The sequence below is a fragment of the Saimiri boliviensis genome, chromosome 7, assembly GCF_048565385.1.
Source record: "Saimiri boliviensis isolate mSaiBol1 chromosome 7, mSaiBol1.pri, whole genome shotgun sequence".
Lineage (NCBI taxonomy): Eukaryota > Metazoa > Chordata > Mammalia > Primates > Cebidae > Saimiri > Saimiri boliviensis.
The window spans coordinates 9,566,454-10,122,925 of record NC_133455.1 but is presented as its reverse complement, the minus strand read 5'-3'; the positions used below and the strand labels follow the sequence as shown (position 1 = coordinate 10,122,925).

The 556,472-nt window shown below is 48.1% G+C and overlaps 11 protein-coding genes, 1 non-coding gene and 3 pseudogenes across 55 annotated transcripts; 8 read left to right on the top strand and 7 right to left on the bottom strand.

Annotated features, from left to right (window-relative positions):
* Nucleotides 1-5,778: 5,778 nt before the first annotated feature.
* LOC120365237 (5S ribosomal RNA) lies at nt 5,779-5,897 on the top strand. The gene has a single exon (XR_005580243.1). It is a non-coding gene; the product is annotated as a 5S ribosomal RNA (ribosomal RNA).
* A 15,405-nt stretch (nt 5,898-21,302) lies between these two features.
* On the top strand, nt 21,303-37,153 carry DENR (density regulated re-initiation and release factor). The gene is made up of 7 exons (XM_039472316.2): nt 21,303-21,417; nt 28,173-28,192; nt 28,827-28,911; nt 30,882-30,965; nt 33,081-33,197; nt 34,989-35,128; nt 35,239-37,153. Exons 1-7 carry the CDS (start codon nt 21,312-21,314, stop codon nt 35,281-35,283), a joined length of 597 nt encoding a protein of 198 aa, XP_039328250.1. The 5' UTR covers nt 21,303-21,311; the 3' UTR covers nt 35,284-37,153.
* Nucleotides 37,154-40,894: 3,741 nt separating this feature from the next.
* Nucleotides 40,895-94,314, top strand: CCDC62 (coiled-coil domain containing 62). Its single transcript, XM_074403461.1, is given in 13 exon segments — nt 40,895-40,975; nt 45,711-45,903; nt 50,514-50,680; nt 55,237-55,338; nt 60,776-60,947; nt 63,170-63,271; nt 69,744-69,832; nt 70,200-70,315; nt 72,560-73,282; nt 76,739-76,883; nt 83,908-84,057; nt 94,162-94,186; nt 94,189-94,314. Coding segments are annotated over 13 exon segments (2,136 nt in total). The 3' UTR covers nt 94,260-94,314.
* Nucleotides 57,464-60,784, top strand: LOC141585053 (large ribosomal subunit protein uL30 pseudogene; annotated as a pseudogene).
* LOC120365242 (small nucleolar RNA U3) lies at nt 78,703-78,778 on the bottom strand (annotated as a pseudogene).
* Nucleotides 94,315-105,312: 10,998 nt separating the features above from the next.
* Nucleotides 105,313-140,071, top strand: HIP1R (huntingtin interacting protein 1 related). Of its 5 annotated transcripts, none has more exons than XM_074402109.1 (32): nt 105,313-105,574; nt 119,429-119,492; nt 119,851-119,993; nt 120,178-120,234; nt 121,608-121,688; nt 122,079-122,155; nt 122,483-122,544; nt 124,962-125,102; nt 125,762-125,819; nt 125,909-125,984; nt 126,113-126,253; nt 126,376-126,437; nt 126,654-126,726; nt 126,804-126,987; nt 127,078-127,166; nt 127,254-127,370; nt 127,447-127,548; nt 127,839-128,033; nt 128,907-129,054; nt 129,141-129,227; nt 129,616-129,723; nt 129,834-129,970; nt 130,168-130,278; nt 130,480-130,538; nt 130,763-130,793; nt 130,868-130,930; nt 131,143-131,243; nt 131,402-131,507; nt 131,655-131,778; nt 131,860-131,921; nt 132,043-132,249; nt 137,198-140,071. In XM_074402109.1, the coding sequence occupies exons 1-32, from the start codon at nt 105,518-105,520 to the stop codon at nt 137,417-137,419; spliced, it is 3,345 nt and encodes a 1,114-aa protein (XP_074258210.1). In that variant the 5' UTR covers nt 105,313-105,517; the 3' UTR covers nt 137,420-140,071. The 5 variants fall into 5 exon arrangements, with proteins under 5 accessions (XP_074258210.1, XP_010341065.2, XP_039327666.1 ...); XM_039471732.2 differs by lacking the exon at nt 105,313-105,574 and adding an exon at nt 105,927-106,153; XM_039471733.2 differs by lacking the exons at nt 105,313-105,574; nt 137,198-140,071 and adding exons at nt 105,928-106,153; nt 132,836-133,649.
* Nucleotides 136,161-166,725, bottom strand: VPS37B (VPS37B subunit of ESCRT-I). Its single transcript, XM_039471736.2, has 4 exons — nt 166,531-166,725; nt 142,053-142,224; nt 139,285-139,367; nt 136,161-138,410 (listed from the first exon to the last, which is right to left on the bottom strand). The coding sequence occupies exons 1-4, from the start codon at nt 166,639-166,641 to the stop codon at nt 137,919-137,921; spliced, it is 858 nt and encodes a 285-aa protein (XP_039327670.1). The 5' UTR covers nt 166,642-166,725; the 3' UTR covers nt 136,161-137,918.
* A 1,358-nt stretch (nt 166,726-168,083) lies between these two features.
* LOC101041982 (small nuclear ribonucleoprotein Sm D2 pseudogene) lies at nt 168,084-193,230 on the bottom strand (annotated as a pseudogene).
* A 10,081-nt stretch (nt 193,231-203,311) lies between these two features.
* ABCB9 (ATP binding cassette subfamily B member 9) lies at nt 203,312-243,503 on the bottom strand. Of its 3 annotated transcripts, XM_010342761.2 has the most exons (13): nt 243,228-243,502; nt 241,770-241,892; nt 236,065-236,748; nt 228,059-228,173; nt 227,399-227,529; nt 226,226-226,431; nt 223,375-223,572; nt 221,704-221,832; nt 216,554-216,742; nt 215,856-216,029; nt 211,079-211,238; nt 207,730-207,866; nt 203,312-204,484 (listed from the first exon to the last, which is right to left on the bottom strand). In XM_010342761.2, exons 3-13 carry the CDS (start codon nt 236,663-236,665, stop codon nt 204,224-204,226), a joined length of 2,301 nt encoding a protein of 766 aa, XP_010341063.2. In that variant the 5' UTR covers nt 236,666-236,748; nt 241,770-241,892; nt 243,228-243,502; the 3' UTR covers nt 203,312-204,223. The 3 variants fall into 3 exon arrangements, with proteins under 3 accessions (XP_010341063.2, XP_010341064.2, XP_003932189.2); XM_010342762.2 differs by lacking the exon at nt 241,770-241,892 and having other exon boundaries at nt 228,059-228,146; nt 243,228-243,503; XM_003932140.2 differs by lacking the exon at nt 241,770-241,892.
* A 7,957-nt stretch (nt 243,504-251,460) lies between these two features.
* Nucleotides 251,461-255,696, top strand: OGFOD2 (2-oxoglutarate and iron dependent oxygenase domain containing 2). 4 transcript variants are annotated; one of them, XM_010342757.3, is made up of 8 exons: nt 251,461-251,662; nt 252,058-252,114; nt 252,865-252,978; nt 253,082-253,181; nt 253,632-253,759; nt 253,941-254,198; nt 254,271-254,516; nt 254,955-255,204. In XM_010342757.3, exons 1-8 carry the CDS (start codon nt 251,531-251,533, stop codon nt 254,994-254,996), a joined length of 1,077 nt encoding a protein of 358 aa, XP_010341059.1. In that variant the 5' UTR covers nt 251,461-251,530; the 3' UTR covers nt 254,997-255,204. The 4 variants fall into 4 exon arrangements, with proteins under 4 accessions (XP_010341059.1, XP_010341061.1, XP_074258205.1 ...); XM_010342759.3 differs by lacking the exon at nt 254,955-255,204 and adding an exon at nt 255,613-255,696 and having other exon boundaries at nt 251,462-251,662; nt 254,271-254,569; XM_074402104.1 differs by having other exon boundaries at nt 251,462-251,662; nt 254,271-254,569.
* On the top strand, nt 255,652-258,084 carry ARL6IP4 (ARF like GTPase 6 interacting protein 4). 3 transcript variants are annotated; one of them, XM_010342760.3, is made up of 6 exons: nt 255,652-255,743; nt 256,288-256,458; nt 256,749-257,042; nt 257,120-257,237; nt 257,641-257,710; nt 257,794-258,084. In XM_010342760.3, the coding sequence occupies exons 1-6, from the start codon at nt 255,692-255,694 to the stop codon at nt 257,848-257,850; spliced, it is 762 nt and encodes a 253-aa protein (XP_010341062.2). In that variant the 5' UTR covers nt 255,652-255,691; the 3' UTR covers nt 257,851-258,084. The 3 variants fall into 3 exon arrangements, with proteins under 3 accessions (XP_010341062.2, XP_039327499.1, XP_039327500.1); XM_039471565.2 differs by lacking the exon at nt 255,652-255,743 and adding an exon at nt 255,844-255,975; XM_039471566.2 differs by lacking the exon at nt 255,652-255,743 and adding an exon at nt 255,844-256,050.
* A 556-nt stretch (nt 258,085-258,640) lies between these two features.
* Nucleotides 258,641-426,087, bottom strand: PITPNM2 (phosphatidylinositol transfer protein membrane associated 2). Of its 17 annotated transcripts, none has more exons than XM_074402087.1 (28): nt 425,313-426,086; nt 424,357-424,571; nt 386,892-386,995; nt 306,960-307,132; nt 289,277-289,491; nt 288,055-288,176; nt 284,947-285,174; nt 280,965-281,273; nt 280,133-280,228; nt 276,453-276,557; nt 276,179-276,249; nt 272,706-272,953; nt 272,112-272,301; nt 271,852-271,971; nt 270,793-271,055; nt 270,117-270,295; nt 267,716-267,886; nt 266,978-267,127; nt 265,742-265,906; nt 264,977-265,138; nt 263,928-264,076; nt 263,421-263,537; nt 262,966-263,082; nt 262,694-262,842; nt 262,464-262,613; nt 261,820-262,003; nt 261,609-261,737; nt 258,641-261,523 (listed from the first exon to the last, which is right to left on the bottom strand). In XM_074402087.1, the coding sequence occupies exons 4-28, from the start codon at nt 307,035-307,037 to the stop codon at nt 261,200-261,202; spliced, it is 4,191 nt and encodes a 1,396-aa protein (XP_074258188.1). In that variant the 5' UTR covers nt 307,038-307,132; nt 386,892-386,995; nt 424,357-424,571; nt 425,313-426,086; the 3' UTR covers nt 258,641-261,199. The 17 variants fall into 17 exon arrangements, with proteins under 17 accessions (XP_074258188.1, XP_074258189.1, XP_039327488.1 ...); XM_074402088.1 differs by lacking the exon at nt 424,357-424,571 and adding an exon at nt 330,908-330,951; XM_039471554.2 differs by lacking the exon at nt 424,357-424,571.
* Nucleotides 426,088-426,867: 780 nt separating this feature from the next.
* MPHOSPH9 (M-phase phosphoprotein 9) lies at nt 426,868-511,064 on the bottom strand. Of its 12 annotated transcripts, XM_074402093.1 has the most exons (25): nt 510,883-511,064; nt 507,474-507,731; nt 503,128-503,281; nt 497,484-497,573; nt 496,108-496,631; nt 492,342-492,465; nt 489,855-489,917; nt 486,287-486,377; nt 482,973-483,079; nt 476,459-476,584; nt 475,838-476,298; nt 475,380-475,535; nt 470,555-470,642; nt 466,880-467,095; nt 455,896-455,943; nt 454,254-454,318; nt 451,162-451,263; nt 445,597-445,731; nt 443,294-443,469; nt 441,979-442,125; nt 440,716-440,836; nt 439,823-439,926; nt 438,858-439,105; nt 438,501-438,569; nt 426,868-431,461 (listed from the first exon to the last, which is right to left on the bottom strand). In XM_074402093.1, the coding sequence occupies exons 2-25, from the start codon at nt 507,572-507,574 to the stop codon at nt 431,360-431,362; spliced, it is 3,618 nt and encodes a 1,205-aa protein (XP_074258194.1). In that variant the 5' UTR covers nt 507,575-507,731; nt 510,883-511,064; the 3' UTR covers nt 426,868-431,359. The 12 variants fall into 12 exon arrangements, with proteins under 12 accessions (XP_074258194.1, XP_074258196.1, XP_074258195.1 ...); XM_074402095.1 differs by lacking the exon at nt 440,716-440,836 and having other exon boundaries at nt 439,823-439,900; XM_074402094.1 differs by lacking the exon at nt 476,459-476,584.
* Nucleotides 511,065-511,206: 142 nt separating this feature from the next.
* MTRFR (mitochondrial translation release factor in rescue) lies at nt 511,207-534,220 on the top strand. Of its 3 annotated transcripts, XM_074402105.1 has the most exons (4): nt 511,207-511,340; nt 522,878-522,996; nt 528,854-529,163; nt 532,737-534,220. In XM_074402105.1, the coding sequence occupies exons 2-4, from the start codon at nt 522,878-522,880 to the stop codon at nt 532,965-532,967; spliced, it is 660 nt and encodes a 219-aa protein (XP_074258206.1). In that variant the 5' UTR covers nt 511,207-511,340; the 3' UTR covers nt 532,968-534,220. The 3 variants fall into 3 exon arrangements, with proteins under 3 accessions (XP_074258206.1, XP_003932353.1, XP_074258207.1); XM_003932304.3 differs by lacking the exon at nt 522,878-522,996 and having other exon boundaries at nt 511,208-511,340; XM_074402106.1 differs by lacking the exon at nt 511,207-511,340 and having other exon boundaries at nt 518,963-529,163.
* Nucleotides 534,221-536,301: 2,081 nt separating this feature from the next.
* On the bottom strand, nt 536,302-549,344 carry CDK2AP1 (cyclin dependent kinase 2 associated protein 1). 4 transcript variants are annotated; one of them, XM_010342747.3, is made up of 4 exons: nt 549,261-549,344; nt 544,365-544,462; nt 542,067-542,193; nt 536,302-537,131 (listed from the first exon to the last, which is right to left on the bottom strand). In XM_010342747.3, the coding sequence occupies exons 2-4, from the start codon at nt 544,431-544,433 to the stop codon at nt 537,064-537,066; spliced, it is 264 nt and encodes an 87-aa protein (XP_010341049.1). In that variant the 5' UTR covers nt 544,434-544,462; nt 549,261-549,344; the 3' UTR covers nt 536,302-537,063. The 4 variants fall into 4 exon arrangements, with proteins under 4 accessions (XP_010341049.1, XP_039328122.1, XP_074258209.1 ...); XM_039472188.2 differs by lacking the exon at nt 549,261-549,344 and adding an exon at nt 548,659-549,007; XM_074402108.1 differs by lacking the exon at nt 549,261-549,344 and adding an exon at nt 547,283-547,389.
* Between the last annotated feature and the right edge of the window lie 7,128 nt (nt 549,345-556,472).

Here is a 556,472-nt window from a genome sequence, read left to right as displayed (position 1 = left end):
CATCTACGGAACATTTGAGGCATTTGGAATTTGGAGTCCATACCAAGGAAACACAAAGAGCGGGCCGTTTTCCAGGGGACCTTGAATTCAGGGGCAGAAGGAGACGGAAGCAAGTGGCATTGTAGAGGACTGGGGGAAAGGCTGAAAGAGAGAAAAGGAAAGCCCATTGCAGTCACGTAGGAATTCTTCAGGCTCAGGGCCTTCGTATGCTGTTTTCTCTTTCTGGAGTTTTCCGTGGCGAACTGCCATGGTGATGTTATCAGGGAATGAGGCCCTTCAGATAACTGAAGCCCACTCTCTTAAGCAGCAATAGGTTAAAAAACAGTTTCCCATTCTCATCCTCAGATTCCACATCAAAGGGAACTGTTAGCACCATCCACCATATGGTTCAAGCACTACCATTATTCCCACTGATTCCAGGCCCACGCAGAATCTGCAGTCTACAGACTATACATCATTTATGTCTCTGTGCACATTTCTGCCATTTTGGCTGGCCTAAGGTCTTGGAGGAAAGCAACTGCCTCCTGATGGGCCCCCTGCCTCCCGTCTGGCTCCTCCTCCGACTCATTCTCCAAAACCCACATCTGATGATGTCACTCACCTAGTTTAACACTCCGGTGCCTTCTCGTTGTCCTTAGCAGGGAATTCAGCATGGCAGACAAAGCAGTGCAGGAACTGGCCTCAGCACCTCCAGCGTGAGTCATAACTGCGATGGTATGCAAAGGCCATCTTCCAGGGAGCCCTGGAGACACTCTGCCTTTGCTCCTAGGGCTGGCTAACTACTCTTTTGTAGGCCTCAGCCTAGACCAGCATCTTCCAATAGAACTTTCTACCATGATGGAAATATGCTGTGATATGCATGCAGCCACTGAGCTCTAGAAATGGAGTGATAGGAACTGAGTTTTTAATATTATTCAATTTCAGGCCAGATGCGGTGGCTCACCCCTGTAATCCCAGCACTTGGGAAGGCTGAGGTGGACAGATCACCTGAGGTCAGAAGTTTAAGACCAGCTTGGTCAACATGGTGAAACCCCATTTGTACTAAAAATACAAAAATTAGCCGGGTACAGTGGCAGGTATCTCTAGTCTCAGCTACTCAAGAAGCTGAGACAGGAGAATCACTTGAACCCAGGAGGTGGAGGTTGCAGTTAGCTGAGACCACAACATTGTACTCCAGCCTGGGTAACAAGAGTGAAACTCCATCTCAAAAACAAATAAACGGGCTGGGCACGGTGGCTCACGTGATGGTGGTGCACGCCTGTAGTCCAAGCTACTTGGGAGGCTGAGGTGGGAGAATCCCAACACTTTGAGAGGCCAAGGCGGGTGGATCACCTGAGGTCAGAAGTTTGAGACCAGCGCAGCCAACATGGTAAAACCCTGTCTCTACTGAAAATACAAAAATTAGCCAGGCATGGTGGTGTGCACCTGTAATCCCAGCTACTCAGGAGGCTGAGGTGGAGAATCACTTGAACCCAGGAGGCAGAAGTTGCTGTGAGCTGAGATCGCACCACTGTACTCCAGCCTGGGTGACAGAGCGAGACTCTGCCTCAAAAAAACAAACAGACAAAAATACACTGTGTGTGTGTGTGTGTGTGTGTGTGTGTGTGTGTGTGTATTTTTGTCTGTTTGTTTGTGTATATATATAATTTAAGTTTAGTTAACTGAAAATTTACCAGCCTGGGCAACAAAATGAGACCCCCATCTCTACAAAAACTAGGAAAGTTTAGCTGGGTGTGTTGGCACACACCTCTAGTCCCAGCTACTTGGGAGGCTGAGCTGGGAGGATCACTTGAGCCCAAGAGGTCGAAGCTGCAGTGGGCTGTGATTGAACCACTAAATTCCAAGCCAGGTGACACGGAAAGGCCCTGTCTCAAAAAAATTTTTTAAATAAAATAAAATAAATAAAACATAAAAGCCACATGCGGTTTGTGGCCACCATATCAGCAGCTCAGTAGACCTCACTTCCCCACGGCTCTGAAGCCTGCTGTGACTCTCTTCCTCTAGTCTGGGTTAGGCCTGCTCCTCTGGGCTCTTTCGGCCATCCTCACACTTACCACGAAGCATCGTAATGATTTACATGTATCTCTCCAGTACGTAGCCCGATGTGTGGCACCCAAGGCATACTCGATAAGTATGTCTCGGATAAATAAACGAACCTGCCAACACATGATTCCGGACTTCTGTAGCTTCCTTCTTCTCCTGGCTGCGAGGTGACACTACTACACAGAAAGGGTGGATTGAAAGAATTTGGGGAGGCCGGGCGCGGTGGCTCACGCCTGTAATCCCAGCACTTTGGGAGGCCGAGGCGGGTGGATCACGAGGTCAAGAGATCGAGACCATCCCGGTCAACATGGTGAAACCCCGTCTCTACTAAAAATACAAAAAATGAGCTGGGCATGGTGGCGCGTGCCTGTCATCCCAGCTACGCAGGAGGCTGAGGCAGGAGCATTGCCTGAACCCAGGAGGCGGAGGTTGCGGTGAGCCGAGATCGCGCCATTGCACTCCAGCCTGGGTAACAAGAGCGAAACTCCGTCTTAAGAAAAAAGAAAAGAACTTGGAGACACACTGCTGGGCTGATCTGGCCTGAGCTTGAGGCCCTTGTGCGCGGCTGTGCTCCCTACTTTGCTGCTTTATGAAGAAAGCAGTTTGCTTTATATGTGACCAGGGTGGGAAGTGAATATTCCTGCCTGGATTCACTCAGCAGGTAGTCGGGGAGAAACTGTCTATGTGATATAAATTCAAGGGCTCTTTTCCCCCAAACTCCTTTCCCAGCCAGGATCCTGATTTCAGCGTTGTCTGAATGACAGTGTCTGCAATCGCGGTGTGTCAGGACTGCGTGTTCTCTAAGGGGGCAGCGAAGACTGTTCCTTTCCCTTCCAGCCTCCAGTTGGCCGTCAGCATTTCTGGGCTTGTGACCCCCTCCTCCAGTCTCTGCCTCTGTGGTCACGTGGCCTTCCCTCCCATGTGTCTCTCCTAAGGACATTTGTCGGATTTAGGGCACAGTAATCATGAATGGTGTCATCTAGGGATCCTTAATTGAATTACATCTGCAAAGATTCTTTCTCCAAATACAGTTATTTTCATAGATTCTGGGGGACAGGGCGTGAACATAGATTTTCGAGGGAGGCCACACTTCAACCCACTACAGTGACTTTTTTTATTTTTGAGACAGGATCTTAGTCTGTTGCCAAGGCTGGAGTATAGCATGGCTCACTGCAGCCTCTAACTCCTGGGCTCAAGCAATCCTCCCGCCTCAGCCTCCTGAATAGCTGGGACTATAGGAGCGTGACACCACACCTGGGCAATTTTTGTAGATGTGGGAGCTGGCTATGTTGCCAGGGCTGGTCTTGAATTCCTGGACTCGAACTCCAGGGCTCAAGTGATCCTCCCACCTCAGCCTCCCAAAATGCTGAGATTACAGGCATGAGCCACTGTGCCTGGCCTACAATTCCTATTTATTTATTTATTTTTGAGGCAGAGTCTCATTCTGCTGCCCAGGCTGGAGTGCAGTGGTGCGAGCTCCGCTCACTGCACCCTCTACCTCCTGGGTTCAAGTGATTCTCCTGCCTCAGCTCTTGAGTAGCTAGGATTACAGGCATATGCCAGCACACCTGGCTTTTTTTTTTTTTTTTAATAGAGATAGGGCTTCACTGTGTTAGCCAGGCTGATCTTGACCTCCTGACCTCAGGTGATTCATGTGCCTCAGCCTCCCAAAGCACTGGGATTACAGGTGTAGTTCACTGTGCCTGGCCTACAGTGACTTTTCAACGTTGAGTTCTAGAATTCCTCTCTACTCCACGATTTCAACATGCCTTCTCTGGAAGTGAGGAGGAATTACCGACCAAATTTAATGTTGCCGTGATTAATTGTATTTGTTGGTTTGTTTGTTTTTGCCTGAAGGGGCTATAGCCCAGGAGAAGGGTGGGAAGGAAAGGTTAAGGGGAAAAATGAGGATTGCCTCACACAGTGACCCAGGTGTCACGTGGACCAGACACGGGCTCTAATGAGGAAGTTCCCACCATTTCAAAATGACTTTTAAAAATTGCAGGCTAGCCGGGCGCGGTGGCTCAAGCCTGTAATCCCAGCACTTTGGGAGGCTGAGGCGGGTGGATCACGAGGTCAAGAGATCGAGACCATCCTGGTCAACATGGTGAAACCCCGTCTTTACTAAAAATACAAAAAATTAGCTGGGCATGGTGGCACGTGGCTGTAATCCTAGCTACTCAGGAGGCTGAGGCAGGAGAATTGCCTGAACCCAGGAGGCGGAGGTTGCGGTGAGCCGAGATCGTGCCATTGCACTCCAGCCTGGGTAACAAGAGCGAAACTCCATCTCAAAAAAAAAAAAAAAAAAAAAAAAAAAAAAATTGCAGGCTGCTGCTGCAGCTCCAGGTAAGGTTGAAGCCAAGGAAGAGTTGGAGGCGTTGGACAAGGTTATGGGATTTGGTCTCTGACTTATCATCAGAAAGCAACCAACTTAGCTAGCTTTATTTGCAAAACAAGGAAACAAAGTTTTCTTTAAAAACTCAAAAAAGGGCCGGGCGCGGTGGCTCAAGCCTGTAATCCCAGCACTTTGGGAGGCCGAGGCGGGTGGATCACGAGGTCAAGAGATCGAGATCATCCTGGTCAACATGGTGAAACCCCGTCTCTACTAAAAATACAAAAAATTAGCTGGGCATGGTGGCACGTGCCTGTAATCCCAGCTACTCAGGAGGCTGAGGCAGGAGAATTGCTTGAACCCAGGAGGCGGAGGTTGCGGTGAGCCGAGATCGCGTCATTGCACTCCAGCCTGGGTAACAAGAGCGAACCTCCGTCTCAAAAAAAAAACTTAAAAAAAAAAAAAGTTGCAGTCTGGGCACAGTGGCTCATGCCTGTAACCCCAGCACTCTGGGAGGTAAAGGTGGGCAGATCACTTGAAGTCAGGAATTCAAGACCAGCCTGACCAACATGGTGAAACCCTTTCTCTCCTAAAAACACAAAAATTAGCTGGAGATGGTGGTGCATGCCTGTAGTCCCAGCTACTTGGGAGGCTGAGATGGGAGAATCGCTTGAACTGGGGAGGCAGAGATTGCAGTGAGCCAAGATCATGCCATTGCACTCCAGCCTGGGTGACAGAGTGAGACCTTATCTCGAAAAGAAAAGAAAAGAAAATTGCAAACAATGGTTTCTTCTATATATAAAGTGCAAGGAAATTTAAAAAGGGGGCCGGGTACAGTGGCTCATGCCTGTAATCCCAGCACTTTGGGAGGCCGAGGCAGGCAGATCACGAGGTCAAGAAATTTCATCCTTGCCAACATGGTGAAACCCCGTCTCCACTAAAAATACAAAAATTAACTGGGCACAGTGGTGCATGCCTATAGTCCCAGCTACGTGGGAGCCTGAGGCAGGAGAATCACTTGAACCCGGGAGGTGGAGGTTGCAGTGAGCAGAGATCGCATCACTGCATTCTAGTCTGGGAGACAGAGTGAGACTCGATCTCAAAAAAAAAAAGTTAAAATTCTGGTGTGGTGGCACATGCCTGTAGTCCTAGCTACTCCGGAGGCTAAAGTAGGAGGATCTCTTGATCCCAGGAATTCAGGTCCATTCTGGGCAACATATTAGGACTCTATCTCTAAAAATACCTTTTTGTTTTAGGTGGGGTCTAGTGGCTCACACCTGTAATACCAGCACTTGGGAAGGCTAAGGTGGGAGGATTACTAGAGCCCAAAAATTCAAGACCAGCCTGGGCATTAGAGTGAGACCTTTTCTCTAAAAAAATTATATATATATATAAAAATAAAAGTCTACAGTCATACCACCCTGAACGTGCCTGATCGCGTCTGATCTCGGAAGCTAAGCAGGGTCAGGCCTGGTTAGTACTTGGATGGGAGACCTCCTGGGACAACCGGGTACTGTAGGCTTAAAAAAAAAAGAAAAAAAGAAAAAAGAAAAAAATAATAATAAAAATAAAATAAAAATTTAAAAAGAATGCCTGTAATAGTTTTTTTTTGTTTGTTTGTTTGTTTTGAGATGGAGTTTCACTCTGGTTGCCCAGGCTGAAGTGCAGTGGTGCAACCTCAGCTCACTGCATCCTCCACCTCCTTGGTTCAGGGGATTCTCATATCTCAGCCTCCCAAATATCTGGAATTACAGGTGCCTACCACTACACTGGGCTAATTTTTTTTGTATTTTTAGTAGGCATGGGGTTTCATCATGTTGGTCAGGCTGGTCTTAAACTCCTAACCTCAGGTGATCCACCCACTTCAACCTTCCAAAGTGCTGGGATTACAGGTGTGAGCCTCTGCGCCCAGCCACTGTAATAGTATTTTGTTTTTAATTTAAAAAAATTTTTTGGCTGAGTGCAGTGGCTCATGCTTGTAATCCCAGGACTTTGGGAGGCCGAGGCAGGCGGATCACCTGAGGTTGGGAGTTGGAGACCAGTCTGACCAACATGGAGAAACCTTGTCTCTACTAAAAATACAAAAAATTACCCAGGCATGGTGGCAGACACCTGTAATCTCAGCTACTCTGGAGGCTGAGGCAGGAGAATTGCTTGAACCTGGGAGGCGGAGGTTGCAGTGAGCCAAGATTGGGCCATTGCACTCCAGCCTGGACAACAAGAGCAAAACTCAGTCTCAAAAAAAAAAAAAATTTTTTTTTAATTTAAAAAATGTTTTTTAAAAGATGGGGGTTTCACCATGTTGGTCAGGCTGGTCTCGAACTCCTGACCTCAGGTGATCCACCCATCTTGGCCTCCCAAAGTGCTGGGATTACAGGCACGAGCCACCACACCCAGCCTGTAATAGTAATTTTTTTTTTTTTTTGAGACGGAGTTTCACTCTTGTTACCCAGGCTGGAGTGCAATGGCACGATCTCAGCTCACCGCAACCTCCACCTCCTGGGTTCAGGCAATTCTCCTGCGTCAGCCTCCTGAGTAGCTAGGATTACAGGCCCGTGCCACCATGCCCAGCTAATTTTTTGTATTTTTAGTAGAGATGGGCTGACCACGATGGTCTCGATCTCTTGACCTTGTGATCCGCCCGCCTCAGCCTCCCAAAGTGCTGGGATTACAGCCTTGAGCCACTGTGCCCAGCCTAATAGTATTTTTTACATGAAATAAAATTGTAAGTAACTGAAATGTTTACCAGTGGGGAACGAGAAAAATAAATTATGGTGACTTTATTTAATAAAATATTTACACTTGTTAAATAAAATACATACTTGTTAAAAAGAATAATAGCATTCACGAGTGGGGATGGTAGGATTGAGTGCGGGAAAAAAAATAATAATAACAGCATTCCCTTGTATAACATTTGCCTTTGGACAGGTCCTGTTCTAAGCACTTCTGCTATGAGATGCAGAATTAAAAGTACTAACCCAGAAAGATGTCCAAGATATGCCGTTCAGCAGAAAAAAACAACTACCACATTGCAATTTATGTAGTATAATCCGATTTTTATAAATTAAAATGTAGAAGGACAAGCCCCAGTTGAAACCTCCCAGATACCAGATTTAAAGAAGAAAGTGGCTATTCAGTGGGGAGCATCAGCAAACTTGTGTCTCAAGAACCTAGCTCCCTGACAAGGAAAATCCTAGCCCTTTTAAAGGCTTACAATTCTAGAAGTACGTGAGTGGGTGGTGAAGGATGGAGTATGTGACCAGGTGGGGGTTTGAGCAAGATTGAGTGAGAACAATGGAGGGTGTTTCCCCATATTATGCCTGAGATCTATAGAGAGGAGTGCAATTAAGGGTGGGGGTTTTCATCTTTAACCTCCAGGCCTGATCAGCAGCGCCAGCCAGCCTTGCCACTGACCTCATGCCTGCTGTGTCTCAACTTTTACTTCTTCCGCCTCTGAGACAAGAGACAGGAAAGAGGGATCTCTTCCCTCAAAAATATGATGTTTGTTTCCTCATACATTGCTGGTAGGAGAGTAAAACGTTCATTTGCTGTGGGAAAGTCTGGCAGTTCCTCAAAAAGTTCAACATAGAAATGCCACATGACTCAGCAGTTCTACTACTCCTAGATATATGCTCAAGACCGCTCATAGATGGATATTCATAACAGCACCCTTCCTATAGCCAAAAGATGAGGTGCTGGCTTATTTTATGTGTTAACTTGGCTGGGTCATGGTGCCCAGATTTTACTGAATACTATTCTGGATGTTTTCTGTGAGGGGATGTTTTAGATGAGATTAACATTTAAATGTGTGGACTTCAAGTAAAGTACTCGACAGCGTGGCTGTGCCTAACCTGATCAGTCGAAGGCCTTAGGAGAACAAAGACTGAGCTCCCCTGAGCAAGAAAGAATTCTGCCAGCAACGTCAGTTCTTCCCAGGGCATCCAGCCTGCTGGCCTACCCTTCAGATTGGGAACTTGCCAGCCTCCCTGATTGTGTGAATCAGTTCCTCAAAATAAATGTCTTTCTCTATAGAAACAGAAAATTCTATGGTCCTGTTTCTCTGGGATAACCTTGACTAGGACAGGTAGAAATAATACAAATGGTCACCTGTGAATGAATGGATGAACACATTTGTGGTATATAAATACAATGAAAAATATTATTCAGCCATTAAAATGCTGAAGGGATGAAGCACTTTTAATGGCTTAATGAATTCTTTTATAAAAAGGATGCTTCAAGTGTATCAGCTTCATAATCATTATTCTGGCTGGGCATGGTGGTCACCCCTATAATCCTAGCACTTTGGGAGGCTGAGGAGGGCAGATCACCTGAGACCAGGAGTTGCAGACCAGCCTAGCCAACATGGCAAAACCCCATTTCTTTTTTTTTTTTTTAAAGACGGGGTTTCACCATGTTGGTCAGGCTGGTTTTGAACTCCCGACCTCAGGTGATCCGCCCGCCTTGGCCTCCAAAGTGCTTGGGTTACAGGCGTGAGCCACCATGCCTGGCCGCCAAAACCCCATTTCTACTAAAAGTACCAAAAATTAGCCGGGCATGGTGATGGGCAACTGTAATCCCAGCACTTAGGGAGGCCAAGGCGGGCAGATCACATGAGGTTGGGAGTTCGAGGCCAGCCTGACCAATACGGAGAAATCCCGCCTCTCCTAAAAATACAAAATTAGCCAAGCATACCTGTAAATCCCAGCTACTCGGGAGGCTAAGGCAAAAGAATTGCTTGAACCCGGGAGGTGGAGGTTGTGGTGAGCCGGGTTCACGCCATTGAACTCCAGCCTGGGCAACAAGAGCAAAACTCTGTCTCAAAAAACCCCACATTATTCTAAGTGAAATAAGTCAGACACAAAAGATCACATTTCATTTATATAAAATACCCAGAATAGATAGATCATAAAGACAAGACTCAGGTTAGTGTTTACCAGGGGAGAATGAGGAATGACTGCTTAATGAGTCCAAGGTTTGCTTTTGGGGTGATGGAAATGTTTTAGAAGTAGACAGAGGTGGTGTTTGCACACCATATGGACATACCAAATGCTACTGAATTGTTCACTTTAAATGGTTAATATTATGTTATTGTGCTATTGTGTTAGTTACGTGAATTGCAACTCAATTTTACAAATTATATATATAATATATATATATATATTACATTTTAAAATCTGGAATATAAGAATTTGTACTCGAGTTAAGCTGCCTGGTTTAAAGCTAATTCTCTCTCTCACTGGGTAGCTGTGAGATCTTAGACAAGCTATTGCACCTCTTTGTTTCCTCATGTATAAAACAGGAACAACATTACACCATTCTAATACGAAGGAAAAGTGAGTTGATCTATGTAAATTGCTTGTAACAGTGTCCAACACAGAGGAGGTGCTATGTAAGATGTAGCCACTATTACTATTATTATTATCATTATATGACCAAACTGTCACAGCACTCTGGAGAGGAAGAAGCCTTCATTTTTTTCCTGTATATGCTTCTGTATTGTTTGAATATTTTTTAAGAAGCATGTAATAGTCTTATAACAAAAGATGCAATAAAATGCGTTGTAATAAGACTCTCAGAGTGTCTGGGGCACAAAATTAGAGTCAAGCTGATCTTCTGCCAGTGCTTTTAGTCCACTGAAAATTGACATGTGGTGGGTCACCCCCAGCTTCAACCAACGAGATGCTTTTATTCTGATACTTCTGATACTCTGGGTCCCTTATATGAGGAGGTCCTTGGTTTGACTAAGCAAAGACAGATATTACTGCCTGACATAACAAAGTGCTCATCTCACCCTGATAAAATTGTATCATTTTTATTTATTTATTTATTTATATATTTATTTAGAGATGAGGTTTCTCCTTGTTGGCCAGGCTGGTCTTGAACTCCTGACCTCAGGTGATCTGCCCACCTCGGCCTCCCAAAGTGCTGGGATTACAGGCAAGAGCCACTGCGCCCGGTCTTTTTTTTTTTTTTTTTTTTTTTTTTAAGACAGAGTCTTGCTCTGTCACCCAGGCTGGAGTGCAGTGGTGCATTCTCATCTCATTGCAGCCTCCGCCTCCCGGGTTCAAGTGATTCTCCTGCCTCAGCCTCCTCAGTGGCTGGGATTACAGGTGTGCACCACGAAGCCCAGCTAATTTTTGTATTTTTAGTAGAGAGAGGATTTCACACCATGTTGACCAGGATGGTCTCGGTCTCCTGACCTCGTGATCCGCCTGCCTAGGACTCCCAAAGTGCTGGGATTACAGGCGTGAGCCACAGAGCCCGGCCTGTATCATCTTTAAAATTAGTCCTCCTCTATATTGAATATTTATGGGCCCCTTGTGACAGAACTGGTTGTGTCTCTTGTCAGTCCTGTGTTGCAAGAGCAAATGACCTTATTAAACGTGTAATTTTTGGAGACGCAGAACAGGTTGGTTTTCATTAACTTCTGCGGTGCCTGCTCCTCCCTCTTCATCTCAGTCTCCTAATCCTTCTCCCTTTGAGCAGGGCTTCTGGGATCAAGAGTGCACATGATGGCCTATTTATATGTTGCTTTTGTCGTCCCGGCCTCCAGGCACTCTCCTTTGGTATTAGCGTCCCGATTTTCCTTGGGCATCACATTTCTCCCTCACCATCCATCTCTGAGGTTTGGAGGATTTGAGACTCGGTTCCATCCCTTGGCTCTAAAAATAGGCATGTGATCAGGTCTAGCCAATCAGATCATTCTACGCCTGTGGCCACTGTAATTGGCCCAGGGATGGGCACGTGACTCAAAATGCTAATGGGACATTCACCTGATTATTTGCTAGAACTATTGGAAAAGATAATCTCTCTTTTTTCTGCGATTGCTAAACTAATAGAAAATAACCTAAGTTTCTGAGGAGTATGAAGAAAGCATAGGGATGGAGCCAAAAGATGAAAAGAGATAGTTACCATAAAAAAAAAAAAAAAAAAAAAAAAAACAACTTGTAAATTTGACATAATTTCAAATTTACAGAATAGCTACTAGAATAGTATGAAGAAATTTCCATGTATTTACCCAGAATCACCAATCATACACACTTTTCACATTTGCTTTATAATTCTCTGAGAGCAAGAGTGAGAGAGAGGCTCCAGAATATGTTGTTTTATCTCCTCCAGCATCCAACTATTCTTGAAACTGAGATCTACTCCCATACTCCTTTTTTTTTTTTTTTAGAGTTTTTTTCTTTTTTTGAGATGGGGTCTCACTCTTGTTGCCCAGATTGGAGTACAATGGTGCAATCTGTCACTGCAACCTCCACCTCCAGGGTTCAAGTGATTCTCCTGCCTCAGCCTCCAGAGTAGCTGGGATTACAGGCATGCACCCCCACGCCCAGCTAATTTTTGTATTTTTAGTAGAGACAGGGTTTCTCCATGTTGGTCAGACTGGTGTCAAACTCTTGACCTCAGGTGATCCACTTGCCTTGGCCTCCCAAAGTGCTAGAATTACAGGCCTGAGCCACCATGCCTGGCCCCACCTTTTTTTTCATTAAAAAAAAATTATTTAAAACACTTGGAACATCAGAGACCCAAGAAGAAGGCGCCATCTTGCTAACAGAGCGATTCTCCAAGGATATCCACAAGACAGAAAGGTGACAAATAAAAATTCTCTTTTCAGAAAAAGAATGCATGTTTTCAACTTAGACTAGAGCTAACGGGTGAAAAGTTTATTAGTTCTGATGGTATTTCATACAGCCTTGGGAATACATGGAGCCCACTTCACTTTTCAGTTCTTATCTGTGGGGGCCCCAATCCATTGGCATATTAGATTCGGTCATATATGTGGTATATGTCTGGGAATTTATCGCTAATATTATAATTATTGTTTTTATATTTAGAGACGGGGTCTTCTTCTATCACCTAGGTTGGAGTGCAGTGGCACAATCATAGCTAGCTCACTGCAGCCTTGAACTCCTGGGCTCAAGCCAGCCTTCTAGCTCAGCTTCCCGAGCTACTGGGACTACAGGCTCATAGCACTGCACCTGGCTATTTATTAATATAAAATTACAAGACTTTGACATTTTAATTACTTAAACAAATTAGACAGATTGGACATTAGCCTCATGCTGATTCTCTTTGGGTTAGACCTTGTTCTAAATACCCCAAAATGCTTTATTGTGTGGGAGAGAAAGGAATCAAGCGACAGCCATAGTCCATAGTGAGCAACATACAGATGTATTGTAAGTAATTGTGAAAAACACAGAATTGTAAAATTTGACAACTACAAATTGTTTTAGTGCTTTACATCCCCATAATTATTTTGGGGTTTCATCAGAATGCAGATTTGTTTATGAGAATTTGTGATGCAAGGGCATAGCCTCTATTGGGTGTCATAGCAGAGGAAAAAAAACTGTTCGGAAACACCGGGTTAAAACAGGTCTCAATCAGTCCTAGTAAGGACTGTCCTAGCCCTAACTCTATGTGTCCTTCAGGACAAATTTAAGAAATAAACCCCTTTTCAAATTGGCTTACGCATAAGTAGAAACTTGTTAACTTTCATAATTGAAAGGTCCAGGGTTAGAGCTGACTTCAGATGTGGCTGCAATTCGGGGGTCAAATATTCACCATCTCTCAGCCGTGCTGTCTTCCATATTGATTTTATTTTCAGACCATATGGTGACAAGATGGTTGTCAACAACTCTAATGTGCGTCCTCTGAGACTCAAGTCCAGTGGTAAAGAGAGAGCTTTTTTTTTTTTCCCAGGCTGGAGTGCAGTGGTGCAGTCTAAGCTCACTGCAGCCTCTGCCTTCTTTGTTCAAGTAATTCTCCTGCCTCAGCCTCCTGAGTAGCTGGGACTACAGGCATGCACGCGGCCACAATGGGCAAATTTTTTTTTTTTTTTTTTTTTTTTTTTTTGAGACAGAGTCTTGCTCTGTCGCCCAAGCTGGAGTGCGGTAGTGCAATCTTGACTCACTGCAACCTCCACCTCCCTGGTTCAAGTGATTCTCCTGCCTCAGCCTCCCGAGTAGCTGGGACTACAGCTGTGTGCCACCACGCCTGGCTAATTTTTTGTATTTTTAGTAGAGACAAGGTTTCACCATGTTGCCCAGGCTTGAGAGCTTCTTTTCTAGAGCTCCTGCAAAATCTGCTGAGATTCACTCTGATTGATCTACCCTTGAATCAGTTTGTCACTGTTATCAGAACACAATGTGCTGATTGGCTTAGACAGGGTCACACACATTCCACCTCTGGATGGGGATAATTGGCTGACGCCTGGGTCACACACATTCCGCCTCTGACTGGGGAGTTGTGAAGGCCCAACAGGACCACATGGGGGCGGGGTGGGGAGAGATGAACCCTTCCAATCAAAATGTATCTGTTATTGAAGTGGATGCTAGAAAGGCAATCAATAAATAGTCATTTCACCCCAAGTGATCATCTTGAAAATGTCTGGAAAGAACCAGGTCAAAGAAAATGTCTGGCTCAGGACCTATCCAGCCCCAAGAGTAGAGAAATGAAACCCATGATTTCTTGAAAATCTGGACTACATTGCAATAAGGCATCACATGTTTCAGAAGTCACTTCTAACTCAAGCAGCCCAGAGCAAACCCATTCATTCATTCTCTTTAACAGAAGCCTTCTCAGGAAGTGAGTCTTCAAATTGCCTTTCCTCCATGCTTCGCCTGAATGGCCAGTCTTGCAACATCACTTCCCCATCAGCCTTCAGCCCGGTCTCACCTTTGTCTCCTTACCATCAGGCATGCTTTGCTTGACCACAGGTTTCTCCGTTGTGTTAAAGGAAATACCTGGCTTTCTGCTAGTATCAATTAGAAATGCCTTCTATGGTACAATAGAAAGCCTTGCTGCCCTGGTTTAAACAGATAGGGAAGCATTTGTCTTTCACAATAGGAACCTCCAAACAGAGAAAGCCAAGAGCTGATATGATGACTCAACGATGCTATCGGAAACCCAGGCACATGTATCCAGCCCATAGTTCTTAGCATTCAGATCTTCATTCTCAGGGGTGTGCCTCGTGGTTGCAAGATGACTGTGGTACTGCTAGCCTTATTTTCGTGGTCCATTTAGGAGAAAATGAAGGTTTGTTTTTTTTTAAAATGTGCTGACTTGACTTTTTATTTGGGAAGTTTTTTTTTTGTTTTTTTTGCTTTTTAAAAAAAAGATGGTGTTTCACCATGTTGGCCAGGCTGGTCTTGAACTCCTGGCTTCAAGTGATCCACCTACCTTGGCCTCCCAAAGTGCTAGGATTACAGGCGTGAGCCACCACGCCTGGCCAGGAAGTTTTGTTTTGTTTTCGTTTTTGCTTTTTTGAGACAGGTTCTCATGCTGTTGTCCAGGCTGCAGTGCAGTGGCAAGATCACAACCACTGCGTCCTCAACCTCCCAGACTCAAGAAAGCCTCCCACCTTAAGCCTCCTGAGTAGCTGGAGCTATAGTTGTGTGCCACCACACTTGGCTAATTTTTGTATTTTTTGTAAAGATGGGTTTTCACGATGTTGACTAGGCTGGTCTAGAACTCCTGGGCTCAAGTGATATGCCTCCTTCAGCCTCCCAAAGTGCTGGGATTACAAGCATAAACCACTGCACCTGGCCTGTGAAGTGTTGTGATAAAGATAAATAAGTAAAAGTGTCAAATATTTTATTTCACTTATTAATTTGTAAGGGAATCAGTAAGCCGTTAAAACCAGTTCAAAAACTTTACAAAGTCTATACATGGGCTGGGCATGGTAGCTCACGCCTGTAATCCCATTGGGAGGCTGAGGTGGGTGGATCACCTGAAGTCAGGAGTTCAAGACCAGTCTGGCCAACATGGTGATATCTCATCTCTACTAAATATACAAAAAAATTAGCTGAGTGTGGTGGCAGGCACCTGTAATCTCAGCTACTCGGGAGGCTGAGGCAGGAAAATCACTTAAACCCAGGAGTCAGAGGTTGCAGTGAGCTGAGATTGCACCATTGCACTCCAGCCTGGGCAACAAGAGTGAAACTCTGTCTCAAAAATAAAAGGCTGGGCCTGGTGGCTCACGCCTGTAATCCCAGCACTTTGGGAGGCCGAAGCTGAAGGATCACCTGAGGTTGGGAGTTCAAGACCAGCCTGACCAACATGGAGAAACCGCATCTCTACTAAAAAAAAAAAAATTAGCCAGGTGTGGTGGCGCATGCCTATAATCCCAGCTACTCGGAAGGCTGAGGCAGGAGAATTGCTTGAACCCGGGAGGCGGAGTTTGCAGTGAGCCGAGATCATGCCATTGCACTCCAGCCTGAGCAACAAGAGGAAAACTCCAACCTCAAAAAAAAAAAAAAAAGTCTATACACACAGAGAATCATATTGATATACAAGCATACATAAGCAATCAGGAATTCGGCAATGAATTTCCAAATAGCTGGGAAACTAGTCAATATCAACAGAGAATTAATTGCAGCTCCTCTAGATGCAATCATTAGCATTTCTATGGACAAGAACTGTTTGCATTACTATCAGTTTTCTACAACTTTTAAAGTTGTAAAATAGGGCCAGGTGTGGTTGCTCTCACCTATAATCCCAACATTTTGGGAGGCTGATCACCTGAGTCAGGAGTTTGGTACTAGTCTGGCCAACACAATAAAACTCCATTTCTACTAACTAAAAATACAAAAATTAGCCAGGTGTGGTGGTGCATGACTGTAATCCCAGCTACTCAGTAGGCTGAGGCAGAAGAATTGCTTGAATCCAAGAGGTGGAGGTTGCGGTGAACTGAGATGGTGCCACTGCACTCCAGCCTGGGCAACAGACTGAGACTTCATCTCAGAAAAAAAAAAAATTCGTAAAATAGCTAAAAGACAGTGAAAGATGGAAATGGCACTAACGGATGTGCTAGAAGGACAGCCAGTACCCTTTTTTGCCTATTTCAAAATCTTTTGCAGTGCTTCCTGATTAAAGCGATGCCCTTCTCAGGAACTTCTACCTATGGCTCCTTGACAAGACTGTGTCCTTTTGTTGCAAGGGAAGCTGGGAAATTGAACATCTTCAGCTGGGCGCACTGCGTCAAGTAAAATAGAATTCTGTTAGTAAGAAAACTGGCCTCACCTACACACCCACTTGATGTGTTAAGGGTGCTAGATTAATAAATAATTTTTAGCATATGTGATTATGAGTCTTCCTCTAGTGCACATCTGTTGTTTTTGATATCTTAGCATCACTCTCTTTTCTGGTAATAGTATCTCAATTTTCTTCTGGCACGTATCCTCTCACCAGTTTCCAAACTTAGGTCCAAGGACGGACACTTGACTCAGGGCTTGATTAGTCAGGATGGTTAATTTAGGAATGGATATAACTCGAGCCAGGCTAATCAGATTCAACTTGGATTTTCATTGCGCCGAAACTGTAACTTACACTAGAAAATAATAATACATCTGAAAGATATTTAATCAATCTACTTGGTGCACAAGTGGATCCCTGTATCCTTTGCAATAATTCCACTGCCTCTCCCAAGAGTCCGTGACCACTGGGATGTTTCTTTTTTTCATACATCATTCCTGCTTTTAGTACCTGAGAGCTGAAAGACTGTGGAGTGTGATAGGAAATGCAAATCTGGGTTTAAATGCCACTTGTGTCAGGTAGAGTCCACCCAGGAAACAGAACCCCATCCCAGTATGTAAAACAAAGAATTTAAGGCAGATGAATCGGTTTACACCAGAATGGAACTGTTGAAAAGCTAAACAGGTGGTGAGGCAATGCAGAGATTAGCAACAGCAGGAAGCCATGACCACCCCTAGGCTAGAGACTAGATCCCGGGAATGTGCTACGTTTTAGGAGTCCAGGGACTGTGATCCTCTAACAATTCAGAGGGAGACCTAGTTACTGCCAGAAATGCTGATCAAGGGGTGAGGAGAGGTGGATGGCAAGCAGGCCAGCTGCCATGGCTGCCTCCCATTGGCTGATCATAGCTAGAACCTAGGAACAAGGAAGCTTGAAGCAGCAGTCTACAAAGGTCAGCAACCTTGCCATACAAAGTAGGGCAGGAAAAGCTTGAAGAGTGAAACTGAAGACATTGGTCTATTACGCAGGACTGGTCACCCACTCATATTTCATCACATCCAAGATGCCATCGTTAGAGGCACCATAATTTGTGCGTTATTAAGAAAGAGAATTGCTGCCAACTAGAATAGGAAACACGCTAAGATTCCATCCATTGCAATGCAACAACAAAGAGATGTTGATGGCTGGGCACGGTGGCTCACGCCTGTAATCCCAGCACTTTGGGAGACCCAGGCGGGTGGCTCACCTGAGGTCAGGAGTTTGAGACCAGCCTGATCAACATGGAGAAACCCAGTCTCTTCTAAACATTCAAAATTAGCCAGGTGTGGTGGTGCATACCTTTAATCCCAGCTACTCAGGAGGCTGAGGCAGGAGAATCACATGAATCCCGGAGGTGGTGTTTGGGGTGAGCCGAAAGTGTGCCATTGTACTCCATCCTGGGCAACAAGAGCGAAACTCCATCCCAATTTACAAAAAAGAGAGAGAGGGGGCCGGGCGCAGTGGCTCAAGCCTGTAATCCCAGCACTTTGGGAGGCCGAGGTGGGCAGATCACAAGGTCAAGAGATCAAGACCATCCTGGCCAACAGGGTGAAACCCCGTCTTGACTAAAAATACAAAAATTAGCTGGGCATGGTGGCGTGTGCCTGTTGTCCCAGCTACTCAGGAGAATTGCTTGAACCTGGGAGGCAGAGGTTGCAGTGAGCCGAGATTGTGCCACTGCACTCCAGCTTGGCACCTGGCGACAGAGTGAGACTCTGTCTCAAAAAAAAAAAAAAAAAAAAAGATGTTGAAATGTGAAAAATATGCACCTTAAGGTCAATAAAACTATTTGCTGTGTGATCTTAAGCGCATGTGAACCTAATTCATGTCCTCCTTTGAGCCTTGATTTCAACATCTGGAAATCAGGGACAGTTATGCCTACCTCAGAGGGTTTTTATTTTGTTTTTGTTTCTTTCTCAGACAAGGTCTCATTCTGTTGTCCAGGCTGGAGTGCAGTGGCACCGTCATAGCTCATTGTAGCCTCGGCCTCCTGGGCTCAAGTGATCCTCCCACCTCAGCATCCTGAGTAGCCGGGTCCACAGGTGTGCACCACCACACTCGGGTATTTTTCTTTCTTTCTTTCTTTCTTCCCTTTCTTTGCTTTCTTTCTCTCTTTCTTTTCCCTCTGTCCCTCCCTTCCTTCCTTTTCTGTTTTTGTAGAGTTAGGTTCTTCCTATGTTGCCCAGGCTGGTCTCAGACTTCTGGACTTAAACAATCCCACCTTGCCTCCCAGAGTGCTGGGAATACAGACATGAGCCACCACACCTGGCCCTTCACAGGTCAGCTAGTATGTCTAAGACTGTTAACCTTAGTGAGAATAGGAACTTTTCTCTCTTTGATCCACTGTAGTATTCCTGGTGCCTAGCACAGTGCCTGGTACATAGTAGGAACCTAAGAAAATTCTGGGAGATGAATTCAGCTGGACTTTTTTTCTCCAAACGAGCATGGTTTCTGGCATATAGTGGGGAGTGGGTGTCAATACATGCAAGCTACTATTATGATAATCAAACATTCTTTGGTGGAGACAAGATATTTTCTTCTTTCACTAGTGTAGTGTTGACTCTCCTGCGAGGGCGGATTTCCTCTTTTATTTTTAAGAAAGATGTCAGGAGGAGGCCACATTTGTGAATCTCTGGTGGAAAAGATTGTACCACATGGTTTAGTGCACACACAGAGAAGCTGTAAGCAGAAAATGGAAGTGGTAGCAGTAACAGTGGTGAATGAAGTTGGCAAGGAAGGAAGGAAATAAATAAAATGGATGAGTGAAGAATTAAGCAAATAGAAAAGAACAATTATTTGCCATCTATAGAGCATTTTTTGGGTCATCATTCCCCTAACCCTCACATCCCTGCAAGTGTCGTAGAGTTATTCTCGTTTCTCAAGTGGGACTCAGGCTGAATATGAAGAGATTTTCTCAAGATGAAACAAGACACATGGTATGTGGTTAAGTCTACCAGGCTTCAGTCTCCTGAGAAAGCCCAAGATGGGCTCCAATTTAGAACACATTTAAGGACAGGTAAACACGGAAGGTGGTAACAGTTACCGTTAGGGGGTGAGACTGTGGGCAATTAAAAATACATAGACAGGATTCATTCTATCTTTTCAAGTTTCCCTGGGCAGGGCACGTCTGTAATCCCAGCACTTTGTGACGTCGAGGCGGGAGGAGCACTTGAGTCCAGGAGTTCAAGACCAGCTTGGGCAGCAGAGGGAGACCTACCCCATCTCTACGAAAAATTTAAAAATTAGCTGTGGTCCCAACTACTTGGGAGGTCGAGGCTGCAGTAAGCCGTGATTGTGCAACTGCACTCCATCCTGCCTGAGTGACAGACTGACACCCTGTCAAAAAAGAAAGAAACAAGAAAAGACAGAGGAAAGCGGAAAGGAAAAGGAAAAGCAAAGTGGAAAGGAGAGCGAGTTTCTCGGCCAGGCATGGTGGCTCGTGCCTGTAATCCCAGCACTTTGGGAGGCCAAGGCGGGCGGCTCACCTGAGGTCGGGAGTTCGAGATCAGCCTGACCAACATGGAGAAACTCCGTCTCTACTAAAAATGCAAAATTAGCCAGGCATGGTGGCACATGTTTGTAATCTCAGCTAGTCGGGAGGCTGAGGCAGGAGAATCGCTTGAATCCAGGAGGCTGAGGTGGCGGTGAGCCGAGACCGCGCCATTGCACTCCAGCCTGGGCAACAAGAGCGAAACTCCGCCTGGAAAAAAAAAAAAAAAGCAACCAAACGTTCTATCTGGCTGCAATCTCCCCGCAGAGGAGTGACTTATGTAGTAGCTGGAGGTTAGTCAGGCCTCCAGGATGCACTGCAGACACCTGGGCGGCTTATTAACAGGGAGTCGTTTCTGACTCAGATGCACTCTCTTGCGTTTTCAAGCCGCCTTCCCCTCCGCGCGCCCATCTCGAGGATTCATCCACTCCAACAGGTGAGGAGCACCGCCTGCCGGCGGCGCACCTCTCAACCGCTTGGCCACGCCCCGTCTTCCGGCTTCTCGCGACATCCGCCCGGCGGCGGCCGGAGTCTCGCGATAAAGGCTCATTGTCTCGCGGGAGCGCGGCTGGCGGACGGGCTCTCGGGCGGCCGTGGCTAGGGGAGGCGAGTTGCATGTGTCGCTTCAGCTGGCGATAGCGGCGGGAGCGGAGCCGGCGGGGCCTGTGCGACCGCCTGGGTAACGACCCCAAGTGCTTCTCCAGCTTCTGAGAAGCTCGTAGAGAGTATGGGGGAAGCTGAGAGGCTGCCTGGCGGAAGGGGGCCGGGCCGGGCGTCTCCACACCTCCGCCCACAGGGGCCCCTTCTGGCGTTCCCGGGGTCGCCTCTTCGCCTCGGACCTGGTCGCTCTTGTCCCCTCAGTGCTCTTACATTCTGTCCCCGTTTTCTCTCCTCATCCTCTTTAGGGTCTGTCACCCCGCCCCCTCCCATGCCCTTTTCTGACTCCCCGGGCCCCTCCCGTGGCGTTCAGCTGCCCCCACACCCTGCACTCCCGGGCTCCTTCGGTGAGCCAGCCCTGGTTCCTAGGCGCTTCCAGCCTGCCTCCATTCGGCACCTTTGTAACCTTCTCTCTTACTGCAGTTTCCATCCCTCCCAGATCACCCTCAGACCTTTTTGCTCCGTGCCTGCCGCGGGTAGCCACCCCTTCTTTCGCTCCCCATTGCTTCCTCTTTTTCACTAGTGAGCCCCTCTGCCCCGTCCTTCGTGGTCCATTTGCTGCTTGCTTCCCTGTAGACCTGTGGACCGAGGAGATGTTGTGCCTAGGATTGCTCAGATTTTATGAATTGAATGCAGCTTGTACCCCCAACTCCGCAACAGAATTGAAACAGCTTTGGGATGGGGGGATTTCTGTTGAGAGGAATACTGCTCCTCTGGGGTCTTGATTCTAAAATAGTGAACGTGTGTTGTTTTCCTTGCTTACAGATTTGTGAAATGGCTGCTGACATTTCTGAATCCAGCGGGGCTGATTGCAAAGGAGACCCAAGGAACAGTGCCAAGTTAGATGCCGATTACCCACTTCGAGTCCTTTATTGTGGAGGCAAGTGTTGGTAGCCACAGAATGACTTACTGTATTTTTAGGCATCATGATACTAGTTTGACATTTGGTCGTATTCAGCTTTTTTCTCCATCTGTCTTTTTCATTTGGTGAATTTATACTGGGGGAGACGAGTCCTGGGGAGGAGGAGGAGGCATGAATTAACAGTTTCCCAAATCACCTGAGTGATTTGTGTCTGGCTACTCTGTCTGAAGAAGCTTATAGTCCATTTGGAATGGAGATGTGTAGCTAGGTTAGTTCAAAGGCCCTGAAGGTTTGTGCGAGTCTGGCTGTCGAAGGAGGGCTTCTTGGCAGATCCTGAGTTAAGGATGGCAAGGGCTGGATGAGAAAGTGGGGAAGGGCGTCCCAGACAAAGTGAATGACCATGTAAGAAAAAGCTTGATGGTTGTCTGTGGAGAAGCGAGTAGCTTTCAGTTTGGTGTACGGTATAGAGAGGGTGCTGGTTAAGGAGTGGGAGAAGGTGAGGTTGGAGTGTTGGGTGGTAGGACAGTCAGGAAAGTCTTCTTAGTTTGAATCAGGATATATGTATTAGGTTTAATCAAGATCTTTTTCACTTTTTTGTGTTTTTCTTCATTTTCAATATAGAAAAATTTGTGAATTGTGAATGCTGTATTTATTTGCATTTTGGAAAATTTCAGAAAAAATTGAAGATACAGGACAGTAAAAGGGCACAAGTAAATATTTTTTCAGTAAATATTTCTCAGAACTTATTGTGTGCCTAGTGATGTTATAGATGCTGGGGCCTGAATAGTGAGTAAGTTGGAAAGATCCTTGTTCATGTGGACCTTATGTTCTGTGAATGGAGTAGAGACCTCATCTGATATTTAAGTACCATGGAAAGAGAAATGGTGTCATTGAGTTCAAAAATTGTAACAACTCATTATGTATTGAGTATCTTTGATGGTGGAATTAACTTAGCACACAGTACCTCAGCCAGAGAGTAGGCAGTGGCACTTTTGTAGGGCTCATTGAGTTTTGTTAATGATATTGGTCTTACTTGGTTATATTCTTTGTCTTTGGAGTTACAGAACAGGGCTTTCGTTCTGACTCCAGCACTTACCAGGTATGTGACCCTGGGTGGGTTACTTGATTTCTCTATTCAAGTAACTTTCCCAGGGTCCTCTTCTAAGGTCTGTAAAATGAAGATAATGATTACATCTTAAGTCAGTTGAGTTGTATAAAGCTACTGGTACAGCAACTAATGTGAGAATTTAGTTCATGAAATACTATTATTATTATTATTAGAAAAATATACTACTTTGGTTTCTTCATCTTTGTATGGCAGATGCGGTAGAGAGCTATTGTACCCTATTTCATCAAATTTAAGAGTTCATGTTTTATAAGGTGCACTATTATTTTAGTTTCCACTAAGAAAAAATGATGCCACTTAAATAGACATGACATAATTATAAGATGTATCTTTGTAAATTAGCCAGGTGTAGTGGCAAGTGCCTGTAGTTCTAGCTACTTGGCGGCTGTAGTGGAGGATCACTTAAGCCCAGGAGTTTGAGGCTGCATGAGTTATGATCACATCACTGCGTTACAGCCTGGATGACAAAGCGAGACTGTCTCTTTAACAACAACAACAACAAAAAAGGTTGAAGTTTAGAGGCTTAATTTTTATTTTATTTTATGTTTTTGAGATGGAGTCTCGCTCTGTCGCCCAGGATCGAGTACAGTGGCATGCTCTCGGCTCACTGCAACCTCTGTCTCCCGGGTTCAAGGGATTCTCCTGCCTCAGCCTCCCAAGTAGCTGGGACTACAGGTGTGCACCACCACGCTCAGCTAATTTTTGTATTTTTGTTGTTGTTGTTGTTGAAAGAAAGAAAGAAGGAGAAAGAAAAAGGGGGAGAGAGAATAGGATTCTTGCTCTATTGCCCAAGCTGGAATGCAGTCTTAAAAAGGTATTAAAAACCTCTTTTATGCCAATAATTGTACTTAACAATAGAGACAGGAAGGAATAAGGGAAGAAAATAACAAACAGCCCACCAATATTTCATTTAAGTCTGTGAGATGCTATGCAAATACTGAAGAGTAATTTACTTCCAATTATGTAGTCACTTTCAGAATAGGTGTAATACGATACTGAGAAAAATGTGTGTTCTGTAGACCTGGGGTGGAGAATTCTATCAATATTCCCTGAGTTTACTTATTCCAGGTCTAAATTCAAATCATAGATGTCCCTATTAATTTTCTATCTGATTGATCCATTGAATATTAACAATGGGATGTCAAAATCTCCCGCTATTATTGTGCGGGAGTCCAAATCTCTTTATAAGTCAATAATAACTTGTCTTATGTATCTGGGTACTCCTATACTGGGTACGTATATATTTACGATCATAAACTCCTGTTGTTGCATGATCCTTTTACCATTATATGTCCTTCTTTGTTTCTTTTGGTCTTTATTACTATTAAAGTCTATTTTCTCGGAGACAAAAGTTACAACTCCTGTTTTTTCTTTTTTGCTCTCCATTTAATTGGTAAATCTTCATCCCTTTGAGTCTTTGTGTGTCGTTGTGAGTTAGATCTGGATACAAGGTACCAATAGATTTTAACTTTTTATTCCATTTGCCTGTCTGTGTCTTTTATTGGGACATTGAATCCATTTAAATTTAGGATTAATATTAATATTTGTGAGTTCAATATTGTAATTTAATGCTAGCTGGCTATTTTGCCCATTAGTTTATGTAAATTCTTCATTATGGAGATACTCTTTACGTTTTGGTAAATTTTTGGGATGACATACTGGCTGTTCCTTTCTGTGTGTAGTGCTTCCTTCAGAAGGTCTTGTAAAGCAGGCCTGGTGGTGATCAAATCTCTGAGTGCTTGTTTGTTCGTGAAAAATTTTATTTTTTCTTCATTTATGAAGCTTAGTTTGGCTGGATATGAGATTCTGGGTTGAAAATTCTTTTCTTTGAGGATATTGAATATTGACCCCCCACTCTCTTCCAGATTGTAGGGTTTCTTCTGAGAGGTCTGCTGTAAGTCTGATAGGCTTCCCTTTATGGGTAACCTGACCTTTCTCTCTAGCTGCCCTCAGAATTTTCTCCTTTATTTCAACCCTAGTGAATCTAGCGATTATGTGTCTTAGAGTTGCTGTACTTGAGGAATATCTTTGTGGTGTTCTCTGAATTACCTGGAGTTGAGTATTGTCCTGCCTTACTAGGTTAGGAAAGTTTTCCTGAATAATATCCTGAAGAATATTTCCCAACTTGGATTCATTCTCTTCATGACATTCAGGTACACCTATCAGTCGTAAATTAGGTCTTTTCACATAGTCCCATATTTCTTGGAGACTTTGCTCATTCCCTTTTTTTTTTTTTTTTTTTTTGAGACGGAGTTTCGCTCTTGTTACCCAGGCTGGAGTGCAATGGCGCGATCTCAGCTCACCGCAACCTCCGCCTCCTGGGTTCAGGCAATTCTCCTGCCTCAGCCTCCTGAGTAGCTGGGATTACAGGCACACGCCACCATGCCCAGCTGATTTTTTTGTATTTTTAGTAGAGACGGGGTTTCACCATGTTGACCAGGATGGTCTCGATCTCTTGACCTCGTGATCCACCCGCCTCAGCCTCCCAAAGTGCTGGGATTACAGGCTTGAGCCACCAAGCCCGGCCTGCTCATTCCTTTTTACTCTTTCTTCTCGAATCTTGTCTTCTTGTTTCATTAATTAGGTCTTCGACTTCTGATACCCTTTCTTCTGCTTGATCAATTTGACTGCTAAAACCTGTGCATACTTTGCGAAGTTCTTGTATTCTTCAGTTCCATTAATTCACTTATTTTCGTTTCTAAATTGTCTATTCTCATTAGCATTTCGTCAAACCTTTTTTCAAAGTTCTTAATTTCTTTACATTGGGTTAGAACATGTTCTTTTAGCTCACAAAAGTTCCTTACTATCCACCTTCTGAAGCCTAATTCTGTTAATGGAACGCACTCGTTCTCCATCAGGCCTTGTTCCCTTGTTGATGAGGAACTGTGATCCCCTGTAGAGGGAGAGGCATTCCGATTACGGGTATTCTCAACCTTTTTACGCTGGTTTCTTCCCATCATTGTGAGTTTATCCACCTGTTGTCTTTGTGATTGCCAACTTTCAAATTAGGTCTCTGAGTAGACGTCCAACTTGTTGATTCCCAGCGCCGAAATCTGAGCAACCCACTGCACCAGCTAAAATAGTGGCATTAAGATTGCTGGTGCTTTTCTGCTCGGCAATCTCCGGTCTGGCTTCCCTCCTGAATCCCTTTTTCAATCAGGTAATGGGCGACTCTGCCTTCCCGGAGCTCCAAATGTTGATCAAAAGGGGACCCAGTCCTGTTTACTCTGCACCGAGAACCGAAGCGCTGGCAAAACCGCCACAAGAGTTGCACTAGTGACCCGTGGGGCTTCTCCACTGGGAATCTCCTAGTCCGTGGGCAACAAAAATTTGTCTGAAAGTGTGGCGTCCTCTCTTTCTGTGCGCTTTCTGTGGGAGCTACAATCCTGAGCTGCTAGTAATCGGCCTTCTTGGATCTTTCTACCTAATTTTTGTATTTTTAGTAGAGACAGGGTTTCACCATGTTGGCCAGGATAGTCTCGATCTCTTGCCCTGGTGATCCACCTGCTTCGGCCTCCCAAAGTGCTGGGATTACAAACGTGAACTACTGTGAGGCCAATTTTTTTTTTTTTTTTGAGATAGTGTTTCACTTTTGTTGCCCAGGCTAGAGAGCAATGGTGGGATCTTGGCTCACTGCAGCTTCTGCCTCCCAGGTTCAAATGATTATCCTCCTGCCTCAGCCTTCTGAATAGCTGGGATTACAGGCATGTACCATCAGTCACACCTGGCTAATTTTGTATTTTTAGTAGAAATGGGGGTTTCTCCATGTTGGTCAGGCTGGTCTTGAACTCCTGACCTTGGGTGATCTGCCCACTTCAGCCTGCCAAAGTGCTGGGATTACAGGCATGAGCCACCGTGCCCAGCCTTAATTTATAATTATATAGTTATATTCTGAAAGTATGGCTAAACAGCTGTGCCTAGTATTTAAACTTGAACAGTGAGGAATATAGGGATCTAGCTAACCAGGGAGATCTTTGGTGGAAGAACCCTGACCTATAATAGACTACACTGGACAGAACCACCAGATTCCAGTTTTCTTCTGCCACATACCACCTTCTTCACTGGATGAACTATTTAACTCTTTTAGTGCCCCATCTATAAAATAGTGATTGTGTGGTCGCATGGTAGAACGTTAGTAGGATAAGGCGAAGGTAGATCATTTTCAGCTGTCTGGTGACACTAAGTTGCTTGTTTACTTTGTGTAATCTCAGTTAGTGGTTAACAGTGTGAGCGTCAGAAACAGGTTAAAATTCTGTTATCCAGATGTAAGTGGTTACGTACCATTTTCAGCATCTGAAAATAGATATGGTACTTCTTATCTTACAAGGTTGTGACAGTTAAACATAGTAATGGATAGAAGGCATAGCAAAGCATTTGGCACATACTAGGTGCCCAGTGTGTGGTAACTGCTGTGATTACCTGTATACCACCTTGCTCTCCCTCAGAAATCTCAGGATATTGGACACATTGAACTACTCCATTCTAAACCTTAAAAATAAAAACAAAATAAGCAGTTGACCCAGTATTAGAATTACAGTTAAAATTTGGAAGCTGTTTCATTTCTTCTAGTTCATTATAGCCTGTACAGGCTCTGACACCAAATGACAAGATTGAACCAAGGTTCCTTCTAGCTTTGTACTTTCATGACCTTAAGTAGCATGACATGAAAAAGCCTTGGCAACATAGTGAGATTCTGTCTCTACAAAAATAAAAAAAACTTAGCTGGACATAGTGGCTCACACTTGTAGTCCCAGCTACTTGGGAGGCTGAAGCAGTAGGATTACTTGAGCTGAGGAGTTCAAGGCTGCAGTAAGTCATAGACACACTCCAGCCTGGGTGATAGAGTAAGACCCTGACTTTTAAAAAACAACAAAAACGAAAAATATATTGTAAAAAGATGATAGTAAAAGTGCTACTGAAGTTTATAAATGTGTTCGTATGAATAAAAAGTGATGGCTGTTTTGATGAAACTATCAAAAGAAATAACCAGTCCACCACAGAGGCTCATGCCTGTGATCCCAGCACTCTGGGAAGCTAAGGTAGCTGGATCACTTAAGCCCAGGAGTTTGAGACCAGCCTGGGCAGCATGGTGATACTTTGTCTCTACAAAAAATACAAAAATTAGCTGGGCATGGTGGTGTGCACCTATAGTCGTGGTTTCTCGGGCGGCTGAGGTGGGAGGATTACTTGAGCCCCAAGGGGTGGAGGCTTCAGTGAGCCATGATTTCACCATGCACTCCAGCCTGGGCAACAGAGCAAGACCATATCTCAAAGAAAAGGAAAGAAAGAACCAGTTTTCTTCAAACTCTGTTGTATGGGGAATTGTTCCTGTCTTAGCTTAATTGTTTGACCCACTGAAATGGTTATGGTAAGACCTCGTTATATACAAAATAGCATAATTTGATGTTCCATCAACTGATGGAGACACTCTTTATATGACGAAAATCAAGATAGTATCATCTCAAATAACCATGTGCCTCTTACCTCAAAAACACTGAAGAGTAGCATTTGAAAAGTGGCACAGAAAACTTACAGGAAAAATGTAAAAATGAAGCATTTTCTGAAATACAAAAGTAACAATAAGCCTTGGGTATGTGTATACGTATAGGTTTAACATTTCAAATCTGTTTTCTTCTTATTTCCTCAGTCTGTTCATTACCAACAGAGGTAAGTCTTTTAACTTTTTTTCCACCTTACGTATTTGAAGTTATTCTTGATTTTAAAGCTACCTTGAGAACTTTATTTTTTTATTTTTCATTTTTGGTCATCTGATAGTAAAGCTTTAACCTTTTATAGAGAACTTTGGTTTAGGATAATTTTATGGTCTTATAAACTCTTTCCTAAATTTAGACCTTGAATCATACATGTGCATCTTTTGCACATGGCTGTGCAGTTTGGACTTTTGCATGGAACTTATGAGTAGTCAGCTAATAAAATAAGAGTAACCTTAATGCCAAAGTCTACATGAATGAGCAGAGGAAAGAAAGAGCAATAAAAATTATATGTAAGACTTTCTAAGTCAGGCTCCATGAGCAAGTCATGAAAATGAGACACTTAAGTGCTCAAAGCAAGAAATGGAGGAAGAAGAAATAAATTGCTACTGTGAAGAGGTACCGGATCCTTTTTAATTTTTTATGGGACATATCCTCGTTGAATACATATTTCCTATGGATAAGAAGTCAGGTGGGAGTAATTTGTTTTATCCTTCTTTGTATTAACAAGTATAGGGAGTGATTTTTAATTATAACATATTGGTTGACTGAAAATGCTTGTTGTGACTCAGTTCTTATTTTTCTCCTAGTACTGTGAATATATGCCTGATGTTGCTAAATGTAGACAATGGTTAGAGAAGAATTTTCCAAATGAATTTGCAAAACTTACTGTAGGTATGAACATTTTTTTTCTTGTGTTAAACTTCTGTACCTGAGACAAATGCATGTATGGCATTATTCTGAAGATACAAAAGCCCCCCTTTAGTAGGATATTACAGAATTAACATTTAGTTCTGTTAGCTGTTTAAGTTCTCTCTGAGATAGGATAGGTCAGAATATCAACTTTCTTAAAGAAAATGATTTAGGGGCAAATATATATTGACTTTTATTGTAAGCATACTATATGCTACACACAGTTTCGGGTTCTGAGGATAAGCCAGTAAATAAAAGATTTCCTACCCTTGTGGCAATTACATTCTAGAAAGGGAGACAAATGCAATAAGTAAAACATGTAGTATGGAGCAGTAATAAGCAGGAAAGGCGGAGGTAAGAATTGGTGGGAAGGAATTTGAAATTTTAGGTAGTACCCAGAGATTTTGCCGAAAAGGTAGCAGTTGATTAAAGACCTTTGGAACTGAAGGAATGAGTCATTTGGGTATCTGGCAGAAGAACGATTCTAGGCAGTGGACACAGCCTGAGGAGGCCCTGAGCAGAAGCTCTCCTAGTATATTCAGGAAACCGCGAGGCAGTCTTTGTAACTGGAGCTAATTGAAGGACTGGCGAAGAGTTTAATATGATGTCAGAGTGGACCACATTGGGCAGGGCATTGTGAACCAAGTCTTGGCTTTTGCTCTTAGATGAGGAGCTCGTGGAGGAGTTTAAGCAGAAGAGTGATAAGGTCTGACTTGTTTCAGCAGCATTACTTAGGCTGCTCTGGTAGGAACAGACCAAAGAGGTCGGGAGTGGTGGCTCACACCTTTAATCCCAGCACTTTTCAGAGGCCAAGGCAGGTGAATCGCTAGAGTCCAGGAGTTTGAGACCAGTCTGGGCAACGTGATAAAACCCTGTCTCTACAAAAAAATGCAAAAATTATCTGGGCATGGTGGCACATGCCTGTAGCCTAAGCTACTTGGGAGGCTGAGGCAGGAGGATTGCTTGATCCTGGCAGATTGAGGCACTCCAGCCTGCGCAACAGAGCGAGACCCTGTCTTAAAAAAAAAAAAAAAAAAAAAAAAAAAAAGTCAAAAGAGGGCACAGGCAGAAAAGCCACGGGAGACCAGATAAGAGACTCTTGTGATGACTTAGATCAGAATGGTAGTGGGGAGGTGGTGAAAAGTGGTCAGATAGGAGTATATTTTGAAGGTAGAGCTGACAGGATTTTTTTAGTTTTGGGTGTAGGGTGGGAATAAAAGCGGCATCTGGGTTTTGGTTTAAGCAACTAGAAGAATGGAATTGCCATTGCCAGAAATGGGAAGACTATGGAGAAACAGAATTCCTCAATTTGCTCATATTGATGGCTTCTCTTGCAAGATTGGTAAAAATGAAGGCGGTAGCCGGAAGAAGAGAAAGCCTGGTCTGGGAACAAGCCTGCTCAGAGACACCTAGTGCTACCCCTACTCATTGCTCCTTGACTTTCAGGTGATTTCTGTGACACACAGAACCCCAACTTGATTAATTCCCTTTGGGCTGGTAGCTACTTCGTCACTGTCAGTGGTTAGATAAGAACCCTCAAGTCTGTTGTTATATTCAGTCTACATGGTTGGCCCTGAACGGGACCTTCCTTGGATAGCCTCTGACTGAGGGTGTGGAGAGCTCTTCTCATCCAGATGTTAACAAAATTAGTATGTTTAGGTGCTAGAACACTCCTGCAGAGCCGAAGCGTTTTATGTTCCTTTCCTCTGGCTCAAAATCTCAGCCCTCACATATCAAAGACTGTTTTCTCTTGTGTTACTGTACATTTACCATAATGACTTTAAAACTAGACTTGAATAGGAATCCAGCAGTTTAATCAGTTGCTTTACAAATGTCATGCTCAGCTGTTGGTAAGATGCCTTATTTGTATATGAGGTTGCTCAAAGGTGATTTCTTTTTTTTTAACAACATGAAATAATGTTCATGCTTTTGTATTTCATTTTTATATCTAGAAAATTCACCCAAACAAGAAACTGGAATTAGCGAGGGTCAAGGAACAGCAGGGGAAGAAGAAGAGAAGAAAAAACAGAAGAGAGGTAAGCCCTAAATTCATATCTTGATTTGTACAATCATGCCTTCCCTGTGATAGAAGATGTAAGTAATTAAAAGGGTTCCCAAAGCTAGGCACAATGGTGGGTGCCTGTAGTCCCAGCTTCTTGGGGGGCTGAAGCAGGAGGATCGCTGAAGCCCAGGAGTTCAAGGCTGTAGTGTGCAATGATTGTTCTTGCAGATAGCCACTGCACTCTATTCTGGGCAACATAGTAAGACTTCATCTCTTACAAAAAGGGGAAGGTTCCCAAAGTGAATACCATGTACCTGTTATTGTAATTCCCCATGTATATCATACAGAGGGGCACATACTCATAGTCTCAGGATCATGGTTGGATGTGGTATGATTTGGGCTTTGTTAGTAAATTGGACCTAGGAAAACATGCTTATTTGCCCTGTTTGTATATAAGAAACAGCCAGCCAGCTAAAATTCCTGTGTCTTCTATTTAAGTAGAGTGAGGACATTTATATGAAAGATTTTATCTTCTGATAGCTCAGTTGAAAACTTTGTTTTACAATTGTTGCATACACTTAACTCACTCCTTCTTCTCAAACCAACTCCTGGTGCTGTGGATCCTGTACCCACCTGTTTCTTCATTTATTATTCTCCCCTGTGACTAAAATTCACTTAAAAATATTTCCAGGACTTTGCATCTTAAATTAAAAAAAAAAAAAAAAAAAAAACTTTCTCCAAAGCTCATGTCTTTCTTTACCTTATCCCTCTCCTTCCCTTAGCCAGATTTCTTTACTAAGGCCAGACTCACTATCCTCCCTTCTGTTCTGTGGCTCACTGTTCACTCCTCCTGAATTCATCTTAACCTGACTTCCTGGCTACTGCAGTTCTGATGAGGGTCAGCAGTGGCTTGGTTATTGCTAAATAATAAATGCATATGCACTCCCTCTTTCCTGAAACATTGTCCCTCCTTGGTTTCTGTTCCTTCCTAGCTCTCCTATCGCTCCTCCTTAGTCTTCTGTGCAGACTTTTATTCCTCTGTCCTTTAAAAGTTAGGTGTTTTTCAGGATTCTGTCCTAGGCCCTCTTACCTTCTCATTCTGCATGTTCTTGTTGGATGATTCTCTCACATCCTTAACTTCTGCTGCCCACTATACACTTAAAGTTCCCAAATATGTACCTCTGGATTTGGCCTGTGTCTCTAGCCCAGAAGTGTGCTTGGTCCCAGAAGCACCTCAAACACTGTACTTTGGAAATTAAGCTTACTGAGTCTCAAGTCCCAAGTTGACTTGTTTTCTTTTTCTCCATTTTGGTTAGTGACAACACAATTTATTCAGTCATCTAAGCTAGAACCCTGAGAACCATCTTACATTCTCTATTTCCCTTTAGCCAGTTATAGATTCTGTTCTTTCTCCTCTCTCCTCTCCTGTCTATGCCTAGTGACCATTACTGTTGGCACTGCTTTGGTTTAGATTTTAATTTCTGCCTCTGTAGAGCTCATGCAGGGCCTCTGTAGTGGCCTTTCTATCAGTCCTACTCTTCACAGATATCCAGTGACTGCTATATAATGTTTTGGCTTCATCTGCTACATATTCATAAGCATCCTTCAATCAAGACAAGTGAAGTTCCCAAATATAACGCCTTTTCTTATCTCTGTACTTGTTTCCTTTCCCTGGAATGTTCTTTCTTATGCCTCTCCAGCTTCTTTCCCTTTAACTGAACCTTTCCTTATTCTTCAAAACTCCACCTAGGTGTTACTTCCTCTAGGAAACTTTCTATGTCTTCTGGAGGTAGAGTAAGTTGTTCCTCTACAAAGCTGTCATAAAGCCTTATTCTTGGATCCTATTATTGTATATATCAGGTTGCTGTAATTTTTTTTTTTTTAACTCCCTTCAATAGACTGTGAGTCTCTGGAGGGCAGGGGCTCTATTTTGTTCATCTTTGTGTCCTCAGCGCTTAGCCCAGTACTGGGCACATAGTGTAGGTACTTAATAAATGTTTATTGAATGAATACCTGCATGTATTTATTAATTTTGTATTAGAGAAAAAGAAACTTAAACCTTTTGAAAATTAATAAATTTAAAGACAGTATGCTGTTATTATGTTAAAAACAAAACAACTAATGCCAAGCTCTTTCCTAATAAATAAAGGTGGAAGGGGTCAAATAAAACAAAAAAAGAAGACTGTACCACAAAAGGTTACTATAGCCAAAATTCCCAGAGCAAAAAAGAAATATGTGACAAGAGTGTGTGGCCTTGCAACTTTTGGTGAGTTCAGGCTTAAGTATGTTTAAAATGTGTGAACTATTTTTTTCTCTTTCTCTTTCTCTCTCTCTCTCTCACATATGAGAACTTCACAGGTCTGTTTTTGCTAGGAAGATACATTTTACATTTCTAACTGTAGCTTCAAAATCAAATTTTGGAGAAATGTCTAAATCTTTTATAGACGGGACTTTTTACTTTCTGGAATTCCTGCTTGGGCATATTTGATGTAGGATGAGGAGGGCTGGGTAGGATTCCCTTTGAAGGCAGGCAGTGCTGCTCCTCTACCGTCTGCAGGTGTGGTGGCAGAAGGTTGCAAAATGGCTCATCCCCTCTGGGAATGACAGCAGAAGGTGAGGAAGGTGGCTGAATGTACCTGCTTTAGAGCCCCTCAGTTCCTGGAAGCCTTGAATGAGTAGTGAAACTGGGTGGAAATCTAAACTGTGATCCCTTTGTAAGACAACACAGATTTAACATTCAATAGGTTGGTCCTAGTACAGTGGTGTTTACAACTAATTGATCACAACCAGTGACAGATTTCTTTGTTCCTTCTCCATTCCCACTGCTTCACTTGACTAACCTTAAAAAAGAAAGAAAGAAAATAAAAGAAAAAGAAAGGTCTAGTGTGGTGGTTCATACCTGTAAACCCAGCACTTTGGAAGGCCGGGGTGGCTGGATCACGAGGTCAGGAGATCAAGACCATCCTGGCTAACATGCTGAAACAAACCCCTTTGCTACTAAAAATAGAAAAAATTAACTGGGTGTGGTGCCATGTGCCTGAAGTCCCAGCTACTCAGGAGGCTGAGGTAGAAGAATTACTTGAATCTTGGAGGTAGAGGTGCAGTGAGCCAAGATTGCACCACTGCACTCTAGCCTGGCAACAGAGCAAGACCCCGTCTCAAAAAAAAAAAAAAAAAATGCCGGGCATGGTGGTGGGCATCTATAATTCCAGCTACTCAGGAGGCTGGGGTGGGAGAATTGCTTGAACCCAAGAGGCGGAGACTGCAATGAGCCAAGATTGTGCCACTGCACTTCTCCAGCCTGGGTGACAGAGTGGGAATCTGTCTCAAAAAAAAAAAAAAAGAGAGAGAGAAAAAAACATTCAGTGGACCTCTTTATAAATATTAAGGTTGTTTCTCTTCTGTAAATTTTTCTTTTTTTAAAAGGAGTTTGGAAGAACTTGATTCCTACTTGGAAATACATATGTAATGTTTGCAATTAATGTGTCCCTGTGCTGGGCACGGTGGCTCACACCTGTAATCCTGGCACTTGAGGAGGCTCAGGTGGACCCATCACCTGAGAAACAGGAGTTTGAGACCAGCTTGACCAACATGGTGAAACCCCGTCTGTACTAAAAATGCAAAAATTAGCCAGGCATGGTGGTTGCATGACCATAATTCCAGCTGCTCGGGAGGCTTAGTCAGGAGAATTGCTTGAACTCGGGAGATGGAGGTTGCAGTGAGCCAAGATGGAGCTACTGCACTCCAGTCTGGGCGACAATGCGAGACTCTAAAAAAAAAATGTCCCTGGATTTATTTTGGTCTTATATGAGTTAGGGATAGTATAGATGATTCTGATGATTCTGTTTTTATGTATTGAACCTTTGCTTGACCTTGAAAGTGTAAATTCCATTGTTAAGATCTCTGCCTATGGTAGTTTGTATTGTTCTGAAAGGAATATAAAACCCATTAACAATCTGTTTTATGAATTCAAAATGCAGATTAAATCTCAAAATGGAAAAACATCTTTGTACAGTTTCAGTTACAGTTCTTGCTCTTTCTTTTTTTAAAAAAATAGAAATTGATCTTAAAGAAGCACAAAGATTTTTTGCTCAGAAATTCTCCTGTGGTGCCTCAGTAACAGGAGAGGATGAAATTATCATTCAGGGAGACTTTACAGATGACATAATTGATGTCATTCAGGAAAAATGGCCAGAGGTGAGTACATGGAATACATACATCTCTAGAAATAAGATTTAGAGGAAATTGCTTCCATTTTTTCTTATTTGCAACCACAACTCATGAGATAAAATTATTGTGTTTTATAGGTAGATGATGACAGCATCGAAGATCTTGGAGAAGTGAAGAAGTGAATTTGAAAATTTGTATTTAATGGCCTGAACTGAGAGTTGATATGGCCAAAGGGAGAGAGGCCTTTAAAAAATATATATATATATATATTTATTCTACAGTGAAACTGTAGACTGCCCTCGTCCTTGGCATTTTCACTGTTCTGTACAAGGCTGCTTGTTTTTTTATTGCCAAAGTGAAATAAACAGGGGAGACTGTCATTGCTCATACATGAATAGATTTAGTCAAATAAAAAATTCTGGTCATTTGGTACTGACTTTCTCTTTCTTTCTCTCTCTTTTTTTTTTTTTTTTTTTTTTTTGAGATGGAGTCTTGTACTGTCACCCAGCTGGAGTGCAGTGGTGGGATCTCGGCTCACTGCAACCTCCGCCTCCCGGGTTCAAGCGATCCTCCTGCCTCTGCCTCCCAAGTAGCTGGGATTACAGGCACCCACCACCACGCCTGGCTAATTTTTTGTATTTTTAGTAGAGACAGGGTTTCACCATGTTGGCCAGGCTGATCTCAAACTCCTGACCTTGTGATTTGCCCGCCTTCGCCTCCCAAAGTGCTGGGTGTGAGCCACAGTGCCCAGCCTGACTTTCTCTTTATCTTTTTTTAAATTTTTTGAAAAACCCAGTATACTTTTTGTGGGGAGCATTTTTGTTGATTATTTTACTGATCTAAAGCTGAGTGATTTTTTTAAGAGTTTCAATTTGGCTTCCTCACCAGTAATATGTTTCCTTGCTTCTTTGATGTGATAGTTTTGAGATGTGTGAGAATCTAATAGATTGGTGGTTGAATTTGCTTTGTTGTTACGAAGTCCACCCTATGGGCACAATAACTGTTGGTAGGAATTGTTCGAGCTATTCTGGATATTATTTGGTAAAGTATACTAAAAGCCTTAAAACCATGTATGTGCACTGTTTGAACCAGTAAGCCACTTCTTTGATACTAGAAGACATTAGAAGAAATAATCAGCCTTGCATAAAACTTACGGATGAAAGTATTCATCACAATATTATTTATAATAAAAAATTGCAAATGTTATAAATGAACAATTGGAAAATGGTTAAAGAAGTGATGGTGCATTGTGTGGTAGAATATTATGCATATGTTTAAATAATCCTATTTTCTAAGATTACTTGGAAACATGTTTGGTAATGTCAAGTGGGGGCATCCCAGACATTTATTTTAGAAATTTATCATCATAATTTTAGACTTTTATCATCATCATTGTTGTGAGTGGAAGGCCATTCAGAGAGGCTAGAGGTTCTTATTCTGGCTATAAAGTGTGTGAGTAAAATTCTGCTAACCAATTAAAAATGTGCACCCATGTCCAATATATCATCCTGGAAACGGCAATTGAAACGTGTCTTCTCACAAGAGAAAAATGACCGTTTTAATGATGGATTAGATGAATTTAAACTTTAAGTCAGGTGCTGCAAATTGGAAAGAAGACTTGTGGTGTTTTAAATTTCTGTGGACACTTTTAAGAAACTTAGAACCCATGAAACCATTGTTTATTGCCATGCAAATTACAGTCTTGAATGAGTTTTTTTTAAATAAAGTATTAGAAAACGTGTAATAAAGATGTAAAATTGAAAAATGAAATTCTGCATTAACTGTGAATTTTACTAAATAGAACTACTGGTGAAGCAAATTTATCCATTGAGACTATCTGGTATGTGTTCTGTTGGTGCTGGAAGATGTCTGTGTGCCTGTATCAACATGTGACTTCGTGTAAAGTTTCTTCATGTTCACAGTTCTTAGCAAATGCAGTTTCAATCCGTAGATAGCCAGCAGTGGATGTTACTACAGGAAAATGCAGGATTAAAATTGTCCTTATGTATAATGTGTCTGAATCATTTTTTTAAAACCGTATTTAAAATGCAACATGGTCTAATCACTGATTAAAATGTACTAATTAATTAGGGCCAAGCTGCGTTGACATACCTCTGTAATCCCAGCACTTTAAGAGACTGAGGTGGGAGTATCACTTGAACTCACAAACCAGTCTGGGCAACCTGCCAAGACCCTGTACCTACAAAAAATACAAAAATTAGCCAGGCATGGTGGCATGTGCCTGAATTCTCAGCTTCTTGGGAGGCTGAGGTGGGAGGATCATTTGAGCCTGGAAAGTTGAGGCTGCAGTGAACCGAGATCACGTCACTGCAGTCCAACCTGGGCAACAGAGTGAAACCTGGTCTCAAAAAAAAAAAAGTATTAATAGTTTAAAAATGGAATTTACACATTCTTATAATCTAATTTTAGTAAAAAAGTGAACCTTTAAGCAACCTTATAAAAGATTTTCCATGATTAAACTGGCAACTTTTAATACAAATACTTTTTGCATGTAGTTTTGCTGAGTATTTCATTCATTTTTAAAAATAGATGCTGACAAGTGATACTTGTTTTTATTATTACATAAAAGCCAGTCTGGTAGCTTTCTCTTAGTTTAAAAGTTGATAAATCACTTTTTTTTCTTAAGACAGAGTCTCACTCTGTCACCCAGGCTTGAGTGCCATGAAGTGAACTTGGCTCACTACAACCTCTGCCTCGCAGGTTCAAATGATTCTCCTGTCTCAGCCTCCTAAATAAGCTGGGGTTACAGGTGCACACTACCACGCCTTGCTACTTTTTGTATTTTTTAATAGAGACGGGGTTTCACCATGTTGGTCAAGTTGGTCTCCAACTCCTGACCTCGTGATTTGCTTGCCTTGCCCTCCCAAAGTATTGGAATTACAGGTGTGAAATAAATTACTGTTTTAAAGATGAATTTTTCCTTTTAGTTCCTGTCATTATTTTTTATGAAATTCCTTTAAGAAATCAAATAGATTGGGAAGAGTTCATTCAGAACTTCAGTTTGGCTTAGACTGTGAGTATAAAATCAGATGCAGTGTAATTCTTGTAGCTTTCACTTCTGTCATTTTTGTTTTTGTTTTTTTTTTTGAGACAGTTTCGTTCTTGTTGCTGCCCAGACGAGTGCAATGGCGCGATTTCGGCTCACCGGAACCTCTACCTACGGGTTCAAGCGATTCTCCCGCCTCAGCGCCCCCAGTAGCTGGGATTACAGGCTTGTGCTACTACGGCCAGCTAATTTTATATTTTTAGTAGAGGGGGTTTCTCCATGTTGAGCAGGCTGATCTCAAACTCCCGACTTCAGGTGATCCACCCGCCTCAGCCTCCCAAAGTGCTGGGATTACAGGTGTGAGCCACCATGGGCCACCAGCCCACTTCTGTCATTTTACAAAAATTATATATTGTCTTTAAATTGTTTGTTTGTTTTAAAGAAAACCTGTGGAGAGCGAAGGTAAAATTAGATTTTTAATTTGCACCTAGTCATAATGCTCGTACCATATTCAGTTATTTATGAACCATAATCAAGCCTAATTTCTTACTAGCCTCGATGCACACAATTTTATTTATTTTTGAGACGGGGTCTCACTGTTTCCCAGGTTGGAGTGGAGTGGCATGATCACAGCTCACTGCAGCCTTGACCGCCAGGCTCAAGCGATCTTCCCGCTTCCAGAATAGCTGAGACCACAGGCACATGCTCCCATACCCAGCTAATTTTTACATTTTTCATAGAGATGGGGATCTCCCTATGTTGTCCAGGCTGGTCTCAAACTCCTGAGCTCAAGCTGTTCTCCCACCTCGGCCTCCCAAAGTGCTGGGATTACAGGCATGAGCAACTGCACTCAGCCTGTACATGTATTTTTACCTGAGTGTTGCACATGGTTGCTTGGTGAACAGTGGCACTTGAGGACTTCCTAGAAAAATACTAAGTCCTACAATGGTGAAACCTAAGAAGCATGTGAATTAAAACGATCCTTACTTCAAAAATTGACCTTCAACCCACATTCCTTTACATCTTATCACCACCAAGATTTGCTGCACAGTCACCTGCTAGCAACATTCAGAATTTGCTTTATTTTTTGCATTTCTCTGATGATCAGGTAAGTAGACCACCTTTTTGTGTTTATTGGCTATTTGGTTTTGGTTTTTGTTTTTTGAGTCAGAGTCTCTTTTGGTCAGGCTGGAATGCAGTGGCATGATCACAGCTCATTGCATTGTGCATCTCCCAGCTCAAGTGATCCTCCTATCTCAGCTTCCTGAGTAGCTGAGACCACATGAGTGCACCACCACACCCAGTTAACTTAAAAAAAAAATTTTTTTTTTGGCCAGGTGGAGTGGCTCCAGCCTGTAATCCCAGGAGTTTGGGAGGCCAAGATGGCCCTATCACCTGAGGTCAGGAGTTTGAGAGCAGCCTGGCCAACATGGTGTAACCCATCTCTACTAAAAATGCAGAAAGGTAGCCCAGCATGGTGGCAGGCACTTGTAATCCCAGCTACTCAGGAGGCTGAGGCAGGAGAATCGCTTGAGCTCCGCAGGAATCAGAGGTTGCAGTGAGCTGAGATCGTGCCATTGCACTCCAGCTTTGGCAACAAGAGCGGGACTCTGTCTGAAAAGAAACGAAGAAAACGGCGTTTTTTAGAGACGGGGTTTCACCATGTTGCCCAGGCTGGTGTTAAACTCCTGAGCTAAAGAGATCCTCTCACATTGGCCTCCCAAAGTGCTGGGATTACAGGCCACCATGCCCGGCTTTCTTGATTTTAAATTCTAAGACATTGCCTTTGTCTCCTGAACATAAACCTATCAGTAAAGCTTCAAAGTAAGAAACCTTAATTTTGTTTTTCCATTTTCAGATTGTCTTTTTTGAACACAAGGGCATGTTTTGCTATTTCATATTCAACCAAAAAGTAAAGTTGAAACCCTGTAAGACTGTATTTAGTAACTCATCTTGCTGTCTAATGGGTTAAGCAGTCAGGGATGGGCAGCCAGGGCTGAAGTGTGATAAGCCTTATTTTTCCCTAGTCCAGTTCCCACATCTTAGGAAGAGTGAAAGGTGGTTGAAGAGGTGACTATGGAAGGACAGGTGAAAAAGCTGAGATTCAACCCAGAATATGGTAGATTTTGTCATGACAAAGTACCATGGTTCTTCTCATTGCTTTTCAGGAGCCCCCCCAAAATAAATTTTTCCCTCTTTATCTGCGATTCTTGGTTTAAAGTATCAGAGGCCCTAGGGTGGCCTGGGGCTCTGCCTCCACGCATGCGAGTGTCAGGTCCTGTTCTTAGAGTCAGGTACACAGGAGCGAGCACCGCCGAGCTCACGGTTATTAGGGGGAAGATGTTATATACGGAAGTGAGCAACTCAAATGTCATAAACCAGGATGCTGCGGGCGGCGCAACAGCCTTTATTCGCTGCTTCACTCCCTGGGTAATGGTGAGTAGCCAGTTCTTCCAGGCCTTCCAGTGCCGGAGCCTCGAGCGTGGGCAAAAAGCGTCCGTACTCAGCCTGGGCCAGTTGGGAGCCCCCAGTCTCCGAGGTGGAAGAACAGTGCCCACCAGCGTGGTGGGGCTGCGGCCCGGAAACCCTGGGGGGAGCCCTGAGCCCTGGCGGACTCACGCCGCGTGGACGCCGGGCAGACGGTTGGGGTGCCGGGCGGGGCCCGGCCGGGGGCACGGGGCTCCAGGCCTCCCGGCTCGCCCCAGCCGCTCGGGGCCGGCGCACCGATGGCGTTTCTAAGGTGACGCCGTCCACACCGGCCTTCTCCGCTGGCGGAGGAAACCCCTATGAACCCTTCGGCCGCCTTCCTCGTCGGGCGCCAGGTGAGCGGCGGTTCCTCCCGGGCGCGGCTGGGCGCCGCGGGAACGGTGCAGATTGGCTGAAATCTAGGTTGCTTCTCAAGAACGGTGTCTGCTTAAAATGTGAAACGATGCACTGTACATAGAGGAAAACAGCGTCGACCGTTTCCTTAACCCAGTAACACCTTGTTATTTAGTACAGGCCGAAGAGTAGCGCGTGCCCGGTGCTTACTGTTTAAGGAGGACGATTCGCCTCTGGGGAGCTGCTTTCCCATACACCTCGCTGGGTGCCCTTAATTCACACACCCTGGCCAGTGGAGGAAGGAGCTCTCTCACAACTCCACTGTACAGAAAAGTCTGGAAGTGCGCTTGCCCCAGGGTCGCGTCCGTCAGTGTAAGACGACCTGCCTTTGTATACTCGGCTTACTGCCTGCTTTCCTGGCGTGGAACATGTGCTCCTTGCCTGGCGTGTGTCGGGTCTCCGTATGCAAGCCTGGAGTCTGAAAGTCTGAAGTCCTGCTTGCCTCGGCTGAAGGCTCCCACCCGCGCTGCCTGCGTTCGCCATTGTCCCTGATCGCCCAGCGGAGCTTCGCCGCAAGCCCCTCACCCAACCCTGCCATGTAACTGTTCTTATGATCATGTAAATACCTCTCACCCAACTCTGCCGTTGTAACTGAACTTGGATACTCCTTGCCCCTACCCCCCACCACTGTAACTTACTCTGCAACACCCCCGCCCCCCAAAAAACTACCCAAACCTATAAAACCAACTCCTATCCCACTGCCCTTTGCTAATGCCCTTTTCCGCCTTAGCCCACCTGCACCCAGGTGAATAAACAGCCATGTTGCTCACACAAAGCCTGTTTGGAAGGTCTCCTCATTCAAGGCGCGCGTTTTTTCAGCAATGTGCTGGGGCCCAGCCACTGGTGCTCAATAAATTATTTGTTGAATGCACAAATGAGGGGCTAACCCAACACTGGAATTCAAGCTTCGAGACTTGAAATCCCTTGACTCCAAATTCCATTTGCCGTGTTAAGACTAGTACTAGGTCGGGCACGGTGGCTCATGCCTGTAATCCCAGCACTTTGGGAGGCTGAGGTGGGCAGATCACAAGGTCAGGAGTTCAAGACCAGCCTGGCCAAGATGGCAAAACCCCGTCTCTACTAAAAATACAGAAATTAGTCAGGCGCGGTAGCTGGCGCCTGTAATCCCATCTACTCTGGAGGCTGGGGCAGGAGAATCACTTGAACCCCGGGGGCTGAGATTGCAGTGAGCCGAGATCGCACCACTGTATTCCAGCCTGGGCAACAGAGTGAGACTCCGTCTCAAAAACAAAAACAAAAACTAGTAACTGTAATTTATCATCATTCTTGTTTCTTTATGTATTTTTGAGACAGGGTTTGGCTCTGTCCCCAGGGCTGGAGTGCAGTGGCGCAATGTCGGCTCACTGCAACCTCCACCTCCTAGGTTCAAGTGATCCTCCCGCCTCAGCCTTCCTAATAGCTGGGACTGCAGGTGCCCACCACCATGCCGAGCTGATTTTTGTATTTTTAGTAGAGATGGGGTTTCACCATGTTAGCCAGGCTGGTGTCGAACTCCCAAACTCAAGTGATCTGCCCACCACTGCCTCTCAAAGCACTGAGATTACAGGAATGAGCCACTGTGCCCAACCTCATTATTCTTGTTTATTTACAAATCTTATTTTTCAAAAAGCAGTAAGGAGGTACAAAGGGCCTCTGGTGAACCTTTAATTACTGTCTTTAAGGTGGAACTCTATTAAAGTACCACCTTTATTTCATGGGCAGGGACAGCACCATGATTTGAAATGTGGTTTACTGTGTTATTGAGAGTTGATGTTTGTTGAGCAATTACTGTGCTCAGTATTTTACAGATTTTGTCTTGTTTAATCTTCTCCACTCCAAGATGTTAAAAAGCTGTTGCAGGCCAGGGCGCGGTGGCTCATGCCTGTCATCCCAGCACTTTGGGAGGAGGTGGGTGAATCACAAGATTGGGAGTTCGAGACCAGCCTGGCCAACATGGGGAAACCCCGTCTCTACTAAAAATACAAAAAATTAGCCAGGCCTGGTGGCAGGTGCCTGTAAGTCCAGCTACTTGGAAGGCTGAGGCAGGAGAATCGCTTCAACCTGGGAGACAGAGGTTGCAGTGAGCCGAGATCATGCCACTGCACTCCAGCCTGGGTGACAGAGCAAGACTCCGTCTTTAAAAAAAAATTGCTGTTGCTGTCATTTTACAGGTGAGGAAACTAATGCTTAGAGAAGTTAAGTAACTTGTCCAAGGTTATGTAGCCACTAAGTGGCTAATTCTGGGATCACAATTTGGTCAGACCAGCTTTAGTGCACTAGACTTTAAAATGCTGTATACTTAAAAGGAATTATTGTTTTAATAGATAATAGTGTTAGGTATAAAAATGGTGTCATGGTTATATAAGAAATATTCATTTTTAGAGATCATACTGAAGTATGTAAGGGTGAAATGGTACTTTTTCATCAATGAAAAGAAAAGGAAATTGAAGCAGCTATAGCAAAATCTTGATAATGGTAGAACCTAGGTGCTGAGTATATGGGAGTTTATTATACTATTGTCTTTGGGTACACATGAAAAATTTACTTACGGAATTTGGCTTTTAATTAGGTATATTATATTTGGACAATTTACAATATTAAATTGTCCTTGATTGATTGAGTATATATAGATGCCTTAGATGTTGTAGTTGTCATAAATATTGAACACTATAATTTTCTTTTTATAGACTAAAATTCCTTTTTTTGTTGTTTTGTTTTGTTTTTGAGACACAGTCTCGCTCTGTTGCCCAGGCTGGAGTGCCAGTGGCATGATCTTAGCTTACTGCAGCCTCTGCCTGCTGGGTTCAAACAATTGTCCTGCCTCAGCCACCTGAGTAGCTGGGACTACAGGCATATGCCAACACGCCCAGCTAATTTTTGTATTTTTAGTAGAGATGGGCTTTCACCATGTGGTCCACGATGGTCTCGATCTTGTGACCTCGTGATCTGCCCGCCTCGGACTCCCAAAGTGCTAGGATTACAGGCGTGAGCCACCGTGCCCAGCTTAAAATTCCTGTTCTTTAGTGAGAATCATTTACATTTGCACAGTAACTATTTCATGTTTTTTTGTTTGTTTGTTTGAAATGGAGTTTTGCTCTTGTTACGTAGGTCGGAGTACAGTGGCACTATCTCGGCTCACTGCAACCTCCATCTCCTGAGTTCAAGCAGTTCTCCTTCCTCAGCCTCCCAAGTAGCTGGGATTACAGGCATGTGCCATCACACTGAACTAATTTTTGTATTTTTCATAGAGACAGGGTTCTACCATGTTGGCCAGGCTGGTCTCAAACTCCCGACCTCAGGTGATCCGCCCACCTTGACCTCCTAAAGTGCTGGGATTACAGGCGTGAGCCACTGCACCTGGCCACTATTTCATGTTTATGTGTACTTGGTTACTCTAATTGCTGGGGCAAGGTTGGGGATAATGTTACTGATTGGTAGAGAAAAGCATTTTTGGCAAAAGGTGAAAAAGTGCAGAAATAGGTTTATTTGCTTACCCAGTGAGTTTTAGAAGCAGCCCCACTTTTTTTTTTTTTTTTTTTTTTTTTGAGGCGGAGTCTCACTCTTATTACCCAGGCTGGAGTGCAATGGCGCGATCTCAGCTCACCGCAACCTCTGCCTCCTGGGTTCAGGCAATTCTCCTGCCTCAGCCTCCTGAGTAGCTGGGATTACAGGCATGCGCCACCATGCCCAGCTAATTTTTTGTATTTTTAGTAGAGACGGGGTTTCACCATGTTGACCAGGATGGTCTCGATCTCTTGACCTCGTGATCCACCTGCCTCAGCCTCCCAAAGTGCTGGGATTACAGGCGTGAGCCACCGCGCCCGGCTGCAGTCCCACTTTTTAGGCATGGTATGTGTGGCATGACAGAAAATTGTAGAGAGGTAGAGTGCATAGGTCTTAACTTGAGTATGTTTTAAGTATACATAATCTTTTAATGCTGTGTTATTAACTTAAAACTTAATTGAAAAAAAAAAAAAGGCCGGGCGCGGTGGCTCAAGCCTGTAATCCCAGCACTTTGGGAGGCCGAGGTGGGTGGATCACGAGGTCGAGAGATCGAGACCATCCTGGTCAACATGGTGAAACCCCGTCTCTACTAAAAATAAAAAAAAATTAGCTGGGCATGGTGGCACGTGCCTGTAATCCGAGCTACTCAGGAGGCTGAGGCAGGAGAATTGCCTGAACCCAGGAGGCGGAGGTTGCGATGAGCCGAGATCGCGCCATTGCACTCCAGCCTGGGTAACAAGAGCGAAAACTCCGTCTCAAAAAAAAAAAAAAAAAAAAAAAAGAAAAAAAAAAAAACTTAATTGAGGCTGGGCGCGGTGGCTACTACCTGTAATCCCAGCACTTTGGGAGGCCAAAGCCGGCGGATCATGAGGTCAAGAGATCAAGACCATCCTGGCCAACATGGTGAAACCCCCGTCTCTCCTAAAAAATACAAAATTTAGCTGGGCGTGGTGGTGCATGCCTGTAGTCCCAGCTACTCAGGAGGCTGAGGCAGGAGAATTGCTTGAACCCAGGAGGCGAGGTTGCAGTGAGCTGAGATCGTGCCACTGCACTCCAGCCTGGCACCTGGCGACAGAGCTAGACTCTGTCTCAAAAAAAAAAAAATTGAACTACTTAGAATTGGCAGCAAAAGAAGATATACTTATTTGGAAAATGGATTTTGGCTGATTTGTAATTGATTTCATTCTATTTTGATGTGAAACCGCTTTCTATGTTTAGAACATCGGGTCAGAAGTTGAGATTTCCACTATTGAGAAACAACGGAAGGAGCTGCAGTTGCTTATTGGAGAGCTGAAAGATCGAGATAAAGAGCTCAATGATATGGTTGCAGTGCACCAGCAACAGCTGCTTTCATGGGAAGAGGATCGGCAGAAAGTGTTGACATTGGAAGAACGTTGCAGCAAACTGGAAGGTCAGAAATACACTCAGTATGCCGGGCGCAGTGGCTGAAGCCTGTAATCCCAGCACTTTGGGAGGCTGAGGCGGGTGGATCACGAGGTCAAGAAATCGAGACCATCCTGGTCAACATGGTGAAACCCCGTTTCTACTAAAAAATACAAAAAATTAGCTGGGCATGGTGGCGCACGCCTGTAGTCCCAGATGCTTGGGAGGCTGAGGCAGGAGAATTGCTTGAACCCAGGAGGCGGAGGTTGCGGTGAGCCGAAATCGCGCCATTGCACTCCAGCCTGGGTAACAAGAGCGAAACTCCGTCTCAAAAAAAAAAAGAAATACACTCAGTGACAGCAGTTACGCACTTCTGGGTGCTAACATGTTGATGGGCTTATGGGGAAGACAGAGAGGAAGTAAAGACTGCAATTCCTGCTGTCCCCAAGTTTGGTCTCAGGGGAGACAGGAAGACTTTATGGACAGCCGCAATGGGACAGACACACACAAGTAAAGCAGGGCGAGCAAAGTATTCCAGTATAAAAAGGGGGCTGGACAGAGCTCCAGTTAATATGGAGTGAGCACCAAGGATGAATCTGAAGTTTTGAGCAAGAATATGCGGGAAGATGCCATATGACTAGCCATTTCTCTAGAACTAAACTGAAAGATTTTGAGTTTTTCATATTGAATTTGATCTTAAGTTCCTAAAATGATCTTTTTTTTTTTTTAGACAGAGTTTTGCTCTGTTACCCAGGCTGGAGTGACATTGGCTTGATCTCGGCTCACTGCAACCTCAGCCTCCCCAGGTTCAAGCAATTCTCCTGCCTCAGCCTCCTGAGTAGCTGGAATTACAGGCATATGCCACCACGCCCAGCTAATATTGTATTTTTAGTAGAAACGGGGTTTCTCCATGTTGGTCAGACTGGTCTTGAACACCTGATCTTGGTTGATCCCCCCCACCTCGGGCTCCCAAAGTGCTGTGATTACAGACATGAGCCACCAAAAATGGTTATCTTTTAAAATTACAGCTGTCTGGCCAGGCACGGTGGCTCACACCTGTAATTCCAGCACTTTGGAAGGCCGAGGCAGGCAGATTGCTTGAGCTCAGGAGTTCTAGACCAGCCTAGCCAACATGGTGAAACCCCATTTCTACTACAAATATAAAAAATTAGCTGGACGTGGTGGTGCAGGCCTGCAATCTCAGCTACTCAGGAGGCTGAGGCACGAGAATCACTTGAACCCAGGAGGTGGAGGTTGCAGTGAGCCATGATTGTGCCATTGCACTCTAGCATGAGGGACAGAGCAAACCTTTCCTCAAAAAAAAAAAAAAAAAAAAATTATAGCTGTCTCAAAACTGGTTGCAAAAGTTTATTTGATACCATAATTTAATTCTGTCATTCCTTTAGTGTCGCCCTAAATCTGAATGTTCCATTGACTCTAGATTGTTAATAGAATGCATTAGAGGAGAAAACACTAGATCTGTGTAATAGAAAGATTACCTTGTATACACTGCTAACTACAATCACCATGTCTTTTTTTTTTTTTTTTTTTTTTTTGAGACGGAGTTTCGCTCTCGTTACCCAGGCTGGAGTGCAATGGCGCGATCTCGGCTCACCGCAACCTCTGCCTCCTGGGCTCAGGCAATTCTCCTGCCTCAGCCTCCTAAGTAGCTGGGATTACAGGCACGCGCCACCACGCCCAGCTAGTTTTTTGTATTTTTAGTAGAGACGGGGTTTCACCATGTTGACCAGGATGGTCTTGATCTCTCGACCTCGTGATCCGCCCGCCTCGGCCTCCCAAAGTGCTGGGATTACAGGCTTGAGCCACCGCACCCGGCCCACCATGTCTTTTAAAAGAAAAAAAGAAAGAAAGGTAACCTTGTAGCACATTTCTTTTTACTTAACATTATTCAAAGGACTCTGTAAATGTGACAATCCAAATCCATCATTTTCGGTGGGGCTCAGTGGCTCACACCTGTAATCCCAGCACTTTGGGAGGCCGAGGCGGGCAGATCATTTGAGGTCAGGAGTTCGATACCAGCCTGGTCAACATAGTGTACCTAGTCTCTACTAAAAACACAAACATTAGCTGGGCATGGGGGTGCACACCTGTAGTCCCCGCTACTCAGGAAGCTGAGGCAGGAGAATTGCTTGAACCCGGGAGGTGGAGGTTGCAATCGTGCTGCTGCTCTCCAGCCTGGGTAACAGCAAGACTCTGTGTCAAAAAAAAAACAACCCCGCCTGGGAAAAAAAAAAAAAAAACCCAAATGTATGATTTTTTTCATTTCTTTGATGACCATCTTATTTTACTCTGACCACACCCACACACATATATACACACAGTGTTTAAAATGGTTGCTTATTAAATGCAGCATAACATAGCTCTTAAATAAACATGTTAAAGAACAAAGATAAAACATATAACATATATAACCCACATTATATGTAGCCATCAGTATCTGGTTTTAAAATGAGCAAGATTTGAATAGGCACCTCATGGAAAGAGGAAAATTGAATGGCCAATAAATATATAAAATGTTCCCATTCTCATTAGTAATTAGGGAAATGCAAATGAAAACCAAACTGAGATACTATTTTACCTTTACCAGCCTGGCAGAAATTATTGGGTGCTGGTAAAGTGTGGCGCCAAGGGAACGCTGAGACGCTGCTGGTGGGAGTCAGTTGTCACTGCTAGTGTGCAAAATCATTTGACCGTATTTAGCGAAGCTGAAGATGTGCATATCCTGCAGCCCAGCAAATCCACTTTTAGGAATATTCTCACCCTTTAATAGACACCTGAGTCCCCTAAGGGTCTTGTTAAAATGTAGATTCTGATACAATAGGTCTGGGGCCCCAGGTGATGAATTTCTAACAGACATCCCAGGCGATGCTGCCGCCTTGGTCCAGGGACCACATTTTGAGAAGCAAGGCTCTCAGGAAACTCTTGCAAATATGCACCAAGGGATATGTGTAAAAAAGGCCGGGTGCAGTGGCTTAGCCTGTAATCCTAGCACTTTGGGAAGCCAAGGCGGGTGGATCACCTGAGGTCAGGAGTTTGAGACCAGCCTGGTCAAAATGGAGAAATCCTGTTTCTACTAAAAATACAAAAATTAGCCAGTCATGGTGGCTCATGCCTATAATCCCAGCTACTCAGAAGTCTAAGGTAGGAGAATCGCTTCAACCCAGGAGGCAGGGGTTGCAGTGAGCCAAGATCGTGCCACTGTACTCCAGCCTGGGCAACAGAATGAGAACTCTTTCTTAAAAAAAAAAAAAAAAAAAAAAAAAAAAAGATGCACGTAAAAGAATATTCAGAGCAGCTTTGTTTATCATAGCTGCAAAGTGGAAATAACCCAAATCACCTTTGGGTTAAGCTTTGGTGTAATCATTCTGTGGAATATTAGGTGGCAATGTTAGTGCACAAACACAAGTTATACACAACAACTGAGTGAATCTCAGAATCATAAGCAAAATAAGTGAACAGAAGGATTCACAGAATATTATTCCTTTTTTTTTTTTTTTTTTTTTTTTTTGAGACAGAGTTTTGCTCTTGTTGCCCAGGCTGGAGTGCAATGGCACGATCTCGGCTCACTGCAACCTTCGCCTCCTGGGTTCAAGTGATTCTCCTGCCTCAGCCCCCCAAGTAGCTGGGATTATAGGCATGAGCCACCATGCCCAGCTAATTTTTGTATTTTTAATAGAGACAGGGTTTCACCATAACCCCAGGCTGGTCTCGAACTCCTGACCTTGTGATCTGCTTGCCTCTACCTCCCAAAGTGCTGGGATTACAGGTGTTTGCCACTACACCTGGCCATTATTCCATTTTAATATGGTTCAAATTAAACTATAATTTTTAGGGATGTGGTCATTGATAATATTATAATGAAAAGCTAGGAAGTGATTACTCTAAGATCAGGGTCATAGCTGGGAAAGTGGAAATTGGAGATTGTGTTCAGAAAGTGACCTCCAGGGGCTTCTAGTTGCTCTCAGCTCTGTTTCTTGATTAGGTATGGTACTGTGCATTTCATAATGAAAGGTTTTAAAAGAAGATTGCCTTTTTAAAAATTCTCCAGTGCACGTTTCCTCTTTTTTTTTTTTTTTTTCCTTTTTTAGCCAGAGTCTCTCTCTGTTGCCCAGGCTGGAGTGCAGAGGCTCGATCTTGGCTCATTCCAACGTCCGCCTCCCGGGTTCAAGCAATTCTCCTGCCTCAGCCTTCCAGGTAGCTGGGACTACAGGCGTGTACCATCACACCCAGCTAATTTATGAATTTTTAGTAGAGACGGAGTTTCACCATGTTGGTCAGGATGGTCTTGATCTCTTGACTTGGTGATCCACACGCCTCAGCCTGCCAAAGTGCTGGGATTACAGGCGTGAGCCACCATGCCCAGCCCATACTTTTGCTTTTTAACCACAGATTTTGAAAATAATGCATTTTGGGGGAACTCCTCTTTTGGCTTTGGAGCCTGGCCCCTCCGCCCCCGCCACCGCACCTGTCTCTGTAGGGAGGAGGCTCTTCCTTCTGCCTTCTCTTCTTTCTTGCTTATTAAACACTCTGCTCCTTAAAACCAAAAAATAAATAAATAATAAGAATACATTTTAAGCTGAAGGTCTGACTACAGATTATTGATGAAATTTCCGTCAGGTGAACTACATAAAAGAACTGAAATAATCAGGTCACTTACGAAGAAGGTAAAAACCCTTGAATCCAACCAAATGGAATGCCAAACGGCTCTCCAAAAGACCCAACTACAGCTTCAGGAAATGGCTCAAAAGGCAACACACTCTTCTCTTCTCTCTGAAGACCTTGAGGTTAGGTTTATATTTTGATAAGCTTCACTAGTGCAAATTCCCTTTGTGTTTCAGTTATTGAAAAATTAGATTTAAATGTTTCATTAAAAATGCATGTGAGTCACTTTTCATTTAATGTGAAGAATAAAGGAATTAAAGAAAATTGAATTAAAAAAAAATGCACGTGTGGCCAGGCACGGTGGCTTGGTAGCTCACACCTGTAATGCCAGCTCTTTGTTTGGGAGGCTGAGGTGGGAGGATTGCTTGAGCCCAAGAATTCAAGAGCAGGCAGGGCAACATGGCAAATGCCCATCTCTGTAAAAAGAAGAAATACAAGGCCAGCCATGGTGGCTCACCCCTGAAATCCCAATACTTTGAGAGACCGAGAGGGGCAAATTACCAGGCCAGGAGTTGAAGACCAGCCTGGCCAATATGGTGAAACCTCGTCTCTACTAAAAAAAAAAAAAAAGGCCGGGCACGGTGGCTCAAGCCTGTAATCCCAGCACTTTGGGAGGCCGAGGCGGGTGGATCATGAGGTCAAGAGATCGAGACCATCCTGGTCAACATGGTGAAACCCCGTCTCTACTAAAAAAAATATACAAAAAATTAGCTGGGCATGGTGGCATGTGCCTGTAATTCCAGCTACTCGGGAGGCTGAGGCAGGAGAATTGCCTGAACCCAGGAGGCGGAGGTTGCGGTGAGCCGAGATCGCGCCATTGCACTCCAGCCTGGGTAACAAGAGCGACACTCTGTCTCAAAAAAAAAAAAAAAAAAAAAAAAATAGCCACTGTGGTGGCAGGTGTCTGTAATCCCAGCTACTTGGGATGTGGGGCAGGAGAATCACTTGAACCCAGGAGGCAGAGGTTGCAGTGAGCTGAGATTGTGCCACTGCACTCCAGTCCGGGTGACAGAGTGAGATTCCATCTTTTTAAAAAAAAAAAAAAAAGAAAGAAAAAATGAGCCAGGTGTGGTGGTGCACTGCTGTGGTCCCAGCTATTTGGGAGGCTGAGGTGGGAGGATCACTTGAGCCCCGGGGGTCAAGGCTGCAGTGAACTCTGATTGTGTCACTACATCCCAGCCTGGGTGACCAAAAGAAAAAAAAAAAAGTAAGAAAGCAAGCATATGTAAGCCAGGCACAGTGGTGTGCACCTGTAGTCTCAGACACTGAGTAGGCTGAGGCAGAAAGATCGCTTGGGCCCAGGAGTTCAAGTCCAGCCTGGGCAACACAGTGAGACCTCATCTCAATAAAAAACAACAATGAGAAACAACCAATGCAAAAACGCATGCGTGTGGGTATGCAGGTGTCTGTACTCATCCACCCCTCGGAGTTTTGTGTTTATCCTACGGTTGGGTTAGGTGCACAGCACTATCCTGTCTTAGAGGCTGAGCTTCAGTACAACGCTTTTAAATTGTTAGACCATTTGGTTTAGTAGCATCTACGATTTAATCAACAATGTGCTATTTTAGAAAGCTTTCTTCAAAGATGAGATGGGTGGTATCATCAAGTTTTGGTGCCTCACTGATGTTTTCTAAATTATTGTGTCTTTTTTTTTTTCTTCTTAGTAGAGACAGGGTTTCACCATGTTAGTCAGGCTGGTCTCGAACTCCTGACTTCATGGTCCACCTGCCTTGGCCTTCCAAAGTGCTGGGATTACAGGCCAGGTGTGAGCCACCTTACCAGGCCATTTTTTTTTTTTTTTTTAGATGGAGTTTTGCTCTGTTGCCCGGGCTGGAGTGCAATGGTGTGATTTCGGCTCACCACAACCTCCGCTTCCCAGGTTCAAGCAATTCTCCTGCCTCAGCCTCCGGAGTAGCTAGGACTACAGGCATGCATCACCATGCCCAGCTAATTTTTTGAATTTTTAGTAGAGATGGGGTTTCACCATATTAGCTAGGATGGTCTCGATCTCCTGACCTCATGATCCACCCGCCTTGGCCTCCTAAAGTACTGGGATCACAGATGTGAGCCACCACACCCAGCCTAATTTTTTGTATTTTTAGGAGAGATGGAGTTTCATCATCTTGGCCAGGCTGGTCTTGAACTCCCGACCTTGTGATCCACCCGCCTCAGCCTCCCAAAGTGCTGGAATTACAGGCGTGAGCCACCTTGCCTGGCCTACTTAGAGCATTTTTAGGTTCACAGCAAAATTGAGCAGAAAGTAGAGAGAGTTCTGATACACGTCCTGTATCCACATGCACACAACCTTTCCCATCATCGACCTCCACACCAGGGTGGTACATTTCTTATAACTGGTGAATCTTCACAGATACATTATTGTTACCTAAATGTTACAGTTAACATTAGGGATCACTCCCTGTGTTTATATTCTATGGGGTTTTGACAAATGTGTAATGACATATTATCCTCTACAGAATAGTTTCACTGTCTTAAAAACCCTTCAGCCCTTCCTCCCCTTCACCCCTGGTCACACGATTCTTTTTACTGCCTCCATAGTTTTGCCTTTTCCAAGTGTCATGTACTTGGAATCCTGTAGTATTAGCCTTTTCAGATTGCCTTTTTTCACTTAGTAATATGCATTTAAATTTCCTCCTGAAGGTATCTTTTTAAAAGTCTGATTAGGCTGGTGCAGTGGCTGATGCCTGTAATCCCAGCACTTTGGGAGGCCAAAGTGGGAGGATCACTTAAGACCAAGAGTTTAAGACCAGCCTGGGCAACATAGTGAGACCCTGTCTCTACAAAAATACAAACATAAAAATTGACTGGACATAGTGGTGAGCACCTGTAGTCCTAGTTACATGAGATGCTGAGGTGGGAAGATCACTTAAGCCCAGGAGTTCAAGGTTACAATGAGCTGTGACTGCACCACAGAACTCCAGTCTGGGTGACAGAGTGAGATCCTGTCTCTTAAAAAAAAAAAAAAAAAAAAAAAAAAGGCCTGGGCACAGTGGCTCACACCTATAATCCCAGCACTTCAGGAGGCCAAGGCAGGTGGGTGACTTGAGGTTGGGAGTTGGAGACCAGCCTGACCAACATAGAGAAATGCCGTCTCTACTAAAAATACAAAATTAGCTGGGCGTGATGGCACATGCCTGTAATCCCACCCACTTGGGAGGCTGAGGCAGGAGAATTACTTGAACCCAGAGCAGGAGGTTGCAGTGAGCTGAGATCACACTATTGCACTTCAGCCTGAGCAATAAAAGCAAAACTCCATCTCTTTTTATTTATTTATTTATTTTAAAGATGGGGTTTCACCATATTGGTCAGGCTGGTCTCAAACTCCTGACCTCAGGTGATCCACCCACCTCAGCTTCCCAAAGTGCTGGGATTACAGGTGTGAGCCACCGCGCCCGGCTGCAAAACTCCATCTCATAAAAAAACGCAAAAAAAAAAAAAAAAAAAAGAAGAAGAAAAGAAAAGACCGAGCATGGTGGCTCACACCTGTAATCCCAGCACTTTGGGAAGTCGAAGCAGGCAGATCACCTGAGGTCAAGAGTTCAAGACCAGCCTGGCCAACATGACGAAAACCTTTCTCTACTAACAATACAAATATTAGCCTGGCATGGTGGCATGTGCCTGTAATCCCAACTACTCAGGAGGCTGAGGCAGAAGAATCACTTGAACCCAGGAGATGGAGGTTGCAGTGAGCAGAGATCATTGTGCCACTTTACTCAAGCCTTGGACAACAAAGACTCCATCGCAAAAAAAAAAAAAGGCTGATTGTTATTTTTCTCAACTAGTACAGACATTGTATATACAATAATTACATCAGCTATAGCACCATGTTAAATAACTAATGAGTAGGAATACCCCAGTATGAAGTTCTTTCAACAAACAATATTTTTAAAATCTGTAGAATTCACTAATGCTATGCTACTTTATCTCAGCAAAGGAAATTTCTTAATACAGTTCTCATTCATTCATTTTTCTTTTTCTTTCTTTCTTCTTCTTCTTTTTTTTTTTTTTTTTTGAGATAATCTCGCTTTGTCACCCAGGCTGGAGTGCAGTGGTGCTCTCTTGGCTTGCTGCAACCTCCACCACCCTAGTTCAAGCAATTCTTCAGCCTCAGCCTCCCAAGTAGCTGGGATTACAGGCACCTGCCACCACTCTCTTCTAATTTAAAAAAAAAATTTTAGTAGAGACAGGGTTTCACCATATTGGCCAGACTGGTCTAGAACTCCTGACCTCAGGCAATCCACCCACCTCAGCCTCCCAAAGTGCTGGGATTACAGGCGTGAGCCACTGCGCCTGGCCATTCATTCATTTTCTTCCCTCTTCCCAACCTGAAATTACACATAAAAGATCTTAGGAAACAGACATGTTTACAAGCGTCACCAACATAATTCAGTAGGGCAAATACAAGTACTGAGAGGATGGTAGAATTAATAGAAAAATATATATTTGTATTCCTTTTTGATGATTGCTTTCTTAGCTCACTTTATTAGTAAAACAGTGGGCTTTATTGCTTAGCCCGCTTTTTTACGAACTCTTTTGTGTTACTAAAAAGAATTAAACAAGGAAAAAACAAAATAGAGAACTAAGCACAGATTGTGACTAGCAAGAGTAGCGAAAGCTTTAAAAGGATTCAAGCAGTGTCATCTGTGTTGTTTTCTTGTAGGCTAGAAACGAAAGTCTCAGCAACACATTAGTGGAACTTTCTGCTCAGGTAGGACAGTTACAAGCTCGAGAACAAGCTCTCACGACAATGATAAAGCTAAAGGTAATCAAAAATAAAAATTCCTCCATTTGCCAGAGTACTTGGTAGTTTATATTCATATTCATTCTCTTGTTTTTTTTTTTTTTTTTTTTTTTTTGAGACAGAGTTTTGCTCTTGTTACCCAGGCTGGAGTGCAATGGCACGATCTCGGCTCACCGCAACCTCCGCCTCCTGGGTTCAGGCAATTCTCCTGCCTCAGCCTCCTGAGTAGCTGGGATTACAGGCATGCGCCACCACGCCCAGCTAGTTTTTTGTATTTTTAGTAGAGATGGGGTTTCACCATGTTGACCAGGATGGTCTCAATCTCTTGACCTTGTGATCCACCCGCCTCGGCCTCCCAAAGTGCTGGGATTACAGGCTTGAGCCACCGCGCCCGGCCATATTCATTCTCTTACCTAAGTCCCTAGCATCCCAGAAATGGGAAGCTACCAGTGTTGCTCTTGTTGATTTTCTTTGTTTTGTTTTGTTTTGAGATGGAGTCTCACACCATTGCCCAGGCTAGAGGACAGTGGTGCAATCTTGGCTCACTGCAACTTCTGCCTCCTGGGTTCAAGCAATTCTCCTGCCTTGGCCTCCCGAATAGATGGGACTACAGGTGTGCGCCACCACGGCCAGCTAAATTTTGGATTTTTAATAGAGACAGTGTTTCAGCATGTTGGCCAGGATGGTCTCGATCTCCTGACCTTGTGATCTGGCCACCTCAGCCTCCCAAAGTGTTGGGATTACAGGCGTGAGCCACCACACCTGGCTGCTCTTGTTTTTTAAAAACACTCATTTAGAAATGAAGGAAACAAGTTTAAAATGATGTTTCCAAGGCATGAAAAAGGAGGCTGCTTCTGGTCTTCTATCTCCAAGGCCCTTTTCATGGGCTGGCATATCTGAATTAACTTGTTTTCTCCTTGGGTACCCATTATTAGGTCTCATAGAGTTATTGGCAATTAGATTGTGTGATAATTTGTGTGTGTGTGTGTGTGTGTGTGTGTGTGTGTGTGTGTGTGACAGAGAGAGAGAAAGAGTTTTGCTCTCATTGTCCAGGCTGGAGTGCAATGGCACGATCTTGGCTCACCATAACCTCCGCCTCCTGGGTTCAAGCGATTCTCCTGCCTCAGCCTCCCAAGTAGCTGGGATCACAGGCATATGCCACCACACCTGGCTAATTTTGTATATTTAATAGAGACGGGGTTTCACCATGTTGCCCCGGCTGGTCTCAAACTCCTGACCTCAGGTGATCCACCTGCCTCAGCCTCCCAAAGTGCTGGGATTATAGGCGTGAGCCACTGCGCAAGGCCATTTTTTTTTTTTTTTTTTTTAGTGGCGAGAAAAACCATTCGCAATCAAGCAGTTGATATAGTCGCCAACATGCAATATACAACGATACAGTCTCCTGCTGTCATGTGTCTTTGACAATTGGTATTTAGGGGAACAATGTTGGTATAAAGAAATGCTCACACTAATAAATATGTGATTTTTCTTAGCACATTGTTTTGAAGTAATTGGGGCAAGTGCTCATAAAATTAAAGAGAAAAGCCGGGCGCGGTGGCTCAAGCCTGTAATCCCAGCACTTTGGGAGGCTGAGGCGGGTGGATCACGAGGTCGAGAGATCGAGACCATCCTGGTCAACATGGTGAAACCCCGTCTCTACTAAAAATACAAAAAACTAGCTGGGCGTGGTGGCACGTGCCTGTAATCCCAGCTACTCAGGAGGCTGAGGCAGGAGAATTGCCTGAACCCAGGAGGCAGAGGTTGCGGTGAGCCGAGATCGCGTCATTGCACTCCAGCCTGGGTAACAAGAGCGAAACTCCATCTCATTAAAAAAAAAAAAAAAAAAGCCGGGCCTGGTGGCTCAAGCCTGTAATCCCAGCACTTTGGGAGGCTGAGGCGGGTGGATCACGAGGTCAAGAGATCGAGACCATCCTGGTCAACATGGTGAAACCCCGTCTCTACTAAAAATACAAAAAATTAGCTGGGTATGGTGGTGCATGCCTGTAATCCCAGCTACTCAGGAGGCTGAGGCAGGAGAATTGCCTGAACCCAGGAGGTGGAGGTTGCGGTGAACCAAGATCGCGCCATTGCACTCCAGCCTGGGTAACAAGAGCGAAACTCTATCTCAAAAAAAAAAAAAAAAAAAAAATTAAAGAGAAAATATTAAAACCTACAGTCATGTCTTTAGTCAAGTAGTAGTCAGTTTCGTGGCTTCAGCAACCTCTTTGGTTTCCATCACAGCAAACTCTGGCAAAGCTGTGAGTATGATTGAAGGTGCTGCCAAGGCAATTCCCCCACATTGAAACAGTAGGTGTGTTAGGAATGCTGTGCTCCTGGAGGCCGGGCGCGGTAGCTCATGCCTGTGATCCCAGCACTTTGGGAGGCTGAGGCAGGTGGATCACTTGAGGTCAGGAGTTGAAGACCAGCCTGGCCAACATGGTGAAATGCCTGTCTCTACTAAAAATACAAAAAAGTTAGCCAAGTGTGGTGGCACTCACCTGTAATCTCAGCTACTCTGGAGGCTGAGGTGGGAGGATTGCTGGAAGCTGGGAGGTGGAGGTGGCAGTGAGCTGATATTGTGCCACTGCACTCCAGCTTGGACAACAGAGCAAAACTCTGTCTCAAAAAAAAAAAAAAAAAAAAAAAAAAAAAAAAACGAAGACTAAGAAGAAGACCAGGCTCATGTCTGTAATCCCAGCACTTTGGGAGTCCAAGGGGGGCAGATCATGTGGTCAAAAAATTGAGAACATCCTGGCTAACATGGTGAAACTAAAAATACAAAAATTAGCTGGGCGTGGTGGCGCGGACCTGTAGTCCCAGCTACTCGGAAGGCTGAGACAGGAGAATCACTTGAACCCTGGAGGTGGAAGTTGCAGTGAGCCGAGATCACACCACTGCACTCCAGCCTGGAGACAGAGCAAGATTCTGTCTCAAAAAAAAAAAAAAAAAAAAAAAAAAAAAAAAAAAAAAGCTGCGTTCCAACCTAGAGATTTTCTTTGATGAAAACGGTTTCCCTTAGAAGCAGTTGCCCTCCAGGACGTCCCTATCAAAGGAGGAAGTAGGAGCCCCAGGTTCAAGGCTGAGAGAGACGGACTGTCCTAAGTCTCTCCTGGCGTTAACTGCACTGTGTTCCAGTACTTATCAGGACTTTTGTTTTTCGATACTGGCCTGGTCACAAAGTTCCATGGTTTTTTTCATGGCCTGCCCCAACCCGATTATTCTAGAAGTCCTCCTAGTGTGAGATGTGCAGACAATGTGGTTTTTCAGGAGTGTGTTTATGATGCTGTACCGGAAACACTTACACCTTAGCAGGGGGAGAACCTCTTAATAAGAGTTATTCCAGGGGAGCGCGGAAGGGATAGAACTTTTACTTATTTATTTATTTTTTTTTGGGGGACGGAGTTTCGCTCTTGTTACCCAGGCTGGAGTGCAGTGGCGCGATCTCGGCTCACAGCAACCTCCGCCACCCGGGTTCAGGCAATTCTCCTGCCTCAGCCTCCTGAGTAGCTGGGATTACAGGCACGCGCCACCATGCCCAGCTAATTTTTTTGTATTTTTAGTAGAGACGGGGTTTCACCATGTTGACCAGGATGGTCTCGATCTCTCGACCTCGTGATCCACCCGCCTCGGCCTCCCAAAGTGCTGGGATTACAGGCTTGAGCCACCGCGCCCGGCCACTTTTACTTATTTTTATACTTTAGGTGTTGTTTGAGTTGCTTTTTTTTTTTTTTTTGAGATGGATTTTCGCTCTTGTTACCCAGGCTGGAGTGCAATGGCGCGATCTCAGCTCACCGCAACCTCCGCCTCCTGGGTTCAGACAATTCTCCTGCCTCAGCCTCTTGAGTAGCTGGGATTACAGACACGCACCACCATGCCCAGCTGATTTTTTTTTTTTTTTTTTTTTTTTTTTTTTTTGTATTTTTAGTAGAGACGGGGTTTCACCATGTTGACCAGGATGGTCTCGATCTCTTGACCTTGTGATCCACCCACCTCAGCCTCCCAAAGTGCTGGGATTACAGGCTTGAGCCACTGTGCCCGGCCTTGAGTTGCTTTTCAAGAAGCAGATACCTTTTTTTGTAACTAAAACCGCTTCAACAATGAAGAGATTCTAATGTGGTAGGTTTGGATGCTGTCATGGAGTCTGTCGTTTTAACAAGCTGGAAAATGGGGGGGGGGGAATTGTGGGCCACTAGACTTCCCTGTAATCCAGAGGATGACTTTCCCATCCAGGGCCCACCAACCCTCTTGCTGCTATTATAGTTTCTTAGGTAATAGAACGGTCTGGCTCTAACTTTCTGAGACAGTAAGGGATAGTGGCTCAGTACGTAGCGTGTGAGGCAGACAGCCAGGTCCAAATGGTGGCTCCACCACTGACTAGTTGTGTGACCATGGGCAAGGAACTAGCCTGTCTGTTGACTCGTCTGTCACTTGGCAAGAACAATGGTACCTCCCTCACAGACTTACTGTAAAGATTAAGTGAGTTAGCCTCTTTTTCTGGCTGGAACCATGGAGGGTATAGAAGAGAAGAAGAAAAAGAAGGTTCCTGCTGTACCAGAAACCCTTAAGAAAAAGCAAAGGAATTTCGCAGAGCTGATGATCAAGTGCCTGAGAAAAGTTTTGCCCAGAAGATGCTTCGAAAGGCAAGGAGGAAGCTTATCTATGAAAAAGCGAAGCACTATCACAAGGAATATAGGCAGACGTACAGAACTGAAATTCGAATGGTGAGGGTGGCAAGGAAAGCTGGCAACTTCTATGTACCTGCAGAACCCAAATTGGCATTTGTCATCAGGATCAGAGTTATCGATGGTGTGAGCCCAAAGGTCCGAAAGGTGTTGCAGCTTCTTCGCCTTCGTCAGAGCTTCAATGGAACCTTTGTGAAGCTCAACAAGGCTTCAGTTAACATGCTGAGGATCGTAGAACCATATATTGCATGGGGGAACCCAAATCTGAAGTCAGTAAATGAACTAATCTACAAACGAGGTTATAGCAAAATCAAAAAACAAGTGAATTGCATTGACAGATGACGCTCTGATTACTCGATCTCCTGGTAAACATGGCATCATCTGCATGGAGGATCTGATTCATGAGATCTATACTGTTGGAAAATGCTACAAAGCAGCAAAGTGGCTCTTCAAATTATCTTCTTCACGAGGCAGAATAAAGAAAAAGACCACCCATTTTGTAGAAGGTGGGGATGCTGGCCACAGGGAGGATCAGATCAACAGGCTTATTGAAGAATGAACTAGGGTGTCTACCATGATTATTTTTCTAAGTTGGTCAGTTAATAAACAGCACCTGCTCTCAATTGAAAAAAAAAAAAAGACTAAGTGAGTTTATATGTGAAAAGTACTTAGAATGGAACCTGGCTCACAATAAAAGCTTAGTAAGGGTTATCTTTTCTTCTTGGTTAATTGGAATTTAAGAATCTAGGATAATTGTTTTCAAATTTTGTTTTTAGGACAAAGATATTATTGAGGCAGTCAATCACATTTCAGACTGTTCGGGTAAGTTTAAACTGCTGGAGCATGCTCTGCGCGATGCCAAAATGGTGGAGACTTGCATTGTGAAAGAAAAGCAAGATTATAAGCAGAAATTGAAGGCACTTAAGATTGAAGTTAATAAACTAAAAGGTAAGGAAGAGACCTACATTTCAGATACTAATGTATTATCTTGGAAATATATTTCTTTCTTTTTTTTTTTTTTTTTTTTTTTTGAGACGGAGTCTTGCTCTGTAGCCCAGGCTGGAGTGCAGTGGCACAATCTTGGCTCACTGCAACCTCCGTCTCCCAGGTGTAAGCGATTCCCCTGCCTCAGCCTCCTGAGTAGCTGGGACCACAGGCATGCACCACCACACCTGGCTAATTTTTTGTATTTTCATAGACATGAAGTTTCACTATGGACAGGATGGTCTCAATCTCCTGACCTCATGATCTGCCCACCTCAGCCTCCCAAAGTGCTGGGATTACAGGCGTGAACCACGACAGCCAGCTGGAAATATATTTCTTCATTTGGGTTCGCTTAATCTTATGCTTGAGAATAGATCGATTTCTAGCCTTAGGAATTTTATTTATATAGGCCTTATTCATTTCATTTATATAGAATTATGCTCTAATTTTTATCTTATAAATAACAGAGTTAGGGAAAACTGCATAATGTATCATACTGTAAAGCAGGTGTCCCCAAACTATGGCCCGCAGGCCGCATGCAGCCCCCTGAGGCTATTTATCCGGCCCCCCTGCCGCACTTCAGGAAGGGGCATCTCTTTCATTGGTGGTCAGTGAGAGGAGCACAGTATGTGGCGGCCCTCCAATGGTCTGAGGGACAGTGAACTGGCCCCCTGTGTAAAAAGTTTGGGGACGCCTGCTGTAAAGTAATCCTGCCTTAGCTGAGGTACTTTTACCATTATTGATTGCTAATACGTGCTTTGTGGCAGACAACATCAGTATCTCAGTGGCAGGCAGTCCTAGCATTTATTAAACCCACGCATCTAGAGGCGAATGGGAGTTGGCTGACTGCAGTTGGCACTGAGCTGCTCATCTGGGCAGTTCTGCCTCACATGTTTCATGTTCTCCTTGCCGGCAGGCTAGCCTGGGCATTTCTTCCCACAGCGAGGGCAGAAACTTCTGATTCTGAAATTATAAATTTTTATTTTTACCTATTTGTTTATTTTTGACAGAAACTCACTCTGTCACCCAGGCTGGAGTGTGGTGGCGCAATCTTGGCTCACCACAATCTCTGCCTCCCGGATTTAAGCTATTCTTTTGTCTCAGCTTCCCAAGTAGCTGGGATTACAGGCACCCACCACCATGTCCATCTAATTTTTTTATGTTTAGTAGAGATGGGGTTTCACCATCTTGGCGAAGCTGATCTTGAACTCCTGACCTCGTGATCCACCCACCTCAGCCTCCCAAAGTGCTGGGATTACAGGTGTGAGCCACCATGCCCAGCCTTCTTTTTTCATTCATTCATTTTTTTTTTTTTTATTTTGAGACGGCGTTTTGCTCTTGTTACCCAGGCTGGAGTGCAATGGCGCGATCTTGGCTCACCACAACCTCCGCCTCCTGGGTTCAGGCAATTCTCCTGCCTCAGCCTCCTGAATAGCTGGGATTACAGGCACGCGCCGCCATGCCCAGCTAATTTTTTGTATTTTTAGTAGAGACGGGGTTTCACCATGTTGACCAGGATGGTCTTGATCTCTTGACCTCGTGATCCACCCGCCTCGGCCTCCCAAAGTGCTGGGATTACAGGCGTGAGCCACCGCGCCCGGCTTTTTTTTTTTTTTTTTTTTTTAAGACGGAATCTCGCTCTTTTGTCCAGATTGAGTGCAGTGACGTGATCTCAGCTCACTGCGACTTCCGCCACCTGGGTTCAAGTAATTTTCCTGCCTCAGCCTCCTGAGTAACTGGGATTGCAGATGTGCGCTACCACACCCAGTTGATTTTGTATTTTTAGTAGACACGGGGTTTCACCATGTTGGCCAGGCTGGTCTTGAACTCCTGACCACAAGTGGTTTGTCTGCCTTGGCCTTCCAAAGTGCTGGGATTATAGGCAGGAACCACTGCTCCCGGGAGATTCTGATTTTTAAAAGATTGCTCTGTGTACACGGGGCTGTCACAGGAGAGACAAGGCTGGCGTAGGGAGGTCAGCCAGATGAGAGCAAGTGAAGCCTCCAACCAGGGTCCTTGCCAGGGGTGGAGATGTTGGCTGTGAAACAGATTTTGTCTATAGATCCGACAGGACTGTCAGATTAATAGGAAGGGGCCGCTGAAGACATGAGGGTTAGGCATAGTGTGTATTTGAGGACTGGAAACTAGTATTTAGTTGAGGATTTTCTTTTTCTTCTGTGGTGAAGAGGACCTCAATGAAAAGACGACAGAAAATAATGAGCAACGAGAAGAGATCATTCGCCTCAAGCAAGAGAAAAGTTGCCTGCACGATGAATTGGTTTTTACAGGTAAAACAGATGATTGAATGTGTTTATAACCTAGACTTGGTTTGATGACAGGCTAAAGGAATTATACCTCTCCCCCACAAAAAATTAATTTTTTTTTGAGACAGGGTCTCATTCTGTTGCCCAGGCTGGAGTGCAATGGTGCGATCTCGGCTCACTGCAACTTCTGCCTCCTGGGCTCAAGTGATTCTCCTGCCTCAGCCTCCCTAGTAGCTGGGGTTACTGGCCTGAGCCACCATGCCTGGCTAATTTTTGTGTTTTTAGTAGAGACGGGGTTTCACCATGTTGGCCAGGCTGGTCTCGAACTCCTGGCATTAGATAATGTCTGCCTTAGCCTCCCAAAGTGCTTGCATTACAGACGTGAGCCACCTCGCCCAGACTTTTTGTTTGTTTTTAACACCCTTTGCAGGATCGATGGGAGACCAAGCAGCGACTGTTAATTCTGGCATCCTGTTCCCAGTCACTACTTCCTCTTCTGTAAAACTATCTACTCTCCCTTCCAGCTTGAGTGTGTGACTCCGCTTCTCACTAAAAACATAACATAGATGCACAGATGCTCCTTGACTTACAGGATTACATTCCGATAAACCCCTCACAAGTAAAAAATGCATTTCATGAAGCCAACCTACTGACCAGCATTGCTCAGCCTAGCCTGCCTCAAACATGCACACAACACTCTCGTTAGCCTGCTGTTGGACAAAATCATCTCACACAAAGGCTGTTTTGTAATAATAAATTATTTAATAGCTCATGTAATTTGTTGAATACTGAAAGTGAAAAACAGAATGGTTATATGGGTGCTGAAAGTATGGGTTTTTTAAATGAATGCATACCTCTAGAAAAAGGGGGTTTGAGGGTAGGTATCAGTAGACCAAAAAGTGTTCATATGATTTTCTCTTTGGAACTTTACCTCTAAGTCAATGACTTTCCTAACACAAGCCACTGAAGGGAAAGCCCAGTACAATCATCTTGGCTGGCAGGGATGTAACAAGCTGTCTATGTCGGTCATTCTCAGGAGTGGAGAAGGAGGCCTTCACCATTGGAAGGTCTGAGATACTAGGGGTAGGTAAGGAATATGGCAGGGAATGGAATGCAGTTTTTCTGTAAATTAATGGGAAAAACACATTATTACATTTAAGAATTTTTTTCCACTGGGTGCAGTGGCCCATGCCTGTAATCCCAGCACTTTGGAAGGCCAAGGAGGGCGGATCACAATGTCAGGAGATTGAGACCGTCCTGGCTAACACACTGAAACCCCATCTCTACTAAGAATACAAAAAATTAGCCTGGCATGGTGGCACATGCCTGTAGTCCCAGCTACTCGGGAGGCTGAGGCAGGAGAATCGCTTGAACCTGGGAGAGGCAGAGGTTTCAGTGAGCTGAGATTGCACCACTGCATTCCAGCCTGGGTGACAGAGCAAGAGACTCCATCTCAAAGAATAACTTTTTCCCCAGAGACAAGGTCTTACTCTGTCACCTAGGTTGGAGTGCAGTGGTGTGATCACAGCTCACTGTAGCCTCAAACTCCTAGACTCAAGGAATCCTCCCGCCTTGGCCTCCCAAGTAGCCTAGTTACATTTTTATTACTATTATTATTTTTTTCAGAGAAGGGGGTCTCACTATGCCATCCAGGCTGGTCTCTAACTCCTGGGATCAAGTGCTCCTCCTGCCTCAGCCTCCCAAAGGGCTGGGATTACAGGTGTGAGCCACCATGCCCGCCCTAAGAAGTTTTAAGTAAAATGGAATACTTAATTTTAATCGCTTGTGATTAAAGATGGGGGGAAAGTGCAGTATTCTGCCACTAGAGGTCACTATCTTCACCATTTCTAGGATTGCTGCCGTCTGCAAGTAATGATAACCCCTTATGCTACTAAAGACATCGCATATTTTTACAGCTGCATTCAAACAGTCCTTGGATCAGCATTTGTATCCCAGGCACCCTGCTATATGCTGGGAAGCTCATAGGCCCAGAGAATTTACTACTATACAAATGCTCTGCATAAATGCTATGGGAGGTCAAAGGAAAGAACAAAGCTTAAAGGATGTTAGTCTCTTTGATTAATCACTTTTTACCCATCCACTCTGCTATGTATTACTAAGTAAAATACGTGGAATTTGTTAGCTAATATAATACATCGATTTTGTGAAATATTTTTATTATATGCTAAGCTGAATATGATATTCTTTACCCAGACTGCAGTGGACTGGTACTGTAATATTGGGGTTCAGGGTGCCCGCAGCGCCCCTGAGAGGACGTTTCTCCAGGTTCTTGGTCTCCTGCCCTCTCAAGAATGAGAGCGGGGACCGCTGTGCAGTGCGCAGTAAATGCCAAAAGGAGAGAGAAAGAAAGAGTAAGCCTCGCTCCGAGTGAGAGAATCCAGAAAGATGGAATCCAGGAGAGGAAAGCAGCTTCCTCACTGAGTGGAAGGGAATAGAGAGAGATGGAGTTTAGGAGGGGAAGACAGGCTTCCATGAGTGTGGAAGGGGACTCCAGAGGGAAAATCCAGGAGAGAGAAAGACGGCTTCCACGAAGGGCGTGTTCATGGAAGGGGAGCCAAGCATGGAGTCCAAAGGGGTGTGGAAGAAGGGGACTTTTAACCCGGGAGGAACCCCCACCTTCTCTAAGTCCCCAGGGCAATGAAAGGAGTTCCTCAGAACCTCTGCTGGAGTGATTGACTCTTAGTTTCTTCCCGTGCCCACGAAACTCAAACCTAAACTGTTACATCTCCTGTATGGAGAGAGATGGGAGTGGGGCATGGCGCTAGGAGGTTCTTGCCCTTAAAACTACGCCCCCTTGTGGACCCAGAAAGAGAACACGTTCCCTCAGTACAATCACGGCTGGCTGCAACCTCAAACTCTGAGGCTCAAGTGGTCTTCCCACCTTAGTCTCCCAAGTAGTTGGGACTACAGGCACATGACACCACACATGACGAATTTTTAAATTTTTTATACAGATAAAGTTCCACTATGTTGTCCAGTCTGGTCTGGAACTGCTGGGATCAAGCGATCCTCCTACCTCGGCCTCGCAAGTGTTGGGATTACAGGCACGAGCCACTAACATCTTCTAAGTTAAAGACAATCTCGCCGGGCGCGGTGGCTCAAGCCTGTAATCCCAGCACTTTGGGAGGCCGAGGCGGGTGGATCACAAGGTCAAGAGATTGAGACCATCCTGGTCAACATGGTGAAACCCCGTCTTTACTAAAAATACAAAAAATTAGCTGGGCATGGTGGCGCGTGCCTGTAATCCCAGCTACTCAGGAGGCTGAGGCAGGAGAATTGCCTGAACCCAGGAGGCGGAGGTTGCGGTGAGCCGAGATCGCGCCATTGCACTCCAGCCTGGTAACAAGAGCGAAACTCCGTCTCAAAAAAAAAAAAAACTCACACCGTTGTCTGAAAACAATTTTTGTATGTTTTATTCTTCATTTTCAAAATATAGACCATTGGTGGATTTGCGTGTTTTAATTATAAAAGTGAATAAAGCCTAAAAAATAATTTATTTATTTATTTATTTTGTAGAGATAGGGTCTTGCTCTGTTGCCCAGGCTGGAGTGCAGTGGTGTGATCATAGCTCACTGCAGCCTTGACTGGGTTCAAGTGATCCTGCCACTTCAGCCTCCTGAGTAACTGGGATTATAGGCATGTGTCATCACTCCTAGCTAATTATTTATTTATTTATTTTTATTTTTAGTAGAGACAAGGTCTCGCTGCCTTGCTCAGTCTGGTCGTCCTGAACTCCTAGCCTCAGATAATCCTCCTGCCTTGGCCTCCCAAAGTACTAAGATTATAGGCATGAGCCACCATGCTTGGCCGAAGCCCAAATAAGAATTTTTAAAGGTATAACATGATAATATGCCATCAAGTGGTTACCATATTTTTTTTGGAGATAGAGTCTTGCTCAATTACTCAGGCTAGAGTGTAGTAGTACAATCTTGGCTCGCTGCAACTTCCACCTCCCGGTTTCAAGCAATTGTTGTGCCTCAGCCTCCCAAGTAGCTGGCACACGCCACCACACCTGGCTACTTTTTTGTACTTTAGTAGACATGCGGTTTCACTGTGTTGCCTGGGCTGGTCTTGAACTCCTGAGTTCAGACTATCCACCTGGCTCAGCCTCTCAAAGTGCTAGGATTACAGGTGTGAGCCACTACACTCAGTCCGATGTTAACACGTTTTATTTAAAGTTGGACAATGTCTTAAAGTTTTGCTTTTAAGTTCAAAACTTTTTTTCGTTGAAAATGCAGTTCTTTACATAGGCTCAGAGACATGTTTTCTTTGTACCTAACTTGGAGTAAGGAGTCCGCAAAGAGAACAATGATGCTAGTTTACATTTCTTTTTTTGAGACAGAGTCTTACTCTATTGCCCAGGCTGGAGTGCGGTGGTGTGATCTCAGCTCACTGCAACCTCTGCCTCTCGGGTTCAAGTGATTCTCCTGCCTCAGCCTCCCAAGTGGCTCGGATTACAGGCATGCACCACCACACCTGGCTAATTTTTGTGTTTTTAGTAGAGACAGGGTTTCACCATGTTGGTCAGGCTAGTCTTGAACTCCCAACCTTAGGTGATCTGCCAGCCTCAGCCTCCCTAACTGCTGGGATTATAAGCATCAGCCACCACACCTGATCACCAGTTTACATTTCTGTGGGTTCCGACAGTCCTGAAGGTGAGCTCTTGTGGACTGAGTGTCTGCCTCAGGTCTTCCAGGCAGTAAAAGGCAGAGTCTTGATCAGAATTCAGCAGGTTCCAGACATCTAAGTCCCTTCCCATTGTTTTATCTTAGGCTGCTTGTTCAGGCAAATAGCAGCAGAGAGTTCCTTACCCCTTCTTTGTTTTCTGTGGCCAACTTGTGAAAATAGGCAGATCCACTCCACTTTGATCTCTCAGCTAAACACAGCCATAGAGAAAACTGTCTGAACTAGGGAAACATTTATATTTACAGTGACATTGCCTCTTATGCAAAAGGAGATTATTCTAAAATCAAGGCAACATTCAAATATGTATAGTTATATTTTTCTCTTTCTCTGAACACCGCCCCCCCGCCCCCCCCAACAACACTACTGGCCAACATTCAAATATATTAAAATTACTCTGAGGCCTGATAAACTAGTTGGCTTTTGTTTAAGAACCATGTTGTATCCAAAACAAGTATCTTTTTTTTTTTTTTTTTTTCAGGCTGGTCTCAAACACCTGGGCTCAAGCCATCTTCCCACCTCAGCCTCCCATAGCTGGGATTACCATAAAACAGGTTTCTTTAAAACATTAGGAGTACACCTAGCTTGTCAAGATGCTGTTAATGGCCAGCTGTGGTGGCTCACGCCTGTAATCCCAGCACTTTGGGAGGTTGAGGTGGGCAGATCACGGGGTCAAGAGATCGAGACCATTCTGACCAACACGGTGAAACCCTGTGTCTATTAAAAATACAAAAATTAGCTGGGCGTGGTGGCATGCACCTGTAGTCCCAGCTACTCAGGAGGCTGAGGCAGGAGAATTGCTTGAACCAGGGAGTCGGAGGTTGCAGTAAGCCAAGATCATGCCACTGCCCCTCCAGCCTGGCAACAGAGAGAGACTCAGTCTCAAAAAAATAAAAAGATGCTGTTAACATGAGAGCCCTAGAATTGAGACCCACTGAGTCAGATGCACGATGGATATTACTTCCACTGTTAAAATGTCTCGGTTTTGGCTGGGCACAGTGGCTCATGCCTGTAATCCCAGCACTTTGGGAGGCCAAGGCAGGCAGATCACATGAGGCCAGAAGTTCAAGACCAGCCTGGCTAACATGGTGAAACTCAGGAATTCAAGACCAGCCTGGGCAACATAGCGAGACTCCATCTCTATTTTTAAAAATATTTTATCACTTAAAATGTAAAAATACGTAATTAAATAAAGTAATATGTATCAAGTATAGAGATTTAGAAATCACCTTCATTCTATCCACCACAAAAGGAAAGACAAATAATTGTTCTTAATCCCTGAATCTACAAATCCCTTCTTTTTTTTTTGAGACAGAGTACTCACTCTGTCATGCAGGCTGGAGTGCAGTGGCGCAATCTCAGCTCACTACAACCTCTGCCTCCCAGGTTCAAGTGATTCTCCTGCCTTAGCCTCCCAAGTTGCTGGAACCACAGGCATGCACCACCATACCCAGCTAAATTTGTATTTTTAGTAGAGATGGGGTTTTGCCATGTTGGCCAAGCTAGCCTTGAACTTGTGGCCTCAGGTGATCTACCCGCCTGGGCCTCCCAAAGTGCTGGGATTACAGGCATGAGCCACCATGCCCAGCCCATTCTGCTATTTTTAAGTTCAGGAACAACAACAACAAAACTGTTAGCTCTTTAAAAAGTTAAAAACCTAATATCAAAATTAACTTTCTAGGTATTAAAATTAAAAAAGCAAATGTTAGCTGAGCATTAAATTGTTGGAAATGGAGAGGTTTGTGTTGATACAGCTGTTGAAAAATGTTTAATAATACTTGTTCTTAAATAGTAGAGAGAGAAAAGAGGAAAGATGAATTGCTTAATATTGCGAAGTCAAAGCAAGAACGCACAGATTCAGAACTGCACAATCTGAGACAGGTACGTCCCCAAACATCCTTCTCTATCATATAAGAAATGCTTGTAAACAAATAAGAAATTAGGAAAAATGTATGCCTGTCAATTTTGTTTAATTGGTGGTTTGGAATCCTAACTACTTAGTCGTATATCATGTTTAGTACAGCTGATGGGGTCTCGCATATGGTGATTAAAGGTTGGGAGGCCAGCTATCCTACCAAATCTTAGACCTAACAAAGGAAAATTAAAAGGAGACACATTTAGCATATTTCTCTAGTAACTATCCGATCTGTTTTAGGATTTGTGAACTGTTTCAGGGAAAGTGCCAAATTGTTGGTTCAGTTTAGTTTTGTTATTACATTTCATACTGATTTATCAATATCTATGACAGATTTATGTAAAACAACAGAGTGATCTGCAGTTTCTTAATTTCAATGTGGAAAATTCTCAGGAATTAATACAGATATATGATTCAAAGATGGAGGAATCAAAGGCTCTAGACTCCAGGTAATCTTAGCAAGATGCAATTAATATGATCTTGTATTGTATTCCATCAATCAGTAATTACTGTGCACTTAATATTGGCCAGTATCGACTACTATTCCCCATATGGTAGGAAATAAATATGGCCAGGCGCAGTGGCTCACGCCTGTAATCCCAGCACTTTGGGAGGCCTAGGCGGGTGGGTCACCTGAGGTCAGGAGTTTGAGACCAGCCTGGCCAACATGGTGAAACTCCATCTCTACTAAAAATACAAAAATTAGCTGGGCATAGTGGCTCACGCCTGTAATCCCAGCTACTTGGGAGGCTGAGGTACAAGAATGGCTTGAACCCAGGAGGCAGAGGTTGCAGTGAGCTAAGATCGCGCCACTGTACTCCAGCTTGGGCAACAGAGTGAGACTCGGTCTCAAAATAAGTAAATAAATAAATAAAAATACAAAAATTAGCTGGGCATTGTCGTGGGCACCTGTAATCCCAGCTACTAGGGAGACTAAGGCAGGAGAATCCCTTGAACCCAGGAGGTGGAGGTTGCAGTGAGCCGAGATCATGCCACTGCACTCCAGCCTGAGTGACAAGACCAAAACTCTGTCTCAAAAATAAAGTAAAATAAAGAAATGTGTGTGAGCTAATAATGCTTGTCAAAATCCTCAGTTGTAGAAAGACCTGATCTAAGAATTTTAGGCGTAATCCTGATTTAGCCATTGGATAGAAGTAAATTTTTTTAACCTGATTTGCCCTTCTTTTGGGTAGAAGGCTTTGAGCTAGAGTAGACACTACAGAGTTGAATCATTCATTCATTCATCCATCCATCCAGCATCCCTGTTTAGACACTGGGCGAGGACTTGGGCACATGTAGGTATACAGGACATGGCACTTTGCTGAAAGAAGTAATGCCAAGGAATGCATTGATCACTGAGTAGGAGCCCCACTCCACTGAGGGTGATCTGCGCCCTTAACTGGATTTTCCTGCTAGCCTCATTCATGGGAAACATCTTCCCTTCCCTACAAGCAGTGTGGGAATTAAATTAGTTTCTGTAAAATTAAAATATAAATATATAAAGTGTGGTTTAACAACCATATCACTGTACCACAGCTAAACTTAGTCTACTTTTCTAAGCCAAAATGTTACAAGAAGTCTTTGAAAGGGAGAGGGTTTAGGGCAGCTCCCCGTGACTGCTTGGAAGCTCGGAGGCTGGACTGGTTTGCAGCAGCAACTTTCCCTGTGAGAATGAGAATGAGTCCAGAGCAGCGGGGCTTAGTAGCTGCAGCATTGCAATGATTGCCCCAGGCATGTGGCCTGTGGCTGGGGCCCCCATGCTTTCCGCTACACTTGTTACAGTGTCCTTTGGGGCTCTCTGTGGGGGTTGGGGCCTGTGGCTCGGGGTCCCAGCTGCTGCCACTGCCAACAGACACCAGACTAACTCAGAGTTATCTTGCAGGCAGAAGCCCCAAACATACTGGCTCTTTCTCCTTTTTTCTTTTTTTGAGATGGGGTCTTGCTCTGTTGCCCAGGCTGGAGTGCAGCGGCACGGACTCAGCTCACTACAACCTCCACCTCCTGGGGTCAAGCGATCCTCTGGCCTCAGCCTTCCAAGTAAGTAGCTGGGTCCACAGGTGCACAGCACCATGCCCGGCTACTTTTTTTTTTTTTTTTTTTTTTTTTTGTAGACACGGCATTTCATTCTGTTGCCCAGACTGTCTTTCTCCTTTTTGACTGTCATTGCCTCTGGGAGGTACTAGATGATTTGAGGTTATTTCTTCAAAGCTTAAAATGAGCTGGGTGCCATGGCTCACACGTGTAATCCCAGTGCTTTGGGAGCTCAGGCCGGAGGGTCGCTTGAGGCCGGAGGGTCGCTTGAGGCCGGGAGTGCAAGAGCAGCCTGGGCAACATAACAAGGAGAGAGTTGTATTTTCTAAGGTATCAGAATGATGCAGATTAGAACACCTGAATTCAAGTGATATGAAACATTTTAAAGGAAGATTTATGAAAAGGTTTTGTCACATTTCTGTAGTGTTTTTTTTTTTTGTCATGTAGACAGTAAGTGCAATAAGAGGTAAGGATGGAAAAGGGAATGTGGGCTTGGTGGTCAGAAAGGCTTCCAGGAGAAGATCGGGCTGGAATTGGGCTCTGAGGCTCAGATAAATAAGTCTCATTGGGATTTAGGTCTACAGAGTTTTGGGTGAAATATTTAGAATGATAGCATCAAGTGTATCTTATAACTTCCATTTTTTTGAATAATGCCACCATAGCAGAGACATGTGTTTATCAGACCTTGAAAATAACTACCCAAAAGTTGATGTTAAGAGGGAAAAAAATCAGAAGTCACTGTTTAAGGACCAGAAATTTGAAGCCATGTTGATTCAGCAAAATAGGTCAGACAAGAGCTCTTGCGATGAATGCAAAAAGAAACGGCTGATCAATACGGCCTTTGGGGAGAAAAGTGTAATTACGCTGCCATCCATGTTTATAAAAGACTTAGTAGAGAAACGCAAGTCTTGGCCTCTGGGAGGAAAAGCCCAGATTGAACCCGAAAACAAAATTACACTGTGCAAGATCCATGCAAAATCACCAAAATGTCATGGAACTGGGGTTCAGAATGAAGAAAAACAACCCTCAGAAACGCCCACTTTATCAGATGAGAAGCAGTGGCATGATGTCAGTGTTTACCTGGGCCTGACCAGCTGTCCAAGTTCAAAACAACCAGAAAAGCTGGATGTAGAATGTCAAGATCAGATGGAAAGGTCCGAAATCTTATGCTGCCAGAAAAATGAAGCCTGTCTGGGTGAAAGTGGCATGTGTGACTCCAAGTGCTACCACCCAAGTAACTTCATAATTGAAGCCCCAGGCCACATGTCTGATGTGGAGTGGATGAGTATTTTTAAACCTTCCATCATGCAGAGAATTGTCCGCCACAAATCTGGGTGCACATGTTCAGAAAGCATCCGTGGGACAAGACATGATTCCCTGGCAAGGTGAGTAATGTTCACCTCTGTAAACATCCAGGGAGTATACATGCCAATATTTAGAAATAGAAAGGGTTACAGAAGCCTCGTCATACCAACTGTTAATCCAGAAGCAGCGTTTGCTAATAGAAATCTTCCTTAGGACCAGCGGTTCACCTTTTTCATCACAGCACGGACTGTGGAGTCTTTAATTGTAGAGACTGTATTAGATTCCAGGGACGAGTTTATACTGAGGATGGCTTCTGAGGCAAAGGTTTTGTTTGAAAACAAAACCAGTTGTTGTGACTTGAGCAAATATGTTTTATTAAAAAGCAAACGGGTGGGTTGCTGCACAGAGTGGAATGCCACCCTGGAGCGTTCCTCACCCCAGAAGCTGTTCTGAATTGACACGCCGACCAGTTCTGGTCTAGATGGCATTACCTGGACCCCATCCAAAAATTTCTCTTGGTGCATTGTGGTGGTTCATGCCTGTACTTCTAGCACTTTGGGAGGCCAAGGCAGGAGGTTCACATGAGGCCAGGAGTTTGAGACCAGCATGGACGATATAGTAAGACCCCCATCTCTATACTTTTTTTTCTTTTTTCTTTTTTTTTGTTTTTTTTTTCTTTGTATGTGTATGTTTTCTTTTTTATTTTCACACTTTTTTTTTTTTTTTTTTTTTTGAGATAGCGTCTCTCTTTTTTGCCCAGGCTGGAGTGCAGTGGTACCATCTCGGCTCACTGCAACCTCTGCTTCCCCAGTCAAGCTATTCTCCTGCCTCAGCCTCCTAAGTAGCTGAGATTACAGGTGCCTGCCACTGTGCCTTGCTAATTTTTGTATTTTTAGTAGAGGTGGGATTTCACCATGTTATCCAGGCTGGTCTCGAACTCCTGACCTTGTGATCCACCTGCCTTGGCCTCCTAAAGTGTTGGGATTACAGGCGTGAGCCACCGTGCCAGGCCTCTCTTTTTTTTTAATTGAGATGAGGTGTTGCAATATTGTCCAAGCTAGTCTCTTCTCACCTCAGCCTTCTGAACTGTGGGGATTACAGGTGTGAGTCACTAACGCCCAGTATTTCTCAGCTCTTATCCAGGGTCACTTAGTATATTTACGTATCCAATTGTGTCTGCCTTGGTGTTCATTCAGTTCATATCTGTTTAGGACTTTACGTTGCCCAAACTTCCTTAATTTTTGAAAATCATTTAAGAAAGAAGATACTTGTATTTAACAAGCTGGTAAGTTATTGGTTTTTGTTTTGTTTTATTTTGAGACAGAGTCTCACTCTATCACCCAGGCTGGAGTACAATGGCTCGATCTCAGCTCACTGCAACCTCCAACTCCTGGGTTCAAGCGATTCTCCTGCCTCAGCCTACTGAGTAGCTGGGATTACAGGCATGCGCCACCATGCCCAGCTAATTTTTGTATTTTTAGTAGAGACAGGGTTCACCATGTTGGTCAAGCTGGTCTCGAACTCCTGACCTTGTGATCCACCCGCCTCGGCCTCCCAAAGTGCTGGGATTACAGGCACGAGCCACTTGCGCCCAGCCTAGTTTTTTTAAGAAAAGAAAATGGATTAGTAATTAGCATATGCTGCCTTATTCAGGCTTGTCTTATTGTTAGAATTGCTGAATCTTGTGTTTGAGTGGTGCCATAATAATGTCTGCTATTTTTAAATAAAGCATAGCTCTTTAATCTTAAATTACAGAAAGGATGAAGTTTCTATATTGAGAGCCATATTTTAATCATTGCATTGGCTTTTATAGGAGTTTATGATTAAAATTTATTTCTAGTACTTAATTATTTGGAGTATCCTTTGGCTCTTTCATTTTATTTTGTTTATTTCCTTTGGCCCTTTTAGAAACTTGAATCATTTAAAGGTCAGACATATAGCCATTCTTCTAGGTGCAAATTATTTTTAAAAGTTGATCGTCACACTAAATGTCATCTATTCATATTTGGGTTTTAAAGATCTTCTTTGGATAATTGCAAGTATCAAGGCCCAACTGCTTATTTGTCACTACTGAACAAGGACACTCATATATTAAGGGAAAAGCTTATGTCAGATAGTTTTAAGAGCATAGAAGATTAAAATTAATGTATGAAATAAATTCAAATTTACATTCAGTTTCTTTCAAGGCCCTTTTGACTTCACCGACTTAAAACAATTGAAGTGATTGCCTGTTTTGCCAGCAGAGACGGATGCCAAGATATCACATGACAAATATGTGATTAAGTAGAAAAGATAATTATATTTTCCTATTTTCTGCAGATTATGAGAACTTGTGTACCTACTTTATTATCTAACTAAAATGTTCACATTTGTGCCAGCATTCCATTTGACAAACAGAGGTTTACCCGTACAAGGAGAAACTGTGGGCAGCCTGTTCTCACTTCGTTATAGGTTACATGGGAGGAAGCAGTTCTAGTGTCTCTGGTCTGTTCCAGAACAGCTTTTGCTGTCAAACTCAGGTGGATCACCTGAGGTCAGGAGTTCGAGACCAACCTGGCCAACATGGTGAAAACCCATCTCTACTAAAAATACAAAAATGAGCTGGACGTGGTGGTGCACACCTGTAGTCCCAGCTACTCGGAAAGCGGAGACACAAGAATCGCTTGAACCCAGGAGGCGGAGGTTGCAATGAGCCAAGATTGTGCCACTGCACTCCAGCCTCGGCAGCAGAGTGAGACTTGGTCTCAAAAGAAAAAAAAAGTCATTGGCCAGGTGAGGTGGCTCATGCCTGTAATCCCAACACTTTGGGAGACCAGAGCAGGAGGATCTCTTGAGCTCAGGAGTTCAAGGCCTGGGCAACATAGTGAAACCCCATCTCTAAAAATAATAATAGTAAATAAATAAATAAAAATACGAAGCCATTAACAAAAATCAGTCTCACAAACTGAAAACCTAAAATTTTCACAAGCATAACCTTATTCTATTTTTTTTTCTTTTTAGAGATAGAGTCTCGCTGTCACCTAGGCTGGAGTGCAGTGGTGTAATCATAGCTCACGGCAGCCTCTAACTCCTGGGCTCAAGTGATCCCTGCTCAGCCTCCCAAGTAGCTGGGACTACAGGCACGAGTCACCCAGTCTGGAGTACAGTGGCACGATCTTGGCTCACTGCAACCTCTGCCTCCTGCGTTCAAGTGATTCTGCTGCCTCAGACTCCCAAGTAGCTGAGATTACATGCATTTGCCATCACGCCTGGCTAATTTTTGTATTTTTAGTAGAGATGGAGTTTCACCATGTTAGCCAGGCTGGTCTCAAACTCCTGACCTCAAGTAATCCACCCGCCTTGGCCTCCCAAAGTGCTGGCATTATAGGCGTGAGCCACTGAGCCTGGCCTTAGATACTTTTAAGGGTATTAGTGATCTATATATGATACAGGGATATATATAGATATATATGATCTATGTATAATACAAATGTATTAGTGATCTATGTATGATACAGTTTTAAGAATCTGCTTTTGTTTGGTTTCCTTACTCATAGTGAGCTAATTGCCATCCAAGATCCCCATTCTTTGGGCTCTTCAAAAGCTGTCTTGAGAGAAGATGAGACAGAGTCCCCTTCTGAAAAAAAGAACTCACCTAAGAGTTTGTTAACTTACAAAGAGGCACCAATACTCAATGAAAAGGTTTGTATTTTGCTGAAAAATCCCCAGCTTCCCCAAGCCAGACCTCTCACCAACAGGCCTTTCATGATTCTCTAGTAACATTGTTAGCTTGCTTATTTTGGCTTTTCCTCCAGTTTTTAAAATTCTAGGATTTTAAGATGCCTTTTTAAAGGAAATCCTTTTATTTATTTTTTGTTTGTTTTGTTTTGTTTCTTTGAGACAAGGTACTGTGTCACCCAGGCTGTACTGCAGTGGTATAATCATGGCTGGGCTCAAGCGATCCTCCTGCCTCAGCCTCCCAAGAAGCTGAAACTGCAGGCACATGCCACCACACTGCCCAACTAATTTTCTTATTTTTTGGTAGAGACAGGGTCTCAATTTGTTGCCCAGTCTGGTCTTGAACACCTGGGCTCCAGTGATCTTTTTGCCTTGGCCTCCCAAAATGCTGGGATTGTAAGTGTGAGCCCCTGTGCCGGGACTACCTTTTTTTCTTTCAAAAAAAATTGTGTGTGTGTGTGTGTGTGTGTGTATGTGTGTGTCAATTTGATACATGTTTATTGTTAAAAAAAAAAAAAAAAGAAGAAGAAGAAAAAGAAAAACAGATCAAAAGAACAATACAGAGGCCAGGCGCGGTGGCTCACGCCTTTGATCCCAGCATTTTGGGAGGCTGAGACAGGCGGATCATGAGGTCAGGAGTTCGAGACCAACCTGGCCAATATGGTGAAACCCTGTCTCTACTAAAAATACAAAAATTAGCTGAGCGTGGTGGTGTGTGCCTGTAGTCCCATCTATTCAGGAGGCTGAGGCAGAAGAATCACTTGAACCCAGGAGGCGGAGGCTGCATTGAGACGAGATCGCACCACTACACTCCAGCCTGGGCAACAGAGTGAGACTCCGTCTCAAAAAATAAAAACAAAAGAACAATACAGAAATGTACACCCCGAAGATATCACCCAACTGCCTGGTCTCAGCTGCCGCTTCCTCTACACAACTCCTAGCAGTGTCTAGAGAGACCCCAGTGAAGCGTTGGTGGGCTTGCTTACAGATTTCTCTATCTGCAGAGACATGCATACAGATTAATGTATGGTAAATGGGATTTCATTATATAAGAAAATGTCTGTGTTCAGTGACATGAAGTACAGTGCTTCGTGCTTATAATCCCAACACTCTGGGGGGCCAAGGACTAGTGTGGGCAACATAGCGAGTCCCTGCGTCTATTTTTTTATTTCAATAAAATTTTAAAAACATAAAAAAAGAAAATATCTAATATCTATGATTTGCCAAGATACCAGAGTGGCAACCTGAAATGTTCATCCCGCTAATGAGAAAGTTCTAGGCTATGGCCAGGCGCGGTGGCTCACACCTGTAATCCTAGCACTTTAGGAGGCTGAGGCGGGTGGATCAGTTGAGGTCAGGAGTTCTAGACCAGTTTGACCAACATGGTGAAACCCCTTCTCTACTAAAAATGCAGAAAAATTAGCCAGGTGTGGTGGCTCACACCTTAATCCCAGCTACTCAGGAGGGTGAAGCCCAAGAATTGCTTGAACCCAGGAAGTAGAGGTTGCAATGAGCCAAGATCACACCATTGCATTCCAGCCTGGGTAATAGAGTGAGACTCTGTCTCAAAAAAAAAAGAAAAGGAAAGAAAGCAAGAAAGTTCTAGGCTGTGGACTACGTTAGAGCCCAGGCAGGAGGCTTTTCCAGCACTGGCCTGTGGTATGTGGTTATCCTTCAGCATCGTTACTCTGAGGATTCAGGAACTACTCCAGGGATGGATGCTTTTTCTTTTTCTTCTTTTTTTTTTTTTTTTTGAGATGAAGTTTTGCTTTTTTTTTTTTTTTTTTTTTTTTTTTTTAACACGTTCAGAGAAAGTTCTCTAGTAACAAACTATAGAAATGATCCCTGAAAGTAGTCTTTGAAATTTTGCTCCTGTTGTCTAGGCTGGAGTGCAATGGCACCATCTTGGCTCACACAACTTCTGCCTCCCGGATTCAAGCGATTCTCCTACCTCAGCCTCCCAAGTAGCTGAATGACAGGCATGTGCCACTATACCTGGCTAATTTTGTTTTTTTAGTAGAGACGGGGTTTCTTCATTTTGGTCAGACTGGTCTCCAACTCCTGACCTTGGGTGATCTGCCTGCCTTGGCCTGCCAAAGTGCTGGGATTATAGTGTGAGCCACTGCTCCCAGCAAATGCTTTTTCTTTAATGGAAGGCTTAGAGTAAAAGTCTTTTGGGCAGACATGGCGGCTCATGCCTGGAATCCCAGCACTTTGGGAAGCCGAAGTGGGAGGATCGCTTGACCCCAGGAGTTCAAGACCAGCCTGGTAATATAGTGAGACCCTGTTCTATATTTAAAAAAAAAAAAAAATATATATATATATATATATATATATATATATATATATATATATATATTTTTTTTTTTTTTTTTCTCTCTCTCTCTTTTTTTTTTTTGAGATGGAGTCTCGCCCTGTTGCCCAGGCTGGAGTGCAGTGGTGTGATCTCAGCTCACTGCAACCTCCACTTCCCGGGTTCAAGCGATTCACCTGCCTCAGCCTCCTGAGTAGCTGGGATTACAGGCATGCACCACCATGCCTGGCTAATTTTTTGTATCTTTAGTAGAGATGGTGTTTCACCATGTTGGCCAGGCTGGTCTTAAACTCCTGACTTCGTGATCTGCCTGCCTCAGGCTCCCAAAGTGCTGGGATTACAGGTGTGAGCTACCATGCCCCACCTTCTTTCCTTTCTAAAAAGAGAAATTAAAATTTGTTTACCATGTAATTCCAAATAATGAACAGGAGAAATAAGCATTAACTCAACAAATTTAGTATTATTATTATTTTTTGAGACATCTCGCTCTGTTGCCAGGCTGGAGTGCAGTGGTGCAATCTCAGCTCACTGCAACCTCTGCCTCCTGGGTTCAGGCGATTCTCCTGCCTCAGCCTCCTGAGTAGCTGAGACTACAGGTGTGTGCCACCATGCCCACTTAATTTTTGTACTTTTGGTAGAGATGGGGTTTCACCATCTTGGCCAGGATGGTCTCAATCTCTTGACCTCATGATCTGCCCGCCTCAGCCTCCCAAAGTACTGGGATTACAGGCATGAGCCACTGTGCCTGGCCTATTATTATTATTATTTTGTAAGATGGGATGGCTCTGTCGCCCAGGCCGAAGTACAATGGCATAATCTCAGCTCACTGCAGCCTCCGCCACCTGGGCTCAAGTGATTCTCCCACATCAGCGTCTTTAGTAGCTGGGACCACAGGCATGAGCTACCACAACTGGCTAATTTTTATATTTTTAGTAGAGATGGGGTTTCACCATGTTGGCCAGGCTGGTGTTGAACTCCTGACCTCAGGCGATCCACCCCACTCAGCTTCCCAAGGTGCTGGGATTACAGGTGTGAGCCACTGTACCCGGTCCGATGAGTGTTTTATTAGCATAGTACAGACAGGAGGTAAATCTGGAGAAGTAATTAAAGGAGGCTATTCTACACAGACATAAAGAATAGTGTCTCTCTGGGACTGAATAACTGTCTAGAACTTCTCTTATCAGTTGAAAACAGAGTTATGAATATATGGTGGTTTAGCGTGTGAAAAGATGCACAACATTGTTAGTCATTAGGGGAATGCAAGTGAAAACCACATTGAGATACCACTTCATACCTATTAGAGTGTCTGGAATTTAAAAATTGACCATAGCAAGTACTGACTAGAATCTGGAGCAGCTGGGACCGTCATACGCTGATGGTGGGAATGTAACTGGTCTAACCACTTTGGAAAACATCTGGCAGTTTCTTAAAATGCTAAATATACCCCAGCACTTTGGGAGGCTGAGGCAGGAGAATTGCTTGAGGCCAGGAGTTTGGGACCACCATGGGCAACATAGCAAGATCCTGTCTCCACAAAAAAATTTAAAATGAGCTGGGCATAGTGTGGTTCATGCCTATAGTCCCTCTCAGCTAGTTGAGAGGCTGCGGTGGGAGGATTACTTGAGCCCAGGAGTTTGAGACTGCAGTAAGCCATGATTGCACCACTGCATTCCAGCTTGGGTGACAGAGCAAGACCCTGTCTCTATAGAAAAAAAAAAATTAAATATACACCTACCATATGACCTAGCCATTCCATTCCTAGAGAAATGGATAAAATATGTCTATACAAAGACTTACTATACATGAATATGGAAGCAGCTTTATTTGTACTGGCCAAAATACCAGAAACAACCCAAATGTCCATTCACAAGTGAGTGACTAAACCATTATGGTGACAGGTTGGTCCAAAAGTAGTTGTTATCTTTGCCATTCCTTTTTTTTTTTTTTTGAGATTGAGTCTTGCTCTATTGCCCAGGCTGGAGTGTGGTGGCATGATCTTGGCTTGCTGCAACCCCCACCTCCCATGTTCAAGCAATTCTCCTGCCTCAGCCTCCCGAGTAGCTGGGATTACAGAAGCATGCCACCATACACCAGGCGAATTGTATTTTTAGTAGAGATGGTGTTTCACCATGTTGGCCAGGCTGGTCTCGAACTCCTTTTAATGGCCTGCCATTACTTTTAATGACAAAGACTACACTTACTTTTGCACCAACCTAATATATCCACACAGTAGGATACTTCACAGCAACAAAAAGGAATTATTTATACACACAGTAACATAGTTTAATCTCAAGATAATTACACTGAGTGAAAGAAGCAAGAGGGCCACAGAAGTTTGAATGCATTTATAGAAAATTCTAGAAAATGCAAACTAAGGCCGAGCGCAGTGGCTCACGCCTATAATCCCAGCACTTTGGGAGGCTAAGGTGGGCAGATCGCAAGGTCAGGAGATTGAGACCATCCTGGCTAACTCAGTGAAAACCCGTCTCTACTAAAAATACAAAAAATTAGCCGGGCATGGTGGCAGGCGCCTGTAATCACAACTACTCAGGAGACTGAGGCAGAAGAATCGCTTGAACCTGGGAGGCAGAGGTTGCAGTGAGCCAAGTTTGAGCCATTGCACTCCAATCTGGGCAACAAGAGCAAACTCTGTTTCAAATTATAAAAAATAAAAAACTAGGCCGGGCGCGGTGGCTCAAGCCTGTAATCCCAGCACTTTGGGAGGCCGAGGCGGGTGGATCACGAGGTCAAGAGATCGAGACCATCCTGGTCAACATGGTGAAACCCCGTCTCTACTAAAAATACAAAAAACTAGCTGGGCGTGGTGGCGCATGCCTGTAATCCCAGCTACTCAGGAGGCTGAGGCAGGAGAATTGCCTGAGCCCAGGAGGCGGAGGTTGCGGTGAGCCGAGATCGCGCCATTGCACTCCAGCCTGGGTAACAAGAGCGAAACTCCGTCTCAAAAAAAAAAAATAAATAAAAATAAAAAATAAAAATAAAATAAAATAAAAAAATAAAAAAATAAAAAAATAAACCAGTCTAGCCCCCTTTGATAGCAGTTGGCAGTGACTCACTTTCATGCTAAACTTCAGATCCCAAAGTTAAAATTTAATAAGAATTTCAACTTTGAGATCTGAAGTTTAGCATGAACTTTATATTTAATAAGAATAAACAAAGGCATATACCCACATATATAGATCGATAGATAGATAGATGGCGATGGACCTGGAGCTGAGCACGCTGCTGCCCATCAACCATGAGAGTCTCACTGGCAGCGCCATGAATATATATATGTGGGTATGTACCTTTGTTTATTCTTATTAAATATAAGAATATATATAACATATTATATATATATATATATATATATATATATATATATATATACTACATATATATATTTTGCTGGGTTTTTTTTTTAGACGGGATCTCACTGTCACCCAGGCTGAAGTGCAGTGGTGCGATCTAGGCTGACTGCAACCTCTGCCTCCTAGGTTCAAGGGATTCTCCTGCTTCAGCCTCCCGAGTAGCTGGGACTGTAGGCACCCACAACCATGCCCGGCTAATTTTGTATTTTTAGTAGAGACAGAGTTTTTATCACATCAGCCAGGCTGGTCTTGAACTGACCTTGTGATCCGCCCACCTTGGCCTCCCAAAGTGCTAGGATTATAGGCGCGAGCCACCGCACCCCGCCACATACCCACATACTTTTCAAGGTTTATAAGCCTTTAATGTTGTCTTATTTTGCAAGTATCTTGACATGTTAAATACAGCCTTGACAAGTTGGTTGAGGAGAGCTAACCAATGCCTAGGATTCTTTTATCATATGGATGTTACTTCATTAGCTGTAGTAAGTTCAGTTTAAGTCAAATTATTTAACTGGGTAACTTCTAAGAAATAAAAGGGATGCAGTGGCTCACATCTGTAATTCTAGCACTTTGGGAGGCCGAGGTGGGTGGATCACCCGAGGTCAGGAGTTCAAGACCAGCCTAGCCAACATGGTGAAACCCCATCTCTACTAAAAATACAAAATTACTAGGCTTGGTGGTACACAACTGTAGTCCCAACTACTTGGGAGGCTAAGGCAGCAGAATCACTTGAACCCACGACATGGAGGTTGCAGTGAGCTGAGGTCCTACCGTTGCACTTCAGCCTGGGCAAGAAGAACAAAACTCTGTCTCAAAAAGAAAAAGAAAGAAAAGGAATTAATTTAGTTATTCTTATTCTACTATTTGATGTCCTGCTTTGCTTTGTAATACCCAAAGACAAAGAAATACTCACAGGTGATAGGGTATGGTGGCTCAGGCCTATAACCCCTGAACTTTGGGAGGCCAAGGCAGGAGGATTACTTGAGGCCAGGAGTTCAAGACTAGCTGGGCAACATAGCAAGACCCCACCTCTATCCAAAAAAAAAAAAAAAGAAAGAAAAAATAGCTGGGTGTGGTTACACACACCTATGGTCCCAGCTTTCCAGGAGGCTGAGGCAGGAGGATCACCTGAGCCCAGGAGGTTGAGGCAGTCACTTGTGATCATGCCACTGCCCTTTAGCCTGGGCAACAGAGCAAGAGAAAAAAAAAAAAAAGAAAGAAAGAAATATTCCTAGGGAGTTAGCGTTTGTGTTTATAATGTGTTCATAAACCTAAGCATTTAAAAGTGCCTCTTAATTTCCTGTAGGCTTCCATTGTGTTGCCCTCCCAGGATGAATTCTCACCCACGAGCAAGCTCCAGCGTTTGCTGGCGGAATCTCGTCAGATGGTGACGGACCTGGAGCTGAGCACGCTGCTGCCCATCAGCCGTGAGAATCTCAGTGGCAGTGCCATGAATGTATGCGTTTAGTTTTCTCTTGACTACATTTGTCACATCCAAACATACCACTGAGCACTAGTGTGTAAATATCACCGACAGGGCGGCTGTTCTGTTAGAGGGAGAGTTTCTGTGTCTCTGGGGAGGAAAGGGAACACTGGTTTTAAGGAGGGTAAAGTTATACTCAAATGTCACTGGACCCAAACTTCCTCTTTCTAATGATCTGGGGCATATGAAGAGAAATTCTTGGGGATTTTTTGTGGGGGGAATGGAGTTTTGCTCTTGTTGCCCAGGCTGAAGTGCAGTGGTGCGATCTCAGCTCATGGCAACTTCCACCTCCTGGGTTCAAGTGATTCTCCTGCTTCAGCCTCCCAAGTAACTGGGATTACAGGCACCCCCACCACCTGACGCTAATTTCATTTTTCTTTTTTTAAATTTTGTATTTTTAGTAGTGACGGGTTTTCACCATGCTGATCTTGAATTCTTGTCCTCCAGTGATCCACCTGTCTTGGCCTCGCAAAGTGCTGGGATTATAGGCGTGAGCCACTGTGCCCAGCTGGGAAATTTTTAAAAAACAAATTTTATTATAGAAAATTTCAAATGAGCACCAAAGTATAAAGAATAGCACAGTCACTTGCCTTCAACCACTGTCAATTTTATCTTACCCCATCCGCACACATTTTCTTCAGAAGAATGTTAGAACGAATATCAGCCTCATATTATGTCACTCATAAATATTTCATGTTGTCTCTGTAACAGATATGGACTTTTAATTTTTTTGAGTTTCACACTTGTTGCCCAGACTGGAGTGCAGTGCTGCAATCTCAGCTCACTCCCACCTCCATGTTCTGGGTTCAAGCGATTCTCCTGTCTCAGCTTCCCAAGTAGCTAGGATTACAGGCACCTGCTACTACACCTTGCTAACTTTTGTATTTTTAGTAGAGATGGGGTTTCACCATGTTGGTCAGGCTGGTCTTGAACTCCTCACCTCAGGTGATCCACCCACCTTGGCCTCTCAAAGTGCTGGGATTACAGGCGTGAGCCACCTCACTCTGCCTAATTTTAATTTCATTTGTTTATTTTTGAGACAGAGTCTTCCTCTGTTGCCCAGGCTGGAGTGCAGTAGCTATCCACAGCCATGATCACAGCTCACCGCAGCCTCAAACTCCTGGGATCAAGCAATCCTTCCACCTCAGTCTCCCAAGTAGCTGGGACCACAGGCACACACTGCCCCGCCCACTACATTTCCCAGGCTGGCATTGAACTCCCAGCCTCAAGTAATCCTCCTGCCTCAGCCTCCCAAAGTTTTGGGACTATCGGTTTGAGCCACTGTGCTCAGCTTATTTATTTATTTTTAGAAGCCATCTTGCTCTGCCACCCAGGCTGGAATGCAGGGCCAACTCGAACCTCCAACTCCCAGGCTCAAGTGACCCTCCAACCTCAGCCTCTTGAGTAGCAGGGATTACAGGTACACGGACCCATACCCAGCTGATGCTGGGATTACAGGCTTGATCCACCGCGCCCGGCGGACTCTGGTCATTTCAATTGATTTGTCTTTCCTTATATTCATACCACATCATATTGATCATTATAACTATGGAAAGTCTTGAAATTGTGTAGTATATATTATTCACTTTGTTTTTCTTTTTCAGAATTGCTTTGACTATTCTAGGTCTTTTGCAGATCCATATCAATTTTAGAATCAACTTGTCTTTTTTGTTTTTTTAAATGCCCTCTTGGTTTTGTGGTTTTCTTTCTTTAAGACGGGGTTTTACCATGTTGGTCAGGCTGGTCTTGAACTCCTGACCTCAGGTAATCCACCCGCCTTGGCCTCCAAAGTGCTTGGATTACTGGCGTGAGCTACCGCGCCCAGCCAGGTATTGTGGTTCTCTTTATTTCTTTTTTTTTCTTTTTTTTTTTTTTTCTTTTTTTTGCAACTCAATTTTGCTCTGTCACTTAGGCTGGAGTGCAGTGGAATGATCTGTGCTCACTGCAACCTCTGCCTCCCAGGTTCAAGTGATTCTCCTGCCTCAGCCTCCTGACTAGCTGGGACTACAGGTGTGTGCTGCCACACCTGGGTAACTTTTGTATTTATTAGAGATGGGGTTTCACTGTGCTGGCCAGGCTGGTCTGAAAATCCTGACCTCAGATGATCCACCCGCCTCGGCCTCCCCAAGTGCTGGGGTTACAGACGTGAGCCAACATGCCTGGCTAGTGTTGTGGTTTTCTTGAATCCATAGATTCAAGGACAATTGAGGAAAACTGACATCTGTAAACAGAGTATATCTCAATTTATTTTGGTCTGTCTTCATTTCTCTCGACCATATTTTGCATTTTCTTTTTTTTCTTTTCTTTCTTTTTTTTTTTTTGAGACGGAGTTTTGCTCTTGTTACCCAGGCTGGAGTGCAACGGTGCGATCTCGGCTCACCGCAACCTCCGCCTCCTGGGTTCAGGCAATTCTCCTGTCTCAGCCTCCTGAGTAGCTGGGATTACAGGCACGTGCCACCATGCCCAGCTAACTTTTTGTATTTTTAGTAGAGACGGGGTTTCACCTTGTTGACCAGGATGGTCTCGATCTCTTGACCTCGTGATCCACCCACCTTGGCCTCCCAAAGTGCTGGGATTACAGGCTTGAGCCATCCCACCTGGCCATATTTTGCATTTTCATTGTAAAGGTCTGGTACATCTTTTGTTAAATTTATCTCTAACACAGATTGAGTATCTTTTTTTTCTTTTTCTTTTTTTTTTTTTTTGAGACAGAGTTTCGCTCTTGTTACCCAGGCTAGAGTGCAATGGCATAACCTCAGCTCACTGTAACCTCTGCCTCCCAGGTTCAAGCGATTCTCCTGCCTCAGCCTCTCAGGTAGCTAGGATTACAAGCATGTGCCACCACCCCCAGCTAATTTTTGTCTTTTTAATAGACAGGGTTTCACCATATTGGCCAGGCTGGTCTCGAACTCCTGCCCTTGTCATCCACTTGCCTTGGACTCCCAAAGTGCCATGATTACAGGCATGAGCCACTGTGCCCGGCCTGGGTTGAGTATCTTTTATCCAAAATGCTTGGGACCAGAAGTGTTTCAGATTTCAGATATTGTTTGATTTAGGCATATTTGCATTATATACTTATAATTGAGCATCCCTGATCCAAAAATCCAAAATGTGGGTTTTTGTTTTTGAAACAGTCTCGCTCTGTCACTCAGGCTGGAGGGCAGTGGTGCAATCTCAGCTCACTGTAACTTCTGCCTGCCGGGTTCAAGTAATTCTGCTGCCTCAGCCTCCCAAGTAGTGGGGACTACAGGCATGCACTACCGCATCTGGCTAATTTTTGTAGAGACCCAGGTTTTACCATGTTGGCAAGGCTGGTCTCGAACTCTTGACCTCAGGTGATCTGCCCACCTGGGCCTCCCAAAGTGCTGGGATTACAGGCATAAGCCACTACACTCACCCAGATTTTGGATTTATAGGCTAGGGATAATCAACCTGTATTTTGTTTATTGATACAGTTATACATTATATTTTAAACTTCATTCGCAGATTGTTTATTAATGATACAAATAACTGCAGTTGATTTTTGTAAATTGCAACTTTTCTGAATTCATCTATTCTAGTAGAGTTTTTGTAGATTTCTTAGGATTTTCTACACAATCATGTCATTCACGAATAGAAACAGTTCATTCCTTTTTTCAGTATTTATGCCTTATTTTATTTTCTTCCCTTATTGCTCTGGCTAGGACCTCCAGATCAGTGTTGAGTAGAAGCAGGGGAGAAGACATCTTTGCCTTGTTTCGGGAAATACTCTCTGATGGCATTTCTTGCTTAGTCCATCTTCAGATTAGTATTTTGTTACATTCAGAGTTCCCTGGAGCAGTTCTATGTGACGCAAATAGATCTAAAACTAGAACATTAATCATTTTAGAATCAACATACTCATTGCCATGAGCCTAAACAGGTAATTGCAGAAATTAGCTTAAAGAAGAACAGGCTCCCAAAATAGAAATTTTTCCAAGTATACAATGTGTGCTATATAAGCTTTTCAAAGTGGAAACTGTGCTGGACTGGTGTTTCTTAGGAAGATTTCTTCTCACAAGCTGTCTGTGAGGCATTTGTGAACCCTTGCATTTATATCGGGGCAGAGGAAGGTTTTTAGTGACAAAACTATTTTGGTGCTTAGCTCTCCCTTTAAATGTATGCATCGAGGCTGTTTCTTCCCCTGTGTCTAGGGAGGACTTTAGTGACTTTTCTGGTCATTCTTTGACAGCTATTTCTTTAAAATATGTATTTTTAATTGAGATATAGGCCAGCCATGGAGGCCAATGCGTGTAATCTCAGCACTTTGGGAGGCCAAGGCAGACAGCTCACTTGAGCCAAGGAGTGTGAAACCAGCCTGGGCAACAGTGGGAAACCCTACCTTTACAAAACAATTTTTTTTAATTAGCTGGACACACTGGCATGTACCTGTAGTCCCAGCTACTCAGGAGGCTGAGGGAGGGAGATCTGACTTTGAGCTCAGCAGTTTGAGGCTGCAGTGGGACATGATCATACCACAGCACTCCAGCCTGGGCAACAGAGCAAGACCCTGTCTCAAAAAAATAATTTTTTAAGAATTTTTGAGCTAGACAGAACCAGAAGAGTAACTAATTCTAACCTTACATATTACAGGAAGGGAAAAATGACTGAATTTCTTAATCAACATCCTACAGCTAGAATCAGAAAACCATTTAATTGGAAAAACTGTTGACTCCAGATATCATACATTTTCTGGTGCATTAACTGATTCTAGAGATGTTGGGAAGACAGAATTTAAAAAAACAGGGATTTACTCGGCAACACACTTTACAAACTCCTCCTCCCCTCATGCCTTTGTACTGAGTACAGCTAGGTACAGAGAAAGCAAATAATTTTGTTTAAAAATTTTTAATTTCTGCTGGACACAGTGGCTTACAACTGTAATCCCAGTACTTTGGGAGGCCAAGGTGAGCGGTTCGAGACCATTCTGACCAACATGGTGAAACCCTGTCTCTACTAAAATACAAAAAAATTAGCTGGGCGTGGTGGCACATGCTTGTAATCCCAGCTACTCGGGAGGCTGAAGCAGGAGAATCACTTGAACCTGGGAGGCAGAGGTTGCAGTGAGCCCAGATTGTGCAATTGCACTCCAATCTGGGAGACGAGCAAGACTCCATCTCAAAATAATAATAATAATAATAATAAGTAAATAAAAATAAAATAAAATAAATATTCTTAATTTCTGCAATAAGGAAGCAGGGTAAAGTTCCGAGCAGCCTGTCTGCTTCGCCAGGGCTTTGCCATCTGTTGCTACAGACAAGGGTTGTGATTCAGAGCCTTGCTGTGAGACAGGCACTCTCCCAGGTTGCCAGGGAGCATGAAGTGATTCAGTCCCCCTGGCGAGGAAATTGGCAATGTTTTCTAAAAATCACTGAAGAACTGACGCTTTGACTATGCGGTGTCGCTTTGGGAATCTCTCCCACGGATACTTCTGCATGTGTATGAAATGGCATGGGCATGTTTTTCTTTGCAGCATTGCTTTACAATAGCAAGTGATAGGAGGCCACCCAGTGTCCAGCAAAAGGGAACTGAGGGAATCAGTTGTGGTCTACCCACATGGTGGAGTTCTGAGCAGCCGCAGAACAGAATGAGGTGCTCTGGGATGTGGAAATATTTCCAGATTTATTACTAAGTGAGAAACATGGAAGACCCTGAAGGTTCATATGGCATTCCACATACCTAAGAAGGGATGGTCAGAAGCAGTGGCTCACGCCTGTCATCCCACAACTTTGGGAGGCCAAGGGGGAGAATCGCTTAAGCCCAGGAGTTCAAGACCAGCCTGGGCAATATAGCTAGACCCTGTCTCTGCAAAAAAGGTTTTTAAAAACATTAGTGGGGCATGGTGGTACACACTTGTGGTCCAAGGCACTCAAGAGGCTGGGGCAGGAGGGTCGCTTGAGCCCAGGAATTTGAGGCTGCAATGAGCTGTGCTTAAGCCACTGCATTCCAGCTTGGGTGATAGAGCAAAATCCTGTCTCAAAAAAAAAAGAAAGAAAAAAAGAGGATGGCAATAAGAATTTATATTTGTGCAAGGACACAGTGGAAAGATGATATAAATTTACCAGTAGGAGGCATGAGGCATGACATGGAAGTGGGACTTCTCAGTTTACACCTGTTTTTATTATTTTTATTTTTAAACTATTCAGGAAAAACGCCAATAATTTAAAAATAGACAAAGGAGAAAAAAGCGAGAGTAGGAGGAAGCACAGCTGAACACATTGCCTCGAGGCGGGCCGGCTTCCTCCTCGCCTCGAGGGTGGGCATGGGGAGGGGACCCTGCCGTAAACCGTGCTTGGTGTTGTGTCTGCTGCCTGGGGCTGGCCGTTCTGATTGCTGGCCTGAGACAGTTGGTGTTACCTGTCTTAGCTCTTCACCTTTCTTGTGACAGGCTGATAAAGGCTGCAGATCCCTTTTAGACACTGGGTCTGTTGGGGGTGTGGGGGTCTAGGGGAGAGATAGCAGGGGGTGGGGAGATTGGGGAGGGATAACATTAAGAGAAATACCTAATGTAGGTGATGGGGAGGGGAACCGCCATGGAGGCAGCAAACCACCGCGGCATGTGTACCTGTGTGACAATCCTGCAAGATCTGCATGTGTACCCCAGAACTTAAAGTAAAATTTAAAAAGAAAGAAAGAAAATAAAGACAAAGTAGCATGTTGAGATTTTCTTGCTACTGTAGTGAGGGTAGTGAAGAGATCCTGTTTCATAGAAAATAGCACCTGCGGGGCTCAGAGTCCTGGCACATGAAAGTGTTTGGTGCCTCATGTGCCAAAAAAAAAAAAAAAATGAAGTTTTTAAATGAATAAGATAAAATATATAGCATGGTGCATCGTGGCCAGGTGCGGTGGCTCACACCTATAATCCCAGCCCTTTGGGAGGCCAAGGCAGACGGATCACCCAAAGTCAGGAGTTCCAGACCAGCCTCGCCAACATGGCGAAACCCCGTCTCTACTAAAAATACAAAAATTAGCCAGGCATGGTGGTGTGCCTGTAATCCCAGCTACTTGGGAGGCTGAAGCAGGAGAATCATTTGAACGTGGGAGGCAGAGGTTACAGTGAGCCAAGATCGTGTCACCGTATTCCAGCCTGGGTGACAGAGCGAGACTCAAAAAAAAAAAAAATCAGATCATAAAATACACGGGCAATTTGCATAGAGAGGAAGCAGCATGAGTAAAAGCACAGAGGCCTGGAAGCACCCTTGGGTGACCCTGAGGAACTGTGAAGGATCCTGGCATGGCTGGAATGCAGGCCACGCAGGCAGGAGGAGGTGGGCTTACTTACAAGCCGGAGTCACCACGGAATGCACCTGGGTCTTTCCAGGTATTATCTCCCTTTCATTTGTCCCCGTCACCCCTCCACTCTCCCCTCCTTGCTCTGTTCCCCACCAGGACACCCAACGAACGAGGCTAACCAGGCAACTCAGCACTTAGAGTTGCTGATGCTTAACTATTGACCACTGTTTTCAATAGGGCTCACTGCATCGGTCACCTGTGTTAGGGTTGACAACGAGCCAGTTATATCTGGGTGTTAGCTGATGCCTAGTGTTAAGCTGTAATACATATGGTAAAGCAGACAGAGAAGTCCTTCCAGATCAGAGACAAAGGAGACCCTACAGATGAATGGGAAGTCAAGAAGCCTTTGTTGGATGGGTGGATGGCAGTTGTATTCAGTCACTTCATTATATTTTATTCATTTCCTAAGGTTTTATTTATTTTATTATTTTCTGAGACAGGGTCTCACTCTGTCACTCGGGCTAGAGTACAGTGGCATGATCATGGCTTACTTCTGCCTCAAACTCCCAGGCTCCAGCGGTCCTTCCACTTCAGCCTCCTAAATATCTGGGACTAAGAGTGTGTGTCACCATGCTGGCTGATTTTTTTTTTTTTTTTTTTTTTAATTGCATCTAGCTCTGTCTCACACTAGAGTGCAGTGGCTTGATGGCAGCTCACTGCAACCTTTGTCTCCCCGGTTAAAGCGATTCTCCTGCCTCAGCCTTCTGAGTAGCTGGGATTGCAGGCTCGAGCCACCACACCTAGCTAATCTTTGCATTTTTAGTAGAGATGGGGTTTCACCACATTGGCCAGGCTGGTCTTGAACTCTTGACCTCGTGATCTGCTGGCTTCGGCCTCCCAAAGAGCTGGGATTACAGGTGTGAGCCACTGTGCCTGGCCTAATTTTTTTAGTATATTTTTTGTCTACCTGTTTTGCCCAGGCTGGTCTCAAACTCCTGGGCTCAAGCAATCCTCCTCCCTCAGCCTTCCAAAGTGCTGGGATTGCAGGCCGCTGCATGCAACACCATGGTCTTTTTAAAACTGACAAAAAATAATTGTATATATTTATAGTGTATAGTGCAATGTTATATATGTAACGACATGGAATTACTAAACCAGCTGTATCTATCACCTCACATACTTATCATGTCTTTGTAGTGGAAAAATTCAGAATCTATTCATTTAAAAATTTTTACATATATAATACATTATTGTTGGCTGGGCACAGTGAGTCATACCTGTAATCCTAGCCCTTTGGGAGGCTGAGGAGGGAGGATCACTTAAAGCCGGGAATGGGCAACAATGGAAGACCTGTCTCTGTAAAAATTTTTTTAAACCACAATACATTATTATTATCCATAGTCATGGTGCTATGCAATAGATCACTAAAACTTTTTCCTCCTGTCTAATTGAAACTTTGTGCCTTTTGCCAACAGTTCCCCTTTCCCCATCCACTCCCTCCAGCAGTCCCTGGTAACCACGATTCTACTCTATGCTTCTATGAGTTCCACATTTTTTAGATTTCACATGTAAGTGAGATCAGACCGCGTTTGTCTTTCTGTGCCTGGCTTCTTTTACTTAGCCTCATGTCCTCTAGTTTCATCCACATTTTTGTAAATGAAAGAATTTTGTTTTTTGGGTTTTTTTTGACATGGAGTTTCGCTCTTGTTGCCCAGGCTGGAGTGGAATGGTGCAATCTCAGCTCACCACAATCTCTGCCTTCTGGGTTCAGGCAATTCTCCTGCCTCAGCCTCCCAAGTAGCTGGGATTATAGGCACGTTGCCACGCCTGGCTAATTTTTGTATTTTTAGTAGAGACAGGGTTTCGCCATGTTGGTTTCAAACTCTCACACTCAGGTGATCTGCCTGCCTTGGCCTCCTAAAGTGCTGGGATTATAGGCATGAGCCACTGAGCCCAGCCAAATTTTGTTTTTATGATTACATAGTATTCCATAGTGTGTGTATACGACATTTTCCCCATCCACTCATCTGCTGATGCGCACGTAGGTTGCTTCCATGTCTTGGCTGTTGTGCATAGTGCTGCAGTGAACATGGAGTGCAGAATCTCTTCATCTAACGTCTTTTTTTTTTTTGAGGAGGTGTCTCACTGTATCGCTCAGACTGGAGTACAGTGGCACGATCTTGATTTACTGCAACCTCTGCCTCCTGGGTTCAAGCAGTTCTCCCGCCTCAGCTTCGCAAATATCTGGGATTACAGGAGGGCACCACCATGCCCAGCTAATTTTTGGTAGAAATGGGGTTTCACCATGTTGGCCAGGCTGATCTCAAACTCCTGACCTCAACTGATGTGCCTGCCCTGGCCTCCGAAAGTGCTGGGATTATAGGTGTGAGCCACTGTATCCAGCCTCATCTCATCTAACATCTTTTTAAGGCATTTGTACTATATATGTGTTTAGTCTTCTTAAGAATTTTCTGAGCCGGGCGCAGTGGCTCGAGCCTGTAATCCCAGCACTTTGGGAGGCTGAGGTGGGTGGATCACGAGGTCAAGAGATCGAGACCATCCCAGTCAACATGGTGAAACCCCGTCTCTACTAAAAATACAAAAAATTAGCTGGGCATGGTGACGCATGCCTGTAATCCCAGCTACTCAGGAGGCTGAGGCAGGAGAATTTCCTGAACCCAGGAGGCGGAGGTTGCGGTGAGCCGAGATCGCGCCATTGTACTCCAGCCTGGATAACAAGAGCAAAACTCCGTCTCAAAAAAAAAAAAAAAAAAAGAATTTTCTAGTGTCTCTATCCTGGATACTAATCTGGGGGTTGTTTTCTAGAACTCGGAGGTCCCAGAAGAGTCAGCTCAAAAAAATACCTTTGTCAGTTACTGAAGGAAACAAAAGGCAACTTCAGTATTCATCGTGATCGTGGGTAAGTCACCTTTGCTTATCTCACCCTATATCTCAATTGATATTTAATAAGTAACTTGGGAACATTGATAATGTGGAGTCAAGGCCAGGCATTTGACGTGCAATACTTTCTCTTTTGCTCGACCAATGTATACATACCTTCTAAATTTAATCAGAGTAAAATGTCAATTACTTGCAAGTGAAATGCAGATCAAAAAGTTCCTGTTCTCCTGCACGTCAGCCTGGGAACAGAGTGAGACCTTGTCGCTTGTAAAACAAGCTATCATTCTCAATACCTAGAATTTTAAATCTAGGGAATGAATACATAGACACAGCTTTAAAAATCAGAATCTGATATGAAAAGATGCTCAACATCACCAGTGATCAGGAATTGCAAATCAAAACCTCCATGCGATACCACCTTACTCAAGCAAGAATGGCCGTAATTTAAAAATCAAGAAATAATAGATGTTGGCATGGATGTGGAGAATAGGGAACATGTCTACACTGCTGGTGGGAATGTAAACTAGTACAACCACTGTGGAAAACAGTGTGGAGATTATCCTTAAAGAACTAAAATTAGAACTACCATTTGATCCAGCAATCCTACTTTCAGGTATCTACCTGGAGGAAAAGTAGTCATTATATGAAAAAGATATTTGTACACACACGTTTATAGCACTACAATTCAAAATTGCAAAAATACGGAACCGGTGCAGATGCCCATCAATCAACTAATGGATAAAGAAAATGTGGTATATGGGCAGGGCATGGTGGCTCATTCCTGTAATCCTAGCACTTTCGGAGGCCAAGGCAGGTGGATCACCTGAGGTCAGGTGTAGGGCTGTTGGTCCCACAGGGTCGTGGGGTGTCCTTTATGCTGTGCTGAGGTGCAGGGTCTGAGAAGTAAAGAGACAGGACACTGAAGAACTGGTGAGGAGCAGCTGGCCTCTGGGGGCCACGCCACTTATGAGCAGAGACTGGCCCAGAAGCATCTGTATTTATTGGGTACAAGCAGGGGAAAGGGTTGTAGGTGAGGTCATCATCTATAGGCTTAGTGATAGGGCATACGTAATCATATGAGTCACAATCGAAGGGGCCACCCCATTATGTCATCTGGGAGAGAGGTGGGCCGTGCACAGTAGGGGGCCGTGCCATGTGCAGTAGTAGAGGGTCATGTACAGAAAAGGGGTCCACCCCCATTAGGTCACTGAGGCAAGGAGGTGGGCTGTGTGCAACAGGTGTTGTGCGCAACACTTCTTATCTGGGGGCTGGAGACTTCAAAGGGTTTTTAATAGAAGGATAACTGTTATCCAGTGCAGTGGGAGCTGACAGACCTGTGCTCTTCTCTTAAGATATTTATGGGAGGATGATTTGAGCTAGCACAGAAGCGAGAAAGGACTGACTGGGTGTGCAACTGCTGTGACTGGTCACACCAGAGGAGTTCTTCTCCCTTGGTTATTTGCAGGATTTCAGGCCTGAGGCCTACTTTCCACCAGAACTGGGTGCAAGGTATTACAACTCCTTTATCAGGAGAAGAGGTTCTTGCTCCAAGCCTGCCATACAGCATATGCCCTTTCAGGCAGGGATGCCACCGTGTGGGTCTTTGGTTCTTGTCCTGGTCTGGCTGTTTTCTCATGTACTGCTCCTGTTCTGTGACTGCTCTAGGCATTCCTCCTACTACAAACTACTATATGGTTATATAGAAGGATTATATAAATCAGCACTAAATGTGTCAGTACAGCTCTGACTACATCCATTATATGATTATATAGAAAGATTATATGGGACTAAGTATGATTATATATATAAGCTAGATATAAATAAGCAGTGAATTATACTTCAGGCACTAATTGTGCCTGGGGTCTGCACAGTTCTCCTTCCTTGGTGCCCATGGGGGAGTTGTTACCCACGGTTGGGAGTTCGAGACCAGCCTGGCCAACATAGTGAAACCCTGTCTGTACTAAAAATACAGACATTAGCTGGGTGTGGTGGCACACGCCTGTAATCCCAGAATTGTGCCACTGCACTCCAGCTTGGGCAACAGAGTGAGACTCTATCTACAAAAGAAAAAAAAAAGAAAAGAAAATGTGATACATGTGTACCATGGAATACTACTCAGCCATAAAAAGGAATGAAATAATGTCATCTGCAGCAACCGGGATGGGATTGGAGACCGTCATTCTAAAATAAGTAACTCAGGAATGGAAAACCAAACATCGTATGTTCTCACGTGTAAGTGGGAACTAAGCTATGAGGATGCAAAGGCATAACCATGATACAATGGGCTCTGGCACCTCAGGGAAGGATGGGAAGATGGGTGAGGGATAAAAGACCACACATTGGGTGCAGAGCACACCGCTCAGCTGATGAACACACCAGCATCTCAGAAATCACCACTGAAGTACTTACCCATGTAACCAAACACCACCTGTTCTCCAAAAACTATTAATCAAATAACTTATTAGAAAAAAATTTTAGCTTAAAAAAAAAATCAGAATCAACGTTTCAGCATTTCATCTGAGTGTCTGTCCGGAAAGAAGTCTTTTTTTTTCTTTTTGTTTTTCGAGATGGAGTCTTGCTCTGTTGCCCAGGCTGGAGTACAGTGGTACAATCTCAGCTCCCTGCAACCTCTACCTGCTAGATTCAAGTAATTCTCCTGCCTCAGCCTCCCAGGCAGCTGGTATTACAGGTGTGCACCACCATGCCTGACTAATTTTTTTGGTATTTTTAGTAGAGACAGGATTTTGCCATGTTGGCCAGGCTGGTCTCGAACTCCTGAGTGCAAGTGATAGACCCACCTTGGCCTCCCAAAGTGCTGGGATTAAAGGTGTGACCCACCGGGCCTGGCCAAGAAGTCTTTACATGGGGTAAAGCTTTATAAAAGTTTCACATGGGGTAAAAGCTTCATAAAAACGCTTATTGACCCAGGAAGCACTTTCTGGATTTGTGTTTACTTCTATCAAACCTGCATTTCATATGCAGTTTCTTCAGAACCCAGTTTCATAAACTAAAGGGTACAGGCATTTCAGGTCTTTTCAAGGTAAGCATAACATCGTATCAAAGACTCTGGGGAAGCAGGAAGCCTGAGCAGCACCATCCCCACCCCCATCCCTCCCCTTTTCTCCCTCTCCCTCTCTCTGCTGAGTTTTCATATTTATAATATGTTGCATGTCCTGATGTTGATGAAAATCAGGATGTATAGTTAACATTTTAGATGCCAGAACTTATAGCACACTCTCCAATGTTAATTGATTGTATTTTGTTAATGTCATGTTTCTTCATCCAAAAGCAGGTTTCTCATCTTTGCGGAAGGCAGAAAGCAGACGCTAATACCGAATGCATACTTAACTGTAAAACTAACAGAGGATTGCAGTTCTTCACAAACAACACTTAATTCAAACGCAGAGCAGAAGCAGAAAGGTTAATTTTTAAACATCTACACTTTGTTTATTTTCAAGTTAACCATTTTTGTGCAGAAATATTTTCCTGTGTAAGAAATTAGACCTTATTGTACATATACAAACTTGGAATTATGCTAAGAATGACAAAGACTTCTCTCTAAAGATACAGATGACAGTTAATTACTAGAGAAGTTCTTTAAAAGTGTAAACATCAAATAGAGAAAGAACCCCTGCATATAAAGTGCTGTTTTAACTCTCTGATTTTTAAAAAAACTGTGCATACAAATTTAAATTATAAACAATAGCTTATCAGAGTCAGGTCAAAATATTTGAGAAATAGTATTCTCTCATGGTTTTAGCTCTTGACTTTGCTGTGTAAATAGACGTAAAGTGCTTTGAAATAAAATGTGACTGGAAAATAGCTCCTTGGTTACTCAAGGTCTTTCCGTCCCAAGCTGAGCAGAGCCCCGTCTTCCTGGGTCTATAGCAGTCTCACCTACTTACACAAACAAAAGCTTGCTGGCAGATCAAGTTTTATATGCATTTTTAAGAATCCTAAAGACTAAAAGCACTTCCGTTTTAACTTGTAAAGTAATTTAATTTTTTAAAGAATATACTCTGTGCCTCTGTCTTTTCTGAAAGAATTGATCAGCTTCAGTCAATAAAAGATATTTTTAATACTAAAGAAAAAATATGTTTCCTTGGTTTCTTTTCATTTCACAGGAGTAAAATAAGGAAGGTCCATCGCTTTAAACTGAACCTGGCAAGTTAATTTCCTCAGGAATGGGAATGTATTTTTTTAAGCATTGCAGATATCAAAGTTCTATTGTACTGAATAAATGCCCCTTTGTTAACAGGTTTCAGTGTTACTTCAGAGATGATTTTCATGAGCGGGGAAGAGCCACCCCGTTTAGCCTTCTCAATGAGGGTGCTGAAAAGAGAAGTTGGGTGAGGTTTGGTTATGCTCTTTATCAATGCGCGCTTTCTCCCTCAGGCTGGGCCGTCCACAGCAAAACTGAGAAAGGTATAGTTGATTCGGAACCGCCGCCTGCCAAGTAGAAACCTAAAATGTCCTTTGGGAGGCTGACTTCCAATCTAAGAATCAAAATATTAAATTTTCTCCTCCTTCTTATGATAGGTTCATGGCTGCACATTAACTTGCCTGGTGAAGGCAACACTGAATAGATGCTAAATAGGAGAATTTCAGGGAACTAAAGGATGTGAAAATAATTAAACAGGCTGGGCACGTGGCTCACACCTGTAATCCCAGCACTTTGGGGAGGCTGAGGTGGGCGGACCACGAGATCAAGAGATGGAGACCATCCTGGCCAACTTAGTGAAACCCCATCTCTACTAAAAAATACAAAAAATTAGCCGGGCGCGGTGGCTCAAGCCTGTAATCCCAGCACTTTGGGAGGCTGAGGCGGGTGGATCACGAGGTCGAGAGATCGAGACCATCTGGTCAACGTGGTGAAACCCCGTCTCTACTAAAAATACAAAAAATTAGCTGGGCATGGTGGCACGTGCCTGTAATCCCAGCTACTCAGGAGGCTGAGATAGGAGAATTGCCTGAACCCAGGAGGCAGAGGTTGCGGTGAGCCGAGATGGCGCCATTGCACTCCAGCCTGGGCAACAAGAGCGAAACTCCGTCTAAAAAAAAAAAAAAAAAAAATTAGCTAAATGTGGTGTCACGCGCCTGTCGTCCCAGCTACTCGGGAGGCTGAGGCAAGAGAATTGCTTGAACCTGGGAGGCGGAGGTTGCAGTGAGCCGAGATCGCACCACTGCACTCCAGCCTGGTGCCTGGCGACAGAGCGAGACTGTGTCTCAAAAAAGAAAGAAAAAAAGAAAATAATTAAACAGGATTTTATGGCTAAATGTATTTTAGCTCATAGAATTATAGTACCTGTAACACCTCTTGTATCCCACCACCTTATTGTTCTATATGAAATTCAACAATGAGAAATCTCGGCCAGGCGCGGTGGCTTATGCCTGTAATCCTAGCACTTTTGCAGGGCAAGGCAAGTGGACCACTTGAAGTCAGGAGTTTGAGACCAGCCTGGCCAACATGACGAAACCCCGCACTTCTTCATCCACTCAAGTGCTGATGGGTGTTTAGATTGCTTCCACCTCTTGGCTGCAGTGAACACCGAGTGCAGGTAGCTCCTCACCTAAGGTTTGAGCAATTTCTGTTAGAGAGGCAGTCTCCTTTTTTTTTTTTTTCTGTACTTTAATGGATGCAGAGAGGCAGTCCCATAGCATATTTGAAATAGTTACAAGATAAAACTAGATTTAGCATTTATGTTTTATCACCGACATTCTTAAGATCAACACATCCGAAGAGGAGGCAGATGAATTATACTACAATCAGCCTGCCAGGAATGATCTCAGCATTGAAAAGACTGAGCTCTTTTAGGGTTATTTTTAGAATCCATGAACAGACTTTTTAAAAAATTATTTTACTTTTAGTGACGGGGTCTCATGCTGTCACCCAGGCTGGAGGGCAGTGGCACCATCATAGCTCACTGTAGCCTCAAACTCTTGGGCTCAAGTGATTCTCCTGCTTCAGCCTCTCAAGTAGCTAGGACCACAGGCATGTACTACCATGCCTGGCTAATTTTTTTTTTTTTTTTTTTTTTTTTTTGAGATGGAGTCTTGCTCTGTCACCCAGACTGAACTACGGTGGCATGATCTCAGCTCACTGCAACCTCTGCCTCCCAGTTCAAGAGATTCTTCTCCCAAGTAGGCTCTTGAGTAGCTGGGACCACAGGCGCAACCTACCACACCTGGCTAATTTTCGTATTTTTAGTAGAGACACGGTTTTGCCATGTTGGCCAGGCTGGTCTTGAATTCCTGACCTCAGGTAATCTGCCGACCTCGGCCTCCCAAAGTGCCGAGATTACAGGCGTGAGCCACTGTGCCTGGTCAAATATTTTATTTTTCATAAAGACAGTGTTTCACCATGCTGGCCAAGCTGGTCTCGAACTCCTGGCCTCAAGCAGTCCTCTCACCTTGGCCTCCCAAAGCTCTTGGGATTATAGGCATGAGCCACAGCACGCACTTGGCCTGTGAACAGATGATTTATGTATTTATTTTGAAGAGATGGGGTTTCACCATGTTGCCCAGGATGGTCTCAAACTCCTGAGCTCAAGTGATCTGCCCACTTTAGCCTCCCAAAGTGCTGGGATTATAGGTGTGAGTCACTGCTCCTGGCCAGTGAACAGATTTTTTAAAACAGAAATAGAAATACCCAGCTGGGCATAGCACTTTGGGAGGCTGAGGCGGGCAGATCGTGAACTCAGGAATTCGAGACCAGCCTGACCAACATGGTGAAACCCTATCTCTACTGAAAATACAAAAAATAGCCAGGCATGGTGGTACACACCTGTAAATCCCGGCTACTCAGGAGGCTGAGTCAGGAGAATCGCTTGAACCTGGGAGGTAGAGGTTTCAGTGAGCCGAGATCACACCTCTGCACTCCAGCCTGGGTGACAGAGTGAGACTCTGTCTAAAAAAGAAAAAAGAAAACCCAAAGACAAAAAATTTTGAATTAAGATAATACATAAACACTAAAAACAGTTTTACCCCAAAAGTACCAATAGAATGCATAGAATTTCTTGGCTGTGTGGGATAGGGTTAGCTCCATACATTTCAGGAAGGCGGCTGAAGACTCAACCTTGCTATGTTCTGGCAAACTGATTCTGGAGTTTTCTTTTGTGGCTTTGTGTGGTTTGACACCTGTAGTTGGGTGGTGGGTTTCCAGTGGTGTACCTTTGTTTCTCTTGAACTGTTTGATGACGATTTTGTTAGGACACATTGCAGGAAAGTGCATTATCCAAAGCCTTCAACAGAATAATCTTAGCAACTTCCTGTGTGGTAAAGAACGGAGTGAATAAGATCAAAATAAGAAACCAGACACATTCATCAAGACTGCAGTCAACAAGGAAGTTTAAAAACCAGAATGGAGCCAGGCACAGTGGCTCATGCCTGTAATCCCAGCACTTTGAGAGGCCTAGGCGCAGATCATTTGAGGTCAGGAGTTCGAGACCAGCCTGGCCAACATGGTGAAACTACCTCTCTATTAAAAATACAAAAATTAGCCGGGTGTGGTGGCAGGCACCTGTAATTCCGGCTATTCAGGAGGCTGAGGCACAAGAATCACTTGAACCTGGGAAGCAGAGGATGCAGTGAGCTGAGATAGAGCCACTGCACTCCAGTTCTGGGCGATAGAGCAAGACTCTGTCTCAAACAAACAAACAAACAAACAAACAAACAAAAAACACCCAGAATGTCTCTGAGAGATGTTGATTGAATGAAGAGTGTACATGAATCAGTCCTCTAAAGGATGACTGACGTCTGGGTTCTCAGCCAGATGCATGCTTAAGAAACCCAACGAAAAAAGAACCAAAGAATTTCGAGCACACAGTAGGTGCTTTGCTGGCTACTGGAGACACAACAGTGAGCAAAGCAGACAATCTAGTGGTAGAGACAGACCAAGAATCCCATAAATAGGTCACGAAAGACTGGTTAGCGCTATGAAAGAAAGCTTTGAGATATGATGACAGCTTATCATAGGGACTCAGGTGAAGGGCAGAGTGTTCAGGGAACACTTCCCTGAAGAAGTGACACCGGAGCCAAGAGTTAAAGACAAGTGATGCTAAGTAGGGCGAACAGGAAGCAGAAGAGAATTCCAGGCAGTAGGAACAGCATGTCCAAAGGCTCTGAGGTGGGAGGGAGCATGACGAATCTGGGACCTGATGGGCCAGGATGGTGCAAGATGAAGCCAGGGACAGAGGCTGGGCCAGATCATGCAGACGAGTCAATGAGGCAGTGCAGGTGTGGCAGCATACCATGCCGGCCAGATGATGTAAACACTCCTGTGTGTCTTGGATTTTTCCTTAAAACGAGGTCTCATTTCTATTCCAAATGCTTTGCTTTCATAATAGGGGTGAGCAGGAATTCAACAGCCCTTGAGATACACCAAAACGGGACCCTGATTCTGATGGCATGAAGAATCTCAGATCCAGAGCAGTGCCTCCTGCCTGTAATGCCAGCACTTTGGAAGGCTGAGGTGGGAGGCTGACTTGAGCCCAGAAGGTTGAGGCTGCAGTAAACCATAATCCAGCCACTGCACTCCAGCCTGCGTGACAGAGCAAGACCCTATATCAAAAAAAAAAAAAAAAAAAAAAAAAAAAAGCCGATCAGTGACAGGGCCAATAGACCTGCCTGAAGATATCAGAGAGAGACATGAACCAGAACAATTAAGAGTGGGGAAGTTTGGGCCAGGTGCTGTGACTCATGCCTGTAATCCCAGCACTTTGGGAAGCCTAGATGGGTAGATCATCTAAGGTTGGGAGTTTGAGACCAGCTTGACCAATAAGGTAAAACCCTGTCTCTATTAAAAATACAAAAATTAGCCAGGCTGTGGTGGCACATGCTTGTAATCCCAGCTATTCAGGAGACTGAGGCAGGAGAATCACATGAACCCGGGAGGTGAAGGTTGCAGTGAGCTGAGATCGTGCCACTGCACTTCAGCCTGGACGACAGAGGGGGACCCTGTCTCAAAAACAAAAACAAACAAAAGAGTGGGGAAGTCTGCATCTTTTTGTCCCCAGTAATGCTCTTTGGTGAAATAAGCTGTATGTTGAAGTATACCAAAAGATGGGGTATTTTTTTGGGGGGGTTTTTTTTTTTTTCTTTTTTCTTTCTCTTTTGTTCTTTTTTTTTTTTTTTTCTATTTGTTTACTCACTTTTTCAGCTCTTCATTTCACACACATTTATTGAACATTGCTCTGTGCCAGGTGCCCCGCTAGGCACTGAGTGTATGAAACTGAGTAAGACACAGTGGCCCTCTAATAGCTCCAAATCTTACCTACAAGCACATAAAATACAATTCCTTAGAGATTTATTAGGAGAATGCTCTCGGGTCCCAAACAGCAAGCCCGAGGTAGTACAGTGATGAGTCACTGGCCACAAAATGTAATACAAATGGCATGGGTGTTGCGAGCACTGGCTTTGAAATCCGGCACATCTGGGTCTGGATCCCGAACGCACAGTTTACCAGTTGTGTGAACCTGGGCTAAACTCTCTGAGCCCGAGCTTGTCTGTTGGTCTGTAAAAATATCAAGAGGCCAGATGCAGTGGCTTCAGCCTGTAATCCCAGCACTTTCAAGGTGGGCAAATTCACTTGAGCTCAGTCTGGGCAACATAGCAAGACTCTGTCTCTACAAAGAAAATTTTAAAATTAGCTGGGCATAGTGGTGTGTGCCTGTAGTCCCAGCTCCTTAGGAGGTCGAGGTGAGAGGATCACTTGAGCCCAGGAGGCAGAGATTGCCATGAGTTACGATTATGCCATGGCATTCCGGCCTGGGTAACGGAGCCAGACCCTGTCTAAATAAATAAATAAATAAATAAATAAATAAATAAATAAAGCTGTTGATGCTTTATTATTATTTATTTATTTTGGGACAGGATTTCACTCTGTTGCCCCAGGCTGGAGTGCAGCGTGATCTCAGCTTACTGCAACCTCCACCTCACAGGTGTAAGTGATCCTCCCACCTCAGTCTCCTGAGTAGCTGGGACTACAGGTGCACCACCATGCCAGCTAAGTTTTTTGGTATTTTTTGGTAGAGATGGGGTTTCATCGTGTTGCCCAGGCTGGTCTTGAACTCCTGAGCTCAAGTGATCCTCCTGCCTCGGCCTCCCAAAGTGCTCAGATTACAGGCGTGAGCCGCTGTGCCCAGCCTCATACACAAACAACTTGAAAGAAGACTAAGTGAGACACTCTTTAACAAATGTTGAGCCTGGTGCCTGGCACAGTAATAGACGCTATGATTATTTAAAGAGCCTGTTGCTAATGGGAAGTCACTGTGGCAGATGTGCTAGACCCAACAGGGCTGTTGCCTGGTTGAAAAGGGACGCTGTGTATGCGTGAAGGGTCACAGGAAAACCACTTTTGTTCCATGTGGAAATAGGAGTGTGATAAACAGCTGGAGTACAGCAAAGAAACCCCTTTACTATGGTCTTTATTTCACCACAGCTATTGACCAAGTTGCAGAGGATTAAAAACCCTTTACATGTAAAGGGTTTAGCCCAGTGTCTGTCAAATAATAAGCATTCAATACGTATTAGCTATTGTGATTTTATTGTTGTTCTGGTAAAGAAGATTTTAGTGATTGGAATTAGAGAAAACAGGATTAATTTCTCCTTTTGATGGAGTGAGAGAGCCTTGGCAAATGTACATTTTGGGGTCAGCTCTAGCTATTGGGCTGGAGGGTGAAGACTCAGGTTAAAGAAAAGGGTCCCTGGTCTCAGACAGGTTACAGTCTCACCAGGGAGACAGGGTCAAGCTTATGTGGGCATCATTTTCCTTCTTACGGTAGGTGATCTGTCCCCCTTCAAAAGCAAGGGATCTTTACGCACGATTCCACACCTGCATTCTGATAGGAAAGGGAAATAGTAGAAACAAAATACTCATCTGAGAGCTATGGTTAGGGAGGACTCTGGGCTTTTATTTTTTTACTTCAGTCTTGTAACCAGTAATTTTAAGGGGAAGCCAATAATAATAATGTTTTTTAAAAAACCTCGTGCCACCCCCGGCGGCACCTCCTTGGTGTACTTTGTCGTTCAGATCCGCTCGCCTTCTGTCCCAGCCTAATTCCGCCTGGCCTCAGCTCCCATTGTCCCTGGCGCTGGCGAGGTGTCGGGTTGCGGAGCCGGCTGCGTCTCTGGAAATGCATCCTGCATCCCCGCGAGGATAACAGCTGCAGCTACGTCGGAGATGCACAAAGAGGGGAGAGTGTCATTGTGTGCGTTTTGACACATACATTAAGACCAACAAGGACAAAAAAGAAGCTTGTCTGTGCTGCCACGGACCAGACTCATGGAGGCCAGATTTTCTCCAATTAACCAAATCTTGCCCTGGTGTAGACAAGACTTAGTGAGTTCGGGGAAGGAGAGGGGAGGGAATTGGCCGGGGTCCCTACCGGAGGGAGGGATTCCGCCTCCCCCTCCCCTCTTCTCCGGGTTTAGGGAGGGGATTAGAGGTGGGGAGGAGCTGGGGGCGTTTGGCCTGTGCCCCAATCTGGTGAGGGGGGTGGGGTTGGAGGTGTGTGTGGGGCGGAGCGTGTGCCGGGGTCGCCGCGGGTCGGGGTCTGGGGGCGTGGGGGGGAAGGGCGTGTCCCGGGGTCGCGGGGGGTGGGTTGGAGGTGTGCGGGGGAGGGGCGCGCCCTGGAGTTGGGGGCGGGCACGGCGTTTGCGGGCGCAGTGGGCGGGGCGCGCAGCGGGCGGGGCGAGGCGGGCTCCTCCCCGGCGGGCGGGCCCGGGTGCGGCGCGGCGGCCTCGAGGTGCCTAGGCAGGGGCTGCCCGGCAGTGAGGCGCCGAGTCGCGCGGACGGAGCCGAGCGGGAGCGGTCGGTGGCGGCAGGATGAACAGCATCAAGAACGTGCCGGCGCGGGTGCTGAGCCGCAGGCCGGGCCACAGCCTGGAGGCCGAGCGCGAGCAGTTCGACAAGACCCAGGCGAGCGGGCGGCGGGCGGCGGGCGGCGTCCCTGTTCACTCGCGCGCGAACCGCTGGGGCCCGGGAGGCGCCGGGCAGGGGCAGGGGAGCGCGCGGGAGCAGGGCCTGGGTCCGCCTGGGCGCTCCGGGAGCTCCGCGGCCGCCCCCCTCCGGCCTCCGCGGCCCGAGCCGCCCGGCGCGCAGGTGAACCGGAAGCCGCGCTCCCCGCTCCCGCCGGGCGCTCGGGCCCAGAGGCGCCGGGGCTGAGGGGGCCCGGGACGGAGGTGGGACCGGGGACCGAGATGGGGCCGGGGACGGAGGTGGGGCCGGGGACCGAGATGGGCCCGGGACGGAGGTGGGACCGGGGACCGAGATGGGGCCGGGGTTAGGTGTGCGCGGGCCCAGCGCGCGGGGGGCCGAGGGGGCCGGGGGTCCAGGTGCTCCCGGGGCCGGCGCGTTCCGACTCTGGGTCTCCGCCCTTCGGTACCGCTGATTGCCGGCTCCTGCCGCGGTCTCCCACCCCCTGAAACTGATGCCCCCACGGGCAGTTTCCTTAAAGGAAATTCCTTAAACTCCCAGCTTCCTTCTCTCGTGAGTGGTTTCCCAGGGCTGCACAGTCTCCTATTATTTGCTGGGTGAAAAGCTTCTCGTATGTCGCCAGACTTGTTTGCCGGAGCGCAGCCCACGTATAAATAGGTGCACACCCCCTCATTAAACACCGGCGCCCGACAGACAGAAACTTCCTGGGGCTCCCTTCCTGCGCCTCCCACGCCTGCGTCTCTCCCAGATGATGCCTATCCTGGGAAGACTTTAGAAATTAAATAAGGCGCGGGTGTGCCTTTTGTGCTTGTGTTTGTGCCGGGGACCCGCGACGGAGACGTTGCTGCGTTTCTGGTTTCCTGTTGCTTTGTGTTTGACAAACTCTTGAAATAGTCTCAGGCTTGGGGGATGGGCGGCGGAGGGGGGCATTCTTGTTTATTTGCCAAAATAAGTCAACCAAGACTGAAATGGCTGAAAAATTTTACTCCAGAGATAAAGGAAGCCAGAGGACCCCTCCCACCCCTAGCTAAAGCAGGTTGGTGACATTTGCATTTGTGGCTATTTGCAAGTTCCGTCCCACTTGTCCTTGCGGAGAGCCCTGACTTCTGCGGTTGCCTTCACATCTAATTAGCAAATGCACTTTACAACAACTTTCGTTTTGAAATGAGAGAGAACGCAGCAAGACCTTATAGCCTTTGTGCTTGGGATTGACCCTGAAAGCGATAATAAATCCTGAGGATATCAAGGCTTTAGAAATGCCAAGTGCTGGAACCCACCTGGCCGCAAATTATCAATTTATCCTTGTGATCATCATCACCATCATCTGGTTCAGCCCCGATAGCCCTTCATTGTAAAGTACGGCATTTAATTTAAAGTCATCAATACATAATTAATTGTGCCAGTAACTTGTAGATCATAGAAAACTTTAGTTGACAGACAGATCTGGATGTTGTAAGAAACTGTTTATTCGCTGAGTTTTAGATTTTTCTCGTGCTCTTGAGGTATAAAGAGGTCTGATTGCTACATGGAGGAGATGGAATGTGAAGGACCAAATTCATTGATCTTACGCTTAAATAAGAAGCCAAGGGCAAACTTCTTGAGTGTCAAAGAGAGAATCTGATACAGGACCACACATTTTGGTGGTTTGTTTGATACACAGGAAGGTGGAGGATTTTTGTTTTGTTTTGTTTTGTTTTGTTTTTGTTTTTGTTTTAGACAGAGTCTTACAGACTGTTGCCCAGGCTAGAGTGCAGTGGCATGATCTCGGCTCACTGCAACCTCCATCTCCCGGGTTCAAGTAATTCTTCTGCCTCAGCCTCTTGAATGGCTGGAACTACAAAGCGTGTGCCCCCACACCTGGCTAATTTTTGTGTGTGGTTTTTTTATTTTTGGAGACAGAGTCTCGCTCTGTCGACAGGCTGGAGGGCAGTGGCGTGATCTTGGCTCACTGAAACCTCTGTTTGCTGGGTTCAAGCGATTCTCTTGCCTCAACCTCTCAAGTAGCTGGGACTACAGGCATGCGCCACCACGGCCAGCTAATTTTTGTATTTTTAGTAGAGATGTTATTTCACCATGCTGGCCAGGCTGGTCTTGAACTCCTGACCTCAGGCTATCCACCTGCCTCACCTCTGCCAAAGTGTTGGGATTACTGGCATGAGCCACAGTGCCTGTTATTTTGCTCTGGATTTTTCTCAAAGGCTTAGAGGGTCACATGCAATGAATAACTTTGTCATGGGTGAATCTCAGAGGGTCATATACAATGAATAACTTTGTCATGGGTGAATCTCACAGGACTCACCCATTCCAGGGTCCCTTTTCTGGAAAAATGGAGTTTGTGTCCATTGTCTGGGTTTGCTCATCTTCGCAGTGACTTACTGAGGTTTTGTAAGAACGAGGTTTTGTACGTGGTTAATATTTAATTAGATCATTCCCAGAAATAATCAAGTGAGCCAGCAGCCAGGCCCCATGCTGGAAAAGGACCTGGAGAGCTGAGGTTGCTACTTCCGTGTCTCCTTCAGGACAGAAAATAGCACATCCAGTCCAGGGACCTGGCTTCCTTTGTAATACGCTGCCTGTCTTGCAGTGACCACAGCACTGTTGCTGTGCAGGAGCACTAGGCTGGCTTAGAATTTAAATCTTCACTAGCCTGCCAGCCTCCTTTCCTCCCCTGGGCTCCCGGGTCAGGAGGAAGAGAATTGCCTTCGTGTGAGCTTTTTTGACAGGACACACCCTGTTTGCAAATGTCTCTGAGGTTAGCACTCAGGAGTTTGAAGGGAGGCGATGATGTGCCTGCTGGGAGCTGGTGCCTGTGGTTGTTGCATGGTATGTGTATATAATCCCAGGGGAGTGTCCAGAAAACCAGTGTATGCTTTTCTTCCCCATGACTTTAGACCCTTTGGTAAAAAAAAAAAAAAAAAAAAAAAAAAAACCTTTTCAAAACAGAGGTGACAAACTTTATTGTCTTGTTGCTGTTGTATTCTGAATTAGAATACTACAAAATACAGCATGCCTGTATGTGGAACCTGAAAAACTGCCAGTATCATTTAAAAAGAGGGTGTGGTTAAAAAAAAAAAAGAAAAGAGGGTGTGGTATCATAAAGGCACTAGTAGGCAGGTAGACCTAGGTTCTAGCCTATGTCCCTGGGCAAGCTGCAGATTAACTCATAAATCTGTGTCCTTGTCTGAAAAAAAATACAGATCGTTCCATCTATCTTATAGGGCTGGTATAAGGTATAAGGGAGAGACTGTGTGGTAGCTGGAACCTGTGAACATGTTAATGACTGAGTAAGCCATTGCAGATAGAATTAGGGTTTCTTATCAGCTGAGATGGTCCTTGAGATGGGGTGATTCTCCTCGGTTACCAGGTGGGCTCAGCGTAATCACAAAGGACTTTAAATGTGGACGAGGGAGGCAGGAGAGGAGGTCTGAGTAAGGCAGTGTGAGAAAGACTCTGCTGCCTGTTGCTGGGAAGCAGCCACTAGCCAGAGAGTATGGACATCCTCTATAACTTGGAAAAGGCAAGGAAATTAATTCTTCCCTAGAGCCTCCGGGATAAAACACAGGCTTTCTGACACTTTGCTTTTAGTCCTGTGAGACCTGTTTTAGACTTCTGACCTCTAGAACTGGGAGATGATAGATTTGTGCTGTTGTAAGCCACTGAGTTTGTGGTGATTTGTTAGGGCAGCCATAAGGAACTGATACATCAAGTATGTAAACATGAAACAGCACCTAGGGCATAGCAGGGGTTCAGCAGATACTCGGCCACCCGGCTTTCTCCCTTCCCTCCCCTGCTGAAAAGTTTAAAATCTAGAGAAGAAAGCATCTTCGAAGCTATTATGGAGAAGAACACAGGAGTTCTTGAAATGCTCACGGGGAGTCCTGCCTTTTCCTGATCTATGAACCCTTCTGCTTCACTGGGCCTCAGTTTCCCCTGCAGGCCAGAGGATGGAGATCAAGCCCAGAAGATTCCTCTCAGGTTAAGATGAGAGAAACTCTTTACTACATTGCAAGGTCTCCGGCCACTGCTCAGTGAGCCAAGCCTGGCGGGTGAGCATTAATTGTAGACATAAAACTACCCAAGTATGAGGGGTTCCCGTGGGGCAGGGATTGTCTGGGGAGCAATATGTGGAAACAGTTCATAGATCCAGTTTTCCAGGTCGGTGAGATACGTGCTCGGCATCCCCCATGAAACCAAAATCCTGTAAACATTAACATTTATTGACATCTGGGTCTTCTCAGCCCCAGCGCATAGTAGAACACGGCTCCCCAGTAGGAACCAGAGGCAAGCCACGTGTGTACGTTTAGATTATGTAGTAACTACTAGAAAAGTCAACAGAAACAGGTGAAATTAACTATAATTGCATATTTTATTTAACCCAGTATATCCAAAATATAACCCTTTCAACATGTAATCACAATAAAAATTAGGAATGGGGGCCGGATGCGGTGGCTCATGCCTGTAATCCCAGCACTTTGAGAGGCTGAGGCAGGCAGATCATGAGGTCAGGAGATCGAGACCATCTTGACTAACATTGTGAAACTCTGTCTCTACTAAAAATACACAGAAAAAGTTAGCTGGGCATGGTGGCATGCACCTGTGGTCCCAGCTACTTGGGAGGCTGAGGCATAAAAATCACTTGAACCCGGGAGGCAGAAGTTGCAGTGAGTAAGACTCCATCTCAAAAAAAAAAAAAAAAAGTGAATGGGATAATTTACGTTCTTTTTCTCCTACTAAATCTTGGAAATAGGTGTGTATAGGACACTCAACAGCTCATCTCAGTCTGGACTCACCTTTCCAATACTCACAGCCACACTAGCCAGTGGCTGCTGTTCCAGACAGTACAAGTGTTAGAATCACCCGGTGGTTTGTAGAAAAGGACAATGTCTAGGTGTCTAGGAGTGATTTGCCCGCAGTGTGGCATGGGCATTGAGCTGGTTCTTTCTGGGCATGCACACTTCTGTCTCATGCCATGACATCCTCTGCTTGGTTCCACCCCATCAGCCCACATGGTGATGCCCTCATGCTGATGCCCAGCAGGCTGCTGACTTTCTGACCCCTGGGCTGTACATCTCCCTGGCGGAGCTGTTCCAGAGGCTGCTTCTTGGTCTAGGTTGGGGTTCAAAGGGGCTGCCCATCCCTAACCTCCCCTCCTTGTCTCTGATGTGCTTTGACACCCATGACACATTCATGAAGGCCACTTGCTGTCTTATCATTTGGCCTGTACCTGTAGCTTTGGGGTATGCTCCAGGAAGGTCCCAGTCATCTTTGTCCCCTCCAAGAGGTGGAGAGATGCGAACTGCAGCCATGTGTGCAATGGCAGGGCAGTCAAGAGCAAGGCTTCAGGTTCAGCTCCTGGCTCTGTCCCTTTACAGCTGTGCCTCAGTTTCCATATCTACAAAATGGGGGCAATAATAGTACGTAACTCCTGGAGGGGTTGTAAAGATTTTCAGGCATTCACAGTGCCTGGCCTGTAGTGAATGCCGTTTGTAGTGAATGTTCACTGGTATGTTGTGTTCAGAAGAGCAGGCTGGGCTGAAAGAGAAACAAGCTCCCTGTTGGACTCTGCCCAGTGCCCTTAGATTATCTGTAAGCCTTGTGTGCTGGGACGGTTGGGGAGAGAAGTGCTCTGCACAGGGCTTGGGGGACTCGGCCAGGTGGGGAACAGCCCTCCCCTGGAAGAATGAGCCCAGAGGTGCAACATCACAAAGGCTCTCCAGGGTGGGAGGATATTCTGGGGGGTGACAGCCCCAGAAGGTGTATGCCAAGCCAGCAGAAGCCTTGCCTGGCAGAACTACGCGCCCTTCTGAATAGGGACAGGCGCAAACGAGGCCCCTTCTCTGACCTGGCCCGGACTCCAGCCTCCCAGCCAGCGCTGAGTGAAAGCTAGCTGGCCACTGGATCCCAGCAGCTTGAAGTGGAAAGCCTCTGAGTGGAGTCCAGGCCTGCTTGGCCGAGGGACAGGGACGCCCAGCCGGCTAACCTGAGATGCCTTGGCTGCTCTGTCGGCGACACCCTTACCCGCCCCCCGCCCCACTTGGTAATCTGCGATGCCTGAATATCACCTCCTCCACCAGCTGCCGTCCTGCCCGAGCCTCACTGTGCTGCCCAGTCCTTATGACATTATTTGCACTGCTTCCCATCTGCCCTGACACGCCGTGGCTGGCCCAGCAGAGCGGGAGGAAGCAGACAGATGTGGGGTGGGCGCATGTGAAGACCACGCTCACCTGAGAAGCAGGAATGTGTCACCACCTCGCCGAGCTCCCTGAGCAACTGCTCAGACCTACATCAGCCACCTACCCTGGGGTCCTCAGGCTGGGCTTCGTAAGTGGCTGGATGAGTGGGTGCCCAAGGGCAGGTGGTCTCCCTTCTTTGATGCTGTTCTCTTGATGAGGCCTGAACGGCTCATGGCTATCCACTCTAGGGAATGACTGAGCCCTGGAGAAAAGTTTAGTTGGGGCGGGATTATTTTTTCTCTTGCTGAAATAAACGTGATCCTCAAACTGCAGTAGGTTCGTCTCCCTGGGGGTGACTCAGCCCCCTGGCTTTGGGACAGATGGGTTTGTGAGGTGATGTCACCAAGGCGCAGAACAACAAAACTGCACGAGCTGGCTGCCTGTCACTTCCAGAGCCAGCCTGGCAGAGGAGTGATGCAGGAACAGTCCTCCTGCACCTGGGTGTTACCCACGCAGCCTGGGGCAGAGGTGGCAGGGGGTCAAGCTACAACATTGTAACCCGCATTCTGGGGAGCCTGGGCTCTCATGTCCCCGCTTCGGAGCTTTCCTAAATGGTGAAGTGACGGAGAGGCCAGGACCAAGCAGGCCTGAGTGCGAATGAGGGGAGGTACAGGTGAAATAGAGCAGAGCAGTTGCCCCTGACTTCCTGTCTGCCGGAGCTGACCCAGCTGTACACCTCGCTGCTTTGCATGTGGCCGTATCCTGGCCTCAGCTATAGAAACCCTGTGTTTGCTCTCATCAATGGCCTTTGAGGGGGCAAATGCATTTGAATGAGCTCTCTCTGTCCTTCACCCAACTCTTTAGAAATGCTAAAGCAAAATAACCCACCACTCTGCCAGCATCCAGTGCCCTAGCTCTCTGAAGAACGTTCTCGTCCCTGCCAAGTGCCGCTGTTAGGCATCATGATAACAGCACAAGGAGGCTTACGTCTGATTCATTTCAGGGTTGATTTTAAAAATAGAAATTGTTTTATAGTTACTTTTACTATGCAGCTCTCGTGGACAAATTATTAGCTGGAGAAGGAGACTCACTGCCCTGAAGTCGTCCAGTACTTGTGTTTGAAAGAGCTCTTGTTCTTCGAGTGTTCACCCTTCCATTTGCCCAGTGGGGATTTGCTGACAGCCAGATGTTGGTTTAGGCCTGGAGAGAGAACAGGAAGGAAGTCCCTGTATTCAGGGGTTGGAGGTGGGGACAGTATAATTGGTGGACAGACAACTCTGGAGCCTCCTGGGCCTCTACCTGAAGCCTCCCAGCTCACTTGCCTGATTTTGCTGACAGTGTCCATCCCTGAGATCTTATTTCCGTCTGGAGTCCACATCAGGCCTGGGCCAGGAGCCTCTCAGGAGTGTCACCTGCCTCACCCTGATCTCCCCTTTCCTGAAACAGCATTCACTGAGATGCTCGCTGGGGTGTGCCCTGTGAGTTTCAGCTCTGGGCCGCTCATGAGCCAGCAGGCCCTGTCTGGCCTGATTGTTCCTGGAAGCAGGGCAGGTATGTCCTGAGGGCTTGGGCTCCCCTGGCCACTGGACTGAGCTGCAGGCCACAGCCCAGAGGCAGATGCCCTCGTCCCAAGGGATGGGGGCAGGGGAAGGCCCCTTGGCTCTGCCAGCCCCAAGGCCTTTGTTACCCGGGATTTGAACTACTCCTGATCCAGAGCCCACTGCCAATTGGGAGGCATGTTAGAAGCCCTTGGGAAGCGCGATTCCTGTGGTGGGACAATAAGGATGTCTACGTTGACACACTTCTCCCGCACCCGGCCCTCCTCCTGCCCCCAGAACTGTGAAGGCCGTGCAGCCCAGGGAGGGGCCTTGGGGTCCATCTCTGACCCGCAGACTGCCATGGGTCCTGCCCACTCTTAATAGCTGGGGGCCCTCGGGCAGCTGTTCGGGCCTCCCTCCTGCTGCAGGTTTAACCCTGGAGGGTTATGCGAGGACTGAGTCAACATGGAGGGTGCTCAGAACAGCGCCCAGCATGCAGCAAGCGCTCAGCCACATTTTTTTTTTTTTTTTTTTTTTTTTTTTGAGACGGAGTTCTGCTCTTGTTACCCAGGCTGGAGTGCAATGGCGCGATCTCGGCTCACCGCAACCTCCGCCTCCTGGGTTCAGGCAATTCTCCTGCCTCAGCCTCCTGAGTAGCTGGGATTACAGGCACGCGCCACCATGCCCAGCTGATTTTTTGTATTTTTAGTAGAGACGGGGTTTCACCATGTTGGCCAGGATGGTCTCGATCTCTTGACCTTGTGATCCACCCGCCTCGGCCTCCCAAAGTGCTGGGATTACAGGCTTGAGCCACCGTGCCCGGCCCTGCCACATTTTTATTATGTGTGACCTTGGGCGGGTGGATAACCTCCTCCAGCCTCAGGGTCCTCCTCTGTCCACCTGCTCCAAGTTTCCTTCTGAGCATGAATGAGCCAACACCAGAACAGTGCTCTCTGCTCAGGGCTCAGCACAAGGCTGAGCTCAATAAAAATGACTTTATTAATAGGTTATTGAGAACTGTCTGCTGGCCTTATGATACAGAGTGTGTTCTTAGCCGCTTGGCCATGCCGGCGATCCTGAGTGTATCTGCAGAGCCTCACCTGCCCCCTGGGCCCCTGGGTCCTCCTGAGCTTTTCCCACTCTCTGCCCTTAAAGGTCAGGCCCTTCCTGCTGCTGGCACTGGGCAGGATAATAGCAGACTCAGTTGTGAGCAGGTGGCTCCTGGGGCGTGGGTGTGGACTCCGAGGATTTTTCCAGACCGGAAAAGCTGCTGGGTCTGTGGAGGTAGGCAGGAGCTGACCTCACTCTGCCCGCTCTACTGTCTCCGTGGACCCTCCAGCTCCCTTCCCCAGGGTGTCTCATGGCTGCCGTGGAACTCTCTATTATTGTTTTGTATTTTGTTTTGTTTGAGATGGAGTTTTGCTCTGTCGCCCAGGCTGGAGTGCAATGGCACGATCTCGGCTCACTGCAGCCTCTGCATCTCGGGTTCAAGCGATTCTTTGCCTCAGCTTCCTCAGTAGCTGGGATTACAGGCATGCACCATCACGCCTGGCTAATTTTTGTATTTTTAGTAGAGACAGGGTTTCACCACGTTGGCCAGCCTGGTCTCGAACTCCGGGCCTCAAGTGACCCACCTGCCTTGGTCTCCAAAGTGCCGGGATTACAGGCAAGAGCCACCACACTTGGCCTATTATTTTTATTTTAGCTTTTAGAGACAGGGTCTCTGCCACCCAGGCTGGAGTACAGTGGTGCTGTCATGGCTCACTGCAGCCTGGAACTCCTGGACCCAAGCAATTCTCAGCCTTCCAAGTATCAGGGGACTACAACCATGCACCACTACACCCAGCTAAATTTTAAATTATTTTTGGTAAAGATGGGGTCTTGCTAGACTGGCCTTGAACTCCTGGGCTCAAGTGATCCTCCCACCTCAGCCTCCCAAAATGCTGGGATTACAGGTGTGTGCCACTGCCTCCATTATTGCTTCTGTCCTGCTTACTCCAGAGACTTCCCCTGACCCAGCGAGATACCCCTCCCTGATGTGCCCAGCAGTGGGAAGAACTGCATCCCCCTCCTCATGCTCTCGTGCTACACATTTGGCATCCCCTGCATAGCCCTGGCCCCACAGCCACTCACAGCTATGCAGAAACTGCTCTGCCAGGCTCTGCGTGAGGCCCCTTCTTGGGAGCTGGATGGGAGCTGGATGGGAGCTGTGGGTGCTAAGTAGCAGACAGACCCTGGGGCAGTCCCATGTGTCCTTATGATCTTCCTTTCTCTAGCACTGGGCTTTTCCACCCTGACCTGAGGTCCATGATCAATCCCTTCCACTCCTCAAAGGCTGTGCTCCCCTAAAGGGGTATCTCTGTGGCAGCTGACCTCTTGCCTCTGGCCTGTGTCAGAGCTACTGGGGTTGTTCTGGTGCACCGGGCACAAATGCAGGCTGGAGAGAACCCAGGGATGGGCCTGGGCAGCCCTCTCCCTCCCATGGCACTCTGCAGTTTCCCCACCTTCAAAATGGGGAGAACACATTCATCCAACTTGGCAGGTATGAGGGTGGCATGCTAGAACCTCAGGACCCAGAACCAAGTATTGTTGGTAGTTGGACCTGCCTCGGGACTGTAAGCCTCAGGGCAGAGCTGTGCCAAGGATGCCCGGTGTAGATTTCACCGGAGTGAGCCCGAGTGCCCACACCACTGCGGCCCCCTCAGACCCCTAGAGCCACTTTGTCAAGGGAGGCCCAGCAGGAGGCAGGCAGGTGAGTAAGTGGGACATCACTGGGACCTGTCCAGGCTTCTCCTGGGCCAGGGCTTAGCTGCTGCCGCCTGGTCAGAGCCGAGGCCCACAGAGTGGCCACAGACTCCCACTGTGCAAGCACTGTGCCTCCTTGTGTGGGGCCCCAAGCCCGGTGCACACATCTGCCCGCCTTAGACACAACGGGGCTGTGTTCCCAGAGCCAGCCGGCACCCTGCCCGGGAGGGCCCTGCTGCCACGGATCCTGTCCCCTGCCGCCAGTGCGGGGAGCAGGCAGCACCGAGGCCCAGGCGCACAGCAGACCATGCCCCATGCCGTGTGCCCAAGACACGCCCCGTCATGCCGCATTCCTGGGTCTCTCTCCTGCCATGAAAGCCATTTTTGTGCCAGGCACCACTGAGGAGCTGGGGTTCAGCAGCACCCATAGGCTGATCTTCCCCTCACGTTGCTGACTGCTGGGTGAGGGGAGAGGGTGATAAATAAGGAAACACGCCCCTGTCTGAGGGCACCTGGCCCTCAAAGACCGTCAGTCCAGGAGGTGCAGATTTCAGCAGGGTGGCCACAGGAGGGTGTGAGGGTGCCAGGTGTGGGGGGCTGGAGCTCTGCTGCGTGGGCATCTGGGGCCTAGGGCCACAGGGTGGCTGCACCTTGGCCTCACTATGTCTTTCCTCGCAAAGAGGAGAGGGTGGCCCATTCCCCCAGAATGTGTTCTCTGCTTCTAGGGTCCATATCTCAGCCCCGTCCTGGGGTTTCCTCATATCAGAAGAAACCCCGAATCTGTGTGTCCATAGCCTCTCCCGCCAGGTCTTCATGAGTCACTTTAGCTCCACCCTTCCTGCCAGGAATCTTCTGAACCAGGTGGCAGCTCTGGTGTCGGCAGCTGGGGATGGGGTTACAGAGCCTGGAGACAGACCCGTCTGGCTTGTGACAGCTGCTTGCCTGGCTGCTTGGGGCTGAGCTGGGCAAAGTCACAGCCCCTGCCTCCTGCCCCAGAAGCCCCTCCCCACGGAAGGAGCTGCCTGGGGGCTGTTCAGATTCACTAGGGACACAGGTTGGGGAGTCACACAGACCTGGCTTTGAACCCTGCCTTTGTCCTAATTAGCTGTACAGACAAGTATATAAGCGTTCTGTGCCTCAGTTTCCTCACCAGGAAAATGGGATCATTACCACTTCCCTGGGCTGTTGCTAGGAGGCGAGTGCCCCGTGCCTGGCAGGGGCTGGGCACTCAGGATCCTTCCTGTCATCGTTTCTGTCATGGCAAGTGTTCCACCTCGGTGGGGGCGTGACACAGCCATGGCTTCTCACAGTTGGTGGATTTGTTTGTTCAAGGAAGGAGCTGAGGGCTGGGGGTGAGTGGCCGGGCAGCCCTCAGGGTCAGGCCCACCAGAGCCTGTGCGCTTTTCCTCAGGTCCTGGTTCCTTGAGATGGGACTGCAGCTCCTCCCTGACTGCAGGGAGCAGGGCTCAGGACGCCTGCCTGGGCGGGTCCAATACAATGGGCCCTGTGTATGAAAGGGGGCCAGCACCGTGCTAGGGGCCAGGGGTGGCCCAAAGGCTGCCTGGCCCAGCCCCTCAGGCCCCATCTGAGGGTCCCACCAGGAAGGGCCCCTCAGCTCCCTGGGCTGGCTTTTCTCACGGAGGAAATTCCACAGTAGACCCTAATTGGATGTCCACTGCTCAGGTGCCGGGTGCGAGAACACAGGGGCGTCCAGGGAGAAGGCGCAGGAGCGCTGCACTGCCCCGGGAGCCAGCTCCCTGCCCTGCGAGGCCTGCCAGCCTCAGACCAGCCTGTGGCTTGGGCCCAGCTGCTCTTGCTGAGGCCGGGGGCTGGGGAGAATGGCCGGCCTGGAGCTGCCCGTTCGACCTATCCAGGTCCTGTTCCTCCTGCCCAGGGCCTGCGTCGCTCTTCTCAGTCCACAAACATGGGTGGTGGGGGACAGAGGCTTAGCAGACCTGTTCCCACATGAGAAACCCCACGGAGCCAGGCCCGGGTGGTAGTGACAGTACCACCATGAGCCTTCCTCCAGAGCAGTGACGTCCAGGAAGTCTTCTCGAAAAGGAGGCAGCAGCTGGGGGTGGGGGAGGGGATGAGACTGCTGTAGGTAGAGCCGGGAGGGATGCGGAGGTCCTGGCCTTGGTTGAATGTGAGGGTCTCACTTGTGCAGCTCCAGGTGACAGCTGCAGACCCCACTCCTGCCTTCCTCTGCCCCTGGCTGGGCGGCAGGTGGCAACAGGAGCTTGACACAGTTTGACAGGGCGAGTCCCCACCCAGGAGAGAGGCAGCATAGGGGGCAGTGGGCCACAGGCCCTGAGCTCAGCATAGGTTTCGTGGGAATGCCTCCCGAGAGAGGGGGACAATGTGACGTGGACTGCTTGTGGGGTGCTGCAAAGGCCAGGTGGGCCCCAGCCCGGGGCTCCAGTCTCAGGCACTTTTCCCTGAGGTGAAAGTGGGCCAGAAGACGCCACATTGGGTCACAGCCTGGGGCTCAGGGCACCGCATCTACCAGGAGAGCCAAGTCGTGCATGTTTTGGGCAGGGTGGCCTCCTGGAGCCATAGCCCAGCTTTGGTCCTTGTCCCCTGACTCCTGGAGCTCTTGGTGTTCACTGTAGTCCAGCTGTACCAGTCAGGCACAGGAGTCCTTCGGAGGCTTAGGTTGAGGGGTTCCTGCCTCCCCCATTGCTCTGCTGGCCTGGAACTCAGACAGAATCCTGTTGGGTGTTACACTTTTCTCCCTTGGGGTGGTGTCTCCTGGGGTGGCTGCCTGGGGGCTCTGAACACTGCTCCTTTGTCCCTCACAGGCCATCAGCATCAGCAAAGCCATCAACACCCAGGAGGCCCCTGTGAAGGAGAAGCATGCCCGGCGTATCCTTGGCCAGCTCCTGGGCCCAGGAGTCGAGTGTGGATGCAGAAGTAGCATGGCGCTGCAGGTGGCCTGTGGTCAGCTGTGCCGGGGTCACAAGTTCCCTCGCTGAGCCTGGGAAGTAGGGTCCTGTGTAGCTTGTATCATCACAGAAAACGCCCCCATTGGGCCTAGTTAAGGTCTCTTTGTCTTGCGCTAACTCATGTCCCCTTGGCTGGACACTGGAGCTCTGGGCTGATGGGCACATGATCGGGGGCTGGCCCTCTTTGGGTGGCTCTGGCCTCTCTCAGCTGTGTTTGCTGAGCCCCTGAGCTCCCCACGCTCTAGTCTCTGCTTCCGCACTTGGCCTTGACATTGCAGGCATCATCCTGGGCACACACCACGAGAAGGGTGCCTTCACTTTCTGGTCCTACGCCATCGGGCTGCCGCTGCCCAGCAGCTCCATCCTCAGTTGGAAGTTCTGCCATGTCCTCCACAAGGTCCTTCGAGATGGGCATCCCAATGTGAGTGGCAGCTGTCCCCTCTGCTCCCCGAGGTGGGGCACTGTCCCGCTGACGTGTGGGCTCCGGCCCCGCTCCTGTTCCCTAGCTCTGGGCTGTTCCTCCCGCTCGGGTGGGGAGTACGTGTCTCAGGGCCCTACCCTGGGGTTCTGGACCCTCACTCTCTCCCCTGTTCCCTGTGCTGCAGGTGCTGCATGACTGCCAGCGGTACCGCAGCAACATCCGGGAGATTGGTGACCTGTGGGTAGGTCCAGCCCCGTCCAGGCCCTGCCTGGCATTCAGGGGTTTCCTGAGCATTCGGGGCTGAGCAAAGGGCAGTTCCCTATGGGCAGCTCCCTCTGGGTGCCTGGGTTTTCCCAGGGGCGACAGTGGGAGAGGCAGCAGTGGGGCCTGCTCGGGGAGATGCCGCCTGCCTTTGAAGGCCTGGCCCAAGGTGCTCCACACACACAACCCGTGGGCCCTCCAGCTCTGAAGTCACCCGGGCCCTTTAGTCCTCATGAGTTGGGAAATGTGGCAACACCACAGCCTGGGCACCTCAGTGGTGGTTAGAGAGCCCATAGTGGGGCATAGGCTCCTGGACTCCCCCAGACCTGCTGCTAAAGAATCAGGACCAGCCTCGCGCGCTGGCTCACACACCTGTAATCCCAGCACTTTGGGAGGCCGAGGTGGGCGGATCACGAGGTCAAGAGATCGAGACCATCCTGGCCAACATGGTGAAACCCCGTCTCTACTAAAAAGTACAAAAAATGAGCCGGGCATGGTAGTGCGTGCCTATAGTCCCAGCTACTCAGGAGGCTGAGGCAGGAGAATTGCTTGAAACCAGAAAACGGAAGTTGCAGTGAGCTGGGATCGAGCCACTGCACTCCAGCCTGGCAATAGAGTGAGATTCTGTCTCAAAGAAAAAAAAAAAAAAAAGTTATTAAAAAAAAAAAAATTCAGGACTGGAAGTCTGCATTTTGAGCACACTTGACAGATGACTCTTAGATGCAGTAAGGCCTGAGAGCCCGGGGGACCTGTGTTCTGGATGAGCTGCAAGAGCTCAGGAGTTAGAGGTGTCCTGGTGGGCAGAGGGCCTTGGCCTGATTCTCTCTGGAGCACTGCAGGGCGCTCGTCTGCCCTGGGCAGCAGGGACACAGGAGCAGGCCAGGCCCTGGAACGGGGACCCACAGGGAGGCCTGACCGAGGTGTTACCCAACCCAGAACCACTGCACTGACTCACGTCCCTTGAAGCGAGGAAAACATTGCCCGTGGTGTCATCTGCAGATGCAGGCCCAGCTGGCCTGGTCTCAGGGGCCACGGGGCTGGAGGAGAGAGCAGGGAGGATGTGTCCAGGCACCCGTCGGGATGTGCCTCTGCCAGCACTTTAATAAAGCGTCCCCGCTCAGAATTGGCCTGCTGCCCTGGACAAAGAGCTCTCTTCTCACAAGAGTTTCTTTGGCAAGAATGACAAGGAGGAAGATTAAGGGAAAAAGCTAGAGACAGGGAGGTTGGTGGAGGCCGGGAGGAGACGTTTGTTGAATGAAGAAGTGCCTGGTGGCGGGTCACTCTCAGGCCCAGGTCCTTTAGGACTCCTGGACATGTTCCGGAACAGTGGTCCCTTACCCTGTCTTCCCACAGGGACATTTGCATGACCGGTACGGACAGCTGGTGAATGTTTACACCAAGTTGCTGCTGACCAAGATCTCCTTCCACCTCAAGGTGGTTTCCTCGGGGGAGTCATGGGGCTGAGGGACCTGTGGGCTTCTCCCACTGTGACATCATGGCACATGTTGGGACATCGAGGGGGGGATCTGTCCTATCCGTGAGTCTTTCCACTAACCCTCTTGTTCTGACTGTGACTAAAGGGGAGACAGGGAGGCCAGGGCATCCCAAAGCTCCCAGAACACTTGAGGCATTTCTGTGGAAGTGGGCATGGGCCTCCCCAGTCCTGGGCTTCCTCAGTCTCTGCTGTCCTGGCTGGGTGCTCCCATCCTCCCAACCCCTCTGCCACCTATGTGGACCACAGCCTGGGTCTGCCAGGAGCAGGGCCCAGGGACCCAGCATGGGGCCCCTGGTTCAGTGGCAGCTGGGTGGGGGTTCTCTCCACAGCACCCCCAGTTTCCTGCGGGCCTGGAGGTGACAGATGAGGTGTTGGAGAAGGCAGCTGGGACCGACGTCAACAACATGTGAGTCACTCTGCACGGCTACCCGGCACTTGCCCTTGGTGTCTCCACTCCTTCCTACCGGGTTTCACACCCAGGTGTCTGCAGGGGACGGTGGGGTTGAAGAGTGAGGCGGTGGCCTTATTGGTTGATGCTCATGCCCCCCAGGGAACAGAGGTTGAAGTTAAAGGGGTGGGGTGTACTTGAAGGACTGTTGTCCTGGCAGAGGCACGCTGACACCAGAGCCATAGCGTCTGCAGTGCCCCCATCCCCACTCTCCACTGGGTGGTATCAGGACACGTTGGCAGGCCCACCCACCCTTTTCATCCCTCCCCCACTCCTCTTCTGTAGCTTCCAGCTCACTGTGGAGATGTTTGATTACATGGATTGTGAGCTGAAGCTTTCTGAATCAGGTGAGCCATCCAGAGGGGGGATATGGGGGTCTGAGTGTGTTGCTAAGTCCCCAGAGATGGGACAAGAAGATGAAAGAGGACGTTAGCGATCAGACCAACTTCCTATGAAATACCCCTGGCCAGGAGCGGTGGCTCACACCTGTAATCCCAGCACTTCGGGAGGCCGAGGCAGGCAGATCGCTTGAGGTCAGAGGTTCAAGACCAGCCTTGCCAACATGGTGAAACCTTGTCTCTACTTAAAAAAAAAAAAAAAAAAAAAAAAATTTAGCCTGGCATAGTGGCACGACACCTGTATTCCCAGCTACTCTGGAGGCTGAGGTAGGAGAATCGCTTGAACCTGGGAGACAGAGGTTGCAGTGAGCCGAGATGATGCCACTGCACTCCAACCTGGGCAACAGTGTGAGACTCAGTCTCAAAAGAAAACAAAAGAAATGCCCCTGCTCCTCCCGGGGTCCATGCACCTCCAGGAACAGGTAATGGGGCCTCCTGGCACCTCCAAAGCATGGCAGGCTCTAGCAGGTACGTCCAGGACACAGGTTCAGCCATCTCTTTCACCCAGTGACCGTCAGTCCATCAGCCCCAAGATGGAGAGGGTGAGGTGGTGTGTGCACAGGAGCCACCTCGCCAGGTTCCTGCCCCAGCCTTGGACCACCTGCAGAACCTACTTGGAAGGGAGGTGGTTTGGGTCATCCTGCCCGTTTTCTGCTCTAGAAAGCCTTTCAGTCATGTCAGACTTCCTAGCAGAGGAACCCGGCAGCTGCTGGACAGGAAATCTCAGAGAGCTCAGCTTCCAGGCTGGAGAAGTGATTGTTCTGGGTGGCAGCTTCAAAACAGCTCACGGGTGACTCAGCGCTCTCCATCAGAGGGCAAGAAGCAGAGGGAAACTGGGAATCAGAGGCAGTTTGGGCAGCCCCCTCCCCGAATCCCCAGGTCTGGCCTCTACAGCTGGGCGAGCCTGATGGGCATTCAGTTCGGTGGGTGAGAGATAGGCTCAGAGTTGGACCCTTGTGCCTGGGCAAAGCCTGCTCAGGATCCAACATGGAGAGCAGGGAGCAGGTGTCCAAAGGTGTGGCCCCAGCTATGCTTCAGGACAGAGCTACCAGGCTGTGTCCTGGTAGAGACGTGCTGAGCCTGAGCCTTTCAGCACGGAGGCCACCAGGCAGGAGCCAGATGCCCTCGGCATGGGAGAAGGTCAGTGTGGGCAGGCAGTGGCCTCTACAGGGGGAGTGGAGAACACCCATAGGCACGCTTCCCACCTGGTGACTCCGGTGTCTTGATGAAGCACAAAGGAAGGTGTACCAACATCTCCTGGAGAAACTCCCAGAACTGCAGAGGTGACGGGGTCTGTAACAGTGAAGAAGCAGAAACATCCTAAACACGCCTCAGTGGAGGCCTGCCCGCATCTCGCTGTCTGTGTATAGCAGAGAACGGAGGGCGGTGGTGAAGAGAGAGAGGTGTCCGAATCTGTGATGACCAGGAAGATCTAGAAAACATTCTGCCCTGTGAAATAAGCAGATTGCAGAACAGCATGTACATACGTGTTTAAGATCCAAAGCAGTACTTGATGTGTACTGTAATTTTTTACAAGGCAAACACACTTAGCGTGACATGTAATTAAAAATTAATTTTGTTAAAAGGCAAGGGGAAGCACTTGGCGTCTTCCTTCTTGCCCCTCCCACTCAGGCTCTCTCCTGTCACTGCAGAGGTTCGCAGGTGGTCCCACCACAGGCAAGGCAAGAGCAGGACCTGAGGGGCCAGGGCACAGGTCTGTGCAGCGGGGGCTGCCTGGCCGTTCTCCCGTGCTGGCCGGCTGTCTGCTCTTTCTCATTCTTCTCCCTGCCCCAGAGAAGCTGCCAGCCAAGGAGGAGGCAGCCTCATGTTTGTCGTTTGTCCCTTCCACTTGGTAGTTCTGATACAAGGCCCCATTGTCAGGAGCAGGGGAAGGGGGTCCCAAGGGAAAGCGAGGTTTCAGGGTCACTTGAGGTTTGCAGAGCCAAGTCCTGACCCCTCTGCCCTGTGACCTGGAGGAAGCCCTGCCTGTTCCACATCTGCAAAGTGAGGCATTTGGGGTACTCCATCGTGAGCCTCCTTCCTGCTCTGACATTCGGCACAGGTGTGAGGCCCGGGGGCATGGAGCCGTCTGTCACCCTTGTCAGTCAGGTACCCTGTCTGGAAGCCCCTGCTGAACTGGGCTGGCGCTCCTTTGCCCTGACCTTGCTGTTGCCCTTGACCTCCTTCGCGGGAGCATCTTGTCTGGACCTGGGGCAGCCACCGGCACATGAGGCTCCTGTCTTGGAGGCAGGGGGCACTCTGGTGTGTGGGAGCTGGCCGAGGGCCCTGCTTTGAGGCTGGACGACCTCGGGCAGGTTGCCCGGCTCCCAAGGGCTCATGCTCTTCCTCCCACCCCTCTCCTGCAGTTTTCCGGCAGCTCAACACGGCTATTGCTGTATCCCAGATGTCCTCAGGCCAGTGCCGCCTGGCCCCGCTCATCCAGGTTATCCAGGACTGCAGCCACCTCTACCACTACACGGTCAAGCTCCTGTTCAAGCTACACTCTTGTGAGTGGCCCGGGGTGGCTGTGTTTACATGGCCTAGACATTCACTGTCCAAAAGGAAAATTGAGACATTAGAGATTTATTCATTTAAAAATCGTGGTAGTAAACCCACTACCCATTAATAGAAATAACATACATTTTATGAAAAAAATCACTATTTTACCGAACAGAAAATTTAGTGAGGGGTGTAGTTTTCATTTTTACGACCCCGAGTGCCTGGCTTGGGCAAGACGGAGGCCCCGCCTGCTCCCGGGTGTCTCCCACCAGGCGCACCGGAGGTGTGAGCACAAAAAGGCAAAAGGTGTCTCGGGTGTTCAGGAGAGTTTTGATCTCACCAACCCCTGAAAGGGTCTCGTTCCTCGACCACAGTTTGAGAACCACTGTATTAGTGTCGGCCCGGGACGAATGTGTTTGGTGAAGCCGGGTGTGGGTCAGTGAGAAGCCGCCGCACCGCTGTCCTTTCACTCACTGTCTGCTTCTCCAGCTCTGTCTGAACGGAGCCCTCCCACAGGGTCTCTCCCTCCCAACGGGAGAGCGGGCCTGGCCCAGTCTTGGGTGACTGCTGATCTAGGACAGTTTGTAGCATGCAGAGGAACAGGTAGGGCAGGCGAGCCCCTGAGCAGTGTGCAGAGAAGTCTTGTCACACTTGTGCCACTCTCCAGGTCTCCCTGCGGACACCCTGCAAGGCCACAGGGACCGGTTCCACGAGCAGTTTCACAGGTACTGCCTGGAGTAGGGCCACGATTGAGGCTGGCGGGGGAGAGGCTCAGCAGCCCCTCCCTGAAGTTCCCACCATCTTTCCCCTGCAGCCTCAGGAACTTCTTCCGCAGAGCCTCCGACATGCTGTACTTCAAGCGGCTCATCCAAATCCCCCGGCTGCCTGAGGTACCTCCCTCCAGAGGGCCCCTAGGCTGCCACCGCTGGTCTCCGGGCCCTACACAGGCTCTGGAGATGGCAGAAGGAGAGCTTCCTGATTGGGGGACAGCTGAACAGGTCCCACCTGCCGCCTGCAGGGACCCCCTAACTTCCTGCGGGCCTCAGCCCTGGCCGAGCACATCAAGCCGGTGGTGGTGATCCCCGAAGAGGCCCCGGAGGACGAGGAGCCCGAGAATCTCATTGAGATCAGCACGGGGCCCCCTGCAGGGGAGCCAGTGGTAAGCCACCTGTCTCCCCCAGCCTTCCAGCTGCAGCATGAGGCCAGGCCTCCCCTTGCCCACTGCCCAGCCTGGAGGGCACAGGTGAGTGGGGCAGGGGTCACTGTGTTTTGCTGTGGCAGGTGGTGGCTGACCTCTTCGATCAGACATTTGGACCTCCCAATGGCTCTGTGAAGGATGACAGGTGAGGGCCGAGAAGCCGACTGGGCTGGGGTGGCTGGAAGTGGCCTTGGCTGAGCTGTACTCCAAACTTTTGGTTTGGAAAGGCCATGAGTGGGGAACGTGAACCCATGAGGTGCCCAAATCCTGAGTGGCCACTGAGGAGAAGACAAGTTCCCCTGCCCGGGTCTGTTGAGTTTTCTGGTTGACTTAACTTGAACCCCAGGACCTCTGTCCCCAGGGACCTCCAGATTGAGAGCTTGAAGAGAGAGGTGGAAACGCTCCGCTCTGAGCTGGAGAAGATCAAGCTGGAGGTGCCGGGGGTGGGGTCGGGTGGGAGCTGGACCCCTCCCAGCCCAGGCAGGACCCCACATCACCCCTCCTCCCACAGGCCCAGCGGTACATCTCTCAGCTGAAAGGCCAGGTGAACGCACTGGACGGCGAGCTGGAGGAGCAGCGGAAGCAGAAGCAGAAGGCCCTGGTGGACAATGAGCAGCTCCGCCACGAGCTGGCCCAGCTGAGGGCGGCCCAGCTGGAGGGCGAGCGGAGCCAGGGCCTGCGCGAGGAGGCTGAGAGTGTGTGGGGCCTCGGCCACAGGGGTCCAGGGGTGCATCCCTAGCCCTTGCCACCCTACACTGGACGTCACTGCCTCCTTTTGCCCACAGGGAAGGCCAGTGCCACGGAGGTGCGCTACAACAAGCTGAAGGAGAAGCACAATGAGCTCGTCCACGTGCATGCAGAGCTGCTCAGGAAGGTAGGCTCAGCCTGTCCTCCACTGTGGCCAGTGGCAGGGCCTCTCGGGGACGGCGGCAGAGCATGAGTCCTTCCCCTGCCCGTGCAGAACGCAGACACAGCCAAGCAGCTGACGGTGACGCAGCAGAGCCAGGAGGAGGTGGCGCGGGTGAAGGAGCAGCTGGCCTTCCAGGTGGAGCAGGTGAAGCGGGAGTCAGAGTTGAAGGTATGTACCCTGTGGTACAGGGCCCCGCCCTGGCATCCCCAGCCCACTGCCCCAGTGACATGCTGTCCTGTCCCAGCTGGAGGAGCAGAGCGACCAGCTGGAAAAGCTCAAGAGGGATTTGGAGGCCAAGGCCAGGGAGCTGGCCCACGTGCAGGAGGCCCTGAGCCACACAGAGCAGGTACTTCTGGCTTCGATGTGGGGGGTGGGGTTCTAGGGCCAGTCTTGGGCAGAAATCAGGTCCCCTTTCCCATGAACGGGCCATACCTGGGTGCCACTCACTGGTCCTGGGATGCAGCCCTCACCCAGACCCAGGGGCTACATGGGAGATAGGACCGACGTAGTCCTCAGGGAGCCCTGAGTCTGATGGGGGTGGTCACTAACCCCCACGCCCAGTCTGTAAGCTTGGGGGCAGGGCGGATGTGGCCTGGGAGCCCTGTTCACATGCCCCGTATCCATGTCCGTCCACAGAGCCAGTCAGAGCTGAGCTCACGGCTGGACACCTTGAGTGCAGAGAAGGATGCGCTGAGTGGGGCTGTGCGGCAGCGGGAGGCCGATCTGCTGGTGGCCCAGAGCCTGGTGCGTGAGACAGAGGCGGCGCTCAGCCAGGAGCAGCAGCGCAGCTCCCGGGAGCAGGGCGAGCTGCAGGGCCGTCTGGCGGAGAAGGTATGGCCTCCCCAGGCGCAGCAGCACCACTGAGTTCACTGCCGGCAGCTAGCAATCTGTCTCTGTTGGGCCTGTTCTGGAGATTTCACGTAAAGGGGATCATATACCATGCGTCCTTTTGTGTCCGGCGTCTTCAACTCAGCATCATGTTTTCAAGGGTCCCCACATCGTAGCCCCTCATTCCTTTTGTGGTTGAACTATACTCCGCTGTGTGGACAGACCACATGATGTTTATCTGTTCATCACTTGGTGGACATTTGGGTTGCTTCCGTTTTCTGGCTGTTGTGGGCGTTTGAGCGCAGGTTTCTGCGTGAACACTTGCTGTCACTTTTGGGTAGATAGCTAATGTGCGTGGAAGCCAGTGGACCCGCTGGGTCTCACGGTGACTCTGTTAACTTGTTGAGGAACTGCCAGGCTGTTTTCCACCGTGGCTGCACCATTTTACCTTCCACCAGCAATACATGTACCTTCCAGTTTCTCCACATCCTTGCTAATGCTTTTATTACTGTCTTTTTATTTTAGCCATCCTGGCGGGTGTGGAGTGGTTTCTCGTGGTTTTGATACGTGTTTCCCTGATGGCAAAGGGTGCTACAGTGCTACATATCTTTTCACGAGCTCACTGGCCATTTGTGTATCGTTGGAGAAACGTGTTTTAGATCCTTGAGCCCATGATTTCATTGGGTTATCTTTTTCTTATTGAGCTGTCCACCCTGGGAGGCCTCTCTCTAGAAATCTCCACCACCACCCCATCCCCAGTGCCCAGTGAGGGTCTCAGCTGGGCCCCAACTGGCTGCCCGTGGGCCGGTCCAGGGCTGGGGCACATTCCTGGTCTTGGGAGTGTCTCTAAGCTGCCCTCTTTGCCCGCACTGCCAGGAGTCTCAGGAGCAGGGGCTGCGGCAGAGGCTACTGGACGACCAGTTTGCGGTGCTGCGGGGCACTGCTGCCGAGGCTGCGGGCATCCTGCAGGATGCTGTGAGCAAGCTGGACGACCCCCTGTACCTGCGCTGCACCAGCTCCCCAGGTAGATGGGAGGGGCCCTGCCTCCTTCCCGTCCCCCAGCCCCGAGCATCGGGCTGCAGGGGCCTCACCCCTCCCTGTACTTGGCAGACTACCTGGTGAGCAGGGCCCAGGAGGCCTTGGATGCCGTGAGCGCCCTGGAGGAGGGACATGCCCAGTACCTGACCTCCTTGGCAGGTGAGTGCAGCCAGGGCAGGGCGGGGTCTGTGTCCCAGCTCCAGCACCCATGTCCACCTCTTGCCTTTCGGGAGGTTTACAGACAGCAGGCAGCTCTCCAGGAAGCCAAGCAGATGCCCTGTGCCTGCTCCCACCTAGGAACCCAGCCCTGCCCTGTGGGCAAACAGGCTTTTGTCTTCGGGGCTGGGGCCACCATGTGTCTGCAGCTGGCAGGGCACCGAAGGGCCCAGGGCCACACACACTGCCGTGTGGTTCCCACTGCCTTCTGGATGCTGTCTTGCCCGAGCCCTCCTTTCCTCCTCTCGGGGCAGCTGGCCGGCCGCGATGGTCCCAGTGCTAGCGTCTCAGTATCATCCTCTCCCAACCTCGGCCCCACCCATCTGCACAGATGCTTCCACCCTGGTAGCAGCCCTGACCCGCTTCTCCCACCTGGCTGCGGACACCATCGTCAATGGCGGTGCCACCTCCCACCTGGCCCCCACTGATCCTGCTGACCGTAAGTGGGTCCCGGGATGGCAGGTTCTGGCCGCCTCACTGGCTTGTCTCCCATGGGGTCTTTGTGGGGCCTTTGTGAGGGGATCTACTCACAGCCCTTTCCCACCCCAGGCCTGATAGACACCTGCAGGGAGTGTGGGGCCCGGGCTCTGGAGCTCATGGGGCAGCTGCAGGACCGGCAGGCTCTGCAGCACATCCAGGCCGGCCTGGTGCGGACTCCCCTGCAGGGCATCCTGCAGCTGGGCCAGGTGAGGCGCAGCTGAGTGTGGGTTTAGGGGGCTTGGGCCTGCCTCTGACCTCTGCACCCACCTCTGGGTTGGGCTGCACAGGTGTTTGTGCGTGGAGCCTGCAGCCTCAGGACACAGGGTGGGAACCATGCACCCTCCTCAATCCCTCTGGCCCCCAGCCTCCATCCCAGGCCCTGTCTGACTCCCATCCTCCGCAGGAACTGAAACCTAAGAGCCTAGATGTGCGGCAGGAGGAGCTGGGGGCCATGGTGGACAAGGAGATGGCAGCCACGTCCGCAGCCATAGAAGAGGCCGTGCGGAGGATTGAGGTGAGCACAGGATCTGGGGACTCCCCTGGCTCCTGTGGAGATTTGGGGGCTTCCGGCCCCAACTGGGCTGGGTACAGGCTGCACCCACTCCGGCTCTCAGCCTCTAGGCAGGAGAGCCGAGAGGGCTGGAGGCAGCCCCGGCTTTCCCGGGGCCACAGTCCCCTCCTCCCCACCAGCTCACGGCTCTGTCATTGGGTGCAGGACATGATGAACCAGGCGCGCCATGCCAGCTCAGGGGTGAAGCTGGAGGTGAACGAGAGGTGAGCCCCGTGTGGTCCCCCAGGCCCGGCCTGAGGCGGGCTCCCCATGGCCCCTGAGGTTCTGCCCCCAGCTGTTCCACTCACGGGAAGGGAAGGCCTGGCTCAGAGTAGACATGCCCTCCCCACCTGCTGAGCCCCCCTGGGGCCAGGCCCGCCCTGGGGTCGTGTGGACCGTCCTGCCGAGCAGCAGCCAAGTCTCCGCTTCTCTCCTCTGCCTCCCCTAGGATCCTCAACTCCTGCACAGACCTGATGAAGGTGAGGGGGCTGCAACCCTGGGGTGGGCTCTGCACTTGGAGGGCCACCAGTCACTACTGTCTTGGTCTCGGCAGGCCATCCGGCTTCTGGTAACGACATCCACCAGCCTGCAGAAGGAGATAGTGGAGAGCGGCAGGGTAAGGGGCCCGCCGGCAGCTGGGCACAGTCCACGAGGGTCCTGACCCCCAGCCCAGGCCCACCTGGGCATGAGACCCCCACCCCCTACCACAGGGAAGCCTCAAGGACGCATCTTACGGCCAGAGTGAGGGGAGAAGGGCCCCTGGGGACCCCTTTCCACCTTCGGTGTCCATGACTGGCACATCCTGCCCTGTTCTCTCGTCGCCACTAGGGGGCAGCCACACAGCAGGAATTTTACGCCAAGAATTCGCGCTGGACTGAAGGCCTCATCTCGGCCTCCAAGGCTGTGGGCTGGGGAGCCACACAGCTGGTGTAGGTTACCCGGGGGGGGGGTGGTGGGCAGGGGACTGCTTTCTGCCAATGAGAGCAGTTTTCGGGTCAGCAGGGTGCTGGGAGTAGAGGGGGTGTGGGGTGGCTCCAGCTGTCCATGGGGTTAGAGGCCCTGGCCGTGACTGGCCCTCGCCCCTCAGGGAGGCGGCTGATAAGGTGGTGCTTCACACGGGCAAGTATGAAGAGCTCATCGTCTGCTCCCATGAGATCGCGGCCAGCACGGCCCAACTGGTGGCAGCTTCCAAGGTGAGCCTGTGCACCCACAGTGACATACTAGGCTCTGGGCTCGGCTTGGCCTGGGGCTCCTTAACTGCTGGCTGTGGCTGCCAAGCTCAGGGCTGCTGCTGCCCTGAGCTGCGAGACCTGGGCCCACTCTGACCCCTCACCCCTCAGGTGAAGGCCGACAAGAACAGTCCCCACCTGAGCCGCCTGCAGGAATGCTCCCGCATGGTCAACGAGAGGGCCGCCAATGTAGTGGCCTCCACCAAGTCAGGCCAGGAACAGATTGAGGACAGAGGTGAGTGCCAGGTGCCGAGGGGAGCTGCCGGTTCCTGAGGCTGAATACCCAGATGTTCACCTACTTGCCCTCCGGCCACAGACACCATGGACTTCTCTGGCCTGTCCCTCATCAAGCTGAAGAAGCAGGAGATGGAGACCCAGGTAGGTCCCCACGGCTGCCCCATGACCTCTGAGCTCATCCCGTGGGTGAAGCCTGGACCGGGAGAGGGCTCCGTGGGGGGGGGCTGCGTTGGGCTGGGCTGAGCAGGCCATGCGGCTGCAGGTGCGTGTCCTGGAGCTGGAGAAGACGCTGGATGCTGAACGCATGCGGCTGGGGGAGCTACGGAAGCAACACTACGTGCTGGCTGGGGCAGCGGGCAGCCCTGGAGAGGAGGCGGCCAGCCGGCCTAGCACTGCCCCCCGAAGTGTAGCCACCAAGAAACCGCCCCTGGCCCAGAAGCCCAGCGTGGCCCCCAGACAGGACCACCAGGTGCTGTGAGCACTGGGGTTGGGGGGCGGTTCCTGGAGGGGAGTGTCATCCCTGGTCCCAAAGGGGCACATGGTGCACATTCCTGGAGAAGTCAGGAACCACTGATAAGCCTTAGTGACACAGCAGGCAAGGAGGGGCTTGCTCAAGGGAGAGGTGGGGCCCCGGGAGCCTGGCGATCACCACTGAGCCCCTCACCTTTGACTCCTGCAGCTTGACAAAAAGGATGGTATCTACTCAGCTCAACTCGTGAACTACTAGGCCCCCCAGGGGTTCAGCAGGGCAGCTGGTAGACAGGCCTGGGCCTCTGCAGCTGCCCTGACAGGGCCGGGGGGCCTTGCCCTCCACCCGGGGCCCAAGCCTCCCACCCCACTGCCCAGATCAGCGTCCTCAAGGCCCCTGGCCCTTACTGAGCCTGCAGGGGCTCATGGGCCATGTGGTTGGTGCTTCTGGACATCTCTTATTTATCATCTGCAGAAGGAACTTTGGGGTACAACCAGGACCCAGTAGGCCCGAGCCTCAGCTCTTCAGGAAATATAGAGAGCATTTTTAATATTCTGAGGTAGAGCTCTTCTTCCTACGTTTCTAGTCAGCACACTGGGAAATGGGGCCAGCGCGGGGCTCCCTGCCTTCTGGACTAAGAGCCTGAGGTCGTGGATGGACGGAAGGTGCACAGCCCGTGCCAGCTGACAGGACTGGGGCCCACCATCCTGCCTGTGGCCTTCTTGGGCACTGATTCCACCAGGCCCTCCAGTCGCGAGGCCTCCGCAGACCAGGCTCTGGGTGGGCTGGAGGAATGTCACCCATTACTCCTCAGGCCTGGCCCTCAGGCCTCTGTGATGGGAGCCCCCAGGAGGTGGTCAGATACTGGAAGTGGCCGCTTTCTGGGGAGCGAGGTGAGACAGTGGCCCAGCCCTGCCTTAGCTCCTGGAGTTCCGTTTCCTGCTGGAATCTGCAGCCACCCCCATTTCCTGTTTTCCATTCCCCTGTTCTGGCTGAGCCCCACTGCCCACCTGCGGGGGGGGATGGTTTCCAGCCCTTCGGAGAGAGGGACCCTGGCCCTCGGCCCTCCAGCTCAGCCAGAAACCCTCAGGGAGGGGACCCAGCAGCTAGAGAGAGCTTTGCCTGCCCACTGGATTTGAACAAATGGGTGTCCCTTGAGCCCAAGGGGAGTGGCAGGAGGGGTGGGACGAGGCTGGGAGGACAGACCAGCAGCTGCCATGCCCTCCTGCCCCCCCCCCCCCAGCCCTTTAGCCATTCACCCTGTGCTCTGGAAAGACTACCAAATACTGGCTAAGGTCAGGAGGAACAAAAATGAGCCAGAAGGACCAGTCTCTTGGCTTTGTGTTAGCCTTTCCTCCTGTTGAAGTGTTCTGTTGGCAATAAAATGCACTTTGACTGTGTCACTGATGCCCCACAGGGAGGGGCTGTGCCTGGCTCTTCAGTCCTCCAGGGACATGTGTTCCCTTGTCAGGCCCTGGCCAGGTGCTGGGCTGGGGACCCCATCGTGTCTGCATTTAATCCTAGAGCACTCGGGACTGCAGAAAGACTCAGCACAGCCGTCACTGGCTGTGCATGTCCGCCTTCCATCTCAGGGAGATTTATGGCCTCAAGGCCCTCCTTTTTACACAGGAGGTCAAGAGCTAGCTGCCTCCACAGAGGCCACCTCCACTCCAGCCTCGACGCCCACAGCCTCCCTGGGGCTCCCAGCAGTTGCTGACCCCTTCCGCCTGTCTGAGACCATGCCTTAGTTGACAGTCCCTAAGTTAAGGTGCGGACCCTGACTCCCAGCTGGCCTGGACTTGAGCCATGGCCGCACACAGCCTTTCCACTTACCAGAAAAGCTGTAAGGGCGTTTAGTCCCTGGGTGTGTGCAGCATCACTCAATCACCCACTTTCTGCAGGAGCACATGCCAGAGGGAAGGCTGAGGCGGGTGGGCTCACCCTGTCCTACCTCCTGCCAAGATGACTGGCATTTATGGAGAAACAGGACAGGGAAGGTCGGGGGTAGAACAGGCTCCTTGGCTGGCTCCTGTATGGCCTCAGACGAGCCTCCCACCTGTGCCCAGATCTCCTGGAGGATGAAGTGGGGCCTTTTGGCTGGGGCTGTGTAGCCAGGGGTGGTGTGCCAAGTGACTAGGACCATATGTGTGAAAGGGCTTTGCAAACTGACCATGCAGGCTGAGACAGACCCTGTTCCTGGGTCGTTTATATAGTGAGGTGGCTTCAGAAAACAAAAAGAACCGATTCTACCCCAGATACAGACCAGTGAAAGTCTGCAGGCACTGACGACACTTGACTGATCATTCTCAAGTCCTCAATGACCAAACCTTTTTTTGGGGGGGGGAGACAGTCTTGCTCTGTTGCCCAGGTGGGAGTGCGGTGGCATTGACTCACTGCAATCTCTTCCAAGGTTCAAGCAATTCTCCCTCAGCCTCCCAAACAGCTGGGATTACGGGCATGTGCCACTATGCCTGGCTAATTTTTTTTTTTTTTTTTTTTTTTTTATTTTATTTTTTTAGTAGAAATACGGTTTTGCCATGTTGGCCAGGCTGGTCTCGAACTCCTGACCTCAAGTGATCCGCCAAGTGTTGGGATTACAGGTCACTGCGCCCAGCTGAAACCTTTAACTGGAGAGGCCCCCTCACACACGGGGAGCAAGACAGAGACCCTCTCTGGTCTTGCTCCCTGGCCCTCTTAGACCTGTCACTGCCCCTCCCTGATCATCCTTGTGAACAGGCCACACAACAGGAGGAAAGGCTCCCACAAGCAAGGTTCATGAGCCACAAAACTGTGTGAAGTCCAGCATCCTCACTTGAGTAGACAAGATTTGGCTGTAAGCTTCCTGGCAGCCACCAGGAAAAGAGAAACTATCACTTTTACTTTAAGGCAAACAGGTTTCTCAGGAAATGCTTCCCTCTTCCTCACAGAAAAACCACAGAAATTTCTGCTGCACATCCCCATAGATGATGATGTGCCAGGAATGGCAGCTTTTAGAGACAGCAACGGGAGCTTGCACTCATCTCAGTTCTTGAAGTCCCTCACAGGGGCACTCTGACCCTGAGACACAGCTCAGCTGCGGTGGTGAAGACGCAGGCACACACAGACGCAGACATGCAGCTTGGCCAGAGTGGCAGGCACACGGGCATGAGCACACAGCGACGCAGGCACATAGCTCAGCCGGGGTGGCGGGCATACAGGGACACAGACATGCAGCTCAGCAGGGGCAGGGGGCACTCAGGGATGCAGGCATGCACCTCGCCCGGGGCGGCAGGCACACCTCGACGCAGGCACATAGCTCAGCCAGGGCAGGGAGTACATGGTGGACACATAGACGCAGGCACACAGCTCAGCTGGGACAGAGCACAGGGTACAGTTCTGCAGCTCTCCAAGGAGGCAGGGCTGGCAGGATCCCCACCTCTCAGCCTAGAGAAGGAAGCAGCACCCACTGGGCTTTGGAGTGGGCAGAGACAACTGCCTTTTTAAAACCCCTGCTGGCAAGCCCCCAAAGCAGAATGTCAGAGCTGCTGGTTTCCTCACTAAAGCCCACCACAGAACATCCTAATGAGCTTACGCATTCACACAGCACATGGTGGCAACCTCAAGGACAAAGTGCAGGCACAGCCCGAGCCCTGAGGTCACCTTTGGTCCCCTGCTTGGACAGTGGCTGTGATCCTGAAGACATGCTCTCTTACACACAGGACTTTCTGTCCGTCACTGCTGTTTATGACTCTGGTGACAAACCAAGAGAATAAGAGGCCCCGCCTTTGAGCCAGGGATCCTGGACAGGCAGACATTTTGTTTTCAGCTTCAGACATCCCAGCCAGCTTCCCTGCTGGAAGTTTGACCACTGATGCTTTAGAACCACACCATCATGAACATCCACATCCCCAAGTAAATAAATAACAGGCCTGTTATTAATAATTCTCTATTTATTAAAAAGGGTCCTACAGCTTTACAGCCACAGCACCGGACACGGCCCTGAACAGCGATGGCGAGCCCAGCCAGAGGCCCTTTCGCAACGCATTTGGCTGCAACCGTGGCTGGGCTGTGGCATCCCTGACAGCGGCTGGTGGTGGAGGTATGGGGGCGGGTGGCACCGCTCACTGGAGATTCACAAAACATGGCAAGCCTGCCTGAGTGGCATGGCAGTGAATCATCCTGCACAACTTCATTTCCTTTAAGAAAACGGTTACAGTAGAGTTCAAGTCCGAGAGCAGGAATGTACAGTCATTGAGGACAAAAGGCAGTGGCCTGGCCTATGGCCCACTGGGACAGACCCCGCTTCAGTTCTGCCTTGTCACCCTGGTGGCTAGGCACAGGTCAGGGCTCTAGATGCCTGACCAGTGACAGGGGAGGGGCGACCCAGCAGGTCCACGGGTAAGCACCTGGGCCTTTTCTGTCAACAGATGCCACTGCCCCCTGCTGGGCCCTAGGCCTTCAGCACACGTGGCACGTGAAGATGAGGTTCCACGGGGGTGGGGAGAAGAGCAGGTCCAGGTGGTTGGAGCACAGCCCCGCCCCTCAGTCCCGTGGGGTGGGCTTTTTCCAAATCCCTACCACCACTGCCCTGGGGCCCAGCTACTAGCCAGCCAGGGGCAGAAGATACTGGCTAAGGATAGCCTGGGTCAAGGCAGTCGGACGTCTTGACCACATGTAACAGGGCAATGAACTTGGATAAGCCCTTCAGAGAAAGCAGAGCCACCGGGGGCCCCGCCCAGCCCCTAGCAGGTGTGAGTCCTGGCACCTGGGGAACTAAGGCACAGCACGGACACCCGAGGGTAGGAAATCGCATCCGCTTCATCTGCATTTCAATCTGCTCAAGACAATATTTGCATTTTTTATAAAATTTCCCTGAATGGTCTTGGGAGTGTCAAAAAATTTTCTTTCTCAATATAAAACAGGAAAATCACACATGTAGTAAAAATATTGGGGGATTATTTCTTCATAGAAACCTCCGGGGCCGACTCGAGGCAGGAGGGAGAGAAGCAGCTGGGGACACGATTTGCTGTGCAAAGTCCCGCTCGTGCGGTCCCCTCCCACACCGGTGGCCATTCTCCGGCCTCTGGACTCGGCAGTGGGCCCAGTGCAAACTTTGCTTGTGGCTCTGAAGCAAGAGCAGCAGCCAGGTCAGGCGGTGACTGTGATGACCTCTCCCCAACAGATTCAGTGAGCAACAACGCAGCTGCAGGTGGCAGCCTGGCCACGGCACTCTTCCAGGCTGGCTGGTGCCCACCCACCCTCACCAGGGCTGCAGCGGCCACTGGGTGAGACACACACGACTGTTTTTTGAAAATAAAATAAGTATCATGAACCATGCTCATTAAATAAAGCTGCAATGGGAGGACCACGATTCTAAAAGGGAATGGGGGAAGAGGCTTTGTTTCTTCCCAAACATGAGTTCGTCAGCACTAAGATACTTAGACATCACACAGAGAATGCAAACCAACGCGACGCGCAGGTGTCAGGCGGCGACCCGGCACACACAACTGCCTCGGTGCCCAAAACCTGGGCTTCTACTACTCACCGCTGACCTACAGTTCTAAAACCAGATGGACATGCTGGCCCAGGGCCCTGGAGCCCTTGGCACAGAGCAGACCTCCAGCCTCCCTCCCGTCTGCAGAGCGCAACACAGCAGGCGGAGGGTCTCCCAGGAAGGACGGCGCTGGTGCTCACTGGAGGATGAAGCCCGGCTGGTGCGGAGGCAGCCGGGGCGGGGGTCTCTGGGGGAGAGCTGGTGGATACGGGGACACGAACTGTGCAGAGAATCCTTGCTGAGTGGGGAGCCCCACGCGGGGTGGGAGGGGCGGACACTGTAATCCTGGGTACGGCACAGCCTGTCCCGAGGCCATGGCCGAAGTGAACGGGGTGGCTAGGCGAACTGCAGGCACCGGGGGTGGTGGTGGGGGTATGCGCCGAGGCGCAACAGCGGGGGGCCCACTGGCCTCTGAGGCAGAGTAGGATAGGGGGGCAGTAGGTGCCTGCTCGGGCAGCCTGGGCGGCAGCGGGGCCAAAGCCTGCGGGAGTCTCTGCCCCTTCAGCACCATCTCCTGGAGCTTCTCAATTTTCACCCGTCGCATGTGAGCCAGTTTCCGTTTGCTCTGATAGACATCAATGAAGGAATCCAGAGGAAGTTCTCCATCCAGAAACTTCTCTGCCATGTTCTGAAAAAGGCAGAAACCCGGTTACAGCAACAGCCAAATGGGGAGGATGCTCCCTTCATGTCTAGGCACAAGGACAGGCAACGCCCGGCTGCTTCCAACACCACGCCTGCCTCTAACCTCCCCAGGGCCCCACTCCGACTCCAGATCCCAGAGGTCATGGGCTCAGGCTGACCTCAGCACAAGCTGCCACCAGGGTGGTTGAAGGGCAGTCCTGCTGCGCACACCACCACCAGCGCGATAGGCAGAGGCCCAGGAGGAGCTGGCCTTTGGGTGAGGGTCCCAGGCCTCTCTTGAGCCCAGTGGAGTCCAACATCCCCTTGCCTTCACCCAGCCACACCCTGACTGACAGACTCGCCCTGGGTGGGTCAGCAGGGCAGAAACGCCTGTGCCCGCCAGGCCCCCCCAAGGCCTCACAGTTGATCAAACCCAGACCTACGTTGGCAAGATCCTGCCGGCCCAGCCTGCAACAACTGTGCAACATTCGACCTTGACTTGTTTCCTTATCACGTGGCGAGGCTCAAGGCTCTCGTGCACAGCTGGACCTGTCCCAGAGGGTCTGTAGCCCCCAGCTCATGCATGAACCGCGGCACGTGGTACTTTGCCACTGGCCCTGGGGGCTGGGGTTCACAGGGTGGCACGCATGCCCTCTCTTGGCCCCCCCCTCAGCCCTGCCCTCACTCCCCCTGCTGCTCCCTGGACCCCTGCCTGGCACTTTCCCCAGCCCACAGGCCAGGCTTCCCGCTGGCATGCAGCCCGGACACCTAGGAGGCACCACCTCCTGACTGGCGGTGCAGCACTCCTGGTCTCTGGAGACAGTGGGCCCGCTGACTGCCCAAAGTGACTCAAGGATTCCACCAAGACTGGCTGGATTTACCTCGGTGTCTTCCTCAATCTTGGCCCCTTCTGCTTGAAGAAGTGCTAACAGGGTCTCCAGGGAAGCACTGCTAGACTGTCTGTCTGGAAGAGAAGCAAGAGGCATGAAAGAGTGAGGGGTGTCCAGCTAAAGCCCTTGACAACGCCGCCCACGCAGACCACAGTAGGATCGCATCTTCCTTTCCAGGAAGCTGATGCCTGAAAACCTACAAGGGAACAACTGCACTGAGCCAGTGCCTGGGGCCAACATCCCATGTCGGAGCACCCCCGGGTCAGTGGCTGCCCAGAGCCAGCTGCTTCCGAATATGGAGCAGTGACAGGGCCATCATACCACTTTGTATTTCCTTTACGTTTTGAGTGATAACTTACATCGAGTGTACACATCTTAAGTGTGTAACTCAAATTTCCATGTGTTTAACCCCCAACCACCACCACCCCTGATCCAGACACAGAACGTTTCCACCGAGCACCCTCATGCCCACTGCACTCTCCAGGTAACCCCTACGCTGGCCTCCGCCACCACAGAGGAGCCCCGCCTGGTCTTGAACTGACATCCTGCAATCAGGCAGTACAGGACATACTCTGCTGGATCCTTCCACTCAGCACTGCGTCTCTGAGACCCTGCTCTGGTCTATGTATCAGTTCATGTCTGTTCAATGCTGTGTAGTGTTCCATTGTATAAATATACTTTATTTGCCCATCACTCTGTAGATGGACATTTTGATTGCTTCCAAATTTTCTTTTAAGTAAGGTAATAAAGATACAACATTCTTTTTTTTTTTTTTTGAGACGGAGTTTCACTCTTGTTACCCAGGATGGAGTGCAATGGCGCGATCTCGGCTCACCGCAACCTCCGCCTCCCGGGTTCAGGCAATTCTCCTGCCTCAGCCTCCTGAGTAGCTGGGATTACAGGCATGTGCCACCATGCCCAGCTAATTTTTTGTATTTTTAGTAGAGACGGGGTTTCACCATGTTGACCAGGACGGTCTCGATCTCTTGACCTCGTGATCCACCCGCCTCGGCCTCCCAAAGTGCTGGGATTACAGGCTTGAGCCACCGTGCCCGGCCGAAGATACAACATTCTTGTACCTATCTTCTGAGAGACATGAATGTCCATTGCTTTTGGGTGAACATTCAGGGGCAGAGCCTCTGAACTGCAGCGTATGCACACTCCTAATTTTAGAAGGTACTACCCAACAACTTTCTCCAGGTGAAATGAAAAAGGAACCGGCTGTAGTGGCGTGCGCTGTAAGTCCCAAATGACCCACAGACACTCCTACCAGCAGCAGACACATGGCACCTCACCAGCACTTGTGACTACCGGTCTTTTTACTTTAGGTCATCCTATTTTGGGTGTGTGGCAGTACATTTTTAATAAAGTTAATGGAGAAAATGACAAGACGATAGCAATAGTGACAGACATCACTGCTGCAGAAGGTGATTTTTTTACCCAAATTCTTTTTTTTTTTTTTTTTTTTTAAGGGATGGGGTCTCACTCTGTCACCCAGACTGAAGTACGGTACAGTGATGCAATCACAGCTCATGGTGGCCTCGACCTTCAGGGTAGGTGGGACTATAGACAAGTAGCACTACTCCTGGCTAATTTATTTCATTTCTTTGTAGAGACATAGTCTCGCTCTGTCACCCAGGCTGGAGTACAGGGGTGCAATCATGGCTCACTGCAGCTTCAACCTCCAAAGCTCAAGCAATCCTTCCTCCTCAGCCTCCCAAGGAGCTAGAACCACAGGCGTGCACCACCACACCCAGGTCCAACTTCCCTTTATCTAAATGTCCCTTTGATAGCTATCAAAAGCACTCAGGACGCTCAACGATACTCAATTCTGATGTCTCCTCCTAGTGGCTGTAAATTAAAGTGTGCCATTAAAATAAAGTGTTCCAGTGATGGGGGTATTTTTCACCATTAACAAACAGCATAAGACAAATGGGCAAACAGCATAAGAGATTCATTGAATATCATAATTCAGAAAACTGCTTTCTTTCTGTGCTGTTTAGAGAAGGTGGAGACTTGAATTTTAAGAGTGGTTAAGTCTACTCTTCTAAACTGGTGACTGCTGAACTGGCTGGCTTCCTCCTAATCCCCAACCCCTTTTCCAGTAACTGCCCCAAGGTGCCCACGTTGCTGCCACCTGCTCCACGCTGCAGACCCTGGAGGTGTGCATGGACCTGGGTTGACCTCGGCAGTCACCGCCACTGCAGGGCCCCTGGGAGAAGGGGGCAGTCCTGCTATGCATCCCGTCCTCCAGAACTGCAAGTGCAGAGAGGCCGCAGGTCTGGGGCTTCCATATTCTATACATAGACTGGTCAATACAGTGGCTCACATCTACAAGAGCAGCACTTTGTGAGGCCAAGGCAGGAAGATGGCTTCTTGAGTTCAAGACCAGCCTCAGCAACAAAGCAAGATGACCTCTCCACAAAAAAATGAAATAAAGTAGCTGGCTTGGGGTAGTGCATACCTGTGGTCCCAGCTACTCAGGAGGCTGAGGCGGGAGGATCACCTAAGCCCAGGAGGTCGAGTGGCTGCGGTGAGCCATGGTTGTGCCACTGCACTCCAGCCTCAGTGACAGAGCAAGACCCTGTCTCTAAAATTAAAAAATATATACATATTTCAATGACTCTACTTCATTGCAGTGGAGTCACTGTCTTAATCTGAAATTTTTCCATAATATTTCTCTCCTGACAGGGCAATAGCTTGAAAATGTGTCCTTCTCTCAACTCTTTATTCTTGAATGATCACCCATGAAAAGTTACCTAATTTGGTCTTCTTTATCTGATAGGCTTCAAAGAGAACCTGGAGTTCCTGGTATTTCTGGGTCAAGTGTGCTTTCAGCGTGTCCAGCTTGGGCTGGTACAGAAGGTTTCCTTCTGCCAGGCTCCGGTTGCTGGCAAGTGTCATTTCTTTGTTAAGCTGAACATTCTGCGTCTGCAAGGAACACACAAGATGATGAGAAATGAAAGTCTATCAGTTCCCAGGCAGACCCCGGAGGTCCCCACGCACACCCCAGGAGCCCATTGCATCTGCTGCCACCTCACTGGTCTCCACGGCTGGCACCGCATGCCTGGCAGATGCTACAGACCCAGAGCCAAGACCCCTGGTTTCTCATTTGGATGCTGCTACCCATTGTAAAGAGTGAGGCTGACTTCCTTCCAGCATGTGTCCAGGACAGGCTTTGTCCTGTGACTCCATGCAGAGCCCTCCCTGCCAGGGCTTTGCTGTGACTCGAGTTCCTTACTACGGCCATTGTGCTTGCAGAAATAAACAGCTGTCATAATTAAGAATTCTATTTTTTTTTTTTTTCCAAAACAAGTTTCTGCTGCTCCAGAGGAAGTTAAAGAATCACTTTTATCAGCAGGAGACCAGTTGGCATGATGTCAATTCAGGCTTCATAAACTGGCTTAGAGGTCCAACCAGCAAGCCGAAGAGACCCTGGGAATTAACTGTTTCCAGCCACCCTGGTTCTCTCCCATGCCCATCCTAGCTCTTCGGAGCCTTCTATCATTTAGCTGTTGGTGGATGAGCAAAGCCGACCAAAAGCTGGGGGAAGGGGAGACGTATTTTGCCCAGCGGGGGTTTCATTCTGTCCTTTCAAGCAATGACAGGCTATACTGGTAGGCAGAAAAGAATCCGTCTGCCCAAAACTTAGGGGAGAAAGAAAGAAGTGGAAGGTCTGAGAAAAAAGGCAAAAAAACTCCTAGCAAAACTTAGCCAGAGTATGTTTAAAGAAAATAAAAACCACAAACGCATCGGTACCCTAGTTCCCTTTCCACTCACTCGTGATCGGCTTCCTCTACCACAGCCCAGCCACCACCGCCTTCCGCACTGTTTCAACAGCACTCGATTCCTTACCCAGTGTGTGTCCCCGTTTCTCTTTAAGCAGCTCTTCTTCAACCCCACCCCAGGCATCTCATTTTCCCCTTAATATTTTCTACCACCCCACCCGATCTATTTTTGCTGCTACTTCCTTCCTCTTGGTAGCTCAAGTATAGATTCCTGGCTATGCTGCCTCCGCTCCCCACCCCCAGTCATACCCACTTATTGCTGTCGTAGTTCCCAGTGCGCTCACAGACGTGCACACGCACCATACACACAGGGAAGAGGCTCAGGGAATCGGAGAACAAAGAAGGAAGCCCTTGGATCCCTGCCTCAGTGAGGAGATCCCTAACCCCAGCAGAAGGCTCCTTTCATCTCAGCAGACAGTGATCTGCATCTCCAGACCGACAGCTTCGCACAAGACCCTAAAGATCAGGCTCTGTTGAAAACCGACAGGATTTACATGACAGTGGAAAAGCAAACCTCTCTCCAGACTATAAAGTAAAAGCCAAAAGTGTTCCCGAAACGTGGGCGGTAGAAATGCTTTCACCTCTTCTGATGCTTTTAGCAAAAAAGGAGACTCTTGGGCCTGGAAAGACCCAGTTTCACCGGGTTCCTGGTAAGGAGTGGGGCTCCCGTCACCCGCCTCCCCACCCACAGGGTGGCTCTCCGTGGGCTTTCTATGTCAGGCCCTGCAGAAGCGTCTTTCCTTCCATTATTAAGCCATTTAAAAGAACAAACAAAAACCACTGTATGGCCACTCTGAAAACAGGCACTTTTTAATGAGGCTGAATCGTAACTACCCTATGACCCAGAAATTGTGCTCCTGGGCATTTATCCCACACAAATGAAAATTTATGTTCAACAAAAACCTACACATGACTGTTGAGAGCAACATTTATTCCTAACAACTAAAATCTAGGCGCAGCACAGGTGTCTCTCAACAGGTGAATGGTTAAACAAGCAGTGGGCCAGCCAAGCCACAAAATACCACTCAGCAATAAAAGGAACAAACTTGACTGGTAGAACTGATAACGCTCCAGGGATTCACACTAAGTGAAAACAGCCAACCCCAAAGGGCCATCCACCCACGACCCCGTGCACACAACACCCTTGAAATACAAAATCACAAAAATGGAGAACAGATTAGCGGCGTGTGTGTGACTATAAAAGGGCAACGAAGGGTTAGGGACTGAGTGGTCCTGATGTTCTGTGTCCTGGCAGTATCAGTGCCCCGAGCCTGGTGCTGAGAGTGCACTGAATTTCACCAGATGTCACTGCTGGGGGCGGCTGGGAGGAAGGGACACAGGATCTCTCTCTATTATCTCTTACAACTGCATGTGAAACTATCAGCATCTCAAAATAAGTTAACCATAAATACAACCACCAGCCACTGCTGAGCTGGCTTTCTCCTGCTGGTCTCACTTGACGGATGAGGAGGGGCACGTGTTCCAGGCTGCACTCAGGCCCCACAGCTCTGTGCGCTCCAGCATTCTTACTTCAATCAATTCTTTGTTCAATAAACGTTTACTGAGCAAGTATCATCTGCCATGCCCAGGTTTAGGCACAGGGAATTCTGAGAAACAGGAGTACTCCCACCCTCAAATAAACTGAGTCAGCATAAATGGAGCCAAACTCATCAGCCCTGATCTGTGAGGCCCCAAATGGCCTGGTCCCCGCCGTCCCTTCCCAGTAAGTTCTGAGAAAGCAGGTCCCTGACCATCCTGCCTACACCAGCAGCCATCCTCTCAGCACCCACTTCCATGGCATCGTAACTGTCAACTCTGTTGTCTCAATCACTGTCTGTCTCCCAACACTGAATACACAGGACCCACTTGTCGTCTTTAGCATCCCAAGCACTTTGCACACATCTACCTCTCAGTGAAGATCTGCTGAATGAATCAGAGAGCCCCCCCACCCCACCCACCAACCCTAAAAAGCCAAAACTCACTCAAAGCCAAGCCTGGCAAATAAGGGAGGTAACAAACTGGAGGAATTAAAAACGAGCTACATTTGTCGAGCACTGCGTACCTCAGATCCTTTATGAAGCAGAGGCACTCACTTCAGAAAGTCACTAGAGACTGAGTCTGAGTGAGGGTCTTATACTGGACCTCACGGTAATTTTGAAACAGAATTTTCTGAAAAGTCCTCAGAAGGTAGCACACAGCAAGTGCCTGTCTCCCCACAACCACTGGAAAGGCGCACTCAAGGCAGCACCAACATTCCAGCAGGCAGCCTGGAATACTACGCAGTAGCCTCAGCCTTGGCTGTGCCTTACCATCCCCATTTATTGGGGAGTATAGGGGCTGCTGTTAAAAATCTCAATGCCCAGGCTGGGCGCAGTGACTTACACCTGTAATCCCAGCACTTTGAGAGGCAAGGTGGGCAGATCACAGGAGATCGAGACCAGCCTGACCAACATGATGAAACCGCATCTTTACCAAAAATACAAATATTAGCCAGTCGTGACGGTGTGCACCTGTAGTCCCAGCTACTTGGGAGGCTGAGGCAGAAGAATTGCTTGAACCCGGGAGACGGAGGTTGCAGTAAGCCAAGATCACATTACTGCACTCCTGCCTGGGTGACAGAGCAAGACTCCGTCTCAAAAAAAAAAAAAAAAAAAAAAAAAAATCTCCATGTCCAGACCAACCCCTACCCATTAAGCTCTTCAGGAGGGGGCCGAGGTATGGATATTGTCTTCAAAGCTCCCTGGTGATACATACCGCTAAGCTGAAAACTTAATTGCTTTAGTTTCACCATAAAAATGCATCTACAAAGAAAATCTTATTTCCGTAGGGTTTAAGTCAAGTCAAAATCATTTGTCCTACATATTAGAAAGTCCTAGAAGACAGGAACACAAGGAAGCATGAACTATAATAAAAAGACAACTCATCTGTCCACATTTCTGGGTTCTGGGGGAAAAGAGGCAATTTGTTTTGTGTGGGATGCAGAAAGCCACCAGGCATCAAAAGAGGCCAAATAAAACACTGAGGCTGGGTGCAGTGGCTCACACCTGTAATCCCAGCACTTTGGGAGGCTGAGGCATGTGGATCATTTGAGGTCAGGAGTTCGAGTCCAGCCAGATCAACATGAAGAAACCAAGTTTCTATTAAAAAAAAACAAAATTAACCGGGCATGGTGGCACATGCCTGTAAAATCCCAGCTACTCAGGAGGCTGAGGCAGGAGAATTGCTTGAACCTGGGGAGGCAGAGGTTGCCGTGAGCTGAGACCACAGTGAGCCGAGATCGCGCTATCGCACTCCATCCACCCTGGGCAACAAGAACAAAACTCCATCTCAAAAAAAAAAAAAAAAAAACAACTCCCACTGAGAAATGTTAAACTGGCAGTGATTTTTTAATATCCTTTGGATATTCAGATGTTTTTATATATAAATACAATAAATTCTTTTTTTTTTTTTTTTTTTTTTGAGATAAGTCTCACTCTGTCACCCAGGCTGGAGTGCAGTGGCACGATCTTAGCTCACCGCAGCCTCAGCCTCCCCAGTAGCAGGGATTACAGGCGTGCACACTGCCTGGCTAAATTTTTTGGTTTTTTTGAGTAGAGACGAGGTTTTGCCCACATTGGCCAGGCTGGTCTTGATCTCCTGACCTCGAGGGATCCACCCGCCTCAGCCTCCTTAAAGTGCTGGGACTATAAGCATGAGCCACCACGCCCAGACAAATACAGTAAATTCTAAGTGGCCACCCAGAGCATACCCACAGCACCCTGCAGAACAATGGCAGTAGGGACAATGGCCCGGATGCAGATGCTGAAGGTGGATGTCCTTTCTTAAGCACTGGCTAAAACTCTTCAGCACTCATAACCTGCCCAGAACACACCCTCGATGCTGCATTCAATGTAGAAACTCTTTCTTCAATCTTTCTGTTGTTCCAGTTGGCAATAAAAGGGGAGGAGAAACACCAACCTTGTTCATTTGCAAAGCAAAGGCAAGCTGGCCTGGACAGGCCTGGGAGGCCTCCACGGGCACAGCACACACTACTCAGCAAGGCCCAGGTGGCAGCCACTCTGGCCACATACGCCCAACTCTCCACCCCTCTGAGACTGACTCCAGTCTCAATGTCTGTGACCAAATCTGTACAGTAAATCTGAGAATGCTTAGAGAGGTATTTTAGGAAGCAACAGACTAAACCAACAAACAAAATTTAAGTTGCCACTATCTTTGTCTTCATGGTAGGCACCAACAGATACCTGAGATCAAAAACAGTGCTGCCAACCTCTTGATCGTTCTCATGATCCTTTTTCTTAACCATAGAAAAGTCTTTTCAGGAAATAATCTCTCTGTGGTAAAGAAACATTCTTATAAATTTACTCAGTTTCACTTCAGCTTCCACTTCTCATAAGTGAAAAAAAATCCCAATAGCAGCATTTGTAGTAGGATCCAGCTTGTAACAACTTATTTCTGTCACCTATCTGTGCGTGAGTGCAGAGGGCTCCCTAGAAGCATGCTCACCCCAGGGTAACAGCAGCAGCCCGAGTGGTGTGATTTTTTTTCTATTTTCCACTTTCTACTTTTAACTATCACAATGCTTGATTCATTACAGCGAGCACACATAACTTTGTAGTAAAAGGGTTTGTTTTTTTTTTTTTTTTTTTAGTTAAAAAATTATCATATATACTTATCCAGGCAGAAATGTGGAGGTCTCTCTCTTGGGATGCTTACATTAATACATGTAGCTGTCTCTGAACACGCAGTCTGGCTGGGCACGGTGGCTAATGCCTGTAATCCCAGCACTTTGGGAGACCGAGGCGGGCAGATCACTTGAGGTCAGGAGTTTGAGATCAGCCTAGCCAAAACAATGAAACCCCGCCTCTACTAAAAATACCAAAAAAATTAGCCAGATGTGGTGGCAGGTGCCTATAATCCCAGCCACTGGGGAGGCTCGCACGAGAATCGCTTGAATCTGGGAGGCGGAGGTTGCAGTGAGCCAAGATTGCACCATTGCACTTCAGCCTGGGCAATAGAGTAAGACTCCATCTCAAAAAAAAAAAAAAAAAAAAAAAAGAATACCACACACTATCTCAAATGCACATGTCATTATACCATACACTATCTCAAATGCACACGTCATTATTTATTTGGGTTGGGGGAGTGAGCAACAAGAAAGAAAAGAGATCTACACTCCCCTCTGCACATGCCATAGCTGCAAAGGAGAGGCACCCAGGGCAGAAGCAGGGACGGGAGACCGCCTGCAGCTCTGCGGCCAGTGCTGGGTCAAGGGTGTAGGTTTCCGGTGGATGCCTTCCAGACCAGACACTTCTACAATGTGAAATTCTGATTCCAGCTGGCCAGAGTCTAGCTTCTTCATCTGTAATTATAATTGTGCCTTCCTAAACACAAAGGCAGACAAATCTGCCCACATTTCCAAGCTAAATCTTCTTCATGAAAAGATACTCATAGCAGTTCTTTTTCACCCCTTCAGACTATAATATAATCCTCATAAAAACTAAGTAAGTGACATGACTGAATTAGGTTAGCAAACTTAAATGAATAAATGGGAATCCTTAATAGCACTGGAAGTCCTTTAAATGCTCAAAATCCAGTGTGTACTTGGAATCTGGGCTGTGTTAGGATAAAAACAAAATATGCCCGCATCTATAGCATTCTCAGAAGGCACAGTATTTATGCAAAGTAAAGAAATCACATTTTATTTAACAAGCAAACTTTATTGTAATTTTTAATTTTTTGAGACAGGGTCTTGTTCCATTGCTCAGGCTGGAATGCAGTGGTGCAGTCATGGCTCACTGCAGCTTTGACCTCCTGAGTTCAAGCAATCCTCTCACCTCAGCCTCCCAAAGTGCTTGGATTACAGCCGTAAACCACTGCGCCCAGCCACAAGCAAGTATTTGTTGAACAACAAGCGTTAGGTCCGGAAAGATAAAATGCTCTTCCCGCCAAGACTCTGCTCACATTGGATAATTAGCCTGGAATGCCCTCCTACCCAAATATCTGCTGCAAACTCCACCTTAACGGAAGCTTTAGCAATGGCAGAGCCTTTTCTAAACTTCCCCCAGCCCCACCAACGCCACATGGAGCTAGACCCTCAGTGGTGGGCATCCCCTGAAGCCCTGCTTGATTGAGATACAATTCACACCTCCTACAATCCATCTATGGAAGCATTCCACTCAAGGGTGTCTCATATATTCACAGAGTACACCTCTGGCCTCACTGTATTCACACTGTATCCCTCTGTGTTTTTTTGTTCATCTATTTATTCACTCACAAGAGAGCCATGTGAAGACGGGGGCAGCACCATGTGGTTACAAGCCTGGGACGCCAGCAGACGGAACGGGGAAGCCCAGCTTGTGGTCATGTTACAGCAGCCACAGGAAACTAGTACAGTGCTAGAATCTTCCACCCGTTCTTGAGAACCACTGTCTATCCTGCTCTGTGCCCCAGCAACCACCTAGATGAACTATACCAACCCTTCACTGGGACACTCATTCTCAGGTTCTGGTTGGATTCAGCAATGAGGATCAAGGGCAGGAGGAAGATGAAAAGGGACAGCGGGGATCAGGAGTGCTCCCCAGGCCTGGCTGAGAAGGGGCCAGCTCCTCTCGCCCTCCCTTCCTCCAACGCAGCCCACTCCCTTGCCCCTCCTCAGGCTTGGAAGTGAGCAGGGCATGGCTGTTGCTAATCCTGCACCAGGCTTTGGGGGTCTCCACGCTGCCCTCTCCTTGTAGAGAATCCCTTTATTCAACTCCTAGCCAATCCCTCATGCTGACTGTGCCATGTCTTGCCAGAAACCTGACTGAGATAGCTGGAACAGTTTACCCCATGAAGTGAAATGACATTTGAGCCCACATCGCTCTTTCTGATGGTGACCATACAGGCCCTTAAGAGCAGAACCATGTCTTAATCATTCCCCTGTGCCCAGAACCTAGCATAGTAGCCAGGCCAACACAGGCACGTAGCTAAATACTTGCTTGGCTAGGTGCAGTGGCTCACACCTCTAATCCTAGCACTTTGAGAGACCAAGGTGGGCAGATCACCTGAGGTCAGGCGTTTGAGACCAGCCTGGCCAACATGGTGAAACCTTGTTTCTACTAAAAATACAAACGTTAGCCAGGCATGGTGGTGCACACCTGTAGTCCCATGCAGGAGGCAGAGGCTGCAGTGAGCTGAGATCATGACAATGCACTCAAAAACAAAAAACAAAAAAAAAAAAAACTTGTTCTATTTCATCCTTAAGAATCTTCATGGCTGGGGTCTCAGGCCACTGTCAGTCATCGTGAAAATCCTGCTAAGCTTTTTTGAAGATTAGCCTTTCTGAATGTTTATATTAAATTTGTAAACAGTAACGTCATGGGTTGATGCTTATTATTATCAACAACCAGACGTCAACTGGGAAACTACTTGAATTCCTAGCTTACTATAGCAGTGATAATGGTCTGGCAGTGAAATGTAAAGGGAAAAAATTAAGATGATGACACTGACAGCTGGAAAGCAAAGCTACCCATTACTGGGGTGAAACGTGAGGCACGCAACACACACGGAGACACACACAAGCTGGCTTTGTGCGGCTCTTCTCTTCAGCTGAAATTCAGCCCTCTCCCACTTAGAAAGCAGGTCAGAATGTTACAGTAATGTTATTGTCATGAGAGCCTGGAATACACTATATTGACACATGTGTAATTGACACACGAGCGCCGTAGCTCACACCTGTCATCCCAGCACTTAGGAAGGTAGAGGCAGGAGGACTGCTTGAGCCCAGATGATCAAGACCAGCCTAGGCAACAGAGTTGGACACCATTCTCCACAAAAAGGAAAAAAAAAATGACAAAAAAACAAAACAAACAGAAAAACCCTAATTCCCAAGCTTCCATACCTATAGCTCATCAGGGCCACAACAACATGCTCCAACACAGTGGCTGGCCCATGTCCATTCGTTCATTCATATAAGAAATACTTGGGAAGCACCTCAGTGTGCCAGGCTTGGGGGAGACACCATTATCACAGGGAGTCTGGCTCAGAGTCTCAGTGGAGCCCACCCTCCCATATAAGGCACAGAGTATTGTGCACCACCCAACTCCGGGGGGGTGCCATTCACTTTGTACTGCAGCAATGCAGCCCCAGACTGCATCTGCTTTTCCAGTAAAAGGCTCAAGAGAGTAAAAGGGGAAAAATCAAAACAGATGTGACTTTAACAACTTAAATAAACCAAGTTACTGGTGCTGATCTGAAAACTTTGCTCTTGTCAGCATCTTCCACATTTCCATACAGTTTGCTGACATTTGTTGAGCATGCCTAGCATGTGCCACCTTCTCTTAGTTCTACCGTCTCCACTCTGTCCTCTCTGTGACAGTGAGACAAACTGATCCTCATTTTACTCAAGAGACGGGAAATACAATCTTAGGAAGGTTAAGTGAGCTGTCAAAGTTAGAACTGCCAGTAACTCCCTCCGGACTGCAATCTTACTGCTGTGCAGTGGCTCACAACTGTAGCCTCAGCTACAGGGAGGCTAAAGCAAAAGGATCACTTGAGCCTAGGAGTTTGAGGCCAGTCTGGGCAACCTAGTGAGACCCTATCTCTAAAAATAAATTACACGGGGTACAGTGGCTCATGCCCTTAATCCTCTGGGAGGCCCAGGCAGGAGGACTGTTTGAGACCAGGAGTTTTGTTTGGAGAACAGCCTCGGCAATAGAGTGAGACCCCATCTCTACAAACAATTAAAAATGAGCCAGGTGTGGCAGCACACATCTGTGGTCCCAACTACTGGGGAGGCTGGGGAAGGAGGATTGCTTGAGCCAGGAAGGGCAAGGCCACAGTGAGCTATAATTGCATCACTGCACTCCAGCACAGGATCAAATGGAAATTTATTAGTTTACTATTTCTCTATTTTCAAGTTATAACAACAATCATTTAAGGTTCATTCCTATTTATACTCCTTTTTTTTTTTTTTTTTTTGAAATGCAGTCTCACTGTCACCCAGGCTGGAGTGCAGTGACACGATCTCGACTCACTGCAACCTCCACCTCCCAGGTTCAAGGGATTCTCCTGCCTCAGCCTCCTGAGTAGCTGGGATTACAGGCGCGCACCACCACGCCCAGCTAACTGTTGTATTTTTAGTAGAGCCGGGGTTTCACCATGTTGGTCAGGCTGGTCTCAGCCTGGTGACCTTGTGATCCACCAGTCTCGTCCTCCCAAAGTGCTGGGATTACAGGTGTGAGCAACTGCTCACGGGCTACAATCTTTTTAAAGAACCTTTTATTGAAGATACTTTCAAAAGCAAAAGTCTAGAGATGAGTACGATGAAACTATGTATAACCATCTCCTAGGTTCGACAATTAGCAACATTTGCCCATCTGGCTTCATCTATACTCTCACTTTTTTTTTTAATGTAGTTTAAAGCAAACTTCAAGCATCATCATCATTTACCCTTAAAAATGTTATAATACTTCTAACAGGTAAGAACTTTTAACCCTAGCGACAATGCCATAATCGCATTTAGCAAAATTAACAATAATCCTTTAATATCCTCTGCATGTGTTGACTCGATTTTTTTTTCTGTAAGGAGCTTTCTGCCTCATCTATTTGACTATGTGAAATATAGTTTATACACAAAAAGCAGGATAAATGCTTGGTTCTTTCCTCTATTTTTTCTTTTTAAACCAACTTTTTGAAGACTGAGTTCATGCCTGAGCAACAATCTCCAAAAATGACCAATAAGCTTTTTGGGAGTATCATTATCAAGTAATGAAAATTTTATCTCTGATAGAAGGCTCGTCGTTCTGGGATGCCACTGCTGCCCTGCTCTCCAGTAAAATATGTCTAAGATCCATCCTGTACATTTGTTGCCCCCAAGCTCAGCTGGCCCTTTTCAAAGCAATACTAGTTATTCTTGGTGGGAAATCTGATTTTGATCTTTTCCTCTCCAGATAAAATTAAATACAAAGTTATCTATATAACACAAAGAAAAAGAATGAAACAAATCTTAGCTTTTGTACTATTCTACTAGTAGAAATGTTCTCAAATGACATTAAGACCTTAAATACAGCAAGCTTATGGATTAGGTTTGATAAAGAAAGGCTGGCAAGCATTCAGCTAGGTTAATTGCATCTCTTTGTATTTTACTATACTTGATTTATCCCACCAACGAATTTCAAGGTAAATTTCACCAAAGTAACATGCAATTTGAATTTGGGCTTTACATTAAAGGCTAGGTTATTTAAAAGCCCAAATTCACCTTCATTCAGTAAAAAGATATTCTCAGTGATAAACTAATTTCACCAGTCTCCACCTGAATTCAGGCCTTCAGGTGAAGCCTGTAATCCAAGCCTACAATATCCCACAAATGTGCTGTAAACACATTAATCTGGCTTAATTCAATTCAAATCTTAGGTTTTATTGGGGGGGAACAGTGCAGACTTAGGCTATTTAACATGTTGACGAAATTAAAAAATCTGAAAATACAGAAATATAGTTAAAGAATCGGAGAACATTATGAAACAGTCCTAAAATATGACAATCCTGGGGGCTGTGTGAAACCATCTCCAAGGCTACAGCCCACTCAGGAAGGAAACTTACCAGCTGCTTATCGAATGTTCCACCAAACAACTTACTCAGCACACAGAACCTCTAACTTCCAACTATTAGATTAATAAAGATAGCTATTTTTGATTGGAGACATCAAAATCATTATTGAGAGAAAACCTGCTTCCCTCCAAAAGGAGCAGACAGTGGGATTTAGACTTAAACGATCCCCTCCATATGTAGCTGATGTGAATCTAAAAATTGATAAGTCTAACTGCAGCTAACCACAGAAATACAAAAAGCTAGGCTTGAAAATAAACGGACTATTCCTAGGGAAGACAGAAAGTGACACACTTGACAGTTTCTAGGGCTGGCAGGCACAACTTACCAGGGTTGGGTTTTGGTTTTTCCTAGAAGACATTATTTTTTTTTCTTTTTTTGAGACGGAGTCTCGCTCTGTCACCAGGCTAGAGTGTAGTGGCACCATCTCAGCTCACTGCAACCTCTACCTCTCGGGTTCAAGCAATTCTCCTGCCTCAGCCTCCCGAGTAGCTGGGACTACAGGCACGTGCCACCAGGCCCAGCTAATTTTTGTATTTTTAGTAGAGACCGGATTTCACCATGTTGGCCAGGATGATCTCGATTTCTTGACCTCATGATCCCCCCACATCAGCCTCCCAAAGTGCTAGGATTACAGGCGTGAGCCACTGCACCCAGCCAGAAGACATACTTTCTAATACTCAGAGGAAAAACAAGCTCTCCCTTCTTCTTGGACTTATTATGTTGATAACACTGTCAGTAATAAAGAAATACAATAACAGGTGTGAATGGTTCTGGTAACTGGCACAGGCTATAAAATATCCCCCTATCTAGTCCACACCTAATTCACCAGCAAGTTTTCTTTCAAGAAAATCAATTTATATTAACGGATGCTTTCCAAAGCACTCAGTTGACAGTTTCTGTAGAAATGACTTTCTCTTTTCACTCCCAGTTCATCAGCTGCCCCAGGATTTAATGAGATCACAGCATTACTATTTCCCAAAAACAGAATGAACGGATCTGGAAGCAAACACATTTGACCCTTTATGAGATTCCGGTGTGGAAGCAGAAATGTCCAGACACCTAGTCATGACCACAGGACCATGAGGGGTGTCAGTTAATAGCTTCTACTTCCCTCCTATCCCAAAAAAAAGCAGCTTATGGAAGACAGAATTCCTAAAGTCTAATTTTCTTATTAATAGTTTCTGGCCAGGACCAACAACCAAAGCGTTCATTTGTTCAGAAAGAGCTTAGGTTTGTTTCTCCCCACCCCATCTCTATTTCCTTTTTACCACAATTTCTGGAAATTCACGTCTGAGAATTTTTTGGACTAGTCTTTACACAGGTGCAAATAAGAAAGTGCCTATCCAGGTGAACCCTTCGATTTATATTTATTAAGACTGTATCTTTTGACAGTTTTGTTTTTACATTTAAAATTTATCATGACAGAACTTTCCAACACCTGACTCAGAATTTGGTTCAACAGATAAAATTTAACACTCAAATGACTCCAATTACTCATCTTCTATTCTGTTAAAACGAGAAAAGGCTATTCTAATAACGGAACTTTTTTTCAGTCTGTGGGTAGAGAAAGGGATTAGTCAAAAGAGAATCTGTTACTTGAGATTATGCCACTGAAATTTCATAACAAAAAAACTATATAATCATATCTCATGTAGGGGATCAGATACTCTTCCTAAAATTGCCTACTTAAGACTTACTAAAAAAAAGTTAAATGTTGATCACTTTAACAGATTTGTTTTAAACAGATTTCAAACATGTTAACTGCATTATAATTTATAACAGCAAAAAAGTGCCTAAATATCCAATAAAGGAATGGTTACACAAATGACATATTCACATAATGAAATATCGTGTAACTGTTAAAAATCACGTCACGTAACAATACTCTGATTTAAAAAGAAAATGCCCAGAGTATAACTTTAGGTTAAAATAAAACAAAAACTCTACATACAGAATCATCCCAAAAGAAGAAAACAAAGAAAAAAACCCTAAATGCTTTGTTAACAGCGTTTATCTCTGGGTAGTGGTATAATGTGATTTTACTTTTCTTCTTTATGGTTTTCTGTATTTTCCAAGTTTTCTATAATAAACATGAAAAAATATTATTTTAAAGGTTTGATTAGTTGGGATCACAAATAAAACATACTATCAAACTTCCCTGCCTTCTTAAACAGAGTACATGAAACTAAGATAGCTTTCCTTGATGATGTAGAATTGTCATTATGAATATCAAGTAACTATGGTGCTGTCTCTGATAGAGCAATACCCTTGGGCTATGAAAGCAGACGGATATGTTTCTTCCCTAAATAAGCATTTGCCAAAGCATGCCCCAGGGACTCAGTCCCGTAAGGCTTCCTAAGAGCTCTGCAATCAAGTGTGATGAGAAATACTGTGTAGGCTTCCCCTCTGGCGCTTCACCACACACCCTCGCAGAAGAAACAAACAAAACAAAAGCCCTCTTGGCCAGTGTGGTGGCTCAAGCTATAATCCCAACACCTGAGAGGCCAAGGCAGAAGGATTGCTAGAGCTCAGGAGTTTGAGACCAGCCCAGGCAACACAGCAAGATCTCATCTACACTAGACATCAAAAAAATTAGCCAGGCATAGCGGCAAGTGCCTGTAATCCCAGGTACTCGGGAGGCTCACTTGATGGAGGCTGCAGTAAGCTGTGATCACGCCACCACATTCTAACTGTCTGGGAGACAGAGCGAGACCCTGTCTCAAAAAACAAACCCCTCTTTAATTCACAGGTTTCCCAAATTTATTTACCGTGGAACTCTTTTTAATGTAATTATAATACAATTAACATGCACAGAATTAGAGATCTATGGGAAACACTACCCTAATCAAACGGCCACAAAACGTATTCACAGTAATAGCTTCCATTTACTGGGTTCTTTTTCCTGCCAGGCATGGTATAAAACAGTTTATAAATATTATCTTATTTAATCCCCAGAATAACTCAGTAAGGATGGTATTACTAACTCCCATTTTAAAGAGGAGGAAACTGGCATTTAGGAAGGTTAAATACTTGCGCTGAAGCTTCCTAACAACCCGAAACCTGTCTTAACTGCGATGCTTCAACAGCTGACTTTCCAATTTTTGTGCCGCTTTATAACTTTTGCCTCCTCTTTCTCTGTCACTTATTTCTTGATGATACTATCGGTTCTTCTAATTTTTCCCTACAGTCTTTTAACATTTGCCACTGGCAGATAAACCATATGACTAAGTGAATTATCATTTGAACTGTTCACAAAGCAAGACTCAGCAGGCTCGCTGTGAGTCCAGCATATGTCCTTGAAGTTGGTTATCTCAGCTGCTCAAAGATCATTTTTATCAACCATCTTTCAGCCTCCTAACTCATCTCTCAGCTTTCTAATCTCATCCCCCTCAAATCCATCCTTCCCCTGGCTGCCAGAATCATCTACGTAAACGGCGAGTGTGACCAACCACAGCACTCCCTGCCTTAAATCCTCCAACGGCTCCCTGCCTAGAGGATCAAGCCCAAGCTCCTTAACAGGGCAGATGAGACCATCTGGTCCCTGAATGTCTCTTGGTACTCAGCCCCTACTACGCCCTGCCCCGGTTCCTCCAGCCATGCTTGTAATATTCCTACGGGCAGGCACACACTCTGTCCTGGCTGCTTCCCTAGGTGCCTTTGTTCCTCCCATATGCCTGGGAGCCCTTCTCGCTCATTACCTGTTTAACTCTTAACTCATTCTCTGAATCACAGCTTATGAGTCATTCATCTCCAGAAAACACGCCCTGCTGACTCCCCACCTTCCAAAGGCTTATTGGATCTCCCCCTACCAGCGTATAGGCCTCACTACTGTTTCACACGTACCCTGTACACCTGCACGATCCTAAATGATGAAAACTATGTGGCTTACCGGTTTCACATCCCCTAAGTGGCATACCACAGGTGCTCCACAAAGGTTGGGTATATGAATAAACTTCCTTGACCTCAGTCATGTTCACATCAATGAAAACTGCTACCTGATGGCAAACATGTTAGCCCACTTAAAAAAAAATTTTTTTAGAGACAGGGTCTCACTATGTTGTCCAGGCTGGTCTCAAACTCACAGGGCTCAAGAGATCCTCCCACCTCAGCCTTTGGAGTAGCTGGACTTACAGGTGTGAACCACCACATCCAGCTCTGAGGACAAACATGAATTAGCACTATATCCCTCTACTATCCTAGGCACTGGGCTGCGGATATAAATATAATCTCGAGGTGCCATGAGTTAACCTTGGAGATAAATGATTTGAAAGAAACATTAGCTATAACGCTGCTTGAAATACAACAAATTATTCAAATACCCACTTTCACATAAACTCTTTGACAAAGTAACGGACAACGTTCCTCACAATTCCATGACAAATACTTTGAAAAGCTTTACCTTGACACAATGTAATGGAACCTAAAGACAGCAAAGTTAAGTGACCTTTTTACTTTCATTCTTCCCTTAGAAGAAATTCTACAAAGACCTTTCTTCTGCTTTTGTATCATTAAGACAGTCCTCCTGGATAACGATGAAAACTCACATAGCTAGAGAAGGAAATAAAGCAATGAGAACTCTTGTCTCAGCATGTTCTGAGCGCCAGGGATGACCTACGAGTGGCTGACATACGGTCTTCTAGATCACCTCCCACTGCACACCTGGCATGAATCCCCATAGCGACGTTCTGCTACAAATACTATAATCAAAGCCAAACAGGCAACAAGGCTGGCATTCCTCAGCTCAAGAGCACAACCATTCTGCATACAACAGACCAGTGAGCGTCAAACAGTGCAGTCTACTGGGTTCCTCTTCCGGCCAGTCTCTAACAGGACGTTAGGTCATCTGACTTGTTTCTCTTGTTTCTCCCCTTCCTTCAATTGCACTTCTTTCCTTCTCCTAACCCACTAATAGCTCCTAGCGGTCTTTCAAACTTTTATATTGTCTTTGATTTCCACAAGCACTTGGAGAAGAGTGGCTTGAATTTCTTTTCTTTTTTGAGACACAGTCTCGCTCTGTTGCCAGGCTGGAGTGCAGTGGCACAATCTCAGCTCACTGCAACCTCCACCTCCCAGGTTCAAGCAATTCTCCTGCCTCAGCCTCCTAAGCAGCTGGGACTACAGGCTTGCACCACCATGCCCAGTTAATTTTTGCATTCTTAGTAGAGTCGGGGTTTCACCATGTTGGCCAGGATGGTCTCCATCTCTTGACCTCATGACCCACCCACCTCAGTCTCCCAAAGTGCTGGGATTACAGGCATGGAGTGGTTCGAATTTCTATCTCCAAGCAGAGCATTCCCCCTTAGCTCCAGTACCGTACTCCAGCTGCCTGCAGGACAGAACCCTGCCTGTCCCTCACACGCGGCCTAACCCAGCCTCAATGACGCCCTCCCTCCTGCACCCCACTGACCCTCCCCTCCCCACTCACCATGGCCTCGTCTCCTACTCATTTCTACTTGAAGCCCAGTTAACACCACTCACTCAGTAGCACTAACCAGGCACATCCTGGGTGCCAGGCACTGTGCTGGGTGCCAAGGACAAAAAGACAAACATGACAAAATGCAGCCCCCAAGCCAGTAAGTCTGGTAAGCCAGACTTACCAACTGTGTGTCAAGTGCCAAAGGAGAGGTATACAAAGCAGTTCAGGGGCCATGTGTCTGTGACTGAAGTGGGGAAAGCACTTCAGAAGGTCAGCAGGAGAGGGGACATGAGAAAGGGAGTCCGGCCAGCTGGTCTGAATCCCTCTCCCAGAGCCCTAGCTCAAATCCTAATTTCTTCCTAACCCCTACTTCCACCGCCAACCTGGTCCTGCCCTTCGAGGAGTCTCTCATGCTAATCCAGCTCATGCTCTGCCGCCAGATTAACCTTCCCAAACAGCAGTCTCATCCAACTGCTTCTCTGCTCCAAAATGGTCAGGAGGCTCCCTGCTCCCTAAATTAACCACCACAGGGAGCACACCCTGACACTCTCCCTCACCAGCCCTATTTCTTGTCATTTCTCTACATACAAGCAAATGCCATCTGGCCAAACTAGACAAGAACTCGTCAGACAACCCGTCCCTGCTTTCCTGCCTCTGTGCCTGTGTCACTTCCTCCTGAGCCCCCATTTTTGTCCATCAAAAGCCTACTTAGAGAAATAAATCTCTAATTCAATCAGTGGGCATGAGGAAGAGCACACTGAGGGCAGAGCACACGGGGTGAGGGGCTTCTGCCAGGTTGGCAGCGTTCACTTCCTTGGCTGGGTGGCAGGTACACAATGTTCTATATTCTCTGTGCCCTCTGGTAGATATTATTCTATTTAATTATTTATTTATTTATTTATTTATTTATTTTTGAGACGGAGTTTCGCTCTTGTTACCCAGGCTGGAGTGCAATGGCGCGATCTCGGCTCACCGCAACCTCCGCCTTCTGGGTTCAGGCAATTCTCCTGTCTCAGCCTCCTGAGTAGCTGGGATTACAGGCACGCGCCACCATGCCCAGCTAATTTTTTGTATTTTTAGTAGAGACGGGGTTTCACCATGTTGACCAGGATGGTCTCGATCTCTTGACCTTGTGATCCACCCACCTCGGCCTCCCAAAGTGCTGGGATTACAGGCTGGAGCCACCGTGCCCGGCCAATAATTTATTTTCTTAATGCTTACCTATCAAAAGTCTGTCTCTTCTGTTTTGTGGGGACCTAAGTTTAAAAAAAAAAAAGTCTGTCTCTTGCATCAGAAACCTAATCTAGCCAGACAACTTTCTTCATCCGAACTTCAATGTCATTTATAAGTCACATCTGGCCTTTTTCTTTTCTTTTCTTTTTTTTTTTTTTGAGACAGTCTCACTCTGTCATCCAGGCTGAAGTGCAGTGGCATGATCATGGTTCACCACAGTCTCAACCTCCCAGGCTCAGACGATCCTCCCACCTCAGCCTCTTGAATAGTTGGGACTGCAGGTGTGAGGCACTATGCCCAGATAGCATTATTATTATTATTATTATTATTATTATTATTTTGTAGAGATGGAGTTTTGCCATATAGCCCAGACTGGTCTCAAACTACTGGGCTTAAACAATCCTCCCACTTTGGCCTCCCAAAGTACTAAGATTACAGGTGTGAGCCACTGCACCCAGCCTGGCCTTTTTCTTACTCTGTTTTTTAAAAAATTGTGGTATAGTATACATAAAATTTTCTATCGTAACCATTTTGAAGAGAGCAGCTGACAGCTGAGTGGCATTCAGTACATTCACATTACTGTGCCACCATCACCACCATCCATCTCTAGAACCCTTCATCTTCCCTAACAGAAACTCTATTCTCTCTTGTATTGCAGATATTTCTGTATTTAGTTTATTCCCAAATTATAATCTAGGGGTTATGCCCTATTTGTATAGCTGTCCTTTATAATGCCCTGCACACGGCAGTGTTCAATAGCTGCGGAACTGAAATGGAATCTTCCATTTGGGCATCAAGGAGACTACGCCTTTTAGCTAACAAGAACTATTTACCAAGTGTTCACTCTGTGCTAAGTACCATATTAGGCATCTTACATACTTATCTCATTTTATCTACCCAACAGTGCTATTAAAAAGGTGATTGTTATTTTCTCCTTAATTTCCAGTGAGGAAACAACAATTAAAAAGACTAAATACTTGTCAAAGGTCACACTGACGGTATCAAAAGCCAGTTCTGACTCCAACCACTGTGCAGTGCCACCCCGACTGCACTTTCAGCAAATGCAAAAGAGCAATGAAATGGATCAAATTTCATCTAAGCCAGTCTACATATTCTCAAAATTGCTTCTGAAGGAAGGGGAGGTGGCCTCAACTGAATGTTTCCTCTGTACCAATTCTGTTGTGACAAGTATTCTAAAAGATTGCTGTATTATAATCCTTCCTTTACAGTTGAGGAAAATGAAGCACAGGGTTTAAGTCAAGAAGGTCATACAACGCAGCTTCATGCTTTCCATGAAATCCTGACGCCTCACTTAGAAAAAAAAAAAAAAAAAAAAGATATACAATTGAATTTCAGAACATATTCCTAGGCACAGTAATTTTTTACTCAAGTAAAAGGTCCATGAAAAAGAAGATTTAAACATAAAAGTTGAAACCTTTCCACGTACATAATGATTATCCAACATGGATGAAAACAAACACCAGTAGTAGTATACTCCAAGAGTGTAAACCTTAGCTTCTAAAACACAGTCTCACCAGCATTCTGAGTGTGTGTGCAGGAAGCAGTCCCTGGATTTAAAGCAAGGTCACTACATTTCAATGAGCCATTATGATTCATGCGGTAGCTTTCGGCCCCACACACAAATCACACCCGAACACGCCTTAGGGAAACAGCTTCAGTCCAGACCAGAGCTCTTTACTTTCCACAGAACAATCTGTCTTTCAGACCCTCAGCATTTTTGCATGGGGGCATGGGCATTTTCATGCCATGGGAACAAAGATCCCCAACTTGAATCATTAGTGAAATCTTTAGCAGCAACCAATCAGCTATTCCTCAGAAAGCACAGTGGAGAAGTGACTCAAGAGGTCTGGTTTAGTTGCCTAATCCCGTAAGCGACAGTTCCTTTTAAGGGAGTGCCCTGCAAGTCCAATGGGGTTAATGTGGACAGATGAAGGCACATTCCACTGCCATGTAAAAATAACTTTAAATAAAAATAAAATACATGCATATGAAACGTCAGCCTACAGCACAAGAAAGAGCATATGATCACAAAGGATATACTACATTTAGGGACCTGCATAAAGAACAGGAGGAATGGGCAGAGAGAAACTGACACACAGGCCCAGAAAATGAGGACTGGAGCTCTGAAATCATGTTCACTACTTAAACTGCACTGAAACTGACACATCACAATTAAAACAATGTAAGTGAAGCATAATAAACAGCTGCACTTAAAGCTGACAGTGAATGCCTTCAAAACCTAGCCACATTTTCCAGCCTCCACAAAATATCCCTTCAGGCTTAAAGAAGTCTTACTCTACAATTTAAAACACTCCTTCTGCCAATTAAAAAAAAAAAAAAAAAAAGGAAAGAAACCCTTCGGTTCAGGTTAAGAGATTCTATGCTGTGAAAGGTCTATTTTATTTATCATTTCATCCTATACTTACTCAAATACATAATCATTTTGACCATAGAAAGGTAAATGGCTGGGCATGGTGGCTCATAATCCCAGCACTTTGGGGAACCAAAGTGAGAAGATGGTTTAAGGCCAGGTGTTTAAGAAGCAACATAGCAAAAAACAAAAAACAAAAATTAAAAAATTAGCTGCTGGCGGCTGGGTGTGGTGGCTCACATCTATAATCCTAGCACTATGGGACCCCAAGGCAGGCAGGTCACCTGAGGTCGTCCGGAGTTCAAAACCAGCCCAGCCAACATGCTGAAACCCCATCTCTACTACAACTGCAAAAAATCAGTGGGACATGGTGGCGGGCGCCTGTAATCCCAGCTACTCAGGAGACTGAGGCAGGAGAATTGCTTGATCCCTTGATCCTGGGAGGCAGAGGTTGCAGTGAGCCGAGATCAGCCACTGCACTCCAGCTAGGGTGACAGAGCCAGACTCTGTCTCCAAAAAAAAAAAAAAAACCACCTGGCATCAGTAGTTCTAGCTACCTGGAAGGCTGAGACAGGGGGATCTCTCTTAAGCCTAAGAGTTCCAGGCTGCAGTAAGTTATGATCTTGCCACTGCACTCTAGGCTGGGGAAAAGAGAAACTCTTGTCTCTTAAAGAAAAGATTTCAAAAAATAAAATGGGGGGTGGGACGGGCATGGTGGCTCACACCTGTAATGTCAGCACTGTGGGAGGCCGAGGTAGGCAGATCACTTGAGGCCACCAGTTCAAGACCAGCCTGGTCAACATGGTGAAACCCTGTCTCTACTAAAAATATAAAAATTAGCCAGGCGTGGTGACGCACACCTGTAAGCCCAGCTACGCAGGAGGCTGAGGAACGAGAATCACTTGAGGAGGCAAAGGTTGCAGTGAATGGAGATTGCACTACTGCACTCCAGTGTGGGGCACAGAGAAAGATCCTTTCTCAAAAAAAAGGAAAAGGTAAATGTTTCTTAGGCTAACTGCAAATCATAATTTACTCAACATTCTTGAAATGGGATCCTAGTAACTTTCAGGATGATGTGCTATTGACTGTCAGTCATCTTTCATGAGAGAACTATTAATACAAGTGATTATTAACTATTGCAATTATTTTTTATTGAGCCCTACTGATAAGCTGTGTTAAGTACTAACAGGCACTAACTCTCTCACCTGATCCTCACATTAGCTCTATGAAATAGGTATTACTGTCATATTATCCTTTTCCAACAGCTACTAAGACAGGTGAAGTGACTGCCTGCAATCACACAGCTGGGATGTGGCCAAGTCCAGTCTGGAGTGTGTGATTCCAAAGCCAGAATGTTCTTTAACATGCCATCACTAATGTTCCATTTGGTCAAAAGTGAACAGTTCATAAAATATTTTCTTCTACCATGTCTCACAATCACCCCCAACATAAACCAATGCACAGCTTTACCACGTGAGCAAAACTACCATGACTAAAAATTTCAGTTGTTCACTTTACAGCCATTCCCTGAGAAAGGCAACACATAATACCAGGACAACAGGATCTACAGTGATCCTCACTAGATGAGCTAAGGTATTTTGGTTTTCAAGTTGTTTCCTTGTTTTAAAAGCACTACACCCAGAAAAGCAAACTACTGCTGAGTAATTTCACATGAACTATGCAGGCTAATAAGTGGATTCGCTCAGTCCTCAACACTTCTGTTGGGTATTTCGATATGAAGGTCACTTTTATGCTACAACAACAACAACAACAACAACAACAAATCCTGCCAGATGAATTTACCTTTCTCTTTAAAAAACAATCTTCAGGTCCTAAGGTAGAGGAAACAGGTGAGGCTGTCCCTAACAGCCTCCAAGTGAACCGAATGAACTTGACTCTTTCTACAATCTTCCCTCCACTATAAAGACAGTTTATTTCTATTAACGTTCCACCAATACAGCTACAGTACTCCGTTCTTACTGCAATCGAATAGTCACATAACCAAAATAACTTGTAGGCAGTGTTACACATTAGAAAAATATACCAGCATTTTATTATTAAACCAGAAAAACCCTGCTGACAATCAACAAAAGGTCTCCCAGCAACTGAAAAGCAGAGAAACTAAGCAAAAGATTTTCTTTCTTTGGAGACACGGAACTCATTCAGCTAAGAAAGATGGATTTTGTCACTTATTATTCCCTAAAATGGAAGGTCCCACATGGAGACCATAAAGGAGGTAAACTGCATCTCAGAGCCACGTCATATGTGCCAAGTTACAAAGCCCATGAATACAAGGGGTGTATTAATGGAAAGACTGATACCATCTTACTACAGTGGCCTCTCTGTAGCTCTGGACAATGATCTGTTGAGGGTTTTCCAGGGATTTTGAATGTGCAACCTCCATACAAGCTCTCTTTCAAGGGGGCTGGCTTGGTGCTGAACAATCCTGCTTCGGAAAGAAAGCCAAAAGCCCCCACACAGGCTCCTGGGTGAGAGGCTCAGCACTGTAGGCGTGGGAAGACTCAGACTTCAGAGACAAAAAGGAGGAGTGGTAGATGGGCCAGGAAGAGCTGGGATTAGCCTGGGTCCACCTGCCTGGAGCAGACCCAGACCCGTAAGATCAGACTTTCCGAGAATGAGTCCAAATGCGTTGAGAGAAGAGGAGCCCACACTGCAAATCTGCAAGGATGAAGTCAGTTACCCAAGAACAAACCACATCTCAAGGTACGGAGGCAGATAACCAGAAACAAGGGCTGGCTGGCACATGCCTTCCAGGGGCTGGGCAGGGCTTAACTCTCAGACTTGAGGGTTGGCAGCCAGCCCCAAACCCCCATTTTATCTTTCTCCCAAAACAGCTCCAGGAACCTTTCTTAGTCCCAGATACGTGGGACACAGTGATACAAAGCCAGCCACACAAAATTTCCCACCTTCGTTTTCTCCGTGGAGGGGGCAACCCTTGCAGAAAAAGGGATCCTGTCGCCACCCTTAGGCCCATCCGCGAACCCTGGGATAACTCTGCTAGGGCCACTTCAAAAGAATTCAGACTTTAGGGGCGCTCGGAACCCCTTAGACATATGGAACCTTCAAACCTTTCCCTGGCTATGATATGAATATGGCCTCCTGCCTCCAAACCCTGGGGCCCTAGTCCAACCCTTAAAGCTCCTTAGAACCACCTCCCAGACTCCGCTACAGACCCTCAGCCTCTCGAACCCATCTTGGAACCCTCAGTCCTCTCCTAAGAGTCCTATTTGGCTAGTCCATTCAGTCCCCCAAAACCTACTCTGATCCCCTATAACTGCCTCAGCCCCCTGGAGGCCCCCCAACCTTTCCTCTCAAAGGAAATCCCCCAACCCCTACCAGTCACCCTTAATCCTTGCCTCCGACTCAGACCCTATTACTCTCCCCCTGCCAAACCAATCCCAGATCCCCCCAACTCCCTCTTTCCCCTGGACCCCCCCGTAGCACTCTAGTCCCCAAATTCCCATTCCAGGCTCCCTTAACCTCCACTTCAGACCCAGCCTTGAGTCCTCAGCCCCTCAAAACCTTATCTCAGGACCCCCAGTCGGCTCCCCAAGCCCCGCCTCAGGACCCTTTTCCCACCTCCCCCCAGTCCCTCAAATCCCCTCCCAGGCCCCCCATTCCTGCCTAAGCACCATTCACGGTTCCCTGGCTCCTGAACCCCGCTCCAAGCGCCCCCATTTCTAGCCCCAGTCTCTCAACACGACCAGAAGCGCCGCGGTCGCCTCTGCCTCCGGCCACCGTTGGAGGAGCGAACCCCGCTGAGGCCCCACAGCTGTTGCCTCGAGTCCCGCTCGGCTCACCTCCTCCATCTTCTGCACCATCTCCGTCAGCTGGCCCTCGTCCTCCAGCAGCTCGTTGAGCTGCACCAGCGACAGCCCAGCGAACCGGGCTTCGCTCCCGGCGCCAGCCATTCCCGCGTCTCGGCCGTCGCCGCCGCCGCCGCCGCCGCTCTGGCCGCCGGGCTCCGCGGACCGGAAGCGCCGCCCTCAAGGCCCGCCCCCCGCGGGGGGGGGCACCTGACGCCAGCCCTTGGTCGTGACGTCATCGCCGCGCGGGCGGGCGGACGTGACGTAAGAGTTGTGGCTCCCGTGGAGCGTACGGGATAGGGGACACTCGGGACTCTTAAAGGGAGGGAAAGAGCCCTGGGGTTGGGCTGTGACGCGTGAGCGCATTAATGACATCACTGAGGCACAGGAGAGCGTGCCATGAGGTCATAAGATCCTTTTTCCTCCGAGAAAAGAGGTAACCGCGATCCAAGGAAAGCAGACAGTGGGAAGGAAGTTACTGCAGCCTGTGTGAGCCCAGCCCGATGCAGGGAACCCAAAAGACGGAGACTTCATGGGGAAACAACGTTAGGTGTCATTGGTTCCTCGGAATTGTGGAGCTGCGACGTCATTCATTTAACAAATATGTTTTGAGACCTACTCTGTACTGGGCATTGAGTATACCGTTCTGAAAAAAGCAAAACGGACCCCTGCTTACATGGAGCTAACAGAATGAAAGAGGACACAAACAAAACAAACAAGTAAAATAATTACAAATTGGGAGATCACAAGAGAATGCACACTCAAATAAGAGAAGAAGATCTTATTTAGGGTAGTAAGAGATGGCACTTTCAGAGAAGGTGGCATCTAAGGAAATCTGAAGGATGAGAAGGGAGGAACCAGCCACCATTCGTGTAGGAAGCTCAAGGCAGCAAAACCGTCATGTGCAAAGGCCCTGAGACAGGGCTAGCTTGGTGCGTTCAGGAATGGGCAGAAAGCCAGTATAGCTGGAGCATTATGAGCAAGGACCCATTGAGTGGCCCCTTTGCATCACCTCAGAAGAAGGTGCCCAGACATCCCGGTGAACCAACCTGTGCTCTTTAGAAACAACACAATTTAGGGTGCAATTGCTCAATCTCCCAGCTATTGGGAAGCCTATGAAGGCATTATCCTACTTTGGAATCTGCCACAGTTCTATTTGGAAGAAACCTAAGGCTGAGGTTAACCATGACAGTCTCCTAATTTTACACATAAGGAAACTGAGGCCCTGGGAGGGGGAAGTTTGGGGGGATTTTTTTGCTTTGTTTCTGAAAATCAAGTAATTGGCAGGTCTCCTGGCTCCCAGTCTGGCATCCACCACGCTGGCATCATAACACACTGACCTCGACGCATAACTCAGCCCTGAACACAGTCAGGGCATTCAGTAAATGCTTATCGGCAGACTTAGGGGCTTTGTGTATGAAGCTGATGCTTCTGCAACTCCATGGGTAGAACATAAGGTCTGAGTTGTCCATCCATACGTTAGGCTGGGATCTGCTGACATCTCTCCTTCCAGTCCCTTGTACTAAGAACTCATGTCTGTAGAAAAATGAAGAAAGTTAGAGAGTTGTTTTTTTTGTTTGTTTGTTTGTTTGTTTGTTTTGAGATTGCATCTTATTCTGTCTTCCAGGCTGGAGGGCAGTGGTGGGATCTCGGCTCACTGCAATCTCTGCCTCTCGGGTTCAAGTGATTCTCTTGCCTCACCCTCCCAAGTAACTGAGACTACGGGCGTGTGCCACCATGCCCAGCTAATTTTTGTGTTTTTAGTAGAAATGTGGTTTCACCATGTTGGCCAGGCAGGTCTTAAACTCCTGACCTCAAGTGATCTGCCCACCTCAGCCTCCCAAACTGCTGGGATTACAGATGTGCACCACTGCAGCTGGCCAAAGAACTGTTTCATGTGATCCATGAGCTAAAGGTTTTATTGAGCTCAAAACAACATTCAATAGTTTTCTTCCTTTTAACTTGTTATACCTGGGGAAGAAAGATGGCTCTGAGGAGGGAAGGACACAAGCAGGAAGGAGACGGAGGAAGCTGGTGCTTCTTTTTTCCTTTTCCCTCCAGGAGAATAGACCTGCCAAAATTGAGAATAGTAGCTCTATTCCCAGGAAATCTCTAATGAGGCCTAAGATGTTCAGAAATTTCTCATAGTCCCCATAGAAGGTGAGAATAAGGTTAGGAGTCAGTGCACTCTAGAATATAGAGGAATGAGGTGATTTAGCCAAGAACATACCCCAAGAACAAAACTCGCTTCAGCCTGGCCTACCCATATATAGTGACCTCTAAAAGTACTAAGTATAAACAAGGCTCACTTGCCACCCTTGCTCAGTCCTTTTTTTTTTTTTTTTTTTTTTTTAGAAAAAAACAGAGCTTTATTATTCTCAACAGCGGCAGCGGTCTCCATAGGAGAGTGAGTTCTGTTGACTGATAGGGATAGGTGGCTCCTACTTGCCGGCGGTGAGCAGGATCCACAGGACCACGATGACTGAGTCCCCGCGCAGGAACATCTTGGAGATGTAGCGGTCTTTGTTGACTGGCTTGGACTTCTCAGTCCACATCTTCTTCACGTTCTCGAGCATCATGTTGCGGTGCCTGTCGAAGGCCTTCATGCGGCCCAGGAGTTTCTTATTGTTGCGGCCGGTGATGAGCACTTGGGTGTTCTTGTTGGACTGAGTGAGCACAGAGGGTGGACCAGTGTTCATTCAATTCCTCCTCCTTTCGATTCTGCAACTCCTCCAGGGTCATCTCATTCTTGGGCTTGTTGAGGAGGCTCATGTTGATGACTAAGCTCTCGGTTCAGTCCCGTTTCCCCCACGTTGCTGCTGCCTGAGGAGAGAGCACCCAGTCCTTTTATAACTCTTCTCAGACCTGCTCTCTGCCACCAACCTATTGGAGTCAGACACCACTTCCTCTGTTAAACAGAGCAAACCACAGAATCATCTTTTCTGCTACTCTAAAACCTTCTCGTCACTCTTAAAGGGAGTTGGGAGAAGAAAAAATGTCAGAGCTTCCTTGCATCAGCGTCAATTTAATGCATGGATGGATTTGCACGTCGTCTTCCATTTTTTGCTTGGCTGATATTTGGGTTTCTTTACGCACCTACATCTGCCTGTAATGCTTGTGGGTTAACTAAGATTTTGCTCTGGTGAATCAAGGGCAATGTATGTATGTGCCAGGACTTCACTCTCAATGGGAGCATTGTTCCCATCTGAGCAATGAATCTCCCATTACACAATATTGGGAATTGTTTGACAAGCATACTTAAAACACACACAAACACACACACATAACCTTTGCATAGTTGAACCTGAAAATCTTCTAGCCTTGGGATTAGAATTCTTTCTTTCCCGCCGGGCGCGGTGGCTCAAGCCTGTAACCCCAGCACTTTGGGAGGCCGAGGCGGATGGATCACGAGGTCGAGAGTTCGAGACCATCCTGGTCGACATGGTGAAACCCCGTCTCTACCAAAAATACAAAAAATCAGCTGGGCATGGTGGCGTGTGCCTGTAATCCCAGCTACTCGGGAGGCTGAGGCAGGAGAATTGCCTGAACCCAGGGGGTGGAGGTTGTGGTGAGCCGAGATCACGCCATTGCACTCCAGCCTGGGTAACAAGAGCGAAACTCCATCTCAAAAAAAAAAAAAAAAAGAATTCTTTCTTTCCCATGAGCATGGGTAGATTTATTCAGAAATATTTTGCAGTTTGAGATGCTGGGAAAAAAATATGTTGATAAGAAGGTGTCCATAGCATAGCACACATAGCTACAAAACTGTGTATGCGCACTAGAGGAATTATTTCCCTAGGTGTCAGGTGGAACGGCCGTGCCCTTCTGGGGATTCATAGTCTGATGTCACCACTATGTCAGTGTCATGTACTAATACCTACATGTCCAAAATGACCTACATGCTAGTCACCAGGAAATAGAAATAGTTTTAGATACAGTCTCTGCTTTGGAGAGCAAGAGAAGAAATACAAATATAGAATAGTATTTTTAAAATTATATTTAGGGTTGATGTTATTTTGGTGTGTTAAAAAGGTAGGGGGGCTGAGCTTGGTGTCTCACACTTGTAATCCCAGAGCTTTGGTAGGCCAAGGCGGGCAAATCGCTTGAGGTCAGGAGTTCAAGACCAGCCTGGCCAATGTAATGAAACCCCGTCTCTACCAAAAATACAATAATTAGTTGGGTGGTAGCACATACCTGTAGTCCCAGCTACTTGGGAGGTTGAAGCAGGTGAATCACTTCAACCTGGAAGATGGAGGTGTACATAGAACGGTCACAGGAGTGGAGGGCGAATAAATGACCATTATTATGAGAACTTAAATGTCCAACATCATGGGAATGCTTAAGTAGAATTGTCGTAGATCTCATCAGTGGTATATTTTCAACCATTAAAATAAGATGCACAAAGACTATGAAGCTACGTGGAAAAACCAACATGAGTTAAGGTTCAAAAGAAAAAATATAAATGTGGGCTGGGCATGGTGGTTCACACCTGTAATTCCAGTACTTTGGGAGGCCGAGATGGGAGGATCCCTTGAGTCCAGGAGTTCAAGGCCAGCCTGAGCAACATAGGAAGACTCTGTCACTACCGAAAAAAAAAAAAAAATAGACTGGCACAGTGATACATGCCTGTGGTCCTGGGAGGCTGGGGTGGGAGGATTGCTTAGGCCCAGGAGGTTGAGGCAGCAGCAAGCTGTTATCACGCCACTGCACTCCAGCCTGGGCAACAGATTAAGACCCTGTCTCTGGCTCTTTCTCTCTCTCTCTTTCTCTCTCTCTCTGTATATATGTATACATATATATCACATATATAATGTGTATACAGACCGTGATTATAATTATAATGAACAAGCTATGTTTCTATAGGACAAAAACTTGAGGGTAACAAAATGTTTTTTTAAGTTGTTAGTGGACAAGTTAGTAATTTTTTTTCTTTTATTTGTATTATGTTAAACTTACAACAATGCTTGTGGATTGAAGTTGGTTTTTTGTCTTGTTTTGTTTTGTTTTTCTTTTTTGAGATGGAGTCTCGCTGTGTCACTCAGGCTGGAATGCAGTGGTGCAATCTCAGCTCACGCAGCCTCTGCCTCCCAGGTTCAAGCAATTCTCATGCCTCAGCCTCCCAAGTAGCTGGGATTACAGGCACATGCCACCACGCCTGGCTAATTTTTGTATTTTTAGTAGAGACAGGGTTTCAACATGTTGCCCAGGCTGGTCTTGAACTCCTGACCTCAGGTGATCACCTGCCTCAGCCCCCAAAGTGCTGACATTACAGGCGTGAGCCACCATACCCAGCCAAGGTTTTTATTTGTTTGTTTGTTTAAAAGGAAGAAAACTATTGTAATTAATGTAAATGTAGCTGCTCACAACCTCAAAAAAAATGTATTAATATCATTGGAAAAACCCGAATGATCACCAACAAAAATAATAAAATCCTGCAAACCCGAATTTATGTGATGCAGCAACCCTCAATAAATAAAAATGTATTTGGTAATATGCCATGAAACAGAGCATTGCAGATTTTCACAGCCTGATTTTCACTAAACTCCCTGCTACAGTGTTACTGAAAATTCACTTTTCTTAAAACTATTTACTTAAAAGAAGAAGGAGGTCTTCATCTTGCCTTTTTATTCTCTCAACAAAAGTGCTTCTGTTTTGCATCATTATTTTATATTTAAAAAGAGGTGGCAAAACTATTTTTACCTCTTGTGTTGATCAACCCAGCCAGAAAGAACAATTGCAAAACCGCTTAATTTTTAATTCACTTATGAGTGATTCCTCCGATCATCCCTAGAGAGGACCCTTTCAAGTCCCAGAACCTTGCTTTCCTTACCAAAATAGCCTTCAGAAAGTGGCCTTGCAATATTTTTGCTTGATTTGCCTTGACACTGCAGATAAACCACTGAAGCAACAGTCTGTTCTCTGCATATATGCGTTGTAATAAGCCTGACAGTTTCAAGATTAGGTTCATCCACCAAGACTCAGCTCTAACATTCACTTCCAACCCTAACAATGCTGAGAAACCTTACATCTAAGCAGTGGTTATAACACTTGAGTTGGTTTCCACATAGGTAAAACTACGGAGACAGGATTTCCAGGCATTGGGTTTGCAAATTCTCTAGAGAGAAACTAGAAACTGAAACCCTCTCAAGGTTGTTTTTTTTTTTTTTTTTTTTTTTAAGAAACCTTATAGGTTTTTGTTTGCTTGCTTCTTTAGTTACAAGAGTAATTTGCATCTTGAATTTCTTAACTGGGTCATGGCTTATTGTTCTCTATTCCTTTTGATAAATTTGAAATATTTACAAAATATGTAAGTTAACATCCAAATACTTAAAAATATTTGTTTACTAAAAAACTGTCTAAACAGTGAGAAGTGTGTAAACTGAAAAGTTAACAACAAACCCTATTGAACCCATATCCCAGAGGTAGCCACAATGATCAGTTTGCTAGAATTTTTTTTAAAAATAAACATGTACAGGCTGGGTGCAGTGGCTCATGCCTATAATCCCAGAACTTTGAAAGGCAAAGACAGGTGGATCACTTGAGGTCTGGAGTTTGAGATCAGCTTGGCTGACATGACGAAACCCCGTCTCTACTAAAATTACAGGAGGCTGAGACAGGAGAATCGCTTGAACCTGGGAGGTGAAAGTTGTGGTGAGCCAAGATTGTACCATTGCACCCTCACCTGGGCAACAGGAATGAAACTCTTATCTCAAAAAGAAAAAAAAAGTAGCTGGGCATGGTAGCACATGTCTGTAGTCCCAGCTACTTAGGAGGCTGAGTCAGGAGGATTGCTTGAGACCAGGAGTTAGAGGCTGCAGTGAGTTATGATCGTGCCAATGCTCTCCAGACTCAGTGACAGAACGAGACCCTGTCTCAAAAATAATAAACTGCCATAAAATAAAATTCAAACAGTAGGTAAGGGGGTTAAACAAAAACCTAAAACAACTTCTTGTATTTCCTTCCAGAATTTTTTTCAATGCTTATTCAAGCAACTATATTCACATCCACCCTCCCACCCACTCCTTTTTTTTAAAGCAAGAGAGATCACACTCTACTTATATGAAACATGTCACTTTGAAATCGTATAGCTAAGGACAAATCAATATGACTCCTTATCAACATTAGCTGACACACAGCTGGTTCCAAAAACTCCTGAAACCCTTTCAACAGGTGTTGCCTGAATTTACCTTTCCTCTAGTAGTGCTGAAAAAAAATAATTTTGGTGGGTTTTTTTTTTCCCCTTTTAATTCCATGCAGGGGTTTTTTTTTTCTTTCTTTCTTTCTTTTTTTTTTTTTTTTTCGCAAGTGAAGATTCAGCAGAAGGTGTTAATCCAGGCACTAAATCTAGAACATTCTAATCACTGTGATATTTTGTGTGTCTCATCTTAGGCAGAAAATGTATGAAGATGCCAGTTGATTCTACTCATACCTTTCGGTCCTTCTCGAGGTGATTCTGCATATGCTAATGATCTTACGTCAGCTCACACCTCAGTCACCTCCACCTCTTCACCTCCGGGACCGGTTGCCCCTAACATCAGTGCTACAGAAACCCACCTAGCTTACGCTCTTCTTTCAAGACGGGGCACCTTATCTGATGCACTCAAAATCTACTCCCTCCTCCCAAGCCTTTCTATTTATATAACTGCATAATGTTGAATTGTTCAAGGAAGCTATGAATCCTTCTGTATTCATTTCCTATGCTGTGACACTTGACCACTCACTTAGTGGCTTAAGCAACACACATGTATTCTCTTCCAGTTCTGCAGGTCAGACGTCCAAAATCAGGAAGTCCTGAAGCCAAGTTCTTTCTGGAAACTGAGGGAGAATCAGCTTCCTTGCTCTTCTCCCAGCTTCTAGAGGTCTCTGTCCATCTCTGCCTGTCTTCACATCGTCTCCTCTGACAGTGACACTCCTCCCTCCCTCTTAGGAAGCCTTTTGTGATGACATTGGCCTCACCTGGAGAGCGTCACCAGGAGCCGCTCCCACCAAAAGGCCCTTCACTTAATCACACCTGCAAAGACCCTGGTGCCACACTAAACAATGCTGACAGGGAGTGAGGAGGTGTATGTAATTGGGGAATTATTGTTGAGTCTTACACACCATCCTCTTTTACAAATCAATAAATTAGATCAAAGAAACTAAGTTCTCCTTGGCCACCTAACTATTCATCCTTTCTCCCCAGGGGCGGCCACTGTTAACACTCCTTGGTGTGAATTTTTCTAGACTATTTTTATATCTAACATATATACATGTGAATGCACAACAGATTTATTTAGTACTGTTTGGGTTTTGTTAAAAATACGGCATCCTATTCTGCAACATGCTTCTTTCTCTGTTTTGAAATCCATCGCTATTAATACACATAAAACTAGTTCAGCCTCCACTTTTTTTTTTTTTTTTTTTTTTTTGAGACAGAGTTTTGCTCTTGTTGCCCAGGCTGGAGCGCAATGGCGCGATCTCGGCTCACCGCAACCTCCGCCTCCTGGGTTCAGGCAATTCTCCTGCCTCAGCCTCCTAAGTAGCTGGGATTACAGGCACGCGCCACCATGCCCAGCTAATGTTTTGTATTTTTAGTAGAGACGGGGTTTCACCATGTTGACCAGGATGGTCTCGATCTCTTGACCTCGTGATCCACTCACCTCGGCCTCCCAAAGTGCTGGGATTACAGGCTTGAGCCACCGCACCCGGCCTCAGCCTCCACTTTTTAAAAACGACTTCTTACTGTGGTACAATATACATAAAGTTTATCTTTTTAAGTGGTACAATATACATAAAGTTTATCTTTTCTTTTTAAGTGGTATAATATACATAAAGTTTATCATTTTTTTTTAAGTTTATCTTTTTTTTTCTTTTTTTTTTTTTTTTTTTTGAGACAGAGTCTCGCCCTGTTGCCCAGGATGGAGTGCAGTGGCTCAGTCTTGGCTCACTGTAAACTCCGCCTCCCAGGTTAAAGCGATTCTTCTGCCTCAGTGTCTCAAGTAGTTGGCATTACAGGAGTGCATCACCACACCTGGCTAATTTTGTATTTTTAGTAGAGACAGGGTTTCTGCATGTTGGCCAGCCTGGCTCAAATTCCTGACCTTGTGATCCGCCCTCCTTGGCCTCCCAAAGTGCTAGGCTTATAGGCGGGAGCCACTGTACCCAGCAACTTTATCATTTTAACCATTATTATTATTATATATTTTTTTGAAATGGACTCTCTCTCTCTGTCATCCAGGCTGGAGTGCAGTGGCACGATCTTGGCTCACTGCAACCTCCGCCTCCTGGGTTCAAGTGATTCTCTTGCCTCAGCCTCCCAAGTAGCTGGGATTACAGCACCCAGCTTTTTTTTTTTTTTTTTAAGACGGGAGTTTTGCTCTTGTTGCCCAGGCTGGAGTGCAATGGCATGATCTTGGCTCACTGCAACCTCTGCCTCCTAGATTCAAACAATTCTCCTAACTCACTCTCCTGAGTAGCTGGGACTAGGCACGTGCCACTACGCCTGGCTAATTTTTTTGTATTTTTAGTAGAGACAGATTTTGCCATTTTGGCCTGGCTGATCTTGAACTCCTGACCTCAAATGATCCACCCGCCTTGGCCTCCCAAACTGCTGGGATTACAGGTGTGAACCACCGTGCTTGCTGTTTTATTATTTTCTGGTGGTTTTCTTTGGAGACAGAGTTTAGCTCTTCTTGCCCAGGCTGGAGTGCAGTGGCTCAATTTCAGCTAACTGCAACCTCCACCTCCCAGGTTCAAGTGATTTTCCTGCCTCAGCCTCCCAAGTAGCTGGAATTACAGGCATGTGCCACCACTTCTGACTAATTTATATTTTAGTAGAGATGGAGTTTCAAGTATTGGCCAGGCTGGTCTCAAACTCCTGACCTCAGGTGATCCACCCACCTTGACCTCTCAAAGTACTGAGATTATAGGCATGAGCCACCACGCCTAGCCCCTGCTGTATTTTTTAAGTGCCCATGAGGGGCTGAGCACAGTGGCTCACGCTTGTAATCCCAGTACATTGGGAGGTTGAGGCAGGCGGATCACTAGGTCATGAGTTCAAGACCACCCTAGCCAACATGGTGAAATTCCATCTATACTAAAAATACAAAATTAGCCAGGCATGGTGGCACATGCCTGTAATCCCAGCTATTTGGGAGGCTGAGGCAGGAGAATCACTTGAACCTGGGAGGCAGAGGTTGCAGTGAGCTGAGATCGTGTCACTGCACTCCAGCCTGGGCAACAGAGCTAGACTCCATCTCAAAAAATAACTTGTGCAAATCCTCTAACCTGTCTGTGTTAATTTCCTTATCTATGAAATGGGGATTAATAATAAGTATGCCTATAATGGTTTGAGGATCACATAAAGTGATACAGTATTTTTCACTGTTAAAGAATACGTGCTCTAAGAAATCTATGATATCGGCTCCACATCATCGTTTAAGGCTCCCTTTTTCGAAAAATCTCACCTGCATGCTTTCATTTATTCATCTTTTGATAAATTTATTGAGCATCTACTATAACTGAGGCACTGTTGTAAACACCAGGAATACAGCAGTGAACCAAACAAGCAACACCTTTGCCCCCATGAAGTTTACATTCCAATAAAGAGAAAAGAGATGCCAATCACCTAAACTAGTTATATAACCAGAATAGTTTCAGGTAACAATACAACCAGATCATATGCAGCGCTTTTTATTATAGGGACACAGTTGGATTTTATTTTGAAAACAGTAGGAAACAATGGAGAGGGGTTTTTTTTGTTGTTTGTTTGTTTGTTTTGTTTTTTGAGATGGAGTTTCATTCTTGCTGACCAGGCTGGAGTGCAATGGTGTGACCTCGGCTCGCTGCAACCTCCACTTCCCAGGTTCAAGCGATTCTCCTGCCTCAGTCTCTCAAGTCTCTGGGATTACAGACACACGTCACCACATCCGGCTAGTTTTTATATTTTTAGTAGAGACAGGGTTTCGCCATGTTGGCCAGGCTAGTCTCGAACTCCTGACCTCAAGTGATCCACCTGCCTCAAGTGCTGGGATTACAAGTGTGAGCCACCACGCCTTGCCAATGGAGAGTTTTAAGCAGGGAAATAACAATTCACATTTTCAGGTCCCTCTATACCTCAATAAAGCCACTTTTTAAAAGGTCCCTTTGGCTATTCGTGGGGAAGGAGTCATGCAAGGCCGGCATTGCTTGTGACAATGGTGCCATTTTCCCCACCACTGGGCCATCATTTGCTATCTGCTTGTTTGTATTCTTTTTTGTAAGCTGCCTGAAATCTTTGCCACCTGCGTTTGACCTGTCTCTGCCAATTAGCTGTAAACTTGAGGGTCAGGAAAACCAGTCTTCTTTTATTTATTTTTTTTTTTTTGAGACAGAGTCTCACTTTGCCACCCAGTCTGGAGTGCAATGGCGAACTCTTGGCTCACTGCAACCTCCACCTCCCGGGTTCAAGCGATTTTCCCACCTCAGCCTCCAGAGTAGCTAGGACTACAGGCGTGTGCCACCACGTCCGGCTAATCTTTGCACTTTTAGTAGGGACGGGGGTTTCACTATGTTGGCCAGGCTGGTCTCAAACTCCTGACCTCATGATTTGTCCGCCTCAGCCTTCCAAAGTGCTGGGATTACAGGCGTGAGCCACTGCGCCTGACCCAGACAGCCTTCTCTACAGGATCTGAAAGCACAATTTGTGTCAACAGGAACTGTTTTTTTTTTTTTTTTCTGAGACAGGGTCTCACACTGTCGCCCAGGCTGGAGTGCAGTGGTGTGATCACGGCTCACTATAGCCTCAACTTCCTGGGCTCAAGCGACTCTCCCACCTTAGCCTCCCAATTAGCTGAAACCACAGGAACGTGCCACTACACCTGTAAGCCCAGACTTACAAAGGAACTTGATTCATGGTGGTAAGTGATGATGTGCAGTTTTTTTCCTGTTTTTAGAGACAGGGTCTGGCTGTGTTGCCCAGGTTGGAGAGCAATAGCACCATCAAAGCTCACTGTACCCTCAAGTGATCTTCCTGCCTCACCTTGGCCTCCTAAAGCGCTGAGGTTACAGGCGTGAGCCACTGCGCCTGGCCTGATGTGCAGTTTTAACAAGAAACTCCCTAGTGCCGGGTGCAATGGTTCACACCCGTAATCTCAGCACTTTGGTAGGCCAAAAGGTGCGGATCGCTTTGAGCCCTAAACATTGATAATATAGCAGTGAACCAAACAGGCAACACCTTTGCACCCATGAAGTTTATATTCCACTAAAGAGCAAATAGATGCCAATCCAGTAAATGAGTTATATAACCAGGATAATTTCAGGTAATAATAAAACCAGATCATATACAGCTGTTTTTATTATAGTGCCACAACTGGATTTTATTACAAGAATAAAATTCAATCATTTCAGCCTGGGCAACATGGTGAGACTCCATCTCTACTAAAAATACAAAAAAATTACCCAGGCACGGTGGTGTGCACCTGTACTCCCAGCTACTCAGGAGGCTGAGGTGGGAGGATCACTTGAACCTGGGAAGTGGAGTTTGTGGTGAGCCAGGATCACACCACTGCACTCCAGCCTGGGTGACAGAGCGAGACCCTCTCTCAAAAAAAAAAAAAAAAGAGGAGGAGGAGGAGGAAGGGGAGGAGGGGAAGGAGGAGGAGGAGGAGGAGGAGGAAGAGGAGAAAGAGGAGAAAGGACGGACCTAGCCCAAATAACTTGGGTTGTGGTCATCGAGAGGAGGAGCAAACGACATTACTTTGCTTCTGGGACCTCAATTTTCCCATCTGAAAAATGGGATTAATTTCTGTCTCCACTACAAAACCAAGGCTTTATATTGACGGAAAAACACGCATGTAGCGATCATGCCACCTTGATAAGCCAGGCCTTGGCGTCTGGTTTGTGGTATGTGGTTCCCCTGATGCCTGATCGGGCTCAACAGACAAAACAAAAACACCAGGCGCCCTTTCTTTCTTTCTTTCTTTTTTTTTTTTTTTTTGAGACAGAGTTTCACTCTTGTTACCCAGGCTGGAGTGCAATGGCGCGATCTCGGCTCACCGCAACCTCCGCCTCCTGGGTTCAGGCAATTCTCCTGCCTCAGCCTCCTGAGTAGCTGGGATTACAGGCACGCGCCACCATGCCCAGCTAATGTTTTGTATTTTTAGTAGAGACGGGGTTTCACCATGTTGACCAGGATGGTCTCGATCTCTTGACCTCGTGATCCACCCGCCTCGGCCACTCAAAGTGCTGGGATTACAGGCTTGAGCCACCGCGCCCGGCCCAGGTGCCCTTTCTAACCCTCTTCTCCTACCGTCTCAGTTGGAAGAGTGTTTGGGTTGTTCTTCTGAATTTGAAATATTTCCTTTTGTTCCAGGAGAGAAAGGCTGCTAAACAGGTTACGTTATTCCTCTTCCCTGAGAGGCAAGTTTTGGAAGCTGTCTGAGGTTGCAGCTTGTTGCCACTGAGTAGCTGGGCGGCATTCCTCCCCTGACCTGTCTATTTTAAACCACGCAGATAACTCAGGAGGCGGGGGCAAGACAGCAAAGGCTGACCAGTGGGTGAAGGACACCTGGCAGGAAGGGCTGACAGCAGGAGGACAGGCTTTCAGTGGCACGGATGGGCCCACCCTCTAGAGCCTGGGAGGGTGAGGAAGGGGCTTCAGCCCATGGCAGCCCCCATGTGAGGGGAAGGGAGGAAGCAGGCATGCTGATCAAGGCATCTCCCCCTACTTATTCATTCATTCATTCATTCATTCATTCATTCAGCAAATATTGGCCTCTTCAAATCTGCAGGTTGTCTTTCGTGGGTTCTGGACCATTCTCAGCCGTTAGAGATTCAGAGGGTTCCCATGCCATGCTCTCTTGCCCCTCTGTCTGCAACTCCAAACAAATATCTGATGGCATTTCTCAAAGAACCTTCCAATTCTCCTCTTCTCCTTTTGGTATTTTCTATCTTTTTGTCTCTCTGTGTTACATTCTGGATAGCCTCTGTGTTTTTGGGACATGGTCTTGTTCTGTCACCCAGGCTGGAGTGCAGTGGCACCATCTCGGTTCACTGCAACCTTCACCTCCCAGGTTCAAGCGATTCTCCTGCCTCAGCCTCCAAGTAGCTGGGGCCACAGGTGTGTGCCACCATGGCCAGCTAACTTTTTTTGTTTTTTTTTAGTAGAGATGGGGTTTCACCATGTTGGCCAGGCTGGTCTCGAACTCTTGGGCTTAAGCAATCTGTCCTCCTCGGCCTTTCAAAGTGCTGGGATTATAGGCGTGAGCCAATATCTCACTAATTCTTCCACCATGAACAATCTTCTGTCAGATACAATAATTGAGTTTATTCCTTATTTATTTTTTAAGTTTCTAAAAAGTTCTATTTTGTTATTTTGAAATCTGTTATGGCCGGACACAGTGGCTCACACCTGCAGTCCCAGCACTTGGGAGACCCAGGAGGACAGAGGAGCCCTTTGTCATTTTTCCTTATGACTCTGAGACTTACTGCTAACAGTTCTGGCGGCCCGTGTGGGGATTCCCATCCTCCTTCAAGAGGGGGTTTTCAGTCATCCCACCCAGGAGGAGACGTGTCCCACTGTCCCGTTACGGTGGCTGCAGGGACAGGAAGGAGATGGAGACCCACCCGTTGTGATAAATAAATCCGGGCTCTGAGCAACGCAGGGAGGAGAGTCTTGCAACACCACGGAGACCAAGTAACTCTGTGCAGACCAAAGGAAGGAACGTTGCAGGGGTGGCAAAGTATTTCCTTAGTAGTCATGATATCCTAGAGGTTGAAAGTGAGTGTGAAGCCGGGTGTGGTGGCTCACGCCTGTAATCCCAGCACTTTGGGAAGCCATGGCAGGCAGATCACCTGAGTTTGGGAGTTTGAGACCAGCCTGACCAACATGGAGAAACCCCATCTCTACTAAAAATACAAAATTAGCCAGGCGTGGTGGCGCATGCCTGTAATCCCAGCTACTCGGCGAGGGGCTGAGGCAGAAGAATCCCTTTAACCTGGGAGGCGGAGGTTGCTGAGATCATACCACTGCACTCCAGCCTGGGCAACAAGAGCAAAAACCCCGTCAAAAAAAGAGAGAGAGAGAAGGAAGGAAGGAAGGAGGGAGGGAGGGATGGAAGGAGAGAGAAAGAGTGTGTGAATCGTGCTAAGCACTACTGAGGAGGGAGTAAGTCCTCTCTGTGGTTTCGTGGTCACCTCATATGGTTTGGGGTGGGAGCGGCCAGAGTGGACAAAGGAAAAGAAGGATAGACAAGAATCCCTAATGGGGGGGCTGGGCCTCAACACAGCCTCTGGAGAAGGATGCGCAGGAAATCCCTCATAGGAAAGATCGACCCTTAAAGCCCCAGTGAACCTCTAGAAGGAGGGAGGGGAGAAAGCTCTAATAGAAGACGCTGAACCCCCAACCCACTACCTCCGAGATGGGAAACGTTTCAAGTAAGACAAGAAAAATAGTCAAAAGAGTGATGAAATTCCTTCTAAGAGTCCCTTAAGGCTCATGTTAAAATATTAGAAAGATAGTGAAAGAACAAAACATCAAAGAAAGCAGCAAATGATAAAATATTGTTTTATTTGGACTCGGGGGCCCATGCTCAAACCCGCAGGCTTCTGTCCAAAATGTAATTCCAAAGAAGAGAGATTCGTCAGCTCTCCCTGGAACACATCGGTGATAAGAGCCCTGCCTCCCGGGAGGAGACGGACTATGCTCTTTGTTGGAGACAAGGACCTGTCCTTTACCCCTTAAAAATCGGAGGGAACAAGCCAGAAACCGACTCCTCTGAAAGAGAAAAAGTCCCTCTTTCTAAACAACCTGCACCCACCAACATGTGAGAGCCTCTAAATCATCTTCCTCCGTTCCGTGCCCCCGACCGCCCCACTCACACAGCTGCTGCCGCCTCAGATCCCGTTCCAGATCCTTCCCCTGCTCATGTTATCCTTCCTCCTTACAACCCTGATTCTTCAGAACGATCATCCCTTGAGCCTACCCCCTCCCAGCCTATTAAGCATGAAATGAAGCAATGCCAAAAACCCACTCTCCTTTGTTCAAAGTGCTCTCGTAACAACCAGCCATACAAGAAGCACCTTTCTACACAAACATAAATTTACTGTACTGAAAAATCCTTTGTCTAAATGCTCATTTTTCCTTACGACTCCAAGACTTATTTCTAACACAGGAGGTGGAGGTTGCAGTGAGCTGAGATCGAGCAACTGTACTCCAGCCTGGGGGACAGAGCGAGACTCCCTCTCAAAAAAAAAAAAAAAGGAAACCTGTTATGTTATTTTTTATAGCCTTCTATTCCCTGTAAATGTTTTCAAGATGGATGATTTTGTTGTTGTTTTTTAGAGACTGGGTGTCTCTCTGTCACCAGGCTGGAGTGCGGTGGTGCATTCATAGCCACTGTAGCCTGGAAATCCTGGACTCAAGGGAGCCTCCTGCCACAGCCTCCTGAGTATCTGGGACTTCAGGTGCACACCACCATGCCCAGTTAATTTTTTTTTTTTTTTTTAGATGGAGTTTCGCTCTTGTTGTCCAAGGTGAAGGGCAATGTCGTGATCTTGGCTCACTGCAATCTCCACCTCCCAGGTTCAAGCTATTCTCCTGCCTCAGCCTCCCGAGCAGCTGGGATTACAGTCACACGCCACCATGCGCGGCTAATATTTTTGGATTTTTAGTAGAAACAGGGTTTCACCATGTTGGCCAGACTGGTCTTGAACTCTTTACCTCAAGTGATCCAACCGCCTAGGCCTCCCAAAGTGCTGTGATTAAAGGTATGAGAAGCCACCATGCCCAGCCCAGTTAGTTTTTTAAAAAATCTTTTGTAGTATGGGGCTATTGCCATGTTGCCCTGGCTGTTCTGGAACTCCTGACCTCAAGCAATCCTTCTGCCTTGGCCTTCTAAAGTGCTGGGATTACAGGCATGAACCTGGCACACAGCCCTGATGATTACTTTTTTAAACCATTGAGAATAACTGTTGTAGAATCTGTGTTGGATGATTTCAGCGTCTGAGGTCTGTGTGAGTCTGTTTCTGCTGCCTGTTTCTTCTGGTTTCTGTTCACATGGTCTTGTTTCCTTATGGGCCATGCATGTTGGTAACTTCCCTTGAAAAATTATGTGTGGGGAATTCTCTGAGGCCTAGAAGGAAGGAGCTCACCTCCTCAAAGAGCAGATGTACACCTGCTTCTGCTGCACGCTTACGACACCGCCAGTCAGGGAGACCGTCCGCAGATCAAGTTCCCTGTCCCTCCAGCTGAAGTGTATCCTTGAGCAGGTAGGTCGGTGGCAACAATCTTTCAGGAATTATGCATTCTCCTTCTTCCTTTTTCTTTTGCTGGTTTGCGTAGCATCATGGAAAACTTCTTTACTGCCCCCTGAGTTTGGGGTCAGTGATATCCCTCAGTGGTTATCCAAGTAAATGTTTAGCAACGAGCTACCTGGAAATACTTGGGAAAAGGTACTTCCCAGGTATTTATTTTCATGAATGCTTCTGCCTTTATTCTCTCAGTATATTCATGATGTAGATAGTTTGTCCATAACAAGGTTAAGTGACTCGTGTATGCTCTGTGTAAAACAGAGGCAGAACCAAGGCTAAAAAAGCAGCGAGTCTATCAACCAACTTAAGAGGGCTCATAGGAAGTTCACCAACAGCTTGAATGAGAATGACTGACTCAGGGGGATTCAGAAAATAAAGGAATCAGAAGAATATTTTTTTTACCCCTGGGGGAAGAAAAAGAATCTGGGCTGGGTGTGGTGGCTCATGCCTGTAATCCCAGCACTTTGGGTGGCCGAGGTGGACAGATCCTTTGAGGTCAGGAGTTTGAGACCAGCCAGGCGAACATGGTAAAACCCCATCTCTACCAAAAATACAAAAAAAAAAAGTAGGTGGGTGTGGTGGCACACACCTGTAATCCCAGCTACCCCAGAGGTTGAGGCAGGAGAATCACTTGAACACGGGGAAGTGGAGGTGGCAGGAAGCCCAGATTGTGCCACTGTACTCCAGCCTGCATGACAGCGCGGGACTCCATCACACACACACACACACACACACACACACACACACACACACAGCAAAGGACATAATATGGACAGGGGGAAGAAAGAGTGACTTCATAGTGGAGAAACTGACCAACATGACCTCCGCAGGTGATCAAGGTCAACATCAACAGTGACAGGTTATAATGATTGTGTGCGCCTTTGATAGGATTTAATGAAAATGGCATCCTCCCCAAAACCCATCACCCATGTCTAATCGTGAGAAAAATATCCAACGAATCCCGGTAGAGGACAACCTACAAAATTTCCAACCAGTGCTGTTCAAAACAGTCAAGGTCATCAAAACAAAACGCGTCAGAGAAACTGTCACAGCCAGGAGGAGCCTAAGGAGAAATGAGCACTAAATGTGATATGGGGCTGGGCATGGTGGCTCACACCTGAAATCCCAGCACTCTGGGAGGCAGAGGTGGGCAGATCACCTGAGGTCAGGAGTTCAAGACCAGCCTGGCCAGCATGGTGAAACCCTGTCTCTACCAAAAATACAAAAATTAGCCAGCCGTGGTGGTGCACGCCTATAATCCCAGCTACTCAGGAGGCTGAGAGAGGAGAATTGCTTTAACCTGGGAGGTGGAAGTTGCAGTGAGCCGAGATCATGCCACTACACTGCAGCCTGGGTGACAGAACGGGACCCTGTCTCAAAAACAAATAAATAAATATAACGTGGGATTGTAATTACGCTACGGGTTTTTCTTGCCCTCTGCTCAGACAGAGTTGATTTACCAAGACTGGTATTGCCATAGAGAAAATGTTTAGTAAATGCACTGCCAATCAAGTGGAAGATGGGTGTTTACTATTCAAATCAGTCTCCCTGGAAATTTGGAGACTGGTGTTTTTTAAGCATAATATGGTGGGTAGAGGGCTAAGGAACTGGGAATGCTGATTGGTTGGGTCAGGAATGAAATCATAGGAGGTCAAAGCTGTCTTCTTGTGATCCTCAGCTCCTAGGCGGGATCACAAGATCAGTTGAGACAGTTTACCAGTCTGGGTGGTGCCAACTGGTCCATCAGAATGCAAGGTCTGAGAAACACTGTGAACACCAATCTTAGGCTTGATGATAGTCATGCTATCTCTAGGACCAGTTGGGGAGGTTGTGAATCTTGTGACCTCTGGCTCCACAATTCCTGAGCCATAATTTCGTTCCTTCCTTTCCTTCTTTCTTTTTCTTTCTTTCTCCTTCTCTCTCTTTCTCTCTCCCTTTCTTTCTTTTCTTTCTTTCCTTCTTTCTTTCTTTGACAGGGTCTTGCTCTGTTGCCCAGGCTGGAGTACACTGGTGTGATCTCCGCTCACTGCAAACGCCACCTCCTACATTCAAGCAATTCTTGTGTCTCAGCCTCCTGAGTAGCTGGGATTACAGGTGCACATCACCACACCTGGTTAATCTTTGTATTTTTAGTAGAGATGGAGTTTCACCATATTAGCCAGGCTGGTCTCAAACTCCTGACCTCAAGTGATCCGCCTGCCTCGGCCTCCCAAAGTGCTGGGATTACAGGCATGAGCCACTGTGACTGGCTCTGAGCCATAATTTCTACCCTTGTGGCTAATTTGTTAGTTTTACAAGGGCAGTTTTGATCCCCAGGCAAAGAGGGGATTGTTCGGGGAAGGGCTATTTTCATCCTTGTTTTAAGATTAAACTATAAACTAAATTACTCCCAAGGTTGGCTTGGCCTATGCTCAGGAATGAACAAGGACAGCTTGGAGGTTAGAAGGAAGACGTAATCAGCTATGTCAGGTTATTATTATTATTATTATTATTATTTGAAATGGGGTTTCAATCTTGTCACCCAGGCTGGAGTGCAATGGCGTGAACTCAGCTCACTGCAACCTCTGCCTCCTGGGTTTAAGCAATTCTGCCTCAGTCTCTTGAGTAGCTGGGATTACAGTCGCCTGCCTCCAGGCCTGGCTAATTTTTGTATTTTTAGTAGAGATGGGGTTTCACCATATGGCTAGGCTGGTCTCGAACTCCTGACCTCAGGTGATCCACCCACCTCGGCCTCCTAAAGTGCCGGGACTACAGGAATGAGCCACTGAGCCCAGCCCAGATTTTTTTTTTTTTTTAATTGTCATAATTTGGCAAAGGCAGTTTCAGGATCCTGAAACAGAACAGGACGTTGGGGGAAAACTAAGGAAATTGAGTAAAATACAGACTTTAGTTAATAACAATGCATTAATATTGGTTCATTAATTGTGACAAATGTATACCACACTAATGTAAGATGCTAATAGTGAGGGGAAATAGGGGAGGGCTATATGAGAACTCTCTGTACTATTTTCACAATTTTTCTGTAAAACTTCTAAAAAATAAAGTAGAATAAAGTCAATGTAAAAAAAAAAAAAAAAAAAAAGAAGGCCAGGTTTGGTGGCTCACACCTGTAATCCCAGCACTTTGGGAGGCTGAGGCGGGCAGATCATAAGGTCAGGAGATCGAGATCAGCCTAGCCAACATGGTGAAACTCTGTCTCTACTAAAAATACAAAAATTAGCCTGGCATTGTGGTGCACTCCTGTAATCCCAGCTACTGGGGAGGCTAAGGCAGGAGAATTGCCTGAACCTGGGAGGCGGAGGTTGCAGTGAGCCGAGATCGCATCGCTGCACTCCAGCCTGGTGATAGAGCGAGACTCCGTCTCGAAAAAGAAAGGGGCTGCCGTGTGCAGAATGAATTAGAAGGCAGCCCCGCAGGTGCTAAAGTAGCTTGGATTTAGGTGGCATGAAGGGATCAGGAAATAGGCTCCAACACAGGAAGTCGAGTTGACAGGTTGACAGGTCATGGGGAAAGGGAGGAGTCAGATACAACACAGAGATTTTTCAATATAAGCAACCAGCTTACGGTGCCATTAACTCAGATGCACTTGAGTAAGAGGAAAACATGTTTGGGAGAAAATCTCAAAGCTTCATTTCCACCATGATGAGTCTGAGATGAGTCAGAAAGGAGCCATCGGGCCAGGCTTGGTGGCTCATACCTGTAATCCCAGCACTTTGGGAGGCTGAGGTGGGTGAAACCCCCATGGTGAAACCCGCATCTCTACTAAAAGTAAAACATTAGCTGGGCAGGGTGGTGTGTGCCAGTAATCCCAGCTACTCCTGTGGCTAAGGCATAATTGCTTGAACCCAGGAGACAGAAGTTGCAGTGAGCTGAGATTGTACCACTGCACTCCAGCCTGGGTGACAGAGCAAGACCCTGTTTCAAAAAAAAAGAAAAGAAAAGAAATTCCTAGAATGTTTGAAGAGCAAACAACATGCTAGAAAAGCCCATACAGGTCAAATAAATGAAGATGGAGGAGATCAGCTATGGTAGTGAGAAATCAGGGGAGACTGCCTGGAGGTGGTGGTGCAAGAAGATGTCCAACCCGGATGTCCCCAAAGCAGCCATCTTCCTGTTGTGGAGAAGCCAGTCCTCAACCAGAGCCACAATACATCAGTCACCGCTAAGGTCTCATGGCCTCCAGCCAGGCTCATTTGAACATAATCTTCCCTTTCTTTAGGTCATTGATTGTCCAGAAAAGCCAAATCATTAAGGGCCAGAGGTCAGGGAATTGTATCTGGCAGCTGACCAGGCCTTGTCAACACAGGGCCGCCGGCAGGGCTGGTGTCACTGCCCTGAATTAGTTCTTCCCAGGCAGGGCGTGCCCAGCATGGATCTAGCTCCAGGGGAGGTGAAGGCCTCTATCTGGCATCCTGTGGGCCCGTGCTGCTCCCCCAGGGTCCTTGCTGACTGGTGCTTTTTGCTCTGTGCAGAGCAGAAAATTCCCTGAAGCGTTTCTCAATGCATCCTCCACTCACAAGGTCCTTCGGCTATAAATAACAGCAAAACATGCTGAATACGCGTTGCAGAAGGCTCGGTGATGAGACCGTGGCTGCAGCCTCTGCAGGCAGCATTTTGTCATCTACAGAGTGGGGTGAGCCCAGGCCTGGCTGCCCAGGGTGTTGGGGGAGCCACCTCTCTGGGTCCTCATCCAGTACCTTCTCCGCACTGAGCCTGGAGGATCAATCAGGTCACGCCCTGATCAGAACCCTTCAATGCCCCCAGTCTTCATGAAATAAAAGTCAGTCACCTCACTATGGCCCCCAGGAGCCCTCACCTTCCTGTCCCCTCCTCCTTGCCCCCTTGGGTTCCCCCTGCTCTGTCCCCTGGAACCTAGGAGGCGGTTGTCCTGCCTCTTCCTGCCTCAAGGTCTTTGTTCTTCACAATCATTTGTGAGGCCCATCTCCTCCCTTTATTTTTTTTCTTCTTAATGAGGTGAAATTCACATAACATGCACTTAACCTTTTTTTCTTTTTCCTTTTTGAGACAGTCTCACTCTGTCGCCCAGGCTGGAGTGCAGTGGTGCGATCACGGCTCACTGCAGGCTCCAGCTCCTGGCCTCAGCGATCAGCCCCGCTTAGTCGGTGAAGTAGCTGGGACAATAGGCATGAGCCACCACGCATGACTAATATTTAATTTTTGTAGAGATGGGATCTCCCTCTATTGCCCAGGCTGGTCTTGAACTTCTGGGCCCAAGTGATCCTCCCACCTCGGCCTCCCAAAGCGCTGGGATTACAGGCACGAGCCATTAGTCATGAACCATTGCACTGGGCCACTTACCTATCTTTTTTTTTTTTTTTTTTTTTGAGACTGAGTTTCGCCCTTGTTACCCAGGCTGGAGTGCAATGGCGCGATCTCGGCTCACCGCAACCTCCACCTCCTGGGCTCAGGCAATTCTCCTGCCTCAGCCCCCTGAGTAGCTGGGATTACAGGCACGTGCCACCATGCCCAGCTAATTTTTTGCACTTTTAGTAGAGACGGGGTTTCACCATGTTGACCAGGATGGTCTTGATCTCTCGACCTCGTGATCCACCTGCCTCGGCCTCCCAAAGTGCTGGGATTACAGGCTTGAGCCACCGCGCCCGGCCACTTACCTATTTTAAAGTGTACAAATTCATTAGTATTAAATGTATTCACAATAGTGTGCAACCATCAGGTCTCTCTAGCTTCAAAACCTTCTTGTCACCTCCTAAAAACACCTGTATCCAGTAAGCAGTCGTTCCCCGTTCCTCCCTTCCCACGCCCTGGTAACCTCTAATCTGATTTCTGTCCTTACAGATTTGCTGATTCTGAATATATCATGTAAAAAGAATCCTGCGGCATGTGGCCTTCCCTGCCTGGCAGCTTTCATTTGCATGATGCTATCAAGGTCCCTCTATGTTGGAGCACGAACCAAGACTTGAGTCCTTTCTGCAGCTGATACTACCCCCGACTAGGCAGATACCACAGTTCGTAGTTTGTTTATCCATTCATACATTGCATTGTTTGTATTTTTTGTCTTTATTTCATTATTATTATTTATTTACTTTTCGAGATGGAGTCTTGTTCTGTCACCCAGGCTGGAGTGCAGTGGTGTGATCTCGGCTCATTGCAGCCTCCGCCTCCCGGGTTCCAGTCATTCTCCTGCCTCAGCTTTCTGGGTAGCTGGGATTACAGGTGCACGCCACAAGCCCGACTAAGTTTTGTATTTTCAGTAGAGACAGGGTTTCACCATGTTGGCCAGGCTGGTCTCGAACTGCTGACCTCAGGTGATCTGCCTGCCTTGGCCTCCCAAAGTGCTGGGATAAGAGGCATGAGCCACGGCACCCAGCCTATTTTATTGTTTCTAGAGACAAGGTCTCACTCTGCCATCCAGGCTGAAGTGCAATGGCACCATCATGGTTCACTGCATCCTCAAAGGATCCTTGGGCTCAAAGGATCCTCCTGCCTCAGCCACCAAGGTAGCAGGGACCACCGGTGTGTACTACCACACCTGGCTAATTTTTTAATTTTTGTAGCGATGGGGTCCCACTATGTTGCCCAGGCTGTTCTCAAACTCCTGGCCTCAAGCAATCCTCCCACCTCAGCCTCCCAAAGTGCTGGGATTACAACCATGAGTAACTGTTCCCAGGTCCATGTTCAGCTTTTTGAGGAAGTGCCAGACTGTGGTTAGTTAGCGTCATTCTTTCCTCTGCCTCCTGGTCATTCAGGGCTCAGCTCCCATGTCACCTCCTCAGACCACCCCAGCTCAGACAGTGTCTGGGTTCCTCTCCCAAATCACTTTCTTGTCTGCCGCCATCTTTGCACCGTCTGGGGTTTAGTATCCATTAGGACATACGTGATCTCACACCTCTTCTTCTAAACCGTGACCTACAGCCTAGCACAGTGCCTGGTAGACAGAATTTCTCGATAAATGCTTGCTGAATGACTGATCTCAGGTAGTCAAAGGTAAAGAGCTGTAACAATGTGAGACACTGTCATTGTCACCTCAGGTTGCTGTTAGGACCTCCCCCCAGGTGGCTACTCACTTGTATTCATTTATTTATTTTAGATGGAGTCTCACTTTGTCACCCAGGCTGGAGTTCACAGGCACGGTCTTGGCTCACGGCAACCTCCGCCTCCTGGGTTCAAGTGATTCTCCTGCCTCAGCTTCCCCACCACGCCCAGCTAATTTTTGTATTTTTCGTAGAGACAGGGTTTCACCATGTTGGCCAGGTTTGTCTCAAACTCTGACCTCAGGTGATCCGCCCATCTTGGCTTCCCAGAGTACTAAGATTACAGGTGTGTGCCATCACGCCTGGCCAACTCACCCGTTTAAATGGTCCACTTCCTCCTCTTTGAGGAAAGAATAAAAAGCAGTGAAGTGAAACCATTGGCAATGCTTCTCTCTCAGCCCTTTCCTGTTAGTGACTCAGGCAGGCAGCCCTTCCTGACAATTGCCAAGAAAAAACAAAACAAACAAACAAAAAAGGCAAAGGTGGAAAAGAATTTGGGTGGAGATTAGATAAACATATAAACCTGTCTACAGTCTACAGAAAAGGTTAAGGACTCCAGTTCAGAGTTCAGGCATTCAAGCTGCCTGTGTGAAGCTCCCAGTGCTGTGGTTACTTAATTCTTGCAGGTTACTTAATCTTACTTTTCTTTTTCGTATTTTTTTCTTCTTTTTTTGAGATGGAGTCTGTCACCCAGGCTGGAGTGCAGTGGTACCATCTTGGCTCACTGCAACCTCCGCCTCCTTGGTTCAAGTGATTCTCCTGCCTCAGCCTCCCAAGTAGCTGGGACTACAGGCGCCCACCACCACCACGCCCAGCTTTTGTACTTTTAGTAGAGACGGGGTTTCACCATGTTAGCCAGGATGGTCTTGATCTCCTGACCTCGTGATCTGCCCGCCTCAGCCTCCCAAAGTGTTGGGATTACAGGCGTGAGCCACCGTGCCCAGCCTCATTTTTCTTTCTTGAAAAAATGGTATTAACCATAGTAGCTGCCTGATGGATGTGTTGTGAGGGTTAAATGCATTAAAGTCACATAAAGTGGGCCGGGCATCGTGGTTCACACCTGTAATGCCAGCACTTGGAGAGGCTGAGGCAGATGGATCACTTCAGACTAGGAGTGTAAGACCAGCCTGGGCAATATAACGACAACCCTGTCTCTACAGAAAATCTAAAAATTAGCCAGGCATGATGGCACAGCCTGTAGTCCCATAGGAGGCTGAGGCAGGAGGATTGCTTGAGCCCAGAATTTCAAGGCTTCAGTGGGCTATGATGGTACCACTGCCTTACAGGCTGGGCAACAGAGCAAGACCCTGTCTCTAAAAAATAACAACAATAATAAATGCAATAGTTTATGTTATGTATATTTTACCACAATTTAAAAAGCAAATGTTGGCTGGACACAGTGGCTCATGCCTGTAATCCCAGCACTTTGGGAGGCTGAGGCAGGTCGATCACCTGAGGTGAGACCAGCCTGGCCTACATGGTGAAACCCCATCTCTACTAAAAATATAAAAATCAGCTGGGTGTGGTGGCACATGCCTGTAATCCCAGCTACTCGGAAGGCTGAGGCAGGAGAATCACTTGAACCTATGGAGTGGAGGTTATGATGAGCTGAGATAGTGCCACTGCACTCCAGCCTGGGCCACAGAGTGAGACTCCATCTAAAAAAAAAAAGGCAAACATTAAAAAATTAACCTTGGCCGGGCGCAGTGGCTCACACCTGTAATCCCAGCACTTTAGGAGGCCGAGGTAGGCGGATCACAAGATCAGAAGATAGAGATCATTTTGGCTAACATGGTGAAACCTCATCTCTATTAAAATACAGAAAAATTAGCCAGATGTGGTGGCCTGTAGTCCCAGCTACTCGGGAGGCCGAGGCAGGAGATGAAGGTTACAGCGAGCTTGAACCCAGGAGATGGAGGTTACAGCGAGCCAAGATCACGCCATTGCACTCCAGCCTGGACGACAAAGCGAGACTCGGTTTCAAAAAACAAAAAAACCTCCTTCTGAGCTCCCTCAGCCACAACAAAAAATTTTAAAACTTTCCGTATTATTATTTGAAATGATAACAGCTTCCTTACCTGGGGCCGGAAACAAACCGTCAGCAGCAATGGCTGTGTCAGTGCTGGATTCCAGTTTATTCTCTGTGGAATTGTCTAGAATGCCAGGCCCCTGCTTGCGGCTGGGCTCAGTGAATAAATCGGGCTTGGGAGGGAGGAGGTGGAGGCGGCCCAGTGGCCGCTCAGGTCTGGGCCAGGTTCTGGGCGGATGCGCTGGCTTGCTGTTGGGTGGCTTAATGACTTCTATTTTCAGTCAACAGAAGTCAGAACAGCTGCTTTCCGTTTCTCCCAGGAAGTCTTCCCGGGACACAGCCGCACTTATCACACCAGGGTTTGTTTAGTTTGTTTACAGTATCCCCTCCCCCACCCCTGAAGAAAATTCTGGTATTCAGAAATGCACACAGAACAATGTAACAAACACATGGAAACACCGCTCAGCACAAGCCTTTGCTAACAATTTCCTCTCTTTGCTTTGAGTCTTTTTTTTTTTTTTTTTTTTTTTAAGAAATATGGGCTTTATTTATTTATTTTTTTGAGAAGGAGTCTCACTCTGTCGCCCAGGCTGGAGTGTAGTGGTGCAATCTCAGCTCACTGCAACCTCTGTCTGCCGAGTAGCTGGGACTACAGGTGCGCACCACCACGCCCGGCTAATTTTTGTATTTTTAGTAGAGACGGGTTTCACCATGTTGGCCAGACTGGTCTTGAACTCTTGGCCTCAAGTAATCCACTTGCCTCGGCCTCCCAAAGTGCTGGGATTACAGGCATGAGCCACCATGCCCAGCCAAATCTGTATTTTCATTCTTTTTTTTTTTTTTTTTTTTTTGAGACGGAGTTTTGCTCTTGTTACCCAGGCTGGAGTGCAATGGCGCGATCTTGGCTCACCGCAACCTCCGCCTCCTGGGTTCAGGCAGTTCTCCTGCCTCAGCCTCCTGAGTAGCTGGGATTACAGGCACGCACCACCATGCCCAGCTAATTTTTTGTATTTTTAGTAGAGACGGGGTTTCACCATGTTGACCAGGATGGTCTCGATCTCTTGACCTCATGATCCACCCGCCTCGGCCTCCCAAAGTGATGGGATTACAGGCTTGAGCCACCGCGCCCGGCCTTGTATTTTTATTCTTAAACAAGTAAAGCACTGGGCCAGGCACGGTGGCTCATGCCTATAATCCCAGCACTTTGGGAGGCCAAGGTGGGCAGATCTCAAGGTCAGGAGATGGAGACCACCCTGCCCAACATGGTGAAACACCGTCTCTACTAAAAATACAAAAATTAGCCAGGAGTGGTGGTGCACACCTGTAGTCCCAGCTACTCGGGAGGCTGAGGCAGGAGAATCACTTGAACCTGGGAGGAGAGGTTGCGGTGAGCTGAGATCACACCACTGCACTCCAGCCTGGGTGACAGAGCAAGACTTGGTCTCAAAAAAAATACAAATAAAAAGTAAAGCATTGCATATCTTTATGCTGTTGTTTCGAATCCCCAGACAAACCCCCACATGACTTGGTTGTGTAGACTTTCAATCTATTATTTTTATTGTTTTATTTAGAGAGAAGGTCTCTCTCTATCACCACCATGCTGGAGTGCAGTGTTGCAATTATGGGCTCCCTGCAGCCTCAAACTCCTGGCCTTAAGTGATTTTGCCACTTCAGCTTTCGAAGTAGCTGAGACTATAGGCACATGCCACCACATCTGGCTAATTTTTCTTTTTTTTTTTAGTTTTTAGTAGAAATGGCGGTGGGGGAGGGGGTCTCACTATGTTGCCCAGGCTGGTCCTGAACTCCTAGACTCAAGTGATCCACCTGGCTCAGCCTCCCAAAGTGTTGGGACTACAGTTGTGAGCCACAGTGCTCAGCACTTTTTTTTCTTGAGACAAGGTGTCACTCTGTTGCCCAGGCTGGAGTGCAGTGGTGCAATCATGGCTCACTTCTGCCTCGACCTCCCAGCCTCAAGCAATCCTCCCGCTTCAACCTCCTGAGTAGCTGAAACTACAGGCAGGCACCACTGTGTCCTACCTCACGCCAATACTTCTTATTGGCTAATTCTTAAATTCTTCATTGTTAATCCCGGTGGATCCACAGTCCTCAACTCAGGGCCCCTGACAGAGGAATCATAAAATACCACACATTTCCCACAAATCGCATACAATGCTTTATGTGCATGGGGACTTTTCTGGGGAGAGTTTCTAGAATTTTCATCAAATTTCCAAGGGGCTTCTGACCCCAAAAGTTCTGGAACAAAAGCCTGAAGAGCCAGGGCCATCGGGCGTAACCCTCCTGCATGCTGTTTCCATTTTCTCAGGTGTGGCTTTTGAACCTCCGGACACAGGGCGGGGTTGACTCAGACCAGTCCTGTCGACAGGGGAGCTGCAGCAGACAGCAGGGGGCATGGGGAAGGGGCTCTGCCCCGCAAGGTTCCTCGTGCACATCTTCACCCAAAGTCACCGCCAGGGTCCCTGTGGGCCCCTAGGACCCCAAGACACCTCAGGGACCTCTCATGGCTCGGCAGCTGCACCAGCCATTGTACTTGGGCTGGGTCCAACCTGGCGAGCTGGAAACTGAAATACATTCTCCAGATGAAGGCAGCAGCAGGGAGCATGGGGTCCTAGGTTCCAGCCTTGGCCATTTTGCTAAATACATTTATAACCCTGAAGTCATTTCTTTTCTCTGGGCCTCAGTTTCCCTGTCCGTTAAATGAGGTGATTGGACTGTGTTCATAGTTTTCACACTATGTTACAATGTGTCCAAGATTTCAATCATTCCTTTCTTTTTCAAGTTTTGTAGAGACAGAGTCATGCTCTGTTGCCCAGGCTGCAGTGCAGTGGCACAATCATAGCCGATGGCAGCCTCAAACTCGTGGTCTCAAGCGATCCTCCCACCTAAGCCTCCCGAGTAGCTGGAATGACAGGCACGGGCCTCTATGCATAGCTCAATTATTTCTTTAATGGCTGTTTACTGAGCACATACTATGTGTCAGCCACTGTTCTAGGCAATGGGGGAGACAGCAGTGACCAAGACAAAATCTAATGTGGGAGAGAAACAATGACAGAGTAAACAAATAAACAAAATGAAGTAAAAAAAAAAAATAATTGCAGCAGCCGGGCACGGTGGCTCACGCCTGTAATCCCAGCACTTTGGGAGGCCGAGGCAAGCAGATCATGAGGTCAGGAGTTCGAGACCAGCCTGACCAACATGGTGAAAACCGCTCTCTACTTTAAAAATACAAATACAAAAATTAGCTGGGCATGGTGGCAGATGCCTGTAATCCCAGCTACTTGGGAGGCTGAGGCAAGAGAATCCTTGAACCCAGGAGGTGGAGGTTGCAGTGAGCTGATATTATGCCACTGCACTCCAGCCTGGGTGACAGAGTGAGACTTTGCTCAAAATAATAATAATAATAATTGCAGATAGGCAGCGCTATGAAAACAGTAATATGAGAGTGGTATGCTGGTGAAATGTTTACTGTCTCTCAAAAAAAAAAATATATATATATATATATACATATATATATATATGGGAGCCATGGTGGCTCGGGCCAGTTGTCCTGGTGCTTGAGGAGGCGAGGCTATGCGTTCAAGACCAAAAAATATATATAAACACACAGATGTATATGCACAAGTTTATTCACCAAGTAACAACTGCAGATGAACGTACTTCTAAGTTTAAACTGCCTCAGTAACTTTTTTTTTTTTTTTTGAGTCAGAGTCTTGCTCTGTCACCCAGGCTGGAGCACAGGGGCACAGTCACAGCCCGTTGCAGTCTTGAATTCCCAGGCTCAAGTGATCCTCCCACCTCAGCCTCCTGACTAGCCGGGACTGCAGGTGCATGCCACCATGTTTGGCTAATTTTTAATTGTTTTGTGGAGAGCTAAAGTGGGTAGGCCAGACAGTGGCTCACGCCTGTAATGCCAGCACTCCAGGAGGCTGAGGCAGGTGGATCACTTGAGCCCAGAAGTTTGAGACCTGGGCAACAGGGCAAAAGCCCATCTCTGAAAAAAAAACAAAAACAAAAACAAAAAAAACAAAAATTAGCCAGGCATGGTGGCATGTACCTTTAGTCCCAGCTTCTCAGGAGGCTGACAGGTGGAAGGATCACCTGAGCTAGGAGAGGCAGAGGTTGCAATGAGCCAAGATTGTACCACTGCACTCCAGCCTGAGCAATGGAGTGACACCTTATCTCAAAAAAATAAAATAGACATAAACCTGAGGTGACAAACCAGAGGCAAAGGACTTGTTTCATTGGCCTATTTGTGGTTATGAAAGTTTGAATTTGATGCTTGTAGCACACATGGGAGACTGCACAAAAAGAAGTGGTTTGCTGACTTCCCTTGAAAAATGGGAAGACCTGTTCGGTCTCCATTTCCTCATGGTGGGAGCTGGCTGGTCAGAGCAGCCAGTGACTCAGTTAAAGGAGGAATCAGGTCCCCAGTTCACCACCGTTCCCACTGCTCCCTAATGTCACCCAGCTGGTTCCATCTCTCTCCTGTGTTCTCCGTGTGGACCATGTACAGCACGGAGTGCACCAGCCCCCGAGAGTTAGTTTGTTTTTGAGAAAAAATTTCACTCTGTCACCCAGGCTAGGGTGCAATGGCAAGATCTCGGCTCACTGCAACCCCTGCCTCCTGGCTTCAAGTGATTCTCCTGCCTCAGCCTCCCAAGTAGCTGGGACTATAGGCACCCACCACCACGCCCAGCTAATTTTTGTGTTTTTAGTATAGATAGGGTTTTGCCACGTTGCCCAGCCTGGTCTCGAACTCTTGACCTCAGGTGATCTGCCCACCTCGGCCTCCCAAAGTGCTGGGATTACAGGCGTGAGCCACTGCGCCCGGCCTGTTTTTTGTTTGTTTGTTTTTTTCCTGAGACAGAGGCTCCCTCTGTCACCCAGGCTGGAGTGCAATGGTACGATCTTGGCTCACTGCAACCTCTGCCTCCCGGGTTCAAGTGATTCTCCTGCCTCAGCCTCCCAGGTAGCTGAAACTACAGGTGCATGCCACAATGCCCGGTTAATTTTTGTATTTTTAGTAGATATGAGGTTTCACCATATTGGCCAGGCTGATCTCAAACTCCTGACCTCAAGTGATCCATCCACCTTGGCCTCCCCAAGTGCTGGGATTACAGGCGTGAGCCACCACGCCCAGCCTGATAGAAGGTTTTGAACATAGTGGTGTGAATGTGAGCTCACCCTCATAGCCAGGCATGCTTATGCAGGCCACAACCTGCGAAACTGTGCCTGTCAGCCCTGATGAGGAGAATGGACTCTGACTTTGATCCCAGTGAGGTGAACGGCCTGCTCCCCACACACATGGTGGGGCAGAGTCCGCTGAGACCAACCATTTAGAAGACTCTTCAGCTACCTGACGCCCTCATTCAGCTTCTAAGACCAGCTCAGGACAGGGAGGGGCAGTCGGAGATAGGGGACGGGCCGTAGCCAGGGCTTTGCCTGGTGGGAAAGGCTCATGCTGATGAGCTGGGAGAAGGCAGCAGGGTGCTGGTTGTAGAATTCTCTGTGCTTTTCAAATGTTTCCAATTTAAAAAACAAAACAGGCCCAGGTGCAGTGGCTCATGCCTGAAATCCCAGCACTTTTGGGGGCCAAGATGGGACGATCCTTGAGTCCAGGAGGTCAAGTCCAGCCTAGGCAACATAGCAAGAGCCTGATACTACAAAATTATTTTCTTCTTCTTCTTTATTTATTTATTTATTTATTTTTGAGACCGAGTTGTGCTCTTGTTGCCCAGGCTGGAGTGCAGTGGCACAATCTCAGCTCACTGCAAACTCTGCCTCCCGGGTTCAAGCGATTCTCTTGCCTCAGCCTCCCGAGTAGCTGAGATTACAGGCATGCACCACACCCGGCTAATTTTGTATTTTTAGTAGAGACGGTGTTTCTCCACGTTGGTCAGGCTGGTCTCCAACTCTCAGTCTCAGGTGATCCGCCCACCTCAGCCTCCCAAAGTGCTGGGATTACAGGCGTGACACACCATGCCCGGCCAAATTTTTAAAAATAAAATAAAAACAAGGCCGGGCGCGGTGGCTCAAGCCTGTAATCCCAGCACTTTGGGAGGCCGAGGCGGGTGGATCACGAGGTCGAGAGATCGAGACCAACCTGGTCAACAGGGTGAAACCCCGTCTCTACTAAAAATACCAAAAATTAGCTGGGCATGGTGGCGCGTGCCTGTAATCCCAGCTATTCAGGAGGCTGAGGCAGGAGAATTGCCTGAACCCAGGAGGCGGAGGTTGCGGTGAGCCGAGATCGCGCCATTGCACTCCAGCCTGGGTAACAAGAGCAAAACTCCGTCTCAAAAAAATAATAATAATAAAATAAAATAAAATAAAATAAAAACAAAAACAGCCCCTCCCCCAAGATGCCAAGGATGAGAAGGCCTCCCCAGACCCTGCCTCCAGTTGGGACAGCTACCCAGGACCAGGATAAAATTTGCAGAGCCCAGTACAAAATGAAAATGTGGCCAGGCGTTGTGGCTCAAGCCTATAATCCCAGCACTTTGGGAGGTCAAGGTGGGCTGATCACTTGAGGTCTGGAGTTCAAGATCAGCCTGGAGGTCCTGACCACCCAGACTCAGGAGTAGGGAGAAGATGAAGGCAGTGCTAGCTCTCTGGGCACACAGCCTATGCCACTGTACAAGGCCCCATGCTTGGAAGGCCCCATGCTTGACTTTATGCTCTGGTTGCCCTCTTGAAATTCTTAATTTTTGAACAAGGGAATCCCGCATTTTCTTTTTGAGACAGGGTCTCACTCTGTCACCCAAGCTGAAGTGCAGTGGCACGATCTCGGCTCACCACAACCTCCGCCTCCCAGGTTCAAGCAATTCTCCCACTTCAGCCTCATGAACAGCTGAGACCACAGGTGTGCACCACCACATCCAGCTAATTTTTTGTATTTTTAGTAGAGATGGGGTTTCACCGTGTTGCCCAGGGCTGGTCTTAAACTTGGGCTAGGATTACAGGGGTGAGCCTGGCCCTGGGTGCTGATAATTCAAAACAAAAACAAAACCAAAAAATAACAAGTGTTGGTGAGGATGTGGGGAAACTGCAATCCTCGTGCATTGCTTGTGGGAATGCAAAATGGTGCAGCTGCTGTAGAAGACAGGCTGGCAGTTCCTCAAAAGGTTGAGCACAGAGTTCCCATGGGACCCAGCAATTCCATTCCCGGGAATCTACCCAAGAGAGGTGAATGCAGACTTCCACAAAAAACATGAATGTGCCCAGCAGCACTATTCACAATAGCCCAAAGGTGGAAATAGCCCAAATATCTATCAATGGATGAATGGATAAACAAAATGTGGCAAGCCATACGATAGGATATTACTCAGCCATAAAAAGGAATGAAGTGCTGATTCATGACACAAGACGGTTGGACCTTGCACAGGTGACGAGAGAAGCCAGACATGAAAGGGCACGTAGTATAGGGTTCCATGTACGTGAAGAAGCCAGAAGGGCCAATCTATAGAGCCAGATTTTAGATTGCTGGTGGCTAGGGGCTGTGCGGAGGCAGAACTGGGAGTGACTGTTAATGTGTATAGGGCTTTCTGTTAGAGTGATGAAAATGTCCTGGAACTAGGTAATCATGATGGTTACACAACATCATTAATGTACTAGATTTCCCTAATGATAACTTATATGTTATCTGCAAGTTGCTGCAATAAAAACAATTTTAAAAACATTAGGCCAGGCGCGGTGGCTCACACCTCTAATCCTAGCACTTTGGGAGGCTGAAGCAGGTAAATTCTTTGAAGCCAGGAGTTCGAGACCAGCCTGGCCTACCTGGTGAAACCCTGTCTCTATGAAAAATACAAAAAGATTAGCTGAGCATGGTGGTGGTTGCCTGTAGTCCCAGCTACTCAGGAGGCTAAGGCAGGAGAATCGCTTGAACCAGGGAGGCAGAGGTTGCAGTGAGCCAAGATCGCATCACTGCACTCCAGCTTGGACGACAGAGAGAGATCCTGTCTCAAAAACAAACAAACAAAAAACAAAAGAAAACATTATATCTTTGGCCCGGTATGGAAGCTCACACCTATAATCTCAACACTTTGGGAGCCTGAAGCGGGAGGATTGCTTGAGGCCAGGAGTTCCAGACCAGCCTATTCAACAAAGCAAGGCCGTGTCTCTACCAAAAAAAAAAAAAAAAAACTAGCTGAGCTTGGTGGTGTGTGCCTGCACCTGTAGTCCCAGCTACTCTGAGACACAGAATAGAAAGAGGACATTAGTGAGAAAACTAGTGACACACAAATACAGCTTGCAGTTTCACTGATAGTGACTCTGAAGGCTAAGGTGGGAGGATCACTTGCGCCCAGAAGGTTGAGGCTGCAGTGAGCTGTGATCGCACCTCTGCACTGCAGTCCGGGTGACAGAGCAAGATCCTGTCTCAAAACAACCAGCCAAACAAACAACACTCCTGTCTTAAACGTCACGTGGGACCCTGGGAAAAAAAGAGCACATTAGTGAGGACACTAGTGATACACAAGTACAGCTGGCAGTTTCACGGATAGTGACGCGCCGTGTTGGTTTTCCAGTTGTGACAAATGCACCCCAGTACTGCGGGATTTTAAGAGATGGATAAGCTGTGAGGCACATGCGGGAACTTTCTGTATTGTCTTGAGACTTTTCTGTAAATCTAAAATTATTCCAAAATTAAACATTAACTTAAAAAAAATCCTAGGTACCTTCTAAAAAGCAGCTAGCTCGGTCTCTGGAAGGCTCTTTTGCCTCCCAAGGCCCACTTTTGGGTGTGGGTTTACAAATCAAGGGGCTGGAGCTGACTCCATTCTCAGCCTGCGCGTGGAGGGATGAGAAAAGATGGGAAACGGGAGAGGAGCTTAGACCGGAACAGGGCTGGGCTGGGGCCAGGAAGCCCCTTGGCAGGGACTTTGCAGAGCAGGAAGGTCCAACACCGAAGCTGCAAACTAGAGCCCACAGGCTGAAGACCACCCCACACGTGTGCTTTGTTCATCTTTGGTTTTGTCAGAGCAGCAACATTGGCTCAATAGGTAAAAAAACAGCTGATCGCGCATGAAAATGGGAATTTCCAACTTCTCTGGAAACATCTGAAGTTATGTTAAGTCTCCAAACACTTAACCTCCTGCTTCCTAAAATCAAACAGAAGTCCTGAGGTTAATTCTAACCAGGGTTGCAAGTTCCCCTTTATACCAGGCTGAGTGGTGGCCCCCGAAAGATTCCCTTGTCAAACCCCCGAACCTGTGAAGTGACCATATTTAGAAAAAAGTTTTGCAGATGCAGTGAAGTCAAGGATCTCCAGACAAGAGCAGCCCGGATTACCTAGGTGGCCCCTAAATCCAGTGACAAGTGTTTTTGTAAGAGAAAGGCAAGGCTGGCCAGGTTCAGTGGCTCATGCCTATAATCCCAGCACTTTGGGAAGCCAAACAGACAGATCATCTGAGGTCAGGAGTTCCAGACCAGGCAGGCCAACATGGTGAAGCCCATCTTTATTAAAACATATATAAATTAGCCAGGCGCAGTGGCTCACGCCTGTAATCCCAGCACTTTGGGAGCCTGAGGCAGGCATATCACAAGGTTAGGGTTTCGAGACCAGCCTGACTAACACGGTGAAACCTGGTCTCTACTTAAAAATACAAAAATCAGCTGGGCGTGGTGATGTACACCTGTAATCCCAGCTACTTGGGAGGCTAAGGCAGGAGAATTGCTTGAACCTGGGAGCGGAAGGTTGCAGTGAGCCAAGAGTATGCCATTGCACTCCAGCCTGGGAGATAGACTGAGACTCTGTCTCAAAAACAACAAAAAAAACCCCACAAAAATTAGCCAGGTGTGGTGGTGGGTGCCTGTAGTCCCAGTTACTTGGGAGGCTGAGGCAGGAGAACAACTTGAACCCAGGACGTGGAGGTTGTAGTAAGCCAGGACTGTGCCACTGCACTCCAGCCTGGGCAACAGAGCAAGAGTCTGTCTCAAAAAACAAACAAACAAAAATATTGAAATACTACTCTACCAGTTGGCACAAAGCCCTCCTTCTGGGGCCCCAGACTTCTTCACAATTCAGCAAGTAAGAACAACCGCAGGGGTCTTCCTGTGTCCGGGCCTACCCCTCCTCGCTGACTGAGTGGTCCCGCTGGGTGACGTTTCTCTGCTGCATGGACTGGGGTGGGTGTTGGGTGCCTGGACCTTGAAGGAAAAGAACAGGTGGCATTTGCTGGCCAGGAAGCACAGAAGCCCCTGGGATTTTGAGGAGACGTCTGTATCCCTCTGCGCAATCCCCGTGGAGACAGACAGGAATGTCTGCACCAGAGACCCTGTGATGGGAGGAGCGCAGATGGGGCTCCTGGACATGGGGGGAGGCCCTGGGCCACCCAAAGTCTCTCTGCACCTCCACCAGGGACGGCTGAAAGGAGAGCTTTGGTCTAGTGGAAAATGTACCTGGGTGATGCTGCTGCTGGCCCAAGCAGAAGTCAGAGGTCAGGGGTCAGAGGTAGTACACTTTATTGACCCGGTTCTCCCAACATGTTGCAACATCCGGCAAAGCCAGACCCTGGGCTTTGCCACCATCCCATCCACCAACGAGAGAACAGAACGCATCTCATGAACATCCACAGGGCCTCCAGACAGCAGAGTGCAGGGGTGGGCATGGGGAGGGAGGCTGCCAGCTGGGGGTGGGCGGACGAGGGGCAAAAGCGCCGGGTGCCGGGCTGGGAGCACCCCGGAGGCGCCGCTAGACCTGGCCAGCCCCTCACTCCCCCAGTTGAGGTTTTGTGTGGTTCACAGTGAGACTGGCTTAGATTGGCAGCGGGTGATGGCAGACAGACAGCCTCCACACTCCCCACCTGCCCTGGCCGGACTCACATAGCTGGCAAGAGGGAGAGACAGAAAATCCCGTTCCCCGTGTCTCCCTCTGGGACAGGGAAGCCCCTTCTCTGGAGGGGCAAAGGGGAGAGGCCTAGTCTGACATCCCCCAGGCTACTAAGGAAAGGCCATTCACTCCTGGCTCAGAAGTTTCTAGAACATCTTGGTGAATGTGCCTGCCATTACTCCAAATTAGAAAAAGGTTTCTGAAATCTAGGAGTTGACTGGGGTGCCTCAAACCAAGCAGTAAAAACCCTGGTGAGATCTAGGTTTAAAAAGGCAGCTCTACCTTTGCTTAGGAGGCGGGGGAGGTCCGTGAGGGGTTGGCTCAGGGCAGCAGGGGTAAGGGAGTGCCCTGGGAATGGGATGGGGACCAGGGGCAGGATGCAGGAAGCGGTGATCCATAGGACATGGCAGGTCGCCCTCCAGTGCTGCAGGCCTGGGCTCAGAGGGCAGCTGGGGGCTGCCTCTGTGGGCACATCTGCTGGGCAGGCACCAGGGCCTCTGCCCCGCCAGGAGAAGCAGGGGCTGCCCATCAGGCCTTGTGACTGCCGTTGGCCACAGGCTCCTTGTGGCTGGCTGTGAGGTCCGCAGTGGGCTCAAGCCCCAGCATCTGCCGCTGCACCAGCTTGGCATAGAGGCCTCCCTGGGCCAGCAGCTGCTGGTGGGTGCCCTGCTGCACCACGCGGCCCTTGTCCAGCACCACAATGAGGTGCGCATGCTCCACGGTGCTCAGCCGGTGCGCGATGATGAGAACCGTGTGCTTCTGCAGGTTGCCATGGATGGCCTGCTGGATCTGCGGGGACAGTGGGGGCCTGGCTTGCATGGCACGGATGCCCCACCCGCAACCGCTCTCCACACCCCCGCCTATGGGCTGATGCTTAACCTCTCTGAGGCTCAGTTCACAAAGGATGGCCAGTTTCCTGGGTTTTTCTTGAAGGGAGACAGAGCTCAGGACCAGACACATGGAGGAACTTGGTGAATGAGGGATCAGGCCTACCCTCACTCTCCAGTCTTCTGACCCTTCCCTTCTCCCTCCTTTTTTATTTTTTTTTTAGACTAAGTCTTGATCTGTCACCCAGGCTGGAGTGCAGTAGTGTGATCTCGACTCACTACAACCTCCACCTCGAAGGTTCAATCGATTCTCATCCCTCAGCCTCCTGGGTAGCTGGGATTACAGGTGCAGACTATCATGCCTGGCTAACTTTGTTTTGTATTTTTAGTAGAGGCAGGGTTTCGCTATGCTGGCCAACCTGGTCTCGAACTCCTGTTCTCAAGTGCTCAGCCTCCCTCTTTTTAATTTTTTTAATTTTTGAGACAGGGTCTTGCTCTTTGGCCCAGGTGGAGTGCAATTGGCGCAATCACAGCTCACTGCAGCCTCAACCTCCTGGCCTCAAGGGATCCTCCTGCCTCAGCCTTCCAAGTAGCTGGGACCACAGGCAAACACCACCATGCCCAGCTAATTTTTGTATTTTTTTGCAGAGATGGGTGTCCCACTATGTTACCCAGGCTGGTCTTAAACTCCTGGCCTCAAGCCATTCTCCCTCAGTGGCCTCCTAAAGTGCCAGAATTACAGGTGTGAGCCACCGCGCCTAGCCTCTGTTTAATTTTCTTTAAACCAAAAATTGGTCTAAAAAATAAAGCCACTGGAAGCAGTGGCTTACACTTGTAATCCCAGGACTTTGGGAGGCCGAGGCAGGGGAATCCCTTGAGCTCAGGAGTTTGAGACCAGCCTGGCCAACAGGGTGAAACCACATCTCTACCAAAAATTAGCCATGTGTGGTGGCATGCACCTGTAGTCCCAGCTACTCAGGAGGCTGGGAGGTTGGGGGATTGCTTAAGCCCAGGAAAGCTGTGACTGAGCCACTGCACTCCAGCCTGGGCGACGGAGCCAGGCCCTGTCTCAAAACAAATGAAAACCAACAACAAAAATAAAGCCTATTCATTTGTACAAGCAATCCAAACTCCTTACTAGAGGCTGAGAAGTTTGCCTCCCTGTGACTTCATCCTCACCTCTCTCCGTTCAACCCCCACCTGCCAGCACAGTGATGTTTTGGCTTTGAACTTGTCAAGCTCATTCCCCACTCTAGGCCTTTGTACCTGCTGACCCTTCCTCCGGGCATGCTCTTACCCCTAGAACTCCCCACCACTGGCTTCTTTCCTTTCATGTCTCAGCTTAGATGGAACCTGATGGCCTTGGTTCTAATGGTGAGAACCACAGAACTCTTGGCACATGATGGCACCGTGCAAACCTCTGTGCTAAGTGACCCATCTGTAGCATGGCTTCTAGCAGTAGAAAGCCGTATCCCTGGGATGACCACAGCCCCCATTCAAGTGCCTGCCTGAGAAAGCTCAGCTTGGCCGGGAGAATTTGCTGTTTGTTTTAGTCAACACCTGCCGACTGGCCCCAACCTCTTTTTATTGGAGTGTTTACTTAAAAGGGCTTACAACTGTGACCCCTTCCTCTGTCCCTCTGACATGTGCATGTGATCTCCTGCATCTCCGAAGTGTCTTTCTTAAGGACCTGAAAGCCATTCCATTGAAATGGCCAGCTAGACACAGGTAGCCTCCTGGCTGTCCACTGGACTCACTGTTAGTTTTCATGGGAGCCCCTGCCCGCTCCCCTCCCTACCCCCTCAGTCTCCCTTTAAAATGCCTGTCACCACCAAACTGGGATTGGAGCATGGCTCCTTCCCCAATGTCGGGAGTTACTGCATAAAATCTGTTTCCACGGCTTTTGCTAGTGCCCAGCTGTGTTTATGTTTGACAACGGTGACCCCTCCCAATCTCCTGGTGTCCCAAGACTGCTTCATTTGCTTTGCAGCACAGGCCACGGGGTGAACGCATGCTTATTTCCTGGTTTCTTATCTGCCTTCCCCACTGGAATGGAACCTCCATGGGGACAAGGGTCTTTGTCTGGTCAGCCCACCATGATAATCCTAGTGCCCAGGATGGTGCCTGGTGCCTGGGAAGAGCTCAGTAACTGTCTGTAATAAATGAATCAATCCGTGGATAGACTGAGGTCACCAGCCATCTACAAAATACATGATTGGACCCTCCTGACCAGTGAGAATGAGACTCACAGGGGAAGCACCAGCTCAAGGTCACACAGTTACAAACTGTAGGACGGAGCTGCAAGTCCAGGTATCCCCATTCTGGTTTTTTTTTTTGTTTTTTGTTTTGTTTTGTTTCTGAGACAGAGTCTCCCTCTTGTTGCCCAGACTGGAGTGCAGTGGTGTAATCTCAGCTCACTGCAACCTCCACCTTCTGAGTTCAAGCGATTCTCTTGCCTCAGCCTCCCAAGTAGCCGAGATTACAGTCATTTACAGTCATGTTCCACCACACCTGGCTAATTTTGTATTTTTAGTAGAGACAGGGTTTCTCCATGTTGGTCAGGCTGGTCTCGAACTCCCAACCTCAGATGATCTGCCCGCCTTGGCCTCCCAAAGTGCTGGGATTACAGGGATTACAGGCGTGAGCCACTGCACCCAGGCTTTTTTTTTTTTTTTCTGAGATGGAATCTCGTTCTGTCGCCAAGGCTGGAATGCAGTGGTGCAATCACAGCTCGGCTCACTGAAACCTCTGCCTCCCAGGTTCAAGCTAATCTCCTGCCTTAGCTGCCTGAGTAGCTGGGATTACAGGCACCTGCCACCGCACCAGGCTAATTTTTGTATTTTTAGTAGAGATGGGGTTTCACTATGTTGGCCAGCTGATCTGCCTGCCTCGGCCTCCCAAAGTGCTGGGATTACAGGCGTGACCCACCGTGCATGACCCGGGTCTCCTCATTCTGACGCCTTCTCTTGCCCCACACCATACAGCTCTGCCTAGATCCTGGAGGCTGGGCCCAGAGTGGCCAGGCCCTGGGGCTCCTCCTCCCTGGCTCCACACTCTTAACACCAGCAATTCACCAGGCTGGGAGGCTGATAGCCTGAGAGAGCCCCTGGGGCCCATCTCTTCTCAGCACCCATCTGCTGGGTGATGGGGGTTCTGGCTCCCTGGAGCTGCTCCTGTCCCGGCACTGCCCGCCACCCTGTGACTCACCAGGTACTCGCTCTCGGCATCCAAAGCACTGGTGGCTTCATCCAGGATGAGGACCGGGGGGTTCCGCACCAGAGCCCGGGCCATGGCCACCCGCTGCTTCTGGCCACCGGACAGCTGGGCACCCTTCTCCCCCGTCTCTGTATGGTGGAGGCACAGAGACAATTTAGCAGGGGGTGGGGCCGAGCAGCCCAGGGGAAGAGTGACAGTTTCTGCCCTGCAGCCACAGAAAGGGCCAGCTGGAACCCGCAGCTTGAAAGCTCATGAAATGATGTTCCTCCACCCGACTCATAAGGGGCATGCAGATTAAGCCTACATGCAAATTGATACCAAGTTACCAATCTTCACCCATTCATTTGGCAGAAACCCAAACATCTGATAGCACGCAGTGCAGGTGAGGCTGTGAGGGGACAGGCCCTCACCAGGCTTCCTGGAGAAGTGGAGGCGGAGCCAGCCTCAGGTCCGCAGTGAGAGCTGCAGTGACAACCCCGGTCTATGAGTCTGAGCAGTGCAAAGCTGTGTGTCATCGCCACAGATGTGCAGCCTGAGGCCCAGCAAGCCCACCTGGACCAGTTTTCCCCACGGATCAACTTTCTCCCATGCACAACAACACAGACACAGGTCATGCATGACTCACAGTGCTATTATTGCAAAAAATAAAAACAAATTGACTCAAATGTCCATTAATACCATCAATAGGAAATTGAGTCAATTATTATTTTAGAGACAGGGTCTCACTCTCTTACCCATACTAGAGTGCAGTAGTACAATCATTGTTTACTGCAGCCTCAAACTTCTGGGTTCAAGTGATCCTCCAGCCTCAGCCTTCTGAGTAACTGAGACTACAGGTGCATGCCACCACACCTAGCTAACTGCAAATACTTTTCTGTAGAGGTAGGGTCTCGCTATGTTGCCCAAGCTGTTCTCAAACCCCTGGCCTCAAGCGATCCTCTTGCCTTGGCCTCCAAAGTGCTGGAGTTATAGGTTAGAGCCACTGAACCTGGCCATGCCACCAGCTCTTTATTATTTCATTTTTCTTTCATTGAGATAAAATTGACATAACAAAGATAACCATTGTAAAGTGAATAATCCAGTGGCATTTAGTGTATTCACAATGTTGTACAACCACCACCTCTATTTAATTCTAAAACATTATTTAAAAATAATATATATGTATTGGGCTGGGTGCAGTGGCTCACACCTATAATCCCAGCACTTTGGGAGGCTGAAGCGGGCAGATTACAAGGTCAGGAGTTCGAGACCAGCCTGCCCAACATGGTCAAACCCTGTCTCTACTAAAAATACAAAAAATTAGCTGGGCATGGTGGTGCACACCTGTAATCTCAGCTACTCGGGAGGCTGACACAGGAGAATTGCTTGAACCCAGGAGATGGAGGTTGCAGTGAGCTGAGTTCATGCCACTGCACTCAAGCCTGGGTGACAGAGCAAGACTCTATCTCAAAAAAAAAAATTAAAAAAAAAAAATATATATATATACACACACATATATATATGAATTATTAGAACCACTTAAATTCAGATTAATGAGTTAATTTTTAAGAAAATTAATATATTTGGTATGCTATTTAAAAATTCTTTTAAATTGACAAGTGAAAATAGTTCATAATTAATGGTGTACAACATGATGCTTTGAAATATGTACACATTGTGGAATAGCAAAATCAAGGCAGTTAACATTATCTCACATATTTATCACTTTTTCTTTAGTGAGAACACTTAAAATCTACTCTCTTAGCTATTTTCAAGTACACAGTACACTGTTATTAACTATAGCTGACCAGGCACGGTGGCTCACGCCTGAAATCCTATCAATTTGGGAGGCCAAGGTGGATGGATCACCTGAGGTCAGGAGTTCGAGACCAGCCTGGCCAACATGGTGAAAACCCATCTCTACTAATAACACCAAAAAATTAGCTGGGCGTGGTGGTGGGCACTTGTAATCCCAGCTACTCAGGAGGCTGAGGCAGGAAAATAACTTGAACCTGGGAGGCAGAGGTTGCAGTGAGCTGAGATTGTGCCACTGCACTCCAGCCTGGGTGACAGAGTCTGTCTCAATTTAAACAACAACAACAACAACAACAAAAAGCCAAGCACAGTGGCTTACGCCTGTAATCCCAGCACTTTAAGAGGCTGAGGCAGGCGGATCACCTGAGGTCAGGAGTTCGAGACTAGCCTGGCCAACATGGTGAAACCCTGTCTGTGCTAAAAATACAAAAATGAGCCAGGTGTGGTGGCGCCTGCCTGTAATCCCAGCTACTCAGGAGGCTGAGGCAGGAGAATCGCTTGAACCCAGGAGGCGGAGGTTGCAGTGAGCTAAGATCATGCCACTGCAATCGTAGCCTGGGCGACAGAGCAAGACACTGTCTCAAAAAAACAAAAACAAAAACAAAAAAACCCCAATTTTTATCCTTTGATCAACATCTCCTCAATCCCCTATACACTGTATACATTTAATTATTGAAAAGGGGCTATTCATGTGGTTCAAATATCTAAAAATATAGGTTGGGCATGATGGCTCATGCCTGTAATCCCAGCACTTTGGGAGGCTGAGGCAGGAGGATTGCATCTGAGCCCAGGAATTTGAGACCAGCCTAGGCAACATAGCAAGACCCCATCTCTACAACAAAAATACAAAAATGGGGCAGAGGATAGCTTGAGCCCAGGAGGTTGTGGCTGCAATGAGCCATGATCACACCACTGCACTCCCATCTGGGTGACAGGCAAGACCCTGCCTCAGAAAAATAAAATCTAAAAATATATAAAACTATAAATAACAAAAAGTTTAAGTCCTTTCTCCATCTTTAGTTCTGTCCTGCTCCCACCAAAACTTCTTTCATTAGTTGCTTACATGTCCTTGTTGACTTTCTTTATGCAAATATGAGCATGTTATTTTTATCTCCCTGATACTTGAATAGGAAAAAAACAGCTCCTTAAATTCTGCACCAGCTCTTTTCACTTAGTACCATATCTCAGTGACTTTTCCATACTGATACATGGAGAGCTGCTTCCTCCTCTGCCTTCACCTCCTCCTCCTTCTACTTCCTCTTTTTTCCCAGCAGCATAATATTCCAGTGTATGGGCTTCTATAATAATTTACTTAATAAATACTTTGCTGAGTTGGAGCACAGTGGCTCATTCCTGTAGTCCCAGCACTTTGGGGATTGCAGGAGGATTGCTTGAGCCCAGGAGGTTGAGTCTAGCCTGGGTAACATAGCGGGATCCCATCTCTACAAAAAAGAGCAGGTGGCAGAGGGCAGTGCTGAACTCAGAGGGTCATGTCCCTGAGGGTGACCCTGTGGGCCCGGGAGAGTGGCCACCCCCAGCTCCACACCTGTGCTGTAGCCGTCCTGGAGTTCCATGATGAAGCCGTGGGCGTTGGCCTTCTGTGCGGCCTCCACCACCATCTCAAAGGGCACGGTGGGCAGACCGTAGGAGATGTTGTCTGTGATAGAGCGGGCGAACAGCACGGGCTCCTGGCTCACCAGGGAGATCTGAGGAGGAGGGAGCATGGGGCATGAGAGGCCAGGAATGCGTTCATCCAGCTGTCTCCAGTAGCAGCCTTGCTGTCCGGGGCCTGAGATGCCATCAGTCTCAGGCCTGAAACCTAATCAGGGCCCAGCAGCTGCACTGAACTGCCTCTCTTCTACCCCTACGGCAGACTCTCACCTGTACCCATAAGCTCTCAGCCTCCCCTGATCAGCCCACTGGGGCCTGCTATACTTGCTGCTCTGGGATAAGCCAAGTTCCCTGACCTCCAAGACAAAGCTCACTGGCCGTCCCTGTCCTGGAAAAAAAGAAAGAGGGATAGAATATAGAATGTTGCTCTGAGTAAGTCTGCCCACCTCAGGAAGCAAGAGGCCACAGCAGGGCTCGGGCGACACAGACCACCCTGGTGGTTGGCCCCTCCCATCTAAGAAAACAATTTAAAGGAGCTGTTATCTCTAGATTCCAGTTTCAGGAATCTGTGCCTACAAAAATAATAGTATGGCCAGGTCTGATGACTCATGCCTGTAATCCCAGCACTTAGGGAGGCAGAAGCAGGAGAATTGCTTTAGTTTAGGAGTTCAAGACCAGCTTGGGCAACACAGCAACCCTGTATCTACAAAACAAAACAAACAACAACAACAAAAAAAAATATATATATAGTATGGAAGATATTATTGCAATACCATAAGTAGCAAAAGTTAATTTATTAATTAATTAAATTAAAATGGAAATAATCTAGATGTCCATAAATGGGGATTGGTTAAATAGCGACAGTGCATCCTTAAAACTGAATTACAATAGATACATATACACAGCATGATTCTATTTTTGTTTAAAAAATTATATACATGTGTCTTCATATATTAATGTATTTATATAAAGATAGGAAACTGATTGAAAAGGATATTTACTAAACTGTTAACACTGGCTACCTCCATGTGGTAGACTTCAAAAATCCTATAACATGTCTTAGTTATAAGATTATAAGATTCTTTATAACTATGAGAATATGATTAGTTTGTAGCATTTTACTATTTTATGATAGAAATTAACATTTTAAATTTAAAGAGAGAGGCCGGGCATGGTGGGTGGTTCACACCTGTAACTCCAGCACTTTGGGAGGCTAAGGCGGGAGGATGGCTTGAGCCCAGGAGTTTGAGATCAGCCTGGGCAACATAGTGAGACCCGTCTCTACAAAATAATTTAAACATTGGCCAGGCACAGTGATGTACACCTATAGTCTCTTAGGAGGCTGATTTGGAGGGATTGCTTGAGCCTGGGAGGTCACGGCTGCAGTGAACCACGATCATACCACCACATTCCAGCCTGAGTGACAGAGCGAGATCCTATCTCAAACAAAAAAATATATAAATAGGCGGGGTACTGTGGCTCACGCCTGCATCCCAGCACTTTGGGAGGCTGAGGCGGGTGGATCACTTGAGGTCAGGAGTTGGAGACCAGCCTGGCCAACATGGTAGAATCCTGTCTCTACTAAAAATACAAAAAAATTAGCTGGGTGTGGTGGTGTGTGCCTATAGTCCCCGCTACTCAGGAGGCTGAGGCAGGAGAATCGCTTGAACCCAGGAGGAAGAGGTTGCAGTGAACCAAGATCATGCCACAGCATTCCAGCCTGGGTGACAGAGCGAAAGTCCACCTTAAAGAAAAAAAAAAAGAAAGAAAAGGAAAGGAAAAGAAAAAGTACATAAATAAATAGGGGCCGGGCGCGGTGGCTCACGCCTGTAATCCCAGCACTTTGGGAGGCCGAGGCGGGTGGATCACGAGGTCAAGAGATTGAGACCATCCTGGTCAACATGGTGAAACTCCGTCTCTACTAAACATACAAAAAAATTAGCTGGGCATGGTGGCGCGTGCCTGTAATCCCAGCTACTCAGGAGGCTGAGGCAGGAGAATTGACTGAACCCAGGAGGCGGAGGTTGCGGTGAGCCGAGATCGCGCCATTGCACTCCAGCCTGGGTAACAAGAGCTAAACTCCGTCTCAAAAAAAAAAAAAAAATTAAAAATAAATAAATAAATAATTTGAGAGAGCTAATTCACAAAGAAGGAAAATCAAATGGCCAATAAATATATGAAAAGGTGTTTAATATCTTCAGTCGTCAGGAAAATGCAGAAGACTACAATAAGCTGCCACTACACTCTCACCAGTCAGCAGAAATTCAGGACTGACAGTGGTAGGTGTCTGAGAACTGAAGCATGGTACCAACTGCAAAGTGTGAACAGCTCTGCCAGGGGCTTCTTCTAAAACTCTGGTGAGCAGCAGCCCGGTGGCCCCACACTTGGCACCACTTCACAAAAATCTACCTCTGGCCATATGCACATGGTGTGTGGGCAGATTTCACAACCCATGGCCCCCACCACCATCTAGAACTTGGCTGGGAGTTCTAGAATCTCTGTGCCAACCCTCAGGCTTTCACATAATTTATGTTGATGATGTAAATGGTGCCCCCTTATAGTTTATATTTCTTGGACAGTGCACAACCTGAGCAACCATCCAGGGAATCCCTGCTCTTAGGCCCCTCCCTACTAAGAAAACAATTTAAAGGAGCTGTTGTTTCTAGATTCCAGTTTCAGGAATCTGTGCTTAAAAAATAATAGTATGGCCAGGCCTGATGACTCATGCCTATAATCGCAGCACTTAGCGGGGCAGAGGCAGGAGAATTGCTTTAGTCTAGGAGTTCAAGACCAGTTTGGGCAACACAGCAACCCCGTATCTACAAAACAAAACAGGTGTTATGGTTCCTTTCCTGAAAGGATTACCAAAAACTGTCCAGTCATGAATAGCCTATTTTCAGTACTAGAGATGACCTAAATGTGGAACAGCTGGAGCCGTCCTTCACTGCTGGTACAATGTAAATTGGTACAACCACCTGGGATAGCTGTTGTAGCAGAAACTACTGCAGCTGGGGATATACATCCACCATCACCAAGCTTTCTATTCTTTGGATCGTGTCGGGAGAACATACCCATGTACGCCAGAAAACATGGACAAAATTGTCCACAACCCACGTTAGTATTTTTGGTAATGGTAAAACAAAGCAAAACAAACAAACAAACAAACAAAAAACGTGAAAAACAGGCTGGGTGCAAAGGCTCACACCTGTCATCTCAGCACTTTGGGAGGCTGAGGCAGGAGGATCACTTGAGGCCAGGAGTTTGAGATCAGCCTGGGTAACATGGTGAGACCACATGTCTACAAAAAAACAAAATTAGCTGGGCATGGTGGCATGCTCCTATAATCCCAGCTACCTGGGAGGCTGAGGCGGGAGGATGGCTTGAGGCTGCAGTAAGCTGTGATTGTGCCACTGCGCTCCAGCCTGGGCAACAGAAGGAGACCCTGTCTCAAATATACATATATATGGAAACAACCCAACCGGGCACGGCGGCTCACGCCTATAATCCCAGCACTTCAGGAGGCTGAGGTGGGCGTTATCACCTGAGGCCAGTGGTTTGAAAACAGCCTGGGCAAAATGTGAAACCCTGTCTTTACTAAAAACACAAAAATTAGCTGGGCATGGTGGTTCACCCCTGTAATCCCAGCTACTAGGAAGGCTGAGACAGGAGAATCACTTGAACCTGGGAGGGAGAGGCTGCAGTGAGCCGAGATCACACCATTGCACTCCAGCTTGGGCGACAGAGCAAGACTCTGTCTAAAAAAAAAATAAAGGGAAACAACCCAAATATCCAGAATGCAGAAATAGTTGTGATAAACCTTTTACAGTGGGTTCTCACCCGGCAATGAAAATGAATGAATTCTATTCCCAGCCTCAACCTGGGTGACTCACAATGTCAAGTGGGAGGCACTAGACAAACTCATCCTCACACCAATCACACGTTCACCAGATGAAGTTCAGAGCAGGCAGCACAGAGCCATGCTGCTCGGGGGTGCGCACAGAGACGGCAGAACCAGCGAAAAGCAAGAACATGAAGACGCTCAAAGTCAAGACATTACTTCTTAGGGGAAGAGAAGGGACACATGGCAGGAGGAGCAGAAGGTTTCTGGAGTGCTGGAATGTTCTGTTTCTTTTTCTTTTTTTCTTAAGACAGTCTGACTCTGTTGCCTAGGCTGCAGTGCAATGACCCAATCTCAGCTCACTGCAACCTCCACCTCCCGGGTTCAAGTGATTCTCGTGTCTCAGCCTCCTGAGTAGCTGAGATTACAGGCATGTGCCACCAGACCTGGCTAATTTTTATATTTTTAGTAGAGACGGGTTTTTACCATGCTGGGCAGGCTGGTCTTGAACTCCTGACCTCAAGCAATCTACCTACCTCGCCCTCTCAAAGTGCTGGGATTACAGGTGTGGGCCATCACACCTGCCTTTTTTTTTTTTTTTCTTTTTTAATAGAGACATGGTCTCACTATGTTGCCCAGGCTGGCCTGCAGTGATCCTCCAGCCTTAGCTTCCCAAAGTGCTGGGATTACAGCTGTGAGCCACCACCCATGGCCAAGAACATTCTGTTTCTCCAGGAGGGCATTGTTAATTGGTGGTAATTCTTTGAACTGCGCATGGATCTCTAGTGCCCCCTTCTGCACCTATTACAGCTCATAAGAAAGATGGTTAGGCGCAGAAAGGGCGGAGGAGCGTGGCCCAGGCCCGTCCACATACCACACGGTGGAAGTACTTGTGGTCGTAGGCACCGATGGGTTTGCCATCCAGCAGGACCCGGCCCCCCTCCAGGGGGTAGAAGTTCTCCAGGATGTTGACACAGGAGCTCTTCCCACTGCCCGAGGGCCCCACCAGGGCTGTCACCTTGCCGGGGGACAGGCTGAAGGAGACATTCTACAAAGAACACACAGGCACAGTGTGGGGTCATTGGCTCAGGTCCCGGGACTGGATGCCCTGGCCTTGGACACAGGTGGGTGCCCTTCCCAGCCCAACCCATGTGCTCTGCCTTGCTTTGGCACCACTGGCCCCTAAATGTTCTCCTTTCTAGGACACTAGGACTTTGAAGCAGCCTAAGATGTGCTGTTTCCTCTGTCTGGAATGTTCTCTCTGCAGGGAGCCCCCTGGTGAAGTCTCACCTCAAATGTCACGTCCTCCAAGAAGCCCTCCTAGATGGTTATCACCAATCCCATGGACCATTCCTACCACAGCACCCTGACCTATTTTCTTTCTAGCACTTATTATCTGGAATCATTCTGTTAAGGATCCGTCTTCCCCAACTGGAGCCCAAAACTGCTTCAGGGCAGGGACCTTGCCTGACATATTCCCGGCTGCAGTGGCACAGCCTGGGGTGTAGAAGGCGCATGAGAAACGGGGTGAGGGAAAGGCCAACTCCGTCAGGCCTCGAGCCGTGCCCTCACCTGCAGGACCTGGGTGTGGGGCCGAGTGCGGTAGGTGAAGGTCACGTTCTCAAAGTCCACCCGGCCCTCCAGGTGCTCGGGGGCCAAGCTGCCATCGTGTACCATAGTCGGCTGCCGGTCGATGAACTCAAACACCTTCTCAGCAGCCCCGACTCCCTGCATCAGGCCGCTGTAGACGGAGCCCACGGACTGGGGAGAGGAGACACACGTTCCTGTCCCACCGACACCCAACTCCTGGGACCCACCCCTGGTACTAGAGAGATGAGGCGGGTACAGAGAGCAAGGGCACTGCAGCAGGTCCGGGGGGAGGGGCAGAAGGCCACCTGGCCACCTGCTGGTGCATTAGATAAGACAGTAGGGGAAGCTGGGATAGCAGTATCACCACCAGCTCTCCAGGCATCCAGCCGAGTAGGAGCAGATGGAAGCGCAGGAACTGGCAGGGGCGCAGCACAGTGGGAATCCAGCCTTGGTCTTTCCATTGCCATAGCACAGCTCTTTTTTTTTAGAGATGGAGTCTCACTCTGTTGCCCAGGCTGGAGTGCGGTGGCACAATCTCAGCTCACTGCAGCCTCTGCCTCCCACGTCAAGTGATTCTCCCACCTCAGCCTCCCGAGTAGCTGGGATTATAGGTACTTACCACCATACCCAGCTAATTTTGTATTTTTAGTAGAGACGGGGTTTCACCATGTTGGCCAGGCTGGTCTCAAACTCCTGACCTTAAGTGATCTGCCCACGTCAGCCTCCCAGAGTGCTGGGATTACAGGCGTGAGCCACCGTACCTGGCTTGATTTCAATTTTTAAAATATGTCTTTTTTTTTTTTTTTTTGAGGCAGAGTTTCACTCTTGTTACCCAGGCGGGAGTGCAATGGCGCGATCTCGGCTCACCACAACCTCCGCCTCCTGGGTTCAGGCAATTCTCCTGCCTCAGCCTCCTGAGTAGCTGGGATTACAGGCACCCACCACCATGCCCAGCTAGTTTTTTGTATTTTTAGTAGAGACGGGGTTTCACCACGTTGACCAGGATGGTCTCGATCTCTTGACCTCGTGATCCACCTGCCTCGGCCTCCCAAAGTGCTGGGATTACAGGCTTGAGCCACCGCGCCCGGCCTAAAATATGTCTTAATGTGTACTATACATAAATGTGTTTTCCTTGGATAAAAATATATAGATATGAATATAAGTTATAATAATGGCCCATTTTCTTGAGCATTCTCTTTTCATTTATTTCTATTTTTTTTATTTTTATTTTTTTTTTTTTGAGACGGAGTTTCGCTCTTGTTACCCAGGCTGGAGTGCAATGGCGCGATCTCGGCTCACCGCAACCTCCGCCTCCTGGGTTCAGGCAATTCTCCTGCCTCAGCCTCCTGAGTAGCTGGGATTACAGGCACGCGCCACCACGCCCAGCTAGTTTTTTGTATTTTTAGTAGAGACGGGGTTTCACTATGTTGACCAGGATGGTCTCGATCTCTCGACCTCGTGATCCACCCGCCTCGGCCTCCCAAAGTGCTGGGATTACAGGCTTGAGCCACCGCGCCCGGCCTCATTTATTTTTTTTGAGAGGAGGGTCTCACTCCGTCACCCAGGGTGGAGTGCAGTGGCTCGATCTTGCTCACTGCAACTTCTGCCTCCTTCCGAGGTTCAAACAATTCTCCAACCTCAGCCTCCCAGGTAGCTGGGACCATAGGCATAAGCCACCACCACGCTCAGTTAATTTTTTGTATTTTCAGTAGAAACGGGGTTGCACCATGTTGCCCAGGCTGGTCTCGACTTCTGAGCTCAAGGGATCCGCCTGCCTCATCCTCCCAAAGTGTGCCCAGCTGAGCATATACTATATATTAAGAGATAGGTTCTAACCGATCTCTTTTTCACTGATGAGGAAACTCAGACACAGAGGGCTCAAGTAACTTGGCCCAGGTCACATAGCCTAGAAATGGCAGGGCCAGCATTTGAATCCAGGCCTCTCTGTCTCCTGAGTTCAGGCTCTTAGGCGCTGAATGTCGTCATTGGTGAAATGGGGGTGATATCAGCACCTGTGTCCTGTTACTGTGAAGACAACAGCAGGTAGTAAACACTCAAAATTCCAGAGCTGGCCAGGAGCGGTGGCTCATGCCTGTAATCCCAGCTCTTTGGGAGCCCGAGACAGGCAGATCGCTTGAGGTCAACAGTTCAAGACCAGCCTGACCAACATGGTGAAACCCCATCTCTATTAAAAATACAACAATTAGCTGGGTGCGGTGGCATGCTCCTGTAATCCCAGCTACTGGGGAGGCTGAGGCAGGAGAATAGCTTGAACCCAGGAGGTGGAGGCTGCAGTGAGCCGAGACTGCACCACTGCACTCCACTCTGGGCAACAGAGTGAGACTATGTCTCAAAAATAATAATAATGCCGGGCGCGGTGGCTCAAGCCTGTAATCCCAGCACTTTGGGAGGCTGAGGCGGGTGGATCACGAGGTCAAGAGATCGAGACCATCTTGGTCAACATGGTGAAACCCCGTCTCTACTAAAAATACAAAAAATTAGCTGGACATGGTGGCGCGTGCCTGTAATCCCAGCTACTCAGGAGGCTGAGGCAGGAGAATTGCCTGAACCCAGGAGGCGGAGGTTGCGGTGAGCCGAGATCGTGCCATTGCACTCCAGCCTGGGTAACAAGAGTGAAACTCCGTCTCAAAAAAAAAAAAATAAAATAAAATAATAATAATAATAATTAGCTGGGCATGATGGCGTGTGCTTGTATCCCAGCTACTCAGGTGGCTAAGGCGGGAAGATCACTTGAGGCCAGGAGGTCAAGGCCACAGTGGCTCACGATCACACCACTGCACTCCAGCCTGGGTGACAATGCAAGACTGTCTCAAACGGTAATAACAATAAAAAATAGGCTGGGCGCGGTGGCTCACACCTGTAATCCAAGCACTTTGGAGGCCAAGGCAGGCGGATCACCTGAGGTCAGGAGTTCAAGACCAGCCTGACCAACATGGTGAAACCCCATCTTAAAAAAATAAATAAAAATAAAAAATTCTAAAAAAAAATAAATAAATAAAAAATACTGCACTGACCGTCTCTGGACATACATCTTTGCCCACTGCTGCTGAGTACTCGTGAAGCATGGATTCCCAGGGGCAGAGTCACTGCTGAGTCAAATCATACGGCAGGTATGATTCTCCAACAGATAGATGCAATGGCCTGGGTAGCAGATGCTGGGAACACCCCACCAACATCCTTGTTGCGTGGTGGTACACGCCTGCAGTCCCAGCTACTCGGGAGGCTGAGGCAGGAGAATCGCAGCACGCAAAGGCCCACCCTCTTACTGCCTGCGGGCTACGGGCTTTTTTGTGGGAGTGGGGCACACAAGAGAATTAATAACCTCATCCCGGGCTGACCTAGAGCAATGGTTAGTGGCAGCTTGGGTGTAAACACCCCAGCTCCCTGGTCCTCAGATGGGCCGACTCTGGCACTGGTGCCCTACCCTGTCCGCCAAAAGGATCCCACCTCAGTTGCCTACCCCAGTGACTGGCTCCATCACCCACTCTACTGACTTCCTTCCATGTCTCACTTTCCACTCCCACCCCCGTTTCCTGGGATCACCTCCCAAACACATCAGTTGCACTCCAATCCCGTCGCGGGATCTGTTTGTGTACAAGTCAAAACTGAGACAATCGAAAACACCCTTGCATTTCCGAAGCGCTACTCTGGAAGTAGGCTTCCTCTCAGGAAGTCAGATGTGGCTGGCTCTGAGCCCCGTCCCCCAGCAAGCGTGGTGGGCGAGTTACTTCACCACTGAGCTTCAGTTTTCTTTTCTGAGAAATGGAAATTTCCACATCACTTCAACTTCTCATGGAGCTGTTAAGACCATTTCCTGAAATCACCTCTGTTCCTAAAGGGCACTGCTGTCACTTGCTGGTAGTAGTAACATTCTTTCTTCTGTTTTTCTGAGACGAAGTTTCACTCTGGTTGCCCAGGCTGGAGTGCAGTGGCGTGATCTTGGCTCACTGTAATCTCCACCTCCCTGGTTCAAGCGATTCTCCTGCCTCAGTCTCCCAAGTAGCTGGGATTACAGACGTATGCCACCATGCCCAGCTTATTTTGTATTTTCAGTAGAGATGGCATTTCCTGTTGGCCAGGCTGGTCTCGAACTCCTGAGCTCAGGTGATCCACTGGCCTTGGCCTCCCAAAGTGCTGAGATTACAAGTGTGAGCCACTGTGCCCAGCCCTTTCTTTCTTTTTGGGATAGGGTCTCTCTCTGTCACCCAAGCTGGAGTGCAGTGGCATGATCACGGCTCACTGTAGCCTTGACCTCCCAGGCTCAACTGATCCTCCAGCCTCAGCCTCCTAAGTGCCTGAGATTACAGGCATACACCACCATACTTGGCTAATTTTTAAATTTTTATTTATTTATTTATTTATTTTTGAGACATAGTCTTGCTCAGTCACCCAGGCTGGAGTGCAGTAGTGTGATCTCAGCTCACTGCAACCTCTGCCTCCAGGGTTCAAGCAATTCCCCTCCCAAGTAGCTGGGATTACAGGTACCCACCAACATGCTTAGCAGATTTTTGTGTTTTTTTTTTTGTTTTTTTGTTTTGAGACGGAGTTTCACTTTGGTTACCCAGGCTGGAGTGCAATGACACGATCTCGGCTCACCGCAACCTCCGCCTCCTGGGTTCAGGCAATTCTCCTGCCTCAGCCTCCTGAGTAGCTGGGATTACAGGCACACGCCACCACGCCCAGCTAATGTTTTGTATTTTTAGTAGAGGCGGGGTTTCACCATTTTGACCAGGATGGTCTCGATCTCTTGACCGTGTGATCCACCCGCCTCGGCCTCCCAAAGTGCTGGGATTATAGGCTTGAGCCACCGCGCCCGGCCGATTTTTGTGTTTTTAGTAGAGACAGGTTTCACCATGTTGGCCAGGCTGGTCTCAAACTCCTGACCTCAAGTGATCCACCCACCTCGGCCTCCCAAAGTGCTGGGATTACAGCCTGAGCCACTGCGCCCAGCCCAGTATTATCGTTCTTGATATGATCATGCTGTCTCCCTTACTTACCTTAGAGAGAAATACCATATTGCTTGGAGCCCCCAGAGCACCCCTACCCCGTTAAGATCCCTCTTCCCCACACCCCTCCCTTCTTTCCGGATTCCCCCAACACACGCCCCTCACCTCCATACAGTCTCCCAGGACAAACTCGTAGATGATGAAGGCGATGAGGTTGCCGCTGGTCATCTGGCCCGAGATGACAAGGTGGCCTCCGTAGTAGAGGATGCTGACCTGCACCACCAGCAGCGTGAGCTGGGGCAGAGGGACAGCGGATGTGGGTCAGGGGGGCCTTAGATCCCCCACCATCCCCCATTCCCCACCCCATCCCAGGCTGCAGCGGGAGGTGAGGGCAGACCCAGCCACAAACTGAAATGCCAGCCATTGCTAGGGGTGTCTTCCAAGGCCTGTCATTCATGCCTGCCCCTGCCCCAAGGATTTCCCTGCAGAGGCCTCCAGCTGGAGCAGGCTGTGGGCTTGGCTGCAGAACAAGGCTTTCTTTGTGAGGCCCTGGCACACACATGCTACCCCCAGGCTCCTCAACTCGGCCATGCAGGACTATTTGTCCTCCTCATGGGGAAGAGCATGACTCAGAGAGGGCGAGTGCCCTGGCTAAGGTCACACAGCAAGTGGGGCAGAGAGGGATGATGAGCTCTGTTTCCTCCCTCAGTGGGGTTCTGTGAAGAAGGGGCTGTGTTGGGGACACCTGTGCCTTCTTCTGGTGTCTGGGGGGTGTCTGGGAGGGGAGTGGAGTCTGAGTACCCATGGCAGCCCACAACCCCGCCAGGGACTCCATTTGTCCTCCTCATGCCCACTCAGAACTAGGCTGCTGTCTGGACCACCGTGCTTTGGCGGAAGCTGCAAAGGCATCCCCTGCAGGCGGACAGATTGCTAAGAGGCTCCACCAGCTGGGCTGGCCCTTAGTCCCTCCTCTCCTCCTTGGCTGGTGCTTTTGGGAGGTGGTGGCCCCAGGAGGACCCAGATATCCTCTGTCCCCTGGCTCCCCTGTAGGCCACCAGCTCCCTCCTCCCTCTCACTCCAAACTCTCCTCATTCCCCCCCCGCTGTGCCCTGACCTGCCCACCTCCCACGTGTGGCCAGTGGGGCAATGACATGATCCAAGTGCTCCCCATCCTCCGAGGAGGGGTTGTGACTCACCCTGGGAGCGCACCAGACACCGTCGGGGGTGTGTGTGGCTATGACATGAGACCTGCCCGAAAGTGGCCTAGGGACCTGCTGACTTCCTGCCTTGGCAAGGATGTTTCCTCAGCGGGGAAAAGAAAGCTCCCACCCTGCCATCCCACACCCAGGTGAGAGGGAGACAGGAGGCTGCATTGTGTCCTGGAAAGCCTGGAAAGATTCTCAGCTGGGAGAGCTGGCTCACACCTGTAATCGTAGCACTTTGGGAGGCCAAGGCGGGCAGATCACGTGAGCTCAGGAGTTCGAGACCAGCCTGGCCAACATAGTGAAACCTTATCTCTACCAAAAATACAAAAACTAGCCAGGCATGGTGGCAGGTGCCTGTGGTCCCACTACATGGGAGGCTGAGGCAGGAGAATCGCTTGAACCCAGGAGGCAGAGGTTGTAGTGAGCTGAGACCGCGCCATTGCACTCCAGCCTGGGCGACAGAGCAAGACTGTGTCTCATTTAAAAAAAAAAAAAAAAAAAAAAAAAAAAAAAGAAAGATTCTCCAGCAGCTTGCTGCCAACACGCAGGGCTGACGTCCTAGCTCAAGGGCTTCCCCCATGTTTACATCCCATCCCTCCACAGCCAGAGCTTCCTGCCCGGGGGCACGTACCCCACTGCCCCAGACGTAGTACATATAGGCGGCCGCCTCCTTCCGGTTCAGCTTGTACACCTGCTGCAGCTTCCGCAGGTACACCTCTGCCTCCTCCTCCTCGTTAGCGAAACTCCGGACGGTCTTCATGGCGCTGATGGTCTCCTCGGCCGTGTTGCTCGCTCTGGCTAGGGCATTCTGGACCTCTTTGGAGAGCCTCTATGAACAGGAGGGGGACGAGAAAGAGAAGACCCCAAAACAGCCTCACTGTCTGCTGGAGCCCCCAGGCTTCTCTGGGTTTTTCCACGCTTTGCTGGCAACGGGTCTATGCAAGAGGTTCCTGGGACAAAGAGACAAGACCTAGCTCTCTCTCCCTTATCTCCTTCTGGCTCAATCTGACACACTCAGATAGTCAACTCCAGAGAGGCTCTTGGGGTTTCAGGTCCTAAAGGATGGGGGGGTGCTGATCATGAAGTCATCCCCAGTATTCAAAAGAGGTTATTCGTGGCCAGTTTTTGGTAATCCTTTCAGAAAAGGGGCCACAACACCTGACCCAGTGCTGACCTAAGGGCAGGGATGCCCTGGATGGTTGTTCAGGTTGTACACTATACAAGAAACACCAACTTATTAAAGGGTCACCGTTAACATAATCAACATAAATTATATGAGAGCCTGAGGGTTGGCACAGAGATTCCAGAGCTCCCAGCCAAGTTCTAGATGGTGGCAGGGGCCATAGGTTGTGAAATCTGCCCACATCATGTGCATTTAACCACAGGTAGAGCTCAGAAGTGGCCCCAAGTGTGCAGCCACTAAGCTGCTGTTCACCAGAGTCCTGGAAGAGGCCCCTGTGTGGAGCTGTTCATACTTTGCAGGCGTCTCCATGCTCTGATTCTCAAGCCAGCCAGGAAGGCTGCCCGAGAGGCCAGGTCAGGAGCGTGCACTGGTGTGTCCCATGACCATGTGTCACGCCCCAGCCGCAGGAAGCATGCAGGGTGCCCCGGGAGGAGCCACACCTTGCCTGAGTCATGTCTGGCCACGTGCAGTGTGTGTGGCTTGTGGAACTGACGCACTGGCTACTCACAACACATTCAGGTACGGGGTGGAAAACCCAAACGGAGCCTTCCTGAGGCCTCCCTTAGCTGAACTCAAAGGCGGGGCCTGCAGTGAACACAGAGGTGGGGGCTGAGGGGAGCCCCGGGGTTTCCTGCTCTGTCCCAGGGGCCGGTGGGCAGGCTGGAAGCAAGGGGTGGGGAGCAGAGTGCCGGAAATGGCTCAGACTCCAATGAACAGATTTACTTTCTCATCTCTGTGGGGACAGCGGGGAGGCCTGTGACCTGGAACTTCGGGAACAGGTCTCTCCTGTGTGGCTGAAGGCTGTGGGGAACGGCCTTACCGAGACAGCTTCCTTTGTTACCCTGGTCTCAGGTCACCAACACCAAAGGCTCCAATGGAGCTGTGACAGTGACTTACCCGGCATCACGTGGAGGCCGTCATGCATCCAGCCGCTGCTCAGAAGTACCCCCTGTGGGCCTGGATGACTGCAGGGGGGCTGCCTGCACCTGTCACAGGGTCACGGCCCTGCCTGTTTGAACCCAGCCTGTCTATCCCTTAGGGCTCGGGGGCACCCGCCCATTCGGGACACAGGACGTGGTTAAGGTCAAACCTGACTCACGGGCCTAGCTCTGAAGCAGAGGCAGTGCTGGGGGGTGGCCAGAGGGGACGGGAGCCTGCCCGTGACAGCATCACGTGGGCCCGAGCGGCCCCCACAAACACACAGTCACGTTCCAACCTGGGGCCTCCACACTGGCTGTGCCTTTTGCCCAGCACGGACCACCCGAGACACCTGCCTCCTTCAGACCCTTGCTTAGATGTCCCCTTCTCAGCAAGACCTATTTAACTTGTATTTATTCATTCATTTGAGAGACAGGGTCTCACTCTGTCACCCAGGCTGGAGTACAGTGGTGTGATCACAGCCCACTACACCTTGACCTCCTGGGCTCAGGCGATCCTCCCACCTCAGCCTCCCAGGTAGCTGGGACCACAGGCATGCACCATCAAGCCCATATAATTTTTAAATTTTTTTGTAGAGATGGGGGGTCTTGCCACAATGCACAAGCTTGTCTTGAACTCCTGGGCTCACGAGGTTCTGGGGTTACAGGCATGAGCCACCAGGCCCAGCCAGCAAGTCCAAGTTAAAATTGCAACCACCCCCGATGCTCCCGATCCCTCTCCTCCTCACTTCATGTATCTCCTTAGCACTGACCATCTTTTATGTATTGTGGATTCTCATTCTTCGTGCTGTTGGTACCTAGTATCTGTCTCTGCCACTAGAATACAAGTTCCAGGAAGGCAGGAGCCTTGTCTGTTTCACTGATGTATCCCAGTGCCTGGGACATAGCGAGTGCTCAATAATTACTTATTGGATGAGCGAACCAATGAATGAATGAATGCAAACACAGCCTCAAGACCCGTCCTCAGGCTGCGTGCAATGGCTCACATTTGTAACCCCAGCACTTTGGGAGACCAAGACAGGCAGATCATGAGGTCAGGAGATAGAGACCATCCTGGCCAACATGGTGAAAACCCATCTCTACTAAAAATACAAAAATTAGCCCGGTGTGGTGGCATGCGCCTGTAATCTCAACTATTCGGGGGCTGAGGCAGGAGAGTCGCTTGAATCAGGGAACCAGAAGTTGCAGTGAGCTGAGATCGTGCCACTGCATTCCAGCCTAGTGACAGAACAAGGCTCCATCTCAAAACAACCAACAAAAAACAGTCCTCCACTAACCCTTAGTGACCCCGGACCCCTCCTAAGGGGACGTTTGGGGGCTGCCAGGGCACACAGCCCCTAGCAGGGACGAGGCGGGCCTACCTTGTAGTACTTGCCATAGATGTTGGAGACCATCATGATGATGGGGAAGCCCATGAAGGTGACCAAGGAGAGCTGCCATGAGAGGCTGAACATGAAGACCACCACGCCCGTGACCTTGACCGTGTTCCGTAGGAAGATGTTGATGTTCTGGGAGACCAGGTCGCTGACCATGGTGGTGTCGGAGGTCAGGCGGGAGATGAGGTCCCCTGGAACACACGTGGCTCAGCCTCCGCTGCAGCAACCCGGGCCTCAGGGGTGGCAGCGGGGGACGCTAAGGGGCCTCTGAGACAGACACTGGGAAGCCAGGCCTCCCTACCTGTGGGCGGGGTTGGGGGTAGGAGAGAAGAGCAGATACCCCTCGAGGGCTACTCTGAGCCAATCCCAGTCACCAGCATCTTGCTTAAGCTTCATGACATCCCATTGTTCTGAGAGTCCCAGAGGAGGAGGCTGGGCTTCTCAGAACAGGAAGGGCTCGCTTAGAGTCACACGGCCTGTCCGTGACTGAGCCAGACTTCAAACCCATGTTTCCTCCCTATCACTGGCTGGGGGGTAACTCCTTCTCCCTTCTAAAGAAGTAACGATCTGGCTGGTGGCGGGCAGAAAAGCATAGATACTTCCTACCTAAGTTGAAGACTGGACTAAGAGCTTTGTAAGGACCCCACGGGGTGGCTATTATCAATGTTCCCATTTTACAGACAAGAAAACAGAAGCTCAGAGAGGTGAAGTTTGCGAGTGGAGGAGCCAGGGCTTGGGTCCAGGCCGGTGTGTCTCAGAGCTTGGATCTCGGTGGATACTCTTTCGTCTTTCCTGTTCTGGTCCCTGGCCCCCACCCGCTGACCCCCATGGGAGCAGAGTCTCTGCCAGCCACAGGCACTGGTAGTGCTGCCCCTGGTGGTTTCCATAGGGCAATGGAAAGCAAGGCCTTGGCCCCCGTAGGGAGCTCGGGTGGCCTGGCCAGGGCCTCACAGAGGCCGCAGCCCACACCAAAACCTCAGTGAACAAGCAAGCTCCCAGGACACAGGCCAAGCCCGGGGTGTTCCAGCCTAAACTAACAGCAGAAGGAAAAGGCAGAGGGCCGAGACCACCCACACACCCATTTCATTCCTCAGAGCCAGGCAAGCCCGCCGGGGCGGGGCCAGCCCCCAGGATACCTAGGGCACTGGGAGGACCAACCTGTTCGATTCTCATCAAAGAAGCTTGTCTCCTGGGACACCAGTGAGCGGAACAGACAGTTTCGGAGGCGAATGTTCAGTCTGGCAAATATGAGGGTAAAAATGCCGCCCCGAATACCTGCGGCAAATGAGCTAATTGCAGATAAGAGATGTTATAGCACGACGTCTTTCCAGACCAGTGACCACACCCGGCTGCCCCCTCCCGCTGCTGGCAGGTGTGGGAGCCCCACTGCAGCCCCACTCCAGTGCTGGCACCCCTGTGGGGTCCCCCTCATTCCCAGCAGGAGCCCCCCACAAGGTGAGGGCAAAGGGGACAGTGGTGGGGTGAGACCCAAATGTGCCAGCCAGACCCTTCTCCTTTCCAGAACGGCTCAGACAAAGCTGGTACTATTTTGGGACCAGATTCCTGCTTGGAAAACAGCTAGGGAGGGTGAGTGGGGAACTCCGAGCAATGAAGCCCTTTTCAGGGACCAGAGGGTGTGGTTCTAGGGTGCTCTAAATCAGTGCGGAAGCTGGTCCCCAGGGCGAACGGCTGAGGGACAGGCCCACCAGGGGCATTTCCAGGGCCTCCCTGGCCCCTGTCTTCCTTAGAACGGCCCTCCCTTCCCTCCCCGGTGCAGGCGGGGGTCCGCGGGGCAGGGCGTGGGGTTGAGCCGGCTACCTGCCAATGGCCAGCAGGCACACGACGATGACAGCCGTGCTGAACTGATCCATGCTTTTCTGGATGACGATGCCGTCGATGGCGCGGCCTGTGTAGTAGGGCAGGAAGGTCTCTCCTGGGGGAGGCAGGGCAGCCTCAGGGGCATGTGCAGCCAGGAGAACCTGCAGCCCTCTTCCAGAGGCTCCGGAAGCCCACACACCCGCCCCTCTGCCCGCTCCACCAGTGGGCTTTCCTCCCTCAGAACACTCCTGCTGCCCATCGTGGGGCCCCAGGGTGCCTAATGCCCCCTCCTCAGAGAACAGGGAAGCACTGGGCCTTGCATCCACGAAGCCTGGCTGTTCTTATTTATAGGCTACCAGGCATCGAGCCGCGGCTCCCACAGGATGCTTCTTTCTCTTCTTTTTTGAAACAGGATCTCGCTCTGTCACCCAGGCTCGAGTGCAGTGGCACAATCATAGCTTACTACAGCATCAAACTCCTGGGCTCAGGTGATCCTCCCTTCTCAGCCTCCTGAGAAGGGAATACCAGCATATGCCAACGTGCCAGGCTAATTTTTTTTTTTTTTTTTTTTTTGTAGAGACAGGGGTCTTACTATGTTGCTCAAGCTGGTCTCAACCTCCTCGGTTGAAGCCATCCTCCCACCTTGGCCTCCCAAAGCACTAGGATGATAGGCACGAGCCACCGCTCCCGACCTTGGTTTCATTCCCTTTGGCGCAGGGCCTGGGATCACCCCCATTTTACAGATGAGAAAAGTTAATTTGTTTTTCTTTCTTTTTTCTTTTTGAGACAGGGTCTTATTCCTGTCACCCAGGCTGGAGTGCAGCCTCAACCTCCTGGGCTCAGTTCATCCTCCCATCTCAGACTCCTGAGTAGCTGGGACTACAGGCACATGCCACCACACCTAGCTAATTTTTTTTTTTTTTTTTTTTTTTTTTTTTTTTTTTTTTTTTTTTTTTTTTGTAGAGACGAGGTTTTGCCATGTTGCCCAGGCTGGTCTCTAACTCCTGGGCTCAAGTGATCCACCCACCTCAGCCTCCCAAAGTGCTGGCATTACAGGCCTGGCCACAGTGCCCGGCTGACAGTGAAGCTGAATGAGAAGACTCGCCCAGGCCACATGGCAATCAGCGGCTGACTGATGCCAAAGTTGATTTCATTCTTCTCACTGGGTTCAGAGTCCAAATTCTAGAACCTCAGATGTTGCAATTCTGGTTCAAGCAATGCTGGAATTGTCACCCCACCCCTCCTGGTGTGGCACCTGATGCCTTGCCACATGCTTTCCTACCCATTTGCCTGTGTTGTCACAACAATCCTGGGGTGGAATGGGAGACTCAGAGAGGCTGAGAAATTAACTCCAGGTCACACAGCAAGTAAGGGAAAGGCTGAGACTCAAACCTAAACTGGCTTCCAATCTGGGGGCTCTTTCTTTTCCCCTTCCTGCTGTGGTATGAATGAATCCATCAAAATTCATATACTGAAACATAATCGCCAATGTGATGGTGATTAAGTCATGAGGGCAGGGCTCTCCAGGATGGGATGAGGGCCCTTTTCAAAGGGCTTGTGAGCCTAGGTCTGCCGTCTCTCACCCTTCCACCTTCTGCAGTGTGAGGACACAGCAACAAGAGACCATCTTGAAAGCAGAAAGTGGCCCTCATGACACCAAACCTGCCAAGACCTTGATCTGGGACTTTCCAGCCTCCAGAACAGCGAGAAATCAGTTTCTGCTGTTTCTAAATGACCCAGTCTATGGAATTTTGTTATAGCAGCAGAAACGAGACTCCCCCGCCAATAATCTAGATTACCCACTCTCCTTTTATGGACGTAGTGGTGTCACCAGATCAGGCCCTTGTTCATCCCAGGACCTGTTTCCACTGAAATTCCTTCCATGAGCAGAGCCAGGTTTGGGACTGGGGCTACAATAGGTGCTCAATAAAGGCTAGTGAATGAACCCCAGGCGGGTCTGGCTAGGGCCGTCTGACCTGGCTCAGACGCTTGGACAGCAAGACTTTCTGTGCAGTTCTGGTGCCCTCTGCTGGGACCATGAGGTGGCAGTCTAGAGGGCCTCTGTCCTCACAGTCCTCAACCAGATGGGGTCTCCAGCTGAGGCTGTGGAGTTCCACCTAGCCTGAATTTCGGCCTCAGTTTACCCATAGAAAAGAAGAAGGTAATGGTGAGCTGTGACCGCGTTTCGATTCCAGCAAGCACCAATCGCCTTACTGGGTACCTGGTGCTGTGCAAAGCATGCCTGAAACTCTCTTGCCAAATCTGCACGAGAATTACATGAAACTCTCCAATGTACCAGCAAATACTCAGTCCTGCTTTCAGACCATCTCCAGAAACGGACCACTTTCACTGCCTCTACTGCCCCGACCCTGGTCCAAGTCATTAACTTCACTGGGACTAGCTCAGTAGCCTGCTCTCAACTTTGCTGGTATCAGCCTGTTCACACAGCAGACAGCGGGATCCTATTGGAACTAACTCAAACCTTGTTGCCCCTCGGCTCAAAACAGTCCAAAGCCCCCATCTCATCCAGTGAGACTCTAAGAGCCAAAGTCTTCACAGTAGCGCACAGAGGCCTGCGTGACTGAGCCCCCAGCAGCGACTTTGTCTTCTCCCTGCCCCACCTCATTCCCTCTGCTCCAGCTAGCTGGTCTCTGCTCTTGAACAGAGAACACCTTTCTGCCTCAGGACCTTTGTACACGCTGGTCCTTCTGCCTGGAGTGCTCTTACCCATACTTTTTTTTTTTTTTTTTTTTTTTGAGATGGAGTCTCACTCTGTCACCCAGGCTGGAGTGCAGTGGCATAACCTCAGCTCACTGCAACCTCTGCCTCCCGGGTTCAAACAATTCTCCTACCTCAGCCTCCCGAGTGGCTGGGATTACAAATGCCCACCAACATGCTAGGCTAATTTTTTGTATTTTTAGTAGAGACAGGGTTTCACCGTGATAGCCAGGGTGGTCTTGATCTCCTGACCTTGTAATCCACCCACCTCAGCTTCCCAAAGTGCTGGGTTTACAAGCGGGAGCCACCATGCCTGGCTCTTTTTTGTTTTTTTAAGATTCTGAGCGCACAGAAAAGCTGGGCACTGCTGAATGCTTGTTGACTGAAAAATAATCATTAATTATTGTAGTACCTAATTTTTCTTTTTGAGATGGGGTCTTGCTATGTTGCCCGGGCTGGTCTCAAACTCCTGAGCCAAAGCAACCCTCCCTCCTTGGCCACCCAAGTAGCTGGGATCACAGGTATGTGCCATTGTGCCTGGCCCTAACATTGATTAAGTACTTAACTTTTGCTAGGCACCAAGCTTCCTCTCACTTCATTCTCACAATACCCCAACAAAGCCCTCACTTCAGGATGGGCAAGCGAGCGCTGGCCAGGTTTATAACTTGCCTAAAGTTATCAGTGAAGTCGGGGGCCTGAGCCTCAAGTCTGAGCCTGACTCTTGATACAATCCTGCAAGCTGGGAAAATCTGCTCAGCAGTGTTTGAGGACATCTGCTTTCCCCAAGCACACAGCAGCTGACGGCAGGGCCCCAGCAGGTGGGGTAAGCAAGGTCATGGCATGGGGTGCCATCTACCTGCACAGGCATGACAGTCATTCATACTTTTGTTCATTTATTCATTCAGTGAGCCCGTCTGTGCCAGCTACTGGGATCCAGGATGAATCAGACCTGGCCCCTGCCCCTGAGGGGCTCAGGACCTGGGAGAGGAGGCAGGAGGGTGAATGTGTGACGGGGTCTTGCTATGTTGGCCAGCTTGGTCTTGAACTCCTGGCCTCAAGTGATCTTCCTGCCTCAGACTCCCAAAGTACTGGAATTATAGGCATAAGCCACTGTGCCCAGCATGAATGTATAATTTTTTTGTTTTTGCTATTGTTTTTTTGAGACAGAGTCTCACTCTGTTGCCTTGGCTGGAGTACAGTGGCACGATCTCAGCTCACTGCAGCCTCCACCTCCTGGGTTCAAGAGCTCTTCCTGCATCAGCCTTCTGAGTAGCTTGGATTACAGGCGCCTACCACCACGCCCGGCTGATTTTTGTACTTTTAGTAGAGACAGGGTTACACCCTGTTGGTCAGGCTGGTCTCAAACTTCTAATCTCAGGCGATCTGCCTGCCTCAGCCTCCCAAAGTGCTGGGATTACAGGTGTGAGCCACCGCACCCAGCCTGAATGTATCATTTTTACATCATCAAAGCTATAACTGAGGCACAAAGTTGTCACAGTTGGCAGAATCTAAGGTGGCTTCTTAAGTAGGGTACTTTTGGGCCTCCCAGCATGAGCAGGATAATCTGCCTGGTTAAATGGGAAGGGGTCACCCCAGTCCTCACAGCTACTAGTGCTTACTGGGAGCTGCCTATGTGCCAGGAGCTGTCCAAGGTGTCTCACCCATGTGGATTCACTGACCCTCCCAAGCCCGGTAGGAGAGTACTACTATGCCCATGTCACAGAAGAGGAGGTTGAGACTTAGAGGGGTTCAAAAACTTGCCTAGCCTCACACAGCCGTCAAGGGGATGGGACTGAGAGGGCGGAGGTGGATCACAGGAGGACTGGGCTGCAGAGTCAGGGCCAGCTCTGGGTTCACCTGTCCTCTCTAAGAACATTTTGGCATTGTCATTGCACTGTCACCTTCCCAGGCTCTGTCTCTGTCAGTTAATTTTTTTTTTTTTTTCAGACAGAGTCTTGCTGTGTCGCCCAGGTTGGAGTGCAGCGGCGGGATCTTGTCTCACTACACCTCTGCCTCCCAGGTTCAAGCGATTCTCCTGCCTTAGCCCCTGAGTAGCTGGGACTACAGGCATGCGACATGATGCCCAGCTAATTTTTATATTTTTAGTAGAGACGGGTTTTCACCATGTTGGCCAGGATGGTCTCTATCCCTTGACCTCGTGATCCGTCTGTCTCGGCCTCCCAAAGTGCTGGGATTACAGGCATGAGCCACCGTGCTCAGTCAGTTAACATTTTTATTTTGTTATTTATTTATTTATTTATTTATTTATTTTTTGAGATGGGAGTCTTGCTTTCTTACCCAGGCTGGGTGCAATCTCGGCTCACGGCAACCTCTGCCTCCCAGGTTCAAGTGATTCTCCTGCCTCAGCCTCCTGAGTAGCTGGGACTACAAGTGTGTGCCAACACATTGGCTAATTTTTGTATGTTTATGAGAGATGGGGTTTCACCATGTTGCCTAGGCTGGTCTCAAACTCCTGACCTCAAGTGATCTGCCCACCTTGGCCTCCCAAAGTGTTGGGATTATGGGCATGAGCCACTGTGTCTGGCCTAAAAATTTTAAAACTCACAGTAGCTAACATCCGTGAGCACTTACAATGACAAGCCAAGCTCTGGGCTTATTCCTTCTCCTGTTTTTTGTAGAGACAGGGTCTTGCTCTGTTGCCTGGGCTGGAATGCAGTGGCACCATCACGGCTCACTACAACCTCAAACTCCTGAGCTCAAGGGATCCTCCCGCCTTAGCCTCCCAAGTAGCTGGGCTATAGGTATGTATCACCATGCCCAGCTAATTAAAAAAATTTTTTTTTTTAGAAATGGGGTCTTGCTGTGTTGCCCAGGGTGGTCTCAAACTTCTAGGCTCAAGCGATCCTCTAGCCTTGGCCTCCCGAAGTGCTGGGATTAGACATAAGCCACTGCACCCAGCTCTCTTGTCTGTTTTTTTTTTTTTTTTTTTTTTTTTTTTTTTTTCAGCATCTAAAATGTCAGGAAATAAGGACTAATAATCCTCATTCCACAGAGGAGGGAAGCAAAGCTCAGAAAGGCTGGAGAACTCGTGCAGGGTTGGAAGCAGGACAGGGATTTGTGCCCAGGCCTTGTTGCCCCTAGAACCTGTGGCACTCCAACTCTGCAGGGCCACCTTCCCACCCTGTTGCTGAGTAATGCTTTCAAACTGTTTGGACAAGACTCACAGTCACAAATACATTTCACATCACCAACCAGGCCACCCTTGCATGTAAGCACACACAACTAAAATATTAATAACAGTTTCACAAATCAATGTTGCATCTTACCATGAGCAACACATTCTGATGTTTTCTCTTTTTTTTTTTTTTTTTTCAGACAGAGTTTCACTCTTGCTGCCCAGGCTGGAGTACAGTGGCACGATCTCGGCTCACTGCAACCTCCGCCTCCCAGGTACAAGTGATTCTCCTGCTTCAGCCTTCTAAGCAGCTAGGACTACAGGTGCCCGCCACCACACCTGGCTAATTTTTGTATTTTTAGTAGAGATAGAGTTTCACTATGTTGACCAGCTAGTCTCAAACCCTTGACCTCAGGTGATCTGCCTGCCTTGGCCTCCCAAAGTGCTGGAAATTACAAGTGTGAACCACCATGCCCAGCCCACCCTGACGTTTTCTAGTCTATCCTCTAATGATCCCAGCTCTAGGAAATTTACCCTACAGATCCACTCACATTCACATGAAATGTGTATGGACAGAATTATTCATATTCAGGCCGAGCACGGTGACTCATGCCAGCACTTTGAGAGGCCAAGGCAGGTGGATCGCTTGAACTCAGAGTTCGAGACCAGCCTGGCCAACATGGTGAAATCCCGTCTCTACTAAAAATACAAAACTCAGCAAGACATAGTGGTGTGTGCCTGTACTCCCAGTTATGTGGGAGGCTGAGGCAGGAGAATCACTTGAACCCGGGAGACAGAGGTTGCTGTGAGCCAAGTTTGTGCCACTGCACTCCAGCCTAGATGACAGAGCAAGACTTTGTCTAAAATAATAATAATAATTATTATTATTCATGTTCAGAGGAAAAGGCTCAAAATAACCCAAGAGTCAAACAATGGGAGACCAGCTAAATAATTTGTGGTATAGACACACAATGGAATATTATGCATCCAAATAAAACAATGAGGTACTAGTGGGAAAACTCCAGAACATATTAAGTGAAAAGAGCAAAACATAAAACAATGTGGGTGAGAGGTGGGGGAGTGACGCCTGTTCTTCTGATGTGCTTGTAGCTGCATAAGGAATAGCTGGGAACACACACAAGAAATGAGTAAGGGAATTTTAAAAAAATGAGTAAGGAAGAGTGCTTTCCTCACCACCTGGTGGTTTCCAGATTCTTTTCCTGCAGTTAGCCCTGCACAGGATGATCAGGGTAGTCAGGGTAGAATTAGAAGTGAAACGCAGCCAGGCACTGTGGCTTGCACCTGTAATTCCAGTGTTTTGAGAGGCCAAGGTGGGAGGATCACTTGAGCCCAGGAGTTTGAGATCAGCCTGGACAACACTGTGAGATCCCAGCTCTAAAAAAAAAATTTTGTTGGCCGGGCGCGGTGGCTCAAGCCTGTAATCCCAGCACTTTGGGAGGCCGAGGCAGGTGGATCACGAGGTCAAGAGATCGAGACCATCCTGGTCAACATGGTGAAACCCCATCTCTACCAAAAATACAAAAAATTCGCTGGGCATGGTGGTACGTGCCTGTAATCCCAGCTACTCAGGAGGCTGAGGCAGGAGAATTGCCTGAACCCAGGAGGCGGAGGTTGCGGTGAGCCGAGATCGTGCCATTGCACTCCAGCCTGGGTAACAAGAGCGAAACTCCGCCTCAAAAAAAAAAAAAAAATTTTGTTTAATTAGCTGGGTGTGGTGCATGTGCTGTAGTTCCAGCTACTTGAGAGGCTGAGGCAGGAGAATCACTTGAAGCTGGGAGGCTGGGGTTGCAGCGAGCTGAGATTGTGCCACTGCAGTGCGGCCTGGGCAACCGAGCGAGACTCCGTCTTGAAAATAAACAAACAAACAAACAAATAATAAATTAAATTAAATAGAAATGGGTTCTTGCTGTGTTGCCCAGGCTGGTTTTGAACTCCTGGGCTCAAGTGATCTTCCCACCTCCACCTCCCAAAGTGCTGGGATTATAGGTGTGAGCCACTATGCCTGTCCTGTTTTCATTTTCTTATCAGTTTGATGTCTGAACCACATAAGTAAAATGTTTAAAATCCAAGGCAGTCATGCCCACCTAACTTGATTTCCTAGTGGCCGCCCGGCCCCGGCGTCCTGACTTACCCAGAGCTGCCACGATCAGGAAGAAGGAGGCAGCCACGAGGAAGGCCACGTCGGGCTTGGTGTAGGACAGCAGCTTCTGCAGCGTGGCCCCAGACGCCTGCTCGGGCGGCGGCTGGCCGCCCCCGGGGAAGCCCTCGGCCTCGGTGGCCCCCCCTGGCTCCAGGGCCTGGGTGCCCGGCCGCACGGTGGACAGCAGCCACCACAGCAAAAAGGATGCAGCCAGTGAGAGGTACGTCCACACAAACAGGGCCCAGAACCAGGGGTCTCGGATGGGCCTGCGCACTTCCGAGAAGAGCAGCAGCTTCACCATGGCGTAGATGCCCACGAAGAGGCACACGAGGGTGATGACCAGCCACGAGGCCCGCAGCCGCCGCGGCCCCAGTGCACTGTTCTTGGCCACGCCAATGGTGGCCCCCAGCAGCAGGCAGCTGCGGTACAGGCAGGCCGCCCAGAGGTCCAGCACCGAGTCAAAGATGTTGAAGTGGCGGATGTCCTCCAGCAGGCTGCGGTCCAGGTGGCTGAAGACATAGATGGCCGTGGTCATGCAGACATCCACGCTCATGAAGGCCAAGGTCACCACCACTGCCTTCCACAGCCGCATCCTGCTGGCTGCCGGCGGGTGCCGAGGGCCAGGTTGTAGCTCACGGGGGCAAGGCCATCATCGTCCACGGGGCGAGGCCAGACCTGTAGGGACAACAGCGAGCATCAGGGCAAGGGTTCAGGTTTGCCACTCACTGGCTGTGTGACCTCGAGAAAGTCACTTGACATCTCTGAGCCTTAGTTTTCTCATCTGTAAAATGGCAATATCAACTTCCCGGGGTGCTATGAAGATTCCACTCATTCAAGGGATACTTACTGGGTGCCCACTGTGGCCAGGCTCTGTTCTTTGTGTCATGAACAAAAATAACAAAGATAACTGCTGTCCTGGAGATGACATACTCATGCAGGAGACAGATAATAAGGAAATGGGCCTGGTGGGGTGGCTCATGCCTGTAATTCCAGCACTTTGGAGGTGGAAGTGAGTGGATCACCTGAGGTCATGAGTTCAAGACCAGTCTGGCCAAGATGGCAAAACCGCATCTCTACTAAAAATACAAAAATTAGCCAGATGTGGTTGTGCACACCTGTAGTCTCAGCTACTCAGGAGGCTGAGGCAGGAGAATTGCTTGAACCCGGGAGGCAGAGGGTGCAGTGAGCTGAGATCACGCCACTGCCCTCCAGCCTGGGTGACAGGGTGAGACTCCATCACAAAAATAAAAATAAAAAAGATAATAAGGAAATGATATGTGTCGAGAGACAAGGAGGGCTGGCCGGGTATGGTGACTCATGCCTATAATCCCAGCACCTTGGGAGGCCAAGGTTGGAGGATCCCTTGAGGCCAGGAGTTTGAGACCAGTCTGGACAACAAGGTCAGATCCTGTCTTTAAAAGCAGAAAATCAGCTGAGTGTGGTAGCATGCTACTGTAGTCCCAGTGGCATGGGAGGATCACTTCAGCCTGGGAGTTCGAGGCTGCAGTGAGCTATGATCATGCCATTGCACTCCAGCCTTGGTGACAGAGCAAGATCCTATCTCTAAGAAAGAAAAAAAAGTTTAACTAAAAAAAAAGAGATAAGGGTTATTGAGGAAAACAGAGGTGGGTTGAAAAGAATAGGGGTAAGGGAAGAGAGAGATCAATTTTATTTTATTTATTTTTATTTAATTTTTGAGATACAGTCTCACTCTGTCACCCAGGCTGGAGTACAGTGGTGCAGTCTTGGGTGACTGCAACCTCTGTCTCCCAGGGTCAAGCAATTCTCCAGCCTCAGTACCCCCAGGTAGCTGGGACAAGAGGTGCATGCCACCATGCCCAGCTAATTTTTGTATTTTTAATAGAGATGGGGTTTCACCATATTGGCCAGCCTAGTCTCAAACTCCTGACTTCAAGTGATCCACCCACCTTGGCATCCCAAAGTGCTAGGATTACAGGCGTGAGCCACCATGCCCAGCCAGAGATCAATTTTAAGCAGGAGGCCAGAGAAGACCTCACTGAAAAGGTAACTCTTGAGCAACATTTGAACAGTTAGGAAGTCCACTGAGTGGCTATCTGGGGAAAAGCACTTTGCACAGGTGAAAGAAACCTGCCGGAGACCTGAGGCGGGAGTGTCTCTTGGGAAGGCCCCCATGAGGTCAGAGAGGGTGGGGAATTTCTGGCGGATTTTGCAGCCATAGTGAGGATGAAGTTTAAATAAGCAGAGTTCCATAAACAGTCACTGTCTTTACTATCACTACTATTACTAATTTCTCTGAACCTGTTTCCTCATTCGCAAAATGTGAGCATGAGGTTCAATGTGTCAGTTCTGGGCAGAGTGCCTGGTGCATAATCACTGCTGATTGTAATCAACCATATGCAGTTGTGCTTAATAAATGTTGGTCCACTTTTCCCCTCTCCACATCAGGCCTTCCATCTGTGTAATCCCAAATAAACTATTTTAGTCTAAGAGGGAATTTGACGGCTATGGGGGTGGCTTGCAAGCCACAAGGCAATCCAGAAACCTTGACATCTGCTTGGAAGTTTCCAGAATCTTTTCCTCCCACCCAGGTTGGCCCTTGTGCCCAGCCCTAGGTCCCTATGGTTTTCTGAATCTTGATGTCTGCTTTATCCAAGGCACTTCCCAGCAGAGTGCCTGGTGCATAATCACTGCTGATTGTAATCAACCATATGCAGTTGTGCTTAATAAATGTTGGTCCACTTTTCCCCTCTCCACATCAGGCCTTCCATCTGTGTAATCCCAAATAAACTATTTTAGTCTAAGAGGGAATTTGACGGCTATGGGGGTGGCTTGCAAGCCACAAGGCAATCCAGAAACCTTGACATCTGCTTGGAAGTTTCCAGAATCTTTTCCTCCCACCCAGGTTGGCCCTTGTGCCCAGCCCTAGGTCCCTATGGTTTTCTGAATCTTGATGTCTGCTTTATCCAAGGCACTTCCCAGCACTGGGTCCCTCAAGACTTCCCCAGAGCTGCAGGGACACCCGGGAAGTGGGCCTGAGTTTGTCGGTGGGTCTAGTGCAGGGTGGGATTAGGACTATCTGGGGTGTGTCGCTGGGTGCTACCTCCTGTCTCAGGTCCAGTCCTTCCTCCCCTGGGCCTTTTGTTGTCTCATCTGCAAAATGGGCTGAGTTCTAGATCCCCCAAGAGGGAGGGAGAGGCGCTGGGTGTCAGGAGGGATGACTGTTGTGACTGGGAAGGGGCCATCCTGAAAGAGATCCTCTTCCCTAGGCTCTGGTGCCCAGGTGCCCAAACCGCTCATGCTGTGGCATGATTGGAACCTCAAACAATCTCATGAGGCCAAGTTTTCTATATTCCCATTTACAATTGGGGAAACCAAGGCACAGAGAGACAAAATCACCTGATCCAGACATTCGGTCAACAAGGGCCCAAGCCAGGACTTGAGGCAGTGGGTGCAGGACCCCAGCGCCTGCCTCTCCACCTGTGCACTGCGTGCCTGCACACAGCAGGTGTCTAACAATCACAAGCAGACAGAGTATACCACTGCACTTCCTCTGAGCCCTGCCCTGCGCCATGTGCTTCAAATCCAGGTGGCTTCACCTATTTCATCCTCATAGCAACTTTGTGAGGGCACTGTCATCTCTCCCACTTAGCAGATGGAGAAACAGACCCAGAGAAGTGAAGAATTTGCCCAAGATTACACAGCTTCTGAATAAAAGAGTTGGGATGTGAACTCAAGAGGTGTCTGGGCCCAGAATCTGTGTTCTTCACCCCTAAACTAAGAAAACTTTCAATACAGAAAATGCTACCAGGGGCTGGGCATGGTGTAATCTGGCCCACGTCTGTAATCCCAACACTTTGGGAGGGCAAGATGGGCCGATCAATTGAGCTCACGAGTTCGAGACCAGCCTGGCCAACATGGCAAAATCCCATCTCTACTAAAAATACAAAAATTAGCTGAGCATGGTGGTACACACCTGTAATCCCAGCAACTCGGGAGGCTGAGGAATGCGAATCACTTGAAATGGGGAGATGGAAGTTGTAGTGAGCTGAGATTGTGCCACTGCACTCTAGCCTGGGTGACAGAGGGGGTAGGGCAGAGGCCTCCCTACTGCCCTGGGAGGACCTTGTGGTCATCAGTGTCATTTTACAGCTAGGGAGACAGAAGAGGTTAAAAAGGAAAAAAAAAAAAAGAAAGAAAATAAAATGCTACCGGGAAGTGTTCATCTAAGGAAAAACAGTCCACAGCAGAGGGGGATGGGTGGCAGAGGTGATGGGGCTGCTGAGGCTAATTGCTGGCAATGACAGCAGCTGGCGTGAGCTGACACTGGTCCGGCACTGCTCCAGGCACTTACAGGCGTCAGCACTCACCAGAACCCTGTAAATAGGTCCTATCATTATCCCCATTTTACAGTTAGGAAAACTGAGGCACAGAGAAGTTAAGTGACCTGCCCCAGGTCACACAGTTAGGAAATGATGGAGCTGGGATGTGAACCCTGTCCATTGAGTTCCAAAATCTGTACTCTCAACTCCAAAGCTCCAATCCTTTAAAACAGCCTCTCCAGGCAGTAGGCACAACCGCTGCTGATGCTGAGGAGGGGTCTGAGATGCAGAGGGGGAACGGAGTGGGGGGATATAATGACCCCCAAGCCCAGGCCCTGCTTTCACCCTGTGCCTCTGGACACATTGAAGCCCATCGAAGAGACGAGAGTTGCTTAGTCAGCAGCTGCCCCTCCAAAGATGGTCAGGGCTGAGGAGGGTCAAGGGCAGGGGGAAGTGGGTAGGACGATCGGACACCCTCAGCCCAGGTCCCCGCTCCATCCCCAGCCCTGCCTGAGCTGCCCACACAGGCTCCTGTCTGCTGCAATGCAGAGGCCTTGGGGAGCGAGCGAGTGGGTGAGCTCCAGTCAGAGCCCAGGGAGGGAAGCTCCTGGCCCGGTGCCATTCCAGGCCTTCCAGCCAAGCCACTGCCGGCTGCACCAGGTGCTGCCAGCCGTCTCAGCTGCTGCTCTCCTCGTGGTGGGCACATGGGGCCCCTTAGTCCCCAGAAAGGGGCTGGGGCTCAGAAATGGAATAGGAGGCAGATCAGCAAGAGACTCGAAGGCTGGACAGCAGCCCAGAGCCTTGGCCGGCGCTCCCAACTTGACTCCCAGCCTCTGGGGGAATTCCTGCCCCAGCCCCCGATAGCCCAGGATACCAGTTATGCCCCCCACCCCCAGGAGCCTATTTATCTTCACCCAAATAAACAAAATTTTAAACACCCATATCACAGACTACCAAAGCCATATTTTGCAGATGGGGAAACTGAGGCTCAGAGACGGTGGGTCTGAGGCTTGTCTCAGGTCATCCAGCAGGCTGAGGCAGAGCAGTGCTAGCTCCTGGGTCCCTGCCCCCAAGTGCTGAGTCCTTCTACCCCAGGTTCCTAGCAGAGTGGAACCAGCCCTGGGTCGGGTTACAGTCCCCAGTGGGGACAGTCTACTCCAATGTTTTTAAAGCCACTGAGCAGAAGCGTGACCACCAGCCAAGGCTGCTTAGAGGCCCATCCCCGCTCTCCATCCACCTGACTCAGAGGATGCGCTGGGCTTGGCCAGGTGGAGCTGGAGGACAAATTGTGGGCACATGGGTGACTTGCTTGGCCCGAGGGACAAGGACAAGGTGGTGGCCAGAGCAGGCCCCAACCAGAACCCAACAAGGCCTAGGAAGAAAGGGGTGGCTCACCCTGACTCCGCGCACTAAGGAATGGCACAGGATGAGCAGGTGGCCCTGTCCCCACCAGCGGTCTTGTCAAAGGCTTTTCTTCCCAGGAGAGAAGATGCTGGTTGGGGTATCTCTAGGCATCAGCTGCAGAGAAGGCCAGAAGACGATAGATAGCACTTATTATGATGCTGCAACAGAGACCCTTCACTGGGCCCTACTAAGTGCCTGGCACCTCCCAACACAGCCAGGCCTCCCCACTGCCCTGTGAGGACCTTGTGGTCATCAGCTTCATTTTACAGCTTGGGAGACAGAAGAGGTTAAGTGACATGAAAAAAATGACGAAGGCAGGATGGAGACCCACATGTCCCTCTCAGGGTGGTGAGGGGGGGCCCCGCCCAGGCTATTCAGGGACTGCAAGAAAAGGGTCCAAAGAACTTGAGTGGCCCAGTGGCCTTGGTTCAACCCTGATACGGTGAGCTTTTTAACCAGGCGTGGGCCCAGCCCTGGATAGGCCCACTCCATTCGCTGCTCAGCAAGCACTGGCTGACTGAGGCCCACTGGGTGGGAAGGCATGGCTGTGGGGGTCTCTGGCTCGGGGGCAGGACTGGGCTGTGTCTGCATGGGTCCATCCTGATTCCGCCCTGCTGAGCCTCCTGTACCCCACGTGGGGCCCAGCCTCACGGTGGGACTTGAGAAGCTGTCTCAAATGCTTTCGGCTCTAGGGGAGGCAAAGTGAGATGCGAGGTGCCCTCCCTCCAGGCCTCCTCTCCTCACCTGGCCCTGCCCCATCTGGAAAAGGGGAATGGAAGCCACCCCATCTCAGGGGGTAGGGCAGAGGCGGGGATCCTGTCAGCTCAGCTTAAAGCTGTCTCAGTTAATGTCAGGCCGGGGGAGGAGGCCTTTTTTTAACAGAGGCCCAGAAATAAAGGAGGCTCCCGTGGGAACCCACAGGCCTCACTGCCAGGGTGGATATCGGGGAGTAGCGGCAGTCCATTAGCCAGCTAGGGAGACTGAGGAAAGGGCTTTGCCCAGGTCAGCAGGCTCAGGCCAGCTCCCCAGGCCTCTGCCAAAGCCCTGGTGCTAACGATCCCTGGGAAGCCCCGTCATGGACAGTGGAAGCCCTCAGAAGGCGCGCCAGCCCTGGCCTGGGGGGACGACAGCCATCCCAGGATCCCCCTACATCTCCCACATTTACCAAGAGGCAGTGGCACTCGGGCGGTTAAAAAAAAAAAAAAAAAAAAAAAAAAAAAAAAAAAAAAAGCAACATTTGCCCTGAGAGCACGGAAAAGATGCTGTAGGGATGGGGGCTGGGAGCTGCGGCTGCGGGCGCCGGGAGGGCTCAAGGGAGGCTCCCACCTTCAACCGAGATGCCTATTCCCACCGAGGCAGGGGCGCCCAGACGCCCCCAACCCGTGCCTGGCCGGGCACCCTGGTCTAGAAAGGTCCCGAAACCAAGGGTCTGGGATTCCTTGTCCTTACCTGTTACCTGGCACCAGGTGAGCTGTGGGAGGGGGCGCGCAGCGGGCTCGGGTCTAGGGTACACGTTCTGCGCTGCTCATTGGAGACTGCGCCGGACGCGGTGCTCGCTCGGCTCCTCCCGCCGCTCCTCCCTGCCTCCCGCCCGCGCTGCGCCTCTGCAAGGTCGGGGCTGAGCCTGGCGTGCGCCGAGACCGGCTGACGGGGCGGGGCCTCAGGGACAGAGGGGGCGGGACCTCCTGGAGGGGGCGTGAATCCTGGGGCAGGGACCGGCGGGTCCTCCCGGGAGGGGCGGAGCCCCAGGAGGAGTGGGCGGGCTCTTCTGGAAGGGACGGGGCTCCCGGGGAAAGGGGCTGGCGAAGCCTCCGGTTGGCGAACCATGGGAACTGGGTGGGACAGTCGGGTGGGGCCTCCTCGGGGCGGGGCCAGAGCTGGCCGCCGGCACACCTGGGGCAAACTCCGCCCATATCTGGTCGGCCTGGCCCTCCACACAGCGAGCTTCTCACCTGGGGGCCACAGCACATCCTGAGAGGACGGAAATGGCCTCACCTGAAGGAGGCCCGCTTTTTAACCCATCATTTTCCCTGGAGGGACAGCAAGTCCAGGAGGGTGAGTTATAATCCTCATTCATTCACATTCATTCTTTTCTTTTTCAGACGGAGTCTTTTTCTGTCGCTCAGGCTGGAGTGCAGTGGCACGATCTCGGCTCACGGAAGCCTCTGCCTCCTGGGTTCAAGCGATTATGCTGCCTCAGCCTCCCAAGCAGCTGGGATTACAGGTGCGCAGCACCACCTTGGCTAGTTTTTGTATTCTTAATAGAGATGGGGTTTTGCTATGTTGGCCAGGCTGGTCTCAAACTCCTGACCTCAGGTGATTCGCCCGCCTCGGCCTCCCAAAGTGCTGGGATTACAGGTGTGAGCCACCGCGCCGGGCCTCATTCACTCATTCATTCATTCATTCACCCAACAAATATGTATCCAGTGCCTACCGTATGCCATACGCCCTTTTAAGCATTCAAGATTAAACAATTAATAAAACAAGATCCCTGCCCTTCTGGAGCTGACATTCCAGTGAGAGTGGTCAGACAACACATATAAGCAAATCAGATACATTGGAAGGGAATATATTTTATGGAGAAAATTAGAACAGGATTGGGGAACCAGGGCCTTAGAGACGGGAGGCGGTGATATGTCCTCAGTGACTGCCAGGCGCTGGGAACACCTGGCAGTCACTGAGGACATATCGCTGCCTCAGTGACTGTGTGTGAAAAGACAGAAAACTCCCAGCCTTCATGGCATGAAGGGGACAGAAGAACATCAGCAAGCAAGTGCATAAGACCATTCAAGGACTGAGTGCTATAAAATTTAAATAAAACTGTGTAAGTGAAAGGTGAGAAGGCGTGAGCCATGGGGAGATCTGGCGGAAGAACATCCGAAGACACTCAGGCCTGCAAGTTCAAAGGCTCTGAGGTGGGAACCAACTTGGCCACCTGTGGACCAGAAAAGGGTCCATGTGGCCTGAATCATGGGACGTGGGTGGGAGTGTGGACTTATGACCCAGAGGGGCAGCAGGTGGGGTGAGAACTGCTCACATCCCTGGATTGATCAGGGGCTTTTTTTTTTTTTTTTTTCTGAGATAGGGTCTCACTCTGTAGCCCAGGATGGAGTGCAGTGGCGAGTTCTCAGCTCACTGCAGTCTCCATCTCCCAGCTTCAAGTGATTCTCCTGCCTCAACCTCCCGAGTAGCTGGGATTACAGGTGGCCACCACCATGCCTAGCTAATTTTTGTATTTTTAGTAGAGACAGGGTTTTGCCATGTTGGCCAGGCTGGTCTCAAACTCCTGACCCCAAGTGATCTGCCCTCCTCTGTCTCAAAGTGCTGGGATTACAGGTGTGAGTCACATGTGCCCAGACCAAAACAGAGGCTTTTTAGAGCACTCTCTGAATTGGAAGCGGGTCCTCTGCTACTTGGTGGGACAGCTCTTTTGGAGAGGAATTTGTTCAGAACTTACAACACTCTGTTTTTTTTTAACCTGGAAGGAATTTCCTCTACAGATAGACTTCTGCAGGGAAGCTAAGGTACGAGCTTAAAGGTAGTTACTACAGTAGCAAAAGTCTGGAAATAACCTAAATATCCTTCCATAGGGAACTGGCCAAATAATTAGAGAACACCTGTTCAACAGAATACTCTCTAGCAGGGGAAAAAAAAAAAAAAAAAGAAGACACAGAGTTATATAAAGGCACGGAATGACCTCCTAAATGTATTGAGTAAAAACCAAGGAGAGAATGAAGTAGAACCATGTTACTGTTTGTGCAAAAACAAAGGCAAATCTCTAATTGTACTTGAAGAGGATATCTTGGATGAACTGTCCAAAAAGCAGGAGTCACTCAGAGCTGGGCTCTGTCATTTACACTGTGTGACCTTAGAGAAGTGACTTTGCCTATCTGAGCCCATTTTCTCATCAGAAAAATGGGGTAATAAAGATACCAACTGTATCAGGTATTGTAAAGGTAAAATGTAACAAAGCCAGTGAAGGCAGCCCCTGGCACATGATAAACTTTCAGTAAAGGAGAACAAGGATTATTTTTAGGAGAGATGGTATGACTGAATCTTTATGTACCTATTAGCATAGTATAGCAAAAATCAACAGGAGTTGTCAGAAATGTGAAACAGACAGAAACAAGTTGGCCTTATCACATGCCATTTTTTCACATGGATGTTGCTTTCCAGTGATCAAGTTTGCAAGCTCTCCAGTTCCTCATTTCTCTGTACTTTTTTTTTTTTTTTTTTTTTTGAGATGGAGTCTCACTCTGACACCCAGGCTGGAGTGCAGTGGTGCAATCTTGACTCACTGCAGCTTCCACCTCCCGGGTTCAAGCAATCCTCCCATCTCAGTCTCCCAAGTAGCTGGGATTACAAGTGTCACCAACACGCCCGGCTGATTTTTGTACTTTAATAGAGACGGGGTTTCAAAATGTTGGCCAGGCTGGTCTCGAACTCCTGACCTCTGGTTATCCATCTGCCTTGGCCTCCCACAGTGCCGGGATTACAAGCATGAGCTGCACCTTTGCATAGCTTGTCGTCTCTGCCAAGGATGGGCTTCTCAAGTCCTGGCCACTGCATCCCTTTCACATATCTGGCCCACTCTCTTTGCATTTGAAACAACCTTAGAATGAGAGCTTGGTGAGGCAGGGAAGGTAAGCTGCAATGTCAGGTGCACCGCAGGAAGCTATCGGCCTTGTGACGAGGGGAGGGTGAAACAGGTGGGGCACAGGTGAGGGGGCCCTGGTCGCTGCCTTCCCAGCATCCTTTCCACCTCCGCCTGTGTTGTGTGGCAGCCAATTGGCCTGAGCAGTCCCATTCCGTCTCTAGCCTAGTCACAGAAACTGGCTCTGGTGAGTTGGGACTAAGAAATATTGTATGAGTGACTGCTAATGGGTACCATGTTCTTTTGGGTGAGGAATGTTCTAAAAGTTGATTGTGGTGATGGTTGCACAATTCTGTGAATATACTAAAATCTATTGAATTGTACACTTTAATTGGGTGAATTGTACGGTATGTAAAGTATATCTCAATAAAGCTATTATTACACAAAGAAGGCCAGGCAATGTAGCTTATGTCTGTAATCCCAGCACTTTGGGAGGCCAAGGTGGGAGGATCACTTGAGCCCAGCCAGGGTAACACAGTGGGACCCCGTTGCCACAAAAAGTTTAAAAAATTAGCTGGGTGTGATGGCACATGCCTGTAGTCCTAGCTATTCAGGAGGCTGAGGCTGAGGTGGGAGGATTGCTTGAACCTGGGATGTTGAGGCTGCAGTGAGCTGTGATCATACCACTGAACTCCTGGGTGATAGAGACACTCTCAAAAAAAAAAAAAAAAAAAAAGAAAAGAAAAGAAAGAAAAAAACACTCCATGCCATATGCCATCAAGGAAATGCAAATTAAAACAGTAATGTGATGTCAATACACACGTACTAGAATAGCCAAAATCTGGAACACTGACAACACCGAGTGCTGTCCACGATGTGGAACGGGAACTCTCATTCATTGCTGCTGGGAATGCAAAACCGTGCAGCTAAGTAGGAAGGCAGTTTGCTCTTATTACATGATCAAGCAATCATGCTCCTTGATATTTATCCAGAGGAAGTGAAAATTTGTCTATAGAAACACCTGTTCACAAATGTTTATAGAAGCTTTATTATTATTATTACTTTTGAGATGGGAGTCTCACTCTGTCTCCCAGGCTGAAGTGCAGTGGCACAAACTCGGCTCACTGCAACCTCCACCCCCCCAGTTAAGTGATTCTCCCGCCTCAGCCTCCTGAGTAGCTGGGATTACAGGGGCGTGCCACCATGCCTGGCTAATTTTTGTATTTTTAGTAGAGACAGAGTTTCACCATGTTGGCCAGGCTGGTCTCGAACTCCTGACCTGAGGTGATCCACCTGGCTTGGCCTTCCAAAGCAATGGGATTACAGGCATGAGCCACCACGCCCAGCCTAGAAGCTTTATTCTATTGAATGTTCACAACACAAAGAAATGATAGATGTTTGAGATGATATGTATGCTCATGATCCTGATCTGATCACTATGCATTATATGTATTGAAACGTCACTATGTACCCCATGAGCATGTAAAATGTCAATTAAATAAATAAACTAAAATAAAATAAAACTTTTATTTGTAATTGCCTAAACTTGGAAGCAACTATGATGTCTTTCAACAGGTGGATGGATACACTGTGGTACATCCAGACAACAGAATATTATTCAGTGCTAAAATGAAATGAGCTATTACACCAGGAAAAGGCAGGAAGAACCTTAAATACACATTCCTAAGTGAAGGAAGGCAATCTGAAAAAGCTCTCTACTATATGATTCCTACGATGTGACAATGTGGAAAAGGCAAAACTGTGAAGACAGTACAAAGATCAGTGTTTGCCAAGGGTTAGTGAGGAGGAAGTGGTGAGTAGGCAGAGCACAGAGGGTTTTTAGGGCAGTGAAACTATTCTATATGATAATGATAGATGCATGCCATATACATTTGTCAAAAGCTATAGAATAGGCTGGGCACAGTGGCTCACACCCATAATCCCAGCATTTTGGGAGGTCAAGGTAGGTGGATCACCTGAGGTCAGGAGTTCGAGACCAGCCTGGCCAACATAATGAAACCCTGACTCTACCAAAAACATTTTTAAAATTAGCCAGGTGTGGTGGCACATGCCGGTAATCCCAGCTACTCAGAAGGCTGAGGCAGGAGAATCGCTTGAACTTCGGAGGTGGAGGATGCAGTGAGCTGAGATCATGCCACTGTAGCCCAGCCTAGGTGACAGAGTGGAACTCCATCTCAAACAACAACAACAACAAAACAACCCTATAGAATATGTTTATTTATTTAATTTATATGATTTTTTTTGAGACAGGGTCTTGCTCTGTCACCCAGGCTGGGATGCAGTGACGCAATCTCAGCTCATGCAACCTCTGCTTCCCCGGTTCAAGCAATCCTCCTACTTCAGCCTCCTGAGTAGCTGGGATCACAGGTACGCTACCATACCCAGCTAATTTTCGTATTTTTTGTAGATACAGGATTTTGTCATGTTGGCCAGGCTGGTCTCAAACTCCTGAGCTCAAGTAATCTGCCCACCTTGACCTCCCAAAGTGCTGGGATTACAAGTGTGAGCCACCCCACCTGGCCAAAAAACTATAGAGTTTAGGAATCCTAATGTAACCTACCGACTTTGAATGACATTGAGGTCTCAGTGTGCTTTCACTGACCATAACAAATGTACTGGCTGGTGTAGGATGATGATGGTGGGGGAAGCTGTGTGTGCTATTGGGGACAGGGGGTTATGAGAACTCTCTGCACTTGCCACTCGATTTTGCTGTGAACCTAAACTGATCTAAAAAAAAAAAAAAGAAGAAGAAAATCTATTAAAAGTGGTTAAAATGGTTAAATTTTGTTATGTCCATGTTATGATAATAAAAAAGAATGTTCAGGCCAGGTACAGTGCTTCACACCGTAAATCCCAGCACTTTGGGAGGCTGAGGAGGGTGGCTCATCTCTACTAAAAATACAAAAATTAGCTGGGGTGGTGGCGCATGCCTGTAGTCCCAGCTACTCGGGAGGCTGAGGCAGGAGAACGCTTGAACTTGGGAGGCAGAGGTTGCGGTGAGCCAAGATCTTGCCACAGCACTCCAACCTGGGCAGATAATTTTGTTGTATTTTTAGTAGACATGGGATTTCAGCATGTTGCCCAGGCTGGTCTTGAACTCCTGACCTCAGGTGATCTGCTGGCCTCAGCCTCCCAAAGTGCTGGGATTACAAGCATGAGCCACCATGCCTGGCCTCTATGTCAATTTTTAAAATAGGTGTTTATATATACATATACATACATATACATGATTGCACATTCCTGTACACACATTCACATATGCATATACATACCACTCCGGAATGAGGATACACTTAATTCTGGAGCGTTCTAATTCTGGTTCTGCTACTCACTAGGTTTATGACTCTAAATAGGTTCCTGTACTCACCGAGCCTCAGCTTCCTTGTCTGTAAAATGGGGATAATAGTATCTTAGTCAACAAAGATATATGTCAGTGCTGGCTGGCAGCACACGTTGATTCAGTGGTTGCTGGTAAATATTCTTCTTGCTGCTGCTCCCTTTGGTGACTGATCCTAGAGTGTCTGCAAGGAGTAGGGGGTCCATGGAGAGGGCCAATCTAAACTGATAAGCAGGCTGGGCTCGGTGGTCTCAGTTCTAGACTGGCCAACATGGAGAAACCCCGTCTCTACTAAAAATACAAAAATTAGCTGGGTGTGGTGGCGCATGCCTGTGATCCCAGCTACTCAGGAGGCTGAGGCAGGAGAATGGCTTGAACCCGGGAGGCGGAGGTTGCCATGAGCTGAGATTTCGCCACTGTAGTCCAGGCTGGGTGAAAAGCCATCTCAATAAATAAATAAATAAATAAATAAACGAACTGATAAGCAGAACACACTCATCTTGCAAACTGCTGCAAAGGGAGAGCGGGTGAGGGTAGGGTGGGGTGGGGTGCTGTACGTGCCAGGCTTGTCTGGTGGCTGGATGGGGAGCTAACCTGCCCTGGGCCTCCTGGGGAAAAAGGGCAATTGCGGGGGTCATGAACACTGAGCTGGGAAATGGATCCTTTCTTAGATAGCAGGGCCTCTCGCCATCACTGGGCAATCAAGACGACTGTAAAACACCTGCTCAGGCGGGCAGTTCCGGGCTGGGGAGCTGGCCCCCGAGGTCGACGAGGGTCGCTGACGGGTGAATCTCCTTCCTGGGGAAGCCTCGGAGCTTCAGGAGGCCCAGCTGGATTCCAGCAGAGTCAGTGAGAAAATGCCAACGAGCACAACGAAACCCCAAATCCTACATCATCCCACCGCTCCCAGAAGCCCTGCGGTGACCAACTGGGGAACTCAAGCGGGCAGGTTGTTCGGTTCGAACCCTGTCTTTGTCCCTTGGTGGAGGTGTGACCTGCGGCGGGTCCCGGTGCCTCTCTGGGTCTCAGTTTCCCCATCTGTAACACGGTGGGGAACTGGAATAGTACCTAGCTCAAAGGTTTACTGCTGCTGGGATGCAAGGAGATGAGGTGGGTGGTCTGTCCTCGAGCAAAGGTCCGGGGAGAGAGGAGGCTCGGTCTGCGGGAGCTGCCATTTGTTGGCCGCAGTGAGGCCCCGCCCACCCGCGTCCCAGGGGACCACCACCGGAAGTAGCGCGAGTTGGGGCGTTTTAGCGGAGACACTACCGGGGCAATCTGAGGTAAACGAAGAGACTGTGGCGGAAGGACCGGAAGCGCCAGGCAGGGACCCGGGGTAAATGCTACATCCAAACTCAAACGCACAGGGCTGGATGGTTGAAGCAGCGGCGGGACCTCTGAGCTCTTTTAAACTGTCTCAGCCTTCCTCGTGGGCTCGGCTGCTTCTCCACGACCTCCGAGCAGAAGAGGGGCCGGCGTTTACGTCAAAGGCCTTGGGGTTCCGAGTCCCTCCTGCTTCCCGTCCTGTGGAGGCGTGACCCATTTCAGCTGTCTGTCAAGTGGGGCCGTTAGTCCCTGCCTCGTGGTGGGAAAACCGGGAAGCTGCACCAGGAGGCCGCCGCTCCCACCCCGGCTCGGGAGCATGTCTCTCCGCAGACTGTTTCCTGGCGAGGTGCGCCTTCGTTCTTCTCCGCCCTGTGGAACATAGAGCGGCCCCTGGGCCTCCGGTTCCGCGTCTCCCGCGGTTGGAGGCGTGCCCGGAAGTGCCCCTAAGGCAGCCGGGAGGGCCGCGGGCGTTTCACTATGGCGACGGCGGGGGCTCCGCGGCGCTTCTGCCGCTGCGCCTGTTTCTGCACCGAGAACTTGTACGTGGCGCGCTATGGGTTGCACGTGCGCTTTCGGGGCGAGCAGCAGCTGCGCCGGGACTACGGCCCGGTGAGTGGCCGCTGTCGCCCCTCCGGAGCAGTGGGCAGAGAGAGGCAGTGGAGGAGGGAGGTCCGTCCCCAGGGTCGTTTGCTTTGCTCACGGCGCGCACCGCATCCTCAAATACAAGAGTGACGGCCTCTCTGTGCCTCAGTTTCCTCACTTCTCTGCGAGGTTGTGAGGCAGGAAAGGGTGCTTGGGACAGGGCCGGGCTCAGCACGCCGCCTCACAGCAGTGCCAGCCAGGAGCCCTGCCCTGAGCTTAACGAGGTTCCGCAGTTTATCCTCTCCATGATCCTTTGACATCAGGGCTCCTCTCCCCATTTTAAGCAGGGGAAACTGAGGCTTAAAGAGTGAAGGGGCTTCCTGGGGTCACACAGTCAGGCTCAGTGTTCTTTCTGCTTCCAGATCCTGCGCAGCCGAGGCTGTGTCAGCACCGAGGACTTCCAGCAGCTGTTAGCAGAGGTGCCGTCCCCTGCCCGTGCACAGCGCCTCCTCGTTAGATTTGTGTTAGCAGCTTGAGGGGTCTTCTAGCCTCAGTCCATGATCCCTGAAGGATCACTTAGGCCCTCCCTTTCCTCCTTCCTGTCCCCATTTGCTCCTCCACACCTGGGTCTTGGCAGCAGGAGAGAGAAGGGGAAATGTTAAGTTGCCTAGTCATGCCCCTCTGAACAGCTCTTTGAGATAAGCACAAGCACCACCCTCATTTTGGATTGAGAAGCTGAGGCTTAAAGAGGGATCACTTGCCCAAGCTTTTACAGCAGGAGCAGCCACGGCTTCCAGGCCCCTTGGCTCCCCGCATTCCCACATACCCTGAAGACTGGTGCCAGGGCTGCTGCTCTGCTCCCTCCTCCTTCCCCTGGAGTCAGGGGTGGGAAGCTTCCCAGCAGAGTCCTCAGCAGCCGTGGGAAAACAGAACTTGGCCATGACCTTTTCCCTCCCCTGTGTGGGCCCAGCTGGTTGAGGTACACCCAGGAGTTCTTATCCCAGCCAGGCTCAGGTTGGGGCAGCCTGAAACAGGACGGGTCTCCTAGAAGTCCCCTTCAGCTAACAGTCTGCAACTTGCAATCGACCCAGATAGATTCAGGAGTTTAGGCTAGACCTGGCTTCCAGGCTGGGCCCTGTCTGGCATTCCTGGGCTTCAGTGTCTTCATCTGTACAGTGGCCTCAGGAGGATGGGAGGCCCCACCTGATAACAACCCTGTGCCACCCCAGCTTGAGCAGGAGGTGGATCGGCGGCGGCGGCTGGGGCTGGAGTCAGCCGCTAGGAAAGCCCTCATTGCAAGTTCCTACCGCCTGGCACGGCCTGAGGTGTACGACTCACTGCAGGTACCAGCCAAGCAGGGTGCTTGAGGGCTGGGTACTGGAAGGAGGAGGTAGCGTCCAGGGCTGCGGGGCTGCCTGCCCCACAGCTGGTATGTTCTGCCCCTAGGATGCAGCTCTGGCTCCTGAGTTTCTGGCTGTGGCTGAGTATAGCGCATCCGCAGGCGCAGACCTCAAGGGCCTTCTCCAGCGGCTGGAGACAGTATCTGGTGAGGTCCTAACCCTGAGACCTGGCAGGACCGGGGGATGGTAGCCTGGAAAACCCAGGTGTGGGAGACTGGGGTGCCTCCAGCCACCATCTCTGCCTCCAAAAACCGAACCAGCAGGAGCTGGAAGGGTCAGTGGGACCAACCTGCCAGGAGAAGGACATCCACATTCATTCATTCATTCATTGATTCAATACCTGCCATGAACCTGGTATCTTCATTCCTTCCAGGCAGAGCACAGGAGTCAGCCTCCCCTGTTCCTCACCTTACTTCCTTTAGTAATCGCAACAGCCCTGAGAAGTGAGAGCCTCATCCCCATGACACAGGTGATGAAACTGAGGCTGTGGGCAGTGAACAAACGCCCAGACTCACACAGCTCACAGGAAGACTGAGGCCCAGGCTGGGCCAGCCCATGGCAGCATTCAGGCCAACAGACCGTCCCTCCTTCCACAGAGGAGAAGCGCATCTACCGGGTGCCAGTGTTCACGGCGCCCTTCTGCCAGGCTCTGCTGGAGGAGCTGGAGCACTTCGAGCAGTCTGACATGCCCAAGGGGAGGCCCAACACCATGAATACCTACGGGGTGGGTGAGGCCTGGCCAGCGGGCCAGGGGAGGGGCAGCTGCAGTCAGGAGGCAGTGTGGGAGGTGCTGCAGATGGGCTGCCTGCCCAGGCTGCGAAATAAGGTTACAGTTGGATTGAGGCAGAGCGGAACCCCGGGATTGCAGCCTCCCAGTTTTCCTGACCCTAGGAATTCCCTCCCAGGTGCTGCTGCACGAGCTCGGGCTGGACGAGCCACTGGTGACCCCACTGCGGGAGCGCTTCCTGCAGCCGCTGATGGCCCTGCTGTACCCTGACTGTGGCGGGGGCCAGCTCGACAGCCACCGGGCTTTTGTGGTCAAATACGCACTGGGCCAGGATCTCGAGCTGGGCTGCCACTATGATAATGCCGAGCTCACCCTCAATGTGGCCCTGGGCAAGGTCTTCACGGGGGGCGCCCTGTATTTCGGGGGCCTCTTCCAGGTGAGTGTGTGTCCCATGGGGCAGGGCCTGGGGCAGCTGTGATGGCCCAGGCCTTAGCCATGCCATCTGTAGGTACCCACAGCCCTGACGGAACCCCTGGAGGTGGAGCACGTGGTAGGCCAGGGCATCCTGCACCGGGGCGGCCAGCTTCACGGGGCCCGGCCCTTGGCCACTGGTGAGCGCTGGAACCTCGTCATCTGGCTCCGCGCCTCTGCTGTGCGCAACCGCCTCTGTCCCATGTGCTGCCGTGAGCCTGATCTGGTGGACGACGAGGGCTTCGGCGATGGCTTCACCCGAGAGGAGCCTGCCACAGTGGATGTGTGTGCACTCACCTGAGCCTACTTGGACCCAGTGTGGGGGTGGCAGGGCAGGTGAGGGCTCCATCACCCTGGGCTGGTGGCAGAAATTAGCTCCCTGCAGCCTGCTGTACTTCTTGGCTCAAGGCTGTGCCAGATTCTGGGTTATCCTCTGGGCAAACAGGCTGCTTTAGATCGGGTTTGTTGAAAGCGGAGTCTTTGGAATGAGGCTTCAGCGAGGGAGTGAGGAAAGCAGGGGAGGGCAGGGAGCACCTGGGCAAGGAAGTGGCTTCCGAGGACGTCCAGCCTCAGCTGGGCCCTCGGAGAGCTTCAGGCAGAGCCCGCAGTACTGCAGTGTGCCCACAGCATTGGTTAGTGGCTCCTGGATGAGGGAGGGATGAGTAACTTCCAGTGGCCAAGGGAAGCCTCCAGAGACAGCACAGTTGTGAATTATTGGCAGCAGAGGCATCACCCCCAGTGGACTCGGGTGGACCACCAGTAGCATCTTCTAGATGGCAGAGGAGTGAATGGCAGGGCCGGGAACCAGGCTGCCCAGGTTCGTATTCTGCTTATGCCACTTCCACACTTTGTGTGGCTTTGGGTGAGCCTTCACCTTTTGGTGCCTTGGTTTCCTCATGGGGAGAGCACCTCCCTCCTAGAGCTGTTCTGAGAGTCAAATGTGCAGAAGTTTATAAAGTGCTTCGCAAAGAGCCCTGTGTGTTTGCAGCTGTCACTGTGAAAGAGTTACACCTTGGGGGCCCGAGATCGGATGAAGCCACAGCGACGCTTTGGGTTGCGCATTAGAAAACCAGGGGGCTTCCATACTGCAGTCTTGAGTTCGGTCTCCCTGGGAAGGTGGGGCACTAGCCCCATACCTTGTTGCACGGATCAGATGGAGCGGAATCCCGGCTTCCCTCCGGACGGGCCTGGGGTCCATGCCCGCGGCTCACTGCCAAGATCTCTCTTGGCCCCTAGGGACACGAGTTTGTGATCCCTGAATCGCTGGGTGGGTACGTCGGAAAGACTAGGGTGCCTCAGCTCAGAGCCCGCAGTTTGATGGAGAGGACAGGACCAGCCGGGTAGGAGGGCGGCGCGCGCGAGGGTCGACTTCTTCCCAGGGCACCGGGGACGCGAGTGCTGCGGGTGCGCGCCGAGAGGACAGCCTTGGAAGCGGGCTAAGCTTCGGCAGAGACAGACATGAGGGGCTGCGGAGCTCGAGGGCCGGCGACCACGCTGGCCTCTGTAGGAGGTGGGCACACCCGAAAAGGAACCTGGGGCGTCAGAACGAAAGGCAGTGGCGCCGCGCTTCCCGGCCGGACAGCCTCCCGCGCAGCGCCCCGGCCGGAAGCCTCCTCGCCGCCGCTTCCTCTGCAGAAGTCGCGGGGCGGGCGGTGCGGCCTGCAGGGTGGCAGAGGTGGGAGTGGAACAGCCCCGGGGGCCTACTCGAGGCAGCGAGGCCGCGAGGAGCGCGGGGCTGGAGGGTAGGAGCGCGCAGGAGGGCGCCCCAGACGCCACTCACGGCGGATGGCGGCCAGTTCCCACGGGCCCCGAGCCGGGTGCGGAGGCATGGGGCGCCCGGGCGGGGGCGGGCTCTTAATAGGCGCCGCTGCGGGGACTGGAGTCGGCGGAGAAGCCGGGGTCCCCAGCGGTGGGGGTGGGTGAGGGTTGCGCATTTTCCCAGGGTGGTGACGGGTACCCGGCGCCGGAACCCCGGCCCCGCTTGAGCCACCGCTAGAGCCCGCCCGCGGCTGGCCTGCTGGGCCCTGGCTCAAGCACGTCCTTCCCGTCGCCAGCCCGTAGCGCCATGGCTCACATGGGCTCCCGCAAGCGCTCGAGGAGTCGCAGCCGGTCCCGGGGGCGGGGGTCGGAAAAGAGAAAGAAGAAGAGCAGGAAGGACGCCTCAAGGAACTGCTCGGCCTCCGAATCCCAAGGTCGCAAGGGCAGCGCGGCCCTCGGGGCGGAGGGTGAGGACCACCGGCATCGGGGAGAGGAGGCGTGGCCACTTCCCGGGGAAGTCGGGGCGAGCCGGGGTCTGGGCCTCTCAGGCTTGCCTCTGTGCAGCCAGGCCTGAGATACGAGGGCCGGGCGCCCCGGGAGCCGGGAAGGGACTCCTCTGGGAAGTTCCATCTCTGCTCTGGAAAGCCCCGCAGGAGGTGCTCACACTGTAGACGGCCTGCCCCAGGCCAGAGCAGGGGACGAAGGTTTGCTTCTTCCCCTCCCAGCCTTCCAGCCTCACCTTCTCCCTGCATCACAGAGAGAAGCAAGCACAAGGCCCGGAGGAGACCACGATCCAGCTCCTCCTCCTCTTCTTCCAGTACTTCTAGCTCTTCTTCCTCCTTGTCCTCCTCCTCTTCCTCCAGTGGTGGCCGGAAGAAGCGGGGGAAGCACAAGGACAAGAAGAGGAAGAAGAAGAAGAAGAAGAAGAAGAAGAGGAAGAAGCTGAAGAAGAAGGGCAAGGAAAAGGCGGAAGCACAGCAGGCGGAGGCTCTGCCGGGTCCCTCGCTGGACCAGTGGCACCGATCAGCTGGGGAGGAAGAGGATGGCCCAGGTACTGTGCAGCCCAGAGCCTGAGAGGGAGAAGGTCCCTCTTGGAGGCCTGGCCACCACCTCCATCTTTCCTTCCAGTCCTGACAGATGAGCAGAAGTCCCGAATCCAGGCCATGAAGCCCATGACCAAGGAGGAGTGGGATGCTCGGCAGAGCGTCATCCGCAAGGTGGTGGACCCCGAGACAGGACGCACCAGGTGGGCAGCCCTTGTTCTGACTTAACACCTTGGGGTCTGGCAGTGTTGGCCTAAGATGTGTGCGCTCAGGAGGAGCGGGGCTGGGACGGGGTTGCTGCTGCTTGAAAAAAGCCAAGTGTTGGCAAAAAGACACTTGTGATGTGTGTCTCAGCCCTTCTTCCCTGTTGCCCGGAATAAACAGTTGCAGAGGCTGGAAGGGCCTGGAGAACGCTCTTCAAAGGGCTGTTGTTGGCCGGGTTGAGGCTGGCAAGGCAGAGCCCACCTCAGCTGTTTTCATCCATGCCCAAGGATGATAGAGCAGGCAGGAACCCTGGGACCCCTATGCCAGCTGCTGCTGGTTCTGCTGCTCTGGCATTAGGGGACCTGCCTATTCCTTGCTGAATGGAGACCCTCCCACCCTCAGGCTTATTAAGGGAGATGGCGAGGTCCTAGAGGAAATCGTAACCAAAGAACGACACAAAGAGATCAACAAGGTGGGTGTGGCCCCTCTGCCTGCCCTCTACCCCCAGCTCTGTTTGTGATGTTCCCCTCCCCCTGTGTGCTTTTTTTCCCCCAGCAAGCCACCCGAGGGGACGGCCTGGCCTTCCAGATGCGAGCTGGGTTGCTGCCCTGAGGGCCCTGGCTGGCCAAGGCCTGTGGACAGTGCTGGCAGCCCGGCCTGGGCAGGCCTCAGGGTGGCAATGGGAAGCCTGATGGGTGCTGGTGGCCTTTCCCCCATGGATTGGCCTCTGGCCCAGCCCAGCCTCTTCTCAGGGGCAGGAGGTGGAGGATGGGGTTACTGGCCTGCTCAGCACCGCCATCTGAAAGAGCAGTGCTTCCCAGCTATTAAAGTCTCCCTGGTTTGAAACTCTCTCTGTTCTATGGCTTTTTGTACTGAGGGGGAGGGAAGGGTGGTATGTGACTTCCAAGGAAAAACAAGGGCTCCGTGAGCTTTTGGGGAAGGCTGAGGTGTTCTCTGGTTGTAGTAAGCACAGGTCACACAAGGGCCTGTGCTCTCCTCATCTTCAGGTCAGCGCGCCTGGACCAGACCCTATGCCAGCTGAACCCCAAACCCAGAGAGCTGGCTCTGAAATGTGATGCACTCAGGGTTGGAGAGAGACGGCTCCCCCTGCCATGTTCACAGATCACAACAGTGCAGAGACAAGTGTTGGGGCCAGGTGGCCTGTGTGGGAGGCCTGGCTCCCTCTGCCCAGCTCTGTCCTCCACTGAGGCAGGGAGGTTCACAGCACCCACTTCACTGGGGGTCTGTGAGGGCAAACTGAGTTGAAGCCCAGGAAGGAGTTAGAAGCAGGCTAGGCCCAGAGTCAGCCCCACACGAATATGTTGGGGTCACTGGCATTACTGTTGCATGCTCCCACCCCACCATGCCCCGTGGTCGCTAGTTCAGTAAACAGACCCAGAAGGAAGCCTTCCCGCTTCTTTAATTGGTGTAACAGACATGACGCTGTATACAGAGCACACTCGGGCCCAATGATGCGGGGACAGCAGGGGCGGGTGGGGAGAGTCAGGACGCCGCTCACACATGGCCCAGAGAGACATACAGCACATGGACAACGGGAGGGGCTGAGACGTGAAGGCTGTGATGGGGCAGGCAGCAGGACTCAAACCGAGCCAGGGAGGGGTAGGGGTCTCTGCTGAATCCCTCTTTAGAAATCAGAGAAGGCAGGTGGTGGGGCCTGGGGTGGCAGCGAGGCTTAGGCCTGGGGGTTGTGGTGGGAGTGGGACTAAGGCTTCTATTCTAACAGGCCTGGGGGTGGCAGTCAGCAAGGCCTGCCTCACCCTTTGGTTATGACTGGTCAGGCTTGAGCCCTGCAGCTCAGCACCCAACACTGTAAACATTTTTGGTATTTTTGAAGGACGCTGCCCTCCCTCTGTTAGTTTCGGAAAGACTGGTGCTTCCTCCAGAAGAGAATGTGCCGAAAGGAATCTGAAGGGAGGCGGAAAGCAGACCTGGATACAGAAGAGACTTCCTGTGGGGGGCGGGCTGCCCACCTTGCCATCTATGGCTGAGGGCCGCTGGGAGAGCCCCAGGGGACTATTGCTGTTGTCCTTGGCATGGCTGGCGGCTGGGCAGGCAGGCAGGCAGGGAGCAAGGAGTCACGGGGGAGCTGCCCCCTGGGGAGAGGCTGAGCTCACTGCCCACGGGGCCTCCCGGCCTTTATTGCAGGAGGGCCCGAGACTCTTCCAGGTGCTTCTCTGGATGGCTGGTCACCGAGGCAGCAGGCAAGACAGGGTGAGGTGGGGCTGAGAGAGGAGGAGGAGGCACTGGCCACAGGGCCCCTGACTGGGGCTGTGATTGTCGGGCCAAGCAACTTCTGGGCGGGGTCAGATATTGCACTTTCACTGCAACAGTTACATGAAAACTTGGTCCATAAAATAATTGTTGCTTTATACATAATGCTTGAAACGACAACAAAAACTACGTCTTAAATATGAATAAACCCTGAAGGTTCCGTCCCTCCAGACATTTTTCTCTGCACAAAATAAATAGCTTTCACTCTGTATAGACCCACTTTTGCAGAACATTTACACGACCCTTTGGCTGTACATATCTACACGTGGGAAAGAGTTTACAGCACTGTGCACCTCCCCAGCCCCGTCCACGTGGCCCGATGCTGGACCCAGGTCAGCCACAGCTTCTTGGGGACGGGCCCTGGTCACTGGACAAAGGCTGAGGCCAGGCAGGCTCTCCCACCTCAGGGAAAGTGGAGGAGCAGCAGAGGGGCCACTGGAGCTGGCTGTTGAGCGCCACAGCCGAGGTCACGCTCAGCGCTGCAGGGAGAGGGCAGGCGGTCAGACCCAGCGTGCAGGACAGCGTGGGCCTTGCTCAGGCAAGAAATGAAGTCGTGGCTGCCTGCCCTGAAGCTGACAAAGCAAGCTGTGGCTTCTTAGATTCGGCATCAAAACGGAATTGGCATTAAAAAAACCGAAGTGTGTGCCCCACCCACTCCAGAGTAGAAATTCAGTGGGATCGCCAGGGGCCAGTTGAGGCAAGGAGCCCATGCCTCGCTGAGTGGGCAGGGGCAGGGCCCATGGGACCCAGAACCAGGCTGGACTCCGTCACAGTGCTGGGTGTTTTCAATGTGGAGGGGCTGTGCTCGGTACTGAAAGAGTTAAGAAAAGGAAGCAGCCAAGGATTGCTCATTTAAAAAAACCTCATAGAAATCAGATTGAGAAGTAGAAAGGCGTAGAAACATGGGTGGATGGCCTTGACTGATGGCATGGAGCAGAAGAGGTGGCCAGGCCTGCCCAGCCCGTGGCCTGAGGCTGGCAACAACACTGGCCTAGGCTCCAGTTGGGGCAGGTGGGCAGGGTCCGGGGAGCAGAAATTAAGATACGGCCTTTCTCTCCTGCTTGCACGAGGCTCTGCTGCACTGGAGCCTTCCGTGTGGTTGTAGGTCCTGGGTCAGCAGGTACTGAGTTTCATGCATGTCAACGGGTCTGTAGCCACAGGAGGTGGTAATGGGTCTCTGCTCTCAAAATCAGTGCAAAACCAGTGAGGTTGAACAGTTGAGAAACTTGAGTTAACAAGACGCAGGCTGGACCCCTGTTGGAGCTGCTACCAAATGTGAGGGGACCTGGGAGTAAGGGTGGCCAGTGGATGGGGAGGTGGCAGGCTGGGCCTGGGCCCACACCTGGCACCAGGACACTTGGAGATCCACGCAGGACAAAGTGTCTGGGAGAGCCTCCCAGGCCAGTCTGAGTGGGGACTCCTGGTCCCTCTGCCATCCTGGGGCTGGCTGGTGGTCCCTGCCAGCTTCCATAACAAGCCGGACCCGTCAGACCCGAGGACGTGAGGCAAGGCTGGGAGCACTGTGTGGCATGGCCCATGTCCTCTGCGAGGCCCTGGGACAAGCTCCCAGGCCCACGTCTGCATGTGCGTGCGCCCAGGCCAGGCCTCCTGGCGGGGCTGGCCGCCCTGGCCTAGCACCATGGAGACCCCGTGCTGCACTCATGGTGCCCTACTTGGGGCCCGTGGCCGATCCCGGCTCCAGGCGGCCAGTGATGGCGCGGCCCCAGCAGCCAGCTGCCACGCTCATGCTGCGCTGGCCCCGCTGCTCGCCATCCGCCTGGCTCTGCGTCCGCTCGTGCCGGTGGCTGGGCCCACTGGGCTGGGCTGAGATGGTGCGGAGCAGGTGGTTCCGGGAGCGCAGAAAGTCACCCTGGCCGGGCAGGCCAAAGCTGCCCTTGCGTAGCGCCATGCGGGTGGCCGTGTTGCGGGCGGGCCGAGCCCGGTGGCTGTACTTCAGCTGCGCCAGGTGGGCGGCGTAGCCATCTGTGATGAACTGCAGGGGCAGTGAGGATGGCTGTCACGGGCTGGGGCTCCCTGAGCTTCCCGCCTGCACCCGTCCCCATGATGCGCCCACTCACCTGGCACTGCTGCTGCAGCTTCTTGGTGGGCCGGCCCACGATGTAGATCTGCATGGGGGACAGGCTGATGGCGCTGTAGACCGCCACGTCCTTGGTGGAGCCGTAGGCCGCGTGCACGCGCAGGTGCAGCTGTGGGGAGACCGGCATGGGCACAGGCACCATGGCCCCTCTGCCCCCACCCCTGCCCTGGTCCCATCCTTCTGGGCCCCACCTCAGAGATGAGCAGCTTCAAGAAGTTGGCCTTATGCCGCAGCGGGTCGTGGACCAGGCCATCACAGAAGGACACCACGCCATGGGGGAAGTTGTGCTGGGCCAACCACGCCACCACCCGCTGCTTCTGCATGTCCGGCCGTCCCGTCACGTAGATGATGAGGTAGCCCAGGTCCTGCCAGTGCCTGAAGGTGAGAGGCAGGCCTGGGTGTTTCACGGCTGCCCCTTCCTCCCTCCTGGGTGTCCCTGTCTCCTGCCCAGCCAGGGCCCACTTGGGCCATTGGAAAGCACATCTCTGATTAAGCTCAGACAGTCACAATGACAATGGTGACAATGATGGTGCCGTAGCAGGCCCTTGGGTGCTCGCACCGGGTGGCACATGCCCCTGCCACGGTGTCTCTGGCTTACCAGCCTCACTTTCCAGAAGTGGGAATTGAAAGCCGACACTGAGAGGTGACATCACTTGCCCAAGGTGACACGGCTAATAATTGGGGGTGCCGGGCTCTGAACTGAGGTCCTCAAGGCCCAGTGCTCTAGCCAAGCGTCTCCCAGAGAGGCTCCCCCGTCCTCCTCCACCTGGCTGGCGGGAGCCCCTGAGCTCACCCACCTTGCTACAGCTCCTTTGTGCCCCTCCAGGCCACTCACCGCACGACATCCACGGCCCCGGCCCGCACCTTGGGATCGCTGCCCATGATGGACACGCTGGCGGCAAAGGAGCCGTCGATGCTGAAGACCACAAACTCCGTGCCCTTGGGCAGCACGGTGATGTAGCTGTCAGCAAACGTGTGGTCTCCCCTGGCAGACGGTGGGGACACTCATCAGAACCAGCCAGAGCCCTGTCCTGCCCACCTCGCCCACCCAGCGCAGGCGCGTACCTGACTACCATCTTGATGGGATAGACACCCACGCCCAGGCGGTGCGACTCAGGGATGGTGTAGGAGACACGCCCGCTGCTGTTGGTCACCAGCGTGTCCAGGTAGAGCCACTCACCCGCAGGTGGCTGCGTCATGATGTGCACATCCACCTGGGCCCGGCAGGCTGGTCACGAGTTGGCCATGTGCTGGCCTCCCCACCCCTCGCACCCTGGCCAGAGGGCAGCAGGGAGCTCCCCAAAGTCCCCCTGTGTTCCCCCTACCCATGTCCTTACCTTCTCCCCAGTCAGGGTGACCATGTCCAGGGGCCCGTACATAAACCTGCCCGTCAGAACCTGGGGGCCATCCTCATTGGCAAGGGCGTCATTGATCCGGTGGTTGGCCGTCACGTTCTATGGAGGGAGCAGCAAGCCTGGGTTAGGGCGGGGTCGGAGGGCAGCCCAGGCCTCTGTGACCCGCTCAAGCTCCGTGGGCCCAAGGGGCAGGCTGGGGCTGCGAGCTGCGCGGCCCACATCCAAGTGGATCAGACACGTCCACATGGCCTCGGACAAACTAGAGAGCCTTGCTGCCTCCCTGTCTATGAAGTGGGCTGACGGCTCCAGCCTCACGGCCTGGGAAGGTAAATAAGACTGCAGGCTTCCGTGCAACTTGGTTCCCTTTCTGGACACAGAGGCTTGTTAGGATTCTACAGGGTGACAGCATGGAGCCTGGGCACCCAGGGGGCCCTCACCCGCAGCTTCACATGGGTCCGCTTGCGCTGCCACTTCTCCCTTGGCTTTGAGGGGGTGAACACCGACACTTCCTTGCCATCCAGCTCCAAGATGCTGGAGTTGTCATGCCTCATGACCTGAAAAGAGGGGACAGGGCAGGCCATGGGGCAGATGCCAGCCTAGGGCTTCCTGTCCTGGGAGGAGGCCGTCCAATGCCTGGGTGCTGGCAAGAGGAGCCTGTGTGTTGTAGGGGGCGCTCTTTAACCCACTACCATCTGCCCAGTGGCCCTCAGATGCCTGTTCACCTGATGAATGGGCAGATACGTTCCCTCTATCCCAACATCCCAAAAAGGCCGAACACACCCTAGCATAAAGGTGCCTTCATCTTGCTCGCTCTGTGGTCTGATGGGGTCGGAGGGGAGTCCCCACTGTCCCCTTGTCTGTGAAACGGGGGTGGGGTGGGGTGGGGGGGCTTTCATGGGTGTTGTCACTCAGGGTCCTCCTGGGAGGCCCAGGGCCCCAGGTACCTGTCTCAGCAGGAAGGAGACCACATCCGTTGACTCCCAGTAGCTGGCATGGAAGAGGTGAGGCAGGGCCACCGTGGGGAATGCCGTGAGGGCGTCAGGGCAGTACAGAGCATAGTCGATCCGCTTCTGGCCCCACCACTTTGCAGCAACTGCCAGGAGGGGCCGTGACTGGGCTGGGGCTGTACGGTCCCAGGCAGGGACCCTGAATGGTCACCTGACTTCTCTGGCCTGCTCAGCCCAGTCCAGACCCCCCACCAGCTATAGCTAAAGCTTCTCCCAGGCTGGGCGAGTGAGGGGAGCGGGAGCACAGGCAGAAGTGTGAAGACTCAGGACAGAGGTGAGTGTCAGCCCTGCTGAGCGGCTCCCGAGGACCGTCCGGGATCTGCGGATGGTACCCGCTGTCCCTGGTCCTCTGCTGACTCTGGTGACCCTCGGCCACGGACCCCATTACTGCCCTCTCTGGGCCACTTCTGTTTTCCTGTCTTCCCCCTAGGCCTCAAGGCTGGGAAAGGTGGCACAGAAGTGGGGTTACAATTCCTGATCCCCAGGGCAAGGGTGTCACCCTTCTTGCACCTGGGCCACCCCTGAGCCCTTTGTCTCAGGGGTGAGACAAAGCAGAGTGGGTGGGGAAGCCTGGGCTTCCAGGTGGATGGTCCTGGGACGCATCCAGCTCTGCCAGTAGGGGCTGGGTGAGGGTTGACCTTCCTGAGACAAGGCTTGTAAAGTGCCCCTTGGCTACACGCAGAAGGAGCCCAGCAGCAGGGCCTGGTTTACCGGTCCAGGCTTCTCTAGGTTCTGCCCAAAGCCTTCATCGGAGCTTCCTCAGTCCTCACCTGGCCTCATTCCAGCTCTGTGGAGTCCCCAGCAACCCCGCCCCACCAGACAATGCCACCAGCTCCCACCTCCTACCTGGATGGCCAAGTGCTCCCAGCCTAGCCCCCAGCTCCCTGTTAGGCTGAAGCGGGGGTCCAGGCAGGGAGAGCCTGGCAGTGAGGGGTGCTCAGCAGCAGTGAGTGACCCCCAGGGAGGCAAAGCATGTGGGGTGGTACCTTCTCCGATGTCCAGCTCAGGGAGGTCAGGGGCCCTCTCCAGGCCAGGGCTTGCCTGCCTGGCTGGAGGGTGGGGGCCGGGGGTGGTGGAGCTGAGGGGGGGCAGGGCGAGCAAGGACAGACGCCTGATGCTGGGGGTGTGGCTGAGCGCATCGGGGGCCTCTGAGAAGCAAGAGTAATGGATGGCTCAGCCACATAGAGGGCCACCTGACCTCCGCACTACCATGTTTACCGAGGGCCAGGCAGCACACTAAGACAGTGCCAGGCCTGAGGCTGTCAAGGGCAGGCCCCTTGGCCCTCCTTACAGATGAACACATCTGCTAGAGACACCCACCCCAGCCTCATCCCCTGAATGGCCATGCTGACCGCAGCTTCGAGAATCCCTGGCCCAGCACTGGGGGCAGCCACCTGGTGGGCACTGAGAAGGGGATCTGGGCTCTGCTTCAAGCACTGGGAGGCTTCATGCAAGAGCCAAGCATGAGGAAGGCGGGGCCCTTCCTAACGCGCCTTCTTCCAGAATCCTCCTGAGGAGAAGCTTCTCGGCCTGGATGCTGCAGAGTCTTTGGGCTTGACCGGTCTTTGCTGTGGGGCTGGCCTGGGTACTGCAGGTGACCAGCAGCCTCCCTCCCTCTACCCACCAGGTGTCAGCAGTGTCCCTCCCCAGCTGCGGCAGCTAGAAATGCCCCTAGACCTGGCCAGCAGCTGTCCCCTGTGGGCGCGACGGCCCCAGTTGAGTGAGGAGAGCAAGGGGCCTTGTCCACTCACTCTGGGCAATGCTGGATGCCGTGTAGCTCTCGGCCATGCCCGACACCTGGCTGGCAATGCTGATCTCACTGGCTCGGCGGAAGCCACGACTGGCAGGGGCAGTGCCAGGCGAGGAGGGGGTGGCATGCTCTTGGAAGGCTGAGTTGTGGGTCTGGAGCACATCTGCTGCAGGTGGACAGGGACCAGAGACCAGGTAAGAGGCACTGCCCAGCCCTGCCCAGCCCCGGAGCATTGGGGGGGTGCCAGCGTGCCAGAGTCCAGTGCATATCTAGGCTGGAGGCTGGGCAGCAGCTATGCGAGAGCCACCTGTTCAGGACCGTGAGAGGGAGGGGCCCAGAGCTGCAGCAGGGGAGGAGGAGGGCTGGGGCAGGGTGGACTGACAAATGGACACAGACACAGGGCAGGGAGGCATGGCGGCTGGGCTCAACCTCAGCCACCCTCCTGCCCCACACATGCCACTCAGCTCGTCTCCAGCAGCCCCAGCGGCTCCAGGGCCTCCAGAGCTCTGCCCAGCCAGGCCTGACCCACACCCACAGCAGAAGCAGCGGCTCCACCCAGGTTTGCAGGGTGATGATAACAGGGGCCGTGGGTGGCTTCCTGGGGATGCCCTGCACATGCAGAGCACAGAGAAAGAGGAAAGCCCTGGGCGTCCCTCACACAGGCTGCAGCCAGCAGCCCCTGATGGGTGTTTGGGGACAAAGGCAGGTGCTGGGGGCTCAAGCCAGGCTTACCCGGGCCCAGGCTGAAGACAGGACAAAATGGGGAGGACAGGGTTCAGCCAGACAAGCCACATCTGGACAGGGTACAGGAGGTGCCTGGGTGACCTCAGGGAGGGAAGGAGTGGGCCCTGGGGAATCCAACCCCTGGCTGGGACCGGAAGCTTCCCCAGGTGAGGGATGGGCCCGGCTGGCTCAAGGCCTCACCACATCTCCAGTCTGCTCCTGGCAGCGCCCTGGGACTGTCACTGATGTGCTATGTGGCCCTAAGGCTGCCTCTGCTGTCTCTGAGCTGCTGTGCCCCTTTGCTTTGGGTTTGCCCTGCCTCTGGCCTACAGCTTGGGGAGAGGAGGCACCCACACCAGCTCCCCAAGGCCGTCCCGCCCAAGTCTCTATTCCTTGACACCCAGGTCCCACGAACTCTGAGTGGCCAAGGAGGGCATGAGTGTGTGTGCGGGTCCCTAAGGACTGGGGTCAGCCAGCGAAGCACATGTCACCAAGAGCAGGGGAGGGTACACACACTTGGCACAGCCCGGGCTCAGGCGGGGCCCGTCTTGCCAGGTGGGCTCGGGAACGGGCATACTGGTTTCCAGGAAGCCGTCCCCACGGGGGAGAGGGGCCAGGGGGCTGCCCTCCAGGACCAGCTCGGGGTTTCTCTGCACGGTCTCAACTGGAGGCAGACGGGGAGAGAACAGAGGACAAGAACAGACACTCACATGGGCCATCCAGACATGCTCCAACACAGAGACTCGGGGGCTCCTCAAGAACCAGGACGTGACAAGACGCTGGGACACACGCTGGGACGGGGTTCAGGCTGAGCCCACCTGATCTCCCCTACCCCTACCCGTCTCCTGCACCCTGTCTTGGAGCCAGCCACCTGCCATGATAGGACCCAGCCGAGCAGGACCCCTACTCAGTGAGGACCCCTGCTGGGTCCTTAACTGTGTCTCTGCTGGGATGGAGGCTCAGCCACGGGGAGGGGAGTCTGGTCTCATTCTGCCCTTTAACTGCTCCGGGGACCCTGGAACAAGGCCCTGACCTGTTCCCTCTGAAAGGTGGGAATCCTCATTTGTGCCTCGCAGGGATCAGGAAGAATGGATGCACCCTCCCCCTCACCCCCAACAGCTGTCTACCTCTGAGAGGCGTTCAGCACAGGATGTCCCTTTTGCCTGGGCAAGAACCATGTGGCATGGAGGAGCCAGAGAGCCATGCCTACCCCACCTTCCCCCAGAGGAGTGGGGTGGAGTGCACCTCTCACCCAGCAGTGTGGAGCAGCCGTCCCCCAGTGGGTAGCGTTGGTAGCGGGGGACACTGAAAGGCGGCAGGGCATGGAAGCGCCGTTCCAGCAGCGGCTCCAGGCGCGAAGCTGACGGGTCCGCAGGGTGGAAGAGGTTGTAGACTTGCTGGCAGGCCGGCCGCAGCTGGAAAACTGGGAGTGGGGGTGTCAGCTGCAGAGCTGGAGTTGGCCCTGAGAAGCAGGGGTGGGGGTGGGAAGCTTGGGGACTGGGCACTGGGTTGTCTGCTGCAAGTCAGGGAGAAGAATGGACTGTGTTCTATCAGTTTAGGACCCGTTTGAGTCATTGTCACTTTTTTGTTTGTTTGAGACAGGATCTTGCTCTATCGCCCAGGCTGGAGGGCAGTGGTGCGATCTTGGCTTACTGCAGCCTCAACCTCCTGGGCTCAAGTGATCCTCCCACCTCAGCCTCCTGAGTAGGTAGGACCACAGGTGTGCACCACCACACCTGGCTGTTTTATTTTTTGTAGACATGGGGTCTCGCGATGTTACCCAGGCTGGTCTCAAACTCCTGGACTCAAGTGATCCTCCCACCTAGGCCTTCCAAAGTGCTGGGGTTATAGGTGTGAGCCACCAGGCCCGACCTCTAATTCTTTTTCATTGCAAAAGTTATAACGATTGTGGTAAAAAGCGGATTGCAGTACGGAAGAGTAGATGATGAAGAGCACCTGGTGGAAGAAGCCCCTTCCACCCCAGATGCCCCTGCCACTCCAGCTCATCTTGCAGGAGCACTAGTGAGTGCTGGCTAAGGCAGTCCTGCCCTGCCTGTATTGGAAAATGTCGACTCATCTGTCGACTGGGGCTGCAGTTTCAAACATGTCATGCAGTTAGGGAGATCACGTGAATGCAAGGATGTAAGTATTACTAGCGCTGTAGCTCACTTTTAGAGGCACATAAACCTTAACATATGCGATACCTTCTGATCTTTACCTTTTCCCCCAACTTAACACAAAAACTGTTGGCGTCTTTCCTGTCAGTACGTGTAGGCCCTCCTCTTTCTTTGCAGTGGAGGTGAGTACTCCACTGTGGTTGCGCCAGACTTTACTTAACTAGCCCCCTCTGCATAGATGGACGTTTAAATTGGTTCTAGTTTTTCACAATGACACATAATGTGACCACAACGGCACTGTCCCTAAGTCTCCATGCACCTGTGTGGGACTCTGTGGGGCTGTTCAGAGCCTGCAGTGGATGGGGCACAGGGATGCCCTCCACAGGGCTGCACCTGTTTGCACCAAGTGTGAGCTGCCTTGGTTGCTGAGGTCCCTTTAAAGCTACAGATTTCTCTTCCTGGCAGTGCTGAAGTCGCCACCACTCTCAGCTAATTTCTTTTCTTTTCTTTTTTTTTTTTTTGAGACGGAGTTTCGCTCTTGTTACCCAGGCTGGAGTGCAATGGCGCGATCTCAGCTCACCACAACCTCCGCCTCCTGGGTTCAGGCAATTCTCCTGCCTCAGCCTCCCGAGTAGCTGGGATTACAGGCACGCGCCACCATGCCCAGCTAATTTTTTGTATTTTTAGTAGAGACGGGGTTTCACCATGTTGACCAGGATGGTCTCGATCTCTTGACCTTGTGATCCACCCGCCTTGGAGCTAATTTCATATTTTTAGTAGAGACAGGGTTTTCCCACGTTGGTCAGGCCGGTCTCGAATTCCCGACCTCAGGTGATCCACCCACCTTGACCTCCCAAAGTGCTGGCATTACAGGTGTGAGCCACTGGGCCTGGCCAGGTCTGCATTTTTAACCTAGATTTGGCAAGCATCTAAACCTCTCTGAGCCTCAGTTTCCCCCTCTGTCATCTAGGGGCATAGCATGAGTCCTGCATGGCTACTCTCAGGATTCTGTGGCTCCTGGAGCTTTGCAGGCTGGTCCTGGGGCGCAGGGCAGGGACTGCTGCTCCAATGATGCCCAGCCGCTGGCCTGCCTGCCCTGGGTAGACAGAGACACACTGATGTGGCCCCTCCAGGGCTGGGAGCCCACTGTACAGCCCACTGTACCAGGAGGCTTTGGGGATTCCCGGCCTCTGCATCTCTCCCTATGGGAGGACCTTGGACCTGGGAGGCTGTATCTGTCTCCATCTGATTCTGGGGCAGTGCCTTCTCTCCCTGGACCTCTGCTTTCCCATCTAGGGGAGGCCCTCAGCTCCCAAAGGTATCCTGGAGATGAAATGAAACAGCAGGTATATCACAGATGGCCAGTGACTGAGCTGCTGAAGCGAGAGCAGAGGAGAGCAAAGGGCCCTTGGTGGGGAAGACAGGAAGGAGGGCAGAAACAGGCCTGGGACGTGGCCATGATCTCGTCACAGGGGTCCACTGAGACTCCCCCACCCAGTGCACATACACCCCATCCGGCCCCTGCTGGGCTCTCACCATCCAGGGCTGGGATGACAGTCTTCCTCAAGGCCAGGACCAGCCCCAGCGGGCACCCGAAGAGGAAGAGGTCGGTGATCTCAAAATCAAACCTGCCCAGGGCCCCTGTGCCGTCTAGCATGGTGGAGCTGCTGGAACGGCGTGAGCAGGGCTCAGTCCTCAGCACACTGGCATGGAGGCTGCAGTGGGGGACGCGCGAGGTCACACCACGGCCCCTCTCGGGGCTGCCCTTCCCCCAGCCTCATGAGGGACAGGCTGAGTCCCATGGACCCCAGGGGTCATCAAACCCAAATCAGACAGTGTTCATGTGGGTGCAGCTGCTATCATCTGCCAGGACACTGCTGGTAGCAGCAGGTCCCAACCTCTCTCGGGAGCCCACTGGCTTTGGGACAGCGCTGACCTGGACCCCCTGCCCTGGTCCATTCTGAACCCCAACTCTCCTATTCCCCACCCTCACGACAGACTGCTCCCTCAGTCCTGAGATGGCACTGGGTGTATAGGAGACAGAACCCAATAAGCCACTTTCTCCCGGGCCCAGACTGGGATCCCGGGACCCAGACTGGGGGAACCTCAGGCAGAGACCCGGGCCTCATGCTGGCCATCGCGAGGGGCATCCCTCCCGCTTGGAGCCTCTTCCTGCATCCAGCGGTGGACCCAGGCCCCCAGCTCCATTCACCTGGACAGGAAGGCCTGGTGCTGCTGGATGGTGTCCAGCTCATAGGTGGACGAGTCGCTCCTCTTGCGGGGCAGCTGCCTTTTGGGGTCCTCGGTGCCATTGCTGCGGGGGATGTCGACGTTGCTTCGGCTCAGGTGCCGACTGCTCTCCAGGCTGGAGCCACCACCACTGCCAACACCACCACTGCTGCCACCACCTGCACTGCCACCACTGGAGCAGTGTGCTGCATTCACCAGGATGCCCGGGGACAGCAGGTCGTTGTCCTGGAACGGCCCATGGAGGCTCACTGCCGGGTGGCCGCTGGCCTGGCCCCCTCTCCAGTGTCCTGGAAGCTGCCTCCTCCTTCCTAACCCCAGGCCCAGCAGCCACTTTCCAGCCGGCCTCTCGCCGAACCAGAGGGGAGGGCTCCTGTCCCCTGCTGTCCCCCCACCCACCAGCCACCCTGGACCTCAATGATCTGCAAGCTGTTTGCCACTGTGCAGCAGAGGCAGGGAAGCAGAGAAGGGTTGCTCATTCCGCCTCCCAGGAACCAGACCCCACTGCCCACAGTGCAGACCCCGGTCCATAAAACCACTTGTATTCCTAGGTTTGGCCATGTGGTAGCTGTTCTCCTGCCCCCATGCACCTGCCTTGCCGCCTCTGGGCACCTGCGCTATCAACCTCTCCCCTTCCCATCCTTTTTTGGAGGGGTGAGGGGAGAGAGACTGTAGGAAAAAGAGACTGCTACAGCTTTCAGGGCCCAGGCAATTTTCCGACTCTTCAGCCAGAATGGGCTGGGCTTCCTCAGCTCACCTGTACCCGAAACCCCTCCACACCCCCTGCCCTGGAGGTAAGCTCTGGCAGGAGGGCTGGGGTTCAGGGGCTTGGGAAATGTTTGTTGAATGAATAGACAGAGCTTAACTGGGGAGTGTCCAAGCCAGTTGGACTCATGAAGTGCTGCCAGCATTCTGCTTGGTGGGCACAACCTGGGGCCAGGTGCAGGAGCAGGCAAGGCAGTGACCCTAGGGGCATGCAGGAGGCTGCAGGCCTTTGGGGACATCTGGGCCCCCGCTTGAGTACCTGCATGCTGACCACGCTGCCCCGGCGGCTGCTGCTCTGACTCTCAGACACCGGCTGGTTGCTGTAGCACAGGGCATCAAATGCCAGGATACCCCCAACGCAGTCCCCAATCAGGCAGACCTGGGGGGAGAGGGGCCAGAGGCCTGACCGTTCACCCATTGCTGGGCTACAAGCTGCGGAGGCCGTCACCTTCCCCTCAGGCCAGCCCACCCTGCAAGGTCTTCCATCCTCCTCCCTTCCCCAACCTCCCCAGGACTCACCTGCCCATTGAAGGTCATGCCCTCCTGGGACTTGATGAAGTCCCCGTAGGCAAGGTTGGCCCGCTGAATCACTGTGGCAACCACTTCCTGGTACTGAGGGGAGGAGGTGGCCAGCAGGGGCAGGGCAGCCAGGGGGATGTGGTCCTGACTGCTGGACAGACAGCCTTCATCATGGCTGTAGGGGCTGAGGCTGGGGAGAGGGGCCAGTCAGGAGAGGGCAGGAGGCTCCAGCTCAGCCCAAAAGGCCCCTCTCCCCTGACCCTAAACTCAGCAAACACTAGTGACGACACTTCCCGGCCAAGCCCTGGGTAGGCCTCAGGGACCAGGGTAGGTGAGTAAGATCCCATGTCTCAGAGGCAGGCCAAAATTCCACTACGGGTTTGGAAACAAAGGCTCAGCCTCAGGCTCCAGCCTTCCTGGGGCTCGAGGCTTAGCCTGCATGTGTATGTTTGGCCATCACCTGGTAGAAGGGGCTGGCTGGTGGGTCTGGACATCGGGGCAGGAGTCCTGAAACTGGGGAGCCACCTGAGGCCCAGGGGTGAGAGGAGGACAGTGCACAGCTGGAGGTTGCAGGCGAGGGCAGACGCCACTCACTTGGAGACCAGGGCGAAGGCATCGGAGCAGACAGGCGGGCAGGGCACCAGGCGGATGGCAAGGTGGCCCAGGGCGCTGGGGTAGTGCACACGCATGACAGTGTCAAACACATTGGCGATGGTGTTGGCATCGCCCTTCTTGGAGCTGGGGTCCCCGGTGCCTGTGTCCAGAATGGTGCCTCCGTGCAGCACCAGTAGCAGCACGTGGATCTTGGAGGGCGGTGCAGCCAGCGGCTGGCTAACCTCGTCCTGCATGGGTGGGGGGCAGTGTCAGCTCCCTGGGTAACCCAGCTCCTTGCTGAGGCCTCTCTGTCACTCTTAGTGGGGGTGTGCCTGTTGCACACAGTCCAACTACTCCCTCTGAGAACCTCAATTTTGGTTATTCAGCCCTGGGGCCTGGGGTTTGGCTGTCTCAACCCCTCCCCTGGGACCCTTGCAGGGTCGGGATCCTGGAGAAAGAGCCGGGGAGGTGGGCCTGTTCACTCCTCCTCCTGCAGCCCTGCTCCTGTCTGCCACCCTGACCAGGGGCTCAGACGACATGGAGAGAGGGAATCTATTCCTTTGAGAGCATGAGCTCCGTTTCCTTCAGGGAGCCCCGGCTTCTGGGGTTTCCAGCTTTAGGGGGAGGCAGAGAGGCTCAGCCTGGTCTTGGCCTTAGAGGCTGCCTGCCCTCTGTGTTTTTGTTTCCGTCTGGCCGCCACCAGCTCAAAGTTACAGAGGTCACCTGAGAATGGCTGGGGTCAGGGCATCCACAGCCTGGGTGGTGACCCCAGCCACTCTGCCTGCAGCTCTGAGCTCTCCCTCCAGCTACACAGGGCCTCCTCCCCTGGCTCCCACCCAAGGCCCTGCCATTCCTGGCCTCTCTCTAAGACCTGGGTCTCCAAAAGGAGAGGTGTCCTGGTAGGAACAGTGCCCCAGCACCTTAGAGGGGAGGCCAATCAGATTTCAAGGGATAATTATCCCACCTTCCTGCAGGCCAGGCCCACCTGTGAGGTCAAGGTTAGACCCTAGACCTGCACACCTGTGTAAAGGCTGCGAACTACTCCATGCCAAGGGACTGGACTAATGTCACATGGCGTGTCAGTGCCAGACTGGACTGGAACCTGAAGCCTCTGCCATAATTCAGCACTTTCCTGCCAGCCTAGGCTGTGGTCCTGTCCTCAGAGGTCACCCTCCTCAGCCCCAAGCTTCTGGTGTGTGACCGGAGGATAGTAGCAGGGCCAGGGCCCGAGAAGGGCTGCTGATGAGTACTTGCTGTGTCCATATGATGTCTGGGGCATGGGGGCAGGGAAGGGAGCTGAAGGGAGAGTCCTGTCTCCAAGGACCCGAGGACCCGAGGAAACAGACCAAGGAGCCAAAGCCATCTAGAGGGCCTATGGTGGGGACAGCTGGCCCTGAACTGGCCAGGGGGTAGGGGGTAGCAGCAGGACCCAGGTGCCAACGCAGAGGCTGGGTGGGTGGGGAAGGTGGGGGCTGGACCCAGGACTTAAGAGGCCATCAGGTGGCTGGGCGCAATGCCTTTCGCCTGTAAGCCCAGCACTTTGGGAGGCCAAGGCGAGCAGATCACTTGACGCCAGGAGTTTGAGACCAGCCTGGCCAACATAGTGAAACCCTGTCTCTACCAAAAATACAAAACTTAGCTAGGCATGGTTGTGCATGTCTGTAATCCCAGCTACTTGGGAGGCTGAGGCAGGAAAATAGTTTGTACCTGGGAAGCCGAGGTTGCAGTGAGCCGAGATCACATCACTGTACCCCAAACTGGGTGACTGAGTGAGACCTTGTCTCAAAAAAAAAAAAAAAAAAAAAAAGAGGCCACCAGGAAAGGTAAGGGAATGGGCTGGGTCAGGTGCCATTGAGTAGCAGGAAGCCGGGTGGGAACTGCTGGGCTGGAGGAGAAAGGCTGGGCTGCCCTCACCCCAGGAGAGGCCATGGGGCTTCTCTCTTCTCCCCAGGGGTCAGGGCAGGACCAACACTTGTCCTCACATGGGGACTACCCACCACTGGCTGGCCTGGACACGAATACCTTCAGTCCAGGGCAGAGGAGGCCACCAGCTGCCCAGAAAACAGGCCAGGAGGAAACAACATGAGCCTCATCAGGCTTTGACAACGGCTTTTTTGCCAGTCCAGTGAGGCGAAGGACTTATGAAAGAAATGTCTTATGCAGCCTCCAGTACAGGAAGGTGATGTCCAGTGGTACTTAGTCACCAGGGGACAGGCAGGGCTTGGCACTGGGGGCTGAGAGAATCCTGCATAGGCCTGTCTGACTGGGCCCAGCCCCGGAGACAATCCAGGGACCCCCAGAGGCCCCTGGAACACAACCTCCCTACACTCAGCCTACTTTCTCCAAGGGCACATCCTGCCTTACCTGAGACAGGGACTCACCCTGCCCTGGGCTCTAGTGGGGGCTGAGCCCCCTGTAGCTGTAGAGGCATCCCCCTACTAGTGTCTCCATAAGGCCAGGAGAGGGGGCTCCGGTTTGGGGGTTCTTGCAAGCAAATGGATCTGGCTTTGGATGGCGGTCCCCCAGAATCAGTGCTGGGTTCTGAACAAACACCCCAAGGCAGATCCAGAGCCCCAGGCCCCTTCTGCCCCTCCCCTGGGGGGGCGTCAGAGCTGTGTATGCTGCAGATGGGGAGGGGGCTTCGTTTGCTTATCTAGGCATTAAGCATCAATTGGAAATCAACTCCTCTCATTCTGTGACCCCTTCTAGAAAGCCTACCTTGGCGTCAGACCTCAAAGCAGAAAACCCCAGGAGGGGGAGGCTGTGTGGATGTCCCTCCTCTTCCCCCAGATTCCCCGGGGGCCCGAGTTCCCCACAGAAGTGGTGCCACCTCCACCTTAGGCAGCTTGAGGCCAGAGCAGTGCGGTGACCGCAGGATGGTAGGGACAGCCCAGCTCAGCCCTGGCTCCTGTCCCAGTGCAAACAGCTCTGACGGCCCGCAGGTGGAGGAGGATGGGGCGTGAACTCTCACAGAGAACCCCCGAAGCGGACAGAGGCGCTCTACCAAGACAGCTTTATTGGACACACTGAGCTCCGCCTGCCCGCCGCGGGGCCATCTCGTCGGCCACGGCCACATCACTTCTGCCTAGACGACTGTCGCTTCCTCCCTTTTCGTCTTTTTATCTTCAGGGACAGCAGACAGGCTGGGCACAAGGTGAAGATCTTATTTTTGATCTGGAATTTACAAGTTTCTCATTTTACTTTCCCATGGGTGGAGCCTGGATAAGGTTTTCTGAGGGGCTATCTGTAGTCCCTGGTTCTTGGGGACCTCAGAGACACAGGGCAGCAGGCACCTTCCTAGCAGGGCAGCAAAAAAGGAGGCCCAGGCCTCTCCCCGGACAGTACCCAGGCTGGCATGGAGGTGAGGCTGCCAGGCCCAGAGTTCCAACTCTGTAGCTCCTTAGACTGTTTCTCTGTGCCCTGCCCCTCCCTTGGGGGCCGTGCCCCTGTCCCTCCGACACCCGGGCACCCACCTCTATGATGTTCAGCTGCTCCACACTGGAGGCCACCCTGAACTCGGGGGCGCTCTGGCGGTATAGGCCATCTGCAACACAGAAGCCATGCTGTGAGCTGAGGGGCAGCCCAGCCCAGCCAACAGGACAGAGGCCAAAACTGTGACGAGGGGCGCTTGGGAACCCACACCTGCCCTGCGTGCCTAGCACTATGCAGGAGCTGGGTCAGAAAGGAGGGGGCTAAAGACCTGTAGCCACCCTCCCTAGGCTCTGCAGTATCCCTAGACCTGCTGACCTTGTGTGTCCTCTGGCTCTGGGCTCTCAATCTTGTCCATGAGGTCATTGGAGCTCCACTTGGTGATGTCCTTGGGAAACATTTCCTCTGTGTCAGACAGGTCCTCTGGAGAAGAAACAGGGGAACTCAGGTGGGACTGGGAACAGCGAGGAGGCCTGGCTTCCCGAGGTAGGGACGCCCATGTGTACCCCTGTGTTTGGCTCTGCTGTGACCCTCCACAGGATGGCTGCACGGCCCCATTAGGGTTCTTCATGACCATTAAAAAAAAATAGTGGTAACATTCACATAACAAAATTCACCATTTTAAAATTGGCATTTAGTATATTCACAATGTCGTGCAACCATCACCACTATCTAATTCCAGACATCTCACCTCCCTAAATGGAAACCCCATACCTGGGAGCAGTGAATCCTTGGTCTTACCTCCCTTGGCCTCTGGCCACCACCAATCAATTTTCTTTCTCTACAGATTTGTCTATTATGGACATTTCCTATAAATGGAATCATACACTATGAAGTCTTGTGTCTGGCTTCTTGCACTCAGCATAGGTTTCTGAGGTTCATCGACGTTGTAGTGTGTGTCAATGCTTCATTCCTTTTTATGGCTAAATCATAGTCTATTGCTAACCATAGTCTTTTGTTTATCCACTCACCAACAGATGTTCCTGTTTTTTTGTTGTTGTTGGGTTTTTTTTTTTTCCAAAATGCTACACTGGCCGGGCATGGTGGCTCATGCGTGTAATCCCAGCACTTTAGGATGCCAAGGTGGGTGGATTGCTTCAGGTCAGGAGTTCAAGACCAGCCTGACCAATATGATGAAACCCCGTCTCTACTAAAAATACAAAAATTAGCCAGGCATGGTAGTGCGCCCCTGTAGTCCCAGCTACTCAGGAGGCTGTGACAGAAGAATCGTTTGAACCTGGGGAGGCAGAGGTTGCAGTTAGCTGAGATTGCGCCATTGCAACTCCAGCCTGGGCAACGGAGCGAAACTCTTATCTCAAAAAAAAAAAAAAAAAAAAAAAAAAAAAAAAAAAAAAAAGCTACATTTAGAAATGCCAGGGGTGGTGGCTCACACCTGTAATCCCAATACTTCGGAAGGCTAAGGTGGGTGGATCACCTGAGGTCAAGGGTTAAGAGACCAGTCAGGCCAACATGGTGAAACCCTGTCTCTTCTAAAAATACAAAAATTATCCAGGCATAATGGCATGCACCTGTAGTCCCAGCTACTCAGGAGGCTGAGGCATGAGAATTGCTTAAATCTGGAAGACAGAGACTGCAGTGAGCCAAGATCACATCACTGCACTTCAGCCTGGGCAACAGAACGAGACTCCATCTCAAAAATAAATAAATACGCTTCATTTACTTTTTATTCCATCTTCACCATTTTTAAAATTTCTTTTCTTTTTTTTTGAGATGGAGTCTGTCTCTTATTGCCCAAGCTGGAGTGCAATGGTGTGATCTTCGCTCACCGCAAGCTCCACCTCCCAGGTTCAAGTGATTCTCTCCTGCCTCAGCCTCCCAAGTAGCTAGGATTACAGGCATGTGCCACCACGCCCAGCTAATTTTGTATTTTTAGTAGAGACAGGGTTTCTTCATGTTAGTCAGGCTGGTCTCGAACTCCTGACCTCAAGTGATCCACCCACCGCAGCCTCCCAAAGTACTGGGATTACAGGCATGAGCCACCGCACCCAGCAAAATTTCTTATATATTTAATTTTTTTTGAGTTAGGGTCTTGCTTTGTTGCCCAGGCTGGAGTGTAGTGGCACAGGCATAGCTTACTGAAGCCTCGACCTTCTGGGCTCAAGTGATCGTCCCATCCCAGCCTCCCGATTAGCTGGAACTACAGGCAGGCGCCACAACACTTGGCTAACTTTTTTTATTTTTATTTTTACAGAGACAAGGTCTTGCTATGTTAACTTGGCTGGTCTTGAACTCTGGGGCCCAAGCGATCCCAGAGTGTTGGGATTACAGTGTGAGGCACCACACCCAGTTCCTATTTTGTTAAATTGACAAATAATCATAATTGTACATATTCATGGGGTACACAGTGATGTTTCAATACAACAGTGTATGGTGATCAGATTAGGGTAATTAGCATATCCATCATCTCAAATATTTATCATTTCTTTGTGTTGAGAATATTCAGTCTCCACCTTCCAGTGATTTGAAACTATACCTTTCTGTGGCTTTTAAATTATTATTATTATTTTTTTTTAATATCAACGGGATTTCACCATGTTGCCCAGGCTGGTCTCAAACTCCTGGGCTCAAGCGATCCACCCACCTCAGCCTCCTAAAATGTTGGGATTACAGGCGTGAGCCACTGTGCTTGGCCTAATATATTACTGTTAACTCCAGTCATCCTGCAGTGCCATAGAACTAGAACTCATTCCTCCCATCTAGCTCTAATTTCATATCCTCTGAGAAGTCTCTCCCTGTCCCTCCACAAAAGCACAGCTTCATAAGAAGTACTGCTATGAATGCTGCCTCCAAGACTCCTGCTCCTCTGAGAACTTCCCAGGACCCCCAGCCTTGTGGCTACTGTCTGGCTCTGGCACTTGCTGGCCCACCTCCAGCCCTGGATGGGCTCCTGGGCCCACACAGGACACCGCTGCCCTGGCATTTTCTGCTTTGCTGTCTCTTCTCTTTTACAGGTTTTTCTACGTTAGATAAGTATTTTCCTCTCATCAGGGTCAGAGAGCCAGTTGGGAGGGGTGGGACGCCAAGAGGCCCCTTCTCTGCCCTGGGCGAGGCCCCTGGTGCAGAGGCCAGCTCAGGAATCCCCAGCCACAGTTCCAGGTTCTCCAGTCCCAGGGCCAAACCTCCTCTTTGCCTGGACATCGACTCCCCAGGTTCCTTCTCTTGAGAGCAGCTGGCCAGTTAACCAAGATGCCACCTTATGTAGCTCCTGTGCCCCTCCAAGCCACAGTGGTGGCATGAGATCTGGTGCTGCCTGTGCTTGCCAAGTGCCTATGGGCTCGCCCAGTCCCTTTCGGAGACTCTCCCCTGCTGTGTGAACTTGAGGCTAGCTCAACCACCAGCCTTCAGAGGGACCTGAGCCCCCAACCTTTGCACCTGCTGTCCCCTCCAGCTTCCTGGAAAGGAACGGCTGGGGCACCAAGCAGGCTAGTGCTGCGTGTGTGCCTCTTCCTGGCACAGGTGGTGCATCTGCTGTGTGGTCATGCGCTTATTTTGGGACTAGTGGGAAAATGGGCACTTCACATGTTTTCTGCTTACTACATTTTCTAAAGTGCCTGCATTAGAAGTGGTATTAATTTAATCAAGAAAAAAATAAGGTAGGTACAAAAAGTTAGAAAATTAAAAGAAGTTATGTTTCCATGGAAATAAATTCACATACGGAATAAAGCCCTTGTCTGACAGCGTATCCTTATTTGGGGGTTTCAAAAGCACAGTCCCCATCTCCCAGGCCCAGAGTACTTCCTGACATCAGGTTAGGGTGAGCCTGGGACCCCAGACTCAAGGGAGCGAGATGACTTCATCACATCCTCTGTGCTGCTGCCCCAAACACCAGGCTGTCTGCCTGGGACAGCGCAGGTATACGGACTCGATACAGGATAGTAACAGGCAACACCGGCATCTTTCCACACCCATATCCCAAGCCCTTTCAGACTCCTCCCCACCTTGTCCAGGAAGGCCCCAGCAAGCCGCTGCCTGCCTACCGTGCGCATCGAAGAACTCATCGTCTGAGCTCTCATCTGAGTCCCTGGCAATACTCTGCATCCTCCACTCCGAGATGCTGTGGCGGGAAGGACTCACTGCAAGGCAAAACCCCAGACTGACCACCAGCTGGAGAGGAAGGGCCCAGGGGTTGCCCAGAGCTGGCAGGAAGCAGGGAGGGCAACCCACAGGCCTGACAGGCATTGAAGAGGCTGCCACAGGAGCCAGGAAGATTCCAAAGAGAATGAAGTGGGTAAATGAGTGGGAAGTGGCCTAGGCTCATCTCCTGTCTGCCTGGCACAAGGCAGCCATGTCCCAGGGAGCATGGGTGGGTAAGAGCATGACAGACATAAGCACAGGACATGGGGTCAGACGGGCCTAGGTCCACTCCTGGGCCTCTGACCTGAGTCTGACCAAAAGCAAACTCCAGAACTTGGTCATGGCAGGGCCGAGGTGGGAGATGAGTGAGCCAGGCCTGCCTGCTGGAAAAGCTAGCCCCACCCAGAATGCCTGGCTTGATCCTTTATATCAGGGTCCTCCTTTATCAAGAGGTACAGCCCCTCCACAGTGCCGTGGGAGCCCAGCCACCTCCACTGGCTCCTACAGGTAGCACTGTCTTCCCTGGGCATGGACGGGAGTGTAGGGAAGCCTGCCGGGGCAGGACCCAGGCTTCTCCATGGTGGGAGGACTAGCCCAGGGCTCTGACACCCTTTGGGCTTGGTGCCTCAATGTTCATGGGAAAGGACTCTGGGGAGGTACAGTGATCCAGCAGTGTGGGGGCTGCCTTGTGAGAAGGGACCTTGAGTGTGGGTGGCAGGTGGTGCAGGGTCTCACCTCCTCGCTTGGATGACCGAGATGACTTGGAGGATGTGGACCACTGTTTCTTGAGGCCCCGCCCTACCAGGGGCTCCCCGTTGCTGCTGCTGGGCTCTGGGGGCTCCCCAGGGGCCTGGTCTGGGGCAGCTTCATCCTTGGCGAGCTCCGTGGCCTCCTCACCATCCTCACTGAACTGGGCCATCTTTCGGGAGAGCATGAGCTGCGCCTCCTTCTCCAGCTCTCGGATGTTCTCCATGCTCAGCCCATACCACTCGTCCTGCCAGCACCAGGCCTGCCGGTGGGCCCGCACCATCACTCTCCGAAGGCCTGTGCCCCACGGGGATCAGAGAGGGAGAGAGGTGAGGGGAGGGAGGTCAGCAAAGGAGCCTGCACAGGGGTGTGGGGCCCAGGTGGGGGCTTTGGGAAGCTGCACTTAGGCTACAGGTCAGGCTCAAGTCACTGCCTGTCTGTGCCTCAGTTTCCCCATTTGTAAAATTAAGGGACTGGCTCACAGATGGTCACACAAGCTCACAGTGATTTTGTAATTAGAGTGCAGAGGCCTCCCAAAGCAATGTGTCTGGTCAGAAGCCACAGTTGCAAAGATGCAGTGGCTTATGCATGTAATTCCAACACTTTGGAAGGATGAGGTGGGAGGACAGCTTGAGCCCAAGAATTTGTGATCGGCCTGGGCAAGGAAACAAGACCCTGTGTCTACAATAAATAAATAAATAAATAACCCAAATAACCCAGGCACGGTGGTGCGTGCTTGTAGTACCAGCTACTCTGGAGGCCTAGGTGGGAGGATCACTTGAGCCCAGGAGTTTAAGCTTGCAGTGAGCTATGATTGTGCCATTGCACTCCAGCCTGGGTGACAGAGTGAGACCCTGTCTCTAAATAAATAAATAAGAAGCCACAGTTAATTTTCTGGGGGATTCCTGCTACACGGGAGGTAGAATAGGACTTCCTGAGAGTCTCCTGTCTCAGTGTCTGGTGTATATTTCCTGTTGAATTTCCCATGGAAAACCAAGTTCAAGTTCATATTGGGTTGGTTGTCCTTTTGTTTTTAAAAAAATGCTTTTAGTAGACTATATTATGCACATGAGATATATGATAATATATTATACATATAAATTAAGATGTAGAATAAGGTAAAATAATATACCTTTTAAAGTATAAAAAATAAAGGGCCAGGCATGGTAGCTCACACCTGTAATCCCAGCACTTTGGGAGGATGAAGTGAGAGGAGGCCAGGAGTGGCTTGAGGCCAGGAGTTTGAGACCAGCCTGGACAACACAAGGAGACCCCCATCTCTACCAAAAAAGACAAAAAAAAAAAATAGCCAGGCATGGTGGTTTATGTCTGTGGTCCCAGCTACTTGGGAGGCTGAGGTGGGAGGATCACTTGAGCCCAGGAGTTTAAGGCTGCAGTGAGCCGTGATTGTGCCACTGCACTCCAGCCTGGGTGACACAGTAAGACCCTGTCTTAAAATAATAATAATAATAATAGAATTACAAAGATAAAAAGCAGACTGGGGACTGCCTTGGGCCAGGGTAGGATGGAGATGACAATGAAAAGGGAACAAAGGGCCTTCTGGGGTGATTAATGCTCTGAAGTTATGCCTAGCTGTGAATACACTAAAACTTATCAAACTGTTATCTTAAACTGGGTGAATCATATGGTATCTAAAATTATGCCTCAATAAAGCTGTTTGAAAAACATTAAAAAGCAATAAGACATCCACGTCCACACCCCCCGTGAAGGAACACACCATCACCAGCGACAGGGGGCCCTCCACCTGCCTGGCCTGTGAGAGTGAGCCCTGCATTTTGCTTGTCATGTGCTTTGCCTTCTGGTCTCAGCACACAGATGTGTTTTCCTGCACACTGTATCGTGCTGGTGTGGCTGTTGCTGAAATTCACATCTATGTGTCATGCTGTATTTTTCTGCCACTTGCTTCTCTGGGTGAGTTTTGTCCATAGACGCGTGCATGGGGCTTTGGCTCATCATACTGGGACTGTGTGGCATCCGTGTGTGTGTAAAATGTCACATTTCATTGATTCCTTTTCCTGCCAATGGGCCTTTAGCTAATTTGCATTGTTTCTCCATTTTGCATTCACAAACCTGCTGCTCTGAACAGGTGTCGGGATTTGTCCAGGGACAAACCAGGAGGAGCAATCTCAGGGCATGCACCCCCGCCTCCCATAGAGCATGCGGAGCGGCTTTGTGAGCAGTTGGGCTGCACGAGGCTCCCAAGCTAGTCTCCTGTGTACCCTTTTTTCCTACCTCCTCACTTCCCACCTCGGTTTTGCTGAGCTTGCCTTTCTAAATCCCATCCATTATCAAAGATGCCTCTGTGGGATGGAGCCCTGCATCCCCTGCCCAAGCCCCAGGGGTGAACTCAGGCATGGCACACTGAAGAGCCTTGGTTTCCTTTTCTGGGACTGTCTGCTGGCTTCACAGGGCTGCCAGGAAAGGCCACATCCTTTGCTCTACTCTATATAGGGAAATTCCTCCTTCTGGGGTGACTAGAAGGGCTGGGACATGCACTACTCTGGGGCCAGGCAGTAATGAAGACAGCTGAGAGCTGTCCCAACCCCAAGAAGTCACCTTCTCAAGGCCCCCAAGAAGCCCAGCGCAGCTCACATGAGTTCACGAGATCATCTCTGTGATATTAAAGGACTAGGACCCACAGGTGTCATCAAGCCCCACCTATGTGCCACACCCCATCCTCGGATCTGAACCCATAGTCTGAGCCCACAACAGTCCTATAGGACTGGTGTGATTACACTCATTTTACAGAAAAGAAAAGCAAAGCTTAAAGAGGCTAAGAGACCACAGAGCCACTACGTGGCAGAGTCAGGCCTGGACTCTGACGTTGACTTCTTTCTTCCCCTCAAACTCCTGCTTCTTAAGGGGAGAGCTGACTTTCAGGGAGCTGGGGAGTCTGCAGCTTGGCCAGGATCTCAGCTGCTACATAGGGCTGGGGAGGACTGAGGAACCCACAAAGCTAGAGTGGCAGGAGCTGCAGCCTAAGTAGGTCTGCTGGGTGTCCTGTGCAGGGCTGAACCTAGAGAAGCCTTGAGGAGAGGGTGGGACAAGTCCCCAGCACTGATGCGTTCAGGTTTCTGGAAGTCCAGAAGGGCAGTAGGGGATGCCCTGCTCAGGATTGGGTAGCCCCTCCCACATGTTCCTCGCCTCCTCACATTTCCTGGGAAGTGAGAACCACCATTCCCATTTGAAGACTTCAGCACTGGGGTTGCAGGTCCCAGTCTGTGAGCCCTGGGTAGTGGGGAGAGTCAAGTTTGGGCCAATCTAAGCTCCCACAGAGCTTAGGCGTCATGGGCCTCAGGGACTGGAATCAGCCTTTGGCATTGACATCATACTATGACCTTGGCAGAATGGGGTTGAGGGCTCTAGGTGAGAAAATGACAGTCACCGGGCCAGGACCCCCAGGTCACCTGCTGTCTACCTGTTCCATGGGCATCTACTCTGGCTAGGCTGGTATGGGTGTGAAGGCCACTATGATGTCTGAGACACCGTGCTCCTGGGAGCTACTAGCCCAGTGAGGGAGGCTGCGCTGTGACCCTGGGCTCTGGGCTTCCTTGAGTGTAAGAAACAAAGGCCTGGGAGCCCAGAGGCCCAGATGAGCAACAGGGAAGCTGTCCCCAGAGGCTACTCAGCCCTGTGAGGTATGGGCTACATTTTATCAAATGCAAATCCGGTCAGAAATGTCCGGGGACAGTGCCTAGGGCTTCTTCATCCAACAACACACACTGCTTGTCTCTGCAGGTGCTCAATAAGTATTAATGGATGCACAAGATAACCCACGGTTGTGGGGAGTAGGGAAGCTGGACATGGGCTTTGGTGTCACCTTTCCAGAGCAAAACAGAAACTCAGACTCCCAGGCAGACATGCAGAGAGAGGAGCCAGGCAGGCAGGTAACAGGAGACAGAGGGGCTGGGTAGCCTGGCCGCTGCCCACTGGCGCGGGGTGTGCTCACCGGTGTCGTGGATGAACCTCTCGATCTTGGACTGCATGCCCCAGTAGCGGAACTCCACCTTGCAGAGCTTGTATGCGCACATGATGGGGAAGACCTGCTTCTTGTATTCCTCGATCCAGTTGTCGGACAGGGGCCCCCGCTGGGTCTTGGTTGACTGGAACAGCTTGGGGTCCTCTTCTGTCTTATACTCATTGTGGGGCACAGGGTCTTTGACAATGTCGATGAAGTCTGTGGGGAAACCCTTAGAGTGGCCACTACTGCCCTGACCTCAACCCCCACCCCCATCTTCTCTCCATGTTCCTCTATCCTCAAATCCTCCCAGGACTCTGGGCTTTGCCCTGCCAGAGAGACTCTGGGGAGTGAGGATCATGTTCTGGGCAGCTTTGACCTCAAAATCACTGACAGTGGGGACTGCAATTTCCTCGGTGCATTCATTCATTCATTCATTCATTCATACAGACAAGGATCTTGCTGTGTTGTCCAGGCTCAAACACTCCTCCCACCTCAGCCTCCCAAAGTGCTAAGATTACAGGTGTGAGTCAATGTGCCTGGGCCCTTCTTACCTTTTCATGTCATTTCAGCAAAACCCATGTTCTGAGTGTACCCTACCTCTCAGTAAATCAGATAAATAAGGCAATGAGGAAACACTGGGGAGACGAATTTCCATGAAGAATATGGGGTGTGGGGAACAGAAGAGAAGGCTGGGAAAAGCTTCCCAGAAAGATGATGTTTCAGCTAGAGGGGTGGAATAGAGAGGTCAAGAATGTGGCAGCAGCACCCGCCCTTGAACGAGAGGTGGAGGGCTCTGGAGAAGGAACCACCAGGGTCTCTGCATGGGGAGAAGGGTGGCAGCAGTCACAGAGGCAGTGGGGATGCCCTGGACATGATGGCCATTTCTCACCAAGCTAGGAGCCCAGACAGTGTCCTGAGGGCAGAGAGTGCCCAAGTATAGGTCTGAGACTGAGAGGGACACAGGGAAGCTGGTCTGTTGGGAAAGCCTTTCTGGACAGACTGTAAGAGATGTCTGAAGACTCCTAAAGTGGGTGTCTGGACAAGCTTGCTCCGGGCTGGTCCTGAGAGCAGGGGCAGATGCCACAGAGGTAAGAGTGCAGAAAACAGGGTTAGGGGCTGACAGGACCTGGTGAGGGTGACAAGAAGAGGGGTGATAGCTCTGGGCAGGATGCAGGAGACACCACTTATGATCACAGGCTTCCCCTCCACAGGGGCATCTCAGAGCCCTCCCGTGGCCTCCTCCCACAATGGAGGCAGAGCCCTCCTATGTGCTCACTCCTGAGGCATGTGTGTGTTGGACAGGACTGGAGGACTCACTTGGTGAGAAAGAGCCCCAGGAAAGGGTCTGTGGCTCACAGAGCCCTTTTTTATGGTTGAGTCTGCTCTAGCCAGGCCCTTGGTTGCCTCATTTTCTCCAAAACATGGGCCCCTCTGTATCCAGGCTGCACATTGCAGACACAGATATCAGCTCCACCGAAATCAGCAGGGTCAGGAGTGAGTCTGAGCGCCATGGAATGCCAGGAGGGATGAGCATTCTTCCCGGAGCAGACCACATGCCCTGCCCATGCAGGCCAGCAAAGGCTGTGCAGGGAAATGTCTTAGAGACTTAGGACCCACGACAGCTGACCTTAAAGGGAGCCTGCTGGGCTCTGGCATTGTCAGGACTGCCTGCTACGGGAAACGCTATATTCCACCCCCCAACCCCAATACCTACGCTGAAATCCTAAACCCAGTGCCTCAGAATGTGATCTTATCTGGAGTTAAGGTTTTCAAAGAGATAATCAAGTTAAAAGTAAGGCCATTAAGGTGGGTCCTAATCCAGTATGACTGGTGTTCTTATAAGAAGAGGAGAAACAGAGGCAGACAGACACAGAAGGGAGTGACCATGTGACGGCTGAGGCAGAGATTGGAAGGATGCACCCACAAGTCAAGGAGCACCAGGACTGCCAGCAAGCACAGATACTGAAGGGGCCTGAACAGAGTCTCCCCTGGGGAATCCAACCCACCACACTGTGACTTCAGACTTTTGGCCCCCAGAGCCCTGAGGGAATAACTGCATGTTGTGCAAGCCCCTCGCTATGGTGCTTCGTTACGCAGACACAGGAAATGCCAGCAGAGGTGAGGGGTTGAGCCTGGAGCAGCTGCTCGGGCGCAGGTCCCACCCTCAACTCAGCATACCTTGCCTGAGATGCCTCCATGGTGACTTGGACCTTGCACCCAGAGGCTGCAGGTGTGTGTGGCTGCTGAGCTGCACTGGCCCACATATGTGTTTTATTTGACTGGCATACATTTATTTACAAAGATTTTTAATTGGTGGCTAACATTTAGTAATTGGGAGATTTCTCATGAAAATCCTTATCGCTGGCTTCTCTTAAAAACTAAGATTTGGCCGGGCACGGTGGCTCAAGCCTGTAATCCCAGCACTTTGGAAGGCCGAGGCAGGTGGATCACGAGGTCAAGAGATCGAGACCATCCTGGTCAACATGGTGAAACCCCGTCTCTACTAAAAATACAAAACATTAGCTGGGCATGGTGGCGTGTGCCTGTAATCCCAGCTACTTAGGAGTTTGAGGCAGGAGAATTACCTGAACCCAGGAGGCGGAGGTTGCAGTGAGCCGAGATCGTGCCATTGCACTCCAGCCTGGGTAACAAGAGTGAAACTCCGTCTCAAAAAAAAAAAAAAAAAAAAAAAAAAACTAAGATTTAACAAATGGGGCCTGTTCCCTACATGTCACTGTCATCTGAAGGCAGTGGGTAGGGGCACCCACCATCAAGAGGACATAGACCCCCGTCAGCTTGGGGCACTTATATATGGCTATCAGCCAGAGATGGCTCCCTGAGCACTTGTGTACTTCTGGGGAGTGAGATCCCTCAAAGGGATGGAGGGAAGAGGCTCTGGGTGGAAAAGGCACTTAGACTTGGTGTATACATCAGAAGAATGGGGCTGAGGAGGCCTATCCTGCCCTCTGACCTGCCCGCCCAGGACAAGGCCAGGTCTGGAGTCTGCCAGGTATAGGGAAAAGGGGCAGGATGAGAGGGGCCTGTGGGTGGGAAACCCAGAGTACAGCCCTGTGGAGCTCTGCCCTTCCTGGTTACCAATTGTCAGCTGGTTCTTTTCCACAGGAGAGAGGCTGAACACGTCGGGGTTTTCTCCAGCATCAGTTTTATAAAAGGTTTCAATGTCGATGGAGAATTTCTCCACAAAAGGACAGGTGAACCTGTGGGAGAAGGAAAATACCCATCAGGACCTGTCCTTGGAGAGGCCCGGTGTGGCTCACCAGGGCCTACTGACCCACTGGGTCAGAGTAGAGACATTGAACGGATAAGAGAAGGAGGGTGGAGGATAGCCGAGACTTGCCTTGGCTGCTCTATCCACCTCTTGGACTGCCACTTTGTCCCAAGAACAGCCAGGATGGGGGCAGGGAAGGATTTAGGGGGACAGGGAGACAGTATATCCTCAGTGGCTTCTAGAAGCCCCATGTCCAATGTCCATAGCATGGCAGGAACACAGGCATAGCTACGGCAGTGTACTGCCAAGCAGTAGGAAGCTGGGGTGCTACACAGAGCATGCCACCCCTGGTCCCCAAGAAACCAGCTCTGGCAATGGGGGAATAATCTCTCTCTAGGCTGTAGATGAGTTTAGAGGGGAAAGTACTACAGAGAAGAGGAACAAGCTCCATGGATCCCTCAGCAAGCTCCAGGTGCCCACCAGTGTGGGGAAGGGAGGCCCAGGAAATTTGTGGGGATCCCACCTGCTAAGCAGTAGGTAGCTGGTGGGAGCAGCCCCCATCTATCCAAATCAGCAGTGCTGAAGCACACACTGGGGAGCACAGAGTGAAGAACCCTCTGCCAGAGGATTCCAAGGACAGCCCTGCTCAGCATGGGATGTTGGACAACACTGTCACAGCAGCTAAAGGTCTCAGAGTTGGAAAGGCCCTCTGGGCCATCTGGTCTACCCTCAGTTTCTTTCCAGCAGGCTGTCTCAGCCTTCTCAGGGAGCCTAAAGTGGGTTTATATTCCCTGCATCTTCTGGGATGGCAAAGGAGACTCCAATGGCCCTCACTTGACTGATGCCTTCAGGGCCTCCACGCGTGGGCAGTCTGGTGGCATGTAGGGGTGTACCCTTCTCTCTCCTTCCTGTGCCTTCCCTGGGTGACCTTTGGGGCACCTGTCTGAGACAAAGCTTGTGCTCCCTGGGGTTACAGAGTGTTGAGCCTGCTTGAAGGCTGATCTCAGTCCCTGGATCTATGCTGCAAGGTTGCTTCCCACGAGGTGGCATGTGGAGGTAGGAGGCATATGGAGGCCAAAGCAGGCGCACCTGGTTCTGGTGTAGGGGTAGGCATTCCAGGACTCCTCCACCACCCGCAAGGCTGCCTTGGGTAGGATGGAGCGGAACCAGCTGGGGATGTGCATGCCCACATGGTACACCTTGTGCGTGTATTGCCCGGAGCCGCCTGGGCCATCTGTGTACGGCCGGTTCTCTAGGATCTCCACGCCGCTGCCTTCGCCATATGTCTCGTTGCGGCTCTTCTTCTGTGGGGACAAAAGCATCCGCGATGTGTGTGGGGCCAGAGCACTCTTCAGGAGGGAAGAGGCTCAGGAGACTGGGCCCAGGGGTGTTGAAAGGGAGGAGAGTCTTTGGTCAATGAGGCTGACTCCTCCTGTGTTACTTCCAGATACAAAAGTCTATATGCCACAGCTTATGCAGGAGGCTAGAGGGGCCATAGACTCCCTCTCCCAGGCTTAGTGCTGCATACACAAGTCCTATATTCTGACTCCCACCTGTCCCAGGATTAAAAGCATTCCCAAGATCAGGAACAAGGTAAGAATGCCCACTTACTTGCTTCTCCTGAACACTGTGCTTTAAGTTCTAGCTAGAGCAATTAGACAAGAAAAAGAAATAATAAGAGGCAGCTGGGCACAGTAACTCACACCTGTAATCCTAGCACTTTGGGAGACTGAGGCAGGCAGATCACTTGACGTCAGGAGTTTGAGACCAGCCTTGGCATGGCGGCAGGCGCCTGTAGCCCCAGCTACTCGGAGACTGAGACAGGCAAATCGCTTGAACCTGGGAGGTGGAGGTTGCAGTGAGCTATGTCACTGCATTCCAGCCTTGGTGACAGAGTGAGACTCTGTCTCAAAAACAAAACAAAAAACAAAGAATAAGAGGCATCCAAATTGGAAAGATAGGTAAAACTATCTCGATTTCCTGATGCCATAATCTTATGTATGGGAAATACTAAAGAATCTCTCTCAAAGTCTGTCTGAGCGCAGTGGCTCACGCCTGTAATTCCAGCACTTTGGGAGGTCGAGGTGGGAGGATCATGAGATCAGGAGTTTGAGACTAGCCTGACCAACATGGTGAAACACTGTCTCTACCAAAAATACAAAAATTAGCTGGGCATGGTGGTGCATGCCTGTAATCCCAGCCACTCAGGAGGCTGAGGCCGGAGAATTACTTGAACCCAGGAGGTGGATGTTGCAGTAAGCCAAGATCTCACCACCGTACTCCAGCCTGGGAGGCAGAGGGAGAATCTGTCTCCAAAAAAAAAAAAAAAAAAAAAAAAAAACTCCCCCAAAGTCTGTTAGACCTAATAAAGAAATTCAACAAAATTGTATAATATAAAATGACACATAGAAATGAGCAATGTCAAAGAAAATTAAGAAACGCCATTTATAAGAGCATCTGAAAGAATAAAATACCTAGGAATATATTTAACCAAAGAGGTGAAAGACCAGTGCACTTAAAACTACAAAATGTTACTGAAAGAAATTAAAGCCCTAAATAAATGGAAAGACATCCCACGTCGATAGATTTGGAAGATTTAATATTGTTAAGATGGCAACATGGCCCCAAATAACCTGCAGATATAATGTGATCTTTATCAAAATCCCAGTAGCGTTTTTGGTAGAAATGGAACAGCTAATCCTAAAATTCATATGGAATTGCACGGGACCCCGAAGAGCCAAAACAATCTCCAGCAAAGCCACGTTGGAGGACTTATATTTTCCTGTATCAAAACTTACTACAAAACTACAGGAATCAAAAAGTATAGCACTGGCATAAGATAGACAGATGAACAGACAGACAGAATATAATTGAGAATCTAGAAATAAACCATATATCTATGGTAAATTAATTTTTAAGAAGGGTGACAAGACCATCCAGTGTGGAAATAATAGTCTTTAACAAATGATGCTGGGACAGCTGAATAACAACATGGAAAAGAATGAAGCTGGACTCTAGCTCACAGCACATACAAAAACTAAAAATGAATCCAAGATTTACATGTAAGAACTAAAACTATAAGGTGCTTGAGAAATGGTAGTTTAAAAAAAGAAATAAAATCACAAAATGATAAAACAGAAGAAAGCTGGGGCAAACAAGGTCATCTTCGTGACCTTGGATTTGGCAATGCTTACTTAAATATGACACTAAAAGCACAAGTAACCAAAGAAAAAATAGATGAACTGGACTTAATCAAAATTAAAAACTTCAGGGTATACTATGGAGAAAAAGGCAACCTACCAAATGGGAGAAGACATTTGCTGCCGGGGGACATGAGGAAAATGAGGAGTGACTGTTAATGGGCATGGGCCATCCGTCCCTCCCTCCTCTCCCCTCCCCACCTGTCTTCTCCCTCCCTCCCTCCCTCCCTCCCTCCCTCCCTCCTTTCCTCCTTCCTTCCCTCCCTCCCTCCCTCTTTCTTTTCCTTTTCCTTTTCCTTCCTCTTTTTCTCTTTCTCTTTCTTTTTCTCTCTCCCTTTGCCCCTTTCTTCCTTTCTTTTTTTCTTCCTTTCCTCTTTCCTCCTTTTCCCCTTTTCCTTTCCTCCTCTTTTCTTTCTTGTACTGGCATGATCACAGCTTGTTGTAACCTTGAACTCTTGGGCTCCAGTGATCCTCCCGCTCAACCACCTGAGTAGCTCAGGAGCGCACAGGAGCATGCCACCACCCTGGTTAATTTTTTTTTTCTTTTTTTTGGGGGGAGGGGGGGTGGAGTCTCACTCTGCTACCCAGGCTGGAGTGCAGTGGCACAATCTAGGCTCACTGCAACCTCTGCCTCTCAGGCTCAATTGATTCTCTTGCCACAGTCTTCCAAGTAGCTGGGATTACAGGCATGCATCACCATGCCTGGCTAATTTTTGTATTGTTAGTAAAGATAGGGTTTTGTCCTGTTTTGGCCAGGCTGGTCTGAAACTCCTGACCCCAAGTGATCTGCCTGCCTCAGCCTCCCAAAGTGCTGGGATTACAGGTGCAAACCACCATGCCCAGCCATACCTGACTAATTAAAAAACTTTTTTTTAATAGAGACTGGAGTCTCACTATGTTGCCCAGGCTTGTCTCAAACTCTTGGCCTCAAGTAATCGTCCTGCCTCAGGCTCCCAAAGCTTTGGCATTACAGGTGTGAGCCTGAATTAGGAATGAAACTGGTAAATGAAAGTCTGCAGGCTGCTTAGAGCACCCCACCTTCAGAATGCCAGGCCAGTGAGGGCCCTGCCACTCGGAGCCATCTCCATGACAAAGCTCTGGCACACCATTATGAGCTGACTGTTGCCAGGCAGCAGGGTCTCTGAGAATGAGCAAGGGCTCCTCTCTCCTTCCAGGACAGCTGCAAACTCCATTAGCCAAATATTTAAAGCTGAAATCACCCCAGAGAACAAAATCCTCCACCCAGTGGAGAGCCTGTGCAGGCCTCACCCAGGGGAGTTCACAGAAAGTAGAAGTAAGAGATGTCATTGTCCAGGCTGGTCTGCTTTCAGAATATCATCCCTGCTCTAGGCTTAGGGCATACAGAAGACCTACCCCAAAGAGAACGACCATCATGTGATAAGGCATTAGAAGACATGAGGAGAGGCCTCCACTCAGCCTCGGCAGGGGTCAGGTAAAGTGACCTCCAAGGGAGCTGGGAGGTGGGGAGGCACTCACCAGGCAGGTGTGGACAGGACAGATATGCTGGGTAGGGAGGCAGATGACAGAGCTAAAGGTGTGTCTGGAAGTGGGCCTGGGAGCACGTGGACTCAGTTGCTGGGGTGTAGGCTGTGAGGCAAGAAGTGGAAGGGCCTGGGAGCCAGGCAGAAGCCAGATCACAGAAGGTTTTCTTTTGTTTGTTTGTTTGTTTGTTTTGAGACAGATGAGACAGAGTCTGGCCCTGTTGCCCAGGCTGTTGCCCAGGCTGGAGTGCAGTGGTACGATCTCAGTTCACTGAAACCTCCGCCTCCCAGGTTCAGGAGATTCTCCCACCTCAGCCTTCTGAACAGCGGGATTAGACATGCGCCACCACGCCCAGCTAATTTTTGTATTTTTGGTAGAGATGGGGTTTCACCATGTTGGCCAGGCTGGTCTCAAACTCCTGACCTTAAGTGATCCTCCTGCCCAAGCCTCTCAAAGTGCTGGGATTACTGGCGTGAGCCACCATGCCCAGCCATAAAAGGATCACAGCTTTGATGCTAAGGGAAGGAAAGGGTTTAAGCAGGAGAGGGGTACAGTCTAATCTGGGTTCCAGGAAGAAGGTCCTGGTATGTGTATGGAGAATGGGTGATCTCCTGGCATGGGCAGCTGCCCCCAGGGCTGTTCTTTCCTGGGTTTAGATAGGAGGTGAGGCCTCCAGCTCTCTAAGAAGCAGGAGATGCCTCTATGCTCAGCAGGTAGGCCAGGTACTTAGTGGCTTTCTGAACATAAAATCTTGGTAGCTGAGGGTGATGGGGAGAAGGGAGAGGCCAGGATGCAGTTGAAAGTGGTCAGTAGACCGAGTGTGGTGGCTCACACCTGTAATCCTAGCACTTCGGGAGGCTGAGTTGGGTGTATCACCTGAGGTCAGGAATTCGAGATCAGCTTGGCCAACATGGTGAAAGCCTGTCTCTACTTAAAAATACATACATACATATATATATATATATATATATATATATATATATATATATATATATATATATCTCGCCAGGTATGGTGGTGCATGCCTGTAATCACAGCTACTTGGGAGGCTGAGGCAGGAGAATCACTTGAACCCAGGAGGCAGAGGTTGCAGTGAGCCAAGATTGCACCATTTTACTCCAGTATGGGCGACAAGAGTGAAACTCTATCTCATAAAAAAAAAAAAGAAAAGAAAAAAAGTGGTTAGTGAGCCCAGGCATACTCCACACACCAATGACTCAGCCCCGTCCTACCTGAGCAGCCACCCACCCTGCCCATGGGCTGAGATCTCATACTGTAAAAACTGTAAAGTATTTTTAGTATCACTCTTACCTTTATATTCTACAAAGGAGAGATATGTAAGGGTTATTCGGATATGTTCTCTCACTGAAAAATCATTCATTGAAAGTATTTAAGTATCAAGCACTTTGTTATGCTATACAACGGATGGATTGTTCTTGTTCTCAGATGGGTAAAGTAAAAGCATATGTACTTTACAATTCAAAAAAAAAATACCCTGTGCCCTGGATACCCTGTGCCCAGACCTGTCCTGTGCTCAAACTGGGTAAAGGCCACAGGGTCCAGACAAAAGGGAACCACACCTTTAACATCTGGCCTCAGGGGCCTCAGCCCTGTTTACTAAAGGCTCACCTGCTGAAAAATCTGTTTCTTTCTTTCTTTCTTTTTTTTTAAGACAGGGTCTCACTCTGTCACCCAGGCTGAAGTGCAATAGCATGATCAGGCTCATTGCAGCCTTGACCCCCAGGCTCAAGCAATCCTGCCAGAGACTCTAGAGCAGCTGGGACTACAGGGTGTACCACCACATCTGGCCAATTTTTTTTATTTTTATTTTTTTGTAGAGTGCCTTGGTCTCTCAAAATGCTGGGATTACAGGAGTAAGCTACTGTGCATAGCCTGGGAATTACAGTTTCTAAATCAAGCCCCATTGCAGTATCAGGTGAGGACCATGACTGTTCCCCTGAACAGCAAGCTGCCCTTCCCTGAGGGTGTGGGGCATGGGGTTTCCCTTCAGCTATCAGGGTCCAAGAGGGGCTCCCTCTCAGGGAGGTGACAGAACATGAAGGCTCAGAACACAGCTTCTGGGGTTCAAATGTCTTGGTGCAAACCCTCCTCTGTTTCTTTCTATGTGGTCTCTGACAAATTAATCTTTATATGTCATCATCTCCCCATCTGTAAGAGGAGGAGAAGCAATAGTACTGGCTGGGTTATTGAGAAAATTAGATGCGAGCACGTGTAGCTGACATACACAGGATAAGCTCAGGATGCATGTATACTCAGCAACAAGGAACAGCATTCCATGACTCCATGCCCTGGCTTTATCCCAGAAGGAAGAGTGACAGAGGAACTGCCCTGGCTCCAAAGCCAGTTGTCTCCATGGCTTCAAAATCCTCTGAAGGATGGAGTGAAGAACGAGGCCTGGAAAAACTTTCATTCCCAGTGCTCAGAGGCTCCTGGTATGGCCAAGAGGTGCTAGGAAGGGCGATGAGGAGGAGCCAAGCAGCATGGCTCTCTGCTGGGCCTCATTTTCTGGTCCTGGATCGGCCATTGATGTCAGCACTTGGGCTACAAGGACAGGGCAGAGGAATTTGCAGCCGGGTCCCAACTATGCCTCTGAGCAGGATGCAGCTGGGGAGGAAGGCCCTTTCTGTAGCTATAGGCACCAGGCCCATTCGGAAGACCCGCAGAGCATCAGACACTGGCACTCCTAGTGCACACTGGGGCTGAGATTTAGACAGCAGCCACAACTGCTCAACTGTCATTATTGGGAACCAATGCAGGCAGGGAGAGAGGGCTTCCTGGAAGAGAAGGCTACGAGGGGAGGCGAAGAGCATGAATGACGCCCCAAGCAGGAGATTTCCTGACCCTGTCCCAGTTTACGGCTTGCCTTTGCACCTGCCTGATCTCCTCTGCACCTCAGAGCCCTGAGATGTTGAAGGATCATGCTCCCATTCCACAGGTGAGGAAACTGAGGCACAGAGTACTGGAGGCAACTCACCCAAGATGACAGTCCAGTGTCCCAGGTCATTAGTGACTGTGGTAGTACAGAGACAGAGAAGAAGCCACAGATTGCACTAAACTGCAGAAATCAGCATGTGCATCAGACCCTCCCCCTACCCACCTAGTAGGGGCCAGGCATGGTGGGTGGCTGGTCTGGCAGGAACTGAGGGGAGGGGGAGGTCTGTTCCTGAAGGAGGAGTGCTGGCCAGATGCCACATCTACACTCAGGGATCTGATGTGCCCTGCCTCTTCCCCCAGGGCTCTGCCCAAGCCTCTCTCCCCAGAGCCCCATCAGAACCAAGCAAGTCAGGCTCTGCTCTGCTTGCTTTCCCAGCTCCCTGCCACAGTGGTATGACTCTGTCTCCTGGCTGGGCCAGCACCTTCTCCTAGCCATTAGCCCAGACATGGAGTTTACTGCACAGCTGAGTGAGGTAGGCAGCTTGAAGCACAGGCGGGGCTGGGGCCAGCTCACCGGAGGGACAGGACAGCTAGGAGTGGCCCTTACTGCCAAAGAGCCTGACCCCAGGGTAGAAATGTATATCCTGGGCTTGGTGTATGGCTCAGGGGACTGAGGGCTGTGTCCCCTGTGCTGGGCTTACTGAAGCTGACCCTCAGGATGTCACTGTATGTGCTCAGGTGTGCATGTGTACACACACGTGGCATGTGTGTGTGTGCAGTAACCAAAGCCCATGGATTCAGGGCTCTTTGGGTGGAGCAGAAGGTGCTGGTAACCAGAGCCATCTCTAGAGAAGGCAAAGAATGAAATCAGGAGGACATTTACAAAGACTCTCAAGATGACTTACTTGCAGTATACATGGGGAAACTTCATTCTCACTGGGACGGTTAAAAAGACACACAGCAGAAAGTGTTAAGGGTGTGGAGAAATTGGAACCCTCATACATTGATGGTGGGAATGTAAAACAGTGCAGCTGCCATGGCAAACAGTTTGGCGGTTCCTCAAAAAGTTAAACATAGAGTTAGCATATGACCCAGCAATTCCACTCTAGGTGGATATCCAAGAAAAGGAAAACATATGTCCACAAAAAAACTCATACGTGAATATTTATGGCAGCATTATTCACCAACAGATGAATGGGTTAACAAACTATGGTCTACCATGGAATGGAATATTATTTGGCCATAAAAAGTAATGGAGCACTGGCACATGATACAACAGAGATAAACCCTGGAAAAACTATACTAAGTGAAAGCAGCCAGACATAAAAGGACACATATTATATGATTCCATTTATATAAAATGCCCAGAATAGTGGAATCTATAGAGACAGAAAGCAGATTATTGGTTGCTGGGGGCTGAGGTGAAAATAGAGAGTGATTTCTTTTTTGGGGTAATAGAAATGTTCTAAAATTGATTGTGGTGACGGTTGTACAACCCTGAATAGGCTAAAAACCACCGAACTGTGCACTTTAAATGGATGAGTCATGTGGTGTGTGACTTATATCTCAATAAAGCTGTTAGAAAACAAAACAAACAGAAAGCAATGTTGCCTCTTGTACTCACTAAGATTTAAAAGAAATCAAATGTGGCAAGCAGGAAACAGCCTTGGTGGCACTATGAGAGAGAGATGGGTCACCTCTAAGCATCTCTCTGCCACGAATGTCCCTCCCAGTGTCCAAAAGCTCAGCTGTCTGCTTATGCAGGAAATCTCACATTTGAGGCACTGATGACTTTAAGCCGCATGTCTGTTTCCATGGTGACATGACAGGTTAGCCAAGGGCATCCTCAGTCAGCTTCTTGAACAGCAGGTGTGTGTGTGCCTGTGCGCGCGTGCACATCTATGCCCACAGATGCATGTGCATACACAGGCATTGCCTCAGCCCTGGGAACAAGCCTCTCTAAGGCAAGAAAATGTGCTATATCTCCATGACCCAGAGTGACTGAGTCCCCTTCCAAGAAAAAAGGCAAGACTCTGGGTGAGGCCATAGGTGAGGTCAGGGCAGCCATATGTCATCTCTCTCTCTTTAAAAGAGCTCCTGGACTGTGGACCAGATTTATAGGGAAAACAGCAAGCACTTCCTGGATGCTCTAAGCTCCCACCTCTTCCAGAAGCTTCATTTATTTGTGGCTATGCTAAGTGCTTTGCATGTACGTTCTTTAGTTACTGCAACATCCCCTTGGGAAAGGTGTATTAGTATTATAACCCACAAGTCACAGATGAGATGATCAAGGCTCTGAGAGGTGCAAACTTGACCAAGGTCACACAGTTACTAAATGGCAGAGCCAGGCCTTGAATTCAGATCTGTGTCATTCCAGAGCCTGCTGAGCCCATAGCACTGAGGTGCATCAAAGAAAAGACCTCAGCATAAAGTAAGTGCTCTGTAAATTCTTACTGAACCAATGCATTCTAGTCCCAACTCTGCGACCAACTCTCTCTCCTCCTGGACAAGTCACTTTCTCTGGTCTCAATTTCCAAACTATAAATGGAGACAGGGCTACCTATCTGCCCAAACCCTGGTATAATGGGTGGAATGCCCCCACCAGGTGCTCTGAATGTGACCTTATTTGGAAATAGGGCCTTTGCTGATGTAATTGGAGTGACATGGCCACAAGCTAATAAATGCCTGGAACCACCAGAAGCTGGAAGAGACAAGGGAAGGTCTACCTGTAGAAACTTTGGAGGAAATGCAGTCCTGTGGACACCTGCCTCTCTGGTTTCTGGCCTCCAGAACTATGAAAGAATAAATTTCTGGTGTTTCAGGCTACACAGTTTGTGGTTCTTTGTTATGGCAGCACCAGGAAGTTCTTTGTCATGGCAGCACCTGGGATGCCGGTAGGCTCAATGAGAAGGTGTGCAGGGCAGGGGTCCAGAGCTGCCTGCAGGAGTCTCTGAGGGTGGAGGCCTGATGCCCCATCTGCCAGCAGCCAAGGGTGGAGCCAGGACAGGGGCCAGCAGGATCCCTTCCACCCTGGCCTTGCTGGGTGGCTGCGCAGAAGGCCCTGCCCACTCAGGCAGACCTCACACCTTTTCCAGGACAGCGTGCTCACCCACCCAGCTCTAGGGAGGATGCCTCCTGTTTCCTTCAGCTGCTGCTGGCTCCTTCTGCTCCTTGGCCCATACTGCATCTCTCCAATCTCTGCTTCATCTTTCCTGTGTCTCTGTCCTTTCCTTTTCTTATAGGGACAATAGTCATTCATTCAGGGCCCACTCTAAATCCAGAATGATCTCATTTCAAGATCTTTAACAAATTACATCTTCAGAAACCTCATTTCAAAATAAGTTCACATTCTGAGATTGCAGGCGGATGCAGATCCTGCGGGCGGGAACACAGGTCACCAGCCAGGTGAGTGCCCACAATAGCCTACTGTGAGTGAGCTTCAGCCTGCCAGCTGGAGAAACAAGTGCACTACCATGATGGCCCCCCAACCTGTCCCTCACCTCTTGGTGGGGCAGGTGAGGTCCTCACCACCTTCCACCCAGCTCTTGGCCACATACGCCTTCAGTCACCAGTACTTTCCCCAGTGTATGGCGACTCTTCATGCTGACCCCAGCACCCCTGACCTTGCTGCCCACAGGTGACACTGTGCTATGTATGGTTCTGAGTATCTGAGCACTGGAAGGCAGAGCTGTGAAAGGCAGAGCACTGGCTTCAGAGTCCGACAGGGTGGAGAGCATGTAACCTACAATAGTTGGTACTTCAGAGAAGGGGTGGACTAGGTGCTCCACTCCAAGCAATGTGGAAAAGGCAGCACACCACATCTCTGAGCAGACTGGTATCATCAGGCCAGCTGTGCACCCTTGGGCAAGTTCCTTAACATCTCTGAGCCTCAAGCTGTCATCTGGGGATGGGGATAAGTAGGGATGAGGACCACTCATGATAGGGATAAGTATCACCAACTTCCAGGTGTTGCAAGAATTAATGCAGGTTCTGATCACTTGCTGGACACTGATCCAGTGGGCTGTGAAGAGGTGTAAGGGCTGCAGTTAGTGGCAGAGCTACTGGGACCCAGACTGGGACCCCTTGTACAGCACTTTGGTGTTTCTGTGAACTACCAAATATTGGTTGAATGAAGAAATGGATTCTAGTTCCAACTGTCACCAGGAACTTCGGAGCTGGCATCACCAAGGGCAGCCAGTTCTCCCCAACCTGACCTCTGGCTCCCCACCAGTGATGGCATCGGAGGGGGGCAGGCATCTCCTGGCACAGCTGCAGCTCAGTCATGCCACTTAGGAGCAAGCTCTTCTCAAATCACTCTGATCGCTGCCCACACGAGGAGCCATCCCCTTGTCCCCACCTACCATTCCCCTCAACAGTGCTGCAGTGCCATTTCCAGAGATGGCGGCAGTTGGACAGCAGAGACAGGCCTGGCTCCCCAGGAACTGATGAAGGAGTTGGGGGAGGATGCAAAGAAAGACCAATACCAAAAAACCCCTGAAAGTAGCTGCTCCCAGAACTGTCCAGGGTCCTGGCCAGGCCACCTCTAGCCACTCCTTTGGTGGCACACGTTCGCTGAACACCTCAGATGACGGCCCTCTCCCAGCCAGGCAGACAATTTTGTTTTCTAACCTTTAACACGGTGTCTACTGAGTGCTACTCAAACAGGGCACCAGGCACTCTGATGCACAAGTCTAGCCCATCTTTTTCACAACTTTCACAGTGGGGCAGCTCTCGCAGAGGAAGACCTGTTCCTAGCTGCCACTAGCCGGCAAACAGCACAAGCAGGAAACAATGAACTAAGGTCTTCTTATTATTCTTTCCACAAAAACACAGCAGCCTTCTTGAAGGCCTATCCATCTCGGGAGGCCAGTGCAGACTGTGTCCTTGAGCCTGTGTCAAAACGTACATGAAATCTATCTCCACAGAGAAAGGGAAGCACTTTCATCCACCTCTGCTACTTGACCCTCGGCATAGGCAAGGCACAGGAAAGTCTGGTGACTTTAACTTACTTTTTAGCAGCGTTACTGAGGTATGACTGACATACAACAAGCTGTACACATGTAAAGGAGCAGCTGGTGATTCTGACATATGTTCACACTTTTGAGTCCATCACCCCATGGTGACAAGAGCCCCAGGAACTGTGGGTTAGAAAAAAACCAGAGCAGGGGCAGATGGGCAGGTGGGGTTGGGAAAAGCAAGTGCCCACAGGACCTAGAGGGGCAGAGGAAGCTGCCTAGAGGAGGGGCATTCTCACCAGCCCTGCGTGAGGGCCAGGAGCTCTGGAGATGGAAATCAGGCTAAGAGTAAGGGTCTTGGTGACAGAAAGGGCACAGGTAGTGCCTGGGGTCCCCAGGTCAGGGAGGCCTGAACTTTGCCCCTCCTGCTCACCTACTCTGCCTCCAGGCCTGGGAGCCACAGCACAGGCTGCAGGTGAGAAGGAGGATCCCTACCAATGCTGACTCCTCCCCAATCTAGACACTGGCACCTTCTGGTCCTCTCCACCTGCCAGGGTGCCCTCACCTCTGAGATTGGCAGCAGCCTCCTTTGGCCTACTAGGGGTCCCAAAGAGGCCACCTAGGAACCTGGAGATCTGAGCTCTAACTCTGGCTCTGTGGGCCTTAATTTCTCATATATTAAATGGGAAACTGTGCTCTCTGAGAGCCTAACTTAGGTTACAGATAAAGAAACTGGCCCGGCACGGTGGCTCATGCCTGTATTCCCAGCACTTTGGGAGGCCAAGGTGAGTGGATCACCTGAAGTCAGAAGTTCAAGACCAGCCTGTCCAATGTGGCGAAACCCCATCTCTACTAAAAATATAAAAATTAGCCAGGCATGGTGACACATGCCGGTCATCCAAACTACTTGAGAGGCTAAGGCAGGAGAATCACCTGAACCTGGGAAGTAAAGGCTGCAGTGAGCCAAGATCATGCCACTGCACTCCAGCCTGGGCGACTCCAGCCTCCATCTTAAAACAAAGAAACTGCCATGTGGAGAGGCCCAATTGCCAGCGCAACAAGGACAGAGCTGGGACTCAAACTGGGTTATTCTGGCCCTAAAAGTCAACACTATCTCCAACAGACCACATCTCTCAATTCCACGGTTGCTTGGCAGAAGATCACTCCCTAACCAAGGCTTGCAGGCTTCCACTTTGGGTCCCTGGCTATAAACCCGTAAGTCATGACCCCTCCACTTACAACTGGCTGAGATGCCTTTACCTCACAGAGACTCAGCCCTCCCCAGCCTTCCTGCCATTGTGGGCCATACGGAAAGGTTGAGAGATGGCTCTTGGGTGCCGGGGCAGAGCCTGGGGTTTCCCCGAGAGGAAACTCAATCTCAGAGAAAGGGGCTATGCTGGCATCAAGAGCAACCGAGAGAAAGAGCAGGTGTAGTGGCTCATGCCTGTAATCCCAGCAGTTTGGGAGGTCACAGTAGGTGGATTACCTGAGGTCAGGAGTTTGAGACCAGCCTGGCTAACACGGTGAAACCTTGTTGCTACTAAAAATACAAAATTAGCCAGGCACGGAGGCAGGCACCTGTAATCCCAGCTACTTGGGAAGCTGAGGCAGGAAAATCACTTAGACCTGGGAGGTAGAGGTTGCAGTGAGCTGAGATCACACCACTGCACTCCAGCCTGGGCGACAGAGCAAGACTTCATCTCCAAAAAATAAAAAAGCAACCAAAAGGAGCACCACCCCCTTGGGTCTTGTGGCCTGTGTGTGTGTCTGAGTAGGTGCATGTACCCATGTGCACATGTGTGCATGCTATGTGCACATGCACATGTCTGTGTAGGTGTTTGCATGTGTCTGTATGTATTTGTATACATACATGTATGCATATGCGGCCATGATTGTATATATATGTTGCGTGTGGACACACATATGTGTCTTGTGTGTGTGCGGACTAGAGCCTTAGGTGAGGGAGAGAGGAGCAGCCCACGTGCACTAAAGAGGACATCATCTAGGAACTGGGAAAACAGACCCACACACCTAAACCCTGCCCTGAGATACTCACTGTCCTGCAGTGAGACAGACAGACAACCACAGAGAGGTAGAAGGCACTAGGTGCCCAGGTGTGAGACCAACAGGAAGCTGTGAGGATTCAGTGTAAGAAATCACTCATGCTTCCTGTGGAGATGAGAAAATCCTTGGAGAAGGATGCAGTATGTGGGCTGGTTTGAAAGACGGGCAAAAGGACCCTTGAAATCACCTGGGGACTCTTCTTGCTTCAAAACACACCCACTAGGGTAGCATTTATTTAAAAAGAGGGCAGTAAGTGCTGGTGAGGATGTGGAGAACTGGAACCTTCATACATTGCTGGTAGGAATGAAAAATGGTGCAGCCACTGTGGAAAACAGTCTGGTGGTTCCTCTAGACATCAAGCATAGCATCACCATGGGACCCAGCAATTACTTTCCTAGGTGTAGACCCAGAAGAACTGAAAACAGATATTTGTATACTAATGTCAAATCAAAATGCCCAAAACAGATGAATGGATAAGCAAAATGCAGTCTGCTCATACAATGGATATGATTCAGCCATAAAATGTAATGAGGCACTGACACGTACTATGACATGAATGAACCCCAAAAACATGATGCTGAGTGAAAGAAACCAGACACAAAGAGCAACACAGTGAATGATTCCATGCATATGAAATGTCCAGAACAGGCAAACCCAGGGAGACAGGTAGTACATTAGTGATTGCCAGAGGGTGGGGAGGGAGAATAGGGAGTGACTGTTTAATGCATATGGGATTTCTTTCTTGGATGATGAAAATGTTTTGGAACTAAAGTTGGTGGTTGCACAACATTGTGAGTATACTAAATGCCATTGAACTGTTCACTTAAAAATGGCTGTTTATGTTACATGAATTTCACCTCAATAAAAGCAAAACAAGACAACACCCAATCAAGTAAGCCCAAAGCCCCTACTCCCAAGAGAATTTCTTCTAAATGCTATACAAAGCTGACAGCCTGAGTCCTGTCCATGCAGACGTGGGGCAGGCCAGCGCCTTGCCCCTCAGAGGGCACATAACCCATGCGCCTGTCAATATGTTGGAGCTCATTTTGTTGGAGCTGGGACTGAGGGCTATGGCAGCCAGAACCCAGCCATGCATCCATCTGTCCAAGACCCAGCTGGAGCGGGACTGGCCAGTAGCCTTAAGTACATGGGAAACTCCCAGTCGGTAGCTCTAGCAGGAACCTATGGGATTCCTGGTAATGACATGAGGGCAGCAGTACCTGAGACACAGCAATTAGTCCTCAGACCAGAGACAGCACACACGGCAAACGCAGAGGACACAGGTGCAGGGCACTAGCACCTGGGATGTGCAGCAGACCCCCTGCCCATCACCAAGCTGTCTATCCCACACCCTCAGCCTCGAGGACTGCCCAGCCAGCTAGCCTGAGCAGGAATGCCAACAACCTCACCCCAACCTCCCCTCCAAGCATGCTAATGCCTGTCACAGAACCACCTCTCCCAGCAATGCCTGGCTTCTTTCCCCTTTCTTTTTTACTAGGAAAGCAGATACATGCACACATGCTTGCTCACCCAGAGGTGCACAAGGAAAGGCTCTGGAAGCTCGGAGAAAGAGCAATGACTCCAGCCAGCCCTTAGAGGCCAGAGTGGCTCTGCCTGGCTGGGAGGGATGCCCATCCATCCAACAGGCTCTCACAAAGGGCCCTGAGAGTGCTAATGCTCATGATCTACAAGGTGGGAGACACTGTCATCTTGCCACAATCCTAGTCAACGGAGCTTCTTAAAAGACACTGCATATGTCGGCTAGATGAATGGGGCCTGGCTGCACAGGTGCAGGAAGGTCTGAGCATCTAACGGGACTATACGATGCTTAACAATTACATTCACTGGAGGCATAAGGATAGGTGTTCAAAAAAAACCCTGTTGTAGTCGGGCACAGTGGCTCACACCTGTAATCCCAGCACTTTGGGAGGCTGAGATGGGAGGATCACAAGGTCAGAAGATTGAGACCATCCTGGCCAACAAGGTAAAAGCCAATCTCTACTAAAAATACAAAAATTAGCTGGGTGTGGTGGCATGTGTCTGTAATCACAGCTACTTGGGAGGCTGAGGCATGAGAATCCCTTGAACCCAGGAGGTGGAGGTTGCAGTAGCCAAGATTGCGCCACTGAACTCTAACCTGGCATCAGAGCAAGACTCTGTCTCAAAAAAACAAAACAGAACAAACCTAGAGTGACAGGTGTTTTGAGGAGCCCAGAGGTAATTCTATGCTCCAGAACAGCTTTGGGATCTTCTAGGGGCTGGAAGTCAGTCCTCCCGATCTTGACAGCCCATCAGAGGGCCAGGTGGAGCTGAAGGCTGAGGGGCTGCTGTGGTCTGGGTCCACCCTGACTTGGGTGGGAACTGAGAAGCAGTAAAACAACAGCACTATTGGCAGATCAGCCTGGTCCTCGAACAGGCTGAGCTATTTCCAGAGTGCTCAGAGATGTGGGGGGCTGATTTAAGCCTCTTCCTCTCTCTCCACTCTCTAGAAATAATTACGGGGTAAGTGGTTCAAGAGGGAATTGAGTGGCCCTTCTAAAGCAGCTCAGAGCAAAGAGCCCCCCAGAGAGGCTGGGTTCACGTTCTGTTCTCTTCCCAGTCAAGGCTCCCATGTAGGGGAACCTGGACAAACCCTTGCAGCTTCCTGAAGTTCCTCCCAGAGGGCAGCTGGGGCTGCAGGCTCTGCTGGGAGCTCCTTCCCTGACCTGGGTGGAAGGTGGGAGCCCAACAGGCGAACCCAGAGATGGGAGGTGGAGGCCCTGCCTGCCAAAGACTCTCCCCAACATCAATAACTCAGTCTGATGCTGTGATTAAGGGGCTGCACAGCAAGAAGCTGGAGGAGCCCTACTGGGTTGCAGGGACTGGAGGCACTGATATGCCCAAAGGAGCCAGAGCCAGGCCAACAGCAGGTTCATAGTCAGTATGGGAGGCCCAGAGACTCTCAATCTGGAGGACTGGAGTGCTAGGCCATGCCAGGCACTAAGGGTGGGCAAGAGGCCAGAAGGAGAGCTGGGATGGAACTTCTATGTAGAAAGAACTGCAGCCGGGACCTCAGCAAGTGGGAGCAGTGATCCCATCTGGAGTCAGCCAGAGGCAGCAGGGTATTGTGTTTCAGGTTAATCAGGCATTAAGTAAGGAGACTGGAGATGTCTCCTAGGCGAGAGCCTCTAGCTCATCAAAGGAGCCTGTCATCCTCAAACTCCTGTGTGCGTCTGTAAATGAGCCACGTGTCTGACACTGCTGCTCTGCAGGCAGTCAGGGTGCTGAGGAAAGTGTTGAGCTGGGAGCTAGGAGACAGGCCCTGTGCTCTCGGGCAAGTCATTTAACATCTCTGGGCCTTATATGCCTTCCTGTCTGTGGAATGGGGTGTTATGCACTGAATGTCTGTGTCCCCCTAGAAAGCCTGACCCCAAGTGTGACGGTATTTGGAGATGAGGCCTTTGGGTGGTAATCAGGACTAGATGAGATCATATGGGTGGGGCCCTCATGATGAGACTGGTGTCCTTAGAAGAAGACAAAGGGTGGAAGATGAGGGATTGCTTAATGGGTACAGTGTATTTGAGTGATAGATATCCTACAAGTATTATTTTGCAATCTGTACATGCAACAAAATTACAATAAAATGTACAGTATCCCATACATTTACATAAATAAAAAACAGAAGAGAAAAAGAAAAAGGAGAAGACACCAGAGCCCACTCGCTCCTGCCATTTGAGGACACAGGGAGAAGGTACCCATGTGCAAGCCAGGAAGAGGGCCCTCACTAAAGGGCATGCACCTGCCAGGCCTTGATCTGGAACTTCCGGCCCCCAGAACTGTGAGGAAGTATGTTCTTGTTGCTCTATGCTCCCAGTTTGTGTTATTTAGTGATGGCAGCCCCAAACAAACTGAAACACAGGGATAACATCTGGGCCAGGGAGATAATGGTGCTGAACACAAGGGTGCGTGTTCGCATTGTAGGTGCCGGGACACAGTGCCACACACCCACGGTATGCCCTGTGCACCTGGCATTGTGCCTGGAGGCCAGGGATCCAGCACAATTCACACTTACCAGGAAGTTCTGGGGCAGGCACTGCACTGTGAGGGCCACAACTCCACCCAACCCACATGTGGTGTCTGTGCACTGGTGCGACCCACCCTTGCTCCACAACCCACCTGTATCATGTACAGCTGGGCGATGCGGTACTCCTCCACGGTCATCGGTAGAGGAATCCGATATTCCTTTATAATCATCTTGGAGTCCAAGCCTTCCCGTTGATGGGGAACTGCAAGTTGGGACTTCTAGGCAAGGTTCCTTAAATAACCATGACAAAATTCACCAAGGACCCCTAGAAGAGAGAGAGGACAGAACAGAACAGTCACTTTCTACAAAGGATGGTGGATACCACAGCACAGTCTAGACCTGAGGCTGGAATTCTGGCCTCCAATCAGGCATGATCCAACGGTGCAACTTTGATTGAGCAGGTTCTCTCCTTTCCAAACTTTATTTTTCGTTTTTGCTAAGAGCTACCAAAAGGACAAGTGAGAGGCTATGTGCAAACTCTCTGATTAACAAACAGCTACGGGAAAATAAAGAATTATCACTCCATTAGCAAGGGCTGGGGTAAGAACACTGTGCTCTTGTTTTACTCACAATCCTAACAAGCTACAGCATCCATTTCCCCGGTACTGACACAGTGAGTAATGATAGCTGGTCACGGAAAAGCAGGCAGATTAAATAAAACTAAGAAGCACAGACATAAGACATTCATAAGTCAGCGGTCTGAGCCATGTCATTAGGGGCATATGACATCACTGTGTCCCTGGGGAAGACTCTGAGTGATTTAAAGTTTGGTTTCAGTTCAATCCAATAAGAAACATTTATTGGCATCTATTCTATTCCTTCCATTGGGCTATGTCTGGGAAGCAGATGAGACAAGATAAGCAGACAGTGAACTCGTAGCAACCTCTAGTTAAGTGACAAAGAATATATTTGATGAAGATTTGCAACTAAGCAATCAAATTTAAAACAAAAACAAAAACAAAAAAACTGGGCCGGGAGCAATAGCTCACACCTGTAATCCCAACACTTTGGAAGGCCAAGGCAGGCAGCACACTTGAGGTTTGGAGTTCAAGACCAGCCTGACCAACATGGAGAAATCCATCCCTACTGAAAATACAAGAGTTAGCTGCAGGTCGTGGAGGGAGGTTGTCTCAACCACTTGGGAGACTGAGGCAGGAAAATCCACTTGAACCTGGGAGGTGGAGGTTGCAGTGAGCCGAGATCGCGCCATTGCACTCTAGCCTGGGGGAAAAGAGTGAAACTGTCTCCAAAAAAATTTTTTTTTAAAAAAAACATACTTAGTGCTTGGAAGAGGTGCATACTCAGATAACTAAGTATGCACCTCTTCCAAGCACTAAGTATGAAATGAAATTGCCTCTTACAACCAAAGCCCCAGATGCCTGAGGCTTTGCCATAAATATCGTTTGGTCACCTTCAAAGATCACATGCTGTTAACATGAAGCCAAGTGAAGGTTTCCAGGACAGATGATAGAGAAATTTTATATTTATTTATGTTTTAGAGACAAGGTCTCACTCTGCATCCAGGCTAGAGTGCAGTGGTGCAATCCCAGCTCACTGTAGCCTTGATTTCCTGGGCTCAAGCGATCCTTCCATTTCAGCCTCCTGAGTAGCTGGGACTACAGGTGCATGCCACCCACACCTAGCTAAAAGATAGTATTTTAGCAAAACTACTCCAAGGACAGCCCCAGGGAGGATTCACAGAGACCATGGACAGGATTCCTCCTAAGTGATAAATAAAAGCAAGGGCCTAGCCAGTCAGGTGACCTCCCTGGGGCACAGTTCTCTACTGGGCATTGGTGCATCGCCCAGGCTCTAAAGCATTACTGGGTAGCCAACAAGATTGAGAAAAACATATTTACCAGAACTCTCAAGAATACCAGTAGATGGGGTTGAAAGAAGTTCTTAAGACCACTCCAAGGACAGTGGCCAGGGAGGATTCACAGTGACCACGGGCAGGACACCTGCTAAGTGATAAAAGCAAGGGCCTGGCCAGTCAGCAACTTCCCTGGGGCCTGGTTCTCTACCTGGCATTGGAGCGTCACCCTGGTGCTAAAGCATTACTGGGTAGCTAACAAGATTGAGAAAAACATTTTTACTAGCACTCTCAGGAATACCAGTAGATAGGGCTAAAAGAAGTTCTTAAGCCACTTAGGGAGAGAGGAAAGGTCTGATAAAGGTGCTCTGTCCCTTGTGTTAGCCTAAAATGGCGGCCCCTGATTGTTTAATTCACGGCAGGTAGGAACGTCAGTCCAAAGCCCATTCAAATTCTTACATCCATCCTGGCATTATAGGAGGCCAAGGCAGGAGGACTGCTTGAGGCCAAGGGTTCAAGACCAGCCTGGGAAACACAGCAAGATGCCCCCACCCCCCGCCACTTTATTAAAAAAGAACCCAATTCTCACATCCAGTTGCTTTAAATATAGTCCCAATGAAGCTCCTTTTAGCCAGTTGGAGCCTAGATACTTTATACACCCCAGAAACTGCATCCAACATCTGCTGGCCATAGATAAGATAACCCTGGATCCCAGACCCCGACTACCCCTCTGACCCAGACTCCCCATGGTGCTGCTGAGCAACATCACCTAGACACAGAAACCCCCTCTATCTCCCTGGGACATTTCCTTGCCCTGTTCCCCTTCTGAGGGTAGCCCCAAGGCCCTACTATATCCAGAAGGACTTATGCTAGGAGAGGCTTCCCCTCTCCTGCAACCTGTCCACTAGCCTGTCTGATCCCTGTTCAACCCCAAAACCCCCCAGAGGCTGTGCTCAAGTGAAAAGAGACCATTGCTGACCTTCTTCAAGATCAATGGGTCTAGCTAACAGCCCATGGGACCTGCAGGTTTGGGGCCTGAGGCTTTGTGGAGTTCTTCCCCATGCTTCCAGACTCAGTTCCACCTGCCTAGGCCCACAGGTCTAAGCTCAAACCTGGCTGGAAGCTGAGGCCACAGGAGAGAGAAGCGATGGCCCTGCAGTCCCCAGGCTGCACCTTATTCTGTGAGGTATGAAACAAGAGCTGGTTCGGCCAAAGCAGCGAGAGACCCAAGTCTGACACCTGGATGGACTTCCAGCTGGCTGGGAAGGTAGCACAGGCACCTGATTTGTGAAGCTTACATACAAGAAAAAATAGAGAGCCTTATGCTTGAGAGAAGTTGGAGGAAATTAGGTTTGGAGACAGGAAGGGAAAACTGAAGTTCAATCAGTTGTTTCTGAAGCTTCTTCACATGGTTCTTCACTGAAGACCCAGAATCGCCCAACTAGTAAGGCACAGCAGGTGCTTGGTGTCCAAGCAACACACCTGTGTGACATGAGGCATCCACCCAGCCTCTGTGGGGCCTCATATGGGCTCCTTTACTGTGGGGCAAATGCAGCGACCCAGAGTGGGCAAGTCTCATTTAGTCATCTAAATAACAACATGGTCAGACACAGACTCTAAATGTTCTTCAGAAACCTTCAGAGTCTAAGCACTCTGCCCTTTCAGAGTCTCAACCCCTCCAGGGTACATTACCTGCCCTGCTCACCCCATGCAAATCAGTCTTTTCTCAATTCTCTCGGATTCCAGGCCCACCATGGACTAGGGAGGCAGGAGCCCCTGGGCCGGATTCATCATGTTCCTTAAACATCTCTATTTCCTCAAATAACAACCAGGGGTGAAATCTCACAGCCTGAGCCAGCACCCAGACACTGGCTTGGGTCTCTGATTTCAGAGACTTTGTGAGCATGTGTCCGGAACAGATATCTAATGATGTTCCCCAGAGACAACCTGCCAGGTGAGCTGTAATTGCATAGGTGGTATTCACAGCTCCACATGCAGGCAGAGGGACAGAGACAGAGAGGGAACACACACCACCCACCTGGAGGGCCTGGAGACCCCTTAGAAGCTCCTGGCACCTGGGTGGAGCTGGGCAAAGCTTAGGACCGTGCAGGGGCAGCAGCCACATGGTGGAAGAGCATCAGACAGCGCAAGTGCTCAGGATGCAGTTCCATCAAGGCTGGCTTAGGGAAAAGCAACCATATTTCTGCCCGCAGGAATGAAAAAGCTGTAGAGGTAAGGAGGTAGGTAAATACATGGATAGGAAGAAGAAAGGAATAAATAAATGATTCTGTATCTTACAGTTAAATGCATGAGTGACTGATAGGAGAGAGGACTCAGAACTCTAAGAGTGACACAGAACATGATGAGATATCACAATTTGAAGCTCACTCTGGGGATCTGACTGCAAAGCCTTACAATGCCTTTACCAGCTGTATGACCTCCCAGAAAAGCCTCTGTACCTGCTGAGCCTTGGTCTCTCCAGATATAAAGTGGAGATAAACTATCTGGAGTTACCATGAGTATCATGAAAACGAGATAAAACTCTCAGTCCAGAGGGGTCTCAGGAAAGGCTTCATGGAAGGTGGAGCCGGGCTCTCTGAGATCTTGGGATTCTGCTTGGCAGAGCTGGGGTCAGGTGTCAGAAGGACTCAATCCAGTAAGAAGGAGCAGCATGAGCAAAGACCCCAGGGTAGGAACGTGGGGCTCCATCAAGCGGCCTCCCATCAGGCACCCATGGCATGGTTGGGCTGCATCCTGAGAAGATGAGGTGGGGCTCTCTGAAGCATGAGTTTAGGGGCTTAGACATCCTTAAAGTCCTCTTAAAAATAATAACAGACCAGGCGCGGTGGCTCAAGCCTGTAATCCCAGCACTTTGGGAGGCCGAGGCGGGTGGATCACGAGGTCAAGAGATCGAGAACATCCTGGTCAACATGGTGAAACCCCGTCTCTACTAAAAATACAAAAAATTAGCTGGGCATGGTGGCGCGTGCCTATAATCCCAGCTACTCAGGAGGCTGAGGCAGGAGAATTGCTTGAACCCAGGAGGCGGAGGTTGCGGTGAGCCGAGATCGCGCCATTGCACTCCAGCCTGGGTAACAAGAGTGAAGCTCCGTCTCAAATAAAAAATAATAAAAAAAATAATTACCTGGCCAGGTATGATTCATCATGTTCCTCAAACATCTCCATAATCCCTAATCCCTCACACCTCTAATCCCAGCACTTTGGTAAACCAAGGCAGAAGGACTGCCTGAGCCCAGGAGTTCAAGACCAGCCTGGGCAATACAGTAAGATCCTGTCTTTATTAAAAAATCATACACTTAAAAAAAATTAGTCAGGCATGGTGGCATACACCTGTAATCCAGACACTTGGGGAGGCTGAGGTGGGAGGATGGCTTCGGTACAGGAGGTCAAGGCTGCAGTGAGCCATGTTTGTACCACTGCACTCCAGACCAAATGGCAGAGACCCAGTCTCAAAAATAAGTAAATAAAATACCAAAAAGAAAAAAATATCTGATGTTGAAATCCAACCAACCAAAAAGATAAGTAAAAATGAGGTCATAAATGGAGAAAACCTGATGAACACAGCATTGATATTTTTGAAATAATGGCAATTATGTGATTGAATTGAATATCAAAACCTCAACACCGTACACAAATAAAAATACAACTAAGACACATTTGGAGTGGAAGAACAAAGGTAGAAATATAGTTTCCTTAACTTCCACAGCATAGCAGTTAGTTCATTAAGTAGGTAGAAAAATTAATGAGGGATGAACAGGCAGAGAATGGAGGGTTTTTAGGGCAGTAAAACTATTCTGTGGGACACTACAATGGCAGATGCCTGTCATCATACATTTGTCCAAAGCCATAGAAGGTACAACATCAAGGGTGAGCCCTTGTGTAATCTATGGACTCCAGGTGATGCCATATCACTGCAGGCTCATTCACTGTAACAAATAGGGCACACTGGTGTGAGATGCTGAGAGTGGGGGAAGGCGTATATGGGAACTCCGTACTTTCCACTCAATTTTGCTGTGACTCTAAAATGGCTCTTAAAAAAATTAAGTTTAGGTGGCTCAAGCCTTAATCCTAGCAGTTTGGGAGGCCAAGGTAGACAGATCACTTGAGGCCAGGAATTTGCAACCAGCCTGGGCAACATGGCAAAACCCTGTCTCTACAGAAAATACAAGTTAGCCAGGCATGGTGGAGTGCCTGTAGTCCCAGCTACTTACGAGGCTGAGATGGGAGGATCACCTGAGCCTGGGAGGTGGAGGTTACAGTGAGCCAAGATCGTGCCACTGCACTCCAGCCTGGGTGACAGAGGGAAACATTGTCTCAAAAAATAAAGTTTACTTTAAAAATTAATGACTTCACCTTTTAAAAGTTTTTCTCTCAGAAAATAGATTAGAGGTCACCAGGGGCTGGGGTTGGAGGAAATGGGAGTAGTTGTTCAATAGTTACAGAGTTTCTATTTGGATGATAAAAAAGCTTTGGAAGTGGCAATGGTGATGGTTGCTCAACATTATGAATATACTTACTGTGATGAAATTATACACTTAAAAACTATTAAAATGGCAAAGTTTATGTTATATATACATATATTTACCACAGTTTTAAAAAATCAATAATATTATATACCAAAACCATTGAATTGTATACTTCAGATGAGTATATGTATGGTATGTCATTATATCTCAATTGAGCTATTTTCAAAAGTTTTTCTCTTACATTCTTTAACCTTTCAGGACTATTATCACTTACAATAAAGAAATCTTTTTCCTCAGTTTAGGAACTCACATTTCACTTAAGATACATGAAAATCGATACATTTGTCTGGTTAAATTCAGATAACATTTAATTTTTATTTTTAAAATGCATGTAGAACATGATACTTTTTTTAAAAAAAAAGTTATTACTACTCTGCATATGTCTGTTTGGATGAAGAGTGTGGAATAAATGTTCACTGAATGCTGGAGAGGGTTCCACCTGATGGATGGAATTTGTGGGCAACTTTTACCTGCACTTTATTACCCGATCTTACAGAAGGCAGCAGCTGCAGCATTTGAGTGGTGGGTGTGTAAATAGACAGAGAAGGCCTGGTAGTATTGTGATTAAAATAAATAAAATAAAATAATCAGCTAGACCTTCTGCCATCTCCCAGCTGTGACTGTGGGCAAATTGCTTAATCTCTTTGATCTTTTGTTTTGTCTTCTAGGGGTGAGAACCGCCCCTGCCTGGCTGGGGTAACTGTGGATTAAATGAGATGATGCACATGAAGTGCTCAGCCCTCTTCCAGTGTTCAACTAGTGGGAGTGAGCAACAAGGCGGCACTGCTGTGCCCAGCAGGGTCTGGAAGGCAGGTCCCTGAGACACACGGCCTGTGGGCTTCCTGGTGGGGCTGCCTACCCCCAGGTACAGACGGTAAACTCAAGCCTCAAGGAGGAGCAGCTCTGCTGTGGTGTTGACTGGCCTTACAGCCAGACGTGGACCTGAGGGTCCTCCTGGCTTTCTCCCTGGTTGTGCCTGAGGCCAGGGAGCACAGCAGACCCTCCCCCATCACAGCAGTGTGACTTGTGTGTCTGCCTACCCCTGAAGCCCCCTCGGCCAGAAGCTGAACCCTCACTCAGACAGTCTACCCAGTCCGACTGCCTGGGCACATGCAAGACAAACACACATTTAATCTCGTCTCTAGTGGAGTAGATGGGTTAGACAGAATTATGTTTTACCGCTGCCTACAGGGCATCTTTTGGGGCCTGGCACAGCCAGAGGAAAAAACAGGTCTCCAGAGGCCCTTCAGGGAGGGAGGCCAGGCAAGGGGTCTGGGTGGCAGCCCCCACACACAGCCCACATGGCTCTGCTCCAGGGATGGCGGGGACCATTCTCTTGGCCTCAAATGTGGCACCTGGGCCCTGGCCCTTAGAAAAGTCTTTAGGACTGGAATTCACAACCCTAGGAAGAACCCCCAGCTCCATGTTCACTGATGTCTTTGAGGAAACACCTGAGCAGACCACGTCAGAATGGGGCCACTCAGAGATGCTATGGAGCAAGAGTCCGGCCGTGGGAAAGGTGCGAGGTACAGGCTGCATCTAGGCCAGGGCTCCAGGCACAGGCAGATGATCAAGAAGAGCTGTGAGGGATGTCACCCAAGGAATCAAGGGTATGGCTTACCACCAAGACACAGAGCACCAGTTAGGCCTCCTGGGCTGGAGCCCAAAGATCTCCCCGAACCTCCCAGGCGTTAGAGGAGAAAAGTGACACAGAAAGAGCTTCAGGTTCATGGGGCAGGGGTGGCCAGGCTGGAGGCACGTGATGAAGACTTAAAGTGGATTACTGGGGTTTGGCCCAGGACGGGGAGGTGGGGGCGGACCAAGCAGGGAGGTGGACAGCTCCTTTAAGTGGAGGCCACGAGACACCGTGACTGGGTGGGGAAGCACGAGAATTGAGTTTACAGAACTTAATCTGTTTTTCCATGATTAGCAGGGGTCTGACGTCACAGATGGAATTTAGGAGTGAGGCTGTGCGAAGTCAAGGGGGGATGGAATCCGTCCAAATGCAGTTCAGCTGCCTTCTTGCTATTAAGTCTGGAAATTACTCCAAACCAGGCCAGCGGGAACCCTGGCTTTTGCAGCAGTGAGAAGCAAGGGAGCCGCCAGCAGGTCTGGGGGCCTGAGACTCAGGACTGTGGGTGTCCATAACCTCCTTCTGCCTCCCTTGGGTTCCTCTGCCTCTTGTTTTAAGAGAGCTTCCTTCTTCTGCTCTCTGCTTCCCAAACCTACTTAGTCCCCAATCAGGAGCCGAAGCAGGCAATAGTAAAAGCACTTCCTCTCCAGATGCAACCAAAGCTTTGGATGAATGGGAGGCGGCACAGAGGGATAAGGGGCTATTCTTTGTGTCCAGTGACCAGCCTCTAGGCCTGGGCTGGGGTTGCAGGAGTGTGCTGCTCTGAAGGTGCGTGTTATGAGTTGAGCACTGATCAGCTGCCTCTCTGTGTCCTGGAGCTGAAACCAGGAGAGGTCATGTACCCACAGAATAGTCCAATCCCTCCCCCAAAGTAGTTCCACCTTTATGTGTTAAACACTGGGCTTCCAGCAGATTTCTTTTGAAGAAAGGATTTCTGGGCTAAGAAACAAGCAGAGGACCCTGCTGTAGGCCAACCCTCCCTTTACAAATGAGGAGACTGAGGCTCAGGAAGTGGGCAGAGAGCTGAGTTGGGAACCAAGACCCTGACTCCCAGCTTCTTCCTCCACCCAGCTGTACAAGGGGAGGAGGGGCAAGGACCAAGGATACTTTCAGCAGGAGGACACAACCCCTACCCCCATCCACTGAAGTGTCTTTGACCCCTTTAAGCAGGCCACAACTCCTTCCTCTAATGCTGGCCTGAGCAGTGAAGAGGCGGTCCCAGAGATCCTCGAAGCCCTGGGCACTGCTGCAGTTACCCCGAATCCCACAGAAAGTCATAAATCTCACCATTGTACACTTGGAGTGCCAAGCTGGGGCGATTGCCAAGTCACCAGACCCCACAGCACAGCGGCCACCTGGGGGCACGGTGGTGCGTGCAATGCTCTGCAGCTCCAAGAGCAGGAGCAAGATGCTAAAATTGTAAGGCATCTCTATGTAATGCCTCAACTCAAACAACAGCCCCAGGGAAGCAATGGTGCATCCTGCTCAAGGACTGCGGCAAGGCAAGACAGCCTTGTTTTTATGACTCCTACTCCCTGGCTGTGGCTGTCAGCACAGCAACCTTGGTTGGGTGGAAAAAGGCAAAGATGTACATGTGAGGAAATAAACCTGAAACTCAGAGCCTCCAAGATGATAAGCATGGCAGGAAGGAGAATTATCTGAAACTCATCTCCTACCTCAGTCCTCTGGGGACCCCGCTGGTCACGGAGCTACTACCACCACCCTACTGGCCTCTGGTGCTGGTGCTCTGCTAATTAACACTGAGTATGGCTGAAATAAGGCTGGGCCCTTAACCAAAATGCTATGGGAGGCTCAGATGTGACAACAGAAATACGCCCAGAGGGGACCTTGGCCCCAGCAGTTAGGGTCTAAGCTGTGGCTACAAAATTGTAGGCTGGGGTTTGCTCAGGGGCCTTTCTTTCTCACTTCTGGTCATCTCCCCGTGGCCACCACCATTTCAGCGGTAGCACCCAGATCATCCTCCTACATAAGAAGTGCCAAGGCCTTTCAGGAGCTCATTGGCCTTAGAAATGACCAGTCCTGGCCAGGCATGGTGGCTCATGCCTATAGTCCCAGCACTTTGGGAGGCCAAGGCAGGCAGATCACAAAGTCAGGAGTTCGAGACCAGCCTGGCCAACATGGTGAAGTCCTGTCTCTACTAAATATACAAAAAAAAAAAAAAAAAAAAAAATTAGTTGGGGGTGGTGGCAGGCGCCTGTAGTCCGAGCTACTTGGGAGGCTGAGGCAGGAGAATCGCTTAAACCCAGGAGGCAGAGGTTGTAGTGAGCTGAGATCGCGCCACTGCACTCCAGCCTGAGTGACAGAGTGAGACTCTGCCTCAAAAGAAGGAAAGAAAGAAATTACCAGTCCTTTAGAGGTGAAAGCTCCCAGCTTCTGGGGCATGCAGAGGGAGGGCCCCCTGAGATGCTTAGAGGCTGGGAGCCTGCTGGCAGAGAGCTGGCTGTGCTGCAGGCCCTGTCCCAAAGCAAAACTCAGCTCGATCAATTCTCCAGGGAAATCAGAGCTTTCTGGAACTATTCAAGATACCAGAGTTAATAAGAGGCACTGCTGAGATTTTCACCCAGGTTACTCCCGAACTGGTGATGTGATAACAGAAGATACATAATGAGAATACAAAGGCCCCTGAGTGCTTACTCCTCTGGGCCAGCCTTCAAATCTCTGACAGGACACCCCAAGAGGGCCCAGCTCCTGCAATCCTACTTCACTGATCCAGTTCCGTCCCTATTTCCCACTCCTGATTTTATACCTTCTTTCTATCTTGAGTCTTCTTTATTACTTTATTTTTAACTTTTTTAGCGATGGAGTCTAGCTTTTTGCCCAGGCTAGATAGAGCACAGTGGCACAATCCTAGCTCACTGCAGCCTCCAACTCCTGGGTTCAAGCGATCCTCCTGCCTCAGCATCCTAAGTATCTTGGACCACAGGCATGTGTACAGTGCCGGCTCCAGTCTTCGTTTCCTCAAATTCCCATCATCAAATGGACCGATCCACTGCACCAGTTCACTAGCTGCTGTTGCAATGCATGGACATCACTGCTCCCATGAAGGCCAATTCTCTGTCACTGGGACCCATGCCGTCTTGTCATTCAGGGACCTTCTCCCAAAATGCTCTCCTCTCTTGTCTCCCTACTGGACCTCTCCACTCACCATCAGCATTCAAACATGCAAGTTATAGCTCCCAGATCTGCCAAAACGAAACAAAACAAGACCCCACAGTCCCCCTCAACTCTACCTCCTTGGCACCGTCCCACTTCTCTGATTCCCCTTATAGCAAATCCTTCTAAAGCTTAGCTATACTTGGTGTTTCCACTGTCTCACCTCCCATCTCTTTCCAACCCACTTTGAATGCCCCCACTTCACTGAAACCATATTGGTCAAGTTCACAAATGACCTCCATGTTGCTAAGTTGGCAGACAATTCTCATCAAATTCAGTCTTTCCTTAATTCCTGTGTTTAACACAAATGGATCGAATGTTGGCTGCAGATGCCTCCCCATGGCTTGTGGGCAGGTAGGCACAGCCCTGGAATAGTTTTTCCCTGGACAAGGTTCTCCTTTTTACTCAGCCAACATACCTCCGACCTCAGTCCTCTGGGGAGCCCACCGTGTGCAAGACTCCAGCACGGAGGCTCTCAGCCAACTTATTCAGGTGCCTGTTAGTTATCAGCTGCAAATTATGAATTTTTGTTGATCCAAAACAACAGCTGGTATTGTGCAGCCTGCAAGGAGCACTGTAGGGTGGACCTCAAGTCCAGAGAGGCATAAATGCCATGCTGGAGTCTCAGGAGCCAGGGTACCTACTCCTGCCTCCTTAAGCCCACCCTATTCATGGTACCAAAGGCATACCAGCTCACCACTCCGAGCCCCCACAGCTCCTTCTGCAATAGCTATGGCTGAGCAGGCTGCAGACCCAGCCATTCCTGAGTGTCGGAGCGAGAGATTCACAGCCCTTTAGTTCAGAGAAATTTCCCACAGCAGTTCCCTGTGCTGCCTAAAACGGGGTTTCCCAAACTCATCACATTAAACAGTCAACTGAGTGCTCCTTAAAGACACAGATGCTGGGGCAGCTGAACAGTCAGAGACTTAGTCCCCACCTCGACTCCAGCCCATCCTTCATGCATCCTATGAGGAGGGTGTAGGAGAAAATACACAGTCTGCCCAGTCCTGCCTTTCCTGAAGGCATTCCCGGTGTGAACGGTCCCCTCCTATAAATGGTGCCAGGGTCTCATCAGACCCCACACCCCAAAAGCCCCTGCCTTCTGGTGGGCACATATGGAAAACTAGACTCTTCTGCTTGGTCCTTGGTTTATAAATCCTGCCCATGATTTTACACACTTGGGTCCTATTAATACATTGTTTGTGACTTAATCCTCACAACTCTCTTGAGTTAAATGTATTGCCCCTACTTATTTAAGTATTTTATTGATATATAATTCACATGTCATGTAATTCACTCCTTTAAGTGGTTTTTAATATACTCACAGAGTTGTGCAACCATCACCCTTATCTAATTCCAGAACATTTTCCTCACCCAAAGAGAAACCCTGTACTCATTAAGCGGTCACTTCCCATTACCCCAGCCCCTGGCACCCACTAAGCTGCTTTTTGTTTTGATGGATTTGCCTATTCTGGACATATCCTATCGATGAAGTCACATAATATATGCCTTCTGTGTCTGGGCTTTTTCACTCAGCATCATGTCTTTGAGGTTCATGTTGTAGCACTGCGAGAACTTCATTGCTTTTTATGACTGAATAATATTGTACTGCAAGGCTATTAGCCCAATTTTTATAACAGAGGAGACCTAGGGCTTTGTGTCATTAAGGTACCTCCCCCATTACTTAGTAAGGGGTGGAGTCAGGTGTATCTACTGTACAGCAAGGATAGTAAATAGCTTAAGAATTGAACCATCATCTTCTATCCTTAATTTATACACATATGCATCCCCAGCATTGATAATAGCATTTTATGGCTTAAAAATGCTTTTAGCTTTTTCACTCTTGCTTTTTCAGAATGAACTGCCAAGGTGAAAAAGGCAATGATGTCCCCATTTTAGGAAGAAATGAAAGCCCCAAAAATTCAAGTGGTGTATTCCAGGCTAGAGCTATGTATTGATGCATGGATGGTGGCTGCACCTGACTCGATACAATACAAGCTAACAAAGCTGCTTTAATGCTTTTTAATAAAGATGCATGATTTAGATAAATAATTTTTGTGTTTTTCTTTCAGAATATTTTGTAGTAAGTACAAACCTTCTGGCTGAGGGAAAGTCCCACTTCAACTTTATCAGACAGTGGTTGCTTGTTTTTATTCTAATGTTCTTAAATGAGCTAGGAAATAAAGGTTGGTATCTCTTTCAAAATACAGGCTCCTCGATTCCAGCCCAAAACAGTTGAGTTGCCAAGGGAGAGACCTGGGAATAAGAATTTTTAACAAGTCCTGCAGGTAGCTTGGATCAACAGAAACATTTGCCTAGAAGCCAAAGCTCCACAGTCTGGCAAATAAAGTCTTTAATATTCTCATCTCAACACCAACCCCCTCTTTCAGTAAGAATTCTAATCTTTCTGAACTCTATGCACCTAACAAATGTTCATTAAGCACCTCCTAGGGGCCAGGTTCTATGATGGTTTCTAAGGATACAGGGGACCAAGACAGAGTCCTCAGGGAGCCTCCAGGCTCCAGGGGAGACAGACATTACATGAGTCATCAAAACCTAATAAGAAAAAAAATGGTGGAGGAACCCGATGGGAAATATTATTCAGTCTTAAAAAGAGACAGACATCATATGACTCATCAGAATCTAATGAGAAAAAACAGGGTGGGCGGAACCTGATGGGAAATATTATTCAGTCTTAAAAAGGAAGGACATTCCGACACATGCTACACCATGGATGAACTTTGAAGACATTAAGCAAAGAGAAATAAGCCAGACACAAAAGGACAAATATTACATGATTCCACTTACAGGAAGTCCCTAGAGTAGTCAAATTCATAGAGACAGAAAATAGAATGGTGGGTTCCAGGGACTTGGGGAAAGGAGAATGGGTAGTTAGTGTTTAATGAGGACAGAGTTTTAGTTTGGGAAGATGAAAAAGTCCTGGAGATGGATGGTGGTTATGGTTGCATAACACTGAATGTCCTTTTAATGTCACAGAACTGTATGCTTAAAAATGGTTAATGTGGGGCCAGGCACAGTGGCTCAGGCATATAATCCCAGCATTTTGGGAGGCTGAGATAGAAGGATCACTGGAGACCAGGAGTTTGAGACCAGCCTGGGCAAAATAGTGAGATCCATTTCTACAAAAAATAATAAAATTAGCCCAGCACGGTGGCATGCACCTGTTGTTCCAGCTACTCAGGAGGCTGAGGCTGAAGTATCACTTGAGTCTAGGAGTTTGAGGCTACACTGAGCTATGATTGTGCCAAGGTACTCCAGCTTGCGTGACAGCACAAGACCTTGTCTCTAAAACACACACACATACACCTACACATACACACATACATACACCCTCCTACAAAAGCTCTGATGGGAGCCACAGTGGAGAAACCAGGTGCTGCCTGAGGGTTCCATAACCAGAGGGACCTGACAGCAGCTCCCAAGTGTGCTTGTCCAGGAGGGCTTTGTGCCTGGGCCACCCTTTGCCCTGCCCTTGTCTCCTCCCCATCCTGTCTCTCGCCCACAGGGCTTTGTGCATTCCTCAGTCCATCTACTTCCAGCTTCCATACGTGTAAGATCCCGTGTGCCCTGTCTGCCTGCTCGTGAGCCATAGCTCCTCCATCACCACTTTCCAGCCACCTGGCTGCTTGCTTTGTTAGGAACCTGCCACGTCAGCTCTCCATTCCAGCTACTGCCATGCCTGGGAAGCACCCATTCCCCAGGCCAGGGAACAGCTCCTCACTCCCTGGCATCATCCAGGTCTGGGCACAAATGCATGCCCTCCCTGCCCCTTCAGTAGTGTAGCTTTCCTCTCTTGCCCAGTTCAGTCCCATTGCCATGCTCTGCAATGATCTGATTTGTGAACTTGTAAACTGCCTCCCTCCACCCCAGCACAGGTGACAGGAGGGCAGGGAACCTGTCTGTCTTATTTGTTGCCATAATCCCAGTAGCTAGAATGGTGCCCAAACAAAAGAAAAGGATTACACCTTTGATTTGTTCCTTCATTCACAGCAGGCGCTAGGCAGCCAGGGCCTGGCACTTAGTAGGTACTCAAGAAGGGTGATTGGCAAATGCTCACAAAAAAAACCCTCTACAGGCAGATAATGCCGCCGCCAAGCAGCCAAAGTGCTAATTACAAACTGCTCTGTTAGCTGTTCCTTAGTGCAGCTAAGATTCTCCAAGAATAGTGCACACTCCCTGCCATGTCCCTGTTTCTTGACAGCATCTGTGACTCAGACTTTTCATGGAGCCAGACTTGCCCTCCTCAAGAGCATGTGCAGGACATAAATGTCAAACAGGACAATTGGATATTGATATCCATGGCATGGGCTGGGGGTGGGGGTATCTGAAGTCATCTCAGCCCTTTCTGATGGGCAGGTTTGGGAGAGACAAGCTGGGCCCTGAATGAGACATGGCATTGCCAGGTGGCCCAAATGCCCTTAGAATAACTACCACCCCCTCTCAGACACACTCAGTGCAGCTCAGTTTATAAAGACTCTGCTGAGACAATCTTGCTGGAAACTCAATGCTCAGAAGCAGTATGGGCAAGATGGGAGGACAAAAGCCCAGAGAGACTGAGTCATTTGACAAGGCCACACAGTGAGTCAGGGCAGAACAGTACCAGACTCTGCATCCCCTGGCCTATGACCCAGGCCTGATCTACTGCGCTCTGAGGTAAGCAGGAATCCTGGGTGTCTTAGGTCACCAATAATCAGGTCCAAATGCTTGACTCAGAAGGGAGCAAGCAGGCAGAGCCAGACGTAGAGGACACTGAAAGACCCAGCCAGTATCCCTAGGGGAGGTGGGGACTGGCACATTCATGTGGCTGTACAACTTCACCCAGGTCTTGCTCCATAGCACTGTGAGCAGTGTGGCCTATACGGCCTAGCCTCCCAGGGCTTCCAGGAACACAATATGCCTGGAAAGATTCCCAGGTAACTGGCTCTTCTTTACAGACCTATTAGCTTCCCTTCATCACGCCATAAAATCCTCCAGCCGATGATAGATCCCATCCTTCTCCAGAGAGGAAAACAGGGAGGGGAAATACAAAGGAAAAAAACAACAGTCAAACTTGGAAAGCCCCATGGGCACATAACTTGGGCAGAAAAGGCATCAGAGATAGCTGGGTTGCTGGGTTCAGTTGCATAGGCTGTACACTGTCCAACTCCAAGCAATACCATTCTCATGGATTACAAGACAAGTGACACTCCCTTGAGTTAAGAAGTGCAGGGAAAGGACCTTGCATGATTTTGAGCAATGTCTTCAATATCCTCAAGGCCCACCCATCACTGACACCTTGTCCTAGGCCTCTCAGTTCTCAGGAACTGCTCACTGATACCCCTGTTACACCAAGAAATGACCAAGGTTGGGGAGGCGTCAAGGCAAAGGGTTTGGCATCTATTTCATGAGTCACTTGACTGGCTGGGCAGAAATCAACCACTAAGCCCAGCACCAGAGAGGTATTAGCCTCAGGGCAATTTCCAATGCACCGCCTTGCCTATATTCTGTGTGCCTGAGCATAGGCACGGTGGGATACAGCTGCTCTTCAAATGCAACCCTAAACCCTTTCAAACACTCAGCATGGGCGGAATCTCACTTATGTAAACTTTGTTCTATTTCTCTCTTCTCTTTCTGGTTCTCTAATTAGATAAATGTTAGACTTTCTCCACGTATTCCGCAGCTTCCTTTTCTTCCAGTGTTGTATTCCGGATTTCTCCACATTTGACTTAAAGTTCTGTTTTGTTGTTCAAATCTGCTTCATCATTCCTTAGAGCTTTTAATTCCCTGCACATATTCTCAACTTTGCCTTTTATTTATTTAAATGCACTGAACAGTTATTTTATTGGCTATGCTTAAATATTGCAGCATCTGAGGTCTCCAGAGTCTGTTTCTGCTGTAAATTGTTCGTGCTGGCTCTGACTCTTAGTGCTTTATCTCCTCTTATACTCAGTTATTTTTGACTAAGGACTGCTCATTTTCCGTGGAAGACATTTGTAGAAATTCTTTTGAGACTTGGGATGAGGGTCTGTTTTTCCAGAGAGGACTTATATGTGCTTTAGCAAATGCCTGGGTTAATACCCATCTGCAATAGCTCTAAACTCTCAGGTAGAGGTTAGTGTGAACCAGCAGGTCCTGTAAGTTCACCTTTCTTGTTTTTCCGTTCTATTCTTCTTTCTTTCTTTCTCTCTCTTTCTTCTTTCTTTCTTTCTTTTCTGTCTGTCTGTCTTTTTTTTTGAGACAGAGTCTCACTCTGTTGCCCAGACTGGAGTGGTGCAGTGGCACCATCTTGGCTCACTGCAACCTCCTCCTCCTGGATTCAAGCAATTCTCCTGGCCTCAAGCAATCCTCCTATAGCGGCCTCCCAAAGTGCTGAAATGACAGGCACAAGCCACCTTATAGGGTCTTTTTTCCTCCTTTGAATTTATTAATTTTTCTAGCTTCTTGAATTAAGAGCTGAATTCAATAATTTTTAACTTGGTTCTGAATAAATGAATTTAGGGTAATATATTTTCCTTTGAGTACTGATTTGGCTTCATCCCATAGGTTTTTACACCCACTGTTGTTGTCTTTTTTTTTTTTTTGAGATAGAGTCTTGCTCTGTTTCCAGGCTGGAGTGCAATGGTATGACCTCCGCTTACTGCAACCTCCGTCTCCCGGGTTCAAGTGATTGTCCTGCCTCAGCCTCCCAAGCAGCTGGGACTATAGGTGTCCGCCAATATGCCTGTCTAATTTTTGTATTTTTGTAGAGATGGAGTTTCATGATGTTTGCCAGGATGGTCTCGATCTCTTGACCTCATGATCTGCCCGCCTCTGCCTCCCAAAGTGCTGGGATTACAGGCGTGAGCCACCATGCCTAGCTCTACACCCAGTGTTCTTATTGCCATTTAGCTAAAACACAGTCATTTAAAATTTTCATTTTAACATCCTCATTTAAACTGTTATTTAGATTTTTGTAACTAATCTGTTACTCTCAAGAGATTTTTCTATTGAAATTTTTATTGATAATTGTAAATTCACATGCAGCTGTAAGTAATAACACAGAGAGATCCCTTTGATGAATGTGCCCTAATGCAAACTCCACAACTACTACCCACTTGGCTCAAGGAGCCTGGCATTAAGATGGCATTTGTGCCGGGCGCGGTGGCTCAAGCCTGTAATCCCAGCACTTTGGGAGGCCGAGGCGGGTGGATCACGAGGTCAAGAGATCGAGAGACCATCCTGGTCAACATGGTGAAACCCCGTCTCTACTAAAAATACAAAAAATTCGCTGGGCATGGTGGCGCGTGCCTGTGATCTCAGCTACTCAGGAGGCTGAGGCAGGAGAATTGCCTGAACCCAGGAGGCAGAGGTTGTGGTGAGCCGAGACCGCGCCATTGCACTCCAGCCTGGGTAAGAAGAGCGAAACTCCATCTCAAAAAAAAAAAAAAAGATGGCATTTGTCCCCATAGCAACACACTGGAATGTACAGCAGGGTTGTTGACAGTGGCAATGTTGTCAAGTGCCTGGCCAGAGGCACTTATATAGATCTCTAGATCTCTTCTATACTTTGTCCAGTGACCCTCAGTGGTGCAATGGTGACATCTTTTTTTTTCTCTTTTTTTTGATACAGAGTTTTGATCTTGTTGCCCAGGCTGGAGTGCAATGGCATGATCTCAGTTCACAACAACTCCTGCCTCCCAGGTTCACGCGATTCTCCTGCCTCAGCCTCCCAAGTAGCTGGGATTACAGGCATGCACCACTACATTTGGCTAATTTTGTATTTTTAGTAGAGATGGGGTTTCTCCAGGTTGGTCAGGCTGGTCTCAAACTCCTGACCTCAGGTGATCAGCCTGCCTCGGCCTCCCAAAGTGTTGGGATTACAGGTGGTGACATCTTACAAAATTACAATATTACAATCAGGATATTGACATTGATACATTCTATAGACTTCAGTCAGATTTGCCAGTTTTACTTGTATTTATTTGTGTGTACAGCTTGTGTATGTATTAAGTTCCATATAATTTTATCACTTATGTAGGTTTGTGTATATAATAAAACACCTACCCTAGATTTTAAAAGCTCCACATTATTCACTCTATATCTGTAATTTTTTCACTTGCTATATCATCAATTTATTTATTTGTAATTTTTAAAATTTTTTATCCTCGAGACAGGATCTTACACTCTGTTACCCAGACCAGATTTTAGTGGCACAATCATAGCTCACTGCAGCCTCATACTTCTGGACTCAAAACGATCCACCTGCCTTAGCCTCCTGAGTAGCTGGGACTACAGGTGCACACCACAACACCTGGCATAATATCATCACTTTTTATTTAATGTATTTTGAAGCTACATCATACAGTACAGAAGGTTCTTGGCTTTTAACTTTTAACTTTTTAGGTAGAATGTTCCTTTTATTAATTTGAACATTTCCTTTGTATCTAAAACATTTTTCACTTTTTTTTTTTGAGACAGAGTTTTGCTCTTGTTACCCAGGCTGGAGTGCAATGGTGCGATCTCGGCTCACTGCAACCTCCGCCTCCTGGGTTCAGGCAATTCTCCTGCCTCAGCCTCCTGAGTAGCTGGGATTACAGGCACACGCCACCATGCCCAGCTAATTTTTTTGTATTTTTAGTAGAGACGGGGTTTCACCACATTGACCAGGATGGTCTCGATCTCTCGACCTCGTGATCCACCCGCCTCGGCCTCCCAAAGTGCTGGGATTACAGGCTTGAGCCACCGCGCCTGGCCCATTTTTCACTTTTAATTATCTCTTATCTGATGTTAATATTGCTATATTTGCTTTCTTTGCTGTGTTTGCTAGGCATTTCCTCCTCCTTTTATTTTCAAATTTTTAAAGCTGTTTTATTTTTCTTTTTAGTCTCATTTAAAAATTTTCAAACTTACAGAGATTATCTTCTAATTAGTGAATTTAACTCATTCACATTTATTGTGTTTATGTTAGACCAATTCCTGCCATCTTCTATTTACCACATTTGCTATTTTTTTCTTATTTATATATATAACAGATATAGATATAGAGAACTTATTTTCTGTAATGAGTTGGAAGTCATGTTTTATTTCCATTTTTCTGCAGCATAGATCAGCAACGTTTTCTGTAAATATCCAGATAGTAAATAGTTTAGGCTTTGTGGGCCATAAAGTCTCTGTTTCAACTACTTAGCTCTGCATAAAAGCAGCCATAGAAAATTCATTAACAGGCTGGGTGTGGTGGTTCATGCCTGTAATCCCAGCACTTTGGGAGGCGGGCAGATCACCTGAGGTCAGGAGTTCAAGACCAGCCTGGCCAACATGGTAAAACTCCATCTCTACTAAAAATAAAAAAAATTAGCTGGGTGTGGTGGCATGAGCCTGTAATTCCAGCTACTCGGGAAGCTGAGGCAGGAGAATTGCTTGAGCCTGGGAGGTAGAGGTTGCAGTGAGCTGAGTTCACACCATCGCATCCCAGCCTGGGCAACAAGAGCAAAACTCCGTCTCAAAAACAAATAAATGTATTAAATAAATAAAAGATAAAATTAAAATGAAATGAAAATTCATTAACAGATATGGCTGTATACCAATAAAACTTCATTTATAAAAACAGAAGGTGGGGGCCGGGCGCAGTGGCTCAAGCCTGTAATCCCAGTACTTTGGGAGGCTGTGGCAGGTGGATCACGAGGTCGAGAGATCGTGACCATCCTGGTCAACATGGTGAAACCCTGTCTCTACTAAAAAAAATACAAAAAAAAAATTAGCTGGGCATGGTGGCATGTGCCTGTAATCCCAGCTACTCAGGAGGCTGAGAGAGGAGAATTGCCTGAACCCAGGAGGCAGAGGTGCGCCGAGATCGCGCCATTGTACTCCAGCCTGGGTAACAAGAGTGAAACTCTGTCTAAAAAAACAAAACAAAACAAAAAAAAAACAGAAGGTGGGCCACTCTTGACCTGTAGGTCATAGTTTGCTGACCCTTTTTCTAGTTATTAATATTTAAATATTGAAACATACATACTTAGGCATATTTCTCAACATTGCCTACATTTAATGATGGTCTTAAAAAGGAAGAAGAAAGAAACCTTAATAGGTTTGTATTCATTCTATTCCCACAGTTATCCCACAAACTGTGGAGGTCACCCCCAGACCTCTTCCTGCTCCTCCTATGTCACATCCAGACTCAGAGCACACCTAGAAACCTCTCTACCTCTCGGTAAAATCTTGGCTATTATTTCCCTTTTCAGTTGAATCCTATTTTCACTACATCTTTTCAGGATTCTTCATGGTTTCTTAGCCCCTAAAGGCAGCTCTTTGCCTGCATGGATATGGGTTTTAAATATTTGTTCTATCACATTTAGGGATTTGGAGGACATCCTCAATCTGTAGCCATGATCTCACCCCTGCTTACACTTCCCAGGGATTTTCTTTTTTAAACTTGGGGTCAAAGAAAGAATGTGGGTCAATTCTTAACTGGTGGCAAAGGCAGGGAAGCTGCTGGCAGCGGTGTCCTCTTCCATGCAGTTTGAAAGAATCCTGGGCTCCAGCATTGCTGTCCTTCCAAGGATGGTGGACGTAAGCATTCCAGCTAGGTTTCCTTTTTGCCTGAGTTCAAATTGGATTTCTGCTGCAGCCAGAAGGGTCCTGACTAAGAGTAGGATGATATATCTTCCTTTGACCTTCTGCATGTTATTCACTTGCTGAGCAAACCCTTTTCTCCTGAAGGGAATAAAGATACATTTATGGCCAGGTATGGTGGCTCACACCTGTAATCTCAGCACTTTTGGGGGCCGAGGTGAGATCACCTAAGGTCAGGAATTTGAGACCAGGAGGTTTCACCAGGTGTAAAACCCCATCCCTACTAAAAATACAAAAATCAGCTTGGCATGGTGGGGCACACGTGTAGTCCCAGTAACTCAGGAGGCTGAGGCAGAAGAATCACTTGAACCCAGGAGGCAGAGGTTGCAGTGAGCTGAGATCATACCACTGCACTCCTGCCTGGTCAAGAGCAAGACTCCACCTTAAAAAAAAAAAAAAAAAAAAAAAAGTACAAGTACATTTCACTTTACCCCGAGGTCAAAAAATGGTTGAAAACTCCAAATAAGTTAAGGTGTTTTTTTCTTTGTATGATTGTTCTTGAGTCTCAAATTCTGTCCTCTGAGTCCACAGAGGATGTGGTATGAATCTGGTCTGGAAAAAGACACTGCAGCTGGTTGGGGTAAAGGGCAGTTATAGCTCAACATAAAGTCCAGTGTTCCCGACATGCCACCCTTTCATCATGTGCAGACTCTTTTGCAAAATGACCATCCGTGAGATATGAGCTCTTTCTGTGAACCTGGGGAGTTGCTCTGGGCCAAGCACATGGGGCCTGGAACTACGTCAAAGGCTTCCCCTGTCTAGGAAGCAGTAAACGCCACCAGTTCGGGCTGCCCAGCATGCACACAGCACCATGCTGGCTGGGTGCTAAACAGATACAACACTTAGAACTAAAATAATACCCAACTCGGTGACATCTTGATGCAGCTTTGTAGGAACAGCAGGCTCCTGTGTACACACCGTTCTGCTCTGCACGCCTATTTGTAAATTAATCACACATCAGTAAACTCGGCTAAGATTCACGTTTCTGGACCACTGTGAGGGTAACTCAGGCTATGGGATCTTCCATTCAGCTCCAAAACTAGATCCTTTCATCAGATCCTGGGTGAGGATTCTCCTTCTTGCCAGACTCTCCTAAGCCACCCTCATTTTGCTCCCTTTCCCAGCAGAAGCACACAGAGCAGAGGGAACAGTGGCTCCCCACAAACCCCCTCCATGAAAGCATCCCCAATATATGAATGTGATAGTTTCAAGACACACACACACACTTGCAAGATGTTAGTGAAAGCACGATAAAAAATAAAGTGGCACCTTTTCATAATGTGTTCACACCCCACCAGCCCATGTCCTGCCTCCACCTCTCGTTGGGGTTCTTTCCTCTTTAATCTCACCTCTGCTCCACCTGGCTCCTAGAACACTGCCCAGTCCAAAGCCCAGCTGGGCTCCCTGGAGTTCGCTCTGAGGGGCCCTGAAGCTTGCATCCCAGGCTCTGGTCCTGAGGTCAAGGTGGTGGTGGTAAGTCACAGCTGCATATTAGTGGAAAGTGGCTGCAGCATCAGGCCAAGCTTGGCCACTTAAATGTCTGGCATGACACTGGCCTCAGTGTACTTGTCTGAGAAGGACAGCTATCACTTGAACACTCTAGGTAACTTAGCTGGAGCTTTCAGGCAGTCTGGGAGCCTACATGGCAGTGTGTAGGCTGATGTCTCATGTCCATGTTGCCTGGGAGACAAACTCCTTTTCTATTTAGAGCTGCCCCAAAATGTTCTGCACCAGCTTCTCACTGCAGCGGCTTCACCTGAGCAGACAGGTATGTGGACAGGGCCATTGTGCTGGCTCACCCTGGAGGCTGCCTTCACGGGCCTGGGTCAGGTTCTTGGTCAGCAGCTCTTGCCAACTCTAGGAGGCCCAGGGCCAAGAGTGGCCTTCTGCTGCTGGACCCGAAGCAGGAAAGAGCTGAGCTGCCCTGCCCTCCTCTTCCAACAAGTCCTCCTGGGTTGACAAAGAAAGGCTCTCCCTGCACTGGGTAACACTGGACACTGTCCCTGTCCTCTCCAAGGAGACTCCGGGCCAGGGGCTGGGATAGCATTGGGGCCTGGCTCTTTCCATATGCAGCCCAATCAGGGGTCCTGTGCCCAAGATCCTATCAAGATAGGTGCTAAGGATCACAGAGAATGGGGATACCCTGCAGGTTCCTGCAGGACTTTGTGCACCCTGACTTTGTAGGAGGTGGCAGTTCACTGAGGTCTAGCCCCTGGCCTTGAATAGAGACCAAGTAGGTGTGAACTGAGAATAGAGGCCACTAACCTGTTGCTCGGCCTTGGGCAAGTCAGAAAAGCCTCAGATCCCAACTGTAAAAGACAGAAAGCATGTTTGATTGTGTGAGAGAATTCCTTCTTAACCCAGGAGCATATCTTCAGGGAAACTTCAGGTTAAAAATTTAAATTCAGGCCAGGCATGGTGGCTCACACCTGTAATCCCAGCACTTTGGGAGGCCGAGGCAGGGGGAATCACCCAAGGTCAGGAGTTCAAGACTAGCCTAACCAACATGGAGAAACTCTGCATCTTCTAAAAACACAAAATTAGCTGGGCATAGTGGCACGTGCCTGTAATCCCAGCTACTCAGGAGACTGAGGCAGGAGAATCATTTGAACTTGGGAAGTGGAGGTTGTGGTGAGCTGAGATCATGCCATTGCACTCTAGCCTAGGCAACAAGAGTGAGATTCCATCTCAAAAAAAACAACAACAACAATTTAAATTCAAAAACAAAAACAACTCCTTCCTAACAGGAACATTGGAAAGAGCTAAGGAAAGAATGTTCATGGGAGTGCAAATGGTACCACTGGTCTCCCTATCCTACAAGTATTTACTAAGTGCCCCAGACAAGACCCCATCTGAAATCAGAGCTGGGCGGGAGACAGGATCTGTGGTTTCTAAGCGCTCTCTCCACTTCCCCAGGCAATGGGCCTATGGACTCTAAAGCTGGGGTGCCCAGCCAGAATCTGGAGCCCTGGGGCCCATAGAGAATGTAGGCTTTAGCGGTGATGGCTTATCTGAGCTACAAGTGGCTGAGCCTCCTGGGCTTCCCACCCCCACGTCCACCCCTAGCTGAGGAACAAGCCCCAGGAGGCTATGAGAGAGAAGGAGGTGGAAAACAGAGCCATCTGGCTGGTCCTGAATTATTAACCACAGAGGAGGAGTATAGCCAAGGCCCTGGGGAAATCAAGTGCAGCTACTCTCAGAGTTGGAGAGGGGAACCTTTTGCAGACCCAAGTGATCCAGAGATTGGATATGACCTTCTGTGCCAGCTGGGCCCCAAGTCCCGGGGACCCCTCCTGTAAACCTGTCAGGTGCTCCTCTTCTCTGGGCCACTAGGCAGCAAAAAACAAACTATGCCTTCATCCCCTGACCTTTTACTCTTAAAAGTACTTAAGAACCCAAGTTCTGCACTTCTTCCTTTTGGGCATTTTGTTGGAAGGATAAACCAAGGTCAGGCGAGATCAGACAATTCAGCCAAGGTTATAGGACTACCAGGTAGGAGGTCAGGATGTATACCAGGTCTCCATCTCTAATGCCACCATGGAGTCCCCTCTCTGAGAATTTCAAGTCACCCATGGCTGAGCCTAAGCCTGGGAAGAACACCTGCTATGTTTCTCTCTAATTTGCCCTCTGCCTCCATCCCTCTTAATCCTGGCCCTCACTAGCACTCCCTGGGCATCAGAGACAGCCTTCTAATTGTTCTCCATTCTTCCACTTTGGTTCTCCAGAAATCCTCTTTCTAGAAACCATTAGAGGACATCTTCCCAATGCAGATCAGACTATGTTTGCCAGCTCCCCAGAATGTCACTGGAGGCCACAGTGCCCTGCCTACAGCCTCTCCAGGTCCTCCCTCACTCCATCATTCTTGCTGTTCCCAACTCCCTGCTATTCCCTGCTGTCATTCTTGCTGTTCCCTGTTTGCTGCCCTCAGCTCCAAAGCTCTCAAGAGCAGTATGTGCCTCCTACACCTCCGCCCCAAGCACTGCAGAAGTTGGTAACTGTTGCCTAAGGCATTTGCTCTAGTACTCAAGTTCACCCCTGCTGGTTCTGTGAAAAAGCCCTTTCCAACCAGGTCCACCTGGGAAATTCCCAAACTGTCTATTAAAACTCAGCTTACACAGAAGGCATCCTGAGAAGCCCTCTGAGACCCTCCGGGCAAAGCTGAGTGCACAGGTGCACTGAGAGCACCTCAGCCCCAGCTCCCACCACACTCCATTCCCAGTGTCTGTCCCCAAACCATGAAGCTCAGGGCAGTGCCCGCGTCTACTTCATTTCTGCATCTTCAGGGCCAAGCCCAAAGCCAGTTGCTCTACATGTCTCCATAAATACTTAGGGAAGGCACAGCTGTGAGGGCAGAGGTCAGCATCTGGGCAGGGAGAAGGTCAACCAAGGGTATCACAGGCTGAAGAGCCCATGTGTTTCCAGTCAAAGAAGAGGAGCTCACAAGCTTGGGACCTTTTCTGGGGGCTCTTCCAAGGGCCATCTGAAAAGCCGTGAGTCAACCAGCCACCTCCAATGTGGCTCAGCCCCTGCCCCTTTCCATAGCAGCACTGAGCCACTTAGCCTGAATTTGGTAAAAGGTCTCAGATGCGGGGCAGAGGGCCCAGAGAAGGTCAGGGAGGAACCTGCCTGGGAAGCCAGATGCCCACAAGGCTCTGTGGCTTCCAGGGCTGGGTCTGCACTGTCTATAGTCAAGGGCACTGTCCCAGCTTTACCGTTGGCCACCGACTGTCTGCATCCTGGCTGTATGGACTTATCTATTCTGGATGTTTCATAGCTACGGAATCAGACATTCATCAGATGCTGGGCCCTTTCTTAGGTGCTGCATTGTCCCTTCCGTGCTCCAAGCTCACCACATATTTCCTGCCCTGTGGCCCTCAGGCCAGTCCTGTGTGCAGCCTGAGTGGAGCTCCCAGCCTCCCACTGTCCAAGAGAGAAACTCAGATAGAAGGTATGAAAACTATCATTTAAGCTTGTTCTGGGGGAGAAGAGGGCCTTCACCCTTCTGAGGGCATTAATGGGTATGTGTGGCTGGGTGCCCAAGGGCCGGGGCGGTAAAGCTGGGACAGTGTCCTTGGCTGCAGACAGTACAGACCCAGCCCTGGAAGCCACAGAGCCTTGTGGGCATCTGGCTTCCCAGGTAGGTTCCTCCCTGACCTTCTCTGGGCCCTCTGCCCCACATCTGAGACCTTTTACCAAATTCAGGCTAAGTGGCTCAGTGCTGCTATGGAAAGGGGCAGGGGCTGAGCCACATGGGAGGTGGCTGGTTGACTCACTGCTTTTCAGATGGCCCTTGGAAGAGCCCCCAGAAAAGGTCCCAAGCTTGTGAGCTCCTCTTCTCTGACTGGAAACACATGGGCTCTTCAGCCTGTGATATCCTTTTCCATTAGATGGAAAAATTAAGGCCCAGCAAAGCACAGAGAGTTCATCTACTCATCCATCCACCTATGCATCCCTCCACCCATGTAGCTACCAACTCAGCCACCCATGCATGCATCCACTGATCATCCACCCATGCATCCATCCATGCATGTATCCACCTATCCATCCACTCACACATCCATCCATCATTTACATAGGGCAGAGCTGAGACTTGAGCCCAGAGCCTCTGCCTCTAAACCCAAAGTTCTCCACAATAGGTCACAGTTGACCTCTTTACACTCATGGTAGCTCTGAGAAACTTTCTGACCCCTTAAGGGGTAGACAGGAATATAGGCCTTGCTAGTTGAATAGGGAAGGATATCAGGGCTCATGAGAAGGCATGGTCTATGCCAGGTGCTTGCCCTAAGGCCCATCCTCAACAGCTCTGAGGGCAGCTAACCCTCAGCCCCCTCTGCAGATGAGGAAACAGGAAACAAGCTCTGGAGAGGTCTGCGTGCTTGCCTACCATCTAAGGATGGTTAACCACTACAACCATAACCCTGGCCCAGCCCTCTCTACTGTCCAAGAGCAGGCCCTCTCACTGCACTAAGACATGTCAGGCATAGATCGGACAGGGTGGACACGAGGCATCCCCAGTGGGAAAGAGGCTTGTTAGACCAAAGGCTCCATCCAAGGCAGGGCCAATGTGGTGGATGGTGGGAGTCATTGGTCATCAGAAGATGATGCATCTCATCAAATGGGAAAGAACTTGTACATTAGGGATTCAGAAGAAAGGGGAAGCCTGGGTCCTTCAGGCCCTGACGAAGCTACTGCATCCAAGGGAGCTTCTGAAGGTTGTGGGGGAAGGTAACTGCCTCCCATTCCAACAAATTCAGGAAGACAGGTTGCCGAGTCCCCAGACTCCCTCCCAGACAGGCAGCTAGGTGGAAGGGAAAGTTTGTGGTCCAGCGCCTGCACTTCTCATCTCTCTGTCCTTAATCTCTCCGTCCTTAGATCTGATACCTGCAACTAAGCCTTGGTTTACTCATCTGTAAAGGGAGGTGGTAATACATCCAGTAAGGGGATTAGACAGTGTGGAGAGCACCCCACGCTATGCCTGGCAACCAAGATGTATTCTATCGCCCACAGGAATACTAAAAATAACTGTTGGGCAATGCTGCTGGCTACAGGGCTCGGGGAATCCTGGAGGCGCCTGTGGACAGCATTGCCCACTTAGCTCCAGAAATCCGAGGGAAGGGACACTAAGGGGGATGTGACAGGGCAGAGGCTATTTACAACCAGTAAAAAAAAGTACAGTGCTCTTGTTCTTGGGGCCAGATGTGTCAAGAATTTCAGAATATGCTGAAATTCAGACAGGTAAAGCTGCATATCTCAGCAGCATCCAATAAACAAATACGTTGAACTCTCTGCAGTGAAAGACATGAATATAGAATACATAAAGGCTATAAATAGCCTCACTTGCACTATAAATAGCCTCACCTCAGTTCAGGCAAAATTTTGCTGCCAAATGAGTTACAAAAATGTGTCTGGTTTTCAGAGTGTGCTGGATTTTGGAATTGAGGACAAGGAATTGTGGATCTGCATGTCAATATTTTCAGTACATATTGGTGTGAACCAGCTGCACATCTGCCCTGCTTCATCCCATTACCAATTCAGGGCAGATGAGGGGTACATGTGCTCTGCCCCTAAAACTCACCAGGCCCTGTGACCTTGGGGAATACAGTCCAAAGAAATGACTCACATACGAAAGCAAATGTGTACACACACACAAACGGCAGTGCCTATAAACATATTTACGACACAGGTCCGTAGGCACACAGGTCCACAAGGACACAGAGCCCAGCTCTACGGATGGAACCTGTGTTACCCCAGGGCCCACTGACCCCTGCTCAGGCAAGGCCTGTGTTTCCAAGCCAGTGTCTGGGTAAGCAAGGGTAGGAAGAAATGAGGAATAGGGCAGGGCTTGGTGGCTGACAGCTTCCTCGTCTCTGCAGTGTGAAGGGGCAGGTGTGCTAGGCAGACCTGGCTCTGGTACCAGCACTGCCACTGCCGGGCTGGTGGCCTTAGATAGGTGGCCTTGGGTGGGTAGCCTGAGCCCCTGGCTGGGCTGCATTTCTTCACCCGCAAAATCTGAGGAATACAAGCCTCTCCAGCTTGGTGAGGGACACAAGGAAGCCCTCAGGACTTGGCACACAGCTGGTGCTTAGGAAGTGCTTGGTAACTGTGTTCTGCAACATTGCTTAAATGTATAATATTTAAAAGGCAGGGGGCTAAAATGAGTGGCCCCTTTAGTCCAAGAAATGTCTCCCTCTCCCCCAGGGCTCTCTTGTCAGAATGCAGATGGGACCTTCCGGATGCTCTGGCTGCTAAGAGCAGCCCCCAAGAGACCAGGCTCCAGGTCTGGAGAGAAAAGCCTAGAGCAAGCCCCTGGAGGAGGGGGTCACAACATCACAGGCAGAACTCAGGCTTTGACATTAGAACGGGGGGCTCCGATTTCAGCTCCACCCCTCACTTGATCTTGAGGAAGTTACTTAAACTCTCTGAGCCACAGTTCTTCATTTTATAAGACTAGGTCCAATAACACATACACTCATAGGGTAGAAGAGGGAATAAATTAAGAGACAATGAATTTAAAGCACCCAGTACACAACACCTACGCAACAGCAGCAGCTGTTATTATTACTATATGATGATGGTGACGGTGATGCTGGGGATCAGCCCTGCTAAAGAACTGTGTCCCCATACTCAAAACAGGAGTAGGAGAAATAACTCATTGATGTCATTTTGTCACTATGCATTATCGCCATCCTTCCCAGGGTTAGGACTGTTACTCACTGTCCTTTGGCCCTCCCAGTAACACCGCCAGCAGGCGGACAGATGCACTCTCCCCACTTCAAGTTGGAAAACAGAAGCCAAGAGAGCGACAGGGACTCGATCAAGGTCATCATGGAAGTCAGTAACAGGGAAGGGATGAGAACTCCTGATTCTGGGCCCAGGGTGACATCAAACCAATCCCAACCAGCACCCTGAGGCCTGTGGCCCACAGGAGCCTCTCAGCCACCATGGGACACAGTTATGTGCAGAAGTGTCAAAAACTGGGCTGAGGGGTGGCATGGGACAGGGGAGCTGGGGGGAGTAGGGAACTGAGTCATCTTTCAACTGGCCCAAGCCCATCGTGCACAGTCTGGCTCTTCTATCTTTGGCGGGGAGCCTGGGGCTATTTTGGGAAGCTCTGCACACAGCCTGCCACTTCCCTGCCAGGCTGACTGGGTCAAAAACAAAATGAGCCCAGCAACAGCCCTATGTCAACAGGGTGGGAAGTGAGGAGGCGCTGAACAGCCTCCTCAAATCCAGCAGCAGGAATGGGAGAAAGTTGGGGAAGATTGTGGGGGTAAGCACATCACCCTCACCCTGCAAAAAAAAAGCTAGTTGGAAACAAACAACACAATGAATCAGAGGCAGAAGGACACAGGGAGAGACTAGCTGCATGAAGGTGAACATGGGACCAGACCACATTTACCTTCAAGCCCTGTCTTTGAGCAAGTCCTTTACCTGCTTCAGGCCCCAGTGTACCTGTTTATAGAATACCACTCACCTTTGAGGGTTGAGTGGGGTTAAACGAGGTGACAGTGAGGCGCTAGGCACCTGAGAAGTCCTCTGCCTGGACCTGCCATACCCTCCTCATCCTTCAAAGCCTTGCTCGGAGCCTCCTAGTGGGACAGCCAAGCTACAGCCCCCATTCTGCAGGCATTGATCACCCACAGCCTCTGGAGGTGCCTGGACCACTGCATGAGGCCCTGTCCATCCTTGTGCAACTGCAGTGCTGAACCTGGAGCGGCTGCCTCATCGATCTGGGAGGTCAAGCCCAAGGGGCCACCCAGAAGGTTCTCCGAGAGCATCCAACAAACCAGAGGAAAGGGAGAAGATGTCCCCCATGGCATCCAGGGCTCCCCATAGCCCTCTGGTCACTGTCATGGGGCAAGCAGCAGGACTCAGCTCATTCCTAATTCCTAGCTGCTGCTTTACAGGGGCAGAGGGAGAACCACCTGGTGCCAGGGACAGAGAATAGGGCTCTATCCAGAGCAGGTGCACAGCAGACACTGGAGACAGAATCAATGGGAAACCAACAAGGCTGGCAGGAGAGGCAGGAGGATGCAGGACAGGAACACCCATTTATAGGCACTTCCAAGGCACCAGGCTCTGTGGGAACAGCTGACATACCTTGCCCCAGAAGATTACGTCTTTTTTTTTTTTTTTTTTTTTGAGATGGAGTCTTGCTCTGTCCTGTCGCCCAGGCTGTAATGCAGTGGCACGATCTCAGGCTCACGGCATCCTCTGCCACCCAGGTTCAAGCAATTCCCCTGCCTCAGCCTCCTGAGTAGCTGGGACTACAGGCATACGCCATCATGCCTGGCTAATTTTATTATTATTATTATTTTGTATTTTAGTAGAGACAGGGTTTCACCATGTGGGCCAGAATGGTCTCGATCTCCTGACCTCGTGATCTGCCTGCCTTGGCCTCCCAAAGTGCTGGTATTATAGGTATGAGCCACATGCCCAGCCGATTACGTCTTTTTGACTGTCGAGTGAAAGCAAGGGCCTCAGGGAAGGGAAAGGATTTTGGCAAATTGATGTGAGACTTACAAGAGACCAGCAGGCTCAGAAGGGCTGTTCATTTTAAATGATGAATTGTATGTAAAGCCTGTGGGTGTGAGGGTGAGGGTGAGGAGGCAGCTCCCCAAAAGGCACCCTGGGACAGCCTGGGAGCCCGAGAGGAGAGGACATCATTCCAAGGCAATGTCTGTTGGTTCTCTCAGGGCAGGAGGATGGGAAGGAATAGATGGTAGTCAGGCAGCCACAGGGGCAGTGGTACCAGTGACACTCAGCACTTTCTACCTTCAGAGGCACCCTCTGTCATCCTGGACAGCAGAAACTTCTAGAGGACAGATGCAGAAAGTGCTTCCCAGAGCAAGATTGTCTTTCATTAACCACTGGAGACATAGGGCAGAGACTCACCCAAGGTCTGCAGCAGGCCTAACCCTTGTCCCTTGCTGTATCTAGCCCTGTGTGCATATTTGTGTGTGGAGACAGATGTCACCTTCACAGTTGAGGTGTCAGTGTCTCTAATCTGCGATGGGCCAGGGTAAAGAGATGAAAGCTCTTACAGGTGCCAACTGTCGAGATGGCTGCTCCACCATGTGCCCAGTGACATGTCTGACAGGAGCTCAGACAGCCAGGGCTGGACACAGGCAGGGAGCCCGGCCAGGAAGGAGGCCAAGTGTCAAGACTGAGCATGGAGAGGGCCCGATGACGGGTAGAGACTTACTCAGCTGGGAAACAGATGGAGTGGGCTGGTGCAGGCAGGGACAGAGGATGAGGGGCCATCACTGCAGATGCCCTAAAGACTGGGCATTGTGGGTACTCCCCACAACCCACAAACCCATGAGCCAGCCAGGAGCATGAGCAGGGGTCTGGCTATGTACGCCACCATCACCTCCACCGCCTTTGGAGAGTGAGGCCCTGACCTTGCCCCACAGCTGTTAAGGGTGGGGGCATGAACCTCTGAGACAAGCACAGACTGAGAGCTGGGAGATGGACGGACCCCACTCTGCAATGCCCACCCGTGACAGGAGCTTACTCACCTCCTGGGATGGGCTACAAGGTATTGCTATTATAGAAAGTTCCTATACTGAGCAGAGTTTGCCCCCCTGGGACTGAACCTGGGGTCTTGATTGACTTTTTGGAGCCACATGCAGCCTTTCCCCTCCAGGACACCTTAAAATACGTGTCTGACTAGTACACCCTCTCCATAGTGGCTGCCCACTGGGCCCCCTCCCCTGCTCTGGGCTCTCTGATTCTACTCATGGAGGCAAAGTTGCTCTTGCATGACAGAGCCTGAGGCTGCTAAAAGCCCTGGGTGTGTTTCCTGGGACCTGCTGTCAGACCATACTCCCCAACCAGTGCAGCAGGCTTGCCCTTTATCTGGTGACATTCTGCCTGCTGGGTACAATGGGTTGAATAGTGCAGCCCCCTCCCCAAATTTACATCTACCTAGAGCCTCAGAACGTGACCTTATTTGGAAATAGGGTCTTTGTGGATGTGATTAGTGAAGGATTTTGAGATGAAATCAAATTGGATTGAGGATGGGTTCAAAATCCAATGACTGGTGTACCTATAAGAAGAGAAGACAGTCGGCTGGGCGCGGTGGCTCAAGCCTGTAATCCCAGCACTTTGGGAGGCCGAGGCAGGTGGATCACGAGGTCAAGAGATCGAGACCATCCTGGTCAACATGGTGAAACCCCGTCTCTACTAAAAATACAAAAATTAGCTGGGCATGGTGGCGCCTGCCTGCAATCCCAGCTCGGGAGGCTGAGGCAGGAGAATTGCTTGAACCCAGGAGGCAGAGGTTGCGGTGAGCTGAGATCACGCCATTGCACTCCAGCCTGGGTAACAAGAGCGAAACTCCGTCTCAAAAAAAAAAAAAAAAAAAAAAGAAGAGAAGACAGTCTACGGCCACGACCGGGTGTGCTGGCTCACGCCTGTAATCCTAGCACTTTGAAAGGCAGAGGTGGGCGGATCATCTGCAGTTAGGAGTTCAAGACCAGCCTGGACAACATGGTGAAATCCCGTCTCTACCAAAAATACAAAAATTAGCTAGACGTGGTGGTGTGCACCTTTAATCCCAGCTACTTGGGAGGCTGAGGTAGGAGAATCACTTGAACCCAGGAGACAGAGGTTGCAGTGAGCCAAGATCACGCCACTGCACTCCAACCTGGGTGACAAGAGCGAAACTCCATCTCAAAAAAGAGGAGAGGACACAGGAGACACAGAGGAGAAGGCCATGTGAAGGCAGAGGCAGAGACTTCAGTGATGCAGCCACAAGCCAAGGAACACTTGGGGCCACCAGAAGCTGCAAGAAACAAGGAAAGATTCTCCTTGGAGCCATCAGAGGGAGTATGGCCCTCTTGATACCTTGATTTGAGATTTCTGGCTGCCAGAACTGAAAGAGAATAAACTTCTGCTGCTTAGGTCATGCAGTTTGTGGTCATTTGTGACAGCAGCCCCAGGAAACTAGCACATCGGGTTTGTGGCATTGGGAAATAGGACATACTCTGAACTGACCACATGTAGGTCAGCTAGTGTCCCCTGCTCTGGGCACTCTGCAAGAGAAAAGCCAATGGGCCTCCTGGCTGGGAGGGTGACACTAGCATCTGGGCAGGACTGAGTCAGGCTGTCACCAGGTTGTTAGTAGGGCTGCAAGCCAATTAGCTAAAGGAGCCAATGGTGAGAAGCCCGTCTGCATCCAGGCTGTTAAGACACTTGAGGGGAAGTGGTCATGTGGCTAAGAGTGCACTGGCCTCCCCCTGCCCAACGTCCCTGCTTTCCCCACCTCCCCACATGATACCTGAACAGCTTTTTCTAGGCCCCCACGTCAGGTCAGGCCAGCTTGGCTTTGCTAAAAATCCTCGGCACAGCCAGGCAAGGTGGCTCATGCCTGTAATCCCAGCACTTTGGGAGGCTGAGGTGGCTGATTCACTTGAGGTCAGGAGTTCGAGACCAGCCTAGCCAACATGGTAAAATCCCATCTCTACCAAAATTACAAAAATTAGCTGGGCAGAGTGGCACACACCTGTAATCCCAGCTATTCAGGAGGCTGAGGCAGGAGAATCACTTGAACCTAAGAGGCGAGGTTGTAGTGAGTCAAGATTGCGTCACTGCACTCCAGCCTGGGCGACAGAGCAAGACTCTGACTTAAAAAAAAAAAAAAAAAAAAAATTTCAGGTGCACCAGGCTGCAGACAGCCTCAAGAACTAACCCAGGAACTGCAGGTCTTTCAGATCAGAAATGGCTGAAGTGAGATCTGAGAAATAAACTTAACACCCTGAGGGGCTTAGCATCCCCTACCTGTCTCTACTTTTGGAGACCCTCCCATAATGGAGAGCTGAGGGAGTTGACCAAGACTTTTGGAAGCTTCAGGATGAAGACCAAGGGTTTCTCTGAGATTCTGTAGAATTTGAGATCTCAGAGAGCTCCAGCATTTGCAAACCCCAGGCACCTCCACCATCCCAACACCACAGGCTCTGTCCACATCAAGGGACACGAATTTATAGGACTGATAATGTCAGAGCCAAGATGGTTAAGTCTGGCTTTTCTCAAACTGAAGAACAGGGATGAGCTGCCTTAGAAACACCTAGTGAGCTTATCTGAAATGCAGATTCCAGGGCCGGGTACAGTGGCTCACACTTAATCCAGCACTTTGGGATCATGAGAATCACTTGAGACCAGGAGTTTGAAACAAGCCTGGGTAACATGGTGAGACCTCGTCTATACAAAAAATTTAAAAATTAGCCAGGAGTGGTGGATTGTGCCTGTAGAACCAGCTACTCAGGGGATTGAGGCAGCAAGATGGCTTGAGCCCAGGAGATTGCAGTGAGCTATGACTATACCACCAAACTCCAGCCTGGACAACAGAGTAAGACCCTTTCTCTCTAAAAAAAAAAAAAAAAAAAAAAAAGGAAAAAAATGCAGATTCCTGTGCCCTGCTCCCAGACCTGCTAAATCAGAACCTCTGTGTGAGGGGTCCCAGAAGCTGTATTTTAAACATATCTCCTGAGGTTATCTGGAAGCTCAACAGAGAATGAGAACAAGGGCCCTAGTATAATCTCCCTTGCAGACAGATGGAAAGACTGGAGACAAGACAGGGATTGCTGCAGGCCATGTAGCAAAGCCAAGGCCAGAGTCCATACCTCTCCTGGGCTTGCTGGGATCCCTACAGGCCTGGAATCAAATGGCCAGAGTTGTCTGTGCTCAAAGAGCCCTTCCCCCAGATGAAGCTTTCCTTACCTTCCAGGGCCCTGGAAGCCTTCCCAAGTCCCATGGGCCAAGTCAGCCCCCTGGGCACCTTGCACCCTTTCCTTTCAGCCTTTATCAGACTGCACTGTAGCTGCATGTTTGCCTTGAAGCTCAGGGCTCCAGCCTTGTTCAAAGTTGTGTCCCCAGGGCTCAGCCACAGCAGTTGCTTAATAAAGGTAAATACCCAACAAATATTTGTTAGATAAATGATCTTAATTCCAAACTCTGTTCCAGAATAGTTGTCTGACCTTGGGCAGGTGACTCAACTTCCAGGCCCCTTCATGGAACAGATTCTGGTCATCTGCCCTGACCGTTTCCCAAGGCCACAGCCAGATGCAATGCACTCTGGAAGCTGCCCAGTGGCAGCCATATACCAGCTCTAAATCCAGTGCTCACACGACAAGCAGGGGCTTAATGAGTGACTGGCAAGGAGCTAAGAGTCCCCAGGGTGGGAAGACCCAGCCAGGAGAACCTGGTGATAGACACAGCCCAGGGACAGGCAAGTCCAGAGGTTCCACTCACCTTGGGCCTGGTGAAAACGTCGCCATGCCCTGGCCCCTAGCTCAGCTCAGTTCACTGCTCTTGGGGCTTAAATCATGCCCTAAGCCCATGTCCACTGTGGGGAGCAGGGACTGGGCCCTGAAAGTTATCAGGCTACAGACAGAAGATCACATCAAGTAGTGATTACAAGGCCCTGAGGCTGGAGCAGGTCCCTGACCTGTGTGGGCCTCAGGGTCCCAGCTATAGCGAAGGGGTTTGAGCTGGACCATACCCAAGGGTCCCACGGCCATATGGGCAATGGTACTGCTGTCACAGCTGCTGTCATCAGTGCCCTCAGGGCCTTTGGCAGGCACTCATGTTGGTGCAGGCATCAGGAAAAGTCTGCCCCTCTGGACAGAGGTCTCCTAGAATGCCCAGGCCAGGCAGCCCAGAGGAATGTGACATGCACTGAGTCTGGGAAGCAGGCATTGTCCCCCCTCCCAGCTCCACTGTCTGCCCTGAGGAGCAGAGCTGCCCATGGGATGTGCTGCCCATGGGACAGGACGCTCCTTGGTGTGCTACTTCCTCACGCCAGGCAGTAACAGCTTACACAGGCCAAGCCTCTTCCAAGGAAGAGCTGGGGAGCTTAGGCCTACACCCCATGCCTTCTAAATAACCCCACGGGACCAACCGGTTCTTCAGCCCAGTCCAGTTATGGGGGCAGCCCTAAGGGCCCCACATCAACACGCTCCTTCATGCAACTGCCCAACCCAGAGAATGCCGTGACAGCAGGGGCCACATGGAAGGGGTGACACCGAGAGTCACCAGCTCAGCCCTTCCTGGCTGCAAATAGGGGGATGCAGGGAAGCCAGCAGAGAGACGGAGTTGAACTCCATTCTGCCCCCAGGATCCTGTCCAGCTGGCCCAGCACTGTGTGATTCCCAGTGACTCAGGAAAGCTGCCCTGGGTCTGTCTGGGTCAGTGTCCCCATCTATCAGATCTAACCTGGGATCCTTAGGTGTCCACTGTTGTTTGGGAGGGAGCAACAGGCTGAACTCTTGAGTAGAGTGGGCAGAGGGCTGCGGGCAGCAGAGGGGAACAGGCATGCTGGCTCTTCTCATCTAAGTTGAAGCTGCCAGCTGGTGACTCAAGCATAAATTCCAGTCCCTGCTCTCTTTCTGGGTCCAAGAGAGGCCTCACCTTGGCCGTGGAGCTGCTCATCTTCTCCATGTGCTCCCCATGAGCCACGCTGCTGACTGTGTGTTGTGCCTGCTGGGGTGGAGGACAGCCAGAGGGAGAGACCTGTGGGCTGCAGAACTCTGCTGCCCACCTTTCCCTGAAGACACTCAGTCCAGGGAGTGGCTCTGGGTTCAGGTGGCTGACAGGGCACAAATGGCTTGATGATCATGCCCCCTGACAGAAAGCTCCACTGGCTGAGACACTGCACTGGCTCTCCAAACATTTGGAAGCATGAAAAGCAGCGGTTGGCCTGACCCTGATCCTAGGACAGCCTCTGGTACGGAGCAATCCGACACTGGAGGAGAGCCCTACAAGTTGATCACCTGTTTCATACACCCCTGCAACGAGACAGGCAAGAAGCACACTCTTGAATTCTCACACAATGCCCATGGGGGGACCATCACCCCCATTCCACACAATCGGAAACTGAGATGCAGTGGTATTAAGCAGCTTCTGCGGGTCACACAACCAGGACTCAAACCCAAGCCTGTATGACTACCACATTTTGCTCTTCCTACCACCTCAGGAAGGTCCTAGAGCAGCGCAGTTCCAATCCTCTCCATCCTAGGAACCCAGAGTCCTGGAAAGGGGACTTTAGCCATGCAATTAGCACACGCCCAGCAGGCAAATGAAGTCAGGCGGAAAGAGTGTTTTAAATTTACCCATTCCCCATTCCCTGTCTGCACAGGCTTGTCAAAGCCCGTTCACAGCCACAGGCTGTGATAATGGTGTGCCCACGCCTAGAAAGCTGTGAAGTGCTTTACAAGGGCACAGGGCAACGGGAAAAGTGAGGACGCTGGCATGAAACAAAGTGCTGGGCACACACAATCCCTTTGTCCTTCCCAGTCTCCTGAGGGCACCCATCGCTAACCCTGCTGTGCACACCAGGAAACTGAGGCTCCGAGAGGTCAAAGGAATTCTCCAGGATCTTATAACCAGGCTGATGGCAGACAGGGGAGAGGGACAAGGTCTTCTAAATTGGATTCTCCCCTCACCTCTGCCGCCTGAGCACAGTCTTGCTTAGAGAAAGGTGATGGGGGGGCGGGTGCAGCGTTCACGCCTGTAATCCCAGCAGTTTGGGAGGCCGAGGCGGGTGGATCACAAGGTCAGGAGTTCGAGACCAGCCTGGCCAATATGGTAAAACCCCATTTCTACTAAAAATACAAAAAATTAGCCAGGCATGGTGATGGGCACCTGTAGTCCCGGCTACTTGGGAGGCTGAGGTAGGAGACTTGCTTGAACCCAGGAGGTGGAGGTTGCAGTAAGCCTAGACCACATCACTGCATTCCAGCCTGGGCGACAGAGCGAGACTCTGTTTCAAAAAAAATAAATAAATAAAAGAGAGAAAGGTGATGGGGACTTAATAAGGAAAATTCCTCTCACTATGCAACAAGCTGGGGAAACTGAGGCACAAAGTAGACAGCAAGTTAAGGCTGGCAATTGTCCCCCTCCTGTCTTCTCCCAAGACACACCAACCCTTTGCAGAGTGACAAAGCATCTTCAAGTCCCTCATTCATTCATTCATTTCCACCAAACTTGGCTTTGTCAGAGAGACAGTGGGGGTTCAGAGAGGTCCACTAGGGTAGAGCCAGAACCCCAGACTCTCAAGACTCCAGGTCTAGTGCTCCCTGTCAACAGCTGTTCAAGGTTTTGAAGTCAAACAGTCATCTGAAACGGGCTTTCAGGATGCTGGCAGCAGCAGAGAGGGCCACAAAGCTGACCTACTGGCTAAACCTGCAACTGCACATTGGACCAAACAAAACCAGCACCCAGTCAGGAAACCATCATAAGATACAGTTTCTTTCACCTGGAGCTCTGGAAGAAGAGACTCGGGCCGCCAGGCAAGGGCCCTGGGGAAGTCATCCAAGCCAGAATCCCGAGCTCCGACAGGGATCAGGGAAGAAGCCTGACTTCCAAGGCCTGGTGTCTAGGGAGAGCCCTGCCTTTTGAAAGTCTGGCTGGTGTGATTCCATCACCTGCCCCCCTCCCCAGAGCTCCCTGTCCCCTCCAGGGCTGACCAGCTGTCTCTAGCCTCCCTGAGGATGGAGTTTCCATTTTACTCACTTGGCCTCTCGTGGGTCCTTAAGGTACAAACCCGCTGCTGGTTGTTACGACAGTATTCTGTCAACCTCTTAGGAAGAGCTCTTAAATCATGAGTCTTTTTTTTCTATATTTCATTTTCATATAGTCTCTAAATTACAGAAAAGTTGCATAACTAATATAAGAACTCCCCTCTATGCTCTACCCAAAAGCAGCAATTGCTTCCCTTTTGTTCCATCTGCCTTGCGTCTGTGCCCCTCCGGCTCTCTGTGTGCATCTCTGGGCTTAAACTCTCCTGACCTATTGAAGAGTAAGTTATGCGAATGCCTGGTCTCTAACAACAGCCTACCATTCGCCACTGCCACAAAGGTGGTTCATCTCCAAGCACGTCACACCTGTTCTCTGTGTTGAGCTATGTGAAGCAGACAGTTTTATCTCCATGTTACAGATGAGGAAACTAAGGCACACATCTTCTCATGCACAGTGCTGCTCCTATTACGCTGAGCCACCAACGCCGAAATCCTCAGCCTAAAACACACAGACCCCACAATGCAGACTGTCTTGTGACGAAAAATGATACAGCAATTTTTAAAAGAAAGGGAGCCACTCTGCTCCTGTAGCAGAACAGCAGATCAGGGCCAGAGTTATCCAGATTTTCCACAGTGCTGAGTGGCCTCAGGCACTCTGGGTGGAAGCCCTGGGGCGACTGAGTGGCAGGGCAGATGCAGGGGGTTCTCCTCCGCCTCATCCCCAGACCGCCTGCTCCATCCTCTCTCTACTTCCTTCTGTTTGCCTTCACAGACAACTAAGGTGGGTGGCTGTGGAGTGCAGGGAGAGTGAGCGCCCCCAGCTCCCCTCACCCAACCTCCTCTGCCTCCTCCCATACTGGGCCCCTGCTGAAAGACAAGGGCTGAGTCTAGTCTTCAGGCGTAGAGCCCAGCAGCCATGGCCCATGCAAAGCAGGTTGCATTTATAACTAATGAGGAAGGGAAGAAGGGAGTGAAGGAGTGAAAGAGCCAGAAATCCAAGTTCTGGTTCTGCCTTCACAGGCGAGCTACTCAACCCTCTGAGACTCAGTCTGCTCATCTGTAAAATGGGAGCAACACCAAGTACTTCTAGGGTGGCTGCAAACTGTTAAATCAAATAAGACTTGGGAAAGTGTCTGTGAAGTGGATTTAAGATCCCAGTACAGACGTGGGTTAAGGAATGTGCTAAGCCCTGCTCTGGAAATTGAAGCAGAAAATGGGGAGAAACGGAATGCAAAGTTAAAAGATACCCAAATACAAACAACACGTATACTCACACTCACTGCACATATTCTCACATACACCATAGGAACACAAATCACATACAGGCACATATACATGCCACACATATGCACACACACAACATACCACACACACAACACACCACACACACAACATACCACACATGCACATATACACACATGTCCATATGCACATACCACATACACAGCTACACACATGCCACATGCACACACCACACACTTCACATGGACACACACGCCTACACATACAACCACCCCCCACACACACACACACACAGCCTTACAGCTCAGCACACATTAAACTTATCAGTCTCTGATGACTCCCTTCCTTTGGACTGGCAGCCCTCAGAAGCCCTGGACAGAAAGCCAGTACTCAGAGTCTTCCCTGCAGACACAAACATGCCAGTCTCAGTAATACACCAGACCATGTAGCAGAGCACAGGGTAGAAAAAGAGGGAACAGAGGCGGCTCTTTCCAGAAGTGGACAGGGACAGTCTGTCTCACTCAGGTGAAACATTGAGCTGTAAAGCAATGCATAAATGACATCTGTCTGATCTTACCAATTCTGGGAACTGTTTACATGGGATCATGTTAGCACAAGAAGAATGCCAAATGGTAGGCACACCCCTGCTAGTAGGCAGGGAAAACATATCTGTGTGTGCATGCATATGGGTGTAAGCTTGTGAGTTGCATGTATGTGCTGCATGGTATGTGCACATGTCTTTGTGCATGTGGGGAGGCTGTGTGTGTATCTGCAAGCATGTGTGTGCTTGCGTATGTGCACATGTGGGCAAGGGCATGTAGGTGCGTGAACACACACATACTATTCAGGAAACTCACAAGACAGACTGAGAGAGTTTAATGTTCATGAGCTTCTTTTTCTGCAGTTTAAGTCATTCATACATCACCACCCACAGACTTTTTCAAAGCTGGGCACAGGCTGGGCAGGGGCCAAGGCAGATGTTCTGAGTCCCAGAATCTTTGACCTGCATCAGAGCTGCCTGTCCTGCCCAGCACATCCTGGGTGGTGGATCCCATCATGCTGTGAGCCAGGCCAGCGGAAAAGAAATCAGACTTTCTCCTGGGAGCTTCAATGGCTTCGTGAGGTCTATCTGAACCACAGGGCTTCCCACCACACCCTTCTCTGAATCCCAGCACTCCTGTCAAATTAAAGAAAAAACCACTCACTGCCTGAAAGCCAGCCAATGCAGTGATTATTCCAATTTTCCTGGAACGAGCTTTCCACACTTTCATGGGCTAAAGCCATTGGCAGCCCGGGCTCCCACCTCTCCAAGCTGCTCTCATGCTCTCTGTGGCTCCTATGATGCTTTCAAGTTAAGTCACCACTACATGAAATTACCCTTTGGAGCAGCCACTGAGAAAGGACACAGGAGAGCAGGGAAACCAGGGCAGAGCACTCAGGATCTACCTCGGGCCAATGCAGCCAGGCTAGAGAAGCCTGCCTCCCTCTTCAAACGTCAGCTTGGCTCTGGCTGTTCTTTTGACTTTTGGGCTTGCTGACTGAATACACACTTGCATCACCCTGAGCTCACACGAAAGACCCCAGGGCAGAGGAGCCCCAGCTGCAATGGCAGGGCCGGGTGCCTCCCATTGAGGCTGAAAGCAGAGGTGAGAATGGGGTGCTGCCACCCATGGGCTGGCCTTTCAGGTGTCACATCAGTTTTTCCGCTCGCTAGCAAACTAAAACCAACCCAAACAAAACCAGCACATGGCCTTCCCACCCATCACATAACTTGTAAACCCATCAGAATTCCCAGCAACCAACCAGAATCCAGACACCCATAATGTTGTTAAGAAGCCTGCACACCACCCAGATGCCAGGAGGGTCTGGGTGAGTCTCCAGCCCAAAGCAGAGGAATAAACAGCACAGACCTATGTAGACACAAAAGCATTCCTCTCATCCTGCCCAGTCGTAACCCATGTGATTGCTCAAAGAGAAGCACCAAGAATTCAGGATCTCTGGGGGGCTTTGGGGGAGATAAAAATAGTTTAAAGACGCAACCACAGAACCACAGAGGGAGTCCTGTCTCAGGCTGCCTTCAAGGCTCCGATGCCGTTATTAAAGCAATGTCAGAGAGAATGCTGAAACAAAAAACAGAATCAACTTAGGTGCTTGTGAGGCTGGAGTCCTATGTTGAACTATTCACTCTGCGAACCAAGTCTGGTCCCACCCTCAATCCCCGCTGCACCCTGAGACACAGACACATACCTGAACATCTAGACTTCTCTGCAGTCAGCCCTCCAAGTTGAGTGCCTCTTTCAGAGTTGAGTATGGGTTCCCTGGTACCTGAACTTTGAAGCTCCCTGGTGAGTCAATGGGGATACTTTGTGTACACTTTCTATTTAAAGATCAGACAGGGCTTACTCTCAAGACACCGTTCAAACCCATAGCTTCTAAGAACTGGGTGCTAAATCTGGTTTCTTTGGCCCTCATTTTCCATCAACACAGGAGCTGTTCTCGTTGACAACCAAGGGTTCTTTTTTTCCGTTGCCTGTTGCACAGGAAGCAGAGGTCACCGGGGGGAGCTGCCTATGCCAGGCATGGGTGGTAGTGTGTCTCCCTGGGCTGCGCTGCTGAGGGGTTAGCATCACAGATTCCCTCTGGGAAAGCCGTTTAAGAGTCATTCTGAATGCCTCTACTGGGGATGGGGAAGAAATGATGCAGAATGTTGACCCACTGGGCAGCAGGCTTGAAATCCTGCCTGAACCAAACTGTGCCCATGGGCTGTCCCAAACAGATGGTGCTGTCCAGACAGACACACTGGCAGAGCCGCTCTGCCTGAGGCCGGCCAGCAGACAATCCTCCCTATACCACCTTCTTAGAAATCTTGGTTATGGGGGTATCGGGGTGGGGAAGGACAAAACATTTCCTCACTGAACTCTCATTTTCAGACAATGAAGGGTTTGTCAGAAAGCCAACCTGTGGCCAACAATCACCATTCCTGAACCTTATTCCATTTGGGACCCACGTGCATGCCTCTAAATTTCCTCCCCTCTCCTTGGTCCAACCATAGTCCAGGAAAGCAGATTTTCCATGCTCTGTGGCAATCACAGTGAAAAATGGAAGTACAATGGAGCACTGTATCTACCCAAGCACTGGAAGGCAGGAGCTGAGCTACTCACAGACTCCCTAGAGGAGAACCCCACGCACCCAAACTCAGCTGTGCCCCCTCTGAGCTCCGAGCATGCCAAGCCAGGCCTCTCCCTCTCTCTCTCCCTCCATCTCAGCTCTTCGGAGAGAAAGCAAGCAGCCCGCGTGTCCAGACGGAGCCTTCCTTGCTAATAAACCCCTCCTGAGGCAGTGACATGTTTCAGAAGGAGCAGAAAATTACCTTTTAGGAGGCCAATGTGAGGGAAGGGGTGGGGGGACAAAATATCAGAGTCAGGAGGTGTGCACCGCAGGAGCCAGGCTGGGGTCATGCAGCAGCCCCCCATCCCTGCAGAGGTCCGCTGAGCTCCCCATGCTGCCAGCCTCAGGGGGCCACCCCCAGCACACGGCTCTCCCAGCAGCCCATGCCTGGAGATGGAGGACACTGAGGAGCGCGCGTGTCCCCAAGACGGGTGGATGGAGGAGCTGTGAGCCCGGGCAGGGATGCCGGAGGAAGGGAGGAAGGCAGGCTGGAGACGAAGGGGTGGGGAGCAGAGAGGGAGGGCGGGAAGGAGGGAGAATTGATTTTCTCTCCTCCACTGGGACCACTGAGCTGAGTTGCCATGGAGAAAGGGGAGCCGCTGGCAGAGCCCAAGGCGGGCGGAGGAGCCATATGCCGGAGGGAAGGCATCAGCAGAGAGCCAATCCCACAGTTCTGCTGCTGCAGCCTCCCCCATACCAGGCCTCAGGGTCCAGGCAGCAAGGCGGGGAGGGGCACTGGCCAGACCGATGGGCAAAAGCAGCAGCTGATGGCCACCACCACACCAAGGAGAAGGGAGGAGATGGGGGCTTTCTCTCCTGCCTCATGGTGCTCCACTGCCCCTCTGCCAAGAGCCTGGGCCCTTGGTCTCATGCCATGCTGCTCAGCCAGAGTCTGAAATTGGGACCCCAGAGACTAAAGTGACCCTCTCCCCAGGCTTAGGTGTTACCTGGTGTTTGGGGAGGCATTGCGGATTTCCACTGCCCAGCCTCCCTGTTTCTAAAACTCTGTTGCCAAATCCTGAGTCACATCTTCCCACCCTCAGGGATGAGGGGATGCCCACCTACGGAATGGCTCCGATGGCCCAGTGCCACCCATGTAGGAAGCAGAGAAGAAGGGAGGCTGCTGGGCACTGCAGGGGGAGGGGGCTCTCCTGGACGCACCGGCAGGTGGACGGGGACTCCTAGGCTCCCCATGCTGGGTGGCATCTCCCATCACACCGGTGCCAGCCTCACTGCTGCAGCTGCCCATGTCCCAGCTTCAAAACTGGCTTTGGCCACTTGGTCCCACTCATACTGGGAGCAGCAAAGTGAGGCTGGAGAGAGAGCCATGAGACCTTGATGGGGTCTCAGTCTCTCTCCTTGGAGATCACATGACTAGAGGCAAGTCTGGTCACTTCCAGCTTCTATCTCCTTATTACAGACAGAGATGATACCACATTCTACAAGCCTGCACTCCCAGGCACTGAGACGTGGCAGGACTTTGGGAAGGCTCAGGGCAGGAACTAGTACAGTACTGAAGCCACCTCAGGAACTGTGGTCTCCTTAGGCCTGGGAGCACAGTAACAGCATCCCCAGCCTCCTATCTCTTCCTGCTCACTTGGCAGGCCCCTCAGGACTAAGGCTTCAGTAGGCCTGCAGCCGTCACCACAGCCTACCAGACCTGGTTGCCCTGACACAGAGACATTTAAGTTGTGGGGGTGGGGGGGGCAGCCCAATCCTGTTGCTTTCTCCCTCGATGTTGTGCTTTATTTATTTATTTATTTATTTATTTATTTATTTATTTACACAGAGTCTTGCTCTGTCACCCAGGCTGGAGTGCAGTGATGCAGTATCGGCTTACTGCAAGCTCTGCCTCCAGAGCTCAAGCAACCCTCCTGCCTCAGCTTCCCAAGTAGCTGGGATTACAGGCGCCCACCACCACGTCCAGCTAATTTTTGTATTTTTAGTAGAGATGAGGTTTTGTCATATTGTCCAGGCTGGTCTTGAACTTCTGATCTGAGGTGATCCGCCCATCTCAGCCTCTCAAAGTGCTGGGATTACAGGCGTGAGCCACTGTGCCCGGCCTTTCCCTCAGTGTTTTATGATGAAAGTGTTCAAGCATATGGCAAAGTTGAAAACATTTTATAATGAACATCCATATATTCACCATCTAGATTCTACTGCTTCTTCTCACTTTTTTTATTGCAGTAAAATACATATAACACAAAATTTACCATTTTAATCATTTTAAAAGTGTTCACTTCAGTGGCACTGAGTATATTCACAATGTTGTACAACCACCACCTCCATCTAGTTCCAGAATTTCAGCATCCCAAAAGGAGACCCATTAGCAGTTTCTCTCCAGTCCCCTCTCCCCCAGCCTCTGGCAACAACCAATCTTCTCTCTGTCTCTATGGATTTGCCTATTCTGGACATTTGGACATTCCATATAAATGGATTCATATACTATGTGGCCTTCTGTGTCTGGCTTCTTTTACTCAGTATCCCATTTTCGAGGTCCATCCATGTTGTGCCATGTGTCAGTGCTTTGTTCTGTTTAATGACTGAATTGCATGGATGGACCCCATTGCATGGATGGACCACATTCTGCTTATGTATTATCCATCAGCCAATGGGCATGTGAGCTGTTTCTATCTTTTGGCTATTGTCACTTTTTTTTTTTTTTTTTTTGAGACGGAGTTTCGCTCTTGTTACCCAGGCTGGAGTGCAATGGCACGATCTCTGCTCACCGCAACCTCCGCCTCCTGGGTTCAGGGAATTCTCCTGCCTCAGCCTCCTGAGTAGCTGGGATTACAGGCACGTGCCACCATGCCCAGCTAATTTTTTGTATTTTTAGAAGAGACGGGGTTTCACCATGTTGACCAGTATGGTCTCGATCTCTCGCCCTCATGATCCACCCGCCTCGGTCTCCCAAAGTGCTGGGATTACAGGCTTGAGCCACCGCGCCGGGCCTTTTTTTTTTTTTTTTTTTTTTTTTTTTTTTTTTTTTTTTTAATGAGACAGGGTCTCACTCATTTGCCCAGGCTGGAGTACAATGGTGTGATTATACCTTGCTGCGGACTCGACCTCCTGGATTCAAATGATCCTCCTGCCTCAGACTCCTAAGTATCTGGGACTACAGGCCAGGTTCATGCCACTGTGCTTAGCTTCTCACTTTTAAAATGAAGTTTTCAGATGCCAGTGAAATGTCCTAGAGTCCCCTCTAAGGGATTTGTTCTCAAAGTTGCAAAGCCCAGAGGCCCCAAACTGAATGCTCATCTCTTTCTGCCTTTCCACTAAAGCAATGCTTCCCATGGGTGACCAAGTAAGGGAGGTTCTGGCTGGCCCTGGGGCCCAAGACAGAGATCCTAAAAGCCTGTGTGTAGCCCACAAGTGGGCCTCCAGCTTCCTCCCAGGTAAGCAGCCAGCTGGGCAGGGAGACATATGCATACGCCAATCCCACATTCATGCTTTGAGACCAAATGAACCCCGGTGCCAGGACCACTGGCACCCACCGACTCCATGACTAGCCAGTCATCGCCCCTCTCTAAGCTTCAACTTCTCCAGCTGTGAAATGGGGCAACAATCTCTACCCCATGGGGTTGCTCTAGGGACGAGACTGGTGCTGCCCAGTAGAACTTTCCCTAGTGACAAACATGTTGCACACTTGCGCCGTCCAGTGAGCACTATGGACAGTGCTCAGAAATCTGTGGATCTAATCACGGTTTTATGCTTATCGTCCTAGAATTAACCCCCTTTTTCATTTTGAAACCTGAGCCACATCCACATTTTAATATAGCTACTCAGCATTAACCTTTTAAGTTAAAGATGGAGGGGGTTGACGTCTCTCTGCAGTGAATGCCTCAGCCAGACACATCCACATGATTCATTGTTATCCTATCAATGACCTGCCATGACCTGCCACTGGCCCCAGGTGGCTACTGAGCACTTGAAATGTGATGAGCGGGAGCGGGAAATGGAATTTTTCCATGTTATTTCACTTTAATTTACAACTAAACTTAAATAGTCACACGAAGCTGGTGGTGATTGCCCTGGATAGAGCAACCCAAAGGTCTGACAAGATGACAAGCGTAAAAGGACGCATGGTCCAGGCCCAGGCCTAGCTCCTGCTCTCTTCCCTCAACCCCTCCTCTCCCTACTTACCCCACAGTGTCTGGGCAGGGGAGCAGGCTCTATCCCCAGCCCAGCTCCAGAGACGCCTCTACAAGGACAGAAGGTGGGTGGTGGGGCTCTCAGGGAACGGCACAGACACCAGCTGGGGAGTGGGCACCATAGACTCCATAATGATGTGGGTCTGGGAACCACCTAGAACAGGCCTCTCCTCTGCCCTGTTCTAGAACCCCTCACCTGCTGTTTCCCCCAGCAACTCCTGAGTTTATCCCTGGAATGTCTGGGCAGGAGCTGTAGAATTGGAACAGTTTCCCCCTCCCCCCCCCCACAATCCCTCATGTGGTGACAGAAACCACTGAGGGGATTGTGCAGAGGGCCTTGGTTCTCAGTGGGCTGTGGAGCTGGGCACTCAGGGAAAGCTTTGCATACCCACAAAGCTGCTCTCTCAGGCCCCTCTGGCAGGGAGTGTCAGGATGAGAATCCAGACCTGACTGCTACCCAGCCCTCTCGCTTGCAGACGCAAAAATCCAGACTCAGAAAGGGAAGTAACTTCTCCAATAGGGTGGGGTCTGACAACCAGGGCCCCAACCCGTTGCCCACCTGGCCCTGCAGGAGCCTCCTGAGAGGTGTCTCAGGAGCAGACCCAGGGGCAGGGGGCACCATGCACCCTTGTTGGATAGGCAAAAGTCTGCCTGCTTCTCAGCAGCTGTGTGGCTTCAAAGCCCAGACAGCAGGGACTGAAAACTGAGCAAGCTACCCCTCTCCTGTCCTGGTCCCACCTTTCCTGTCCCTTTTCCCACCAAAGCTGAGAAAGGAGGGATAGTGCAGACTCCAGAAAAACAGAAAAAATTTAAACACACCACTAAGTAAAACATCATTAACTCCCATTGTGCTGAGCCCACAAACAGGTAAGTCACCCAGAGGTGAGAGCTGCAGCTGAAGATGGGCCTGTACCCCTACCCTGCAAAGCCTTCTCCTAGCTCCCTCAACAGACTGGCTAAAGAACCAGGACATGCTCAAAGCCCTGAATGGCCTCTCTCCACCCACTCAGAGTGATGGCCAGCAGGCTCTGCCCTGCCATCTCTCTGCCCTGACAAGGCCATGGGCAAGTTCCCGCCTTGGGGCATCTGTACTTGCCACTAGCCCTCTCCTCTGCTCAAGGACCCCTTCTCATTAAGGCCTTCCATGACACCCTTATGTAAAACTTAGCCCTGACTCTAACCCTGGCATTCCTCTGACCCTTTCTAATTTTCTTCAGAGCACTGATAGCTATCTAGTACCTGACTTACTTTTCTTTCTTCTTTCCTTTTTATTTCAAAAATTGTGGCAAAACATATATAACATAAAATTTACCATCTTAGCCACTTATTATTATTATTCTTTTTTGAGACAGAGTCTTCTTGCTCTGTTGCCCATACTGGAGTGCACTGGCACAATCTCAGCTCACTGCAACCTCTGCCTTCCGGTTCAAGCGATTCTCCTGCCTCAGCCTATGAGTAGCTGGGATTACAGGCACCCGCCACGACATCTAGCTAATTTTTGTATTTTTAGTAGAGATAGGGTTTCACCATGTTGGCCAGGTTGGTTCCGAACTCCTGACCTCAACTGATCCGCCAGCCTCGGCTTCCCAAAGTGCTGAGATTACAGGCGTGGCCACTGTGCCTGACCCATCTTAGCCACTTCTAAGTGCACAGTGTCATGGCATTAAGCACATTCACATTGTTATATAACATCCCCACCATCCTCCAGAACCAATTCACCTTCCCCTGAGGGAAGGTGAACTGAACTCTCTATACATTACATACTAACTCCCCATTTCCCCTTCCCCAACCCCAGCCCCCACTGTTCTGTCTGTCGCTATGCATTTGACAACTCTAGGGACCTCATCATATAATCATGGTAAGTGGAATCATACAGTATTTGTCCTTCCATGTTGGCTTCTTTCACCAAGCATGTCTTATTGGGTTCATCTGTATGTAGACAATTTTATAAATTGTCTGCCCAGGAACAGTAGCACATGCCTGTAGTCCCAGCTACTTAGGAAGCTGCGGTGGGAGGATCATTTGACCCAGGAATTTTAGTCCAGCCTGGGCAACGTAGCAAGATCCCATCTCTTAAAAAAAAAAAAAAGTTTTTAACAGTCTGTTTCTCCTACTAGAATGGAGTCTCTGTGAGGGTAGGGATTTTGGTTGTCTGTATTCACTTCTGTATCCTCAGGCTGGAAGAACACGCATGTAGCAGGCACTGAATAACATTTCTAAATATACAAATGGATGGATGGATGGATGGATGGATGGATGGATGGATGGATGGATGGAGACCCTGTAGAGGTCAGTGCCTGGCCTGAAGTTATATCCTCATCCCTACTGTAGACTAACTCCTGGTCCCGCCCTACAGCTTTGGAGCTGAAGCCACAGGCCTATCATCCCCAAGAAGCAGCAGTGCTCAGATGCCCCACTTGATGGCAAGCTCCTCCCAGGTGGCTGCTTTGATGCTTTTCCCCAGATATAGCATGTCTACGGGAGGATTATGACATGGGCAGATGAGAGTACCCAGCCATGGAGGTGACAATGTGCCTTAAAGCCTCACAGAGCAGCAGCCACCAGGAAGCAAGCTGGAGGCCAGGAAGGACCTGGAACACCAGAATTTGGCCAACAGAGCCTGAGGTGAGCACGTCGAGGGGCAACAGCCTGGGGGCATTCAGGACACATGGAGATATGGCAGCTGGCTAGGAGCTGGGCTACAACCTTGAAGTCACTGGCCTCTCACCTCTCCTTGTCCTGTCGGGCTATTTATAGCCTCCCTGTCTCTGAAAACTCCTTTACTCATTTTTCTGAGCTGGATGAGCTTGGTGAATTGAAGTCAGGTGGACAACCCCCCACAACCTTAGCAAGCCTGCCAGGGTGACTGTACTCATGCCAGGCCTGCTGGCAGCTTCTGCTCCATGACAGGGACCCTTGAGGGCCTGCTGAAAGTTACAGGGTTGGGGCGTCCCAGGGAAGGTGGCATCTAAAGAGAGGGCAGCAGCTGGGCACCCAGGTAAACCTCGCCCATAGGTGCTGGTGGATGGTGACCCCGGAAGGGCTCAGCTCACCCCAGACCTCCTCCCTGCTTCAGCAAAAACAGATAGGGACAGTGGAAAAACAGCTGTACCTTTAAATTATCCAGCCCACAGATACGAAAAACATTTGCATGCTGAAGCTGTTTGCATATTCAGTTATTTTTAGGGTGAACCCAGTTGCCTCCCCTTGGAACCGGATGAAGCCCCAGAGGCACGTAGTCCTTTTTCCCAGACGGGGGTCCTGGTCTTGTTTTCCCTGGGAATGAGGCTTGAGCATGAGCTCTCTGGGACCCAGCCCCAGACCAGAACCATGCAGTGCATCCAGGCCTGAGGGAGGGACTGGAACACGAGGGACCCAAGGCTGCAACTTTGAAGATTTGCCACTGCTGACATCATTGGCCACCCACCTGGGGCCAGAAAGAACCCCTCTGTTGCCCCCAGAGCATGGGTGAAGGGACGAATGCTCAGCCTACTGCCTCTTCTCATGCCAGGCCCAGCTGATGAGAATATTTTTCGGAGATATTTCTAGAGCCAGCAGCAATTAAAGCATTTTCTCTTCCACTCCCCTTCCCCAAAACAAGAATAAATCAGTTCTACCAATTTCCCAGCTAATGATTTCCTCCATTAAATTAAAAAGAAGCAGAAAATGTTTTCTTAAATGGATTACCAGCCCTGGGCTTTCAGGGACCATGTGACCTGTCAACTCCTTTTAAGGTCTGATACATCAAAGTTCCTGAATTAATTTTTAATAAATAAAAAAGTCATAGTCTAAGAAGCACCACCCCACATGCCACCCTCCCCTGTCAAAGGTCAGCTCTGAGCTGGCTCTGAGAAGCCAGCTTAATCAGGCCAAGAATGGCTCTTAATAGAGCACCAGATCCATTCCACAGGCAGGTAAGATGAGGCTGAGAGATGTCAGGTGCCCAAGCACAGAGGTGAACCTGGATTTATGGCATTGACTGTGGAGTCCTACATGTGAAACTGAGTCCTTGATTTCGAGGGGCACCTGTCTGGAGAGACACAAACAAATAGATCCAGGAGCTGAAGAGTAACTAAGTAGGTGTGAGCTAGCAACATCTGCGTGACACAGATGGGGGCTCCTGGGCAGGACCTGGGCTTCTCTTCCCCTTTTGATCCCTTGCAGCACCTGGTACAGGGATAGCACACAGTGCTGACATCTTGTTTGCTTCAAAAAGTCCACCCCCTACAACGCAAACAAACCTCAAATACATGATGCTGAGCAAAAGAAGCCAGACACAAAAGGCCACATATTGCACCACTCCGTTCCTATGAAACATCTAGAAGAGGCAAATCCAGAGAGAGAGTATGGCAGAGGCTACTGGGGGTAAGGAAAAGGGTTGGGAGTTGTTAATTAATGCGTGCAGTTTCTGTTTGAGATGATAAAAATTTCTGGAAATGGATAGGGGTGATGGTTGCATACAGTGTAAGTATATCAATGAACTGTACACATAAAAATGGTTAACATGGTAAATTCTTTTTTTTTGAGATAGTCTTGCTCCGTTGCCAGGCTGGAGTGCAGTGGCACAATCTCAGCTCACTGCAGCCTCCGCCTCCCGGGTTCAAACAATTCTTCTGCCTCAGCCTCTCGAGTAGCTGGGACTACAGGTGCATGCCATCATGCCCGGCTAATTTTTGTATTTTTAGTAGAGATGGGGTTTCACCATGTTGGCCAGGATGGTCTCAATCTCTTGACCTCGTGATCCACCTGCTTCGGCCTCCCAAGTGCTGGGATTACAGGAGTCAGCCACCGCGCCAGGTAAATTTTATCTTACATATATTTTACAATTTAAAAAAATACAAGGAGAAAAAAACTCACTCTCCAAAATGTGACTTGAAGATACAGGATGGCCAATAACTCCATAGCGACAATGGTGGGACCCTCTGCAAACTGCTCCAGCCAAACTCAATGCTTAAAGCACCGCTCAGAGGCTCACAGGGCCTGTCTTGTCATGTAGAAACACGAGGGACTTTGGAGAAGGGCTCTTTGTGTGAGCCAGCATGACTGAGCCACGATGCCCTGTCTCCCTGGTGGCCAGCCAGATGCCACAGGGCAGGAGACAGCTGAGACGGCTCGGTGAACACCTCCCTAAAAGGCACCTCCTGGTCTCTTCATTCGCTGCACCCTCTACCTGAAATGTGCTTCCCAGATATTCCAAAACTTGTTTCCTACGTTTATTTAGGTTTTCACAGGGAGGTCGTCTCTGACCATCTACAGTCAGAAAAATGCAGGGAAGGTTGCTGGAGCCAGGCAGGGTAGCTGCGAACAAGAACAGGAAAGTCAGGGTCCCAACACTGTGACATGTCAGCACCTTCATGCTCCCTGGCTACAGAAAAGCAGCTTGCAGGAGGCATCAGGTCCTGGCTCCATCATTTACCAGCTAGGGGGCCTTGGTTAGTTCCTTCAACCCTCTAAACCTCGGTTTTCTTGTCTACAAAATGGGGGTGAAGACAGTATCTGTCTCTTGGGCTTTTCTAAGAACTACAATGAGAAAATGCATTTAAGTGTTTAGCATATGGCTGGGACATGGTCAAAGGTCAGTAAATGGTAACATACATGGATTATAATGGAATTGTAGCAAAAATCCCTCAAGGCTGGCCAGGAGGTGTGGGTCAGTGACCCTGAAGGCAGGGGAAGGGGCCAATAAGGCCAGACCACAACATGTCCCATGTTGCATATGAAAAAACTGAAGCACAGAGAGGTTAGTGACTTGCCACAGGACAAACAGCCAAGAGGCAGTGAAGCCCAGATTGAAATTCTGGTCATCTGTCTCCAGGCCTGAGCTGGCCACCACTGTTCCATAGGATATCTCAAGGGAAGTGTGGAAGGAGGCTCAGAGAAGAGTCTCCAGCATGCAGAAGCAGACCCACAGCTGACTTGTGCAGCTCTGACATCTGGACATGAGCCTCTGGAAGCCCTAGGGAAAGGTCTCAGAGCAGGTCCCTCAGGGAAGCTCACAGAATGGTTGGACTGGTCTGATTCTTCTCAAGGTTCTTTTCAGGCCCAAGACCTTGGTACTTAGTTCTGCTCAGCCCAGCCACTTTGGTTAGCACCCAAGGGTGCAATTAACTCATTCAGAACCAAGGTTAGGGCACTAAAAGGAAGGAGTATCTCCATGTCCTGGTTTATAAAGCATTCCTCAGACCCTCAGAGAGCCTGGAGACAACTAGAGACCCAAATCCTTCCAGAGACTGGCCACAGCAGGCCCTGCACACTCGTGGGAGACTTTGTGTCCACTCAGGAAGGGCAAGCTGCTTCCAACTTCTTCTCAAAGGGGATGCATTTCCCTCAATGCAACTTTTTTTTTTTTTTTTTTTTTTTTTTTTTTTTTTTTTTGAGACAGGGTCTCACTTTGTCACCCAGATAGCTGGAGAGCAGTGGCACGATCTTGGCTCACTGACAACCTCCACCTCCCAGGCTCAAGCAGTTCTCCTGCCTCAACCTCCCTAGTAGCTGGAATTACAGGCATGCACAACTATCGCCTCGCTAATTTTTTATTTTTAGTAGAGATGGGGTTTCACTACGTTGGTCAGGTTCCTGACCTCAAATGATCTACCTATCTTGGCCTCCCAAAGTGCCATTACCGGCATGAGCCACCACGCCCAGCCCTCAAATGCAACTTTCTAAAAAATGCTTACAAACCTTTTAACTAATGATTCTCTTAGGCTACCACAATACAGAATTTTCTTTTTTTCTGAGACAGGGTCTCACTTTCTATTATCCCAGCTGGAGTGCAATGGCACAATCACAGCTCACTGCAGCCTCAAACTCCTGGGCTCAGGCAATCCACCCACCACAGCTTCCAAGTAGCTGGGACTACAAGTGTGCACCACCATGCCTGGGCAATTTTAAATTTTTTTGTAGAGACAGGGTCTCGCTATGTTGCCCAGGCTGGTCTCAAACTCCTGGACTCAAGCTATCCTCTGGCCTTGGCCTCCCACAGTACTGTGAGCTACCACATCCAGCTAGCAATAAAGAATTTCTAACTAGTCTCCCTCCTTTCCACTCCAGCCTCCATGAGGTGGCCCAAGTGAGCATGTTAAAAATATAAACACAAATGAGATTGTGTTACTCTCTACCTCAGAATCCTCCAAGAACTCGGTTCACACTTCGCATCAAGTCCAAAACCTTTACCATTACCTGCAAGTCCTCCAAGGAAAATGGTAATCAAAGCCCCTAACTCTGTCTCCATCATTTCCTACCACCTTTTCTCTTTTGTTCTGTTCCAGCCACACTGCCTCAAACTTGCCAGGACTTCAACCTCAGTGCCTTTGTACCCGCTGTTTCCTATTTCCCAGATATTACATGACTTGCTTTCTAAATTTATTTAAGTTTCTACAAAGAGGTCCTTTCTGACCATACTATCCGAGCCCTGCCACCACTCCCCACCGCCACCACCCTACACCTCTCTCTTCCCTCCCCTTGCTTACTTTTCTTCCCGGCATTTAGCACCACCAAAGAGTATATTTTAGGAAGGAATTTCATTTGGTTCATTGATAAATCTGTGCTTAGAACAATGCCTGACACATAAGTGGTGTTCAAAACCTCTGCTGATGGCTTTAGAAGTGAAAATGATTGGTGGAAGGTAGTAACTGCAAGTGGAGGGGTGTGGGGGTGGTAGGAAGGTGGTGTGGGGCTTTTGAGAATTGGTGAAAGAAGAAAAAGCTTGAATAAATGAACACAAAGTAAGTTAAAATGGTAATGAAAGATCTTCCCTGCTCCGCCCAAAATACCCCCAGGCCCAGAAAGTTTTATAGGTGATGCTAGCAAACTTTTGAGTTCAGAAGGAAAGGTCACTCTTTGTTGTAGGGAGGGAGACAAATAAGACAAAAAATAGGCATATCTTCATGAACAAATGCTATCTGAGTAGGCCCTAAAGTAAGATTTGAAGACATGACAGCAACAACTTGGGATCCCCTAGGGAACCATGTGTATGTCTCCTCTGCACTAATGTTGCTGCCTCCAAAAATGCCCTTCTCCACCTTGCCTCTGCTCTGAGCCTTCTGTTCTCCTTACTAAATCTGCTCTGTGGTTTAGTAACACACAGTAACTCTGGATATCCAAGTACACAGTGAGAATTGCATAAATGTTAGCTGCTGCTGGGCTTGCTTGTTGACATGTCCAAGTCCCCGGCTAATTTGTATCCCCAGTGCCTCACACCATAGCAGGTATACAAAAAATGATACAGGAAATGACCGAGGCACTCAAAAGCCTAGCAAAAGCTACATATTTACTCTAAAAAAGCTTTCAGGCACAGCTGCCGTAGGCATGCAAACCAAGGCATCCAGGCTGCACAGCCCTGAGCCCACCCTCAAACTCTTGGCCCCATGAAATCAGGCAACAGGGGCCCTAGGTAAGCCAGGGGGCACTGAAGTTTGCCTCAAAATTAACGCTTCCTGATATGAGCAAGGTGACAGCAACCAGAAATCGCTACCCTCTCTGCACCCAATGAAGCTGATAGAAAGCTCTGGGTGACTCAAGGCTCTAAAATGTACCATTTGTCTGGCTGTTTACTTCCCCTTGATGCAGCTCAACTACTTAGATCCTTCTTCCTACTACGCAGTAGGAGACAGATCCCAGTGGTGAGAAAAAAGAAAATCAGTTCTAGAGCCTCAAGGGTCTTTAAAACTGAGCTGAGGGAAGTCAAAGATGAAAAAAGATGGAGGAGGAAGAGAACAGAATTTTTCCTCCCATATTCACACAAAAAGATCTTGAATACCCCTGCTTTATCCCCAACTATCACCACTCATGCAAACAAAGCCAGAGAAATCCCTGTATTAACTACTGTTCTAAGAACTGACTGTGTCTTTCTCCCTCGTTTATCAAACCCCTACCAGACTTCAGACTCAGGCCAAAATTCCATGGAGCAGGAAAGCAGGTAAGACCTGGGTTCTGAGTGTGACAAATCACTGTCCTCTGGGAAAAGGTCTTGCTGCAAGCCATCAAGACCTGCTAGCATGAGTCAGAGCCAACAAATGGACATATTTTGCAGCCAGTAGAGGGACAGCAAGCTTTGCCCATGAACAAAGATGATTCAGTGGAACCGTAGAAAGGAAATTAACATTTATGGAGTGTTCTTGGAATTACCTACAGCTGTATAACAAATTAACCCAAAACCTGGCAGTTTAAAACAAAAAAACATTTATCATTTCACACTGTTTCTGTGGATCAGGAAGCTGAGAGTGGCTTGACTGAGTGTTTCAGAATCTTCCATTGGGTCACAGACAAGATGTTGACCAGGGCTGCAGTCATCTATCAGCTAAGGCTGATAGAGTCACTTCTGAGTCAATTCATGTACATGACTGACAAGTTAGTATACGGTTTTTGGCAAGAGGTCTGTCCCAGTTCGTCAGGACATTTTTGGACCTTTCCAGAGAGCCTGAGTGTCCTCACAAGATGGCAGCTGGTTTTCCATAGCAAGCGATCCAAGAGAAAGGACAGAAGAAACCACGGTTTCTTTTTTTAGGGACAGAGTCTCACTCTGTCACCCAGAGAATGCAGTGGCGCAATCTCAGTTTACTGCAACCTCCACCTCTCAGGTTCAAGTGATTCTCCTGGCTCAGGCTCCCAAGTAGCTGGGACTATAGGCACAGGTGCCACCACACCCAGCTAATTATTTTTGTATTTTCAGTAGAGATGGGGTTTCACCATGTTGGCCAGGTTTTGGTCTAGAACTCCTGACCTCAAGTGATCTGCTTGCTTCAGCCTCCCAAAGTGCTGGGATTACAGGCATGAGCCACCGCACCTGGCCACACTATCTTTTATAATTAGGCCTTAGAAGTCACACTCCAAGGATAGAGTCATTTCCAACACCCTGTGAGATACGTAGGTCAGCCTGATTCAGTATGGGAGGGGACTGTACAGGGGTATGACTACAGGGATGGGAGACTGGAGCCAGCCTAGAGGTGGCCAGCACAGCCACATTGCGATCTTCCTTCTTTTTTCTTTTTTCTTTTTTTTGAGACAGAGCCTCACTCTGTCGCCCAGGCTGGAGTGCAGTGGCACAATCTCGGCTCACTGCAATCTCTACCTCCTGGGTTCAAGCAATTCTCCTGCCTCAGCCTCCTGAGTAGCTAGGATCATAGGCACGTACTACCATGCCTGGCTAATTTTCATATTTTTAGTAAAGACAGGGTTTCACCATGTTGGTCAGCCTGGTCTCGAACTCCCGACTTCATGATCTGCCCGCCTTGGCCTCCCAAAGTGCTAGGATTATAGGCGTGAGCCACCATACCCAGCCATTGTGGTCTTCCTAACCCTTGATCAAGACCATCTTCTTTCATCCTCAAGACAGACATTTTTATTTACAGACATAGGTTCGTGCATACACACACTGACCTGACCCTCTTGTCCAGCCTCCTTGGTGCAGAGAGAATGGATCAGTGGTGAGCCATGCATGTAGTAAAATTATGGTTGCAGGAATCCAGGAAAAAAGGAGGCTCAGGAGAAGTGGTGCAAGGTTCAGCCACTCACATGGTCACCGCCTTGCTACCAGGGCCAGGCCACCCAGCTACTGGTGGCCTTACAGAAACAGCAAGGAGCATCTGCTTTCTTGGTTCTGCCACCTTGCCCCCTCCCAAGATGCCTGACTTCACGGCAGGATTGCCATCCTGCAGCCAGTTCATTAGGTGGCCCCCTGTGCATGATGCCTAAGTGATCTGTGGCTGCAGGTGCTACCTCATGGGGTGCGCAATTTACAGTCACTCAGAGGTGGAGGACACAGGTGAAGAATGCGTCAGTCCCACCAGCTGCCAAAGCTGCCTTGTCTCACAGGAAAACACGACTGAGGCTTAACAGTTTTCCCCACTTTATTCTTACCACCACAGACAGGGAAGAAGAACTGATTAAGTCCATAAATCTAACTTCTCCACTTAGGGCTGGATGGTTCTCAAGGATGGTTATTCCTCCTCTGCACAGGCTGGGGTTGGGGGTGCTGAGTCGTGGAATGGGGACAGAAGTTGGTATCACCACCCCCAGGACCAAATCCATTTCTCTATGGCACAAATGCAGAGAAGTGCATTTGAGCACTACAAGCACTAGGGTCAGCTTTGCTGATATTTTGGAAGAGACAATGACATTATGATCCCCAGGTGGGCCACAATGATTCGCACTGGAAGGCACCTTCCTGCTGTTACCCAGAGCGTATAGGAGCCTGGCCTGAGTTTCTGCACAGAAGATGTGTAGAGGCCGGGTGTGGAGGCTCATGCCTGTAATCCCAGCACTTTGGGAAGCTGAGGCAGGTGGATCACCTGAGGTCAGGAGTTCGAGACCAGCCTGACCAACATCGTGAAACCCCGTCTCTACTAAAATCACAAAAAATTAACTGGGTGTGGTGGCACATGCCTGTAATCCCAGCTACTTGGGAGGCTAAGGCAGGAGAATCACTTGAACCCAGGAGGCAGAGGTTGCAATGAGCCAAGATCGTGCCATTGCACTCCAGCCTGGGCAACAAGAGCAAAACGCTGTCTTAAAAAAAAAAAAAAAAAGGATGTTTAGAAGCACATCTTTGGGCTGCCTCATCGTGTAGAGAAGACCTTGGCCTTGGAGAATTAGAGCTGTCCTAACCTACTTCCAAGCCATGAGACCTCCTTGTACCCTGAGTCCTCATCTCTCACCCTGCCTTGTGGGGCTGATTTGAGGGGCAAGTGCTATGACATGCACAGAGGCCCCAGAATGGCACCCACAAGGGGAATAGAGTCAACACTTAGCTGTTTCTTCATTCTTCCTTGCCCTCTTGCTTTGTTTTGAAACCTGAGAGATCCCTGGAGTAAGGTGGCCCAACAGAGAAATCTCCCAAAGAGCATTTTGCACCTACACACTGGAGTGGGTATGGCCAGCCCCACCTGGATGCTACAGACTCTTTCCTGCAACCCCTGGGTACAGCCTTGGGCTCAAGAACCAGGACTAGCTCTGGGGTGGCCCAGCAGAAAGCTAAGCAGGGCAGTTAATTTTAATAAAAGGACTCCAGGCCTGGCACAGTGGCTAACACCTGTAATCCCAACACTTCAGGAGGCCCAGGCAGGAGGATGGCTTGAGGCCAAGAATATGAGACCAACCTAGGACAACATAATGAAACCTCTATTTTCCCAAAACAAATAAAAATGACTCCATCCTCCAGAAAGCACTGCCACACTGCAGCCTCAAACAGGATTACTAAATCACTGTTTGAAAAGACAATTAAAACAAGATTAAATAAATACTTAACTGCCCTCATCCTCATCCCTGGGCTGTGATCAGTCAAGCTAATCTAGGCTTGCTGGGTTACCAGATCTGCCCAAAAGCCTCCTCAAGACTTCAGAACTCCTCCTCAAAGTAGGGCCTCATGCCAGACATAGCCTGGCTCCCCAAGTTCAGCCTGCAGACCTGCAGCCTCCTTCAGCAAAGCCGCCTCTGCCTTTGCTGTGCCCTCTCCTAGCCCACTCCAGGAGTCTGAAAGAGTGAGGAAAAGCTGCCAGAAAACTGGAAAGAAATCCTCTCCTTCTTGATCTCTGCAACTCCTTCTCCCTCTCAGTGGCTGCTCAAAGGAAGGCCATTGCCTCCCCACCTCGAACTCTCCCCCCAGCCCCTGGAGACCCTCTGGGAAGCTACAGTTTATGCTGCTTACAGTCCCTGTTATATTGTCCTCTGACCCCCTCGCCAACTCAGAACTGTGTTTGAAATGTAAAAGCACCCTTTAAAAATGCACTTGTGATCCACTGATATATGGATGGAAAAAATGTGGTCTTATCCACATAGTGGAAGACGAGTCAGCCATGAGAAGGAATGAAGCTCAGATGCATGCTCCTACATGAACTTGAAATCATGATGCTCAGTGGGAGAAACAAGACACAAAAGGCGACACGGTATATCACTCCATTCATATGAAATGTCCAGGACAGCCAAATCTAGAGACAGAAAGTAGATTAGTGGTTGCCAGTGGCTGGGGGTTTAGGGACAAATGGAGGAATAACATCTATCTAAGACCTCATTTTGGGGATGATGAAAATGTTCTTTTAAAAAAATCTTTATTTTTACACATTGTAAGAGTACAGAAGAAAATGTTCTAAAATTAACTGTGGTGTTCATTGTACAACTCTGTGAACATACTAGAAACCACTGAATTGTACACTTTCTTTTTTTTTTTTTTGAGACGGAGTTTCGCTCTTGTTACCCAGGCTGGAGTGCAATGGCGCGATCTCGGCTCACCGCAACCTCCGCCTCCTGGGTTCAGGCAATTCTCCTGCCTCAGCCTCCTGAGTAGCTGGGATTACAGGCACGCGCCACCATGCCCAGCTAATTTTTGGTATTTTTAGTAGAGACGGGGTTTCACCATGTTGACCAGGATGGTCTCGATCTCTCGACCTCGTGATCCACCCGCCTCGGCCTCCCAAAGTGCTGGGATTACAGGCTTGAGCCACCGCGCCCGGCCTTGAATTGTACACTTTCAATGGGTGAATTGTACGGCATGTGAACTATATCTCAATAAAGCTGTTATTTAAAAGTGCAAACACACACACACACACACACACACACACACACACACACACACCCCTTGAAATAACTGTCTGTAATCAACAGAGTCTGGCTGCTATAGTGGAACCACCCTCTGCTCCTGAGCCCCTGCCTCCTGCCACTCAGCAGCCGAGGACCCCTCCAGAGCCACTTCCTCAGCTCCCGCTCCCCAGAACCTCAAGTACTGACTCTGGGGCCAGTCCTGGGAGGGAGAACAAGCAAAAGACTCAGCCACCATCCTAAACTCCAAGGATAGAGCCAGAGGCCTCAGAAGACAGGCCGCTGCAGCCCAGGAGAAACTGCTCTTCCATGGCTTTAATACCTCCAACCCTGAGACCAGAAGCCTGAAGACACCAACATCCAGTTGGTTTATGAATGATGGTGGGGAACATGGAGTCTGTGGAAGGACACAAAGCCGGGAGGCCTGGGCCAGAGCCCAACACTACCAGAACCCCCTGGGCAGAGGCATCCCCCTCCATACTCTTAGGATCAGCCCCCTCATCTCAGTGGCAAAACCGGGGATCCCAGCGAGAGGTCCCTCAGGCTGGGCTCTGAGGCTGCGGCTGGCCCAGTGAGGCAGGCCTGGGGTCACTATGTGGCTATGAGAAAGGCCTGGTTAGGGGCCACATGGACACAAAGCATCGTCAGACATGCCAGGTGTCACCGAACCATGGCAGCTGCTTCTCTTGCAGCACTGCTGGCTTGGCCAACTGAGCCAGGTGACAAATTTCAGAAATACTTGTCTTATTTGAGCCTCATCAGTACAGGGCTAGCTGTAAACTTAACCAGGGCTGACCCAGGTAACAGGTCTGTCAGCTAGAGGAATGGAACTTGAGTGGTGCAGGGGACCCCAGAGCATGGAGAAGCCTGTCCAGGCTCTCAGAGAGCTCAGGGAGGTTCCCAGCAGGGGTGACCCTGGCTGACCTTTAAAAGGCCCCGTGTCTTCACCCTGCAGGCTGAACCAAAGCCCCACCAAGGCCTGTGAGCCCATGCTTCCTGCCAGGCTTGTCCTCCGGCGCATCAGGCTCACACACAATGCCATGGAAGTCTCTATCATCTGCTCTGCCCCAGGAAGCAGGCTGAGTCCTCTGGGGGTCTTACCCAAACAGCTGCCTCCAACTCTGGCCATAACGCCAGGAACTTGGGAAGCTGGTAATTGGATAATAAACTCTTCTCCTCCTCCACAGGACCATAAAGCACCATCCTCCATCTGCACAGATGCATCAAAGGCCCAGAGGGCCCTCTCCGAAACCAAGCACAGGCAGTAGAGTGGGGTCCTGGGGTCAGCCTCCACCTCCTAGGGGCAGCTCCCAGGTGGGGCCAAGGGCAGGGAAGGGCAGGTTCCCATCTGAGAATCGAAGGCCTTGGACTGAGTGACCTCCTGGCTTTGACCACACTTCAAACTCACGGTTGGGAACAAACATCGCCATCTACCCCTACAGCAAGATCACAGCCACACAACCTCTCCCTTCTTCACTCTATCAGTACACACTCGCAGAACCACAGACACGTGAAAATATGTATATGACCAGATTAACTTCTGGGCTTCATGGTGCACTGAAGCAAGCATGTTTATCCTTCCCTCACACAACACTTTTTTCTCAGTCACTTCTTTTTCAGGGCACTGGGGCTCACAGCATGGCACTACATCTACGTTAGAGCAGCTGGCAGGGATCCAAGAGCCCCCACCCCACCATCCTTGAACAGCAGGCTGATTCAAGGCCGGGAGCCTGTTGAGAGGTTCCGGGGACACGGGCTAGTCCTCTGAGGAGTTGTTTTTCTCTGTTCCAGACCCTGGCTCCTGGCAGTAGCCAAGCTTGCTGGACAGTCACCCCTGTGGTGACAGGAGAGCTGAGGAAATCGGAACTGACAGCCCTGTGCTGGGCACAGATCCTGCTTGGCAGCCCCTACTGACAGTTGCTCTGCGCTGCCATCTTTAGAAACAATCGTTTTTTTGGGTGTGCACCCACATGTGTACATCTCGATTTTACAGGCTCTGTTAAAAGCGCAAAGATCTTTCAGGTACTCGAGAAAGCAAGACGTCGTGATGTTGCCACCAGCCTGCCCCCTCCTCCCCCCGCCTCCGACCTGTCACCCACATGAAGTGAGATGAAGCGTCTTCCAATACACATGTCGGAGTGTGTCACTCCTCTGAGTAAAGCCCCCAACGCTCCACTTGGGTTTCAAGACATCTAAGCTCCTTAACCACGGCATGAGGCCCTGACCTAGTCCTTTCTGCAGCTCGGCCCCAGCCAGACTCACAGACAGGAGCCCATGGGGCTCATCCTGCCTCGGGGCCTTTGCAAAGGCCGTTCCCTCTATCAAGAAGAACCTCCCTCATTTACACCCAACCCTGCCTCCTGTGTCATGTGAACTTGGCACCCCACAGGGTATAGACAAAGTATCAGCACTCTGAGGCTCCCTCCATGGGCTCCATGCCCCAAGCACAGGGCCCCCAATCCCACTTCCACAGGGTCTGACACTATCATAAGGATCACCACAGCCCGTAACTGATTCTCTGGTGGCCTGAGAGATCCTTGAGAGTGGGAGCTAGAACTGATTCACTTCTGCATCCCTGTATCTCAGAGCCTACACTCAGGGCTGAATGATGGATCCATACATGTGTTGCCTGCTCAAGGAGCCAAAGTCGCTTGTCCCCTGAAGCCCTAAAGCACCAGGAATACATTGGGAGTTGGGGCAAGGGGACAGACCCCTCCTCCAAGTGACTGGCCCCATTCCCATGTGACGGCAGCAAACATGGGAATTTGTAGCCAGCAAACATGCCCAGGCACCATTTATTTACACAGTATTAACACATGCCCTGCTTGCATCCCCAGCTCTCAGCCCTGGTTAAATGAGGCCACAGAAGGGGAACAGGCTCACGGCAAGCCACTTCCCAATATTGGTGATTGCACCATATTTTATTCACAGTGAGTTCCCAGGATTCTTGCCAGCTCACCAACTTCAATCCTTTTCCATGAAAAGTGTGTCCTGGGCATACATTCTGTTCCTCACCCAGTGCAGGAATCTGCTTCTAGCTAGGAAGAGGCAGTGGCAAGATGGGTAGGGAGACGAGGAACGAGACAGAACACAGAAGGACATGGAGAAGGTAGAAAGTGGGAGGAAGGTATGAGGAAGGAGCAGAGAGGAACAGGGAAGGAGCCAGCTGCAGGCCCGGGGGCATCTGGAATCCCTCCCCTTGCACCACTAGTTTAAACAAGGGTCCCCAATGCCTGAGCAGTGAGGACCTGGAACCAGCAGACAAAGCTGTACTCTTATCAAGAGGAGGGATGCAGGCAGGGGAGAAGCAGAAAAAAGACACAGGAACGTGGCTTGTGGAATCCAGGATCCACCCAGCAGAATGGCCACCTGGCCATAGAATCCTCCAGGTACAGCCGATCTCCCAGCTCCTCTGCAGCAAAAGTGAGGCCCTGGGAAGCTAGGGGAACTAAAAGATGCTGAACTGGTGCCACTGTGCTTAGCACAACACAGCTGTCCCCAGGACGCCTGTGGGGCCACCCTGCCATCTCCCTTTTTTTTTTTTTCTGAGACAGAGTCTCGCTCTTGTTGCCCAGGCTGGAGTGCAGTGGTGCGATCTTGGCTTACTGCAACCTCCACCTCCTGTGGTTCAAGCAATTTTCCTGCCTGAGCCTCGTGAGTAGCTGGGATTATAGATGCCTGCCACTACGCCCAGCTAATTTTTGTACTTTTAGTAGAGACGGGGTTTCACTATGTTGGTCAGGCTGGTCTAGAACTCCTGATCTCAGGTGATCCGCCCTTCCTCAGCCTTCCAAAGTGCTGAGATTACAGATGTGAGCCACCTTACCTGGCCTGCCATCTCCCTTTTAGTAGCGATCGAAAAGAGCTAAGGGGGAAAGACTCAGCAGCCCACTTTTCTGCATAGTTCTTAATAGGTCAGCACCTCCTTCCCTCTCCTTGGCACACCCTCCCTCATTCCTATACCCTCAACCCCACAGGCACAAGTGAGCTGTGGCTGGGAGTCAGGAAGGTAGAATGTCTTTCTTAAGGCAAGCACAAGCTCAGCAGTGGTGGGCATGGATGGGGAGGGGTTCCAGCAGATTTATTTATAGCCAGGCAGCCCATCCACACACTCTCCAGTGCAGCTTGCCTCACTTGCCTGCCTGCCTGCCTTCCACTGAGGCTTTTCAATCCGTATCTATATTTATCGCCCAAAGCCGTTGGGATAATGGCAAGGCCAGAAATAGCCTTGAAGACATTCACGTGAAGATGATAGGCAGGTCCCCAGCTCCTAGGCTGACCTCACCCCTACATCTGCCACTTAGCAGTGGGTATGGGGGACAGCTGGACAGGGCTGGGGAAGTGGCTGCAGCCAGATGGGAACAACGTAATCCTCCTTTCTCTGCTGGCCTCAGCCCTCTGTAGTGATGCAGGGGACACGTCCAAACTGATACATCACAGCTGCCAGGCCACAGGGAGACCAAAGGTGACAGAGACTCCTGACGTCAGTGTGCTAATCAGAGCAGACAGTCCAGAGAAAGAGAGAAGAATCAAAGGCAGCAGCACAGGCTCACAGAAAGCAGGTCACTTCCAGCACCGAGGTTGCAGGGAGATGCCCTCCTGCCTGGCTTCTTGCACTGGACAATGGAATAATGGACCCATTTCCCATTTCTGTCCTCTGGGATAGGTGCTGGCCCACAGGCTCTGGGAGATGCTCTCAGAGGAATAAGGATATGGGTCCTAAAGAGGCCTGGAATGGGTCAGGGCTTATGGGAGAAGGAAGAAGGTGCCAGAGGTAAGTCAGGACCAGGATGGGAGGCTAGACATCCAGGCAGGATGGAGGGTGTCAGGGACTACCAGCCAGAGCCCTATCATACAAGGGCAGCAGTATGAGATCAGAAATATGTGCAGGCCAGACACAGTGGCTCATATCTGTAATCCCAGCACTTTGGGAAACTGTGGGAGGATGCCTTGAGCTCAGAAGTTCAAGACCAGCCTGGGTAACATAGTCAGACTCTGTCTCTACAAAAAGAGGAAAAAAAATTTAATTAGCTGGGCATGGTGGCCTGCCCCTGTAGTCTCAGCTACTCTAGAGGCACAGGTGGAAAGATTGCTTGAGCCCAGGAGTTCAAGGCTGCAGTGAGCTAATATGCAAATGGAGAAGAGGAAGAGCCTCCTAATTGGTAGCAAACATACAGATGCCATAGAGACAACCACGGGATGACGAGTCCCCCAAATCCCACAGGCTCCAAGTGTCCAGTCCTAAAAGCTGAGCTCAGGGGCCAGCTTCCTTCCCAGCCCAATCTCCATCCTGCCAGCCTTTGTCTCTGCACTTCAGGAACCTGAAACTTCTCAGCACTCCCCAAAGATACCATGCACTTTGAGTACTAAAGGCACTGGCTCATGCTGGTCCCTCTGCCTTTCCCCCTTCACTCCTGTTAAACTCCTCCATATTCTTCAAAGCCCATTTGAAATGCTCCCTCTTCTGCAAAATCTTCTGCGTCAGGTGTCAGCTGCTGCCTTCTCTCTGCTCCAGCTGCACTCTGTGCCTCCCTCTGTGCATGTGCTATGCATTCTAACATGTGTCTGTACCTCCATCCCAGGGGTTGAATTCCCCTTCCTCACTGGATCTCACCGATTCAGTGGGCACAACAAGCACCTGCCAGATGGAGGAAACGGATTCCCTCCTTCACACTCACCCAGATCTGTCATTTTTGCCCAAAAAAAAAAAAATTATTTTTAAAGAATGAAACCGCTGGGCACGGTGGCTCACGCCGGTAATCCCAGTACTTTGGGAGGCTTAGGTGGGCGGATCACGAGGTCAAGAGATTGAGACCATCCTGGCCAACATGGTGAAACCCTGTCTCTATTAAAAAATACAAAAATTGGCCGGGCGCGGTGGCTCAAGCCTGTAATCCCAGCACTTTGGGAGGCCGAGGCGGGTGGATCACGAGGTCAAGAGATCGAGACCATCCTGGTCAACATGGTGAAACCCCGTCTCTACTAAAAATACAAAATATTAGCTGGGCATGTTGGCGCGTGCCTGTAATCCCAGCTACTCAGGAGGCTGAGGCAGGAGAACTGCTTGAACTCGGGAGGCGGAGGCTGCGGTGAGCCGAGATCGCGCCATTGCACTCCAGCCTGGGTAACAAAAGCGAAACTCCGTCTCAAAAAAAAAAAAAAAAAAAAAAATACAAAAATTAGCTGGGCATGGTGGCGCACGCCTGTAGTCCCAGCTACTTGGGAGGGTGAGGTAGGAGAACTACTTGAACCCAGGAAGTAGAGGTTACAGTGAGCTGAGATGGTGCCATGGCACTCCAGCCTGGTGCCTGGCATCAGAGCAAGACTCTGTCTTATAAAAAAAAAAAAAAAAAGGATGAAACCTCATATTAGGACTCCCTTTGGAGATGAAGGCAAAGGCAAGTCTGGTGCTCTCTGAATCTGCCTCCCTATGTTCCTTGGGAGAACACCCAGTGTAACCAGATTGGCAAGCTACTGTTCTGCCAGGGGTTGGCTGGAGGGACAACTGGATATTCCTCTATGGAGAGTAAGCAGGCCCACCTTTGTGCCTGCAGGATGGCGAGGCCCTGGGGGCTCTGGGCAACACCAGCAGCACTGGCAGACGTTCCACAGGTTCCTGGCCTGTACACCATCTCCTTCCACGTGGCCCATCACAGAGCAGGAGCCCTGTGCAGAGGAGAACAAGGCATGTAGCTAAGCGCTGGGTTAGCGTTCTCCATGCTGCTATTTTGTAATGACCCAAACAGCTCCTGGCTCCTGGATGCCTGGCTCCAGGGCCCACTGTGTGCCTGTATTTAGATGCCTTTTCGTGTGGGCGCTGTTCCAAGTCCTACCCACAGCCTCTCAGATCCCATAGCTGGTGCACTACACTCAGGAAGCCCTTCCAGCTGAGGAGAGAGATGCACAGGTGTGACAGGCACTGACAGCCTGGGAGGCCTATTCCCAGGGGCAATCACAAGACTTTTAGAAAGCACTGAAAAAGGCAGTACCCTGTAAGGCCAACTCTACATCCACAGAAAACACCACTGACAGGTGTGCAGGCACCCATGCCTGGGGGAAGTAAGAATCGCAGGTGACATGTGCACAGCCTTACCAAGGACTCCACAGACACCCACTCCTTTCCTCCACATGACCACATGCAGTAAGGACTAATATGGTCTGCATTTCACAGATAAAGAAACTGAGGTGCAGTAAGGGAGGGGACTTGCCCAAGGGGTCCCAGGCAGTTAGCTTCTGGAACCCACATTAACCACCACACTATACAATTCTCCATGCAGATAAAACAATGTGCAACATAAAATGCTGCAGCCTCTCTGGAAAAGTCTGGCAATTCCTCAAATATGTTCAACATAGAGTTACCATATAACCCAGCAATTCCACTTGTACGTATATGCACAAAGAAATGAAATGTGTCCAATAAAAACTTGTACACAGGCTGGGCGGGCACTGTGGCTCACACCTGTAATACCAACACTTTGGAAGGCCGGGGCAGATGAATCACCTGAGGTCAGGAGATTGAGACCAGCCGGACCAACATGGTGAAATCCTGTCTCTACTAAAAATACAAAAAAAATTAGCTGGACATGGTGGTGGATGACTATAATCCCAGCTACCTGGGAGGCTGAGACAGGAGAATCGCTTGAACTTGGTAGGCAGAGGTTGCAGTGAGCCGAGATCATGCCATTGCACTCCAGCCTAGGCAACAGAGTGAGACTCCGTTTCAAAAAAAGCAAAGGAATGCAGCACTGACACATGGTACAAATGAACCCTGAAAACACCATGCTGAGTGAAGAAGCCAGACACAAAAGACCACATAATGTATGACTCCATTCATACGAAATGTCCAGAAAAGACATTAGCCATTCTTCTTCTCTATGAGAGAAGACTGAGACCCAGTCAGACTCACCTGAGGCAGGAACAGCCTTTAATGTCACCCTTTCCACTGTGCTTCTATAACTCCAAGGTTCCTGGTTCCAGAAGCTTTTCCTGATTTCACATATGAAGGAACTGATCGTCCCATGTGCCCCACTGCCCCACACATATCCCACACTGACAATGATCGGAGAGCTCTGCCGGCCAGGTGCACAGTCACCTTTCCCAGGCAGCTCCAAGTGCCAGGAGCCATGACCACTCCTATTTGTTTTAGCAAAGGCACATTCTTTATTAAGCACCTAATAAGTGTCTGACACAGTGCACAGGTGCTCTGTACTGGTTTTCTTATTTGTTTTCTTTCCTTTGGTCAAAGTCTTTTCAAACCTAAGCCATTTTGGGGAGATGCTTTAATGTTCCAGAAACACACACTTATGACCTCAAATGTACCCTTGCAGTGGGACATAGCATGGGTTGACCCTGGGCCAACCTGTGATGCAGGATAAGGTCTCTCCTGCCGAGATGCCACCTCCCCACTCCTATCTCATCTCACTGTCATCAGCTTATCCTGCTTCTTGGTTCCATTAATAAATGTATCCACAGTGAAGTATCAAAGAGTGAATGCCACATATTTCCCAAGAGTATTTATCATTTGAATGAAAACTAGAAAGAGAGAGATGCTTGACTAAAAGGAATAAGGGACCAATGGTAAAATTTCAGGCACTGGAGGGAGAATGGAAAAAGGGTTCTCCTTCCCAAGCCCCTCAAAGCACAACCCTTATTTATTTTTACCTCCAGCACATAGTGCAGCTCAGGCACATAGAAAGTGTTTAGTACATGTTCATCACGTGTTAAGTGGCCTACCTAAAGCCACTCCTCCTGTCTGGGAACCTGACCCCTAGACAGCTCTAATGCATGCTCCATGGGGACAAACCATCAAGCTCCCTTTTCCTGGGTGTGGTGGAGTGAATCCTAAAACCCACCACCAGTCTGGCATGGTGGCTCACAACTGTCATTCCAGCACTCTGAGAGGCCAAGGTGGGAGGATCACCTGAGGACAGGAATTTAAGACCGGCCTGGGCAACATCGCAAGATCCCGTCTCTACATAAATTAAAAAATTAGCTGGGTGTGGTATGCATCTGTGACATGCAAGTTCGAGACTGCAGTGAGCTAAGATCACACCACTGTACTTCAGCCTGAGTGACAGAGTACCATCTTGTCTCTAAGACAAATTCTTTTTTTGTTTTTTTAATTGAGACAGGGTTTCACCATCTTGGCCAGGCAGGTCTTAAACTCCTGACCTAGTGATCTACCCGCCTCGGCCTCCCAAGACAAATTCTTAAAAATAATACTGCCCATCACTAATTTGGGGACACAACCTAGACACAGCACTCAACCTCGGTTGTCACAGAACTCTGTCTACTCCTGAGAACTGCCACAGAAATGCAAGGAAGTCCCCGGCAAGGTGTGTTAGAATACTGCTGTGTTGAGCTACTTAAGGGCAGAGAGCTACTCTCCAGTTTCCTCACGATCTCCGCTCCCACGTCCAGCCTCAGAAGACACCAAGAACTGGCCTTCTTCAAGGACATGGGGCTAGCCCAGCCAGGCCTCAGCCTGCCTCCAGCAGCCCAGCCCTGCCTGCTCCATCCCTGGGTACTGTGTCCTTAGCCATGTCCTGTAATCACCTGTGAGCACCAGGGCATTCACCAGAGCAGTCGAGAATGCTTTCCCAGGGCAGCCCATACATCAATCAATGGAAGTAACTTCCAAGTTGTCATTCCTCAACAATACATTTTCTGTGATGGGGAAAGATGGAGTTAAAAGACTGAAAGAAAAAGCAAACTAGATTTCCCTCTCCTTTGCTCTATAGATTCAGTTCCTCTCAAGAGAGCAAAAGCAAAATATTTCCCTCCCATCCCCCACAGGCAGCCCTCATGCTGAGGAGTGTAAAGACGACACCCGATTCTTCCCATGCTGAGCTGGGAAATTCACAGGTCTCATTCTGAATCCCACCAGCCACAGGAAACCTTAAAGCCTGTCATTAGAGCAGCCTTGCACACACACACACACACACACACACACACACACACACACACACAAATACCAGCTTTCTTCACAAAGAAGCATATGGAAGTCAACCGATGCAATGCAAGGCCACCCTGTAATGATCAAGCTAAATGTATGGGTCCTGCGGGTTTAAGGAAAACCTGTTCTTGGTGACACAGTTACCTATAGGGCAGTCAGATCTCAGCCCCCACCAACCTTCCTTGCCTGCTGTATTCCAAGAGACTGAATCATGAATTTGTTTGTTTAGAGACAGGTCTTACTCAGTTGCCCAAGCTGGAGTGCAGTGGTATAATCATAGCTCCTTACAGCCTTGACCTCCTGGCCTAAAGCAATCCTCCCGCCTCAGCCTCCTGCATAGCTGGAACTATAGGTGCACATCATCACACCTGGCTAAATGAATCACGGATTTAAACAAACCACCTTGGTAGACACAAGGCCTCTGGTTTGTGTTCCCTGGGGCATCTGGCAGTAGAAGAAGTTGTTTTAATGACTGTCCTTAGAGTGATGATCCCCTGACCTTGGCCAGTTCCCTGCATTTGCCTCAAACATGAACCTATGACCCTGACCATACAGGCTTCCTGGGTTTGCTCGTCTGTCTTCCTTGAAGTGTTACTTCCTTGACAGCAAGACTCTCTTATTTGCTCGGGCCTGACACTCCATGGAAGCTTGGCACGAGCCAACTGAATAATGCACAGGAGCACTGACTTTGATCTGCCTAACATTGTCAAGACTGCAGCCCAGCTAAGGTCAAAATGCTGGCCCAGAGAAAGCTGCTGAAGGCCCGGAGGGCCAAGAATCCTCAGCTCGCAAAGGCTCAGGCTCCTGCTGGCCAGTGGAGGCTTCCACCCTGGCCACTGTGGGTGCTGCTAGAACCCTGCGGCTTGGCTCTGGGACCCTGGGGCCAGCCCTTCTTCCCTTGGCCCTCAGCCTCACTGGAACCATTCATTGTTTCAGCTGCAAAAACATTGAACCTGCATTCCAGAAGCCCAAATCTTGGCTTTGCAACTAGCCATCTTGTCATGGGACTTTGGACAAGTCACTTCTTTTCTTAGGCTTCAGTTTTCCAGTGGGTTACATGTAAAGTTTGGCTCAGATGACTTCTTGCATCTCTCCAAGTCCACAAGAACCTTCTTTTTTTTTTTTTGAGACGGAGTTTCGCTCTTGTTACCCAGGCTGGAGTGCAATGGCGCGATCTCGGCTCACCGCAACCTCTGCCTCCTAGGTTCAGGCAATTCTCCTGCCTCAGCCTCCTGAGTAGCTGGGATTACAGGCACGTGCCACCATGCCCAGCTAATTTTTTGTATTTTTAGTAGAGACGGGGTTTCACCATGTTGACCAGGATGGTCTCGATCTCTCGACCTCGTGATCCACCCGCCTCGGCCTCCCAAAGTGCTGGGATTACAGGCTTGAGCCACCGCGCCCGGCCTAAGAACCTTCTTTTAAGCAAAGGGCACCCAATGCCTCAGAATTCCTCTAGGTTCCACCTTTAGAACACATCTAGGGCTCACAACCCCTACATACCCACTGCCTTTCCCTATTGCAGTCATTTCCCCACAGTTCCCTAGCTTCCTCCCTTCCTCCCATCCAGCCTGCTCTCATCACCATAACCAGAAACCATCCTTTTAAAGCACAATTCGGATCCTGACCCTCTACTGCTCAAACATTTCCAAAGCTTCAGGTCACTCAGAGTCAGGGTCAAAGTCATGATACAGCCTTCAAGGCCCTGCTCCATCGGGGCCCTCAATATTCTCTGACCTCCTTCCTGCTTCTCTTCCCCTCACTCACTCACTCTAGTTTCTTGAACATCCTGGACAAGCTCCTGCTCCAGGGTCTTTGTACAGGCTGTCTCCACTGCCTGAGCGTTTCTCCCTGAGCTACCGTCCTGACTCACTCTCCACCTCCTTCAGGCCTTTGCTAACGTCCCCAACTTGGGAGGCCTTCCTTTCCCCTGCTTCTGCAGCTCTGATCACCATCTGATGTGCTTACAGGTTTTACTGCCTATTTGTCTACTGAGTGTCTACCCCCACTAGAATACAAGCCCCAGGAGGGCCAGAAGTTTTTAACATTTTATCACATCTTTAGGCCCAGCTCCTAGAATAGTAGGTACTCACTAAATATGTGGGGAAGGAATCGCTACTGATCCACTGAGGGGTCAATCGTGCTGCTGAAATGAAGAGTCTTAAGCTATTCAAGCCCCTGGCTTGAATGGCGCCATCTCAGGAATCCTTCTGAGAATTCCAAGCTCTGAACACTGTCTCCAGGAACAAAAGTGATTGTTCCGGGCAGGGTTCACATCTCAGGAAGTGTGTAAAGAAACAAAGAAAGGAAGTGACATAGGGGACATCAGGTCCAGAAAGTTTCTGCTGACGCCACCTGTCTACTGGGAGGCATGGGGGCTCAGCGCATATGGAAATGCCTCCAGGCACCTAAAGCGCTGAACCCTCACGCTTCCAGCTGCCTCCTTGCAGGCAGGATGAGGTCACCAACATGAGTACACTGGACACCCACCATGGCAAAGTACTGGAAATGAACCGAAAGCGGGGGCTCTGTATCAGAGCCAAAGAAAGGCAGAAACAAAAGGAAGAAGGAAAAGAAAGGTGGTGAGAAGGGGTTTCCCATGCTGAGAACCTACAGGCAGAGATCCAGAGAAGCCCCCAGCTCCAGACCACCATGGCCAAGACAGCAGGGCACCCGGCCTCACATGCCCTCAGGTAGGCCAGGCCAGCTTCCTTCCTGGTTCTGCCTGTCCTGAAGAGCACAAGTGAAACAGACCCATGCCCGTCCCCCTGAAAGCATGACATGTTTGCGTGAACCTCAAAAGGTAACCAAAAGCATCACCCAGAAACACAATCGTCTTGCCACAGGCCCCCTGCTTCCTCTCTTCACCCCAGCTAGCCTTGTCTCACCAAGGCAGTCAGAAAACATCCATCTGAAGCACAATTCAACACAAGCCAGAGGAATGCAGGCTTCTGCCACCTGGTTGAATGTAAAATATATTCTGGGCCAGGTGTTATGGCATGTACCTGTAGTCCCAGCTACTCAGGAGGTTGAGGTGGGAGGATTGCTTGAGCCTGGGAATTCAAGGCTGCAGTGAGCCATGATCACACCACTGCACTCCAGCCTGGGTGACAGAGCAAGACCCTATATCTAAAATAAGTAAATAAATAATTCCTTTAAAAAATAGAAAAAGTACTGCACAGCAAAAGAAACAGTCCTTAGAGTGAATTGGCAACCAACAGAATGGGAAAAAAATTTTGCAATCTACCCATCTGACAAAAGGCTAATATCCAGAATCTACAAAGAACTAAAACAGATTTACAAGAAAAAAACAAACAAGCCCATTCAACAGTGGGCGAAGGATATGAACAGATACTTTACAAAAGAAGACATATATGAATCCAACAAACATATGAAAAAATGCTCATCATCACTGGTCATTAGAGAAATGCAAACTAAAACTACATTGAGATACCATCTCACGTCAGTTAGAATGGCAATCATTAAAAAATCTGGAGACAACAGATGCTGGAGAGGATGTGGAGAAATAGGAACACTTTTATACATTGGTGGGAGTGTAAGTTAGTTTAACCATTGTGGAAGACAGTGTGGCGATTCCTCAAGGACCTAGAAATAGAAATTCCATTTGACCCAGAAATCCCATTACTGGGTATATATCCAAAGAATTATAAATCATTCTATTATAAGGACACATGCACATGAATGTTCATTGTGGCACTGTTTACAATAGCAAAGACTTGGAACCAACCCAAATGCCCATCGATGACAGACTGGTAGCACATATACACCGTAGAATACTATGCAGCCATAAAAAACGATGAGTTCGTGTCCTTTGTAAGGACATGGATGAACCTGGAAACCATCATTCTCAGCAAACTGACACAAGAACAGAAAATCAAACACCACATGTTCTCACTCATAGGCAGGTATTGAACAATGAGAACACATGGACACAGGGAGGGGAGCACTACACACTGGGGTTTGTGGGGGGAAACAGGGGAGGGACAGTGTGGAGTGGGGAGTTGGGGAGGGATAACATGGGGAGAAATGTCAGATACAGGTGATGGGGAGGAAGGGAGCAAACCACACTGCCATGTGTGTACCTATGCAACAATCTTACATGTTCTTCATATGTACCCCAAAACCTAAAATGCAATTTTAAAAATCATTTTGAATAAAATAAATAAATAAATAAAAATTAAAAAGGTAAAAAAAGGAAGAAAAGAAAGTACATTCTCAGGAAGACATGCTGCACCAGAACAAACAAGACAAATGCAGGGATGGGTCCCCAGAGCTCCGGGGAACGGAACGGGAAGAAGAGGAGGGCTGAGAAGAGCCAACAATTTCTGGCTGAAGCCCCACGTACTGAGCAGTATTGGGTGTGTGGCAAAGAACCACCTCGAAAAATGAAATACAGACAGAAGCAGTCAGGAGGAGCGCAGGTGACAGAGCTGGCTAGAGCATGACATCGATCATCAGATTGTGCCCAGCTCTCTACCAACCTCTGTGGGGACAGCAAAGGAGCTGAGAAGGAACTCTCTGCGGAACTCAGGGCAGCATCTTTGCTCCAGGGCATGAGGGCACTCAGCCCTCTACTTCCTCTCCATAGTCTCCCCATGCTCTGGGCTCTCTGGGCTGCAGCCTTCTAACATTCCAGACTTATCACAGACCTAAATGCCGCAGAGACAGACAGGCTTATGTTCCCACGTGGGACTGGGGCTGCCTGAGAGGAGGGACTAGGAAGCAAGGGCCCTGTGGCAGGTAGGGCTCCGCTGCTGCACAGGGTAGAGAGAAGCCCTTTCTTAGCCTGGGACACCACTTCATCCAAGGGGCTGGAGGTGGGGTGGGGGACAGCATGGGGAGGTAGGGACGTGCCCTGTAGAGTGTGTGTCATTGCTTCTGTGGTCTGAGGCCCTGCCCATGTCATCAGCTCTCTTTCTCCTCAGGAGACAGTGACCTTTAGAGCCTGTCACAGAGACAATGGCAGGAAGTGCCCCTCCCTGCCTGAGCCACGGGGAGTCCGGAAGGAAGCCACTGCCTGGGCCCCCGACCCTCCCCGCTGAGCTCCCACCCCAAGGGACACAGAGGCTCATGGTAATGCCAGAAGCTCTGTTCACCAGCACCAAATGGCAAATGTTTTCAACTGTGGGGGCTGAGGGCAAATGTTCTCCCTGCTGGGACCCTCCTCTTTAAGGCAGACTCCTGTGAAAGACAGCCAGGCAGTACTAGGAGACACAACCCCAGCTACCCACCACCTGCCACCCCCACCTTCTGGAAGGAAGGGCTCCGGGTTCCTCCACAGCAAGGAGCATTTCTAAAAATAAACCCTGGTCCTTGAGCCCTTTCCTTTTTCAGTCCCCTGTGGAGGAGAGAAGAGAAGGAAAGATCTTGTTCTCAGCCAACTCTGGGGAGGGTGGTGCTACCAGGGTCCGGTGGTCACTATGCCACAAACTCCCAAGGGGGCTGCAGAGGCATGGAGGGGCAACCCTAATCATCCTCACATGGGACCTGCCATTTTCTCAGTCTGGGTGAGTTTCAGGAAAAGCACCTAAAAGTAGCACCAGTTGTCTAGTCCAGGATCTGGGGGGAAAGGATAGGGACCAAAGGCAAGTCTCCCACGTTACAGGACTCCCAGGCCGACAGCAGACACAGACACTTACCAAAATATTTCCGGGAAAAGGGTACCAAGAATGCTATCTGAGGTCCAAGCAGTATGCCGTGACAGCACAGAGGAAGGAAGAAGAGGCTAATGTGGACCCAGGCCTCGCAAAGAGCTTTAGAGGAAAGGAGCTATTGGAAATGGGCTTGGAAAGGGAAACAGGAACCTGACAGAGGTGGGAGGAGAGAACTTCAGGACGCTAGAACTTCATAAGCAAAGCTTGAAGAATGTACCAGGCTATAAACCAGATGCGGGCAGGGACACCTGTCTGTTTTGTTCACAGAGGCATCTCTGGCAATTGGAAGAGTCCCTGGTGCACACTAAGTAACAATAAATACTTTATGGGCAAATGAGTGAAGCAGAATAATTCCTAAGGACATTTTAGGTCTAAGTGAGGACCTCCGGATGAGGTAGGCTGCAAGGCCATGGTCTCTCCAAAGTCACTGCACTCTAGAATGCAGTTGTTAAGAAGGAATAGAACTTCCTTCCTGTAGGAAAGGAGACAGGAGGCCAAGGCTGTGTTGAAGCACGGTCCCTCAGAGCAATGTCAGTGCTGAGGCCATGCAGGGCAGAAGAGCTCTCACTGGGTCCTGCCTCGACTTGGCAGCCAAGACCATTGGCAACAGGGCAACCACGAGGCCCCAACTCCACAGAACCAGAGTGACCCTTGGAGAAGCTGAGCGCCAAGGCTGAGTGTTACTATGTGCCCTCCCTTACACCCACCCCCAGCAGCTGGGACACCTTGGAAAGTGAATTAAAACAAAACAGAAAAACAAAAAATACAACATAGCACTCTCTCTTCTTAGCACTTGGAGGCCTTTTCACAGCAACTGAAAAGAATGAGCAATTAGAGAAGAAAATAGCCCACGATGCCAGCCAGGAACTATGGAGCCAGAGGCAACTTAAGAGGCCCCATCACAACGAGCCATGTCTTCCCAGTGAGGATAGGGCAGCCAGAGAAGGGAGGGGACTTACCTACTTACCTGAGATCAGACACCAAGTGATGGTTGAGCATGGGCTGAACCAAGGGCCCTGTGAATCACAGGCTGAATTTGGAAAACCATACCATGTGCTTCCAAGTCAAGACTTGGGGTCCAATCCCAATCCCACCACTGACTAGCTGTGCAACCTTGAGCTGATTGAGCCTAGGCTTCCTGTGTAAAAGGGGACCCCAACAGGCACTGCTTGTGGTTACTGTGGGACTTAGCCCCAGGCAGCAAGGGCTGGGTATATTAAACCTACCCCTACTAGCATCCTCACCTCGGCTTTGCTAGCTTCCCTTGATGGAACATCCATCCTCCGTGTCTCCAAAGCTGAAACTAGCTGACGAGTGCACAGGGAGAAAGATTCATCAAAATTTAGGAAAAAAAGAAGGAAAAATCACTTTACCTCCTGTTGTACCCAACAAAGACCTTGGCATGGAAAATGAGGCCAAGGCCAGGACTTGTGCCTGAGACTCAGAAACATGAAACGTAAAGAAGCCTGGGAGGCCAGGGACTCCTACTGTCTGCAAGGGGTAGGAGGGGAGAGAGTGCTACTCCCTGGGCCATTCGGTCTCTAGACCTGGCACTCTCTGAGGCTCAAGACAGAGGCTCAGGCCCGCCTTCCACTCGGCCTTGGTTTCTCACTGTAGGAGTGTACCCAGAGGGATGGTACAATAAAAAACACACTCATGCTTGTTTCTGGGCCACTGACCATGACTTGTGGGCAGTTGAGCGAGGCAGCACCCCGGCCTCTGCTCTCTGCCAAGGCCAGGGAGTAGCCACAGCCTAGGCTTCTCAGCCAAGGCAAGGAAGAAGCAAAACTCCTGCCTGTCCTGTTCCATGTACTAAGGGTAGAGTAAGCCAAGCTGAGCCTTAAGAGCAAACAGAAAAGAGCCACCCTGGGGTGCTCTATAAACAGGAGAATAGCAGCCACTGGGCCTCAAAGGCCGACCCACGGAGTTTTTATCGTATTTGGAATTGAAAGCTGCCAGAGGCAGAACATCGGTCTTTCCTATTTAGTGAAGAGAAGGCAATATTTGCAAAAGCATAATCAATAAATACAATCTACTCCACATTAATCAGATAAAGTCAGGTTTTTAGTGTTTTTTTAAGAGATGGGGTCTCACTGTGTTACTCAGGCTAGAGTGAAATAGTGTAATCATGGCTTACTGCAGTGTTGAACTCCTGGGCTCAAGTGATCCTCCCACGTCAGCCTCCCCAGTAGCCGGGACTATAGACATATGGCACCTCACACAGTTAATTTTTTTTTGTTTTAATTTATTTATTTTTTGTAGAGATGCAGTCTCACTATGTTGCCCAGGCTGGTCTTGAACTCCTGACCTGCAGTGATCCTCCTGCCTCAGCCTCCCAAAGTGCTAGGATTACAGGTGTGAGCCACTGCTCACAACAACAGTCCAGTTTTCAGGGGAAAAAGGAAACAGCAATAAAGTCTCTGTACCCTCAAACTTCAAAGGCCAGGGTAGCCTGCAGGGCCCCAGCTCTGGGAGGTAAGGTGCCGTTACCCGGGTGGATGGCCTTACCTGTGGGTCTGAGGAGGCTCCACTGATGTCCCTGTCACAGGAGGAGAGATGCGTCCCTAGGCTCACAGAAGGGTGTTGAAGACCAGAACACAGGTGCCAGCATCCTGCAGGGAGAAGCACAATGGGAAAGGAGGTGAGATACCTGGACTTGGATCATCCACACCAATCCAACCGGGAGACCCACAGTGCCAATGGCCCAAGAGGGTTGAACAGGGGACATGCGACTAAAGGTGTCTCCATTTTACAAAGGGACCCAGTCCAGTACACATTCAGGCAACAAGTTCCTAAGTCAGAATTGGTGACAGATATACCCCAACATTGCCTGGCACCCCTTCTACTTAGGAAAACCGCTTAGGGAGCGGGAGCTGAGACCAACAGCACACACCACAAGTCATCTTATTTCACAAGTCCCTTGGAGCTCTGTCTCAAACCTTGATTTTCACTCATGAACCCCACTGGGACTGGTAGTCTTCAGACCACAGAGGGGAGGCTGGAAAATGAGACAATGCAGGAAGAAGACTGGGAGACACTGCCAGAGAGGTTGGCATCCTGATCCTCGTTCAGGGGTGTGGTCACCATTGTGGGGTGATGCAAATGGTTTCTAGCCTTCCAGCAAGTCCCTCCAGCTGAGCAGAGTGTGATCTGATTACCCAGAGGCCAGAGACAAGCAGTCAAAACAAAATGAAAAAAGTGGAGAAATGGATTTCCAAAGAGTCCCAGGTCCAACAGCCTCGGAGGCAAAATCAGGTACCACTGAAGCCACCACCCAACCCAGGGCTCCTACAGGGACCACAGACAAGGTGGTAGCCTACGTAGCAGCACAACACACATTCTCATTTGCCTGACACATACAAGCCTCCTGCCTCTGGGCCCAGAGAGCAGGTAGCAGCCTACAGGGCTCTCCAATGACCATGCCAGAGAGGCCGCTTATCTCCTGGCTATGGAAGTTGAGAGTGTTGCAGGAACTGATGCCCAATTCCAGGGCAACCCTGCTTTAAGAGCTGAGGACAGGCATGGTGGGGGTCTCCTCAGATGCTAGTCCATGCCCACTAGGGGCAAGCGTGGCCCTAACAAAGAGGAATGGAATGGTGGCTGGGATAGCAAAGTTATCGACTGCCAAGTGAGCGGCCAGACAGTAAGAGTCCGAGGAGGGAGAGAGTGGAATAGGGGAGGTGTGAAGATAGCTAGCAATGCACAGCAGTGGGAGGTGTGGTTGCAGGGAGGAGGCGGCTCTTCACGCATCCAACCCCGCCACCTACACCGCATCCTGCATGCCCGCCCCTGTGCAGGCTCCTCTGTGGGACTGAGGCTCCACCGCTGTCCTGCCCCAGCCCCTTGTCTCCACGGCTGCATGTACATACCCACCTACACACTTGACCCCTGAAACAAATGAAACAGCCTGGGAACCCACAGCAGAGTGGATACAGGTCCCAGCCCTCCCAGTGACCATAAGCAAGCTGGCCTTCCAGCCTCACCTCCACATGCCACCATAGGCCACAGCTGAGGCCAGCTACTCTGAAGTCTCCCCATGTTCGAGGTGAGGAAAGCTCCTCTTCGAGGTGAGGGTTTGCCACGGTAATGCACCCGTCAATGGAGAGCCAGATTTGGTAGGCCAGTCCTGCTCCAGCCTACCACAGCACTTCTTGCAGGGTGAGAAGGGCAGTGGTGACTCACACCCCGCAGAATTAGATCCACGGGGGTCACAACAAAAAAGCACTCTTGGAATGTAAAGAGGGGCACTGCAGGGAATTAGGTTTCTGACTAAAAGTATTAAAAGTGAATGTAGGGTCAGGCTAAGGAGCCAATCCAGCAGGCAGCTACTTGAGGAACAGACCTCTAGCGGGAGGGGGCTCAAAACATCCCTGGAAAGAAAGAAAAATGTGCTGCTGGCTAACTCAGGTTTCCTGCAGTGACCCCTCATATAAATGGTAAACAGTGAGTCTGTCCACTGCCCTAAGGGGACATGGAAAGTCACAACAAAACACAACACAATGCCTCGCTGGGGTTTGTTGCATGTAATGTATGTTTCACACAGGTGTAGTCACAGTCCTGGGGGGGAGCAGGGCATCCAAGACCAAATAATACATCGTGTTGCAGTTTCCCAAGAACAAATGTCATTTTATTTCTTTAAGTTTTAAATCTAAATCTTATACTTCTTGAATTATTTGGAAAACTGCAGGTGAAAGAAAAACAAAACAAAAAGATCCCTTAGAGGACAAGAACAACAGAGTCAAAAAAGCTTTCCTAAAAAATTTTTCAGATCCTTGACTCTGTTTCAGTCCATGGAAGTGAATTACCAAGTGAATCTGTTTCTCTATATAATTCCTATTAATAGAATATCAGTCTCTCCTCATCCCCACTAAATAAATGTCAAACACTTAAAGAATACCAGTTTGATGAGGTGCCAGCTACTAGCCTGCCCAGACGTCCACATGTCTCAGGCTGGCCCCTGTGGAAAGTATAAGTTCCAAATGAGTGGGTAGTACTGCCGAAGTTAAACACTGCTGTCTCCAGCCTCCGTTGACATGGCGACCATGAGGCAGGTGGCTAAGAAATGGGTAGAGAGAGACCCATACGTATGGTAGGTAGCACCATGGCAAACTGTCCAGAGTGCTGACAACAGACCATGGCCTCTGACTCATCTGGAGGCATGGTTTCTAATTTTTTTTAATTTAGATATAATTCACATGCCATAAAACCTGCCCTTTTAGCCAGGTGCCAACTTGTAATCCCAGTACTTTGAGAGGCTGAGGCAGGAGGATTCATTTGAGCTCAGGAGTTCAAGATAAGACTGGGCAATATAGTGAAACCCCATCTTTACAAAAATTCATAAATTAGCTGGGTGTGGTGGCACATGTCTGTAACCCCAGCTATTCAGGAGGCTGAGCTGGAAGGATAACATGAGGCTGGGAGATCAAGGCTGCAGTGAACGGGGTGATCCCACCACTGCACTCCATCCAGCTTCAGTGACACAGCAAGACAATCTATAAACTCAACAAAATCCCACCCTTTCAAAGTGTATAGGTCAATGGTTATTAGCCTACTTACAATGTCGTACAACCATCACCACTATCTGATACCAGAACATCTTCATCACAAAACTTGTATCCATAAGCAGTCATTTCCCATCCTCCCCTCCTCCCTGCCCCTGGCAACCACTAATCTTTCTGCTTCTATGGGTTTGCCTATTCTAGATATTTCATATAAATGGAATCATACAATAGGTATCCTTTCGTGTCTGCCATCCTTCACTCAGCATAAAGTTTTTGAGGTTCTCCAATGTTAGAGCATGTGTCAGTACTTCATTTATTTTTATGATGGAGTAACATTCCATTATATACACCATACCTTGTTTATCCATTCATCCATAGATGGACATCTGGGTTGGTTCTACCTTTTTGCTATTGTGAATAAGTGCTACTGTGAACATTGCTATACAAGTTTTTGTATGGATATTTGTTTTCAGTTCTTTTGGGTATATACCTAGTTGTTCCTAATTTTTAAATAAGATAACATCACTTAATTTAAGACAAATAATGCATCTATATTTTGAAAACTTTGAAAACTCAAAGGATAAAATTGGTAGAGGGTAAAAGTGAGTTTCTCTCTTATCCCTGTTCCCCAGCACCCAGTTCCCTGTCCAGAGGCAAATTCCAGTTTCTGGCTAACCCTCCCAGAGACCGCCTATACATAGACACCCTGCTTTATTTTAAAGACAGCTTGCATGGGAGGAACTTGGCAACTAGATCAGGCTGGAATCAGGCCGGAATCAGCCCAATAATGCCGGGGAAGGAGCACAGGACAACTGCCATCTCTGCCCTTTGTCCCAGTATGCCCCTTGGAAAGCCTTGTAGCCTAAAAGAGACCACAGAACTGGGTGGCAAGAGGAGTCCTGGCGGTAAATGGGTTCTAAAATGTGGCCCTCCATTTCCCAGCTTTGAGACCTCACCCAAGCAAGCTGCTTAAGCTCTCTGGGACTCGGTTTCCTGATCTAAAAAAAGAGTGCATACTGGTACCTACTTCATAGAATGGCTTAAGAGTCGATGAGCTCACAAAAGCAAGTGCTTAGCACCATGCCTGGCACACAGTTTAAGTGCTCAGTGTTTTGCTGCTGCTGTGATTACTACCGCTGCTTCACCTCACTGAGCTGATCTTCAGCTTCCTCCTCAGGAAAATGAAGGAAGGCATGTCCCAGGTATAGTTACGTTGTAGACCCGAGATCCCTGCATGAGGGCCAGGAGTGCTATGGCCTCTGAGCAGTGGGGCCTCAAAGTCAAATGGCTGAGCTGTGTCTCCAGCTCCCCACATGCTGCTCCAGGCCCCTCTGAGGCTAGGTCTCCATCCTCTCACCCACCCACCTCCCTGTGTTCTCTTAAGAACAGCTCCGAACACTCCATCACCACCCAACATCCCACAGGCCGAGAGGAGGAGCTGGCATCGTGGACCCCATGCCTTGGGCAGCCTGGCTATCTGGATTTCTTGTTTCACGATCCTACTCCCCTTCCCTTCCAGCTTCTTCAACAAACACTCTAGTCCAGAGCTGAGCTTCCCTTTCAGAAGCCCAGACTATTGGAGACAGCAGGGAAACCCTCAGAGACCTTCAAAGTGAAGAGACCTCCAGCGAAGGCGGAAGCATTTGCAGGACCATTAGAAAGCTATTAGGAGCAATTTTTCTCTCCACTGGCAAGTGGTAAAAGCAGAGACCAAAGAATATAACCCAGACCTGGGAAAGCCGAGCAACGGAAGAGAAACTGAACAAGGCTTTCTTGAGCATGCAGAAGTTCACAGAGGGAAAAAACCCAACATGAGCACACACACATACACACACACACATAACAAAGAGGAGAAATTCTTAGCCTGCAGCAGTTGGTAGCATTATGTAAAATCCCAAGCCCACAAAAATATCATTTGGATGATAAAAAGTTAAATTTAGCTAAGTACAGAGTGACTAATACTATGAGGGAGAGGCAGCACCCCCAGTTGCCTGGAGCTGATACAGCTGGCTTTTAGAAACTTTTGACAAGTAAGCAGGGCCTTGTGCAGCACAGAATAACAGATTATGTAATAGGAGGCACCACCATCAGCAATACAAAACACAGCACAAGCATGCAGCCTTCTTCAAAGGAGGAAACAGCTGGGGTCTGCCTTGAGTGGCTCCAGTAGGACTTTCCCTGGGCCATGAGAACCTGGCAAAGTCATATATTCCAGAGGCATCCAGGAGCACAGCCAGGCTTTGGAGAGGTTTGTGTGAGTGGGTCTGCTAACATCTTTTCCCAGAGACCAGCCAAGCCAACATGGTGAAACCCCATCTCTACCAAAAATACAAAAATTCGTTGGGCATGGTAGTAAGCACCTGTAATCTCAGCTACTCAGGAGGCTGAGGCAGGAGAATCCCTTGAACCCAGGAGGCAGAGGTTGCAGTGAACAGAAATTGCGCCACTGCACTCCAGCCTGGGCAACGAGAGCAAGACTCCGTCTAAAAAAAAAAAAAAAAAAAAAAAAAAAAGATGGACATCCTGGCCAGGCATGGTGCTCCAATGTGTAGTCCCAGTGCTTCAGGAGGCCAAGGTAAGAGAATCACTTGAGGCCAGGAGTCCAAGACCAGCCTGGGCAACATAGAGAAACGCCATCTCTACAAAAAATAGCCAGGTGCAATGGCACATTCCTGTGTCTCAGCTACTCAGGAGGCTGACGTAGGAGAATTGCTTGAGCCCGGGAGGTTGAGGCTGCCGTGAGCTATGATTATGCCACTGAACTCTAACCTGGTGACAGAGCAAGACCTTGTTTGTTTGTTTGTTTGTTTGTTTTTAAAAGGGGGGGAAGGGCAAGGAGAAAGAGAACAAGAACAAAGTGGTGGTGGAGGCCTGGATGCATCTGCATTTGAACTCTGGGGAAGCTGAAGCCAGGTAAGAAGCCAACCACCTATAGCTCACCCAAGGGGTAATGAGGAGGAGAACAAATGTCCTGGCCAGCAGCCCTGGCAGATACAGCCAAGCACAGCACCATCTCATCAGCCACAGGAGTGCAGTCAGCCACCTTGTCAATGGGTCCTGCACCCCAAGTAGTTAAGTTGTTCCAGCTGACACCAGTGGAGCAGGGATGAGCTAACACCACTGGGCCTTGCCCAAATTGCCACATTGTGAGCAAATAAATAAAACGGCTAGTGTTTTGCATCACTAAGTTTGGAAGCACTCTGTTAAGCAGCAATAGGTAACTGATGGTGGCCAAGCTCTCTAGTGGGTTTGCCGGAATTTCTATTTCTGTCATAAGACTCATGAAGACCTTTTGCATCCTCACATATGAGAGCCATTGAGAGATCTTAGTGCTTAAATGAGTCTTAGGAAGAGAGTGGTCTTCCACTTCCAATATCCCAATGGAGTGAATGCTGAAATGAAGCCGGTGCTGAGTTTCATACAGTTGTCGTGAGGCTGGGGAATTTCTCCAATGATCCTATAGAGTAAGCAAACCATCAGATGATCAACTCAAGCTGTCACTTAATTACATGACTCTCCATGTCTCTGTGCGGAGCAGGGGTTTGCACACTGTGGACAGAGATATGGATGGGATTCCCTGAGTGCAGTGAAGTGATAACTGGCAAGGGATTGAGACTAGAGTTCTGGCTGCTGACTCTGGGTAAATCAGCTCTGCTCCCTGGGCCTCTGTTTCCCCATCTGTAGAGTAAGGAGGCTGAGCTCAACAGTCTTTGAAAGGGATCTTGGTTCAGCTCCAACATTCTACAATCCTAAGGTTTGGACAGAAGGGAATGCTGACGTGTAATCCAAAGCCCTGCACCAAGTCCAATTACTTGCATCTAGGTTTGCAAGGCAGATGCACTCATTGGGCTCCTCAGATGTGTGCCCCTGGAGCCCTGCTCCACTCTCTGTGTCCTTCATGGATTTGTTCCTTCACTGTTCAATATCTCACTGTGGCAGACTCTGGCATGGTCCAATTTCCTCTTTCTAAATCACATGTTTAGCCCCCTGGACTCTAGGTGAGGCTACAGGACTAGTTCTATGAGAAGGGGAGGTCTACCACTTTCAAGCCTGGCCCCAAAAATGCCCCACACAATCTCCTACGCTCCCTCTTTCTCTGCTTACCAGCCAGCTGACTACATAGATTCACTGGAGGACTCCAGGCGGTGGGAGAGCCACAGTGTGAAAGGATCCTGGGTCCCCAATTCACCACATGGAGGTCACTCACAGAACATCCAATTCAACTAAAACAAGGGGATAAGCCTTTATTGTGATAAGCCACTGAGACTAGAGGATTGTCTAGCAGTTGGCATTACTTAACTAATACATCCCACCAAATTGATACTAAGTGTCAGATATGTAGGAGACACATAGGAGAATTAGGCTGAGGTCTAATCTTAGCCTTCTTAGAACTACCAGTCTAGGTGACAGTTCAGGAAGATTGGATACAGACCAGTTCTGTACCCTGTGATCATGATGGGAACCTGTTCATGTTATTCAAGCTCTATCCATACTACCTGCTTCCAAAAACCTTACAACATAGGTTCACATTTTCCCACCAAACATGAGAGCATAGAAAGAAAGCAACCAAACAGGAAGGAGAAAATCTATACCAAGGCTTCTAATTGAGAACAATCTATAAGCAAAATGAGTAAAAATCTTAGCTGTGTGCTTCCTGGTTGGCAAAGCAAAGAGGGAAATATGCTGGGTCACAAAGCTCTTGCCAACAGTGGAAAACATATTAGTGCATGATGAGAAACAAACGTGGTACTTGGGAAGAGCTCTGAGGGGAATGTCCACAGGGCCACCATGTAAGGGAATGTGTACCTGGGCGGAAGGCAGCAAGAGGAGACCAAGCTAGCCTGGAAAGCTGTCAGCCTCCAGGGTGTAGGGACAGCTTTGCAGCCCTGCCTGCAGCCTGACTGGCTCTTAACAGAGAGCTCTTCAAGAGTAATTCTTCATCCTCGTTAATGTCAGTACGGCAGCACCATGATAATGACGGAAAATATTTACATACCATACCACTGATGGGTTGTTTAGACCATCTGGCTACTGGATGCGGTAAGTATTGTCAAACACATGGCCCTTCCACAAATGCTGTGCCTTAGTACTGATGGAGGCCAGGCTGCAGGGAAGTGAAACAGTGCCACTCGGCTGTGTCCCTGTGGCTTGTGCCCACTGTCAGCTTCAGTCACCTGCACGTCAGGGGCAGAAATCTCCAGCTCCCACTCCCAGACTTATCTGGGCTCAGCGTTGATGACAAGTCTAACTATTCCCCTTATCAAGGGCCTCTTCAGGACTCAAGTGCTCCAACAAGACTTAACACAGCAAGACAGCTCTGATTCTGTGGCCACCTGGGGGAATTTCTCCAATGATCTCCTGGGACCGCTGAGAATTCTCAGAGGCAAATTCAGCACAGTTTACTTGTGTTTGAAGCAGTTTCTGCCTAAGCTTTGTCATGTTCATGAGGTAGGGACAAGGATTAGGTAGCACAACTACAGGTTGTGCTCTATCTAGAAGGCTACAGGATGGCGATCTTAACCTCATCTAAGTGAGAATTTCTTTGTTCTGTCCATGTGGCTCCAATGAATACTAATACCAGGCTAAATAAAGAGGTTTTTGGTTTTTTTTTTTTTTTTCTGGGTCGATGTTCAATATTTCTTCTTTTTTCTTTTCTTTTCTTTTTTTTTTTAGTTTGGGTTGTTGGGTGTCTTGTTTTATTTTCTTAATTTTAGTAAGCGAGAAAAAGTTCTGCTGGGAGCCTGTTCAAAGGTAGCAATTTTCTTAATGGGAAGCATACGCTTGCCACCCACATGAGGAGGCTGTGTCAGCTCAGCAACCATACTGCCCTGTGAATATGGTGAAATCGTGTTACCTCCTTGACAACCCAGTGAGTCAAAGGGAAACTCATCACAGGTGCCTGCATGGCCTGCTGGGGTTTTACTTCATGGCTGACAAGGCCTTTCAGAGGCACACCTGCAGCAAAGGCCTGGCTTTGGTTTTGTCAAATATGAACCCACAGATTTAAAGTCACCTTATAACTAACACCCTCTAAGATTTAAAATGCCCCAATGGTGACAGGACCTGAGTTCACAGACTGGGTTCAAGAGCCAGTTCTGACTCCCACTGGCTATGAGCTTGGATGGCCCCTCACCTCCTACAATCTGTGTTTTGGCTATGAAAGGAGGGTTAAGACAACAGGGGTCTAAGCAGCCTCCAGGTCTAACAGTCACAAGTTGGCTGGGAGGCACTGGCCTAGGGCAGCAGACTCCCTGTGGTCAAGAGCTCAATTGAGGTTCCTTGGTCTTCTAGAAGACTATGCCTCTCTCTGCAATATAGTGATGACTACAGACCTCTCTCATATGGAGAGTGGATCATGGAAGAGTCAGAGCCCTCAGCCAGATGTGGCATAAAGCCAATTCACTGTCAGTCACACCCTGGCCACAGTGAGAGTAAGCTCGCTTCCACACCCTCTAAAGGCATTGAGACTTAGTGGCACGTGTTTCCTGAGAGTAATTACAGTCTGGGATGATGACCTTCACTGGTAAAACACCCAGCACCTTAGTGAAGCAAGATGGCTATGCAGAGGCCAAGCAATACCTCTGCAAAGCTCCTCCCTGCCGGTCAGATCCCAAAGCCCGGGCAGGGACAACCTCTCTGAGCACCTGTTCTGAGTTGCCATGTCATTCTAAACAAACATCTGCTCTGCTCACCGGCTCTTTTTGCAAAAGTTATCTGAGCCCCTGGGGAAAATGGAAAATCGTAACGAAGACCACACCCAGATCACTGGGTGCTTCACTTGAACCAGCCTCCAAAACATCCGGCAGCAGGCCAGGGACACATTTCTTGTTTAAACACAGAGAAATGAGACAGCCCCAGGTCTCCCAAGTTAGAGAACAGAATCTTTTCTTAGAATACACAGCTGCTGCAGGCCCAGCCCAGGCTCCTTCTCTAGGGAGTCATCTCTGGCTCCAGCCCTCAGAGGCCTCTCCACTGACTCCCAAACCTCAGTGATCAGGTCAGCGCCACGCCTGGCCAAGCTCTCGCCAATTCAAGGAGAAATAAGAACATGGCTAATGGGCCAAGCTACTCAAAGAGCTCGACTTTGGCTGGGCACGGTGGCTCACACTTGTGATGCCAACATTTTAGGAGGCTGAGATAGAAGGATCTCTTGAACCTAGGAGTTTGAGGCTGCCGTGGGCCATTATTATGTGCTCCAGCCTGGGCAACAGAACAAAACCGTGTGTCAAAACAAACAAAAATCAAAAGGCTCCACTTAGTTTCTTTATTCTTAGATCTTTCCTACTTCTTAGTGTTCCTTTTGTTCATGAGATGATAGCTACAGTGAATTATGCCTTTTTACTGTTTGTGGTTAACTATGCATAAGATAAAAATTACCATATTAACTTTTTTATCTCTTTGTTGTTGTTGTTGAGACACAGTCTCACTCTGTCACCCAGGCTAGAGTGCAGTGGAAGGATTACAGCTCATTGCAACCTTGAATTCCTGGCTCAAGCAAACCTCCTGCCTCAGCCTCCTGGGTAGGTGGGACTATAGGCACTACCACCAGGACTTTTCTTTTTTTTTGAGACAGAGTTTCACTTTGTTGCCCAGGCTGGAGTGCAGTGGCATGGTCTTGGCTCACTGCAACCTCTGCCTCCTGGGTTCAAGCAATTCTCGTGCCTCAGCCTCCTGTGTAGCTGGGATTACAGGCACCGCCACCATGCCCAGTTGTTTTTTTGTTTGTTTGTTTGTTTGTTTGTTTGTTTTTTGTATTTTAGTAGAGACAGGGTTTCACCATATTGTCCAGGGTGGTCTCAAACTCCTGAGTTCAGGCATTCTGCCCATCTCAGTCTCCCAAAGTGTCAGCATTACAGGTATGAGCCACCACGCCTGGCCTCACACCTGACTTTAAAAAAAAATTTTTTTTAGTAGGGATAAGGTCTATGTTGTCCAGGGTGGTCTCTAACTCCTGGCCTCAAGCAATCCTCCCGCCTCTGTCTCCTGAGTCACTAAGATTACAGGCTTGGGCCACCATACCCCCATGTTAACCTTTTGTTTGTTTGTTTGTTTGTTTGTTTTTGAGACAGGGTTTTGCTGTCACCCAAGTTGGAGTGTAGTGGCATCATCTTGGCTCACTGCAACCTCTGCCTCCCAGGCTCAAGTGATCCTCCTACCTCAGACTCACAAGTGTTATAATTGGGACTACAGGTGTGTGCCACCATGCCCAGCTAACATTTCAACCATTTTTAAGTGTGTAGTTCAGTGGTTTGAAGGGCATTCACAATTATCACTGCCATCTACCTCCAGAACTTCATCTCCCCAAACTGAACTCTGTACCTATCAAACACTAACTTTCCATTCTTCCTCCCTCCAGCCCTCTGGAGAACCTCTTTAGAAATGATGTCAATTGAGGCCAGGCGCTGTGGCTCACACCTGTAATCCCCACAGTTTGGGAGGCCGAGGCAGGTGGATCACCTGAGGTCAGGAGTTTGAGACCAGCCTGGCCAACATGGTGAAACTCCATTTCTACGAAAAACACTAAAATTAGATGGGCATGGTAGCAGATGCCTGTAATCCCAGCTACTCAGGAGGCTGAGGCAGGAAAATCACTTGAACCCAGGAGGCAGAGGTTGTAGTGAGCTGAGATTGAGCTACTGCACTCCAGCCTGGGTGACAGAGCCAGACCATCTCAAAAAAAAAAAAAAAAAAGAAAGAAAGAAAGAAATGACATCAATTTACATATCTGGGAAATCAAAGTCACGAGCCTGTTCATAGGCCCCTGGTCACATCTGAGCTCCCCCAAAAACATAAGCTCCTTAAAGGTAAGCATCTGGTGTTTCTTAGCTACTCAGTGATGAACCAGTTGACAGAGGAGGGGCAAGGCAGCTGCTGCCCCCACCTTTTACCAGGAACAAAATTCCAAACCACAACCTGACTATAGGAATCCAAAAACCCAAGAGACCCTGTCATGTGCAAGTTGGCAGCTAAAGGGAATGAACAGTCTTAACTGTCTATGCCAGGAACTACCCTACAGCCTGCCCTTTGCGGTAGAAAGGGCTCTCACATAGGAGTTTTCTCTAGATTTTTATTTTACTTAAAAGCTCTTCCTTGCCTGGGGTTTTGAGGTTAAAAACCACTGCCTCGCACTCACACATTGTAAGTAGGAGTGTAAATTGGTACTACCTTTATGAAGAGTAATTTAGCAATTGCTAACAAAAATAAAACAAAAACACTCCTTGACCCAGCAATTCTACTTCTGGAAATTTATTCCACAGACATGAGAGTATATTTGCATGAAAACCTACTTACCAAGATGCTCACTACAGCACTGTTTGCTTCCCATTTTCTGCTATTACAATCTAAAATTCCCTCAACAGGGACCTGGTTTAATACGTGATGGTCCATTCATAAGCACAATACTAAGCCCAACGTTACAAACACTGGGCAACTCTACATGAGCCAACAGAGAACTATCTGCAGGATTTATGTATTGTGAAGTCAAAAAAGCAGATGCACAACAATAGGCAGCCATTTGTGTTTAGTTTTGTTTTTAAGTAATACAGGCCAGGCTAGGTTGATCATGCCTATAATCCCAACACTCTAGGAGGCCGACATGAGAGGAATGCTTGAAGCCAGGAATTTGAGACCAGCCTGGGCAACATAGCAAGACCTCATTTCTACAAAAGTAAAAAAAACTAGCCAGGTGCAGCGGCACATGCCTGTAGTCCCAGTTACTCAAGAGGCTGAGGCGGGAGGATTGCCTGAGCCCAGGAGTTCGAGGCTGCAGTGAGCTATCATCACATCACTGCTCTCTAGCCTGGGTGACAGAGCAAACCCTTTCTCTAAAACAAACCAAAAAAAAATTAAAATTAAATTAAATTTTTAGGCTGGGCACGTTGGTCCATACCTATAATCCCAGCACTTTGGGAGGCTGAGGCAGGTAGATCACTTGAGGCCAGGAGTTGGAGACCAGTCTAGCCAACATGGTGAAACCCTGGCTCTACTAAAATAAAAAAAAATTAGCCAGATGTGGGGGCACATTCCTATACTCCCAGCTACTTGGGAGGCTGAGGCACAAGAATTGCTTGAACCCAGGAAGTAGAGGTTGTAGTGAGATCACACCACCACACTCCACCCTGGGCAACAGAGCAAGATTCTGCCTCAAAAAAATTTTTTTAATTTAAAATTTAAAAAGTGGCTGGGGCCAGGCACAGTGGCTCAAGCCTGTAATCCCAGCACTTTGGGAGGCCGAGGCGGGTGGATCACGAGGTCAAGAGATCGAGACCATCTTGGTCAACATGGTGAAACCCCGTCTCTACTAAAAATACAAAAAATTAGCTGGGCATGGTGGTGTGTGCCTGTAATCCCAGCTACTCAGGAGGCTGAGGCAGGAGAATTGCCTGAACCCAGGAGGCGGAGGTTGCGGTGAGCCAAGATCGCGTGCACTCCAGCCTGGCTAACAAGAGCAAAGCTCCGTCTCAAAAAAACAAAAACAAAAACAAAAAAGTGGCTGGGCATGGTGGCTCACACCTGTAATTCCAATACTTTGGGTGGATCACCTGAGGTCAGGAGTTCAAGACCAGCCTTGCCAACATGGTGAAACCCTGTCCCTACTAAAAATACAAAAAACTAGCCAAGCATGGTGGTGTGCACCTGTTATCCCAGCTAATTGGGAGAGCGAGACAGGAGAATTGCTTGAATCCCAGCTACCGGGAGACAGAGGCTGCAGTGAGCCAAGATCACACCACTGCACTCCAACCTGGGCAACAGAATGAGACTCCATTTCAAAAAAAAAGTTTTTTTAAAGTAATATACATTAATATATACAGAGAATCTCCCTGAAAGAAGACACACAAAACCAGCAACCATCGCCGTCTCTGGGAAGGAGAACTAAGATACTGAAGACAGGGGTGGCAGGAAGTCTTATGTTTGCCTGTAGCTGTTTTTCACTTTGGTACCAAGTATAATGCATTACTTACCTACCCAAATAATATTTAAAATATAATATGTGATTTTTATTTTTATTACTTAGCTGGAATCTATGAGTCTGTGTGTTCCATAAGGAATATATCTAATTTATCTTTAGATTCTTGCTAATGTCTGGTGCAATGTTATGCACAGCCTTTTCAGTATTTTGTTAATTGTTTTTTGTTTGTTTGTTTTTTGAGACAGCGTAACTCTCTGTAGTCCAGGCTGGAGTGCAGTGGTGCCATCACAGCTTATTGCAGCCTCGACCTCCCAGGCTCCCTTGATTCTCCTGCCTCAGCCTCCCAAGTAGCTGGGACTACAGGAATGTGTCACCACGTCCAACCAATTTTTGTATTTTTTGCAGAGATGAGGTCTTGCTATGTTGCCCGAGTTGGTCTCAAACTCCTGGGCTCAAGTAATCTGCCCACCTCGACAACCCAAATGTTAATTTTTTTTTTTTTTAAGTAAGAGAAAGCATGAATGAGTAAATGATTCTAAAGCACTCAAAAAACAATGCTCTTTGAATCCTAGAAAATTGTGAGTCTTGAATTGCTAGAGAAGGAAGAAGTTAGGTATAATTGATACCTGGGTACAAAAAGCAGACTCAGTCATATCAAAGGACAATGTACACCACTGATAGTTCATTTAAGTTGATGCTACAGGTATAACAAGGGTTTTTAAAATTTCAATTCTACTATTTTATGTTAAAAATGACAATATTTAATATTTCTTTTGGAATAGCAGAATGCAAAGAAAATGTATGGTCCAGGCCAGGCACGGTAGCTCACGCCTGTAATTCCAGCACTTTGGGAGGTCAAGGCAGCTGGATCACCTGAGGTCAGGAGTTTGAGACCAGCCTGACCAACATGGTAAAACCTTGTCTCTACTAAAAACACAAAATTAGCTGGGCATGGTGGCACATGCCTGTAATACCAGCTACTAACGAGGCTGGGGCAGGAGAGCCGCTTAAACCTGGGAGGCGGAGGTTGCAGTAAGCCAAGATCGTGCCACTGCACTCCAGCCTGGGTGACAGAGAAAGACTTTTCGTCTCAAAAAAAAAAAAAAAAAAACAAAAAATGTATGGTCCAAACAAGTTTAAAATCCATTCCTTAAAACCATATTAGGGCCTACCTTTTAATTCGTGACCCTCATATTCCTAAATAATCAGATGGAAGATATAAAAAATAAGCAGACCCTTCAGTGAGTTGAATAACTGCTAAGGGCTCTGCAGGGATTGATGCATATCCTTGGGTAAGCTTGGGAACACCTAACCTATTAATTTGTCACTCTTGCTCTACTACTCTCTACAACCCAGTCTGGCAAGCACGCTGACTACAACCCCCACCATTTAGAAGAGGGCCAACTAGCAGATCAGACCACCAAGCTTCAGGGGTTAAAGCTGTCACAAAGACAGAGGGCTTTAGTCCTAGAGGAACTGCACTGACCCCTCTGGTGGTCATGCAAACCACTATGGTTAAAATAAGGTAGAAAATTAAAAGTAGCAAAACCACACTGTGGAGAAAAAAGAAAAAGAACTAGGGAGGAGGGAGGATGACTTAGGAAGTATAGCCAGCACGACGGGTTCAGCCTGAGGGACATCTGGCAGACACATATCCATCTGCCCCTTCCGTGGCCTCTGAGAACAGCCTGGTTCATGACATTGGAACTTCAGCTTCATCACGGTAGCCCCAGTCAGCTGAATGACTCAGCAATCCCTCAAAGACTGAATTATCTCTAGGGTTCTCTGCTGATTGAGAGACAAGAATTGCCTTTGAGAAAGATCAGGATAATGACTGAGGAAATGTGATGAAGCGTGCATGAATGACGGCAGTGATAAAGCAATGTCTGTGCTCTGGTTTCCAGCAGGAGTGAAAGATTTACTTCCAACCACCAGACTCTGTTCACTGGGGTCTTGTCCAGATGCTGCCCTTGCTCCCACTTAACACGGTAGACTAGGGGATGCCAGGGGAAGGGACCACAAAGCAACAGGGAATTTCTGAGAACCCTGTCCTCGGAGAATGCCCGAATGGTTCATCCCTCCTCAAGTTGCATCCATCATCCAGGATGAGTTGAGCTTGAAATAATGGACTTCCAGACTCTGTGATAATGACTTAATAGTGCACAAATGTGTTCAAAACATTCTGGAAGAGTCCTCAGCTGAGAGATAACATCCTGCATTATACCACTTACATCACTGCCCTCCATTTCCTAGGAGTCCAGATCGCAGAGGGCCCAGGAGGGGCCGGCAGCTGCCTGAACTGTCTGGATGTTACTCATTTCTAACCAGAAAATAAGGTCACTGGCTTGTTGACCCCTAAGTAAACAGGTGTCAGAGGTGCTCCTTCCCATCAAATTCACCAGTGGTTTCCACTGACACACAGAAAAATAATGGTGTTTGCCTACTTATTTTGCAACAGGCTGCTATGGTGTCTTATTCTAATGACTTTTCTACATTGAGAACCAAAGAAAACCACTGTATCCGCCCAAAACATTCAATTTGCAACCTCCTATCTGTGAGTTATGCCCTGTCTCTTTTTCCTAGCCTGTTGCATTGGCTTGAATCTAGAATAATGATCAAGACTAATGGGAGAGAAGGTATGCTTGTCTTGCAACAGACATTAAAAGGAATGTGTCTTAGACCAGCAGTGCTTTCTAAAAGTTATTCGGCTCCGGAATGCTTTTTTAATGCAATACCCAGGAGCATTCAGTGTTCCTCAAACATACTTCGGAAAATGTTACTAGGGTGTTTGAATATTAAGGATAAAGTGGTCGGGTGTGTTTGCCCATGCCTATAATCCTACCACTTTGGGAGGCCAAGGTGGATCACTTGAGCTCAGGCATTCAAGACTAGCCTGGGCAACACGGCAAAACCCTTTCTCCATTAAAAAAAAAAAAAAAATTAGCTGGGCATGGTGGTTCATACCTGTAGTCCCAGCTACTTAGGAGGCTGAGGTGGGAGAATCACTTGAGCAGAGATGATGGAGGTTGCAGTGAGCTAAGATCATGCCACTGTACTCCAGCTTGGGTGACAAAATGAGACCCTGCCTCAATTTTTAAAAAATAAAAAAAACAAAAAAGGATAAAGTAGCTACTGATTGGAGATAGTGCTAATCATGTTGAAATCTTTGCCTATCCCTCAGTCTCTATGTTTTTAAGAGTAATGAGGCTGGGGCTGGATGTGGTAGCTCATACCTCTAATCCCAGCACTTTGGGAAGCTGAGGCAGGTGGACCACCTGAGGTCAGGAATTTAAGATTAGCCTGGCCCACATGGTGAAACCCCATTTCTACTTAAAATACAAAAATTTTCTGGGTGTGGTGGTGGGCACCTGTAATTCCAGCTCCTCAGGAGGCTGAGGCAGGAGAATCACTTGAACCCAGGAGGCAGAGATTGCAGTGAGCCTAGATCACTGCCACTGCACTCCAGCCTGGGTGACAAAAGCAAAACTCCATCTCAAAAAAAAAAAAAAAAGAGTAATGAGGTGGGCATGGTGGTGCACACTCGTAGTCCCAGCTACTCAGGAGGCTGAGGCAAGGATAATCACTTAAACCGAGGAGTTCAAAGCCAGCCTGGACAACATGGGAGTCCTGTCTCTAAAAAAAAATAAAAAGTAATGGATAGTAAACTTTATCAAATGCTTTTCTGGCATCAATTGAAAGCATCTGAGTTGGTTTTTTTGCATTTTTTCTCTTTTTTCTTCTAGTAGATCTCCTACTATTTACCTATTTGTTTGAGGCTGGCTCACAACCCAGCATAATGAGTCCTGTGCTGGGTACTTATTGGGGGAATGCAAAGACACAGAAAAATGCACACAGTTCTTGCCTATGGAGGAAAGGAACACAGGAAAAACAACACACACACATGCACACACACACTACTGTGTACCATCTGAATAGCAGGCTAGTACTTGCGATTTTTTTTTCCTTGCTCTGTTGCCCAAGCTGGAGTGCAGTGGTAAAATCATAGCTCACTGCAGCCTCAAACTCCTGGGCTCAAGTGATCCTTCCCACCTTGGCCTCCCAAAGTGCTAGGACTACAGGTGCACACCACCACACAGCTAATTTTTTAAATTTTTTGCCGAGATGGGGTTTCAATATGTTGCCCAGTCTAGTAGTACTTGTGAATTAATGTGTCACACACAGCACACAGTGAGGACCCCAGGGAATGACATATGAATCATGCTAATCCCAGAGGGCTTCCTGCAGGAGGTGGCACAGAGCATATGGGGACAGGCTGGAAATGAGGGCCTATAGATTTGACTGCTGCCTTGTGTGGGACCAAAGGGCACACTTTCCTGGCCCACAATTATCTCAGCAGTAAAAGAGCAGAAATAATTATAGACCTGGAAAAGACCTGAGGAAACACCCAGCTCTGCCTCCTTCATTTGCAAACAGAAGCTGAGGTTCACAGTGCGGGTAGTGATCTGTCCAAGGCCACCAAGCCATCCCTATGTCCTTCTTGGCTCCAAGGGTAAAGGGAAGAGAAACAAAAGAGAGCTTTGAAACGCTGGGCAGAAAGGAAGATGAGAACAGCAGCCCTGTAACATGACTTTCCCTGTAATAAATGTAATTGCTTTTACCTGAAAAACTGGCTGAACGAGAAGGTGGCCAGAGTGCTAGGCTTAGGGTGTAGAGGACAGAAATAGGAGAGGCTTGGACAGGAAAAGAGATGATCCTGGTGCTGTCCCCCACCCCCTATCCTCGCATGCCTAGATCATCAGAGACAAACCTCCCTTCTACTCTACATCAATACACCTAAGTAGACATGTGAGGATGCCTCTCACAGTCATTCATGCATTCATTCATTCATTCATTCATTCATTCAACAAATATGGAGATTATACTGCGTTGAAGAATGTCCTCCCAAAACTCATATCCTTGTCAGAAACTCGGAATGTGACTTTACTTGGAAATAGGATCACTGTAGATGTCATTAGTTAAGATGAGGTCACACTGGAGTAGGGTGAACTCTAAATCCAATATGATTGATGTCCTTACAAGAGAAAAGTCACAGAGGCAGATAGACACAGAAGGAGAAAGCCATGTGACAACTTAGGCAGAGGTTGGAATTATGTGTCTTCAAGTCAAAGAACACCAAGGGGCCGGGCGTGGTGGCTCAAGCCTGTAATCCCAGCACTTTGGGAGGCCGAGGCGGGTGGATCACGAGGTCAAGAGATGGAGACCATACTGGTCAACATGGTGAAACCCCGTCTCTACTAAAAATACAAAAAAATTAGCTGGGCACGGGGGCCCATGCCTGTAGTCACAACTACTCAGGAGACTGAGGCAGGAGAATTGCTTGAACCCAGGAGGCAGAGGTTGCGGTGAGCCGAGATCACGCCATTGTACTCCAGCCTGGGTAACAAGAGCGAAACTCCGTCTCAAAAAAAAAAAAAAAAAAGAAAACAACACCAAGGATGGCCTGCAACCATCAGAAGCCAGGAGGGAAGCCAGAAACAGACAACTCTTTTAGTCTCTAGAAGGAACCAAACTGGTGAAACCCAAAATTTGGATGTGTGGCCTCCAGTACTGCAAAAGAATACATTTTCATTGTTTTAAGCCATTCAGTTGTGTTGGCTTGCTACGGCAGCCCTAGAGAATTAACACAAAGATATGGTAGCGCACAAGCCCCTGCATGCTTGCCCTAGGAGCAGAGGCTCCAGGAGGCAGAGGGAGAGTCTGGTTCCATCTGGAATCCCTAAAGGACATCACCTTTATTCCCCAACCCAATCACAGGGCCTTGCCCTGCCAGCCAGCCACACCTTCCACTGGCATTCCAGGGCAGCTCCTAGCCTGTGTCTATGCAAGACCCTGATGGAAGAAGCAGCCCCCAGTTGACTGTGACAGCTTGCTGGAAGGGACCATCACATGGGCCAGGGACAAGGATGAATCCAAGTGTACATCAAGGTCTGGGAGGTGTCAGGAATTGTGCTGGGCCCTTTCACATACATTCTCCTTTAAATCTCAGGACCAACTAGAGGCAGAAAGGAAACATGTAATCTCCTCAGGGTCCCACAGCATGTCCATGGCAGAACCCTGCTCCACATTCAGGCTGTCTTCATGAAGCCTACTGGGTTCTCGGCACACTCAGTGCCTGATTCCCCCAGGGCTGAAGCACCTGCCCGTCGACAGAGCTGTCTCTCACTCGCTCTGCAGCTGTGGATGCCGGGGACCACAGGCAGTTGGCATCTGCTCTTTGAAAAGGTATTTATCTTTCCACTCACTGAGAGCAAGTGAGAGCCATAAAAGGACATGCCCAACATCAGGTGCACAAGTGTTCCAGAGACAGATGTCATTCATGCACAGTGACCAGACATGGCCGTTAACTGCCAGGAACACCCTCTTCCACTGCCCAAAGAGACACTGCTGATTATGGAGCTCTCAGCTTGGCCACAGATATGGGGTCACCTCTCCCAGTGCCTGGGACAGCCAGGGCTCCATAAACACAGAGCAAGGTATGGTCTGGCCCCAAGAGCCACTGGAGGTTCTTTTTTTATTTTCTGAGACAGAGTCTTGCCCCATCACCCAGGTTGGAGTGCAATAGCGCAACCTCAGCTCACTGCAACCTCTGTCTCCCAGGTTCAAGCAATTCTCCTGCCTCAGCCTGCAGAGTAACAGGGATTACAGGCACATTACTGGCGCGCACCACCACACCTGGCTAATTTTTTGTATCTTTAGTAGAGATGGAGTTTTACCATGCTGGCCAGGCTGGTCTCAAACTCCTGACCTCAAGTGATCTACCTGCCTCGGCCTCCCAAAGTGCTGGGATTACAGGCATGAGCCACTGTGCCTAGCCACCACTGGAGGTTCTAAGCAGTATTCATGAACAGCCCTATAAGCCTGAGATTTTTGTTTCTTGTCATTCTTTTGTTTTCTTTCTTTCCTTTTTTTTTAAACCATTTTGACCATTTATAAGTATAAAATTTAGTGGCATCAAGGATATTCACAATGTTGTACCACCACCACTATCCATTTCCAGAGCATTTTCATCATCCTAATTAGAAAACTAAACACTCATTCCCTGTCTCCCCTCCCCAGCCCCTGATAACCACTATTCTACTTTCTGTCTCTATGTATTTGCCTATTCTAGGCACCTCATGTAAGTAGAATCATACAATATTGTCCTTTTGTGTCTGGCTTCTTTCATTTAAAATGTTTTCAAGATTCATCCATGGTTCATTCAATTCTTGGCCAATATTGTTTGCCCATAAAGAGGAATAGAATACTGACACATATAGTTTGATGGAACCAAACAATATGGCATATGATCAGACTACATTCTGTTTATCCACTCATCAACTGAACACATCAGTTAAACCTTTTGGCCATTGTGAACAGCACAACTATGAACATTAATGTACAAGTATCTGTTCAAGTCCCTGCTTTCAAGTCTCTTGGGTACAGACCTAGATCTAGATGTGGAACTGCTGTGCCATATGGTAATTTTGTGTTTAACCATTTGAGGAACCACCAAATTGTCTTCCACTGCAGCTGTAACCATTTTACATTCCCACCAGTAATACATGAGGGTTCCAATTTCTCCACATCCTCACCAATATTTGCCAAACCTGAAATTTTAGAGACAGGGAAGAGGCAAGTCCCACAAAAGCCTCCATGGCAAATCCCTGCCATATGCCTACTTCATTCCTGCCATTGTGTACTGAGCAACAGAAAGAAGAATGCTGGCTGTAGGGTCAAAAAAATCCAATTCTAGTTCCAGCTCTGGTGCCTGCTGGCTGTTTGATCCTGAACAAATACACTGATCACTCAGAGCCTCAATTATGTCCACTGTGGGAATGGAGCCAATGCACTAAGGTTGCTTCCCACCAAAGGCAGGGCTGTGAATCTAATGCCAGCAGAAGAGAGAGAATTTGAGTATTTTCTTAAACTCTGCAGGACAACAGTAGGTGGTGGGAAGAAGAGACTGTTTCGATCTCCCTTGATAAATCTTTCATGATAATGTTTGAAAAGGACTAGAGTACTTTTCCCTTCAATCTCCTCCTCTTTCCCTGCCTTTGAATGGAGAATCCAAAATACAGGAAAAAGTAGAAACATGAGGAATGGTGAAAAAAATAGATGAGCTACTGACAGCAACCTTAGCATCGCAATAATTAATGAACACACACACACACACACACACACACACACACACAATGCTCATCCCTCACTGTAGATGAAAAAGTTGGCCCAAATCTCTATGTCCCCAGATTCAGAGAAGCAGGCAGAGCAGGAGTGATCCTCCCAACTAGCCAGGTGAGGAAATGAAACCCTAGGGAGGTGAAGCAACCCTGCCAAGGTCACACAGCACAGACCCCTGTCCAGTTCAGCCTAAGCACAAGACCGTTGTGGGCACCAGCAGTAACAGCGGAAACAGCATGTTTCTCTCTCACACACTCACATGCACACACACACACACACACACACACACACACACACAGAGGCACGCACACACAAGGACTGTAGTCTGGAGTGAGATGTTCCAGGAAGGACACAGGACCCCCTTTGCTCGATGGCAGGAAAGCAAGCAGCCTCATGGGTGATCATAATGACAAAACAGCAGAGGCTGCAGTGCTAAAAATAAAACCTCTACCTTCTGAAACCCTGCCCATCTGTTCAGCTCCAGCTTCCAGCTGTGTGGGGGTTCGGCCAAGCCCGGTGACCACCCCTGAGCCATACGACCAGGTAAGAGCACACCCAGGACACTGGTGAGGTGATGGAAACCACCACTCCACACCTCCTACAAGAGTCTACAGCGGTGTCACCCACAGGGTCCTGGACAAATGGGCTTCACATGGGTCAGTGCCAGGAAGCCCTCCAGATACAACCGTTCTTGCACACACAAAAGCCTCCTTCAAACCAAGCTGCAGGGAGGCTCCTCTCAAGCCTTTGAAAATATGAAGTGTTCCTTCTTGGCATGCCGGGGACAGGTTTTCCCACTTAAAAGGAAAAAAAAAAAAAGCATTTACAAAATGCTTAGATTCCAAGGTTAAGTAGGCTCAAAAGCCTACTTAACTCAAAAAGCCTATTTAACTCCAGAATAGGCCCACTGTGTGGTGAACTGTCAAAAAGCAGTACTTTAACATAAAGCTTAGAGCCAAGTGGCCTAGATTTGAATCTGTTAGTCATAGGACCCTGAGGAACTAAGGCCTCTGTGGGCCTCAATTTTCTCATCTGTACAATGGAGTTCATTACCGAGGGTTGCGGGATGAAGTGAGGCTCTGGCCTTCATAAGTTCCCCAACAAGCGCAGGTGCTGTAGCTGGTAGGCCTAGCAGGACAAAGCTCAGAAATTCAGCTGCATGGTAGATCATGCTTTGTTCGTGGGCTAGCCCGGGAACCTAACCATGTGGGCAGACATTCTTATAAAAAGCAGCCTTTTGCAGGGGCCACTGTGTGTGTCAGTTGGAAACGCCCCACACCAGCCAGCACTTTACACACGCTGAAAAGTCTGGCCACATCCAGCCTAGGAGAGAACACAAGGGCAGAAGTTAAGCAAAGGTGTCCAGGATGAAGGTGGGACCCTTCCCAGCGGCAGGAACAAACCTGCAACATATAGGTTCAGGTTCCATTTTCTAAAATAGCAAAACTAAAACGTGTTTATAGCTGGAAACAATGTACTTGTCATTTTAAATACTTTTAAACTATTTGACTTTTTAAAAATTTTATTGTGATAAGCGTACATATGACCTCCCCTCTTAACAAAACTTAAGTGTAAAATATGTTATTGTTGACTATAAGTACAACGTTGTATAGCAGATCTCCAGAGCTTATTCATCTCACTTGACTAAAACATTCTGCCCATGGATTACTAACTCCCCACTGCTTCCTCTCCTCAGACGCTGGCAACTACCATTCTACTCTCTGCGTCTATGAATTTGACTACTCTAGGTACCTTATATAAGTGAGATCATGCAGTATTTGCCTTTCTGTGACTGGTCTATTTCATGTAGCATAATGTCCTACGAGTTCATCCATGTTATTCCATATGGGAGGATTTCCTTTTTTGTTTGTTTTTTAGAGACAGGGTCTCGCTATGCTGCCCAGGCTGGAGTGCAATAGCTATTAACAGGAGAGATTATAGCACACCATAAAACCCCAAACTCCTGAGCTCAAGCAATCCTCCCAAGTAGCTGGGACTGCAGGAATATGCCACCCTACCCAGTTTAGGATTTCCTTCTTTTTTATGGCTGAATAATATTTTGTTGTATGTATATACCACATTTTCTTTACCCATTCATTGGTTGATAGACAGTTTTAAATTATTTGGTTCTTAAATTTATCTTTGTAAATTTCCCATGAGCTTGTATTACTTAAAATTTTCAAAAACCCATTTATAAAAACCAGAAAAAAAATAACAAAAAATAGAAATCTAACTTGGTGTTAAAGAAAAGGGCCTCTTGCTTGTTCTTTCTGACTCCCCCTCAATCTCAATCCCTGTGACCTTCAATAAACCAAACGCTGGGCCTCAGCTTTTCTTCCATGTAATATAGAATACAGATCACAAGTTAAGATTAAGAGTATGATTATTTACCATATTAACAAATGGCCTTAAAATTCTTAAATAAAGCATGTTGAATGCAACTCTTCCTTAGTTACCCAGCCCGAAGTTAATAATTAAGCACCTGGCCGGGCACAGTGGCTCATGCCTGTAATCCCAGTATTTTGGGAGGCTGAGGCAGGTGGATCACGAGGTCAGGAGATAGAGAACATCCTGGAGATCGAGGTCAGGAGATCGAGAACATTTCAACACAGTGAAATCCCATCTCTACTAAAAATACAAAAAATTAGACTACAGGCGCGCTGACACGCACCTGTAGTCTCAGCTACTCAGGAGGCCGAGGCAGGAGAATCGCTTGAACCCGGGAGGCAGAGGTTGCAGTGAACTGAGATTGAGCCACTGCACTCCTGCCTGGGTGACACAGCGAGACTCTGTCTCAAAAATAATAATAATTAAGCACACTTAATTGGTGAATATGGAAATGTACAGCACAGTATTATAAGCACTGCTGCACACAAAACGGACGCCGGCCTGATAATGGATTTCCTAAGTCACTTGCTCACAGAGCACTTTCACATAGAAAGTTAATTAGCCTAATGAAGGCAAGTGTGACTTCATGAATGTTAGATTGACTTTCTGCTCTGAGTCAGCCACCCAGGAGGCTGCCCATGTCATCCTACTGGCTTCATTTCCTGGAGCACCAAAGAAGTAGACCAAGGAGACAGAATTACAGGAGGCCATGAGTCTCCTGCCTTCCCTACCACTAATTGCTAGGAGTCAGCGCACATTCAGAGAAGGCCACCGAGAGCCAGGACACATGCTTGCCACCTTTTCCTGGAGCTGGCCCCAGAAACTCTGCAGGAGAGGGAACCCTCTGGCAGGTAGAATCACAGGTGAGCCCCTCTGGCTCCTTCCAGACCATGAAAGGCCAGTTGGACAGAAGAAGGCTGTGCCCTACCAACCCTCATACCTATGACTGATGAAGACCTGCTCTGTGCCTGACCAGGATGACAGTGGCTCATGAGTGCACTTCACAACTCACAAAGCCTCCGGCTTCACCCTCCCAGCCAGTCTCTCACTGAATCCACACAGCAGCCTCGAGAGGGAGCACTGCTACTGTCACCAGGTTGATATTGGAACCAAGGCACAGAAAGGTACTCTTGTAGCCGGGCACAGTGGCTCACGCCTGTCTGTAATCCCAGCATTTTGGGGGGCTAAGGCAGGTGGATCACTTGAGGCCAGGAGTTTGAGACCAGCCTGGCCAACATAGTGAAACCCCATCTCTACTAAAAATATAAAAATCAGTGGGGCATGGTGGTGCATGCCTGCAGTCCGAGCTACTTGTGAGGCTAAGGCAGGAGAACCACTTGAACCCGGGAGGTGGAGGGTGCAGTGAGCCAAGTCACTGGCACTGCACTCCAGTGTCGGTGACAGAGCAAGATTCTGTCTCAAAAAAAAGAAGAAAGAAAAAAAAAGATGCAAGTGTCAATGGTCACTTATCTTGGAAATGGGACAACTGATATCTCTGGGTCCCTAAACCCTCCCAGTTCAGTTGTCTTTCGTTGTTCCTCATCCAGAGACAAACCAAAGTCAAAATTTTGCCAGCCTGGAAAGACCCAAATGTCTATCAATGGATGAATGAAGAAAGAAAATGTGATATACACACACAATAAACCGTAAGTCAGTCTTAAAAAGAAAAGACAGCTGTTGCAATGGCTCAAGCCTATAATCCCAGCACTTTGGGAGGCGGAGGCAGGTGGATTGCTTGAGCTCAGGAGTTTGAGACCAGCCTGGGCAACATGGCGAAACCTTATCTCTACAAAAAAAATACAAAAATTATCCAGGCATGGTGGTGTGTGCCTGTAGTCCCAGCTACTCAGGGGGCTGAGGCGAGAGGATCACTTGAGCCCAGGAGTTTGAGGCTTCAGTGACCTGTGTTGGTGTCACTTATAAGCAGCATAGAGAGACCCTGTTTCAAAAATAAAAATGCTTAAAAATGGTAAATTTTATATTATGTAAATTGTACCAGAAAAAAAAGCAATAAAGTACTGATCCATGCTACGACATAGATGCACCTTGAAAACACTATGTTGTGTGAAAGAAACCAGACACAAAAGTCCATACGTTATATGATTCCATTTATATGAAATGTCCAGAATAGGTAAATCAATAGAAACAGAAAGTAGAAGAGTTGTTGCCAGGGGCCTGGGAGAGGGAGGAATGGGGAGTGACTGCCACTGGGTGGGGTCTCCTTCTGGAGTGATGAAAGTATTCTGGAATTTGAGAGAGCCAGTGGGTGCACACTGTGTGAATATACTATATAACACTGAATTACATGCTTTAAAAATGGTTAATTTTACCAGCTGGGCACAGTGGTTCACGCCTGTAATCCCAGCACTTTGAGAAGCCCAGGCAGGAGGATCACTTGAAGCCAGGCATTCAAGACCAGCCCAGGCAACGTAGCAAGACCCTGTCTCTACAAAAAATTAGGAAATTAGCCAAGCACTGTGATGCAAGCCTATAGTCCCAGCTACTTGGAAGGCTGAGGCAGGAGGATCCCTTGAGCCCAGGAGGTTGAGGTTGCAGTGAGCTACGATTGTGCCACTGCACTCCAGCCTGGGTAACAGAGTGAGAGCCTATCTCAAAAATAAATAATCAATTAAAATGGTTAATTTCATATCATGTGTAATTTCACCTCAATTTTTAAAAACAGACAATCTCATATCTCACCTCCTGCTCTGCCCAAAGCCTCACCTGATGCCTCTCTTTTTCCACTGGGCTTCCAGAGACCCTTCCTGTCCTCTCTCACCACCATATCTGCTGGAATCTACTGCATTTTATCTCTGCATCTGAGGCCTTAACATGGCCAGAAGCTTGGAATCCTTCTGGATTATTCCAAGCACCTCGGCAAGACTACAGTGAGAGTAAGAATAAATCAGCAATCCACCACTTGGAGAACACGGAGGCCCGGCCCTGAGACCGCACTGTTTGTTTTTTGGGGAATCCCTGGCCATTCCAGGGCCAAGTACTCCACCTCTACTTTTCCAGGTATGACTTCTTATTGCCCCTTCCCCACAGACTACCTTCCCCAAGTTTTCTTTCATCCAGAGATTTAATTAAATCCCTCTTTCAAATTTAGAACCAAGTTAGGCAACCTGAGGAAACCTAAAAAAAGGATAACTCAGTGTCCCCACTCAGCCCACCCGCTGGCTAGGATACCCAGGCCCTGGAAGCTGAATCAAGAGGACAGCAATGCAGGTCTGACTCTAAGGTTTAAGTTCAAGGAACATGTCTCTATCCAGAGCAAGAACCCAGGTTCAGCTGCTCTGAACATGCCCCCTCAGGCTCCCAGGGAACACAGGCCCTGCTAAGGAGACCTGAGTCAGAGGTTCCTACACTGGGCCCACCTGTGTCGCCTCTTAATCCTCTTAGCCTAGTGGCCACAAGCCCTTCTGCTCCTTCAGCCCTGAAGAGCCCAGAGACAGCAAGGAAGGCGGGCACCCCCAGAGGACACAGCCACAAGTTCCGGCCTCCTCCTTCCCAACCTGTTGCTCTGTTCATGAGGTCAGCTCTGGGCCCCTGCTCCTTCTCTAATGAGTCAGAGAACAAGGAAAAGATCAACAGTGAGCAGGCTCAGGGAAAGATAGAGACTGAGCTGGACCTGGCTGGAGGTAAGTGAGGCCCCTCCTCCAGGACAAGCAGCTAGGAACTGTGCTTCTTTTTTTTTTGAGACAGAATTTCCCTCTTGTTGCCCAGGGTGGAGTGCAGTGGCGCGATCTTGGCTCACCACAACTCCACCTCCTGGATTAAAGTGATTCTCCTGCCTCAGCCTTCTGAGTAGCTGAGATTACAGGCATGTGCCATCACACCTGGCTAATTTTGTATTTTTAGTAGAGACAGGGTTTCTCCATGGCGGTCAGGCTGGTCTTGAACACCCGACCCCACCTGAGCCTCCCAAAGTGCTGGGCTTACAGGCGTGAACCACCATGCTTGGCCAGAACTGTACTCTTTTTAAAAAAATCCCCACCCACTAACAGAAAGGAGGCCATATACAGGAATCTGCTTGACCAGCTGTCACCTAGCCAGTCAGAATGTTGTTCTCCCTTAAAGGGAGAAAAAAGCACCAACTCTCAAGTAAGACTCTTAAACCCCACAGGACCACACCCCAGAGGCCTAGCTAGACCCCACTCCTGCTCTCTAACCTCCAGCCTATAGTTGCATGGCTGGACAACTTCACAACTGGGTCTTAATTTGGCCTCAAAATCACATAAGTAGATGTGATCCCAGAGCATGCAATCCTGTATTGGTGAATCTGCTCTAAGTCCATGCATCCCTTTGGCCTCTTTGAAAAGGAAAAGCTACAGAACAAACAGAAGAGGAATTCTGTTTTCCTCTTTAAAAAAAAGAAAAGGGAGGAAAAAAAACCCACGCAAACCCAAATTGAAAGTGATTTTGTACTGCTTAGACTTAACCAGGTCAGGAAATACTGGTGGATTTTTTAAAATAACAGAACAACACAGCACAGGCTGTGTAACAGAACATGACCGAACACGAGCATAAACATGAGGAATCAGGTCTACAGTCCACGCCAGCAGTTAACTCCCTACACAGTGAGGCGTAAGTCATGACCTCTCTGAGTCTTAGAGTCCCCATCTGTGAGACACAACAAGTGAAAGCACTGGGGGCCACACCATGACTTCTCTGAGCCTCAGTTTCCTCACCTGCAAAATGGGCACAGCAGCATTTGTGAGAGTCCCATGAAGCACAATGGGCAGAAGTATCTTGTGCACTGTGGCATCTTAGACAAAAGATGGGTAAGTGGGAAAGGCCCGTCCCCTCTGCACTTCCAGTCACTGCCTCTGCAAGAACGATCCACAGATACTGGATCACCACCATGCCACTGCGCCCAGCACTAGTGACTCAAACACAAACAGCTAAGATCCCCCCAACCTGAGAAGCAGCTCGGCTAGGCCAGGGATGCCTCTGGATTGGAGGCTTCCCTGGAGAGGGAAGAGCAGCCATCTCCTGGAGCAGGAATCTCAAGTACTGGAAAAGCCAATAATGAGGAGTCGATGAGGCTGGGTATGGTATGGGAGCCACTGGCCTGAACCCTCCAAGCCCCAGTCCTGCAGCTCCCAGGCCACCAAGACAAACCTGAGAGAGCTGCACGTCCCAGATTTTATAAGCTGGCCTCCAGTTCACTAGCTGTGTCCTTGAGTCTTAATCCCATTCCACTGCCAACACCCCACACCCAGCCCTGTGATCTTAGGGTTTCAGGGAAATGGAAAGTCATTCCTCTGTGGAAAGGTCAAACCCTTGGACTCGGTTTTTTCCAGTGCTCCTCTGGCTCTCCTATTCGTTTGATTCTAAATTCCTTTTTCCCCACTGCTGGAAAGTCAGACAGAACATTCCTCAGGAAAGAGAACTTTTAGCGGGGGATGGAGGGGATGAATAATTAAGGTAAAATGAAAAACGGATGAAATCAGGTACTACAAAATCTTGGTACCCAAGGAGTGCACGACAAATTGCACCAGTCAGCAGTCATTACCATGAACTCACAATGCTTCGGTGAGTCACTCAAGGCTGGAAACTGAAATCACACTAACACTATCACAGTACAGGACAGGAGCTCAGCTGCATACTAATGGCAAGAATCCGCTAAAGGCATCCCTTGCTACTCTCAGCAGTAAATGCACAAGCTACTTCACACTCAAGTATAAATTAGTGAGCTCTTTTCCTTGCTGGGTTAATACAAATCATGCTCTGGTCCAATTAAGTAAGCCACTTGAAAACTTTGCTTCAGCATATTGGAAAATGTCCCGCATAGGGGAAGGTGATGTATGCCCAGCTGATGGCAAAGTAAGAGTGCTTTCAGAACTCTTGAGGCTTTTGTTATTAATGGTATTTTAGTGTTGGGTTTTAAACACATCAAACAAATTTCCTTTAAACTAGTAGTTCCTAACTGCCATGGGGAAGGCTGCAGGCCTCCCACCTCCCAGATGGTTCAACCACAATAAACGTTTGGCCTGTCAGATGTGCAACACTGACGAACTAATTGAAATATGCTGCAACGAGCAAACCGAAAATAAACGTGAAATAATTGTTTCCTTACATGATAACCCGCTGAAGTGCCTCCATGTCTGGCCATCCCAGCTGATTGAATGTTCTCCCCACTTATGTGAGCCTCACTTACATGTGGTTTTCAAAGGATTTAAAAGCTTTTTTTCCAGTGTGATTACCCACATGGGAAAAATTCTAATTGCAAAAAATGTTGAGTTTTTCTCCCTCATATGAAAAAAAAAAAGCAAGTGAAAAGTCAACTCTCACAAGTGCCAAAGAAAGCAATTGAATGGGTCCTTCAGTGGGAGAGAATGTCCACCTGTTCTCCAGGGCACCGTCTCTAAGCCAGCGTTAATCACGCGTCCACACCTGTGAGGAAGCCCTGCCTGTTGGACAACCTTATGCCGCTGATGGAAGCTGGGAACGGCCACACGTTTCTACCCTGACACATCCATCCCTATCCCCCTCCTTGCCTTCCTCCAAGGGGCTATCTAGAGAGACAGCAGAGGGTGGAGCCAGCAGCACCCACGACAAGCCCTCCCACCCGCTCATCACCTCATGTAGGACACTGGTGTCCAGTGAGCCCTCCCTAGGGGGCCGGGAGGCCGCAGGGCCTTACTCTAATCCCAAAAGGACAACAGAAGCAAAATGCACAGCCCTTCTCCACAGCACAGCCTGTGAGTCAGACCTGGAAGGGAAGCCCCCCAGCTGCCAAAAGAGAAAATTCAGGCCCTCCCCAGGAACCATCTCTCAAAGGGGAAATAAACAGCTCTGCAGAGGAGAAACAGTAATATTATTATCATTATCATTATTATTATTTGCCTGCACACAGCAGGCAAAACACTTGGGAAAGGTTCCTCTGAGATAGCCCAGGCATAAGGCCACAATTTGAGGCATGGGGGCCCCAGGAACCCCCCACCCTTGGCCTGAAATACCTCCATAAGAGGATTATTCCTTTGGGTGAAGGATTGGTCTCAGCTCCTCTTAAGAAAGGGCAAGTCTGTTGCAGGGCTGCCACCAGGGTCCCCTGCATAACAGTACAGGGTCCCTCCTACCTGTAGACTTGAGCAGAGAGAGATGGGCACCATTCCGCTGCCAGCAGCCCTTCTAGAAGAAGCTACTGCAGGGCTGAGGGAGGACAGCTTGCCTTTCTCTAGCACCTAAGACAAACAAACACAAGACTCTGCCCACAGCCTCATCCTGCAGTCCAGCCTTCATTCACTAAGTACCCTCAGCATCATGAGGTGCCCTGAGCTAGGGGGGCTGACATGATGCCAAAGGAGGGAGATCCTCACTATCCACAGATTCCACATTTGTGAATTACCCTACTGATTAAAATTTATCTGTAACCCCAAAATCAATGTTCATGGTGCTTTCAAAGTCATTTTCAAATTTGTGTAGATTGGCAAAAAATTTAAGGTGCCTGATGGCACATTCCGTAAGGTTGAACAAGGGAACATTCTCTGTCTTCCCATCTCAGCTGTCCTGATGGAAACAAGTGTCCTTTTTGTGGTCTGTCTAGTGCCACATATTTGGCACTTGTGTGCTTTGTGTTGGTGATTTTGTCATTTGGAACAGCCCCCAAGCATAGTACTGAGGTGCAGTCTAGTGTTCTTGGGTGCAAGATGGTTATGACTTGCAGAGAAAATCTGTGTATTGGAGAATCTTCATTCAGGCATGAGTCACAGTGTTGATGGCCAGGAGTTTAATGTTAATTAATCAATAATACATATTAAATATGGTATCTTTTGGATTTTTTAAATTTGTTTTGAGACAGAGTCTCACTCTGTTGCCCAAGCTGGAGTGCAGTGGCACGATCTCAGCCTGCAACCTCTACCTCCAGGGTTCAAGTGATTCTCCTGCCTTAGCCTCCTGAGTAGCTGGGACTACAGGTGCCTACCACCACACCCAGATAATTTTTGTATTTTTAGTAAAGACAGGGTTTCACCATGTTGGCCAGGTTGGTCTCGAACTCCTAACTTCAGGTAATCCACCTGCCTCAGCCTCCCAAAGTGCTGAGACTATAGGCATGAGCCATCGTGCCTGGACTCTTTTAACAGGAACATATATAACATAAGATTACACATGGATCGGTTAAAGAAAATGTTGTTCCCGCAGACTCAAAGGAGCCTAACCCTGTGTTTTCCCTAGGAACAGTGGTTCAGTGTTCCCTAATTCAGTGTTTGAAGCAGGACTTTATAGAACATAACTATGTTAGCCAGAGTGGTGCACATGTCTGTAGGAGGATCATTGAACCCAGGAGCTGGAGGCTGCAGTGAGCAATGACTGCACCACTGCACTCCAGCCTGGGCAACGGAGAGAGACCCCCGTCTCAAAAGTTTGAAAAAAAAAAAAAAAAAGAACCTAACTATGGCTAACAATATGAATCAACTGACTATGCATACATGACACAGGACATACTTTACTCAGACGAGCTATTCCACCCTGCAGGCATATGCTCCTAAAGCTACAGGTTGGCATGTCCAAACCCAACAGGGAGTTTGAGCTATCAGCTTCTGCTCCAAGACTGGAATCAGCCTCAAAGTCTCTTGAGTCCTGCTGCTGCTTCAGTAACACTCTGCCTTTTCCCTGGACCCATGACTCCCACTGACATCCCTGATCATGATCTCTGATTTTTCTGACTAGCCAGGTCTTAATAAGAACCTTTTCCACAATAGAAACAAGGAACTGCAGGAGCAAGGGCACTCAAAGAAAAGCTTTCTGAAGGATGGGGAACTTCAGCAAGGAGAGTGTGTGAAACTGATTTTTCCATGCTATTTTCCCAAGGTTGTCTTGCGTTTTGATTTGTCTGTTACCAGAACCCTGCCTGTTGGTTAATTTCCTTTGTGTCCTCTGGCAAGGGCAGTTGTTAATATAAGTAATTTGGCCAGGTGCAATGGCTCACACCTGTAATCCCAACACTTAGGCCCATTCAAAATGATTGCTTGAACCTGGGAGTTCGAGACCAGTCTGGGCAACATAGCAAGACTTCATCTCTACTAAAAATATCATTCTAACATAAAGATACAGGCACATGTATGTTCACTGCAGCACTATTCACAATAGCAAAGACATGAAATCAACCTAAATACCCCATCAATGGTAGATTGGAAAAGAAAATGTGGTATATAAACATCATAGACTACTACGCAGTCATAAAAAGAATGAGATCACGTCCTTTGCAGGAACATGGACAGAACTGGAGGCCATTATTCTTTTTTTTTTTTTCCTTTTTTCTTTTCTTTTCTTTTCTTTTTTTTTCTTTGAGATGGAGTCTCGCTCTGTTGCCAGGCTGGAGGAGTGCAGTGGCGCGATCTTGGCTCATTGCAACCTCCGCCTCCCAGGTTCAAGTGATTCCTCTGCCTCACCTCCCGAGGAGGCCATTATTCTTAGAAAACTAATGAAGGAACAGAAAACGAAATACCACAAGTTCTCACTGGTAAGTGGAAACTGAAGGTGAGAACACACGGACACACTGGAACCTATTGGAGGGTGGAGGATGGGAGGAGGGAGAGGAGCAGGAAAAATAACTAACGGGTACTAGGTTTAGTACCTGGGTAATGAAATGATCTGTCATGCCCTCATGACACAAATCTACGGATACAACACACCTGCACTTGTAACCCTGAACTTAAAAGTTAACAGCTGGGCAGGGTGGCTCATGCCTGTAACACCAGCACTTTGCGAGGCTGAGGTGGGCGGATCACCTGAGGTCAGGAGTCAAGACCAGCCTGGCCAACTTGGCGAAACCCCATCTCTACTAAAAATATAAAAATTAGCCAGGCGTAGTGGCTGGCGCCTGTAATCCCAGCTACTCAGGAGGCTGAGGAGGAAGAATTGTTTGAATCTGGGAAGCAGTGGTTGCAGTGAGCCAAGATCTCGCCACTGCACTCCAGCCTGGGCAACAAGAGCAAAACTCCGTCTAAAAATCATCATAGCAATAAAAATAAATAAAATAAAAGTTTGAAAAGGACCCTTGTAGAAGGCTGTCACTTCAAAGAAAGAGCACTAAACTGGTAACCAGGGACCTGGGTTCCAGGCTAGCAGAGAGGTCTTGGGCAAGTCACTTCTATTCTGCCAGCCTTTGCCTCTCATCTTCAACAGGGTGCAGGCTCTCCCAGCTCCAGTGTTCTGGGACCCTCCATTAAGGATACAGAGGATTTGAAAAAGGCATTACCAGACTCCCCACTTTAATATCTGACCCAAATCTCTCCCTTCCCACCAGAAAACCTGTTCTGCAAGGCCATTTTGATAACCACAGATTTTACACCCTAAGTCCTACACACCTTTACAGTTGCTGTGGACTATCAAAACTACCCATTCGTCAAGACCTCCTTCAAGTCCCACCTCTTCCAGGAAGTCCACCCTGACTGCCTTACCCAGAAAGGGCATCTTCCCCTCTGAACTCAATCTTCAACAACTCTTATCACACATACTCTTTGTTACCTGTGGACTCACCTCCCTAATGACAACAGTTAGTTTGCTAGGTACAATGTTACCTTTTTGTTTTTATTTATTTTTTTCTTTTAGAGACAGGGTCTCACTCTGCGCCCAGGCTGGAGTGCAGTGGCACAATCATAACTCACCGCAACCTCAAACTCCTGGGCTCAAGGGATCCTCCTGTCTCAGCTATAGGCACACCACCATGCCCAGCTGGCAATGTTACTTACTGTATTCAATTCACTTATCCATACAGTTTTCCAAAAACCTTTTGTGATGACTTTATAAAGAACACAGAGAGATTTACACATAAACACACACACAGAAAAAGAGTTCAGGAACATAGAAATAAATATGCTGATGTTTAGGGTAAGTGAGTATAAGTGCTAGACGGGATATCACATTGTGTGCTGAGCAGCCTGGAAGCCAAGGAGAAGAGGAGAAACATAATCACTTGGAAAGACAGTGTGGTACAGAAAGAGCCACGCATAGTGTGTCAAAGAAGCAGAACTGAGTATAAATCCAGAGAAACTTGGGCAAGTTAGCTGACCTTTCTGCATGTCTCAACTTCTTTCTGGGAAAAAAGGAGAAGAATACAACCTACCCTGCAGGGTTTGTCAGGGAGGCCCAAGCACACACTGCATGGTGTGAAGTATACAAACAATACATGTTTTCCTTCCCCACTTTCCTTTTCATTATAAAAGGAGAAAGCAACCTAGTTTCCCGGGGGGAAGGCAAAGTTTGCCTGGCCCTAAATTCTAAAAGAAATTTTTAATATGGGTCACTGTAAGAAGCCTGTAACAATGGGAAAAATGCCTCAGATTATGGTCTTAGAGTAAACCAGATAAGGATTTGCCATGGCTCTATTTGAAAACATTCCAGGGTACCCAGTAAAAGCTTAACAAACATCAACCAAATGACCTACAGGGAAGCTGTAAAAAGACCACTTAGCTGCCTCTGTGTCTAGAGGAAGGAAGTCCTGTTAAGCAGCTTTCAGGGTGGCTATCTGCAAAGGGACTGATCTCATGTAAGCAAAGCTGAGAAGTGGTGTACAAGCGCCCAATGGCTCGCTGTGGATTGACCTTCTAGTCATAAGCAGCAGCTCTTCCTGCCTACGGCCAAAGACACTGGACCAATACCACTACCCTTACATTAAAGGGCACACACCCCAGCATCTTTTCCAAAACCAGCAAGGAAGTGATCTCGAAGTACCAGACGTTTCCTCTGCTAATCTCTACAGATAACTGCACATCCTCCATGACTGGCTCTTCTTGAAGACCAAGTTGGAAAGACTTTAATTGAATAAGACTGGTTAGGAAAGCATCTATCTGCCTGTTGTTAAAACAGGCCCCTAGACACAGAGGAAGGCCAACAGGTCCTCATAACAGAGACTGTATAAGCAATTGGCTTTGGACAAGAAGGGCTCTCGGTGGTCATCTAGGCCAACCCCTCTCCCTGTTTTCCTGAGTGCCTTATTATGCAGTGAAGCATTAGGGATGCAGAAAAACGTGATAAAGCACCAACCGCCCAGGAGCTCACAGTCTAGTGGGGGGCCCATGTTAACAGGTAAGGGCCATTCTGTGTGACAGGCAAGTCAGACTAGGGTGGTACAAAAATCAGAAAGGGGACCAACTCCACCTGCAAAGGCCAAGCCTGGGTTTCAACCAGTGAAGAGTTGAAGGCACCTAGGGAGAGGGAGGGCATGAGAGCAGCACGCTTTGAAAGCCTCTAGGTAGCCTGAGAATATGAATTAAATGGTAGGAGAGGAGGCAGAAAAGGTAGACAGGACCCAGATCCCAAGAGGCCTTAGATACACAGAGGAATTCTCTTTCAGCTTCCATAAGGTGCAACCACAACCAAGAGAAACCAAGTGACTTAGTTAAGCTCCCGTAGCAAGTTACGGGAAAAGCCAACCCTGGAACACCAGTCTCTTGACTCCAGAAGTCCACTGCTCTCCCCTACTGCCTCCCACGCGTGAGCAGCTGGGGAAGGCCAGGAGAAAGAACGGCCCATTCAACACTCAACACCCAGAGAACCTAGAGTCTGTGTCTGGCCATCTTCACAGCAGAGGATGTACTGTCTTGTTCACTTGGCAAGCCACTCCTTACAAGAAAAGCAGCCCTTCCTAACTCATTGTGTTTCTCTCTGCAGTGGTAGAGGGCTGGAAGTCCATTCTAACCACAGAATACAATCTCTTCATGGAAGGAAAATAATTTAACAGCAACAGTCTAGGAATCAGACAAGCTAGGGTGCCGGAGACAAGCCTTGGAGGGGGCTTCTGCTCCACGGAGACACTAACTCTATGCAGGCTACTGACCAGGGCAGGGGACCAGAGATGAATCAGCTCCAGCCCAGGAGCTCACCGTCCCGCAGGGGAAATAAGGCAGATGGAAAAGTAACTATAAAATAAGGCAGACGGTGATAAGAGTCACACCGGAGGTACAGATAACAGGTAGTGGGAATTCAGAGCCGAGAGGAGTCTGCGGGATGTGTGTTAGGGGAGATTCAGACGAAGGGGAACACTTACTGCCTCCCCTCCAGAAGTAGGGGGGTCTATCGTAGCAGCTCTGGTGACTCCCAGATGGGGGCCGGGGAGAGAGCTGGTCGTGGACAAACACAGATGTTCCAGTGAGGTCTCCTTTGAAGAATCCAGACTCTGGGTGGGGGAGGCAGGTGTGCCGGGGTGTTTGGAGAGGTGCCCAGCCCACACTTCAGAGGGAGGGAGAGAAGTGCAGGATGTCTCTGCACGAGGAAGTCGATGGAAAGGGGAAAAGGCTGGAGGACTTGCCTTGAAATGACATTTGCCCTGCACGGGCTGCGTTCACCTGGAACGGCCGTTTGGGATTTCTTGGGGGGAGTCAGTGCACACTGGCGCGGGGGACACTGAACTTTCCTTCTCCCCAAACCCCCCATCGGCCCTGCCACGGATAAGAAAGGACGTGGGGTGGGAAGAAGACGGAGCCGGCACCCCATTACAACAGGAAAGGGCACTGAGGATGGAGACGGGCCACACCCCGACCTTGGGCCCCCGGCACGCTGCGGCCCCAGCCCGGGCCCGGGGACGTCCGGCTGGAGGCGGGAAGCAGAGAAGGCGGGCCCGGGGCTCACCTCCGCTTCCTCCCGACAGCCCCTTCCCCGCGCGGGCACCGGCACTGCACACGCCCGCCCCCGACCGCTGTGACACTTGTCCCCGGCGGGGGTCCCCCACGCGGCCGCGACCGACGGAAATTCGGAAGTCAGCGTTTCGGGGACGAATCCGGGGCGGGCGACTCACTGAGACCGGGCTCGGACGGTCTCCCGAGCGGGGCTCCCGCACGCCACACCCTCCTCCCGGCCCGGGTCTCCGCTCGTCCCTCCCGCCTCGGCGGCTCGGCGGGCCGGCGGGCCGGGGCCTCTCCGCGAGCCGCCGCCCCAGGTCCCCAGGTCCCCGGCACTGCGGGGCTCGCCCGCGGGCCTGGGGAGCGGCCGCCCGGACTCACTCACCCCGCTCGGCTCGGCCGCGGGCTCCGTCCTTTTCGGCCCGGGCTGGGCCGCCGCCGCCACCTTACGCCGCTTCACGGGGAGCGCCCGCCCCGCGGCCCCGGCCCGGCCGGCTGCGCCCCGCGCGCCCCCGCCGCCTGCTGGCCCCGGGCGTGCGGCAGGGCCCCGGCGGGCATCGCTCCCGGGCGTCGCGGGCGGGCGGCGGCGGCGCACGTGCTCACGGGCGGCTCTCGCTGCGGCGGCCGCGGGCTGAGGCGGTAGCGGGCGGGCTGCGGGGCCGGCTGGACAGCTCTACGCCGCGGCGCCGCCGTACCCCGCGCGCCCCAGCTGCCGCTGCTGCCCGCGCGCGCCGGGCCGGGCTCGCATTCCCTCAGTGGCGGCTGCGCCTCCTCAGGCCGCGCGGGGGAGCGGCGGCGGCGGCGGCGGCGGCGGCGGCGGGCGCGCGTCCCTGCGGAGTCCCGGCCCGGCCCCGCCGCCTCCGCCGGAAGAAACCTCTCCGACTCGGGCAGCGCGCCTGGCTCCTCCTCGGCGCGCCCGTGTCCTCAGGCCCCGGGACTGGACCCGGGGGAGGCGGCGCGGGTCCCCACCCCGGGCTCTTCGCCCACCGTCCGCAGCAGCCGAGCGCACTCGGAGGCGGGAACCGGCCGACTGGAGGTCACTGTGACTCTTCAAACAGCCTCATTTTAAAAAATGAAGTTTCTTAGGAGTGAAATGGCAAACCAGGAGGGCAGCGCGCGGCGGGCAGCTCACCGAAGCCCAGCCCCAGGCGCAGCGCTCGCCGCACGCGGGGTCCGCGCTCTCCCCCCGGGAGCCCGGGGCCGCGGCCCAGGGAACCGCAGAGCCGGGAGCGCAGCCGCCTCGGTCCCCACCTCGGGGAGGAGCTGGAATAGAGTCACGAGCAGCTTCATCCCGAAGATCCGGCACGACAGGGCTCTCTAATGTGAAAATCAGAGCACCGGGAGGGCGCCTGGTGACATTCCTTAAAAACGTGAGGCGTTTGTTAGGTTGAGCCAGGGTGGACTTGTCTGGCAAAATCGGAAGTCATGGAACTGAACAGGGCACACCTAAAACTTCGTGATGGGAGACCCATCCCTACTATCACCTTACAAGGCTGAGGAGACTGCGGTGCTCCCCTGCAGGGGCGAGGACAAGCTAAAATTAAGGCGGCCGAGATGCCCCCAGATGGAGCCGGGCGGCCGAGCCCCTGGCGGCTGCTCACCTCCTGGGGTCATGGCAGAACCCAGCGGCACGGGCCAGGAAAGCCATCGTTCCCGACTCGCCTCCAGATGCCCCTGACCATGACCACGCCGAAGCGGGCCAAGGCGTCCCATTGTCACCTAGAACCCCTCAACTCTTTCCCTCCACTAAGAGGTGCCCTAGGATCCATCCAGAAAGATCTGCGGAGCCCACAGAGCCCCAGAGGGAACTGTGCTCCTGGATAGACACCCCTTAATCCGTCACTCGAGGACTTCTCTATGCCTGGGACTTCACATCACAACCAACCTGCTCCCGCAGCCAGCCAGCCAGCGGGAATAAACACACGAAGGTCACACGCCAGTTCACAGCCACGAGTATTTATTGAGTGCCTATGGTGCAAGAAAGAGATGGTCCCTGCTCCCGCAGAGCTTACAGCCTGATGACTCTAGGATCTGGCTAGATTCAGAAACATCTGCAGCAAGCACTTGTCTACCCACCAGCAGCACTGTATAAAGCACATTTTTCACATTATCGGTCACTGTTACAGTGAAATTGTTAGATGTGAGTAAAAATTATCCTTGAAATCTGTAGTCATAGAGATGACATAGTATATAATGTCCAGCAAATGCACATTTATGGCTTTATTCCTCACATATCTGAGGGGTCTATGGAAATAAAGCACAAATCAGGCAGAAAAGACTTAGTAACTAACACAGGTCCTAAGAATACTGGGGTAGTTTATTATCAAACTACCATAGAACTCTTGGCAGGGCAGGAAACTATTTCCAGCAAAATTTGTGCGATATAGTGGGTTTAATCAAACCTGAAACTGTCAACCATTTACCTGTCCCTCATGACAGGTAAATATAATCTACCTGTATGAATCCTAAAAGGCTACAGGTGTGCATTTATTTTTTAAAGCTTCTTAAAGACTCAGCACAAGTGACACACTGAAATCTAGCAGAAACTTCTGAGATATCTTAAAATTAAAGTGACAAGTGTCTGCTTTTACTACATATGTAGGTGCAACGTTCAGAATTCAAACACCATCCAGCAAAGCACGTGGCTTTTCTGGGTTAGAAGGGGACACTTTCTGGTTGGCTAAGTCCTAGGCTCCGCGTACATCTCCTAACGCCCACTGGGAGGCACCTCCAATGTGTGGTTCTGCTCACAGGCCATCACCTTTAGAAGGAGCAATTATTTGGAGGATACTGGCAATAACTTTTAGGAAAACAGCCTATATTTATATCAAATAACCCCCAAGTCACCAATTAAGACCAAAGTGTTTTCTGAACTTACACTTGACAGGTTTTAAATTTTTTAAGTTTTTGATCCTTAAAAGAAAAAAACAAACCACACACACCAGAGGGAAGGCTCAATTTAAACTCCAAAAAAAGTTTATGTTTTTTGCAAAGGATGAAGAGAACATCTTAGACCACCAAACAGAAATGTCAGTCCAAGGCAGTTAAATTAACTACCCGGCACATAATCTACTTTATTTTAAAAAGTATGCTACCTCAAGGCTGGGCTCGGTGGCTCATGCCTAATAATCCCAACACTTTGGGAGGCCAAGGTTGGCGGATCATTTGAGGTCAGGAATTCAAGACTGGCCAACATGGTGAGAACCCGTCTCTACTGAAAATACAAAAATTAGCTGGGCATGGTGGTGCACACCTGTAATCCCAGCTACTGGGGAGGCTGAGGCAGTAGAATGGCTTGAACCCGGGAGACAGGTTGCACTTAGCCAAGATTGCACCACTGCACTCCAGCCTAGGCAACAGATAGAGCTAATCTCAAAAAAAAAAAAAAAAAAAAAAGATATGCTCCATCAAAAGCTATTAACTCAATGAATCTCAAATGTAGTATTTCTTGAGCACTTACTAAGTACCAGGCACTTTACAAAAGCTTCCTTAATGAAAGGAGTTTTATTTCATCTTATAGCTGAGGAAGGTAGGCCTGTGCTAGGATGTGACCAGGTCTCTCTGGCTCCAAGTCTCTCCTCTCTTGTCCTGAGCCCAGCTCTGCACAGCCCTAGCTGTGCACTTTAGCTACATCTGCTGCTGCTTCAGTTGGAAAAGTCCTTCAGTCCCAAAGGCCATTTCCATACCTCAGGAGTAGCTCCTGCAAAGAGGCTTAAAAGTGGAAAGGAAGGAGGCAGATCCAGGCATCAGGAGAGAGCTCACTTTCTATTTGCATTTTAGAAGGCACTTCCCAGAAGTGGCAGATTTGCCTAGGTGTTTGTTTTTTACTATTAATACCTGCAGCACAGCCCCAGACCAACAACAAAAATAGTTTACCTCCCTGGAATAATAGAATTCTAAAATGCTGTTTAGAATTGCCATCTTTCCTACTTTTGAGTGCTTTTTCAGTTGAGTGTTCGTCAGATAAGCATTACCAAAGGGAAAGATAACAGAAAGAATTTTCCTTGGTTTCCCTCTTCACAGCTATGAAGAAAAAATAAACTTTTTAAAAATAAGTGACTGATAATTCCAATCTATTACACACTTCAAATATCAAAGCATATGCTTTCTGAGAGAGAGGTGCAGAAGATGTTTTGATGGAGCTTAACGCCTTTTTTGGAATAAGCCAATATAGGCTACTAAGAAGATAATTCCTTGGCAAGATAAAACTATCATCTCTTCTGAAATGGCATTTTTTTTTAATTCTTAAGAATATAGTAGATTTTATAATAAAAGTAGAGAACAAGGAAATATCCTAACAATTTAGTTTTTGTCATGTCCAGGAACATATTAAAGTTGGTCTTACTAGGTCCTGACACAAGCTGTACCGGAGCTTTATTAAAATGAATGTTTTTTTAACCATGTCTAGATTTTTTATTTTTAAGGCTAGAAAACCAAGAATGAAGAATACCAAGAATAGGCTGGGTATAGTGGCTCATGCCTGTAATCCCAGCACTTTGGGGGACCAAGATGGGTGGATCACATGAGGTCAGGAGTTTGAGATCAGCCTGGCTAACATGGTAAAACTCTATCTCTACTAAAAAAATAAATAAATAAATACACACACACAATTAGCCTGGCATGGTGGGAGGTGCCTGTAATCCCAGCTACTCGCGAGGCTGAGGCAGAAGAATTGCTTGAACCCAAGAAGCAGAGGTTGCAGTGAGCTGAGATGCCTCTATTGCACTCCAGCCTGGGCAACAAGGGCAAAACTCTGTCTTAAAAAAATAAAGGCACTTGATTCTAATTATAAGTAATTTTGATTAGCCCGAAGTCTTCAAAAGTTGCAAGAGTAGGCAGCAAAGACAGGCTGTCCTCCTTGCTGAGAAGGGAGCAGGGCTGTGGTGAAACTCAGGTGAAGGACACTTAAAAATCATTTGAGATCCTGCTTGGAATAACCGAGATGGCTTGATTCAGTCTAACTACTTATTACTAAGAGCCACATAAGGAGGAAAAGCTCAAAAGCAAACCAAAATTTAAAACCTGAGCATGTTTAGTACGAATTCACTTTGAAAGTTTGGATGAATTTGTTTATCAACATGTACTGAGCTGGAATATGTGGGGCACTGTGTTCTTCCGACTGGCTGCCAAAAAGTTTATAGCTACACAGCTCCAATTTAACCGGCAGTCCCAACACAAACCTGCCAATGCTCCTGGATCAGAGGAGAGCCTCCTGCCCACACACTACTTCTGAGAGCCAGTGGCTACCACAGAGGCAGTGGGCTGGAGCCCTCTGCAAAGCCAAGGGGAAGGCACCACGCTCCATCCAGACACACTCCCTGTCCATTAACAAATAGAGTAGATTGTGATAATCTAAAGCATAGTGTTCTTACAGCACCTACAATGGAAGTATTTATTTCTCTTTTTGGCCAGGGTGAAAGGGCCTAGAAAGGGGTGAACATGTCCAGATGACAACTCTGACAGACAGCTGAAGTCATGCACGCTAAGAAAACCAGGCCGCTCTCTTAATCCCTCACGGGGTGGTGGGCTTGTATTTCAAAGGGTTTATCTGTCCATTTATTGTCCAGGGTAGGACACAAGTTAATTCAGAACAATGGCCAGAGAGCTATATGCTGCTCCAATTGTTTAACTTTTTTAGAAAGATAAAATTAGAGAATTACAATCCCTCTCATTTTTCTTACAAACAATAAAGTTTAAAGAAAACAAAATAAGTTATATCATAGTTTTCAAAGCTTTCCAATAGTCCATTATTACTATGCTGATATTCACTCTAAGACATGTTTCAAATAGGAATTGCATTATCATTTTTTAAAAACCTCAACACAACTGAAATCCAAGACACACTGTAATTGTTTTTTTATGTATTCAACATCTAATAGTCTATCTTTATGGAAGCTATTAAGGTTTATTTATTTATTTAAAGACGGGGTTTCACCTTGCTGGTCAGGCTGGTCTTGAACCCCCGACCTCAGGTGATCCGCCCCACTTGGCCTCCAAAGTGCTTGGATTACAGGCGTGAGCCACCACGCCTGGCCCTTAAGCTTTATTTTTTAAAAAAATCAATCATATTTACAATGTAGAACAAGTTTATAAAATTAGTGTGCAAAGTTAATTGTAAAAGGATACCACTATTTGTTTAGAAACAAGCTGCCTCCCCTGCTTACATTTTCTTATTGATATAAATTGGAGACATATACTATTTAAAAATAATACTTTTTAAATAGTAAAATATACAAGAGATTCCTGAGCATAACAAAAATATCTTGAAAATATGTGGCCATTTGAAGTATAAAATAGCAAGTGTAAGAACAGCATGATTGTAAAACTACTGTTTGAAGGCCTATAAACAGTACAAAATAGTTTGCCTTTTCTGACTGCATAATTATACATTAGTGCAAACAAAAACATCTCAAAATTTAATGGCTACAAATCTCAAAGGTTTGCAGAGGTGCGCAAAACATGGAATTTCTTTAGCGTCATGCGAACTGAACCCAGTTCTCGGTTAATCTTTTCCAAACGATCTTCCAAGGCTTCCTAGATGAAAACAATGGGAAAAGTTTAATTAGAATTCTGCATCAAGTTCTATAATCACCACCAAACTGACCTTTCTTTTAGCAAAAGAGCAAGTATAAACATTAAAAATACAATTATTTTTTGCTTTCAACACAAATCACCTTATGACTTCTTTTCAACTGAACAATATAAATCAGCTTTTCAACCATTCAAAATAACTGCTGCACTTTAAAGTGTTCTCAATATGTTTGGCACATGGAGTACATGGAAATTCTAGTAATAGCAATATAACCAACTGGAAGGGGATCATTCTTTGGCTCTGCTGAAGTGAGAACAGTACAAGAGAAGCCCAGGAGGGGCTTCACACATTTCACCAGAAGAAACGGACACATCTGATCAGTGCTGCATCCCACACATACATACATAGATCAAATAACTTTCTTCTCACCAAAATTTCTAAGTTAAAAAGGAAAAAAACAAAAAACACTGAAGGATACTTTTCTTTTAAAAAAAAAAAAAGATTTTACAATGAATTGACCTAACAATTGCTATTTTAAAATAAACAATATTACTGTTAAATAGTACCTAGACTATATATCATTATAGATACTTTTGTGTTTTTGTTTAGACAGGGTCCTCCTCTGTCACCCAAGGCTGGACTGCAGTGGCATGATCATAATTTACTGCAGCCTCAAACTCCTGGGCTCAAGCAGTCCTCCCACCTCAGCCTCTCGAGTATCTGAAACTAAAGGCAGGCACCACCATACCTGGCTGATTTTAAACTTTTTTTTTTTTTTTTGTAGAGACAAGGTCTCACTATGTCACCCAGGCTGGTCTTGAACTCCTGGCCTCAAATGATCTAACCACTTCGGCCTCCCAAAGTGCTGGAATTATAGACATAAGCCACCAAACCCAGCTTTATTTTTAGATAATTTATTCAGTATTAATTCCAATGGTGTCCTGAAATAAAGCTTAAATTTTTTTCTTTAGCTTTAATTACAAAAGGATTCATTATAAAACACTTAAAATATAGAAAATTTAGAAGACAAATAAGCAAAAGGAAATAACTGTTACTCTTTCCTATTTTTTTCTGCATACATATATATGCATATCACTTTTTTTTTTCTTTTTTCAGGGGGAGATGGAGTCTCGCTCTATCACCCAAGCTGGAGTGCAGTGGCACAATCTTAGCTCTCTGCAACCTCTGCCTCTCAGGCTCAAGCAATTCTCCTGCCTCAGCCTCCTGAGTAGCCGGAATTACAGGTGCCTACCACCATGCCTGGCTAATTTTTATATTTTTAGTAGAGACAGGGTTTCAACATATTGGCCAGGCTGGTCTTGAACTCCTGACCACAGATGATCTGCCCACCTTGGCCTCCCAAAGTGCTGGCATGAGCCACTGCACGCATACCATTTTTAAAAAGAAAAATAAGGCCAAGCATGGTGGCTCATGCCTGTAATCCCGGCACTTTGGGAGGCCAAGGTGGGAGAATCACTTGCGGCCAGAAGTTCGATACCAGCATGGGCAACACAGTGAGGTCCTGCCTCTACAAAAAAATTTTTAAAATTAGCCATGTGTGGTGGTGCATGCCTGTAGTCCTAGCTACTCAAGGGGCTGAGGTTGGAGAACTGCTGGAGCCTCAGAGGTTAAGACTACTGTGAGCTATGATTGTGCCAATGCACTTTAGCCTGAGTCAGAGTGAGACCCTGTCTCAAAAAAATTAAAAAAGAAACCAGCCAGGCATGGTGGTTCACACCTGTAATCCCAGCACTTTGAGAGGCTAAGGCAGGTGGTTCACGAAGTCAAGAGTTTGAGACCAGCCTCACCAACATGGTGAAACCCCATCTCTACTAAAAATACAGCCAGGCGTGACGGTGCACACCTGTAATCGTAGCTACTCAGGCGGCTGAGGCAGGAGAATTGCTTGAACCCTGGAGTCGGAGGCTGCAGTGAGCCGAGATTGCGCCACTATACTCCAGACAGTCTTCTGGGCGACAGAGAGAGACTCTCTCAAATAAAAAAAAGAAAGAAAGAAAGAAATCTAAGAGGAGAATCAAACTCTATTTCAAATTTTGTTGTTGTTGTTGTTGTTGTTGTTGTTGTTTTATGAGACAGTCTCACTCTGTTGCCCAGGCTAGAGTGCAGTGGCACAATCTTGGCTCACTGCAACCTCCGCCTCTCAGGTTCAAGCAAACCTCCTGCCTCAGCCTCCGAGTAGCTGAGATTACAGGCGCACTACCACAACTGGCTAACATTTTTGTATTTTTAGTAGAGACATCGTTTCACCGTGTTGGCCAAGCTGGTCTCGAACTCATGACTTCAAGTGATCCGCCTGCCTCAGCTTCCCAAAGTGCTGGGATTACAAGCATGAGCCACTTGCCCGGCCTCAAAATATCTTTCAATTAGGCCAGGCACGGTGGCCCACGTCTGTAATTCCAGCACTTTGGGAGGCTGAGGCAAGCGGATCACTTGAGGTCAGGAGTTCAAGACCAGCCTGGCCGAGATAGTGAAACTCCATCTCTACTAAAAATATAAAAATTAGTCAGGCAAGGTGGCACTTAAACCCAGGAGGTGGAGGTTGCAGTAAGCCGAGATCTCACCGCAGCACTCTGGCCTGAGAGCGAGAGTCAGTCTCAAAAAACAAAACAAAAAAAATCTTTCAATTAAACTTTTCATGTTATAAAATACCCTTGTATAATATCCTTTTAAGTTAACATACAATATTCCATCAGCAGTAACATATTTAACCAAAAATCTTTTATTAGAAATTTGGGTTGCTTCTAATTTTGGGTATCATAAATAAGGCTGCAATAAAGTTCTTAAATGTATCTCTTTGCACATATAAGTACTGCCTTAGGAATCATTCCCAGAAATAAAAATGCCAGGTCCAAAGAAATGCAAATTTCTAAGGCTCTGGATATATGTCAAGTTGTAACCCAGGATGTTTGAGACAATTTCTACTTCCACCTGCAGTGTATGAAGATAAGCTCTTCTCCATCCTGAAACCTTTTTTAAAACAACACCACCACCAAAACCTGCCATGGCCGGTCGTGGTAGCTCATGACTGTAATCCCAGCACTTCAGGCAGTCAAGGCAGGCAGATCATCTGAGGTCAGGAGTTCGAGACCAGCCTGGCCAACATGGCAAAACCCCGTCTCTACTAAAAATACAAAACATTAGCTGGGTATGGTAGCACACTCCTGCAGTCCTAGCTACTTGGGAGGCTGAGGCATGAGAATCACTTGAACTTGGGTGGTGAAGGTTGCAGTGAGCCGAGATGGTGACACTATATTTCAGTCTGGGCAATACAACAGGACTCTGTCTCCCCCTCTGCCCCCTGCAAAAAAGAAAGAAAAAAATACTGTGTGCTAATGTTATGGCTAAAATTAGAAAAACAAAAATAACCTGCCAAAGTTATAGGTTTTTAAAAGGTGTGGGGTTGTCTTAGCTAATCTTTTATTTTTTGTAGAGACAAGGTTTCATTATGTTGCCCAGGCTGGTCTCAGACTCCTGGGCTCAAGCCATCCTCCCATCTCTCCCTCACAAAGGGCTGGGATTACAGGCATGAGCCACTATGATTATAGGCATGAACCCAGCCATGGTGTTTTTTTGTTTTGTTTTTTGCTTTTTACAGAGACAGCATCTCACTCTGTCACTCAAGCTGGAGGGCAGTGTGTGATCATAGCTCACTGCAGCCTCAAACCCCTGGCTTCAAGAGATCTTCCCTCCTTGGCCTCTCAAAGTGTTAGGATTAAAGGTGTGAACCGCTGCATCTGGCCCAAGAAAAGATGTTTAAACCTGTATGGCTTTTATTCATTAGTGAGACTGGTAACTTTTCATCTTTTGGTCCAGTTTATGAATCATACAAGAGCATCCTCAGCCCCTTGTTGCTGCCACTTTTCTTACTGAATTGAAAGTTTTTGGCCTAATGCCTTTTAAGTCTCATTTTCTTTTTTTTTTGAGACAGAGCCATGCTCTGTCACCCAGGCTGGAGTGCAATGGTGCAATCTCGGTTCACTGCAACATCCGTCTCCCAGATTCACGTGATTCTCCTGCCCTAGCCTTCCAATCAGCTAGGATTATAGGCGCGTGCCACCACACCCAGCTAATTTTTGTATTTTTAGTAGAGACAGAGTTTCAACATGTTGGTCAGGCTGGTCTCCAACTTCTGACCTTGTGATGTGGCCGTCTCAGCCTCCCAAAGTGCTAAGATTACAGGTGTGAGCCACTGCACCGGGCTTTTTTTTTTTTTTTTTTTTTTTTTTAAGATGGAATCTTGCTCTGTCGCCCAGGTTGGAATCCAATGGTGCAATCTCAGCTCACTGAAACCTCTGCCTCCTGGGTTCAAGTGATTCTCCTGACTCAGCATCCCAAGTAGCTGAGATTACAGGTGTGCACCACCACGCCCGGCTAATTTTTGTATTTTTAGTAGAGACAGGGTTTTACCATGTTGCCCAGACTGGTCTCAAACTCTGACCTCAGGTGAGCCACCATGCCCAGCCCCCATTAAGTCTTATTTTGACAGTCAGAACAAATTTATGCTATTCATTATATAAAAACATATTGGAGGCCGGGCGCAGTGGCTCAAGCCTGTAATCCCAGCACTTTGGGAGGCCGAGGCGGGTGGATCACGAGGTCAAGAGATCGAGACCATCCTGGTCAACATGGTGAAACCCCGTCTCTACTAAAAATACTAAAAATTAGCTGGGCATGGTGGCGTGTGCCTGTAATCCCAGCTACTCAGGAGGCTGAGGCAGGAGAATTGCCTGAACCCAGGAGGTGGAGGTTGCGGTGAGCCGAGATCGCGCCATTGCACTCCAGCCTGGGTAACAAGAGCGAAACTCTGTCTCAAAAAAAAAAAAACAAAAAAAAAAAAAACATATTGGCTAGAACTTTGGGAGGCCAAGGCAGGCAGATCACTTGAGGTCTGGAGTTTGAGACCAGCCAGACTGACATGGAAAAACCCCGCCTCTACTAAAAATATAAAATTAGCCAGGTGTGTGGTGCATGCCTATAAACCCAGCTACTTCAGGAGGCTGAGAATCACTTGAACCCGGGAGGTAGAGGTTGCAGTGAGCCAAGATTGCGCCATTGCACTCCAGCCTGGGCAACAAAAGTCAAACTCTGTCTCAAAAAAAAAAAAAAAAAAAAAAGTTTCCTGGCTGGGAGCAGTGGTTTACACCTGTAATCCCAGCACTTTGGGGGGCCAAGGTGGATGGATCACAAGTCAGGAGTTCAAGACCAGCCTGGCCAAAATGGTGAAACCCTGTCTCTACTAAAGATACAAAAAAAAAAAAATTATCTGGGCATGGTGACCCGCATCTGTAATCCCAGCTACTGGGGAGACTGAGGCAGGAGAATAACTTGAACCTGGGAGGCGGAGATTGTAGTGAGCCGAGATGGGCCCACTGTACCCAAACTTAGGCAACAGGGCGAGACTTCATCTCAAAAAAATAAATAAATAAATTTCATGTGTTAACTGAGTTTTATAAATTATTGACTAATTTATCAGAACAAATAGGCAAAATCAGAAAAAAAGAAGTTAGGGGCTGGGTGCAATGGCTCACACCTGTAATCCCAGAACTTTGGGAGGCCAAGGTGGGAGGATCACCTGAGGTCAGGAGTTCAAGACCAGCCTGGTCAACATGGTGAAACCCCACCTCTACTAAAATTGCAAAAATTAGCTGGGCGTGGTAGTGGGGGCCTGTAATCCCAGCTATTCGGGAAGCTGAGGCAGGAGAATCACTTGAACCTGGGAAGCGGAGGTTGCAGTGAGTGTCACTGCACTCTAGTCTGGGTGACAGAGAAAGACTCCATTTCAAAAAACAACACAAAACAAATACAAAAATTAGCTGGGTGTGGTGATGCGTGCCTGTAGTCCCAGCTGCTCGGGAGGCTGAGGCAGGAGAATCATTTGAACCCGTGAGGCGGAGGTTGCAGTTAGCCGAGATCGCACCACCGCACTCTAGCATGGGCAATGGAACAAGACTCCATCTCAAAGTAAATAAATAAGTAAGTTGGGGATATTAGCCCCAGGAAAAGTCCTCGCTGTTTTGTCTTTCTGATATCACAGATCTGAAAATTAACCTTTACTGAAGTAAAGGCAATGAGATGCCAAAACATGTGGTTATAGAAGAGATACACACTTGCTATTATGTTTAAACTGTTACTGTTCCTAAAAGAGCCGATTTTAAATGTCTCATGGTTTCCTGTATTTTAATTCTCTTTGAAAAGCAACTAAAAGAAATGCACATGGGCCACATCGCCTGCACCACCTCTTGCTCAACAGTGGAATCACAGCTCACAGCTCTCCATTTTTTTTGAAACAGGGTCTCACTCTCTCCCCCAGACTGGAGGGCAGTGGTACGATCTCAGCCCACTGCAACCTCCACCTCCCAGGCTCAAGTGATTCTCCTGCCTGCCTCAACCTCCTGAATAGCTGAGACTATAGGCACCCACCACTACCGCCCAGCTAATTTTTGTATTTTTAGTAGAAACAGGGTTTTACCATGTTGGCCAGGCTGATCTGGAACTCCTGACCTCAGGTGATCCACCTGCCTCAGCCTCCCAAAGTGCTGGGACTACAGGCGTGAGCCCCTGCATCCGGCCCACAGTTCACTGTTTAAACCTCTACAGCTATTGAATTTGCAAAGTGTAACCATTCTATATGCTTGCTAATGGAAAGGAGTTAAGAAATAAATTACAGATTTGGAAAGAGAGAAATCAAGCAAAAAGGGAGGTGATCTGTGAGCACTAACTTAGTGTAAAATCTGTTGAAAAGCATATTGCCATTTGCTCTCAAGTTACTTTCTTGAAAATACAAGAGCATCAACACCTTCTTCTCTAAGTCTAAAGGTAAAATCAATTTTTATTCCTGAAAGCTAGCTTGCAGTTATAAAATTGCTATAATCAAATAATTCCTGTAAAAGCTAAAAGTTTTGACTGCTACTTCAGTGTGTCTGATTTTCACTGTGCCATGATTTTTTAAACCCCTCTTAGATAAATGGAATACTGACTGGCATCAAGCATCTAAAGCAGATTCAAGCTAAGACATTTCACCTGATTTAATCTTGTCTGTAAAGTGATTCGTCCTCCAGGAGAAGGCATCCTGCTTAGTGCTGCCTCAATCTGTTAACACAACGAAAAAAATATGTTTAAATTACTGGCAGGGAGGTTTGTCACACAGAATGGAAAGAAAAGATTTTGGCTTAGTATTTCCTTGTCCATTTCATCTCAACTTAATTTCCCTCTGTCAATTAGTAACAACCACATGGCTCAAATCCGTGGCTAGCACAGCTCTGGTATGCTACCTTGTTGTAATATCCTGAGACAGGTTTGACTCAATAATTTCCTTCTCCTTAGACATAAGCATTAAGTTCAGAAAACAATTTTTAAAAAATATTTGTTGGTTTTTACCTGGTCCTTTTCTTTTGTAAGTTCATCAAAAAATCGTTCTGTTTCAGCTAGGGTCCTAATTTTTGCTGTATATTCAAAATCATTCCCCTGTGGAGTTACTGAAACCGGCTTACACTGTTCATAGCTAACTGATTTATTCTTCTCCCAGGCAGTTCTCACAGATACTTTCTTCACTCCATTTGGCAACAGTTCAGGGCAAAAGCTATGGTTAACATGGTTATCGGTGGCTTTCTCAGAATATGTTTTTTCTGTCAGAGAGGAAAGAATTGCTTATATTTCTTATCTATTTTTCCAGTAGATTGCATACATTATTAAATATGTTGCCCAATTTAACTTTCTGGACGTAGCTGCTATATGGTCCAAAAAAGTAATGAAAAGAGATAATAATAATCAATCACATTTAGTCAGTGCTTTTTTCTCCAAAGAAAAGCTTTGCCCTCTGACAATCTTCACAACTTCCCTTAACGAACTTAAGCAAACTTCATGTAAATGTAAATTAACTTTAAGTAAACTTAAAGCAAAAAAAAAAAAAAGTTTAAAAACTAATCCATCACATTTAGTGGACATACACTAACACTAAACATTTAACATTTTGAGGGCCTACCCAAGTGATTTCATATACATTGTCTTACAGCTTTATTCCATATTTAGAATATAAATGAGAAAAAAAAAAGTTACCCAAAGCCTATGCTGCATATAGAGAACAAAAGTAAAGAGAATAACTGAACAGTATGGCCCTGGTAATTAAACATCAACATTCCCTGTACCTCAGTTTCCCAACTTTTCAATGAGGATAACAACATTGACATAACAACACATAGCAACATGAGTGCTTAGTTTCAGAAACCCTTAAGTAGGAAAATATTTAAGTGCAGGATATTATAATATTTAGAACATTGAGAGATACCAGAATCTCAAAAAATGAATGACTAAAACCATAACTAATATTTTTTAGGAAAAGATACCTTCCGAGTCATCTAGAGGAAGAAACTGGAGTTGCTTTCTTGGATTGGTACGTTGTAATGTTGACACAGGAACAGTATCTAAATCATCCAAAAGTATATCAAATCTATTGAATGAAGCAAGTTACTTGTGAGAAAAAAATGTTAACTGATTTTCCCTATCTCCACTAGAAAGATGAGCTGGCATCCAGCTAACTCACATATTTATGTATTTTCTTAAAAGAAAGCTGGTTATATAATTTTCTAAAACTAAAATTTCATTTCTAGTTTCTAACAAAATTGCATTTACATACTAAAGACTTAAAACACCCATACATTATCTCATTATAAAAACCTTATGAAATAAGCAGGGTTGTTATTATTATCCCCGTTTTATAGAAGAGGAAACTGAGGTTCAATGTGCTTAACTCATCTCCCCAAGAGCCTGTCGGAGTTAGGTCTAGAACCAAGAAGCAATATCCTTCCCCACCAACAGCACACACAGCTGCTCACACTTTGGAGGGGACAATGTCTCAGCAGCACAGGTAAACATGTATTTGGTGCCAGGGCCATACCAGTAAAGCCTACTTTCCTGTACAAATGGCCCAAAAGTTTTCCTGTATCATAAACCTTTTCAGGAAAACAAAGAACTATCATTCTACATACAAAACCTGAATGGGGTGCTGAGGTGATATTTAAAATCTAGCAGCAGCAAGTTTACATAATTAAAAACTGTGTTCATTGTACTGTAGTACTTTAGCTGTAGTATGACCTTCACTTATGATTTAAATGAAATCCACAGAGTTCCCACTGATAACTGAAAAATCAGTGATAGCTAGAGACATAAGTCAGCATTTGGAAAAAAAAAAAAAGTCACTAATACAGTGAACTTTTTTCTACAATTTTAGATAACTTACCGAATTGGACTGCTTTCATTTTTGCTAAGCAGATGACTAAATCCTGGGGACAAGTTTTCTTTAGGGGATCGCTTTGGACTATAAGCCACAGTCACTGGTGTTAGCATAATCTCTCTTTTTGCTATAGAGAAAATGAGAAAATATTCTTTTCCTTCTATATATATTATATCAGCATAACAGTTTCTTTTTCAGTTTTTTTTTTCTAAGTTTGAAAGGAATATAATTTCAGTGTAAAACTTTGAGAGAGAAATGAGTGTACAAAAAAGTAAAATCACTCATAATCCTAACACTCAGAGGTAACCACTGTAACACTGTAGTATATCAGACTGTACTTTCAGCACTCTGACTCAAAACTGGTTTTTCAGGATTTTAGAAGTCAACTGGAAATAAGATGGAAACAGCAGTACACTACTGAACATTCCTATAACACAATAATAAGAATCTCCTTAGCTGGTGTGAAAATGAAAATTTAGGACAGAAATCCAGTGCTTCAACTTTAAAACCAAACCTGTAATTGGTTAAAGAAAAATAGTGACTAATGCTGAGTACTTGAGATCAAATATATAAGAAGTATTTTTGCAGACTAGCTTGAATTACTTTGATTGAATTAATGTTTGGATATCAGTCTAGTATCTTTAAAACTCTGAAGTATTTTTAAGTATTAGTTGCAAACAATTTACTGGACAATAAAAAAATCTCGCTTTAAAAAAAAAAAAAGAGGCCGGGCGTGGTGGCTCAAGCCTGTAATCCCAGCACTTTGGGAGGCCAAGGCGGGGGTGGATCACGAGGTCAAGAGATCGAGACCATCCTGGTCAACATGGTGAAATCCCGTCTCTACTAAAAATACAAAAAAATTAGCTGGGCATGGTGGCGTGTGCCAGTAATCCCAGCTACTCAGGAGGCTGAGGCAGGAGAATTGCCTGAACCCAGGAGGCGGAGGTTGCAGTGAGCCGAGATCGCGCCATTGCACTCCAGCCTGGGTAACAAGGGTGAAACTCCGTCTCAAAAAAAAAAAAAAAAAAGAAAAAACAAAACAAAACAAAAAAAATCTCACTTTAATAAGCAGATTTCTTCATTTATATTTGTAGTATCTGTGTGATCAGACAAATTCATTTACGAACAAGATCTTAATTTAGGGGTCCTCTGCTCAGAGTACTCTACTAGGGAGCTAAGGATACAACAGAAACAGGAAATGGGCAAATAGCAGGCGCAGCTCAGAGGTCACACTTTTGAACCCAAGAGATGTACACATCCAACTCTTACTTGGAGTACTTGATTTACGATTTGAAGGTGGTAAAGATGATGATCTCTGTGAGGCTGAATTAAGTCTCTTTTGTCTCTGTTGGGCACACTTTTCTGGAGAACGACTTGCAAAGACTGAACTTTCCGTTTGCCGAGGATTTACTAATTCTACGGCAGACCAAAAAAACAAAAAGACAAAAAACAAATCAAAACAAGTCTAAGCTTCAGTTATCCACCTTTATTAACAGGTGGTTACACACCAAGCCAGGTCCTCTACACAGCGTAGGTTCTGCTCAAAGCATTTATTCTCACCGGCTAGGTTATATGACTATTTGCAAATACTCCGCATTACAATGATAAAAAAATGTTTGATGAAGAAAAATGTGGGAGTTTTAAATGAATTCATTCTCGTTCCCTGTTTACAATCGGCATTGAAGGTGATTTTTCAAGAGGATTATTTTTAGAAAGCAGGTTACTAATTTATCTACTACAACACTGTTTGGGAGATGTAACCCCAGAGACACTAGTAGAATGACTTAAGGGTTCTGGGCGAGCAAGCACAAAGGAAAAGGAAACATATTGGTGACCTGGACCTGCGAAAAAACACAGTATTAAAGACACTGTTTGCCTTATCTACAGATGCTCGGTAACTAAAAAAGGGAAGAAAGAATAGGAAATACTGTATCTTACTTCATAAATACCAAATGCCTATCACAGCCTTCTGCTGTGTGCAAGTAAGACAAACTGACAGAAATGTCTCAAATATCCTTATGAATGCCATGTAAGGCCGGGAGCAGTGGCTCACCACTGTAATCCCACACTTTGAGAGGCCAAGGTGGGTGAATCACTTGAAGCCAAGAGTTCAAGACCAGCCTGGCCAACATGGTGAAACTCCGTCTCTACTAAAAATACTAAAATTAGCTGAGTATGGTAGAGGGCACCTATAATTCCAGGTACTAGGGAGGCTGAGGCAGGAGGATCATTTGAACCCAGGAAGTGGAGTTTGCACTGAGCTGTAGTACACTGCACTTCAGCCTGGGTGAAAGAGCAAGACTGTCTCAAAAAAAACCAGAATGCCATGTACGCCTCTTTCATAATCAGAATGTAACATGTGGTTTACTTTGTAAAAAAGGTACATATTATGCCAGAACTGTGATAAATTATTTAACTAGGACATTCAATTATCTATGAAATGAAGCTGAAGTAGCAGGAAAATAGCAAGTTTACAGAGTTAAAACTTTTAATTTCATTAACTAAAGATTTTAATTGGAAAGAAGACAATATAAATGGGGAAAATATATCTATATCCGTCTATCTCAAACATGGAAATACTCACTATTTGAGGTGTCCTCTTTCTCTGTCTGTGTCCCCCAATTTTTAAATATTTTTCCTTCATCAACTTCTTTCAAAGCTCTCATGATCGGCGTGTCTGAAGTATCTCTTTGCTTTTTTATCAACAAGCTTGTTGATGAACTTTCAAGTGAAGAATCCTTTTCCAGAGGTGAATTGTACCTTAAACAATAATTTTAAGACATATAGTGCTATGGACCAAACATCTCACCCCTAACCCCATCTCAAACATACACATTGGAGCCCTAATCTTCAACATGATGATCTCTGGAGGTGGAGCCTTTACGAGGTAATTAGGGTTGGATGAGGTCTGGAGGGTGAAGCCCCTACGATGAAATTAATGCCCTTATTTAAAAAAAAAAAAAAAAAAAAAAAAAAAAAGGGCGGGGGGGGGTGGAGGAGGGGAAGAGGGCTGGGTGCAGTGGCTCACACCCTGTAATCCCAGCACTTTGGGAGGCCGAGGCAGGCACCTGAGGTCAGGAGTTTGAGACCAGCCTGACTAACATGGAGAAACCCCATCTCTACTAAAAATATAAAATTAGCTGGGTGTGGTACCCACGCCTGTAACCCCAGCTAACCAGGAGGCTGAGGCTGGAGAATCGCTTGAACCCAGGAGGCAGAGGTTGCAGTGAACTGAGATAGTGCCACTGCACTCCAGCCTGGGCAATAACATTGAAACTCCATCTCAAAAAAAAAGAAAGAGGCAGGAGCACTCTCTCTGTGCAAAGACACCAAGGAAAGGCCATGTGAGGACATAAGCAGGAAAAAGGGCCCTCACCAAACACTCGGCACCATCATCTTGCACTTCCAGCCTCCAAAGGTAGAGAAATGTGTGTTGTTTATGCCACCTAGTCAGTGGTAATTTGTTATAACAGTCCAAGCTAAAAGACATACTTTACAGGGGTTATTAGGAGAATAACAGGTTGACAATTATACTCCACAACGAGTACGCTTTGCAATGCAAATAAATTAAACCTGCGGCCGGGCGCTGTGGCTCAAGCCTGTAATCCCAGCACTTTGGGAGGCCGAGGCGGGTGGATCACGAGGTCGAGAGATCGAGACCAACCTGGTCAACATGGTGAAACCCCGTCTCTACTAAAAATACAAAAAATTAGCTGGGCATGGTGGTGCGTGCCTATAATCCCAGCTACTCAGGAGGCTGAGGCAGGAGAATTGCCTGAACTCAGGAGGCGGAGGTTGCGGTGAGCCGAGATTGCGCCATTGCACTCCAGCCTGGGTAACAAGAGTGAAACTCCGTCTCAAAAAAAAAAAAAAAAATTAAACCTGCATACAGTGCTTTCCAATCCTTCTAACTTCCTACACTTAGAGGAATAGCATCTGCACAGCACCCTGGAGTAAGCGGCTGAAGCTGCTCACACAGGCTCACGGCTCAGGCTGTCCAGAGCCATCTGAAGTGGGAAAGGATCAACATCTTTTGTTTTATTTATTATTTATTTTTGAGATGGAATTTTACTCTTGTTGCCTAGGCTGGACTGAAATGGCATGATCTCGGCTCACTGCAACCTCCACCTCCCGGGTTCAAGTGATTCTCCTGACTCAGCCTCCTGAGTAGCTGGGATTATAGACTTGCACCACCATGCCCAGCTAATTTTGGATTTTTAGTAGAGATGGGGTTTCACCATGTTGGTCAGGCTAGTCTCGAACTCCTGACCTCAGGTGATCTGCCCGCCTCGGCCTCTCAAAGTGCTGGGATTACAGGTGTGAGCCATCGCGCCCATCCTCATTTGTTTTTAGACAAGGTCTCACTCTGTCGCTCAGGCTAGAGTGCAGTGGCGCAATCACAGCTCACTGTAGCCTTGACCTCCTCAGGCTCCGGTAATCTTCCCACCTTACCCTCCCAAGTAGCTGAAACTATAGGCGCACGTCACCACACCCAGCTAACATATATATATATTTTTTGTAGTGGTGGGATTTTTGTCACGCTACCCAGGCTGGTCTCGAACTCTTGAGCTCAAGCGATCCCTCCACATTGGCCTCCCAAAATGTTGGGATTACAGGCGTGAGCCACCACACCTGGCCTGAGGATCGCCATCCTATCCTAATCACAAACCCATACTGTGCCACTAAGCACAGGTGGGGAAGCTCTGCAGAGCTCATGGAAGTAAAGTATTCTAATAGTAGTTGCCTTTCAAAGTAAAACAAAAGTCAGGTTCTCAAAATTAAGACATTAAAGAACCAAAGAGAAGGCTTCCTGAACATTTAAAAGCAACTGAAATCTCTAATACAACATAATATCCCTAAATAGAATCTTTAGCAAAGTTATCTCACCCAGGGCTACAGGTTTCCTCCACCTGGTTATCCACGTTACTGTCCTGGGTATCCAGAGGCTGGCCAGTAAAGATGGAGTACTCTGCACCTGGAATCAGCCACTTCCGCCTGCTGACGTCTGAAGTTGCTAGTGTGCTATGAGAATGAGAAAGTTCAGGCACTGCAGAGGTCTGCACTTCAATTCAGACCGTATGTGCATATAAAACAATCTGCTCTCAAACAGTATTTTACACATTTGCACAGTAATTTAAAAACCACATATAACAATCTATATTTTAGATACAACTCTATTTTACAGTTTTATGATTCAACTTAGTTATTCTTCTAGGTTTCTGTTGCTCCTGAATCGCAGTCAAGATTCAAGTACTTGTGGCTCTGAACATTCCCCTCACTGCCTCTCAGGCATTCACAGCCTTTACACTCTGTGCCCCTACTGTAGATGAGGGTAAGGTGTTGAATTAAACAGGGCTGTCCTTCTTGAACCCTTCAGACCAGCACGGTCCAACAGAATCTTCTGCAAAACCAGAAACGCTGTCTGCACTGTCCAATGCAGCAGTCACAAGTCCCGTGTCATTACTGAACACCTAAAATGTGGCTGGTAAGACTGAAAAACCAGTTTTAAAATGTTAATTTTAGTAATGAAAGTCTTCAGTATCAAAACGGAGTCACTAATGTTAAAACTTCCACAAAATGGAGCTGGGAGGTCACAAAGGAGCAGCCCTCTCACACAGATGCCAATTATGGGAACTATTAAAGGAATTCCTCAGAACCACAGTATTCCAGATAATAACCTGCTTGTACAGGGAAGCATCCCTAACAAGGGATGTCTCCACCAATGAGCTAATGCTACTGTAACCAGTGGTCTTTGTTTCAGAACAGCTTAGTGCACTGTGGATTGCCTTTTGTCTTTTGAAGTGTCCTATGTCCCAACCCCTTTGGACGTGCTTATACCACAAGCATAGTCCCATAGCACAGTACCATAGCATGCATACTCCAGACTGCAAACCTCCAACATTTCCAGATAAACTACTTTGGAAAGTCAGTCTCTTTCGCTCATTTTAGGTTGACATGATTGATTTTAAATTGTAATGTTGCTGTTGGCAGGGCTGTACTGAACAGTGTAGTTCTAGACTATTACTCCCCCAGCTCATCTGAGGTTCCCACCGTCATGTTAACCCCCAGTCATTCCCCAGACTTTAGAGCCTGCCTCATTTTCTCCACGTCTATTCCTGCTCTCACACTAGGCAACTTCCCGACTGCTCTCTCCAGTGAGGTGACCCTCTACTCTTCAGCCAGCCACCTCAGAGGGTACTCACTGGCTTTTGTCATAACCAGAGAACACATTTCCCTTAAAAAACCAATACTCCAAAGACTCCATCCCATTCTGCCTCCTGCCCTCAAGCTTCAGCATAGCAACGTGTTGCAACTACACTTTGCTGTTGCACAAAGGCCGCTGTAGATGATACGTAAGTGAATAAACTGTGTTTCATGAAAATTGTATCCGTAGACACTAAAATCTGAATGTTATACAATTTTCTTTTTTTTTAGATGGAGTCTCACTCTTTCACCCAGGCTGGAGTGCAATGGCATGATCTTGGCTCACTGCAACCTCTGCCTCCGGGGTTCAAGTGATTCTCCTGTCTCAGCCTCCCGAGTAACTGGAACTACAGGTATGTGCCACCACACCTGGCTGATTTTTGTACTTTTAGTAGAGACAGCGTTTCACCACGTTGGCCAGGCTGGTATCAAACTCCTGACCTCAGAAGATCCATCTGCCTCGGCCTCCCAAAGTGCAGGGATTACAAGTGTGAGCCACCACACCTGGCCTATCATACAACTTTCATGTGTCATGAAATACTCTTTTTTTCCCCAAACATATTAAGAGTGTAGAAACCATGCCTTACTCAGGGACCTTACAAAACAAGTGGTTCAAGCCATATGTGACTCCACAGGCTGGAGTCTGCCAAATCCAGCTCTGCTGCCTGCACTGTCACGCTGCAGTATCATGCTTGAGTGTATGACAATATGTTCCATCTTTCCAGCTGTTAGACTTTCAGGTTGTTTTCACTTTTTTTTTTTTTTTTAAGACAGAGTGTTGCTCTGTTGCCCGGACTGGAGTGCAGTGGCACAATCTTGGCTCAATGGAACCTCCACCTCCCAGGGTCAAGGGATTCCTTAGCTTTCCGAGTAGCTGGGATTACAGGCATACACCACCATGCCCAGCTTATTTTTGTATTTTTAGTACAGATGGGGTTTCGACATGTTGGCCAGGCTGGTTTTGAACTCCTGACCTCAAGTGATCCACCCACCTTGGCCTCCCAAATTGCTAGAATTATAGGCGTCAGCCACTGTGCCTGGCCTTAATTCGCTCTTGAGTACCCTCTGAATGGGTTTCTACTGCCCTCACTCTATCCAAACTGTTCAATAAGCATTAGCCTTCAGCTTGCAAAGACCTTGCAGTCTTCACCTTGATCTCTCAAGCAGCACTGTGAGATTATGACATATATTATCCACCAATTTTCATCCACAATTCCTAGCTCATAACTCCCATATCCCTTGTTGCAGTCAACAGAATCTCTAACCTTCTCATGTCTTCCTTTCACCTTACCAGGGCAGGACTCTAATTATGGGTCATAAGACCCTCATTCGAATCAGAGAGGGTCCTGCCACATCCTGTGGAGGAAAGAATGCTGCACAAAGAGGCCAAGAAGAATCTGAACAGACAAGCCTTGCTGGGTTTAGATCACATCTTTTCTGTCCAGTTACATATCAACACAGTTGTCCAAGCTTCAATCAGGCCAATAGAACGAATCCTCCATAAAATGCCAAAGAGGACAGGGATCCAGAGCTTCTGGAGAGCAGAACAAGAGTTCATACATGCACAGAGAGAGTGGCACACCCCAACTCCACTGGGACAGAAACTCGAATACTAGAGATCCTTCCAGACCTCACCCTGTATCTCTTCAACTGGCTATTTATTTGTATCCTTTAAAATATCATCTGTAATAAATTGGTAAACATGTTTCTGAGTTGTATGAGTCACTCTGGCAAATTAATTGAACCCAAAGAGACAGTCATGGGAACCTCAACTTGAAGCCAGTTGGTTAGACATGCCAGAAGTCTGTACTTTGCAAATGGTGTCTGAAGCGGGGTAGTCTTGTGTACTGAGCCCTGAGCTTATGGGATCTGACCCTATCTTTGCGTAGATAGTATCAGAAATGAATGGGAGGACAAGTGGCTAGGTCCCTGGAAGAACTAACTGCTTGCTTGCTTGCTGGTGAGGAGAAACACCACATATTCTAGATCACAGAAGTCTTCTGAGTTGATTATTGTACTGGTATGAGAGCACAGGGAAAACACGGGGTGGATTTTGCACTCAATCCTGGTAGCTACTTGTTTTCCTCTAGCTTTTTGGCAGCACCTTCCTTTGCCAGCTCTCTCTTATCTGACACCAAAGTGTCAGAGTTCCTGCCCCAGGCCTGCTTATCACTAAACACACTCAGTCTGCATCCATTCTACAGCTTTAGGCACCATCTAGAAAGAGACAACTCCAAAATTTATCATTCCATCCTAAAACCTTATTTTTTAGCTCCAAATTCATTTATAATTGGCTACGTGATTTCCTCTTAGAATCTACATGAATCTCGAACAAAAATATTCAAGATGGAAATTCTTATTTCTTCCCTAGTTCAACATATGAACTGGGTACCTTTAGTTGTTTGAGTCAGAAACCAAGGAATTATTCTAACACCTCCTTTTCTTTTCTTGCCTTGCCATCCAATTCACAACCATGTCCTATAGGTCCTACCTCCAGAATCTCTCCCGAAGATTCTCTTTTGTCCATTTCTGACCACCACCCAGCTAACACCATCTCTCTCCTAGCACTGCACCAGCCTAATTAGTCTCCTGCTTCCATTCTTTCCTTCTCCATCTTCTCATGGCAGGTACATTAATAAAATAAAAACTAGATGACATCATTTTATCACATAAAAACCTTCAAAGGCTTCCCAATGGACTTAGGGCAAGATCCAAACTCTTGACCATGGCTTAGAAAGCTCTAAATGATCGGCTGGGTGCAGTGGCTCACGCCTGTAGCCCCAGCACTTTGAGAGGCTGAGGCGGGCAGATCATGAGGTCAGGAGTTTGAGACCAGTCTGGCCAACACAGTGAAACCCCATTTCTTGTTTTAAAATAAACAAGAAAAAGAAAAGAAAGCTATAAATGATCAATCTCTGATTTCATCTAATGTGATTTTGCCTCTTGCTGGAAATATTCAGGCCATGCTAGCCTCCCTTAGGCTCTTCAAACATGCTAAGCTCTTTCCTACCCGAGGACTTAGCAAGGCAATTTCTCTACATGAACCACCTCCCAGACACCCTACCCTGCCTATCCCTCACCCCACACCTCCTGCTCCAGCAACTAGATGCACAGGTGACTCCTCTGCTTATGAGCCTCCTCTAAAGAAAGGCCTTCTCGGCCAGGCGTGGTGGCTCATGCCTGTAATCCAAGCACTTTGGAGGCCAAGGCGGGCGGATCACTGGAGGTCGGGAGTTCAAAGTCAGCCTGACCAACATGGGGAAACCCCGTCTTAAAAAAAAAAAAAAAAGAAAGAAAAAGAAAGGCCTTCCCTGGCCCCTAACCCGAGGCTCTTCCTTTTATCTCTCTCAAATGTTCAATTTGTTACTTACATCTTTTCTCTAAAAAAAAAAAAAAAAAAAAAGAATTTACTATATTTTACTAAGATTAATTAACAAAGACCTAGAAAAAGCTTCTTTTAAAATCTATTTTATTTTATACAGATGGGTTCTTGCCATGTTGTCCAGACTGGTTTCAAACTCCTGGGCTCAAGTGATCATCCCACCTGGGCCTCTCAAAATGCTGGAATTACAGGCGTGAGCCACTATGCCCGGCCCTAGAAAAAGCTTCTCATTTGACAATTACAACTTGGGTCACAAATTACAATTTAAAATCATTTTTCTGGTAAATGTCATTATAAAGTTATAATTTACTTATTCTTTATTTATACTAAAATCATAATAAAAGCCAGGTGTACTATGAAAATAATTTATTCTGAAAAGATATCATCAAGACAATGCTAAGATATAGCCAAGCTATTTCTGAAAGAACTAAATAAACTAAAAAGAAAACCCATACAACCTAATGAAGATGCATCTTCGTAGTTCCTTTCATTAACATAGGAATAAAATGTCTGAAATTTTAGGCAAAAAGACCTTTTGAGATGTTCTAGCCCCTTGTCCTTATTTTTACAGATAATAAAAATGAATTCCAAAAAAGGTAAGTGACTTGCCTAAGGTCATACATCTGGGCAAAGAACAAAATACATTCCAAGTTTCCTTACTCCCAATTTGATCCTACTGCATTTCTTAATTTTAGCAAATGCCTCTGCACAAGAGAGTTTACAATATCCAGTAATTAATTTAACACATCTAAGTTCAGGGTTAATGACATTTAACCCTTTCTTATGATTTAGACAAGTGAGCTTCTGGTCTTAATAGAAGCGTGCACCTATTTCTAACTTTATAGAGAGTAAATGAAATAACTTACTTGGCACGCGAGGGTCTCACGTGAGTTCTAGAATTATGACGAAGGCTTAACATATTTTCATGTTCTACTTGCTTGACCTGAGCTTCAAGTTTTGAAATCATTCTAATTCAAAAGCAATAAGATAAATTAAGTATATTTCAACAAACTTAAAATATAGCTCAACCACAGTTTATTTAACAGACCCCTCTAGAAAATGGATGATAAAAGAGTTTCAAGTCCATAAACCCTTTTCATAGGTGGGTGGATCACCTGAGGTCAAGAGTTTGAGACCAGCCTGGCCAACAAGGTAAAACCCCATCTCTACTAAAAATGCAAAAATCAGTCGGGTGTGGTGGCATACACCTGCAATCCCAGCTACTCAGAAGGCTGAGGAAAGAGAATCAGCTTGAACCCAGGAGGTGGAGGTTGCAGTGAGCCAAGATCACACCACTGCATGCCAGCCTGGGTGACACAGTGAGACACCATCTCAAACAAACAAACAAACAAACAAACAAACCTAAACAAAAACCAGTGAATCTATAAATAGAAAAACAAATACATTAAAACTCTACAAAGAAACATTTTCCATACAACTAAATAAAAAGGGAACCACAAACAAACTTAATATCACAAGTTATATAAAGTTATATAAAGTTTGACTACAGATCAAAACATCACATTTATAAATTAAATAAAAATAAAATTAAAGTTACAAATAAACTGCATTCTAATGTGTTTAATCCTAATATGTATATAACCATGCATACAATAGGTAACACTTTCACAATGAGGAACCAGGCTTAACTTCCAAAAACAGAGTTTATCCTTTTTTTTTTGAGACAAAGTCTCACTCTATTGCCAGGCGTCAGGCTGGAGTGCAGTGGTGCAATCTTTGCTCACTGCAATCTCAGCCTCCTGGGTTCAAGCAATTCTCCTGCCTCAGCCTCCCGAGTAGCTGGGACTACAGGCATGCGCCACCACGCCCAGCTAATTTTTGCATTTTTAGTAGACACAGGGTTTCACCATGTTGGCCAGGATGGTCTCAATCTCTTGACCTCGTGATCTGCCAGCTCGGCCTCCAAAAGTGCTGGGATTACAAGTGTGAGCCAACAGGCCCAGTCCAAAAAACTTTTCTTTAAAAAAAAAAAACAAAAAAACTTCTAAGTTTTAAAAGAGGCAGAGGCTAAAATATTGCAAACAAAATATAAGTATTTCATCTATTTGTGCCATGTTCAAAACAAAAGCCTATTTTCAAGTTTACCAACAGGAAATAACTACTCTGGCCAACTGACTGTTTTAAAGATATCCTGGCATTCGTGCTGTTCTTTTTTTCCCTTCGTTTAAGAGATGAGGTCTCGCTCTGTCATCCAGGCTGGAGTGCACTGGCATCACTGCTTGCCGCAGCCTCAAATCCCTGTGCTTAAGAGATCCTCCTGCCTCAGCCTCCTAAGCAGCTGGGACTACAGGTACATGCCACCATGCCTGGCTTGATGTTTTAAACTCTGCGTATGACTTTTTCTCATCTTTCCAACTCAAATTCTTGCCTACTTTGACCCAAGGAAAATTTGAGAAATAACAGCTCTAACAAGGCTGATGTTCTATACCAATCTGATAAGAAAGTTATCACTAGAACTGAATGAATCACAGAAGAGAGGCAGATGAGAAATCTAGACAGCACTTCTGTTCTTCTCTATAGGAAGTCCTTAAGACTGCAATAAAATTTCTAAATAAGGGACCTTACTTATATCAAAATACAAACATAAAATTTGCTCTCAAGTCAGTTTAAATATTTCTCTTTTCTTTCTTTTTTTCTTTTTCTTTTTTTTTTTTTTACAGTCTTGCTCTGTCACCCAGGCTGGAGTGAAGAGGTGTGATCTCGGCTCACTGAACCTATACCTCCAGGGTTCAAGTGTTTCTCTGCCTCATCCTCCTGAGTGGCTGGGATTACAGGCATGCACCACCATGCCTGGCTAACTTTTGTATTTTGAGTACAGATGGAGTTTCGCCCTGTTGGCCAGTCTGGTCTTGAACTCCCGACGTCAGGTAATCTACTCAGCTCAGAGTTCCAAAGTGCTGAGATTACAGGAGTGAGCCACTGCGCCCAGACCAGTTGGATATTTCTAATCATTTGCAATAGATACCATGTACGATTCTTTCCCTACCTAATTAAACAAATCAGATTAATATAGTCTCCAAACCAGGTCTTTCTGAAAGTAGATGACCACAATTTTGGTGTTAATGCTGTTTTCTTTTTGAAGCACAAAAATAATTCTTAAAGTTCTTTCCAGTGGTTAAATATCATTTTGATTTTAACCTATGCTGAGAAAATACATAATGTTTGGGAAAATATCAACCTTTGAGGCACAACCACCAATACATTTTAATTATTTAAAACATCTTATTTGAAGTCAGGCGCATAGCGGTGCATGCCTGTAATCTCAGTACTTTGGATGGATGAGGCGAAAGGATCACTTGAGGCGGAGAGATTGAGACCAGCCAGGGCAACATAGCAAGATCCAACCTTTACAAAAAGTTTTTAAAAATCAGCCAGGCTTGCTGGGCTGAGTGGCTTACTTCTGTAATCCCAGTACTTTGGGAGGCTGAGGCAGGTGGATCACTTGAGGTCAGGAATTCAAGACCAGTCTAACCAAAATGGTAAAACCATGTCTCTATCAGAAATACAAAAAATTAGCTGGGTTTGGCAGCGCACTCCTGTAGTCCCAGCTACTCAGGAGGCTGAGGCAGGAAAATTGCTTGAACCCAAGAGGAGGAGGTTCCAGTGAGCAGAGACTGTGCCACTACACTCCAGCCTGGGTGACAGAGCAAGACTCTGTCTCAAAAAAAAAAAAAAAAAATCAGGCAGATTGCTTGAGCCCAGGAATTCACAGCCAGCCTAGGCAATGTAGTGCAACCCTATCTCTTTAAAAAAGAAAAGAAAAGAAATTTTGTTTGGCTGAAATAAAATGTATTTCCATGTCATGGAAAATTAACATAAAACTAGTTCTCGAACTGCTTAAAAATCCTCAGGAAATACTTCTTTTTCATCATGTTCAATACAGACACATAAAAGAACAACTGAGGTATGTGTATGTGAGTAAGATAATACATTTTACCTTTTTAAATCAGAAATCTGAGTATATGCATCAAGCAATTTGTTCTCGGTTGTATTTAATGCATCCTATGGAAATAAAAAGAAAAACTCAGATAACTCAAGATAAATATTCAGATATATCATTTTAAAATGCATAAAAGAAAAGGAATTGAAGGCTAAACCAGCTAGCTACAAACTATACTCAGCAAGTATGGCATCAACCACAGAGCCAGGATGGACAGTTCAAGGAAAACAAATGAGAGCAAAGCACCAGCCTACACAAATCACTCTGTGTAAGTCCCCTGGGTAACAGATACAGCCCATTATACTTAGCTTAATTAGAAACAAACCAGTGTTAAAATAAACATATTTAACCACAAACTTGACTAAAACCTCAGAAGGATGGTAAAACAAGTATTTTCAATGAGATTTAGATATCATGGGATCTGCTCCTGAACCCTCAGAACAGTTTGGCTGCCAAACTATGCAGGCCTTTTTGTTAAGCTTCAATAACCACAACCCTGCATTCTGTGCAACAGAAATACATGAGCCTCACTTACAGCATAGTTGAAGGGCTTTACTGAATGCAAATATGTAGTCCCCAAACAGAGCTTTCATCAAGAATTCAAACACGGCCAGGGACAGTGGCTTACACCTGTAATCCCAGTATGTTGGAAGGCTGAGGCAGGTGGATCCTGAGGTTAGGAGTTTGAAACCAGCCTAACCAATGTGGTGAAATCCCATCTCTACTAAAAATACAGAATTAGCTGGGCATGGTGGCACATGCCCATAATCATGTGCCACCACACCTGGGAGTCTGAGGAAGGAGAACCGCTTGAACCCAGGAGGTGGAGGTTACGGTGAGCCAAGATCGCGCCATTGCACTCCAGCCTGGGCAACAAGAACAAAACTCCATCTCCAAAAAAATAAAAATTAAAAAAAAAAAAAATTCAAACATAATTCATAAATTCAACCCCACCAACAGCTAACCCAGTGAAAGTCAAAGCTTGATATTTAAATGGTATTAAATGGCTGGGTGCGGTGGCTCACATCTGCAATCCCAACACAGGGAGGCTTACGCAGGTGGATCACTTGAGGTCAGGAATTGGAAACCAGCCTGGCCAACATGATGAAACCCTGTATCTACTAAAAATATAAAAATTAGCCTGGTGTGGTGGTGGGCACCTGTAGTAGTCCCAGTTACTCAGGAGGCTGAGGCAAGAGAATTGCTGGAACCCAGGAGGCGGAGGTTGCAGGGAGCCAAGATTGCACCATTGCACTCCAGTCTGGGCAACAAGAGCAAAACTCCATCTCAAAAAAAAAAAAAAAAAAAGAAAAAAGAAAACACAAAACAAATAAATGGTACTAAATAATTATTTTCATCAGTATGGTACCTTATACTCTTTTGAACAATTTCATTTCAAATGTAATAGCCATTCAGTAAGTATCTGTTAGATTAATGAGTCTCACAAACTTGTGAGTTAAATGGGGCAGATATTTGAAAATAAGGATAATGAAACAGGATAAGCAAAGTTCCAGTTCCAACAGCTACGGAGGGTACAGGAAGGGGTGCAAGAAGGAGGAAGAGTCAGGACCCTTGATTCCCAATCCAATGTTTCTGCCTTTGCATGAAATCTAGACATGAACCATTACTCCTTCCTTACCTTTACTCTTCCGTGTTCTTTTCCAAGGGACTCATACTCTCCTAAAAGCTACAAGGAAAAACAAAAAAAAATTGCACCACAAAATTAAATGTTATTATATCAACGGAGGGATATTCTATGACATAACTGCCCATACCCTTCAAAAATGCCATGTCATAAAAGAGAAAGGGCAATAGAGAATTGGCGATTCAATGTAAGGGGAATGGGACAATTCTCAATTTCTTGAATGGTTTCTATACATTTGAAATTATTTCAAAATAAATAAAGCTGCATGTAGTGGCTCACATCCATAATCCCAATACTTTGGGAGGCTGAGGAGGGAGGATCACTTGAGGCCAGGGGCTGGTGACCAGCCAAGAGAACAGAGCAAGACCTCAGCTCTACAAAAACAAAAAACAAAACAAAACAAACAGCTGGGCACAGTGGCTGACACCTGTAATCCTAGCACTTTGGAAGGCTGAGGTGGGAGAATTGCTCGACCCTGAAAATTCAGGAGTTCAGGGCTATGGTGAGCTATGATCATGCTACTGCACTTTAACCTGGGGAACAAGGAGAGACCCTGTCTTTTAAAAAAAAAAAAAATGCTGAACATGGTGGCATATGCTTGTAGACTCAGGAGGCTCACTTGAGACTGGGAAGTTGAGACTGCAGTGAGCTTGTAGCGAGGCTTGCAGTGAGATCGTACCACCGCACTCCAGTACAGGCCAGAGAGTGAGGTCCTGTCTCAAAATATCAATACCATTTAAGTATTTCAAAAGACTAAAATTTGCCTTGTTCTTTTTGAAATTATTACTTTTTTTGGAGATGGAGTCTCGCTCGGCTCTGTCACCCAGGCTAAAGTGCAGTGATATGATCTCAGCTCAATGCAACCTCCGCCTCCCAGTTTCAAGCGATTCTTCCACCTCAGCCTCTAGAATAGCTGGGATTACAGGTATGTGCCACCATCCTCAGCTAATTTTTGTACTTGTACTAGAGACAGGGTCTCACCATGTTGGCCATTCTTGTCTCAAACTCCTGACCTCTAGTGATCCACGCACCTTGGCCTCCCAAAGTCCTGGGATTATAGGCATGAGCCACTATGCCTGGCCAGTATATTACTATTCCCTAAGTTAGTTCTACATAGTAAAGGCACAGTGCAAAAGTCTTTATTTGAAAATGTATGTGAGGCTGGGCGCAGTGGTTCATGCCTGTAATCCCAGCACTTTGGGAGGCCGAGGCAGGCAATCACTTGAGGTCAGGAGTTCGAGACCAGCTTGGCCAACATAGCAAAACCCCATCTTTACTAAAAATACAAAAAAATTAGCTGGGTGGGTGGTGCACACCTGTAATCTCACCTACTTGGGTGGCTGTGGTGGGAGAACTGCTTGAACCTAGGAGGCGGAGGTTGTAGAGAGCTGAGAGGGCGCCACTGCACTCCAGCCTGGGTGACAGAGCAAGACCCTGTCCCAAAAATAAATAAGAGGCTGGGCATGGTGGCTGACACCTGTAACTCCGGCACTGTGGGAAGCCAAGGCAGGCAGATCACTACCAAAAATATATTTTAAAAAATTATATAAAGTATACGTGAGATTTCTTATTAAAGATGACAGATTAATAGAATTTTCTCCTCTTCATCCTGAGAATCCACTAAATTAACAATCAAGAAATCAAAGAGAAAACAAAACAGGTGACAGTAACAGGTGAGAGGTTTCAATAAAGTCTTAGAAGATTGAAAAGAAATAAAGTACCTTAGCAAAGTGGAAGGGGATACAACCCGAAATGCCTGAATCCGGGAATGCTGATGAAAAGCTGGCTGATGTCAGAATAACTGTGAGAGGCACCCACCTTGAAACCCAGGTTTAGAGGTGGACAGGGTTGAGGCACAGGGCTGACCATAGAAAACTGATTGAAATTCCCTAAACAGTCAGAGCCCAGGAAACTTTCCCATCCCATACAGCAGTAGACTTCAGCTAGGTGGCAGGACAGTAGGAGAAAATGAATGGGTAGAAAAATGGAACTTGAGAAATCCAAGGATAACAGTGCAGTGGGAGGCAGAGGATAAAGAGAAAATGACTGGCTGGGCGCGGTGGCACACACCTATAATCCTAGCACTTTGGGAGGCTGAGGTGGGTGGATCACCTGAGGTAAGGAGTTCAAGACCAGCCTGACCAACATGTAAAACCCCATCTCTACTAAAAATACAAAAATTAGCTGTGATCATCAGTCAGAAAAAGAGTCGTGAGGGCTGGGCATGGTGGTTCATGCCTGTAATCCCAGCACTTTGGGAGGCCTAGGCAGGCAGATCACGAGGTCAGGTGCTGGAGATCAGCCTGGCCAACATGGTGAAACCCCGACTCTACTAAAAATACAAAAATCAACTGAGCATGGTGGTTCATGCCTGTAATCCCAGCACTTTGGGAGGCTGAGGTAGGCAGATCACCTGAGGTCAGGAGTTCAAGATAAGCCTGGCTAACATGGTAAAACCCTGTCTCTACTAAAGATACAAAATTTAACCAGATATGATGGCAGGCGTCATACAGTCCCAGCTACTCTGGAGGCTAAGACAGGAGAATTGCTTGAACCCAGGAGGCGGAGGTTGTTGCAGTGAGCTGAGATCGTGCCACTGCACTCCAGCCTGGCTATAGAGCAAGACTGCGTCTCAAAAAAAAAAAAAAAAAAAAAAAACTAAAACATAAATAACTTTTAGAGAATCAACCCATGCAATACAACTTCTCTTGTTTAAACTTCCAGAAAAATAGTACAAAAAAAAGAGAGGTAGTACATTAATAGAGAAATAACATTAGCAAGTTCTTTTTTTTTTTTTTTTTTTGGAGATGGAGTTTCACTCTTGTTACCCAGGCTAGAGTGCAATGGCGTGATCTCGGCTCACCGCAACCTCTGCCTCCTGGGTTCAGGCAATTCTCCTGCCTCAGCCTCCTGAGTAGCTGGGATTACAGGCATGCGCCACCATGCCCAGCTAATGTTTTGTATTTTTAGTAGAGACGGGGTTTCACCATGTTGACCACGCTGGTCTCGATCTCTCGACCTTGTGATCCACCCGCCTCGGCCTCCCAAAGTGCTGGGATTACAGGCTTGAGCCAACGCGCCCGGCCAAGCAAGTTCTACAGAACTGCAGGACATTAATTTCCAGATTATAAGAACCTGTGCCCCCAATAAATGAAACAAGTCCTATATCAAGAAATATTGTTACAGGCCAGGCACAGTGACTCATGCCTGTAATCCCAGCACTTTGGGAGGCTGAGGCTGGCAGATCATTTGCAGTCAGGAGTTCGAGACCAGCCTAGCCAACATGATGAAACTGTCTCTATTAAAATTACAAAAAAAATTAGTCGGGTGTGATGGTGCATGCCCATAGTCCCAGCTACTTGAGAGGCTGAGGCAGGAGAATTGCTTCAACCCAAGAGGCAGAGGATGCAGTGAGCCAAGATCTCAATACTGCACTCCAGCCTGGGCAACAAGCAAAATTCTTGTCGCAAAAAATAATTATATAAATATTTTTTAAAAGGCCAAGCACTGTGGATCATACCTGTAATCCCAGCACTTTGGGAGGCCAAGGCAGGCAGATCATGAGATCAGGAGTTTGAGACCAGCCTGGCCAACATGGTGAAACCCTGTCTCTACTAAAAATACAAAAATTAGCTGGGCATAGTGGCATGCACCTGTAATCCCAGCTACTCAGGAGGCTGAGGCAGGAGAATTGCTTGAACCCAGGAGGCAGAGGTTGCAGTGAGCCAAGTGAGATCATGCCACTGCACTCCAGCCTGGCGCCAGAGTGACTCTCTGTCTCAAAAAAAGAGACCGGGTGCATGACTCGGTCACAGGAGTGATGGCAGTGCCTGTAATCTCAGCTACTTGGAGGGCTAAGGCGGGAGAATCACTTGAACCAAGGAGGCTGAGGTTGTGGTGAGCTGAAATCACGCCACTGCACTCCAGCCTGGGTGACAGATCGAGACTTCACCTTAAAAAAAAAAAAATTAGCAGTAACCTCTTGGCTTAAAAAAATATATACATATATTGTTACAAAATTTCGGCATAACAAGGATAAAAAGATGATCCTTAAAAACTTCCAGAAAGAAAAAATAACCACATTCTGAAGGAATGAGAAACATGATTATTAAATGCAATGTGGCGGCCAGGCGCGGTGGCTCAAGCCTGTAATCCCAGCACTTTGGGAGGCCGAGGTGGGTGTATCACAAGGTCAAGAGATCAAGACCATCCTGGTCAACATGGTGAAACCCTGTCTCTACTAAAAATACAAAAAATTAGCTGGGCATGGTGGCACATGCCTGTAATCCCAGCTACTCAGGAGGCTGAGACAGGAGAATTGCCTGAACCCAGGAGGCAGAGGTTGCGGTGAGCCAAGATCGCGCCATTGCACTCCAGCCTGGGTAACAAAAGCGAAACTCCGTCTCAAAAAAATAAAATTAAATTAAAAAAATGCAATGTGGCTCAGGCACTCTGGCTCATGCCTGTAATCCCAGCACTTTGGGAGGCCAGCGTGGGAGCATCACTTGAGCTCAGGAGTTGAAGATCAGCAAGGGCAACATAGTGAGACCTCATCTCCACAAAAAAATAAAATTAGCCAGGCATGGCAGCATACGCCTGTAATGCCTGTAGTGCCTGTAGTCCCAGCTACCCGAGAGACTGAGGTAAGAAGATAATAAGCCCTGGAGGTTGAGGCTGCAGTAAGCTATGAATATGCCTACTGTACTCCAGCCTGGGTGACAGAGTGAGACCCTGTCTCAAAAAAGTAAAAATAATAAATTCAATGTGTGATACTTGACTGGAATCTGAATTAAAAAGCAAAAAACAAAACATCTATAAAGGGTATTATTTAGACAACTGACAACATTTGAATGTAGACAGAATGTATATTACATATTAAATCAATGTAAAATTGTACTATATCAATGTTAAAATGTACTATATCAATGTTAAATTTCCTGAGGATGAAAAGTACGTTGAGATTACACAGGAGAATGTCTCTGTTCTTGAGAGATACCTGTTGAGGTATTTAAGGGTAAATTACCATTAGTGTCTAATTTACTCTCAAATATACTTCAGCAAAAGAAAAAAGTTTGTTATCTCTATGAAGACAAAGCAATGCTGTAAGATATTCACAATTGATAAATCTAGGTAAAGAATATACATGGGTTTTCACTATATCATTCTTATAATTTTTCTGTAGGCTTTTGAAAGCCATGGGAGGGGAGAAAAAGGAAAAGAACTGATCATGTCATAGGCAATAAGACAAAGTTTTCAAATCTGAAGAAAACATATACCCAGAATTACAATTAGGATTTAGATCTTCATCTACCACAGTTATAGATAATATGTAAAATTGAAGAAATAACAATACCAGACCGGGTGCAATGGCTCATTCCTATAATCCCAGCACTTTGGGAGGACAAAGCATGCGAATCACTTGAGGTCAGGAGATCGAGACCAGCCTGGCCAACACGGTGAAACCCCATCTCTACTAAAAATATAAAAATCAGCTGGGCATGGTGGCAGGTGCCTGTAATCCCAGCTACTTGGGAGGCTGAGGCAGAATTGCTTGAACCCAGGAGGTGGAAGTGAGCTGAGATCATGTCACTGCACTCCAACCTAGCCAACAGAACAAGACTGTCTCCAAAAAAAAAAAAAAGAATAGAACAATATTAGTATATTATTTAGAAATACATAAATACTAGAATATGGTATACCTCGAGAAAAAAAGGACAAAGGATGTAAAAGGTTTTAATTTTTAAAAAAGAAAAATACTTTATTTTAATATTTAGAGATTTAAACAATGTTCATATATGGGAAGACTCAATATTTCTAGTTTCAGCTGTCTCCAAATAAATCTGTAAATTGAGTGCAATTCCAATCAAACGCAGAGTGACATGGTGACAGTAATATTTGTATGAAACAAAACAAAGCCAAGGGCAAAATAATTTTTAAAAGAGCAAAAAAAAAAAAAAAAAAAAAAACCGAGATAAGGAAACATCACCAAAAACCAACACTTGTTATAAAATACTAATAATTAACATGATGTGGTTCCAATTCAGAGACAAACAGACCAATGGAACAGCTCAGAGCTTCAAAAGAGATTTACATGAGAAAGAAATAAAATATACAAGAGAAGTCAGTAACGGAAGAATAATCTATTAAAAAATGATTCTGGGACAACTGGTTAATCATTGGGGCTGTAGCGGGGGATCAAGTTCAATTCCTACCTCATACCATATATTACATAAGAAGTAATTCTGGGCTACGCATGGTGGCTCACGCCTGTAATCCCAACACTTTGGGAGACTACGGAGGGTGGATCACCCGAGGTAAGGAGTTTGAGGCCAACCTGGCCAACATGGTGAAATCCTGCCTCTACTAAAAATACAAAAAACAATACCCAGGCCTGGTGGTGGGTGCCTGGAATCCCAGCTACTCGGGAGGTTGAGGCAGGAGAATCGCTTGAACCTGTGAGGCGGAAGTTCCAATGAGCTGAGATGGCGCCATTGCCCTCCAGCCTGGGCAACAAGAGACTCCATCTCAAAAAAACACAAAAACAAAAAAACATCCAAAACTTGTATTCCATAAAAATACCACAAATAAAGTGAAAAGCAAGCCACTGGCCAAAAGAAGATTAAGGCAATACATATAACCATTTCCTCTTAATCACACCAGAAAAATTAAAAAGTTTGACAATACCATGCACTGGAAATAATCTAGAAAAATAAGAATTCTCATACACTACTGGCAGGAAAATAAACTGGTACAACCATTTCAGAGAGCAATTTAGCAATATCTAAAAAAGATAGCAAAGCTCATAGTCTATGTCCCAGCCACTATACTCAGAGAAAGAGATTATTATAACAGACTATATTTCCCACTAACAACCACGGCAATATTTCCAGTCCCATAAGCTCTTGCAGAACCTTGCTACCTTCCATTAAGAGGTAGTATCCATTTCCCCTCCCCTTGAACCTATGCAGGATTTTGAGAGTGTTTAAAAAATAGAATAGAATACGCTGGGCATGTTTGGCTAAGGCCTGTAATCCCAGAGTTCTAGAAGGCTAGGGCAGGAGGATTGCTTGAGACCAGGATTTCAAGACCAGCCTGGGCAACCATAATGAGACCCCCATCTCTACAAATAAATAAATAAGTAAAAATTGGCCAGACTGGCCAGGCATGATGGCTTGCACCTGTAATCCCAGCACTTTGGGAGGCCAAAGTGGGAGGATTGTTTGAGCTCACAAATTTGAGATCAGCCTGTGCAACATGGCAACTCTGTCTCTGCAAGAAAATACGAAAATTAGCCAGTTGTGGTGGCATGCACCTGTAGTCCCAGCTACTCGGGAGGATGAGGTGGGAGATGACTTGAGGTGGAGACTGCAGTGAGCCAAGATTGCACCACTTTACTCTAGCCTGGGTGATAGAACCACACCTTGTCTCAAAAAATAAGTAACAGGCCAGGCATGGTGGTGCATGCCTATAATCCCAGCACTTTCGGGGGCCGAGGTGGGTGGATCACCTGAGATCAGGAGTTCAAGACCAACCTGACTAACATGATGAAATCTTGTCTCTACTTAATACAAAAAATTAGCTGGGTGTGGTAGCCCATGCTTGTAATCCCAGCTACTTGGGAAGCTGAGGCAGAAGAATCGCTTGAACCTGGAGGCAGAGATTGCTGTGAGCCAAGATCACACCATTGCACTCCCGCCTGGGCAACAAGAGCAAAATAAAATAAAATATGAAATGAAATAAAATAATAAAATAAAATAAATAGTAATCAAAAAAATAAATAATTAGCCAAAGGTGATAACATATGCCTATAGTCCTAGTTACTCAGGAGGCTGGGGCAGGAGTATCAGTTGAACCCAGAACCTCAAGGCTGCAGTAAGCTATAATCATGGCACTGCACTCCAGCTTGAATGACAGAGCGAGATCCTGTCTCAAAAAAAATAGAATGTGGTACAAGTGATGCTGTACAGTTTGCAAGGCAAGGTCATAAAAGGCAATGTAGCTGTTGGGGTCCTCTTTCAGGACACTTGTCCTTAGTACTAAGCCATCATGTTGCAAAGAAATCCAACCTAGCCCACAGAGGAAGAACCATGACCTTAGTTGACAGCCACCATTCATGATGGAACATCTCCTTCAAAAGATTCCAGCTCCCAGCCTTTAAGTTTCTAGCTGAGGTCCTAGATACTGCAGAACAGACAGGCTGTGCCTGCTGTGCCCAGTCCAAGTTCCTGGACAACAGAGTCCATGAACAGAATATGTCAAGATTTGAGGTTATGAGTTTTGCAGCTATGGCAGCAAGAACAATATCCTAGAGGTGCTTGCACATACTGACCTAAGAAGCCACATAGGGGAATGTTCACAGTAGTATTGCTCCTAACAGCAAAATACTGCAGAAGATTCACATGATGAGGCCCGGCACGGTGGCTCATGCCTGTAATCCCAGCACTTTGGGAGGCCGAAGCAGGTGGATCATGAGGTCAGGAGTTCAAGACCAGCCTGGCCAAAATGGTGAAATCCCCTCTCTACTAAAAATACAAAAATTAGCCAGGCACAGTGGCAGGAGCCTGTAATCCCAGCTACTTGGGAGGCTGAGGGAGGAGAATCGCTTGAACACAGGAGGCGGAGGTTGCAGTGAGCCAAGATCAGGCCACTATACTCTAGCCTGGGAGACAGAGAAAAAGAAAAAAAAAAAAAGATCCACATGATGGACGACACAGGAGTGAACACAAAGTTGTGCTACTACATGTATCCACTTACGTAAATCTCACAAGTGAAAAAAGTTGCACAATAGTAAAGACGGTATTGATAGCATTTATAAAAGTTTGAAGATCTGCCAAAGAAGTAACACTAATTAAGGCTACATACACATGTGACCATACAAAGACAGACAAGGGAATGATATTCACGCAATTTAAATCAGTTACTCCCAGCATGACAGAAGTGATCAGCAAAGGGTGCACAGGGTGGCAACCACATCTGTAGTATTGTATTTCTTACGATGGGTGGTAGAGTCATACGTATATTTTTATATCTTTTTATATACCTAAAATATTTCAAATGTAAATGTTTAAAATTAATAAATAAAAGCTGACTGTGTCAACATGCCAAATCTCAGAAACAATGCTGAAAGGAAAAAAACAGGCTGCAGAAGGATATATGCAATGTAATTCATATATAGCTCAAGATCACAAGAAATATTACTAAATACTGTTTACAAACATGTATATGTAGTAAAAGGAAAAAGAACTACATGAGGATAACAGAGCACATTTAACAACGTGGGTACCTCTAGGGTGGGGAAGACAGGAATAGAAGACAGTGTTTCACTCTATCTAGAGAAGGCTAGAACGGGTATTCGCTATACTTTTCTGCATGCTTGAAATGTTAGATATGATAAATGCAAAGTCAGTGTATCACTGGCTCCATTAATACAATTGCAGCTAAAACACCACATTCCAGCTATCCTTTGCTGCTTCACTGCTACTCAAACATAATTGTGGTGAGTTTTTGAATAATTAGAAACAATGACATCCCAGCAGCAATGAACATACTTAGTACCAGATCTTTTTTTCATTTTTTGAGACGGAGTCTCACTATTTTACTCAGGATGGAGAGCAGTGGTGTGATCTCAGCTCACTGCAACCTCCACCTCCCAGGTTAAAGTGATTCTCCTGCCTCAGGCACCCCCCTACCCCACCCCATCAGAAGCTGGGATGACAGGCATGCACCACTGCACCCCGATAATTTTTTGTATTTTTTAGTAGAGATGGGGTTTCACCATGTTGGCCAGGCTGGTCTCAAACTTCTGACCTCAGACGATCCGCCTGCCTGAGTCTCCCAAAGTGCTGGGATCACAGGCGTGAACTACCAGACTTGGCCTAGTACCAGATCTTATTGTCTGAATACCGTATTCCATAAAAAGGAACCAGAGCTTAACAGAAAAAATGACTGATCCTAGGACTGGGGCTTGGAAAAGTACAAGATAAGCCTGGAACATAGTGCTGTGACAGGAAATATGGACATGCTCAAAGAATGACAAAAGCATGTCAAAAGGACACAGGATCAGCCTAACGTGTCTCCCAATGGCCACACTTGGGACACCATGAGTGTTTTCTAGAAACAGAAAAGATATGGGAGTGATGCCATCATTCTAAGTATCTGACTTCTTGCTGCAAGGCAAGACCCAATTGACTCCATCAGGAAGGTACATATTCACGTGAGGCTGCTGCAAAGTTATGTAAAACTACAGGCGGAACATGGTGGCTCAAGCCTATAATCCCAACACTTTGGGAGGCTGAGGTGGGTGAATCACCTGAGGTTGGGAGTTCGAGACCAGCCTCGCCAACCTGGCAAAATCCCTTCTCTACTAACAATACAAAAATTAGCCGGGTGTGGTGGTGGGTGCCTATACTTCCCAGCTACTTGGAAGGCTGAGATGAAAGAATTGCTTGAGCCCAGGAAGTCAAGGCTGCAGTGAGTTGAGCTTACACCACTGCACTCCAGCCTGGGTGTCAGAGTGAGACTCTGTCTCAGATAAATAAATAAATAAATATATACATACATACATATATACAAATAAAATAAACCTAGAAAATCATAATCACTTGTAATAGTACAATACCTAAATTACTTTTAGCCAACCAGGTCATTAAGTTACTATTATTCGGCCGGGTGCAGTGGCTCACACCTATAATCTCGACACTTTGGGAGGTCAATGAAGACAGATCATGAGGTCTGGAGTTCGAGACCAGCCTGACCAACACAGTGAAACCCCGTCTCTTCTAAAAATACAAAAAGTTAGCTAGGCATGGTGGTGGGTGCCTGTAATCTCAGCTACTCAGGAGGCTGAGGCAGGAGAATCACTTGAACACAGGAGGCAGAGATTGCAGTGAGCCAAGACTGCGCGCCACTGCACTCCAGCCTGAGCAACAGTGCCAGACTCCATCTCAAAAAAAAACAGTTACTATTATTTGTTACTTACATCTTGAAACATTTTGTTCTCTTGTTTTAGTCGCGCTTCTTTATCATCCGAGAGTTTGTAAGCATTCTCAAATGCTTCCTCTAAATCCTGCAGTCTAGATTTTAGTCGAACAATGGTATTGTCTTTTTCTTTACTGCTTGTTCTCATTTCCTCAATTCGTTCCTGCAAAATTTTGGAAGCACTACTGGCTGCACTGAAGCGTTCTCTCAAATCGTGCTACAAAAAAAAGACAAATATAAATTTTATTTATTTATTTTTTTGAGACAGTCTCACTCTGCTGCCCAGGCTAGAGTACAATGGTGCAATCTCAGCCTGCTGCAACCTCTGCCTCCCAGATTTAAGCAATTCTCCTGCCTCAGCCTCCCACCACCTCAGCTTATTTTCTGTATTTTTAGTAGAGGCAGGGTTTCACCATGTTGGCCAAGCTAATCTCAAACTCCTGACCTTAAGTGATCAACTGGCCTTGGCCTCCCAAAGTGCTGGGATTACAGGCATGAGCCACCACACTCAGCCCAAAATTGATCTTAAATGAAAAAATTGATGTCTCAAAAATAGCTAATAAGTTGGGGGCATTAAAAAATGAACAAAAAATAGAAAGAGAAATAAAAGAATCTATTTTCTTGTATTCTGGGATGGAGAGTCCAGAAAGAATCGTCGTTCTACTGGAATACCAGCCCCTGACATTATCATAAAGTATACAGGAAACTACTGCCTGTGGCACTGTGATTCTAGGACTCACCTAAGACAATAGCTCCTACAGATAACTTTAATAAGGAAAAGATAACCACTGCTATTAGGGAAATTATTTTGAAAGGCTAGCTGGACTTTGTTGCCCAACATCAACATTTAGGGAGAAGAAAAACATTTTGTACCCTCTCACTATGAAAATACAAGAAATTTAAAACCCATCTGATATGTTAATATTTATTCAACAATCATTTCTGTAATACCCACTAGGTGCCAGACACTACGGTGCTAGAAATGTAAGATAAACCAATAAATAGTCCCTAATGTCATGAAGCTTAGGAGAAGACAAGGAACTAAAAAAGCAAACAGGACAGGCACTGTGGCTCACAGTGAAAATCCCAGCAACTTGGGAGGATTGCTGGAGCCCAGGAGTTTGAGGCCAGCCTCGGCGACATAGGGAGTCCCTGTCTCGCCAAAACTTTTAAAAATCAGCCTGGTGTGGTGGTGTGTGCCTGTAGTCCCAACTACTCATGAGGGTGAGGTGGGAGGATCACTTGAGGCCTGACAGTTCGAGATAGCAGTAAGCCATGACGGCTCCATAGCACTTTAGCCTTGGCGACAGTTAACCCTGTCTTGGAAAAAAATAAAGAAAAAAAGTAAAGATAAAAACATATATAACAAAATTGGCTGGGTGCCTGTAATCCCAGCACTTTGGGATGCCAAAGCAGACGGATCACCTGAGGTCAGGAGTTCGAGACTAGACTGGCCAACACAGTGAAACCCCGTCTCTACTAAAAATACAAAAATCAGCCAAGCTTAGGGGAGGGCTCCTGTAATCCCAGCTCTTTGGGAGACTGAGGCAGGAGAATCACTTGAAGCCAGAAGGCGGAGAGTGCAGTGAGCCAAGCTTGCACCATTACACTCCAGCCTGGACAAGAGCGAGACTCCATTTCAACAAAAAACCAAAAGAGACATTTTCCACCAAAATTTTGTTTATAAAGTTGCATGTATCACATACATATACATGCTACTCTATAATAGCTATCATGCATTTTATCTTCTAATAGATATTAAAATAAAATTTGCAAACACAGACTTTGAGAAATTTTTACACTTAAAAAGATTGCCTTACACCAAAAGATTGGGAATGACGTAATAAAGATCGTTGTTCAGAAAGAAAAAAAGTTACACGTTAAAAAATAAAACTTGCAAACACAGACTTTGAGAATTTTTTTACACTTAAAAAGACTGTCTTACACCAAAAGATTGAGAAAGACATAATAAAGGTCTTTGTTAAGAAAGAAAAAAAGTTGCCGGGCATAGTGGCTCACGCCAGTATCCCCGCACTTTGGGAGGCTGAGGCAGGTAAATCACGAGGTCAAGAGATCAAGACCATCCTGGTCAACATGGTGAAAACCCGTCTCTACTAAAAATACAAAAAATTAGCTGGGCATGGTGGTACGTGCCTGTAATCCCAGCTACTCAGGAGGCTGAGGCAGGAGAATTGCCTGAACCCAGGAGGCGGAGGTTGAGGTGAGCCAAGATCGCGCCATTGCACTCCAGCCTGGGTAACAAGAGCAAAACTCCATCTCAAAAAAAAAAAAAAAGAAGCCAGGTGCGGTGGCTCACACCTGTAATCCCAGCACTTTGGGAGGCCGAGGCAGGTGGATCACAAGGTCAAGGGATCGAGACCATCCTGGTCAACATGGTGAAACCCCGTCTCTACTAAAAATACAAAAATTAGCTGGGCATGGTGGCGCATGCCTGTAATCCCAGCTACTCAGGAGGCTGAGGCAGGAGAACTGCCTGAACCCAGGAGGCGGAGGTTGAGGTGAGCCAAGATCGCGCCATTGCACTCCAGCCTGGGTAACGAGCGAAACTCCGTCTCAAAAAAAAAAGAAAAATAAAAAGAAAGAAAGAAAAAAAGTTAAGTGTAAAAAAATAAAACTTGGTAATGCATGGGGAAAAAAGTAAATTTAGCATAAAAAGTTTATGCACTTCTAGTTATATACTCAAGAAAACTAAAAATTTATGTGGCACATAAAATCTTATAGACAAACATTCATAGCAAAATAATTTAAATAGCCAGAAAGTGTATAAATAATCTAAACATTACCCGATGAATATTAACAAAAATGGAGTTTTATTCACAGAATGAAATACATTCTGCCATAAAAAGGAATGAAGACTGATATATTACAGAATGGATTAACCTTGAAAATATTGTACTAAGTGAAAAAGCCAGACACAAAGCCACACAGTCTAGGACTGCAATTACATCAATGTTCAGAAAAGGCAAATGCACAGAGAAAGAAAACTGAGGTGTGGTTGCCAGGGCGTGGGAGGACAGAATGTGTGGGGGTGATGCCAAGGGGTGTGAGGTGGTTTTTTTTTTTTTTTTAACTGAAGAAAATGTCCTAAAATTGATTGTGGTGGTGGCTGCCTAACTCTAAATATACTAAAATTCACGGAATTGTACCCTTTAAAGGGTAAGTTTTATGGTATGCAAATTCTATCTCAATTAAAAAAAATTTTTTGAGACAGGGTTGTGCTCTGTTGCATAGGCTGCAGTGCCATGGTGCAATCATGGTAATGCAGCCTCAACTTCCTGGGCTCCGGTCATCCTCCTCCCTCGGCCCCCCAAATAGCTGGGACCACAGGTGTGCACCACCATGCCCAGCTAATTTGTAGAGACAGGGGTCTCCCTATGTTGCCCATGCTAGTATCGAACTCCTGGACTCAAGCAATCCTCCCACCTCAGCCTCCCACAGTGCTAGGACTACTGACATGAGCCATCACACCTGGCCAAAAGGTAAGTTTTAAAAGGGTAAAGTTTATAGTACTATATGAAGCCAACAGCACTAAAAACATAAACTTCATAAGCCTTTCTTAAAAAGATAAAAAACACATAATCGATGTTATTGTGAAATACTTCATTAGTCTCACCAGAACTCCCACCAAAAAAAAAAAAAAAAAAAAAATACTTACCACTTCAATTTCCAGTAAGTTATTCTTATTTTCAAGTGTTCTCACGCGACTAGTAGCTTCATGCAGAGCACTATCTAACTGGCCACATCTAAAAACCATAAATTTAGTTTCAATTAGAAGATAAAATTATTACCCTTAAAGTATTACATAAATCTAACCAATTCTCTAATACGTAACATAAGACAAATTCTCCAGCGTTAGCTAAGACTCAGGATGCCATTTTAGTAGAATATATCCCAATGAATCTGATAGTATAGTATGTAAAGAAAACACCAAAATTGGCCAGGCACAGTGGCTCACACCTGTAATACCAACACTTTGGGAGGCTGAGGTAGGCAGATCACTTGAGGCCAGGAGTTCGAGATCAGCCTGGCCAACATGGTGAAACCCCATCTCTACTGCAAATACAAATACAAAACTTAGCTGGGCATGATGGCATGTGCCTGTAGTTCCAGCTGCTTAGGAGGCTGAAGTGAGAGGGTGGCTTGAACGTGGGAAGTTAAGGTTTCAGTGAGCCAAGATCATGCCACTGCACTCCAGCTTGAGGAACAGAGTGAAATTCTTTTTTTTTTTTTTTTTTCTTTGTAGAGATAGGGTCTCCCTACATTGTCCAGCCTAGTCTCAAGTGACCCTCCCACCTCAGCCTTGCTGGGATTATAGGTGTGAGCTAACATGACTAGCCTAAAATTAATTTTTTTAAGATGTAAAAAAAGACGTGAATAAAATAGCTTGATCTTATGAAAAAAATCTACCTACATTTATGCATTATGACTTCTGGGAAAATACAAAAAATTAAATTTGGGATTTGGGACTAGAGATTAGGAAAGGAGACTTTTTTTTTTTTTTTTTGGAGACAGGATCTCATTCCGTATGAGAGGCTGGAGTGCAGTGGTGCAATCTCATTCCAAGCTGGAGTGCAGTGGTGGAATCATGGTTCACTGCAGCCTCAACCTTCTGCAATCCTCCTGCCTCATCCTCCTGAGTATGTACCACCACATACAGTTAATTTGATTTTTTGTAGAGATGGGATCTCACTTTATCATCCAGGCTAGTCTCAAACTTCTATGCTCAAGCGATCCAATTTGCTTTTCATATTATGTCCTTCTGTACTATTTCAAACTTAGCATGAATAAATTTTTTTTTTTTTTTTAAGATGGAGTTTCGCTCTTGTTACCCAGGCTGGAGGGTAATGACATGATCTCGGCTCACCGCAACCTCTGACTCCTGAGTTCAAGCAATTCTCCTACCTCAGCCTCCTGAGTAGCTAGGACTACAGGCGCGCGCCACCATGCCCAGCTAATTTTTGTATTTTTAGTACAGATGGGGTTTCACCTTGTTGACCAGGATGGTCTCGATCTCTTGACCTCGTGATCCACCCGCCTTAGCCTCCCAAAGTGCTGGGATTATAGGCGTAAGCAACCACGCCCAGCCCAACTATTCTTATAATTAACTTCCTTTGTAAAGTGAATTATTACAGACCCTCAAAATAAGAATACATAGAAGAATTCAATGACCATTTTGACTCAGTGTTTAACATACTATGAATAATAAAAGCTGTATTTATTTAGCACTGACTATATACACCAGGTCTTTGTTAAGCATGTTCCACTTAACCTCACAATTCTGTGAATTAAGATTATCATCGGGAGGGGAGAGGAGGGAGACCTGCCACCTGCCTCCCTCCCTCCCCCCGCAAAAAAAAAAAAAGATTATCATTGATCCCATTTTAGAATGGAGAAAACAAGTTCAGTTCCTCACTGAAAGTCACACACGTTGTAAGCAGTCACACTGGGAGCGTAAGCTGAGCACTCTGAGTTCATGCCCCTAACTGCTGTGCATTAATGCATCTCAGACATGAAACAGTGATAAGACTATTCTTTTTTTTTTTTTTAAGCCAGTTAAATTTAGCAGTGGGGAGTTGTATAACAACTTTAGAGACACTAATGTTAATAAGTTCTGATAACCCATTACCATTGGACCAGCCATGATAAAACTATCCTTTTTTATTTATTTATTTATTTATTTTTAGCACAAAAACCTGAATGAGACTATTCTTGAGAAAAGTCAAATAGTCAAGTTTAAGTGTGTAAATTGTATTTGACTTTTTTCAGTACTACAGATTCTAACGTGCCAGAGATCACTGTCCCAAGTCCCAAATCCATAACATAATAACTGATATCACAGCTGGCTAATGGCCCCATTTGTAACACCAGGGGGATTCTCAAATTTGCAATTTTAAGTTTGAAAAAAACCAGCGTATATGCGCTGCTAATAATGGTTTGTATCTTGGGGGAATCATTTCTACAGTTCTAAATGACTACGATTTATTTTGTTTCTACTGTCCTCTGTAACACAGTTTTTGTTGTTGTTGTTGTTTGTTTGTTTGTTTACCATAAGGCAGACCAAATCTTTTTTGGGAAGTAGGAGAAAATAATATTGCTATTCATTTGCACAGTGATTACATTTACTCCAGAAACCACACCTGCCACTGTTACTGCTGTAACACAGCCACTTACTTTTTTAAAACCCTAGCTTCCAATTTGCTCCACCCACATTTGCTCATTGCTCTACATGCTCAAAGATCTTCTCATCATAAAAATCGTGGGTTTTTTGGTTTTTGGTTTGTTTTTTGAGACGGAGTTTCGCTCGTGGCCAAGGCTGGAGTGCAACGGCGCCATCTCCGCTCACGGCAACCTCAGTCCCTCAGGTTCAAGTGATTCTCCTGCCTCAGCCTCCTGAATGCCGGGATTACAGGAATGCCCTACCACACCCAGCCAATTTTGTATTTTTAGTAAAGACAGAGTTCCTCCATATTGGTCAGGCTGGTCTCGAACTCCCAACCTCAGGTGATCCATGATCCACCTCGGCCTCCCAAAATGCTGGGATTACAGGCTTGAGCCACCTCACTCAGCCAAAAATGTTTTAACTGGCTATAATGTATTCTAGGTACCTTCCTTAGCACTCTGTCTTTAATCTTTAAAAGTTCACTGGTGGGCTTCTTTCATACTTGTTTTCCTATGGGAAGTAACTGCAGTTATTTTTGCCTTTTAGTTTTTGAGACTGAGTCTCACTCTGTCAACCAGGCTGGAGGACAGTGTCGCAATATCAGCTCATTGTAACCTCCGCCTCCCAGGTTCAAACGATTCTCTAGTCTCAGCCTCCTGAGTAGGTGGGATTTTCAGTGTGCACTACCACATCTGGCTACTTTTTGTATATGTAGTAGAGACTGAGTTTCACCATGTTGTCCAGGCTGGTCTGGAACTCCTGACTTCAAGTGATCTGCCTGCCTTGGCCTCCCAGAGTGCTGGGATTGCAGGCGTGAGGCACCACACCCAGCCTCATCTTTGCCTTCTTAACAAGAACAAAAAAATCCAACTTCCCATAACCTACCATCTATTGCTTTTGTCCTAAAAAACCTAAACCTGTATCTTTTCTTGTTTGGCTATTTTTCACATTACTTTTCCCTACCATTGTACCCCCACACCACCAAATCCAAAATGAAAGCTGCAGAAACATTCAGGAATAAGATAGCCATGTTAACTACCACAGCAACCAAAACTACTTAGTACAAAGGCTAGTTTTCCCGTAACTTTGAAAGTTAAACTGTTAACCAGATGGAAGATTTTAGTTCCCTCCTTAGTTCTTTGAAGTGAGCTTTGTCTTTTCTCCTTAGAGAACTCCTTGCTATCAGGTAGATCTTCATCAATTTTCAATCTATTTAAGTCCTATTTATTTAGAGACAGGGTGTTGCTCTGTCACCCAGACTGGAGTGCAATGGCATAACCTCAGTTCACCACAGCCTTGACCTTCTAAGCTCAAGCAATCCTCTCACCTCGGCTACTCAAGTAGTAGCTGGGACCACAGATACACACCACTACTCCAGCTAATGTTTCAATTTTTTGTAGAGACAGGGTTTCACCATGTTTCCCAGGCTGGTCTTGAACTCCTGAGCTCAGCAGACCACACGCCTCAGCCTCCCAAAGTCTGATCCACAGATCTGAGCCACCATGCCTAAGTTCCGTTTAATTATAAAGTACACTGCAAGGACTCTATTACTAATACCAGTGAAATCATCAAATTTTCTAAGTGATTCTAAAATAGGTGTGAAGCTATCCTGAATATAAGGCCATTCTCCCCTATATTTCTTTGTGGATTTTTTTTTGGAATGGGAACTATAGTACTTTAATGGGCCTTTTAAAAAGGTTGAGAACTGCCATAGGACATAAGCCATAAATATTAGGAAGTCCATAGTACTGCTCCTCCCATCAATGGCATTACTCTTCACATACAAAATTTGCTAAACTGTTTCAGTGTTTTGCCATGTGAAACAGATGACTCCCTGTCAGTTATTAGTGTATTAGAAGAGGTGGGTTCAGCTGGGTGCAGTGGCTCATGCCAGTAACCCCAGCACTATGGGAGGCCAAGGAGGGCAGATCACCTGAGGCCAGGAGTTTGAGACCAGCCTGACCAACATGGAGAAACCCCGTCTCTACTAAAAATACAAAAAAATTAGCCAGGCGTGGCGGTGCATGCCTGTAATCCCAGCTCCTCAGGAGGCTGGGGCAGGAGAATCACTTGAACCTGGGAGGCAGAGGTTGCAGTGAGCTAAGATCAAGCCGCTGCACTCCAGCCTGGGTGACAAGAATGAGACTGCACTTACAAAAATAAAAGAGGCGGGTTCATAGCTTCAAATACTTAGGCAAACGTGACTATTAAAATTTCAAATCCAAAGTATATGTTTTCAAAGTGTTTTATTACACTATACTTCTGGGAAAATAATAAATCCAAGGTAGAGAAAACTTCACAGCTAAATTATAAATTTTACCTGTCTACAAGAATTTGATTGGTTATCTTCCAATCTTCAACTGCAGAGATTTCTTTTTCTTCCAGCTTCTGCTTCAAACTATTTATTTCTGATTCATAATAAGCTCGAAGATCTGCTATGTGACGAGCATGCTTTTCCTTCAGGTTTTGCCTAATCCTTATCCAGTGAGAATAAAAAATACATGTTATGAAAGCTATCCTCCATCTCCATCCCCCAAAAGAAACCAAGAACACAATGATTCTTGTGGGCAAAAATATAGCATATTTTCTTTCCATGACACCAAATATATAGATTAATACACAAGAAGTTGACAATCGAGTGAGAGTTTTTATATGCTCTATCTTATAAATGCTAAATCTCTAAGATTTTAGGCAATACTCAAGTTCAGTAAAGATCATTTTCAATCAGACATCACAGAAAATCTATTAACATTACAAGCCATTCAGTGAAATACATACTTAGACAATATCACAGGATCTTCCAAGGAAGTCAGTGAAATGCACTCTGGGACACTGTTGGCTGTACCCGGAAGCTGTGACTGACTGACTGAGGCCGAAGCGACCATGACAGTGTTTTCTTCATCTACAGTGTTCACCGAGATATCATTACTAGTAATGGTATATACTGATGGAAACGTGGAACTGGTCCTACTTTCATTTTGGAATGTCTGATTTTTCCAAGAGTTCACAGGAGAAGCTTTTGTGTGTGAAGGATATTTTGGGAATTCAGGTAACTGAGAAGTGACATTACTTGCTTGTGAAAATGAGTCTATGTCAGAGGGACTAGACATGCTAGGCTCTAGAACAGAGTCCGGAGAAAAGGATATTCTGTCATCCATGGCATTCGGAAGGCTGTGGAGTTGAATCCCTGAAATCTGCTGCTTTGGCTTCATGTGTAACGTAGGATCTAGAGTCAGGACCTAGAAACAAGACAAAGGGAAGTCTCACTCTGAGAACTCGGTTTTACTTTGCTTGTTTTCAAGTGAGTAGGCTTTAAATCTCCTAGGGAAAATGAAGCTTGAGGTAAAAGAGTCAGGAAGCATCATTCACATTCACTCAGCAGAATGTGGACAACTTTACCTCTGGTGGATGATTTGGGTTGGAAGCAGAAGTGAGATTCCTCTCAGGTAACTGCTTGTTTTCCCTTTGTTTTTTATAATAAATATCCTTCAGTGACGGTAGCTTCATCTCATTACTAGTATTAGACTTAAAGATATGAAACAAAATTAAATGGTGTTATCAATAATGAACAAATTAGTGATATCAAAATAAGTACCATAAAAAGATTTTTGAAAGACTTTAAGCAAATTGAAAACGTAGACGGTCAGATTTATAATACAAAGTTGGAAGTCACTGCCTAGTATGATGAGTCTACCTCAGAATGGAAAGATGTTTGGATCTCCTAACAGTGGACACTAAAGGGATAATGTGAACATTAATTATTTAGCAGCCTATGAATACTTCCAAATAATGAAATTCTTAGTTCTCTCACTGAAAATAAGAACCAAGTTTTGTGGGTTTCTTTGAGACAGGGTCTCACCCTGTTGCCCAGGCGGGAGTGCAGTGGTGTGATCATGGCTCATTGCAGCCTCAACCTCCCAGTCTAAAGTGATCTTCCTGCCTCTGCCTCCCAAGTTTCTGGGACTACAGGCATGCACCACCATGCCCAGCTAATTTTTCTATTTTTTTGTAGAGACGGGGTCTTGCCATGTTGCTCAAGGTGGTCTCCAAATCCTGAGCTCAAGCAATCCTCCCACCTCAGCTTCCCAAAGTGCTGGGTACAGGCATGAGCCACCATGCCTAGCCAAGAACCAAGTTTTGACATAAGCAAATACTTCATAATGCATGATAGGAGAAGAAAACTTCTGGCCAAACTAATTTCATATGACTGGGAAAAAAAAAGCACCAAGAGGCAGGGTTCCTTATCTATGTAGTTATAATCATGTTTGTTTAAAGAGTTGGCCAACCAAAACTAGGTGTCACAAAGTGACCCAATGAAAATAAGTCCCCCTATTGCTTCTCGGCCTTTTGGCAAAGACCAACTGGAAATAAGTCCCTTTATTCATTAATAAAATAAGAAGACATGACCCTAAGCTGGACACGATGATGCACACCTGCAATCCCAGCTCTTTGAGAGGCTGAGGCAGGCAGATCACCTAAGGTCAGGAGTACAAGACTAGCATGCCAACATGGTGAAACCCCATCTCTACTAAAAAATATAAAAGTTCAGCCGGGCTGAAGTGGGAAGATCAGTTGAATCCAGGAGGCAGAAGCTGTAGTAAGCTGGGATCATACCACTGCACTCCACTCTAGCCTGGGCAACAGGGCAAGACTGTCTCAAAAAAAACAAAAACAAAAACAAAAACACACACACACAGAGAAGATACGACCCTAATTTCTAAAAATTGAAATCAAGGCTTCACTACACTAAAAATGTTGCACAGAGGTCAAGGCTATAAACATTAAAACTTCGGGCTTAAATTATTTCAAGGTGGGACGTATTATACAATGTGAGAGGAGAACCAATTAACCTTGGGCCTCAAATTTAAACTGTGAACACTGCCGCAAATGAGATTACACATTCAACAACAGATACACTGAAAACCCTGAAAGAACATGTTAATTATGTAGCTTTAAATTTATGTCCCATTTCTAGACCCTATATAGGCTCAGAGCACCACGAATATATATTCTGAAAATCTTATAACTAGCTTGCAAATGTGTGCATCCAAGGCATTAATTTGTTAAATCTAAACCTTTAAAATATACTGCAGCAACTCACACCTGTAATCCCAGCACTTTGGGAGGCAAAGGCGGGTGGATCATTTGAGGTCAGGAGTTCGGCACCAGCCTGGCCAATATGGTGAAACCCCATCTCTACAGCTCTACTAAAAATACAAAAATAAGCCAGGCATGGTGGCACATGCCTGTAACCTCAGCTACTCAGGAGGCTGAGGCAGAAGAATTGCTTGAACCTGAGAGGTGGAGGTTGCAGTGAGCCGAGATCTCACCTCTGCACTTGTACTCCAGCTTTGAAAACAGAATGAGACTCTGTCTCAATTAAAAAAAAAAAAAGAAAAAAAAGGAACCACAATTCCCATAATCCTGCTGTAGAATTCATTCCTGACATGCCAACAACAAAAGGAGCCTTTTCAAGTCCTAAAGCCTGTGACAAGTAGCAATATTCCACTATGGCCACAGCCTGGTGGCCTGGGGGAGTAGCTGGAGTTATTTTATTCAAAGCTCATGGGAATAGATAGTACCACTTTTCACCACTTTTATCATGCTCTTGTCATGCTAACATCTCTGAAGTAAAAATGCCTCTTGTGGCTGGGCATGGTGGCTCACGCCTGTAATACCAGCACTTTGGGAGACCGAGGCAGGCAGATCACGAGGTCAAGAGATCAAGACCATCATGGCCAACATGGTAAAACCCCGTCTCTACTAAGGATACAAAAAAAATCAGCTGGGCATGGTGGGGCACGCCTGTAGTCCCAGCTACTTGGGAGGCTGAGGTAGGAGAATTGCTTGAACCCAGGAGGCGGAAATTGCAGTGAGCCAAGATCACGCCACTGAGCTACAGCCTGGGCAACAGTGCGAGACTGCGTCTCAAAAAAAAAAAAAATGCCTCTTGTAATTAATGGTATCTTGTAATTGCTTTGGGCCAAGTAGTGGTTGTGACAGACTGTCATTCCCTGCTCATAAGCTCAAAACCAGGCGTCCCCAAACTTTTTACACAGGGGGCCAGTTCACTGTCCCTCAGACCGTTGGAGGGCCACCACATACTGTGCTCCTCTCACTGACCACCAATGAAAGAGGTGCCCCGGCCGGGTACGGTGGCTCAAGCCTGTAATCCCAGCACTTTGGGAGGCCGAGGCGGGTGGATCACGAGGTCAAGAGATCGAGACCATCCTGGTCAACATGGTGAAACCTCGTCTCTACTAAAAATACAAAAAGTTAGCTGGGCATGGTGGCACGTGCCTGTAATCCCAGCTACTCGGGAGGCTGAGGCAGGAGAATTGCCTGAACCCAGGAGGCAGAGGTTGCGGTGAGCCGAGATAACGCCATTGCACTCTAGCCTGGGTAACAAGAGTGAAACTCTGTCTCAAAAAAAAAAAAGAAAGAGGTGCCCCTTCCTGAAGTGCGGCAGGGGGCCAGATAAATGGCCTCAGGGGGCCGCATGCGGCCTGTGGGCCGTAGTTTGAGGACGCCTGCTCAAAACCAACAAAATTAGCCAAAGAGGTGTCAGCAGCTTAGAAGACAAACCTAGACACTACAATGAAACTCCTGAAGACCAGTATCTAAGAGAAGGGTGAATCAGACACGTTTAGCAACATTTTCCACATGGAAGTCCAAAGCAGGATAGTTCTACACACTACTAAGCCAGGTACAAAGCAGAAAGGCCTTTCCATTCTTTTTAAAGAAACGCATGGCGGGGCACGGTGGCTCATGCCTGTAATCCCAGCACTTTAGGAGGCTGAGGCGGGTGGATCACCTGAGGTCAGGAGTTTGAGACCAGCCTGGCCAACATGAAGAAACCCTGTCTCTTTAAAAAAAAAAAATTACAAAAACAAAATTTTTTTTTTTTTAAATGCTGAATCACCAATGCTGTTGGTAACCTGGAGGAAGATAAGGTGGGAAAACACAGAAGCTAACGCCAAGGTGAAAAGAGTGAGTGGCCAGACATAGTAGTTCATGTTTATAATCCCAGGACTTTGGGAGGCTGAAGCAGGAGGATTGCTGGAATCCATGAGTTCGAGAGACCAGCCTGGGCAACCTTATCTCTACTAAAAAACATTAAAAAAAGAGCCAGGTGTCCTTGCACATGACTATAGTCCCAGCTACTCAGGAGGATGAGACAAGAGGATCACTTAAGCCCAGGAGGTCGAGTCTACAGTGATTTATGATTAAGCTGCTAAATACTCGAACTGGGCAACAGAGAAAGACCCTGTCTCAAGGGAAAAAAAAAAAAGAGAGAGAGAGAGAGAGAGATAAATGGCTGGGCACAGTGGCTCACGCTTATAATCCCAGCACTTTAGGAGGCCAAGGCTGGTGAATCATGAGGGCAGAAGACTGAGGCCACCCTGGCCAAAATGGTGAAACCCCATCTTTACTAAAAATACAAGAATTAGCTGAGCATGGTGGTGCATGCCTGTAATCCTAGCTAACTGGGAGGCCAAGGCAGAAGAATGGCTTGAACCAGAGAGTCAGGTTGTAGTGAGCCAAGATCACGCCATTGCACTCCAGCCTGGCAACAGAGAGATACTCCACCTCAAAAAAAAAAAAAAAAAAAAAGAGGCCGGGCGCGGTGGCTCAAGCCTGTAATCCTAGCACTTTGGGAGGCCGAGGCGGGTGGATCACGAGGTCAAGAGATCGAGACCATCCTGGTCAACATGGTGAAACCCCGTCTCTACTAAAAATACAAAAAAAAAACTAGCTGGGTGTGGTGGCGCGTGCCTGTAATTCCAGCTACTCAGGAGGCTGAGGCAGGAGAATTTCCTGAACCCAGGAGACGGAGGTTGCAGTGAGCCGAGATCGCGCCATTGCACTCCAGCCTGGGTAACAAGAGCAAACTCCGTCTCAAAAAAAAAAAAAGAGAGAGAGAGAGAAAGAGAAGTATAACCCTGTGAGAAGGAAATAATTTTAGCCACTTCTATTTCACTGATGTTTTCCTTTTTAAAGTATGTGTAAGAGTTATATAATAGACCAGGCACAGCGGCTCATACCTGTAATCTCAGCACTTTGGGAGACCAAGGCAGGGGAACCACTTGAGCCCAGAAGTTTGAGACCAGCCTAGGCAACTTAGCAAAAACCCCATCTCTATTAAAAAAAGTTATCAATATATAATAAAACCTATGTTTAAGCCTAAAGATTTTCTGTAAGAACAAAATATAAATTCTAAAGTGGCAAAAAAGCATTATATCAGTCTAATTTATAAATTTTTTTTTGGTAGAACATGAAATAGGATGCATTAAAGTTGACAATACCTTAGAGTCAACAGAATGCAGTGTTCAACAAATGCAGTATTCACTTACTGATGTTCAAGAGGGGGTAATATTCTGAGCCCTGCAGCTGCAAAGCCTACTAAGCCTGCCATGCGCCCCTATAATCTTACCTCCCTCAGACTTCATTTCTCTGTGTTGACCTGTGTCTTTTTGTTCCTTTTATGAAGTATGGAACATTGGTTTCTGTCACTCTCTGAAACTCTGATGCTTACAGGTACATTGTCCCGTCTGTCTGTACATGTCATTCATTTTTATGTCTCTTGGTTAATTTAATAGTATCTCTCCTTTTCCCCATTTACTCTCTCATTGCCTGATCAAAATATAAAAGTGAAGGACAGGCCCAGTGGCTCACACCTGTAATCCCAGCACTTTGGGAGGCCAAGGTGGACAGATCCCCTGAGGTCAGAAATTCAAGACCAGCCTGGCCAACATGATGAAACCCCATCTCTACAAAAAATACAAAAATTAGCCAGGCATGATGGTAGGTGCCTGTAGTCCCAGCTACTTGGGAGCCTGAGGCAGGAGAATCACTTGAACCCAGGAGGTGGAGGTTGCAATGAGCCAAGAACACACCACTGCACCCTAGCCTGGCAAAAGAGCAAGACTCCATCTCAAAAAAAAAGAAAACACGGCTCAGCGCAGTGGCTCACCTCTGTAATCCCAGCACTTTGGGAGGTTGGGAGTTTGAGACCAGCTTGGCCAATATGGCAAAATGCAGTCTCTACTAAAAATATAAAAATTAGCTGGGTGTGGTGGCATGGACTTGTAATCCCAGCTTCTCAGGAGGATGAGGCAGGAGAATCACTTGAACCCGGGAGGTGGAGACTGCAGCAAGCCAAGATTGCGCTACAGCACTCTAGCCTGGGTGACAGAGTGAGACTCTGTCTCAGCAACAACAACAAAAAAGTAGAATTAAAAATTTCACTTTTAAAAAATTCTGTCTGGTTTGGGCTGGGGGTTGGTAGCTTACAAATATAACCCTAGTACTTTGGGAGGCTGAGGTGAGAGGATCACTTGAGCCCTGGAGGTCACACCATTGTACTCCAGTCTGGGGGACAGAGTGAGACCCTATCTCAAAAAGGAAAAAAAAAATGCTGGTTAGTGTTTTGCGAAATTAAATGGATTGCGCCTACTATTTTATATGCAATAGGTCCTCAGATTTCTTTCCCTTTTCCCAGGTGTTGATTTCTCATTCATTATACCTCCATTCGTTTTCATTTGTTACATGATCCATTTGTAGCATAGTTATGAGCAACTTAGTTTGCTGTATTTTGTTTTGTTTTTTTGAGACGGAGTTTCGCTCTTGTTGCCCAGGCTGGAGTGCAATGGTGCGATCTTGGCTCACTGCAACCTCCGCCTCCCGGGTTCAGGCAATTCTCCTGTCTCAGCCTCCTGAGGAGCTGGGATTACAGGCACGCGCCACCATGCCCAGCTAATCTTTCGTATTTTCAGTAGAGACGGGGTTTCACCATGTTGACCAGGATGGTCTCAATCTCTTGACCTCGTGATCCACCTGCCTTGGCCTCCCAAAGTGCTGGGATTACACGCATGAGCCACCGTGCCCCACTAACACTGTGTTTTTAAATTACCTGGTTTGGTGACACATCTGTGGAAAACAATGATACAAATGTCTTCTCTAAAGTTTCAGGCAAAGAGTGGTATGTATCCTTTTCCTCTAGTTTCCAGTAAGTCAATCCTGATGTGCACAAACACAGAATGGAAAAGAGTGAGGAAAAAACAAAAATGCTTTATAGAATAACTTATTTCTACCTAAATGAAATTAAATATGGAAAGAAACTAATTTTGGGTTACAGTAATTTGAATTTTGATAAAAAAGTTATCCAAACTCCTTATTATGTAAGTGTCCTAACTGGATGCAAATGTTTAAAACTGAAATATAAAAAGTCAAGATGAGTTGGTACAATTTAAAACACATGTTTTTGGCAGGGCATGGTGGTTCACACCTGTAATCCCAGCACTTTGGGAGACAGAAGCAGGCGGATTACCTAACATCAGGAATTTGAGACCAGCCTGGCCAACATGGTGAAACCCTGTCCATACTAAAAATCTAAAAATTGGTCAGGCGCGGTGGCTCACACCTGTAATCCCAGCACTTTGGGAGGCTGAGGTGGGCAGATTACAAGGTCAGGAGTTTGAGACCAGCCTGACCAACAGGATGAAACCGTGTCTCTACTAAAAATTCAAAATTAGCCAGGTGTGGGTGGCGCCCACTTGTAATCCCATCTACTCAGGAGGCTGAGGCAGGAGAATTGCTAGAACCTGGGAGGTGAAGGTTGCAGTGAGCTGGGATTGCGCCATTGCACTCCAGCATAGGTGACAGAGTGAGACTCCGTCTCAAAAAAAAAAAAAAAATCCAAAAATTAGCCAACTGTGGTAGCACACACCTCTAATTCCACCTACTTAGGAGGCTGAGGCATGAGAATTGCTCAAACCCAGGAGACAGAGGTTGCAGTGAACTAAGATGCCACTGCTGTACTCCAGCCTGGGTGATGAGTCAGACACTGCCCTCCCCCCACCCAAAAAAATAGGCTGGGCACGGTGGCTCATGCCTGTAATCCCAGCACTTTGGGAGTCTGACGCAGGCAGCTCATGAGGTCAGGAGTTCAAGACCAGCCTGGCCAACATGGTGAAACCCCATCTCTACTAAAAATACAAAAATTAGCTGGGCATGGTGGCACACCTGTAATCCCAGCTACTCGGGAGGCTGAGGCAGGAGAATCACTTGAACCCAGTAGGCAGAAGTTGCAGTGAGGCAAGATCACGCCACTGTACTCCAACCTGGGCGACAGAGTAAGACTTCGTCTTGGAAAAAAATTAATTAATTAAAATATATATATTTTTTTATTTGAGACAGGTTCTCACTTTGTCACCCAGGCTGGAGTACAGTGGTACCATCTCAGCTCATTGTAGTCTTTTTCTTTTTTCTGAGACAGTGTCTCACTCTGTTACCCAGGCTGGAGTGCAATGGCATGATCTCAGCTCACTGCAAACTCCGCCTCCCAGGTTCAAGTGATTCTTCTGCCTCAACCTCCTGAGTAGCTAGGGTTATAGGCACGTACCACCACACCCAGCTAAGTTTTATATTTTTAGTAGAGACAGGGTTTCATCATGTTGGCTGGGCTGGTCTGGAATTCCAAACCCAAGTGATCCGCCCCCCTTGGCATCCCAAAGCTCTAGAATTACAGGCATGAGCCACTGTGCCTAGCCCAGCTCACTGGAGTCTCGACCTTCTGGGTTCAAGCCATCCTCCTCCTGCCTTAGCCCTGCAAGAAACTGGGACTACAGGCACATACCACCAAGCCCTCTAAATTTTTTGTATTTTAAGTAGAGACAGGGCTTTGCCATGTTGCCCAGACGAGTCTTGAGCTCCTGAGCTCAAGCAATCCACCCTTTTCAGCCTCCCAAAGTGCAAGGATTACAGGTGTGAGCTACCAGTCCTGGCCTTAAAATATATTTTAAAATATACAATTTATTTTTTTGTTTGTTGTTGTTGTTGTTGTTGTTGTTGTTGTTGTTTTTTGAGACGGAGTTTCGCTCTTGTTACTCAGGCTGGAGTGCAATGGCGCGATCTCGGCTCACCGCAACCTCCGCCTCCTGGGTTCAGGCAATTCTCCTGCCTCAGCCTCCTGAGTAGCTGGGATTACAGGCACGCGCCACCATGCCCAGCTAATGTTTTTTTGTATTTTTAGTAGAGACGGGGTTTCACCGTGTTGACCAGGATGGTCTCAATCTCTTGACCTCGTGATCCACCCGCCTCGGCCTCCCAAAGTGCTGGGATTACAGGCTTGAGCCACCGTGCCCGGCCTGTTGTTGTTTTTTAGAAGTTGTGGGGATCTAGAAAGTTTTATAAGGTGGCCGGGCACGGTGGTAATCCCAGCACTTCGGGAGGCTGACGCAGGTGGATCACAAGGTCAGGAGATCAAGACCATTCTGGCCAACATGGTAAAATCTCATCTCTACTAAAATACAAAAAATTAGCCAGGTGTGGTGGTGTGTGCCAATAGTCCCAGCTACTCAGGTGGCTGAGGCAGGAGAATCACTTGAACCTAGGAGACAGAGACTGCAATGAACCGAGATCACGCCACTGCACTCTAGCCTGGAAACAGGGCGAGACACCATCTCAGAGGGGAAAAAGAAAGTTTTATAAGGCAAAGCTAATTTATCCTGATGAATTGGATGTGGGATATGAAACAGTCTGTATATAAAGTCATTAAGACTTGAATAAACTCACAATAGGGTATAAAGAATGGCTCAGAGGTTTTGAATTTAATTCATTTTGGACTACCTGAAAAAGGTTAACTATTTTTACAGCTGTTCGAAATAATTGCAAAAGTACTTCTTCATTCTCTGTACAGATCTTATAACACAAATTAGACAAGAAAGAAACGTGGCTAGGCGTGATGGCTGAAGCACTTTGAGAAACTGAGGCAGGTGGATTGCTTGAGCCCAGGAGTTCAAGATCAGCTGGAGCAACATGGCGAAACCCTGTCTCTACAAAAAAATACAAGAATTAGCCAGGCACGGTGGCGCTAGTCCCCGTGGGAACTATTCCCAAGAATAGTTCCCAACTATTCTTGGGAAGCTGAGGTGGGAGGATCAAGTGAGCCTGGGAGGTTAAGGCTGCAGTGAGCCATGATCGCACCACTGCACCCCAGCCTGGGCGATAGAGTGAGACCCTGTCTCAAAAAACAAAACAAACAAAGGTAAGGGTGCTACCGGAGGAACACCACAACATATCATAAATTAACAAAACCATACTATATAGCATCATCCTATAAGGAGAAATGCAGGCAAGTTGTTTTTTAAAAATAACTCTCCAAATCTAGGTACCTTCCTCTGAGTGTAGTTCAGGTTAAAAAAAATAAAGACTTGAGTATCATACCTGTTCCTGAATCAGACATCCAAGCATTTGGAGTTTCATCCGGTTTACTGAGGTAAAAAGCAGGAGGATGTGTAGCAGCAGCAAAATCAGACTACAAGAAAGAAAACCACTGGTTGACAGCTAAAAGTCATTAGACACAAACTGCTGACTCAAGGAATGAGAGCCAGCATCAAACCAGGTGTAGAGAAACCTTCAGAGGGTTCACAAAAAAACCTGGGCCAGGCGCTGGGGCCGGTCGCAGTGGCTCACACCTGTAACCCCAGCACTTTGGGAGGCCAAGGCGGGTGGATCACAAGGTGAGGAGTTCCAGAACAGCCTGTCCAAGATGACACAATTCTATCTCTGCTAAAAATACAAAACTTAGCTGGGTGCGATGGTGCGTGCCTATAATCACAGCTACTCAGGAGGCTGAGGCAGGAGAATCGCTTGAAACCCGGGAGGGGGAGGTTGCAGTGAGCCGAGATCTTGCTACTGCACTCTAGCCTGAGCGACAGAGCCTGTTTCAAAAAAAAAAAAAAAAAAAAAGCCTGGTTTCCCCATGGTTACAAGAATGCTGAGAGGAATTCACTGTCAAATATTCACTGTTGAATTTTTTTTTTTTTTTTTGCCTGTGTAATTTATAAAAGTTTATTTCTGTTCTCTGTAGAGCTGGAAGAAAAATGGGGGCAGGTATTATTTCGTGAGTTCAGACCTAAAATGTATTTGCCATTTAATTCCAAAATGAATTTCAGGTGCCTAAAATTAAAGTCATTAATATAAAAATTTTTTATTTTTTATTTTTTTTTTTTTGAGATGGAGTTTCGCTCTCGTTACCCAGGCTGGAGTGCAATGGCGCGATCTTGGCTCACCGCAACCTCCGCCTCCTGGGTTCAGGCAATTCTCCTGCCTCAGCCTCCTGAGTAGCTGGGATTACAGGCACGCGCCACCATGCCCAGCTAATTTTTTGTATTTTTAGTAGAGACGGGGTTTCACCATGTTGACCAGGATGGTCTCGATCTTTCGACCTCGTGATCCACCCGCCTCGGCCTCCCAAAGTGCTGGGATTACAGGCTTGAGCCACCGCGCCCGGCCATTAATATAAAAATTAATGTAAAAGCTCTAACAATTCATTTTTATCATTATAATTACAATAAATCAGACTAACTTTAGAAACCATAAGTCAATAATATGAACCTTAAGTAGACTACTTCCTATATACAAACAATTGTTTACTAGTCGCTGCTTACTAATTCTAGTAAAAATTCTGAGCAAATCTCTCCTTACAACATCTCTGGCACTGTCAGAAGAAATGTGTGTTTCCAAACAGAGATATGCAATGAGAATATTTCTATCAATTTTTCTTATTAGATCAAACTTTCAATTCCTGTAAAGAGTATGTAACCATCCATGAACCCACTGCCAAAGTAAAAGCTCACTGAGATAATACTACCTACCAAGAAGGGGGATTAACCCATCAACCTTATAAGGCACACCACTTATTTTCTTTCTCATCAAGAAACAAATTCCAAAGTCATCTTTTGTCTCTTATAAAACTAACTCCTCCCTGTTTGAATTTGTCTCAGTACTTAAGACAAGGAGAAGGTGACTGGAAAAGTCCAAGTCAAATAATCCCAAGTAAAATATTTTGTCCTCATCTGGATTCTGAGGTGTAAATTCAGCGCACTCGGCTGCGGCACACACACAGTGGGCTGGCAGGGGCTTACCTGACAGAGCTGCCTGCTGCACTCTTCTGGGCAAACAAGGCATCCACTAAAGAAAACAGGCCCAGCTTTTAATGAAAAATAAAAGTAGGATGCAATGAAAAGCCCTTCTAAATATAAACCATCTTAGCCCAAGAAGCCAGCCTAAGCATAGCACAAGGACCTTAATGAGTTTTAGTAACCATCTATTAGCTCATCTGAAAAATCACCACGGAAGCCCCTTGGCCTGTGAAAAGGGAGAGTCTGTCCAAGACAAAGGACCAAGAAAACAAAGAGCAACTCAAGCCCTGGAAAACACTTTTGCTAAACAGCATGCAACTTCAAAATTACTTCAAAGCTGCTATTTACACAAAATAAACTACCATTGTATAAAAAGAAAATTGGATCAGAAGATAATCCTGATAACAAGCATTCTCTGCTTTAGACTGAAACTGAAACCAGTAAGAGAAGAAAAAAGACTAAATAAAAAGGAAAGTTCTAACCTTTCTGAATCCAGAATCACGCAAGTAAGAAATGCATTTCAGGGGAGACACCATCAATGATCAACCACCATGAGCTCAAAATCATTTAGGGCTCAGAAATATCAAAGAAACTTGTTTTTCCCTAGTGATTTAGTACCAAATATTTCAATTACCCAAGAAAAGGAAAACTAAAACTTGTCCAGGGGATGATCAAATAAAGACTCAGAGGGAATCACTGCCTCCTCACAACCTCCACTTTCTGCCCTATAATCACAAGATGGAGAAGATGCTACCAGAAGGGCACTTCTCAGGCAAGGCCAGACCATGGGCAGCTGGTCTGATTCTCCACTGAACAGAGAAGGAAAATTAAGTGTTGCCCTAATTGACCAGCGGCTCCTAGAGTCTACTGCACATCAGCATCACCTGATTAAAAGTCTCAATACACAGGTCTGCACCTGGGCTTGGAAACCAGATGTAGTAGACTTTTAAATCTCCTCAGGTGAGTCTACTGTGCAGCAAAGGCAGCACCATGGGGCTACATGGCATATACTGAGCTACAGTCACAAAGGACAGCAAGAAAACCAGCAAACCCACTGAGTACATAACCACAAGCCCAAAGTTTACTAGAAGTGGAAGTCTGTACAAAAAGAGCTGTCATCTTGGTAAAAACAGAACAAAAGAAACTACTGTGTATGAAAACATTCTCTCTTTATGCCAATCCCAATGAGAAAAAGCAATTTTTACCCAGTCTCCAAATGTTTTTCTGCTATCATACCAAGAAAGGATATACCATCTTCAATTGCACAGAGAGTCAAAAGAATAGAAGTATCAACACAGTACTAAACTAAAGGGCTTTTCTAAAATAGAACTACCAACACAGTACTAAATGACTTCTCTAAAACAGAACGAACACAGTACTAAATGGATTTTCTAGAACAGAACTAACAGGTGGCTCACAACTGTAATCCCAGCACTTTGGGAGGCTGAGGCGGGCGGATCACCTGAGGTCAGGAGTTAGAGACCAGCCTGGCCAACATGATAAAACTCCATCTCTACTAAAAATACAAAAAAAATTAATCGGGCATGGTGGCGCATGCCTCTAATCCCAGCTACTCAGGAGGCTGAGGCAGGAGAATTGCTTGAACCTGGAGAATCACTTGAACCCAGGAGGCAAAGGTTGCAGTGAGCGGAGATTGAGCCACTGCACTCCAGCCTGGGTGACAGAGAAAAACTCTGTCTCAAAAAACAAAACAAAACAAACAAAAAAACTAACAACACTGTATTGAATGGCTTTTCTAGAGCTACCAATATAGTACTAAGGGCTTTTCTAGAATAAAACTAGTAACACAATGATAAAGGGCTTTCCTAGGCCACAGAAGCCTTTGCGGTTCACAGAACTTCGTTTACCTTCACTTCTCTCCTCTTCAACACAAATCTGAAGAAGTGCAAAGAATGGTGATAACAGGAAGCCTAAATACCACAAATTGAAGAAAGAAAATTTGTTGTAAGAGAAGTAATGCCTTATGAAAGCTGAAGGACTATCTTCTTATGATCTCTTAAACAGCTCTTTCTCATAGAATGACAGAAAGACTATGTTCAGGATGATAAAACATGGCCAGTTTCTAAAAGTATTTGGTTTGTAGAGGAACCTGATTTTGCAATTTCAATGTATTATACTAAAATAATGCTATTCTGCAACAAATTTAGACCAATAAGGGCTATACAGGAATATAAAAATTATCTAGCTGGGCAGAGTGGCTCCTGCATTGTAATCTCAGCATTCTGGGAGGCCAAGGCAAGAGGATCACTTGAAGCCAGGAGTTTGAGACCACCCTTGGCAACATAGTGAGACCCTGTTTCTACAAAAGTATGTTTAAAAATATTTTTTTTTTGGCCAGGCACAGTGGCTTATGCCTATAATCCAGGCACTTGGGGTGAGAGGCTGAAGTGGGGAGATCACTTGAGGTCAGGAGTTCAAGACTAGCCTAACCAACATGGCAAAATCCCATCTCCACTAAAAATACAAAAATAAGCCTGGTATGGTGGCACACACCTGTAGTTCCAGCTACTTGGGAGGCTGAGGCAGGAGAATCGCGCCAGGAAATGGAGATTGGAATGAGCTGAGATCATGCCACTGCAAACCAGCCTGGGCAACAGAGCAATACTCCATCTCTGAAAAAAAAAAAAAAAAAATAGCCCGGCCAAGATGGTGAAACCCCATCTCTACTAAAACTTCAAAAATTAGCCGGTGTGGTGGCAGGCACTTATTCCCAGCTACTTGAGAGGCTTAGACAGAAGAATCACTTGAACCCAGGTAGCAGAGATTGCAGTGACCAGAGATCACGCCATTGCACTCCAGCCTGAGCGACAGAGTGAGACTCTGTCTCAAAAATTTAAAAAAAAAAAAAAAAAAAATTAGATCTTAATTATCTGAAACTGAAGTGTAAATAATTTTTTAAAAACCGTATTCAATATCTATAATATTTTAATTAAAGTAGCTGTTAGGTTAGCAAAAGGGGTATACAGAATTTCAACATTTAATCTCTCAAAATTTCGATTATAAATTCAGAACTGTCCAAATTTCATAAAGGCATCTTAAAGTATTCAACTTTAAGATTACAGTAGGCCGGGTGCGGTGGCTCACGCCTGTAATCCCACCACTTTGGGAGATGGAGGTGGGTGGATAACGAGGTCAAGAGATTGAGACCATCCTGGCCAAGAGAGTGAAACCCCATCTCTACTAAAAATACAAAAAATTAACTGGGCATGGTGGCGTGTGCCTGTAATCCCAGCTACTCAGGAGGCTGAGGCAGGAGAATTGCCTGAACCCAGGAGGCGCAAGTTGCAGTGAGCCGAGATCGCATCATTGCACTCCAACCTGGGTAACAAGAGCGAAACTCTGTCTCAAAAAAAAAAAAAAATTACAGTATTACTTCTTATAACTTAATAGTAGTACAAATTATTTGAAAGTTTGTTTTAAACAATTAAATGGATTACTCTCTGGCTAAATGTAAACATTTGCAGCACAGAGAGAAATAGGACCTTTGGAAATGATTCATTTTAATAATATTTTATCCTTTATTAGCTTAGATTTCCAGTCTACTAAAGCAACATTTACAGCAATGATTTCTAATCCTCTGAAACACCAAAAGAAAGATGTATAAATGGGCCAGGAGCAGTGGCTCATGCCTGTAATCCCAGCACTTTGGGAGGCTGCAGTGGGTGGATCACCTGAGGTCACAAGTTCAAGACCAGCCTGGCCAACATGGTGAAACTCCATCTCTATTAAAAATAAAAAAATTAGCTGGGCATGGTGGCAGATGCCTGTAATCCCAGCTACTCAGAAGGATGAGGCAGGAGAATCGCTTTGAACCTGGGAGGCAGAGGCTGAAGTGAGCCATTACACTCCAGCCTGGGCCACAAGAACGAAACTCCATCTCAAAAAAGAAAAAAAAATATGTATAAATGAACAAATTAACAATACAAAAGAGCCGGGCGCGGTGGCTCAAGCCTGTAATCCCAGCACTTTGGGAGGCCGAGGCGGGTGGATCAAGAGGTCGAGAGTTCGGGACCATCCTGGTCGACATGGTGAAACCCCGTCTCTACTAAAAATACAAAAAATCAGCTGGGCATGGTGGCGTGTGCCTGTAATCCCAGCTACTCAAGAGGCTGAGGCAGGAGAATTGCCTGAACCCAGGAGGCGGAGGTTGTGGTGAGCCGAGATCGCGCCATTGCACTCCAGCCTGGGTAACAAGAGCAAAACTCCGTCTCAAAAAAAAAAAAAAAAAAAAACCAATACAAAAGAAAGGGCACAATAATTTTTTTCCTGAGTGTGTACTAAACCCACGTAATCATCAGTATTGGAGCCCACAGGGAAAGTGACTTGTCACCTACTTTCTCAATTGGTGTCTTCTTGCTTTGCTCATTTCCTTGTTTAGATCTTGAACCTCCATCTTCTACATGTGCTCTCTTTGGTTGGTTCTGCTTCAGTTTTTGTGCCCATGATGTTATAGATTTACTATTTAAGAAGAGAAAAACAAAATTATCTTCTGTTTTGTTTGTTTGTTGTTTTTTTTTTTTTTGAGACAGAGTCTTGCTGTGTCACCCAGGCTGGAGTACAGTGGTGCAATCTCAGTTCACTGCAACCTCCATCTCCTAGGTTCAAGCAATTCTTGTGCTTCAGCCTCCCGAATAGCTGGGATTACAGACACACCACCACTCCGAGCTAAGCTTTGTATTTTTAGCAGAGATGGGGTTTTGCCATGTTGGCCAGACTGGTCTCAAACTCTTGACCTCTGCCCACCTCAGCCTCCCAAAGTGCTGTGATTACAGGCATGAGCCATCACGCTGGGCTCCAACATTACTTTCTTTAGAGACTGGATTTCACACAAATACTGTACTTCACATATAAAGCTACCAGTAGATACTGTATCAGTGGAAAATGCTTTCCAGTTTTTTTTTTTTTTTGGAGATCCTCTCTGTCACTCAGGGTAGAATGCAATCACAGCTCACTGCAGCCTTGACCTTTCTCAGCTCAGGTGACCCTCCCACCTCAGCCTCGTGAGTAGCTGGGACCACAGGCAGGAACCACCACACCCAGCTAATTTATATGTATGTGTGTGTATGTATATGTATATATATATACATACACACACATATATACATATATATATATATATATATATTTTTTTTTTTTTTGTAGAGACAGGGTCTTGCCATGTTGCCCAGGCTGACCTCAAACTCCTGGGCTCAAGTGATTCACCTGCTTCAGCCTCCCCAAGTGCTGGGATTACAAGCATTAGCCACTGTGCCCAGCCAGTTGTTTTTTCTAATAGTGGTAAGATAATGAATTTTTATTAATTCACCTACATTACTTTTTTCAATTTATTATCAAAGGCAAAGTAAACAAAAAGACTAACAGTGACTAGTATTATACAAAGTCTGTAGCCATATACTAGAACAAAAACCACCACATTTGCCCTTCCATGTGCTAAATATATCTCTACAATGAGAGCATATTTGTTGGCACAAATCAATCATTATACTTGAATGTAGATAAGATTTGTGTTGCTTTAGGTGACACAATTCAGAGATACAAAACTAAAAAATTAGGACAATTTTTAAGGATTATTTGTTTTACAAAAATTAAGCCACAGTTTATAAAAAGTCTCCTATGTCATGAAATGTCATTACATTTATAAAAATTCTTCTTGCAGACCGGGTGCGGTGGCTAAAGCCTGTAATCCCAGCACTTTGGGAGGCCAAGGCAGGTGGATCACAAGGTCAAGAGATGAGACCATCCTGGTCAACACGGTGAAACCCCGTCTCTACTGAAAATACAAAAAATTGCTGGGTGCGGTGGCTCATGCCTGTAATCCCAGCACTTTGGGGGCCGAGGCAGGTGGATGACGAGGTCAAGAGATCAAGACCATCCTGGTCAACATAGTGAAACCCCGGCTCTACTAAAAATAAAAAAAATTAGCTGGGCATGGTGGCACATGCCTGTAATCCCAGCTACTCAGGAAGCCGAGGCAGGAGAATTGCCTGAACCCAGGAGGCGGAGGTTGCGGTGAGCCGAGATCGCGCCACTGCATTCCAGCCTGGGTAACGAGCAAAACTCCATCTCAAAAAAAAAAAAAAATACAAAAAATTAGCTGGGCATGGTGGCACGTGCCTGTAATCCCAGCTACTCAGGAGGCTGAGGCAGGAGAATTGCCTGAACCCAGGAGGCGGAGGTTGTGTTGAGCCAAGATCGCGCCATTGCACTCCAGCCTGGGTAACAAAGAGCGAAACTCCGTCTAAAAAAAAAAAAAAATTCCTTTTACACATAAAAAACATTCAGGCCAGGCGAGGTGGCTCAGGTCTGTAATTCCAGCACTTTGGGAATCTCAGGTGGGCAGATCACCTGATGTCAGGAGTTCAAGACCAGCCTGGCCAACATGGCAAAACCCCATCTCTACTAAAAACAAAAAAAATTAGCTAGGCACAGTGGTATGCACCTGCAGTCCCAGCTACTCAGGAGGCTGAGGTGGAAGAACTGCTTGAACCCAGGAGGTGGAGATTGCAATGAGCTAAGAATGCACAACTGCACTCCAGCCTGAATGACAGAACAAGACTCCATCTGAAAACAAAACAAAAACAAACACATTTGGCAGAATACAGACTAGACAAAAGAAAACATAAAACTGGGGCCAGTCACCATGGCTCACACCTGTAATCCCAGCTTTTTGGGAGGCTGAGCTGGGTAGATCACCTACGGTCAGGAGAGAGACCAGCCTGGCCAACATAGTGGAACTCTGTCTCCACTAAAAATACAAAAATTAGCCAGGTGTGGTTGTAGGCACCTGTAGTCCCAGCTACTCGGGAGACTTAAGGCTGGAGAATCACTTGAACCAGGGAGGCAGTGGTTGCAGTGAGCTGAGATTGCACCACTGCACTCCAGCCCAGGAGACAAAGCAAGACTCCAACTCAAAAAACAAACAAAAAAAACACATAAAATTGGGTAAGCCTGTATGTAATTTTCAGTTTCAGCTGGACATAGTAGCACAGTCCTAACTACTCGGGAGGATCTCTTGAGCCCAGGAATTCTAGGCTGCAGTGAGCTATGATTGCACCACTGCACATCAGCTTGGGCAACAAAGCAAGACCCCCTACCTTAAAAAAAAAAAAAACTGTTCAAATTACATGAACATGTGTGACAACCTTCCACTAATAATACAGTCCTGTCTGCTAAAAAAATCTTTTCCATTTTCTGGCAAGGCTTCCCACCTTAAGAGTTTTGTTGCCAGGCACAGTGGCTCAAGCCTGTAATCCCAGCACTTTGGGAGGCCGAGGCGGGTGGATCACAAGGTCAAGAGATCGATACCATCCTGATCAACATGGTGAAACCCCGTCTCTACTAAAATACAAAAAATTAGCTGGGCATGGTGGCACATGCCTGTAATCCCAGCTACTCAGGAGGCTGAGGCAGGAGAATTGCCTGAACCCAGGAGGCGGAGGTTGCGGTGAGCCGAGATCGCGCCATTGCACTCCAGTCTGGGTAACAAGAGCGAAACTCCATCTCAAAAAAAAAAGAGTTTTGTAGTCTTGGCCGGGTGCAGTGGCTCACGCCTGTAATCCCGGCACTTTGGGAGGCTGAGGCAGGCAAATCACGAGATCAGGGGTTTGAGATCAGCCTGGCCAATATGGTAAAACCCCGTCTCTACTCAAAATACAAAAAAAAGTCAGCCAGGCATAGTGGCGCGTGCCTGTAGTCCCAGCTACTTGGGAGGCTTAGCCAGGGGAATCGCTTGAGCCCAGGAGGCAGAGGTTGCTGTGAGCCAAGATCGTGCCATCGCATTCCAGCCTGGGTGACAGAGCAAGATGCCGTCTCAAAAAAAAAAAAAAGAAAAGAAAAAGAGTTTAGTCTTTTTCAACATTACAGATGGGAAGAAAGTCAGTGTCATTAGAATATAGTGTGTCTTTAATTGCTTTAATTTCCCAGGGCTTAAAAAAAATAAAAAATAAAAAAGAATATAGTGTGCTTTAATTCAGTGTTCTATAGGCAAGAAACGAATAAATGTTCAAATAGATCTCATTCTATTATAGTTCATTAAAAGGAACTTTATCCACTAGATTGTAAACATATAAACTTCCATCAAATGATAGAAATTCTACTTACCTATTTGCTTTCCCACTGAATACTTCAGAAACCTTATTTTCACCAAGAAAATTGCGTTCAAATTCACCAGGAGAAAGGGAAACATCTTCCCTTAGAGATGCACAACACTCTTCAGGAGTCTGTATATAAAAACTCTCATTTTTCACATCATCTACAAGTGAATCGGCCGACACCACAGGTGCTACATACTGTCCTTTGGGAACGTCTACGTGCTCCATGAACTCCTTAGGATCTTGAGATTTGTATGGATTTAATTCTGAGATACAAAAGGTACCATACCCACTGCTCACTGAGCTACTATCTACATTGCAGTCTAGTTGTGATGTGGGCATTTCTTGCTGCATTTCCAGTTCTTTGGATTCAGGATAACTGATAACAGATTCATTTTTCTCACTACTTTCAGAAAAAAAACCCATTTGACTTTCTGAGGATACTTGTTTGCTTGAAGAATTTCTATCACAGGAAGTCCAGGAAACACTACTGGTCTGTAATTTGACTAAATTTTTTATCTCCTCCTGTATATGCTGGAAATAAAAAGTTATAGATTTGGGTAAGAAAGTATATTAAACATCATATTTTTATGACTGTTACAAGAATATCATGTTTCAAAATATGATGAGATGTTATTCTAAAAGATAATATTATGCTTTATCTTTAGTTTATAAACAAAACAGAGGCCAGGTATGGTGGCTCACACCTGTAATCCCAGCACTTTGGGAGGCCCAAGCAAGTGGATCACTTGAAATCAGGATTTCCGAGACCAGCTTGGCCAACGTGGTGAAACCCTGTCTCTACTAAAAATTAGCTGGGCCTGGTGGCATGTGCCTGTTATTACAGCTACTCAGGAGGCTGAGGCAGTAGAATTGCTTGAACCCAGGAGGCAGAGGTTGTAGTAAGCTAAAATCGTGTCACTGTATGCCAGCCTGGGTGACAGAGTGAGACCTTATCTCAAAAAAAAAATTTTTTTTTATATAATGTATTTTCTTACAAATATAAAAAAGGAGGCTGGGCATGGTGGCTCATGCCTATAATCCCAGAACTTTTGGAGGCCAAGCCAGGCAGATCACAAGGTCAGGAGTTAAGACTAGCCTAGCCAACAAGGCAAAACCCCATTTTTACTAAAAATACAAAAATTAGCCAGGCGTGTTGGTGGGTGCCTGTAATCCCAGCTACTCAGGAGGCTGAGGCAGGAGAATCACTTGAACCAGGGAGGCAGAGGTTGCAGTGAGCCGAGATTGTACAACTGCACTCCAAACTGGGCAACCAGAGTGAGACTCCATTTCAAAAAAAAAAAACAACAACAATAAAAATATAAATACATATATATATATACAGAGAGAGAGAGAGAGACAGAATCAATGTAAATGACAACTTACTTGAATTTGGTTGTGAAACTGCTCCTGCTGGGCAACTATCTCTTCTTGGCATTGTTTTTCCACCAAATTAAATAGCTGTAACCACCTGGTCTATTAAATTATAAAACGTTTGTTAAAAATAATTTCCTGACTTAATGTTCACAAAACAATTCCTCCAGTATAAAAGAATCCTTTTTAGGTCACTATCCATCCTGACTCCCAAGAGCCATCAGCACTCTCATAACTAGAGTATGCCAGTACATCACACCAGGGGAGCAAGGAGTTCTACAGAAGGCTCCATTCAGCCTCAAGGCTAGAAGACTTTCAGCCGCAGACCGTATGCAGCAATACACAACATTAGGAAGTAGTTATAAAAACTGCCTGCCCTGAGCAAAGCCTTTCCACATCTTTCCACTCCTAATCTCTCCTCAGAGGGCCCTGCATTGTCTGGCTCATACACTCCTCCCCACTTCATCCCAGCCCTCTCTGTGCCTTGCCAGCTATGCACCCGCCTCACGGGCATCCTCTGTTCTTGAGCATGCCAAAACTGTCTCCCACCTCACAGCTGAGCACCTGCTGTGCCCACCACCTGGCGAGCTCTTGCACAGCTCTCACCATGACTGCTGTATTCCACCCTACAATTTCACTCTAATTGTCATCTTCTCAAAACATCCTAACAGTTCCTTTCTTGTCATCTTATTTATTTCCTTCACAGCATGTGCCACATTAGAAAGTCTCCTATTTGTTCACTTTGTGAATTCTGTCTCCTATCCCTGCCCCACTCTAACTCGAAGCTCTCCACTGAAAACTTTTGGGGTCCTGGACAAATTAACTTGTACTTCAGTTTCCAAATTTATAAAATGGAAATAATAACATCTCATAGGTAGCTAAGAAGATTAAGTTTTATTTATTTATTTTTGAAACAGTCTCTTGCTGTGTCACTCAGGCTGGAGTGCAGTGGCATGATCTGAGCTCACTGCAACCTCCACCTGCCGAGTTCAAGCAATTCTTGTGCCTTAGCCTCCCAAGTAGCTGGGATTACAGGCATGTGTTACCATATCTGGCTAATTTTTGTATTTTTTAGTAGAGACACAGTTTCACCATGTTGGCCAGGCTGCTCTTGAACTCCTGACCTCAAGTGATCTACCTGCCTTGGTCTCCCAAAGTGCTGGGATTACAGGACTAAGTTTTAAATTTAAATATGATAGATTGATCTCTATGGGGAAGGAACTGCATATTGGAAATCTGTGAGGTTACAGTCATGACAAAGCTGGGGGGACATCATTGGCACTTAGTGGCCAGGGTCGAAGCATGCAGATCATAGAGCAGTCCCCCATGATGAAGAATTGTCCTGTGTCCATTTTACATTACAAAACAATAAATATTTTACATAGTATTCCTATCACCAAAACAAACAAGTTTGTTTCAAAATCTCATGAGAAGTTGGTCACAATATATGGATCATCAACACACCATAGCTGTATCGATCTGTGTTTAGCTGCTAAATTCACAGTAAGTCTACATACAGGTAAACACGACTACTTCATTTTGTCTTCTATTGAACATGTACCTGACATGTATATATCCAAGTACATATTCTCTTACTATAAATAACTTTTATTTCTCCTTTATGTCACATTTAGGACAGTATACTGATTTTTAAAGTGGTTACAGGTAGGTTATATTACCTACAAATTTCATTTCAGGATAATGTAAATTGATGTTATTTTGAAAACTGTTATAAAAAGAGAGCTCAGAGACTGGGCACAGTGGCTCATGCCTGTAATTCCAGCACTTTGGGAGGCCAAGGTGGATGGATCATTTGAGTTCCTGAGTTCAAAACTAGCCCAGGCAACATAGCAAAACCTTGTCTCAACAAAAAATACAAAAATTAGGGCTGGGCATGGTGGCTCAAGCCTGTAATCCCAGCACTTTGGGAGGCCGAGGCGGGTGGATCACGAGGTCAAGAGATCGAGACCATCCTGGTCAACATGGTGAAACCCCATCTCTACTAAAAATACAAAAAATTAGCTGGGCATGGTGGCGCGTGCCTGTAATCCCAGCTACTCAGGAGGCTGAGGCAGGAGAATTGCCTGAACCCAAGAGGCAGAGGTTGCGGTGAGCCGAGATCGCGCCATTGCACTCCAGCCTGGGTAACAAGAGCGAAACTCCGTCTCAAAACAAAAAAAATACAAAAATTAGCTGGGCATGGTGGTGTGTACCTGTAGTCTCAGCTACTTGGGATGGTGAGGTGGGAGAATGGCTTGAGCCCAGGAGGTTGAGGGTGCAGTGAGCAGAGATTGTGCCACTGCACTTCAGCCTGGATCACAGAGTGAGACCCTATTCCAAAAAAAAAAAAGAGAGAGAGAGAGAAAGAAAGAAAGAAAAGGAAGAAAGAAAGCGAGAAAAGGGAGGGGAGGGGCCAGTTCAAACGTTAAAAGATGGCAATTGCTACTTCATATTCCAACATAATAATCTGTATCTTACCCTGGAGCAGGTTGGATTAGAAAAAAAAAAATCTGTATCTTAAATTCACAAATATATTCTGATTCTGACTTAAGATGATGATGTCAAAAAAACAATGTTGATTTCAAATTACTGAAAGTAACAACGTGGCCGGACTCAGTGGCTCACGCCTGTAATCCCAGTACTTTGGGAGGCCAAGGTTCGTGAATCACGAGGTTAAGAGATTGAGACCATAGTGAAACCCCGTCTCTACTAAAAAATACAAAAATTAGCTGGACGTGGTGGCACACGCCTATGGTCCCAGCTACTTGGGAGGCTGAGGTAGGATAATTGTTTGAACCCAAGAGGCAGAGGTTGCAATGAGCTGATATCGTGCCACTGCACTCCAGTCTGGCGCCTGGCAACAAAGCAAGACTTTGTCTCAAAAAAAAAAAAAAGTAACAATTTCTAGTTAAACACAAATTTTCCAGAAGTTAAAATACATTGTGGCAATGCATCGTTTGTGCCAAAGCATGTTAATTCAGGTATCAAAAGCTAATGAAGGCCCTTCATGGTAGCTCATGCCTGTAATACCAGCACTCTGGGAGGCCAAGGCAGGTAGATCACCTGAGGCCAGGAGTTCGAGATCAGCCTGGACAACATGGTAAAACCCCATCTCTTTTGTAATTTTGTAAAAATACGAAAATTAAGGCCGGGCGCGGTGGCTCAAGCTTGTAATCCCAGCACTTTGGGAGGCCGAGGCGGGTGGATCACGAGGTCGAGAGATCGAGACCATCCTGGTCAACATGGTGAAACCCCGTCTCTACTAAAAATACAAAAAATTAGCTGGGCATGGTGGCACGTGCCTGTAATCCCAGCTACTCAGGAGGCTGAGGCAGGAGAATTGCCTGAACCCGGGAGGCGGAGGTTGCAGTGAGCCGAGATCGCGCCATTGCACTCCAGCCTGGGTAACAAGAGCGAAACTCCGTCTCAAAAAAAAAAAAAAAAATACGAAAATTAACTGAGTATGGTGGCACACACCTGTGATCTCAGCCACTTGGGAAACTGAGCCAGGAAAATCACCTGAACCCAGGATGCGGAGGCTGCAGGGAGCTGAGATCACGCCACTGCACTCTAGCCTGGGCAACAGAGCAAGACTCTGTCTCAAAAACAAACAAACAAGCAAAAAGCTAATGAGTAGATAAATTAGGGGAAACATTTAATACACTTAATAAAACATTCCATTTTTAATTGCATTTGCATGGGCATTTTTAAAGGTTTTTAACATTTGTGCATACTGATTGTTACATCTAAACAAAAAAGTATAAAAACTGTAAACTCAATTTTTTAAACATTTGGTAATACTTTTGCATAATTTCAATAATTATGGATAATGAATATAAATAATTACACTTAGCAGTTGCTACTGAATTTTTAAATCAGGTAATCTTTCATTTTGCTTACTCTACATTCTTAAAAATAACACAAATTATGCATCTAAAAATGTTTAAAACAAGATCTAATGCTTTCTAAGAATTCATAATGATTTATACATTTCTTTTTTTTTTTTTTTCCTTGAGACAGAGTCTTGTTTTGTTGCCAGGCGCCAGGCTGGGGTGGTACAATCTTGGCTCACTGCAACCTCCGCCTCCTGGGTTCAAGCGATTCTCCTACCTCAGCCTCCCAAGTAGCTGGGACTACAGACATGCACCACCATGCCCAGCTAATTTTTGTATTTTAGTAGAGATGGGTTTTTACCATGTTGGCCAGGATGCTCTCAATCTCCTGACCTTGTGATCCGCCCACCTCAGCCTCCCAAAGTGCTGGGATTACAGGCGTGAGCCACCGCACCCGGCCTGGTTTATACTATAAAAAAACTATCAAATCAAGCCTTAGGAAAGTCTATCTTGAGCATTATTCTACGAAACAAAATTTATATATAAGTATTCTCTCGTTTTAAAAAAAAAAAAAAAAACAGAGTGGGTCTTGCTATGTTGCCCAAGCAGGTCACAAATTCCTGGGCTCAAGCTATCCTCCACCTCTGCCTCCCTAAGTGCTGGGATTACAGCTTCTCTTTTTTTATAATTATAGAGAGGCAGAGTCTCACTCTGTCACCTAAGCTGGAGTGCAGTGCTGTGATCTCACTGCAGCCCCGACCTCCTGAGTCCAAGTGATCCTCCCACATTAGCCTCCCAAATAGCTAGGACTATAGACACCATGCCATCATGCCCAGCTAATTTATTTATGTATTTATTTTTGTAGAGACAGGGTCTCCCTACAGGTTGCCCAGGCTGGTCTCAAACTCCTGGCCGCAACCAATCCTCCCACGTGGGCACCTAAAGTGCTAGGATTATAGGTGTGAGCCATTGTGCTCAGCCATGTAATTCTTTTAACTGTTAAATTTTTATATCCCAATTCACCCTATGGACCAAAGAAAGAACCACTGATCTGAAAACAATAGAATGCAAGGTATCACAGCTGAATATAATAAGGTACTAAGTAGAAGTTTAAGTTTATAATTAGAACATTGAAAATATTTCAAAGCAGATTTAGGTTTTTCAAAATGATGACAATTCCATTAAGATACTGACAACATTACAATTAGTAACAATTTTAATAATTCTGGGATTCTTGGCCTCTGAACAAAGACAATGTTTTAGTTCATATTTAATATACAAATTAGTTATGTCTAATCAGTACTATACTGTTAAAAAATACTTTTGATCACCTTTTTCCCATTCATTGAATATCATTCCCAAATTAATATACTTTACCGGCCGGGTACAGTGGCTCAAGCCTGTAATCCCAGCACTTTGGGAGGCCGAGGCGGGTGGATCACGAGGTCAAGAGATCAAGACCATCCTGGTCAACAAGGTGAAACCCCGTCTCTACTAAAAACACAAAAAGTTGGCTGGGCATGGTGGTGCGTGCCTGTAAACCCAGCTACTCAGGAGGCTGAGACAGGAGAATTGCCTGAACCCAGGAGGTGGAGGTTGTGGTGAGCCAAGATCACGCCATCGCACTCCAGCCTGGGTAACAAGAGTGAAACTCTGTATCAAAAAATAAAAATAAAAATAAAAATAAAAATACTTTACCACTTTAGCATTTAACTTAAAGTGTATGCTCTTTAGGACATAAATTTCTAAGAATTTAGAGTTTAGTAGAGGTATGTTTTAATATAACTATCTTAAAATTCCAAAAATAAAACAAAATTAGATACCTCACAGTGTTTCCAAAGTTCCGAATCAGTCTTTCCACTGTTTTGCAGCTCCTGCATTAAAGAAGTTAGGACTTCAACTGTACCTTGAATTACAGATGGTCGGGTCTTCCCTGAGAAAGAGGATACCCCATTTGTACTAAGGTGGGGACTACTTCTGTTGAAACATAAATAATTCAGAATGGTTTTCTTTATTCTATCAAAGTGTTGAATAATTCAGCAGTTCAAGATTTAGCAGAGCAGTACAAAACCACTGATATTTTATCCTTCTAATGGCACCTCATTTGTTGAAGATCTGATCACAAGTTGGTCCACAAAAGGAAAAAGGCAGTAAAAAGACTGCACTGTATTCTTTTTAAGAACACAACAGAAAGACCTTCTCCAGAAGTGAGGGAACACTCCAAAGGATCGGCAGAAAATAAAAAAAGTCTGTGCTAAACAATAAGATTAATTTCCAGCTTCTCTAATCTCAGCTATTCCAGAGGATTATTTCCCCCTCCTTAAGAACAGCCCTTCATTGTGCAGTGGGGATTCTTTCTCCACTGCCCCAAATGACAGTCAAACTTGTTCATTGGATGTCCTTAATTTGGTGTGATAAGCTGATGCTTATCTCTGCACTATCTCTGAATAAAAGTTGTGCCAAGCAAATTAGCAGCAGATATTCAGGATTTAGCCTACTCAGTATGTAAAACAGCACTGATTCTTTCCAGGAGTACTGCTTTTCCAAACTTCAGGTAAGTTGTTTCGGATTTGTTTCATAAACGCACAGTGTATTTCAGGACGTTAAAATGTACTTAAAATCTAGTCACCAAAAGATCATTTTCATTTATTTCCTGCTTGATATCCTGCTTTCTTTCACAAAGAATTTTTTTTAATAAATGAAAATAACAGTAAAATAATAGTTAGGACCAGTGAAAATATTAATAAAAATTCAAAGGAAAGAACATATGTTGTCAGTAAAGGACTTTACATAGCTGTAATAATTGCCTTTAAATGTGGCCAGTTTAACTGCCAGTCACAATGAAAAGGGAGACAAGTTTAATTGCCTAATTTTCACTAGCAAGGCACAGTTAGGTTCCTCCAGCCAAATCAAATACTGTGTTCTAACAAGAATATCTTCTAGAACTGTACTTTAAAGGGACCACTGGTGGGCACGGTACCTCACGCCTGTAATCCCAACACTTTGGGAGGCCAAGGTCGGCAGGTCAGGAGTTCAACACCAACTGGACCAACATGGTGAAACCCCATCTCTACTAAAAATACAAAAATTAGACAGGCGTGGTGGTGGGCATCTGTAATCTCAGCTACTCAGGAGGCTGAGGCAAGAGAATCACTTGAAACCAGAAGATGGCAGTTGCAGTGGGCTGAGATCAGGCTATCGCACTCCAGCCTGAGTGACAGAGTAAGACTCTGTCTCAAAAAAGAAAGGGAACCACCAAGTAATACAAGAACCAAAATGCGTGGCCAACTTTTAGCAAGTGCATATAGATTACTATAGGACCATTTCCCGTGCTTTTTAAAATCTCCTTTTCTCATTTTATTTCATATACTGCTATGTTTTTTACAACTCCCCACCCCTATTGTTTTATATACTCTTGTAAGCTGCCTTAAATCCTTCTGAAAAGGGCAGAGAATTAACAATTTTTTAAGTAACGTATTTATTTATTTATAATACATAATTTCTTCAAGATCTACTGTGTTTAAAGCCCCTTGCCTCTTTTTTTTTTTTTTTTTTTTTTTTTGAGATGGTGTCGTTCTCTGTCACCCAGGCGGGAGTGCAATGGCGTGCTCTCGGCTCACGGCAACCTGTCTCCCGTTCAAGCGATTCTCCTGCTTCAGCCTCCCAAGTAGCTGGGATAACAAGTGCATGCCACCACACTCGGCTAATTTTTGTATTTTTAAGTAGAGATGGGGTTTCACCATGTTTATCAGGCTGGTCTCAAACCCAACCTCATGATCCGCCTGCCTCAGCCTCCCAAAGTGCTGGGATTACAGGCATAAGCCACCACGCATGGCTAGCTCCTTGCCTCTTTACCAGTAAGGCCCCAAAAATGCTGTGTTTTCCTTTCTTGTACCTGCTGTTTATAGATACTCTAACAGTCTTTTCCTCTTTGCTGTTTCTACACTACTATAAATTTAAGAACCATATAACCAAGCTTGTCAGACTATGTGCAAATTGAGAGAAAGCAGGCTCTGATGAAAAATAAACTAACCATGATCTGTGTTAAGACCATTAAATAAAAACAAATTGATCATGGGATAGCTTAAAAATAAAATGCATCTTAAAAAAATAAATAAAATGCATAAAATACACTTTGATGACATCTATTTAGTCCACTATTTTGTCTACTTAGAGTCTGTTTCTGTCTTAACTTCCTAATACTCAACTTTATTTATTTATTTATTTTAAAGAGACAAGGTCTCACTATGTTGCCCAGGCTGGAGTGCAGTGGCTATTCACAGGCATGATCCCACTACCGATCAGCACAGGAGTTTTGACCTGCTCCATTTCGGACCTGGGCCAGTTCACCCCTCCTTAGGCAACCTGGTGGTCCTCCCGCTTCCAGGAGGTCACCATATTGATGCTGAACTTAGTGTGGACACCCGATCGGCATAGCGCACTACAGCCCAGAACTCCTGGACTCAAGTGATCCTCTAGCCTCAGCCTCCCAAGTAGCTAGGACCACAGGCACACGACACTGTGCCTGGCAATACTCAACTTTAATTGCTACTTTCCATCCACATTGGTAAAGTATTTTTGCAACATAAAACATCATTTGTTCCATTAATTTAAAAATGTAGAAATAAGCCGGGCGCGGTGGCTCAAGCCTGTAATCCCAGCACTTTGGGAGGCCGAAGCGGGTGGATCACGAGGTCAAGAGATCGAGACCGTGCTAGTCAACATGGTGAAACCCCGTCTCTACTAAAAATACAAAAAGTTAGCTGGGCATGGTGGTGCGTGCCTGTAATCCCAGCTACTCAGGAGGCTGAGACGGGAGAATTGCCTGAACCCAGGAGGCGGAGGTTGCGGTGAGCCGAGATCGCGCCATTGCACTCCAGCCTGGGTAACAAGAGCGAAACTCTGTCTCAAAAAAAAAAAAAAAATGTAGAAATAATATTTAGGCAACTAAATGTTAAAGATATGCTTGTGCCGGGCGCGGTGGCTCAAGCCTGTAATCCCAGCACTTTGGGAGGCCGAGGCGGGTGGATCACAAGGTCGAGAGATCGAGGCCATCCTGGTCAACATGGTGAAACCCCGTCTCTACTAAAAATACAAAAAATTAGCTGGGCATGGTGGTGCGTGCCTGTAATCCCAGCTACTCAGGAGGCTGGGGCAGGAGAATTGCTTGAACCCAGGAGGCGGAGGTTGCGGTGAGCCGAGATCGCGCCATTGCACGCCAGCCTGGGTAACAAGAGCGAAACTCCGTCTCAAAAAAAAATAAATAAATAAAATAAAGATATGCTTGTAATTTACTAAAAACAAACACATAAAAAGTATAAAGGAAACTACAACAACAAAACAAGTTCTTTTTCAGAATGCTTTCCATGCAAAAGTACGTATCTCTGGGAGAAATGAAAAACACGAAAAGACTATATTCCTGACTTAAACAACTGTCCCTAAACATTCTTTTTTTTTTGAGACAGAGTCTCACTCTGCCGCCCTGGCTGGAGTGCAATGGCGCAATGTTGGCTCATTACAACCTCCGCCTCCCGGGTTCCAGAGAATCTCCTGCCTCAGCCTCCTGAGTAGCAGGGACGACAGGCACACACCACCGCATCCAGCTAATTTTTATATTTTTAGAAGAGATGAGGTTTCACCATGTTAGCCAAGCTGGTCTCCAATTCCTGGCCTCAGGTGATCCACCTGCCTCGGCCTCCCAAAGTGCTGAGATTACAGGCATGAGCCACCACGCCTGGCCTCCCTGAACATTCTTAATGATAGGTTAAAAAATAATAATGGCGGGGCGCAGTTCCTCACACCTGTAATCCTACCACTCTGAAAGGCCAAGGCAGGCAGATCACAAGGTCAAGAGATCAAGACCATCCTAGCCAACACCGTAAAACCACATCTCTACTAAAAATACAAAAATTAGCTGGGTGTGGTAGCATGCACCTGTAGTCCCAGCTACTAGGGAGGCTGAGGCAGGAGAATCCTTTGAACCCGGGAAGTAGAGATTGCAGTGAACCAAGATGGCACCACTGCACTCCAGCCTGGCAACCAGGCAAGACTCTGTCTCAAAAATAATAATAATTCAAATCAGCAACTATGACACTATTTGGATAAGTTGGTAAACCTACGCAAATAAAGTTATTCTGATTTGTTACATTTTTTAAAATCTCATTCTTACCTATCAGTATTTAAGTTCAATCCAAGAAAATGAGGAGAATTTTTATCAGATTCTACAGATGAAGTTTTGTGTACGTTTTTCACCAAGTCAAATTCTTCCATAGTGTACAGAAATTGTTACGCTCTCTTATTTGAAAATAGAGGTTCCTGGACTGTTTGAGGAAACTGAATCCGTGTCATCTTCAGAGGCTTCATCGTCTACTGGCATTTTCAGTGACTAACATTCAGAACTGTGAATATCCTAAACTTCCAAGGGAGTCTGAAAACGAATGGGGAAAAAATACTACTATGAAAAGCCACTAATCCTAGCAATTGTTTTTTCATAACTTTGGAAACTTTGACTTCTTTCACACAGACCTCCATTAAGGATAGCAACAGTATTCAGAATAATTGAAATGTAGAAACCACCCAAATGTCCATCAATGGATAAATGGATAAATGAAGCATATCTGTAGAATAGGATTCAGTCATAAAAAGGAATGACTCACTGACACATGCTACAACATAGATGAACACTGAAGATACTACGCGAAGTAAAAGAAGCCGGTCACAAAAGACCACAGACTGTATGATTTCATCGATATGAACTATCTTGAATAGGCAAATTTATAGACAAATGGCTGCCAGGAGCTGGGGTAAGGACAAAATAGTAGTGACTGCAACTGGTATGGAGTTTCTTTTTGGGGTGATAAAAAGTTCTGGAATTAGATATTGGTGATAGCTGCAAAACCTTGTGAACTAAAACCTACTGAACTGTACACTTTTAAAAGGCTAAATTGGGCCAGGTACGGTAGCTCCCGCCTGTAATCCCAGCACTTTGGGAGGCCGAGGGGGACGGATCACCTGAGGTCAGAAGTTTAGGACCAGCCCGACCAACATGGAGAAACCCTGTCTCTACTAAAAATACAAAATTAGCCAAGCATGATGGCGCATGCCTGTAATCCCAGCTACTTGGGAGGGTGAGGCAGAAGAATCGCCAGAACCCAGGAGGCAGAGGTTGCAGTGAGCTGAGATTGCGTTATTGTACTCCAGCCTGGGCAACAAGATGAAACTCTGTTTCAAAAAAAAAATGCTGAATTTTATGGTATGTGAATTATGTGTCTCAATTAAAAATCTACATTAAGGATTATTTGCAAAACTAGCCTCACCTTTTTCAGGTAGTATTTCAGAATTTTGTATGTTTAATAATCAAGGTTCTTCTTTTATTTTTCCTTTTTCTTTTCTTAGAGACAGCATCTCACTATGTTGCCCAGGCTGGTCTACAATTCCTGGCCTCAAGTGCTCAGCCTTCCGAGCAGCTGGGATTACAGTGCAAACCATTTTGCCAGGCTTTACAATGAAGGTTCTAGATACAATTCTATTATGCAACAAATGGAATACTTGCATGCCTTGTTCATTTGTTTAATAAATTCTACCAAGTATATGTGTTTGTTGAATTATATAGAGACTAGAAGAACTGAACTATTTAATATTTAACTTATATTCAAAAGAGCCAATTAAACGATTGACAACCATAGCCTCCCCCATTGTCTGGAAGTACATTTTGAACTATATGATCTTTAGTCTCTGTGCAGGTATTTTTAGAAAATAAACCAGCTGGGGACAGTGGATCCTGCCTGCAGCTACTGGGAGCATGTCCCAGCTACTCTGGAGGCTGAGGTGGGAGGATCACTTGAGCCCAGTTCAAGGCTGCAGCAAGCTATGATCCTGCCACTGCACTCCAGCTTGGGCAACAGAGCAAGACCCCATCTCTTTAAAAAAAAAAAAAAAAAAAACAGGAAATAAATTATTTGCCAGGTCAACTAAAACTTCACTGAAGCTGAACATATACCATGTCAAATTGGCTGTAACAAGCCAAACAAGATGCCTGCTTCTCAGGGAGTTCAAGCATTTAAAAAAAGAGTGAGGAGCCAGGCGCGGTGGCTCACACCTATAATCCCAGCACTTCCGGAGGCTGAGGTGGGCAGGTCACCTGAGGTGAGGAGTTCGAGACCAGCCTGACCAACATGGAGAAACCCAATCTCTACTAAAAATACAAAATTATCAGGGCGTGGTGGCACATGTCTGTAATCCCAGCTACTTGGGAGGTTGAGGCAGGAGAATCACTTCAACCTGGGAGGCAGAGGTGTGGTGAGCTGAGATCGCACCACTGCACTCCAGCAGCCTGGGCAACAAGAGAGAAACTCCGTCTAAAAAAAAAAAAAAAAAAAAATTGAGGGAACAAGAGAAAAAGGAGAAAAAAAGAAAAGACAACTTCAGCTGCCTACAAACTAAAAAGCTTAGAGCAACAGGACTATTGTCTAGTATTCTGCTTCCGCTAGATTCCTACTTTCTAGGGCCTGCGTTTATAAAGCACCACACTAAAACAGGGACCATTTCCTTCAGGGACAGGAGTGAAAGCAAAGGGTAACCAGACCTAACTAAATGGACTTTTCCCCAGTGGCTCAGCCTATCACCCACGACAAACGGGGCATTGAAATAGTCAAGGACTGCCTTCCAAATGGCAACAGAAATACCCGGATTCCAATAACCATGCTGTTATACTAGGAAACCGCACAGCTTTCCAGGGAGATGGACCTGCAACCCCATCTATTATTTCCCCTGCTGAGGTAATCCCGATCCGGATGCAGATCCAGATGGAAAACCACTAGAAATTCAAGGAAGCTTCTCCATCGGGGTGGAGGTGCTAGGGGAGGGCAGGGAATTAAGAGGGAAAAAAATCCTTAAACATCCACGTATACAATGCAAAAAAAATTTTTTTAACTTGATACAGAATGAATATGAGACATTTTTATATTTCCCAGCAACAAAATATGACGCTTTTGGTGTCCCCAGCCCTTAGCCAAAAAAATAAGGAGCTGGAGAAAAGGAACGATTGGTGGTTATGAAACATGAAAGTTAACTGGGCGCTCTGCCTCGCCAGGAGGAGAGATTTCAGATGGGGATGAGGACAGATCCTGGACATTCTGGCGCATTCAGCCAGCCCGCAAGGGCTGGGGGCGGCTATCGGGTCAAACTGAGAAGGAGAGGGAGAATCCATGCAGTCGCCTAAGCGTCGGAAAGCAGGGAAGACGAGGAAAAGCTACCGCTCATGCAACTACAACAGCGATTCCAAGAGGAAGCCGGGACATCTTGCCAAAAAATAGGCGGAAAAGAAAAATCCCACTGACCCCACCCCCGCGCCCCTCGGAAAGAGCGCTCTGCGATTGGGTCGCGCGAGTGTCACTCAAGGGCGCAGAGTCTAGAAAAGGCGCACCGCAGAGGACCAGACCTCCCACACGCTGCAGGGTTTCGTCGTCTACCCACACCCCAGCCCATCACCACACTCGGGACCGCTAAGACGGTGTCTCTTAAGTGTCGTACCCTGTCCCCCGCGGCCTACAGCTCCCTGCAGGCCGGCGGCCTCTTACCTGGCAGCCGCTTCCGCTGCAAATGTCAGAGTCAGGCCAGCGGCCTCTCGCGACCGTTAAACTCGAAGGAACGTGCGCGCGTCCGGCGTCTCCCCAGTGATTGGCTGCCCGGAAGTTGGGGAGACGGCAGAGCTTGGCGCGCGCGTCCACCTCGCCCTTCCTTCTCGCGCAGCTCCAGCCAAAGAGGGATGTCCAACCCCAGGGGAGTGACGAGGGGGTGGGATTGCTGTTAAGGTCTCGTCTCTGATTGGCTCTCTGAGAGTTTGCCGCGACCACGCGGGAAAGAAGCTTTAGTGTCTCGCATGCGCAGTTAGTAAACTTGAGCCTCTGGCAGATGAGGGAAACCGCCACCCGAGTACAGCGCGTGCGCAGCTCCGGGAACGCGATTGACAGTCCTCTGCTTCGGGGATTCGGGTTCCCCTAACACGTTGAGGGAAGGAGTCCGGTCCTGAGACCAGGTAAGCTTCCGCGAAGAAGCCAGGTAACCCTACGGCTGCCCACGACTGTCAAGGGCTCCGGAGAGAGGACTGGGAGCCGGGACGCTCGGTTTTTCCCGGCTTGCGACCCCGAGTGGCGCAGCCGGTTTACTTGAGGCCCCTCTGACTGTGGGGTGGGGCCGGCCCTGAACCCCGAGCTAAGTTCTCTCGGGACCTGGTTAACGCTAGGTGCTGGGGGTCGGCTCTGGGGCTGTTCAAGCACTCAGGGCAGAGGAGAGGAGAGACTACCGTCTTGGAGAAAACGGTTCCACGGAGGCCCAAGGCGAAACGGAAAGATCTTCCCGTACTTAATTGAGCGGAATGGAGCTGTGAGCACGCATCAGGTGCCGTTTCAGGTCTGGCTGGCACGTAGTAGGGGTCAGCACTGCCCTTGCTGGGCTTTTGTGGAGATTTTTTTTTTTTTTTAAAGAGATGGGTGGCGGCGTCCTCACTATGTTGCCCAGACTGGTCTCGTACTCCTGACCTCAGGCGATCCTCCTTCCTCAGCCTCCCGAAGCTCTGGTGGGATCTCAGGCGTGAGCCACCGCGTCCTACTTCTAAAGGACTGCAAGGAACCCGCTCTCCTTCCCGTGGGTTCCCAGCTCATTTCATGCACACTGTGCAGGCCACGTTCTTCATCCTAGTTAACTTTAAGGTCCTTCCAGCTCCTAGATTTCCCTCCAGGAGTCCTGGCTCACAGTAAAGGGACTTCCCTGGGACTATCACTTAGGCCTCCACGACACAGAAAATGGATTTGCCCTTGGAGTAAGGGATCTGCCAGGAGGCGTTCCATCTCCGGAGCTTCCTAGGTATACGTACCAGTTATTTTTATTTTATTTTATTTTATTTTATTTATTTATTTTGAGACAGTCTTGCTCTGTCGCCAGGCTGGAGTGCAATGGCACAATCTCGGCTCACTGCAACTTCCACCTCCCGAATTCAAGCGATTCTCCTGCCTCAGTCTCCCAAGTATCCGGGACTACAGTCGCATGCCACGACGCCCAACTAATTTTTGTGTTTTAGTAGAGACGACGTTTCACCGTGTTGGCCAGGATGGTCTCGATGTCTTGACCTTGTGATCCGCCGGCCTCGTCCTCCTCAAAATGCTGAGATTACAGGCATGAGTCACCTTGCCCAGCCCTATTTTTAATTTTTTACTTTTTTTGTGTGGTGTTGGGGGGACAGAGTCTCCCTCTGTCACCCAGGCTGGACTGCAATGGTGCGATCTCAACTCACTTTAACCTCTGCTTCCTGGGTTTAAACAATTCTGCTGCCTCAGCCTCCCGAGTAGCTGGGACTACAGGTGCCTGCCACCACACTCGCCTAATTTTTTTGTATTTTTAGTAAAGATGGGGTTTTGCCATATTGCACAGTCTGGTCTCGAACTCCTGACCTCAAGTCAGCATCCTGCCTCAGCCTCCCAAAGTGCTGGGATTACAGGCATGAGCCACTGCACCTGGCAATTTTTAAACTGCAAATTTGGTATTTCCTGTCTTTTTATTTTTTTTTAAATTATATTACATAATTCCAGAAGATATTTGTTTAAACTAGGACTTGCTTCATTGAAGATGGTTTTATCTTTCAGCATGAGCCTCCTGGGAAGTCAGGCTTTTTTTTTTTTTTTTTTTTTTTTTTTTTTGGCATCACAATGATCTCCTTGGTACTTGATATCACAGACCAGAATTATGACCCCACCAAATAGCATGTTTTCAGTAATGCCATGGTTTTCAAGTACTTCTTACTGTACCAAGTAAAATAATTGGCAAGCCACTGTTCTAGATGCCTTTTCACCCTAAGCTCTAAAACAAAGGCCCATGAAATAAACAGTTCCCAGATTGGGTTTGTGTCGTAAGACCACAGCATATGTGGTGTGTCATTCCAAAGTTCCTCAGCCTTGTAGTTGAGAGATCTGACATTCTCCCATTTAGTGAGCACTAAGTGCTTTACATTTGTGGCAACATACATGATTTTGTTCTCACTCTAGGTAGTAGTGTCTCCATTTTACAGATGAGGAAATAGGGCCAAAGGTGCCCACTGAATGCAGATCTGTTGGCCACAGAGCTCACACCCCTCAGCAGTAGGGCCTTTCTGGGACAAAAGAAGAAATGAGAGAAGTCATCAAATAGAGAAAGTCAGGCTGGTCCAAAGTAGGGAGTTATCTTTTTTTTTGTTTTTGTTTTTTTAAGTAGTAAGTTATCTTAATTGATTGTTTATAGTCACAGATCAAACTCCTTGTTCTACTCTTTCCCTCTTCTCTACTGTACCTGACTAGTCTTTTTAAAAAGAGAGAGTTGGCCCGGTGTGGTAGCTCATTCCTGTACTCCCAGCACTTCGGGAGGCTGAGGAGCTGGACCACTTCAGGTCAGGAGTTCAGGACTAGCCTGGTCAACATGGTGAAACCCCGTCTCTACTAAGAATACAAAAATTAGCTGGGCATGATGGCTAGCGCCTATAATCCCAACTACTCCAGAGGCTGAGGCAGGAGAATTGCTTGAACCCAGGAGGTCTAGGTTGTGGTAAACCAAGATCATGGCACTGCACTCCAGCCTGGGCAACAGAGTGAGACTCTGTCTCAAAAAACTAAATAAATAAAATTTTAAAAAATAAAAAGGAAAAGGAGCTAACATTGCCTAAGGAATTGGAAAAGGATCTGGAGATATTATGAAAGGTAATGAAACTAACTATAGAAAGGATAATTTAATTTCAAAAATTGAAAACCTAATCATCTTCCAAGATAGATCTTCCTGAGATAATCAGGAAGTGTGCCTCTCTTATTTTCTTTATTTGTATTAAATACAATAACGTATTTGAAAGTCCTTTGCAGCTGGATGTGGTGGCTCACATCTCTACTCCCATCACTTTGGGAGAGTGAGGCAGGAGGATTGCTTGAGCTCAGGATTTCTAAACCTGCCTGGGCAACAAGGCAAGACCCTGTCTCTACAAAACATTTGAAATTGGCCAGGTGTGGTGGCACACACCAGTGGTCCCAGCTACTGGGGAGGCTGAGGCAAAGAGGCTTGCTTGAGCCCAGGAGATCAAGGCTGCACTGAGCCATTTTTATGCCACTGCACTCCACCTGGGCGACAGAGGGGAACCCTGTCTCAAAAAAGAAAAAAAAGAAAGTGCTTTGATTTGGGTATGTTTAAGTCCTAAACAAATACAAGGCATCATTAATAGTAATATAGGCTTTGAGACTTTTAGAAGAAAATATACTGTGTTGTTATTGCTGCTTTTCTAATATGTTTCTGTTTTAGTAGTGTAGTTGATAAATTATTAAGATCCTGTTAGATGTTATAAATTGAAGAAATATGGGGCTGGGCATGGTGGCTCATGTCTCCCAGCACTTTGGGACACTAAGGCAGGGAGATTGTCTAAGCTCAGGAGTTTGACACCAACCTGGGCAACACGGTGAAACCCTGTCTTTACTAAAAATACAAAAAATAAGCCAGGCATGGCAGCGTGCGCCTATAGTCCCAGCCACTCAGGAGGCTGAGGCAGGAGAATCGCTTGAACCTGGGAAGTGGAGGTTGCAGTGAGCCTAGATTGAGCCACTGCACTCCAGCCTGGGTGACACAGCGAGACTCTGGCTAAAAAAAAAAAAAAAGAAGAAGAAGAAGAAGAAATATGATACACACGAATAGGACAGGTGTAATTCTGCAAATTCAAAGTTTTCTGCTTAAATAAAATAAATGGGGTGGGGCACAGTGGCTCACGCCTGTAATCCCAGCACTATGGGAGGCTGAAGTGGGCACATCACCTGAGGTCAGGAGTTCGAGACCAGCCTAGCCAACATGTTGAAACCCTGTTTCTACTAAAAATACAAAATTAGCTGGGCATGATGGCGGGTGCCTGTAGTCCCAGCTACTTGAGAAGCTGAGACAGGAGAATCGCTTGAACCCAGGAGGCAGAGGTTTCAGTAAACCGAGATCATGCCATTGCACTCCAGCCTGGGTGACAAGAACGCAACTCCGGCTCAAAAATAAAATTAAAATGAACGAGATGTTGGGATTGTGTGAAGTGAATGTTTTCCTCTTTACTTCATTAGCTGTCTCTTGAATTCTGCAGCGTTAAGCTTTCAAGCATTAAGCCTGTTAAATTTAGACCAGACCTAGAGTAGTCATTTTTCCTCCAGTCCCCCAAAATCAAAGACAACAGCTCTGCATTTCCTTTGTTTTCTCTTCTGGGTTTGTTTTTTTTTTTTTTTTTTTTTTGAGATAGAGTTTCACTCTTGTTGCCCAGGCTGGAGTGCTGTGGCGCAAGCTTAGCTCGCTACAACCCCCACCTCCCGGGTTCAAGCAATTTTTCTGCTTCAGCCTCCCAAGTAGATGAGATTACAGGTGCCTGCCCCCACACCCAGCTAATTTTTGTATTTTTAGTGGAGACAGGGTTTCCCCGTGTTGGCCAGGCTGGTCTCGAACTCCTGACCTCAGGTCATCCACCCGCCTCAGCCTCCCAAAGTTCTGGGATTACAGGTATGAGCCACAATGCCCAGCTAATAACAGCTCTGTATTTTCCTGCTCAATCTATTTTGCCTTCCTTGTTTGAGAAATAACTATCTGCAAACACTGTGAGTGAAGCGTGCTTTATCTTCATTGTAAAACCTCAAGTCTAGGAAATGGCATGATCTGTTTCAAGCCTGACCACTGATACTCATTGGTTCCATTGGAGAGGTTTCAGTCCTTAAGGATTTCAGGCACCTACAGCAGGAGGATGAGCTAACAGGAAGACGTGAAAGACAGAGAAACGCTACTTTCTTAACTCCCATTTTACAGAGAGCAGCAAAACACTTTTTTTTTTTTTTTTTTTTTTTTTTTTGAGATGGAACCTCACTCTGTCACCCAGGCTGGAGTGCAGTGGCACAACCTCAGTTCACTGCAACCTCCGCCTCCCGGGTTCAAACGATTCTCCTGCCTCAGCCTCCCAAATAGCTGGGACTAAAGGCGCACACCACCCCTGGCTAATTTTTTGTACTTTAGTAGAGGGGGGGTTTCACCATGTGGCCCAGGCTGGTCTCAAACTCCTGAGCTCCAACAATCTGCCTACCTCGGCCTCCCAAATTGCTAGGATTACAGGTGTGAGTCACCGCACCCGGCCCAAAACAGGTTTTTGAAACATGAATTATTAAGCATTTCTCAGAAAATCATTCTCCCCTCACTTAGCTTCTGGCACCACCTGCTGGCCATTTTGTTTTTTCAAAGCTGCAACATTGCACATTGGTCTGTTTAACCTCAATGTTGTTTGGCCCTTAGCTGTTTATTAGGTCATTGTTTTGAGATCTATGGTTTCATCTCCTTATTAAGGAAGAGACAAGACTGAATAAGCAGGTAATTGGCCCTCCTGAATTCTTGTCTCAACCTCTTAAATGTTATATAAATAAGAAACAGACTGGGCATGGTGGCTCATGACTATAATCCCTGTCACCTCTGTGAGGCTGAGGCGAGCAGATTGCTTGAGTTCAGGAGTTTGAGACCAGCCTGGGCAACATGATGAAACCCCATCTCTACTAAAAACACACACACAAAAATAATAATAACCAGACATGGTGGTGGGGTGGGAGGCACCTGTAATTCCAGCAACTCGGGATGCTGAGGCAGGAGAATCAGTAGAACCTGGAAGGCGGAGGTTGCGGTGAACTGAAATCACACCATTGCACTCCAGCCTGGGGACAGGGTGAGACTCCGTCTTAAAAAATAAAAAAAAATAATGCAGAGCCTCAGCTGTGCACAGTGGCTCACACCCGTAAGCCCAGCACTTTCAGAGCTGAGGCAGGTGGATCACCTGAGGTCAGGAGTTCGAGACCAGCCTGGCCAACATGGTGAATCTTGTCTCTACTAAAAATACAAAAATTAGTCAGGTACAGTGGCGCATGGCAGTAATCGCAACTACTCGGGAAGCTGAGGCAGGAGAATCATTTGAATCTGGAAGGTGGAGGTTGCAGTGAGCCGAGATCATGCCACTGCATTGCAGCCTGAGCAACAAAGCGAGACTCTGTCTCAAAGAAAAAAAAGAAAGAAATGCAGAGCCTCAGGCCTTGCCCCAGACCTAATGAACCGGCATTACAATTCGCAAGACTCCCAGGTGATTTTTATGCACGTTAAAGTTTGCATGGGGAGACTGGCTGGTGAACACTTTAACAATCATCTTTCCGGCCGGGCGCGGTGGCTCAAGCCTGTAATCCCAGCACTTTGGGAGGCCGAGGCGGGTGGATCACGAGGTCAAGAGATCGAGACCATCCTGGTCAACATGGTGAAACCCCGTCTCTACTAAAAATACAAAAAGTTAGCTGGGCATGGTGGCATGTGCCTGTAATCCCAGCTACTCAGGAGGCTGAGGCAGGAGAATTGCCTGAACCCAGGAGGCAGAGGTTGCGGTGAGCCGAGAGCGCGCCATTGCACTCTAGCCTGGGCAACAAGAGCGAAACTCCGTCTCAAAAAAAAAACCAATCATCTTTCCTTTTTTTTTTTAAACAATTGTCTTTCCTAAAGCACCCCGTTTCAGTTAGTCTCCGCATCTGTTCCTTCAGTTAGTTTTAATTAAGTTTCTGCAAGATTGATGTACCATGAAAGTTGTAGCTAAGGAAAACTAGTGCTTTACCTTTCAAAATTAAAAAAAAAAAATGCTTAAACAATGAATTTTAGATAAATGGCATTCAGAAGGCAAGTCCAGAGATTGACATCTCATGCTTTCCTGAAAATAGATTCAAATATCCTTTATTTTATTTTATTTTCGACAAAGTCTCGCTCTGTAGGCCAGGCTGGAGTACAGTGGCATGATTGCGGCTTACCGCAACCTCCACCTCCCGGGTTCAAGCGATTCTCCTGCCTCAGCCTCCCAAGTAGCTGGGATCACAGGCGTGTGCCACTGAACCTGACTAATTTTTTGTATTTTTAGTAGAGATGGGGTTTCACCATGTTAGCCAGGCTCGTCTTGAACTCCCGACCTCAGGTAATCCGCCCCCTTCGGCCTCCCAAAGTGCTGGGATTACAGACGTGAACCACCATGCCTAGCCTCAAATAGCCTTTATTCTTTTCAGAGACACAAAATCAAAGGCTTTACCATCCTCTTCTCTCCAGAGTGAGAGCTCTTGATGACACAGTATCACCTCCTACATCTAGGCTTTTATTTTTGGGTTTTTTTGTTTTTTGTTTTTTGTTTTTAAGTAAAAGAGATAGGCCAGGTACAGTGGCTCACACCTGTAATCCCAATACTTTTGGAGGGCGAGGCGGGCGGATCATGAGGTCAGGAGATTGAGACCATCCTGGCTAACATGGTGAAACCTCATCTCTACTAAATATACAAAAACTTAGCTAGGCATGATGGCACGAGAGGTAGTCCCAGTTAACTTGGGAGGCTGAGGCAAAAAAAATCGCTTCAACCCAGGAGGTGGAGGTTGCAGTGAGATGAGATCGCACCACTGAACTCCAGCCTGGGTGACAGAGACTCCATCTCAAAAACAAAACAGAGAGATGGAGTCTCACTACGTTGCCCAAGCTGATCTTGAACTACCAGCCTCATACAATTCTCCCACTTCAGCTTCCCAAGTAGCTTGGATTGCAGGCGCCCACTACCATACCCAACTAATTTTTTTTTTTTTTTTTTTTTTTTTTTTTTTTGAGATGGAGTTTCACTCTTGTTGCCCAGGCCAGAGTGCAATGGCATGATCTCAGCTCACTGCAACCTCTGGCTCCCAGTTCAAGCAATTCTCCCAGCTCAGCCTCCCAAGTAGCTGGGATTACAGGCGCCCATAGCCACACCCAGCTAATTTATTTTTTAGATGGAGTTTCACTCTTGTTGCCCAGACTGGAGTGCGATTGTGCTTTCTCAGCTAACCACATCCTCCACCTTCTGGGTTCAAGCAATTCTCCTGCCTCAGCCTCCCAAGTAGCTGAGATTATAGGCACGCGTCACCACGCCTGGCTAACTTTGTATTTTTAGTAGAAGCGGAGTTTCTCCATGTTGGTCAGGCTGGTCTCAAACTCCCAACTTCAGGTGATCTGCCTGCCTCCGCCTCCCAAAGGGCTGGGATTAGAGGCGTGAGCCACCACACCCAGCCCAATTTTTTGTATTTTTCATAGAGATGGGGTTTCTCCATGTTAGCCAGGCTAGTCTCAAACTCCTGACCTCAGGTGATCCATCTGCCTCATCCTCCCAAAGTGCTGGGATTACAGGCACAAGCCACTGTGCCCAGCCTATTTTGTTTTTTAGAGATGAGATCTCCCCATGTTGCACAGGCTGGACACAGCTCCTGTGCTCAAGCAATCCTCCCACCTCAGCCGCCCAAGTAGCTGGGATTGTAGGCTATATCTTCTAGTTTTAATCTGTGATTGTTTCCTCCAGCCATAGGCCTTGTTGCAGAGTTGAACATGCCATCACTGCAGATGGTCTGTCTTGGTTTGGGTTGAATGTGGAAGCTGGAGGGGTGGGTATGCTGACCAGATCTAGTCATGAAGGAGGCCACTCAGTAGCACATAGGTTTCAAGTCTGACAGCAAGCTCTCCAGGAGGTTGAGAGGCATAGAATGTTTGAGAACCCCTGCTCTGTAGTATGTTATCCATCCTCAGCTATGGCACGTATCCTGTTTGTGCACATCTTCATTTCTCTTTTTTGCTGCAAACTCTTCAAGCTCCCTCAAGCCCATGCCTGACACTCAATAGATGTTTAAAATATTCTTGCACAAATTAATGTTCCCTTTTGTAAATTCTTTAGACTTGTTATCTTTGAACTTAACCAAATTGGAAGGTACTCGGGCAAGGATGGGAGCTTTCACCTTAACTGCAGTCAGCCATTCAGTGCAGAAGCCATCTTCAAAGGAAAAGCATAGCCGAGGGAGTCAGGGTAGAGCACCAACCCTACACTGAAGCTCACATTTGAAGAAAGGAACTGGGGCAGAGCTGTCATGACTGCTGGTTTCCTCTTACTAGCACTTCTGTGTGCCATTTTTCTTTATCTCTTTTTTCATGTCACAATGAGGTATAATTTGAGCTGCTTTTATTGTTCCCTAAAGACTGGATCATTCTGTGAGTATCACAAAACTGAAATCCAATTCGGTTTTTTTGGGGGGGGCTTTGGGGAAGTGGAACCATGGGTGTGTTTGTCATTTTTAGCAGTCATTGGAGTAGAGCCAAAGCTCCAGGAGATACTAAAAGTGTCTAGAATTGTCTGATTGGCTGTTGGAATTAACTGTTAAACAAAGCAGCCAGTAACTGAACACAGGGAACCTTCTTGAACCCCAGTTGGGTGGGAGACCTTCCAGTGTGTCTGGCAGCTCTGAACTAGGACAAAAAGGTAGAGATTCAAACACTGGACTGGTGACAAAGCAGTCGATAAAAGCACTTTTCTCTCCATCCTTTGTCAGGGAGTCTCGCCTTGTCTTGGATCACTTCCTCTCTTTGTCATTATACTATGCATTAGTGCTGTCCTGCCAGGTCAGATTTACCAGCTAGCGGATGAGAAACTCCGAGAGAGGTATGGGGCTCACGTTCCATAATGAATTGAATCTGGCACTACAGGCTGCCTGATAGACAAAGGGATTTTGTTTTGTGGATTGAAAACAGGAATAAGGAAAGATAAGTTTTGGATATTGACTTAGTTTTTAATTATTCATAGGTAAGGAGATTCTTTGTTGTAGAGAGTTCAGAAGAAGTGCCCAGGTTTATTATTTATGTTTTTCTAAGCCATTTCATTTTATATGCATTTTATACACATTAAAACCAATTTTTAAAACACCACTTTCCTTGGCATGCTCCATTTTGAAGTATTTCCCTTCACAGTCATGGAGCACCTTGCCAATACCATCTTTAAAAAAAAAAAAAAAATTCCTGCTGAGCAGACTGGGGAAGAAACAAAAATTTTTTTTTTTAATTTTTTTTTGCTTTTCTTTGACTTTTTAATTGCTTTTGTTTTGTTTTTGAGGCAGGGTCTTACTGTGTCACCCAGGCTGAATGCAATGAAGCAGTAACAGTTCACTATAGCCTCAACCTGCCAGGCTTAAGCCACCCTCCCATCTCAGCTTCCTGAGTAGTGGAACTACAGGCTCAGACTACCATACCCAGCTAATTTGTTTTTTTTTTTTTTTGTAAACGTCGGGTCTCACTATGTTGCCCAGGCTGTGCTTTTCTTTTTTTAACACTATACAAGTGTAGGCAGTACCATCTTAATTATCACCCACTAGGACTGACAACACATTGATTAGCACAAGAAGAACACATGGGTTTAGATCATCATGTTAGTCATGGAACTAAAAACTAGCATTGCCATTATACTTATTTACCATAGAAATAGCAGAAGTAGGCCAGGCGTGATAACTCACGCCTGTAATTCCAGCACTTTGGGAGGCCGAGGCAGGTGGATGATGAGGTCAAGAGATCAAGACCATCCTGGCCAACATGGTGAAATCCCGTCTCTACTAAAAATACAAAAATTAGCTGGGCGTGGTGGTATGCACTTGTAGTCCCAGCTACTCAGGAGCCTGAAGCAGGAGAATCACTTAAACCCGGGAGGCAGAGGTTGCAATGAGCCGAGATCACACCACTACACTCCAGTCTGGGCGACAGAGTGAAGACTCCCATCTCAAAAAAGAAAAAGAAAAAAATAGCAGAAGTAGAGATGAAGAATATTGTATTGTCATTCTAAAGGTGACCAGTGTCATCTCAGTATCACCTGTGCTGGTTATTAATGTAGAAGCTTACATGTAAAGTAACAGGAAATGTGCATGTTTACAAGAAAGCAATGCCTGATTCTGTGTCTCCATCCAGCTTCCTTGTGGGTGGGTATCTGGATTTCACAGTGGGCTCAGGAGATGGCAGCAGGCTCAGGGGAAGTTGACCAAGGATGAGGAAAACGGGCTGAAAACAAACCTGGGGAATAATCTGCTGGATATCCGGTTACCTTAGAAGCTGGGTCTCACCTAGATCAGAGACCAGTTGCCATGACTACAGTTTACAAGGTTTCAAATAGTAAAAGAAGCTATTTAGAGCCTCATGAGGCAGTTGTTTAAAAAGGCAGTACAGGCTGGGCACGGTGGCTTACACCTGTAATCCCAGCACGTTGGGAGGCTGAGGCAGGTGGATCACCAGAGGTTGGGAGTTCGAGACCAGCCTGACCAACATGGAGAAACCCCATCTCTAATAAAAATACAAAATTAGCCAGACGTGGTGGCACATGCCTGTAGTCTCAACTACTCGGGAGGCTGAGGCAGGAGAATCACTTCGACATGAGAGGCAGAGGTTGCAGTGAGCTGAGATCACATTATTGCACTCCAGCCTGGGCAACAAGAGCAAAACTCCCATCTCAAAAAAAAAAAAAAAAAAAAGGCAGCACATCTGTGTTTAGTGCCTATGTAATCCTCAATAAAGGTGCTGCAAACACGTGGTACATTTGCAGTTCCCATAATCCACCTGGGTGACAGATTTTACTACAAATCAGTCTCAGACCTTGAAAAGTATCAACAAAGCCCTTTCCAGAATACCTTTTCCGGTTTTTTTTTGTTTGTTTGGTTTTTGTTTTTGTTTTTTTTTTAGATGGAGTCTCACTCTGTTGCCCAGGCGGAAGTGCAGTGGCAAGATCTCAGCTCACTGCAACCTCCGCCTTCTGTCAAGGGATTCTCCTGCATCAGCCTCCCGAGTAGCTGGGAGTACAGGTATGTACCACCATGCCTTGCTAATTTTTATATTTTTAGTAGAGAGAGAGTTTCACCAGGTTAGTCTCAAATCCTAACCTTGTGATCTGCCCACCTTAGGCTCCCAAAGTGCTGGGATTACAGGCATGAGCCATCGTGCCCAGCCTCTCTGATCTTTTTTAAGCATACATGAATTAGATGAGAGGGCTAATTCACCCATTTTCCAGCTGAGAAAGCAGGCCAGATTGCAACTTGCCCATTTGCATGGAAGGCCTTTCAGATCATTCTACCTTTTGCCCCTTAAAAACAAAAACCAGCCAGGCAGGCACAGTGGCTCACTCCTGTAATCCCAGCACTTTGGGAGGCCAAGGTGGGCAGATCACCTGAGGTTGGAGTTTGAGACCAGCCTGGCTAACAGTGAAACTCCGTTCCTACTAGAACTACAAAAAATTAGCCGGGCATGGTGCCTGTAATCCCAGCTACTTGGGAGGCTAAGGCAGAAGAACCGCCCAAACTCGGGAGGCAGAGGTTGTAGTAAGCCAAGATCAGACCATTGCACTCCAGCTTGGGCAACAAGAGCGAAACTCCATCTCAAAAAAAAAAAAAAAAAAAAAAAAAAATGAGGCCAGGCATGGTGGCTCACGCCTATAATCCCAGCACTTTGAGAGGCCATCAAGGGCGGATCACAAGGTCAGGAAATGGAGACCATCCTGGCTAACATGGTGAAACCCTGTCTTTACTAAAAATACAAAAAATTAACCGAGTGTGGTGGCGCACACCTGTAGTACCAGTTACTCGGGAGGCTGAGGCCGGAGAATTGCTTGAACACGGCAGGCGGAGACTGCAGTGAGCCAAGATAGTGCCCACTGTACTCCAGCCTGGGCAACAGAGCAGGACTCCATCTCAGAAAAAAAAAAAAAAAAAAAACCTGTCAGATTTGCCATATCCTTACAGCTACTATTCTTTTGTTAACTAAGTCATTTCAACCTTATGTCACCAGTGGCTATTTCAATCTTTTATCGTTAAATACTTTTTTCCTTAAGTTATTGCGGTACAAGTGATATTTGGTTGCATAAGTTCTTTAGTGATGATTTGTGAGATGTTGGTGTACATATCACCCAATATACACTGCACCATATTTGTAGTCTTTTAATCCCTCACCCCCTTCCACTCTTCCTCCAGAGTCCCTAAAGTCTGTCGTATCATTCTTTTTGTTGTTTGTTTTTTGAGAGGGAGTTTGGCTCTTTTTCACAGGTTGGAGTGAAGTGCTTGGCTCAGTGCAAACTCCACTTCCACCATCACCACCCCAAGTTCAAGCAATTCTGCCTCAGCCTCCCGAGTAGCTGGGATTATAGGCACTCGCCACCACTCCTAGCTAATTTTCATATTTTTAGAATAGACAGGGTTTCACCATGTTGGCCAGGCTGGTCTTGAACTCCTGACCTCAGGTGATCCACCCCTTTGGCCTTCCAAAGTGCTAGGATTATAGGCTAAGCCACTGCACCTGGCCCATTGTATCATTCTTATGCCATTGTCCTCATAGCTTAGCTCCCACCTATCAGTGAGGACGTACAATGTTTGGTTTTCCATTCCTGAGTTAATTCACTTGGAATGATAGTCTCCCATCTCATCCAGGCCACTGCAGATGGTGTTAATTCATTCCTTTTTATGGCTGCATCGTATTCCGTCATGTATATATGTATGTATGTGTATATATATATATATATATATATATGTGTGTGTGTGTGTGTGTGTGTGTGTATGTGTATATATATATGTGTGTATATATATATATATGTGTGTATATATATATGGCTCACGCCTGTATATATATATATATATATATATATATCACAGTTTTTTAATCCACTCATTGATGGGCATTTGAGTTGGTTCCACAATTTTGCAATTGTGAATTGTGCTGCTATAAACATGCTTGTGCAAGTATCTTTTTTCCAATAATGACTTCTTTTTCTCTGGGTAGATACCCAGTAATGGGATTGCTTGATCAAATGGTAGTTCTACTTTTAGTTCTTTAAGGAATCTCCACACTGTTTTCCACAGTGGCTGTACTAGTTTACATTCCCACCAGCAGGGTAGGAATGTTCCCTGTTCACCTCTTCCATGCCAACATCTACTGTTTTTTGATTACAGCGATTCTTGCAGGAGTAAGGTGGTATCACATTGTGGTTTTGATTTGCATTTCCCTGATCATTTTTTCATATGTTTGTTGACCATTTGTGTATCTCGTTTGAGAATTTGTATATCTTCTTCTGTCACCAGGCTGGAGTGCAGTGGCGTGATCTTGGCTCACTGCAACCTCCACCTCCCGGATCCAAGCAATTCTCCTGTCTCAGCCTCCGGAGTCGCTGGTACTACAGGTGCACACCATCACACCTGGCTAATTTTTGGGTTTTTTTAGTAGAAACAGGGTTTCGCCATATTGAACAGGCTGGTTTGGAACTCCTGACCTCATGATCCACCTGCCTCGGCCTCCCAGAGTGCTGGGATTACAATCGTGAGCCACTGCACCCAGCCTTTTTCCTTTAAGCTATCTATTTCCCTGAATATTTCTCCCTTCACTTCTTGTATCATTTTTTTGATTTCCTTACATTGGGCTTCACCTTTCTCTGGTCTCTCCCTGATTAGCTTCCTGAATTCTTTTTCAGGTAAATCAGGGATTTCTTCTTGGTTTAGATCCATTGCTGGTGAACTAGTGTGTTTTTTGGGGGGTGAAGAGCCTTGTTTTGTCATATTAGCAGGGTTGGTTTTCTGGATCCTTTTCATTTCAGTAGCTCTGGCAGAGGGAAGGTCTAGGGCTAAAGACTATTTAGATTCTCTTGTCCCAGAGGGTGTTCTCTTGACATAGTACTCTGCCCCTTTTCCTATGGATGTGGCTTCCAGTGAGCCGAACTTGCAGTGATTGTTGTCTCTCTTCTGGGTCTAGCCACCCAGCAAGTCCTCCTGGTTCCTGGCTGGTACTGGAGGTTATCTGCACAGAATCCTGTTATATGAACCATCGACAGGGTCTCTCAACCATGGATACCAGTGCCTGTTCTGGTGGAGGTGGCAGAGGGTGCAGTGGACTCTGTGAGGGTCCTTAGCTTTGGTGTTTTATTGCTCTCTTTTTGTGCTGGTTGGCCTCCTGCCAGGAGGTGGTGCTTTCCAGAAAGCATCAGCTGTGGTAGTATGGGGGAGGAACCAGCAGTGGGTGGGGCCCTAGAACTCCCAAGATTAGCCCTTTGTCTTCCTACCAGGGTGGATAGGGAAGGACCATCGGTGGGGACAGGGCTAGGCGTGTCTGGGCTCACTCTCCTTGGGCAGGTCTTGCTGCAGCTGCAGTCGGGGATGCGATTGAGATTCCCAGGTCACTGGAGTTGTGTACCTAGGAGAATTATGGCTGCCTCTGCTGAGTCATGCAGGTTATCAGTGAAGTGGGAGAGAGCTAGCAGTCACAGGCCTAGCTCCCAGGCAAATGGAAGGGCCAGTCTCACTCCCAGCATGTCTCCCCCTCCAATAGCCACCGGTCTGTTTCCAGGCAGAGGATGAGACAGGCTTAAAAACTTGCCCATGGCTATTCTCCTCCCAGCTGTAAGAAAAGGGCTGTAGTTTTTCCCCACCTGTGAAGTCTGCGTGCCCTATTGGTGCCCTTCCCCAAGTTCCAGCCAGGAGGCCTCTCACCTTGTTCAAATTGTTAGAAAGTTCAACTAGAGAATTCCTTCTCCCTGTGGAGTTTCACCCCCTGCTTCTCTGACTACCCTCCCTCCCAGTGGATCCCTGTGGTAACATGCAGGAATGGGCTGCTTGGGGACCCAGTGAGCTCCCAGGGCCTTTCTGCTGCTTCCTCTACCCCTGTGTTTTGCTCAGCTGGGTCTAACTCAGCTCTGGTAAAGTCAGAAACTTCTCCCACACACAGATATTCACCTTCTCCAGTGGAGGGTGTATGTTTGGGAGAGGAGGGTCTCCTTTTCCCATTTTCACAGTTGGGGCACTCACATTATTTGGGGGTCTCCCGGGTCCTGCAGGAGCAGTCTACTTCCTTCAGAGGGTCTGTGGATCCTCTCAGGATTGCTGGTTTGTTCTTGGAGTCGATCTGGAGCTAAAATTCACTATGCAAGCCTCTGCATGCTGCTCTGTCAGAAGCTGCAGTCTAATCCTGCCTCCTGTCCACCATGATCTCAGAAACTTCCATGCAAGTAAATTATGATCACAAGGTCCCACAATATGCTGTCTGCAAGCTGAGAAGCAAGGAGAGCCAGTCCAAGTCCCAAAACTGAAGAACGCAGAGTCTGATGTTCGAGGGCAGGGAACATCCAGCATGGGAGAAAGATGTAGGCTGAGAGGCTAGGCCTGTCTTGTCTTTTAAAATCTTCTCTAACCTGTAAGTTCCATGAAGACAGTCTAGCTTTTTTTCATCTCAGGTCCCTCACTATGCCTAACAAGGACCTTATTAAAAGTTAGTTGAGACTGGGTGCCATGTCTATGCCTGTAATCCCAGCACTTTGGGAGGCTGAGGTCGGTGGATCATGAGGTCAGGAGTTCAAGACCAGCCTGGCCAAGATGGTCAAGCCCTGTCTCTACCAAAAATACAAAAATTGCTGGGTGTGGTGGTGGGTGCTTATAGTCCCAGCTACTTGTGAGGCTGAGGCAGAGAATTACTTGAACCTGGGAGTCGAAGGTTGCAGTGAGCTGAGATTATGCCTCTGCACTCCAGCCTGGGTGACAGAGCGAGACTCCGTCTCACAAAATAAAAAAAAAAAAGTTGACAGGCTGGGTGCCCTGGCTCACGCCTGTAATCCCAGCATTTTGGGAGGCTGAGGCAGGTGGATTACCTGACCTTAGAGGTTTAAGACCAGCCTGGGAAACATGGTGAAACCCCATCTCTACAAAAAAAAATAATTACCAGGTGTGGTGGTATGTGCCTGTAGTCCCAGCTGAAGAGACTCACCTGACCCTGGGGCAGTCAAGGCTACAGTAAGCTGTAATCACGCCACTGCAGTCCAGCCTGCATGATAGAGTGAGACTCTTGTCTCAAAAAAAAAAAAAAATTAGTTGACTTGGTAATTCCAATGATGAGTACCAGTTGGACCATATTACTGGTAGTGCATCCAGGGGAACAGATGTTCCCATTCAAATCCATGAAACTGGAAACAAAAAAACAACAATCATGACATTGATTAATAGTGATGTTTACTATGTCAGACTGTTTAAGCTCAGCTATAAAATAGACTCTCAGCCAGGTGCGGTAGCTCACACATGTAATCCCACCACTTTGGGAGGCTGAGGCAGGAGGATCACCTGAGGTCAGGAGTTAGAGACCAGCCTGGCCAACATGATAAAACCCCATCTCTACTAAAAATACAAAAAAATTAGTCGGGCATGGTGGCGTTGGGGAGAGATAGCATGGGGAGAAATTCCAGATATACATGATGGGGAGGAAGGCAGCAAATCACACTGCCATGTGTGTACCTATGCAACAGTCTTGCATGTTCTTCACATGGACTCCAAAACCTAAAATGCAATTAAAAAAAAAAAAAAGAAACCACAATCATAAACAATGTTGACCAAAAAAAAAATAAAAACAAAAACAAACCTCTCCTTAGAAAACAGCACCTCTGGGTGCTTGGAAGATATTTTTGGTCTATTGCAAGAAAATATGTATTAACTGGCAGGGCATGGAGCAGTAACATGGCAGACAGTACAAGGCTGAGGAGAAGGGTGTCTTGCTGAATAATCTGTCTCCACTCATTTCCTCAATCCCCCAATAACAGATGGGTCATTGTTTGAATTGCTTTATAAAAAGCTGTCTTGGAATCTGAAGCATAATCTTGAGGGCAGATGCCTCTTACTGAAAGCTCTCCTTACTCATCTAACCCAGGTCCTCAGCCAGCAGAGCCACGTTCCTTATGAGCACCGCAGGTTTATTTCATTTTCCTACACCACTGACCCGAACGTGCCCGGCGCCATGGGGACTCCGGCTTTGGGAGAAACTGAGGTTGTTATCCCCAGGAATAGCTGTCACTCCAGTCCAGATGGCAGGCAAGAAGGACTATCCTGCACTGCTTTCCCTGGATGAGAATGAACTCGAAGAGCAGTTTGTGAAAGGACACGGTCCAGGGGGCCAAGCAACCAACAAAACCAGCAACTGTGTGGTGCTAAAGCACATCCCCTCAGGCATCGTCGTAAAGGTAGAGGACAAAAGCCCACTGAGGGGAGAGGCTCCACCTAAGGGTTCCGAGGCCCCAAAGATTTGTCCCAGCTGAAGTGCGTATCTCATTCTGGCATGAGCCCCCTCTACCAGCTGGGCGGTAGAGGGCACTGCATATATCATCCCATCCCTGAGCCTTTCCGCCTACGACAACCTGGGAAGCCTGCTTCCAGGATCTTTTGGAGCCAGGGTATGGCGGCCATCCTTGAATCTGGCAGACGGCACTGGTGCTTGGCTGCTGCCCCGGAAGCAGCAAGTTGACAAAGCTAAGCAGTGGCTGATAAAGGCAGGCACCTGGGCAGTGGTTCTTTCAAAGCTACTCCCGCTGCAGGATGGCTGCCAAGATCTCTAGCATTACTGTGGGCTCCAAGTCCCTGAGGAGGCAGCAAGCAAGCCTGGGTTGTTGGCTAGCAGTCCCAGCCCTTAGCTGACCTGGCTGGTTAACATTAGGGTGGCCACATCCTCCATGCCTCTCTGTCCCCTTTGGTAAATGTCGGTAATACCTCCCAGCCTGGCCAACATGGTAAAACCTCACGTCTACTAAAAATACAAAAATTAGCTGGGCATGGTAGTATGTGCCTGTAATCCCAGCTACTCAGGAGGCTGACACAGGAGAATCGCTTGAACCCAGGAGGCAGAGGTTGCAGTGAGCTGAGATCACTCTACAGCACTCCAGCCTGGGCAACAGAGCAATACTCCTTAAAAAAAAAAAAAAGCCAGGCGCAGTGGCTCAAGCCTGTAATCCCAGCACTTTGGGAGGCTGAGGCAGGTGGATCACGAGGTCGAGAGATCGAGACCATCCTGGTCAACATGGTGAAACCCCGTCTCTACTAAAAATACAAAAAACTAGCTGGGCATGGTGGCGCGTGCCTGTAATCCCAGCTACTCAGGAGGCTGAGGCAGGAGAATTGCCTGAACCCAGGAGGCGGAGGTTGCGGTGAGCCGAGATCGCGCCATTGCACTCCAGCCTGGGTAACAAGAGCGAAACGCCGTCTCAAAAAAAAAAAAAAAAAAAAAAGCCAAGCCTGGTCAGAGGGTCTCCCAGTTCATCTGCCTCATGATCACCAGAGAGCCCTGGAAGCAGCACAGAGATAGCCAAGGCAGGTGTTTCGTGTATAAGAATACTGGCAGCAGATACTTACAGGTCATGGAAACATGTGGGAGGAACTGTTCTAAGCAGCATTAACTCTGCAATCCTCATAACCCCATGTTCATGATTTCCATCACAGTACAGGTGTGGAATCTGGGGCACAGAGACATTAAATGACCTGCCCAAGGTCCTGCAACTTAGTAGTCAGTTCACACCATACCCCAAGTCCACATTCCTAACGGCTGCACTTCACTGCGGGGTGGTTTTGTTTCGCCCATTGCCCAGGCTGGAGTGCAATGGTGTGATCTCTGCTCACTGCAACCTCTGCCTCCCAAGTTCAAGCCATTCTCCTGCCTCAGCCTCCAGAGCGGCTGGGATCACAGGTGTGCACCGCCATGCCCGGCTTTTTTTTTTTTTCTTTTGTATTTTAGTGGAAACGGTTTCTCCATGTTGGTCACGCTGGTCTCAAACTCCCGACCTCAGATGATCTGCCCACCTTAGCCTCCCTTAAAGTGCTGGGATTACAGGAGTGAGACACCATGCCCAGCCTCACTGCCAGGATTTGAGCCACAAGCATATCATGTAAAACCTCAATCGCTTTTCTTTTCCTCTTTGAAAAACGTCATTCGTTGGGTGAAGGAAAGGGAAAAAGAAAAAAAATGTCATTCATAACAAAATTATGAAACCTGACAGTTAATTTTTGTTTAACGTATTTTACATAACTCATTCCAAATTTGCTTTCAGTATTATTCTTTCACCCTAATTTCATAGATTTTTTTTTTTTTTTTTTTTTTTTTTGAGACAGAGTCTTGGCTCTTGTCACCCAGGCTGGAGTGCAATGGCACAATCTCGGCTCACTGCAATCTCTGCCTCCCAGATTCAAGCAATTCTCCTGCCTCAGCCCCCCAAGTAGCTGGGATTACAGGCACCCACCACTACTTCCAGCTTATTTTTGTATTTTTAGTAGATTGGGGGGTTTCATTATATTGGCCAGGCTGGTCTTGAACTCCTGACCTTGTGATCTACCCGGCTTGACCTCTCAAAGTGCTGAGATTACAGGCGTGAGCTACCACATCTGGCCATACTTTTGTTTTTGTTTTTAAAAGACAGGGTCTTGCTTCGTCACCCAGGCTGGAGTGCAATGGTGCAATCAGGGCTCAGTGTAGCCTCAAAACACCTGGGCTCAAGCAGTCCTCCCACCTCAGCCTCCTGAGTAGCTGGGACTGCAGGCATGCACCAGCACACTCAGTTTTTGTTTTGTTTTTTTAAGACAGAGTCTTGCTCTGTCACCCAGGCTGGAGTGCAGTAGTGCAATCTCAGCTCACTGCAACCTCTGCCTCCTGCGTTCAAGCAATTCTTCTGCCTCAGCCTCCCAAGTAGCTGGGATTACAAGTGCCTGCCATGATGCCCGGCTCATTTTTTTGTAATTTTACTAGAGTTGGGGTTTCACCATGTTGGCCAGGCTGGTTTCAAACTCCTGACCTCAAGTGATCCACCCATCTCAGCCTCCCAGAGTGCTAGGATTACAGGCATGAGCTACTGTGTCCGGCCACCCAATTAATTTTTAAATTTTTGGCAGAGATGGGGGTTCTCGCTAGGTTGCCCACGCTGGTCTCAAACTCCAGCCCTCAAATGATCCTTCTGTTTTGGCACCCCCAAAGCATTGGGATTATAAGCATGAGCTACTACGCCTGGCTTAGGATTTATCTTTTATCAAACAGCTTTGCAAGGCACTTACTCACCTATAATAACTAAGGCATTACACAGTGAATGAGTTATGGTTGACTAATAAAGATGCTATTTTCTTCCTTCAGACAGAACTTTATGCTTAGGAACGGTGCACACAAAGTGGTTGTTCACTGGCCACAAACTAGATATGTCAGTTGATACTTTCACAATTATTGTGGGATTTTAAGATTTTTGAAGGCCACTGTTGCTTCTAAACAAAATAGTACTCCTAATGATTAAAACAATCACAGTGAAAGCCACATAATACAGCAAGAATGTGGGACACAGCAGAGGCCATGGGGCAGAGGCAGGAATGGGGCTGGTCTTCACTGTCACTGACTCATGGGAACTCCTGATAAGGGGCTTTCCCTCCTAGGCTTGTCCCTCTCTGTAAAGCTTACAGGATGTCATGACCAGCCTGGCCAACACGGTGAAACCCCATCTCTACTAAAAATACAAAAATTAGCTGGGCGTGGTGGTGTGCACCTGTAATTCCAGCTACTTGGGAGGCTGAGGCAGGAGAACTAGTTGAACCCAGGAGGCGGAGGTTGCAGTGAGCTGAGATGGCTCCGCTGCACTCGAGCCTGGACAACAAGAATGAAACTCTGTCTCAAAAAATAAATACATACATAAATAAATAAATTAAAAGCTAACAGGTTGAATTTAGTAACTTCTGAGGTCCTGTCCATCTTGTAACATCTTGTTGTTTTCACATTATAAAATACTCTCTTACAGTGCCATCAGACAAGATCAGTTGATCAAAACAGAAAGCTAGCTCGGAAAATCCTACAAGAGAAAGTGGATGTTTTCTACAATGGTGAAAACAGTCCTGTTCACAAAGAAAAACAAGAAGCAGCGAAGAAAAAGCAAGTAAAAAAAAAAAAAGCAAAGGAAACCCTGGAAAAAAAGAAGCTACTGAAAGAACTATGGGAATCAAGTAAAAAGGAAGATAACAAAGTTATTTAAATGGTACACCTTAAACTACAGTGAACAGAGACCTGCACGATTCAAGAATAAAACTCGGCCAGGGGCAGTGGCTCACACCTGTAATCCCAGCACTTTGGGTGGCTGAGGCAGGCAGATCACTTGAGGTGAGGAGTTCTAGATCAGCCTGGCCAACATGATGAAACCCCATCTCTACTAAAAAGTACAAAAAATTAGCCAGGTGTGGTGGTGGGCAGCTATAATCAGCTACTCAGGAGGCTGAGGCAGGAGAATTGTTTGAACCTGGGAGGCAGAGATTGCAGTGAGCCGAGATCGTGCCACTGCACTCAAGCCTGGGCAATACCTGGGCAACACCGAGACTCCATCTCAAAAAAGGAAGGAAACTAGGTTGATTCATTTTGACACATGTCTGTAACTGACACATGCCTATAATTCCAGCATTTTGGGAGGCTGAGGCAGGAGAATCGCCTGAGCCCAAGAGCTCAAGACTACAGTTTGCTGTGAGCACCACTACACTCCAGCCCGTGTGACAGAGTAAGACCATGTCTCTAAAAAATAAAACTATAGAGGGAGGAGGAAGCGGTGAAAAAAATAAAAATAAATAAAACTATAAAGAAACACAAAATCAGTACTACACTAGGATAGGCACTTGGAGGGGCTCTGGGATGCCTGACAAAGTTCTGTTTCTTCCCCTGGGTGGTAGCTAGAAGTGTGATCCCATATTTCTTCTGTGTTTTTTTTTTTGTTTTTTTTTTTTTTTAAGGGGTGGGGTTTCACCATATTGGCCAGGATAGTCTTCATCTTTTTTTTTTTTTTTTTTTTTTTTTTTTGAGATGGAGTTTCGCTCTTGTTACCCAGGCTGGAGTGCAATGGCACGATCTCGGCTCACCGCAACCTCCGCCTCCTGGGTTCAGGCAATTCTCCTGCCTCAGCCTCCTGAGTAGCTGGGATTACAGGCATGCACCACCATGCCCAGCTAATTTTTTATATTTTTAGTAGAGACAGGGTTTCCCCATGTTGACCAAGATGGTTTCGATCTCTTGACCTCGTGATCCACCCGCCTCGGCCTCCCAAAGTGCTGGGATTACAAGCTTGAGCCACCGCGCCCGGCCTAGTCTTCATCTCTTAACCTCATGATCCGCCCACCTTGGCCTCCCAAAGTGCTGGGATTACAGGTGTGAGCCACTTCACCCGGCCTGTTCCCATATTTCAAGTTATACCTTTGTCTGTGTGATTATATCTGTTTTGTAATAAAATTTTTTTGAAATTCATAAGGTCAATTTTTATGGAGAGCTGGAGAATTGAGTCAAACATTAATAGCATTTGGTGGTAACTTATCATCTGCTGGGAGGCCACTGCCCAGTGACACTTAAACGTCAGTTATCCCAACGTCACCTCAAGACAGTAAAAGAGAACTAGACGGTTGGAAGAGTTAAAGGTTATGTTCCTTGCCCGTGTGCTCCATTAGCTTCTAGGCTGTATGTTGCCCAGTTGTGCCTCTGATGTAGAAACACATTCCCTGCACATTGGTTTGCAGGTAGATTTGTAAAGGTGAGGTTCCAGAATCCAATTTCCTTTTTAATTTGCATCACTCAAGCTGGATTTGACCTTAAAGTTTTTGTGTTGTTTTTTTTTTAAGCCATGCTTAATAGCTTGACTTGTTAGAACTCTTCTGGAATCCACGTAGAAAACAAATGGAAAAATCCTGGGAGTCAAGAAGGCCACTGTGAGATTGCCAGTCGCAGGAACTGCCTCAGTTCTGCAGTCCCTCCAGCAGATCCAGGCTGCATGCCCAATGCATACATCTAAGCACACCTTTCTCTTTGAGGCTGCCAATGAAGGCTCTTGCCTCAAAGTGACAGCTTTGGATGCTTAAACGTTCAGTGCAGGACTCATTCTGCACCTCCTGTTGGAGTGCCCAGGACCCTTCCCCAGCCTAAACTCCTTTTAGAAGTAAAATCTCTAAAAGACACCTAAGAAACCAGTAATAGTGGGAAGGAAAATTTGGAGCTGGAGACAAGGGACAGTGGTTTCGGTTTGTCTCCTCTCATACCCTTGCACCTTTCTGCCACATGCAGGAAGGGATGCAGGCACCCATTTCCCTAGAGCCCGTTCCTGCTGGTCTTCAGCCTTGTCATGGCTAAGACTTCGCCTCATGCCTGCACCAAAGACAAGTCTCTCTCATTTGTCTTTGTCTACTGCTCAGCAAATTCTCACTGCACATTTCGTACCTAAGGTATAAAATAAGAATTAAAATCCCTTTGGGAGGCACTGTCGGAGACCACCATGTGGATTCTCCAGTGCAGTCAATTTTTTCCCTGGCACCAGAGCAGGTAATTCTTCCAGTGAGCACCAGATGAAGTAGCTTGAATTTAGAGGCCACATTTTATGAAAGACTCCTGTAGCACCCAGCAAAAGCTCACAGGATAAGCACCTATGAACTGAGAATGGCCTGACCGTGGGGTAATAGGCCAAGTCAATAAAACTGCTTCAGGCCGGGTGTGGTGACTCATGCCTATAATCCCAGCACGTGAGAGGCCAAGGCAGGTGGGTCACCTGAGGTCCGGAGTTCGAGACCAGCCTGACCAACATGGTAAAAGCCCATCTTTATTTTAAAAAATAAAAATTAGCTAGGTATGGTGGCACACACATGTAATCCCAGCCTACTCGGAAGGCTGAGACAGGTAAATTGCTTGAACCTGGGAGGCAAAGGTTGTAGTGAATCAACATCAAGCCACTGCACTCCAGCCTGGGTGACAGAGGGAGACTCCATCTCAAATAAATAAATAAAAACCACCTCTGGTATTTTTTTTTTCCTAGCATACACTTAAGTTTGCTGCACTTAAAATATACCCATAATTCAACTTCACTTTATCCCTACCTCTGACTTAGCAAACACATTCTTCCCCAGCTAACTGTACTAGTGATGTCATCACCAAAATGTTTCCAGGTCAGGAGGGAAAAATACCCTTTGGACAGATATCTCCTACCTCTAATGAGATATTATTTAAAAGACCAGGCATGGTGGCTCACACCTATAATCCCTGTACTTTGAGAGGCCAAGGAGGAAGGATCACTTAAGCCCAGGATCCAGCCTAGGCAATATAGTGAGACCTCATCTTTACAAAAAGGGTTTTTTTCCCACACACCCCTTCATTCAATACAGAAAGTCTTTTAAAAACTATTCAGGCGTAGTGGCACACACCTGTAGTTCCAGCCACTAGGGAGGCTGAGGTGGGAGGACTGCTTGAGCCCAGGAGGTTGAGACTGCGGTAAGCCAAGATCACATTACTGCACTCCAGTCTGGGTGGCAGAGCAAAACCCTGTCTCAGAAAAATAAAACAGCACTTAAGAATTTCAGGAACTCACATTTTAATACAAATTGTTAATGAAAATAAGCTTTATTACATCAAGTAATAAATACATACAAAGATGCAAACAGTTTTAGTCATTTTCTTCCAGATGTCTGATCAAGTTACAATAAACGAGGAACTAAGATCTACTTACAGTCTTAGTATGAAAATGTTCAGGGGTCCTTGTTGGGTTTGGTGGGTTGCTCTTTCTTCTGTATTTAGAACTTGTGCATTTTAAAAAACTGACTTTGAAGCACTAATAGTCATGCAAATGCTTAAGCAAAAAAGAAGTTACATTCAGCAGAATCTACACTGTATGGCAAATGGGAACCAGCTACTAAGTAAAGCGTGCTGTCAATATGCATTAAAAACAAAATCCCTAGAGTGGTATTAGCTTATGAAAAGGAACAAAGAACACTGTGAGTAACAAATGTATTCAAAAGAGAAGATTAAAGGGACACAACGGTGTCTTGGAAGCAAACTAGTTTACTGTAAGATAACTTTAGGAGCATCTTTTAAACCAATGCTTAAAAAAACAAACCAAAAAAACCTGGGCAGTTCCTAACTACTTAAATTGCAAATCCTAATTAACTGCAAAATCTTTTCTCAATCTTTGAGATTGTAGGTTCAGAGCCAAGTGAACCATGGGAGGAAAAACCGAACTGTAACCATTTTGAAAACAAGGGTTTCATCTGAACAAGGGAGATGAACTGTAACTTCTCATCCTGTAAAAAGATGGAAATCCTTCAAAACCAACAAGGAAGCTAGGATCTGGCATTCCGTTCCGTTTCTGCCAAGCACTCCCGAACCAGTCCTCTAGCGTGAATGATGCCTGAAAGAAGCAGAGACCCGTGATCAGCCGGTGCGCCGGGCCAGCCAGCCAGCAGAACCCATTCTGGAACAGGAAGAGGATCCATCCTTCCATGCGTGGCCACAAAACCCTCAGACAGAAAGGGAACTGGGGGCACCAAGATCCAAGCAACCCTGAAGGATGCTAACCACCCCATGCCCCTCCAAAGCCCTTCCCTCCTCACCACAACTCTGGGTCTCTCTAAACATTTCTTCCTGCACTCATGGTGGCACCAGCAAGCTGTCCTTCCATGACATTGTTAGGTGAAAGACATGTCTCCACCCAAATTCTTTTGTTTTGTTTTGTTTTGTTTTTTGAGGCGGAGTTTCGCTCTTGTTACCCAGGCTGGAGTGCAATGGCGCGATCTCGGCTCACCGCAACCTCCGCCTCCTGGGTTCAGGCAATTCTCCTGCCTCAGCCTCCTGAGTAGCTGGGATTACAGGCATGCGCCACCATGCCCAGCTAATTTTTTGTATTTTTAGTAGAGACGGGGTTTCACCATGTTGACCAGGATGGTCTCGATCTCTCGACCTCATGATCCACCCGCCTCGGCCTCCCAAAGTGCTGGGATTACAGGCTTGAGCCACGGTGCCCGGCCTTCCGCCCAAATTCTTTATGCCTGACCCACCATGGAGATTTTTCTCTGGCTTCTTCAGTCTGAATTCTAGAAAGAGCTTGACCAGTGTCAAGCAAGAGAATGCCTCTAGCTGCACACTCGAGGGCCCAGAGGACTGACTGCTGCCTGGTCCACCGGAACATCCCCACAAAACTCTGCAGCTACCTTCTGCCCTATGAATCTTCCTCAGTCTTGTGTGTCTACGGTTTGGTGCTCACCGTTTTTTCTTTCTGTCGTTACTGAACTTCATGAAATATGATCTTTTAATAGACACCAAGGATTCTATTTCTTCTAATAAATGACTCCCAGAGGCCACTGGGAATGACATCCCCACATCATCACCTCACAAATCTTAGAATGTAACTCAGAGCCTTGGAGAATGTTTTCTGTAAGGACCAGACAGCAAATATTTTGGGCTTTGCAGGCTCCACAGTCTCTGTCACAACCACTTCCAATTTTTTTTTTGAGACAACATCTTGCCCCGTCACCCAGGATGGAGTGCAGTGGCGCAATCACAGCTCACTGCAGCCTCGACCTCCCAGGATCAAGGTGATCCTCCCACCACAGCTTCCCAAGTAGCTGGGACTATGGGCACATACCACCGTGCCTGGCTGTTTTATTATTTGTAGAGATGGGAGTCTCACTGTGTTGCCCAGGCTGGTCTCAAGCTCCTGGCTTCAGCCTCCCAAACTGCTGGGATTATAGGCATGCACCAACACACCCGGCCTCACAAACCTTTATTTATTGACATTTAAGTCCAAATTTCACATAACTTTCACACATCCCAAAATCATTTTTTTTTTTCAACCATTAAGAACCATGACAGGCCGGGCGCGGTGGCTCAAGCCTGTAATCCCAGCACTTTGGGAGGCCGAAGCGGGTGGATCACGAGGTCGACAGATCGAGACCATCCTGGTCAACATGGTGAAACCCCGTCTCTACTAAAAATACAAAAAATTAGCTGGGCATGGTGGCACGTGCCTGTAATCCCAGCTACTCAGGAGGCTGAGGCAGGAGAATTGCCTGAACCCAGGAGGCGGAGGTTGCGGTGAGCCGAGATCGCGCCATTGCACTCCAGCCTGGGTAACAAGGGTGAAACTCCATCTCAAAAAAAAAAAAAGAACCATGACAGCTCAGTAGGTCACACCTGTAATCCCAGCACTATGGGAGGCCAGGGCAGGTTGGCCACTTGAGGTCAGGAGTTCAAGACCAGCCTGGCCAACATGGCAAAACCCCATCTCTACTAAATACAAACATTAGCTAGGCATGGTGGTGGGCACTTATAATCCCAACTACTTGGGAGGCTAAGACAGGACACTCTCATGAACCCAGGAGGCAGTGGTTGCAGAGCTGAGATCATGCCACTGCACTCCAGCCTAGGCAACAAAGTGAGACTCCATCTCAAAAAAAACAAAAACAAGACCAGGCATAGTGGCTCACGCCTATAATCCCAGCACTTTGGGAGGCTGAGGTAGGTGGATCACCTGAGGTCAGGAGTTCAAGACCAGCCTCACAAACATGGAGAAACTCCATCTCTATTGAAAATATGAAATTAGCCGGGCGTGGTGGCACATGCCTGTAATCTCAGCTACTTGGGAGGCTGAGGCAGGAGAATCGCTTGACCCCGGGAGGCAGAGGTTGCAGTGAGCCGAGATCACACCACTGAACTCTATCCTGGGCAATAAGAGCGAAACTCCCACCTCAAAAAGAAGTAAAAACAAAAACAAAAGGATTATAAAAACTATTCTTGGGGCCGGATGAGGTGACTCATGCCTGTAACACCAGCACTTTGGGAGGTCGAGGAGGGCAGATCACCTGAGGTCAGGAGTTCAAAAACAACCAGGCCAACATGGTGAAACCCCATCTCTACTAAAAATACAAAAATTAGCTGGATGTAGTGGTAGGCACCTATAATCCTAGCTACTTGGGAGGCTAAGGCAGGAGAATTGCTTGAACCTGGGAGGTGGAGGCCGCACTGCGCCAAGATCGTGCCACTGCACTCCAGCCTGGGTGACAGAGCAAGACTCTGTCTCAAAAAAAAAAAAAAAAAAAAAAAACACTATTCTTGTGGCTCTTGGCTCACGGGCTATAGTTGCCAACCTACCTACAATGCTCCCAACTCCCTGAGCTATCTATGACATATTTTCACCCTGCTGTGGCCTGAGCTTGGTCAGCTCGGGGTTGGCTCTTGGCCAAGGAGTGACACTAGGTCTTCCTTATTACTGAAAGGTTGGCAGCTTATACCCATTGTGTTGACTTGAACCAGTGCCTTTTATGAGTGGCTGCAAATCACTTGTTGGACTTTGGGACCCAGCATCTTCCCAAGAATTTCCATTCTGGTAACCAGCACCCCAGCTACCAGAGAGTGGCCCTGGGACCACCCAACTCTCAGGGCAAGACCAGGGTTGGGCTCCACATCCCTTCCCCAGGCCCTCTTCAATCACATCCTGTCATCCTACCAATCCCAACCTAGCTTTGAGATCCGTCAACCTCCTCACATAGGTTTCAGGAATTCCAAAGCAACCCTGCTCCTGGCAGCAGCCTGTCCTCAGCTGGCCCTCGTGTCACTGGGGTCATGACGTCAACTAAAGCCCACATTCATGCCACATATTTACAACCAAAGAATGCTCCTCTCCAAGGTTGCTTCTCCTGCCTTTTAGAGAATCCCAAGTTCCGTCTCCTTGAATGAGATCACGGGCTACAGCTGTACCGCACTGGAGCCTTCTAAAATGGAAATCCTAGCCGGGTGCGGTGGCTCAAGCCTGTAATCCCAGCACTTTGGGAGGCTGAGGCGGGTGGATCACGAGGTTGAGAGATCGAGACCATCCTGGTCAACATGGTGAAACCCCGTCTCTACTAAAGATACAAAAAATTAGCTGGGCATGGTGGCACGTGCCTGTAATCCCAGCTACTCAGGAGGCTGAGGCAGGAGAATTGCCTGAGCCCAGGAGGCGGAGGTTGCGGTGAGCCGAGATTGCGCCATTGCACTCCAGCCTGGGTAACAAGAGCGAAACTCCGTCTCAAAAAATAAAAAATAAAAATAAAAAATAAAATGGAAATCCTACTCTCCCTCTACTCCTCTTTCATTTCAGGAGGTAGCAACCTATTTGACATCCTTCCGAAATCTGCCAATCATGCCTGGCACGGTGGCTCATGCCTGCAATCCCAGTACTTTGGGAGGCCGAGGAGGGTGGATCACCTGAGGTCAGGAGTTCGAAACCAGCCTGACCAACATGGACAAACCCCATCTCTACTAAAAACACAAAATTAGCCAGGCATGGTGGTGTGCACCTGTAATCCCAGCTATTCAGGAGGCTGAGCCAGAATAGCTTGAAACTGGGAGGCAGAGGTTGTGGTGAGCCGAGATCATGCCACTGCACTCCAGCCTGGGCTACATAGCAAGACTCTGTCTCCAAAAAAAAAAAAAAGAAATCAGGCGGCCAGTCATACCTTGACACAAGTCCCTTGTGGTCTATCATCCCCTGCCTGCCCTCCCACTCTTCAGTCATTAAAGAACAAAGTGCTGGACCGGGCACAGTGGCTCATGCCTGCAATCCCAGCACTTTGGGAGGCCAAGGTGGGCGGATCACCTGAGGTCAGGAGTTCGAGACCAGCCTAGCCAACATGGCAAAACCCCATCTCTACGAAAATACAAAATTAGCCAGGCATGGTGGTGTGTGCCTGTAATCCCAGCTACTTGGAAGGCTGAGGCGGGAGAAGTGCTTGAACCAGGGAGGCAGAGGTTGCAGTGAACTGAGATTGCGCCACTGCACTCCAGCCTGGGAGACAGAGCAAGACTCCATCACAAAAAAAAAAAAAAAAAAAAGAACAAAGTGCTCTGAGCTTCCCTCCCCAAACCCTAGCTTCTTTGGGTCCAGCTCCAAAGAGGGGACAGCAGAGGGCAGTGCAGGCACCGATGACCCTGAGCTTGGCTTCCCTAGGACCAGTGTCAGCCAACAGAATCAGACCAGGCAGGAGGGGGAGCAGCAGGGTCAGAGGGCTTTGAACAGCCCCTTGAAAGCCGGCAGACCCTCTGGCAGCACGCAGGGTACGAAAGGCTCCCTGTCTGGACTCCCGTTCCTGGAAGCCCACTCTGAAGACCTCTGGCCCCCAAGATCCCTTGCCACCAGAACCACTGTCCACCTGATGCCTCCCCAGCAGACGGCAACTCTGTAACAGGACAGCAGCCCTAGTGGGTGAGCCCCATCCCTAGCCCACCCTCCCATGTTTTCCCCAAAAGTCTTTCCAGAGATAAAAGCCTAGCACTGTGGTCACCGGCAGGGCAATGGGGCCAGGCTTACCACGCTTCAGCCTCTCCATGGCGCTCTTGCTGCCCGCGTACGTGGGTCTGATTTCCTTCCCCAGCTCTTCAATGATGGCCAGCAGCTCTGCGTATTTGCTTTGGGGCACCTGGCTATTCCCAGTTCCCTAGAAGCAGAAAAAAAATGGCTTCAGCAAAGTTAGCCAGGCATGGTGGTGCGTCCCTGTAATCCCAGCTACTCGGGAGATTGAGGCAGGAGAATTGCTTGAACCCAGGAAGCGGAGGTTGCAGTGAACCAAGATCGCACCACTGCATTCCAGCCTGGGTGAGAGTAGGACTCCATGTCAAAAAAAAAAAAAAAAAAAAAAAAAATGGGTTCAGCAGACTGAACCTGACCCCAGGGCCAGAGGCAGGTGGGTGGAAAGGATCCTGGGCCGGTCAAGGGAGGGAACACAGCCCAGCCTCAGACTCCCGGAGTGCCCACCTCAGCTGGGCTGAGGCACAGCCCATTCTAGCGGACAACTACAGGTTAAAGAGATGGTCCTCACGCTCCTGTCCTCACACACCCTGGGAGACCACCCAGCCGTCTCTGGGAAGCAAGTTTATCATCTCCAGTGAACAGAACAGGGGAACCAGCTCTTCTTGGCTCAAAAGAGTCCACAGAGCATCTCCCAGGAGGCAGGCAGGAGGGAGGGCGCGTCCCAAGGGCCAAGCCTCGGAGCCACTGCGGAGACAGAGGCCACACCTGCACCACCAGGACCACAGCCACTGGCCACGGCCAGGCCAGAGCCTGGAATGCATTCCCTTCTCTCGCCATCGCACCAACCGGGCCCGCTCCCCAAAAACCTTTCCTCCCACGATCACCAGGAAGCCCCAGGCAAGCACCTGGATCCGAGAGGCTAGGCTCCCAGAAGGCCCACAAGCCCAGGCCGCCCGTTCCTCGGCCACCTCCTCCCACAGCTGCGCCAGCTCCCTGGGCAAGGCCCTCGCCTCCTCCCTCCTGCACCGCCGCCTCTGTCCCCTAGCCTCGCGCTCTGGCCTGGCCTCATCCTGGTCCGGCTGCTTGGCCTCCCCACGGCACCGCCTGCAGGCCTCACGGGCCTCCCGCCTGTCCCGGCACCGCGGTCGGATGGCCAGGATGTGGCACTGCCCCTGCAGGCGGTGCCTCTGCCTGGCCTCCCGCAGCCGACGCTTCGTCAGCAGGTCCCGCTCCTGGGCCCGCATCTGCGTCTCCTGGGGCAGGACAGCCTGGCGGGGCACGGCTGCGGAGCCGGCCACTGGGCAAGGAACAGGCTCCACGGCGACCTCAGAACACTGGCGCTGGGGCCCGGTCAGGGAGAGCATCTTTCCACTGGGACCTTCCCCAGAGGTGGCTCATCCCCTTGGAGATTCGGGGTGCAGCTGAGGTGGAGGCTGCCCCATTCCTGCCGCTCCCCAACCTGGGATGGGGGTACTAGGGTCATCCTTGGGCTGATAAGGAGCCCAGGTCTTGGGCAGTTACCAAGTGGGGGTCAGTCTGGAAAGTGGTGGTTCGAGGCAGCTGCCTCGCCCGGGCCACGGTCTCAAACACTGGCCCTCGACAAGAGACAGCTCGGCTCCCAAGACACAGCCGCCTCCTCTCTGCGGGGGCCACGCCCTGTGGAGAGCAACTGGGAACCAGCCCTCTCTTGTGTCCCAGCTTGGAGAGCCAGGGTCAAGGGCAGGCCTCACTTGCCCAGGCAAGAGGAGAGAGGAGACCCACCAGGGGAGCGCGTGGCGTGGGGGCTCAGTGCAGCTGGGGCTGCTGCCGCTTCCTGGTGCTCTGTGCCCGACACCTCACAGGTCCCCGCCAAGCGCAGTCCTCAACACCCTTCATTCTTTTTTTTTTTTTTTTTTTTTGAGACGGAGTTTCGCTCTTGTTACCCAGGCTGGAGTGCAATGGCGCGATCTCGGCTCACCGCAACCTCCGCCTCCTGGGTTCAGGCAATTCTCCTGCCTCAGCCTCCCGAGTAGCTGGGATTACAGGCACGCACCACCATGCCCAGTTGATTTTTTTTTGTATTTTTAGTAGAGACGGGGTTTTACCATGTTGACCAGGATGGTCTCGATCTCTTGACCTCGTGATCCGCCCGCCTCGGCCTCCCAAAGTGCTGGGATTACAGGCTTGAGCCACCGCGCCCGGCCAACACCCTTCATTCTGATGTCTTCTGAGCAGGAGCCCAGCCAAGGGCCTTGGGCTGAGAAAGCGCCATCCCATCCTTTCTGCTCCTTCACCTCTTCCACCAACTCTTCTCCTCTGATGGCGGGGAGTACATCTCCCCGCAGCCCTCCCGCCAAGCCATCGCCCGCACTGTCATACCTGGGTGTAGCCTAGAGACGGTGGCCCGTAGTCACTGAGCAGCTGGCGGTACTGTGAAGACGTCGCCATGCTGGTGGAAGGCGAGTGGACGCTCCCAGCTACAGGGAGGGGAGAGAGAGGCCGGGAGTCAGCTCAGCCAGCTGTGCCAAGGCAAGGACTCCGGTCCCGCAACAGCCCCGCCCAGGACCCGTGCCACCAACTGCGGCAGGACAGAGAACCCCGCTCTCCGCCTCCGGTCTGAGCAGCATAGAAGACTGCTAGCGGAATGGAGCTAGAAGGCACCCAGCCATCCCCAGCTCTGCAGGGGCCGCTGGACCTCACGGAGCTCCCTCCCAGCCAGCCAGAGCCTTCCGAGCAGCAGGGCTGCTCCCAAAGACAAAGTTACTGCCATGCCACTCCCGGTGTCACCCCTGCCCATCCCTTGTCCCTGTGTCCTGGTCCCCAGAGGCTGAGAACCTCAAGGCCACATCACACCACAAGCGCCCTCTGCCGTGGAGGCTGGTCCACACGAAGAGAGCTTCCTAACACACGAAGCCTTTTTGCTCCTATGTGCCCAAATCGCTGCGTTCAACGATGGGGAAGACAGGGGGAGGCCTTGGAATATGAGACCCAAGCCTACCACGGCCTCTGTGTGCCCCAGAGAAAGCCCCTCGACCTCTCTGTACCTGTCTCCCCTCCCCAAAGAGGGGACCAGACTCTTGGCAGTCTACATCCCCAGGGCTCTGCACCCCAAGACAGGAGGGTTGAGGCCCCACATACGGGAGGCAACACTAGGGCCTGTCCAGGGCCGCAGTCAGGGACCAAGCAGGGCCCAGCCCAGCACACAGCCTCCTGGATGTGGGAGGGGAGTCCGTGGCTGGGAGCACGCAGCCCCGCAATGGCGTCCCAGTGGCCATTAGCGGGGAAAGGATATCCTGCAGAATGACAAACAGCGGTAACCATGGAGAATTTACCTAGTCCTCTCCTCGGCAGCTGCCCGCCTGCCGCCCCCAGAGCCACACGGTCTCTCTCTCACACACACAGCGGGTGCAGCAGACTTGGCCCCGGGGACAGACAGCTGGTGCCAGGCTGGCCAAACCCACCAGCTGCTGGTGTGGGCGAGGGGAGGGGCAGAGGAGGAAGTTAGTTCAGGGCCTCAGGCTGGGGGCGCTGGGAGGAGCCCTGGAGAGAACCCTGGCTCCAGGCCCCTCGCCGCAGAGACCTGAGGGGGTGGCCCCAAGCCTCACAGCACAGAGGAGGCCAGTGCCCCAGCACCTGTCTCTCCATCCGGGAGCGGGGACAGTCCCCAGCTATCTCCCTGGGTCTCAGGCCAGCCCTGGATGCCGCCACTGCAGCCCAGGGCTATGCTCCGGCTTGGGCTGGCCCGGGAAAGGCGGACTTGGACCTGAACTGAGCAGAGCGCTGTGCCACTCCGAGCCTCAGTTTCCACGCCTCCCACGTGGGGATGACGAGACAAATGCCCTACAGGGACGGGCTGCTGCTCAAGACGGGGAAGCACTCCGCCCACGACCTCCGGCCACGTTAACGGCCACCGCAGGAATTGGCCAGGGCGGTGTCCCCAGAGCCTCCTCACCGCATCAGCCAAACCCCCATTTCCTGAGCTTCTGATGTGGCAGCAAACGTGGAGTGGGGAATACAGGCTCCGCCGGCACAGACCTGGGTTCCGATCCTGGCATCGAGGGCCAGCCGCCGGGGGGAGCATCGTGGACAGAACCCAGGGCATCTGGAAGACCCCAGCACCGCGGCAGGAGGAGCGCTGGCCGCTTCCCGGGCACCCTCACATCCCCCTCGGTGGGCCCCCGTCCTCCTGCTCTGCCCACTGATCCTCAACCTCCCCCTTTCTGTCGTCCCCCTACCCCCATCGGCACCAGCCCCAGCTGTGCCACTGCTAGCTGTGTGACCTCAGACAGTGCTCCTCCCTCTCCTGTCCTCAGTTTCTCCATTTGTTAGAGGCAGTGCTTCCCAAGAGAAGGTCTACGGGCTCTAGATCCGACTATTTGATGATACCAGGGTTAGGTTTTGCAGGGCTGAGAGGGAGGAGAAATGAGAAATCGTCCCATTTTGGCTGGGCGACTAGAGCCATAGCTCGGTGACCCCAGTGCTCGGTCCAGGCCAGTTCCTTGTTGAGGGTTGGGGGTGGTGTCTGGTCCTGGAGAGAGCGGGCGGAAGGGCCTGAATTCCACTCATGGTCACTCCTTCCTGCAGACACAGAGACCGGGACACAGGGTCCGCGTCAGCGCAGGCCGTCTCGGCGCATCGCAGACAATGAGCGCAGTGTGCAGGAGCGAGGGGTTGGCAGAGGCCAGGAAGCTCCCGGGGCCAGGCGCAGCTCCCCGCCCCCACGCCAGACAAAGAGCGCCGGGGCCTGGGGAGCTGGCGGCCTTCCCGCCACTTGGGGCGCCTGGGGGGCTCTGGGGCGGGGAAGGCGGGGGCTTTGTCTAACTCCACCACTGCCACCACCGGCCAGGCCGCGGCTTGGCAACCCGTGAGCAGGAGGCAGGGCTGCAGGGCGTGAGGGATGATGACAAGGAAGCCGGAGGAGCGGCGGCAGCGGAGAGTCCATCTTGGATGCAAATGGCAGGAGGGGAGCTGGGCTTCGGCAAAGGGGCCCATGGTAGAGGGGCGGCGGTGGGGAGGGGGGCACGAAAAAGCCCAGATCCGAGGATCTCGGCACTCCTGGAATTCTCCACCGGAGAAAGAAGAAAAGCTGAGTACAGGTGCAGCCAGCCCAGAACAGGACTTCAGGGGTCCCTCTGAGTGCCGCCGTCCCTGTGACCCCAAACCCCACAGGTCCCAGTTTAGGGTCCCGGCCCCGATGACAACAGGGCAATCCTGAGATGTCAGCCTTGCCCGGGCAGGCAACAGCAGCCCCTGCCCTCCCCACAGGCCAAGAGGAAGAAGGCTACTGGCATGCCTACCTGGCAACAAAGCCCGTCTTTGTAAGGTCTGCGGACCCCAGAGGAGGTGAGAATGTTTGAGAGGAAAACAGTGGCTGTTTGCTCTTTGGGACTCGGAGCCCAAAAGTGAGCAATTCAACTCTCCCTCCGCACCCTGGCGCTTAACTCTTTCCAGCCCGTACACCTCAGTGTCCAAGGTTTTTCTAATATCGTTTGTACGGGTTCCAACTTCGGATCTGGGGAGTTAGGAAATCAACGTTTGCAGACAAGGCCCAAAACTCGAGCAGGAGAGCCAGCGTGGCACCGGTGACCAACGGTGCCACCTCCCCTCCCCCTCGAGTCCTTTCCCCCTCTTCCCACGATGCACCTTTTGGGGAGTCTGTTTCCGACCAAGTGCCAGAGCGGAGGAGCCCCAGTGAGGGCAGAACGCCCGGCACCTCCGAACCCCTCGCTGCACCCACTCTCCATGGCTCCCTTGGTCTCCTGGGCTCAGCCTGAAGCTGCCTGACAACTTCTGGAGGAGTTTCCTGCGAGCGCCTGGCTGCGGCCACAGCCCCAGGAAGGGCGAGGAGAGCCCCTCCCGGCTTCTGCATCCAGGGCTTTCCAGGCCCAGCCCTGCGGGCTCCCAGATGGGGCGTCCGCGTGACCCGCTGCCCCCAAGCCCGAGCTCGGGCCCCAGCAGTCCCAGGGATGAGCCAACTTCGTTCACTCCGCGCACACCTTGAGGGGATCCGCGCGTGCCCGCGTGAGGCAGCCCCTGCTCCCACGCCCCCGGCCAAGGCCCCCGGGCCTCCGAGTTCGCTGCCCACCCGCGACCCCGTCCCGGTCCCGATCACGGCAGGCCGGAGACCTCAAGGCCCACGGCAGCCCCGCACCCCTCCGCCCGCGCGCGCCCGCCCGCGTGGGGCCCGGCCCCGCCCGCAGCGCCCCCGGCCCGGGCCGCTCCGCGTCTCCCGCTCCCCAGAGCGGCAGAGCCCCGCGCCCCGCGCCCCGCGCCCCGCGCCCGCGCCCGGCGCGGCCCGGGCCGCTCCCGACTCCCGCCGGCAGGGGCCCTCGCCGAGCCGCCCAGAAGCGGGAGAAAAAGGAGCCGAGAACAAGCCTCCCCCGCCCTCGCCCTCGCCCGCCGCGCTCCATGCGATCCGCAGCCGCCGGCGCGGGGGTCACCCCGGGCCGCCCGCCCCGCACCCCCAGACGAGGCCCTCCGCGCGCGGGGCGCACCCGCGAACTTTGGCGGCGCGGGCTCGGAAATCATGGCGGCGGCAGCGCTGCCCCGGGCCGGGACCCTGAGCCCGCTGCCCCCGGCCTCTGCGGGCGCCCCCGGGAGCCCCGGACTGAAGCTGGGCGCGCGAGCCCCCAACTTGGCGGCGCTCGGGCCGCGACGCACGCGGCTCACTCACCGGCATTGAGGGCGGCGGCGGGCATGTGCGCGGCCAAGTTCGGTTTGTAAGACATCACCCCGGGCGGCGGGCGCGCCGGGCGCGGCGAAACCAGGCCGCGAGGGCAGCAGCGGCGGTGGCGAGGCCGGGCGGCGGCGCGGCGGCCCCGGCGGCCCCGCGCCGGTCCGAGCGCCCGCCGAGCGTCCGCGCACTTTTTGTTGTCGGCGGCTCGGGCCGCGCCGGCAAATATGGCCGTCCGCGCCCTGCCGCCGCCGCAGTCTCACCCAGGCCCCGGGCGCGGCGCAGGGGCGGCCGCAAACTTTCCGCGGAGCCGGCGGGGCGGCCGGGGCCGGGAGGGGGCGGCCCGGCGTCAGGGGGCGGCTCCGCCCGCGGCCGCGCCCCGCGCCTCCGGGTGCGCTCAGCGCCCGCAACTTGCCAAAGTTTAGGGGGCTGGGGTCCCGGCGGCGCCCGAGGCCCGCGCGCGTCCGGGCGGCTGCCCCGCGCCGGGCGCCCCGGGGGTCCGCCGGCGGCCGCCCCCGCGGCGGCTGCGGGAGGCCGGGGCGAGCGGGGATCCGAGGAGCACTTTCTTCCCCTTGACGGTGGGGGCAGGGATGGAAAATTACCTGGAGAAAATGGTGGCGAGTGGTGTATTTAAGCACGTAGATCATTCCAGACGCCCAGGTCTGGCCAAGCCCCAGGATTAGAATAACCGATGCTTGACATTGATTTCAAATAAATTTCATCTCTCTGTCTGTTTGAAGTGGTTTAACCCTTTGGGGACCCAAGACTCCTTTGAGACTGACAAAAGCTAGAGGCCTTCACCCCCCAACCCCTCCCAGGAAAACTCACACCTGCATCAGCACAATTCCACATATAGATTCACTCCAGTATTTAAGGGAAGCACCTACTATGTGCCACTTACTGTTCCAAGCGCAAAGGATACAAGAATGAACTTGGCAAAGTTTCTACCCCTGGAGTTTACATGGCAATTTTTGATCCTCCTTCGACCCCAGCCCCAGCCCCTCCTCGGATCTGATTGAAACGTAATCATCGAGTGTATTCTGGATTTGGTTTAGATGAATAACCTGAAGGTTGTGGTTTTTGTTTTTGTTTTTTTAATTTTGGAGTTCTGCCGAAGTAGTAATACTTCGTTGAAATACATGGGAGGCCCACCCTTTTCTGTTGTTTTTAATCGCCATGGTTTGCAGATTTAATTAGACACAGGCATGCAAGCCTTGTCTCCGGATCTGGTGACAAAGGCACCCACCTCGGGATACCCACCCAGGCAGGCCTGCCTCTTCCTTTAGGACCAAAGGCGCAGGCGACGGCACCCCCTCCCCAGCTTGACCCCCATCCTTGAGATCAGCTGTAGGCCAGCACTAGCGAAGGATGCTCAGTGAAACCTTATTCCATTAATAAATTAATGCCACCCATGTGACTGGCCCGGGTTGCCCGGTCCTCTAGAGCAGCACTGTCCAAAGAAAACAAAATGCCAGCAACATAGGCAATTTTCAGTTTTTCAGTAGTCACATTTGAGAACTCAAAAAACACTGGTGAAATTGATTTTAACATGTTTTATTTAACATAGTAGCTCCAGAATAGCGTGATTTCACTATATAATGAATTAGAAGGAATTATTAATAAGACACTTTACATTCTCTTTATCATATGAAGTCTTCAAAATCCAGTGTGTGTTTTATACTTAACAGAGCATTTTAATTCAGACTAGTCACCTTTCAGCACTCAGTAGCCACCATAGCTGGCAGTCACCATACTGGACAGTGCAGAGCTCCTGTGACGGACACACCCTGGTACTGACTCTGGCTCCACCACCCACTGGATGTTTGACCAGGTCGCCATTTTCCAGATCTCAGTGGCAGGCCAGGTCCCTTCTATGAGTGTTCTGAGCCATTCTATTTTCACACTGATATATATTTCTTTCTTTCTTTCTTTTTTTTTTTTTTTTTTTTTGAGACGGAGTTTCGCCCTTGTTACCCAGGCTGGAGTGCAATGGCGCGATCTCGGCTCACCGCAACCTCCGCCTCCTGGGCTCAGGCAATTCTCCTGCCTCAGCCTCCTGAGTAGCTAGGATTACAGGCACGTGCCACCATGCCCAGCTAATTTTTTTGCACTTTTTAGTAGAGACGGGGTTTCACCATGTTGACCAGGATGGTCTCGATCTCTCAACCTTGTGATCCACCCGCCTCGGCCTCCCAAAGTGCTGGGATTACAGGCTTGAGCCACCGCGCCCGGCCCACACTGATATATATTTAAAAGCCAGAGTCTCCCTTTGTCACCCACGGTGGCGTGCAATGGCTTGATCATAGCTCACTGTAGCCTCGAACTATTGGGCTCAAGTGATCCTCCCGTTTCCAACTCTCCCTCAAAGCACTGGGATTACGGGCTTTTGCCAACAGTGATACATTTTTCCCATTGTCCCCTCTTCGCTCCAAGTCCATGACATAATTTAAAAAATGTTTCAGACTGGGCGAGATCGCTCACGGCTGTAATCCCAGCACTTTGGGAGGCCGAGGCGGGCCGATTACCTGAAGTTGGGGGTTCAAGACCAGCCTAACCAACATAGGGAAACCCTGCCTCTACTAAAAATACAAAAAAAAAAAAAAAAATAGCCAGGTGTGGTGGTGCATGCTTGTAATCCCAGCTATTCAGGAGGCTGAGGCAGGAGAATCAATTGAACCCGGGAGGCGGAGGTTGCGGTGAGCCAAGATCACACCACTGCACTCCACCCTGGTGATAGAGAGAGACCCCGTCTCAAAAAAAAAAAAAGTTTCACCTCATGCCTATAATCCCAGCACTTTGGGAGGCCCAGGTGAGCGGATCACAAGGTCAGGAGTTCAAGACCAGCCTGGCCAACATGGTGAAACCCTGTCTCAACTAAAAATACAAAAATTAGTCAGGTGTGGTGGTGCATGCCTATAGTCCCAGCTGTTTGGGAGGCTGAGGCAGGGGACTTGCTTGAACCCGGGAGGTGGAGGTTTCAGTGAGCCTAGATCGTGCCACTGTACTCTAGCCTGGGCGATAGAGTGAGACTTTGTCTCAAAAAAAAAAAAAGTAATTGTTTAGGCCAGGCTCCATGGCTCACTCCTGTAATCCCAGCACTATGGAAGGCCAAGGCAGGCAGATCACTTAAGCCCAGGGGTTCAAGACCAGCATGGGCAACATAGAAAGACCCCCATCTCTACTAAAAATACAAAAATTAGCTGGGGCATAGAGACTCACACCGTGGTCCCAGCTACTCTGGAGGCTGAGGTACTGAGGTGGAGGATCACTGGAGCCCAGGAAGCAGAGGTTTCACTGAGCCATGATGGCACCACTGCTCCAGCCTGGGTGACAGAGCAAAACTGTGTCTCAAAAAAAAGAAAAAAAAGAGTTTCCGTTGTTTATTCTAATAAAGATATTGTTCACTGAGCATAAAATTCACCGTTTAAAAGGATACAATTCAGGCCTGGCACAGTGGTGACTCATACCTATAATCCCAGCACCCTGGGAGGCCAAGGTGGGTGGATCTCTTGAGCCCAGGAGTTTGAGACCAATCTGGGAAACATAACAAGACAATATCTCTATTAAAAATACAAAAATTATCCAGAAGTGGAGGATAGCCTATAGTTTCAACTCCTCAGGGAGGCTGAGGTGGGAGGATCACCCTAACCTCAGGGAGGCTGAGGTGGGAGGATCACCCTAACCTCGGGGAGGCTGAGGTGGGAGGATCACCCTAACCTCGGGGAGGCTGAGGTGGGAGGATCACCCTAACCTCGGGGAGGCTGAGGTGGGAGGATCACCCTAACCTCGGGGAGGCTGAGGTGGGAGGATCACCCTAACCTCGGGGAGGCTGAGGTGGGAGGATCACCCTAACCTCGGGGAGGCTGAGGTGGGAGGATCACCCTAACCTCGGGGAGGCTGAGGTGGGAGGATCACCCTAACCTCGGGGAGGCTGAGGTGGGAGGATCACCCTAACCTCGGGGAGGCTGAGGTGGGAGGATCACCCTAACCTCGGGGAGGCTGAGGTGGGAGGATCACCCTAACCTCGGGGAGGCTGAGGTGGGAGGATCACCCTAACCTCGGGGAGGCTGAGGTGGGAGGATCACCCTAACCTCGGGGAGGCTGAGGCTGCAGTGAGGTAAGATCAGGGCACTGCACTCCAGCCTAGGGGACAGAGTGAGACTTTGTCCCTCCACCCCAAATAAAGTATACAATTCAGTGATTTTTCGCATACTCACAGAGGTATAAAACTATCACCACTATCTAATTCCAGAACATTTTCATCACCCCATTTTATTTTATTTATTTATTTTTGAGATGGCATCTTGCTCTTGTTGCCCAGGCTGGAGTGCAGTGGTGCAATATTGGCTCACTGCAACCTACACCTCCCGGGTTCAAGTGATTCTCCTGCCTCAGCCTCCCCAGTAGCTGGGATTATAGGTGCCCGCCACCACAACTTTTGTATTTTTAGTACAGGCAGGGTTTTGCCATGCTGGCAAGTCTCAAACTCCTGACCTTGGGTGATCCGCCTGCCTCAGCCTCCCAACGTGCTGGGATTGAAGGCGTAAGCCACTGTGCTCGGCCCACCCTGTTTTATTTTTATTTTATTTATTTATTTATTTATTTAGAGACGGAGTTTTGCTCTGTGACCCAGGCTGGAGTGCAGTGGCACAATCTCAGCTCACTGCACCTGCCTGACAGATTGAAGCAACTCTCCTGCCTCAGTCTCCTGAGTAGCTGGAATAATAGGCGCCCCACACCATGCCCAGATAATTTTTGTATTTTTAGTAGAAATGGGGTTTCACCATGTTGCCCAGGCTGGTCTCAAACTCCTGGCCTCAAACAGTCCACCAACCTCGGCCTCCCAAACTGCTGGGATTACAGGTGTAAGCCCCTGTGCCCGCCTATTTTTATTTTTTTGAGATTGAGTCTTGCTCTGTAGCCTAGACTTGCTCTGTGGCTGGAGTGCAGAGGTGCAGTCTCTCAGTGCAGCCTCTGCCTCAAGGGTTCAAGCAATTCTTCTGCCTCGGCCTCCTGAGTAGCTGAGATTACAAGAGGGTACCACCACACCTGGCTAATATTTGTGTTTTTAGTAGAGACGGGGTTTCACTATGTTGGTCAGGCTGGTCTCAAACTCCTGACCTCATGATCTGCCCTCCTCATCCTTTACTAAGAATACAGGCTGGAGAATTGTGCAGGCGCAGTTGTGCCTTGGGTCACCTCGATGTCCTTCCCAAACTATAAACATATCTCCGGAAACCCGGCAGGCGCAAGGCAAGCAGTTGGCTGTTAGGTCCTGGCTGAAACGAGAGTACCTGCTTCAGTACAATGACCCCAACTGCTGAGGACCCGTCAAAAATCCTGCCTTGGTTCGTTGGACCTGTGCAAGAATAACAAACGTCTATCCTAATTTCAGACCCACTCCTAAAAACTCACTCATGGGAGCTATGTTTGGATTTGGCCCCTCAGCTGGTATTATGTTTTCAAAACTGACAAGGATAGGAAAGAAAAACGTATCTGGGAAGGAAAATTGGATTGAACATTTAGACTCTCATATTAAATCTGGCAATGATGACTATACGAATTCCTGCCTAAATAAAACATCTATTAATCATTAAAAAAATAAAAAAGAGGCCAGGCACGGTGGCTCAAGCCTGTAATCCCAGCACTTTGGGAGGCTGAGGCGGGTGGATCACGAGGTCAAGAGATCGAGAGCATCCTGGTCAACATGGTGAAACCCCGTCTCTACTAAAAATACAAAAAAATTAGCTGGGCATGGTGGCACGTGCCTGTAATCCCAGCTACTCAGGAGGCTGAGGCAGGAGAATCGCCTGAACCCAGGAGGCGGAGGTTGCGGTGAGCCGAGATCGCGCCATTGCACTCCAGCCTGGGTAACAAGAGCGAAACTCTGTCTCAAAAAAAAAAATTAAATAAATAAATAAATAAAAATAAAAAAGAATACAGGCTGGGCCGGGCACGGTGGCTCACGCCTGTAATCCTAGCACTTTGGGAGGCCAAGGCGGGTGGATCACGAGGTCAAGAGATCGAGACCATCCTGGTCAACATGGTGAAATCTTGTCTCTACTAAAAAATACAAAAAATTAGCTGGGCATGGTGGCACGTGCCTGTAATCCCAGCTACTCAGGAGGCTGAGGCAGGAGAATTGCCTGAACCCAGGAGGCGGAGGTTGCGGTGAGCCGAGATCGCGCCATTGCACTCCAGCCTGAGTAACAAGAGCGAAACTCTGTCTCAAAAAAAATAAAAAAGAAAAGAAAAGAAAAAAGAATACAGGCTGTGCGCTGTGGCTCACGCCTGTAATCCCAGCGCTTTGGGAGGCTGAGGTGGGCAAATTGCCTGAGGTCGGGAATTCAAGAACAGCCTAACCAACGTGGACAAACTCCATCTCTACTAAAAATACAAAATTAGCTGGGCATGGTGGCACATGCCTGTAATTCCAGCTACTTGGGAGGTGGAGGCAGGAGAATCACTTGAACCTGGGAAGCAGAGGTTGCAGTGAGCCGAGATCTCACCGCTGCACTCCAGCCTGGGCGACGAAGCAAAACTCTGTCTCATAAATAAATAAATAAAAATAAACTCCATACCCTGTAGTAGTCACTTCTCATTCTTTCTCTCCAGCTTTAGGCAACTACTAATTTACTTGGATTTCCTATTCAGGACATTTTATGTAAATACGATGATATGCTATGTCGTCTTTTGTGTCTGGCTTCTTTCACTTGGCATACATGATTCAAGGTTCATCCACGTTGTAGCAGGTAGCATTGCAGCAATTCTTTCCTCTGAATACTATTCCATGATACGAATGTACTGCACTTTGTTTATCCATTAATCAGTGGTTTACATTTGAGTTGTTTCTGCTTTTTGGCTGTGATGGCTATGATGAAGAATGCTGCTATGGTCATTTGTGTACAAGCTTTTGTGAGAATATGTTTTCACTTCCTTTGGGTTTATACTCAGGAATGGAGGTGGTGAGTCAAATAATAACTCTTTTTTCACTTTTTGAGGAACTGCCAAAATGCTTTCCATAGTAACTGCAACTGCACGCTTTTTTTTTTTTTTTTTTTTTTTTTTTTTGAGATGGAGTCTCCCTCTGTCGCCAGGCTGGAGAACAAACAGTGGCGTGATCTCAGCTCACTGCAACCTCTGCTTCCTGGGTTTAAGCAATTCTCCTGCCTCAGCCATCATAGTAGCTGGGACTACAGGCGTGCACCACCAAGGCCCAGCTAATTTTTTTGTATTTTTAGTAGAAACGTGGTTTCATTATGCTGGCCAGGCTGGTTTCAAACTCCTGACCTCATGATCTGTCTGCCTCAGCCTCCCAAAGTGCTGGGATTACAGGTGTGAGCTACCTACCCGGTATCACCCATTTTATTTAAAGAGTTTTAGTTTTTGGCTGGGCGTGGTGGCTCACGCCTGTAATCCTAAACACTTTGGGAGGCCAACGTGGGTGAATCACCTGAGGTCAGGAGTTTAAGACCAGCCTGGCCATCATGGTGAAACCCCATCTTTAATAAATAAATAAACAAACAAATAAATAAGAGTTTTGTAGTTTTTATTCTTACATTTAGGTCTTTGATCCATTTTTAGGATTTTCTTTTTTTCTTTTTAATTTTTTTTTTTTTTTTTGGAGACGGATTTTCGCTCTTGTTACCCAGGCTGGAGTGCAATAGCGCGATCTCGGCTCACCGCAACCTCCGCCTCCTGGGCTCAGGCAATTCTCCTGCCTCAGCCTCCTGAGTAGCTGGGATTACAGGCATGTGCCACCATGCCCAGCTAATTTTTTGTATTTTTAGTAGAGACGGGGTTTCACCATGTTA

What these genes read in the sequence shown, in the direction of transcription:
- ARL6IP4 (XM_010342760.3), top strand. Translation starts at nt 255,692, where the DNA reads ATGAGGGGCTGCGGAGCTCGAGGGCCGGCGACCACGCTGGCCTCTGTA. An exon ending in GGAGGAAGAGGATGGCCCAG is followed by an intron (nt 257,043 to 257,119) that starts GTACTGTGCAGC and finishes CTTTCCTTCCAG; the next exon opens with TCCTGACAGATGAGCAGAAG. An exon ending in GACACAAAGAGATCAACAAG is followed by an intron (nt 257,711 to 257,793) that starts GTGGGTGTGGCC and finishes TTTTTCCCCCAG; the next exon opens with CAAGCCACCCGAGGGGACGG.
- PITPNM2 (XM_074402087.1), bottom strand. Translation starts at nt 307,037, where the DNA reads ATGATTATAAAGGAATATCGGATTCCTCTACCGATGACCGTGGAGGAG. An exon ending in GCATGACCTTCAATGGGCAG is followed by an intron (nt 271,972 to 272,111) that starts GTGAGTCCTGGG and finishes CTCTCCCCCCAG; the next exon opens with GTCTGCCTGATTGGGGACTG. An exon ending in GGGGCCGTGGATGTCGTGCG is followed by an intron (nt 262,004 to 262,463) that starts GTGAGTGGCCTG and finishes TCTCACCTTCAG; the next exon opens with GCACTGGCAGGACCTGGGCT.
- MPHOSPH9 (XM_074402093.1), bottom strand. Translation starts at nt 507,574, where the DNA reads ATGGAAGAATTTGACTTGGTGAAAAACGTACACAAAACTTCATCTGTA. An exon ending in TGAAGAGGAGAGAAGTGAAG is followed by an intron (nt 486,378 to 489,854) that starts GTAAACGAAGTT and finishes TCTTTCTTGTAG; the next exon opens with TCTGATTTTGCTGCTGCTAC. An exon ending in AGAACAAAATGTTTCAAGAT is followed by an intron (nt 455,944 to 466,879) that starts GTAAGTAACAAA and finishes TTTTCCTTGTAG; the next exon opens with CTTTTAGGAGAGTATGAGTC.
- OGFOD2 (XM_010342757.3), top strand. Translation starts at nt 251,531, where the DNA reads ATGGCGACGGCGGGGGCTCCGCGGCGCTTCTGCCGCTGCGCCTGTTTC. An exon ending in TGCGCCGGGACTACGGCCCG is followed by an intron (nt 251,663 to 252,057) that starts GTGAGTGGCCGC and finishes TTCTGCTTCCAG; the next exon opens with ATCCTGCGCAGCCGAGGCTG. An exon ending in GCGGCTGGAGACAGTATCTG is followed by an intron (nt 253,182 to 253,631) that starts GTGAGGTCCTAA and finishes CTCCTTCCACAG; the next exon opens with AGGAGAAGCGCATCTACCGG.
- VPS37B (XM_039471736.2), bottom strand. Translation starts at nt 166,641, where the DNA reads ATGGCTGGCGCCGGGAGCGAAGCCCGGTTCGCTGGGCTGTCGCTGGTG. An exon ending in GATAAAGAAGACCAAATTAG is followed by an intron (nt 139,368 to 142,052) that starts GTAACTTTTCAT and finishes CTTCTCTTCCAG; the next exon opens with ACAGACAGTCTAGCAGTGCT. An exon ending in AGATTGAGGAAGACACCGAG is followed by an intron (nt 138,411 to 139,284) that starts GTAAATCCAGCC and finishes TGCCTTTTTCAG; the next exon opens with AACATGGCAGAGAAGTTTCT.
- CDK2AP1 (XM_039472188.2), bottom strand. Translation starts at nt 548,713, where the DNA reads ATGTCTTACAAACCGAACTTGGCCGCGCACATGCCCGCCGCCGCCCTC. An exon ending in CGTCTCTAGGCTACACCCAG is followed by an intron (nt 542,194 to 544,364) that starts GTATGACAGTGC and finishes TTCTGCTTCTAG; the next exon opens with GGAACTGGGAATAGCCAGGT. An exon ending in CATGGAGAGGCTGAAGCGTG is followed by an intron (nt 537,132 to 542,066) that starts GTAAGCCTGGCC and finishes TGCTTCTTTCAG; the next exon opens with GCATCATTCACGCTAGAGGA.
- DENR (XM_039472316.2), top strand. Translation starts at nt 21,312, where the DNA reads ATGGCTGCTGACATTTCTGAATCCAGCGGGGCTGATTGCAAAGGAGAC. An exon ending in TCTGTTCATTACCAACAGAG is followed by an intron (nt 28,193 to 28,826) that starts GTAAGTCTTTTA and finishes TTTTTCTCCTAG; the next exon opens with TACTGTGAATATATGCCTGA. An exon ending in GTGTGGCCTTGCAACTTTTG is followed by an intron (nt 33,198 to 34,988) that starts GTGAGTTCAGGC and finishes TTAAAAAAATAG; the next exon opens with AAATTGATCTTAAAGAAGCA.
- HIP1R (XM_039471732.2), top strand. Translation starts at nt 106,061, where the DNA reads ATGAACAGCATCAAGAACGTGCCGGCGCGGGTGCTGAGCCGCAGGCCG. An exon ending in CCCCTGCAGGGGAGCCAGTG is followed by an intron (nt 126,254 to 126,375) that starts GTAAGCCACCTG and finishes TTGCTGTGGCAG; the next exon opens with GTGGTGGCTGACCTCTTCGA. An exon ending in CCCCACTGATCCTGCTGACC is followed by an intron (nt 129,724 to 129,833) that starts GTAAGTGGGTCC and finishes TTCCCACCCCAG; the next exon opens with GCCTGATAGACACCTGCAGG.
- ABCB9 (XM_010342761.2), bottom strand. Translation starts at nt 236,665, where the DNA reads ATGCGGCTGTGGAAGGCAGTGGTGGTGACCTTGGCCTTCATGAGCGTG. An exon ending in CCTGATCGTGGCAGCTCTGG is followed by an intron (nt 228,174 to 236,064) that starts GTAAGTCAGGAC and finishes TGCCTCCCCCAG; the next exon opens with GAGAGACCTTCCTGCCCTAC. An exon ending in CCCACACCCAGGTCCTGCAG is followed by an intron (nt 216,030 to 216,553) that starts GTGAGGGCACGG and finishes TGTTCTTTGTAG; the next exon opens with AATGTCTCCTTCAGCCTGTC.
- MTRFR (XM_074402105.1), top strand. Translation starts at nt 522,878, where the DNA reads ATGGAGTCTCACTCTGTTGCCCAGGCGGAAGTGCAGTGGCAAGATCTC. An exon ending in CCGAGTAGCTGGGAGTACAG is followed by an intron (nt 522,997 to 528,853) that starts GTATGTACCACC and finishes CATCTAACCCAG; the next exon opens with GTCCTCAGCCAGCAGAGCCA. An exon ending in CCTCAGGCATCGTCGTAAAG is followed by an intron (nt 529,164 to 532,736) that starts GTAGAGGACAAA and finishes ACTCTCTTACAG; the next exon opens with TGCCATCAGACAAGATCAGT.